Source organism: Capra hircus, chromosome 16 (assembly GCF_001704415.2).
Source record: "Capra hircus breed San Clemente chromosome 16, ASM170441v1, whole genome shotgun sequence".
Taxonomy (NCBI): Eukaryota; Metazoa; Chordata; class Mammalia; order Artiodactyla; family Bovidae; genus Capra; species Capra hircus.
The window spans coordinates 3,323,035-3,894,241 of NC_030823.1; the positions used below are offsets into that span (position 1 = coordinate 3,323,035).

Sequence of the window (571,207 nt, forward strand, 5' to 3'; positions counted from 1 at the left end):
AGAGTCTTCTCTTGTGTTGTTGGAAGAGGGTGTTTGCTATGACCAGCGCATTTTCTTGGCAAAACTCTATTAGTCTTTGCCCTGCTTCATTCCATATTCCAAGGCTTAGCACATTTTAATTTTAAAAATAAATAAATAAATCATAAAAATCTCAGCTCAGCAGGAGAACAAAAACAAGCAGAATGAGAAGCCAGTGTCATCAGCCTGGGCTACTAAAGACCCAAATCTCATCCTTTGCTGCCATCCTTGTCCTTCCAAGGAATTCCGAGATTTCTGTGGACCATGGCCTGGAAATGAAGCTGGAATCTGTCTCTCCTTGAGTAGGATTCCTGTCCTGATGGTGCCCTTGTTGGTTCTCCAGGAAACAGGCTCTCTTCAAGGTTGGGCTCCCTGAAGAGGTCAATCTAAATTCAGAACAAATTTATGCATCAAAAAGGGTTTCTTTGGTTTTTTTTTTTTTTAAGAAATATTGCATGTAATGAAAAGAAATGCAGGGCTGCTGTGTGCTGTAACACAGATGAACCTCCAGAGCATCATGCTGAGTAAGTGAAAGAAGGCAGTCACGAATGTACGGTACCATTTATAGGAAATGCACAGAATAGGCAAATCAAGAGACAGAAAATAGATTCGTGGTTGTCTAAGGCTGGGGAGGTGGTGATTGTGGAGTGGCTTCTAAAGAATACAAGGCTTCTTTTGGGGGTGATGAAACTGTTCTAAAATTAGATTCTGGTGACAGTTGCATAGCTCTAGAAATACACTAAAATCTAGTGAATTGTGTACTTTAAATGGGTGAACTTTATTATATGTAAAGTTATCTCAAAGCTGTTTAAAAAAGAGAGAAAAGGGAAAGTATACTTTGATCACTAATATATTTCAAGTGAAAATAAATCTCAAATAACTATTCAAGGAGAGAAACAGAGACAGATGCAGGCAGGGAAAAGAAGAGCCTCTGCAGCTGCCACAGAAAAGAATTGGAGGTTGGTTAGAAATATGACTCTGGTTCATTGGGGAATTTTACTTTTCATTTAGACGCTGGTGTAATGATGGTACAATATGCTTCCTGCTTGGGCAAAACACTTTCAGTTCCTAAGGACTACAAATACTTACCTTAAAGAGTGACTGGATGTTGAGGGTGGCCATCTCGCTGTTTTAGAGGATGGAGCTCTCCCTGGAAAGAAGACAGAATACAGCAGTAGACACAGCAAATCTCTGAAGTCACACAGGCCTGCTTTCAAATCCTAGATCCTCCTTGTATTAGCTTTGAGGCATTCGTTCCTTGTTTATATCCACATCTTGAGGTTGAATAGGAATGACTTAGCGCAAAATATGAAAATGCCTAGCCTGTAATAAACATGGAACTTACGTTGTTTGCCTAGAATGTCCGGCCTTCTCAGCAAGAAGACACTATCTTGCAGCTAAGCTGTGTCATGCTCTTCTGTTGCTCTCATGGCTTAGGACTCTGAAGGTCCTCTCTCCTGAGCCCCAATCACGCCCCCCCCTCCCAGTTCATTTTCCATAAACAACCTCATTATCACTTTTTGCAGCAATGGCAATTCCCTGAGGATGGAAAATTAGTTGAGGAATCTGAGTAGAAGGGAACCCCTGTCCCTGACGACATAGAGCACAGGATCAGTCGATAACACATGTCTATAATACAAGCCTGGACGCCAGTGCTGCCCGATCCAGAACAATAGTGCTTGTATTGGAGAGTGTGAGGTGTTATTATCAGAAGCACTTCTAGAAACTATAGAATATTACTATGAAATGTTAACACCTTAATCAATATTGTACTTAAAATCCATATATATTTTCAACTCCGTAGTTATCCCAGTAGCTTTGGGGGAAATTATACTCTGTTCATAGTGTAACAGATGAGCAAATGGGCTAAGGAGCCAGACTGCCTTGTTTCCAAGCTTGTGAAACCAGGCTAACTACTTATCCTCCTGGTACTTGTTTCCTCACATATCAATTGAGGGAATAATAGGATCCATTTTATAAGGTTATATAAGGATTCTGTGTGTTGATGTAGTATACTTAGAACTGTGCTTGACACATAGTAAGCACTCAATAAATCCGTTACATATAAACAAGTGTTTATTGAATATAGTTGTGGCTTAGTATGTGACACTGTTTTATGTTGGGAATACTAATGTCAAAGAAACAGAATGAGTCCTGCCTTCACGGAGTCTGCTTCCTGGTGGAAGAGGCAGGCAACCGCAGCACGTACATGTACGTCTCTATGGACTGGACTGTGTCCTCCCCCTCCCTTCCTCTCGCCCAAGTCCTTGTTGAAGCCCTAACGCCCAGGGCAATGATATTTGGAGGCAGAGCCTTTGGGAGGTAATTAGAACTAGATGAGGTCATGGAAGCGGGTCTTTCATGAAGGGATCAGTGCTGTTATGAGAAGAGGAAGAGACCAGCGCTCGCTCTCTGCCACGTAAGGACACAGCAAGACGGTGGCCATCTGCAAGCCAAGAAGAGCGCCCTCACCAGGAGCCAAATCCACCAGCACCTGGAGTTTGGACGTCAAGTCTCCAGAACTGTGACAAAGAAATGTCTGTTGTTCAACAACCCAATCCCTATTATTTTGTTATAGTAGCCTGGGCAGATTTGTTTGTTAAATACATATTTGAAGCAACCTTGAATAGACACGTGCCTGGTTTTACTGACGGAAAGAGCCCTGTACTAAACTGTGGGGGGGACCCTCCTTTCGCATTTTAGCAGTTTTCGCATTTACCCACTCTCCACGGAGTAGCCGTGGACGAGTCACTTGATGACTCTTATCTTAGATACCTGCATTTATAAAATGATGAATTAGAGGATCCCCGAAATGTGTGGTTCTGCCCATTTTATGGTTGGAATAGCAATTCACCTGGTAATTTACACACATAAGTGTGCTAATACTTAGGGTGACTTAGAGTGGACACTGATTATCTCAATTGTGCTTTTCAAATGAGAGATTAATTAAATCCTAAATTTGGATTTGACTTCCTAGTTAGCAATGTTTCCTTCCTGGAAAAGAAATAGTGTGTGTCAGACAGAGCAGCTCCTTCTGCTGATTTTTTTCTTTCTTCCTGGGCTTATTGTGAGTTCTGACTGCGCAGCTCTCCTGGGGCCTCTTCCTTTCCAGATAACAGCCGAGACAACAGAGCTCATGGTCTCCCCGAGGTTCTTTTGATAAATGGCTGACACGTGATTGATTCATTCTCATCTCACCAGGTACTTGCACAGAAAAGCTGTAGAGAGTGTAATAGCACAAGAGAATAATTTAAAAACTTTTCAGACATTTTGTAAGATTTGATTTTTCTTCTTCCCTCACTTCTGAATGCTTTCACTGGGGTGTCTTAGATGTAAAAGATTCTTTCAAATTCTTTTGCTCTTGGATCCTCCAATTCTCTGAGCAGGTGACAGCCTCTGGAAATGCATCTAAGGAAGCATCTCATCACTTCCATCCTTTGATCCCTGGGCGCCTTCCACCACCAAGCATGCTAAAGGAAATAAGAGTCTTCCCTGTTAGCTGCGATATAGTGGAACTGAGGTACAACCACAAAGAATTCAGACTAAATCCTATAATGGAGCTGCCTGACAGCTTGAGATGGCAGAAATATTTTTTCCTAGTGATGAGACTAGAAGGATCTTCATAAAACCAGAAAATGTATCATGTATACTTCCAAAAGTTCATCTTAGATCATTTGTCACAATGGAAAAAAATGAGATTTTTGAAATATTAAAAAGTAAGCTCCGTCTCACTCTTAAGATAAATGCAAATAAAAATTACAAGAGGATGCTTAGCAGATTGGCTAAATTTTAAAATAACTTCCTCTGTTTCCATTTACATGTAAAGGTATTAAGAGTTTAATCTGCCTAGCGGAAGACAATTTACAGTATCTATCAAATTTCGTAGTGCACAAAGATTAGTAATTACTTGGATACAGTAATTCTACTTCCAGGAATTTATCCCACAGACCTTCCAGACGTGGGCTTCCCTGGTGGCTCAGCAATAAAGAGTCTGCCTGCCAATGCAGGAGATGTGAGTTGATCCCTAATGTGAATGGCGAAGGGAAGGGAGAACGGAATGGCAACCTACTCCAGCTGACTGGGAAATCCCATGGACAGAGGAGTCCAGTGGGCTACAGTCCATGGGGTCACAAAAGAGTCAGACACAATTTAGCGATTAAAAGACAACAACAATTTTCCAGACAGGTGCTCAAAGATGTAAGTATAAAGATAATTATTACAAAATTATTTGTAACAGGAAACAAAGAAAAAACTTAGAGGCCCATGAAGAAGACTGGGTAAATAATTTGATAAGCTAGATGTGAGAGTTGGACTGTGAAGAAAGCCAAGCGCCGAAGAATTGATGCTTTTGAACTGTGGTGTTGGAGAAGACTCTTGAGAGTCCCCTGGACTGCAACGAGATCCAACAAGTCCATTCTGAAGGAGATCAGTCCTGGATGTTCATTGGAAGGACTGATGCTAAAGCTGAAACTCCAGTACTTTGGCCACCTCATGCGAAGAGTTGACTCATTGGAAAAGACTCTGATGCTGGGAGGGATTGGAGGCAGGAGGAGAAGGGGATGACAGAGGATGAGATGGCTGGATGGCATCACCGACTTGATGGACATGAGTTTGAGTAACTTGGTGGCATCTGGGGAGAGAAACTAGAAACCAGTTTTTCTTTTATACCCTTATCTTTCATTGTATACTTTTTTTAACATTTAGATTTGTGTACCATTTGTATATATACTTCAAAAACTAATTAAAATTTCAACACTCACAATAGTGACACAAAAATTCTATAGGAATAATAACTTACATGTATTGAATTTTGCTGTATGTCAGGCACTGATTTTCTAAACCCTTTGCATGTACTTTTAAATTTAATTCAACAAGGACCTGGTAGCATGGGTCTATTATTATCTCCGTTTCACAGAGGGGAAAAATTGTGGTAGAGAGAGACTGAACAACTTGCCCAAGAATTCACACCTAGTCAGTGACAGAGCTGAGATTTGAGCCCAGACACCTTTGCTCTAAGACCAGAGTCTTAGCTGCTAAGTTATACTTCAGTTCAGTCACTCAGTCATGTCTGACTCTTTGCAGCCTCATGGACTGCAGCAAGCCACGCTTCCCTGTCTATCACCAACTTCCAGAGCTTGTTCAAACTCATGTCCGTCGAGTCAGTGATGCCATCCAATCACCTCATCCTCTGTTGTCCCCTTCCCCTCCTGCTTTCAATCGTTCCCAGCATCAGGATCTTTTCAAATGAGTCAATTCTTCCCATCAGGTGGCCGAAGTATTGGAGTTTCAGCTTTAGCATCAGTCCTTCCAATGAATATTCAGGACTGATTTCCTTTAGGATTGACTGGTTGGATATCCTTGCAGTCCTGGGGACTCTGGAGTCTTCTCCAGCACCACAGTTCAAAACTATCAATTCTTTGGCACTCAGCTTTCTTTATAGTCCAACACTCACATCCATACATGACTACTGGAAAAATGAAAGCTTTGACTAGACAGACCTTTGTTGGCAAAGTAATGTCTCTGCTTTTCCATAAACTGTCTAGGTTGGTCATAGATCCTATGCAGTTTCAGACCTCCATGACAAACTCTTCATTATAGTGTAGCTAATATGAAACCTAGGAAACAAACTCAGAGGTGCAAGTATGTTTATGTTTTCTTTGAATTAACTTAGATCCGATTCCAAGTCCCCATTTAGCTTTCTCGGCAGAAAATATTGTCTTAGTCATTATTGAGGCTCCAGTAATTGTGCAAGGATTGTGCAAGGTCCTGGGGCCTTTCTTGCATGGTAGACACCCTGCCAGTTGTCAACCAACCCTGGTCATCTCAGAGATGTCCACTGACCCAGTGCAAGAGTCTCCAGCCACAGCTTGTAGTCTTACCCACTCTCACCTCTACGTTTTGAGCTTCTGCGTATTCTTGGGAGATTTTCTCCTTCCTTCCTCCTGCTACCTTCAAAGGCATGCTGAATACTCTCGTCATTGAACTCAGGTTTTATCTCAGTACAGGAAGATCATTCTGCAAAAAATCTCTAAGGTGAGTAATTACTGAGGGCCTTTCTAACTTGCTTAGATCAAAGGAGAAGAGAAAATACAGGAAGAAGACGGAGAAATTCATATTTCAATAAACTCTCCTGCCACAGAGTCATAGACACGGAAAACAGAGTAATTTTGGATTTGGAATTTACCTCCTTCTTCATTTCCCCTGCAAGTGTTTGGACCTGTGTAGTTCTGGAATGATGATTTTAATAGTAAAAAAAAAAAAAAAAAAAAGTGTCTTCCATTGATAGTAGATGTGGACTGAGGAACATTTAACCCCTGTGATTTGAATGCAAAGACATTGCTTTCCAAAAGGGACAAAACTCTGATGGCAAGTTGAGGAGTCTCCATTTACACCTTAAACATTCTCAAATAAATATCAGTCAAGTTCCTGGCCGCTGCTCAGCTAACCAACAAACCATAAACGCAAAAAAAGAGATAAGATTGGAATCTAAGGAAGGAAGTGCTAATCCAAAGGCCTGGAATCAAAGAGAAGATTTTTAAATAGAAACCAGTTTGATACCAAAACTTTAGGAGGGTTACTGCAGGCCGGAAGAAGATATATGATCTAAGCACAGAATCTTTGGACTACAGGAGCCTGGGTAAGAGGTCTGCCCCAAATTCCATCTGCCCCCAATGAAAGCAGAAAGGAAATGTGTAAAGCGAGCCAAGCCACGGGGAAAGAGTCCAAGATGGGTGTGCCTCCTGTGAGTTCAGTAATCGCATCCAGCTCAGCAAAGCTGAGTTTCTTTCCTCTTTGGACTACCATCCATTTTAATGAGCAAGGAGCATTTGATTAGAAGACGTTTCAGAAACTCAAATTTCCCTCAGCCTTTGTCTGAGTTTTGTAGAGGAAAACGAATAGAATAGCGGCAAACATGCCTGAGAGTGCTCCTGGTCAGCTAATTCCTGGTCCTTTGCTCCACCTAGTGGATTTCCTTGCTGGAGAGGCTCTGAAAACAATACTTTGTTCCACCGCATTCTGTCCTTGTTCATATCAAGTGAGCTCTTTCCTTTATTTTCACTAAAGCCAATGTACAGCTATGAGTCAGCAGGATCTAATGCATCCCTTTTTTCTCTTCTTTATACGAAATAGCATTACACGCATTATACGATCAGGAGTCACATATAGGCACGGAAAAGCATATTCCACTCATAATTATATCCTCTGAGAGCCAAACTCAGTCAAACCTCAACAGAGTCATTTAATTGAATAATGGCTTGCCTACTTGTTAACTCCCAGGAGGCTTCTTTGAGAAATAATTGGTTAAATAGTCATAGAACTTTTTCAGAAAGTTTCTCATTTGTTCATAAAAACAGATGAAAAAATTATAAAGTACAGCAAAGCTAAGAATCTCAGGTACAAAGGGATTCAGAGCAGATTCTTAAGAAAAATCCATATGTGGAGATAAAGATTAGTATTGGTGTAGGTTTACACAATTACAGTATAAAAAATAAACTCAACCATCTATACTTATTTGCTAGCTGATTTTGCCCTTGTTGGTCATCAGCCTTAAAATCAATCAAATAGTTATTCTTTATCTCTTACCAATGATTGATACTTAATTGTTGTTATGAATTGAATTGTGTTCCCCAAATATTTATATGTTAAAGTCCTAACCCCCAATCTCAGAATATAACCTAATTTGGAGAAAGGGCCTTTGCAGAGTCATAAAGTTAAAATGAGGCCATTAGTGTGGGCCCTAACCCAGTATGATTGGTGTCCTTATGAAAAGCGAAAATGTGGAGACCGACATACGTCAAGGAAGAACACCATGAAGACGAAGACAAGCCAAGGGGAGAGGCCTGAAACAAACCCTTCCCACAGCCCTCAGCAGCAACCGACCCTCCCACAATCTTGATTTCAGACTTCTAGCCTCCAAAACTGTGACATAATAAATGTATGTTGTTTAAGCCACCCAGTTGTGGTACTTTGTCACAGCGGCCCGAGCAAACAAGCACAGTTGCCTCTGGCAAATGAATAAGAATCTCTCTGAAAAAACAAAACTAATCCATAGAATAATAACATGTAATAACACATAATGTAATACTAACTCATGTCATAATGTCTCTAATGGTTTACAAAATGTCTTTTCAGTCATGATGTCATTTAAATTTTAACATAGACCTGTGAGATAGGCAGGATAGCATATAATACTCTGTGCTCAAGAAAGCACTAAAATATTAAAATTGACTAGTCAACTTAGTTTAGAATTTTAAAAAGTAAATGCTAAATAAAAATAATTTTGCTTTAGAAAAATGAAATTAACCCATAGAATGCTAGCGTTGGAAAGGATCTTGGAATTCTAACAAATTGCTCAATCCCCTTGTTTTGGAATAAGATATCTAAAGTCACACAGCAAGTTGATGATTTAGCCACTGTCTTAGCTCAGCCTTCATTCCTTCCGTTTCTCTCATAGTCTGGTGGGTATTTCAAAGATGGTGGCAAAATCAGCCTTTGATGGTGATTAAATCCAGAACTTTTTGGAAAGAATTTCCTTAACGACAATATGCAAACATAGACCCTCTCTCAGTTCAGTTCAGTAGCTCAGTTGGGTCCGACCCTTCGTGACCCCATGGACTGCAGCACTCCAGGCTTCCCTGTCCATCAGGGACCCTTTTTAAGTATTTGCTAATGGAAACACGTGCTAATTAGGAGAAATAACTGTTGGCTAGATGCCTGCCAGAAGATTGATACCCACATGGAACAGAAAGACAGGTAATTTGATCTCTGGCTGGGCTGATAGGATCCATCATCCCTCCAGACAGGTACTTGGTTGTGGTAAAGGTCTAGCTCTGGCTGGAGGGCTGCCCCCATACCACTGAGGATGATTCACCAGAGTGACCTAATCACCTATGGGTCAGAGGCTCAGTTTCATGTGAGGGGGGTGGGGCTGGGGGGACAGAGTCTGAGTAATGCTTCGTGGTGGGTGTGGAGACTTGTTATAATAGTAAGCATACTGTTTATTAGAGTACATGACGCAGGTAATCGCCAGAGATCCCAAACCCGCTATCACCCAGGATTATGGAGATCTGATCTAATATGAGACAGAGAGCCCAGTTTCAGCTCCACAGCAGAAGCCTTTGAAAAGTGTCCAGGAGTAATTGGCATTTAATCAATGCAATCATTATCCTAGCACATGGCTCCTGGAGCTTCAGGGCCTCTTATAACCACTGAACTGCGAAAGGGAGAATATGTCCGTTTAAATTCACCAGCAACAACATTTGATTTACAGTCCCGGATGAGGTCCAAGTGGAAATACATTCACACATTTTTATATTTGAGAAACACAGGTTCACTGTCAGTAAGAATTCAGTCTTGTATCAATGATAGTATAAACAGTGATGGGCATTTTCCCTTTACAGAGGCCTGATTAGCATTAATTTTGACAGAGAGAAGAGTAAAAGCTCTAACAGGCTGTTAAGCATTTGCTTTTCGTTTAATCTTCTCTAAGCCTTTAATGAAACATGGGGAAGAATATGACTGCTCATCTCTCCCCAAGATACAGAAGGAGTGTTTGCTACTTATAATTAGGGGACTAATAAATATGGACTTTGCTTTTGGTTTTGCTTTGTCAAGGGTTATCATTGGGCATTGAATTAAATATTTAAAGGAGAATATACTTCTCTTGAAGGGCAGACACTGTTTTTAGGCCTCTGTCCTCTCTCCTTTTTCTAGCAGGAGTTCAGTTCACTTTCAACCACCCTGTAAAAGACAACTAGAAAAAAGAGAAAGCCCAACTTTCCCTCTCAGCATCTCACAAGTCTTTCCTGTAGGATCCTTAAGAGAAAGTGGGGAGGGAGAAAGAAGTATTTTTTTAATTTTAAGGACCTATAAAATGGTTTCTTTGGAGAAGGCAATGGCACCCCACTCCAGTACTCTTGCCTGGCAAATCCTATGAACAGAGGAGCCTGGTAGGCTGCAGTCCACGGGGTCTCGAAGAGTCGGACACGACTGAGCGACTTCCCTTTCACTTTGCACTTTCATGCATTGGAGAAGGAAATGGCACCCCACTCCAGTGTTGTTGCCTGGAGCATCCCAGGGACGGGGGAGCCTGGTGGGCTGCCGTCTCTGGGGTCGCACAGAGTCGGACACGACTGAGCGACTCAGCAGCAGCAGCAGCAGAATGATTTCTTAGATCGATGGTGGTCTATTTCCGTGTTTTTCAAAGGGTACTCACAAATCACCCACTTCAGAATGACCTAAAAAGCTTGTCACCAACATAGACTGCCAGACCTCCTTGCGTGTTCTGAATCAGAATCAGCGGCAGCGGGCCCTGGAGTCTACATTGCTAACGAGTGTCTCCAGGGTCTCCAATATGCACTAAACATGGACTCTACTCACCTTCCTTTTGTCTCAACACTGTTGTTCCAAGGCTTGACCTCTCTCTGTCTACGCTTACTACTCCCTCAATCGCATCAAGCCTCTTGCCTTTAAAAGTTTTTATAGGCAAATAGTTCTCACATTTGTATCTGTGGCCCACACCTCTTCCCTCAAACACCAGAATCCAATATCTACCTGCCTGATTGGTGTCTAACAGTCATATTAAAAACCAAACTCTCATTTTCTCTCTGAATTTGTTCTTTCTCATCTCAGTAACTGAGATCACACACTCTTGATTCTGTCCTCCGATCTTCCTCACTTCCTCTCATACTCACTTCCAATCCTGTGAGCTCTTTTATATATGCTCCAGATCTTCCCCTATTCCATGGGTTACTACAGCAGCCTCCTTTTGGTCTCTCTCCCCTATCAGTTTCCTGTATCAGTCAGAGTTCAGTTGCAGATAACAGAAACCAGTCTAGTTACCTGAAGCAGAAAGGGATTTAATGTAATTGTGGTAGATTCAGCTATAGAAATCCTTCCCATCCTATATACCTTTTTGCAATGCAACTTTGTCACAACTCCCAAAAGGAAATGGAGTCTATATTTCCTTTCCCTTAAATCGGGGCTAGCCCTCTGATTAAGGTTGGCCAATAGTGATATTGTATGACTCCCAGACCTAACCATAAGAGTTTTTTGCAGCTTCCATTTTTACCATCTTGGAAGACAGCTTTCACATAAAGCAGCTTAAGCTAAATAACTGAAAGATGGAAAGCACACAAAGAGAGAGGGCTCAGACTTTTTCAGCATCCCTACCAAAACTCCAGACATATAAAGGAGGTCATCTAGGACCTTCCAGCCCAGCAGAACTGACAGCTACATACAACCACACATGTGAGCTCAAGTGAAATAGTAGAAGTGCCCAACCAACTTATGTTTGGGGGGCATTCATTACACAGCAAAAATAACTGAACTGTCAGGGAAGTTAAGACTTATAAAACCTTTGAGGGGCTGCAGGGGTATGCTCTAGACTAGGCCTCTAGGAACAACTCCCAGAATAATACTGCAGAACTGGCCTGCCAGGGGAAATGCTACTTCTGCCATAATCTAAGAGTCAGGAAGTCATCAACCACTTTCTAATTCCAGAAACACACCACCTTAGCCATGATCTGGGCATCGGGACATTGCTACAAGATCTGCTGGCTGCAGAGCTAAATCACAGTCCTTTTACATTAGCAAAATGAATAGTTAATGTGCTGTCCTTGCCTTTTCCCCACTTAAGTTAGTTCTGAATTCAAGACTTGTACAAATGCATATGACTAGCAAAAAGTAAATTATATTTGAATTTCTAGAGGCAGGAGAGTCTGCAAAATGTAATTTTTAGCTTTTTAGCCTATGTACTGCTGAAAGGCACAAAAGGAAGAATTTTTTTAAATGTTTTATTTCCTATTGTAGCATCTAATATAAAACCTGCACTTAAGGGATGGTCATAAATATTTGTTAATTGGACTAAAATTTGATAAAGGAGAGACATCATTTAGAAATGATTGTCCCTAGTTAGCCTAGAGTATGGCATTCTGTACGTCTAAAACCCTGTTTCTGTCATTCCTTTTCACGAATATATGCTGGGGTATAAAGAAAGACTTATTTTCTTTTTAAGATTTTTTTTTGTGGACCATTTTAAATTTTTATGTAATTTGTTACAATATTATTTCTGTTTCATGTTTTGGCTTTTTGGCCATGGGACATATGGGATCTCAGGTACCGACCAGGGATTGAACCCACACCCCGGGTACTGGAAGAAGTCTTAACCAGTGGCCCACCAAAGAAGTCCCAAGAAAGATTTATATTTCAAGATTTTTTTCTTTCTGGTACTTGCCAATTTGACTATCACTATGCAATTATCTTGAGTCAAACACATTTGGTTTCTTATGTAATAAATTTTCATTAAAAAGATGAATTTGAGAGGAAGGAAAGAAGTTTTGCAAGGGCAAGCTCTCCCGTCTTTCCTGCTTCCCATGGCCTTGGCGACCATCTCTCTTTGAGGGCTTGTTCTTCAGGATACTGACAGCTTGATTTCTCTGGGTAACATCATGCAAAGGAAATTAGCTCAGTATGTCTTCTACTGAATCCCATCTGTAGTTCAATGTTTTAACGTATTTATGAACAAGACTACAGAGCAATTTTGATAAGACAAGGCAGTGTTCCAGTCTCTGAGAATATTTTTCTCCAAAAAACATTTTTTAAAATACCACTGAACAGCCTGGAAATCCACCCCCACATGAGCAATCTCCAGAAAGCTTTTCAGGTGTCACAGCCATAATAGCAGGTGGTTCCTTTGGGTAGAAAAATTATGGCAAGGATAAGAGATAGAAAGCAAACTGTTTTGATATTCTGGGTATAGTTTTCCCCAAGTGAATCATTCCCATATGCCTACTCTTACCATGGGCTCTTTTCCAAAGGGAGTAGGTTGTGTGAATGGAGGTGTAGATATGCATTCTGGTGGGCAAACTTCAAAGGTACCCATATTTGGCAGATCCAATTAATCTTGAAATATTTGTCAATCCACTCTTCTACAAGTCTCAAAAGGCAAATTTGGACTATGGATTTGATACCTGTTTTTGCTCCTCTCATAATAAATACTTAGTCTTGTTATGAAGATCCAGTAGTGCTCATCTGAGGCAAGACTGCTTCTGAAATTCCATATAAAAAGATTTTAAATGCAAGCATGGAAGGAACAGTGACACCAGAACAATTTGCAAAAGGTGGTCATTTAATTCACTTTTCTATTACGAAATATTTGAGACATAAAAAAGTTTAGAGACCGAGTATTTACTCTCTAACAATATTTTGTTGCTTGTAAGATAAAAATCTGGATTAATGAAAAAGACTTTGTTTCCAGATTAGAAATGCTGGAAATTAACAGTTTTGCCTAGGTTTTTTTTCTTTCTCTCTAATGTGTAAGATTAGCATTCTTATCTTTTACAAGCATACCAAGTCTCCCTTACTGAAAAGGGAGATGCTATTGTCACCATCTAACTTAAATCAAAAACCTATCAAGGGAGAGAAGATTCCTGATGGAAAGCTTGACTTTACTCAGATGGAAGACAACCACATTAAAAAACAGAAGGGAGACATAGTCATTCAGCTAACCTATTCTGGCTTTTTCCGAATCTTAGAGTGGTGTCATTTACTATCTGTGTAACATTGGGCAGGTTCTTCAATGTCTTCACACCTCAGTTTCCTGAACTGTATGGTGAAGATCCTCTATCTCTTAGGGTTGCTATGTGTAAAACCCTTAGAACAGTGCTTGGTGCTGCTGCTAAGTTGCTTTAGTCGTGGAACGGTGCTTGGCGTACAGTAAATCCTTAATAAGTGTTAATTCACTTTCCTCTTCTTCCTCAACAAAATGTTAGCTCCACCTGAGAGCAGAGATTTTGCCTGATTTCATTCTGGTTCTCAGTTTCTATTTTGCCCGCAGTAGGTATTCAATAAATATTTGTTGGATGGACTAACTAATGACAGTAGCTAGGTTTTAGGCTAAAAGTGAAAGAGAATTTGTCCTAAGTTTTATAGCTTGTGAGGGAAAACAGACCTCAGGTTTAAGGCAGGTTAGGCAGGTAGGAAAGAGTCTGAAACTAAGATGAGCAGATCAAGATTCTAGTTTAAATTCTTCTAACTTTCTGGGTGTTGAGACCAAAGTTTTCTTTCCTGATTTCTAAAATGTAACTCCCAATTATCCTGAGGATTAAATTAAACTGTGTGTGAATGCTCACAATAAAATATAAAGGGCTATACAACACAGATATTATTAATTTTTATCTCAGAAGTTTGTCCATTGGATGATAATCAAATGATTCTATGAGAGAATCTTGGAAGAAAGAATCTTTAGCTAAGATTTAAGTACTAAAAATATTCAACCCCAGAGGTACCACAGACATAGACTAATTTTTTCCATCTGTGCAGTTTAGGGTAGATTTGGCATACACTCAATACCAGGCAAGAAAGAAACTATGGTTTAGGCTGCTTTTAAAGTTAAAAAAAAAAAAAGGCAGAAAAAGAAACTATTTCCTTTTATAAGCATGAATGTTAGAATAGAGAAAGCCTTCATCGAGCAATTCCTCACTGAAGCAAGACTGTGTGATCCATGTGCTCTCCTAAGTTTTCCCACTCCCCATTTTTGTTGTAAATAATAGTTGTTTTGTATATCACGATTTATGTATTATGACCACTTCCCCTTCACCAAAGAAAAGTAATATAAGCTATTCTTTATCAGCCACATGTGACTCAGAGGTCAAATGAGCAGTTCTTTGTAAGGTAAACTTCTTAGATTAGCAGTATTTAAAGACCTGGTTTCTAGAGTTAGGGATTACTCAAAACATTATGGCTTTAAGATTAGGCCCCACCCAAGATGCATCACCAGAACCTGGTTTTGAGTTTGAGAAACTGACTTGAAAAAAAAGATAAAGGAGCAAAAAAAAAAAAAAAAAAAAGTCATGGTGGGTGAGCTGATGACTCACTGCCCCTTCCTTGAACTTCAAGAATGACAAGATAGGAGAGCACAGGATAGTCAAGCTTCCAAGGATGACAAGATGGAAGAGGGAAGAAAGGCGGTGCCCCACTGCAGACCAGATGTTTCAAGAAAGAGAGGAAATTCAGGGCTCAAAGATTTATTTATGTTCTTAGAATAAAGGCAACAAATACAATTTCCGTGGTCAAGTTGTTAAGCGCATCAAAAAAAGGATACTAGAAACTGACTCTGTGTTACCCTATGGACTGTAGCCTGCCAGGCTCCTCTGTCCATGGGATTCTCCAGGCAAGAATACGAGAGTGGGTTGCCATGCCCTTCTCCAGGGATCTTCCTCACCCAGGAAGGTGGTTTTTCCAGTAGTCATGTATGGATATGAGAGCTGGACCATAAATAAAGCTGATCGCCGAAGAACTGATGCTTCTGAACTGTGGTGTTGGAGAAGACTCTCAAGAGTCCCTTGGACTGCAAGAAGATCAAACCAGTCCATCCTAAAGAAGATCAGTCCTGAATATTCATTGAAAGGACTGATGCTGAAGCTCCAATACTCTGGCCACCAGATGCAAAGAACTGACACATTGGAAAAGACCCTGATACTGAGCAAGATTGAAGGTAGAAGGAGAAGGGGATGATAGAGGATGAGATGGTTGGATGGCATCGCCAACTCTATGGACATGAGTTTGAGTAAACTCCGGGAGTTGGTAATGGACAGGGAAGCCTGGCTGCTGTCTATGGGGCCACAAAGAGTCAGACACGACTGAACGACTGAACTGAGCTGAACTGACAATTCTTGGAAGGCATAGGGAACCACTTATAGTTTACCAAATAAACCAGATACTTTTAAACTCCAGTCCATTGATTTACACTGCTCTCTGCCCAGAACTCTCATCCTAGCTAGCAAGCCCCTAATGGGCTTCAAAGCCTGGCTCACGTGGTTTTTTCTCTGTAGGTTTCTTAACTTCTATTCTCTCCTACTACTCGGAATGATTATTCTTTTGTTTATGGAGTCATTGAAATTTAAGCATCCCATTCATTAAGTAGATTCATAAGGTTCTACCTTTTCTCAAACTTACTGAATACTCCACAGGGGTATAGGTGAGCCTGTCACTGTGCAGTTCTTGGCGCACCATATGAGCATAATACAGGTTTGTTGAATTGATTCAAATATTATTAATAGAAGAGGACCAAAGCATAAACAAATTTTCTAGGCCTGGGAATTATGTTAGGTCTGGAAAGTGTATGAGAAATCCACATATGAGATTCGGCTTTTCAGTCTTAGCAGAGAGCATGTAATTTACTCTGATTTTTAAAAAGTGTCATGAATGTATTTCTCTATATAAAACGTTATTAATTCACCTTTGGCTTAGAACTGGCCCCCCCATAACCCAGTTAGCCAAAAGGTAGCTGAGTAATTTGAAATACTCTCCAGCTGGAGTGGAAGTGCATTTGGGTTTTGCTTCAATCAGTGAAACTCTGTCTTGCTTTGCTTTTCAAAGAGCCTCTCAGTCAACCATAGCCTATGAAGGCATGAGCAGAAGGGAAGCCAGATGAGCTCTGTTGAATTCTAAACTTGCCTTAGCTCTAGCATTAAACTTTTCTTCTCTAATTAAACAAATTAACTAAAGTGGTATATAACATAGTATCAGTTTACTTTTTTATCTTATCCATTATGCCACCTTGTTCCAGAAATTCTTTAAGAGAGGTTTGGTTAAACAAACAAACAAAAAACAACACCAAATTGTTCCACACTCATCTCTTCGGTTCTTTTGGTGAACTTCTGTCAATGCTGATGGTCAGGGTGAAAGAAATTTGGAAAAGTTTTCCAGTGCTAGTAACAGCATTTCTTGAAGCATCTTTTCTCTTTATATAGCAAATGATTATGCAATGCCCACAGGGCAGTTTTACTCTAAGACTCAGTGAATTTTTTCAGCCTTGATCGGTCACTAGGCCCTCACCTAGGGCATAGAACAAGGTAGTTGTTACCCAGCATGTGTCCCAGCTAAATAAAATCATAGCTGATTCACGTCTGAAGGTGCTTAGAGGAAACAGCATAAAGATTAAGAACAGGAGCTCTGGAGTCAGTCTGCTGTCTGAGTTTGAATCTGGCCATACCTCTGGCTGGTTATGTGACCTCAGACAAGCTTCTTAACTTCTCTATGTCTCACCTGAATGGTAAGTGAATTAAATGTGTAAAGCACTTACATGGTAAGCATGCAATCAATGTTACCTCATATTATATACTTTATGTTTTTACGCTACAATAAGAAATATTTTTCTCTATATTTTTATGTAAGAAATGTGGATAAAATTCAAAAATTAAAACAAGGCTGGACATTTTTAGAACAAAACTTTATTTACAAAATCATAACTTGGTCTGTTTTGGTATCACTACTGACAAAATGCCTTTGGTTGAAATATAAGTTAAGGTGACAGATTGATTTTAGCAGTTCATAAAACAAGATACCAACACTATCCCATTTTCCTATTCCTATGTGCCTCTGAATACAGTTAAACAAAACAAAATTTAAAAAACCTTTATAACGTACAATGGCTTCAGCAAACCACTTGTTTAATTTTTTTTTTCCTATTTAAGTGTTGGGACTGAGACAACTAATCTAAAATTTTTTATTTACAGAGAGAGCTCTAGAGAATGGGATAACTTAAAGATGGAGGTTAAATGGCTTTCACAATACAATATCCATATAATCTTTATAAGAATGTAAAAAAATAATATTAGTGAACAGTACATATTGAAAAATTTCTGACAAATTCATTTATCCAGCATTATGCTGAGGAATCAAGAGGATTTCTCCATATATTTTAGAGTTTTATTTTATTTGCTGATTCACAGTCTTGCTCCATATTAACAGTTATCGCCAATATAACATGTGATAACCAGTACCCATGGAAACCACATTTCTATTTTTAAAAATTCTCTGCTAAGCTTTACTTCCCAGCTGTGCTTCAAATATATATACATGCTTATATGCATGGTTATATGCATGGACTATGCATGGAGAAAAGCATGCTGATAAAGGTGTAGGTATTTAATGCCCCTTATTCAGGAATGTAAAATTAATGGCATCTGACATTTAACTGTAGGAAAAACTCACCCAGATTGGAAGATAGCGGAATGACATGTAAAAGGTTCTTCTACCTGAATTTAAGGATACATATATACTGGGAAGGGGGTGGAGAGACAAAGGGTAGAAGTAGAAACAGATGTAGAAGAGAAGAACTACATTGGTTCAATAAACTCAGGTAATTAATTTGAGACAACAAATAAATAAATCAACAAATGCTCCATTTTTGTCTTCCGAAAAAAGAAATCATTGGCAAATCCTTACTAACAATTTTTAAATTGGTCCATTAATATATTTTTTACAAAGGAAAAAGTTATAATATTACATATTGAATATATCATAGTTGTAGTCATCTAATACACTCCTCTGCTGAGATATCGAACATGTCTTCATCTGTATTCTCTTCTACCTCTGGCAAGTTGCCCCAAAGTAGGAAATTTACACCTGAAAACAAAAGGTCACAAAATTATTTTGTGCTGACTACTATCACAACTCAGAACAAGATATATAAAACCTTTTATGTTAACATTCTTCTATGAAATCATAGTGTTAGCAGTTAAGAGAAAAGCTAATAAAAAATGAACTGCAAATAACATGATTGATACCTAGATATTAAAACTATCTAACATCTAGAACATAACCATTCTTTAAACCCTTTTAATTAAGGGCTTGAATTCTAGAATCTTGGAACTCAAAAAGATCTCAGGAGTTGATTTACTCAAACCTTGCCTCCAGCTACATTATGTCATAATCACTCTACACTGATAATTTTCAAATCTATTTTAATAATTTTTAAGAATGGAAATCTCACAAGATCTTTTTAGATTAAATGTCTCTTTGGAGGATGCATGGAAAGACTTGAATAAGCTTCCCCGTCTCCTCCACAAGCATGGAGCTGCTGGTGCCTTTCTTCTGGTTAAAAAAAGCAGGGTTTCGGAGCCAGTTACATGAACTGGGCTTCCCTGGTGGCTCAGATGGTAAAGAATCCGCCTGTAATGCTTGAGACTTGGGTTCAAACCCTAGGTCCGGAAGCTCCCCTGGAGAAGGAAATGGCTACCCACTCTAGTATTCTTACCTGGAGAATTCCAAGGACAGAGGAACCTGGTGAACTACGGTTCATGGGGTCACAAAGAGTCAGACACGATCAAGTGACTAACACACACACACACACACATTGTATTATAACTTGAAAGCACTAAGTTGAAAAAAAAATACTATTATTAACTGACATCTTGGAGAGCCAATAAGAAAGCAAATCTCAATTGTCCAGTTGTCAGTATGGACACAGGGAGGACTCAGCAACTCTGGATATCCACACTACACAGTGGGCTTCCCTGGTGGCTCAGGTGTAAAGAATATGCCTGCAAAGCAGGAGACCCAGGTTTGATCCCTGGGCTGGGAAGATACCCTGGAGAAGGGAATGGCAACCCACTCCAGTATTCTTGCCTAGGAAATCCCATGGACATAGTAGTCTAATGGGCTACAGTTCATAAGGTGACAAAGAGTCAGACAAAACTTAGTGAGTAACACTCTGACACTGACTTGAGATAGTGGCCACATGGTGGAATGGAATGAGCCAGGGTTTGGAGATTTGGTTTGAATCCCATTTCCACCAGTAACAGTATACCGTGGATGTGTTTACTAATTTTACTACGAATGTATATAACCACAGGGAATATACATTATTATTTTGTGTATCTAAATTTTTACAGTATAGTATATGCATCTCTTCTAATTTGCTTTTTTCGTTCAGTATTATGTTTTGGAGATCTGCCTATGTCCATATGTGTAGATTTAGATTATTTAGCTCATTTATTTTTATTTCTGTTGGACATTCCATTGTATGAATTTTTTAAAAAATACAATCTTAAATTTAGCCCATCACTCACCCTTTTCTCTAACTGTCCATTTTGCCCAGGTGCCCAAGGAGCCATGCACAGAGATGTGCACTGCTACACAGTTAACCAGTGAAAACAATTAACTATCTCTCTTGGTTGAGATACTGGAACTTAACCAGGCAAGAAATTAGCATCTACTTGATGCATAATGATGTCTATCATATTATTTTATATAATTTGTGTATGTTTGAATCATTTATAATAAAAGCACTTCTTTTCCCCCAAGAATGAAGGATATTTTGCTTCTGAACAGATAACAGGATTATAAGGAATCTCTAGGCTGAAATCTAAGGGACGATTAGAATGCATAAAGGTAAATGGAGAGCTGAACACAACCTGCGTTTGAGGGCATTTGCCAATTCCAGGGAATCTGAACAGAGGTCTCCCAGGCCCCCTCAAGACAGTCTCAGGAAATCAGGTCTACCTGTGAAGGCTAACCTAGAACATAGACTGCCTGGGGCCCTTTCAGTCTAAACATTCTAGAATTTTATAAAGCTTGCATACAGATTCCTTTGATGTTGCTGATTCAGGTGATTCAAGGACAGTTGCAATGCCATGAGCAATTCTGTTTTATATGAAGCATCTAGAAAAATCTTCCTTCAAATCATAATATTAGGGTAACAGAGGAGAAGTTTGATATTCTTGGAGTCAATACTCAGAGACATGAGTGGCTCGGCACAATTGGTTCAAAGGAGAAAAAATAAACTGACAGAAGCAGCACCTTCCTTTCTCTGTTAAGAAGGAGGAAGGAAATCCTGTGATACATCTGTTTCTCATGGATTAGATTCAATGCAAATGGAGGAATGCTGGGCTTTTCTCTTTGAAAAATTGACCAATATTAAAAAGTAAATCAAAACTGAAAAACCTCCACCCCGTGTTTTGAATTCTATGAAGCAGGAAAAACAGTATCAAAGCAGAAACTTCCTTTAATGTGTTCCATGAGCAACACAAATGTAAAACTGGAGGCCTAAATTAGGAGCCTATATCTCACTTAAGGGAGTTCAGAGAAGTCTTCACTCAAAAATGGCCTTCTTAACATTCTAGAGCCTTAAATTAAGGCCTCCAAATGATGGGTTGAGAGTCACAAATGAATGTCAGGTGATTTTTTTTTTTTTAAAGAGTCTATAAAAACCCAAGCATAATTGAAAGGTTTAAAGACCCTAACAACCCAGCTAACAACTCAAGATCTCGCAGTCTGTGAAGGCAAATCATACTTAAAAAAAAAAAAAGAATATATTTTAAGTTCTGAAGAAAACTAAAACATACATGTAAAAACCTGAGACTGTTAGTGCCAACTTAGACTGTCAAATTATTTAAACTTTTTCTGTAAACTAAAGTTCTATAAACCTTAGTTCCCACTAAAAAAGTCTCACTAAAAGTCACCTTGGTGTGTTAAGCAGATATTAGACACTGAGAACATGTGTCCTATAGCAAAACTGACAGGTTGCAGACAATGTAAAATGTATTATGTAGATACGCTTTAAGAATTTGTTGTATATTTTTTTACTAAATAATCAGTTCAACATATTGGTATTAAATATTTTCCTTGACTAAACTTTCATCATAATTTATTAATATAGATGTCAAAATGTCTGTTTTTATCCTGAAGCAACATCACCAAACACAGTTCATCTAGTTATCCTTCCCCCCAGCTCCCAGTGACCCTAGCCTCTTCCCTTTTCTTAAACACACACACACATACATACAATTGGCTGACAAATCTAAATTATTCCAAAATTTTCTGGAGCCATATTATATATCAAAGCAGCAATTTAGAGCAAAATATTAATTTTAAAAGACAAGAAATCCAGCCAAGTTTGTGGTTCTTAAATTTGATGTTGAAAACAGAAATGCAAAGAAAGGCAGTGCCAAAGAATGCTCAAACTACTGCACAATTGCACTCATCTCACACTCTAGTAAAGTAATGCTTAAAATTCTCCAAGCCAGGCTTTAGCAATACGTGAACCGTGAACTTCCAGATGTTCAAGTTGGTTTTAGAAAAGGCAGAGGAACCAGAGATCAAATTGCCAACATCTGCTGGATCATCGAAAAAGCAAGAGAGTTCCAGAAAAACATCTATTTCTGCTTTATTGACTATGCCAAAGCCTTTGACTGTGAGGATCACAATAAACTGTGGAAAATTCTGAAAGAGATGGGAATACCAGACTACCTGACCTGCCTCTTGAGAAATCTATATGCAGGTCAGGAAGCAACAGTTAGAACTGGACATGGAACAACAGACTGGTTCCAAATAGGAAAAGGAGTACGTCAAGGCTGTATATTGTCACCCTACTTATTTAACTTATATGCAGAGTACATCATGAGAAACGCTGGGCTGGAAGAAGCACAAGCTGGGATCAAGATTGCCAGGAGAAATATCAATAACCTCAGATATGCAGATGACACCACCTTTATGGCAGAAAGTGAAGAAGAACTAAAGAGCCTCTTGATGAAAGTGAAAGAGGAGAGTGAAAAAGTTGGCTTTAAGCTCAACATTCAGAAAACTAAGATCATGGCATTTGGTCCCATCACTTCATGGCAAATAGATGGAGAAACAGTGGAAACAGTGGCTGACTTTGTTTTTTGGGGCTCCAAAATCACTGCAGATGGTGACTGCAGCCATGAAATTAAAAGACGCTTGCTCCTCGGAAGGAAAGTTATGACCAACCTAGATAGCATATTCAAAAGCAGAGACATTACTTTGCCAACAAAGGTCTGTCCAGTCAAGGCTATGGTTTTTCCAGTAGTCATGTATGGATGTGAGAGTTGGACTATAAAGAAAGCTGAGTGCCAAAGAATTGATGCTTTTGAATTGTGGTGTTGGAGAAGACTCTTGAGAGTCCCTTGGACTGCACGGAGATCCAACCAGTCCATCCTAAAGGAGATCAGTCCTGGGTGTTCATTGGAGGGGCTGATGTTGAAGTTGAAACTCCAATACTTCAGCCACCTGATGGGAAGAGCTGACTCATTGGAAAAGACCCTGATGCTCGGAAAGACCCTGATGCAGGAGGAGAAGGGGATGACAGAGGATGAGATGGTTGAATGGCATCACCGACTCAATGGACATGGGTTTGGGTGCACTCTGGGAGTTGGTGATGGACAGGGAGGCTTGGCGTGCAGCAGTTCAAGGGGTTGCAAAGAGTCGGACACGACTGAGCGACTGAACTGAACTGAACTGAAATATGATGTTGAAAACAGAAATGCAATGAGTTATGGCTAGTATTTGTTTCTATAAGTAAATGTTTGGGATAAAATTTTCGAAGTTCTACTCTAGTGGATACAACCCAGCTGAGAAAGTCTCAGATGGGATCCTGAAATGATCTATGGAGTGAGTGAGTGACTGAGTGAGTGAAGTCTCTCAGTTGTGCCCGACTCTTTGCGACCCCATGGTCAGTAGCCTGCACCAAGTTCCTCCGTCCGTGGGATTTTCCAGGCAAGAGTACTGGAGTGGGTTGCCATTTCTTTCTCCATGATCTATGGAGAAGTTCACTCAAATATTGATAGACAAATGTTACAGGAATTAAATTAATTGTTTCTTACCAGTAGAGTCTAGTCTGTTAATACCGTAAACTGCCTGGCTGTGAAACATCCAGAAGTGTCCGTTGTTGCAGGAAAGAAGGCAGGAACAACATGGAACAATCACGTGATAACCTACAATGTTCCCACTAAAAAGGAAAGTAAATATTATTAGATACAAGGTAATATCTGACCATGCAAACCTTTTAATGTGCTATTATAAATAGACAGACCATATAAAGATCTCATTTCCTCCTAACAGTTCTACTGTCAAGTGGGAAAAAAGTCTTTAAATGAAATAATAGTAACATATTCTCAATTTCTTTGTTAGTATTGTTTTATGCATTGTCCCTTCAGAAATTAGTTTCTAGTTGCCATAAGCTTGTGATTAGCCCAAAATTGATGGGTTGTACAGACAAAATACATTAAATAAACCCTGATGTTTGGATAAAAGGTTTTTGCTCTCCCCAGGACTATGGTAAATTGGGTTCTTTTATGTTCCAGCTCCATGCCAGCACCTAAAAACTGTTTCAACAGATGGAGGAGTAGGAAGACAGCATGAGCCCATGAAAACTGAACACAAGCTGGCTGCTCTAATTTTAGTCTCAGTGTTTTTGAAGGAATTCAGAAATGAAGCAAATCCACAGCTCCTAGAGAAAGTTGAAAAAGTTTTAACTGTCTCCAGGGTTATCCTTCTTATTAGAAATATCTCACTCTTCCATAGGTTTTTCTTCCCTATCTGATCACTTTAAATAGACCGAATATACAGGGAACATTTTAGCTAGCACTATTTTGTATTTTAAATGACAACATGAACTGCTTATACCTTGAGTTGTAAAAATTCCTATTATAGCTTGTTCCCACCCTATGAAATGTGAGTCAGTCATTTTTGTGACGCCCTATAAAAACTACTGTAAAAGGTACCAGTCCACCTAAATCATATTCTAATCATAATCTTCTTGAAAGGCAAACGAATGAAAGCAAAAGTTGTTCTTGCATTAGACTGACAGTTATTTGTAAGGCTATATTACAAGAATAAATTCTACAGCTTTAATTACCACCCATATTCATTCATCCACTCATACCGCTAATATTTACAGAGCATCTACTATGTGTCAGGTACTGATCTAGGTGCTAGGAATAAAGTCCTTGTGTTCAGGGAGCTAACATTCTTGTAGGTACACCTCAGATCATTTTTCTCCCTTATTAAAACTCCTTCAATGGCTTTCCATTGGCCAAAAATGAAAACCCAAAGACCTTTCCTACCAAAGTTTGAAAGTGAAAGTGAAAATCGCTCAGTTGTGCTGACTCTTTGGGACTCCATGGACTGTATAGTCCATGGAATTCTCCAGGCCAGAATACTGGAGTGGGTAACCTTTCCCTCCCCCAGGGGATCTTCCCAATCCAGGGATTGAACCCAGGTCTCCTGCATTGCAGGTGGATTCTTTACCAGCTGAGCCATGAGGGAAGCCCAAGAATACTGGAGTGGGTAGCCTATCCCTTCTCCAAGCCAAAGTGTAGATCTGTGCTATCCAAAATGGGCTACTGAGCACTTGAATTGGCTAGCCTGAATTGAAATGTGCTGGAAGTATAAAAAATAAACTTGATTTCAAAGACTAAGAATAAAAAATAAGAATGTAAAAATATTTCATTAATAATTTTTCATGTTAGTTACATATTGAAATGATAATATTTTGGATATATTAGGTTAAGTAAAATATCCAATAATATTAATTTCAGGACTTCCTTGGTAGTCCAGTGGTTAAGAATCCACCTGCTAATGCAGGGGACAGGGGTTTGATCTCTGCTCTAGAAGATTCCACATGCTGTGGGGCAACTAAGCTGTGTGCTGCAACTATTAGGCTACGCTCTAGAGCTCACAAGCTGCAACACCCAGCCTGTGTTCTAGAGCTCACGAGCCCCAACTGCTGAGCCTGAGTGCTGAAACTACTAGAGTCAGTGTGCCTCTGAGACTGTGCTCCACAGCAAGAGAAGCCACCACAACGAGAAGCCTGCACAGCACAACTAGAGAGTAGCCCCTCTCGCTGTAGCTCAAGAAAGCCCATGTGCAGCAATGAAGGCCCAGTGCAGCCAAACATAAATTAAAAACAATAAAATGTTTAAAAAATAAATTTCATTTGTTTTTATAAAGAAGAATATTTTTCTTCTTTATAAAAATACTTTTTATAAAGAATAAATAGAAGTTACTCGAAATTTTAAAATTACATATGTGACTTGCACACTTCTATTTGATGCTGTTGCTCTGGACTATCTGGATTCTGCGTGCATCTCTAATCTACCCAAACTCTCTCACCTAATGTTCACAATGTCTCAGCCACACTGGCCATTGTCTTTTCTATTAGTTGATATGTTCTTCTTGCCTTGGCTGTTCCCTCTGCCTAGAAGATTCTTCCTTTGGCTCCATCTTAGCTCAGTTTTTAGGATTCAATTCCAGTGTTACTTTCCCTGACCATGTTATCTAAAATAACTCTTACCCACTCTCTCAACCTTTATTATTCTCTATCATTTATTATTATTACTTCCTTTGGAGTACTTCCCACCCTATTCAAGATCTTATTTATTTAAATATCTTATTGATTGACTGATTGCCTTCCTACCAGAATAAAATGTTCAAAGGCCTTTGATTTTGTCTTCTTTATTGCTGAATTTCAGCCTCTAGAACAATGATGAGCACATGGTAGGACCTCAATAGACAGTTTAAATGAATGAGTGAAAGAAATTAGTCATGACCACACAGAGTTTGCTAATTCGAATGATCAAAATTTATAATCCAAATCCTATTTAAATGAGAAAATCTCAACTGTTTTTTCTCTAGGATTTAATCCCATAGGATTAATAATACTCAAGTCTGTTTGCCTCTCAAAAAATTATAGTAATAGCTTTCATCTGAGTTGTAATTTATAGTTTACCAAGCCTTTTAACATTCATAATTCACTTGATCTTCACAACAACTCTATAGGTAAATACAAAAAATATTTTAATTTTTATCTCAAGAAGATATCTTCTTGAGATAAAAATTAATTAAGGAAACAGAGGTTCAGAGGTTTAAGACATTAACTCAAGGTAATAAGGATAGGGCCAAGGCTTACACCTGACTTTTATTACTGTAAATCGAAGTGTTTCCCCCACCCGCCAAACTACACTGCCATTTTCTGAAAGTTAAAGCAGGTATTTGTTAATGCACTTCGAAAAATTGTAAAGTGAATTAAGACTCTTTTAAAAGACAGTTCTAAGTAACAAATGGTTTTTCAACTGTTCACTGCATGGGTGATAACCACTGCTTGATGCAGCCCACTGAACCTTTCTCTGTACTTCAGTGTCAACATTCATCTCCCAAACCCAGGGCTATCTGGAATACTGCCACACGTTACCATTTTAAACATGCGATGTCCTTCAGTTTACATTTGCAGATTTCAGTGAAATAGCATCTTCCAATGAAGTCCACTGCACTAGATGGAAAAGTTTAGAGATAGTCAAATGTACTTTTTAAAGAATGTTGTGAAAAACACATTAAGTAAAATTTGCTATTTTAACCATTTTTAAGTGGACAGTCCATAAATGTTAAGTGTATTTACATTTTTTTGTGCAGCAAATCTACAAGCTTTTTTCATCTTGCAAAACTGAACGTCTATACCAATTAAATGACAATTCCTCATTTCCCTCTTCCCCTAGAACCTGGCCACCACCATCCTACTTTCTGTTTCTATGAATCTGACTACTTTAGATACCACAATTAAGTGGAATAATGCCGTAATGGTCTTTTTGTGATTGACTTATTCTTCTTAGCATAACATCTTCAAGGTCCATCCATGTAGCATGTAAGAGGCAGGATATCCGTCCTTTTAAAGGATGGATAATATTTCATTATATGCATATACCACACTTTGTTTATTCATTCATTGCTGTACATTTGGGCTGCTTCAATCTCTTGATTATTGCGAACAATAAGAACTTGAGTGTGCATATATTTCTTCTAGATTTTCCACTAAATTCCACTAATTCTATTCTGATATATACTCAGAAGTGGGATTGTTAGATCATATGGTAAATCTATTTTCAAGTTTTTGAGGAATTGTCATGTTATTCTCCCTAGTAGTGGCATCATTTCACATTCCTACCAACAGTGCACTGGAATTTCAATTTTTCCATACCCGCGCCACAATACGTACTTTTGATTGTGATTTAGCATGAATTTTATAGATGGGAGCTGAAAGGGACACTAAGAGAAATTGTAAAAGAACTATAGTATATGTTGCAAGGGTAAATAAATATTTGTGAGCTCACTATAAATATGACAAAATATCAAAAAATCTTCCATTCAAAAAATCTTACGCACTCATTGGTTCACACACCTTAGTACATTAATCCAACACCATTGTAAGCCCTACATGGAAGAATAGTAAAGAGAAAAGATTTGGTCGTATTAACAGTTCATATATGTGAGCCCTCCTTATAACTATTCTACAGTTACCGTAGCTAGTGCAAAGACGGATGGGTTAATATTTAAAACTGTTGTTTCTGTATGTGTTACTGAAAAGAAAAAGCAAAAAATCACTGAAACTTTGCAATAATAGGTAATAGAGTCCAGATTTATTGTCTAGTGCTTTTTCTTTTTGCAACACATACACACACAGACAGAAGTAGTTATAATAATCCATTTATCTTTATACTAAATGAGGGCCTTTGGCTTTGCCATTATGCATGACTACACTTAAACAAATGCAGATAAGATTTCAAGGGAGGAACGTTCACAGCTTTGAGTATATTTAATTTTTTAAAAAGTTTCTATCATCATCATGAAATCCATTTTAAAGTATTCTGTTTATTGGTGTGCTTCGTCTGGCTCTGTGCCCAAAGAAGAGCTGTCCATGTATATTTTGGATAATTTCTCTTTTGCTTTTGTGACAAAGTTTCAATAAAGAGTAAAATCTTAAAAACCATGTACAGGCACATACATGTTGACTATAGAAAGTACCTTTTTGAGTTAGAAAAAAGTATATTTAAATCAAATAAAGTGGCTATTTTTCTAAATAGGAAGCAAATTCTTAAAGATTCTACACCCAAAAGTGGGTAGTGACTGAAAACAGAATTTAAAAGGATTTAAGTATGCAAACAAATGCATAATATCTAAAGTAGGCCTTATGGGAGACACAGATTATTTCAGGGCTGTCTCTATTTTATCCCATAAAGATCTGTATGTCTTGCTCATTCAGAATGAGGGAGATCACAAGGAAAGAGTATTGAACTCGGTGGACAACAGGTCTGATTCAGCATGCCCATTGCCAAAAAAAAAAAAAAAAAAAAGGTAGAAAACTAGGAAATGTTTTTTGGAGTAAAATTTATGAATTAAAAAAAAAAAAAAAGATCTCTCTTCTCCAGCAGTACAGAGAATCTTGCTTAAATTACCTAGCCTCTTAAGTCATGGACTTGATCCAGTGAGAGGTTGGTTGGGTAGGGCCAGGGATTCAACTTAAGGGATCACATGACTATAATTGAACTAGAAACATTACATCAGGACTGACCACTCTGGTTAAACCACAGACTTTGTCCAGACAGTTTGCCCCCTTAGTTAAACTCCAAGGGGATCATCAGACTGTTGGGAGTGGCTGGAACACCAAAATGATAACCTCCTTGTTGACTCCGAGAGGTTCAAGCCATACACTTTCCCATTTAGTTAAAGGCTACCGTTGCCCGCCACTAGCATGACTTACTTGGTAGGAGGGATGTCTGTAGAGAAAAGGTCTATTTCAGTGTCAGCCAGCAAAACAGCCTTCATTCCCCTAGAGCTGAGCACTTGTTTACAGAATTTGCAACACAGGATGGACACGCGCCGGTCCTTGAAACTACAGCTGCTGGTAGACATGGCGTCTCGGAAGGATGAGGTGTGGGATTTTGGAGCAATACCCTCCCTAGTTTGATTCCCCCAGGCTAAAAAGCAAATTGTGAGGCCTCGAGCTTTTCTAAGCCCAACAATTGAGAAGGATATGAGTTCTTTTCTGTTCTCCCGTTCGAGGGTAGAAGTACTATTTATTGAGTAGGAACAGAGAAGCAACAATCTTGGCTTTCTCTTTAACTTTCGGGGGGAAGGGAGAGGAGTTTGAAGTGGGGAGCAGGCAAACTGCAAGGTGCCTAGGGGAACTTCTCTACAGTTTTCCTGTCCTATGAAGGATCGTCTGTTCCTGAGTTCCTTTTGCACTTCCCTTAGCTTCTCGCTGACAGGCTTTTATCTACAGGTTCCTACTCAAGCCTCCTCGCTCGGAGCGCTCCGATTCCTCTCTCTCTCTCTCGGATACGGGGCTAAGGTTCCCTACCCACGATTCCTCTGTGGAAATCTTTCTCCTCTCCTCAGGATTCAGAAACCCCCTCTGTTTTTCCCACAAGGCGAGCGTGGGTATCCCTTAACCCTCCCGCGACCCTCCTCCTCTCTGCCAGTTCGCGAGACCCCGGCTTCACTTCTTTCCTGGCACAGTCCCCAGCCCTCAGCGTGCGGGCTCTCGCGTCGTTCCTCTTGCGTCTCCCTCCCCTCAGCTTTCCCTCGCGGCTCCCGCCGATCCCTCAAGTCTTTCCCGAGCGGCCGCTCCAGAGTGCGGGGGGCTGTCGGCAGGGCGGGGCAGAGGTCGCTTTGCGGGCTCGGTCGGCGTTGGGGGGTCTCTGCCACCGCACACGTCGCTTTTTGCTCGCTCTTCCGCTCTCGGCCTTTCCAACCCGCTGTCAGTTTGAATCGGCCGGCGCCGTGCACCGATTGGGAGAACTAGAGTTCGCCCACGCCCCACATTGGAAGGCTCGGGAGCCGGCCTCTGAGGCGATCTCAGTGGTCAGGAACGCCGACGCCCCGCCCCAGTAACGGTGCCTAGATAAAACTCGGCTTGCTGGTTGGCAGAGCTTGGCCCCGCCTCCGATCTCATTGGTCCGCTCTCGAGGATTCGGCGAGGCCTCCCCTCGCCAGAGTGAGAGAACAAGGCACGCCCACCACGCTTCTCATTTGCAGACGTTCCACAGGCCTCGCCGCGCTCTACTCTGCATTGGCTAGAATTCTCCGCAACGGGGCCGCCTCTCTTCCCCCGGCCCAATCGGCCGCGCCTCCCCTCAGATGTGTGTGTTTGGCTGTTGGTTCTCTCTTAATCCCGCCCTTCCATTCTACTGTGGGGCTCGGCCGCCCGGGGAGGAGTTTAACTCTGTGACCACGCCTCGACGGTGCTAGTCACACCTCCAGGGTTTCGCCAGCTCCTCCTCCTTATTCCCGGCCTCTCGGGATCAGCTGTTCCTATTGGCTATGGGCCCCATCGGTCGATAGAAAGCGGGCGCTGATTGGCAGGAGGGTGGGCCCTGCTTCCCGGCGGGGTCCTGTGGAGTTGGCAGAGGCTCCTCGGGGGACTAAGGGGACCGATCTGCGTAGAAGCGGGTGGCGGGGACGAGAAGGGAGGAGAGCTCCTAGTGGGAAGCGGAGCCGGGGGCGCAGGACCCGTCGCGTCAGAGCCAGGTAAAGGCTCCGTCCCTCTCCCTTTTCTTCTCGCCCGCCGCGGGACTGGAGCCCAGGCTGGACAGACCGGGCGGCAGAGGCGGGAAGGAGAGGGCGCGGATGTGGCTCTCGGCATCGCCCTCGCGCTGCCGCCCGGAACCCCTCAGGCCCCCTCCCTCCGGACCCTCTCCCCGTCTCCCGGCGCAGCGCACAGTGCTTCTTTAGGGCTGCGTCTCCGCCCTTCACCGTCCTGCCCGGGACCCTGCCTTGGCTCTCGCGCCGCGGCGCGAGCTCCCAGCCCCCTCCTCCAAACCCCCTGCACACGGGCAGCCTCGGTGCACCTTTGGGCAGCCGTCGTTGGCATCATCCGTGACCAACGACTGCCCTCTGCCTCTGTCTCCAAGCCTTGGCGGAGAGCCCAGTCACAGCCCTGGACCCAGAAAGACGGGTATTCCGCGCTGTTTCCGAGGCTCTTCTCCGGCCTCAGCCCCCCGGCCCGCCCGGAACGGGCCCCTCTTCACACACTCGCCTTCTCGGACCTGCCTCTGCGCCCCCAGAGTTACTAACATCGTAGCGCCGCCCGTACCACTGCGGCCCACGATAGTCTCTAACTACCCCCTCACCCCCAAGGTAGCCCTTCCCCTGCCCGCTCCCCGCCTATCAAGCATGTGCAGAAGCTCCACTCATCCCACGTTCGCGTGCAGTCTTCGGACCCCACCTCTCACACCCCCTCCTCCCCCTGCTTCCTGCCAGTCTGAAGCACCACGCCGCCCCTCCGGCTCCCCGCTCCTCCCTCGCTGCGGCCCTTTCTCCAGGCGCGGGAAGTGGGAGACTCCCGGCGCGGAAAGGGAAAGGGGCGGCCAAAGAGGGAGGGTCGCCGCCGCGGCGCGTCCCGGAGCGAGACATGCCGCTCTGCACTCAAGTCCTCGTCTCTCCCGCCTCCTGGGCCTGGGTCCGAGCGGAATCTCCTGGGGGACCTCCTGGTGCCAGGAGTCGGGGCCGCGAACCTCAAAGACCTCCCCCCGCCCCCACCCCCCAGCCTGGGATTGGGTGCGGTGTCTGTGATCTCTGAGCTTGGGTGATCAATTGGGGGTGGCATTTAGAGTCGCTGTGGTCCCTGACTTGGGAGAGGCGGTGGCTGCCTTCCGCACCCCCCGCCCCCGCCCTGCCTTCCCGGTTTTCCCGACTCCGACCCTCGCCTCTAACCCGTTTCCTGCTTCTGCCGACCACATTGTTTTCCTGGATGTGTCCCACACCGAGCAGCCTTTTTTTTTTTCCTGCAGATCATTCCCCCCCCCCCCCAACCCAACATTTTGCTGCCAAGAGAAGCTAGTAACCAAAACAAAACAACTGGCAGGAGGGGCGGAGGGGAAGAAAAGTTGTGCCCGGGTGACTTGTCCCTTCCCGGCTTTGATCCCCTTTGAAGTCCAGGCAGTTGCCCCCGCCCGGGATCGGGGGCCGCGTCGGAGTCAGGGCCGGGAGGGTTCCCTCCGGCTGCCGCTGCCCAACGCTGGCAAGGCTCGGGAGGCCACCGAGGTGTCGCAGTCCTCGCCCGGAACCCCGCGTTCCCGCCGCAGTCCCCACCCCAGGCCCGCGGAGGCCGCTGCTCCAAAGTGTTTTCTTTCAGCCTTAAAACAAAATCCGGAGGGAGCTTCCTTCCTCCCCACCTCACTGCGCTGGGCTCTGCGGGCCGGGCGGCGTTTGGCTGAGATGAATGGGCCCAGGCTAGGCTGGGAGCGGCGTCCCTTACCCCACCCCCGCAGCGATTAGGATCTGCACTGGGGCTGATAGCCCCCTCCCCTTTCCCCTGCATTTACAGGCAAGTGAACCGGAGCAAACGACTTCCGATCCAGTCTGCGCTGCTGCGACTCCCGTTTGGGATTTGATTTGCAGCATCTTCGAGCCTGTGCAACAAAACCCCGCGAAACACGCCCAGCCCTCCCCCGGCACCCCGATACGCACCCACTCTCTCCCGGGGACCCAGCTGGGCTAGTCCACACCCCCGCACCCTCACACCATGTTGTGCGGAAGGACTTCCACTCCCCGCCTGTGTCGTTGATGTCAGACCCCAGGCCAGCCTCCGGGCGCTGCAGTTCTCCCGGCTAATGCTGAGGCTGCGGCTCGGGCTCTAGCACAGGAACCAGCTGCCGCCGCGCCCGGCCCCAGCGCCCACCGCCTGCATGTGCCCGCCGTAGCTGCCTGCCCAGCCCGCAGCCCGCGCTCCCCGGAGCGCTGGAGACCACCGCGGGGGGCCCCTTCTGCCCTCTGGAGAAACGGTCTTGGAGGTATTGATTTCGGCGGTTGGATTTTTCCCGTGGATCTATCAATTCACAATTCGAATTTGGAAGAAAGAAGGAAAACATGACGTCTCCAGCCAAATTCAAAAAGGATAAGGAGATCATAGCAGAGTACGATACTCAGGTCAAAGGTAAGGGCTTTGAAAAATAGCATAATACATCTCTGTAGACCATGGAGACATACATTTCCCTGATTTGCAGGGTGTTCATTTCTTTGGGTGGAGCAGGTGGGGGCAGGCTGACCCTAGAAGTGGTTTCCTGGGTGGGTCTGCGCCTCCGAGGGATTGTCCATGGCAGGGGCCATAGGCTCTGGAAAGGCATTTTCGGAGTAGACTTTACAGTTGTCTGTAGGGCTGGTCATTATTTTGGTAGTCTTTTTCCCCAGGCTAAATAGGATGGGGGAGGGGCGGGAGGTTCTTGGAGAGAAAAGGCGGCAATTTGCCTCTGGGTGTCTGGGTCAGGTTTCCTTGAAGGACAGCTGAAATCTGACAGGTGTTTAGGAATTTATTTCAGAGGTTGAAGAGGCATCCAGGCAGAGAAAGGCAACCTTGAGAAGGTGTACCATTTGGAGAGCCCTGGGAGAGCCTGGCTTTTTTTTTCTGATGCACTATATCCAAACATGGTATTTGCTATGCCATCAGGCGCAGAAAGTCTGTAGCCACCTTGGGTGCACCTTGCACCTGCCTGGTCTCTGGTTGCCTGCATTCTGTCTGAGATCTGAGAACAGAAAGGATAAGGTCACTCACACCCAGTCTCCACCTTCACCTAAACCCGGATGGAGTTGGGATGTTCCTGGGTGGTGCTGATTCTGGAGAATGGGAAGACATAATTGTTTAACCCTTCTGTGCTGTTGTCTTCTGCTCCAGAACACACGCGTTTAAAGGCCCTCACACCTCTGCAGAATCATGAGGGGTAAAGCGAAATGTGGACCCAGAGAAAGCAAGGGACCTGTCGGCACATCTTTTCCCCTGCCTGACTTGGTGCATGAATCAAAGCCCCTTCCCAGGCAGCCTTTTTTAACCAGCAGTACCCATAGAAGGGGTTCCTGCCTGTTAAAGAGCCCCAGTTTATGGTTGTATAAGGCACTGTCCCTTCCTGGCCAGTCACTAGAAAGAGCCATGTGGCTCTAGCCCATTGAGACCTCAGCTGGGGAGTGGGAGAGGTGGGTGGCCTTGAATGTTACACCACATGGTTGGAGCTCTGGGTTTTCCTTTGTTTCAGAGTGCAGAGGGAGGGGCCCCTCCTTCTTTCCCTGCGCCAATGCAAGGAGACCTTTTCCTATCCTAGAGGACTTGGGAAGGGCCATGCCTCCCCTCTTAGGATTGCTGGGGGTGTGAGTAGGGCAAGAGTTTGAAATGGGCAGCTGCTTTATCTCTTGGAAGGTTGGATGGTAGTTTGAGGTCCATGTTGTGCCTATGGGATCTTTTTAATGTCATCAGCTTGGTCCATGCTGGAGGTACCCTGAAGGACCTTCTATCCACTGGGCTGCAAAGAACTGGGGGAGCTGACTGATGTATAGCTTCAGTTGAGCTGGGACTGGGAGAGGTGTGGCTGTGAGGTATAATTGAGGTCTTGGCCTCTGGTCACTGTTCATAATCCCGGCCTATTTCTGTAAACAATAGGCTACTGGCCTCGGTGTCCTGTCCAGATGTACTGCAGTTTGCTGTTGGAATCCCAGTTTTAACCAGATATGTCATTCTTTTTGTTTAATACGTTCTATTCTTAACTGTTGCCATAGGGAGGAGTGTTAATAACTTTGACTTTCCCAGATTTCTCTCCAGAAGCATGCCATTTGACTCAGGTGCAAAGTGATTTCACACATTTATTTTTTGGAAGGTTCAGGACCAATAGGTGTTGAATTGTATCTGCTGATTCTCTATTGGTGAAGGATTTCTCACAAGTGTCTCAAAATTAAACACTTTGTATATTTACAAACATTGCTGTTGGAGATGATGTAATGCAGTTGACTATTTGGGGTTTCTCTTCAGCCTTGCCACAGGCAGGGAACTGCTTTGCTTTGCACTGATATGTTTTCATTGACACTATTCGGCATCATAGAATTTTATAGGTGGCTGAGCATGATGTCTTACTCAGAGAATGTGCCCGATGAATGCTTATGAGACTGTTTTGAATGGTTTAGTCCCTCATTTATAGCTGAGGCAAGTGGAGAGAAATTAAGAGGCCTGTCCAAGGTCACACAGCTAGATGATAGTAGATCTGAAACTAGAAGCAAGTTATCGACTCCCAATTATCTGTTCTGTTCTATTCATATTTACTATGAAACGTCATTTGACCAGAGTAGGGTCAATGTATCATTGATCATATCAGAGTAGGGTCAATTAAAAAGCCAAAATCTATTAATGGATCATAGTAGAAATAGTGATAATAACAGATTATATTTTGTGTGGTCATTGTGTTCCAACCTGTCCCAAGTGCTTTATAAGAATTGTCTCATTTAATCTTCACCTAAAACCTGGAGGTGAATCCTGCTTCATTCTCTATTCACTGCATGAAGAAACCGAGGCCTAGAGAGGATAAAGAAGTCCTTCCAAGATCACATAGGCAAACCACAGCAGCGGGACTCCACTTCTTTATTCATCAGCTAGTTATTGAGTTGGAGAAGGCAATGGCACCCCAGTCCAGTACTCTTGCCTGGAAAATCCCATGGATGGAGGAGCCTGGTGGGCTGCAGTCCATGGGGTCGCTAAGAGTCGGACACGACTGAGCGACTTCACTTTCACTTTTCCCTTTCATGCATTGGAGAAGGAAATGGCAACCCACTCCAGTATTCTTGCCTGGAGAATCCCAGGGACGGGGGAGCCTGGTGGGCTGCCGTCTATGGGGTCGCACAGAGTCGGACATGACTGAAGCGACTTAGCAGCAGCAGCAGCAGCAGCAGCAGCAGCTATTGAGTGTCTTGAATGGGTTCTGGGCACTGATAATGTAGCTGTGGACAAGACAAAGTCCTCTCCCTCTTGAAGCTTTCAAACTAGAGTCTGTGTTCCCTGTGGAAGATCTTGGAGATCTGTGTTCTCCATAGAACTTGGAGACAAAGCTCCTGGTTTTGGGGTTGGCTCTGCTCGCCTGCTAGCTGGAAGCCCTTGGTCAGATTTATGATGTTTCAGCTTTTTATGGGTTGTGTGGGACTCATAGTGCTGCCAGTCTTACTTTTTTTTACAGACGCCAGGATAAAAAAGAAAATTAATTTTTTGGTCTGATGTTTAAGAGTGCAAGTTTTTGAGTCAAAGGGATCCAGGTTTAAATCTCAGTGCTGCCCCTCGCTTGCCTCGTTCCTTGGGCACGTCACCTGACTTGTCCAAGCCTCAGGATACTGACTTGAAAAACAGGCAGCGTAATACATGTTTCCTAGGTGGTTGTGAGAATTCAGTGAGATAGTGTATCAAAATCATTTAACACAGTATCTGGCAGTTGTAAATGCTCAGTAATAGTCAAGTGAAAGTGTTAGTTGCTCAGTCATAGCCAACTCTTTGGGACCTCACGGACTGTAACCCGCCAGGCTCCTCTGTCCATGAGATTTCCCAGGCAAGCCACCAGAAACAGTAAGGTCTGCTTAATTGGGATGAACATTCAGTCCGCTCGCCTTTTCACTCCCAAAGTCCCAGTTGTAATGGTAAGAAAGGAGTCTTAGGAATAAAACCTGGGTTCTAATTTCAGTTCCTCAGTAGTAATGAGAATACCTTGGTTTGATCTCTTACTGAGAACTGTTTTTCTTTCTGAAAAGTGAACAGGTAAACTGTCTAACTGTTGGTCGCCGTTGTTCTGTGTATCTCTGGCCAGAGTCCTGAGTCTTGCTTTCAGTCAAAATGGTTTAAATCAAGAGGACCCTTAATGGGCTTTGGGGAGCCCTGCCTGTCTGTGGTTTTGGCTCCCTTTAAACCACCTGCTTGCATGTGCCCTGAAGGACTTCTGAGACTGCAGCCCCAACCCTACCCCAGTGTGGTTTTATGAGGGGCGTGCCTCCTTAGTCAGCCTGCCTTGGAGCTGCCTTCTTAAAAACCATCATTGTTTCTGCTTTGTGGGTGTTCAGATTCCTTTGAAAGTTCATGCCTTTCAATCTCTAACTCGAAAGCAGTAATATTCTTAGTACTTGTACATGGCTCAATTTACAAAGTGCTTCGTATACATTAATCTCTGGAAATTCTTGACAGATTCATGGTTATAACCTGAGGCCTTTTGGCCTCTAGTCTGTCAGCTTCTTTGGGGATTGGAGCAGCGAAAGGTGGTAAGGTGCGGGGCATAACCTTCACGAGAGGTGATAATCTAGCTGGTATTTGGATGAGCTCACCTCATGGCAGACCCTCCCAGCTATTGTCCTGACCTTGTTCAAGGCTCCTTTCCTATACCCTTTCCATACCTTGAGTTTTTACATCCCCCAGAAAGCTTGAGATCGACAGTTAATGCAGATATTCCAGGAGGAATCATCTGAAACAGAGTGGCACTGTGTGCTCAGCCGTCAAATTCTCTTTCTTGAGAACATTAGGGGTCTTGTCTTTTTTTTTTTTTTAATGTCTTAGAAGAACAGTGTGTGTGCACCGCAGAGCTGAGAAGTGAAATTTTGTAATTTCCATCTGGAACATTTTGATAGAAAAGCCTCAGGCCTTTGCCTGGAACAGTTTAACCCTTTCAGGACCCTTTCAGAGCAGATGAAATTTAAAACTCTAGACATAATGTGTGTGCACACACACTTGGGCATGTGGATTGCAGGTATTTAAACAAGCTTTTTCTCTGGGGAGGTGTGAGTGGTTCTTCACTCCTGCCAGCAAAGGTCTTTTCAGAAGCTTCTTTCCTCCCAGCCGCCATCTCTCAAGGGAGCTTTGAATGTAATCAGTTTGTGAAAAGCTGCACTAAAACGTCTCGTTGGAATCCCCAAGCAGATGCCATCATCTTCCTGCGAGATGATGGAAGGCACCTCTTTCGCTGCTCAGGGAAGATAGGACTCTGTGGTAAGGCGAGCTCCTGGAAAAAAACGAAGCCCTTGCAGAAAGTCTAGTCCTGCACTCTGTATCTCCAAGTTAAAAGGCCCTGGAGGAAGGTGGTGGGCAGGGAGCTGGGCCTGCTGTGTGCTCTGCAGAGCAGCAATGGTTAGAAATGGGGTTCGTGAGGAGTCCTTAACTTTTCCAGTTTCAGGCACTCTCTTGAGGAGTGGGAACAGAAGTTTCGTTTGGAGAACCCCATCTGGTAGTGATGTACCACACAGGTTGAAAGCCTGGACAAGCCCTGATCATTGCTGTTATGAAATTTACAGAGTCTGACTTGACCCTGCGATGTAGGGTCCACACCCTTTAAAAATCAGCAGGTGCCTAGCCCCTGACTCATAAACTCCCACTGTTCACTGGACGTAAACGCGGGCTGCCAGTGGCACCTGTAGAGGACTCCTTCCAGAAGAGAGGTTTTCTTCACGAGAGTCATGATTACCTTAGACCCTAGACCTCTGAGGTCTTTGTCAGGAAAATATAATGTCATGTTGTGTGGAAAAAGAAGTTGCTATTTTGATTTCTGCTAGCAATAAAATTCAAGTAATGGCCTTTTGGGGAATCTGGGAAAGTCACCTCAAAGTTGTTTGATTTAAAAATAAATAATGAGAGCACTTAAAATGTTTCTGAAAATTACAAAATGACACCTTAACTGATTTTGCAATGATGTATAGGAACTCTCTTCTCTCTCTCTCTCTAACTGTGGTGAAATACACATATCATAAAATTTACCATCTTAATGGTTCTCAGGTGTACAGTTCAGTGGCATCATTGTTCTGTAACCATCGCCACCATCTACCCACAAAACTCTCCAATGCAGAGTTGAAACTCGGGACCTACTAAGCACTGACCATCCCCCACCATCTCTAGTTGGTGACCCTAGGCACCTGTGTCAGTGTGACGTGTCGTATGTATCCTTTTGTGACTGGCTTATTTCGCTTAGCTTAATGTGTTAAAGGTTCATCCATGTTGCAGACACTTGTTCATCCTCGTGTCAGAATTTCCTGCCTTTAGATATGTGTAATCCATATTTTACAATTATATGTATAATGTACATTTTAAAATCCAATCATCCATCCATGGACACTTGGATTGCTTCTGCCTTTTGGTTATTGCAAATAATGCTGCTGTGAACATAGATATATTCTTATTTTTGAAAAATCTTGTCTACACTGAAGTTTTACAGGCTGCATATGGATTTCTACATATTAATCACTAGTCTCGATTAAATTTTTAGAGTTAACGTTAAAAAATACATATTCATATTTCCATATTATGAATAAATACATATGTTCATAATATAAGCACTGTATATTAATAAAAATTTTATCCCTTTTAATAACTACATAAGTGACTAAATTTTCATTATATTTTTAACAACTTTATTGAGGTTTACTTGACATATTATAAACCACACATGTTTAAGGTATACAATTGATAAACTTTGACATATTATTTCCCTATGAAACTATTACAATAAAGATAAATGAATGAAACCACCAGAAGATGTCTTCATCATTTTGTGTTAATAAATGAATAGTGTAATACCATATTATAGAAAGGACATTAGGCTAAAAATTAATAAGTAAAAGCTGAATATTACCACGTTTTAAAAGCTAATGAATAAATGATGATCCAAGCCACCTAGATTGGTGTCTGGAAATTTTATTTGACCTTAGTAAATAAAAACAGTCTCACAGGGAAGTGGAGTTAATAATTATGTCGCAGCCATTCCTGTGTGTTTGGGAGGGAGGATACAGGATAAGGGAAGAAAGAAAAAAAATCTTGGATATGTTACAGGTTGAAGCTTGACAGTATCTCTTTTCCTATAGTCTTTGCTTAACTAGTTCCCTGGGCCCCAGGCCTCCTCTGCTGAGGGGTCACAGATGAACCAGATGCCACGGGGAGGGGCCGGGAGCCCCCTGGGGAGATCTACTCAGAATTGTCTGAATATGGCTTCTTTCCCCTAATGACTGATTCCCTATTGTCCGTTGAATAGAGACTAACTTTCCAAGGTGAACGTTACTTGGTCCTCAATACAGCTGCAACCTATCATTTCAACCATACTTTTTCATTTTATTTAAAATGAATTAGAGGCCTGTCTGGACTATTTGCCATTCTTCAGATGCATATATTATTAACTAATATTTTGCTGTTTGTTTGGGGTTTGATGTACTTAATTCTTATACCAACTGTGGTGGTTTAGTGGTTTAGTTGCTAAATCATGTCCGACTCTTGCAACCTCGTAGGTTGTAGCCTGCCAGGATCTTCTTGCCCATGGGGCTTCTCGGGCAACAATACTGGGGTGTACACCAACTGAAGGAGGAATATATTGTTATTATCCTCCTTTGCTGCTGAAGAAAATGAGGTGGAAGATTTAGTGGCTCACCCAGGGTCTGTAGCTGGTGAATGAGGGAACAGGAATTAGAGCCTTCGCCATCACCGGAGCCAAGTCTTTTCTTCTTCTTTTAAAAAAATATTTATTTACTTAATTAATCTATTTGACTGCACTGGGTCTTACTTGCAGTACACGGGATCTTCAGTCTTTACTGCAGCGTGCTGGATCTTGTCTCCTGACCAGGGCTGGCCCCTGGGCCCCCTGCATTGGAAGTACAGAGTCTTAGCCACTGGGCCACCAGTGAAGTCCTCCCGAGTCAAATTCTGAGTGCTGTTCTCAGAATACTTCTTTATCCTGCCCAGCCCCACATCTCCGCCTACTGAAGCCTCACCCTTCTAATAAAGCCCGGCTTTTCTGGGATGCCTTCTTTGGTCACACTGATGAGAAATGACCCCTCTCTCTAATTCACTCACTCACATAGCACTTTGGTTTACACTGCCTAAGGTTTTCAGTATTTGTCTTTCAGTCTTCTCTCCCAGGCTTCTGGTGGGAATGTTTTGAGCTTTGGGAGCACAATGCAAGGAGCATAGGCTTTGAGAGTCGCCCTTAGCAGGGATCATGTCAGCGTCACTGCCTTCCCCTACATCCTTGTTCACTTAACTTCTCTTTCAAGCCTCCTCTTCTGTGGCATGGAGATAATAAGACCTACCTCGCTGGTTTATTCTAAATGTGTGTAAAATTCCTAACTCCGTGTATGGCAAATATTAAGTGCTAAATAAGTAACTCTTATTATGTGGCGGGAGGAGAGTCCCTTCAGATGGAATAGGGTTTGTAGCCTAAATGGTGGCTCTTAGTATATATATATATATATACTGGCTATAATGATGAACGCATAAATGAATGACCTGGACTACTACAGGTAATATTTTTTTAAAAATAGTTTCTTAACTTGATCTTAACAATAAATCTTGCATAATACCACCAAAGTGATTTTTTAAGAAAACAATTGTTCTGCTGAGGTCATAGCATGAAAGACTGTTTACATCCATCACTGCCCACTTACCTTGCTCACATTTCCTACTACTAGAAGGCTAAACTGCCTCTCGTTTCCTTACCGCATTGTGTTATTTCATGCTTCATGCTTTATCCATGCTGTGTCTTCTTTTGGAATGGGTCCTTTTCCTTGAACCTGGAAAACTTATCCTTTAAAACCCAGCTCAGATGTCACCACCTCCAAGAAGTCTTCCCTGCTTATCCCTACTCTGCATAGTAACCCTGGGCAGGATTCCAAGCAGGATTCCTTAGTGTTTCTGCACAGGGCTGGTCAACGTACCCTCAGCATCGCCTCAGCAGTTTCTTTGCACCTCTTTTTATATTGCACTCATCATATTACACTGTAATCCCTTCATTTACACCTCATTGTTTACAACTAGCTGAGTATCTTGTGGACAGAATTGTCTTTTATTTGTTTCCATGTTTCTGGGCATGGAAATGAATAAATGCTTATAGATTGAACGTGACCCTTTTCTGCGTTGAGGTTGCATGTGGCAATGCCAGGATGCCTTGTTTCTGCATTTCTCTCCCTACTCCAATAACAAACCTTCTCCTGTGTTAATATTATTTGAAATTCAAAGTAGCTCAAGCATTGTGAATAATATCATTAGACAGGGACAGGTACAAACTATATTGTGCTATGGAGGCTCCCCGATGAGGGTGAGTTTTCCTTATTTACTCCCTGCTTTAGAATCATGGCCCTAGAGCTATACTTGAGTTCTTTAATCATGTCTCTTTCCTTAAACATCTAGGGAAAGATTAACTCTGAAATTCCAAAGAGTTGAAAACAAAAGTAAGATTTTCTGTAATTGAAGCAAAACACATTCTCCATTTCTCCAGGATTTATTCATCATCGAAACCAAAATTCCAAGTCTAAATTTGAGAAAGTTTAGGTGTGTTTTGACGAGGAGTTAAAACCGACTTGACCTGAAGAGGAACTACTGGGATACTTCTTTGATGCATGGGTTTGGAGAGCTGCTGCCCCATTGGAAGCAGCTGCATGATCAATGGTAAAAGGGGAAGGAAGGGATAAAGAGAAGAACTCTCCCCTCTGGTTTTGCAAGTCATTTGGTATCAAGTACCCTTGACTTTATTTATACATTGTGAATGAAGGGTTGTGAACTTGAAATATATATTCGTGAGGAAGGAGAAGCAGCTGGGATGTGCGCCTTCTCCATTTCTGTGGGTATTTTAGGATGCCATCTGTTAGGGAGAAGGCAAAGCATTTTTTTTTTTTTTTTTGACCTTTCTTCTAAAAATGTACTAATCAGCAGGCAGGTGACCCAGAAGGCGCTGCGAAAGTTGAGACCTTGTCTGCTGCCTGAGCCCAGACTCTACCTTTCGAATCAAGTGTGATGGATAGGGTCTGAGTGCTCTCCCTAGAGAAGGTGACCTCACCAGCCATGGGCTCCACAGGAAGACACAGCCCAGAAAACAAAGGGGGCCAGCAGCGTGAGCTGCCTCGGAGCCGGGGATGTGCCAAGAGCTTTGAGAAATACATCCTGTTTCTGAAGCGTGGACAACAGTTTCTCCACATAGCGAACCCTCTTGGAGATCTGCTCCTTTCCCCACTAGCGTTCTCCTTGTGTTTATTTGTTTATTGGGCTGGGGGTTGAGGATAGTTGATAGCAGTCAGAGTAGGCTGCTCTTTGGGGAAGCATCTTGACTGAGGTACCTTTTTTGGAGCAGTATCTTTTTGGGGCTATGACAAATTGAACTACAGGACTGCATGGTTCCCTGGGAAACAGTGCTGGATTTGGAGTCAGAAAGCCCTGGTTCTCGATTGGCTTTGCCATTTCCTGCTGTGATTTTGGGGGTCACTCACTTCAGGTCTCAAAAGTCCTAGTTTCCTCCTCTGTAAAGTCAGGATAACGATCTCGGCCCGGCTGATGATGTTGTTGAAGATGACTGGCGATTGTGTTTTAAGTGCTTTTGTTGCTGTTTAGTTGCTAACTGCTGTCCAACTCTTTAGCAACCCCATGGACTATAACCCGCCAGGCTGCTCTGTCCATGGGATTCTCCAGGCAAGAATACTAGAGTGGGGTGCCATTTCCTTCTCCAGGGGATCTTCCCGACCCAGGGATCAAATCCTCGTCGCCTCCATTGGCAGGCGGATTCTTCACCACCAAGCCCCCGGGTAAGCCCTTTAAGTGCTTTAGGTACAGTCTTAACTCATGAATCTCCCAGCAGCCCGATGAAGTAGCTACTATTATTATCCCCAATTGACAGATGAAACACAGGGAGGCTAACCAACGTACTCCAAAGCATATAGCTAGTCAGTGATAAAGGCGGAGTGGGGAACCAAGCCGCCTAAACATTGTTGTGTGGCTCCAGTGAAAGAATTCATTTGAAATGCCTTTGAAACTGTGAAATGCTGTAGACATCTAGTTGATTGTGCTCATTTCCTAGTGTCTTAATGCAAAAAAAGGAGTCCTGAATGCAGTGGTCTGTCTCTGCCTAGTATACACCTATTTGATTTCTCATCTAAAAAAATAAAATTAGAAAATATCTAAGGTCCTCCCTAGCTTTCATGGTTCATTATTTTTGCTTATTTAAGATATTGAAGATGACAGTTTTGCCCCTATTAAGCAGGCACATGTGTAAGTACAAAACCCATTGTATTCTCTGAATGACACTCTCCCGAGTCTCAGGGCTTGCCGTGTCTTTGTGGCTACTGCGTACCCCCAGTGTAGACCCCTGTGGTGGCTCACCCAGGTGTGAAATTGAGGGGAGGGGTAGTGACTTGCAGGGCTTCCCTGGTGGCTAAGATGGCAAAGGATCCATCTGCAATGCAGGAGACCCAGGTTCGATCCCTGGGTCGGGAAGATCCCCTGGAGAAGGAAATGGCAACCCACTCCAATATTCTTGCCTAGAGGATCCTGGCGGGCTACAGTCCATGGGGCCACAGAGAGTCAGACAGCACTGAGTGACTAACACTTTGATGGTGACTTGATGGGCCCATAGGTGGGCTTGTGATTGGGTTACTGGGGACAATAAATGCTTTAATCAGGATAAATATAGTAAACCTAGGGATTCCAGTAAGCTCAGAAACTTACAAACTGAGAAAATCCTCTCCTGATAATAGTTTTCCTCATCAATGTTGGTGGGCCAGAGGTGGAACTTGTTTAACTCTTGGTATTATAGTCACTTATGTTGTGTGCAAAGCTTGAATTTAAAAGAAAAAGGAAGTTGGGTGATTGTCTCTAATTAAAATTAAAGAAATAAGGAAGTGGGAGATTTTTAATTCCTGACATCTGGGCTGGGGCAAACTAGGGGAGGTAGTGTGGATGTGGAACTGAGTAGGCTTGATGCGAACATCTGGGCTTTGGGTAAGTGACTTCAGGCTCTGCCAGGATACAGGATGGCCTCTTGCACCTTCTGTTCCTCTCCATATGGTAGGCCCTTGTCAATAAAGGGATTCCTTTGAGAAGTGTGATAAGGTATGCTGTGATACAGAATGGAGGTGTTTCCACGATTATGTTTGTTTTCTCTCCACCTAATGAATAGGCTAAGTAACAGTCTGTTGTTTTAAAATGAGTACTATTAATAATGATGACAGCTCATATTTTTATCATTAGGGCGTTTAAAAAAATATCATTCACAGGGAGGAAGGGCTGTGGGGCCATGGAACTGCCCCATGTTGGATGAATCCTTCCACCTTTGGGATTCTCAGCTAAATAAAGTAGAAAGATAGATTACTGGTTCCTTGCTTCATCATTTTTAGGACATATGATCCAAAGTGGTTATCTTCAAATGAGTTGACACACTGAGGTTTCACACTGATAGTTGTCCTGAGAGAAGGCTAGAAACCAGAGGACAGATATCGTAGTTCTTCCTACTTATTTCTCCTACCTCTGGTTTACAGTTTCATCTTTTTTAAAACACTTTATTGGAGTATAGTTGATTTATAATATGTTAGTTTCATGTGAACAGTGGAGTGATTCAGTTATACATATACATACTCATTCTTTTTCAGTCTTTTCTCATATAGATTATTATAGAAAGCTGAGTAGAGTACCCTGTGGTGTACAGTGGGTCCTTGTTGATTATCTGTTGTATGTATAGGTTAATCCAAAATTCCTCATTTATCCCTTCCTACCATGTTTCTCTGTTGGTAATGATAAGTTTACTTTCGAAATCTGTGAGTCTGTTGCTGTTTTGTCAGTAAGTTCATTAATATCATTTTAAAAAATTAGATTTCACATGTGAGTGTAAGGTTTCATCTTCAAATGACACTAATAAGCTTTGTGTTTTAGACATCCTTAGAGTCACTGGTGCTGTATCTCTTGATCTCTCGTATTTATTCAGTGATTTGTGGTGATGTAAGTTATCTCAGCTTTTTGCTGTCAGCAATTTTAAACAAACATTGAAGCATTTTGGGTAGATGATATCTGCTGCTTTGATTACAGAGGTTCTTGATCTGGATATTTTAAGACCAGTCACAGCACAATTTTAGAACGCCTAGTCTTTAAACCCAGCCTTTGAAATGACCGCAGTGCTCGCACTGCCGGTCTGACGTGGGTCGCTCAGTTCGTCCTTTCTGACGGTGCATGTGTGCCCGTGAGATTTCTCCCACTTGGGCAGGGAGCAGGACTGCTGGTCCAGAAATGCTGGCTCTTCTGGATTCACCAGCAAAAGGTTAATCATTATCCAAACGGAAACAAACCTCCCAAGTTTCTAACCTTCCATTGCCTCAAGTCTTCTTGCTCCTCACAGGAGACGATGCGCGCGTATGCACGCATACACGCATACACACACACACACACACACACACACACACTCTCTCTCTGTTAACAAAACTCAGTGTAAAGCGATCTCATGTTCATGAGAGCTGGAATTACTTGGGAGGGGTACTTGTGTTCTGCAGGCTCAGTGGGTGTGTTGTGAAAGCAGGGCTGTTTGGCTTGTGGAGATTGAAGATAAGACTGTGATATGCAATTGAGTAAGAATTTGAAAAATTATCCGATAACATTAGGAGCAACAGAGCACTCGCTTGTGTTATTTAATTTTTTTTTTTAATGCTTGAAACTATTTGGAGGAGGAGTAAGGAGCTAGCATTGTTTTCAGGGCACGGGAACCCCCTCCCCACCCCACCAGCCACACCTGTTTGCCTAGGCAGAGAGTGTGAGGTCTCTGAGAGATCCTGACAGATCATTTAGTACATTCTTCTGGCGCTGGGCAATTCTTCAGTCTAATCCTGTCAGGAAAAGGTCTGGCAGCTAACCTTTAAAATCTTTTCCAGAAGAGTACACCGGGCTTACCTTTCCATCTTGTTCCAGTGACCCAAACTACAAACGGTCAATTCCTTTATTTGCAGAGCTTGAAACAAGATTAAAAAAAGGAGGCGATGAACTGAACTCATGCTTTTGCTTCCACCGCTACACCCTGTGGACAGCCCTTTGCTTCGCTTGGGTTCTCAGTATCCAGGGGAAGGAGGAGGTGATTGAGGAAACTTTCACGGTGTTGGCTCGTGGCTGCCGAGGTGTTCTTCTTCCCAGTCCCCTCCCCTCCTCAGTGCCACCAGTTTGGGCTCACCTTGTGTTGAACAAGGAAATCATGAGCTAATTTCAATCCAGCATCCATTTATTGAGCACCTAGTGTGTGCTCTGTATATGCTAGGTTGTGGGCATATAGAGGTAAATAACAGGGTTTTAGCTTTCAAGGAGCTTCAGCCTATTAAAAGGCATGGACAGATCATACAAATAGGTGGTAGGACTACAGTGGAGGGATATAGAAGGCCCAGAAGGGTGAGAATAGTCTGACAGTGAGTAACATTGATAAGGCTGGTGGGGGTGGGGGGGAGGGAATGGATTGTGATTACCTCCTGGTGTTAATAGAGCACTTGACATTCTGAGAAATGCCTTCCACGCTTTATCTTATTTAACCTTTAACTGGTACCATAGAGCAGGGCAGAGTGATTTCAGGCCTTTTTGCTTTTTGTTTTCTGGGCTTTGCTTAAGATACTTTAAATAAAATATTTTGAGATCATTACACATTCACATGCAGTCATCAGAAATAATGCAGAGATTGCATATACCTTTAATTTAGTTTCCCTCGATGGTTCACACGGTGTAAAATGATAGTATAGCGTCACAGTCAGGACACTGACATTGATGTAGTCACAGTGCTGAACAGTTCATCACTAACGTTCATCACCTCAAGCTGACCTGTTGCAGTCCTGTCTCCCTCTTCGCTTCATCCCACCTCCCTTAGTCCTTATCTCTTAACTCCTGGAAACACTACTAGTCTCTTCCCCGTGGTATGATCGTATCATTTCAAGATCATTATACAGATGGAATCGTATAGCATACAGCCTTTTAGGTTGGCTCTTTTTCGCTCAGCGTAAGTTTCTGGTGGTCCACCTCGGTCGCTGTGTGTGGCAGCAGCTGATTCCTCTTTGCTGCTGCCTGGCCTTCCACTGTATGGATGTGCCACTTTGCTGTGCGCTTACACACTGAGGGACAGCTAGGTGGCTTCCAGTTTTTGCCTGTTGTGAATAAAGTAGCTGTGGACATTCATGTACAGATGTTTGTGTGAAGATATGTTTTTTAAAAAGTGTAGGTAAATTTTTTATTGAAAAGTTTATAGATTAGATGGTGAAGAATCTAGATTTTGCTATTCACTAGGAGGTGACTTCCCTGGTGTCTCAGACGGTAAAGCGTCTGCCTACAATGCGGGAGACCCGGGTTCAATCCCTGGGTGGGGAAGATCTCCTGGAGAAGGAAATGGCAACCCACTCCAGTACTCTTGCCTGGAGAATCCCATGGACAGAAGAGCCTGATGGGCTACAGTCCATAGGGTCGCAAAGAGTTGGACACGACTGAGCGACTGCACTTAGGAAGTGATATATATTCCTAAAATTGATAGCTTCTTGAGTCTTAATTTCCTCATTAATAAAGTAGCATAATATATGTTCTGCTTCCATACTAGAGTTGTGTAGATAAACTGAGGTACTATATGGTAACAGACGCTATCAACTTAAATAAAATATAAATGTTTCTAAGTGGGACAAGTTACCACCTCACTGTGTTTTCTAGGAGAATTGAGCTGGAAACATACCCAGAGTAGTTCTTAAATTGAAGCCTAGAAACAGCTTTTTTAGGTGGTCTTGCTTTTACTTGTTATTGACATGTGGGTGTTTCTTATATATTCTGGTTACTTTTCTTCTGTTGGTGATATGGCTTGTAAATACCTTCACCCAGAGTTGGCTTATCTTTTCAGTTTTTATTGGATTCTTTGATGTATAAAAATTTTAAAATTTTAATAGATTCAAATCTGTCTAGCTTATCCTTTATTGTTTGGGCTTATTTTAGAATGCACATACACATAACCTTTCCTATCCCGAAATCATAAGGATATTCTCCTTTGTGTTCTTTTAAATATTTTTTAAGTTTCACCTCTCAGAAATCTGACTTGCATAAATGCAGAATTTCTTTTTGTGAGTGGTGTGAGGTTGGGATCTAACTTTCTTTTCTGGTCTATGTGGCTAACCATTTGTTCTGGTTCTGTTTGCTGGAAAGAGCCATCTTTTCCTCCATTAATCTGTAATGTCACGTTTGGCCGTGTATTGAGTTTACACGTATTTGTGGGCAAAATGAGCTTGCCATCATGCTTAGTGGTGTTTAATCCTGGGGCGTGCGACGGGGGCTGTTAGTGCAGAGCTGGATGCCTGCCTCCTGAGTAAGCAGCTGCAGGCTCTCCTCACGTCTCCAACCAGGTCAGCTCTGCTTTTAGGGTTGCTATGTTGAGTGTCCACCTCAGACTTTATTTGAAGAGCTTCTTACATTTAAAAACTTTGTTGAAGGTTTTAAAGCTATAGTTTTAGCAAATTCTTGGTGGAAAGTGTTTCAGAGATAGCTGGAGGTCTCCTCTCATTTTGAGTTGAATTCCAAGGGTAAGCCATGCAGAAGTCAGGACCTAGCAGTGAGGGGAGAATGTATTTGCCAAATAAATATAGGATTTTGTGATTGTCAGTAACCCTGAATATATCACCTATGTTACCCATAATTAGTGTATTGGTTCCACAAGAGATTTAGAGCTATCTAGAATCTAGCGGGTATCCTCTGCAGTTGCTTAAAGCAGTGGCGAAAAACAGCCAGCGTATGCAAAAAGTAATTTAAAAAATAATTTAGCCAACAGCAATACGAGAAATGACATCAGCCAGTGGATGACTGAAAATGAGTAGTATTGATAAGAACTTGAGGAATTCAGAGATGGGAGAGGTGTGGGCCAGAATGAATAGGACCTTGACTTTCAGAGTAGGATCTGGCTCACTGGGGAGTAGGAGGCGAGAACAGAGGCTGTGTGTGCGCCTCCCTGAGTGGTGTTCCCACAGCCCCGCCATGCTCACCACCCCCCCCTTCACTTCCTACACCGAAATACAATGATGGTTCTATCCACCCTCACCCCGCCCCAGGCCCCTTCCCGCAGACGCGCACTCCCTACCAGAAAGGCGCTTGTGAGCTGTTCGAGGGTGGGCAGCTTTTCATTTCCACGTTCCCAGCATCCAGCAGCATGTTGGCATGTGGTGGGCACCCAAAAATGTTTGCTGAGTGAGTGAGTGAGTAGATTCTGGCTGGAGCAGAGGAGAGTGAGGTGGGGCTAGATGGATTTTGATGATCTTGAAGATTAGCCAGAGTTTGCCATGCGATGAAGCAGTCAAAACAATAGAGGCTGTCCAGGTTGAAGGGCAGGGCCATGCAGGCCTACTTCAGAGAGACTCTTCAGTTGCTCTGGGTTGGAAAGGGAGACCCTTTCCAGACACTGCACGCTACTAGTCTGCCCAGCCCAGAGGTTGGTGCTCTGAGTATGTTGTTAAATGTCAGTTCAGTTCAGTCGCTCAGTGGTGTCCAACTCTTTGTGACCCCGTGAACCGCAGCACGCCAGGCCTCCCTGTCCATCACCAACTCCCGGAGTTCACTCAAACTCATGTCCATAGAGTCGGTGATGCCATCCAGCCATCTCATCCTCTGTCGTCCCCTTCTCCTCCTGCCCTCAATCTTTCCCAGCATCAGGGTCTTTTCAAATGAGTCAGCTCTTTGCATCTGGTGGCCAAAGTATTGGAGTTTTAGCTTCAACATCAGTCCTTCAATGAACACCCAGGACTGATCTCCTTTAGGATGGACTGGTTGGATCTCCTTGCAGTCCAAGGGACTCTCAAGAATCTTCCCCAACACCACAGTTGTTAAATGTGACCTATTTTTGTATTCGCCGACAGGGGGAATACAGTTCGCCATTAACTGAACTAGCAAGCCGTGCTCAGACAGATGATCCGAGGTGACTGGTGTCTGGGGTGAGGTGGTAACTGAGGCCCAGGTCTGTTAGGCTCCCACGCCTGCTTGTTCTTTTCCCGTCAGTACCATGTTTGTGCGCATTAAGTTGGAGACACTACTCAGGTGGGAGAATGGGCTGCAGAGCTGGGTGTGGGAGCCAGGGCCAAGGTGAGAGTCAGGAGTGCCTGGGGCTTCCAGCTTGGTAGGCAGAGAGGATGATGGCGGCAGTGGCAGGAATAGGAAGGGGAAGTCAGGGTCGCTGCGCTTGCCAAGAGAGGGAGCGTTACTCTAGACATCCTGAGTTGGAGGCGACAGTTCCATGCAAGCAGGCATTGCATCAGGCAGGTGACAGTGCCACCCCTTCCCCGCTGCCTCCACCCCACTTTCATTAGATCTGTCATTTTCCTTTCTTCTAAATTGGGGACGGTGCAGAGAAACCGTGAAATAGATGACACCTCGTGTACTTGCCAAATACCTGACCTCATTTGCAGCTTCTTTGCATTTCAGTTTGAGAAATGCTGTCCCTTGAAGGGGGCTTACTGTTTGTGTTCAGGAATTAATAGCATTTTCTTTACCCACTCCCGGTAGGGAATGAATACGGCTAAACAAGGAAAGGACAAACTGGAGCCCTGAGCTCCCCTGTTCTCTGATAAGCCTCTCTCCTGCCCCCATCGGAGGGTCAGCCTCTGAATTAAACAAAAGTCAAGTCAAACCTTGCCACCACCCTCCACAGCCTGAACTCCCATTGTTGATGAAGAGCTGGCAAAGGAACAAGTTATTTTAAAAGCATCCCAGGGAGTGTGGGAGAGGCCGAGTTCAGCACTACATGGCTGGGTGGTGCTCTTTCAAGGTGTGGAAGCAGAAGTGGCTAATCGTCTTAATTTGAGTAACTCTGGAATGATGAGATAGAGGTCTTGATTAGAGATTGTGATGTGGAATTTGTTGAGAGAGATCAGGCTAAAGCTGTTTATGGGAAAATATATTTGCGATATTGGCACTTGCCCTAAGTGGATTCCAACATCACCTCCAAAGGCTTTGAATTTTTAGTGTTATTTCTGTTTTGAGCAGGATGGCCTATGATTGCTTCTCATCAATGTGCTGGATCCAAGGAGACTGTAGGAATTATTCCCCTCCTCTTTTTGATTACCTACAGTTGGCTTGAGAATTTTAAGCAACTGGATTTTAAACAGTTTGGTAGGGGAACAACTACCCAAATGGAGATTGGAAGGCTTGCACACCGGTTCCAGTTTGACCCTTGCATTGACTACACGTGTGCTAGCTCAGTCGCTCAGTCGTGTCCGACTCTTCATGACCCCATGGGCCATAGCCCTCCAAACTGCTCTGTCCATGGAATTTCCCAGGCAAGAATACCTGTGTGTTTGCCATTTCCTACTCCAGGGGATCTCCTTGACCCAGGGATCGAAGCTGGGTCTCCTCCATTGGCAGGCAGGTTCCTGCGTTAACTCCATGGCCCCGAGTAAATCTGTGACCTCTCCTGACCTCAGTTTCTTCAACTATAAGATGATCGTGTAATAATCATACCTAGGGATTGCTCTGTTGATTAAATAATATAATGTTTGTGCATCTGCTTTGGAAATTACATGGTGCAAACAAGTATGTGTTAAGACTTTTATTTGCTGTGGCAGAAATTGGTGGACAGTCTCCTGGAGTTTGTTTTTATGGGGCTTGGCCTATATGATGTTGACTCCGGATGTCTGTTACGGTGAGTCACCTTCGGGGCCACGCTTGAAATGACATGCCATGTGATGGCGAACCTCTTTTGCAGTGCCCCAAGTCTAGGTTTGCTCTTGCGCAATTTGGGCGAGACTTATGGGCACACCCATTCTTCCCCTTTAGGAACAAAACAGCAACTTGGGCAGGGTAGGCATCAAGAAAGTGACTTAGCAGGCAAATATGTGATTAATAATGTAGATCTGGCCTAAATTTTAGTGCGGGCCTCTGTACAGATGGGTAAATGATAACCAGCAAGTCTGCTGAGTAAATCATATCCGGGAACCTATTGTCTTCCATCTATGCTTAAAGCGAATATGCCGATGCTGTAGTCTGTAGTCTGTAGTCCAAGTTCAAATAGATGCATACCAGCTGTATTACTTTGCGTTCATTTATCCGCATGCGTTTCTCACATGCTGAACTGTGAGCTCCTTGAGCAGGGACTGTCTCTGTTTATGCCTGCTTCTCTGGCATCGGTGTGATGCTTTGGCACACAGTAAATGTTTATTGGATGAATGAATGAATGAAACTCTTCGCGCTTTTATTCAGTTAAAGGGATTTTTGTAAAAGGTGTAGGTGTCATCTGCTAATTTCATAGATGTCTCAAACCGGAGACCCTCACTGCGGAGCAGGGACTCAGATTTATGCAAAGCTGGCTTGCGGCAGCCGCTGCCTCCTCCTTTGTCTGCCTCCAGCCAAGCTGCCCAGGCTGGATGGTGCAGAGGTGAGCACGGGCTCTACACCGGCCTGTGGTGTCTTGATAGAATAATGGCTTCCCTCAGCCCTCAGCCCCTTTGCCTTCCTTCTGCCTCAGTCTTTCTCATGCACAAGGTTGTCTTCATCACACTTCTTCCTTCCCTTCTCTTTTCCAGTGCTTATCCATTCTCAAAGATCTTTCCAAATCTTTCTTGGTGTTGGTGTATTCTTCATGAGTTAAAACCCAAACTGAACACCCTCCTCCAGCATACCTTAATCATAATGGATGGATTAGTGATGAACCTGAAAGGAGAAAAACCCCTCCGCACGGTTCACAGTGAAATGAAAGCAATGAAACCCCAGTGTTGTCAATGTGGGAAGCTCCTAAAAGTGCCCCTGGGCCTCCTGTGGAATCCTTGAAAGTTTCCATTTACGTCCTCATCTTTCTCAAATGAAATTTTTTCCTCCTCAGGCATCAGTCTTAAACAACAAAGAAAGCAAAGCCTTCTACAACCTGATTCTTATTCAGTTTTGCACCAGTGAAGAGTCCTATTGCCACTTAGTAGCTTTGTGACTTCAAAGAAGTTTCTAGGCTGTCTGTGCCTCCATTTCCTCAACTGTTGATAATATCACCATGTCTACCAAATAGCACCTATTCACAGAGTCATGGTGAAGTTTCTGTTTATGAAAAACTCCTTGTAGCTAACAAAGCGCCGTATACATGTCAGTATTTCTATTCTTACACTGGCTTTTCTATATCATGTTTCATTTGCACATACTGGATATTTCACTTACATTGTGGGCTAAGTCAGTTTCTTACCAGCCTGAGAACTGAAACACTATCACATGTCTTTTATGGGGAAATGTGTTAAACTTCAAATATAAATTTACAGAGAATCTTATTATGCAGCATATTCTATTGGTAAATTAACTAAGGGATATCTCTGCATTGTTAGGTATGGATGACAGAAACTCTATTTTATATTTCTTTTGTACCTGCCCTTGATGTTTTGCACAGTGCTGGACATTTAATATATACTATTGTTGATAGTTTGAAAAGCAATCTTACTTATGACCTAGAATCATTCTTATTTAACAGCAATCTCAGTGTCTTGACTTAATGTAAAACGGAGTAATTTATTTTGGAGCCAGGAATGGGAAATTGGAGGATCTTCCTCTTGGGCAAAATAGACCTTCCTCTATTTTGGTCTTGAAAAAAGAAAATCAAATCTACTTGCAAAAATGCTGTCTAAAAGAATGATGTATGTCTGCAGGCTCCTTAGGGTGATTTTTTTTCTTTTCTATTTTTAAGATGATATTCTTTTCTAACCAGCCAAGGGAACCATTTCCCAACCTCTTATCTTGTTGGAGGTGTTTCTGAAAAATATATCAAGTGTGGGAACCTGTGAGCACGGAGTTTATTTTTGTTGTTGTTCAGTGGCTCAGTCATGTCTGACTCTTTGCGACCCCGTGGACTGCAGCACGCCAGGCCTCCCTGTCCTTCAACATCACCGGAGCTTGCTCAAACTCATGTCTATTGAGTTGGTGATGCCATCCAACCATCTTGCCCTCTGTCATCTCCTTCTCCTCCTGCCTTCAATCTTTCCGAGCACCAGGGTCTTTTCTAAGACCCTTTGCATCAGGTGGCCGCAGTATGGGAACTTCAGCTTCAGCGTCAGTCCTTCGAATGAATATTCAGGATTGATTTCCTTTAAGATTGACTGGTTTGATCTCCTTGCAGTCCAAGGGACTTGTAAGTCTTCTCCAACACCACAGTTCAAAAGCAGTTTATTAAACTGCTTAAAATCAGTCTTCCTTTAATTAGGTAATCAATCTTTAATGTCAACCACTGTACTTTTGTCTATAGAAACAACTCCAGTTTAGTCTTGGCTTCCTCAGATTTGGTCTATGGCACAGGTGGACTAGGGCTTCCCAGCTGGCTCAGCGGTAAAGAATCCGCTTGCCAATACAGGAGACTCGGATTCGATCCCTTGGGTCGGGAAGATCCTCTTAAGAAGGAAATGGCACCCCACTCCAGTCTTCTTGCCTGGGAAATCCCATGGACAGAGGAGCCTGGCGGGCTACAGTCCATGGAGTCGCAGAGTCAGACACCACTTAGCAACTAAACAACAACAGCGGTTGGACTGGGCTGTAACTCAAGTAGTTGCTGAAGTCCAGATGTAAGCAGTGGAGAGGCGGGGTTGACACTAGATAGAAGCCAGGTGCTTGTGAAGCAATAGAATGAAACTACAAAGAGGGCTATTGAATACTCTGTTCAAGGACGTTTAAAGAAAAGAATAGAATATTTTTTTAAGGAAGGGTATAAGGTAGGATGTAATGGGGCTGCTTCTGAGTGGGGGCAGAAGGCTGGACCATAGGATCTTGCAGTCTTAGTTCTATTTTAGAAGCTTCCTAAATTTGTGCCAAAGTTGTATAATGGCATTCCCTACTGTTGAAGACATTCTTTGTCTTATCTTGCAAGAATATCTTGATGAATGCTTAAATCATTAACAACTCATTAAAACTCTTTTGGTCATTTTCATTTTCTCCCAAGCTGAAACCTGGGTGTGGTGGAAACCTGTGCAGGCCTGCTTGGCTGGATTACACCTGAACGCCTAGCAAATTCAGTCAAAAAGCCACTGAATTACAACCTGATTGTGATGGTAGAACTGATCACTGGGGATCCTTGAAAAGGAAGACAGAATGGTAGTGAAGGATGGCTCTCTCCAACCTGAAGGACTCTTCAGCAATTAACACCTCGCCTTTCTTTTTATGCAGTGTCTTTTTTTTTTTTTCCTCCCTCAGAGACCGTATTTGGGTTTGTGTTTTGATTTTTTTTTGTAATTTCAGAATTTCAGTGGCTTCTTTCTTTCAGAGACTCAAAGTACTTTTAGTTCTGTCCTCTCATTTATTCTCTGTAGGAGCAGGAGTTAGGTGTTGATGGCGATGCGGTAGTACATCACTCACTGGACAACGGTGCCTGTGCGTTCCGCATGCGATTACAGTAGGAGTTCTTCCGGTTACTTGTTGTTCAGTTGCATAGATATATCTATATATACATAGATACACACATATATGTGTGTATATGTATGCACATATATGTGTATACATATGTGTATGTGTATACACATATGTGTGTGTATGTCTATATATATATACATATACACATTCATACCATACATGTATATGTATCTTACCTTATTTCAAAAAAATGGATGACAGTGTCACAGTTTAATGTCTCCTAAGTTACATATTCGTAATTTTCTGTATTTTAAATATAGTATCTTACTTCTGCCTCATGAGGAAAGAAAGAAAGAGAGGAAAGACTGCTGCTTTTGTCTTGAGTTGTTGAACTTATTTGTCCCTCGGTAAGCTGATCAATTGCCACTTGGATTGAGAGAAAGATGTCCAATCAATCAAAGTGTTTCTGCTACATTGGCATGCTTTGTAATGGAAATGAAGACGACAGCATGTTTTTGTCAGTCTAAATAAATAGGTTTCCTTCAGATCGATGCTAGAGTTAGTATTAGAGGTAACTCAGCCTGTGTACGCCAATGATTAATTATGGAAACGCCTGATGGAGGCTTCTGATTTTTACCTCAGCATCTTACAAATGTGTTTCCCTGTTGGTGAAGTGTGTACCAGCGTTGGCATTTCTCGTGAGTACTGGAGTGGACTAGGACACTGTCTCTGTGGGACCCAGCAGAGGGCCTTACCCTGTTTTTAAAAGACTTCAGTTTGATTTGTTTAGAATGTCCGTTCATTCATTCATTCATGGGCTCAGCATGCACTGATGCGTGTCCACTGTGCTCTGGGCTCTGGTCTGGTGCTAGTTATGCAGATGCCACGAGACAGAGCTTGCGTGGAGCTGTAATCTTAGCGGGAGAAATAGACAGTAAAGAGATAGATGGATCTATTAGGAGCGTAATGAAAGGTAGTCAAGTGTTCCGAAGGAAATAAAAATCAGGTGGTTTCGGGGTTCCCTGGTGGTCTAGTGGTTAGGATTTCAGGTTCTCAGTGCTGCGTCTCAGGTTCAATCCCTAGTCGGGGAACAGATCTTGCAAGCTCTGTGGTGTGCTCTCCCCACCCACTCACTCCCCCAAATAAAAGAAATCAGGTAACAGGTGTGTGAGCGGCTGGCAGGGACTGGTGTGGGTGGAGCTTGCTTAACCCATGTGTGGTCAAGGAAAGCCTCTTGGATATGACTCCCAAGCTGACCTTGTAAGGGCAGATCTGGGGGTGAGGGAGCAAGGCTGCCAAGGTCTGAAGGTCCACAGAGCTGTGTATGTTTGAGGAATAGAGGCGGGGTCTGTGCAGCCAGAGGTAGAGAGCAGGTGGGAGAGGGCTATGGAGTAGGCAGGCAAGGCACACAGAGTTGGACCACTGGCCTAGAGAGGGCTCTGCGTTAATTCCCGTGGGTGCAATCAGAGGCCCTAGAGGGCGTCTGCAGGGGAGTGGCATGTCTGATTTATGTATCTGTTTTTAAGCTCGTGCTGCTTGCTGGGTGGAAAATGGGTATGGTTCCTGTTTTCTATGTCTGTGAGTCTGTTTCTGTTTTGTAAATAAGTTCATTTGCACTGTTTCTTAGATTTCCCATGTAAGTGATAATCATATGGCATTTGTCTTTCTAACTTACTTTACTTAGTATAATAATCTCTAGGTTCATCCATGCTGCAGATGGCATTATCTTATTCTTTTTCTGGCTGAGTAATATTCCGTCATATATACGGATGGATACACCACATCTTCTTTATCCCAGAATGAATGGTATTCTCAAGATGGATTGAAAAGGAGCATTTGCAAGGATGAGTGGCAGGACTGTACGTGGATCCCTGATTCCCGTTAATGCAGGATGGATAATACACCTTTCTGTGGGGCAGTGTTGCTGCTTACAGCCCAAGCTCTGCAAGATGATATGGCAGGCTTGCAGATAAGGCCCACATCTCTGCAGGCCCACTTGAACTTCTTTGTAAAGCCACTTGAACTTATCTGGAACGGTTTCAAGCTTTAATTCTCCATTTGCCTGAGGCTGGGCAGAAAACTGGCTACTGGGTGTGGCTGGGGGCTGTTGTCAAGGTCTGCTGTCGGGGGGAATGGGCTGAAGATGTCTCTTCCACTCTTGGCTTTACCTGTTACAAAAACAGGTTTATGGTCTCTTTCCTTCCCTTACTTGGAAGTGTTATTTATTGATACTTGAGAGTGAGATTGTGTTTGTTTCCTGTAAGAGGTTTTGATAAGGGTCCAGGTCTACTAGATGCCAAATTAGGGAAGCAGAGCATCTCAGGGAAAAGTGCCCGTGTACGTACAGCCAGAGCTAGGAGCTTGAAGCACCTGCAGCTGAAGCTACTTACCAGTTTTGCTTAGCCTTGAACTCTTGCCTTCTGAGAGAATTAGTTTTCTAATTTTGATAATGACAGAGTTGGATTTGATGATCTCAGTCTCTTTTAGCTAATTTTAGCTGAGTGGGTTTGTACCTGACCTCCCAGGCTTCCAAATATTTCCCCTTTTGTCCTTCTGTGAGAAGATCCTGCATTTTCTTTCCTTTTCCCCTGCCTGAGAGTGTCCTGTGGGCACGTGTAAGATGCCTGCCCACTAATTTCCCCAGAAGAGGAGGGTGCATGCTTCCAGAATGGTATCTGCCGTGGTGTTTGCATTCTGGCTGGGTGGCCATGCTCCATGTTGGGCGCTTATCTGTGGGAACCAGGAGGGCCCCCACTCTCGCAGTAACTGACCCTTACATGGTGAAGAGATGGGCAAATGGAAAGAATATTCAGGTCAGAGTTTTCCAGAGGGAAAATTTTTCAAACCATTGGCTAGTAAATAGAACAGAATTTCCCTCCACACCTGCAGATCTTCAGGAAGTATATAGCAAGGAGATCCCAAGAGGCAGGGAGCAAACATGACTGTAGTCACCTCGTAACAGCTTAGCATTTTGTGCTTGTTGAAACTGAGTCACATATATGATGTCATGTGACCTTAAAATTCTGTAAGGTAAGCAGGGCAGAAATTATTAAAACCATTTAATAGATGGGGAAAGTGAAGCATTAGGTAGGTAAGTGTCTTGTCCAAGGTCCCACAATTAATAAGGGTGAATTAGAATTTCTGGTAGCTCAGCTGGTAAGGAATCCACCTACAATGCAAGAGACCCCAGTTCAATTCCTGGGTCAGACAGATCACCTGGAGAAGGGATAGGCTACCCACTCCAGTATTTTGGGGCTTCCCTGGTGGCTCAGACAGTAGAGAATCCACCTGCAATTCGGGAGACTTGGGTTTGATCCCTGGGTTGGGAAGATCCCCTGGAGAAGAGAAGAGCTACCCACACCAGGATTCTGGTCTGGGAAATGCCATGGACAGAGGAGCGTGGCAGGCTACAGTCTGTGGGGTCGCAAAGAGCTGGACACGATTGAGCGGCTTTCACTTTCACTTTCAGAATTTTAGAATGCAGATTAAAAAAAAAAGATTTTATTAAGGTGTGATTTATATTCTAGAAAATTCACCTGCTTAGAACCTAGAGTTTGGTGGGTTTTGACAAGTGTACACACTTGTGTAACCAGAATCATGCTCAACATATTGAGGATTTCTATATCCCCCCAGATTCCCTCTGGCTCGTTTGCATTAACTAATCCCCCCTCTAAGATCTTTTGATGTCTAATCCAGTGCTCTCTCCACTGTCCCACACTGATTTCACAGCCTTTTCAGCTTTATCCTGCTGCAGAGACTACAGGCTGGCCGCCTGCCAGCCTTATCGTGTTGAGTTATGAGTGAATGGGAAGCTGGTGGATTGGTTACTCCATTGTTGTTGCCTCCTTCCCTTCCTTTTCCAGCTCCAGTCTACAGAAAGGTCACGTGGGTTCCCTTCTTAGTAGAGCTTGCAGTACAGGACGCCACTCACCTGTCTGTGCCGGCTTCCCTGTAGCCTGCGGGGGGAGCCGGGGGTACTGGGTGGTGGAGGAGACTGCCTCTGGAGGACGCCCGACTCCGGCACTGTCTGCCCAGTGTCCTCCATGGGAACCAGCTCGCTGCTGCTTAGCTGCGGTTCCCAAGGCCTCCAGCGATCCAAATCCCATGTCTGATGAGTGAATCCCCAACGTGTTAACGATCCCAGCTCTGGAAAATGAGCAAGCCCTGAATTTTCATAGTTCTGTAGGGCGGGTCTGGGAGAGAACTCTCCCTTTTCCCCTGAGCTGGGTTCTGAGGAGAGACACTTGCAGAAATGCGGATCCTAAGTCCTGGATTTTGACCGGAGTGTCTGGCACATTCTTGAGGGTTCGGATGTCTGGCCAGGCTGATGTGTGGCATCCAGCAAAGGAAGAGAAGGTGCCCGCCCCTTTTCATAGCTGGCATTGCCCCCAGACCAACAAGATAGAAGGTGATGTCCTACCTTGCAGAACCCCTAGAGCATCTGCAGAGGTGACTCAGACGCACTCTTGCTTTTCTGAGGCGGCGTTGCTCCCGTTTCACCGCCCATTTGGGGGAGAGCCCATGTGTGTTAGCAGTGATGACAGATGCGTGGGTTTCTAGGGCGCTTTTCTGTCCGTTATCTCCTCATTCTTCTCGGTAAGCCTGGTTATCTCCTGTGAGGGTAAAAGCCCCATCTCATCTGACTAGGACAGCGGGAAGGACAGAACAGACTCAGATTTCTCCTCTGCAAAGGCTCCTCTTAAATCTGGGGCTCTGCAGTATTGATTTTCTCCTAGTTATCTTTGCAGATTTCTCTGGCTTTGCTGAAAGGGGAAAAAGTCACTAGGCTGCATGCTTGAGCTTCAGGTTTCTCTGTAGCTGGCAACCTCCACCAGAAAAAAATTCTTCTTTAAAGAATTGAGCCTCAGGCACTGTTTTTTACCTTGCACACCCTTAACTGTCTAGCTCTCAACAGCTGGTGACCATTCCTCACCTCCGTCTCTAGTTTGCTGAGGACCTCAGCTCGGTGAGTCCCTGGTGTTGACTCGTTGACCTCACTGCTCTCCTGCAGGGGCCTCTTGTACTATATGCGCTGAGAAAACAGTGGGCTTCCTGTGTTGTGTCTACCAGCAAAGTGGGGTACCCAAAGGCCCCTGTGACAGCGCCATGTGGCTGACTCCAGTGTGCTGTGGGAAGACAGTGTCAGAACAAAGACTTAAGTTGGGAGCCCCAAGTGTGTGTATTTGATGTGGTTGCACAGAGATGGAGTCAAAAAGATTGGCTGCAGAGAGAGGGACAACTCCAGTTTTGCAGAGATTCCAGGCCACAGTGATGCTGTTTCTTGCATTTCCCGCTGGAGTTAGGTTTCTAAAGGTCCGTGAAGGTTTCATTCCTTTTCATGCCCCAAGAGAGCTTTCCATAGCAATGAAGGAAATGTAGGAAGTGGGTAGGATTTCAGGTGGCCAAGCAAAGAAAGAGTGCCTTTTAAAGGAAAATTTTTTGGAAATGCTCTGTGGGTGCTGCTGGTCACCTGGGAGATGTTGGATTTATTTGACAGTTCCCATCTTCTCTTAGGCTTCATGTATACACTCGTTTGGGAGCTAGGGAGGGGAATAATACCCTCCCCAAGGATCTGTGGCTGAGCTCACCGTCCCCAGGACCAAATGGAGCTGCTGTAGCTGAGAAGCAGACTGGTTCAGCTCTCCCCAAAGAGCTCAGAGCTGTGCAGTTATTTCCTGTCGTTTTCCCCTCATATCTTCCTCTTTTCAGTTTAAATCTTCCCTTTCCAGAGGGATTCTCAGCTACCTAACCCCCAGCTTTAAAACTAGGCCCAGATGGACTGCACCCTCTCTCCTTTTTCCCTCAACAACCTAATCACTTCTTTGTAGACTCCCTCGGAGGGAAGCAGGGTTTGTTCACCCGTCTCTTGGAAGGGCTGCACCCTACCAAGACAGATGGCGGCAGCCTAGCCTATTTTTATCTGTCTCCAGGGAAGAAGATTCCACAACCTATTTTGAAACCTGTTCCATTGATTGACAGCCCTCAGATTAAGAATTTCTTGCTGATACCTGACCTAAAATTTACCAGCCCGCATTGAAACTCGTTTCCTTTTATTCCTTTGGAAGGAGAGGGATCCTTGAGGTCATCAGGGCCCACCCCTAATGAAGGAAATTAGAGACCCACAGATTTTCTGACTCCAAATTGAAATGGGAAATAGCTACTCACCCTCTCATTGATGATCCCATTAGTTTTGGGAAATGCCTTTGAAAGCACACATTTGGGTGCCATTGTGTGAGAATCAATTTAATTTTCTGGAGGAAAACAGTGATTCTGGGGTGGGAATGGGAGATGTAGAATACAAGGCATTAACTGCCTTACTCTATTTTGTTTCTAGTGAGAAAGTTAAATGATGCTTATAGAATTACCTTGCCTCTGTTGGCAAAGAAAATAAAAATAAACTCAGCTCTCAATATGCAAAGGCTTTCCCGGTTCTTTTCTCTCCTCTTGAACCATTCCCTTGTCTTTCAAGGAAAAAAAAGGGTTGATACTTTTCTCTCCTCCATCAGTGAGCTCCTCTGTATGGTAAATAAGTTTTTTAAAAATATTGTCAAGAGGCTGAAACTGCTGCAGCCTCGCTTTTCACCCGGTCTTCTGTTCCCGCAGACTTCTTGTGACATGAGGCGCCGTGCTGCCTCCCTTGACAGATCGCATCTTGATGGCATAAAGCGCTGGTGGGAAGTTAATGATGTTGGTTCAGTTTCAGTGCCTGGTATCTTGTTATGTGGGACAGAAATCCAGTATTCTGTGCAAATCAACAGAAGTGTATTAGACTGACTATCAAGGGGTTCTGGGAATAGATCTCGCTCCTCCTTGATACTTAGGACTTTTCTCCATGAAACATCATCTGAGACATTTCTCCTTGCAGAGATGACATCACATGCCAGGTTGGAACATGAGATGCTTGAATCAACAAACAAGCTGTGTCCAGAGCTGTGACCAAGGCTGGCCTGGCCTTTGGGGCATACTTCATCTCGTGGCCCATGCTCCAGGCTATGAGTAGGCAGTGTGCAGCTCACGCTTACAAAGGTTAGCATCTCCGTCTCTGGAAGTATGGCTACAATTCCACCTGCATTTTGTTTGAGAGACATATAATGGGTCTATTTTAGAAAACCCCAGGTCAGCCTTCTCTGCTACCTGGTCAGCTTGGACCAAGGGGATATCAACCCATTTTGCTAACAGCCTAAGAGAAACAGGCAAGTATGGTGGGGACACGTTCTTATCTGCGGTAATTGGACCGGTCAGCCCCAGAAGTCAGTTACAGCAGAGATTCTTAAAAAAGAAAAAAGACACAATCCCTAAGCATCTTTTTAAAATTTGTAAATAAATATACATACATTCACAAATCTTTTGATGTGGACCAGGGCTTTTTCTTAGTGAGGGTCTTCTGAGTAGAGTTCTGCTGACTTTCTTTGATAAGCTGCACCTTTAACACATCATCTGTGATTTCCAAATTGTCTCCTTAAGTAAAATGAGTTCTTTAATACACTTGAGATAAATGTATAATGTTATAAAACGCATAACATTTCTAGATTTTTTAGTCCCACCCACCAAAGCAGTTTTTTACTGTTGTCTTGCCTATACCTAATTCATCAGCAATTTCTTTTAGCAATCTGCCTTCATCAAGTATTTCCAAAGCATTCAATTCATTTTTCATGGAAACACCTTTTTTTTTTTCATGTTTACTCACTTTACATAATACATAATTAAAATAATAAGTGTACCTATTGTGAACAGACTACTGACCCTAAGGAAGCACCCAACCTGGCTGATGGGACAGAACAGAGCAGATACTAAGGAAAAAGGCCTACTACTAACATCCCAGCTAGTGTAAGTGTAGAGAGCAATTGAAGTGTGTCGCATAAGCTGGCAAGTTAATTAAGAAAGCATCATCTGCATATATCTCTCCTTTTTGCATCCAGTGCTTGTTATATGAAATTTACCTTAGCATCTATAATTGTAGTTCCGCTATTAGACTATAAGTTTAGGGAGAACAAGGCCCATGTCTTATTTATCAGCGAATCTCTAGTTGCCTAATACAGCGCCTGACCCATCAGTTCAGTTCAGCTGCTTGGTCGTGTCCGACTGTTTGTGACCCCATGGTCTGCAGCTTGCTAGGCTTTCCTGTCCATCACCAACTCCTGGAGTTTGCTCAAATTCATGTCCATCGAGTCGGTGATGCCATCCAACCATCTCATCCTCTGTCGTCCCCTTCTCCTCCTGCCTTCAATCCTTCTCAGCATCAGGATCTTTTCCAATGAGTCAGTTCTTCACATCAGGTGGCCAAAGTATTGGAGTTTCAGCTTCAGCATCAGTCCTTCCAATGAATATTCAGGACTGATTTCCTTTAGGATTGACTGGTTTGATTTTCTTTCAGTCCAAGGGACTCTCAAGAATCTTCTCCAACACCACAATTCCAAAGCATCAATTCTTTGGTGCTCAGCTTTCTTCACAGTCCAACTCTCAAATCCATACATGACTACTGGAAAAACCATAGCTTTGAGTAGGTGGACTTTAGTTGGCAAAGTAATGTCTCTGCTTTTGAATATGCTGTCTAGGTTGCTCATAACTTTTCTTCCAAGGAGTAAGCGTCTTTTAATTTCATGTCTGCAGTCACCATCTGCAGTGATTTTGGAGCCCCCCAAAATAAAGTCTGACACTGTTTCCCCATCTATTTGCCATGAAGTGGGACCAGAAGCCATGATCTCAGTTTTCTGAATGTTGAGCTTTAAGCCAACTTTTTCACTCTCCTCTTTCACTTTCATCAAGAGGCTCTTTAGTTCTTCACTTTCTGCCATAAGGGTGGTATCATGTGCATATCTGAGGTTATTGATATTTCTCTCGGCAATCTTGATTCCAGCTTGTGCTTCATCCAGCCCAGCATTTCTCATGATGTACTCTGCATAGAAGTTAAATAAGCAGGGTGACAATATACAGCCTTGAAGTACTTCTTTTCCTATTTGGAACCAGTCTGTTGTTCCGTGTCCAATTCTAACTGTTGCTTCCTGACCTGCATACAGATTTCTCAAGAGGCAGGTCAGGTGGTCTGGTATTCCCATCTCTTTCAGAATTTTCCAGTTTGTTTTGATCCACACAGTCAAAGGTTTTGGGCTTTGACTATGTGTATGGTACTATACTAAATATGCATGTGTATATACACATACACACACATAGAATCAATAAGAAAATTTACACTTCTTGAGCTCCAAAATCACTGCAGATGGTGACTGCAGACATGAAATTAAAAGATGCTTGTTCCTTGGAAGAAAAGCTATGACCAACCTAGACAGCATATTAAAAAGCAGAGACATTACTTTGCCAACAAAGGTCCATCTAGTCAAGGCTATGGTTTTTCCAGCAGTTATGTATGGATGTGAGAATTGGACTATAAAGAAAGCTGAGCACTGAAGAATTGATGCTTTGGAACCATGGTGTTGGAGAAGACTCTTGGACTGCAAGGAGATCCAACCAGCCCATCCTAAAGGAAATCAGTCCTGTTTATTCATTTGAAGGATTGATGTTGAAGCTGATACTACAATATTTTGGCCACCTGATGCGAAGAACTGACTCATTGGAAAAGACCCCGATGCTGGGAAAGATTGAGGGCAGGAGGAGAAGGGGGCGACAGAGGATGAGATGGTTGGATGGCATCTCCAACTCAACGGACGTGAGTTGGGTAAGCTCTGGGAGTTGGTGATGGACAGGGAGGCCTGGTGTACTACAGTCCATGGGGTCCCTAAGAGTCAGACACAACTGAGTGACTGAATTGAACTGGACTGTACACATAGTTGGTGCCAGACAGCTCTTTCTAAATAAACAGATATCACTGCACACAAAGTACTCAAAATCCCAATAAGAACCTTCAGAATATCTGTTGTTTGGATTTTTTGGTTGTACTTGTTCCTTCTGTTTACACGAGAGACTGAAATTCATCATGGGTTTGCCCTTGGGTTAGAATGGCATATCTTTTAGGAAGGTCTTTCTTAATAATAGCTGTACTTCATTCTTAGAGGAATAAAAATAATATCAATAATAATTAGTATTTACTGAGTGTTTACTCTGTGGCAGGCACTGTGCTAAATGTACAATATCTCACTTAATTATCACAGCCTAGAAAGGAGACACAACAAAGCATGTTGTGATATTTATTCTTACACATGTGGAACCTTTGGAAGGCCTCATCTTGGAACAATTGAATGTTGAGTGTAGTTTGTTTTCAGAGTGCTGCTTCTTGTCTTGGGGGTTTGGTCTCTCTAGGTGGGATAAAAGGAGTCTTTGAATCTAAAGAGAAGGCCTAGAGGGAGAAGCTGCACTTGCTTTTGGCTTTCTGGGAACCAGGGTAGGCACTCTCTGGACTCAGGAGAGTGAAAAGCGTCCTTGTGACTGTGCATTGCTCAGTGTTTGAACAGCTCCTGGCAGATGGTAAGGAAAGGCCAAGGTGGCAGTGAGAGCAAGCTACTGCAGAACACTGGGTGCTGCCCATCACTTCCCTCCAGGCCTTTCACTGGTTGGAGGGCCCATCTGAACGCCTGCTTCACTGGTCTGGATGTGTATGAACAGGCTGCTTGCAATCACCAACACAGACATCAGTGTGGGTCCTGGAAGCCTGGGCTGGGAGCTGGGCAGAGGGTGGCAGGGCTCCATTTTGGAAAGGTGACAATGGAAATAATTTTCGTAGCCATTGGCATGAGATTGGTTCTGAGCTGAATTTAAGAGAAAGGTAGGGTCCTTGGTCTGTCTGCACTTTGGGGACCAGCAGATAACACAAGAGCTTCCCCGGAGGCCCATCTGCCAGTATTGCAGGAGACAGGTTCGATCCCTGGTCGGGAAGATCTCTGGGAGGAGGGCATGGCAATCCACTCCGGTATTCTTGCCTGCAGAATCCCCTGGACAGGGGAGCCTGGTGGGTTACAGTCCATAGGGTTGCACAGTGTCGGACATGACTGAAGCGACTGAGCATGAGCGCAGGTAACACAAAGCTTGTCTCCACAAATTCACTCACAGACAGAAGTCAATCTTTAAAAGTGCCGCTGGTCAGGAGGGCAAGAACAGCGACAGGAACAACAAAGAAACCAAATGCCCATGAGCAGCAAACAGAATTTCTTGTCAAGGCTACATCTGAATGTCAGACTTGTCCCTTTTTTGCAGGCTGGAAGGAGACAGCATTCAGAGACCACCTTCTCTAGTCCCCCCTCTCAAAGGAAAAGCTGTAGCTGATTTCGAGGTTACCTTTAACTTAATATAAAGGCACCTTGGTCTGGAACTTAAAAGAAAGGATTCTTGATGTACTTTTCAGCCAAAAAGCTTTTATGCTGCTGTGTGGCCATTTTTTCCCCCTACTTGTCTGCAGCAATTGCAATTTTTGACAGCTGTCTTGACAAGAGTATAGATTTTGATTGAGGAGAGTGATTTTATTCATTAGCAAGGTTGGTTTCATGTTAGAATGAATTCTCTAGATCCTTCTTGGATTGTTTTGTGTTCCTTGGCAAGAAAGACATTGATGACTGGTCTTAGGAGTCCTTGGGTTTTAGTCTGAACTGGATAAACTTGGCCAACTCAGGAATTTTAGAGTAGGGAGAGAATGTGGCATAATGTGGGTCCTGTTTATGGAAATGTGTTGCGCCTGTCATCGTGGAAGTGTTCTCAAGTTTGGCCTTAAACCCGCAGAGCTGGTTCCCTGAGACGCCGGCATCCTAGTCGTGCATGTAAGCAGAACATGTTCACACCTCAGCCATATCTGTGTATCACTTTTCTTCAGTTTCATATCCAGTTTCTGTTTTCCTGAGACAGAATGAAGTCATATAGTCCTCACAAAATCACTGGCCTTAAAAGCTCCCCTAGACAGAATCCTTACAAGGGCCTTGAGAGCTGGGGATCATTCTCCCCATTTTACAGAGAGGAAGCTGAGGCTCACAGAAATTAAGTAGTATGCCCAAGGTCATATAAATCCTAGGAACCGAGATCTAGGATTCCAAAGTCTGACTCAAAGTCTATGCTTTTCCCACAGGACTTCTGAACTTGACCTCAACCCTCTTTGCCATTTATGTTGCCTCTTACATTCCTTGGAAAAACTGAACTAAAATGGGTGTGAGAGAGAAAAAAGAGAAACCTAACTGTGAGGGTTCAGTTGGATGCTGTCAGATGGGAGCAGCCAGCCCTGTCATTTTCATTTACGCTGACGGACTTCTTTCTCCTCCTGGGCTGATGGCCACTGGGTAGAAATAAGGAGGCTGCTCCGAGGCGAGGAGCTGAACGTGGCTTCCTGTGATTTACATAATAAAATTAGAGGCTCCCTAGTGGCCCTTTCCTGTCTGCTGGTGGCCGTGATGGACTGCACCACCCTGGGGACAGCTTCGCTTAAGGGCCTCTCTGGGGTCATCAGGCCCGCAAAGGGGCTTGGGATCAAATGTGCAGTTAAATTGATGAGATCAATTCATTAGGATAAAGACTTCCTTTACTTCCAAAGCAGTGTGGTTCTCGGACCAGTCTCTCCTCTTTAGAAGTAAAATGTATAAATGAAAGATTTCATATTGGGAAGAGCTCTGTGCTGCCCTTTCTCCAGAGCTTTGATTATCTGAAGAGAGAGAAAGACTTCTTGATCCTACACCAAAATATTCAACATTGAAAGATGAATTTTTTTGAGGCTAGTTTGCTACTTGCTGTTTCTTTTAGAAGTAATTGTTTTGTAGATTTAAATGGTGACCCAAGTGCCTTTTTTAAGTCTGGGAGGAGTTTTACAAACATTGTGTGTGTGTGTATGTGTGTGTGTGTGTGTGTGTGTGTGTTTTATCTCCTTTAGCTCTGACCACCTGATAGTCAGTCTAATGTCTTCCCTCATCTTGATCTTTTAATTCAACATTTAATTACCTATTTTGGTATACAATATGAATTAGATTTCTTTTCTTTTTCTGAACTCATGAAAGGTATTCTAGCCCCTAGAAGGAATAATACTCCCCTCCCCCTCACCAGTGAATACTCCTTTCCGAAAGACAAATAGAGAGTGGTTTGGGTTTGTCCCTTTGCTTTAGTTCACTTCCTTTGTTGTTGATGGTCTTAAACTTATAAAGTAAGGAAAATCAGTTGAAATTAAAAGATATTATTGAGAGAGAAAATGATGCTGCCATACTCTCAGCTAGAGGCAGGCTTTTTAATTCATAATTTTAGACTTATTTGATTACAAAGTATAGTGACCCCTCTTTGTTTTTCTTCTACTTTTCTTTCTAGTTCTATAATCAGGAGTCTGCTCTTACCCTTCTAGGGCTATAATTAGTAGTCTGGTCTAAGATATAAGAGCCTTGCAGTTCTTAACAGAAACACTAACTCACCTCATTTTACATAGAGGCCACTCAGCCCCTACGGATCTTTCAGTCATTTGACAGACGTCACTGAGCACTATGTGTAAGAATGCCAGGGGTTCCCAGACAGAACATGCTTCCCTCCTTGAGAGCAGTGTCTGATTGTGAAGCCCATGTACAACCAGACAGATTCAGTATGAGAGAGGCTGCAGCTGAGCTACACTTAGAGCTCAGATTTTGTGCTCTTCTGTAGAATAGCAGGTTCTAGCCTGTGTTCTGTTTTCCTGCCCACTTGCTTATTTCTCTGAGTTCTTGAGGGCCAGGAATGGCTATGGGTGTGGGTGTGAGTGTGGGTATGGTTCAGATAAGGAACAGATGAGTGAGAGGATGTCTGTTACCGATGGCAGGTCTGTTGAACAAGGGGTCCCATGGCGTTTAATGTACCTGCAAAATGCTGTAGCTCCTGAGGACTAATAGAATATAGTCTTGGGTAGAGCCACCTGGGAAACAATGGGTTTTGCATTCTTGCTTATTGCAATGTCCAGTTTGCTTTTTAGGATTCTATTAGGTTAAATGATATGAAATCATCATTTTGTAGGTAATTTCACATGGCTCAACCCAATACAAAGAGGCCAGTTTTATGGCCTTCTGGTCTTCTTAACGCTTAAGACATGCATAGAATGCGGTTGTGGGCAGGCATAGTGCCTCCTGAACACTGCCGCCAGCTTCCCGTCTCTGAGTGTGTGTCTCTATTTGGAGCTTCAGAGAGGGAGCCTGTGCCCCAGCTGTTCCTGTGACACTCAGCTCTGGAGCGGGATCGCTCAGCGCAGTGCCTTTTTGTAGACTGGACAGGGAATAAAACCACTGCTCTGTGCCCATTTAAAAATATGTTTGTTTACCTTGGACAACATAGAAGAACAGGGTTTCATGCATATATAAGAGAAAACAGCAAGTGGAAAGGCTGTGTGCACAGCAGCATGAATGGGGCGCCGTTCTTCGCTGGGACTCTAACCTAGAGAAGAGCAGGGGTCAGGACGCTTCTCAGTGTGGACTCTGGCTGCCCCAGGCCAGAGCCAAGGGGCTCCGAGTCACAGAGGGACTCCTGTAACCGCTAGTGTCCTCCACACCTTCCTCTTTTGGTAGAAAATTTTACGCTTGTGTGTAAAATTTACACACTGAGATGGAGGAGGGGATGGCTTTTTCTACTAAGGCGTCTGGAGAGAAAGTAGAAAAAGGCTTGGGAAGTAGGCTTCCAACCTGTCCTGCTCCTTCCATAGGAACCGTCTGCATTTGCGTGGTAGAGCTCCTCCTCTCACTCTTGAGTGGTTTAGCCTCTGACACAGAGAGGGGCGCCTTGCTGTCTGGATTCAACCTTCTTCAGAAACTTGTGTTCTTTGGTTCATTGTTTAGTCTCTTACATTGGGACTGAACCTGATTTTCCTTTGTAAGACCAGGACTAGAAATGCCTGGTGTATATTATAGCCACAGTGGATGCCAGCTACTTTCTAGGTACCCAGTGACTGCCAGTTGATTTGAATCTGTCAGGGTCTGGAGGCTGGACCAGTCACCCAGCTTCCCAGTATGAGGGTGTGATTGATAGGGAGAATGTTTCCAGGTAGCATTTTCCTGGATTAGGATAGTGATAGTGTTAGCCAGGAGAAGGCAATGGCACCCCACTCCAGTACTCTTGCCTGGAAAATCCCATGGACGGAGGAACCTGTTAGGCTGCAGTCTGTGGGGTCGTGAAGAGTCAGACACGACTGAGCGACTTCACTTTCACTTTTCACTTTCATGCATTGGAGAAGGAAATGGCAACCCACTCCAGTGTTCTTGCCTGGAGAATCCCAGGGACGGGGGAGCCTGGTGGGCTGCCGTCTATGGGGTCGCACAGAGTCGGACACGACTGAAGCGACTTAGCAGCAGCAGCAGCAGCAGTGTTAGCCAGGATCTGTATTGTCACTGTCATTACCATTACTGATCTTCATTATGAACATACTTAGACTGGGCGTGGGGAGGCAATGCAAATATATTCAGTCCCCACCCTGTATGCTTGTTGTCTACTTTTTAAACATATTTATGTATTGGCTGCACCAGGTCTTGGTTGTGGCACCCGAGATCTTTGATTTTTGTTGTGGCATGTGAGATCTTTAGTTGCAGCATGGAAACTCTTAATTGCAGCTTGTGGGATCTAGTTCCCTGACCAGGGATTGATCCTGGACCCCCTGCATTGGGAGTACAGAGACTTTAGCCATTGCACCACCAGGGTAATCTTTGCTTATGTCTAACACTGACAACCGCTCCAAACCAACATTTACAAGAGCGTGTCTTTAGGTAGAATCCAATATTAGATGGGCTTTCTTCAAGGAGGGCCTGAAATTGTGGCATTACAATTTATAGACTCTCTGAAAAGGGTAGGGCCTGTATAGAAACCATTTTACTTCCTCATTTCTCTAAATGAAAATTTAAAAAAATCATTTCCTTTCTTTCTTTCTTTCTTTCTTTCTTTCTTAGAACCCAGAGTCCATTCAGCCACCCCCAGAGTTATTATAGCCAGGTCACCCCTCTTAGAAAAATTTTTCTTCTTTTAGAGTGGTACATGGGAACCTCAGAATCAACTTTTACCTCTTTCCTGATCTGATTAAGCTTGTGCAAAGTGAATATAGGGAAAACACCAGTCATAGACTTGACAACTGGTTCACAGCATGTTCCTGTTTGTGGTATCTCTGTGCTTAGACTATGTGAGGTCCCCATATTTGCCGGTTGTCACGCTATGTCACTGCTACAAATTAGCCTCCTTAGTTAAGACAAGTGCCAATTAGCATCATCTGATGGGGAGGAAGGGGCTTCCCAAGTGTCTCAGTGATGAAGAACCCTCTGGCCAGTTCAGGAGACACAGGAGACGCAGGTCTGAAGAAGCTGAGTATGGGTATACTGTTTTGGGTAAAGTATCTGCTTGCAATGTGGGAGATCTGGGTTTGATCCCTGGGTCGGGAAGATCCCCTGGAGGAGGGCATGGCTACCCATTCCAGTATCCTTGTGTGGAGTATCCCTTGGACAGAGGAGCCTGGCAGGCTGCAGTCCATGGGGTCACAAAGAGTTGGACACAACTGAACGACTGAGTATGCATACTTGTATAATGGGGAGGAAGAGGGGAGAAAACAGAATTATAAGCTTCTCCATGGAAGTTGATGACTACATCAGCACCAGACCTTGCAGACCTGGCTTGAAAAAATGTGAAGGTTACTACCAAGAGTCCTTGTGAATGCAAGACCTCACCATCTTGATGCTGAGTTTGATGAGAAAACTTCAGGTAAAGCCTTCAGGTAAAGCCGTTTCCAAGGGATCATGAGAATGTGCCCCACTTGGTTGGATTGTGTCACGTTTACTTTTTCTGACTTATGTCTGTTATTGAATTTTTTTGCATGCTTTCTTCTCCCTAGCTGCTGTTGATGATTTATGTGACACCAAAAATCCCAATGAAGGTAACTTTCTCTAAGAGCTATAGAAACAAGAGGCTAGAGAATTGATCTTACCTCTGATCCAACAATTGCAATCAGTTTTGTTGAACATGGTCAGGCCCGAGATTGTCACTTTGGGTGTGTTCTGAGAAATGTGAAGTCTGACCTGAGGTATGTACCAGGAAGGCTGGATGGGGAAATGGCTTCACAAAATAAAATAAAATATTCACATTGATGCCATTCCAAAGAACTTGTTTTTGGTTTCATAAACTCCATGTGGATCGCAATATGTAAAGCCAGCTGAAGTGAAAGGCTGTCTGGATAAGAGAAATGGTGAGATGAAATTTTTGCAGAGACTGAAGATCTTCTGTTGTTTCCTGGTAGAAGTTCCTCTGATGTGGAATTTCTCTGTTTTGTCTAGCTAATTGAAATTATAGTTTGGTTTCTTTCCTTCAAGATGCTGCTATTGACCTTATACTGCTTAATTCTCTTTGCTCATCAAATTGATGACATCAGGAATAAGGCATGAGATCTAGTGTCTAAACATTAGTTTGGTTTTGGACGATAGGTTCCTGGGGTTCATAAGGTAGCAGAGAGAAACCAAGAGAGGCAGTATGGTGTAACTAGAAACAAACAAAACTCCACACAGACCTGGGTTGGGATCCTGGCTGTGCCATGTATAAGCTGTCACTTTGAGCACATCGTTTGATCTCCTAGAACCTCAGTAGTCTCACTATAAAAGGTGAGCTATTAAAATAGCTGCCTACCTTGTGGGGAGGTCGTGAGATTAGAGCAAGTGAAGGTGGATGGCCAGGAAGGGCCTGGCATACGGAAGCGCATGTCAGCTCCAGCTGTGTCTGTTACTAGCAACTTACAACTTACTTAGCAATGCGCATGTCCGTCCCTCCATGCTTCCCACTTTTCCATTTGTAAAATGAGCTTGATATTTCCTACTCAGTGCTTGACAGGGAGCCAAGTGAGATATCTGAACTGGTGAGGATGGCTCGTGGGTCCCAAGATGGGGTTCTCCAAGTTGTAGAACTATATTAAAAACACGCCCTGCTCATTTCCCCTTCTCTGTCTCCCATTCAGAGTGTGGCTCACTGGCCTCGTGCTTTATATAGTCCTCAGATGGTGACTTGAATAGTGGATGAACACAATCCTTGTGAATCCATTTGCCTCGTGCTTGGGAATTCTATTCTTAGACCACAATCGCCGGAATAGAAAGCCTCTGACCCGACATCCCACTGGAGCCACGTGTGCCTGGTAATGGCTTTCTTTGGGAAGCTGGAACAAAGGACTGGGTCTGCTTCTGTCGTCGAGTAGGCCAGGTAGGGGGCAGTCCATGAAAAACCAGTCTCCTCCTAATTGTCTGGAGTTTAGGAGTCTAGCTTACCTGGGACATCCCACATTATGGTCCTAATTAAAGTTGACTCTGTTTACTCTGCTCCAGTCGAGGGGCCATAGGAGAATAAAGGCAGATAAGATATTTATGGGTGAACCCTTTCCTGTTTTTCTCTCCTTTTTTCTTTCTGCATCTGTGATTAAAGGATTAGCAGCACTTGTTATTTATTGAGCAGAGCCCCACGAGGGAGGAGGGCTTTGGCATTTATTTTGCTCCTTCTATGAGGCCAGGGCTGTGCCAGCAGCATTTCATATCTTCCTTTTTTTCCTCTTTATTTTTAGCCCCATAATACAGAGGTGGAAATTGAGGGTCAGAACTTGCCCAGGGGTTCTTGATGATGGTTCTTGATCTCATGCCTTGCACGCCATCTCTCCTGATAGATAGACAACAGTGTGGTCATGTCAGGAAGATCCTGGTGATTTAACAGTATCACTAAATGTTCATTAAACACCTGAATGTAGTTATTACATATGTGAGAGGCTGACCCCGACCCTGACTTTGGCATTTATGCAGTGTGTTGGTTTTCTAACTTGGAGTCATGATGCTGAGATCCTTCATAACATGGGGGTGTTTCTAAAAGCAGCCCAAGCCCTTAATTATCTTACTAAAGACATTGCTCTGTCTGTAGAGTGTCTTTCTCCAGGAACCCTGGAGCTTCCAGAGACAAGATCTCAGCTTTATAACATCCCTGTCAAAACAGGAGAGTCTGAAATCATTTGCTCTCCGTATAGTGAGTAGGAGATTCAGGCACAGATGGGAGACAGAGGCACAGAAGTTAAATAATTAGTCCAAGGTCACATTAGATGATTTTTGGCTGAGCTGACGAATCTTTCCAGGACCTCGTCTCCCGAATGTTGCAGCTTCCCTTACACTGAAATTTGGTCTCCGCCACTTTACTTGTCTTATCTTTCTGCCTCCTTTTTCTCATCTGGTAAATAAGATGTTTCTCACGCCTACTTCCTGATTACTGGTGGATTTTAATTTAGCCCTTCAAGATGATCGATGTCTTCACCAAAAAAACTGCTGCCCGAATGTGGTTTATAAAAACACACCTTTATTGTTACTTCTCCCGATGCTGGATTTTCTGCTCCTATAATTTTCACACTGTCAGTTTCTGTCAGTTAAGAACCTTGGGACCCTCAAGGGTAACCTTGACAGAGAAGTTTCTCTAGTTGGGAATCGTCGCCCTTTTGCAGCAGTGCTACTCAGGGTGGGGGGAGGTCCAGAGATTTCTGTCCTCAGCTTCTCAGAGGAAGGGCATCAAGCACATTCAAGGATGGCTGCTTCCTGTAAGGAACAGTACCGATTTGGCTTCTGTCATTTCTTGCCTGTGAGTGTCCAGGAGTCTCCGGCAGAGGCATGGGTCGGCGGTGGCCTGCTGCAGGTGGGGGCACGGAGTGCAGCAGTGCCTGCATGGGACCTTCTGAAGGACGTCGCCATTATCCTCATTACCTCCGCCATGGTTTGGCCTCAGGTCAAACAACAGGGAGGGAACACAGCCCTGTGTGTTTCAACAGAAAATTGAAGATGTACTGAGCATGGCTCAGCCCATCAGAACAAGACCCAGTTTCCCCCTCAGTCAGTCTCTCCCATCAAGAAGCTTCCATAAGCCTCTTATCCTTCTCCATCAGAGGGCAGACAGACTGAAAACCACAATCACAGAAAACTAACCAATCTGACCACATGGATCACAGCCTTGTCTAACTCAGTGAAACTAAGCCATGCCGTGTGGGGCCATCCAAGATGGATGGGTCATGGTGGAGAGTTCTGACAAAATGTGGTCCACTGGAGAAGGGAATGGCAAACCACCTCAGTATTCTTGCCTTGAGAACCCCACGAACAGTATGAAAAGGCAAAAAGGTAGGACACTGAAAGATGAACTCCCCAGGTTGGTAGGTGCCCATTATGCTACTGGAGATCAGTGGAGAAATAACCCCAGAAAGAATGAAGAGACAGAGCCAAAGCAAAAACAACACCCAGTTCTGGTGATGGAAATAAAGTCTGATGCTATAAAAAGCAATATTGCACAGGAACCTGGAATGTTAGCTCCATGAATCAAGGCAAATTGGAAGTGGTCAAACAGGAGATGGCAAGAGTGAATGTCAACATTCTAGGAATCGGCGAACTAAAAAGGACTGGAATGGGTGAATTTAACTCAGATGACCATTATATCTACTACAGTGGGCAGGAATCCCTTAGAAGAAATGGAGTAGCCATCCTGGTCAACAAAAAGAGTCCGAAATATAGTACTTGGGTGCAATCTCAATAACAGAGTGATCTCTGTTCGTTTCCAAGGCAAACCATTCAATATCACAGTAATACAATTCTATGCCCCGACCAGTAATGCTATAGAAGCTGAAGTTGAATGGTTTTATCAAGACCTATAAGATGACTAATACCTATAAGACTAACACCCAAAAAAGATGTCCTTTTCATTATAGAGGACTGGAATGCAAAAGTAGGAAGTCAAGAGATACCTGGAATAACAGGCAAATTTGGCCTTGGAGCACAAAACGAAGCAGGTCAAAGGCTAACAGGGTTTTGCCAAGAGAAAGTCCTAGTCATAGCAAACATTCTCTTCCAACAACACAAGAGAAGACTTACACATGAACATCACTCAATTCTGAAATCAGATTGTTTATATTCTTTGCAGCCAAAGATGGGGAAGCTCTATACAGTCAGCAAAAACAAGACTGGGAGCTGACTGTAGCTTAGATCATGAACTTCTTATTGCCAAATTCAGACTTAAATTAAAGAAGAGAAAACCACTAGACCATTGAGTTGAGTTGAGTTGAGTTCAGTTGCTCAGTCGTGTACGACTCTTCGTGACCCCATGGACTGCATCACGCCAGGCCTCTCTGTCCATCACCAACTCCCGGAGTTTACTCAAACTTATGTCCATTGAGTTGGTGATGCCATCCAACTACCATCTCATCCTCTGTCGTCCCCTTCTCCTCCCGCCTTCAATCTTTCCCAGCATCAGAGTCTTTTCAAAGACCATTCAGGTATGACCTTAATCAAACCCCTTACTATTATACAGTGACAAATAGATTCAAGGGGTTAGATCTGACAGAGTGCTGAAGAACTGTGGACGGAGGTTCGTGATATTGTACAGGAGGCAGTGATCAAGACCATCCCCAAGAAAAAGAAGTGCAAAAAGGCAAAATGGTTGTCTTAGGAGGCCTTACAAATAGCTGAGAAAAGAAGAGACGCTAAAGGCAAAGGAGAAAAGGGAAGACATACCCATTTGAATGCAGAGTTCCAAAGAATAGCAAGGAGAGATAAGAAAGCATTGATCACTGCAAAGAAATAGAGGAAAACAATAGAATGGGAAAGACTAGAGATCTCTTCAAGAAAATTAGAAATACCAAGGGAACATTTCATGCAAAGATGGGTGCAATAAAGGTCAGAAATGGTATGGACCTAACAGAAGCAGAAGATACTAAGAAGAGGTGGCAAGAATACACAGAAGAACTGTACAAAAAAGATCTTCATGACCCCGATAACTACTTTGGTGTGATCATGCACCTAGAGCCAGACATCCTGGAATGCAAAGTCAAGTGGGCCTTATGAAGCATCACTATGAACAAAGCTAGTGGAGGTGGTGGTATTATCAATAGCCAGTTGAGCTATTTCAGATCCTAAAAGATGATGCTATTAAAGTGCTACCCTCAATATGCCAGCAAATTTGGAAAATTCAGCAGTGGCCACAGGACTGGAAAAGGTCAGTTTTCATTCCAGTTTCAAAGAAAGGCAATGCCAAAGAACGTTCAAACTACCACACAATTGCACTCATCTCAGATGCTAGCAAAGTAATGCTCAAAATTCTCCAAGCCAGGTTTCAACAGTACATGAATTGTGAACTTCCAGATGTTCAAGCTGGATTTAGAAAAGGCAGACGAACCAGAGATCAAATTGCCAACATCCGTTGGATCATTGAGAAAGCAAGGGAATACCAGAAAAACATCTACTTCTGCTTTATTGACTATGCCAAAGCCTTTGACTGTGAGGATCACAATAAACTGTGGGAAATTCTGAAAGAGATGGGAATACCAGACCACCTAACCTGCTTCCTAAGAAATCTGTATTCAGGTCAAGAAGCAACAGTTAGAACTGGACATGAAACTACAGACTGGTTCCAAATTAGGAAACGAGTACGTCAAAACTGTATATTGTCACCCTGCTTATTTAACTTATATGCAGAGTACATCATGAGAAATGCTGGGCTGGATAAATCACAAGCTGGAATCAGGATTGCCAGGAGAAATATCAATAACCTCAGATATATAGATGACACCACCCTTATGGCAGAAAGTGAAGAAAAACTAAAGAGCCTCTTGATGAAAGTGAAAGAGGAGAGGGGAAAAGTTGGCTTAAAACTCAACATTCAAAAAAAAAAAAAACTCAACATTCAGAAAACAAAGATCATGGCATCTGGTCCCATCACTTCATGACAAATAGAAGGGGAAACAATGGAAACAGTGAGAGACTTTATTTTTTTTTTGGCTCCAAAATCCCTGCAGATGGTGACTGCAGCCATGAAATTAAAAGACACTGGTTCCTTGGAAGAAAAGCTATGACCAACCTAGATAGCATATTAAAAAGCAGAGACATTACTTTGCCAACAAAGGTCTGTTTAGTCAAAGCTATGGTTTTTTCCAATAGTCATGTATGGGTGTGAGAATTGGATTATAAAGAAAGCTGAGTGCAGAAGAATTGATGCTTTTGAACTGTGGTGTTGAAGAATACTCTTGAGAGTCCCTTAGACTGCAAGGAGATCAAACCAGTTCATCCTTAAGGAAATCAGTCCTGAATATTCTTTGGAAGGACTGATGCTGAAGCTGAAACTTCAGTACTTTGGCCACATGATGCAAAGAACTTACTCATTTGAAAAGACCCTAATGCTGGGAAAGATTGAATGCGGGAGGAAAAGGGGACAACAGAGGATGACATCACCGACTCGATGGACATCAGTTTGAGTAAGTTCTGGGAGTTGGTGATGGACAGGGAGGCCTGGTGTGCTACAGTTCATGGGGTTGCAAAGAGTTGGACATGACTGAATGACTGGACTGAACTGAACTGATTTCTTCTATCTTGTAATTATGTTGTTATTCATAATCATACATTTCTAGTTACCCTCATGACTCAGTATTCATTAAAATATATGAGATTACTCATGAAACATTTCTCCCTATATTTTAGACAGGAGGTGCTAAGGGGGTGTGATTACATATGGCCACTTAGGAAAATAGCCATGTTGTTCAGATTCTCAGCTACATTATATGAACTTTTCAGTCAGTGTCCCTACTTAGCACTGCAAAGTTATAAAGGGGAACTTTTTACAAAAAGAGATAGGTTCAACCAGGGGAAAGGATCCATTAGTTAGTGGATCAGTTAGTAAAATATGTCTAATGCCAAATGCTTTTTGTTTCCTGATGACCTATCCAACTGCAGGTCTTCTGGCCTTATAATATAATTAGTTCACATTATTCCTTCAGCATTTTCTGTATACTCATTCTATGTTGGGTACCATGTGGGACACTGAATGACAGAGATGAATAAACCCCTAAGTCTCAAGATCTCACAGTAGATGTTGGAATGCAGTGTCATTTAGCATGATTAGATTCTACAGTAGTTCCAAGATGTCTCAAAATCCTGTCCCCCGGTATCCTGAGCACTTCGTAGTATGTCATCCTCTGTCCTCCACCCTTCCCTCTGCCCCCAGTTGTTGCTACCCTGGGCTCAGCTGCTATCGCCTCTCACCTGAACTGTCTCAGCAACCTCCTAACTGGTCTCCCTGCCTCTTGCTTGCCACTCTTGCTTCTTCAGTCTGCTGTCAACACAACAGCTAGCGCAAGGAAGTTTAGATCATGTTACTCCTTGGTTCAAAACCACCTGTGCTTTTTCCATTCCATACATGATTGGGCCCTGACTCTCTAGCTGACCTTGCCTTCTACTGTTCTCCCCCTCTGACGCCTCCTCATCAGTGTTGGGTTCATGGTGTCTGCTTTAACATGTCGGCCATCCTGGACCTGGTCCTGTCTTAAGACTCTGCTTTTCCCTTTGCCTGGAACATTCTTCCCCTGGGATCTGCATGGCTCAGTGCCTTAGATCTCTGTTCAGAAACAGATCTTTCCTGACCACTCTCTATTAAATGTACCCTCACCTTGTACTTCCTGTTTAATTAGTGTCTGATTCCTCTTTCCCCTCACTAGAATATGAGCTCTGCAAGGGGAGGGATTTTGCTTGTTTTGTTCACGGCCATAGCCCTAATACCTAGATGGTGCTCGGTGAATGTTTTTTGGTTGAATGAATGAATCAGCCTATTGCCGAATCACGCAGTGAGTTTTCTCTGTGGGGGGGCTCTTGGACCAGTGGTCACATCTCTCTGATGGCTGGTGTGGGGAGGATACGGTCAGATTGGCTCTATCTGTATGGAAGGGAGTTTCAGTTTAGCATCATCCCAACTGGCTCCTATTGGGTTGAAGCCCACAGCTTTAGCCTTATTAGTATCAATTTTCAGATATAAAGTCAGAGGATGTTAAGACTGAAAGAGATCTGAAAGAGCATTAGGTCTCCTTCTTACTGATGTGAGAATAAAAGTCTCGGGAGAGGAGGTGAATTACCCAGAGTCAAAACTTGTTAGGGTCAGTCTAAAACCTCTGACATCTGATTCATAGTCTCAACTACATCTAGTCTCCTCTGGCTCAGAGAGTTCACAGACTTTCAGACTGACAGTTTCTCCCCAGACTCCAAACAGGAGCTTTCATCTGGATTTCCTGGTTAGTGTAGATGGATGATGACCCTGCAGTGTGTGGAAAATCCCAAACACTGACCAGTGTGAATGGGAACCACCCCAGGCGTGCCAGGGGCAGCACAGGCAGGCTCGCTCTTCCACTGGCAGGAGCCGCGTAGCCTGGAAAGGAAACCAGAATCAAGATCCTCTGCCGCTCCAGTTGGTTTATTACATGTCACAGGCAGAATGTGTCTTCCATGTAAATTCAGAGTTTTTGATGAATGGCCAGACCAGCTGCAAGCCCTTTAGGCCAGAAGCCTTGATCTTGCCAACTGTTCATTTTCTCGATGGACTTCCTTATTTCGGGCGTTTGTGTCTAGCCAGCCTATTGTGGACTTGTCAGAGGGGTGTGGAGCCCTCTCTTTGCCACAGTCAGTTCCCCCCATGTAGCATGTGTCCTGAAGCTGGCCTGCCTCCATCTGCTTTTTAAGTGTGTGTGTGTGGTCTTTTGTTAAGCAGGGTGAAGTGAGAGAGGACCCTCAAAGGGAGGAAAACTCCTCCAGCATTTGCTAGAACATGTTTGGGAGCTGACCGAGCTATAATTGGGATGGCAGAAAAAAAAAAAGCCTAAATTTATTAATTTCTTGTCATCTGTTTTTGTGATATAAGGTGCCCTGATTGGTGTTTAGAAAGCACTTTGATTATATATGAAGAATGTAGCATATTAATTCCACTTTTGGTGGTCTGACTCTACCTATCAAATATATTATTATTTATGTTATTGTTTATTACCTTACAAAGCTTTATTTTGGTTCAGTTGCAAAATTTATTTTACCCTAGTTTTCTTACATGAGATGGGCAAAATAATAAAGGCCAGAAAGTTTAGATCTGTGTCTTGAGACACTCAGCAAAATACTAAGACCTAAAATTAGGAACCAGAAGTATTACTCTATTTACAGATTATTTCTTTTCAGGCTGGGCTAATGGAGTTTTTGAGCACTGCTGAATTCTCCCTTTTACATCTCCAGATTTTGTAAGGTTGCGTTTAGCCCTCTGGGGCTTGGGTGATTCTTAGATCTGGGTTTCAGTGATTCTCAGGAGCACTCAATATGGACAGGATGGACCTTGAGTAGTTGAATTCACACAACAAGGGTGGTGAGAGGGTCTCTTATCTTGGTTACTGTACATTTTCTTACCAGAGAGCTAGAGGAATAATCTTCATGTTAGGGGAACTCTCTCTGATGTCTTCGGTTGTCCGGGATTGTCCTGGATTCTGACATCAAATACAGAATGCCCTGATTCTTAGGGGCAGAGACAGCTCTTCACCCTGTGGGTTCGGGAACCCGGAAATGGAATTCTTACCCATTCTTGTTTTCTATGCTACAAGTTATACTTTGAGATTTGAACCTGCCTCTTTCTTGCTTTCTCTTTTTGTTTCTCCAGTAGCAGTTGGAATTGGTTGCTCGTTCAGACAAAAGCTAAAGGATGTTTACCCAGCCTGGGAAATAAATGTGAACTCACATGGTCTTTTGCCAGCTTTTCTTTTTGCTCTGTTGGTAGTATGTTAATTGTATTTTCTTTAGCAAACTTACCACCCCCTCGCTCCATTCGCCCCCACTCGCTGTCCCCCATTCTTCTGGCAGACATTATTACTGGAATTGGAGGAACAGGTGAAGCGCTGTTTTAGGACTCTGAAAGAGTCGAGTGCAGATGACAGCCTCAGCTGACGGTAGCCAGAGCCGGGAGGCTGGGGTCAGCCTGAGCTGGAATCGGTCAAATCAGCACAGCACTGACTCTTAAGTGTCAGGAATACGAGTGACCACAAAGTGTTAAACACATCTGGAAAGGGAGTCTGACCTCATCCCCAGCATCTGTGGGGAATCCACACAGCCTGTAGACCCATTCCTCTTTGACCTTATAAAGATTCTTTAAAGAGGCATGCCCCTGAGTGGCTTTCCGGCCAGCTCGCCTGCTCATTTATCTTGGAGGAGATGTAAGGAGCCCACCTGCCAGAGGGGCTCCACGGGGCCCAGAGGCAGACGGAGTCCGCGTCTCAAAGTGCTGAAGCTCAGAGACCAGGTCATGGGGCCCCAGGCGTCTGCTTTTCCTCTCTCCTCATTGTCCCCACAAAACTTTTCCTGGCAGCCAGCGTTGATGTTTAGAAGGTTTGTTCTCTGCTGTTTAAGTTGTTTGGCAGTGGTGTTTCAGGATGCGGGTTTTCTGAATGCTTTCCCAGCTGGTTACTTGAATGGTGGTTAGGGCGGGGTGTCCTGAGCCGCTGGGGCCAGTCTCCTGTCTGGACACCCACAGCTGGACGGGTGTGAGGGCGTCATCTTTAGTCAGCGGCCTCTGCTGCTGCTGTGAGTGGCTCCTGAGATGTGGAGAGGGGTGAGTTGGGCAGTGATAGGTCTCTTTTTGTTTCTTTTCCGTTGGTGAAGGAGTCCAGACCACAGGAGTCAATGTAACTTCTACCCTTGGCCTACGCATACTTCTCTGCTAGCTGTTGCCACCTTTCTCAGCCTGTAATTTCCCTATTTCCCCTTGGTTGAACTTAAGGGCTCCATTTTCAAAACCAGGTTCCTTTTTTGTTCCTGAGCCAGTTATGACTAAAAAGTCAGTTCTATAAGCAGCCTCACATCCACCACCTGGTAAACCGTGCTGCCAGCCAGACCTAGGATGTGGGGTTCTCGATCCAGGGCTGGATCCCATAAAGCCCCTGTAACTTAGCACAGATCCTGTGAGTTGACTCAGCCCATCAAGGCTAAACTTGCCCCTCATATTTTAGTCTTTCTTAGAGGCAGAGGCCTTGCTTAAACCGTAAGCTGCTTGACTCCAGTTCTGAATTGCTCTTTTTTTGATGGTGCTGGTTGTGGCAGGGAGAGAGTTTAAATATACACACAAGAAATAAGATGAATCTCCATTTACCCAGCACTCAGATAAACCAGTTATTCCCATTTTGCCAAATTGATTTCATCTTCCCCAAACCCCTTAAACATTTGCCGTTTTATAGGAAATGCTAAATAATTACTTAATTCCTCACCTTGTCTACCTTCTAAAATCACTTTTCAGAATAATGAGTTAATGACTAGTAATTTCTGATGGTGACCAACAATTTTTTTCTTTTTTTCAAAAATATGATGATGAACTCACAGATTTATTCTGTAATGGATGTGCTTCAACCCATGGCATTCATTCTTTGTTGCTTTGGACGCTCACATTGTCTTATCTTACATCAGTGGACTTCCTTTCAAGTTCATCCCATGTTCTTTTAAACTTTAAAAAAATTTGGTCTTGATTTGTTTCTGGCTGTTCTGGGTCTTCACTGCCACTCGGACTTTTCTCTAGTAGCGAGCAGGGCCTGCTCTTTGTTGCTGTGTGTGGTCTTCTCATTAAGATAGCTTCTCTCGTTGCAGCGCGCAGGCTCTAGGCAGAAGCAGCAGTTGCGGCATGTAGGCTAAGTAGCTGCAGCTCCCAGGCTCTAAAGCACAGGCTCAGTAGTTGAGGTGCACAGCTTAGTTGCTCTGTGTGGGATCTTCCAGGATCAGGGATCAAACCTGTGTCTTTTGCGTTGGCAGACAGATTCTTTATCACTGAGCCACCAAAGAAGCCCCATCCCATGTTCTTTTGACATGACCCCGTTGAACTTTGATAGCTTCCTTGCTTTCTGGCACGTGATGTTCCAGGCTCTGCCCAAGATGTGGAATGAGCTGTTTCTTCAGGGGGCTCTGATTTCTTCTAGTAGAGTACACAGTCTGAGCTCTAAGACTGAATGACTTTTGTTACATGTCAACCTCCTCCCTGGGGACTACAGCTTGCTCCCTGCTCGTAGCCAGTGTGAGGTATTTATTGAGAATCTGTGGATCAATAGTCACCCACTGTGGAGTTCTGCCTCCCTCTGGTAACGATTCATCTCTGAGAATCTTGTGTTCTACCCCCTGGTTCTGACACTCTTGCTTCCGTCACCCTGAATTTGGCTGGCCTCTGTGTGCCAGCATCCTAAGATGGAATAGTTACCTGCTGCTGCTGCTGCTGCTGCTGTTGCTGTCATCGCTTCAGTCGTGTCTGACTCTGTGCGACCCCATAGACGGCAGCCCACCAGGCTCCCCCATTCCTGGGATTCTCCAGGCAAGAACACTAGAGTGGAGTGCCATTGCCTTCTCCAGTAGTTAGCTGAGCCCATGCCTAATACCCAAGTAAGCAAGATTCTATCTGGATTCAGCTTAACTTCTGCCCCCTGTGGGCCCGGTATTCCACCACTTCCCAGCATTTCATTCATCTGAAACTCTCCCTTTCTCATCAAAATCTTGTCTGGTCTTAAAGATTTACTGCTGCTTCTTGGGTGTTGAAGAACCAGCTCAGCTGTTCCTGTTTTAGTTTGAGACTCTATAGGTCTGTCTCAAGAGGTGAGTCCAACCCAGGTAGGATTAGGCAGAGTACGCTGGGGGGTTAGAGGGTGCTGTTGGCACAGCATGTACTTGGCTGACTTATTCTTAACTTTTTCTTTCCTCTTGTAATCCATGGATTTCAGTACCTTCAGAGTGGTGTTTGGTAGGTTATCCTGTTGATTTTCAGCCAGGGAGTAGGATGTTCTGACCCTGTACCATTGGCAAAGGGATTTGAAAATAGATGAAAGTGAAAGAGGAGAGCGAAAAAGTTGGCTTCAAGCTCAACATTCAGAAAACGAAGATCATGGCATCCGGTCCCATCACTTCATGGGAAATAGATGGGGAAACAGTGGAAACAGTATCAGACTTTAGTTTTTTGGGCTCCAAAATCACTGCAGATGGTGACTGCAACCATGAAATTAAAAGATGCTTACTCCTTGGAAGAAAACTGACGACCAACCTAGATAGTATATTCAAAAGCAGAGACATTACTTTGCCGACGAAGGTCCGTCTAGTCAAGGCTATGGTTTTTCCAGTAGTCATGTATGGATGTGAGAGTTGGACTGTGAAGAAGGCTGAGCGCCAAAGAATTGATGCTTTTGAACTGTGGTGTTGGAGAAGACTCTTGAGAGTCCCTTGGACTGCAAGGAGATCCAACCAGTCCATTCTGAAGGGATCAACCCTGGGATTTCTTTGGAGGGAATGATGCTAAAGCTGAAGCTCCAGTACTTTGGCCACCTCATGCGAAGAGTTGACTCATTGGAAAAGACTCTGATGCTGGGAGGGATTGGGGGCAGGAGGAGAAGGGGACGACCGAGGATGAGATGGCTGGATGGCATCACGGACTCGATGGGTGTGAGTCCGAGTGAACTCCGGGAGATGGTGATGGACAGGGAGGCCTGGCGTGTTGCGATTTGTGGGGTCGCAAAGAGTTGGACACGACTGAGCGACTGAACTGAACTGAACTGAAGGGGCTCCAATTTTGTTAAATGAACAGTAAGAGGAGATGGCCTTGTAAAGAGACTGGGCAGTAGGGCTCAGTGAATGGTTGGTTCTTGGCTCCCATATTGGCAGATCCTTGACAGGAATTTTGAATGGTCTCAAGTCTAACAGATCGCTTGTACTTAACTCGAGAGGAAAGTCAGTGTTATCCTTGAGATTGACTGTATACCTACCTGTCTTGAATGCAGTTTTGTGGATCTCTGGAGGTTCTCTGTGTAAGGTTTACTCATTTTGTTATTTTAGTTTAGCTTCTTTAAGCAGCCATTAAGATTGAGAAACGCAAGAGCCTTGTTCCCTCCCCTCCTCTCCTTGGGTTCTGCAGCTGGATGCATTGGTGAGCAGAGAGGAGCTAGGCTCGAAACGAAGTCAGCCCGGATCTAGCTCTGCTTCCTGCTTGATCCAGCCCTCAGTCAGATTTACTACAGAGTAGCATGTGAAGTCAGAGAAGGCAACGGCACCCACTCCAGTGCTCTTGCCTGGAGAGTCCCATGGACGGGGGAGCCTGGTGGGCTGCAGTCCATGGAGTCACACGACTGCGACTTCACTTTCACTTTTCATTTTCATGGATTGGAGAAGGCAACGGCACCCCACTCCAGTGCTCTTGCCTGGAAAATCCCATGGATGGGGGAGCCTGGTGGGCTGCAGTCCCTGCTAAGGGTCAGACACGACTGCGACTTCACTGTCACTTTTCATTTGCATGGATTGGAGAAGGAAATGGCAACCCACTCCAGTGTTCTTGCCTGGAGAATCCCAGGGACGGGGGAGCCTGGTGGGCTGCCGTCTATGGGGTCGCACGGGGTCGGACACGACTGAAGCGACTTAGCAGCAGCAGCAGCGTGTGAAGTGGTCATTCAGGATGGCACTAACTTGCACTTCATTATATCCAGTGGGAGACTCAGTAATTTATAACCTATCATTTCTGGAGTCTGGAGATGGCTTTGCTGAAGCAGATTCTGTTACATTAGAAGAGAACCTAGCTGGGTGTGCCCAAGACTCAAAGCTTTTAGATGCTGAGTAAGGAGGCCATGTGAAGGGAGCAGAAAGACTTGGAACTCAATCCCCCACCTGAGAAAGAGAGTAATAACATTCTGGGTTGGCCTCTTTTCATTTCCCTTTGATTTTAAGTAATAAATTCTCCCCTTACTTCCCAACTGAACAATCTGGGAGTCTGTATTCCCTAGAAAGACCCTGTTCTTGCACCCATCAGATTGAATTAGGTGAAAATTCCTTGGCCTTAATGAATGTTGAAGGATTTCAAAGGGCTAATGGAAATTCTTCTAGAAGTAACAATTTCCATTGTATTGGTAAGACAGTTCTGCAGAAATTCCCTAGATGTCGTGGGCTATTTTATAAAGCAGAATAGCCAGGATTGGATTTTCTTTGCTAGAAGATGACAGAGAGAATGTGGACATTTGAAATCCATGGAGGGAGACTCCCTGAGTTGCATTTTGGTTGAGGTGTTTTGCTGCCTGGCCTAACCCTTTTCCCAGAGCTGCTCGCAAGAAAACAGCATGGGTAGATTTGCCTTCTCTCTCTGCCTCCTCCTACCATTCTTTCAGAAAACGGTGAGGGGCTGCCTGCCTGCCAGGTAAAATCTGGATGACAGAGTCCAAAGCTAGATTCAGCATTGTAAGCACGACCCCCATGCAGGTTGCTTACGAAGGAAAACCAGGAGAAGTCTTGTATGCAGCTTTGCTTCGTTGGCTTTAAGTGTATTTTTTCTTTGACTTTTATTGATTTATTTCTGACTGTGCTGGGTCTTCCTTGCTGCTCTGACTTTCTCGCTAGTTGTGATGTGTGGCTTCTCTTACCGAGGAGTATGGGCTCTTGGACACTCGGGTTTCAGGAGTTGCAGGTCCCGGGCTCCAGAGCGCAGGCGCGGGAGTTGCGGGTCTGGGCTCTAGAGCGCAGGGGCAGTAGCTGTGGCCCAGGGGCTTAGTTGCTCCATGGCATGTGGCCAGGGATTGGACCCATGAACCCTGCGTTGGCTGGTGGATTCTTTACCACCGAGTCAGCAGGGAATCCCCTTTATTGGCTTTAAATGTGGTATTTACTGAGTTATCGAATTCTAATTTAGCCTTATAGTAGTTGCTATGCCGTTTTTGGTTGATTGATTTTGTTCTACATTCCTGGCACTCTGCTGGGCACCTGAAATGAAAAGATGAACAAGACATGGTCCTTGCCACCTGGAGCTTGCAGTCTTAACGGGAGAGCATCAGTTGTGCTAAGAGCTATAGTAGTCTTGAAACATACCTAACATTTGTATCCTAAAGCCAGTGGGGAACCATGGGATTATTTTAAGCAGGGAAGTGACGTGACTCAGTTTACATTTTAAAAAGATCACGGTGGCGGTGAAGATACCAGTGATTTAGAAGGGGGAAGCTGGCGGCAGTAACAGTTCAGACAGCAGATGCTTATGAAGTGCCTGCTTAGTGCTAGGCACAGTTCTGGGTACTGGGAACCTCGGGGTGAACAAAGCAAATGGTCTCTGCCCCCAGGGAGCCCACTTGCTAGATGTGGTGTGAGATTGGATAGACAGACAATATATATGTAACATGATATTTTTCAGATGGTGATAAGTAATTTGAAGAAAATAAATAGAAAAATAAAAGGAAGTTAGACTGGGCATTGGGGTAGGTGCGGACCTATTGGGGTAGTTAGCGTGGGCCTCTCTGAGAAGTCGATGTTGGAGCTGAGGCAGCTGCAGGAGGAAGTGGGGAAAAGTGGTCCCGATAGGATGCACAGCAAGGGCAGGGACCCTGAGATGGGGCCGTGTTGGCGCAGTGTTTGAGGCCTATAAAGATGATCTGGGTGGAGCATAGCAGAAAGGGCAAGTGGTACTGAGGTGAGGCTGGAGGGCCTTGTGCGCCATGGGAAGGAATTTGGATTCATTCCAGTGGAGTGAAAAGCATTGCAATTAATTAAGTCAGAGAATGGCAAACTATGGCCCATGGGTCAGATCTGGCCTGCTGCCCATTTTTGTTCATAAAGCATATTGGAGCACAATCTTGTCCATTGGTTTACGGATTGCCGGTGGCTGTTTTACCTTACAAGAGCAGAGCTGAGTAGTTGTGACAGAAAACATATGGCTCAGAAGCCTTAAATATTTACTGGCTGGCCCTTTATAGAAAAAGTTTGCTGACTTCTGAATTCAATGATCTATTTATGTTTAAGAAGACATTCTGGGTGCAGTGTAGAGAATGAATGGTAGGAGAAAGAGTGTATCTGAATAGTTGAGACAAGAAATTACTAAATGTTGAACACCAGAAGGCAGGGTCATTCTACTTTTATTCTGTTTAAAAGCACCTAGCTCTTATCTGTCATCTTTAAAGTTTGTTGAATGAATGATGAGATTATCATGACAGTGAAAATGAAAAGGAAGCCAGGCTTTGAGAGATATTTAGGAGGTTAAAAAATCAGCTGCTTGTCGATGAGGTGGATAGAACTCCGGACAAGGCAGGAGGAGGGGAGGACGCTCTTCAGCTCCCTGGGTTAGGTGTCTCGGTGCCTGGCTCTGCCGTCGACTGAGGCAGAGAGAGTGGAGCTAGAAAGGATGTATGTTGCCAGGGAGAAGGCCATGGGGAATCGGGGACAGCCAGGTAGGGATGTCCAAAAGGGATTTGCAAGAGGTCTGAAACTCAGTGGCATGAGCCTGGGCTGGGGGTGCCAGGCATATTGGAGTCATCAGCTGACAGAGGCTCTCTGGAGAAGAGGGTGGGGCTAGAACTCATGGCATTTATTTCCTCTACAGACTTGGATCTAGGGAAGAGGCGAAGTACACTAGCTGTCTGGACAGTTTGCATCCGTTAGTCTGGTCGTCTCGTGATCACAGGATATTTTTTCTGTGGAGACTGGCAGGCTCCCATGAGGGCCTGCCTTACCCACTCTCTTGGATACCAGCCTCTTTCTCTTAAGTGGGGTGACTGGGGCAGCTCTGGGGGCTCTTCCTTCCCAGACTCCCTGCTAACATGGAACATCTGTGGCCTTTTAACTCTGCAGTTGATCATGCCTGCATTTATCTCCTTGAGGATCTGGGTAGGTAGGAAGGTCTTAGTTATCCTAGGTGTTTTGTTAGAGCAGGGACTCTCTGACCCCAGGGTTAGACAATTGGCTGAATTTTATTCATTTTGGTGCCAATCCTCGTAACCCACAAAGCTAAATAAACCCCTACGTGCCCCTCTGCTTCTCCCTTCTTTCTCCTTGTCTAGGAAAGGGAAACCACAGAAGCGATTTATAAAAAGAGCACTTGTATTGAAAGTGGCCTTAAGATAGTTGCAGTCCTACACTTGGATATAAATCTCCCTTCTTCACAAAAGTCCATTATGAAAACCCAAGAATAAAATCAGAATTATAAAAATGCGGAGGCTGCCCTCTGCGTGGCTCCCCCTCACCCCTGTTCTTAGTGGCGTCACGTTTCTGCTGTCTGCACATGTTAGGAGGAGGTAACCCAGACTTCCCTGGTGGCTCAGACAGTAAAGCGTCTGTCTACAGTGCAGGAGACCTGGGTTCGATCCCTGGGTCGGGAAGATTTCCTGGAGAAGGAAATGGCAACCTACTCCAGTACTCTTGCCTAGAAAATCCCATGGACGGAGGAGCCTGGTGTCCATGGGGTCCCAAAGTGTCAGACTCAACTGAGTGACTTCACTTTCACTCTCAACCCAGGCTTAAGTATAATGTTCAAATTTTATGGGCCCTCATGTTTTATCAGTTTTTCCTTCCTTAGGGAAACAGTCAAGTGATAGGCCTGTTCTTCTCACCTAAATTATTACTGTCCTGAGGTTAGCGATGCCCAGCAGTCCCAGATAAGAAGTCTGAAACCTGGTCACTCGACCCCAGAGTGGAGGAAATTGAGTCTCCTCCTAACCCTCACCACCAAATGAAGTAGGGAGTAAAGGTAAATTAAAAACATGGAAAATTATTTTTTAATGTATATATTGAGAAAAATTACTTCCATCTCAGCTCTGGTCTGCTCAATAGACCCCCTGCCTCTTATTATATGCCACACAGTGGTGACTTGTATATCAGTCTAGTATTTCTTTATGTAAACACAAGCAAATAGGAATATATATTCTTATTCCCCCATTACTCTTTTGCAAAAAGGCAGCATGTTATTTTGTTTTGTTCTTTGTTGTCATTGAGTGTGTGTGTGTGTTTTAAGTATAGCTGACTTGTAGTGTTGCATTACTTTCTGCTGTACAGGAAGGTGCCTCAGTTATACATGTATATACATTATTCTGTATATTCCTTTCCGTTATGGTTTCTCCCGCCCAGAGCATTGAATACAGTTCCGTGTGCTTTATGGCAGGACCGTGTCCATCCATTCTCTGTGTGATAGTCTGCATCTCCTCACCCCAGGTCCCGTCCCCCTGCCTCCAACCTTGGCAACCACAAATCTGTTCTCTGTATCTACGTGTCTGCTTCTGCTTTGCAGATAGGTTTGTGTCATATTTTAGATTGCACGTATGCATGGTATCGTGTAATATTCGTCTTTCTCTTTCTGCCTTACTTTACTTAGTGTGCTAATCCGTAGTTCCGTTCACGTTGCTACAGATGGCGTGGCTTCATTCCTTCGGGGCTGAGTAGCATTCCTGTGTGTGTGTGACATCATTCATCCATCTGTCCACAGACATTTAGGTTGTTTCCATGTCTTGACTGCTGTGAATAGTGAATAGTGCTGCTCTTTTGAATTACAGTTTTGTCCAGATATATGCCCAGGAGTGGGGTTGCTGGATCGCACAGCCGTTCTGTTCTTAGTTTCCCGAAGCACCTCCATACTGATTCCACAGTGGCTGCATCAGCTTACCTTCCTACCAACAGTAGGGGTGTTCCCTTTTTTCCGCACCCTCTCTAGTATTTGTTGAGTTTTTTCACGATAAGGAAATGTGTTATATAATCTGTTCTATAACTTGCTGTCTGTCCTAAACAGTACGTCTTGGGGATCTTTTCCTGCTGGTACAGAAGGAGCTTCTGCCTTCTTTCCTCAGAGCTGCATAGTATTCTACTGGGTGGTTGGCCGCTCCTAGTTACATATGGACGCTTGCATTGTTTCCAGTATTTGCGGTCACAAGCCCTATCTCAGTGAACAAAGACAGCTTTTTAAAGGAGTGCACAGCACTGCATGTGCAGCTTAAAATGAGATTTTATTCCTTATTCCTAGGATGCCAGTTGCTTTTATTGGTTGATAAATTCCCAGTTACTGGAATTTATGAGTGAGACATTGGTAATGGGACAGCTTCCCTTCCTAACTCAAGAATCAGAAGTATGACTGCCCCATGGAAGTATACTGCTGTATCTCAGGTTTATTTTAATAATAAAACCTTAGGAAATTTTAATAATGAAACCTCTTTAAGGCCCTGTACTGAAGAAGTCTGAATCACTGATCACTGCAATTACTGCTGTGGCAGCTGTAGAGCAATTTAACAGGATAATAGTGAATAAGATAAATTACACTTTGGATTGTTAATGGATTGATATGCAGAAGTATGCAAGGAAGGTGGGGTGGGGGAGGAGTGTCTTCTGAATTTCAGCCCTTGGCTTTACAAAATAGGGCACTGGGCCATCATAGCCATTACTACTTGGGATGAGTCATTCTGTACCAACCTTTGGGGCCCTGTGTCCGGGTAGAGCTGCTGCTTATTATAGACGACAAATTGAGTTAATTCTCTTGTTTGTGAGCCTCTGTGGAGTGGGTGGAGATTCTAGGTAACTTGCTAGTTGTCTTATTTAGAATATTCCTCTTTCTGCTAAGGCATGAGTTATCTTTGGTGTGAAAATAAGGACGCAGACCCATTTTACAAATAGCTGCTGGCCAGGGGAAGCACAGTTTTCTGCCAGGTGAGTGGTTTAAAAATGGCAGACTGGAAAAATAACTGTGGGAGAGTGACTGTTGCGCTCTGATTTACAAAACTAACATAGTCCGCCTGTGTTGGGTGTGGGGGAGGGGATGGATCAGTTAAGAAGTAAGCACAGAGCTTGCTTTGTGCGTCCTTCAGTTTGTGTTGAGGGGAGAGGCGTGGGATGTGGGTCACATGGGGGAGAGGGGCTTGCAGAGGAACCGGAGGAGGCAAAGCCAGGAGGCCTGGCTGCAGTTCCACCTTACGGACATTCTTTGGCACCTGGTCGTGTTGTGGAGGCCTTAACATCTTCAGAGTAGAAGTCTTCCACCTTCATTCTCCGTACAAAACACTTACACCCGTTACCTTGTTCCTCCCCACCGAAGCCCTTGCTGGAGACCAGAGCAGAGGAACGAGGCCTTTTCCTTCTTGGTGTTCACCAGCGCTAGCACGCCTCACACTGCCCCTGGACTTGGAGTAGGGTTCATATTAAAGCGAACCGAACTGTCGTGGACGGTAGAAAGCCCTTTTGGAAAAAGTCGCAGGGGTAGAGCTGAGAGAACCAGGCCGGCAAGGGTGCTCCCCTGTGCTGGAGAAGGGCTGTGCCTGGGGAGGATGTCTCAGAAACTGTCTGGTCAGAGAATTTTGTGTTCAAATCCTAGTTTGCCCTTTGACCAAATAATCATTTTACGTGTAGAATAAATTTTTAATCATTTTAATGTATAAAATAAGAGAATGATATCTAACGTACAGTCTTTTTTTTAGTGATTAAATGAGATAATATATACAAGTAGGCTCTTATAGGTGGAGCCTGCTGCTATTATTAGTGGAGAGTCTTCTAAAGGGGCTCCTTTATAGATTTGAAGAGAAGGAAGGTGTTTCTCTTGCATAAGGAGACTGGCACTTCTGGCAGTAAATCAAGAGGGCTGCCGTTAAGATTGGGAAACATTGACAGTTGGGAGGAAGGTGTTAGTTACCATGGCAACTTGGGAATTCATTTGGAGAGAGAGTTGTGACTGGAGGTTATCTCACTGTGAGAGCCTGACTGGTGGAGATAAAAAAAAGGCCCGTCTAGCAGGAATGAAATCACGCTCTGCATCAGCAGGAAATACCAAGAGGTTGGGCTCTAGAGAAAGCTCTGTGCGTGGGTCAGAGCCCTGTGCCGGCCTCCCGTGACAGTCAGGGGCGATTGTGTCTTCGTGGGCCTAACTGCTGATGCCAGTTGATTGCTTTACTCACAGGTATTACTTGGATTAAAAGAAGAAAGTCTGTGGATGGTTTCCGTGAGGCTGTTCTGCTTCTGTTTTCGGTGGTGTTTTTGGTCATCTGAGAACGCGACATCGAAAGCTGTCACTCATTTCCTGCAGTTGGTTATCAGTCCCCGAGAAGGTGGGAGCAGGCTCGACGCACCCTGTGCTCCGTGGGAGCGCACGGGCTCCCAGCGCTCGTGTCCACGCCTGCCCTTCCCTCTGAAGTGAGATGTGACTTGCTCAGCCGGCACATGTGGCTCTGCCTGGTACTTGAGGGCAAGAACGCGTGTCAGTACAAGACAAAGCAACGTTCTTTTTCCATGCCTCAGTGACGTGAACATTTGTGACCACGTAGAACCTGTCAGTCTGGCTCCTTGAACAACAGCGATGGACATATCCCCCTTTTAACTCGTGTTGGACACACAGCTGAAGCAAGAAATGAGCTTTTGTCATGTCCAGCCACTGAGATCTGGGGAGTGTTTGTTACACAGCAGTATCCCGCCCATTATCACTGCTTCACCATTTACTTAACACATATTTTTTGAGTATTTGCTATAGGCTGGGTATGATTAAGTTAGGATATATAAGTGAACAAGACAGACAAACCTCTTCCCTCGTGGAGCTTACATTCTCTGAGGGAAATAGATAATAAATAAGTAAACAAATGAATAAAGATAATTACAAATTGAGATAAGTATTATGAAAGCAAATAAACAAAATCATGGGATAGACAAGTCTCCAGAGAGCAAAGAGGTCATGGGAAAGAAATGGGAACCCCCTCAGAGCCCTTGTTAATGTTCTTTAGTTCCTGATATTCTTTAGACTCTGGGTGCTTCCAGAGCAGTTTCATTTGCCTTAGGAAAGAAATAACACTAAAGGTAAGAGAGAAATATGTCATACTAAGTTAAGTAGCTAGAATATTCCCAAATAAAATGACAGCCAATGATATCAGTTTGCTTTTCATCTTTGAAAACTCATGAGTATGCCACTGGGTTTACTGGGAGATGAAATCTGAGTTTTGTTTGTATGTTGTGTTGAGCCCCTTGTGGCGAGCACCCATCTTCAGCAATCAGACTGTCCCATATGACATTTGGTGGCTTGGTGGACACTGGTCCAGTTAACCTGGTTCTTATCCTGAGGAGAAGTGGAACAGAGATGGATACATAATCCTTATATTTTACCTAATACAATTTTGAAAGAAAATAGGATGATGGAATATTTAAAATTTCCATAAATGTCCCCAGTGAAAGTTTAGGGACTGGTTGTAATTTTTCTGAACAAAAGCATAGAGCTAGAGCTCAGTTCTGGTTGCTGAGGGACATTGGTTCACTGCCAGTTGGGCAGTGATTTATTTCGTGTGACCAAAGACTGGAAGAAATCTCTTGGTCCAAGAGCGGGCAACACCGGTTCTGCTTTGGTGTGAAGAAGTCAAGAAAGTGGTGCTCGGAGTTGTAATGGGGAAGGAGAGCTTTGTCTGCTCTTCTTTTCTCCGGTTTGTTTGGGGTAAACCAGAGCAATCAGAACGAAGGAAGGTCAGGAGAGGAGGCCTGTTTAAATGATAGTTAATGGGAGAATCGACTCATTGAAAGACTCTGGGCTTTAGAAGAGTATGGATTGCTGAATTCTATGAGCAAATTCAGAAAAATGCTTTTGCAATCTCAGTGAAAAGGAATATTGAGGGTTGAGCATGGTGATGCTTGTGCTTCCTCAGTCAGACTAGTCTTATGCTGGTCCTCAGAGGTAGGCTGAGAATCTCTAAGCTGGAGCCCAGACTTTTTTTTTTTCCATCTTGAGTGTATCAGTCATCTCATGTTGGCACATGCTCCGAAAATCCCATCTGGGTGAAACTTCAGGGAAGTAGGAAGAATGGGTAAAAGTAAGAAGTACTCTGCATCCTTGCAAATATATGGGTACATTGATACAGTGTAAATTTCTGTGCCAGGGCACATGCCAACAGTTTAATGATGTGTATAGCAAAGTCCCTTGCTAGCCCCATTCAGAAACTCTAAAATGAGTTGGAAGACTGAAAGTATTAAAGCCTAAGGCCAAAAACAACTATCATGTTACCTAGGGTCTCATGAATAATTCAGCTAGTTTAATGCTTTTTCCATGGTGAAAATAAAGCTGAAATATTTGGCATAACGTAGGCAAATTGTACCCCCTTTTGGCAGGGGGATTGTTAAGAGGAATGTGAGGAAGGATGGGGTACAATAAGGAATCTTTTCATATTTCTTTTAACCAAATATATAGAATCTCTCAATAGTCCACCTCTAAAAAAGCAAATATATAAAAATTCAAGTTGGGAGTTTAAAAGTGTTTCCTTTGAATGCTCACTAATAGCTGAAGTTTTGGGTTGGGCATGAGAAGCTCTCCAAAAATTGCTCCAAATGTCATAGAAGGGTGGTCAGAGAAATACCAAAAAGGAAGGAATGTCTGATATTCTTGGTAATACGTAAGCCAAGGAGTGTTGGTGTGTTTCAGGAAAATAATAATAAAATAACAGTCCTTGGGCGTGAACAAAAAGAGCTTAGAGATGTTTTTGAAAGTTGTGAGCAAACTGAATTACTGTAAATCAGATAATGATGTAGAAGTATTAGGAAAACGTTATAGTAAGACCTGCTAGGAGATTGGAATTATTTTTCATAAAGTGAAAATAGTTCCTTCTCTCCAACCTAATTTTTAAATCTAGAAGTCAGTATGTTGCTTTAACGTAAATTGAGACTTTTGCTATCTAGGGGATAAAGGTCTGGACAGTCTGTGTCTTCAGACTCTAGTTCTTGTCTCCTAAATAGGTGAATTCTGGTGGTTTTTTATACTTTTCTCTCAATAAGACAAGTGAGTTAATTGAATCTAAGAAGGTTCAAGCGGAAAGGAACTTAGAGATCATCTCATACAGGTCACTCATTTGACAGAAACTGAGGCCTCGAGAGGTTATATGACTTGTCCATAGTCTCCTATTACAAAAAAGAGGTGACATTATAAATAGGGCAAAATGAACTCAAAGGAAAAAATTCTTAGATGTTAAAGAATAAATGGGGCTTCCCTGGTGGCTCAGTGGTAAGAATACCCCCTCCAGTGCAGGAGACAGAGGTTTGCTTCCTGATCCAGGAAGCCCCCACAAGCCGCAGGGCAGCCTGGCCCCTGCAGCACAGCTGCTGAGCCGGTGCCCTGGAGGCCAGCAGGCGCCACAGGCCGAAGCTGAGCACCCTGGAGTCCGTGCCCTACCACGGGGGGGGGGGCCACCACACCCGGAGAAAAGGCCTGCACGGTCAGGAAGACCCAGCGAGGCCAAAGCGGAGCATTAATTAAAAAGAAAGAGTGTATTGAAGGGGAAATAGACCAGGCTGGTGTACAGCGTTTCTTTCATGATCCATGCCTTTTATTGCTTGAATATGGTGTGATGCCGAGAAGGTTAGTTGCCATTTTGTGATACAAAGTGCCATGCTAATTCAGTGAAGAGTAACAGACAGAGCCCGGCATCCCCGATGTCATCATTAGGGTGCTTACTTCACCAGCTGTGGACTTCTTGGTTCCAGGCTTCTTCACCGGAGTACTTCTGTGTATCATGGACAAGATAATTCCATATAGAACAACCAACAAATAGGACCAAAATTTACAAAATCTGTTTGAAATCAGTAAGACAGTGCAGGGTCAAGATTCTGGAGAACAGGAAAACTCAGAGAGTGGTCCTGGGGCAACTTTCCTTCTAGGGGCATCTGTAAGATGCAGCTGAGAGTCTGGGAACCTAGTACTTTTACTTACAGGGCTACGGGTAAAAAACTGTGTTCAGGACTTGCCAGGGAGAGTAGGCTCTAGTAAATACCCCAGGCTTTGGCTTGATACTCTGCATGGCTGAATTTTAGGACTAAGCTTGAATTAGAAATTGACTAGCCCTCCCAAGGACAGAGGCCCAGCTTCAAACCGTCTAACTGGCTAATTGGATTAAGGATCCTGATTAGACGGCCGTGTCTTAAATTATTTCTAGAATTTTTTCATGTAAAATATTCAATAGACAATAAAAAATAAGGAAATGCATAAAATGATATGAAAATATGATTTGAAAACAAGAGAAATAACAGATGATAGAAACATCCACAGAGGATCCAAATAATGGAACACTGAATTTTCGATTGGAGAGAGAAAAAAAATGGATTGATATCTTCAAAGTGTTCATAGAATATAATTAAAGATAGAGAAAAGTAAAGGTATAGATAAGAACAGAATAGTAATAGAATAATATATGTAAATTATATATATATATTCTGACAAATAGAAATAAAGCAAATAAAAATGAAGAGAAGGGAAGAATGGATGTAGAAGACATTACGATTGTTACAAAGTTAACAGGTAGAAGTTCAGAAGTTGACAAGCCTGACCAAGGTTGAAAACTGACAAGCCAAATAAAGGAGACTAAACGAGAAAAGAGGGCTATGGACAAAAAGGGTTAGTATAAAGATAACTACTAGAACAAAAATACCTATTTTACCAAATAGAAAAAAAAGACTGTAAAATTTATATAGCATAGTAGAAACAGTAAAATAGTGTAAAACAATATGACAGGGTTGAGACTGAGAATATCAGTGATATAAAGATATAAATGAGCCAAAATGCACCTAAATAAAAGGAAAGTATTTTCAGTTTGGCTCTTAAGCAAAGTATAACTCTTTGCTATATATGAGAGACATACTTAAAACAGAAGGATTCAGAAAGACTAAAATTAGCAAGATGACAGAAAGACACGCACAAGGATGTTCTTAGCGGTATTATTTGTAAGACTCAAACAACAATAAAATGCCTATCAGAAGTAGAGAGGATAAATATAAATCGTGTTATATTCACACAGCAGAATACTGCTGCAGTTGTCAGTTAGAATATATGAAATATAAGTATATGAAACAAGGATAAATCTTGTAATCATGCTATTGAACAGAAGAGGCACAAAACAAGAGCAAATGGTATATGATTCCTCTTAAAAATTTGCATTCCATTTTTGTTTCAGATTTATTGAGGTATAATTGACATGTAAAATCATAAGCTATTTAAGGTTTAAATCATGGTGGTTTGATACAGGTATATGTTGCGACCCACCCTCCACCCCCCATTTAGTTAATTAACACATTCATCACCTCACATCTTTATCCTTTCGGGGGGTTGTGGGAGGATGAGAATGTTTCAATTCTACTCTCAGCAAATTTCAGTTATAAATTTATACAGTACAGTGACATATATGGTTATTAGCACTACAGATTTTGTTCTGCCTGTTTTTAACTTTCATATAATGTATAATATTACATGTGTAATAGAACTTCATACATGAAGTTTTTATATATGTCAATATGTGTGTGCAGTATGTAACACGAACATGTGACGTCTGAAAGCAGGCAGAAGGAATCAGTGGTGATAGCGATCAGGATCACGGTCCCCCTGGGGGAAGGCAATGGCCAGAAAGTGTGGAGAGGGGCTTGTGGGAAAGCAGGGCGCTGTTTCTCCATCTGGGCGCCACTTGTGTGGTTTGGTTCCCTTTGTTGGAAACTCTGTAAGCTGGATATTTAAGAGTTGTATCCTTTTCTATGTGTATGTTGCATTTTCATAAAAGCCCTACATTTCAAAGTATGAACTGTTTACAAGCAAGAGACAAAGCGTAGGGTAAAGTCTCATGAAATATTGAGCATAGTCACTGGGGAGAGTGATTTTACATTCCAGCTTATGTGCACAGTGTCTCTAGACCATTAAAGCCATCTCCTTTTCTGTATGATATGTCAAGTTTGCTCCTTAGATTTGTTTTTGCAATCTCCAGATTAAAAATAGAGTCTAGAAAAACAGGATAGAGAATTCAGAAGCGGATCTACATACACACAGAAATTTAGCACAGAGCCAACGTGCAGTTTCAAATTGGTAGGAGGGAAGAGAGGAATGGAGTTTTCCAATAACTGGTTTTGAGGCAACTGGGTAGCCATTTAGAAAGTAAAGTTTATTGGATCCCTATCTTCTTTTTTATATGAAAGTAAATTTCAGATGTATTAAAATACACATGTGAAAAATGAAACCATAAAAATACTTAAAACGTGGCTTTTTAAAACCATGGAATATAATCTAAGCATGATACAGAAAATTCAGGAGCTTTTTGAGAAAAGATTGATAAATTTTGAAAGTTCTACATGGTTAAATATAAAGTCAAAAGAATAAACTGGAAAAAATATTTGGTGCTCATGACAAAGGGCTAATTTCTTTTACAGATAAAGTGCTCACAGTCAGCAAAATATGAAAAAAGTTCAGAATTTAAAATAAAAAATGAGCAAAGAGCATGAACCATTGATTCAAACAAATAAAAAACCACAAAGACATTGCAACATATGATGCAGGGAAAGATACCTAGATCTCACTCCTACTAGGGAAATACAAATTAAATTATAACAGTAGCCTGTAATCATTTTTCACATATTAGAGAAAAACATAAGCTAATACATTGTGTTCTCTGGGTACAAGGAAGCAGGCAGTTATACCCTGTTGACTGGGCAGTTTCCGAAAGAATTTAAAATGTGCATATCCTTTGACTTAGCAATTCCCTTCTAAGACTTTATTCTATATTTACTCCCATATCTGTATGCAGAGTGGCATTCTTTATAGTGGCAAAAACTTGAAAGCAATAACAGGGACCATCAAAAAGGGACTAGTTGAATAAATACAAGCACAGCCATCCAGTGGCGTGCTATTGTGAGAAATCTCCAGGATATACTGTTAAATGAAAAAAAACTTGGTAGAGAGGGGGTGGGGGGCATATACACAAACGTTTGTATACACTTAAGATATATCTCGAGATATACAAGAAAATATTAAGTGTTTCCTTAGAGGTATAGACCTTTAAGGCAGGGTCAGGGGTAAGTATGGCTACCTCTGGGAAGTGTGAATGTTACACTCTTTTAGGGAAACACAAGACAACAAAACAAGGCCACTTCTACTGTCCGTAGTAATTCTTAGCAGAGATGTTGTTGGCACTTGGGGCATAGTTCTGTCCCTTTGGACTGAATGTGAGCAGCGCTGCTTCAGTCACCGTGGCAACCAAAAAATGCCCGTGTAGATCTGTGAGCACCCAGGGGGCAGAGTGGGTTAGTGGTACTGTTTGAATTGAGAGTCTAACTTCTCTTCAGGGTTTCTCAGTTCTCAGGTGCTGCTGGCCTAGCAGAGTCTTGTCACAGGCAGCTGTAAATTTTTATCTAGAGAGGAACCTATGGAAACTTCCCTTCTATGATTCCAGATTTTTAGCCAGTAACGGTAGATATTGACCTGGACCAGTGACTGGCTATTGAGCTCCAACTAGGAAGAATTACGTCTTTTCGTGGAGAGGGCTCCCTGAAAGCCAGCTGGTAAAGAGTCCACCTGCAGTGCAGCAGACCCCAGTTTGATTTCTGGATCAGGAAGATTTGCTGGAGAAGGGATAGGCTACCCACTCCAGTATTCTTGAACTTCCCTTGTGGCTCAGCTGGTAAAGAACCCGTCGTGCGGGAGACCTGGGGTCGATCCCTGGGTTGGGAAGATCCCCTGGAGAAGGGAAAGGCTCCCCACTCCAGTGTTCTGGCCTGGAGAACTCCATGGGCTGTATATTCTGTGAGGTCACAAGAGTCGGACACGACAGCAGCTTTTGCATAGCCCTGAGGCCTTGGTGAAGATGGCCAAGACTTCAGGAAGGAGGACTTTGGTTCCTTTCTCTTGGATACATCCCAGTAAGACTGACCATTTTTCTGGAGTGTGCTTTTTAGCTTTTTTTGTAACAACAACAAAATCCTTCTGTACTGTTCCCTGCCAGCAGAGTTTTCTGAGATGGAAGACAACAGATGTTTCTGGCGGAAGTTGGCATCTTTCTCTCCCCTCACTGTGGTGTGCACTTCCTCATCCAGGCCCATGTAGCAGTGAATTAACGTTGGAAACCTCTCTCAAGAGAAGGTGATGAAGAACCTATGAGGTCCTAATGTTTCTGGAGCCACGAGGAGAGCAGAAACGGCAGCGGATGAGGGCCATCTCCACCAGAGGGGAGCGTCCTCCTGACTGATCTGCTTGCCAGTGGCCAAGAGCTGTTTCTGACCCTCCTGAAAACAGAAGGCAACCTTGTGAGACATTAGAGAAGCCCCAACCCTTTAGGGGTCTTCAGTCAAGCAGGGTCTGATAGCGTGACACACCTGGGGTAAAAAGGCCCCAGTAGACATCTGTCTTCTCAGAACACACCCAGTCATAGTGGCCCTTTATGCTGAGTCTCTTCTTCAGCACCGCACTAACCAAGTGCCTGCATAAATTAGATTTTTTCTAAGTGTGCACACTAAATCATAGGAAATTTCCACCCTTTCCCAACCCTCTAGATTTTCTCCTTTTTTAAAAAACTGGACCTTCTTTTGCTTTCAACATCCCATCCCCTGCTCCCCCCCAACCCCCACCACGGGTCATTCCCAGGGACTGCCTCAGAACTTTCTGTAGAGTGCTTGTGCTGATTTTCAAAAACGTTTTCCGTGACTTCTTTTCCTCTTTTCTAATTAGAAAAGCAACATGCTTATCATAGACAATTTGGAAAGCACAGGAAAGCAAAATGAAGGAAATAATTATCAAGAGAGACTTTAACCTTTTCTTTATTACCAAATTTGTTTATTTCGCTGCTCTTGTTTGTGCCGGGTCTCGTCGCTGTCCAGGCTTTCTGTGGCCGTGGTGCGCAGGCTGCTCGCTGCGGTGGCCTCCTTCTGTCGCGGATCACGGGCTCTAGGGCACAGGCTCAGCAGTTGTGCTGCACCGGCTTAGTTGCCCTGAGGCATATGGGATCTTCCTAGATCAAGGATCAAACCCGGGTCTCCTGCATTGGCTGGTGAATTCTTTACCACTGAGCCACCAGGGAAACCGCCGACCTTTTCTTTTACCCACTGAACCACCAGGGAAGCCCTAACCTTTTCTTTTAAACTATCATTTTCTCTCTGTCTTTGCAGCCACAAACTCCTTCACTCTAGTTTTTACGTCTCTGAGGATCTGGGATTTGGAACACAGAGGGCCACAGATATGGAACCCTGTGTTATATATTCAGTTCAGTTCAGTTGCTCAGTCGTGTCCAACTCTTTGCGACCCCATTAACCTCAGCACGCCAGGCCTCCCTGTCCATCACCAAGTCCCAGAGTCCACCCAAACCCATGTCCATTGAATCAGCAATGCCATCCAACCATCTCATCCTCTGTCGCCCCCTTCTCCTCCCACCTTCGTTCTTTCACAACATCGGGGTCTGTTTAAATGAGTCAGTTCCTCCCATCAGGTGGCCAAAGTATTGGAGTTTCAGCTTCAACATCAGTCCTTCCAATGAATACCCAGGACTGATCTCCTTTAGGATGGACTGGTTGAATCTCCTTGCAGTCCAGGGGACTCTCAAGAGTCTTCACCAACACCACAGTTTAAAAGCATCCGTTCTTCAGCGCTCAGCTTTCTTTATAGTCCAACTCTCACATCCATACATGACTCCTGGAAAAACCATAGCCTTGACTAGAGGGACCTTTGTTGACAAAGTAATGTCTCTGCTTTTTAATATGCTGTCTAGTTCTGTTATAAGGGCACCTGAAAACAGCGGGCAGCCCCAGACTGGCTCTAAAGCCTTGAAGAATGGAAGAAGGCACCACATCTCTGGAGGACCTTTACCTCTGGTCACCTCCCTGGTGACTGAAATGGTAAAGAATCTGCCTGTGATGCGGGAGACCCGAGTTTGATCCCTGGGTCGGGATGATCCCCTGGAGAAGGGAATGGCAACCCACTCCCGTATTCTTCCCTGGAAAATCCCATGGACAGAGGAGCCTGGAGGGCTACAGTTCATGGCGTCACAAAGAGTTGGACACAACTGAGCAACTAACACACACACACACACACACACACACCCAAGGAGGATAGTTTCTGGGAAGAACAACAGAAGGCGTGGTGTGTACTAACCTGTACGGGGATCTCCCTCCCTACACGGGGTCAGCTCTGCTGTTGGGCAGGGGGAGAGGATGTCTGGGGATGTGTGTTTCCACGGGGTCAGCTCTGCTGTTAGGCAGGGGGAGAGGATGTCTGGGGATGTGTGTTTCCACGGGGTCAGCTCTGCTGTTGGGCAGGGGGAGAGGATGTCTGGGGATGTGTGTTTCCACGGGGTCAGCTCTGCTGTTGGGCAGGGGGAGAGGATGTCTGGGGATGTGTGTTTCCACCAGAATCCCAGCTCTGCCACCTTGGCTTCCCTCTGTGTCCTTGCATTTTTAGAGCTTCTTTGTTGTCAAATACTGATTATTCATGTTGTTGAATTTTTCAGAGAGTAATTGGCATCTGGAGCGAGAATCCTTCTACATAAAGGCTTTGGACTTGTGCTTTTGGCCAGTTCCTAGTGGGTAACACCAGTAGAAATAATTGGCAGAGAGGGCTGATATTGCTTCAGTTGCAGACTGACCCAGACCTTGGAGCAGCCCCTCCTGAGGCTCAAAAGAGACTGTCCTAGTTTTAATGACCCTCCGAGTTCAGGCTTCTGGGGAGACTTTTTCATTTTCCGAATACCCTTCTGAAATTGAGAGATGGGAATTTATGAGCTGTTCCAATTGGTGCCATTTTGTGTGTGTTCTATTGTGTTTCTATGACGACAACCAGATGTCAGGCTTAGGAAGACACATACAGTGGGGCAGGGAGCTTTGAAGAATTCCCTTGCTCCCAGTTTCTATGATTTTTTTTCTTACTCTTTCACCCAGTCAGTTCTGACACCCTAGTATCTTTTCCTCTAGCTCAGATCAAGAGGTACTTTTTAATTTTTATTTTTATTGGAATATAAGAGCTTTACAATGTCGTGTTAGTCTCTGCTGTAGAATGACGTGTCTGTATCCATATATCCCTTCTGTCTCGGGACCTCTCTCCCACTCCACCCACTCCACCCCCACCATCCCACCCATCCAAGGATGTGGAATCTAGGAAAATGGGACAGATGTTCGTGTTTCCAGGGCAGGAGGAGAGAGCAGATGTAGAGAACAGACGTGTGCCTGCAGTCAGGGAAGGGAGGTGGGTGACCTGGGAGACTGCGATTGGCACATATACGCTACCACGCACTGCGCCCCACGCCTGTGGCACCGTGTACCGTGGACAGCCAGGGCGCTCAGCTCTCTGCTTCTTGAAGAGATGCGTCTCTTCCTTACTCTGTCTGAAAATTCTGTATCGTTCAGAACAGGGTAGGGGAAAAGGGAGAGAAAAGACTTATACTTTGGAAGTTTAAAAACTACTTAATGAATGACTGCCCTTGAAGATTGTGATTTTTCAAAGAAGGGTATGATGTAAAAGTTCTTTCCACCATCCTTCCTGCCAGATGGCTCATCAAGAAACATGTATGTGTTCCTAAGTGTTGCTGGCAACGCTCTGAATTCTCACGGCTTCTGCCTTGCCCACTTGACTTTCTTCTTTGTCCACTGTGGGGGTGGGGTGGCGAATAGGTACAAAGAAGCTGTTCAGAATGACCTGGGGGCAGGTGTCAGCTCTTTCCTGTCTGTCCCTAACCAAGGGCCTCTGCGAGGTTTGCCCCAGAGTCTCCTCTTGATGCCTGAATGGGAGCCTGCTGGGTTGTACACTGATCAGGACGCTGGCCTGTCATTTTTTGTCTTTGCCACAGAATGTAGTACTAAGTGCTCGATAGAGATTTGTTAGATTGAAGTGTTGTGAGTTAAATATGAGTTGTGTGTAATTTTATATTTAGTCTGAGTTACTTTTCAGATTATCTATTGCTGCTCTGAATATTTTCATTTCCTGAATTTTTCTTTCTTTGTTTCTTTTCACCCAGTTGCTTCCATTGTTCCAAATTTAGGCATACTGGAATTGAGACTAGATGGGTGTGAAAATAACTTTGTTCAGTCAGGGGAAGGTAGGGGAGATTCATTGATAAAACCGTCAGAATCTTTTGTCTGGGTTTTAGGGTCAGAAACTGGAAACCGTGGTAGAGCAGAAAGGAGCACAGTTGCCAGGAAGACCTTGTTTTGCTTCGATCCCGGTTCGCCTTTGAGCATGCATCTGCAGTGTGTTGACAGCTGGCCTGCCAGCGTCCTTGGTCCAGAGAGCAGCTCCCGCCGGGTCAGGTGGGGTGGGGTAGGGGCACTCTTCCTCTCTAAGGGGTATTCCTGGGGCCTTCTAGACCCACAGCAGCCCTTTAGCTCTTGGCACTGGGTTTCCCATGTCTATCCCCTCTACCCTGCCTCTGCACCACCCCCACCCCACCCCCAAAAGTGAGGTTAAAAAGCCATTAGCTTTTTGTCTGCCCTGCTTTTAATCACTTTCCCAAGGCAGCAGCAAGTACAGTCCCAGTGCCTTTCAACCCCTTCTATGTGGGTGTTAGACTGAGCATTTAACTTCTCCTTCTTTATGAAAATGCACATTAGCTATTCAGAGACTTAATCTCCTAATGATTTGTGTATGTTGGTAAAGAGGAAAAGCCATCGTCCCTGCCTGGTATACTCAGATGTTCCCTTTGGTACACTGATGGCAGGATTTCAAAAGCAAAGGACCGTTTAATTTAATTTTGCAGATGGCAGGAGGTACTGCAGGAAGCTTGGTCACAATATGCCCCCTCCCGGGAGAGTGCCTTCAGTAAATTCAGGTTGCCTGAGGGGCTTAGATGTGAGGAATCTAACCCTCTGCCGCCTTTCTGCCTCTCCTTCCTCATAAAATGTGTTTTTCAGGAGTTAGGGGTAGGGGCGGGAAGGGAAAGTGAAGAAAATTGCCTGGGTTGAGAAGCCGGTGACTGATATGAGATTGCTTTACGCAGTGATGCTGCTCTGGACATATGGATTATGACCAGCTACAGATGAACCTTTGCTGGTAAAGTAATGTCTCTGCTTTTTAATATGCTGTCTAGGTTGGTCACAGCTTTTCTTCCAAGGAGGAAGAGTCTTTAAATTTCATGACTCCAGTCTCTGCAGTGACTTTGGAGCCCCCAAAATAAAGTCTCTCACTGTTTCCATTGTCTCCCCATCTATTTGCCATGAAGTGATGGGACCGGATGCCTTGATCTTAGTTTTCTGAATGTTGGGTTTTAAGCCAACTTTTTTACTCTCCTCTTTCACTTTCATCAAGAGGCTCTTTGGTTCCTCTTTGATTTCTGCCATGAGGGTGGTGTCATCTGCATATCTGAGGTTATTGATATTTCTCCCAGCAATCTTGATTCCAACTTGTGATTCATCCAGTGCAGCATTTCGCATGATGTACTCTCCATATAGGTTAAATAAGCAGGGGGACAATAACAACCTTGACATACTCCTTTGGAACCAGTCTGTAGTTCCGTGTCTAGGTCTAACTGTTGCTTCCTGACCTGCATACAGATTTCTCAGGAGACAGCTCAGATGGTCTGGCATTCCCATCTCTTTAAGAATTTTCCGCAGTTTGTTGTGATCCACACAGTCAAAGGCTTTGGCATAGTCAATAAAGCAAGTGTAGATGTTTTTCTGGAACTCTCTTGCTTTTTCGATGATCCAACAAATGTTGGCAATTTGATCTCTGGTTCCGCTAACTTTTCTAAATCCAGCTTGAACATATTTACCAACAAAGGTCCGTCTAGTCAAAGCTATGGTTTTTCCATTATTCATGTATGGATGTGAGAGTTGGGCTATAAAGAAAGCTGAGCACCAAAGAATTGATGCTTTTGAACTGTGGTGTTGGAGAAGACTCTTGAGAGTCCCTTGGACTGCAAGGAGATCCAACCAGTCCATCCTAAAGGAAATCAGTCCTGAATGTTCATTGGAAGGACTGATGCTGAAGCTGAAACTCCAATACTTTGGCCACCTGATGTGAAGAGCCGATTCATTGGAAAAGACCCTGATGCTGCGAAAGACTGAAGGCAGGAGGAGAAGGGAACGACAGAGGACGAGATGGTTGGCTGGCATCACTGACGCAATGAACAGGAGTTTGAGTAGGCTCCGGGAATTGGTGATGGACAGGAAAGCCTGGCATGGGCCGTCCGTGGGCTCACAAAGTGTTGGACATGACCGAATAACTGAACTGACTGACTGACAGATTAACCTGTTCCCTCTTTAATTGTTTTAAGGCCTCAACCTTGTACAGTTGCCCCCTCGTGGCCTGAAGGTTTCTCGTAGCCTGGGGACTGAGCTTGCTGGTGGGAAATGTATCTAACCATCTCCTCCTCGGTGACATGAAAGAGAAGACCACTGGGGAAGCTTCTTTAAACTTTCCTTAATTTATTTGTAGAGTGATTCCTTCCCACAGAGAATCAGGCTCAGGATCCTGAATTGTTATTGCACAGAGGCTAGATATTTGCTGCTGAGTCCTGTTAAATTTCACAATTGGAAATCTAAGCTGTTGTCTCTTAAGCCAGCCCCCAAAGTACACACGTGTCACCCTTGGGGCCATTCAGTTCAGTTCAATCACTCAGTCGTGTCCAACTCTTTGTGACCCCATGGACTGTAGCACGCCAGGCTTCCATGTCCATCACCAACTCCTGGAGCTTGCTCAAATTCGTGTCCATCAAGTCAGTGATGCCATCCAACCATCTCATCCTCTGTTGTCCTGTTCTCCTCCCGCCTTCAATTTCAACCAACATCAGGGTCTTATCCAGTGAGTCAGTTCATCACATCAGGTGGCCAAAGTATTGGAACTTCAGCTTTAGTATCAGTCCTTCCAATGAATATTCAGGACTGATTTCCTTTTGGATTGACTGGTTGGATCTCCTTGCAGTCCAACGGATTCTCAAGAGTCTTCTCCACCACCATCGTTCAAAAGCATCAATTCTTCAGCACTCAGCTTTATTTATAGTCCAACTCTCATGTCCATACATAATTAGTGGAAAAACCATAGCCTTGACTAGATGGACCTTTGTTGGCAAAGTAATGTTTCTGCTTTTTAATATGCTGTCTAGGATAGTCATAGCTTTTCTTCCAAGAGTAAGCATCTTTTAATTTCATGGCTGCAGTCACCATCTGCAGTGATTTTGGAGCCCCCAAAATAAAATCACTCACTGTTTCCATTGTCCGCCCATCTATTTGCCATGAAATGATGGGGACCAGATGCTGTGATCTGTGTTTTTTGGATGTTGAATTTTAAGCCAGCTTTTTCACTCTCCTCTTTCACTTTCATCAAGAGGCTCTTCAGTTCCTCTTTGCTTTCTGCCATAAGGGTGGTGTCATCTGCATATCTGCAGTTGTTGATATTTCTCTCAGCAATCTTGATTCCAGCTTGTGCTTCTTCCAGCCCAGCGTTTCACCTGATGTACTCTGCATATACGTTAAATAAACAGGGTGACAGTATATAGCCTTGACGTACTCCTTTCCCAATTTGAAACCAGTCAGTTGTTCTGTGTAAGGTTCTAACTGTTGCCTCTTGACCTGCATCCAGGTTTCTGAGGAGATAGGTAAGGTGGTCTTGTATTCCCATCTCTTTAAGAATTTTCCACAGTTTGTTGTAATCCACAGGATGAGAATTTCATTGTGTGGACCTGATTTTCTATTTGTTTTGTTTTCAAGAGCTGTTATGTTACTGCCTAAAGTCACCGAACATTTTCAAAACATTGACCAGGGCCCTGACCACAGACTAGTGTTTTCTGTGTGTAGAAAAGTTGACTTTGCCAAACAGATCATGAAACCAATTTTGTCCACCACTCACCAGCTTTTTGAAAATGTGAATAGAATAATAGTATTAAAAATAGGGTAGAGAAATATGAAAGTGTATTGGATATAGAAAGAATAAATAATGCACCAGTTTTTAGGAGTGTGTATGCATGTGTGTGTGTATGTATGTGTGTGTGTGTACGTGTGTGTGTGCACATGTGCGTGCACGTGTGTGAGTATTGGGGCACAGTGTAACATGGACTGCTCTTTATGGGTCACAGTTGCAAAAGGTGAAACAGTGCCTTAGCCTGTCCAAATGTCGTATTCCTTATTATGGATCTCGTGAGGACAGAAAAGTGAGTGCCTAGGAAGGCTCTAGCTCTGTGAGATAAAAGTAGAAATTGAAATGACAGTTTTTAGCCAGAAAAACAACCCAGATTGGGTTTGCTACTCCTCTGTAAGATAAAGAAGTTACTATGTCAGAAAATGATCCTGTTCAGGTCAACAGGAACTAAGCTGGTTGTTTCTCTCTGCACAGAGTTGTGCAATTTCCAGCGGGAACTCCCTCTGGAGGTGGAGAGGGAAGCGAAGGAAGACTGCAGTCAGGCAGAAATCTTCACTGTGAGTCTGGTTGACCCAGGATTTGCACAGTTATCTCTGAGGCTTTGTTGGAATCTGCCAAAGATTCATGGTAGAAGACAGGGAAAGCGCAGCTCATTTACATTTATTTCAGCTCAACATTATGCCAGTTGTGCGCTAGGTGCTCGAATGTAACAATGAGTAAGACATGGTCTTGGACTTGTGGTGCTTCTAGCCTGGCAGGGAAGACAGATGTGAATTGCTAATTACCGCACATTGTGCTCAGTGTCATAACAGACAGTGTGCATGAAATGGTCTTATGAATTAGAGGAACCATGCTCTCAGCCTTTCATTCTGAGAAATGTGACAGTTAATAATAAAGAACTAGAATAGGGGTTTTTTGTTTTTTCCTTAAAATTTAGGGAAGTTACTCTATTGGAAAGGAAAATGAAATTTGTAAGCACATTGGGTGCAGGCTACTGTGCTATTTTATACTATTTACTCTAAACATATTTTAATGTCTTAAAAATATATTTTTTAAATAATTTTTTTCACTTGATCCCTCCCCTGGGTTGGGAAGATCCCCTGGAGAAGGATCTGAATACTGCCCAGTCCAGTATTCTGGCCTGGAGAATTCCGTGGACTGTGTAGTCCATGGGGTCACAGAGTCAGACATGACTGAGCGACTTTCACTTTCACATTTCACTTTCTGCCCAGAAAGTCTGGAGATGCATAAAGTAATTTAAAACTATTTTCTAGAATGTCCTTTAAAAATCTTGATTAAACAGTGGGAACTTGAGTGCTTTTCTCTGATGGAACCCACAACACATTGCTTTTATTTTCTCTTTCATTTTTAAAATCAGCAGTAACTTTTGAAGACCTGTAAGATCATGATTAATTTGACAAATTAGTTGAATTTATCTACATCACAGATCTAGAACCAGGTCTCCCAAATGCAGGCTGATTCACTCAGCTGCATTTGGACCAAGCCTGCCCCATAAGGCAATCTGTGGAACCAGATTGAATCAAGAGCTGAGTTTTAATGTCTTTTCTTTAGTTTTGATTTTGTTTAGCTTAGTGTTTTTTAAATCGTCAGCTGACATTTGCTCTGAATTTTGTTCCCATTGACAAATTGTGGGTACACTCATCTATGGGTTTGAACGGTGGAGAGTGTTTTCAGAGGTGTGAGATGATCAGACAGCCTTTTAACTGTACCTTCTGAAGTATTTACTTCTTGTCTCTGGGATTGAATAAAAACAGCTGGTAAAATCCTTTCCACTTAATTGTTTTGAGATGTGGCCTTCAAAGAGTGTGAGGTGGGTAGGCAGAGGATAAATACTTCTTTATCACAGTTTCTCAGATGAGGAAAGTGAAACCCAGGGACCCAAATCTGATTCATGTAGACTCCCTGCTGCTGCCTCTAATATCTGAATGATGGCACTGATCTGCTCATAAGATCAGAGCATATGGTTATTTGGGAGCTAATATTTGAAAGCACAAGGCTTTTTGTGTTTTGTGGGGTATTTGCATTTCGCTTTATTTGGGATATGCAGATTAAGGGAGACATTATAAGAAGAGTCTCAGAAACCGTGAATCCTCTGAAAATAAAAAGTCTCACATTTCCCTTCTACTTTGGTTCTCTGTTGGAGTGGAACACTTGTGTCATTAAAAGCACTGCAGTTTGCTTATCTAATTTCTAGTTCATGTGTTAATGGCTTCCCATTGCTCTTAGGAGAAATTCCATTCTTCTTCAGACTATTTGCAGTATTCTCCAGGGCTTGATCCCTGCCTCTCTTTTTAATCAGTCTTATTTATTTATTTATTTCTCACTCTCTCACTTAAACTCCATGCTTCGGCTACTCTGAATTTCTTAGATTTTTTTTTGTCTTTTCAGTTCCTTGCATGTGGCTTCTTTTCTCTGGCCTCTGGGCCTTTGAACATAACTGTTCTTTCTGGTCCTACCTCTTCCTCTGGCTAACTCTGATCCTCCAAGACCTCTGGAGCCACTTGCTGAGCCCAAGACCAGGTTAGGCTTGTCTCCTGTGTATTCCGATAGCACCCTTTTCCCCCTGACTCAGGGCTCATCACAGTGTGATAACTTTCATAGTCTTTCTCTGGTAGATTCATGTCCTTGGGAAGGCAGGCCCAGGATCAAGAGAAAAGAAGCTGGTTAAAATTACTGGAGTGTGATCAAAAAGACTTTTGTACTAAACTGGCGTTTTGTAACATTTTAGAATTTATGAACTCCTTTCAGAGTAATGTAATGTTGTGAATCCCCTCAAGTATTTAAAAGATAATGACACTTTTTTAAAACTAATTTTTGTTTGAGTATGATTGCTTTATAATGTTTTGTTAGTTTCTTTGGTACAGCAGAATGAATCACCTGTACGTAAACATATAGCCCCTCTTTTTCAGATTTCCTTGCCATTTAGGGCAGCACAGAGCGTTGGGTAGAGTTCCCTGTGCTAGACAGTAGGTTCTCATTAGTTGTCTATTTTATACATAATATATCAAGATTGTATATACGTCAGTCCCAACCTCCCAATTCAGCCTCCTCCCCGCCTGTTTCCCCTTGATATCCATGTCTGATCTCTATGTCTTTGTCTTTATTTCTGCTTTGCAAATAAGATCATCTATACCATTTTCTAGATTCCACATATATGCATTAATATGCGATATTTGTTTTTCTCTTTCTGGCTGACTTTACTCTGAATGAGTCTCTAGGTCATTCCACATCTCTACAAATGACCCAATTTTGTTCCTTTTTGTTGTCACTTTTAAAAACTATAATAAATGAATTTAAATAAAATGTTTTCTTTTATATCAACATTATTAAAATTATAGTATATAGTTTATTTTAACATAGACAAAGTTTTAATAGCCTCCATTATATATATATAAAAATAATTTTTATTATTTTCTCATTTAGCAGATGATATGCAATATTTAATTTATTTAAATAAATTATGAAAGAAAGAATGTGCCAAAATAAATTTAAAGGTAAAATATTGTGCTTAATTTGGGGCCAACTTCATTAAAATGTAGTTGGAAATTTACTGACTTACTAATATATTTTTTAAAGATAAGGAAAACCTGATTTTTTGACCTAATATTTAGAATTTTTGTATTTTGCACTCTAAAAAAATGACATTATTCAACGTAATTTTAAAAGTTTCTAAATGGTGAACTACCGCAGATGGCTTCCACTGCATATCTTCCAGGGAATAACACACTGTAGGCGCGGAATGCCTTTGTTCTAACAATTGAAAAGTCAGTTTGGTAATAGTTATTCCAAGGTTTTATGTTGTTAGTACTGGCTTCATAAGATTGAATCAGATGAATGCTCCATAGTAAGTTGTGAAGATCATCTTAATGTGGATTGGATGCCTTAATACTGTTCTTATTCTACTAATTGACAACAGTATTTCATTATTAGTGTTCTTATGCTTCTTGTTTTTAACTCATAGCCCACTATGCTTATAAATTTTATTCTTTGTGGTGAAGAATTAAAAAAATGAGAAAAATTCCGAAAACCACGTTGGCCTAAATGGAGGTTGCCAGGGGCTAGGGGGAAGGGAGAATGAGGAGTCAGTGTTTAGTGGATCACCTTGAAAAGAAATAGAAGTAAAAATCACCTTGACCTAGTTAATGATATCTGACCTGTCACCACTAACCATTACACACAGTCATGTGATGTACAGAGGCTCTAAACTGTCCAATTTTAAAGGAAAAATTGGGAAAACAAATTATTGATATAAAATAATGAAGTCACTACTCTGACTGCCATTAGTCATGTGAAGACCCTAGAACCCATTTGTCAACTGCTTGGGATTCACAGTCTACTGACTGGTCAACAGCCTTAGAAAATGTAGGTGGCTGTGTTAGGAGACCAAGGTTTGAATCCTATTTGGGATGGGTACCTTCTGCAGTGGGCTTCCCTGGTGGCTCAGCTTGTAAAGAATCTGCCTGCAATGCAGGAGACCGGGGTTCAGTCCCTGGGTTGGGAAGATTCCCTGGAGAAGGGAAAGGCTACCCACTCCAGTACTCTAGCCTGGAGAATCCCATGGACTGTATGGTCCACGGGGTTGCAAAGAGTCAGACACAGCTAAGTGCCTTTTACTTTCGCATTCTGCGGTGGGCTTCCCTGGTGGCTCAGTTGGTAGAGAAACTGCCTGCAGTGCGGGAGACCCAGGTTCAGCCTCTGGGTTGGGAAGATCACCTAGAGAAGGAAAGGGCAAGCCACTCTGATAGTCTTGCCTGGGAAATCCCATGGACAGAGAAGCCTGGCGGGCTACCATCCCTGGGGTCACAAGAGTCGGACACGAGTGAGCAACTAAACCACCACCACCTCCCACTTCCTACAGTATGTCCATGACGCTTAATCACTAGTCCACAGGCTATTGCTGCTTCCTTCCTCATCATGGGAAGAGCAGAAGAGGCAGGTAATACTGGAGGTGAGCGGTGTAAGGGAGAGACACCAAAACACAGCCTAGCTCGTGTGCCACTCAGGCCTCACTCGTTAGAGACAAGGGGGAGGGCTTGTGCCGTCCACTTTCCCTGGGACCTCTTGGAGGTGGAAGAAGCAGGTCACTCCGTTGGCTGAATGACATTTCTTGGTGTTGCTGTGGGTTGGTAGGAGGGACAAGAACTTTTCCTGGTGGTGTGTGTGTCACTGGAGCTCACAGAGGCCCTGTTCACTGGTCCCTGTGACTCTGTGACCCTGGTTATTACATGTTCAGAAGTGTCACCTTGTTCGAAAGTGATACTTATATTTTCTCGGTATTACTGAAGACCTCATACTTTAGTTTGCAGGGTGCTAACAGACTCTGGCATCTAGATTATGGCAGCAATACGATATTATAGTGAGAAGAGATAATTAGGAAAACTGGGAGCCTTGTCTTCACACTCTTTGGTCAGTCCTGGGCAATTAAAACTTTTGTTCCAGTAAAGTTTCCTCCTAAAAAGTTTAATTAATTATGAAAAATGCCCTGTAGGCATTACATTGTAAACTCTTCTGTGACTATCATAAATAATGGGGCAAAAACACACATCCAAATATAGCAGACCTGATTAGATAATGCATCTCTCCTTTGCATGATTTTTGATTGGTTTTCTGCTTTAATTTGTAAAGGAATATTGCTTCCTTATAAAATAAGCCCTCCTCATAAAATAAGAGATGCTTATTAAAAATACACAAAACTGAAAACTTCAAAGAAGTTAGCAATAAATTGTTCCAACTACCATTACACCAAAATAGTTCATTCATTCAGTGAGCAGACATTGAGTGTTGACTATGTGTGAGGCACTGTGGCACCAGGGATCAGTAGTGAGCAAAGGCCATGCTCTCATGGGGGTGTGTTCCAGTGGAGGATGAGATGGTAAATAACTAAATAGATTTATGTGTCATAAGGAAAAATATTACGGGATAACGGCACAGAGAGAGAGTGTCAGGGGCTCTTGCAAATGGAGTGGCCACATGGTTGCTCTGAGAAGGTAACACCTGGTCAAAAAGAATTGAGTGAAGTGAGGGAGCTGACCGTGTGAATGTGGTGGGGGGTGGGGGGGGGGGTGTGCTTCAGGCCAAGGGAAAGCGTATGTAAAGGCCCTAAGGTTGGAGTGTGCTTGGCACATTCTGTGAATAAGAGGCCAGTGTTGCTGGAGACTAGTGTCTAAGGTGAACATAACACAGAGATTGGAGAGACAGCAAGGGGCTGGGCCATGTAAGGCTTTAGAAAGCCCACAGCATTTTTCCTCCAATGTGAAGGTGTTGGAGAATGATAAGCAGGGAATAGATTACAGGGCAATGAAGGTGGTGGCGGCAGGAACACTCAGGAAACTGATGAAGTGATGCCAGGTTGGACTCAGTTGGGAATGGTAGAGGGCATTAGAAGTGATTTGGCTCTGGTTGTGGTTTGAAGCTAGAGCAAACAGGATTTGCTCTTGAATTGGATTGGGAGTTTGAGAGAAGAGAATCACTAATACATTTTTAGTTTTTAGGCCTGGCAAGTAAATGGTGGTGTCATTACTGAGACGGGGAACACAGAGATCAGGGTGTGTATCAAGAATTCAGCTTTGGGCATGTTAAGTTCTAAGTACCTGCCAGCCATCCGAGAAGAAATGTTCAGTCCATTATAGGAGGTAGGCATTCAGGGAGAGGTCCAGACTAGAGATACAGGTTTGGCAATCATCAGGCGCAGAACCGGGAGAGGCCTGCTGGGAAACAAGTAGAAATGGAAGAGAGGCCCTTGATTGAAACCTGGGGTGTCAGCAGTTGGAGGCTGAGAGAGAGGAGGAAGCAGGAAAGGAGACTGAGAATGTGAGTCCAGGGGCATATCAAGAGAAGGTGGTGTCCCGGGGCCAGAGAGTGATCCCCTCTGTCCGGGCCTGGGGGTGGTAGAGTAACCCGGGTTCCGAGAATTGGCTGCGTTTGGCAACACGGAGGTCACTAGGGCCACCAAGCGAGTGGAACGGGCTTCCCTTGTGGCTCAGCTGGTAAAGAATCCACCTGCAGTGTGGGAGACCTGGGTTCAATCCCTGCGTTGGGAAGACCCCCTGGAGAAGGGAAAGGCTACCCAGTCCAGTATTCTTGCCTAGAAAATCCCATGGACAGAGGAGCCTGGCAGGCTACAGTCCATGGGGTCGCAAAGAGTTGGACACGACTTAGCGACTTTCGTCATCGTCTATGGGAGTGGAAGAAGCAAAAGCCTGGTTACAGTGAGCTAAAGACAACCATTGTATGGACAAGCATTCTGTGTTTTATTGTAAAGACAAGGCAAGATTAAAAAAAAGTACCTGGGGAGGAAGGAGAAGATCAAGTAACAGTTTGTTTTTTCAATTAGATGGGGGGACCATAGCATGTTTGCTTGCTTATGGATTTAATCCAGCAGAGAGGGAAAATGATGATACGAATATGTGTGTAATTTTAGCAGCAAGGGACTTGAGTGAGCAAGGAGGGGTGGGTTCTAGTGTGCAGGTGGAAAGATGAACCTAGGCTAGGAGCTGAGACAGGGAGGTCGGGGAAGGGAGGGTGGGGGTGGGAGATTTTGTGCCAGGCACGTGGGCTTTCTCTTCCAGCGCACACGTTCGACTCATGGAAACAGAATGGTGGTTGGCAAGAGCGAAATAATTGTAAAAGAGTGGCATTGTGCCATATGTGCTTTAAAAATAAAAACAATTGAATTTCATTTTACAGAAGAAAAAGAAACTGAAGTGAAAGGAAAGAAATTGGTGAACTTCAGCTAAATGTTTCTTTTCCACAAAAGATCACAGTCCTTAAGTTCTCTCTAAGGTTAAGAAACTGATTGTGAAAATCATCAGGAGGCTGAAGTCATTGCCAACATTTTAAACTACATTTTAAGCTAAATCTTCGCTTCTTGACAGACTGACTGATCACTTGTCTGGAAGGGTTAGGTGATTCACATTCTTGCCCTTCCTTGTACCTCTCTTTCCCATCTCCTGGTTTTTGTAGCTTATCTGCATCTTTTCCTTGGCAGTGTTTCTAACGCTTATGCCCTGACCCCCGTGCCCCCATTTTTGAGGTCTTGGAGCCGTATCTGCCGTCTGTTCTTTCACCACATCTTTGTTGCTGTGGTTGTGTTTTGATTGAGCTACTGCGTGCAGCATTTCTGTCTCAGGAGGGCTTCGTGGGTCTGTATAAGCTGAGATCTTTCAAGTTGGCAAATGTCTGAGCCTTTTTCACACCTGGACTTGAGGTGACTTGGCTTGCCATAGTATTCTTGGATCACTGTGGCTCTCCCTTAGAATACTTTTCGAACATAGTTCCACTTTCTTCAGGCCTCGAGGGTTATCTGGAACAATCTGGAAAAATTTTTCCAGAAAAAAAAAAAATCCGATACTCTGATTTTTCCCCGTACTTTGTTAGACAATTTGTTTCTTATCTCCTTTTTTTTAAAAAATTTATCCTTTCTTTATCCTTGAAGTCCAGAAATTTAAACAGCATCTGTCTTAATGTTGATTATTTCATGTACATTTCCTGGTGTGTCATATCCCTTTTCTCCCACAGATTTAGTTCTTTTGTTTTAAGGAAATGGCTCTGTACAACATCCCTGGGTATTTGTTCTGTTTTGCTGATCTTCTTTTGCCTCTATTATGAGTCTTTTTAAGCCTTTTTTTTTTTGCTACATGCCGTTAATTAGATTCTTAAAAACCTTTAATTATGAAACATATCAAACATACACAAAAGTAGAGAGAACAGTGTTGTGAACTTCATATCCTTATCACCCTGCTTCGAAAATCCTCCATTCATGGCCAGTCTTGCTTTATCTATATGCTTGCTGCCACCCCCCACCCCCGCCATCACTTTGAAGCAAATACCAGACATTATTCATCCTTGAATATTTCAGTATTTATCTCTAGGAGATAAGAACTCTTTTTTTCCCAACTTAATCATTAATAAGTTTCATCTGTTCTGTTTATAATCCATCTATAATGACATTGCCTTGTTGAGTTAGATCAGTAGCTTTTTCGCTTGGAAGGTGTGATGGTTGATTTACAGTTCAGTTCAGTTCAGTCGCTCAGTCGTGTCTGACTCTTTGCGACCCCATGGATAGCATCACGCCAGGCTTCCCTGTCCATCACCAACTCATGGAGCTTGCTCAAACTCATGCCCATGAAGTCGGTGATGCCATCCAACCATCTCATCCTCTGTCGTCCCCTTTTCCTCCTGCCCTCAATCTTTCCCAGCATCAGGGTCTTTCCTAATGAGTCAGTTCGTCACATCAGGTGGCCACAGTATTGGAGCTTCAGCTTCAACATCAACGCTTCCAATGAACACCCAGGACTGATCTCCTTTAGGATGGACTTGTTGGATCTCCTTGCAGTCCAAGGGACTCTCAAGAGTCTTCACCGACACCGCAGTTCAAAAGCATCAATTCTTCAACGCTCAGCTTTCTTTATAGTCCAACTCACACCCATACATGACTACTGGAAAAACCATAGCTTTGACTAGGCGGACCTTTGTCAGCAACGTGATTTACAGTTGCTGGACCTCAAAATCCGGAAGGTGAAACTCAAAGAACAGGCCAGCGAATTCTCCCTGCTGCGCAGTGGCGACGCCCTGGGTGGGACGACAGAGACAGGAGCTGAGTAGACAGGAAGTATCTGTTGGTTCCTTGGCATTCTCTGAGTTTCCAGTGTTCATGTGAAATGTGGAAGGGATAGGAGAAGGACCCAGAATTTACAGTTTCTTTTCGAGCGAGAAGTGAAACTTGAGTCCTTTCTGATTTAATAATAATCATGAAGAAGGAGCTGAGTCGTTTGAAGGCTCTGTTTTGGTTCTGCCTTTGGTAGCCGTGTGGTTTATTCCAGAGCTTTTTAAACCTGCAGGTCAAGACCTACTAGGTCAGGAGATCAAATTAGTGGGCCACAACTAGTGTTTCAAATATAAAAATTATCAGACTTTATGGCATATTTGTTGTTTCATGATATCTTGTTGTGGTGTAGGTGTTGGCTTGTAAAAATTGGAAAGCCACCAATTTATTCTATTTAATTCTTATCACTTTGTATACCTTCTAAGGAATCCATGAGATAGATCTGGTTTATATACTTAACAAAAACACAGATAGTACTTAAAATGTACCAGAAACTATTCTAATTACTTTACAAATATTAACTCATGAAAACTCTAAGAGGTAGGTTCTGTTATTAATGAACTTTGACACATGGCGGCATTGAGGCACAGAGAGGTTAAGTGTAATTTGCCCAGGGTCACATAGCCAGGAAGTGATGGAGCTGGCATTTTGAGCACAAGCTGTCTGTTTTCCAGTTATAGGCAGGCCAGTCATATACAATCAATAGTGATCATAGATGCCACTTAGTAAGCACTTTCTGTGTGCCAAGCAAGCTCATAGGAAGTTGAATGGTAACCCAGATTTTACTCTGCTGCCTCTCCAGTTGATGGTATCTCTAGGTGGGCATGGACTTTTTGCTACTATTTCCTTCAAGAAGAAATGATATAAAGGTGTTTTCCACTCTACCCCAAATATTTAAACATTCAGAGTTAAGGCAATAAGAATGAGGACTTTCGTATGAAAAGCTGAAGAAATTCAGGTATCGCTTTTGTTAACCAAACTAGAATGATAGGATTCCAGTATGAAAGGGAACAAAATGAGTCCATATCTCAGTTTTAATTTTAAAAATACAGGAGCGTGGTTGAAGTAAAGTGAAGTGAAAGTCATTCAGTCATGTCTGACTCTTTGCGACCCCTTGGACTGTAGCCTGCCAGGGTCCTCTGTCTGTGGAATTCTCCAGGCAAGAATACTGGAGTGGGTATCTGTTTCTTTCTCCAGGGGATCTTCCCAGAGCCCCAGTTTTAGAACTGAACACATCTAGGTTCCAATCCTGTCGTGATCTGTAACTATATTGGTGACCTCAGGCAGTTAACTAATCTCTCTGAGCCTCTCTGGTCCCATCTGGGAACTAGGAGGAATCATGGGTGACTTTTAGTGGAATCTTACCAGATACTTTGTTGTTGTTCAGTTGCTAAGTTGTGTCCAACTCTTTGTGACCCCGTGGGCTGGAGCATGCATGCCAGGCTTCTTTGTCTTTCACTATCTCCCCAAGTTTGCTCAAACTCATGTCTATTGAGTCGGTGAAGCTATCTAACCGTTTCATCTTCTGCCTCCCTCTTCTCTTTTTGTCTTCAATCTTTTCCCCGCATCAAGGTCTTTTCCAATGAGTCAGCTCTTCACGTTAGGTGGCCAAAGTATTAGATGTTCAGCTTCAGCATCAATCCTTCCAAAGAATATTCAGGGTTGATTTCCTTTAGGGTTGACTGGTTTGATCTCCTTGCTGTCTATGGGAGTCTCAAGAGTTTTTTCCAGCACCACTGTTTAAAAGCATCAATTCATCGCTGTTCAGCCTCCTTTATGGTCCAATTCTCATATCCATACATGACTACTGAAAAAACCGAAGCTTTGACTATATGGACCTTTGTTGGCAAAGTGATGTCTCTGCTTTTTTATAGGCTCGTCTAGGTTTGTCATAGCTTTTCTTCCAAGGAGCAAGCGTCTTTTAATTTCATGATTCCAGTCTCCGTCCACAGTGATTTTGGAGCCTGAGAAAATAAAATCTGCCACTGTTTCTGTTTTTCCCCCATCTATATAACTAGGTGCTTGGCATATAGTAAACACTTTGTCTACATTATCTCTTCTGCTGTTTATAATAATCCGCTCGTGTGGCTGTTGTTACAAACTCCATTTTATGGATAATGAAACAGACTTAGAGAGATTAAGTGTCTTATTCAGGGATACACAGCTAGCATGTGACAGAGCTAGAGAGAAAGCCAGGTCTTTCTGAGTGTAAAGTCTGGGCTCTTAACCATTCCGCTTTACTGCGAACTTATCCCACTGGGATGTTTTCAGGATTAAGTGAGAAAACATACTTTTACACTTAAATGGTGACTCAACATTCTATGAGTCACATTGAAAGTATTTAATAAATGGCATCTTTGATCATTACTGATTGTATACCTTCCCATAACTTTTGTAGAGTCAGTTTACCTTTGCACAGAAAACAAACTGTAGTCAATTACATCAGTTTTTATCCAATCACTTCACAAATATGCTGAGTCCATGAATGTTAGCTATTCTCAAGACTCTACTGAGCAGATACTTTCTTTCTTTTTTTTTTTTTTTTTTAAGCAGATACTTTCATTGGGGAATAAGTTTCATGAAAAAGATTATCCATCCAGCATCTGGCTAGAACAGTGTCTTAGTCTGGGTTCACTAGAATGGCGGTTCCCAGCCTTTTGGCACCAGGAAGACAATTTTTCCATGGACAAAGGGGCAGGGAATGGTTTCAGGATGACTCAGGTGCATTACATTTATTGTGTACTTTATTTCTAATCTAATGCCACCACTGATATGACAGGAGGTGCTGATCCACAGCCCGGAGGTCGGGGACCCCTGTCCCAGAAAACGGAGCTATAGAGGCAAAAGCTTCCACTTGATTTGTGAGAGCCATCACAGGGAAGCATGAATGAGGAGAAAGGGAAGGAGAGAGCGCGAATGTAAGGGACTTTTCAGAGGCTGGGACAGCTTCATGAGAGGCTGATGGTTTGGTCTTGCGTGGTGATGCATAGCAGGCTGTCAGTCATGATTCCCAGGTTAACAAGCTGTTTGCCCCGCGGTGTTCTTTAAGTGATTTGCAGTTATTGACACCTTGATCCATCCGTTTCCGTTCTCAGTCTACTTTCCTATCTCCTCTTGTTTTGCTCTCCACCTCCATGAGGATGTCCCCAGGCTTAGACCTACGTCTTTCATTCTCCATGCTTGCTATGGGCAGCCACATTTGCTTTCATGGTTAACTTCGTATTCCCATCTACTTGCTGATGGTGGCTTGCAACTGTCTCCTTCCAGACCTGACCTCTCCTGAGAACTCCAGATTGGAAAACAAAACTGCATTTTCAAGTAGGAAGTTCCATAGGTACTTTAAAAGCCGGGTGAATCTCCTGATCCTCTGTAGTCATCTTTGTCCCTTTTCCCAACAGCTAATGGGGACTTAGTCCTTGCCGGTGGAACTAAATCTTAAGCAACGTGCAGATACCATAGGCCAAGATGGGTCCTGCACAAAACGAAGTAAATCCTCCAGAGCCAGCTCTCTAGGAATTTAGGGTCTGGGTTTTAAAATTGACCTGGTTGGTTTTCCATTCAGTTGTGCTGGAACCTTGAGCAGCATATAGTTTACTGTTGTGCATTACTGTAGTGAACAGGTTGAAACTACACTTCATCTTTTCAGATGTTGATTAGCAGGGAAGTCTTGGGTTTTCGGCTCTCCTTGTGCTGACCTTCAGCTTTTCAAGACCCCTACCTTGCTTTGTCCACAGTTTAAAGATCCCTTTGGAGCAGCGGATCAGCTCGTGGAGCGCGTGGGCCTGTTCTTGCTTTTCCACCCTGCTCTTTTTCTCCATACTCTTCAAGACTCTGTGCTATACTCACACCGCCTTCTAGGCTTGGTGTGCCCATTTCTGTCTCCTCACCTTTGCTCTAGTAATCACAGCCCTCCTTCCTCTATCACGTGTGTGTGTGTGTGTGTGTGTGTGTGTGTGTGTGTGTGTGTGTTGTGTTCAGTCCTGTCCAACTCTTTGTGACTCCATGGACTCAAGTCTGCCAGGCTCCTCTGTCCATGGAATTCTCCAGGGAAGAATACTGTAGTGGATTACCATTCCCTTCTCCAGGGGATCTTCCTGACCCAGGGATCAAATCCAGGTCCCCTGCATTGCAGGCAGATTCTTTACCATCTGAGCCACCAGGGAAGCCCTCCGTCACCCTTGAAAGTGAAAGTGTTAATTGCTCAGTTGTATCCGACTCTTTGCAACCTCATAGACTGTAGCCCGCCAGGCTCCTCTGTCCATGGAATTCTTCAGGCAAGAATACTGGACTGGGTTGCCATTTCCTTCTCCAGGGGATCTTCCCAATCAGGGAATCAAACCCAGGTCTCCTGCATTGCAGGCTGATTCTTTACCAATCCTCCCCAATTTAACACCTGAATACTAATTCAGGCTGACTCTGATTTACACTGATCTCCTCTCTGAGCATGATTTGGGGCCGTTATTTTGGCACTTAGCACAGTCTATATGGCTGAATGCTTTTACATTTAGTCTTTTTTCCAAATGGATTATAAGCTTCTTGAGCGCAAGACCATGCCTTATATTTTCTCGTGTGCTTCAGTGAGCTGTTTGCACAGAGATGGTATAAGAGAAATATTTGCTAGACTTACTGGTTAATTATCATGGTCCTTGGGAATTGACTTCCACTTTACCTCTAGCAATGAATCAGGGGCATTAGACTAGGTGACATTTGCCAGAGGAGCTGTTGGTCATCTCATTCCAAATCTATAGTTTGTAGTACAAGTTAATTCTAGACTTTGGACCTCAGGAATTCTGTTTCTTAAACATCTCAGGCAAAGCCTAGGAGCTGAAATTACTACTTTGGCGTTTGGTGTGGCAGCTTGTTCATTTGGGAGCTTTTTGTCTTTGACTTTCTATTGAGTCACTTGAAAGAACCAAGGCCGCCTGCCAAGAGCAGTCCTGATGATTAAAGTTCATTGAGATATTCCCCTTCACACCCTCCCATCTCATTGGCTTTATGAGGTTGCTTTCTGGGTGTTCACTTGGGGGCTTGAAATTTAATGAATCAACGTCCTGCAGAAACTCTCAAGGCTGTTTTTCTCCACCTCCTTCCCCCTGGCTGGGTTCCCTTTGTCTCCAAAGTTGCATGCCTTGTTCTTAGGTAGTGTGGAGTTAATGCAAGGGGAGGAAAGTGTCTTTTTTCCATAACTTTTGGGTGATTTACTGCCCAGGGCAGACAGTTTTGAAGATGGCCAAACGTAAAGTTTGACACAGAGAACTGTAGTGAAGGGAAAGCCAGAGAGGCCAGCACTCCAGGCTCCACCACCTCTCTTTCCTGCCACTCAGACACTTACTGAGCGCAGGCGTCTCTCTTGAGTGTCCAGTGTGCTCGCTACAGCGTAGGAACTCACCAGCTTCAGGATCACCGGCTCTAAAGTGTGTCCTGCTACTAGTGATCAGGTATGTGATTTGGAGAAGGCGATGGCACCCCACTCCAGTACTCTTGCCTGGAAAACCCCATGGGTGGAGGAGCCTGGTGGCCTGCAGTCCATGGGATCGTGAAGAGTCAGACACAACTGAGCGACTTCACTTTGACTTTTCCCTTTCATGCATTGGAGAAGGACATGGCAACCCACTCCAGTGTTCTTGCCTGGAGAATCCCAGGGACGGGGAGCCTGGTGGGCTGCTGTCTCTGGGGTCACGCAGAGTCGGACGCGACTGAGCGACTCGGCAGCGGCCGCGGCAGTGGCTAAGTATGTACTGTTACTAGCGTCTGTATGTGTAGGGCCTTTCCATTCCTGGGATTTGCCTACTGGTTTGACCTCTGTACTGTTCAGCCTGGTTTGTGAGTTAACACTCACTCCATCAAAGATCTGGAAACCCATCCAGAAGACCTCCTCTGCTCTTGATCTTTTGCATCACGACACAAACTTTCACTAGCTCCATTTCCAGCCTCTTGAAATCCAAACTTACCTGTTAGCCAATGGAGCTGCTTCTCCCTGTGCGCCCATATCTCTGACCGGGCCCTCCCGTCACCCTTTGTTCCGGCGAGGCCAGCCTCCTCACTGTCTCACAAAGAAGCCATGCTCAAACATTCCCATCTCCTGGCTTATGTTTTCTCTTCTTCTGGGATATTGTCTCCACTTCCTTACATTTGTTGAAATTTCACCTTTTCTCAGAGTACTAATTCAGACTTCTCTTTGTTCACATTTTCTCTCTTTAGCCTCTCCTTTCTTCCACAGATTTGGAGCCCTACTCTGCCGGGTATCTCCCTCTCAAGAGTTTAGCCTTTCTCAAGAGTCTTACTTTAACAATGTTAGTTCCACTGCTCTGAGTACTTAAAATTTGTTCAGTTCAGTCACTTAGTTGTGTCTGACTCTGCAACCCCATGGACTGCAGCACACCAGGCCTCCCTGTCCATCACCAACTCCAGGAGCATGCCCAAACTCATCTCCATTGAGTTAGTGATGCCATCCAATCATCTCATCCTCTGTTGTCCCCTTCTCCTCCCACCTTCAATCTTTCCCAGCATCAGGGTCTTTTCCAATGAGTCAGTTCTTCGTATTAGATAGCCAAAGTATTGGAGCTTCAGTTTCAGCATGAGTCCTTCCAATGAATATTCAGGACTGATTTCCTTTAGGATGGACTGGTTGGATCTCCTTGCAGTCCAAGGGACCCTCAAGAGTCTTCTCCAGCAACACAGTTAAAAAGCATCAATTCTTCATTGCTCAGCTTTCTTTATGATCCAGCTCTCACATCCATACATGACTACTGGAAAAATTATAGCTTTGATTAGATGGACCTTTGTCGGTAAAGTGATGTTTCTGCTTTTTAATATGCTGTCTGGGTTGGTCATTGCTTTTCTTCCAAGAAGCAAATGTCTTTTAATTTAGTGGCTGCAGTCACCATCTGTAGTGATTTTATAGCCCAAGAAAATAAAGTCTGTAGCCCAAGAAAGTAAAACAAGTACTTTATTTGTATTTGTAATATTTATTCACAGTTTCATTCTTTCAGTATACAATAACATAAAATTTATACATTTAATTATATACCTTGCATAATTATGTAATATATAAATAATTACATATTTTTTGTAAAAGTATTATATGTTTTGATCATGTTTTCGTTAGATTGCAAGTTCCTTGAGGACAAGGACTTTCATGCTTCTGAATACTTGAGAATTTCCTATTTTGTTCACTAGGAATCCTTTGTTTGCAAGATACCAGAACCCAGTGCAAACTATTTTAAGCAAAAACGAAATGAGTTGGCTTATGGCAACTGATAGAAATGGAAAGGGACAGGAATAGGGCTGGCATCCGGCTATGATTGGTTCAATGGCCCAAGTTCCCCTTTCCCATATCTCAGCTCTGCTTCCGCTAGGTCGGCTCCATTCTCAAAAGGGCTTTCCTCTTGTGGTGGCAAGATGGTGGCGCTGTCTCAGACTGACGTTGTCTGCAGGTTTTGTAGCTCCTAAACTGCCTGGAGGTTACATCCGCCAACTTTGGAGAGGACAGAGATGAAATCGACTTTATTAAAAGCACATAGACTAAGATTCAGGGAGGATATAGGTGCAAGGAAGAAAAATATGAAAATCCGCATATTCTGGAAGTTTAGTAGCTATTTGTTGGTTGATGGTTTGGGTTAACTGAGGTTTGTTTCTGTGTCATATTCAGTCAAGTAAAGAGGAAAAAGGCCAGCAATCACTCTCTGTGAGGAAGAATATTTGCTGTTTTCTAGTTTACTAAGAGTAGCTTGATGGCTTTTTTTTTTTTTTTGGCATACTAACTACTCAGAGATAAGTAATAACTTTCAATCAGCCTCTGAAAGATGTGATATATAGCAAGTGGTTTCAGGGTGATAATGTGCCTTCTCTCTGCTCTCAAAATACTGTGTGCATACCTCGTTTATTTATATTACTATTGCTCTGTGTTTGTTACAGTTCCTGACTACAGTTCCTAACTCAGTAGTTCCTGACTACTCTGCTAACTTTGATGGAGGACTTTTGTCTTTGTACTTTCAGAGTACCTGGAAGGTGCTCAAATAAATATTTGCAACAAGAGTAAGAAAGAACTTTGGCTTAGGAAACCCAGGGGCCTGGGTTTCAGGCTTAGATCTGCAGCTACATAACTGTGTGATCCCCAGAAATTCCTTTCCCTTCTCTGGGCTCTCATAAAAAAATTTTCGAAGGGCCTCCCATTACTGAGTCTGTAGAAAGGCAATCTGCAGGTAAAAAGCAAGACTTGGCAAGGCGTTCCAGCATTTTGTTTCCTGGGGAACAGCTTTGAGAGGAGCTGATGACTGCTGTGTTAAGAGGTCTTGGTAAGAGATATGGAGGATAGAGCCTCCAAATGAGTGAAAGCGTCAGTTGTCTCCTTACATAACACTTGCTTGAAAGGTAGTAGGAATTCTTGTTCCTGAGGTGGCTGAGGTGACATCATGTGTTTGTGAAGGGCTGAAAAGCAGGCAAGGCAGATTTTGTGTAAAATGACTGGCGGCAGGCCTGGCCCCCGTGGGGAACCCAGGCTGAGCTGCTGTCCCGCGGGCTCCGAGCACCGCCTGCAGGGGTGGCAGCTCCTGCCCCCAGATGCCAGCGTATCAAGGAGAAAGGAAAGACATGCCTGGGTTATTCTCCTGGAAGGTTACATCTTCCTCCCGCCTGCCTCCCCACCCTCATTTTCTCCTCAAAAATGTGGGAGTCATAGAAAGAGGTTCCGTATTGCTTAATCAGAAAAAATTCCTGAAGAAGGAGATGAATTTTGAAAGAGGGACCAAATGGGGCTACTATCTTTGGACTGGAAACAACGAGCTGAGCAGAATCCCCCAGTGCCTGCTGACTGGTGGACTTCCTGGGGTTCTCTGAAGTGTGGACAGTGTTTAGATGACTGTGTCACGGCATTGGCAGCTGCTGTATAATTTAGAGTCTGCATGATTGTCACTGTGGCAGGGCCCTGTTTTTGTTAAGCAATCAATGTCCTATTTGGTCTAGTTTTTCTTTGAATTTCATCCGTTTTTGTGAACTTTCAGCATCTTCCTAAAAAGAAAACGAACTTCCTTCTAACTCCCAGGACAGGTGTAGTTAGGATCTCAGCTGTGGCCACGCCTGGACAAAGAGTCAGCATGTCTTTGGGGAAGCTTTCCGGGACGTGTGTGCTGATCCTAGACTTGAGCTCATGCATGAAAATGTTCCCTTCCAGGCTTTGATCCGACACCCTTTGGAAATGATAGGATGGTGATCTGCCAGTGGAGTTTCTTGTCCTGGCCAAGTCTGCTGTCCGGAGGGACAGCTTCTAAGATTTGCTTTAAGAATGTTCAATGCAGAACTGAAATTCAGCCCGTACAAGTGGAGAAATGGAAACCGAGAATGCCTTCCTCCTTTTGGTGCCTGTTTGTTGGGCCATTTTCCGCTTAGTTGGCAGGATGGCACTCAGCAGGACATGCTGTTTTGATGGGGTTCAACATTTTTAACGAAACACAATTCAAGTCCCATAAAATTTACCCCTTTGAAGTGTACTGTTTGGTGGGACTTGTTGGTTTGTTTGTTTTTGTTTTAGTGTATTCACAAGACTGTGCAACTGTCGTCACGGGCTAGTCCCCGAATAGTGAGGTTAAATTTCGACTTGAGTCTTTGAATGAAATATTAACCAAAGATTAACTCTGATTTTCAGGAAATTGGCTCTAAAACTTTGGTCCCTTTTGCAAGGGGAGCTGCAGTTTATTCAAGTATCATTTTTATAAAGCAAAATAGAAAAACAATCAGAGGGCATTGAAATTTTCTTAGTCTTATTGCCTAATATCTTTGCCAGCTACCGATGATTTTTAAATCTTTGGTCTTTAGGTGGGGGCTTCTTACCATGGCTATGTTATAATAAAGAATATTTGAAGCAAAAGCGATGAGACAATCTTTCCTGTCTTTTCCTTCCTCTTGTCAAGCCACACTTCAATAGGGTAGGACTTGGGCCTGTTTTGTCCAGTCATTATCACCTAGCACATGGTCTGTCATACAGTAGAAGCTCAGTGAAGACTTTCTGAACAAATGCGCTTGGCGAGGAGCCCAGGGGAGGCCATTTTTGGCATGTATCACTTCAGGTCATTCATGGTGACCTTTGTACTTTGGCTTTCTGGGTGGCCATTGATTTCATTTATAGCCCTGAGACACAGCTGCTTCTAGAAAGTGAGAACTTGACTTCTTCAGTGTAGTTCTAAGGACAAAACCTACAAAGACCCCATCACCCCCAGCTCCCAGGAACTCTTATCCAACTATAAACGGGATTTGCAAAGGCATCTTGAGTTGGTGTGATGAAGCACGGTGTGGGTGGTGTGAGTGTGTCTTTGTGTGTATACACGTGTGCAGGTGCATACTGGGCTAAGCACGTGATGGAACTGTGAGAAATTCCTCCTCCACGTTTGTATAAATTGCCCCTTTCTTCTTTCTGCACTTGTAGTATATTGGTAGGCCAGGGTGCAGAGGGGCCTCCAGCCTGGGCACATGGCCCAGGCGTGCTGGCTTTCAGTGGCCCATTGTTTCTTGCCCCTCGTATGCATGGGCAGAGGACCGGGGCTGGCACAGCTGCCTTCTTGGGGACCATTGTTTGTCTTTGAAGCAGCAGCAGCAGTACAAGCCTGAAGTAGCTCATTTTGCCTTGGACAGAGCAGCCATTCTGTCCTGGAGTGACAGGCCTAGAGATGGGGGTGATGGGGATCTCCCTTGAGTGCCCGTGCAGAGGCTCTTGGGGGTGGGGGCCAGGGCAGCGCCTCCTTCCAGGCAGGTTGTGGGGCAGGGGTGATGCTCAGCAGTGTGGCATCACTAGTTGACCACAGGGGCAGGTGGTATCTCTTAGCAGAGACTCTTCTTTTGCTGGATGGGGTGGGGACATCCATTCTCACTTCCTTCAAAGCTGCTGTGTAGAGGAGCTCTAGGAAGTCAGGAGGAAGCCAGTCTCGTCATGGACTAGTCAAAACACGGCCTTAGATAGTGAGTCACTGGGCTACTCCAAACTTGACTCTGGGGCCTGAGTCACCACTGCAGCTGGAAGGCAGAGAAGGGGATGTTCCAGGTTCTGGAGCCAGAGAAACTGTGATGTCCCCCTCAAAATGCCCCCAAGACTTCAGACTCTTGCTGGTTTCTCACGTTTCCCGTCCCCACTGTCAATCTCTTTGACAAGTCAAGGCAAACCTTAATTTGGCTTCAACCCCACTTGCCCCTAATTGTATGACCCTTTGGTGAATTCCTTAACAAGTCATACTTCAGTTTTCTCATCTTGCGATCAGGATAATTGGAGATACCAATTATGGCCTAGTAATAAAGATTAAATAAAATGATGTGAATAGAGGCCCATCAAAGATGTTCAGCAAACACGTGCTTCTTTTCCTGCAGGGGCGCAGAGGGGATGCCTGAGGGTGGGGTGCACTTTGGGTAATGCTGCCCATTTGTTGAGGCACCTGAGGAAGTCACGGTGGAATTCCATGCTGGCTGGATGCATGTGGGGGCTTCCTAGATTAATTCACACTTCTTAAAGGCTTCCTATGAACTGCTTGTTCCTCGGACAGGACAACCCTGGAGCAGTCTACCTCTGGAACTTCATGGGTATCGTGGGAATTTGCTTAGCCTCCTCTTTTCAGCAGAGGTAGGCAACATCTATCTTGCCATGCTCCCCTTTCTGCTCCCCTAGTTAGGGAGTTTTTCGAGGCAGTGTTGTAAAGAGTTACAAGTGGCTCAGGAAGGACTGACAGCCCCCCTGTCTAGCCACATCCTCTTGCACATGTTACTGATTGGGTACCTGGAAAGCCTTTTTACCCTAAGATGCTCTGATTCTTATTATTTAATGGACAGGTTGTGAGTAATATCAGTGAGCGTAGTGAATATCCTCTCTGCTCACAGTCTGCCCACCCAGTGGCTTCTATTGCCAGCTGCTACTTCTGTTTGTCAAAGACAGAAAAGGGACAGAAGCCTCAAGGAATAGTCTCAACAAGGGCTGCTGCCTTGAAGAGACCCAGAAAACCCTGGCAAGAATCAATGCCTGACATGCCCTCTGCAGATCTTTCCCCCTCACCGTTCTTGTAATCAGACTCCAAAAGAAGCACAGAACAAGAGAGCTTTGATGAATGATGAGGTAGGCAGCTTTTCTGTGCAGCCTCTGTCTGCTTGAAACAGTCCTCCGGGGCTCAGATTCAGTTCAGGTGAGGTTACTGCAGGCCTGTTTGGCATTGGCGGTTGGCACGAGGGAGACAGAGGGATAGAGAGGGTGAGAACTATGGTTATCACCCATAAAGGACCAGATACTTGTGATACATCTGATATCTGTAAAAACAAACAAAAATGAAGATGGTGATGGATGGTGGACTTGTAGCTACTCCAAAGCGAAGCCAAATGCACCGTTTGCCCATCCCTTATTGCTTCATAAAAGGAGTGGTTGGCAGGCTTTTCAACATCACAGCTTCATTCCTGGATTTGCCTCTCGTTTATCTACAGCTCAGACGAAAACTCGGATCCCGCATGCCGACCCCCTGCTTTCCAGAGCAGAGTCTGAAAGCAGTGCTACAGCCCCACTATTGGGGAATAAATTTGGAGCGTGCAGAAGGAAAGGCATAATAACGCAGGTGCTCCTCTCCCTGGGGTTGGAGTCACTGTCACAGCCTGAGCTGTTGGGGCTGAGCAGGCTTGCAGGGCCGGGGGCTGGGGGGACGCTGGGGAGGAAAGGGATGAAAGAAGTGACTCCACTGTGACTCAGATAGAGATGGGGACATAACTTCAGCAAGATGTGCACTGCAGGCCTTGCAGTCTGATTTTGGCAGGCTGCCTCCTGCGGGTGCCAGGTCTTGTCAGTAACAAATGCAGTATTGCATGTGAGGCAGATCTGGCTGTATCTGGAGCTGCCATTGCTGCAGTTTCAGAGAGTGTTTGCTGGCCCTGTGTGTGGACTCTGGCCAGCCAGAATGCTGCCAAGCTAGAGCTTAACCAGAAATATTTCTAGCTTTGACACAACGGAGTAGCTAAGCATTGGTGAGGTGAAGGATCAGAGATATGAGTAATATTTAGTGACAATGCCAACTTCTTAAAGATTGATTACATTCTATGGTAATGGAAACTATGGAATCTGACCGACGGTGAATGGTTTGCTTGCCCAGAGATCTAGGTGATTGTTTCATTCTTGCTTGCCACTATTTATTCTTGGGCAGGGCCCTTCCTGACCAAAATACCTTGACCCCTCCCCTACTTCATGACGATATGGAAAGACAGTATGAAAAGTAGGAGTTTGGGCTCTAAAATCGAGCTGTTTGAGTTTGAATCCTGGCTCCACCACTTAATAGCTTAACTTCTTTAAGAGTTAGTTTTCCCATCTTTAAAATAGGGATGAAAGTAGTCCTGACCTAATAGGATGGTTGGGAGATAATTCATTCGGCTCTCTGCCAGAAGGAAGGCCACATTCTGACGCTGTGTCTGCAATACAGTAAATTGCTTATGAAAAGGCAGCCCTGAACATCCTATGTCTGATAAGCAGTTTTTCTTAACTGATTTAGCAGATTCTTGGTTTCAGGGTTCTTCAAGGGTTTGAAAAGTTGGTGAATTGGTGGTGGTGCTTCACATCACATTTTAAAAAGTGCAGCTTCTAAGTTGCCCAGAACACAGGGAACACCTAGATGGAAGGGGTGAATGTTGGCATCATGCTTTTTTCCAGAGGTGTCTGTCTGACTGCCTCACCTTGCTTTCGTTGCAGAGATCCGTGCTCAACTCACAGAGCAGATGAAATGCCTGGACCAGCAGTGTGAGCTCCGGGTACAGCTGTTGCAGGACCTCCAGGACTTCTTCCGTAAGAAGGCTGAGATCGAGATGGACTACTCCCGCAACCTGGAGAAGCTGGCAGAGCGCTTCCTGGCCAAGACGAGGAGCACCAAGGACCAGCAGTTCAAGTAGGGATGCTACGCTGTTACTTCTAGAGACCTTGGGAGTTGGGGGGGGGGGTGTGGGAGGGAGGCAGGGTGTGCCACCTCCATCCCACTGTATTCATGAAGCAGGTGGCCTAGTGATTTCTAAGTGCCTGAGGGTTGAGAGTCCACCAGGACTTCATTTCCAGATCGTCTCACGTGCAGTTCAACATCGTGGAGAGATCAGGATAGATCATGAACCACGCGTACAGTAACAGCAAACACCTTCCCGTGTGCCGAGCTTAGTTCCAAAGGGCTTAACTCAGTCTTCACAACTCCATATGTTAGTTTTTGTTGTATCCCCAACATACAGATGAGGAAATTGGGTCATAAAGAGTTCAGGGAATAATGACCCAAGGCCTCTATGTGTGTGGCATATACACACACGGACACACACGCCTAATAAATAAATGGCAGAACTGGAATCCAGACCCAGGCAATCTGGCTCTAGAGTCTGTGTTCTTAACCATTTCACTGAGCTGTCTTTAACTGGAAGAAATGGAGGCAGCCATAAATCTAAGTCGCTGTGCAGACAGTTGCTAAGGTCTGTTCCTTCTACATTCACAGTGTTTTATACAACTGGCCCTTTCACGCTGTTCTTCCTACCATTGCCCTAGTTTAGATCATCTTCATCTTTGCCTGATTGATTACAATGCTTACCGTATCATCTTTAGCAGAGGTTCTCAATCCTGGCTGCACATTAGAATTCCCTGGAGAACTTTTTTAAAATGCTGAAACTGGGCCGCATTCCAGATCAATTAAATCAGAATCTCTGGGAGTAAGGCCTGGGTAACAAACAGTGTGGTGTAAAAGCTTCCCAGATGATTCTAACGAACAGCTTCTCCCCATCCCAATCTACCTGATCCACCGTTGCCAGATTTAGCCTTCCTGGAATACCCTGGGGGTCAGGCAGTTTCTCTGTGCAGTGGCTTCCAGAGGTCTGTGTTCTTGATGCTCAAGATGTGGTCCTTCAAGATCGGCACTGCCTAAGGGTTGGGTCGTCCCCACCCCACCGCCCCCAGATCCGCTGTAACAAGAGCCCCAGGTGATCGGTGTGCACAGCTAAGTTTGTGAAGTCCTGCTCTATTCACAAAGGTGTACACTCCTTGGCTTGGTGTTCAAGCCTGTCTACATCTGGCCCAACTAGCTTTCCAACCTTATTTCCTGTTTCTGCTCTGCTGTTCCACAGCCAAACAGAACACTAACTCCACTGGGCCTTTGTGCATCCTGTGATTTGAACTTATGTGTCCGTGCATTACATCTCTGTGTGTCAAAGCCATACCCATGTTTTAAGGCCTCATGCAGATGGGACTTGTTTCTAGAATCTTTCTGGATTCTCCCAGAAGGAAGAATGTACTCCCTCTTCTAAATTCTTACAGCATTGTTTTCGTTGTTCTTTCCTTAGGGCATTCAGAACTATCTATCTTATATTATATTATCTTCCCTTTGAGGACTTAAATAAGCATTTCTGATTCATCATTCAGCCTCCCACAGTGCCTAGTGTAATATATGATCCATGGTTACTAAATATTATTGGATGAATAAATGAATGAGTGAATTTAAGAATTAATGCCAAATGTATCTTATTTCCCTCTATTTTCTGTTTTTGTTTATCGCCCTGGCAATTTGGGACATAATTTTTCTTTACAAGCCAGTTCTGAGCAATGACTGTGGAGTCTGAGAATAATGAGAACATATGACGTTTCAATACAAGCCGGAAGTGAGAGTTTCCTCCAGATGTTTCATCTTCAGAGACCCTTGTCTTTTCCAAGTCCTGTTCTCTTTATGATAAGCAGTCCTGAGAGAATAAAATGTTATTTTAGTATATGATAAATGAAAATGGAAGGATTGTTTGCTTTAGAAAAATGATTCAAGGTTGGACTTATTCTCTTGATAACTCCTCCTAAGTTTAAAGTAGCCTGATTTTTAGTACTATATTATATTCTTAGCTTAAGGACACATTTACTAGAAATTAAGGTACAGATGTGCCGAACTGCTCTGAGTAAGATCACACACAAGGAATAGGGTTTTTTTTCTCCAAGGCTGGGAGAATTGATTTCCCTTCTCATAAACCTGGTACTGGGCTTCGTTTTTCCCAAATAATCAGTGAATATTTCTTGAGAGCCAGCTATGTGCTCTGTGTTGTACAGGTATTGGAAGATATAAAACAGGTTGATTGTATGTTTCCATAGGGGGCCATATCTGGTTGGGGAGAAAAGATTTTTAATATAGGAAGCAATTAGAGATAAAGCAATAATGGTCTCATTAAGAGATCATTGCTATAGGTAGGATATAGATAAGATAAGAGGTCAGTGATAAATCATCAGAGACAGATAAAGGATCCTGAATAATCAGGAGCATACTCATGAAACGAGTGGGATTTAGGTTAGTCTTTAGAGGTAGATTTGTGTAGGAGAGAACAGCCCATTCAGGAAAGAAGAGGCAGGCGTGTTCGGTGGTGAGAGGCTAAAGGGGCGAGTGAGGGATGGATCCCGGAGCTTCCCTAGAAGGAGGTTTAAATGCATTTATCCAGCAAATGTCTGTTGCACCTTCCTTGAGCTCCTTCAGAGTAGATGCTGCACCTTGGGACATAACAATGAACACGTGCCGTCTTCCACTTGGCACTTGTAATAGAAAAATGCACCAGGCACTGAACACATTACACAGTTAGGGCAGTGGAGGCAGGTGTTGCGGAACAAAAGGACAAAGAGCTCCAAGCGCTCGTCGAGGGGCTTTGCCACTCCTTTGCTGTCACTTCATGGCTAGGTTACTTTAATAGCTTCCTGTTGGAAAACTTCTCCTGAGGAGCCGGCTGCTTAGTCAACAGACCCCTTTGAAATGCCTGCTGGGTACTGTGTTCGGTGCTGATTCCTTTGGAGACTGAGATAAGCTCTGGAATCTTGGCTAGCAGGGAAAAGAGACATGTCAACAATATAACGTAAAAGGGGCTTTAACAGAGGTATGAGCAAAATTTTATGAGAACACATATTTTCCAAAGCAGTGGAAAATTAAGTTTAGGTAAGTAGACACCAAATAACTTAACAGACAAGCAGGGGAGTGAAGATTTGGTGCAGAGCGTGGTGGTGAGCCCTCTGGGTTCTCCTGTGGGAAAGGAGACACGAAGAAAATGGTAGGAGAATGAATGAATTTTTATGGCAGAGAAGGCCAAAATGGAGGTTTGGGGGAATGATCCATGTACAGTGGGAGAGCAAGCAAGGTTAGAGAAGAAGGACTGTGTTCAAGTATTTGGGAACCTTAAGAGGACTGGGGGACTGCTTGGGTAAAGGACTGTGACCGTCAGAGGTGACCCAGGCTCTCTCACATGGTGGCCTGGAAGAATGGGAACATCTGGGCTAGACGTGGGGGTGTTGGGGGAAGACCTGTTTTGAATGGCGAGCCTACTCTGAGCATGTCGGGTTTGGTGCAGTAGGAAGCCTGTCTGGTGGAGGTGCTACTGAGGTATGAGGTTTTGACTAGGATAATAGAGAGCAGACTCTAAGGTATGAAAGTGATCATGGAAGATATGCAGTTATGTGAACTCAGGGAAGAGAAAGAGGAACAAAGAGCTCAACCCAGGACCCAGGCTTGGGCACACGCAATTTTAGGGAGTAAAGTGTTAAATTAGAATTTAAGTGTTAATTATTAGAAGTAAAATTTACCAGGAGAGGATGCGGATGTAGGTATGTCTGATGAAGCTAGCAGGCTTTCATGTCTGATGAAGCTAGCAGGCTTTCAAGGAGAAAATCTGTAAAAGTCAATCCCAGCAATTTCTTACTGATATTCTCCCATTATAAGCATTGTGAGGCAAAGGTGACTAAAATGAGCCCCAAGCCCAAGAACTTTGAACCCATTAGACTGAAACATGACATTGCTGATTTTTGGGAGACACAAAAGGCCACAAAGTGGCCAGTTCATGTGGTCTGGCCTAATAGAAGAGGTGATGAGACGCACACACTGATGCATGGGACACAGGCAATGTGGTGAGAAGCTCAGTTACAGAGTCCAGGCAACACAGGAGCCTCTCATGGAGAAGAGGGTTTCTGGTACTGGAAGTCTATCTGTGAAATCCTGAGCTACACCTCACCTGGTGACCTTGAGCCTTTTGTGCTGGGTCTCTCATTTTCTTCTTTTTGTCCCAGTTGAACCCGTGGCAACTGCTTGAAGCCGTTGAACCTGCTTAAATCTGGGGAGCATTTGAGGATTCTTGGTGGCTGGAGATTTCTAGCTTTGTCTTGTTCGTACAGTGATGAGACTCTACCTCTCAGGGTAACGCTGGTGGCAGTGCCTGCGTTTTTCCACTTCCCGCTCATCTCTGCTTTGTAAAATGCAGCCAGGTATTCGGATGTTTGCACATACAGGCGTTGCTGTAGAAAGACTACCACGCTGCTGAAACTGAGCTCGCTCTTGGCAGGCAGCACCACCAGACCACGCTTGAAACATTTGTTATCAACTGAAAATTGGCATTTTGGGCTCAGGAAAGGCTTTTTAGGTATATCTGTTTTGGTTAAGGTGTAAGTTTGGCAGCTCTAATAGACCCAAGTAATAGTAACTTTCACAAGCAGAGCTTGATTTTTCTCTCCTATTATTATCCGGTCGTTAGCTATCCTGGGCAGTGTTGGGATCCTTATTCCATCCCTAGAGTGTTGCCCTGGTTCTTCATGACCCAAGATGGCTCAGACCATCATGTCCCCATTCCAGCCAAAAAGAAAAGCATATGGGTCAGGGGCAGATACATCCTTACCTTTTAAAGGTGCAGTCTGGAAGTGGCATGTACATCTCTTCAGCTCACGTGGACTCGTGGGTCTACTGAGCTGCAAGGAAGGCTGGGAAATGTACTTATTAACCTAAAGACCAGAAAGTAGAATTTCTATAATGGAGGGGACATGGTGGGGGCAGTTAGCACCCTCTGCCACGTTGTCTGTGTGTGATTCACGAGAGGGCAGGCGTATGAAAGACCATTCCACTCATCCACTTTGAGACGTGCCGTAAATGCACAGAGAAGACAGGGCGTTATGGAGGTGCGTTTCAGTGGGTGGGAAATGGAGAGATAAAAGAGCCAGTACAAGTCATTAGTTTTATGAGCTTAATTCAATGGAAACAATGCAGCAGTTGTAGAAGTAGAATAAAAAAATTGGGAAGGAAGCATTTTAGGCAGCAAGGACAGTGTTGATAGAGGCACAGAGCTGGGGGAAACATAGCTGGTCGGTAACTCATGTGTTTTGCAAAAGAACAGAAGCGAGAAATGTGATAGGGACATAAGCCTGAAAAGTTGATAGGAATCACAGATCACAATGGTCTGTGAATGCCAGGTGACAAGAGGTTGGGCTTTATTCTGTAAGCATGGGGGACCCGTTGATAGTTCTGGAGCATATTTATAGATGGATATGCTTTGGAAAGGTAACTATGGCAACAGTGCATAAGATCAGCTGGAGCAGAGAGACTGGAGGGAAACGTGTTAGGAAGGGATGGCAGTGAGCCTCAGGTTAGTGGGAGCTGATGCTGAAGTCGTGCCCTGGGAACTTGACAAAAAATGGGTCAGGCAGGAGGGCAAGAAGCAATTAAAGTCAAAGAAGCTGGGGCAGAGGAAGGGCTGTGGCTTTCCTGGTCTCTGGAGGGGCAGTTGTACTGTATTTTCATTCAGCCGGCGGAGTGTAGCCTCGATTCCGCTGACTCTGGGACTGGCCCCTAGAATGGTTCATTCTCTGCCCGAAGCATCTCAGCGGGCGCTCGTCGCCTCCCCCGGGGCTGTAGCAGCTGTTGGCCCAGCAATGCCGTGAATTTCTCTCCTTGTGCTGCCAGGAGAGCAGCTGCCAGCGGGAGCCCTGGACAGACGTGTCTCAGGGACGTGGAAACTATTCAACTTGGGATGGGGTAGGTTGGCCAGGGCTGAAATTGGTCTACATGGTGTGTCCCACCCTTTTCCAGGCCAGTTTCTCAAGCTGGCTAGATTTCAGCCCCTCATACTGGGTTAGGTTAGGTATTTTGTTACAGTCTTAAGCGACCGCATTTAGGGACCAACGTTGCTGAACTGCTGTTTTCATCTTTTATTGGACAGCTTCTTACTTGGAAGCCGTTACCTTGTCTCTCGTTGGCTTGATTTCCTTTTCTGCTTTCCTCCTGCTCACCTTTGTCCTCTCCGACACTGTCTCAGTGCAGACACTCTCATTAAAGCTCACACGACTGTGACTCCATCGCAGAATCTGACCCCGTGATTCCCCCTCCTCTTCTCCTCCCCCTACAAATAGAACTATAGTGATTATCTCTATCTTATTCTGCTTTGTTTAAGATAAGTCACGTGGCTTGCTTCATCCCTTTGCATTGTAGGAGGACCCTATTAATGTTTAAAAATTCTATCTGCCTGATTTAAGAGCGGAGATATTATGTGAGGGTAGAAAGTCTTCCTAGGGAAGATGCTCTTGCATTTTCTCTGACTCCTTGAAGAGTCTAAATGTATTCCTATTTGTTGCTAAGCCTTTGATTGTCTTTTTAAAGTGGAATGTGTGTTAATATTACCCAGCAGGACTCTAATTGATAATGCGTTTGTTTGGCTTTTTTATTTTTTTCGTAGACTTGCTGTAAATTACCTTTCAGTCATAGCTCGTTCGGTTTTGATCTCCTGCTATTAATAGCTCAGTTTTTTCTTTTACTTTGAGGTAGGGTTATGGGTTTGGTTTTGGGTTTTTTTTTTCTTCTATTGGGTTTGAGAGGAATACTCCTACATTGCTACCCCGCTGTGTTCCTTACAGAGACCTTATGCTGCTTTATAACCCACTGCCAACATCTTGTCTTTTTTCCCAGCTTTTCCTTCTCCTCAACAACAAATATTTGTTGAACATTTTTAAGGTTATTAGTCTAGCCTCTTAGAGGAGAGAGATTCAAGAAAGTGGAAGCAGTGGTTCTTTCCCACATGACTTTATACTCTGGGGTCAAGTCAGTGGTGCTCCATCGTGTTCACCTCTGCGAGCCCATGAACTGTAGCCTGCCAGCCTCCGCTGTCCATGGGGTTTCCCAGGCAGGAATACTGGCATGGGTTGCCATTTCCTACTCCAGGGAGTCTTCCTGACCCGCATCTCCTATGTTTCCTGCATTCAGGTGGATTCTTTACCTGCTGAATCATTGGGGAAGCCCACTAACTTTGTAATCTAATTGGGGACAAATTATGCCTGGATGTAATAACACAGATCTTCAGTGTAGGGCAGTATGGGGTAAGTACCAAGTGTGTGCTACAGAAGGGATAATGCCAATAAAGTTGGTCAGTCAGCAAACTTTCAAGAGGGGAATGGGATTTGAACCAGGCCTTAAAAGTGGCTAGGATTTTGACAGATGAAAATCGAGGGAGGGGAAAGACGTTGTAGCCCCGAGTAAAGTGCAAAGCACTTTTGGGGTACAGTAAGTAGACTGGTTTGGTTGGGGAATGAGTGTGTATGGAGGTCCTGGGCTAAAGTAGATCGGACCATATCTTGGTGAAGCTTCACCCTTAGCTAAGAGATTCAGCCTTATGCAGTGGACACTGGAAACCAGTGAAGGTTTGCACAGCACATGTCCAGGCTGAGGTGTGAACTGGATTTAAGGATGATTAACCTTAACCTTGGTGGTGATAGTTTGCCAAATGACAAGGAAGCTGAGACAGTGGAACCCGTTGTCATGGTAAGTAATGAGGATCTAACTTAGGGTGGGATGGTAGGGATGGAAAGAATAGACATTGGCCCTTCAGTCCGCTTGGCGTGCGTGCGTTGTGCCCTTACTGTGTGCCACGTGCGTGCCGAGCAGGCAGACACTGCCCTCTTCTCTCCTTCTGCGGCTTCCAGTCTGGAGGCTGAGGGAACACCTGGTGTGGTAAGACTACAGGAACTGCTGACCGTGGGATTTGGGTTTCAAGCAATCTTGGCAGTACAAAAGAAAGAGGGCTGTGAAGTTTCTTTTGGACTTGGGTGACTGGTAGATTAATGGTGCCTTTAATATAAATCCCAAAGTTAGGAGAAGGAGCTGTTTTTGAAGAGCTGAAATATGTGAAATTTGGTTTTGGGTTGTTAAGTTTAAGACTTCGGAAGGATACTGAAGCTGAAATTTCTGTAATTGACAGAAAATGAATGGCTTTAGTCAGGGCTAAAGATCTGGACTATATTCAGAGCTAATGTGTGGGTTGTTAGAGATGTGGGGCGTGTTCATAGGGAGGTGATGGTTGAGGCTGTGGAATGTTTGACTTCCAACAGTAAAGGTGTTAGGAGTTTAAAAAGGGAAACTTGTATTGTCGGTGGTACTCAGATTGCAGAGAGTGGAAAAGATACATTTATTTGGTATTCATTCAGTTCACATTTGGGGAACTAATTATATACAGGCATTGAGCTAGGTACTGGCGATAGGAATCTGGTAGATGGTCCACCTGCAGTACTCCTCTCAGCGGGAGGTTAGACACGCAATTCATTAAAGAGAAATTCTTGTAACGTCCGTGTTCTTGGGCTTGGGCCCAGTATTTGAATGCGCAGTCTCTTCAGTTATATCACCTGTTGCCAATGGATTTTTCCCCTGGAGCTGAGTTCCAAATTGCCCATCAACCTCCCTGGACAGCACTGGGTTGAAAAATAGAGTCAGTCGGCCATGGAGAATATTATAGCTGTGACTGCAAATCAGAAGAGTGGAGGGCCAGCAAGTTCCTCTTTGAGTACGGTGTGCTTTTGAGGAGGGAAGTAGGAAAAAGCCTGAAGCTGCCAGAAGGAAGAGCCCTGTGTTCCCTGGGACCGGAGTGTCGCTCGTTTGCCTTGGGCATATTTGGGATCTGTGTGTTCCTTCAGGGAAACTTTGCCCTGAATTAGCTTCTGGTGTCGAGCAAGGGTTGGTTTCCTTTTGCCATGGCTCAAGCTGACTTGGTTTAGAGACTAATGAAAGGTCTGTTGGTGGGTTTTTCACTAGCCTAGTCCATATAGAACCGTCAGTATGGTTGGGTCCTTTCTGGAAGAGTCTAGAGACTAATGAAAGATCTGTTGGTGGGTTTCTCACTAGCCTAGTCCATATAGAACCGTCAGCATGGTTGGGTCCTTTCTGGAAGAGTCGGGAGGTCTCCTCACACGTAGATGAAAGGCGACGGAAAAGACACAGGCAGTGTGGGGAATCAGCAAGACGGAGTAGTGGTTTGTCTTTTGAATAGAGAAAAAAATTCACTTGAAAGCTCTGTGGCAGGCTTGAAGACTTAGCAGAAAAAGCTGAGAGCTTTAATCCAGAGAAATTTGGATCTTTCACTTATAGCTGTGTGACCTTGACCACGTCACTTAACCCCTTTTCGCTTCAGTTTTCTTATCCATGATATATGGAGAGTAAAGTGTACCTTGAAGAGTTGCTCTCAAGATTAGATACAATATCTATAAAGCACTAGCCAAGTGCCTATAACTTACTTTTTGTTGTTCAGTTGATAAGCAGTGCCTGACTCTTTGCAACTCCATAGACCGCATCATGCCAGGCTTCTCTGTCCTCCACTATCTCCCAGAGTTTGCTCAAATTCATGTCCATTGAGTCAGTCATGCTTTCTAACCATCTCATCCTCTGCCGTCCCCTTCTCCTTTTGCCTTCAATCTTTCCCAGCATCAGGGCCTTTTCCAATGAGTAACTTACTAGCTGCTCAAAAAATGGTAGCTGACCTAATTGTCATCACCACAGAAGGAATGGAGCCTGATTGTCAAGATCACAGGTTCTGGAACCAGATGTTCTGGGCTCTGATCTTGGATTTTCTACTCACTTGCTATGTGATTTTACATGCGGGTTGTTAGCTGCCTCAGTTTTTTCATCTGCAAATTGTGGATAATAATAGTATCTACCTCATGGAGTTGTTATGCTGATTAAATGAATGTGAAGCCTTTAGGACAGTGTTTGACCCCAAGTAAATGTAAGTATCAGTGACAGTTTTTTCTTGTCCAACTCCTGAGGAGTTGGGACCAAATATAGCTATACCATAGCTAATAGTAGATCAGATTCACCATTTATTCCCTGAGCAGAATTAAGCACTCTTAAGCCTAGCCCTAGGTAATAGTATGGCAGTCTCCATTTACTTCAGTGACCGCTATGGGCCCTCTTGAATGACAGACTTTCTGCTTCTTGATTTTTATGATACGACGCCTTGGGATGAAATATGTAATTAAGTGACTCTGTGTAATTATACGTCAGTTCTTATAAGAACTCAGCAGTTGTGTGTTTTGTCCGATCAGGTGTCTTGTTTGTTAGGCGTCATGAACTGCCTTGAACCAGGTAGTTAACCCTGACTTGTTATTTTTAGATTCAGGCTCACCATCATCAAGAGGAGGAAATTTGTCTTACAACTACCCTCTGATGTCCTTGCCCTCACAGAGTTAATAGTTAGCACTAATTGCCCAATCATTAAAGGTGTAGTGTTGAGGCCCACAGGTCCCAACTGTGCCCCAGGTGAATAAAAGAACACCAGTCAGTCCTGTTCAGCCTCCTGCAGCAGCCGCCGTCAGGACCGGCAGGCCAGGGCAGCCCAAATCTCAGTCATGAGCACAGCAAACTGTGGTTTACGGGCTGTCTGTCTCATGAGGCCAAACAGAAGCTTACAAGCTTCTGCATAAATGACTTCATATCATTCTTTTAGTGCAGGGAATGATAGAGGGCAGGTTGGGAGCAAAACATGCTTTTATGCACAGTTGGGAGGATGTTGGAAGCTGGGGACTTCCTGTGTCTCGTGGGCTCTGCTGTTGAGATGTCGGCAGGACACACCTTGGTCTTTCAGCTTGCCAGGCACAGACCCTGGTGATCTTGTCCCTTAACAACAGTGCTGGGCACAAGGAACTCTTACTATTCATTTTCCTGGCTCTTGTAAGCCCACAACAATTCCACAGTAGACGCAGGAAGCAATGTGCGGTGGGTTCTTTCATTCTCAGAAATTCATAGCCAATTAAATGATGACTTTGATCCAGTTCTCTTTTAAAGGCAAAAGCCATGTCATCTTTATTGGGAGATGGCTGTGTTAAGTGGGAGGGTTTGCAAGATAAGAGGAAAAGACAGTCTCTACTGTAAGGACACTCCTAATTGAAACCGGGAAAAATAAGACAGGTCGGAAGAGAATAAGAAGCACACGTGTGCATGCCGGCACACGAATCTAAACACAGGAGCCCGTGCAAAGCAGGTTCAGTCGCCACCGGGAGGGAGGGAAGGCGGAGGGCTTGGGAGGGGCTGGTGCTTGGCTCAGCCAGGGAGAGGTACAGGATAGCAGTTATGTTCTCGATTAGATTTGGTCCCAAGCTAATTGAAGTAAAGACTTTAATATCTAATTTCTGTGCTGCACTGAAGTATCATGCTGTGAAAAGAAACAGAGTCGTATGGGAAGAGCTCAGTATTAATGAAGGATTTAGGGAGAATGAGAAAAAAGTAGGGGTTTGGTTTTTCAGATTTGAAATCCTTTCCACTCTCTCCTGCTTTTATATACCTCCACCGGTCGTTGGATCATTGCCCCTTGGGTTTTAATTCAGGGAAGAGCAATGAACACAGCTCTGCTTCTTAGCATATTTTGGGTGCCGCTGGTTAAAAAGCCAGGATTAGAAAATGAATCGAACAAACTAGGATTATCTTCAGCAGGAGGATGCTGAGCTGTGTTTGCCGATTTCTGCTTAAGTAGTTGGGACAGGGCACCCTTGCATGAAACTCAGACATCCCTCCCTGGCAGCCTCTGTGTTAAAGTAGAGGTTGCCGAACAAGTCTGGCAGCTCTCAGCCTGAACCCTTGTAAACAACAGATGTTCATAACTAAGTTCTGGGGGTGGGGGTAGGGGTTTCTGTTGATGCTTGAAATTCTTTGAATTTACAGGCAGCACCTCGAGGATTTAGCAAAAGGAAGAAGCTGTACAGAATTGATGCTGCGGCGTACAGGTGGAAATGATGCCTCACCCGTTTCTTCTGGAAGACAAAGCACAGGCATTGAGTGGACTCTGAATAGAGGGCAGATAAACCCAGGAAGGCAGGCACAATTAAGAAAGGCTCAGCTTCTCAGGGCTATTGACTTTCTGCCTTTCTCCCCGCCTCCCTTTCTATACATGGGCTAGATGGCAGCCGCCTCCTTGATTCTGGTTTCTCTGGTCCTGGGTAGAAATGTGTGCCCTTCCCTACCACCAAATGCTACGCACACACACATGCACGCGCTCAGGCAGGTGTGCCACACACAGTTCCATTAGCACTTCCTGGTGCTTCTAATATGTGGATTAAGTGGTATTGTTAGGGGCTTTGTCTCGGATGCTAACCTGATTCTTGTGCATTCTAAGTGTTGGTTTTGCCAGGTCTCAGTTTCATCAGGAATTGGAAGTGAATGAAGATAAGGTGGCTTACAAAGAATTCAGTTATGCTTTTTTTTTTTTTTTAAATCCTCAGCTCACTAAACTCACAGCCCCCAGATATACATACTGAGTATCCAGACAGATGATGACTGATTAGGACAGCCATTTTACAAGGTAGTTTGGGGAAGCCATATGGAAAAAATACATATAGTACATCTTTCTAGTAGGCATTCCTGACATCAAATTAAAGAGACTGTAGAAAAGTTCTCACCTTTTAATCAAATGACAAAAGTGATACGTCAGATCTCAACCTATTTTTGAGCCATTCTAGCCAGAAAGAATTGGCTTGGAAATCTGGGATAAGACTTTTCACTTCTTATTTTGGGGGCTGAGAACTTCCTTATGCTATGCCCACTTCCGGCCCTGGTGTGAGTTAGCACAGGAAGTTTTGCTGAACACCAATCTTAGTATGTGGGGTTCACTTATCCTTTCAGCAAACATTTATTCAGCACTTATTCTAGGGCAGTTCTAGGAATTAAATATGCACAGAAGACTAAGCCAGTATTTTAGCTTAGAGAGGTTACCACTTAATGTGAAATATCCTAAGGTTTATATATATGCATCTATGAATGTGTGCGTTCTGACAAGGTATAGAGTTCAAGATTGAGGAGCCAGGATTGTTGGGTGACCTCCTTGGTCTCCTGTATTTTTGTGGTTCAGTAATAGACACTTGGCTTCATCAGCAGCAGCGGTGACCAGCAGTTTCTGGCAGGTGCTGGGTCACACAGATGGATAGGACCCAACCTCTGCTCCCAGAAGACTGAAGACGTGTGAACAAGACAACACAAAGTAGCATATATTTACTGCCAAAGGAAAGATGCAGGAACTGATTTCCTTTTCATCCAGAATGAGATCTTTAAATTTTTTTCGGACATTATTTTAGACTTATAGAGAAGTTTCAAGAGTCAGTCAGAGAATTTCTGTATACCATTTCCCAGATTGTACAAAAATATTAACACATCAACATTTGCCTTATATTTCTCGTTCTTTCCGCACACAACTCATGCACACACATATTTTGTTTTTCTGAAACACTGAGCATAGGTTATGGACATGATACCTTTTTAATCCTCCATACTTCAATGTGTATTTACTAAAAATAAGGTTGTTCTCTGACCTAATGGTAATATAGTTATTGAAATCAAAGTGTACATATTAACTCAGTAACATTGTGTAATCTACAGATATTCAGATCTACAATTTGTTTCAAATATTTCCTTTTTGGCAAAAGAAAGTCCAAGATTATTCATTTCATTCAACTGTCTTATCTGGTTTCCTTTGATACTGGAAAGATTTCCAGGTCTTTCTTTGTATTTTACGACACTGACATTTGAGGGGAACACTCAGTCCAGCTATATTGTAGAATATTCTCCAATTTGATACTTTCGTTAATGTCTAATATTTCTTTATTTGGGTTATGTACTTCGGGCAGGAAAACCATAGAGGGGATATCCTCTTGTTTTCAATGTATCGTTCATGAGTTGTCCCATTTGAGGCCATGTCCTTCTCCAGGGGATCTTCCCGACCCAGGGATCGAACCTGGGTCTCCTGCATTGCAGGCAGACGCTTTACCCTCTGAGCCACCAGGGAAACCCAAATATTGTGTTATTCTTCAGACCTTACACTCACTAGTTTTAGCATCTATTGATGATTCTTGTTTGAACCTATTATTACAATGGTTACCAAGTGGTAATTTTTCCAGTTTCCATCATCCCTTCCACATTTATCTTATCACTTGGACTCTACTGTAAGGAAGGGGTTTCTCTCCCCCGCCATGTTTGTTTGGTGGTGTGTTTCTTTGCTTATATCAATGTGAATTCATGGCTTCTGGTTTTATTCAACAGATTTGCAACAATGATGTATTTATTTTAAGGATCACAGTATCCTACATTTGGCTGGTAGAGTCCCTCCAGGCGGGCTCCTGTGTCCTTTTTACATGTCCCCATCATTCTTTGAGTACTTGTTATACTTCCTGGTACAGCAACAGGTTCTAGATACATTTTGTATTTCTTTGCTTCAGCTTTGGAGCCATTTCATCAAAGAGCCTTGGTTTCTTTTAGTGGGAAATGGTTTTTAGAAACAGTGGCTGATAGATGTGCTCTTTGCTACTGGAACAGAATGGTTTATAGTCCCCCTGAGTAGGCAGAAGTAGTGAATAGCTATATGTCTGCATATACACATACCCACATGCTTCTATATCTCTGTCTATCTGTATTGGAGCCTATGAGTAAACATCAGTATCTTCAATTCAGTCCAACACTGCATGTTTTATTCTATTTTCTCCCCTTTCCATATTTGTGACTGTGTTACCTGAACACCGAGAGACCTGATCCCCATTATCCATATATGTATTTAATTGCCCATCCCTAGAGTACACAGAAAAGGCAATGGCACCCCACTCCAGTACTCCTGCCTGGAAAATCCCATGGACAGAGGAGCCTGGAAGGCTGCAGTCCATGGGGTCGCTGAGGGTCGGACACGACTGAGTGACTTCACTTTCACTTTTCACTTTCATGCATTGGAGAAGGAAATGGCAACCCAGTCCAGTGTTCTTGCCTGGAGAATCCCAGGGATGGTGGGCTGCCGTCTATGGGGTCACACAGAGTCGGACATGACTGAAGTGACTTAGCAACAGCAAAGTACATACAAAGTAGTTTCAGAATCGCTAACCCATGCTCTGAGGAAGCTTGACTGCTACTAACTAGACTTCAATACTGGCTTGAAGGTCTTTGTTTTTGTCTGTTTTTACCCTTGGGAACCAAAATAGTGTTCAAAGGGCCACAAAGCATACATTGAGGACCATCCTGTGGACCCACACCCCCTTCCCTGTTCCTGCCATGACTCTGAGAAAGCCCTCTTAGGGACTGGACCCTTGCTGCTTTCTCCTAAGACTACTCCTGTCCCGTTCTCATTCTCCATGATCACTTAACGTCACATTTAGGGAACCAAGAGTCTAGCTTTCGTCTCAGTTCTTGGCTGTGACTGTTAGGACTCATGCAGCTCATGTAATGTGCTGATGTGGGGCCTCTGAAGGAGCTTGATCCAGCCCGTCAGAGGCGGAGCCTCGGGGCCCTGCTCCTGGACACCGGGACTTGCAGAAGCTTCCGCCCTGTTTGCTGACTTCCAGTTCTGATGGCCTGCTTGCTTCTCCTCCTTGGCCCTCCTCACACAGATGCACCAGCCTCTCCAGTAGTTCTTCTGCACCCGTTCTGACCTGGACATTCTCTCCTCTCTGTCTGGGGATGGCGTCCAGACTCCCCTTCCCCTGCTCTGTTTACCCCTCCTCCTCTGTCTCCCACACACTCATTTTGTTTCTTTCCTTCCTCCAGACGCATGTAACAGGGTCAGTGCCGCTGATTCCAGCTGTTCTGAATCTTGCCTGCAGCTTAAGTTCAAAAACAGATGGGCCCAAAGCATCGTAGATGCTGTGCCAATATCCACCACATGAACACAAATTACTGAAAAGCATCAGGGAATTTTAGATTAGTTTTGAGGTCTGACTCTCTGTCTTCTCAGTGGTCCTCCCTGCCCACTCCCCCATCTCCCCTTGCCCCCTCTCATGTTATACCTTCCGTCTCTCCTCTGTGTGCCTCATTCGGCAAAACTTTAACCCCCATACTCATCGTCTCTACACACAGATAGGTGTGGGATGAGATGGTGTTGACAGTCAGTCTGGGTTGTCCCTTTTTTCTAACAGGCTGCGCCCTTTTGGAATCTTGCATCAAGGACTAAGGAATTTCTGTCCTCTTAGTCATGTAGGGAAAGTGAGGCTTGGTCTCTGTGTCTTTCAATGTGGGTATTAGTAGGCCAGGGAAATCATTACATTGGGACTAAAGAGTATGTTCCTCTCGTGACTAATCCGTAGGGGTGCACGAGGTGCCAATGCCACGGGCTGTCCTGGGTGCTCTGGACAGGGAGTGTGCTCTTCGGATCGCTGTGACATTGGGCCTACACCATCGCTTTCAGAAACCTTATGCTTGGAATTTGCCATCAGCTTTCTCCCAGTGTTCAGAGAGCATTGTTTCACTTCAGCATTTCTAGTCACCCTGAATGCAAGAGGAAGGGAATCAATGTGGTGGGGCCACATGTCTTATACGGTACATTGCAACACTGGCAGCCATTTACAGAGCATCAGGAAAAAGTTGTTGACGTAGCCCAGTAACTATTAGGTGTCTACTGGGACCAGAGCACTAGACACTGTAGCGGTTGGCCCAGGAGAAGTCCTCAGGGGATGGGCTTCTGAAGGTCAGGAACCCTTGACTCGTGCAAATTAAGACATGTGTGCAGATGAGGCCCTCCCTGCTCCCTCCCTCTAAGCTCTCCCTCTCCCCCACTTTTTTCCTCCCTTCTTTGAAGGTGAATCAGTTCAGTTCAGTCGCTCAGTCGTGTCCGACTCTTTGTGACCCCATGAACCGCAGCACGCTGGGCCTCCCTGTTCATCACCATCTCCCAGAGTTCACTCAGACTCACGTCCATCGAGTCAGTGATGCCATCCAGCCATCTCATCCTCTGTCGTCCCCTTCTCCTTCTGCCCCCAATCCCTCCCAGCATTAGAGTCTTTTCCAATGAGTCAACTCTTCGCATGAGGTGGCCAAAGTACTGGAGCTTCAGCTTTAGCATCATTCCTTCCAAAGAAATCCCAGGGCTGATCTCCTTCAGAATGGACTGATTGGATCTCCTTGCAGTCCAAGGGACTCTCAAGAGTCTTCTCCAACACCACAGTTCAAAAGCATCAGTTCTTCGGCACTCAGCCTTCTCCACAGTCCAACTCTCGCTTCCATACATGACCACAGGAAAAACCATAGCCTTGACTAGACAGACCTTTGTTGGCAAAGTAATGTCTCTGCTTTTCAACATGCTATCTAGGTTGGTCATAACTTTTCTTCCAAGGAGTAAGCGTCTTTTAATTTCACGGCTGCAGTCACCATCTGCAGTGATTTTAGAGCCCCCCAAAATAAAGTCTGACACTCTTTTCCACTGTTTCTCCAACTATTTCTCATGAAGTGATGGGACCAGATGCCATGATCTTCGTTTTCTGAATGTTGAGCTTTAAGCCAACTTTTTCACTCTCCTCTTTCACTTTCATCAAGAAGCTTTTTACTTCCTCTTCACTTTCTGCCGTAAGGGTGGTGTTAGCTGCATATCTGAGGTTATTGATATTTCTCCTGGCAATCTTGATTCCAGCTTGTGCTTCTTCCAGCCCAGCATTTCTGATGATGTACTCTGCATAGAAGTTAAATAAGCAAGGTGACAATATACAGCCTTGACGTACTCCTTTTCCTATTTGGAACCAGTCTGTTGTTCCATGTCCAGTTCTAACTGTTGCTTCCTGACCTGCATACAGGTTTCTCAAGAGGCAGGTCAGGTGGTCTGGTATTCCCCATCTCTTTCAGAATTTTCCACAGTTTGTTGTGATCCACACAGTCAAAGGCTTTGGCATAGTCAATAAAGCAGAAATAGATGTTTTTCTGGAACTCTCTTGCTTTTTCCATGATCCAGCGGATGTTGGCAATTTGATCTCTGGTTCTTCTGCCTTTACTAAAACCAGCTTGAACATCTGAAAGTTCATGGTTCATGTATCGCTGAAGCCTGGCTTGGAGAATTTGGGGCATTACTTTACTAGCGTGTGAGATGAATGCAATTGTGCGGTAGTTTGAACATTCTTTGGCACTGCCTTTCTTAGGGACTGGAATGAAAACGGACCTTTTCCAGTCCTGTGGCCACTGCTGAGTTTTTCAAATTTGCTGGCATATTGAGTGCAGCACTTTCACAGCATCATCTTTCAGGATTTGAAATAGCTCAACTGGAATTCCATCACCTCCACTAGCTTTGTTCATAATGATGCTTTCTAAGGCCACTTGACTTCACACTCCAGAATGTCTGGCTCTAGGTGAGTGATCACAGCATCATGATTATCTGGGTCATGAAGATCTTTTTTGTACAGTTCTTCTGTATATTCTTGCCACCTCTTCTTAATATCTTCTGCTTCTGTTAGGTCCATGCCATTTCTGTCCTTTATTGAGCCCATCGTTACATGAAATTTCCCTTGGTATCTCTTAATTTTCTTGAAGAGATCTCTAGTCTTTCCTATTGTGTTGTTTTCCTCTATTTCTTTGCATTGATCGCTGAGGAAGGCTTTCTTATCTCTTCTTGGTATTCTTTGGAACTCTGCATTCAGATGCTTATATCTTTCCTTTATAAGAAAAGTATACTTGGAAGAAAATCCTCAGATTCTCAAAAGGGTCTGGGGTATGTAGTCACCCCCCAGAATATCTCATACTGTGAGCTGGAATGCATACACAGACATATATATGTTCTTTATGCCAGTGTTATAACCAAGAACAACATGTTTTTAAGCAATACCTAGACACCTTTGCTCTGTGTGATGTGCTCTGCTATTTCCTGCTTTGTTCTGTGTTATTCTGTCCCACTGTCTTCTGTTTCATTCTCTGAGAAATGATAACTGGTGACCTGCTAAGTTGACTTTTTAAACGCCACTAATGGGCTGTATCCCACAGTTTGAAAAACATTGTTTTTCGAGCATTGGTTCTTAACATTTTGGCGTGCATAAAGTTACCTGGTATAAATATTTAAAATGCAGACTTTAGCAGCCCTGAACTTGTAGCAAGTCAGAATCTCTGGCCACAGGGCCAGGGAATCTGGATTTTAAACCGGCACTGCAAGAGATCCTGATGTAAGGTGATTTGGGGTCCTGAACACTCACACTTGGAGAAATTACTCCCTAACGGACTTTGGAGCTTAGCTGCTCCAGGCTTCACATTACACATTTGCTTGGAGACGGTAGAGCTTAGTGGGTATCCTCTGAATCCAAACTGAGAATCTTCCCATTATAGTTGCCCCGGTTACCCACGCTCACTCCTGGACCTTGCTGTGCTTTGATCTTGCTCTTTTTCCAAATCCGCTATGGCCCCTGTGAAGGCAGAGAAGGAGTTAACTGGGGCCACGGAACGGGGCGCGAAGGAACTGAAGGGTCATTGTACAGAGTGGCCGGGGTGTGGTCAGCCTCCAGTAGGTGCCCAGAGTCAGCCCCAAATTAGAATGGGGCGGGATTGGAGACTGCTTTTCCTGCTCACTCGCCTTTCATGTATAACCACATGCAGCGCGTCAACATGCTTTCCGGCGCCGTTAGGCACCAGCAGTTTTGCTCCCTCTGGGTTCACGGACCCTTGGTATTCCTGTTATGTGTTGTCTTAGAATAGCTCTGCGCTCTGGGGCTGGGGCAGCTGGACACTGCCCATTAACTCTTTCAGCACCAGCGCTTTATAGTTGCTAAGTGCATCTTAGTTGAAATAGAGCAGCAACCACAATAAAATAAGAAAGCAGTTGCTGGTCAGGAGACCTGGATCCTTGCCCTTGCTCTGCCACTGTGTGTGACCCCAGGCTCCCTGAGCCTCAATTTCCTCGCTTAGAAAATAAAATGACAAGTTTGGTTAGACTTTAGACCACCTTGAAAGTCCCTTCTACCTCTGAAATTCCACAGTTCTGTCTTGTTTTTCTTCTTATTTTTGTACCCTCTGCTGCTTCCTTTTACACTGTAGAAGTCTTCCGTTTAAAGCCTCCCCTAGGTCTCCTGTCCACAGGAGACTCACTGAGGTTGGGAATTGCCAGAGAACCAGATGAGTTAATAACAACAGAATGTATTCCTATTTCGTGCACGGACAAGGTACAGAATTTATTAAGCAAGTTCATTGCAAACTTGTATAATAAGGCCTGGGAATTTGGGGACATGTTTGTCTTTTCCAACATGACTCTGGCTACTGTGTTTTGTGAATGTAAATACATTGTATGAACTATCATGTAATAATAGTAGTTACAACAATAATAACACATGATGATACTGATTTGTAGGTGTAGAACACTTTAGTGTTTGTGATGTTTTTTAATGGACATCACCTCCTTTGACTTGGCCTTTTTGATAGCCGTGTGAGTTAGGCAGGAAAGGTCTGCTGTCCCTACTTATTTTATTAAGCAGATGAAGAAATGTTGAGGCCCAGATTGCATCTGTGATGTATCCAAGTTTACTTGGTCAGCAAGTGGCAGAATTAAGACTAGACTGTAGGTCATCCGCATGGTTCAGGGCACTTTCCACAGAGTACTGTCTTGCTGGGATGGGGTAATCATTGTTTACCCAGATGCCTTAAAGACCTGTAGAACTCAGTAACCTACTAATCTGGAAGTTGACCAGGGCATCTCTTACTCCATCCAGCCCTTTAAACTTTTGCCAGCAAAGTATCGGCTGGTTAATAATGCTGTAATTTAGAGCACACAAACCGTGGGTGCACAAAGTCAGTCACTCAACAGCTACCCAGATTCACGCTGCAGTTGTTGATTAGGCAGGGTTGGTGGAGGCTGAAGATGTTAACTGTTCTTTACATGAGTTGTCTTACTGTGCACCATGCTTAATGTGGAGTTCTGTGGCCGTGACATCTGTCATTAATCAGTGCTGATTAACTACCCACCCATTCTTGGTGGTAGACATTCATTGAATATTCCAAACTATCTCCTGTCCTCAAGAGACTTCCTTCCAATAAGGCAAGATAAATTTCAAAATAACACATGAGAACTGATGACCGTGCAGGCAGCTCATCTGATGACTATTTAGACTTCATTATATGTAGTTCTATAGTTTCACAGATCCCTGGCTTGGGAAGATCCTTGAAGAAGGAAATGGCAACCCACTCCAGTATTCTTGCCTGGGAAAGAAACCCCATGGCTAGAGGAGCCCTGCGGGCTACAGGCCATGGGTTGCAAAAGAGTCGGACACGACTCAGCAACTAAACAACAATTATAGTTTCACAGGACCAAATCATATTGCTTTATTTCTCCTTTCTCATTGTTATCATGAGCCAAGTAAGGAAACACACTGTCTCAATAACAGGTATTCTGCAGGGGGCGGTTCAAATCTTAGGGATACCCTTTCTTCCCAAGCGGCTTGTTGGTACTTGATATGTGTAAGGACCATTTGCCAGGCAGGAAGAGTTATTGGCTGTCGATTAAGCTTCTCCACTTCTGCCTGATACCGGAGAGATGCCTTCTCCCAAGGTAGTGGTTAATGCTTTGAAAATAAGTGTGTGGATTTCTGAGTGACATCATTCCAGTTTGGCACAGACAGGTATTTATTTTTCTACAATGAACTATCAGGAGCGAGCCAGACTGTCTGTCTCAGTCATCTCCCAAGATTTCATTCATTTAAAAAATCTGCTAACACATCTGCGAGTGTTTTTTTCTCTGTACGTTTGTCATGTGCTCTAATTACTTATGGGGTTTCTGGTGACATCTTGATTAACCAGACAAGAAAAAACTGAAGAAATAATTGTAGTGTTATTCACTGATTATTCTATGGAATATGTGGATCCAACTGTTAATATAGATGGTTATAAAAATTTTTTTAATGAGAAACATATATGACTTTTTTGTTCTTTGGTTATCAGTCATAGCTTTGTTATGTCTTTTACTTTGCTATGATATTTTATTTTAATTAAGTGAATTAATCAGCTCAGAACTTTAAATGACTATAGCCTATTTTGGGGAGCTGTCGGGGAAATTTTAATACTTAAGTAAATGTATAGGCCCTTAGTTCTCTGGATCATATTGGTATAGTTTTTCTTCTCCAGCATTTAGATTGCACCCAGAGTGCATTAAGAGGGTTTAGTAATCTCTTTGATTATGCCTCCCTATAGTTCTAAGAATGCTAGTGGCAAGACATGGGATATAAATAAAGGGAAGGACCCAGGTCCACAGCAGCCATGAATGGTCTGGTGGGCAGGTAGATCTTCTAAGTCAGCCAAATCAGGGTTTCACAATGGGTCAGCCAAGTATCAAGACTGGGGTAAGATGTGGGCTAAAGCTGATGGACAGTTTAGGAGCAGAAAAGTCATGTCTTAGATCCAGGAGGTCTGCAAACATGCAAGAACCTGGTCAAAAGTAAGAGTTGTGCTCCCTTTCATGCTCAGAACAGTGCCTGGTACCTAGTAGGCACTCAATCAGTATTTGTTGCATCAATGAATGAAATAAGAAGACTTTTGAGATCAAGGAAAGTCTTTCCTTTTGAGAGAAGGAGGCCGGACAGTAAGCTGCCAGAAATCTTGGCAAGAAACCAGGGTGGAAAATACTCATATCTTAGGCCAGCCACCCTTCAATGAGTTCTCTTCTTGTGACCCACAGAGCTGTCTTGAGTGAAGCTCTAACCTCCCCTCCCCACCATGAACATGGGCGGGGTAGGGGTGGTTGAAGGGAAGGCAAAATCTCTCACCTAGCGTAAATTGACGGAGATGTTTCCATTCAGCATCTATTAATACAGTGGCTCGGGTTTGGGAACCACTCCCAGTTCTCTGACCTAACTCAGGGCTACCTTGGTCCTACGGTCATTCAGGAAATAGTCATTAAGATGTCATACACGTGCTAGTCCAGTTCTCAACTTCAAAGCAGATTCCTAAGCTCCCGGCTCTCGAATATGCCATTATCCCAAGGGTGTGGCTGGACTCCTTGGAACTGATCCAAAGCCACAAGAATTCCATTTCCATACAGCTCTTCCCCCACACGTGATTATAGGGGACAATTTAGACTATTTTGAGTAAGGTGGGTACACCACTGCATGAATCCTTTCTAATCATCTGTCTAGGCCACTGAAGACAATTTGTAGTATTAACTTATCCTTGAAAAATGGAGAGCTCATTTCTCCATATGTAGAATATACATTTTCTGCCTTTGGCCCTTTTTTCTTTCTGTCTCTGAACTCTCCTACTCTGATCTCATTGCTGGCAAAGCTGAAGCTGTCGCTGTGATAAGCTCAGGGAAGTGTGCCTGCCCCCTCCCTGTCTGCCCGCCTGCCTATCTTTGAAAGATGCCTCCAGGCTCCCGCTGTACTACTGGGTCACACAACCAGCAGCAGCCATTACAGGCAGAATCTTTTTCAAGTCAGTTCCCACCTTGGTGATTTTTTCTTCTTCTTCTTTAAACACCTTCCCCAGCAAATCCCATCCATCCTCTGGCTTATCTGGGTCAGCAAGGGTCTGATTTTATGCATGGCACTGTCAAGCCATAAATCCGCTGAAGCTTTGCCTCTCTATCCAGCAGGTTTGCTTCTGTCAGCATCAGCAAAATGCATAATAGAGAAAATAAGCCAGAAAGGCTAATAACACTCATCGGAATAAAATAATCTCTTTGGCTGCCTCAGTTCATTTCATTTTAATCAAGGCACCAGGAAGGAATTTAGGTATAGAAATCTAGCCTCCTCCTTGTCACCAGTTGCCTGTCCAACTATCACTAAATGGTCCCTTTTATTATGGTTTTGTTTTTTTTTTTTTTAATTTTAATCCTCCTCATAGCTAGGTACTGAGTAATCTGTATTGGAAGATGTGTTTGTCTAACTCATTTGGATTTTTGTCTAACAGCATATATATGACTATTTTTAAAAGTGAGAAACCACCTTCTTAGATGTATCGATATTTGCATCTTCATATACAGACTGGCAGGTTTGAAAGGAATGGTGGGAAAGGGGGCCCAGTGGAAGCACAGAGGCACCCAGGGTTCTGGCAATCTGGTCTCACTGTGGCTTCCTTCCTGTCTCCCTCAACACAGTTCCCCGTGTGGAACGCAGGGCTGCTCCTTCACCTTGCCCCTTGGGGGAAGGACAGTGGAAGATTAAATTCTGCTCTCCCGTTGGTATCTCCCTCACGTCTTCCTAGAGACTTACAGCTGCTTGGTTAATTGCCTGTTGCTGCTGTCTGATCCCAGCCACTATTTGCCGAGGGCTGTGCATTTGCAGCAGGCTGCGCTCTTGGCCCTGGCCCAGGGCCGGGTGAGGAGCATGTCGGAAATTGATGAATGCTGAATCCTAGTGTATTTGGAGATAAAAATAATACTTCTTCACATTTGTGTAGTGCTTTAGTGTTGATGTAATTCTTTTGCACCCACCATCTCATTTTAGCCACACAACAGCCTCGTGAGGTGGGCAAGGCAGAGACCACTGGCCCAAAGGGAAACAGAGCTCAGTAGAGCACCGCAGAAGCTCAAGCCATCCCAGTAATGCCAGGCTTGCATCATGCAGCCTGTTTGCAGATCTGTGAACGTAGCAATCGTTAATTAAATGGTACCTTGAGCCAGGAGAGCTTGCAGGTTTGCAGTCATGCTTTGGAGATCCTGGGGGAGCTAGATGCTCAACAACGAGGCATGTGTCCATTTTACAGGTGAGACAGCTGAAACCGGACAGGGGGGATAGAGAAAAACAGGGACGTGCACTCCCAAGGTCAGTAGAGACTGAGTCAGCTCTTCACCTTAGTGTTTTAGAGGAATCCCTTTAAGGATTTGGTGGCTAAGTGTGTTGAATGTCCATCAACAGTTTAAGTTGAAGGAGAAGAACTGGGCTAATGTATTTGACGTTAATGATTCAACTGTACAGGTTTAGCTCTTTCAGTGCATGTATAATGGTCACCTCGTCTGTGGATGCTTAGTTGGCTTGTGACTTTCTGGGCCTTTTTTTTTTTTTTTTTTCCTCTTTTTTCTGACTCCAGAGTCATTCCCTCTCAATTACAATAGTACATTTTCTTGATCTTCCTCCTTGAAAAAAATTTTTAAGTAAGAAAAATCCTTCTGGATATTTTGTCTGCTTTTTAGGGATTAGTGTTTGAGGAGGTTTGCAGCTGTTCAGCACATGCCTAAGGGATTCAGACCCTTTTCTTTAAAGGCCCAAGTATCACACAACCTAAGACTCCAGGGGCGGGGAAAGTAAAGAAACTATACAAACAAATGATAGATGGAAAAGATATAAAGACAAATTTCAATCTCCTGACCAAACGAAGCTCCCTTGGCTCTAGCAGCCCCAAATAAAATCAAGCTGCAAAGCTGCTGAAGCAGGAAACCACTCTAGCAGAACCTTAATATGCTCCCTATGAAATCATGTCTCGTTGACTTGTTCGTTTTCCAGCCTGAAGTGTGTTTTGCCTTTGTTCGTGTTGGCTGGGAAAATCATCTCTACAGCAGAGTTGTGTTCCCCTCCTTCCACATGCCCCATACCTCTCCCACATCACTGTCCCAAAATAAATAAATGAATTAATTAAAACACCTCTGTTGGAAGGAGAAATAAGTCCAAAGAACTTATAAGTCCAAACTCAAATAAGAAATAAGTCTAAACTCAAAGAACCAAAAATATTATATGAAAGCTACATTAATAGTAAGAGAGAGTGGGAAATCCTGGGAGAAACAGACAGCGGAGTCTAATATTATTTTGTTTTAGGGCCAGACTCCTTTTTTAAAACAAAGATTTTACACAGAGCTCTCATATATGCAGCAGATTAAAGCAGTATTTTATTGGTGTAAATCTACTTTTGAAGTACCAATTTATAATCAGAGGGAACAGTGAGGCTGGGTTTATGAACCCCGATTATGAATCAGAGTTATAAGTTTATATCAGTTTCAGCATCAAAGTTATTTTAGGTGCTGGTTTGTGTTGTTTGGCATCAAGAAATCCTGACTCATACAGATGAGTTGTCATAATCTTGAGATAGTTTTAAATTGATTTAAATGTTTGAAAAAGAAGGATGGTTCTTGTTTTAAATTTGAATCACTGACATTACCTAGAAGCTATTCCCATTCTCCCTCATCAGTATTAACTGGATAAATGGGAATGTTTAATAAACTTTACAGCATTGGTAATGAAATTAGGTGATACTGAGTGCGTTTACCCTTCTTACCCAGCCGTGGTCTACCAGGGGCCCAGCAGAGGCCCCCAAGCCTTCTGTGGCATGCGGTTGAACTTGGCCACTGTGTGTCAAATCAGGTAAACCTGAATAGCTTTACCCAAGGAGACACGTAGGTTGAATTAAAAACTAAACCTGTACAGAGCAACATTCGTTCTAATCGATAGCATATTTTTCAACAGTCTAGACCCATACATTGATTCTTTATTACAAAACACGCATATAACAAAGCTCACGTGGGCAGCCTATGAGACATTGGTGGAATCTGCTGCAGGGAAACTGGGTCCTGGACCCCTTACATATTTCAGTAGAGGTTTCTCATTTGAATGGGTGTATTACAGTTGTTTGAAATTGAAATGTAATGTTCTGTAATTCCAGCGTTTCTCAGAACGCATTATTAAAGCTCCTCCTCACCGAAACTAATAATGGCTGTCCCACCACATGTTCTAAGTGTGGAAATAAATGCATGTGGTAAAAATATGGATACTTGTAGCACCTTAGAAGTTCTGAATAAGTAAATTTATGAGTGGTGAGTGGATAAGGCATTTTAAAAGATTCCCACCTCTTCTCATCCTTTTTAATTTATCTTTGTTTCCTCGAGGCTCTGCATCCTGTTCCATGGTACTGGGCAGGTTTCGCCTCTCCTGCCTCCACCTGTGATCTGTGATGGATTCAGTGCATGGTGGACGAGCCGGCCCCTGTGCCTCTAGCCTTCTGTGGTATTATAGGTCTTTCTTTGTCTCCCAGCTGTATTGTGATAGTATCACTTTTATAACCACAAAAGCACCTACTACTGTACTTTGTCCGTTTAAAGCGCAGATGTTTATACACTTATAAATTCGAAATGTAGCGCTGTTTTTATGTATGTAGACTGTCATAGAGAAGAACAAAGAGGAACCACCAACCCACAAGGAACAGATTGAAACCAGTTGTAAAGTTAAGGTCACGTGAGATCTGCCCCTTTAAAAAGTGTGTGCATTTGTGTGGTATATTCCAGGCTTACTAAGGACATGGATGTCTTGTCACCCAGTAAAAATTAGGTTATTTAGGATTTTGTAACCGGGGGCTGATTTGGAATCAGTTTGAAAGTTCTCTTGCAGTGGAAACATCGAATGTTGCTGAATGCCTGTGCTCTGATCTCACTGTTTTGAATTTAGGATTGTTTCCTATTTACCTCTTTTTTGTCCCCAGGCGCTATAAATTTTGAAAGGAGTGAACTAATTACATGTATCTCTCTCTTGGTTAGTATATATTTTTAATTTCCATAGAAATCTTTTAATTTTCCTAGAAAGTGGATACAGTTGTTATCACAGTGAAGAGCACATACGTGATAGGGACTTTGACCCCAGAAGCACGGTGCCTGGGGCAGGGGCTGAGGGCAGAGGGCAGGTATAAAGTAGTTTCATACTGTTCATGGGGTTCTCAAGGCAAGAATACTGAAGTGGTTTACCATTCCCTTCTCCAGTGCAAACTCCGGGAGTTGGTGATGGACAGGGAAGCCTGGCATGCTATAGTCCCTGGGGTTGCAAAGAGTCAGATGCGACTGAGTGACTGGAGTGACTGAACTGACTGAACTGATAAAGCAATTTCAGTTTGGGCTCTTAATATTCATTGGTTTGGAGCAGCCTCTTGGTACTGTTTAGACAGATATTTTGATTTAATGGTCTGGTGTGTTCAGAAGCCCAGAGAAGGCAATGGCAACCCACTTCAGTACTCTTGCCTGGAAAATCCCATGGACGTAGGAGCCTGGTAGGCTGCAGTCCATGGGGTCGCTAAGAGTTGGACATGACTGAGCGACTTCACTTTCACTCTTTACTTTCCTGCATTGGGGAAGGAAATGGCAACCCACCCCAGTGTTCTTGCCTGCAGAATCCCAGGGACGGGGGAGCCTGGTGGGCTGCCGTCTATGGGGTCGCACAGAGTTGAACACGACTGAAGCGACTTAGCAGCAGCAGCCCCACCAGTTCAGAAGACAGAGTAGGTGTGGTGTGATTATTTGTTAATGGTTACCTTACGTCTAAGTTGAAAGAGCTCCTTTAAGTTGAATTCTGCCCTACAAGTCACAGGTGCCTGGCGCAAGAAGGGAGATGGTGCAGGCTCGATAACCAAGCCATTCACAGCTTTCTTTCTTTGCGTTAAGAGTCTGACTGTAGGGAGGCGGGAGGGGAAATGGGAACAAACAAGGAGTGATACTTTGCAGTGGTTAAGAGCATTCTCTTCGCAATTGCAGGGCTTCTTCTTGAATTCCAGCATTGCCACTTTTTAGCTCTATGAACTTGAACAAGATATTGTAACCTTTCTTAGTCCAGCTTTTCCTCATCTGCTGAATGTGGTTGATAACCCCCACTTCGTCAGGTTTTGTAGGGTTCAAATTAAACAACAGGAGTATAGGGCCCAGCCATATGCCAAGTACACAGTAAGCTCTTGATAAATAGCCCTACCTTCTATTTCTTTCCTTAAAGAAATCCACGTTGCAGATGCAAAACTTTCTGTTGCTTCGGTTAGTGCTGGGAGCTGATTATCTCATCAATAACTTTTTGAGATCACATCCTTTGCAGCAGAAATGAGCATCGCGGTTTAGTGCTTTACTGCTCCACTTAGGCTGGTAATGTCTTCACAATACACGGCGCAGATAACGGTTTATGCTCTTGGTTGTATGGGACATGAGAAAATGGCTCAGTCAATGAAATCAGACCTCCATGGATGTGTTCTGTGGGACTGAAGAATTTTCAGTGACTTTTTCATGGCAAATGCATCCACAGCTGTCTTCATTGAATCCTGTGGGAGAGAAATGTGAGGGATTTAGTCTGTAGCTTAGATTTTGTCTAGAGACTAACTTTTGCCTGTAATCCTAGACACAAACCAAATATTGTAGTGGTTGAGGTCATGACATTTGGAGTCAGACCTCCTAGAATCATCCTAGTCAGTACAGAACTGTGGTCTGGTCCCTGACTCCCTTTTACTGTCTCTGTGACTCCTTACTAGCTGTGGGCAAGTGACAACTCTCTGAGTATGTGTTGTTTTGTTTTTTTTTTTAATCAGTGAAATAAGGATAATAGTAATTCTTTTCTGACAACAAGATGATGGAGCTTAGATGAGATAATGTATATAAAGCTTTTACCAAGTTTCTAGAACACACAGGTGTGGATGCTAAGTCGCTTCAGTTGCGCCAGGCTCTGCGACAGGATGCACTGTAGCCTGCCAGGCTCCTCTGTCCGTGGGATTCTCCAGGCAAGAATACTGCAGTGGGTCACCATTTCCTCTTTCAGGGGATCTTCCTGACCCAGGGATTGAACCCGTGTCTCTTATGTCTCCTGCATTGGCAGGAGGGTTCTTTACCACTAATGCTACCTTCTAGAACATAGTAGATGCTCCACAGATAATCCTACTTCTCTTCTTTCCTTCTTCCTATCACTGCCTTCTCTTTCTGCTTCTTTTCTCCCTTTTTCCTCCACTGAGCTTTCAGAAAAAGAGAGAACTAGAGGTGTAGCTTCAGGAAAGGCATCTTTATTTCTGGTTTGGCTCTGATTGCTATGATTTTGTGACATGGACTGTAGTCAGAGATGTTGACCCTGCCTGTTCACCAATGCTGATTTGTTTTCTTGCCGTTTCTCTGCAGGAAGGATCAGAATGTTCTCTCTCCAGTCAACTGCTGGAATCTCCTCTTAAACCAGGTGAAGCGGGAGAGCAGGGACCACACCACGCTAAGTGACATCTACCTGAATAATATCATTCCTCGGTTCGTCCAGGTCAGCGAGGACTCAGGAAGGCTCTTTAAAAAGGTAAATAGGCTATTTCTAACCACAGACACCATCTCGCAAATAAGAGAAAGAAGGTTTTATTGGCCCACTTAAAAGGCTTTCCATGGGTCTTGCCCTAAAAACGTACTTATGGAGAGAAAACATTGAACTGGCTTCCTTTCTCAGATGTTTTATAGCAGCCCTGGGAAAGGAACCGTTTGCAAGGTGCAACCCCAGGTCTGGCAGCATAATTCATAATTTGTGACTGTTAATAATGACCGTATTTGGTTAATTTCCTAAGTGATTTGTGAAGCTGTTGAGATTCAGGGATGTTCTGTGTTGTTTTAGGATTTCCTCTTCTAGTTCATCTAGCGCATCCGTGTATGTTTATGTTTTTAGTTCAGTTCTATTTCCAAGTTCTCATCTTGGCCAAGGTGAACTCATGAATTTGGTAATTCTTATCATGGCATATCTTTGTCTTTGGTCTGTTGTGTGTTTTTTTTTTTCGGTGCTCCCAGGTGGAACTTGAACCCATCCCTGAATGTTTTCTGAAGCTCAATTGTTCGTCACAATTCCTTGGGTATATGTCAAAAATTTTGACTAAGGAAAGACTTAGAATTAATTGTGATAATCTTAGGAAATTTGTGCCAAATTCACCTGCCAATAGTGGAACTAGCCTTTTGGAAACCCAGGAAGCTCTTTTCTAAGCTCTCAACCTGAGCTCTTAATGGTGTCATTTATTCATAACTGTTGGTTACAAATGGTGGCAAACACCCCAACCATTGTACATGATGTACCATGTCTAACATTCAAGCTCTGACATTTCCAAAAGATTTTTTAGAAGGTGAATAACCTTCCCACAAGTGATATGTAAAAAGAGGATGTATTTATATAGAGGGGTATCATTGGTTTCGTACGTAGAGAATTCACTGGTTTCCAGTTGACAAAATCAGTGTTAAAATTTGAGGCTGGGGGAGAATGGACTTCAGTAAATAAGACTGTGGTCCATAGTAGCCTTAGCTCTTGATCAGTTTTCTGATTCTTAACATTAGGAAGTATACAGATCTCAGTAGGTCTGGAATTAGAACCCAATTTCTTCTTTTTTTATGAGCATGAAAAAAGAACTTCTTTAGAATTGTCTATCTACATAATTGCATCTGTGAAGGGGCTTTCCCTGTGTCGTCCAGATAGGATATTAAGAGTAAAATCATCTGAAAATGAAAGAAGGAAGAGAAAGATAACTCCTTGCAGAGCTCATTGGCTATTTTTAGTGGCCCGGCTGTGCTGTGGTTGGGCCCATACTTCATTTAGGGGCGAGGGTACTTTTCACCATCTCCTCATGCTTCCTAGCATCTGCTCGAGCTTGCTTGTCATCAACTTAAATTATTCTGTAACATTTGGTGACATTGTGTGTGACTAAAATTAATGACTACAGTTAATAGCACTGTATTCAATTCTGGAACACTGCTAAGAGCGTAGATTTCAGGGGCACTTTTCCTACACACAAAAAAGGTGGCTATGTGATGCGGTGATACATCATCTTGATTGTAGTGATCGTTTCACTGTGTATGTGTATACTAAATCATTCTATACACCTGAAATATATGGAATTTGTATTAAAAAATTTTTTAAACCTTAGATAGAACCAGTGATCAGATACCACTTCTCTACCATCTTGACAGACACTTAGACCATCTCGAGAAGAAAAGGGGTTGATGGATAGTGTCCTCCTCTATTTCCTCTGTCCATCTGAGAAGAAATTTTTATGAGAAATGTTTAGCTATCTAGACTTCACCCCATCTCTCAGCTCCCTTTTCTCCAGTTTCAGAAGGTTAGAGAAGAACCAAGCTGAGAGAATCTTATAACCCCTCCAGATTTTAGAGATGTTTGTGCCAAAGGCAGTCAGTTATCAAAGCCACAAGTGTCCCTGGTTCCGCAAACGCCATTCACATTTCACCAAAGGCCTAAGTGCATGGCGTGTATATAAAACATGGCGTGTACCCCCATCCACTCATGAATGATATTCCAAGCTTTGTCTAAGCATTGGCCTCCTTAAGCAATGCATTTCTATGCTGAGGGTGTAAGGAAGAATTTCTAATTAATCACTGGATTGTTTATATATTACATTTCATTGAAGAAAAGTGAATATATCATCGGCTTAAAGCTAAATGCATCTGTATAAACTGAAAATACCTGGTAACCAGCTTCCAGCTCAAGAAACAGAATATTTCAGTACCCCCAGAAGCCCCCTCATGCTCCTTTCCTGTCACTAAGGGATTGGGAGGCGTGTCCCCAGCCCCTCAGAATAGCATCACTCCTGACTTTTCACAGCAGAGACTAGTTTCGCTCAGTTTCATACTTTATATAAATAGAATCTTGCAGTGTGTACTCTTTTGTGTCTGGTTTTTCTCATTCAACATTGTATTTGTGAGATTTGTTCATATTGTTGTACGTAGTTGTAGATCATGTGACTTTCTCTTGATCTTTATAACTTTTCATCAGTTAAATTATAGTGGATTAGAGATATCCTTAGGATTGTCAAATAACCGATGTTTACCATCCCACAGGGTGAATAACCTCTTTTCTTTCTCCCCTGGGGTCCAATGTAGGCAGAGAACTCTAAGGTAGAAACTAGCTTGGCTGACCCTAAGAACAGATTAATTCTGTTTGGATGAGAAGCCCTCTGCTTTCCAGTAATGGGCAAAGAAGCAGTTTCTCTCCATCCCTCACAGTTTCAGTCTCCTTTGCTTAGAGTGTGTTGCACATGAAGAATTAGGATCCCACAGGTTGAGCTATAGTAATCGGATAAGAGAACCGAGGCGTGTCCCTGGCCACCCTGGCAGTTTCGGGACGCTTCTTGGGGCTTGCTTTATGCTCTTAAAGCAGAGCCCTTCCCTAAGAGATTCTTTCTCTTGGGCTCAGCTTAGCCAGTAACTCTGAAACTCTGGACAATTCTTTCTTTTTACTCTGCCTTAGTTCTCTCAAGTTTAAAGAAAACTGAGCTATAGGACCTTCATTCTGCCTCTGAAATCTAATGCACTGTAACTGTATGGTAACAAGGACATCCTACCCTGGGGGCTTCCTTCTGGTTGCTGGGTGACCTTTGTTACACTGTGATAAGGTAAGCTGCAATCCCTGAGATAAGGACGGACAAAAGTGCGTGTGGATGTAGAGAAGGGGCTTGCTTAAGCAATGGAAGGCCACATTTCTTAAAAGATTGAAGTATTGTTTCAGATTCTTTTATCTATAATGGCCAGCAACCAAGAGATACCACACTGAAATCCGAATACGTAGAATAAATACACCTCTTGTTTTACCTGTAAATTTGGTTCCAGTAGCAAAAGGAAAAGCCCACATTTCTCTAGAGACACAAAGAAAATGTACCTTAATTTCTGGTTCAGCTGTGGACACCTGAAAATTTACCAGTATTTTACGTGAATTTGAATCTTCTGCTTGTCACTGGGAAAAGTCAGGGCTTTTCTTCCTTTAAAGAAATTTATTTTAATCTATAAAACTTAATGATTCTCTGGTAAAGGTTATAAATCATCAGAACCACAATTTTTAAACGCTTGTGTGGTAGGTACAGTGTTAAGCACTTTGTATGCATTATCTTATTGAATCCTTACAACACTTGTATAAGGTAGTTATTACTATTACCCTTATTTTATGGAGGAAGAAACTGAGGCTTGGAGAGATTAAGCAAGAAAAGAAATGAGGCTGGTATTTAAATACAGCCATCAGGCTCCAGAACCCAAGGTTTTCCACCTACATGTTCTCTTAGGCCTCTCCAGGTATTGTATGCAGAGTAGAGGGTACTCTGGCTTTTCTTGCTCTTTTTCATTGAATCCAGATATTTCACTTAGTTACAGAATTAAACTAACTTCTTCTTTAGCACGCAACCCTTCAAAGGATCTGGAGGTGTTAAACCTCAACCTTCAGTTGTTTCTCCTACCTGGTGTCTGGGCAAGCACCTGATGGTGAAAGTGAAATAGGGCAGCACGTGTTTCTCCCTAGGGGCAGAATCTCTAGTAAGAGGGGAACAAAGACTCATTAAAGATGAGAGCTGCCCGAAAACCTGACTAGAAGCTAACTCAGCTAATTTGGGGATGTCAGGGTGGCTGCACAATTGGCCCCTCTTTGCTCTGAACCCCCTTAAGGGATGCTCCCTGCTGGCCCTCTGGTTTGTGGTTAATGTCTGCTGGGACATATTTCACATGTTGCCTGAAGTCCTGGTAGAGATTCCTTTAGCTAAATATAACATGTAAAGAAAGTAGCCTCCTGTCCGCAACTTAGAAACAGGCGCACTTTGTCTAAGACTCCAGGGAAAATTGAGCCCGTTTGGTGCTCCTGACATCTCCTTTCATGTTATGAAAGCTTAGTCTGTCTAACCCCTGTTGGAACTAGGGTCTGGGCAAATATTATTGCTGCCACCTTCATTTGTTTAATGCGGTGGCTTCAAAAACAAATTCTACCAACTCTGACTCTCAGCTCCATCTCGTCTCTTTGCAGGGCATGTCTTACTAAAGGATCCCACCAAGAAGAGAAATCGTTTCTCTCACTCTCTTAGTTTAAACTGAAATAAACTTGGATGTGCTTTTTCCCACCAGGGAGAAGACCACCCTGTTCTCTCTCCCCTCCCTCACTTAGCTGGGACACTCTAGACGTACCTCCAACTTGGCTTTTCCAGTCACACTTTCTAGCCCTTAACAGCTGTTTACTCTTAGGCTTGGAAGGCAGTCAGTTCAGACAGTCCTAAGGCTGAATTTTATTCTGCCTGTTATGGTATTTCAGGTAACTGTTTTATCTTTATTACCCTAAGGTTCTATGGCAGAAAGTCAGGTTAAATTGAGAAAGCTAGGTCAGATTCCCAATAGACCAGTAGTTCTCAACTTCTTTTCGAGAGAGTCACTTGGGGAGTTTTTTTTTTCAATCTTTGCGACCTTGAAGAGACAAAGATTTCTTAGGATATCAAAAGCATGAACTATGAAAGAAAAAAAGAAAAAATGGACTTCATCAATTCTTAGACTTTTATTCTTGGAAAGATTTTGTTAAGAAAATGCAAAATAAGCCGTAGGATGGGTAGACTGTATTTGCAATACACAAGACTCAATAAGAAGAAGATGGAATACCCAAATTTTTTTAAACAGGTAAAAGGTTTTAATAGACACATTCACCAAAGAAGATATATATAAATGGCTAGTAAGCTCATGAAAAGATGCTCAATGTCATTACTCATCAGGGAAATGCAAATTAAAACCACTATAAAGAGAGAGATTTTAGTGCTAGTAGATTCTAGTGCTACATACGCACTAAAATCGTTGAAATTAAGAAGACTGACAATACCATTAGAATGGATGGAATTCTCATATGTTGCTGGTAAAAAATCTAAAAAGGTACAACTGTTTTGGAAAAATAGTTTGGCAGTTTCTTATGAAGTTAATAAGGTACTTAACCATATGACCCATCAATTCTATATCTATGTGTTTATCCAAGAGAAATAAAAGTATATATCTACACAAAAACTTGTACCTGGATATTCATAATAGCTTTTGTTGTGGGCTGAATAATGGTCCCACCCCCAAAGATGTCCCTGTTCTAATCCCTAGAACCTGTGGATGTTGTTGAACTTTATCCATAAGTCTTTGCACATATGATGAATTTGAAGATCTTAGGATGTGGATTTAATTCTTGTTTACATAAGTGGCTCCTAAATACAATCACCAAGTGTCCTTAAAAAAGGGAGATGGAAGGAGATTACAGGCGAAAGAGAGGAAGGCCATGTGAGAGAAGTGGAAGGAAGGAAGCAAAGTCACAGAGAAGATGCTAGGCCACTGGCTTTGAATATGGAGCCGAGGAGCTCGGCTCTAGATGCTAGGAAAGGAAATTGAGAGCCTCGCTGCTGATACCATTTGGCCCAGTAAAATTGGTTTTGAACATCTGATCTCCAAAACTATACAAGAGTAAATGTGTGTTGTTTCAAGCCACCAGGTTTGTAGTAATTTGTTATGGCCACGGTAGGAAACTAATATTTTATTTATTAGAGCCAAAAACTGGTCACAACTCAAATATCCATCAACAGATGAATAAGCATATTGTAGAGAATCATACTGTGGTATGTCCATATATGAATACTAGTCGGCAATAGGAAGAAATGAAATGCTATTGGATACAATAATGCAGATGAACTCACAAAACATTCTGTTGATAAAAAGAAGCCAGACATTATGAACACATTCCGTATGATTCCATTTATATGAAATCTTATAAAAGATAACTCTAATATATAGTGATAGAAAGTAAATCAGTGATGGCTTTGGGGCCAGAGTGGGGGGTCGACTGCAAAGGAATACAAGGGGACTGGGGGTTGTGGAAATGTCTTACACTCTTCATTAGGGCTGTGTGCATTTGCCAGAAGGTGTCATCGATATACTCAGAATGTATCCATTTTATTGTATTCAAATTATGCCTCAGTAAAATTGATTTAAAAGATAATGAAAGAATACTATGCCAAGGCTCCACTTCAGGACAGTTGAATCATGGTCTCTAGGAAAGAGCCTAGCTGATCCTTGCACATAATCAGGGTTGAGAATCACTGCTGTAGATACCCTGGTTTCCATCCTGGGGAAACCCAAGAGCACAGAGGAATATGTGAAGCAGTAAGATCCTGTCCGTCTGTCTGTGAGCCACGTTTTCCCCTGCTGCAGACAGTGTTGAAGCATCTAGGTCAGTTTTTCTAGGCTGCCCATTGCAGTTTACCTTTATTCTTGGAGGATGACAAAGGGTGAATCTGGCTTTAGGGGTCCCCCTGAAAATAGGAGATGCAAGAAGGGTACTGAGGAAGAATCATAACAGGACCAATTAGTAATTGTCTCCAGGACCCTGAGGTGTTAGACATGTCCTTTTCCCGTGAGATCAGTCAGAAGAGAATTACCATGACCGGTCAGCTTTCCTCTGGCCAAGGAAATGGCTCTGGCAGTGAAACAAGTTAAAAGGCGATTTGAAACTAAAAGCAGTACTTGTTACCTGCTGCTGCTGCTGCTGCTGCTGCGTCGCTTCAGTCGTGTCCGACTCTGTGCGACCCCATAGACAGCAGCCCACCAGGCTCCCCCGTCCCTGGGATTCTCCAGGCAAGAACACTGGAGTGGGTTGCCATTTCCTTCTCTACTACTACCTGTTTATCCCCTTTGGATAGGACTTCCTATGCAGTCTTTGAGTCTAGCTGTTTGGCATATATGAGGGGAGAGGATGATGACTCACCACCATGTTCTGTGGTGGTGGTGTCATAACTGGGAGGAGAAGAAATGACCTATGGTGCTGGTAGAGCTGAATGTCCCTGATCGGTACCATAGATGGAATGTATGAAGAAAGCAGTAGATTTCCAAAGGTTTTGTTCTGCCCTCTTGAGAACAGGTTTGACCTAAAGACGTTTCTGGGGGAAGGAGTAGATGATTGACTTACCCCTCCCTCTCTTCCCCAGTCCACCCTACAGCTTCTCCTCCACAGAACTCAGTATCGATTGCTGATTAAATTTCCCCCCTGTTCTAACAAGGTCGCTAACAGCGGTGTGTTGTGCTTTATAGACAGCTGTTCACCATTGCCCAGTTTATCTTGTTGGTAGCAAAACTCTGTTCCAATTAATTGAGCTTTATTCTCTCATATCTGATGAAGAGATCTCCTTTGGAAAAAAGAATAGGATGTGAAGCTGAGCTTATTTGAGTAGGGAATGGAAGGCTGCCAGCTACTTCAAAGGTATCTCTGATGATAGGGGGGTGTCAGGTTTGCTGCCAAAGCCAGCATTGAGGGGAGCTTTGTACTTAGTGCTGTTTGTGGCATTTTAGCTTTGGTTTCTGTGACACTGGGTCAGAAGCATCTATATCCTCCTCCTTGGGGCTTCTCTCTGGGTGTCCCAGGGTTCTTTTGTCCTTAGGAAGATTCAACTAAGAGGGAGTGTGTGCATCAAAGATGCCTGCTTTGACTAAGGTTAGTTTATACATTGCCTCTTCGGTGCTTCAGTTCTCAGATATATATGTGCGTTTTTTGAAAGAGCACAAGGTGCTCTGTGTAATGGTACTCCATCTTCATAAATCAAGGGGTGGTTAAGAGTATCAGAAGAGCAATTTTAATTTACGGAAAAGAGAGATGTAGTGGACAAAAAGCAAAAATGTCTCCATGCCACCTTGTATGTACTGGGATACTACCTTACACTAGGGAAGCATGTAGTCAAGAAATATTATAGTGAAAACTATATACACACCATTATGCTAGTGCTAAAGAGAACTTGAAATCAATTGAGGAGGAAGATTTGCCCCCAGGGGGCTTTTCAGTCCATTTAAAGCTCCCAAAACTTTCTATGGGAAGATGATAAGAATACTAATAAATAACGAGCTTTCTTGAAATGCTTATATACTTTTATTGTTGTTTCTTAGTCACTCAGTCGTGTCCAACTCTTTTACGACCCCATGTACTGTAGTCCACCAGGCTCCTCTGTCCATGGGATTCTCCAGGCAAGAACACTGGAGTGGGTTGTTATTTCCTTCTTCAGGGGATCTCCCCAACCCAGGGATCAAACCCTCGTCTCCTGCATTGACAGGCATGTTCTTTACTGCTAAGCCATCAGGGAAGCCCTTTATATACCGTGCTGCTGCTGCTAAGTCACTTCAGTCGTGTCCGACCCTGTGCGACTCCATAGACAGCAGCCCACCAGGCTCCTCTGTAGGAGGCCCTAAATATATTTTCTCTAGTCTTTCCATCTATTTTGAAACGTTTTTTTTCCCTTAGCTTTTTACATAAGTATAAAGTTGTTAGAGAAAGTGCTTGTATTGTAAAGTGTACAGCTCTATGAATTTTTACAAATGGAATCAAATGGTTAATTATTACCCAGATAAAGAAAAGAATGTTCCCAGTATCCCACGAGCCCCCTCTTTTGCCCCTTTCCATTCATTATCCTCTGAAAGCCACTAGCCTGACTTCTAACACAATATAAGTATTTGCTGTTTTTGAAAAAAAAATTATATAAATGGAATTTTATTTTTTCAGCTATTTAACTATGGCATTTTTTTCTTCCCTTGTTTCTACTGTTTATTATGAGAAGTCAGCTATGATTCTTATTGTTGTTCTCCTGGATATGTTTTGGGGGATTGGGCGACTGCTTTTAATATTTCTTCTTTTTTTAATGTTTATTTATTTTTGACTGCTCTGAGTCTTTGTTGCCGTGAGTGGACTTTCTCTAGTTAACGGTGAGCAGAGGCTGCTCTCTCGTCGCGGCGTGTGGACTTATCGCAGTGGCTTCTCTCTTTGCAGAGCACGGGCTCTGGGCTGCACAGGCGTCCCTGGTTGTGGGGCAAAGGCTTAGTTGTCCCTGCAGCACGTGAAATCTTCCCGGACCAGGGATCAACCCCGTGAACCCTGCATTGGCAGGTGATTCTTAGCCACTGGACTACCAGGACAATCCTATTTTTTATCTTTGGTTTTTAGCAATTTGACTATGAGTCTAAAAGTGGTGTTCATTTTTTTTTTTTAATTTGACCGGGATAAGTACAATATCTAAATAGCCTGGATCCATAGACAGTGGTTTTACCTCAATTTGGGAACAATTATGGGAAATATTTTTTCTGTCCTGCTTTCTCTTCTTGCTTTGACTCCAATTGCACACTTGTTGGACTGCTTGATACAGGCCCGTAGGTAGGTCATTGAGCTCTTTTTCCCCTGTGTGCTTCAGTTTAGATAATTTCTGAAGTTTACTGGTCCTTTCTTGTTGTATCCAATCTGCTATTCATACCATCCAGTACATTTTTAATTTCAGCTGTTATATTTTTCAGTTTTATGATTTCCATTTGGTTCTTCATTTTTTTTCTTACAGTTTCCGTAGAACTCCTGAAAGTACCCTTCTCTTCATCTATGATTTTTAAAACATATTTGGCAATTATTTAAAAATTCTTGTCTGCTGTCTTCAGCATCTACATCATCTGTGGTTCTTTTCTATTTAGTATTGACTTTTTCCTCTTGACCATGAATAACATTTATTGTTCCACATCTACTAATGTTTTATTTCGTATTAGACATTGTAGATGTCATTATTGAGATTCTTATTGTGTTTAATCCTCCTCTGCAGAGTGTTAAGTTTTGATCTACTAGGCAGTTAAATTGGTCACCTTGAGCTTCTAGGGAACTGGCTTTATGTCTTGTTAAAATGGGTCTGTTTTGGTTTTGCCTGTAGTTCTGAAACATGTTCTATACACATAAGTTATGACCTTTCTGGGGTTCCCATGGAAAGCCCAGGATGTTTATCAAGCCCTCTAACTTGTCAGGCTTTGAACTCCAAAGCCCATCTTCCCTACAGTGGCAGTAGCTAGGATGACCAGCAGTCCCGGTTTGCCTGGGGAGTGAGAAGGGAGTTCCTGGGATATGAGACTTTCAGTTTTATCCATTCACTGTTGATGACATTTGGAAAAGTTTCCACTTTGAGGCTATTATGAATAATGCTTCTATGCACATAATTTTGGAAAGTTATTTTTCCTCCCACTGTATAGCTGAAAAAACTAAAGCTCACATTGGTAAAATGCTCTTTTGTAAGACCAAGGAGAGGTGACATTGGAATTTGAAATCCCATGCTCTTTCTACAGCATCACCCTGCCACTCATGTGTCAGGATTTATAGGTGCCATCCTTAAAACATCGTTATTGCCAAATCAGATTGTTGAGCCTGGTCACAATCTGAGCTTTGATGACAGTGAATTCAAAACCTGCTTCTCTCTCCCCGTTTCCCCTTTTCCCCTTCTCTGTTTTCCTCCCTCTTCCTTCTTACTTTCTGTTCTTTTGAATAATCTTTTAAATTTTTATAGCACATGTGCATTGCAGAAATGAGAAAATATCAAGAAGCAAAAATATGATAACTAAAAAGCAGATTGTATTGTATATACTATTTTATAATCTACTATTTTAGTCAAAATCTCCACTTACCCATTTCAGTAAATTTTCGTTTCACCTAATGTGCAAACCATGTTAACATTTGCCTAATTGTCCTAGAATGTCCTTGACACCTGGTTTCCCCAAGCTAGTATCTAATACACCGTGGTTTTACGTCCCTTACGTCTCCTTTAATCTAGTACTGTTTCTTTGCCATGACGCTGATTTGTTGCACAGACCACGCCAGTGTCCTGCAGGTTCTCCTCCTTCTAGATTTGCCTACTTGCTTCCTTGTTTTGTTATTTAACTTCTTCCCATATCCTGTATTTCCTGTAAATTGGAAGGTGGTTCTATAGGCCAAACCTATTCACGATACATATTTTCGACTAGAATATTTAGTAGGAGATGTTGGATACTTCATACTGCATCGCGTCGGGAAATAAACCCACCAGTAATGATGCCACTGTTGGCCACCCCCCAGATTAGGATGATAGTCTGAAGCCTCTATTCTGCAGCCACATTTTTCTCACACAGTAAAAAGCCTATTGTATGGTATTATTTATAGTGCTATCATACATATTTTGGGTGCCAGTTCAGTTGTTCATCTGATATTTTTTAACATCAATTGATAATCTCTGTACTTCTTTTATTTGATTACAAGATGCTGCTCTGAGAAAAGATTACTAATATAATTCATCAGGCACCATGAAAATAGATAGCAGTTTGTAAAACTGTATTACTCCCAGGAGAAACTACACTAATGGTGTAGAAGCTGGCTAGGTATCAATTGTTTATTATAAGACTCACAGCAATAATAAAAATAAAAACTATAACTAATACTAAAAGGACTGAGGCTAAAGCTAAAGCGCCAATACTTTGGCCACCTGATGCGAAGAACTGACTCATTCGAAAAGACCCTGGCGCTGGGAAAGATTGAAGGCAGGAGGAGAAGGGGACGACAGAGGATGAGATGGTTGGATGTCATCACTGACTCGATGAACTTGAGTTTGAGCAAGCTCTGGGAGTTGGTGATGGACAGGGAAGCCTGGTGTGCTGCAGTCCATGGGGTCACAAAGAGTCAGACACGACTGAGTGACTGAACTGAAAGAAAAGAAAGAAAGAAAGTGAAGTCGCTCAGTCGTGTCTGACTCTTTGCGACCCCATGGACTGTAGCCTGCCAGGCTTCTCCATCCACAGGACTTTGCAGGTAAGAATACTGGAGTGAGCTGCCAGTTCCTGCTCCAGAATATCTTCCCGACCCAGGGATCGAACCTGGGCCTCCCGCATTGCAGGCAGACGCTTCACCCTCTGAGCCACCAGGGAAGCCCTGCTGACCACTACAAGAGTGGCAGCCATGCCTGAGGACTATGCTAAGTGCTTTATCTGTATTGACCTATTTAATCATCACAACAACCCTTTAAGGTGGTGGGCCGCCGTCTATGGGGTCGCACAGAGTCAGACACAACTGAAGTGACTTAGCAGCAGCAGCAGCAGCAGCAACGGTTCTATCATCTCCATTTATAGATAAGAACACGGGCAGAGGTTAAGCAGTTTATTCAAGGCCGTACAGCCGATTGGTGGCAGAATTGGGATTTGCAGCTACGTGGCCCACTTCCTCTGTGTCATCTCTTCACATCACTGTGGTCTGCTCCCTCGCATGTAGAAAGGTAGCAGTCAGTATATTGGGAAGTTAAAGGGCCAGTGCTTGTGAAAGGAATTAATGACTTGGGCATTCTGCAGCAATACCTTTGGGTACTTTTGCCAGGCCAGGATTTCCCTTGTGCTCTTCTGACTCAGCTTCTTGCCCAGCTTGTCCGGAGAGAAAATAGGTATCTGATTTCACCTCCCTCCTCACCGGACTGGCTTCTTTTGATTCCCCTATTTGTCTTTGTCAGGAGTTTTCCTTTGAGTTTCTTCCTGCTTGTCTGAACATGATTTTTAATTAAAATGTGAAAAAAAAAAAATCTCCTTCTTTTGAGATAGCATCTTCAGTTTTTCCATTCTCTTCTTCTTTCCTTTAAGATACAGAACTTTTCAGATCTGATGGGTTTTCTACCTGATCATGCCCACCCCTTAGCCTTCTTGCTTTGTTTTTTTCTTTTTCCGTCTTTGACTCTGTGCTCCACAAATCATTAGGGTCTCTATCCAGCTTTTCCTAGTATTTAGCCAACATGAAGCTTTCAGTTACTTGCTAATTTTGTCTGCAGTAACTCTTGTCTTTGAGAGTCCATAGGAACTTATTTCTTATGAGCTCTTGGAATCATCCTGTGTTGAGCTAAGTAGTTATGGTTAAAGCCCAGGGACAAGACCGAGTAGCAGCATTTTCTGTCACCTTTGATTTGGAAGCAAACAAAAATCCCTTAGCTTAGTTTACTTTTTTCCCTAATTGTTAAAGTAATACATATTCTTCCAGCACATTGAGGGGAAAACAAAAACAATCAAAAGAAAATAATAATTACTTAGAATTAGTATTAACATTGTAAGGTGTATTTCTTTATAGTCTTTTTCTATGTGTATTTTTCTTTAGACAATTAAGATTATATTGTAATTATTTTGTATAATTTTTTTTCATTTACCATTTTAGCTGAACATTTTTTCCGTGTCATTGCATCCTCTTTAAAAACGTGGCTTTTAATGATTAGACAGCATTCTATTTGCTGATTATCCCACACCTCCTTCCTACATTCTTTATGGTTCTTTGGCTATGTTGTTTTATCTATCTGCTCGAACATGTTCTGGTATGTCCAGAAGCAATCCAGAATCTCATTTGTATCTTCCTGCAAGGCACTTGTTTGTAGGAATGCTTTCATTTGAAAATACCCTACTTCCACGTGATATAAGGCAAGGAAAGAGGGTTTCCCCTCTTCTTTTTTCCTCTTTTCTTCCTCTGTCTTCCTCTATCTCCGAGTTCAGCCTGGAGCCTAGACCTCAGACCTGTGGCTGACCTGGGTGCTGGCTGGCTCAGTGGAATTCTTTCACTATATTAGGTTTCAATTTCTTCATCTTTGCACTGGAGAATATTGCTCATATGCTCACTTTTCCTTCCCAGAATGTTTACACACACACGTGCGTGCACGCACACACACAGACTTCCCCAGTAGCTCAGAGGTAAAGAATCTGCCCGCAATGCAGGAGATGCAGGTTTGATCACTGGGTTGGAAAGATCCCCTAGAAGAGGGCATAGCAGCCCGCTCCAGTATTCTTACCAGGAGAATTCCATAGACAGAGGAGCCTGGTGAGCTATAAAGTACATGGGGTTGCAAAAGAGTCAGACATGACTGAAGCGACTTGGTGCGTGCATGTGCGTGCACACGTGCGCGCACGCGCACACACACATACACACACACACACAAGAATATTATTTGTCCATTAAAAAAACAAGATCCTCCCATTTGTGACAACGTGGATAAAGGAGGAAGGAGTTATGCTAAGCGAAATAAGCCAGACAAATCAAGGTAAATGCTGTAGGGTATCATTTATATGTGGAATCCTTTTTCAAAAAGCCAGTTTCATAGACATAGAGAACAGAATGGTGGTTGCCAGGGGCTGAGGGATAAATGGGCTGACATAGCTTGAAGGGCACAAATTTTTAATTATAAGTTCTGAGGCTCTATAGTAAAGCATACAGTTAATAATATAGCATGTGTACTTGAAAGTTGCTGAGAGTGGATCTTAAGCCTTCTCGCTACACGCACAGAGAGTTAACTATGTGAGGTGGTAGATGTGCTAATTATCTTGATCTTGGTATTCATTCTACAATGTATATGTATATCAGATCATCACTTTGTAGACTTTCAGTTCAGTTCAGTTGCTCAGTCGTGTCTGACTCTTTGCAGCCCCATGGACTGCAGCACGCCAGGCCTCCCTGTCCATCACCAACTCCCAGAGTTTACTCAAACTCAAGTCCATTGAGTTGGTGATGCCATCCAACCATCTCATCATCTCTCGTTCCCTTCTCCTCCTGCCCCCAATCTTTCCCAGCACCAGGGTCTTTTCTAATGAGTCCGTTCTTCGCATCAGGTGGCCAAAGTATTGGAGTTTCACCTTCAACATCAGTCCTTCGATGAATATCCAAGACTGATTTCCTTCAGGATGGACTGGTTGGATCTCCTTGCTGTTCAAGGGACTCTCATGAGTCTTCTCCAACACCACAGTTCAAAAGCATCAATTCTTTGGTGCTCAGCTTGCTTTATAGTCCAACTCTTCACATCCATACATGACTACTGGAAAAACTGTAACCTTGACTAGATGGACCTTTATTGGCAAAGTAATGTCTCTGCTTTTGAATATGCTGTCTAGGTTGGTCATAACTTTCCTTCCAAGGAGTAAGCGTCTTAATTTCATGGCTGCACTTGCCATCTGCAGTGATTTTGGAGCCCAAAAAAATAAAGTCAGCCACTGTTTCCACTGTTTCCCCATCTATTTCCCATGAAGTGATGGAACCGGATGCCGTGATCTTCGTTTTCTGAACGTTGAGCTTTAAACCAACTTTTTCACTCTCCTCTTTCACTTTCATCAAGAGGCTCTTTAGTTCTTCTTCACTTTCTATCATAAGGGTGGTGTCATCTGCATATCTGAGGTGATTGATATTTCTCCCAGCAATCTTGATTCCAGCTTATGCTTCCTCCAGCCCAGCGTTTCTCATGATGTACTCTGCATAGAAGTTAAATAAGCAGGGTGACAATGTACAGCCTTGACGTACTCCTTTTCCTATTTGGAACCAGTCTGTTGTTCCATGTCCAGTTCTAACTGTTGCTTCCTGACCTGCATACAGGTTTCTCAAGAGGCAGGTCAGGTGGTCTGGTATTCCCATCTCTTTCAGAATTTTCCACAGTTTATTGTGGTCCACACAGTCATAGGCTTTGGCATAGTCAATAAAGCAGAAATAGATGTTTTTCTGGAACTCTTGCTTTTCCTATGATCCAATGGATGTTGGCAATTTGATCTCTGGTTCCTCTGCCTTTTCTAAAACCAGCTTGAACAGCTGGAAGTTCACGGTTCACATATTACTGAAGCCTGGCTTGGAGAGTTTTGAGTATTACTTTACTAGCATGTGAGATGAGTGCAATTGTGTGGTAGTTTGAGCATGCTTTGGCATTGCCTTTCTTTGGGATTGGAATGAAAACTGACCTTTTCCAGTCCTGTGGCCACTGCTGAGTTTTCCAAATTTGCTGGTATATTGAGTGTGACACTTTCACAGCATCGTCTTTTAGGGTTTGAAATAGCTCAACTGGAATTCCATCACCTCCACCAGCTTTGTTCATAGTGATGCTTCCTAAGGCCCATTTGACTTCACATTCCAGGATGTCTAGCTCTAGGTGAGTGCTCACACGATGGTGGTTATCTGGGTCATGAAGATCTTTTTTATAGTTCTTCTGTGTATTCTTGCCACCTCTTCTTAATATCTTCTGCTTCTGTTAGGTCCATACCATTTCTGTCCTTTATTGAGCCCATTTTTGCATGAAATGTTCCCTTAGTATCTCTAATTTTCTTGAAGCGATCTCTAGTCTTTCCCATTGTGTTGTTTTCCTCTGTTTCTTTGCACTGATCACTGAAAAGTTATAGACTTTAAATAAATACAATTATGGTTTTTAATTATTCCTCAATAAAGTTAAGAAAGGAAAGAAAGAAAGCGCTCTGCAGAGTGTGCCCCTTGTGCCTTCTCCCTGCTAGGGTAGTCCTTGCCTCTCTAAGCTAATCTCTTTAGCACTGTGTTATCATATAGGGTAGTAAGGAAATATAGAAGGCAAGCTGGGCGATCCAGTCTCTAGCTTTAATTGTCTCTTCTCCAAAGCCAAGATAATCCAATCCTTCTGCCCACATTAGCATCACATCCTTTCCTGCCTTGCTTCTTCCCATGACCTTGTTTTCCTTTTGATGTTCATTTTGAGGATAGAGAGTAGAAAAAAGCTTTCTCTTTTCGCATCTCTATGAGTCAGTGGCTTTTCTGGGGTCTTGAGTTCTCAGACAGGGAAACTGCAGAGCCCACCTGATTCTTCTTTCAGGGACACTTTAAAAAGAGAGAGAGAGAGAGGGCACACTGCTTTATTTAAATCCAGGAGTACCACTATCAACTAGTTCATTTAGTTCAGTTTAGTAAATACTATTAGATTGTGTTTAATTGCTTGGTAATCAAATTGGCACTATAAAAGAGCTACAGAACAAGCTTAAAACATGGTTCAAGATCTTAGATTTCTTACCTCTCAGTTGGATAGACAGGCCATAGACTCCAGAAGCAGGTTACAACGTAAAACATCAGTTTAATGAATGGTACAGATAATTGGTTATCTACAGAAGTTTGGACTTGCACTTTCACTTTCCACAGAAGTTTGGAAAAGGCACAGATTTATGAAAGGTGAGTCAGGCAAGCTTCATACAGGGAAACAAATTGAGCTGATGTTATTTTAATTGTCTGCCAGGATTCTTAATTAACCATCCATGCCTTATCTTCTGGAAATATCTTTTGATTATTTCCATATTACCTGGTGCCAACTTCCTCTCCTGTCTCTTTGTCCCCATGAGAGATGCCACCCATGAGAGCAGGCTGACAGCTACAGAGGCTTGGTTTCCCCAGCAGTGTGGGATGAGCTTGGAGCCAGAATGTACAGGGCTTTGAATGCCAACCCAAGGAGTTTAAGCTACTGGTCAAAGAAAGCCATTGACCATTTTAGGTAGGGCGGTGAGATATTTAAAACCATTGTTTCCAGCAGCACTGATGGCTCAGTATGGTTTAGAGTGGAAGAAAGCGTTTGAGAGCCCACTGCAACAATTGAGGGGATAATAGAAACCAGTTTTTGGATATTGGCAATGGGAACTGAGAGAACAAGATTTTCTTTTTTTTTTTTTGCCATGCTGCTTGGTGTGCAGGGTCTTAGTTCCTTGACCAGGGATCAAACCCATGCCCCCTGCACTGAAAGCACAGTTTTCAATGTTTTGTCAAAATAAATAGGGCAAAGATGATGGAGGTGCCGGGACAGTGTTGTTTCGTATAGGGTGCTCAGGAAAGGCCTCATTGATAAATTGGTGTTTGACTTGATTATTGGAGGAAATGAGGGAATTTGCTATTCAGCTCTCTGAGGAAAGTATTTCAGACAGGGGAAACATGTCTAAGGCCATGAGATGGGAATATGTTTTTCTTATTTAAAAAACAGCCTGATGGCCTTGCACACAGTGGCCAAGATGGAGAGTGGTGGGTGATATGGTTGAGGATCGGGGGTGGAACAGAGAATTGATAAAGTCTGACTTGTGTTGAAATAGGATCGTTCTGGCTGCTGTGCTAAGAGAAGATTGGAGGAGGGACAAGGTAGGAGCAGACCAAGAAGACCAGTTAAGGAGGCCCCTATAAGCACTTCAGGCAGGAGGCGATGGTGGAACACAGCGGTATTCATAGATGTGGAGATCGTGAGATAAGGTCAAAGTCGGATATATTTTGAAGACGGAGCCAGTAGCATTTGCTGCTAAATCAAATGTGGTGTGTGGGGGAAAAAGAGTCAAAGATGATTCCCACCGTTTTGGCCTGAGCAATTGGAAGCTGGAGTTGCTGTTTATTGGGGGAAAGTGTGTGAAAGAATGAAGCTTCCCTTGGGGCTCAGACAGTAAAGAATCTGCCTGCCATGCCGGAGACCCGGGTTCAATCCCTGGGTCAGGCAGATGCCCTGGAGACGGGAATGGCGACCCACTCCAGTATTCTTGCCTAGAGAATCCCATGGACAGAGGAGCCTAGCAAGCTACAGTCCATGGTGTCGCACAGAGTCTGACACGCTCAGTCGAGCTACTAACACTTTCATTTCACACATGTGATGGAGTCACTGATTCTAGGTCAGCCCTTTAATTAGTGAAGAATCTGAGAGTCAGGCAGAGGGGCTTGCTTAGGAGTCACCCACTTAGGTAGTAGCAGAGGTGGGAGCAACCTACCAGGTCAGTGCCATGCTTCCTGAGTTCAGTTTTAGGCATGGCGATGTGAAAGTTCAGTGAGGGTTGGACAGGAAATCTGCAAATTAACCCCATAAAACTGGCAGTGGAAAAGCTGACAGTGGAAGGCTTGCAAGTGAGTGTGTGGAGAAAGGAGAGGTTGAGGCCCAGAGAGAGGATTTTAAGGAGCCAGCAAAGAGGACAGAAGAGCAAATTAAAAGGGGTGGAAGGAAAATGAGACTAGCATGGCTCACGGAACCTAAGTGAGAAGAGCAGGATGTGATGGTGTTGTTCTGAAGGGGTCAGGAAGAATGGTGTCTGAGCAGATGTCCTTCAACTTGGACTCTGAAATCTTGGGAGACTGTGGTGACTCACTGGAAAAGACCCTGAAGCTGGGAAAGATTGAAGGCAGGAGAAGGGGATGACAGAGGATGCGATGGGTGGATGACATCACCGACTCGATGGACATGAATTTGAGCAAGCTGCAGAAGTTGGTGACGGACAGAGAAGCCTGGCGTGCTGCAGTCCGTGGGGTCACAAAGAGCTGGACACAAGTGAGCGACTGAATTGATCCGAACTGTGGTGTCCTCAACAGAATCTCCACTCATGTTTTACGTACTTTTCTTCGCCTCACTTTACTAATAGTAAGGAGAAATACAGCAGCATAAGCTGGAGACAGGGAAATTTGTTTTCAAAAAACTCCCTTCCAAGTCTAGTGTTACATTCTTATGAGTCTTACAGTAAAGTTTGACCATCCCAGACTTCTGCATGCCCTTTGGTGAACTGAATGAGCAAGCATCCTTCTTGCCCACTTTGTGAGGATAATAGTGAGAAAGGATCTAAACCTGCTTGGAAGAGAAATGTTCTGTAAATCAAGACTCCTCTTCTAGTTGAGGTTAACAGGTTTTTGATTTGAAAAAGAAACTTGATAGAGGTATAAAAACACTTTACATTAGGGATACATTAAATGCAGAGGACACTGATTGATAAAATTGATGTTGCTCTTTGAAACAGCGTAAAATAGTTCAGTTATCATTTGGATTAAATCTTGCTAGATTCCTAGGTCCATTAGAATCCTATCAAATCCTGCTTTTGAATGTGATTTAATTTCATTGACCTTTACCCTCTAGGCCACACAGATCTTTCACGCATTCATAGACTAGCATCAGTCTAACACAGGATGAGGTTTTCTGTTCCGAGTTCTGAACAGTCTGTCTGTTTTGGAGCTGCAGGCTAAAGCCCCAGTGGAGTTTAATTTTGTCCTTCCAGTCCCCTTCACATAACAGTCTATGAAGAGCAGGAATGGAAATTAATTGTACCTGCTGGCATTATTAAAGTTATCAGTGCATATCCTCTCCTGGGCCAGGAAGATTAAAAAGGGTGTTGTAATCAGAGCAGATGATTTCTGACACAAGGAGTAGGCTTCCTCAGCAGGTTGATGTAAGGATGTGATCCGAGCATGTCGCCTCTGGCCTGATACCACATAGCTCAGGGCTATGCGGAATCTCTGCCTCAGCCTCCCACCAGCCCTGGAGGAAAGCCAGGCGTCTGCTCTCTCCAAATAGATCTCTTAGGTGGAAACCCCGTCCTACTCACTGAAGACTAGCCTATTCCAGCTGCACCTTCTTGACTGCAGGATGCAGTCAGGTGTCTCGGGCAGGTCGGGCCTGAGAGTCAGCCACACCTTGTTCTGGTGCCCCTGAATGAAGTAAGGCAATGTGCTGCTGCTCCCTGCTGATTCAGTTCGCTTTAGCAAGCGTTTATTAAATGCTTCCCCAAGCGCCACGCTCGGCCCAGACATCTGCTTGCGTAGGTGCTGCAGTGTTTTGTTGGTTTGGAATAAAGAGGCCTTTTTTGTAGTTTACGAATCAAAGAAAACCCTGATTTGGGAGTAAGAGTTTCTTCCCTGCTTTGACACTGACTCACAATGTGACGTCACTTTTTAATCTAAGACTTGGTTTTCTAATCTGTTCAACTGCAGGTTTAGAGTCAAATTTCCAAGACTGCTCCCTGAAATCCTGGAATGAAGTGCAGGAATTTTCAGAGAAGTGTTTGATATTATCGTGGTTCTAGCTGAAGACAGTGTTTGAGTTCTGACTCTGTGTAGCCTGTTGCTGAGACGGAGAAGATGGCATGGCGAGGACCCTGACCTCAGAGCACAGAGTCTAGTGGGCAAAATGGGCACGCAAATAAGCAATGATAGTTTAGCATAATAATGGGTTCTTCCGTGGAGAAATGCATGAGCTGAGGTTTGCCTTGTGAAGTCCTTTGAGTCTTAGTGGGGGAGAAGGAGAAGTGGGTAGGGTGGTGAACAGAGATTCCAGGGAGATGAAACAGCCTCTGCAGAAGACAAGCAAATCGTGTCCAGGAACTGTAGATGCTCTGGGTGAGGACAGCAAGCACGCCCATGGAAGATGGCAAGTGATGAGGCTGAAGAGGCAGGCCGGGCTTGCGTGCCTCATGCCTCACTCAGAGCTTACAGTCCGAATTCAGCAAAGGGGAAGGCTTGTAATGTTATTGTGCCTTTTTTTTTTACTTTTCATTTGGAAAATGACTTCAGCCTTAAAAAGCTACAAAAGCAGTGTAAAAAATCCTATATACCCTTCACCTAAATCCCGCTAATGTTAGAATCTCATATAACCACAGTACAATGATCAAAATCAGGAAATTAACACTGATTCAATACTATTACCTAATCTACTGGTCTAAATCCAATTTTACCAGTTGCCCCACTCATGTCCGGTTTCTGGTTCAGAATCCAGTTCAGGATTACATGTGGCACCATCCCACTCATCCCCTCTAATCGCTGACGTTTCCTCTATCTTCCTTTGTCTTTCATGACGGACACTTGTGGATAGTTCCAGCCAGTTACTTTGTAGAATATCCCTCAGTCTTGGTTTGTCTGCTGTTTCCTCATGATTAGATCTGATTAAACAGGTTTTGGCGAGAACACCACATAAGTGATGCTGTGTATTTTATCAGGAGCCACTTCTGGTTGATTTTTCCCAGTACTAGTGGTGATTATTCTGATTGCCTGGGTAAGATAGATGTCTGCCAGATTGTTTTACTCTAAGTTACTTTCTTTCCCTTGCACTTCAGATAACCTGTGGAAAGCATTTTTGAGACAATGCAAATATCTGTTTCTCCTCATCTTTGCCCACTACTTTTTAGCATCTATACCTGCTTCTTAACTGAAATAGTCACAGTAATGGGTTTTACCAAGGAAGTACCGTGGACAGATTTTCCTTTTAGAAAGATTACTCTGAAACCTTTGGTTGTGAGAGAGTTTAGTAAAGCAAATACAGTTAAATACAACTGTCTTGATAGTTCATGTGAGAAATGATGGGGTCCTAAATTAAGATAGGAGGAGGAGGCAAAGAGAAGATGGGGGAGACATTCCAACTATATTTGAAATCAGAATGCACAGGGCTTATATTTTATGCTATAGATTTAAATCTTAGAAAAATTATGACATTAAAAAAATCATTTTCTCTAGATTATATCTGTATAACCGCTGGGTTATTCTTTTAAGAACTACAGTAGCTGATTTTATTAAATATATTGTAGATCTCATTAAACGAAGTTTTATAAGTTGTTGTTTCTCCTCTTGGGCAACTCTTGGACCAAATACCTTTTGTTTAACCCAGAGCCATTTCTAATCTCCAACACAGATGTGCTCATCTTTTGGTTATAGAATATGGTAAAATGTGATCATCTTCTCAATATCCCAGAGGCTGTCTCTGCTGGCCCTGTTCCTAAATTTCTGCCATCCCTTCTTTGCCCTAACAAAAAACCCAGAGCAATAGGCCATCGTCATGATTTGACAGCATCAAGGAAGCATTTCTTATCAGTTTTTCCAGAAAAAGAGAGAAAATATGCAAGTCAGCAAAAAAGTGGAGGGCAGAGGCTCAGTTCTCACCTTAAGAAGCAGTGTGGAGAAGATAACTGTTTACTAGAGGGCAGCGAGCTTTTTTAGCACGGCTTTGCAAGGGAGCCAAAAATCATTTTAGTTTTTCATGTCAGGGAGATTAATTGGGTTTGTAGAATTACATGAGAACTGAGGGATTAGCCTAGGCATTTAGGATGGTTTCTGACCTCAGACCAGTTCTTGACTTGATCTAGGCAAGAGGAAATGGAATTGAGCTCAAGATTCTTCTTCCTTCAAAAGCTGTAGAGGACACACCCTGTTCTAGTCTGGAGTGAGTCCTGCTTACTAGGTTTCTGAAAATCCTCTCATGGGTTGTGAAACAGTACTCCTTTGGCTATATTTCTGTCCGTGGTGATGTGAGTTAATGAAACTGGCAAGCAGATAATGGAGGGAATGGGTTAGATGTCCCTGGCAAGAGGTCATGACGAAGTGGATCTGTGGTTGATGAGGGGATTTCAACATAGACCCAAATCAGTTCCTCAGATAGGTCATCAAAGTTCCCCAGCTCTGCCTCACACTTCCTTGAATCTGACTCCTGGCCTGTAAGACTCAGACTTCAGAGGCTCTGCTGGGCATCACACAAATCAACTTAGGAAAGTGGTGATGAGCAGTGAGGCTCTTTACAGGAGATACCACAGCATAGCAATCAGGTAACCTGGGCAGGGACCCAGGGCTCCAGATGGTTCCTTGTTTATTTTTCTTACTAGTTTAATTCCTTACCACAGTTTTGAGATTTACTTCTGGCTGTGGTCTAGAGAAGCAGCTAAGAAAGGCATGTTTGAATTTAAATCTAGTTTGTAGGTAAGGCAATTGAAGTTTTTAGATTTTGCAAAATTATGGGTGAGTGGAGTAGAGACTAAGAGAGAAACAGCAGGCAACAAGCTGCTCTTTTTTAGTTCTACATTCTAAAAACACTACTGATGAGTAAATCCTGTCTTTTTTTTCCCCCCTTGGTTTTTTGTTTGGCTTTCTTTCTTTTTTTTTTTTTTTTTTGCTTCTGATACAGGCATGTATTTTGCTTTAGAAAATATTTCTTGACCTCTCCAGAATATTTAGGGTTAATGAAAAATTATAAAAGCGTGTCATAAACCTAGTGCACTCTTTAAGCCTAGGATTTACACAAAAGATTGCCACACTCTGGCTTGGTGACCCTGACCCCATCTCCTCTGGCTCGGTGACCCTGACCCCATCTCCTCGACTAACCTACATATTTTGCTTCGAAACCCTAATGCTGTGAAGAATGCGGAACTGACGAGTCCACGCATCTACAAGCTAGGACATCTTGATTAAATTAGTGTCAAGGCGGGTGGAGAGAAAGGCACAATGACACAAAGGGCGTTTTGAGGAGCCCTGTAGCGCCTGTGGAGAATGAATGTTCTCGTTAAATATGGCTCTGACCTGCAGCTCCATGCATGCCAGAGACACAGCTCAATTGTCCCCAGAAGTTGGGGGGTGGGGATAATCGGGGGGAGAGGACAGCCTGGCATGGAAAGGCAGGAATGTGGGAAGCCCTATTGTTATTTTCTTTTTGCTATAACTTCAGCAAATTGATTCTTTGATCACAACCCTTGTTTTTGCAATGGATCAATATGCACTTTCCTTTCCCCTGGATATTTGAACCTTCCCTCTGCCCCTCTCTTGTCTTCTGGGTACTAAGGGAACTCTTGAAAGCACCCATTGTCTTAAGCCTCTTTCCATTCCCTTCCTTGGGGCGGGCTCCCCAAGAAGACTGCTGCCTGAACTCTTTAGCAGTGCCCCAAGACAGTGCTCACCCTTATCATTTACCCCCATCCTCATCCCATTCATCCTGAATTCCCAAGACTGGAAGAAGAACAGATGATCCGTTCAGGGCTTTCACAGAGCCACTGCCTTGGTGGGAAAGCAGTAATCAGTGACCTCTTGGCTTGGTTCCGATGGCCAGGGTGCTTCATGAGATGTGCGTTTGCCATTTGCCCTTTGAACTGCCAGCCATCCAAATACAGCAGATGGACTTAAAGCACATTAAGTTTTGGATTCCCTCCTTTTAACTAGAATATCCTAGCAGCATATTTTTATGGTTAACATACATGATTCTCTTTTTAACAGATGGAATCATAACCTTTTATATATATACCCTAGGATTTTAAAACTGATGCATCAAGGATATTCTTTTGTGCTACCCCTCTCTTTCTTGCTATAAAATGTCATGGGCCTTCATCCTCTCATTTTCATTAATAAATAATTACTGGGTGCTTACTATATTGAAGGCATTGTATAAGATGAGGAAAATACAAATCTGACAAAAGGGCATTGAACAGGAGTTTGTGGGTTCAGATGATAACTCTGCTATTTCACAGCTGTTTCTGTGGACAAATAACAACTTCTCCAGGATTTAGTATCAAAAATATAGAGATAATAACAAATACCTCATAGATTAATACCCCCTCATAGATGACTACAAAAGTGAAAGAGGAGAGTGAAAAAGTTGGCTTAAAGCTCAACATTCAGAAAACAAAGATCATGGCATCCGGTCCCATCACTTCATGGTAAATAGATGGGGAAACAGTGTCAGACTTTATCTTTTTCGGCTTCAAAATCACTGCAGATGGTGACTGCAGCCATGAAATTAAAAGACACTTACTCCTTGGAAGAAAAGTTATGACCAACCTAGATAGCATATTGAAAAGCAGAGACATTTCTTTGCCAACAAAGGTCCGTTTAGTCAAGGCTATGGTTTTTCCAGTGGTCATGTATGGATGCGAGAGTTGGACTGTGAAGAAAGCTGAGCGCCGAAGAACTGATGCTTTTGAACTGTGGTACTGGAGAAGACTCTTGAGAGTCCCTTGGACTGCAAGGAGGTCCAACCAGTCCATCCTAAATGAGATCAGTCCTGGGTGTTCTTTGGAAGGAATGATGGTAAAGCTGAAACTCCAGTACTTTGGCCACCTGATGTGAAGTGTTGACTCATTGGAAAAGACTCTGATGCTGGGAGGGATTGGGGGCAGGAGGAAAAGGGGACGACAGAGGATGAGATGGCTGGGTGGCATCACCGACTCGATGGACGTGAGTCTGAGTGAACTCCGGGAGATGGTGATGGACAGGGAGGCCTGGCGTGCTGCGATTCACGGGGTCGCAAAGAGTTGGACACGACTGAGCCACTGAACTGAACTGAACTGATGCCTATAAATGATTAGCGTACACTAAACAACTGGGTAAATTAAGCTATAGTTAACTGTTTGTCAGTTCAGTCAGTCAGTCAGTTCAGTCACAGTCATGTCCAACTCTTTGCAACCCCACGAATCGCAGCACACCAGGCCTCCCTGTCCTAGATGGACCTTTGTTGGCAAAGTAATGTCTCTGCTTTTTAATATGCTATCTAGGTTGGTCATAACTTTCCTTCCAAGGAGTAAGCGTCTTAATTTCATGGCTGCAGTCACCATCTGCAGTGATTTTGGAGCCCTCCAAAATAAAGTCTGACACTGTTTCCACTGTTTCCCCATCTATTTACCATGAAGTGATGGGACCAGATGCCATGATCTTCGTTTTCTGAATGTTGAGCTTGAAGCCAACTTTTTCACTCTCCTCTTTCACTTTCATCAAGAGGCTTTTTACTTCCTCTTCACTTTCTGCCATAAGGGTAGCGTCATCTGCATATCTGAGGTTATTGATATTTCTCCCGGCAATCTTGATTCCAGCTTGTGTTTCTTCCAGCCCAGCGTTTCTCATGATGTACTCTGCATAGAAGTTAAATAAGCAAGGTGACAATATACAGCCTTGACGTACTCCTTTTCATATTTGAAACCAGTCTGTTGTTCCATGTCCAGTTCTAACTGTTGCTTCCTAACCTGCATACAGGTTTCTCAAGAGGCAGGTCAGGTGGTCTCCTAACCTGCATACAGGTTTCTCAAGAGGCAGGTCAGGTGGTCTGGTATTCCCATCTCTTTCAGAATTTTCCACAGTTTATTGTGTCCACACAGTCAAAGGCTTTGGCATAGTCAATAAAGCAGAAATAGATGTTTTTCTGGAACTCTCTTGCTTTATCCATGATCCAGCAGATGTTGGCAATTTGATCTCTGGTTCCTCTGCCTTTTCTAAAACCAGCTTGAACATCTGGAAGTTTACGGTTCACATATTGCTGAAGCCTGGCTTGGAGAATTTTGAGCATTACTTTACTAGCGTGTGAGATGAATGCAATTGTGCAGTAGTTTTGAACATTCTTTGGCATTGCCTTTCTTTGGGAGTGGAATGAACGCTGACCTTTTCCAGTCCTGTGGCCACTGCTGAGTTTTCCAAATTTGCTGGCATATTGAGTGCAGCACTTTCACAGCATCATCTTTCAGGATTTCAAATAGCTCAACTGGAATTCCATCACCTCCACTAGCTATAAGCTACTAATTGCAAGATATAGTCCAGACACTTCAGAAACTTATGCTGTAGTTGAAAGGGAAGAAGGCATTTACATAAACAGCTGTAATCATGGCATCGTAAATAAGAGGCGTCCCATCAGTGGTGTAGATAATCATTGCCAGACAGTGTGAGACAGGCAATAAAGAAGGAGCTCCTGTTTAGTCTGATTGTTGAAGGAAGACCTGTGAGCCAGCGTGTATCAGCACAGACTCATTCCTGCATTTGTGATAGACATCACTGAGCAACCTGGAACTCTGTTTTCCAGTTTTTAAAATTTGCTGTGGTGATATAGAAAAATAGCTAAAATATATATGTATAATAGGCGAGTAATTATAAGCAAACCTCAAGGTAAATAACCACCCAGGTCAATACATAGAACCGTATCAGCATTTCGAAAGCCCCTGCTGTGTACTGTTCCCCAGGGAGAGCTCTTTCTATTCCTCCCCGCTATCCTAACTTTGTGACCATGATAACTATTATCGTTGCTTTTGTTAAACTGTAGCCTCTAGGTGCTCACCTTTGAAAGCATCGTTTTGCCTGTTTCTGAACTTTACATAGTGGAACTGCACTACATGCGTCCTTTTGTGTCTTGCTTCTTTTGTTTGCCACAGTTGGTGAGCTTCTTCCGTGCCGTTGCATGTAGCTGTACGTCGTGTATACTCACTGCTGTAGGGTTCCACTTAATGAATTCACCACAATTTGCTTATCCATTTCATTGTCATTGGGCATTTAGGTTGTTTTCAGTTGGGGCTAATGCAGACGATACTATAGTGAACAATTAAGGTTGTGCTTACTAGGGTGTGTACCTAGTAGTGGAATTTCTGATTTAAAAAATTGGCGTATCTTCCTTTTTATATAATACTAAATTAACCCACTCCAGTACTCTTGCCTGGAAAATCCCATGGATGGAGAAGCATGGTAGGCTGCAGTCCACGGGGTCACAAAGAGTCAGACATGACTGAGGGACTTCACTTTCACTTTCACTTTCAAACTATTTCTCAAAGTCAGTTCAGTTCAGTTCAGTCACTCAGTTGTGTCCAACTGTTTGCAACCCCATGGACTGCAGCACACCAGGCTTCTTTGTCCATCACCAGCTCCCAGAGCTTGCTCAAACTCATATCCATCCAACTGGATGGCGATGCCATCCAGTCATCTCATCCTCTGTCATCCCCTTCTCCTTCTGCCCTCAATCTTTCCCAGCATCAGGGTCTTTTCCAATTAGTCAGTTCTTTGCATCACGTGGCCAAAGTATTGGAGCTTCAGCTTCAGCATCAGTCCTTCCAATGAATATTCAGGACTGATTTCCTTTGGACTTTCCCAAAGTAGCCATTAGTAATTTTCACCCCCACCAGCAATGTGTAAGAGTTTCATTTTTCTGCTGCCTTATTAATGTTTAGTATGGTCAGATTTTTAATTTGAGCTATAGTTTTACATTTAATTTTAGTTATTGTCTTATCAGTTTTAATTTGCTGATAGGATTATTATTTATCAGCAAATTTGCAACAATCTGATTACTATGAGTTTGAGGGCTTTTCTAGTTTGTATTGACCATTTAGATATATTGTTTAATGAAATGCCTTTTAGGAATATTAATCCTTTTATTGGTTATATGGGTAGACATATTCTTCTACACTATGTTTTACTTTTTCCCTTTCATATTTTCTATTGGCTAATAAAAGTTATGATTTTAATGTACTTTCATTCGCTTCCCTGTGGTTAGTGCTTTTATTGCCATATTTAAGGAAGCCTTTCATGCCCTACAGTCTTTAAGATATCCCATTGTATTGTCTCCTGATGGTCTTACAGCTTTATCTTTTACTTTATAGCCTTTAAGCCATCTCCATGAAATCAGTTTTTTAAAATTTATTTATCTATTTGGCTGTGCCAGGTCTTGGGTGCAGCACGTAAGATCTTCGATCTTAGTTGTGGCGTGTGGGATCTTTGGTTGCAGCATGGGAACTCTTTAGTTCCCTGACCAGGGGTCGAACGCAGGCCCCCTGCATTGGGAGCACAGAGCTTAGCCACTGGACCACTGTCACTTTTTAAATATAATGTGAGGTACACAGTTTAATTTTTTGAAAACTTGCCATGCAATTTACATTTCACCATGGATTGAAAAGTGTATCACACTCACACGCTCACTTTATTTTAAAGTATATATACTGAAGATTTTATCCTGTACCAGATATAGTAGATGCTTTACATACAGTAAGTAGACAGGTGACATTTGAGCTCGGTTTTTAGTGAATGAAAATGCTTTCATAATTAGAAATGGAAAAGTAAGGAGTTCATGAGTGTGGAAGGGAAGTTAGAGTGGAAGGACAGTCCAAAAAGAAAGAAGACATTTCAGGACCAAAGAGAGCACAGAAACGTGCTCACCACCTTTCAGAGGGTGGTGAGTAAAAGAGTTTGGCTGAACCAGAGTATTTATGAGGAGAGCGCTTGAAACAAGGCTGAAGAGGGCCCTGAATGCCAGACCAAGGAGTCTGAACTTCATTCTGAGAGTCCGAGGGAATGAAGGGAGATTTATTCATAGGAAAATGATATAACAGAGCTGTTGTTTCAGAAAGACTGAGCCTCTAATCCAGGGACAAAGTAATAAGGGCTCCATGTGGTAGCTTCCCTGATGGCTCAGTTGGTAAAGAATCTGCCTACAGTGTGGGAGACCCCAGTTTGATTCCGGGTCAGGAAGATCTGCTGGAGAAGGGATAGGCTACCCACTCCAGTATTCTTGGGCTTCGCTTGTGGCTTAGCTGGTAAAGAATCCACCTGCAATGCAGGAGACCTGGGGTCGATCCCTGGGTTGGAAAGATCCCCTGGAGAAGGGAAAGGCTACCCATTCCAGTATTCTGGCCTGGAGAATCCCATGGACTGTATAGACCATGGGGTCACAAAGAGTCAGACACGACTGAATGGCTTTCACTTTCACTATGTGGTAGCAATAACAGAGGGAATGAAAAGGAGACAGATGTTACATATATCATAAAGGAAAACCCAGCAGCACATGGCCACTTATTGGAGACAGAATTAGAAGTCAGTGATTACTTTTTTTCTGTTTTTATACTAGTGTCAGTTAAGAAAGGCCAGTGTGCTGTTAAGGAATTTGGGATAATTGGTGGAGCTATTTTCACATATGGCCCAGGAATTAGATGGCCAAGACTTCAAGCTCCACATGGCCCCATAGAAGACTTTGATATGTACTCAGTTTTAGAATTTCATGGGTAGTTCCTCCCTTTGGTGGACTTAGGGTTACCAGAGAATGCCTGAGATTTAAATCAGGAGTCTCAATTACTACAACTAATTACTATGCCCTTTATATGAGGTGGATTCATCTTCTCCTATCCTTTGATGGATTGTGGTTTTTGAAAAGCCCCTAAGGAAGTAATGAAGACCATATTTCAAACCTCAGGCTTGCTTCTCTCTTATTTTACCAGAGTATGTTGGTTATCATGCCCTGGAAAATGAACAACTTTAAAACATAAATGTGGTAAGCCTTCACTTTCACCAGTATCATTCTTTCTTTCATACAAAGCATACTTATTCGATATCCACTATTGCACTGGACCTGATGAGGGCCACACATAAAGTAATGCCTGTCTTCCAAGTTTAAACTTTGAATTCTGCTACTAGGACAGCAGTTTAGGTCATTCAGACCAACCTTTCTGCTTCTTTGGAGCTGCTTTTGCTAAGAGGCACCTGCTATTCTAGGAGAGAAGCCACGCATAGCTTGTGATAATACCCTTATAGGGTTAACAGGACAAAAATTGGAATTCAGGCCAAGGACGGGGGAGCCGTAGTAAACTTCCCCAGGCTTTGGGACCCCACAGGAATACAATTTAGAAGTAACAGTGAACCAGAAATAGACTTTAGCAGTCTCACGGGGACTGAAACCTAACTTCAAATTATCTTAATCTCTCATTGGATTAAGTTGATCCAAGATATCTAGTGACTATAAGAAATTTAAATCCTCTGTAGTGGAAGATGCTATCATCCTAGCCCTAATACCTCTCATTGTTTTGTATATACACTAGTAAGAAAAGCAATGGCTCTATAGGAGGTCCATATAATGGTTTTCAACTTTAAATTAACTATGTTTATGAAGATTGATTATATTCTTTGCAGCCAAAGATGGAGAAGCTCTATACAGTCAACAAAAACAAGACCAGGAGCTGACTGTGGCTCAGATCATGAACTCCTTATTACCAAATTCAGACTGAAATTGAAGAAAGTAGGGAAAACCGCTAGACCATTCAGGTATGACCTAAATCAAATCCCTTATGATTATACACTGGAAGTGAGAAATAGATTTAGGGGCCTAGATCTGATAGGTGGAGTGCCTGATGAACTATGGAATGAAGTTCATGACATTGTGCAGGAGACAGGGATCAAGATCATCCCCATGGAAAAGAAATGCAAAAAAGCAAAATGGCTGTCTGGGGAAGGCTTACAAATAGCTGTGAAAAGAAGAGAGGCAAAAAGCAAAGGAGAAAAGGAAAGATATACGCATGTGAATGCAGAGTTCCAAAGAATAGCAAGAAGAAATAAGAAAGCCTTCTTCAGAGATCAATGCAAAGAAATAGAGGAAAACAACACAATAGGAAAGACTAGAGATCTCTTCAAGAAAATTAGAGATACCAAGGGAACATTTCATGCAAAGATGGGCTCAATAAAGGACAGAAATGGTATGGACCTAACAGAAGCAGAAGATATTAAGAAGAGGTGGCAAGAATACACAGAAGAACTGTACAAAAAAGATCTTCATGACCCAGATAATCACAATGCTGTGATCACTCATCTAGAGCCAGACATCCTGGAATATGAAGTAGAGTGGGCCTTAGAAAGCATCACTACGAACAAAGCTAGTGCAGGTGATGGAATTCCAGTTGAGCTATTTCAAATCCTGAAAGATGATGCTGTGAAAGTGCTGCACTCAATATACCAACACATTTGGAAAACTCAACAGTGGACACGGGACTGGAAAAGGTCAGTTTTCATTCCAATTCCAAAGAAAGGAAATGCCAAAGAATGCTCAAACTACCACACAATTGCACTCATCTCACATGGTAGTAAAGCAATGCTCAAAATTCTCCAAGCCAGGCTTCAGCAATACGTGAACCGTGAACTTTCAGATGTTCAAGCTGGTTTTAGAAAAGGCAGAGGAACCAGAGATCAAATTGCCAGCATCTGCTGGATCATGGAAAAAGCAAGAGAGTTCCAGAAAAACATCTATTTCTGCTTTATTGACTATGCCAAAGCCTTTGACTGTGTGGATCACAACAAACTGTGGAAAATTCTGAAAGAGATGGGAATACCAGACCACCTGACCTGCCTCTTGAGAAACCTGTATGCAGGTCAGGAAGCAACAGTTAGAACTGGACATGGAACAACAGACTGGTTCCAAATAGGAAAAGGAGTACGTTAAGGCTGTATATTGTCACCCTGCTTATTTAACTTAGATGCAGAGTACATCATGAGAAACGCTGGACTGGAAGAAACACAAGCTGGAATCAAGATTGCCGGGAGAAATATCAATAACCTCAGATATGCAGATGACACCACCCTTATGGCGGAAAGTGAAGAGGAACTAAAAAGCCTCTTGATGAAAGTGAAAGAGGAGAGTGAAAAAGTTGGCTTCAAGCTCAACATTTAGAAAACGAAGATCATGGCATCTGGTCCCATCACTTCATGGGAAATAGTTGGGAAAACAGTGGAAACAGTGTCAGACTTTATTTTTGGGGGCTCCAAAATCACTGCAGATGGTGACTGCAGCCATGAAATTAAAAGATGCTTACCCCTTGGAAGAAAAGTTATGACCAACCTAGATAGCATATTCAAAAGCAGAGACATTACTTTGCCGACTAAGGTCGGTCTAGTCAAGGCTATGGTTTTTCCTGTGGTCATGTATGGATGTGAGAGTTGGACTGTGAAGAAGGCTGAGCGCCGAAGAATTGATGCTTTTGAACTGTGGTGTTGGAGATGACTCTTGAGAATCCCTTGGACTGCAAGGAGATCCAACCAGTCCATTCTGAAAGAGATCAGCCCTGTGATTTCTTTGGAAGGAATAATGCTAAAGCTGAAACTCCAGTACTTTGGCCACCTCATGCGAAGAGTTGACTCATTGGAAAAGACTCTGATGCTGGGAGGGATTGAGGGCGGGAGGAGAAGGGGACGACAGAGGATGAGATGGCTGGATGGCATCACCGACTCGATGGACGTGAGTCTGAGTGAACTCCAGGAGTTGGTGATGGACAGGGAGGCCTGGCGTGCTGCGATTCATGGGGTCGCAAAGAGTCGGACACGACTGAGCGACTGAACTGAACTGAACTGAACTGATCAAGTCAAATAATAACAAAAAATGGGAAAATTATAAAAAGGAATCAAACAACTCAAAATGGATCAAAAATACAAATTTAATAGCTAAAACTTTTAGAAGAAAATGTAGGCATAACGCTTTGTGACCTGGGATTAGGTGACAGTTTTTTAGGTGTGGCACCAAACACAAGCACCAAAAGGAAGACGTATAGAAATTGAAGTTCATCAAATTTTAAATTATTGTACTTCAAAGGATAGTATTTAAAAAAATGAAGACAACCTATAGAATGGGAGAAAATATTTTTGAATCATATTTCTGATAAGGATCTAGTATCCAGAATATATAAAGAACTCTTACAACTCAACAATAAGGAGAGAAACAGCCCACTCTTTAAAATGGCAAAAAGCTTGCATAGACATTTCTCTAAAGGAGGAATGCACATGTTCAGGAAACACAATGGTGCTTTATGAATTGTTTGGAATATGAGTTTTATCTCAGTGTTTAAAAAAAAAGAGAATCAAACAGAAATTTGAGTATTGAAAAATACAGTAACTGAAATAAAAAGCTCAGTGTGAATCAAATAGCATATTAGACAAAGCCGACTAAAGAATTAATGAATTGGAAGATAGGTTAGGAAAAAATACATACTGAAGCTGAGAACAAGAAAAGAATGGAAAATACACCCCCCGCCAAAAACAAAGAGCATAAGAGACTTGTGGGATATGATAAAGGATTATGAACCCCAAGCAGGATAAATACAAAGAAAATTACTTTTAGGTGCATTGTATTAAAATTGTTGAAAACTATGACATAGAGAAATCTTAAAAACAGCAAAGAAAAAAAAAAAGCTAACATTACTTTCAAAGGAACTTCTGGCAGCTGACTTCTCAACAGTAACAACAGGAGAAAAGAGATAGTGGAATGAAATGCTGAAAGAGAGAGATTTCAAAAATGAAGGTGAACTAGACAGTTTCAGACAAAAACCTCATAACTTCTCACCAGTAGAACCTGCACTAAAAGAAACACTGAATGGTATTTTTTTTAGGCAGAAATAACATGATCTCAGATAGAAGCATGGAGATGCAGTAAAGAGTGAGGAGAAACAGAAAGTATGTATGCGTATACACCTAAATGAATATTGACTTTAAAAAATAATCTCTTGCAGGGTTTTAAACATATGTAAAATTAATGTAAATGGGAACAATACCATCTATGTCTAGGCAGAAACTGGGAAATAGATTTAAAGAAATTCTCCAGAAAGTGGTAAGAGTGTTCATTTATTTTGCTGTTGTTGTTTAGTCTCCAGGTTGTGTCCAACTTTTTTGCAACCTCATGAACTGTAGCCCACCAGGCTCCTCTGTCCATGGGATTTCCCAGGCAGAATACTGGAGTGGGTTGCCATTTCCTTCTACAGGGATCTTCCCAACCCAGGGATGTTTGTCTCCTGCATTGGCAGGTAGATTCTTTACCCTGAGCTACCAGGGAAGCCCATTAATTTATATTAGACTTTGGCAAGTCAAGGATATATGTCATAATTTAGGGTTATCACTAAAGAAATAGTATCTCTACCAATCTAAGAGGGAAAACTAAATAAGTGAAAAATAGCCCCCAAATTGATAAGAAAGATTCTGGTAAGCAAAACTGTAGGCATACAGAACATAGCAATGGCTTCCAGGGGGTGAAGGGTGGAGGAGAGTTGGACTACAAAGAGGAAGCAAGAATGAATTTTTTGGTGAGTGATAGAACTGTTCTGTGTCTTAACTGCAGCAGGTGTTACTCATTTTGTACACTTGTCAAAACATTTAGGATAAATCAAAAAGAGTGACTTATTGATTTTTTTTCCAATGGAAGGAAAAAAGAAGATTAAAAAAAATGAGAAAAAGAGAACAGATAGCATCTAGGTGATTGGTGGATTTAAGCCTAAATGTGTCAGTAATTGCAATGAGTGTAAATAGATTCATGCAAAATAAAAAGACATTTTAAATACACAAAACTGAAGTGTATAATTGCTTATAAAAGAAAGGATATGAGGATATAGAAACAGTTAAAGAAAATGATGGAAAAAGATAGCTGTGATAAAATCAGACCAGGTAGATTTTAATGCAAAAAGAATTATTAGAGATAAAGAAGGACATTTTGTAATAATTAAAGGTTCACGTTATCAGAAAGAAGTTTATACTTAATAAGGCAACCTTAAAACATATAAATCAAAAATGGACAGAATCAAAAAGAGAGATAGACAAATCATCAACCCCAGTGGGAGGTTTAATACACCTGACTTAGTGAATGATCAAGTAACTAGACAAAAACAAACATAAAAAATCAGTAAGATATAGGAGATTTGAAAAGACAGTGAATGAACCTGTCCTAAATGATATGTATGGACCCTATGCCCAGCACCCGCAGGCAGGCAGATGTTCTTTTTTGCAAATCTGGAAAATTTATAAAGCCTGAAGTAAAGAGAAAAACTGAAGTGCTTAGGTGAGAAATCAGAGCTGGAGACTGGAAATCATGAATTCCAAACTCTGTGCGTCCTCTTTCTTACAATTCACTGACTTTTCACTGGGGATGAGGGAGGGTGCCTTCCTCCGAGGATGCAGATGTTTTTAACTGTGAGCTGGCAGGCGTGGCTGCGAGTGTGGACACAGTGTGGACAGAGACTAAGGGGTGCGGACTGCCGCTGTCAATGAGGAGAGCTGTCCTCACTCAGAGCTCCACCCAGCCCCAAGGAAATGCTTCCTGATCTTCTGCCAGTGAGGACTCTGTCTCCCAGAGCTGGCTTTATGCTCCTGTCAGGTCTGACTCTGGCACCTGAAGTGTCAAGAAGATGCTCTCTTCCTAAGGAAACCTGCTGCTCCCCTTTTACTCCCTGGACAGTGGGACTCTAAGGCCATTCCAGAAGTATGGGAACGACACAGATCCCTCAGTGAACTGACTTTGCTGCCAGGCTCCTCTTTAAATTGTCTCATCAGCGATTTCCCCAGTGCCCCAGGCATTTCCTGTAGGGTGCTGCTGACTGCTCTACTTCCCACCAGGCTGCCCTGCATGCCATGTTCATGCTGCCGACTTTCAGACGGGTTCTAATAACCCCTATTCTCCCAATCTCCTCCCAGTCATCTGGGAGCCCAGGGGTATTCTTCCTATCCCCCAGCTCCTGGAATTCCTTACTGTAGGCATGTGCTTTCATCCACTTACCAGTCTGGCTTTTCTCCACCTTTCTTACTGAGGGCCAACCCATTGTTTTTTCTCCAGAGTTCATTTTACAGCTGCTGAGAGATTTGTGTTCTCATGTTGCTTGTTTGCCTTTGCGTCTTTTGTCCCCTGTGGACCGATCTATACAATGATGCCATGGTCATCAAGACACCACTTCTATGCCTTTAGTGTCCTGCCTGGGGGATGGGATGATCACTCACCTTCAACATGACCTCAAGGAGTCCTTTAGCACTGGAGATCAGGACCTAAAGACACCATTCCACTCCCTCAGATCATTATCCTGAAGCGTTAAAGATGGAAATTTGCCAAGAGAAGGATCACAGTGATGGTTTAAGAAATGAAGCCTTGGACTTGTCTCTTTCCTTTTAAAGGATATTACTTTCAGCTTATTTTCTTAGTATTCAATTCAGTTTAGTCACTCAGTCGTGTCCGACTCTGCAACCCCACGGACTGCAGCACGCCAAGCTTCCCTGTCCATCGCCAACTCCCAGAGCTTGCTCAAACTCGTCTAATTGATGATGCCATCCAACCACCTCATCCTCTGTCATCCCCCTCTCCTGCTGCCTTCACTCTTTCCCCACATCAGGGTCTTTTCCAGTGAGTCAGTTCTTCGCATCATGTGGCCAAAGTACTGGAGTTTCAGCTTCAGCATCAGTCCTTCCAATGGATATTTAGGACTGATTTCCTTTAGGATTGGCTGGTTGGATCTCCTTGCAGTCCAAGGGACTCTCAAGAGTCTTCTTCAAAAACACAGTTCAAAAGCATCAATTCTTTGGCACTCAGCTTTCTTTATAGTCCAACTCTCACATCCATACATGACTACTGGAGAAACCATAGCCTTGGCTTGACAGACCTTTGTTGGCAAAGTAATGTCTCTGCTTAATATTACTTACTATTCTAAATTTTTACTTACTATTCTAATTTCTTAGCATCGTCCATTCCAAGATTAAAACATCCATGGAAGGACATTCCAGTTGCTATAGGGTTGTGGTTTATGAATACACTGCATCATTCCAAGGTCTTGGGAGAGCAGAGGGCCTTCAGTCTCTTCCTGTCCCCCGCCTCCACCCCACCCCTGCCTTAGTCCAGTGGGACTCAGCCTTGTCTGAATCAGATGTTTCCCTGACAGGAGGCTCCAGTCTGTTGTAACAGAGCACAGCAAGTATCCATGGCAGGAAGAAACTGAATCCATAGAGTTCACTGTCATAGCAAAGAATGGATTTTCTCCCAGGGCCTACTAGCATTACTGTGGATTATTAAGTCTGACTACTCATACATTCCAGAACTTCTGGGAAAGCCTTAAGGAAATGGCTTTCAGAAACAAGTGCCCTAGAGGAGAACACTCTTGGATTTCGTTAAACCAGAATTTAGTAATGGGCGTTCTTTGTCTTCTGACCTAGGCAGCAGGGATTGTCCTACCTTTAGACATTTAATTTATGACCCCAATTGAACTAAGTCCCAGTTGGACATCTGAGAAGGATCTTTTCTGTTTAATCTACCTAAAGAGATAGAAAATAAATCTATCCTTTTTACTTTGCTTCTACAACCACTGACCCCCACCCCCACCAATTTCTTCCTTTTTGCTGAACACCTACTCCTCCTCCCCTGTAGGAAAATTGCTTATTTCTTGCAGAGTTATTATTACTATTGTTATTAGTGAAACTGGGGAGGGGAATAGATTGTGCAGCAGCAGTATAAGAAAAGACAAAAATTCTTCTTCCCTGTGTTTGATAGAGCCTCTCTATTGGAGGGATTTAGCTACAGTCCTGCCTGGGGAGTAGCTTCTGTGAAAGCATGATGTGTAAGTCTAAAATTTTATCTAATTGATTCAGCAACTGGTTATCTTACTGGCTACTATGTACAAAGCAGTGGGCTGGGCACCATGGAAGACAGAAATAGGGTTTAAAGTTATAGTCTGTGTCTTTCATTAGCTTTAGGTGGTTTCATATTTTAGTAGCTTTGGGATTTTTTTAAGATTAAGTTCTTTAGATAAATAGGAATCTAATTGAGAAACCAGGTGTATTTCAAAAGGCAAATTCTGAGATGGATAATGTGGCTCAGACTGTGTCAGGCTTCTGACATTTTCTTTTAAAATATGACTCTTGTTACAGAGAGAATTTAACTATGCTCATCTACTTCTGAGTGAAGGAGAACCTGGTGAGTTTTTAGTTTGTATAATGCTGAGAAGCTCAAGGGATTCTTTAAAAATGAAATGTGACTGCTTTGGGGGTCACTTATACTGATGCAATATCTTTACAACTGGAAATACCTATCCGTAACTTAGAAAGGCAAATTCAAAGAAAAGTTTTGCTATGTAATAGCAAGATTTTTTGAAATCACATTTCTGTTTCTAGCAAGCTAACTTGCTAGAGTTTGCTCTGGAGTTAGGTCAAGTGTGAGGAAACCTCTTGGCTAAGATAGAAAAAAAAAATTCATCTTGAACTAGAAAACTAAGATAAGAATTCCATCTCTAGTAATGCTTTTGAGACTGGAAGAGCTGCATTCTCGTAGGCTCAGACATCAGCTTAATGTCCATCTTTCTCAGTAGACTGTAAACTTTTAAACTGTTTTGCACACGGCTGTGTGTGCATGCTCAGTCACTCATTCGTGTCCAACTCTTTGCAACCCCGTGGACTGCAGCACGCCATGCTCCTCTGTCCATGGGATTTTCCAAGCAGGAATACTGAAGTGGGTTGCCATTTCCTCCTCCGGAGGACCTTCCTGACCCAGGGATCAAATCCATGTCTCCTGCGCCGCCTGCATTGGCAGGCGGATTCTTTTATCCCTGAGCCACCAGGGAAGCTCAGTATACTGCTGTACTTCCAGGTAAACCACAAGTTCCTGACACATAATAGATGTCCTATAAATATTTGCCAATGGATTCTTAGAGATCACTCCTTAAAATCCAGCATTTCCCACCTTGCCAGCAGCTAGTAATTAACCTTCTTCAAAGCATGTAACTAGCCAACTTGAGGGCCAAGTTACATAGCACTTATCTTGGTTGGTGGGCTTCTGCTGCCACAATTTGTGGGTCTAGTCTTTTTAAACCTGTGTATAATGACTCATTGATTAATTGTAAAATGAATTTAGTAAATTATGATTAGCATTAAAAACTTGAAAAGAGAAAAGAATAAGAAATATCAGAATGCACTGCACATAAAAAATTATTTTTAGTGTAGACACACACACATTATACTGGATTACAATTTTTTTACTGTGTTTTTAGAAATCCTGTTCTACTCTGTCTTCAGAAGGTAGAAGAACTTCAGGGTGTTTCTTTCACGGCAGCTCCTAGCCTCCCTCTCTATATGTCTTGCAATTCGGTATATTTGTATTTTTATGCTACCGTGGGGTCTCCAGAGTATTGTCAAAGCACGGCCTTGCTACAGCCACCATGTGGTATCTTAGTCACCGAGTAAAGGCTGGGTAGAAAGTGTCCCGCCGCACAGCCGCAAGTGGTGTGGCCACAGGGAAATCTAGAAGTCACTCCTGAGCTCTGACCAGATCCCCCACCCTGCACGCCCACTGCCGCATCCTGCACCACCTGTTTTGATGGGCTGAGTTGGGTTGGGGAGAGGCCAGACACAGCGCCCACTGTCAGCCAGCGCTGGCCCTGCCGCTGCACAGCCACTGCTTTTAGCCCTGTCCTCCCCTCGGAAACATTTCAGGCATAGCTCTAGCTCTTGAAATTTGGCCACTTTGAAGTAGTGAGCCCCAGTGCCCCTGAAACTGCCACTGCCCATCTGGTGACACCTCTCTTGCTGCCAGAGCTTTGTCTAGGGTTCGTGTCTCTTTCTTCTGAAATCTGTTCATGTAAATTCAGTTTCACATTTTTTTAACAATCAGTCTCAGAAATATCTTTTGGGTAGAGAGGAGGGTAGCCCTGGTGGAGGGAGCTGTATGCCCTTGAAAATTCGATTCTTTCTTGGAAATCTGCTGACACAAGCTAATCAGCAAAGAACTGAATGACCCTACTGTTTCTACCTGCTGACAGGCTCAGCCTTGAGACAGGGCTGAAATTAGCTCTCACCACATGGCGGAGACATGCCTTCCTCTTTTTCTCTTTCATACAAATAAGGGGTAATTTGGTGCCTATCAAATAATAGAGCTTTGTAGTATAGGTTGAGAGCCAGTAAGCCGCAGCCCCTCCTCCCCAACTTGCCAAGCCACGTGGGTGCTGAGTAAGTACATAGAGAGTCAGGTAACCTCCCTGATGAGGACTGGTTTGAAAACACTTTCCTAATCAGTGTTCTTTGGGAGGTGCTCACATAAGGCCCATCCCAGCTCAGGGACGCGTATTGCTCCAAAGCTGAGGGACCAGTGTCCCACCAGCCCAGCCCATCCCATGTTTCCTTATATTTCTGCAGCTGTATCCTTGCTGTGGGTGAGGAGCTTTCAGAACTTGCTGGTCTTGGGGAAACAAGGCTGTGTGTTTCGGTTCTGTTGTCCAGTGCTGTTATCTGTTGGAGGACTCCCTGCCCATGTTGTAAGCACACAGCTGGCAGGCCCTGTTGCAATCTCGCTGCCTTCCGATCAGCCCCGCCCCGGCAGCAGGCAGGCAGGGGAGAGCCTGGGAAACACGCGGCCAAACAGTTGTGGTGAGTGTCAAAATAAAAGCCCCTGCCTGGGCACACCAGGGCCCTACCCCCAGAGAACCAGCGTTGTTCACTGTGCCCCATCTCTCGTCTAAATTTAGGCATCTTCTCTTTTTTTCCAGGCAAAGATTACTATGCAAACATTTAAGAGAAAAACTTTGCCCAAAGTCATTTTTCCCCTCGACTTCTATTTGGTTTCCTGCGATGTTTAGATGACTCATTCTCTTCCAAGAAATTTTAAAGAAAAGAGATGCAGGCTGTGTGATAGCGCACAAAGCCTGCTCTGTAGGCTCTCTCTCTTCCCTGCCTCGGCGGAGCCCCTTGCTGTTTTTCATAGGAAACGGAAAGGCCCCACAGTCTACATTGTCACGGCCTCACCAGGCCCTGTTGTTCCCAGGAATAAATGTCCCCCTTGTCTTTGGGTGGGGCCCCCTTGGAGCTTCCCCGTTCTGACAACCGCTCCGCGGCGGACGCCAGCACGGAAGCCCTTTTCGGGTGGCCGGGGCCACGCTGGCCCCTAGAGGCACACAGCTAAGGTTTCGGAAATGGAGAACGGTGGCCTTTTATCATCTGTGAAAGGAGAGGTACAGGCTATTTCCTGCCTCTCCCCTCGAGTCAGAATGGCTCCCGATGGTGGGGGGCTTTCTCATAACTGTAACCCTGCTAGCAACACGTGTGTTCCCCGCCCAGCCCGCAGCCAGAAGCAGAGTAAGTCAGGATCACTTCAGCAGCCTGTTCAAATAAACAGGGATAATAGTTGAGTCGGTCCTTTTCCAACTAATCAGTACAGGAAAGGAAACATCTGCCTGGGCTTAATTGCTGTTCTATTGGTCATGCTTTTTCTCCTCTCCCCGTCCCATCTCCTGTGGAGGGCTAGGTTATTTAAGTCATGGGTCGGCAGCAGGGTAGAGGAATGGGAGCCTTATCCTGGAATGTCTGCCATCGAAACACCAGGAGGTGTAGGGGAGGCTGGGAGGCGAGCAGGGGGAGCTGGCCTGGAGGCCGGAGGGCAGGGCCTTTGCAAGTGATATTCGTGGTCACTTCCTGGCCTGTTGCTGACTCTGGGACTGCTGGGTGAGTCATTTCGCCTCACTTCACCTCCTTGGAGCCCTGCTACTTCCATGGAGCTCAGCTCTGCTCGTGATGGGAATCCTAGATGAAAGGCGTTTCCTCTTGTGGCTTCTTCCAGCGGTTGAGGGCATTGAGCGAGAGTTATTTGGGGATAGTAAATTTAAGGTTGGCAAGCTACTCCTGAAGCCATCCATTTTGTAAAGCATCTCGGTCCCTGAGGAAAGGCTGCTCATTATCTTCTACTCTATGGAGGAAGGCCAACCCACTGTCCACTGAAGTGGCCGATGTTGGAATCTAACGTGGACTCGAAGCTAGGCAAGAGATCGTGAAAAATTATGGAATGGCAGAAGTTGGGAAAGAACTTAGGGATGTTTAAGCCAAAAACTTTCAATCTTTGGAAAGAAAAACAGAAGTCCAGAGAGGTGACCAGGTTGTCCAAAGTTATCTTCTTGATGGTGGAGGAGCTAGAAATAGAAGAGTCTCATGATTGCTAATCCAGGGCTCCCTCCATCCCTCTCCACACTACCAAGTGTAAAAATTCATGTCTGCTCACGACAAAGGTCACACATGGGTTATATCCATAATTAATTCCATAATAGAAAAGTGGCAAAGTCTAAAAGAAAAGTGAAAATGACTGCTAAGCATGTAAGAAAAATGTTTAGGCTCACTAGAATCAAAGGGCTGCAGATTAAAAGAGGATACCATGTAGAATTTTCAAGATAAAGTAAAAGAACATTCTTATATGCTTCTGGTGGTATTTTAAATGGGTATAGTTTTTCCCAAGGGCAATTTAATGGTGTAAGTTAGCAGTCTTTGACTCAGCAAGGTTACTTCTAGGAGAAAATAATCAGGGTGTTTATGTAAATTATATACAAAGTAATTAAATGCAGCATATTTTATTATAAAAATTGGTATGCAAAGTTAATGTGCAAGAGTATAGGAACTACATCAATATAATCTTATTATAATGCTATGGAAGAATAATATATAGGGGAATATTCACAGCTTATGTCTAAGTGGATAAGTTACAGTGTGTATAATGCAATCCAAATTCCATAAACATTGTAGAGAGAAAAATGTATAACAAACCTGAAGTGGTGATTTCTTAGGAGTAGGAATTAAGGGTTGCATTTTCTTTTTTGAGATTTTCTACAGTTTTCTTATTTATTGCCATAAATGTATATATTCCTTTTGTAATCAGAAAAAAATATTTTTAAAGTCATACATCTTGAAAAAAAGCAAAATCTTAAATAATTATGTCTGGCATGGAGGATGTCTTCCTTTCTTTGCGTGGGAGCTGAGGTTTCCCAGGGAGTAGTATTATACCATCTATTAGAAGGGTGTTGTTGTTATCTAATTTTTAGTAGGAAAGACCTAGGAGCTGGCAGAAGATAAAACCAGGGCTTTCCCTCTCAATAACCCGGTGATGCCAGTCAGTTTTATGTTTCTGCTCTCATAGGCTTTGCATAAACATTCAGTATCAAAGGCATGGCTCTAATTTCCCTCCTGCTTCCTTATTCTTTATTTCTGCCCTTCTCCCCATTTAGTTAGATGCCAGCCCTGGGCAGCAGCAACAAAGAATCTCAGAGTTAACCACTGCTTAAGGTTAACCTGTTGGAGACTCTTAATGTGTATTGTGAACTTCCCTTGTGGCTCAGCTGGTAGAGAATCTGCCTGCAATACAGGAGACCTGGATTTGATCCCTGGGTTGGGAAGAGCTCCTGAAGAAGGGAAAGGCTGCCCACTCCAATATTCTGGCCTGGAGAATTCCATGGACTACAGTCCATGGGGTCGCAAAGAGTCGGACACGTCTAAGCGACTTTCACTTTCAGTGTGTATTATCAGTCTCAAGTAACACTAGCAACCAGTCATGACTGACATACCACTGCCCTGGGAGTCTGGTGTTTCTACCAATAAAGCAATTAAGAGGCATAACTTCTTTTTGCTTGGAGGTTCCTATTTAGTCAGGTACTTTGAAGTCCTTGGATATTTTATCTATATACACACGTCTATCTCATCCTATTTCACATCTTACTTTGCTCCACAATCGTCAGGAATGCCTGACTATAAGGATTCAAAAAACCTCGTCCCACCTAACTATTGCTAAGTAGGTTGTAGCTTTCAGACCTTCTCTTTGGCAGCCAATTGAAAAATCAAAGGCTACAACCCATTTTCCCTCCACACGATTGCCTTTGCTAGACTCTCAAAGGGGCGCATTTCATTTTATTAAAACTCTTTGAGTAATCCGACCATAATTTGGCCTGATCGGAGTGGTTATCTGATTTGCTGGGTTAAATAATGGGCCTTAATTGAGTCTGTGTTATTTGTGGAGTCGGTGCTGCTCTTGCCTTTGTTGCCTCCTCCTCCTTCCTTCTGTTTCCCAGTTAACCTTCATTCTTCTTTCTTTGCAGAGTAAAGAAGTCGGCCAGCAGCTCCAAGATGATCTGATGAAGGTCCTGAATGAGCTCTACTCGGTAAATCAGCTGGGTTGCTTGGCTCTTTCACAAGCAGAGGGAAGCAGCATTTGGCAGCTTACGGCCATAGTCACGTCAGCAACAGAGCTGAGCTGAGGTTGAGGACAGTGCATGGTCCCCACTGGGGATGACTTCACCCATCTCTTCTTGCACTCTTATTTTCAAACTGGATTGAGCCCAAAAACACTTTCTCAAAATAGGATCCCTTCTTTAGTTATGCAGGCTAACTCTGGCTTCTTTGGGGGCTTAATCACCAGAGACCAGCCAAGGTCTAGGTCACCAGCACAACTGACCCTCATGAATAGCAAACGAGGGACCCCGAACCTAATAGTAAGGAACTTAGTTTACATTGCTATTGCTCTTTGAATAGTACACACCCTGTTGGAAAGGAACTGTTGTTCAGAGTTTTGCGTCAGTTCTCGGATTCATCTCCTGGTTTGAGATCAGAGCGAGCGCTCTAGAGGGAAGCAGAGTCCTCAATGCCCTTAACATAAGGGACCAGTTCAAGCAGAGAGAGCTTTGCATCGACTCCCTGGGGTTTTGTAAAGGCCACACCTCAGTGATGGGCCAGGCTTTGGGTTTGGTGGAGAAAACACAGTCTGTTCTGGAGTGACCGGCACTGCAGGCTCATGATATCTGTGACGGACGCGTGTTTCTTCAGGCGCAGGGAGGTGGTGGGGCTGGTTTTGTTTCTAGTCATGCTTTGTAATTAAAACAAACATGCACACCAAAGAAATTCCTGCTGCCGTACAGGGACTATTCCTATTGTGCAGCTAACACCTTTCAGGGCCCCTTCTCCAGCTGGGTTGTGCCAGGCCTTTGTGTCATTCTCCAGGGTTGCCCCATCCTGTTTTGGAGGCAAAATTAATTTCCTGTGTTTACTTGCTTATTCACTACAGGTTTTTTTTTTTTTTAATTCACAGGAAGACAGGCAGTGGCGACACGTATCACAGGCATTTGGGATCAGAGAATTCCATGTTCTTGATCCAAAAGCCGAGGTGTGGCCACGCTGTCAGGGCAACTGTTAAGCAAGTAAATAGGGTAGAGTGGTCATCAGTTTTGTCTCCAGTGACACTCAGTTTGTTTGCAGTTTCTGCTCTGTGACGCTTCTGCTCTGAAGCCAAGTCGATAGATGGTTCCCTTTGGTTCAGTTCCCAAGTCTTCATTTCTTTCAAATGAAGTTAAGCCTTTTTAAAAATAGAAGCATGTTCATGAACCATGTTCAGACTGGATGAGTTTCCTGAACCCCCCTGGTCTCTTTAATGCTTTACTTCTGCTCTTTATTTTTAGAGCATCTTCTAGGCACCATGAAGAGCTATTACTCAATTCACCAGGATAGAAAATGACATGTGTAGTCACTGCATGAATCCTTTCATTTTCCCGTAAGCATCTTGGGTCTCTGCTGTTGCCCTTTCTAGGGAGGAGCAGGGTGGATAATCAGCAAGCCCCAAACCAATTTGAATCCAGGATGCTGTTTCTGCAGAGGACCTGGAGGCAGCAGAGGAAAAGCAGCGTCTAGGGATCTGTTAGCTTTACTCTGCATCCTGGATCTCCTAATGTACCATGATTTTTTTTAAAAATAAATAAGTGAAAAGGCATAATATGTTTTGGTGTAAGAAAGAAAACCCTGGAACTCACTGCTCTGGTCTGAGGAGGGCCAAGGTGGCGCTTGCAGCTGTAGTCGTCAGGCAGTCCAGTATTGATTAGTGCTCCCTGGCCACCGAGAGGCCACAGTCAACACAGAGCATAAGGTCCTCCCACTGGTGTGCAAACCAAGAATTGGCTGGGCATGGTGTCCCCTTCCATTAGGTGAGTTGGCACACACCCTTATAATCTGTTTAAGGCCAGTAGACAGTAGGAAGAGAGAAATGAGCAGAGATGGAAAGTTCCAGGGAAGGCAAAACAGTCTAGTGCAGGGATTCTCAATCAGGGGGATTTTTCAGGCAAGGGGACACTTGGAAATGTCTGCAGACATTTGTGACTGTCACAACTGGAGTAGGAGGTGCTGGAAGTCAGAATGCAACTGAAATCTTATGATGTGCAGGACAGGTCCCCACAACCAAGACCTGTCTGGCCTAAAATGGTCAATAGTACCAAGATTGAAAACCCCTGTTCTAATGACTAGCGTTTCCTGAATTAGGCAACCCAGATCCTACCTGGGCTCCACCAGCTGTATGATCTTAGGGGGTACTCCTGACCTCTTGAGCCCGATCTCCACATATTCCATGTGCTGGTGTCTCCCATTTCCTGGGGGAGTGGGGGATTTGGGGAAATCATGCTTCATGAAATATCAGACTACAGTTAAGGGTCAGATGAGTTTGCAGATTGTTGGCCATTAGAAAGTTCAAAGAATAGAAGTATAAGTTTTTTCTTCTGGAGTGTAAAATAAGTATAGGACTGGTCTGAGTAAGGTACCATGGCATTAGGGTGACTGACTATCTCGGTTTGCCTGGGACTGAAGCCTTTCCTGGGACATGAGACTTTCAGTGCTGAGCCTAGGAAAGTCCTGAGTAAGCCAGGGTGATTGTCACCCTACATGACAGTGGTTTCAAGCAGGAGCTTGGGACTTTTGTATGCTGGCTCCAGGAGATACTTGTTGTACACTTTCTCTCTGTCTGTCTCTCTCCCCCTCAGAGGAGTTAAGACAAAAACAAGAAAGGACTTTTTGTAAGGAACTTTCCCCTCGTTTGATCTTCGGATAAGCAGTCCAAGTTATTTGCAAGCATGGGATGAAGGAAACCAAGGATGTAAAGGAACCCGGCATATTCAGCGCTCCTCTTTCCTTGTATCTGTCCTTAATGCCCACAAATACCTCTTTTGTGGAGACTGATTACCTTTGGGTTGAGAATTTAGATATTTTTGAATCTTGGTAATCTAAGGGGCAGGACCCAGGTGTTCCCAAATAAAGATGCCTCTGGGCAAGAGGCCCAGATGCTCACCATCAGTGGCCAGCTGCCTTTCTACACCTTCCTCTTTTCTGCCTGAAGGGCCTTTGATTTTCCTGACTTGGCACTTTGTGCCAGAGGCCGCTTGCCACAGCTGCTCTCAGAGAGCAATCCCAGGGAGCATTCTCCTCCACGTGCTCTTTACCCCCTAACGGACCGGCTGGTTTGTAGGCCATGGTATCAGTGGTTTTCATTTTCTGAGTGATGAATCAGGAATGCCTTTGAAGTCAGAGCACACTGCTTCCCAAAGAACTCCAGAATTCTCTACCTCAGTTATACTCCGAGGCTGTATCTGGAAAAGCCCAACCAGCTCCCACAGGACGTGAAGGCGGGGACACGGAAGGCACACGGACTGGCTGAGCAGGAAGAGCCAGCGAAGCCCTAGAACTGAGAAAGAAAGACGAGGTGTGGGGACATTAAAAAAAGCTGTTGTCGCCCCACAGGTTTCAAGCTCCTGTACTACCCATGAATATATATCCCCTTGATTTGGTGTGGCAGCTGTCTGCAGAGCCACTTCAGACTGGAATTTAGCACCTGCTTCCTTGGAACAATGTCAGTTAATAGTCCCCAGCACTTGGCACTAGGGATACAAAGACATATAAGAGATGTCCTTGAACTCGAGGCAGTAATTTTAACATGAGACAGCAAAGTAAAGCGGTAAGGAAAAGGTGAGGTGATGACTCTTTCACGTGCATACGCAGAAGAAGGGCGTGAAGTCAGGCTCCTTGGAGAGAGGTTTGAATTAAATCCTAATTGCCAAGGGCTCTTTTATTGTTCTCTAAATGCTCCTTTTTGGTTGCGTCCTGCTCTTGTTTCGTGATGTATTGTCTTTTCATTTCTCAGTGATCTCGCTAGGGATATTATTGATGGATGGATTTTGAAGTTTTCTTCTTTCTGTATACTTTCTGTTTTCTCCCAAATTGTCTGTTTTGGTCTTGGTCTTTCCCATTAGATATTTTCCTTAAACGTCTGGTAATCTTCAGTTGCCTGCTCATATTTTAAAGTGAGACACTAAATGGTGCTTGAAAGCTCTGTGTCAACTGCGGTCTTTACTGTAGGGTGATCTGACTGGACTGTGTCCTTGGGAAAGCCCTGATGTCAGTACTTGTAGGTCTTTTGTATCAGGTGAGCAGTTTCCCCATATAAGGCTTTTCTGATCTCCTACCTATATCTAGGGTCTGAGTTGTGAAGAGGCCATCTCAACATTCAGTATAGAATTTTCCTGTTTTAGTTTCAGTAGCCCTATCCTCAGCTGGGCCAGCTGTCCCCAGACATAGACCCTCCCTAAGGAAATAAACCTCTAGTCCTCCCAGCAGAGGGGCAGGGGAGGTCTGGAAGCCTGATTGTTCTCGGGCGCTCAGTACTTTTTGTTCTTAGCCCCACCTTCATCCCACTTCCATTGATTCCTCTGAGGGTTTCTGTGATTTCAGTCTGGTTGCTTCTTGCCTCTCTACTTTCCATCGTCTGCTTTCATTCTTTTTCTTAGTTTATAACTAAAAAATAACATAAAAACTCTTTTCTGTTATTTTGGTATGGCTTGGGGAGGGAGCAGAATTAAAGACACGAATTCAGTATTTCGTTTTTCAAAGTAAAGTGAATTCCTTTGTAGAACTGAGAATTTAGACTTCAGGATTTTCCCCTTAGTTTGTATTTGCTTCACTATATATATTTCTCCAACTCCTATCTTGAGCTCCCTATTTCTCCAAAAATTTTTTTTTTTTTACAATTATTCAAGCTGTATCCTTAGTTTCCCCTTGAGTTGAAGGGCCCTAGTTACACTTCTGTATTTGCACAGAGGAGAGACTCAGTCATCTGGGCAACGACATCAACTGTAAATCTACCACTGTGCCCATAACATATTTCCTAACTGTGGAGAAGAAAGAAAAGAAGTGGTACTTACCCTTAGGAATTTATAGTTTCTTAGACGAGGTAGTGTTTTCCTCTTTTAAAGTGAGTTCTTTAAGTTCTCTAGGGGAAAGGAGTAATATGCGTTGTTAATTCTTATTATTTCATTTGTTGTCCTGGTGGCCTTTGACCTCCCCCTTTCGTTTGGTCCTTCATGTTCATTAACAGCATTTCCTCTTTATTTATTACACATCTTCATGGAATAAAAAGTCACTTTCTTAAAATCAACTCACTTTCATAATGGTTCACTCAAACTTTTGAATCCCTTAGTCACATTCAGATGAAAAGAGAAAAAGGAGCCTCCTCTCTACCCTTCTTCAGCTATGATAGCAGCTGCCTATTTCTTGCTTCTTAGTCAATCTGGAAACCTGGAAGACAAATTACTTAGGAAGGTTTTTGATGCTGTCAGATGCTAATATTGCTTCTCCTATGTAGAGAATAGACAGAGTAGATCTTATACTTAAGGGAAGTGTCAGGTTCAGAATAAGGTGGAGCTGATTTTAAACAATCTCCATCGAAAGTGAGACATCATTTAATGTCTAAAGCACTTTGATTTTGTCAGTATCCCAATAGTCTGTACGCCTTCCTCCACCTCCAGCTAAGGGAGGAGTATCCGTACCCACGAAATTCCTCTAACCCAGCATTTCTCAGCCTTGGAATCATGGACATTTGGGGCTAGGTAAAACTGTGACAATGAAAAATCTCTCTAGGAAATGTTCCCCCGGGGGCCAAATTAGCCCCCATTTGAGACTACGGCTCTAACTCAACACTGATAAGGAAACCAGGTTCTCTTTTTAAGCTTCTCTTGACTCAGTTTAGCCTTTCTTCCCAACTAATCCAGCCGTGGCCCATGCAGAAGGGAGACACTGGTGCTCAGTGACTAAGGACATGAAATTTGTGGCCTGACAAACCTGGGTTTAAATCCTGACTCTGATTTATTTACTAGCTGTGTGGATGTGAGAGTTAATCTCTTTGAGCCTCAGTTTCCCCATCTTTAAAAATGGAAATAATAGCACGTCCTTCACAGACTGGTTGTGAACGTTAAATGAGGCGACGTACATCAGGCCTCTGACACACAGCATTGACCAAGTGATCGAGATTATCATTATTACGCCCTGGCCCTCCTCTGTTTTCAGTCCCTGCTCTCACACACGCATACACCCCAGCTCCTACACTCTCTGATTCTCCCACTTGTGGCATCAGAATGTCAGCACACTTGAACTTGGTTTGTCATCAAGCATTTTGAATTTCCAAATAGAAGCAGAGGCTCGCTGTGTGGAAACAGAGAGCTCCAGCAGGGAGGTGCAGACACCTGGTGGCTGGAAGTAGTGTTTGGGAGGAAATGAAGGCAGGTCCCAGGCTTCCCAGCCTCCTCTTTAGGAAAAGGGACTAGACTTTCAAACCGTTGCTGTGATGAAAAACGTGAAAGTTGTATCTTCTCCTTTGACAGTACGTCCTTCCTTTGGCAACTCCAGTTTCACCTGATATGGATTCCTTCTTAGGCTCTTCCCTGAATTTTTCTGCAGGTTTGCAGTCTTGGGGCTGTTGTCTAGACCACAGGATTGCCACAAGAATGAAAAAATGCATGCATAGCATGTGGCGCATAGTCAGGGAAGTACACTCAGTGCTCAGTAAATGGTGGCCGCCCTGTTCTTGCTGTGAGAGCGGGCCAGGCAGACCCCCAGGACACAGGCCAGTAGAAAGGAGGTGTGGAGCTGTTCCGCTTCCCCGTTTCATATCTGAAAGTCCCCAAGCGTGGGCTGCTCTGCGGGCTGTGCTGCCCTCTTCAGGGTCCCAGCCAGCCCAGGAAAGCTTTGCTCTCAGGGTCTGAGTGCTGATGTTTCCTATCTTGGTCTTGTGAGATGACTAGTAACGGAAATTACCCATATAAAGTAAAAATGCTCACAAACGTTCATAAATAGGAGTGAATGATTCCTGTGGAATCCTGTGGATTCCACAATCCTATGGTGGAAGACATAAAGTCATTTAGACAATAAGACATGTTGGCTCAGTTCAAATATTGCTTTCCTGTGGTTTGGAGTGGTCTTTAATATAGGAAGTTTGCTGAACCAAACACGTATGAATTTTGCCCTTAAGGGTATGAGAATACTGCTCATGGAGGAGAGGTCCAGCTGAGTCTCTTAGCCCGTAAAGCAAAGAGTTGACCCCACTGGCTTGACCTCTAGGGGTGGGGGTGGGGGTGTCTTGCAGGTCATGAAGACATATCACATGTACAATGCCGACAGCATCAGTGCTCAGAGCAAGCTAAAGGAGGCGGAGAAGCAGGAGGAGAAGCAAATTGGAAAATCCGTGAAGCAAGAGGACCGGCAGGCCCCACGCTCCCCTGACTCCACATCCAACGTCCGCATTGAGGAGAAGCATGTCCGGAGGAGCTCGGTGAAAAAGATCGAGAAGATGAAGGAGAAGGTGTGTAGTAGGCTCTGGGGAGGAACACCGTGGAAGTCGGGACTGACAGGAGATTTCCAGTATGCCCTGCAGAGAGCAGAGCAAGGAAGCTCTGGGTTCCTTTAGTGCCTGGTGACCTTGCAGTCTGCCCTGTAAGAAGTCCTAGTTATTGGAAGAACCTGGGCATCTGTAGCAGACCAACAAGAAACAGTAGTCGCCTTTCCCAAGCCTGGGAGGGGAACTGTAGACCTAGGGTTTGGCTTCGGATGTCAGGCGTTCAGAGGCAGGTATAATGACGCTCCTTCAGGGTGGCGGTGCAGGGGTGGAGGATGGAATTCACAGATAGAACCAAAGTGGGACACACGTCTAAAGTAGGAGCCTCACTAACCTTTCCGGGGCTGTTCTACATTATGCCCTTGAATCTCATTACACAGAATTAGAACCCAATTTAAGGCAGGCGCGCATAGGGAGTGGCAGCACAGTTGTGGCTCTTGAATGTACTGTGCTTTTCATCTTTTAGAGAACAGTCTCCCCTCTTAAAAAAAATGGAAAAGTTAAAATGAACTTCTGTTCTCTTTTCAGCGCCAAGCCAAGTACACGGAGAACAAGCTGAAGGCCATTAAAGCCCGGAATGAGTACTTACTGGCCTTGGAAGCCACCAATGCATCTGTCTTCAAGTACTACATCCACGACCTGTCTGACCTTATTGATGTAAGTGCTTAAAGCCAAAGGTGCAAGGGTACGAGGGACACGAGGGTCCCTTCTCCTGATTTTGAAGGTCTGGTCAGGAGTCCCCCAGTTCTGTTGCTCAGGCACCTTAGAGCGTTTTGAGGACACTCATGGACATGGTAGCCATGACGCCTCTGGGGCTTGCCACGTACCAGGCATCAGGAGAAGCATTTCACACTTCCTTTCATTCGGTCCTCCCTAGAATCCTGGGAGGAAAGCGCTACTACCTCCATTGTCGCATATTTAAATTCAGAGCGTTTAGAGGACTTTACCCAGAGTGAGCTAATCAATGACAGAGGCAAAACTGGTACCTAGGTCTGATTAGTAAACCCAGGCTCACAACCACTGTGCACTTGTGTGTCCCAGGAAATATTCCCTTAGATCAGCTACTTGCCCATAGAACTGAGTGCCAAGAGCTAAAGGCTTACAATGTCATACCTTATTAGTTTATATAGCTCTTAAGTATTATCTCATTTAATTGTCATGTCACTCTTCTGGGTCAATATTGCAATCTTCAATTTGTAGATAAGGAAATCTAGGTAGGGGGTCGAAAGAGTTCCTGCCCAAAGTTAAACTGCAAATTAGAGTCCCGGTCAGGAAGGCACCCAGATGCCCCTGACCTCTGGCTCATACTCACTGATGTGATACACAGATGATGAGAGATCGGAATCTCAGGCGTGTGCGTTTTGCATGGGGCAGACACAGGGATAAGGGTTTGTCTCTGGCCTTACGGGTCGGCCTTGGTTTGGTTTCTGCTGCTGCTTCTCCTTCAGAGGAGCCTGGTAGGCTGCAGTCCATGGGATCGTAGAGTCGTACACAATTGAGCAACTTCACGTCTTCACTGCTTCTCCTTAGACCTTATAGTTAGGTCTTGCAATGGCTCTCACCTGCAGACAGCAGCCAGGGCCAGGTCTAAGCCAGTCCTGACTGCAGCTGCTTAAGTACCCCTGCCTCGCCCTCCCGTATCAGAGTGAGGGGCCTGGAGCCATCCAGCTCAGCCCCAGCCTCATCCTCCCAGTCTCCAGGGCCTCAGGCAGAGCCTGGAGGTCTCCTCGCAGAGGTCTGGTATGTGTCAGCAGGCAGAAACTGAGTTTTGTGAGCCTCTGGCCGGACCTCACATACTTGCCTGTCTACCTTGGTTTCTCTGCAAACGGACCTGCCACATTTCACCATGTTGTGTGTGGTTCTGGTCTAAGTTGGCCATTGTGTAACTAGCTGGTTGACCTGAGGCTTATCACAGAGCTGGTTTGGAACTCTGCTGTGTCTCCCGTCCACCACCCTGGCAAACTGAAGAACTGGGCTAAATCTCTGAGGACTTAAATCTGGCCTCACATCAGAGCTGCCTGGGGAAGGTTTCTAAAATAGCAGTTTCTCTCTCCCTTCAGCCAGGGCTCTTTGAGTCAGTAGGTATCAGCCTCTTAATGCCCTGAGTGTCATCGTTTCACCGGGTAAGTGGAGCCCTGATCCCCGTTCAGGCCTGCTTTGTTCTCTCTACTTGTTGATGCCGATCTGAACGCTGTCCTTCAACGGAGGTCAGAGCCTTGGATAGGATCCTTTCTCCTCCTCACGGGAACAGCTCCTCACTGTTGAGAAAGAGGCCTGTTCTCAGCATGAGGAGGAGAATCACTTCTTTCTAATGCTCAATCTCTGCTGTTTATCTCACATCCGATTGAAAAAAAAAAGACAAAAATCATACCTTGGCGGTCCACCACACCTCTGCTGCAGGTAGCTTTCTCTCCCCTTTTACCAAAACCCTGGCCTCTGTGGAAGAGAGGGGTACTGCTAAGTCAGTCACAGTTCGCAGACCCTCCATCAGATGTGAGTTGGTGTTTTTAAATCAGTCCAAGGAGCAGGCTATTTTGCTCCTTATTATCATTTAAAAGACGTTTGTTGGGAGCCTGTCCTCAGGATGCTGAGTGAGACGCCACCAGCATTCAGCCAGGGCATGGCTCTAGGCCGCTAGGAGGAGTCCAGGCTGGCAGTGCCCCAGGCCGCATGGATGGTGAAACTGCTCTTGCTTTATTTTGTTTGTTTCTTGTTTGTGCTTTTGTTTTTCCTGGAGTGAAATTACTTAGCCTTCTAAAAAAGAAAAAGAAAGAAAGCTTATAACATTATGATGCTCTTCTACAAATGTTTAGTAAGTATTTCTTTGGGATGAACCTATGTGCCCTGCAGCATCAGGGTACAAAAAGAATAAAATAATTCTTATCCTAGAGGTAGTCATAGGCATACAGAGAGATCATTTTTTATCTAACTGGCCAGTTGCAGCACCAGAGCTAAGCACAGGAAGTAGGACTGTGGTTTTCAAACCATAGGTCATGATCTATTAGAGGAGTCATGAAGGTTTGGCTTATTTTATTTTAATGAATAAACTAGACTAGGATAGAGTAGAATGGGGAAAAAACATCAGGGTGCATTACATTAGTAAGGTTAAGTTTTATTTGGGAAAACTATTATGTTAGAGGTGTGTGTGAGTGTGTGTGTGTGTGACAATATAAGACATATTTCTTACTGTAAGTTGGAGGCCAAAAAGAGTTTGGTAGCCACTGAACTAAGAACAGAGGAAGGTCTTCTGGTCTCTGCAAGCTCCCTGAGGGCAGGGACCAAGTCTCTTCTGTACCTTAATACATGCATACGTAAGTACAGGGCTTCCTATGTAGCTAAATACATAATCTGTTCATTAAAAGAACAGAAGAAGGAGGAAGAAGATGATTTCCTAAGCCAAGGTTTTTTTTTTCCTTTTTATGCCTTTCAGTACTGTTTTAATTGAGATCTAATTTGCATACAATGATTGAACCTGTGTTAAATTGCAAGAATTGTGATGAATCTTACACCCTTATAATCTGTGTCTCTATCAAGATATAGAATATTTCCATCATCTCAGAAAGTTCCTCTTTTCTCTTCCCAGTCAGTCCTCCACCCCGAGGCAACCACTGTTCTGATTTCTTTGACTATGAATTAGTTTTTGCCTGTTTCAGAACTTCACAAAGGTGGGCTTTTTCTATAGCATATACTTTTAAAAAAATCCTGGCCTCAGTTGCCCAGCACGATGTTTCTGAGCTCCATCCGTGTTGTTAGATGTGTCAGTAGTTGCCTGCTTTTTCTTGCTCATCTGTTGCCATAAAAATGGCCAAAGAGATACTATGGCCAGGAACCAACAGTTAGGGCAGAAGTGAGTGGGGAGCCCGGTTATCCCTTGGCTCTCTGATCTTGACAGGATCCAGAACTTGCTTTGAGATGTGGGATGAATGTTGTGCCAATCCATTGCCATCTGTGTTACGGACACCATTCTGCCTCCTTCTTGGCAATGTCAAAGCTCATTGTGTGCTCAGGCATCAAGGATAAGTGAAAGAAGTGATTTTTGTGGATGCCAGTCCATTCAAGGACTAGCCCTTCACGTCTTTTCATTGTATAGTATAAGAGTTAATCTCAGATTGTAGGAATCCACTTGAAGCATTTATACACACCAGGAAAACCTTGACTTCGGGCCAAAAAAGACATTCTGAAGTGACTTGAGATAGTCTAAGAACCGCAGGCTCCTTGGAATGTACTTTTCTCCCCCAGAAGCAGATGGATGAATGAAGAACCAGGCATTGTCCTCATGGAGCGTGGTGAGTGCTGTGCGTGGGCAGAGAATCTGTGACACCATATGCACCCAAGTCGGACAGGAGGGAACCCAGCTTTCTCAATAGGACATTTTATTAAGGGTGATTATTTCTCGCTTCTATGAGAACTTGAAGTGGGTATTACTTTTTTAGGCCTTCTCTAGATCTCTGGGTGAGACTGTCAGCTGGTGAAGGGTTAATGAACCGTCAGTTCAAGCCATCACGCATCTGGAAGGGCTATCATTAAATTCTTATAAAAATTTGATTTCCCCTGAGAGAGTTTTCATCAAACATTTATATAACCTAGAAATGGCCAGGGGAGCCCGGCATGGCCACAGAACTCCTCAGAAGCCCTGGAAAACATACTTTGTCCCCATTGTGAGCAAAATAATGTGCTGCCCCTGCTCACTGGGATTCTACAGGGGACGGGGATGAAATATTCAAATCTTGTTTACCTAGCCTTGCGAGAAATTGCTTCTTTTCTGACGCCTCAGTTTCTGGCTCTTGCCCTTTCAGATATGTGGGTAGCCAAGGCTCTGGAAAACCTATTCTGAATCTCCCTGGGTGGCTGAAGGCATAGACGTGGCACAGGGCACACCGTGAGTCAGACCCCCACGCACTGGCACAGAGAAGCTGCAGAGCAGTTATTATAATAGAGACTGGACTGGCCCGAGAAAGCTCTGTGTCTTCTGTAGGCCATCCAGAGTGAGCAAAACAAAAGGCTTCAGTGACCACAGCTGCCCACTTGACTAAGATCGGTATTCAGCCCGAGTGGACTGTTTCCTCAGAGGCTAGAATCTGTACTCCTGGCATCAGTCAATCAACTGGTACTTATTAAATGCCTACTATGAGCAAGGCCTAATGGTAAGGGATGCAAAGAAAGTGTAAGACACTGGCCAAGGCCTCTTTGGAGGCTGATGTGAAACGGCACGTTATAGTGCGAGAGAGTGTGTCCTGTGTCACCGAAGGGCTGCAGATGAGTGTCATTCTGAGTGGAAGGTTGGTATGTGCCAGGGTTGTAGGGATGGCTGGCTTCCTGGAGGCTGAGAATTTGATTTGGATCTGGAAGACTGGGTCCAGTTCCAGCAGGTGAGAGGAGTGAGAACCATTTCAGGAAGAGAGAATGCCTGGAGCTGAAAGTCAGTGGATCTGGAGATACAGGTGGCCAGTGTTGGTTTGGTCTGCATGGTGCCAGATGTAAGTGAACATGTATTAGCTTCACAACAACCTCCGAGGTGAATGTTACCCCTCTGGGGCTCAGAGATAGTAAGTAGCTTGCTGACAGTCATACAGCTGACTTGAGGCCTATGGTTTTCTAATACTTGACCCCAAACAATGAGTATGTCGTTGGATTAGAACAAAAGAGTCTGAAGAAGAAAACAGAGGCAGATGATGTTGGATGGCGAGACAGAAAACAAATTACACTTTGCTCTGACCATTAGCTTTGCCTAACTTCACTGAGCCTCAGCTTTCTAGTCTGGAAAGGTAAAATAATACCCACCTTACTGGAGTTACTATGCAGATTAAAATGCAAAATATACAGAAAGCACTTAGCACACTGGCATATAGTAAGCACACTTAAGAAGTGGAGGGATTTTCAAATTTCCCTACTGAGGAAAGTAGATGTTACTTTAGGAAGAGAAATGAGACCTATTATCGGTTCTTCAGCAGGGGAGTAGGTATAACAAAAGCTGTATTTTAGAACAGGGAAACAGACAGCACTGTAAGATGAGAAGAGTATGAATTAGGGTACAGGTAGTGAGGATGGAGAGGAGAAGGGAGTTACCAAAAATCTGTAAAGGTTATGAAGCCTGCCTCCCCTAATTCTCTTCTGCACTGAAAAGGTCCCCCCACCTCCACCACGTAATTGCTCAGCCCTGTGGGCATTGTTATTTCTGTTCATCATACTTACAGGCATGAAATTCATCAGCAGGAGTCTACACAGAACTAGTCAGGAAGGTTTACAGGTTCAAGGGAGGCTTGGCTAGACCAGCAGCATCTCCCAGAGGAGAAAGGGCCCTTGCGTGTGCAGCCTCCCAATCACCCGCTTTTGTCTAGCTTCCCTCCCCACTGAATTTAATGTCTTTCCATCCTCTGCCTCTAGTTAAGCTGTAACTGCTGTTCTTCCACACAGCCAGGCACCTGCCGGGGCCCGCTGGCACTGAATCCAGAGCCCAGCCTGACAAGCACTCTGTCGTGGAGCTTCTTGTTAAATGCTGCGAGGAAGAGGCGCATCACATGCTTTTTCTTCCCCAGCAGTGGCTGTTCCCAGTGTGGTCATGAAGAGGGGGGAAAACTGGGGGAAGAGTTAATCTGATGCCTGCTTATGGAATGAAGTGGCAATCAGGCAGATGGTCTCACTCTATCCATGGAGTCTTCTCTGATATTTCATCACAAGTTCTGGATCTCAAAACTGTTTGAGCAATAGAGGGGATAATGGGTGACTGAGGAATCTGGATTTCTGGGTCCTTTGGGAGGAATGAGGAATAGAGTTACAGAATGCCATTGCTGAAGAGGGCCTCAGGGATTATGTTTAGTCCAAGTATTGATATTTTCAGTCTTACTCTTTAACAGAAGAATTCTTTCTTCAAATCCGACTTTTCATAGAATCCTAATATATTGAATAGAAAAAAGGGCAGAGCTGGTTTGGTTGAAACAGGGATAGGAGGCTGTAAGTCCGACTAGTTCAGAACCGTAGAGCTCTGCTACAGCTTGAAAACCACTGCTAGCCAAATCTTTTCATTTCACAGTCGAAGAAATGGGTTCAGGGAGAGGGAATAGTTTTTCCAAGGTTGCTTGACTTCCTGTCCAGTGCTTTTTTTAATACTATTGCGTCTTTCATACCATTTTTTCCCCATGTTATTTCAAAAAATCAGAATCCTTAAAATGATGTGAATTTTCCCAGTAACACTTATATTTAGAAACTTTGGGTCTCAGAAATGCTGTTGGGCCAGAGCTTTAGTGCAGAAATCCTAATCTACAACTATGGCCTGTCCTAGAATGTTGGGAGTTTGCTAGGGGCGGGGGTTGATAATGACAGGGTCAGCCCCTCTCCCCCATTTTTATTTCTCTCACTAGAATTCTCTTGCAACACCTCTTATTTCTAAGTCCTGAATGCTGAAACAGCCTGACTTGGTCAGTATGTTGTAATGAAATCACGGTAACCCTGAAGGAGTGGCAGGCTACATTTTTATTGTTGAATTTTATTACAGTGGTACCCCCAGAAGAACTTGAAAATAGAAGAAAATTCTCCCCAACTCTTTCATGTTTACTGAATAGCATGATTAAATAATTTCGTTTTGTCCCAATGAGTCCTCTTCCTTTTGACTACCTCACAGTCCTCTAAGGGGTCCTACATGTTGAACTAGGAGTCAAGAATGGAGAAGTATCACCCAGATCATGGAGGGCCAGCCTTCTTCCGGTAGCACAGCCAGCCTCATTGATCAGATCTGCCCTGGGGGCCGCCCTCCCCTCTGCCCAGCCCCGCAGCTGTTCTTGGTTTGCTCACGTGCCTTCTCCGCTCCACAGCAGTGCTGTGATTTAGGATACCACGCCAGCCTGAACCGCGCACTGCGCACCTTCCTCTCTGCTGAGCTGAACCTGGAACAGTCAAAGCACGAGGGTCTGGATGCCATCGAGAATGCCGTGGAAAACCTGGACGCCACCAGTGACAAGCAGCGCCTCATGGAGATGTACAACAATGTCTTCTGTCCGCCCATGAAGTTTGAGTTCCAGCCCCACATGGGGGACATGGTGAGCCCCTCTTCCCACTCCCGCACCCCCAGGGGGCTTGAGCTCACTTGGGTCTAGAGTTTCTGCACTCAGGCCATGGTATTCTGGGGAGGGCAAGGCTTGGGGCTGGCTTCATGCGGTGGGTGGAACCCATTCCACCCATTCAGCAAACAGCTTCTGGGTGCCTTCTGTCCACTAGGCTTGACCATAGACACTGGGGGTTAGAGCCCTCAGCGAGCTTATCGTTGACTGAGTTGACAGAAATATGCATAGAGAGGGGCACCTAGAGGGACTGGCAGGATCAGAGGAGGTGAGAAACAGCCAGTGCGCTCTAAAAGCTACTAACAGTTCCATATGATGGAAGGGAAAGGGAGGTGGAGTCCTCCAGCTGCTGAGGCTGAAAGAAGTGAGGGCTGAGATGGAGCCAGATACTCAAGGTTTCTGATGGGGAGGGAGAGCTCAGCAAGCTGATGGCGTGATCTTCTGTCATTTGTCAGAGTTCTGAAGGCACTTATTCTCATGGGTTCAGAAGTTTGTGATAAAAGGGGTAGTTTTACTTAGGTATTGAACAAAAAAGAACGGATACTACAGACAGGACAAGAGCTAAGATGTCATCTCTAAGAATGGCTGTCCAGATAGCAGTGCATGAATGTAGGGGTCTTGTTTCTGACTTTTTACCTCTGATGGCTAAAACAAGAAGGGCCTAAATAACCTGAAGTGAGAGGAAAGAGAAGCTCTTTGGTTTTGGAACCTCTGAATCTTGAGGTTCCACTTCTGGTGGTTGTTCATATAAATCAAAGTGAATCTTGTTCCTAGCTTAGGAGCCACCATTTGACCTTTGGATTAAATCAGGAGGATATAAAAGTTTACTTAACAGAAAGGCTCAATACAGATCTTCAGGCATGGGTGAACTGAGGATTAGGAATCATATCAAAAGACTCAGTTTTTCTCTCTCTGCTTCACATCCTATGTTTTGGCTCTGTTCTCAAATAGGCTTTTATCCTGTGGGGGCAAGGAACCTATATTTGCAGCCTTATCCCTCTGTAGATTGAAATCCAACAGAAAGAACATCTGTTTCCTTGGGAATTCCTGGTGGTTCAGTGGTTAGAACTCCATGGTTTCCCTGCTGCATGCCCAGGTGTGATCCCTGCACAGTGGAACTAAGATCCGGCAGACCACAAGCTGCGTGGTGCCACCAGAATAACAAACGAACAGAGTTATCTTCCCTCCCGGAAGCCCTCACAGGCTCCCTTTGTCTCCATGGCTCTGATTGGGTGATGCGCTTATCCCTGAGCCAATCACTGTGGTTGGTATCTGCAGTCAGCTGAGGCCATACCCTGCAGCCTCAAGTCTGGGAAAGTCCCATGCAAAGCACAGACCCTGAGTTGTGAGTGAAAATTTCCCCCTCAGAGGACAGTCAGGCCGAAGTTACCAGAAGAAGGAAGAAGGTGTGCTGGGTGGCAGAAAAACAGCCGTGTCCTCTCAACAAGGGAACAGTGCTTCCATTAGGATGAGCGTCCAGATGCTCTTTAGAAAACGCTGCTCCAGAATGAGAGCTGTGGCGGCGTCAGCAGTAGGCCACTGTGCAGGGTGGGACGCTTCCCTCCCAAGAGCGGAAGTGTGGGGATGGCTTCTTTCCTCCTCTCCTTGGGAAAACCAAACCGTTTCCAGTTTGTCTCCATTGCAGTGGCTCAGGAAATGTCAGCCTTGAACAGATGGGGAAGGGTGATGGCAGCGTGTGCAGCTAGAATACGGGGGTGGGGTGTCACCAAGCCCCAGGAAGCCCCATTCCTCACCTGCTCTGGCTTCTGGTCAGACTTGCCTTCCAAACCCCTTCTCCAGCTGCCACGGAGATTCCTTCCCAAGAAGCAGTGGAACTTGAGGACCAGCTGAGGGGAGTGATATTAATACTATTTTCTGGTGTCGACTGCGTTGCCTGCTAAGCCCAGCAGCTTGTCTCCATAAAGGGGGATTCCAGACGCTGGGTGCTCAGGCTCCCTCCTCGACCTGTCAGAGCCTCATTCCCATACTCCGGAGCACAGCTGGAATGCATTACCTTGCACCCCGGTAGAGGACCACTGCCAAAACATGCATCAGCAGCCCTGCTGCTTCTTAAAGAAACAAGCGTGGAGATGGTTTTCCCTCCATAATTCCCGCCTGCTAGATTGAAGTTACTTTAAAAATTGATAGTTCAGTCTTCTGCCTAGGCCCTCCCTTTGTATGATGCTAGCTGATCGGTGGCTGAGCCAGGCAGGGGCCAGGGCGAATCCTAGATCATGCAAAGGTTTTGCGTTCCAGCCTCGCCTTCATGTGAGTGCAGAAGAAAAAGCGATGAGAGACCAGTCTTTCTTGGTCCCTGCAGCCATCTATCCCCAGTCAGTGAGGGCTGTGTGTAGACTGTGGAGGCGAGGAGAGGGAGCTGCCTGGAAGTCCTTGAACTAGGGCCAAAGTTCGGGTGGCATTCGGACCGGAAGCCCTGAAATTGGCCAAGGCCCCACACTGATTGGCGTTCTGGGGCACTCAGCACAGGGACTGACGCCAAGCACTCTCCGATGTACTAGGAGGAGGCGCTTGGCTCTACCCTTGGTGCCCCCAGAGGCTCGTGGGGCTCTGGATGCCTGACCGGTGACATCAGGCAGCCAGAGAGTTTCACTATTGGCACCATCCCATCCTGGCCACCGAGCTTTCTCCATTGTGTCTGTTTATCCAAGAGCCAGGATGAAGTCAGCTCTCTTCAGATCTGAGAGCTGGCTCAGGCCAGCCTCTCAGCTGGGGGAGGAGGTCAAGTCAGTTGAGAGCTTAAAAGCCAATGGAGGAAAAGGTCAGGTCCCAGCCCCCTCCATCTGAAGAGAGGTTTTGTCTTTTCAAGCAAGAGAATGGTCTGTGGGCTTGGGAATGTGCCCGCTCGTCGCTGGGGAAGGAGGAGTCTGGTTCTATCCAGAGGTCTGTCCTCAAGCGAGAGGCTGAAGGACACGTGGTGGCAAGGTGACATGAGCTGCCTGCGCGTGGTCCTGCCTTGCAGCCTGCCAGCCTTCTGTCCCTCATCTGTCATGCTGGGGACGGTGGGTGACCTCAGGCCCACGCCATTGCCGCAGCCCCACCAGGAGACAGCGGCTCAGCCATCCCCTCACTCAGGGTGAAGCTTACTGACAGCAGTCCTTGGAGGAAAGGCAGACTTTTCTCCCACAGAGGTCTGGTGACCACCTGGGGTGAAATGATGGCGTCTTGGAAATGCCAAGTTCCACAGGATTCCATGCCCTCTGCGGCCCTCTAGCAGCGCCCATGGACTTGCTCCTGGCCTCACACTTTCTCTCATTGAGTCAGAGCTCTCATGCGCGGCCCAGATTTATAAACACACGCTGGCTTCCAGCAGCGGCACGTTAGCCTCCTGACCCACTTCTCTCTGGCTCTCACTCTGGTGCCCAGCGGGGAACGAAGGTGGGGCCGGAGAGGTGGCCACTTGGACCTCTGGCAGGAAACCCTCCCTGTGCCAAAGCTTGTGCGCCTGGAGCCAGCGCTGCCTGAATCCCTCTTCTCTGCCCCGACTCCAGCTTCCTGGGAGCCGCCAGCCCTTTATAGACCTGCCTCTGCCAAGCACCAGGCTGGAGGTGGGCTCCAAAGAGAGAGAGAGAGACCTTTTCAAACAGGTTCTATCCCTCCTTCTTTTCTTGTGCTATTTGGTCCTAGCAGAGGTCTGCACACTTTGGCTTTGGATTTTGTTTTCACCTAGAAATTATGAGCTTTGCAGCTTGACTATAAGTCGTTTTATTAACAGTAACGGGCCTCTGACAAAAGATCTGTGTCCTCTCCCTGACCTGGTGTTGCTTTCTTTTGGCAGGCATCCCAGCTCTGTGCCCAGCAGCCCGTCCAGAGTGAGCTGGTACAGAGATGCCAACAATTGCAGTCTCGCTTATCCACCCTGAAGATCGAGAATGAAGAGGTGAGTTTCCTGCTCAGGAGATTCACAGCCACCCTCTGAGTTTCCCTGTCAAACCTCTTGCTGTTCCCCGTGCGGGAGCAGGTGGAAGGAGCATGCAGGGAATGTCCGGGCTGCCGCAAACATTTCCTAGCCAAATGTAGGCTTGGATTTTCCCCTTCTGCTACATCCTGCCCTTGAACTCCAGGAAGTGGCTCTTGCATTGCCAAAGGTTGAGCTCTATTTTGAGCCTTCTGCAAAATGCTTTTTTCCCTGCCTTTACACATTTAATCAAAATGGCACTTGGCAGCTGTGTGAACAATATTGTGTCTCTGAAACCACCCCCTCCTGCCTGGCTTTTTCCCGCATTTTCAAACAAACAGAGGCCTTTGACTTTGACACTTCAAACATCTCCGTCCTCTTAGAAAAAGGCGACTTTTTTCTTCTGGGCCCAGTGTATTTGCTTTCAACAACTAGTTCAAAAGGCCAGTGCAATCAATTATCAGCTCCTTGTTCTTTTGAGCTCTTGTGACTTCTTACCTGGAATCTCAGTTAAGTCTTACTTTCCCCGGTAAGATCAGGAAAGCCTGGGGATGGGTCACTTGGTTTGCAAATGGGGAGACAAGTTCATTATTTGTTGAAGGTCAGGAAACAGAACCTGGAGCACTGTGGGACTAGGCCCCTCACGCATTTTTAACCCGCTCTTTATATGATGGGGTTGGTTTGGATCTGTTTCATTCTCTCTCCTTTAGCATGTCCAGTATAGCCAAGAGCTAATCTTAAATTTAAAAAACTAAACATTAAATAGCCAGGCCAAGCAGGCAGTGTGAGGGAGGTAGTGGGTTTTAGGTCCTTACTGAAGAGAAGAGGGTCCCTGTGATGTTTATAACTCGCTTAGCACTGTTCAGTGGGCAGCAGCGCTGCAAGCCCGCTCACACCCCCTCCCTCCTGCCTCAGCTCACTTCTCCAAGCTTCTCCATCACCTACGACTTTGCAGCCCACCCCTCATGCATTATGTTGGCCCTTATCACGACAGGTAAAGAAGACAATGGAGGCCACTCTGCAGACCATCCAGGACATTGTGACTGTCGAGGATTTCGATGTGTCTGATTGCTTCCAGTACAGCAACTCTATGGAATCCGTCAAGTCCACAGTCTCAGAAACCTTCATGAGCAAACCCAGCATCGCCAAGAGGAGAGCCAACCAGCAGGAGACAGAGCAGTTTTACTTCACGGTGAGGGGCTCAGTGCCCATTAAGACCAGCTTCAGGCTCTGCAGCACACACGAGCCATTCGGATCCCAGGGCCCTTGCCAGGCATCTTCAGGGCAGTTTTTGAATATCTTCACAGGGATCTGGGCATGTTCGGAGACCATCCGCACACTTCAAGGCACAGATATTTACAAGTTGTGTGTCTACCAAGAATATTTTCTTCTTGAAGACGTTCTTAACCAGCCAGTAGACTTTGTTCACAACTTTCCTTCTCATCCTTAGGGGTCATCCAAGAGGGCTGCATCTCCTGGTTCTTGAGATGCACGCTGAGATATTTTGGCCACCATACCTTACGGTTAAAATCTGTTATCTCTTCTAGTTGATGTGATAACTTTGTAATTTGTGGCAATACAAAATTATTCTTCATAATAATGGCTAAAACTCAAAGGAACAGGTAATACACAGCATTGCTGGTTTGCAGAGAATTCTAAAACATTATATTTATATTTTGTTATTCATGCATCTCCCAGTCCTCTTTAGACAGATGGACCTATTTTTTTTAAGCAGTGTTAACAGTCCTTTGGAAGGTTGCTGGTTGGTCTTTGGTGCTACTTTTTAATAATTGAGTTATTTCGAGCTTGCCAAGTAGGATTTATTGCCTGAGCTAAAATTTATTTCCTAATCTTCTGACAACTAAGAAAGAAGAAATTAAGTTTGCAGATGTGAGAGGAAATATAGCCAGTGAATCTGCATACGGACCTGAATGAGCAGAATTAACTTGTTTCTCAGTCAAGAAGCATAGTCTGCAAGTAGCAAATTGAATTTCTCCCGCAACTGGAACCATTTGTTTAGCTCTTCTTTGAACACTGCCCTTTCTCCATTAGGAATGCTATTGATTTGCTATCTCTTTTAAAGAAGAAATCTGTTTTTTCAAGTAGTTAAACTAAGAATTCTTCAAAAAGATTTTTAAGTCCTAGAGAAGACTGTTGAAAGGGTATGATTTAACAGTATTGTTTTTTTAAAATAACTTTTTTTTTCTTGTTATACAAAATAAAACATGCTTAGAAGTAAGAAAGAAGAAACTAAAAATCATCCATAATCCCAAATATATACAGATAATAGCATTAGAATATATTCTGTTTCAGGCTTTTCTCTATGTATGCACATGGATGTGAACATATATTTACCATTTTATTATAAAAATGGCATACTGCTGTGCATTTTGTTTCATAATCTGCTGTTTTCACTTAAATGATTAATTTAAGTGAAAGCCATTTAATTATAACATGCTTTAAATATATTTATGAGTAAAATGCTAAAATCAATACAAAGAAAGAATAGAATTATATTTTGGCTCATTCATTCATTTTTGTAAAATATATAGCATATTGCCTATTTTGTAGTAAGTACTCAAAAAATGCTGAAGATTTATTATCCCTATCATCACTATAATTTATTCATTGAAAATTATTAAATTATTCATTGATCATTTATTAAGGATCTACTCTGACACTGTGCTATATAAGCTGGGAATGCTAAGAATATCAAATGAAGAGAATGGTGGAATTAGGCCTATGAAGGGAGAACTTCTTTTTTACTGCATATATTTCTAAAGAATTATAATAGGTTAATCTTGATAATTTAAAAAATAAATGTAAAAGTATTGAGTGCATACATGCACACGCGTATGAATGGCAGCCATGATGAATGGAGCTGGGGAAGCCTTACACACAAACTGACTTTGTGCTGATAAGGCAGAGAATCAAGAAGAGAAAAGAATTCTTTGAGACCAGAGCAGCATGTGCAAAAGCATAAAGGCACGAAAAATCTGGGACAGACTTGGGAGAAACTTCTTGTCTGTAGTGAGGGCTGTGTACCTCCCCAAGCTTCTTTATCTCTGGAGGTTGTTAAATATTCGAGAGGCTTTAAATAATAGGATTCTCTGACGGTTCTGTCTGGACTGCTTAGATATAACACTACTTAAATGACCCAATCTTGTGCCATTGCAGAAGATTTCCATTTTTTGATTAAATGAGAATTTTGAACATAAAAATCTGTATTTAAGACTTCAGAAATTACTTCTGAGCTTTAAGGGACGCTACATTTGTATTTAGAATTGACCTTTAGTAAGAGCAGGAATGACCATATTCAAACTGGTGATCTCCCAAATCCTGCCCACCCTTTCACCTCTGTCTGAATGCATTGATGTCCACTAACTCATTTCCTGTCTTTTGTGACCATAATGGTACTTATCAAAATTGTGTGTAAATTTCCTTGGCTAACAGAAAGCTTTTTTGTCCAGGCTTGTCTAGTAACAGATTTGTAAAAGAGTTCACCATTTTTGTGATTGGTGTTTGGAATACGTCAGATAATTCAGTTCATGTTAAAAGGACTTTGGGGTGGTGTGTGAATGTTCGCCAGGAGGTCTGCCTGTGCTTGCCAAACCCACAAAGCCAAGACAGCTGCAGGTGGGCTTCCCTTAGTCTTTGCCTTTACGAACATTTACCCTTCTGTTTCCTGTGCCTCCCTGTGCCCTTCAAAGACATCGGAGTATCTCCTCCTGGAGGTTCCCTTCTTTTGGAAGGTTGGAAAGAGGTCTCTTGTCACGGCCTGGACTCCTGGTAGTGTGCCTAGTGACCCAGAGGGCTGCTAGGAATACTTTCTGAGCACCCTTGGCTGTCATCAGATCGGTCTGCCCAGATGACAGTGGTTGGAAACTTGAAGCATGATCTGTAAAGGTCGGTCATTTGCAAGAGTACCAGGAAAATAATCATGAAATTTTAAAGCTTGAAGTGTTTTTTTAAAATCATCTAGCCAAATCTTCTCATGGAAAGATTTTTTTTAATTTTCAAGAATTAACAAACAACAAAAATTCAAAAAGGATGGGTAGCTTGTCCAAGGTCTTCGGCAAGAGCTAAAACCAGAACTCTGGTGTACTGGTCTCCTGGTGTCAAGACACGAGCTTTTTCTCTTTGCCCTGGTGAGGAAGCAGAGGTCAGGGGAAGGCTCGGGAACCACTCAGCTTTCTGCTCTTTTGCTCTAAGTGAGAAGACAGAGGTTTTCTGATCTCCTTGGCTTTGCATCACTTATCTTCTGTAACACGCAACCCTGCGCTGTCCACCTCTTTTCCCATTGCCTATGTTATTGTAACTATTAAAGATTTTTTTAAAAGATGCAAAGATTTCAAAAAAGCAAGGAAGTCAAGCCTCTACCTGTTCCTAACCCCCACTTCCTGCCAGTGACTGACACCAGTTTCTTCTGTGTCCTTCCAAAGGTGTTCTGTGTGGACACAACCACCGATGCACCCTTTAATATAATATTATTGCATTAGAAATATGAGGAGATAAAATAGATAGCAATACAAATGGAAGTGTATCATCAATACTGTTCTTCTCTTTGCTGTTTTTACTTAATTTATTTGGGATATTATCTTCAATTTTTTCCAAAAAGATCTACCTCTTTTTTAAATGGCTGAGCAGAATTTCATTTGTACAGACAGATGTTACATCGTTCATTTAACCAGTTGCCTTCTCATAGGCTGTTGTTGTTGTTGTTGTTGTTGTGTCACTGAGTTGTGTCTGACTATTTGCGACCCCATGACTGCAGCATGCCAAGCTCCCTGTCCTTCACTATCAACCAGAGTTTGCTCAGATTCATGTCCCTTGAGTCAGTGATGCTGTCTAACCATCTCATCCTCTGCTGCCCCCTTCTCCTTTTGCCTTCAGTCTTTCCCAGCATCAGGGTCTTTTCCAAAGAGTCAGCTCTTTGCATCAGGTGGCCAAAGTGTTGGAGCTTCAGCTTCAACTTCAGTCCTTTCAATGAATATTCAGAGTTGATTTCCTTTAGGATTGACAGGTTTGATCTCCTTGCAGTCCCAGGGACTTTCAAAGAGTCTTCTCCAGCACCACAGTTCAAAAGCATCAATTCTTCAGTGCTCAGCCTTCTTTATGGTCCAACTCTCACATCCATACATGACTACTAGAAAAGCTGTAGCTTTGACTGTATGGACCTTTGTCTACAAAGTGATGTCTCAGCTTTTTAAAACGCTGTCTAGGTTTGTCATAGCTTTTCTTCCAAAAAGCAAATGTCTTTTAATTTTATGGCCACAGTCACCATCCGCAATGATTTTGGAGCCCCCAAAATAAAATCTGTCACTGCTTCTACTTTTTCCCCTTCTATTTGCCATGAAGTGATGGGACCAGATACTATGATCTTAGTTTTTTGAATGTTGAGTTTTAAGTCAGCTTTTTCACTCCCCTCTTTGACTATCATCAAGAGGCTCTTTTGTTTCTCTTTGCTTTCTGCCATTAGAGTAATATCACCTGCGTATCTGAGATTGTTGATATTTCTCTCAGCAAGCTTGATTCCAATTTGTGATTCATCCAGAGTGGCATTTCGCATGGTATACTCTGCATATAAGTTAAATATGCAGGGTGACAATATACAGCCTTGTCACATTCCTTTCCCAATTTTGAACCAGTCTGTTGTTCCATGTTGGGTTCTGACCGTTGCTTCTTGACCCGGATCAGATTTGACAGGTTAGGTGGTCTGGTATTCCCATCTCTTTAAGAATTTTTCAGTTTGTTGTGACCCACACAGTTAAAGGCTTTAGCCTAGTCAGTGAAGCAGGAATAGATGTTTTTCTGGAATTCCCTTGCTTCCTCTATGATCCAGTGGATGTTGGCAATTTGAACTCTGGTTCCTCTGCCTTTTCTATGTTCTCAGTTCACAAACTGCTGAAGTTTAGCTTGAAGGATTTTGAGCATAACCTTACTAACATGTGAATGAGCGCAATTGTACAGTAGTTTGATTATTCTTTGTCATTGCCCTTCTTTAGGATTGGAATGAAAACTGACCTTTTCCAGTCCTTTGGCCACTGCTGAGTTTTCCAAATTTGCTGACATATTAAGTGCATCACTTTTACAGCATCATCTTTTAAGATTTAATCTAGCTCAGCTGGAACGCCATCACCTCCACTAGCTTTGTCCATTGTAGTATTTCCTAAGGCCCACTTGACTTCACACTCCAGGATGTCTGTCTCTAGGTGAGTGATCACACCATCATAGTTATTCAGGTCATTAAGACCTTTTTTGTATAGCTCTTCTGTGTATTCTTGCCACCTCTTCTTAATCTCTTCTGCGTCTGTTAGGTCCTTACTGTTTCTGTCCTTTTTCATGCCCATCCTTGCATGAAATGTTCCCTCCATATCTCTAATTTTATGAAGAGATCTCTAGTCTGCACACTAACCAGCTAAGTACTGTCAAACCCTACAGGTATTTCCTTGTGTGAGGACTGGAGTATGGGATTCTTGAATGGAGGATGAAATGGGATGGATTGTTTATAAAATAAACAAAGCTAGGCTGACTGAATTTGAGGGGACAGATGTGGGTAAGGTAAGAAGTTGTAGAGAAACCTGTTCCTTGGCCATTGAACAGACAGTGCTTTAAGACTGCTAGACTTGGTGTGGTCCAAGATCTTTTTTCTCTTGGTATTCTCCAAGGATAAGCAGATAGGTGATAATGTGTACTAAGTGGGTATAACTGAATGAATGCCCCTGCCATGTCAGATCAAGTGGGGAGATATGCTTTGGTTGAAAGGCTTGCTCTATTATGTATTCTGTCTGACAGCTGTCTCCTGCTTTAAAAATTGACGGGTAGGAGGGGAAATGTCAGTGTGCTTGGCTGGTGGGGAAGAAGGCCCAGTAAGGACATCTGTGTGTATCTGTGCACTGCACGGGGCTGACTAGGCACAGCTCACTCCTCCCAGCCACCCCTTTCTCATCATGGTGGAGACTTGTGACCTTGGGTTCACTGATTAAATTTAATGCATAGGCAAGGTCCATGAGTTGTACAGCACCATGGTAAGAATGTATTTAAAGGGAGGAGGCATTTTAAAATTAAATTTGAAAACCATTCTTGTGCCTCCTTTTTTTATTTTTAAAGGACGGAAACCTGCTCTGAGTTGGTTTTGTTTTTGTTTTCGGTGGCACCACGTGGCTTGAGGATCTCACCTCCCCGACCAGAGCTTGAACCCCAGGCCCTTGGCAGTGGAAGTCCTAACCACTGGACCACCAGGGAATTGCCAAGCTTTCTTAAGTATTAGCATAGAGCAAAGAAATTTAGGGAAGGGCTGTTTTTCAGTTAGTTGACCAAGTGATTCTGTATAAGGAACACTTTTGAGTATCTGCTGGTTGGTGTCAATCACAGTCATGTTTGTTATCTTTATTTCATCTTGAACACCCTTGTGAAAAAAGATATGATCCCCATTTTTCAGTTGGGGAAACTTAAGTTCTGCGAGTTAAGTGACTTGCCCAAGGTCAGAAGAGTTACAAGTGGTAGGACTCAAATATACCGACTTAGCCTTCTTCATCTTACTACAATTAAAATGTCTGTGAGGGAGGGTGGGCTCAGAAAGAAAAATAATCATACTAATCCTTTTCAATGAAAAAAACTCATCATTGTTAATACTAAATTGAGGATTATTGAGAAAGAAATTAATGAGATCATAAAAACTGAATTGAAGGTTCACAATGGCAAAAACCAAAATCATCCAATCAACTCTTGCTTCCCTTTCTCCTTTTGGAACAAATTCTCAGTTTTGGTAATACTGAGTGTTAAATGATGGGAGTGGGGCAGATGGGAGCAGCTCATGGGGTGTGGCAGTCAGGCTGTGTTTTAGGAATTTGACTTCATTTTGGTGATCTGGAATTGACCATGATCCTTTTCTTTCTTCTCCACTGAGGAAAAGTCCTGGTGATTACTCTACCTTTAGATGTTTGGGGAGAGGAGCAGGGTCGAGGAAATGGAATGAAAGAAAATTAATTACCTAATATTGGGACATGGTTCAGATAAGGAAGGTGACTCTCATTGCCCAAGGAAGGATTTTGAAATCACCCGTGAACAGTTCTTCTGGCCCCTGGTCTCCAGGAATCATTGAAAAGCCACCTTCCTCCCTTGTCTTCAGCTGTCTTGGCTTCCTTCGCTGTGTGTCAGGACAGCAGCAGCTGGATCCTGCTAAGCAAGCTCCTCCAGGAAAGCCCAGCTACCCTCCCAGTGGACCTCTTGTAGAGATGAGCGCTTTATGGGCGGGACAGGAAAGTGTAAATGATGTGCCTGCAAATGGGATGCTTCTTCCTCCGCACACCCAGCTTACCCATATGGAAAACTTCCTACCACTGTTTCCACTCTTAGGGATGCAGGTCATACCTTGACACAGCTTTTGATCCTTCAGGATTTAGTGGAACCCGGAAAGGTAATTCATCATACCTCTTTATCAGATTGTTATTTATTTTAATGGTTCACTGAGTGACAGCCGAAGTTAAGCAGCGAACTGTGAACATGGATGAAAAAAATGATTTCTGAAATCGCAAGTATACACACGAGTGACAGGAAGAAGTCTGCATCTCCTTTCAGAGTTTGCACTGTTTTCTGAGCACTCTGGTCTCATTTTAAGGGTTACCATGGGCGAATTTTCCCTCATTAGGAAACCTTTAGCGTCTCCTTGGAATGAACTTCCAAAGAGGGGCCTCTGGCAGTTCAGATGTTCACAGTGGATGTTTTCTGAAGGTGTTTCACCTCTCAGCCCTGAAGTACTGTTCCAGGCCTCACAGTTGGCATTGGTTGGGGATTAGGGTGTCAGGCCGGGAAGACTGACAGCAGGTGAGCTGGCAGCTGGAGCAGATGGGATGAGGAAGGTGACAGCAGAGCCTGTGTTTAGGCAGATGTTCTCGTGCAGAAGCACAAAGGAGCAGAGGGAACGTGTTGTGAGGAAAGCAGCAGAAATGACGTGGCGTAGGGCTTGTGTTTTGTTTGTCTTCTGTTTAATTCAGAGAGTAGGGGCATACTTGGAGGCATGGTTTGTCACTGCTGAGGAGGGTTGTAGCCAGAGGAGACTGAGACTGTTCATTTATTTACTAATTTTCAGGGATTTATTGAGTGTCTGCTATCTGCTGGGCACAGTACTAAGTATCAGGCACACAAAGAGTAATGAATGCCATGGTCTCCCACCATAGAGAGGAGACCATCTGGAGGGAAAGGGACAGGAGCAACAAAGCCTCCATGACAGGGCTGGGTGAGAAGTGCCGTCAGAGATTTGCAGGTGTCTACACAGGAGCAGCTGGGTGAACATGGGAGGGTGAAAGCGTCCCAGAGAAAGCTGCATTTTTCCTTGTTTTTATAAGGGAGAGAGAGAAATATGCACCCAGTTAAAAGTTCACACTGCACAGAAAGGTAAAGAGATTAAAAGTAACTCACAGTTTTTGCACCTTTTCTTTCTACTTTCACTCCAAAGGCTTGATCTATACTTTTTGGTTAGTACATTTTAAAAAACGGCATGAAGTAAAAATAAAAATTAATTTAAAAAATAAAAATAAATAATAGAAAAAAATAAAAATAAAAAAGGCAGAACAATTATCATTTTAAGTGTTATATCCACTTACCTCTTCAACAGTGATTCACAGATCACACTCAGGGAGACACTGCCGTTTTGCCTCTGAGTTTAGAGGTGGGCAGATGACCCTGACCCAGCAGCTGAACCATTGCAGCAGAAGGCATCCAAGGCAAACTGAGATGCCCGTGAATAGCAGTGGGCGGGTGGGAAAGACACCATGATGAGAGTCCAGAGGCCTGGGGTCCGGGCTTGGCACCACCACTTACGGGCTTGCAGCAGTCAGCAGCACTTCTGTCTGTCCTCATCTGCAGTAAGAAAACAATGATGTCGTCCCTGTGGGCTGTATGCAGTTATCCTGGGAGTCAAATGCATGCTGAAGTACTCTAGAAGCTGGTTTTATTCTGCTTCTCTCCTTCTTCTGCTCTGCACCGTAGCAGATCAAGCACTTTATCATAATGATTAAAAGCACACAGTGGGGACTTCCCTGGCAGTCCCGTGGTTAGGACTCTGAACTTCCATTAGAGTGGGTGCGGGTTCGATCCCTGGTCCAGGAATGAAGATCCCACATGCCATGCAGCGTGGCCAAAAAAAAGTTAACAAATAAAAGCACACATTGTATTGCCAAACTCTGTATGTGGAGACTAGCTCCACCACTCACTAATTGTCTGGCCTAAAGCCACTTACTGAATCTCCCCAAATCTCAGCGTCCTCATCCGTAAAATGGGGATAATGGTTATCATGGTTCATAGGGTTGTTTTGAAGATTGGCTGAATTGTCCAGGGAAATAGAGTCTCTCACTGAGCAGACAAGGGTTGAGAGAAGTCAATCACAAAGCACAGTGCAGCAGTCATATTTCGACTGTTAGAGCAGATGGGATCACATTTCCATAAACCTCATCTGTGTTTGGAACCTCCAGTGTGTGTTATGCAGGTGGGGTGTGGCAGCCCCTGCCTCTGTGTGCTCAGAAAGCCCAAGCTTTCTGCAGAGACTCCGTGCAGAATAGAGGAGCAGGCCGATTAAAATACAGCTCAGATAGAGATACTCTGAGTGCCTGGCTGGGCTGAGCCTTGACACTGCTGCTGGTGTGAAGGTATGCCCCTGGGAGGGGCCTGGAGGGGAGGGTGTAGGGAGAGGGGACAAGCTGACCAGCCGCAGGTGTGTGTCCTCTCCCCAGGAAGGCGGGACTCAGTGAGTCCCTCCACCCGCAGCTCTTCGGCAGAGCTGAAAAAGATGGATGTGGGGCTCGGACTCCAGGAGAGTTTCTTTCAGTGGCCGACGTGGAGCTCCTAGGAAGACATAAAGCAGGACACTAATCCACCAGGAAAATCAGCAGCTGCTCAGATGCGCAGGGCCTTTAAAAAAAATAAAAAAGGAACCCAGTGGAAATTGGGTCAGAAACCAAAAGCCCTCTTAGAAAGGGAATTGTACAGCTGAGCATCTGTGATTTTTTTTTTTCCTCCCCTTCTGGAGTCTGAATGTTCTCTGTCCTCTTCCCTTACAGAAAATGAAGGAGTACCTGGAGGGCAGGAACCTCATCACCAAGCTACAAGCCAAGCACGACCTTCTCCAGAAAACCCTGGGAGAGAGTGAGTGTGGGCTCTGCAGGAGACTTGGCAGCAGGGGGCAGGCCGGGTCCTGGCCCTAGTGCTGAGCACGTGGCTCCCTCCTCAGCAAAGTGGCCCCGATCTGGTTATGTGAACACATTGCTTTTCCTCGCTTGTTCAGTGTGGAAGCACACGCCCCAGATGACGGCCTGAGTAATGGGGAAGGCCCGTGCTTAATGAAGCACCAGTGTGCACCAGCTACTCGTTTCGGTGGAGCATGCCTGCTCTCCGCCCCTCCTGCACCCCGTCTGCTGCTACCCGGGCCAAGGAGCTGACGGGTCCTTTCCTCTCCAGACCCTTTGGTCAAACTCTCGGCTCCTCTGTGGCAGGACGGAGGCTGGATCTAGAGGGTGGGGAGCTGTGAGGTGAGCTACGCAGCTGCTCTGAGCAGAGGAGAGAGGTCCCAAGGGTGGGGTGCCTGGCAGACTGCAGCTGTCAGCAGCGTCAGGGTGGGCCGTGCTTCTCTCTTGCTTTGAAGGGTCCTGGGGCTCAGAGGCAGCCCTCTCCTTGCCTTGGCCAGGTGGAGGCTCTGGTGCTGAGCAGACTGTCTGGTCTCATAAGATGATTTTAATCAGACGCTGAAAGTAGCAAGGCATAGGGCTGGACTGGCACTCTGGACTTTCTCCTCAGCTGTCAAACGGAAGGCAGAAGTTGCAAGAGAAGCTTCCCTGGGGTGTTTGGCACCCTGCCCAGCTCTCCTGCCCAGCTCTCAGCATCCTCTGATTAATGGGATTCCCAGGTCGGGGATGCCTGTGAATGCCCTGCCCCCTCCTCCTTGCCCCACTGATCTCCTTGCTTAAAGATGGGGGCCAGGACAGGTAGTACCAGCAGTGAAAGGCAAAAGCTGCGTTCTCACAGAGGTCAGGTGTTCTCAAATCAATTCTTGAGCTCTCCCCAGACCGAGTGCAGAATCTGGGCAAGTATGCCGTGCTCATTGGCTCAAAGGCCCCAGGAATCAGAGCCCCACTTTCCATTCCAGAGCCTCCTAACCCACCCTTCTTACGCTGTTCTCCTGCCCTGAATGATTTCCCCTGGTGATTAATTCTTTTATATCTAGTGTCTTTGATCTTGTGATTTTTAATGCATTTTCTTTTATGTGATGAAAGCCTGTTAAGTAACTTCTATTTTTTTCTCCCCGCAACCCCCCACCCCCCACCCTACATACACACCCAAGGGACTCAGGCTAAACAGGTCTAAACTTTGCTTATAGAAGGTCTTTACTCTTGCCTTAGGTTGCTCATGGGGAATCAGAGGAAAGAATGCCCAGAACTATTTGAAACAAAGTATAACTGTGATTTCTTTTTGCCAAGATAGTCTAAGCATGACCCATATATGAGATGGGGAACAAGCCTGAGTGTGTGTGTGTGTGTGTGTGTGTGAGAAAGAGAGGATGGGTTTGCAACACACATGCTAAGCATGACCCATATATGAGATGGGGAACAAGCCTGAGTGTGAGAGAGACTGTGTCTGTGTGTGTGTGTGTGTGTGTGTGTGTGTGTGTGTGAAAGAGAGGATGGGTTTGCAACACACATGCATATACCCAATGTGCTACCACAGGGGGCGAAGGGTGGCGACCGTTCATTAGTGCTGCGCAGTGCCTTCATCTAGAGATGACAAGTTCTGGCAAGAAGGAAAAAAATAGCTCTTCCTGTGTGCAAGTCATCATGTCCCTGCCTTCTGTATGCATTTGTCATCAAAACGCAAGAGCCCCTTGTTCTTGCCACAGAGGGATAATTGATGTGTATGAATATTCCAGAATGGAAATGGGACAGATGTTGGAAATAATGGCTCGGAATAATATTTTTGCAGATGAAAGCTGAGCCTTTAGTAAGAGAGACTGTTGGGGTGGGGGAGGGTGGTGTTCTGGATGAGCTGAACTGTAATCAACAATTAGCAACCTTTAAAGGCAAGATAGAGCCCTGCCCTCCCCCCGCCCTTGCAGTTGCCTTTCCAGGAACATGGGAGCTGATCTGTCCTCCAGCTCAGTTCTTGCTTACACTTTCCGTGGTGTATCTAATACAGTCTCATACAGACCAAGCTCGGTTAACTGTGGACCCAAAAAAAGCAACACAGATTACATAATGGCCCAAGTTTTTAAAAGCATGAGAATACTTCAGATGAATGTTAAGATCTTCAATCTCATGTTTTAAGGCTGGCTGTGATCCTTTCAGTTTAGTACTAGGGCCTGCTGTTGGACTGAGAGCCCCAGTCTAATAGCAGTATCAGCATTTTAAATCTCATGCAGCCCAACCTGCTGGCACTGAGGGTTTAGTATGACTCTAAAACGAGAGCTTCCACATATGGAGCATATTCTCCCCAAATAACTATTCCTTCCTTCTTCCCCTTCCACCCTCCACCACACGTGTGTGTGCGTGTGTGTGTGTGTGTTCATATACTAAAGGGCAAGCAAGCTTGTCCCTCCCTCCCCACCAGTGTGTGTGTGTGTCTGTGTGTGTTCATATACTGAAGGGCAAGCAAGCTTGTCCCTCCCTCCCCACCATACACACACCAGTACACACAGAAGAAAAGCTAAGTTTCATCTCTAGGAAGGTTTCTAATAATGTGTTCTCTAAGATATGACCCGCCTTACTATTTTTCCCTTGTGTCCACCCGTTTTCCCACTGGGAAGCAGACTCGGCAAGCCCAGCGTTTCAGGACACCAGCAGCCCTGGGCTGGGAACAAGCAGCAGGAACAGCTCTTGCCCAGAAAGAGGCCCTGGGTGCTGTCTTCCTTTTCGCCTGGGAGTCTAGTCACAGCATGAGGCTAGAGGCTCCCTGGGGAGACGGGCAGACACTCATTCCTGGGAGCAGGTCTCCCCTTTCACCTCATTTGCTTCAACACGTGCTTTTTGCCTCTGTCTTTCCAACAGGTCAGCGGACAGACTGCAGTCTGGCCAGGTAGGTGTGGCCTGGGACAGCCCAGGGGGGGGATGGAGAGAGCTAGCAGCCTTGGATGGCTCTGCGAAGGAGTGGCCTAGGGCTGGGGTGGCTTCCATCCCTTTGCCTTGCTGACCCCATCTGGCCCCAAATGGAAGTGAGGTTTGCTGAGCAGAACTAAGTGAAGAGAATTACCATTTGCTGAAATAGTCCCAGTGACCTGAAATGGTCAATGCTGGAGGACCCTGGAAACCTTACCTGAGTGTCTAGACTTCACCATGTGGGTTTTGGGAAGTCTCTGACCCAGGGAAGGAAGATCAGAAGATAGCCTTTGACCTGAGAATTTTTTTATACATGGAAAAGATGACAGCCTCTAATAGTGAGTGTCGCTGGATAATGAAATATTACCATGCATTGCTTTCCAGCAGCACTGGTACAAATCCTCGCCTGATGTGCAAGTATGCAGCCCTCCCAGTCTTCCCCACCTTCCCCGCCCTCCCCCACCCCAGCCAAATATTTTCCCTCTCAGTCATGGAGCTGCTATGAGAAAACGCATGAGTTGGCGGATAGCAAGGCTTTCATTCAGCCAGTGGTTCTCAGATGCCTACAAATGTGCCGATTTAACGGGGGAAGAGCTTTCATGAGCTGGACTCCTTAGAGACCCTGGGTTAGCCCATTATATATAAACCACTTATATCTGCCAGCACATGAAATAATCATGAGGTTGTTTACAATTATAGGCTCATTATTCAAAAATGCCTTCATTTGCCTTTCATTGTTTTGTCATTGTGGATTACGATAAAGATCCCATTAATATACTAGTCTTGTTGACTGGAGGGAATCAGGATAATGGGATTCTGTCTTCTTGGTGATAGAGTCTTAGTCTGAGTTCACCTGAAGTTCCATATCTCCGGAAGGCTCTATAGGAGTGAAAAGAGCTGAGCTGAATTTCCTTATGCTGGGTTATTTGCTGTGTGACCTTGGGCTGTTCTCTTTCCCTCTCTGAACTCCAGTTCCTGATCTATAAGACAAGAGAGAGCATTCACCTAGATCCAGGAAGCTCTAGGATTCCAGAGAGTTCCTTAAGAGCAGCCTAGTGGAAGGGGCAGATGGTGCTAGGCAGCCCTGCTATGGTCCTTACCTCCTACCTTTGCTCAGAGAAATAGAGCTGCTCTCCTCGCTTGGGAGGTTGCTGTCTGAATCAGATTCCCTTGGAGAAAAGGCTTCCAAGGCTAAACACAGCCTGAAAAGCATTGACCTGTGGAATCACCAAGATTCCTTCCAGTCTGGACCCTCTACCCTCTAAATTCCAGGAATATCACTCCCTAACTTTTCCCTAAGGATTTTCAAAAGAAAGAAAACCATAGCTGCTTTTGGTGTTTATTAGTGTCTCCTTGCGCACAGAGGTCTTCCTGTTGTCTAACCCATACGTATTTTACTGCAAATTGAGCCAGTTCCCTCCAAGTTTTCTTTTGAATGGTGGCAGACATTAAAAACAGAGGCCTCTAAGCTTTTGTGAAAAGCGCTTGATTGGGCTTTTATTTGAAAGGTAACTTATCAAGTCTCTTAGCCACTTCTGGACCTGAGCTGATTAATGTGACTTATTTCATTAGCCACCTCACAGATTGTTTTTAATCCCGTTTTCTCTTTTTCCTCCCCATTGACTGCAGGCGTAGCTCAACTGTGAGGAAACAGGTAAGGACCCTGTAAGAGCCAGGTGTGTCTGGTAAAAATGTTGACATCCCAGATATTTATGAAGCTCCACGGTGGATGGGGAAGACACTTTCCTGACTTCATGCTAGCGTTTGGACTGCACAGTTTAGTCATAATGCATGCATGCTAAGTTGCCTCAGTCGTGTCCGACTCTTTGCAACCGAATGGACTGTAGCCCACCAGGCTCCTCTCTCCGTTGAATTCTCCAGGCATGAGTGCAGGAGTGGGTTGCTATTTCCTTCTCTGGGGGATCTTCCCGACCCAGGGATCGAACCCACGTCTCCATGTCTCCTACATTGGTAGGCCTGTTCTTTACCACTAGCGCCACCTGGGAAGCCCCTTAGTCATAGTCTGTTTAATGTTGCGACAACTTCATTGACTTAGTCGGATAGGGATGGGTGTCTTTCTGACCCAGTTCTCTCCTCTCTGGCCGTTTACTCTCTCTTACATACTAGAGATCTGGTTTGACTGTGGCAGATTGGGCCAGAACTGTCTTTGGAGTGGCGCCCCTTCTCTAGGAGACCACGAAAGAGGGAGGGGGTGGAGAGAGCTCAGAAATGTCTTTGTGTCTACTCAAGGGGAAGCTGATCCAGGCTTTAAAAATCGTTTGGGGTAATTCGCAGTGGCTGTAGCCGCAGGGAGATAATGGAATGTAGAGGGCACGTGGTCCCTGTGGCCCTGGCAGCCCCCGCAGGATCTTCGGCCCATCTCACTGCTTCAGCTGGCTGGGCCGTCCAGCTGGGGAAGTTGATAACACAGCCACACTTGCCTTTGCTTTGTGGTCACGGATTTTTTCCCTTCTCTATTTTGGATCTCCTTGTAATGAGAACACCATCAGATGCAATTACACATTTTTTAAATTATAAAAATGTCATTGCAATTCTCTTTCCTCTTGTTCCTCTATTTCTTTCTCCCCGCCCCCGCCCATCTTTCCTAATTTCATTTAAAACTAGAGAGGAATGAAGGGCCTTCTAGAGACCATTTATTACATTTAAAATTAATAGGTGGAGATCTTAAAGAGGGTGCAAGCCCCGCTCATCCCCCGCCGCCGCCCCCTTCTTCAAAAGTAAGAAAAGGATTGAACTTGAAGTTTGTTTCTTTCATTTCCTGGACTGAAACTGAGCCTCCTATGAGGAGATGGAGACTGGGTGGGGAGGAGTGCCAGCGGCTACAGTTTGGTGGTGTGTGTCCCTGGTCGGACTGCAATCAGGGAGGAATGGCACCCATCTGGTTTTCCACCTGCTGTGCCTAGCACGTTTACCTGGTGCTAGACTCGTGTAAGAACTCGTGCTAGAACTCGGGTTCCAAGGTGCATCAAAAACCCCAATCAACTAAAGACCTTGTTTTCATTCACTTTTTCCCCAGCAGGTCAAATCTAATGGTGGGTCAGTGTTTTTCTAAAATACTCAGGAAGGTAAATAGTAAGTAACTTGGAAGAAGCATAATCTTATATAAGTAACAAGGAAATATAGTTTGTTTGGTTGTTGACGGCAAATCGGCCAAACAAGAAGAAGAACCCAGTAGCTTTTGTTTTTGAGGGTCCCCGATGGGTTCCAGTCATTTTTGACTCCACCAAAACCTATGATCAGACCATCTGACTTTTCTTTTAAAAAAAATCCTCAACTGCTTTTTTCTAAGCTTTCCCTCCTCCCATCAAGCCCAGAATTTTCTCTTTCCTGTTACTTCCATATCTTCTTTCCTGGCCCATCTCTCTGTTTCCCGAATTGTAGGTGTTTCCCCGTGGTTTGGCCCTCTTTTGACTTCCGTCCATACTCTTTGCCTTGTCACTGGTGTTGCCTTAGATGAATCTGCCTCTCTCCTTCCCAAAGCGTCCACTTGTCCAGTATTACTGCTGTTCAGAGTCTCTGTATCCAACTCCTAATAGGCAGGACACTGGTGCTCGGGAGTTGAGTTGGCCCCCTGCCCTCAGTGTCTGTCTCCTCAGCTTCCCAGCCGCATCTTCGGTTCCTCAGCATCTCTCCTTACTTCTCTCCTTCTCTTATGGGGGACCCTCCATTCCTCACAATCCCGGAATCCCCACATGTGAACGCCGGTGCCTCTTTTTTCCTTATTACTGACATCCAATCAAGTGTTTTCTCCCATGGTAAAAGTGGAAATCTAACAAGTGTGTCAAAGATCAGTACCTGGAGAAGTCCACGTGTGAGGAGTTATGCCACACAGTGACACATGTAGACATTTTCCGGCCACCGTCTTGATTGTCTTCCCCTGCGAATCACTGGGCCCCTGCTTTACCATCTTTCCCAAGTTGTGTTCGCTACATTTCTCCCTCTACTTTTGGTTTAAAGTTCCTTTCTTCTGACTGAATGGAGATTTTACCCAATTATCCTTCAAGACCCCTTCCAATCCTGGGCTTATATGACCAAAAAGACTATAATCAGAAGAATTAAACTGACATCCATTCTGACACTGAAGGAGGGAAGGGGAGAGGAAGAGAGGGAGAGACAGGCACTGAATAGGAACACACACAGGCCCTGCCCAGTCAGCTGTGTGCAGCCTGATCGATGGCCAAGTGAGAGTGCTCACCGGGCATGTCCTGGGGAAATGAATTCACTCAGACTTCAGAAATATTTCAAGAAGAGAGGCTGAAGCCTTCATGACTTTGTCCAGTATTTGTTTTCGCTGGACTCTTGACTTAGGCTCCACTGGAGCAGTGGGGACTGGGAAAAACATGCCTCTGCAGTAGGACCGGCCCCCTCTCGTGCACTCTTGCCTGCAAGAGGTTATCCTCTGAACTGCTTCTGACGTACCACTGTAGCCACGGACATGCAGCTTAATGTCTTTGGTGCTCTGCTTTCTGCAACCCTACACGCTTCCCTTTAACTACCATTGATGTCTCTTCTCCCACAAGTCTAGGCAGGATTGTGCTCTCACACAACTCGTTGAAGCCCAGAACCTGTGCTGCCTGACCTCCGTCCCTCTGGATCTTTATTATGTTTAAACTTAAGGCCAGAAAAACTTTACATACACTCACATCATTGTCCTCATCACTACTGCTACTGTTTGTAAATGACAAGTATAATAATGTTTGTAAACTTAGAAAAGACCTCCAAAAAATGGGGTTTGGGAGTTTTTTATAGTGGAACCCATTTTCTTCATTGGTGTTTGGAAAAACTGATGAGAATTCTTCTTCTGAGATCACCCTAGGCTGACTGGTATAATTAGTGATGGCAACAAGGAGGCAGACCCTGGCCACTGAAGCTGGAAGGCTGGAGGAGGCAGACGGGTCTGGGGTCGTGAGATGAGTGTTTGGGTCGCTGAGACCTTCCTGCAGCTGCACCTTGACTCACTCCACTCCCTGTGACAGCGTCATCAGTTCCCAGCACACTTGGGAGCAGGCTCTTCTGTCAGCCTGGCTTCTTCATGAGAGCCAGTTGCTTCCCTGATTGCAGCCAAACTCCTGGCTACAGTAGAAAATTCAGAGCCAGGAGAGGGGTACAAACAAACCTGCTAAATGGACAGAAGTCACAGGACCCACCCCAATGGAGAGCTTAGTCTCTGTCCTGAACATCTAAAGCCCTCTCTGTTGTGTCGTATAGTCGTTCATTCGTGTCTGATTTTTTTCGACCTCATGGACTGTAGCCCGCCAGGCTCCTCTGTCCATGGGATTTCCCAGGCAAGAATACTGGAGTGGGTTGCTGTGTCCTCCTCCAGTGGATCTTCCCGACCCAGGGATCGAACCCAGGTCTCCTGCAAGGGAATGCTTTACCACTGAGCCACCAGGGAGGCCCAAAACCCTTTCTAGCTAGGTTTAAAGTCATTCTGCCTGATCCCTTTCTTCCTTAGAGCTGAGTTATTAATGCATTTAGCTGCATTAGAAAACCCTACTGATTTTCAATAATAGTTGGTATTCACACCAGGCTATGTTTGCCAAGGTCCTGGGATGCAGTATGGGTGGTAGTGAGACGTTTGGTCTCAGGGGAAGACTGCCCGGATTCGAATCCTGGCACCTCTACTTACCGGCTGTGTCCATAAGCAGCTATTTCACCTTGCTAAGCCTTCATTTCCTCATTTGTCAAATGAGGATAATATTAATACATACCCAGTAGGGTTGAGGATAATATTAATACGTGCCCAATAGGGTTGTTATCAGGAACAGCCCGTCTAAATCACTTAATACATGACCCAACACCTCTATAAATTCTTTTGTAAATGCAAAGCACTGTGTTAATGTGCCAATAGGAAATATTACTCTCCTCACCACCAGCCTCTCCCCAGTTGGTAGATATCAAGTTAAGGCCCAAGGAAGTTAAATATATGGCAGGGTTGTCCAGCATAATGGCAGAGCAAAGATGGACATCTGGGAGGCCTTAGTTTAGTACCTATTAGTCTCTACTGTGTCCAAGAGTTGTTTTTTTTTCTTTCTTGCCTTTTATACCAAACAAATCCCCACTCTGATGCTCCTGTAGATTCATTCTGCTACCTTCCACTGACATTAATTGAACACCTGCTATGTGAAAGCATCCTAGCCAGCACTGGACACCAACAATTGACATAGAGGCTGCCCTGTGGAACTCTAACTGTAATGGTGACAAAATGCAAACAAATATTTATACCCACACAATTAAGTCATAATCAGGGTGTGAAGGCCAAGTACAAGGTACTGAGACCCCATAGATAGGGGCTTTGATCTCGTCTGGGGAGTCTAGAAAAGCACCCCTAAGGAAGTAATACTTTCCCTGAGACCCTGTGGGTGGGGGTCCAGGGTGACGAGAGCTTCCAGCAGCAGGAATGACTCCCTCAAATCTATGAGCAAAGGAGGACTTACTGAGGAGTAGAAGAGGGGCCAGTGTGGCCGAAACAGAGTTGGGGGAGGAGCAGGAGGCAAACCTGGATAAGATGTGACCCTGGACACACAAGGCTGCATACAGAAAATAATGAGGTCTTTGAAAGGGTTCAGCCTGGAGAGTAACTGATGAAATGTGCACTTTTAAAGCACCTGCAATACGGGAGACCCAGTTCGATCCCTGGGTCAGGAAGATCCACTGGAGGAGGGCACAGCAACCCAGTCCAGGATTCTTGCCTGGGAAATCCCACAGATAGAGGAGCCTGGTGGGCTACAGTCCACGGGGTCACAAAGAGTCAGACACGACTGAGCAGCTAAGCACACAGCACTTTTAAAGATCACTAACCATGTATAAGGGAAGAAAAACTTACTTGTAGGATGACAGGGGTAGGAATGGAGATACTGATGGATTGGGCTGGGTCGGTGGCAGTAGAGATGGAGGAAATAAATAGACTTAAGGGATATTTAGGAGGCAAAATATATGTATCTATTGATTGATCGTATGGCCAGGGGTGGGGAGCTGGTTTGGAATGAAAGATGACTAGTTCCATATGGGAAGTGCGGAATGTAAGACTTCTGTGTGACGTATTCCAAACAGGTGGTTGTACATGTGCTTTGGGGCTCGGAGCATAGGCTGCATGCTTCTTGTGGTCTGCCCTCTCATCCAGCGGAGACAAGCTCCACACCGTTTTGGTCCTTTTTCTCTGACCCTGGACTATCTCTGAAGATTCTAATGCTGTGTTCCTCTGGTTTTTCAGGATTCCAGCCAGGCAATTCCTCTGGTGGTAGAAAGCTGTATCCGGTTTATCAGCAGACACGGTAAGCAGGATTACAGCCTTGTCATACTTATGCAAAGTTGGGAAGAACTTCCAGGAATTCTTTGCAGAGTGAGAACAGAGATTGACTTCCATCCTGACGTTCTCAGAAAAGGAATAAAATCTTATTTGTTCACATAATGTTTGCTACCTCAGAATGGCCACACCTAAACACTGAGTGAAATGTATCATATGTTTTTAACCCCCAGGTGCCTTAGCTAGTAGCACACTCCCTTTTGCAGCTTGAGAGTGAGTTTTAAGGTATAGCTATCGTGTGGGTAAGTCTAGCTGGCCTGAGTGGTCATGTTCGTTTCCCCATCACTCACCACCTTTGCCTGTGTTCTTATCTCCCCTGCACTGCCTGGACCATTATATCACATGGGCTTTCTGCAGCAGACTGCTTTCAAACAAGCTCCTTTTATACCATTGCATTGACTCGTGGTAATATTCAGTTTTTGTTCTGGTTTGGTCTTACTGGTTACGACATCTCCAGAGCTCAGTGAGTCGCTGCCCCTAAAGTTGTAGCCAACATTTAGAGTCTGCAAGGGCTGGCTCCTTCTCAGCCTAAGTCAGATCACACTGTCTTTTGCTTGGACGAAGCTGAATCTCATAAACTCCATTCCTCACCAGCTCCTAGGCTGGTTGGACAGAATTTAGGGAAAGAGATGAATTACCAGAGACCCAGTCTTCCAAGTGTAAGAGTGTTTAGAAAGCACAGATATCTGAGCAAGCACTGTGAAGATTTCTAGGAACTGGGCATCAGAAGTTGTTTTCAGATACTCTTCTGACTAGTTATAGGAACAGTAACAGAATGACCTTCTTGGAGCTAAGGAGTTATGTAGATGATCACGTCTCTTAATTCAGAAGCAACCATTCTCTCTCCCTTCCTCCCCTTCTTCCTTCCCAATGAACTGGGACCTTGCTTGGGTTTGTTTTTAGAGTAGTAATTATTTTTAGCATGCTTATGACTTATCCTATTCTAATCAGCTGCAGTTTTTTCATCATATTACCATTCACTAGAAATACTCTTGCCTGGAAAATCCCATGGACGGAGGAGCCTGGTAGGCTGCAGTCCATAGGGTCACGAAGAGTCAGTCATGACTGAGCGACTTCACTTTTCACTTTCATGCATTGGAGAAGGAAATGGCAACCCACTCCAGTGTTCTTGCCTGGAGAATCCCAGGGACAGGGGAGCCTGGTGGGCTGCCATCTATGGGGTCGCACAGAGTCGGACACGACTGAAGCGGCTTAGCAGCAGCAGCAGCAGTAACAACACCATTATATAGAGCTATTGAACAATCAGCAACTGTTTATCAAGCCAGTTTTATAATTAAGTGTTGAGTGCCTCATGTAATTTATTGAATACTATACTGAGTGAAAAACAGAACGGCTGTTTGGGTACAGGGTGACTGTAAGTGTGCTCGTCGTTTACACGTGTGTTTGCACGGCTGGAAGCTGAGGCCCATGACTGCTGCCCAGCATCACAACAGAGTCCTGCACCACAGACGAGTAGCCGAGAAAAGATCAGCCAATTTTCTACTGAGTGTGTATCACTTTTATACCATCAGAAAGTCGTGAGTCAAACCATTGTATGTCAAGGACCATCTGTATACTTACTGACTGCTCATTGTATACCAAAAAAAGATCCTGTCTTCATGAGCCTTGTATATGTCAGGTGTTGGTGAGGGTCATGAAGAAAAGTCAAACAAGGGGAGAAGGTAGAGAATGGAGTGGGGGCACTGCTCTAGGCAGGCTGTTCAGGGAAACCCGTAGGTCCCCTAGAGTGACATGTGAGCAGTCCTGAAGGAAGTGAGGGAGGGGCTGCACGGGTATCTGGGGAGAAGGAACACCAAAGGCAGAGGTCCTTGGCACATGCAAGCAAGCACGCAGGATGCGAGTGAGGCTGGGGCAGTGAGTGGAGAGGACAGTGGCAGGAGATGAAGCCAAAGCCCAGACTTTGGGGTCTCCGCAGCTAAGGTAGCCATCTGGGTTTTGTTCTAAGTGAGCTGGGAAGCTGTTGGAGAATTAGGAACAGGGAATGATCTTTCGGAAGGATCACAGGCTGCTGTGTAGAGCTAACACAGGAGGAAACAGGAGGCTGCTGCAGTAGGGAAGACATGGCGGTCACCCGCCCTGGGCGTCAGCTGGGGTGTTATTGACAAGTGATGGGTCCTGGGTGTCGTGGCTTGAATGTCCCTGCCCCCATACAGGCACAGTCCATGTGGAGGCCAAAACTTAGCACATTTCTGTGGTGAGGCTCTGGAGAACTAGGCCTGCTCCCATGCTGCTGATGGGAATGAGAACCAGTGCGACCCTTTTGAAGGGGGACTCAGCAGCATTGAACGAAATGACATGTGCGCCGGTTTTCTGAGCCAACAGTCCTAGGAATTTACCATGAAGATACACCTCCAAAATACGGAAATACATGTGCACAAGGTTATTTATTGCAGTATCGTTTGTAATTGCAAAATATTAGAAACAACCTAAATACCATACCGGATGAATAAAGAATAAACTATGGTAGATCTGATAGACAGTGCCTGAAGAACTATGGACGGAGGTTCGTGACATTCTACAGGAGGCAGGGATCAAGACCATCCCCCGGGAAAAGAAATGCAAAAAGGCAAAATGGTTGTCTGACGAAATGCAAAAAGGCAAAACGGTTGTCTGATGAGGCGTTACAAATAGCTGAGGAAAGAAGGAAAGCTAAAGGCAGAGGAGAAAAGGAAAGATAAACCCATTTGAATGCAGAGTTCCAAAGAATAGCAAGGAGAGATAAGAAAGCCTTCCTCAGCAATCAATGCAAAGAAATAGAGGAAAACAATAGAATGGGAAAGACTAGAGATCTCTTCAAGAAAATAAGAGATACTAAGGGAACTTTTCATGCAGAGATGAACACAATAAAGGACAGAAATGGTATGGACCTAACAGAAGCAGATAATATTAAGAGAGAATACACAGAAGAACTGTACAAAAAAGATCTTCATGACCCAGATAACCACAATGGTGTGATCATTCACCTAGAGCCAGACATCCTGGAATGTGAAGTTAAGTGGGCCTTAGGAAGCGTCACTACAAACAAAGCTAGTGGAGGTGATGGAATTCCAGTTGAGCTATTTCAAATCCTAAAAGATGATGCTGTGAAAGTGCTGCACTCAATATGCCAGCAAATCTGGAAAATTCAGCAGTGGCCACAGGACTGGAAAAGGTCCGTTTTCATTCCAATCCCAAAGAAAGGCAATGCCAAAGAATGTTCAAACTACCGCACAATTGCACTCATCTCAGATGCTAGCAAAGTAATGCTCAAAATTCTCCAAGCTAGGCTTCAACAGTACGTGAACCATGAACTTCCGGACGTTCAAGCTGGATTTAGAAAAGGAAGAGGAACCAGACCACCTGACCTGCCTCCTGAGAAACCTATATGCAGGTCAAGAAACAACAGTTAGAACTGAACATGGAACAACAGACTGGTTCCAAATAGGAAAAGGAGTACGTCAAGGCTTATATTGTCACCCTGCTTATTTAAGTTATATGCAAAGTACATCATGAGAAATGCTGGGCTGGATGAAGCACAAGCTGGAATCAAGATTGCCGGGAGAAATATCAATAACCTCAGATACGCAGATAACACCACCCTTACGGCAGAAAGTGAAGAGGAAGTAAAAAGCCTCTTGATAAAAGTGAAAGAGGAGAGTGAAAAGGTTGGCTTAAAGCTCAACATTGGAAAAACCAAGATCATGGCATCTGGTCTCATCACTTCATGGCAAATAGATAGGGAAACAGTGTAAACAGTGAGAGACTTTATTTTGGGGGGCTCCAAAATCACTGCAGATTGGTGACTGCAGCCATGAAATTAAAAGATGTGTGCTCCTTGGAAGAAAAGCTATGACCAACCTAGACAGCCTATTAAAAAGCAGAGACATTCCTTTACCAACAAAGGTCCGTCTAGTCAAAGCTATGGTTTTTCCAGTAGTCATATATGGATGTGAGAGTTGGACTACAAAGAAAGCTGAGTGCTGAAGAATTAATGCTTTTGGTGGTGTTGGAGAAGACTCTTGAGAGTCCCTTAGACTGCAAGGAGATCCAACCAGTCCATCCTAAAGGAAATCAGTCCTGAATCTTCATTGGAAGGACTGATATTGAAGCTGAAACTCCAATACTTTGGCCACCTGATGCGAAGAACTAACTCATTGGAAAAGACCCTGATGCTGGGAAAGATGGAAGGTGGGAGGAGAAGGGGGCAACAGAGGACGAGATGGTTGGATGGCATCACCGACTCGATGGACATGAGTTTGAGTAGGCTCCGTGAACTGGTGATGGACAGGGAGGCCTGGCGTGCTAGCATGGGGTCACAAAGAGTCAGACACGACTGAGCAACTAAACTGAACTGAACTGATGGTATATCCACACAGTGGGAAACTATGCAGCTACAAAAAATAAAAATAATAGTGAGGAAGAGTTCCATGAAACGACCTGGAGAGCTTGCCAGGATATATTGTCAAATGGAAGAAAGCAAAGTGCAGAGGAGCATCTCTAGCATGTTGCCTTTCACGTGAGAAAGAAGAGCGTGTAAGAATATATGTGTCTTCTCACTTCTGCAAGAAGAAATACAGGAAGGATGAATCCAAAAACTAATATTTAACCAATTATCCTCACAGATGAGTGGAAAAGGGTGAGAATGGGACATGGGGTCGAAGTGACATTTCTCCTTTTCTTTTTGTGTAGTTTTGACTTTTAGAACTACGTGGGAGTTGTCCTTTCTCAAAAGATAAACAAGTATATAAAGCAAGGATGTGGGTAAAACCCCAAATGGAATATAAACAGTAACAAACCTAACTGTGTTGCAAATGAATAACACTGAGGAGATGAGGAAGAAAATAAGTATCTTTGAAAAGCAGTACTTTGATAACTAGAACTGTAAACAAATAATGTACAGTAGTTGGTAATTTTTTTGTCACAATTTTTTTTTTAGAACTAGCAATTCTGAAGCCATTTTATAGGATGGAACAAGTTCCCCGGTGGTCCAGTGATTGAGACTCCACACTTCCACTTTAGGGGGCACAGGTTCAATCCCTGGTTGAGAAACTAAAATCCCAAAAGCCTTGCAGTATGGCCTAAAAATAACTGTTGTTCAGAAAATTGAATTATTTCCCCCTAAATAGGGACGTATGGTATTACTGAACTCCCTAAACACGATGGGTAATGTTTGTACATGTACATTTAATGGGGATAACGTCCATAACTTCTGTTAGCCCCCAAAACATCTGTGGTCTACCAGTTGCCAAAATCTGTACATCCTTACTATCTTCATGTTCCCTGGGAGGTACTAGTGAGCTTCCCTGGGGGCTCAGTGATAAAGAATCTGCCTGCCAATGCAGGAGACGTGGGTTCAGTGCCTGGGTCAGGAAGATCCCCTGGAGAAGGGCATGGCAACCTGCTCCCCCATTCTTGCCTGGAGAATCCCATGGGCAGAGGAGCCTGGCAGGCCACGGTCCATGGGGAGGGAAAAGGATCAGAACAACTTGGTGAGTAAACAACATCAACTACATTCTGCGTGCGTGCATGCTAAGTTGCTTCAGTCATGCTGACTCTTTGCGACCCTGTGGACCATAGCCCGCCAGATTCCTCTGTCCATGGGATTCTCCAGGCAAGAATACAGGAGCAGGTTGCCATGCCCTCCTCCAGGGGATCTTCCCGGCCCAGGTAGCGAACCTGCGTCTCTTATGTCTCCCGCATTGCCAGGTGGGTCCTTACCACTAGTGCCACCTGGGAAGCCCACATTCGTTCTAGCCCCATTACATAGATGGGAAAACCGAGGCTCGCCTGTAAGTGGTGGGTCGGCGTGATCCAGGAAGACTTAAAAGACGGGAAGGGATGTGGGGAACGGTTGAGACTCACTCAGGATGGGAAAACCCCACCATTTTCATGAGGAAGGGAGCAGAGTCACATGAAGCTGGTGTTGTAGCAATCATTTTGAGACTTCTCTAGAAGAGCAGCTCTTGGCAACAGCTGGATCCAGCTCAAAATGGAAAGTTTTGTGCTGTTTCCAAATAACTTACCCAAGTCTGATTGGCTTTATGCTTTTATGTTAGTCAGCACTAAGGAAAAACGAAAACGGTCACGCAGGTGTCAGCTGAGGGATGTGAGGTCTTACCTGCATTATCATAAAAAGCCAACTGCTTTTCCCCTTCTCTTTCTGGAAACCCACCATTTATTAATGTTCCTACTTTCAGAATCATCATCTAAAGATTCTGTCTGTTGAGCAGGAACACACACTGGCCCTTCTAAAGCCGGGGTTCTCAAGGGGACGTGGAAACCAGACTGAAAGGGACCTCAGTGTGCCTCAGGCCTGCCTGGTTTTCAGTCAGCTCTCCCACGATTTCTTCTGGCCCTGGGCTTGTGCACCAGGTTGGCTTGTCCTTGATGTCTAATCTATCAAGACGTGCCGAGGTGATCCTCTGTCAGCAAGCTGTTGGCTCCGCCAGTGACACTGAACAGCCTGGTCCCTGAGATGACAGTTCCTTATATTTTACCGTGGTTTTGATAAGTCACTGAGTATGTGACTGTTTCTGTCAGAAACTTACTGTTCATGTTCTGTGTCTACACAGTATTATCTGGCTGTTACTCCCCATTGGTAACTACTGTAATATGGTGCTGTTACTTTGGGGTCCTGACACTGCCTGCCATTCTGATTCTGTGAGGGATAGTCTGGAAAGTCCCCCATAGTAACAGACAACTTCAGTCCTATTACACGCAAAATAATTAAATTCCCTGTGCTTGCTTCTTACTGTTGCTTCAGCGGGATTCAGAATTCAATCCTGGCCAGTGTGGTTTACTTCAAAGTAGATAGAATTCATTCACCCTCCCTCATCAAGAGGGGAGTCCCCAAAATAGTGGGCAAATGTAATCATTCTCTTTTGTTTTCCGAAAAAGAAATGTGTTTGAGATTGGAAAGTTTCAGTAGATCATGCAGTAAGAGCAGAACTTTAGTAAAATGCCCAAGATTGAGCCACAGGGCTTGTGAGAAAAACTAGACAGAGCTGATATGAGGAAAGACGCTACTTCAGTGCAGCCCCAGGGCTCATGCTTCCTGGAGCCACCCCTCTAGTTTTGAGTTGCATGTGTGAGGCTCTCGATGAGCCATGTCCATAGTCAGACTGACAAATGAGATGCCCTCCCCGCCCTGCACTTTCACTCCAGTGGCCCCACAAGCCTGGTGTTACGGAATGAGTACATGATTGCAGCCGGAAAGCCTAGTCTTGTGTCCTGACTCTGGGTCTTATCGTCTGTATAGCCTCAGGCAGGTCATCACTTATCAGTGCTCTCTTCTAGAAAATGGGCTTCCTGGTAACCCCTGCCTTGTGGGCCTGTAAGCACATAAGCAATCACCACACACGGTGATTTTCCACGAGTAGTTCTACTGCAACAAACTTCAAAAAGACACAGTTTCCGTGCACGCTATTCCAGTGTGGTATTCAGGAATGCTGCCTTTAGAGGCAGGCTGCAGTGAAGGGCCAGCAGCTGGCACAGCGCCTGTGATACTCGCTGTGGACTGATCGCTCGTCTTTTTTGCTTATCTGATTTACAGCAGTGTATTGCTCTCAGGTGGACAGCAACGTGATTCTGTTATATATAGACATATGTCTGTTCTTTTTCAGATTCTTTTCCCATGTAGGTTATTACAGGATATTGAGTAAAGCTCCCTGTGCTGTACAGTAGGTCCTTGTTGACTATCTCTCACAGTGTATATATGTCAATCCCAACCCCCTAATTTATCCCTCCCCCCACCTTCCCCTTGTGAGTCTCTGTTTTATATATAAGTTCATTTGTATCCATTTTTTAGACCCCACATGTAAGTGATAACATATGATAATTGTCTTTTTCTGTCTGAGTTAACTTAGTATGATAACCTCGAGGTCCATCTGTGTTGCTGCAAAAGAGCATTATTTCATTCTTCTTATGGCTGAGTAATATTCCATTGTGTATATACACCACAGCTTCTTTATCCACTCCACTGTTGATGGACATTTAAGTTGCCTCAGTGTCCTGGCTACTATAAATAGTGCTGCAGTGAACATTAAGGTGCATGTATCTTTTTGAACTATGGTGTTTTGGGGATATATGCCCAGGAGTGGGATTGCTGGATCATATGGTAGTTCTATTTTTAGTTTTTTTAAGGAAACTCCACACTGTTCTCCATTGTGGCTGAACCAATATATGTCCTCCCTTTTTCATAAGTAGTGAGAGCACTGTCCCCTAGAACAGCTGAACAGTGTTAGGATAGCTGAGGTACTAATTATGATCTCACACCTCGGGAAACTCTGATCATGTCTAATGGCTTGCCTGCCATGCTCCTGGATCACATCCCTGATCCTGGGGGATAAGGAGGTGACAGAAATCACCTCTCTGCTTTGTAGGAGGGACAGAGAGGCAGAGGCTGGAAAAGGAACCTGCTTCATAGACTTGGTCAGAATCAGAAACGGCGTAGACGCCTCTGACTCGGTACTTTCTTTCGGCCAATGCCTCATATTCATTGCAGTGACCTCTCCACCATCTCTGTATAGGCTTTCTCCTCTGGCCTGAAGAGAAGAGACCGGATGCTTAAATACACACTGGCTGGGGGAGATGAACACTCAGCTAAGCTTGGCGCTGTGGTTGTGAATTTGCTTTTTTGTCTCCTTGATCACTGTTCCCTGTCTTTCTAGGGCTACAGCATGAAGGAATTTTCCGGGTGTCAGGATCCCAGGTGGAAGTGAATGACATCAAAAACGCCTTTGAGAGAGGTGAGGAAACAGCCTTAAAGATTAGGCCAGACATTTGCCAGTCCCCTGGGGTAGCGGCTCCACCCCTTCTTCCTTGAGAGGTACCCAGAGTCAGCAAGCCAGGATGCCTCCCTCTTTAGCCCAGCCCCTTCCCTCTGTAGACATCCTCCCCACCTGCCCTCCCACATGTGCGGGGAGACACCGGGGACGTCCCAGTGTCCCCCTTGCCAGCCCCTCTCTTCCTGCCTCTCTCCTGCAGATAGTCCACCCAAACCCAAGAATCTAACCGTGATATCTGGGCAGTTTGCAGCTGTGTCTGGAACCCTTGGTGTCAGGGCAGACACGCCTGTTCACGTAGCCCATTTATTATCTCGTGGGCTCTTAAGGTAGTGGGCAAGCTTTGGCAATTTCCATGCCTGTAATGGAATATATAGTTTCAATTTGAGGTTGGTCCTACCATTAAATCTAATTACGTCTAATAGGAAATTTTCCATGGGGAGCGCCAGCATGATCGTTCTCTTGCAAGTAGGTGTGCTTAGTTGCAGGCTGGGAAGGAGGAGAGCTAGTCAGAGGGGCTGGCCTCCCTGGCCACGTCTGCCTCCCCTCGGGCTCAGTCCCAGCCTGGCCCGCTTTCATGATGCTTGGGAGAGAGCCGGTTGCCGTGTCCCTTCCCTGGCCCATAGGGAACGTCCCTGAGCTAGTCTGGCACACGCAGATTCGCATTAATGGTCGCCTGTGCCCCTGCTCTGACCCCAGGGCCCCTGAGCCTGAGCAGCCTTTGCTTTTTCTGGTCCCTGGTTGCCCTGCTCAAGGCCGCCGTGCTGAGCAGAGAGCTGAGGGACTTCAGTGAAAGCTTGAGTAGGGCACTGCTTCCCTCCCAGCTCTGCTTCATCCTGCGTGGTTTTACCCCCTCACTCTCTCCTTCTTGGGGGCGTTTCTCACCCTCAGGAGAGGACCCCCTGGCTGGAGACCAGAATGACCACGACATGGACTCCATAGCTGGCGTCCTGAAGCTGTACTTCCGGGGGCTGGAGCACCCGCTCTTCCCCAAGGACATCTTCCACGACCTGATGGCCTGCGTCAGTAAGTACCCAGACCACAAGCTCACTTCTGGGCCGGAGCACCTTGTAGCAACAGGGAAATTTCCAGGTTTACAGTAATTTTTTTCTTTTCCTTCTGTGAAATTTCTCTTCCTTGGTGTAGGGGAGGAAAAAGAGTGACTTTTCAGGAAGGATCTGGACCACAAGTCAGAACTCCTGGTTTTTCTTTCTGATTCACTTTAAACTGTTTTATTTTGCTGGCCTTTATCTCTCTTAATATGTTCCTATAGAAAATACAGTCCTTTTCAGCCATTAGGAGCTCATACATTAGTCCTTGTGCTTTTCATGATACAAAGGGAGAATCCACGTGTTACCAATATTTCCTGCTTGTTGCTTTAAGCATGACATGACTTATCTGTGAGATGTGTTAATATGTATCCTTCTAGGAATTCAAGCCCTCTGCACATTCAAAAGTAGTGATACGATATTTTCTCAGAGAGTCTCTACTTTTCTTTACATAAAACAGGTATCTTAGAATTTCTCTGCCTCTTACTGTAAAATTTGGGGCTTGAAAAGCTGCTCCTGGCCATTTATTATACTGGAACACCCTCTCATTTGTTGTCCATGGAAACCTGGATTAATATTAGGTCGTTCTGAGAGCAGACTCCATTGAGATAATGGTTCCAGAGACTGGAGGAGGCAGTTCCTTTGAAATGAAGAAAGGCTCTCCCCCCAGATCAGTGAAGGTCTTCATCCCCAGCCCCAGCATTCCCGCCCCCAGTTTCCAGTTTGGTTTAGTACATCCCCTGAGAGCTCAGGAAGCCAGCTCCCTTGTTTTGTTGACTTACCGCTGTTTGTGGGACTCCTAGTGGACCTGAGTTCTGTGGGTGACTGAGAAGATGCACCCCTCACGTCTTCACGTCTTCCAGGGCGGGGCCTGGATGGGCGTGCTAGGAGATGGGGGTTAGTACAGGCTAGTACCCGGTGCCTTGGCTGCCCAGTCCTCCCCTCGAGGAGTGCTCCTGATCCAGTATCTCTCACTTCATTTTCACGGAAAGGCTCTCATAGAAAATGACAGTATCCACATGGCACAACGCGAATGTGGGAAAGCGGGCCCTGGGGAGGTCTGGGTCTTGGGCCATACCTGGAGTCAGGAAAGTTCTCTGGTTTTCTCCCAGTATCACTGCTTGCACGGGGGCCTGCCAGTTCTTGCCTCTGGCCACCTTTTGCCATCCCCGCTGCAGATAAGAGAGTGGGGAGGAAAAGCCAGACTTGTCCAGGGGCTGAGGGGTGTGCACGTGGAGCAGGCAGGGTGGGACCACCCCATGCAGGCCCTCCAAGGCTGGGGGACAGTCACAGCCGTTTCTGGGCAGCTCTTTGTTTTGGTATTGTCATAAGAGGGTGGCAGATGCTGTGGGGAACTTGCCCAACCCTTCTGTGCCAAGGAGCAGACATCTTAAGTCCTGCCCCAGCGAAGGGTCTAGAGCCCTGCTGCCAAAGCCCCACTGCAAGGAGCGCCTCACACTGGCCCAGTTCTCTGTAGGCTGGATCCGGCTGCTCTGTGTTGTACCTGCTGCAAGTCAGGGCCTTCTGACCACTAGTCCCTGGGATCCCAGTGGAGGGTAACACATGGCTTTCTTCTTTCAGCAATGGACAACCTGCAGGAGCGAGCTCTGCACATCCGGAAGGTCCTCCTGGTCCTCCCCAAAACCACTCTGATTATCATGAGATACCTCTTTGCCTTCCTCAATCAGTGAGTAGACGTCCCTGGGAGCAGCTGATCGGCCTTGGCTTCGGCCAGTGAACATTTATGTGGGGATCTATGTTGACCCCTCCAGACCAGTAAATACTTACTGAACACATGCTGGGTGTGGTTTTAGGAGGTAAAAATACCTTGTGAAATAGAGACAAAAGCCTAGATATCATTTGGCTCATGGTCTAGCGGAGGACACAGACAATAACAGACACATGAGGTAGTGATAAGTGCTTGGAAGAAGAATAAAGAAATGCAAGTGAACGGTCAGGGCAGGGGTGACGGAGGGGAGCCGGCACAGAGGGGTCGTCAGCAAAGGCCTCTGGGGGTTCGGTGTATGAGCAGCAGCCTGAGTGAAGGGAAGGAAGGAGCCAGGATCAAGGTCGTCAGGCTCACAAAAGTCATGGCAACACTGGGTTTGGATTTGAAGGAGCCGTTGGAAAGTTTGAAGCAGAAGAGTGTTGTGATCTGATTTTCTACTTTATTTTTAAAAGCTGCTTTGTGGAGAAGTTACCGTGCAGTGAAGTGAAGTTACTCAGACCAGGGAGGGAAGGGTGGAGGGTGGGGGAAGAGTCAGGTTTGGGATCTATTTGGAGCACAACCTGTACAGGACCTGCTGATGGGTAGGGTGCAGAAAGAGGAAAGAGAGAATTCTGAATTTTTGTCATGAGCAGTAGTGGAGTTGGGGAAGACAAGACGTGGATATGCTAATGTGGATGTGTTAACGTGAAGCACCTACTAGCCCTCCAGGTAGAGAGTCTAAGTAGGCAGGTGCCTCCCCCAGGCACCTCTGTCTTTACCTGTTGCTTTCACCACAGCACCTCCAGCAGCTAGGCCAGAGTGTATTAGGGAGCAACTTGAGGGCCGGATAAGCCCCATAGGTGTGTTCCCTTTAAATCCACTGCGTCTTGAAAGCACTGAAGCATTTAAATATTGGGAGATTTTACACTTAGAAAAATCTGGATTTCTGGCTTCTCTTAAGAAAATCATTAGATCTGGCAGTACTGGGTCTGACAGCCTCGTGGCTGCAGTTTCCTGTGGAGTAAGGGCTGCTGCCCGGATATAGTCCAGGGACCCCAGTTTACCAGTCCCATTTCTCCCCGATAACCCCCAGTGCTGAGGCTGAATTCAGTTGAAATTATCATCTCTCTGGCTTTATGCCTTTTCATATAGTGGGGAAACATTTCTATAGGTCTTTAAATCTTTTTTTTTTTTTAATGTGGAGGGGGTAATAAAACTTAGACTAAGGGTGTTTTAGCAGTTATTTCTTTGTGAAAATGAAGAATCTTCCTAGTGGGTTAGTTTCTGCTTCAGTGGACATTCACAGGCCATCTCAGGAGCCTCAGCCTGCCTGCAGACTAGGGTCAGCCTGCCTGCAGAGCTGCCTGGGTCAGGGGCCGCCGCCCCAGCCTCGCCCTGTTGCAGCCCGCAGCCCGCTGCCTCCCCGTGCCTGTGTCTGCACCATTCACTGGCCGAGCCCTGACTCAGTGCCACCACTGCCTTTAGTTGAGAACCCCCCATGACTCACGCAGGGTTTCACAGGCAGACAGAAATAGAAACCCTGGTAATGACTCTCGAGCCTGTTGGTCTCCTCGGGGCCACCAGGGCCACCCTCATCTCCCCTTGTGGACTGATACCTGCCCTCAGAGAGCCTGGTCTGCTCCCCAGAGCAAGAAGCAGGATGGCAGGGGAGCGGACAGGGTTTGGGGTGACTCCGTGTGTAAGCGCAATGCACCCGCTCTCTGCCCCGCATTTTCCTCCTGCTAAGTGGAGGGGCAGGGGGAGACAGGAGAATAAGCATCGTAAGAGCAGAAGATGGCCACTGCTGAGGGAAACGTGGAAAGTTTTACCAGTTCAGTTGATGACTTTTGTTGTGTTTAACTTCTCTTTATGGTTAAAAAAAGATTCTCATCAAAGTATTTCATTGAAAAGATGCAACATTAATACCACAATATTTCCGAAACTGATAGAAAAGACCATTTCTGCCTGCATGAGAAGGTGACAGGTGACAAGTGGCCAAAGTTGGCAGGTAGTTCCCCATGCAGACTCTGCCTGGGCCCCAACTTTAGGACCTCTCTCCTTTGCTGTTATGTGTCCTGAGGATGTGTGTGCTCTATTTCTGGCTATGGTCTTTTTTGGGGTTGTACAATCCTCCAGCCGAAGGAACTCTCAGAACTGAGACAGGTAGACAGACAGACAGACAGACAGGTATGAAACTCCTTGCACAGTACACCAGTGCTGTGTGGACTTGACCGGGTTCCACATATTTCTGTGTAGCTAGCGTCCAATCCCTTGTATGAACCTTGAGTACACGCCTGTCCAGTAGGCCTTGTGAATGATTAACATTATACTATGGAGAAAGCAATGGCACCCCACTCCAGTACTCTTGCCTGGAGAGTCCCATGGATGGAGGATCCTGGTAGGCTGCAGTCCATGGTGTCGCTGAGAGTCGGACAAGACTGAGCAACTTCACTTTCACTTTTCACTTTCATGCATTGGAGAGGGAAATGGCAACCCACTCCAGTGTTCTTGCCTGGAGAATCCCAGGGGCGGGGGAGCCTGGCGGGCTGCCGTCTATGGGGTTGCACAGAGTCGGACACACCTGAAGCGACTTAGCAGCAGCAGCAGCATCCTCATTGACTCTCAATTACTGTGTAACAAATTGCCCTAAAATTGAACAGCTTCAAACAAGGAGCCTTTATTGTTTGGTCCCAGGTTCTGTAGGTCAGGAGTCTAGGTGCAGCTTAGCTGGGGCCTCTGGCTGCAGGCTTCATGAGGTTGCAGTGAGTGTATAGGGGCAGGGCTGCAGTTTCTTCTGAAGGCTCGACTGGGAAAGGACCCACTTCCAAGTTCTCTCACGCAGTGTTGGCAGGACTCGGTTCCTTGCAGGTTGTTGGACTGAGGGCCTCCTTTTCCAGCTGGCTGTTGGCCGGAGGCTTCCATCAGTTCTTCGTCACATGGCTCACCTTCAGAGCTGTGCATGACCTGGCAGCTGGCTTCACTCCAAGCAAGGGAGAGATCATCCAAGACAGCAGCCAGTCTTTGTAACCTAATCTCAGAAGTGACAGCCCATCCCTTCTGCTAGCTCCATTCACTAGAAGTGAGTCACTAAATCCAGCCCACACACACAGGGACAGAACCACACAAGGCTGTGAGTACCAGCAGCAGGGACCATGGGGTTCATTTCAGAGGTTCCAGCCTCAGCAACTGTACCACCCAGTGGGGTTTTGCCCATTGCAGGTAACTCGCCCTCTCAGCTGCTGTCTCTGCTGCTTTCCTTTTGAAACCTGATTTCTTCAGATTTCTTCTTTCTTTTAGTCTCTTGCTAATCAAGTGAGGTCCACAGACCAGCAGCAGCACTGGGGAGATTTTTTTTTTTTTTTAGTTGCTCAGTCATGTCTGACTCTTTGTGACCCCAAGGACTATACAGTCCATGGAATTCTCCAGGCCTTCTCCAGAGGATCTTCCCAGGGATCAAACCCCAGGTCTCTCCACATTGCAGACTGATGCTTTACCAGCTGAGCCACTAGGGAAGCCCAAGAATACTGGAGTGGATTCTCCAGGGGATCTTCCCGACCCAGGAATTGAACCGGGGTCTCCTGCATTACGGGCGCATTCTTTACCAGCTGAGCTATAAGGGGGAGGTTGTGAGAAATGCAGATGCTCAGCCCCTCCTCCACTCCAGCCCCATGGCCTCTGAATCAGAATCTGGATTTTGACAGAATCCCCTGGTGAGTCATAGGCACGTGAAAGTCCGAGAAGCATTGTTCTGCATCCTCAAATATTGCTCCATAATCTGGAGAAGGGAATTGGCTGTGTTTCTCTCATTGTCAAGGCTCCCCAGCTGGTCTCCAGAAAAGCTGAGTCTTCTCTAAACGTCAGCATCTCTAGGGCCTCCCGGTTTGGGAAGTTTCTGTCTGTGGTGCTCTCCTGACTTTCACAGGAACGGACAAGTAGAATTGTGACTGGACTGTCTTGGAGGCTCACAGATGCTCATGTATTTACTCACGTATTTATTTAACATGTATTTATGAATCATTTACTGTGTGCCGGGCCCTGTTTCAGTTGCTGGCTATCTAAGATTGCATCAAACCATCAAAGTTTCTGCCCTCGTGGAGCCTGTGTGGCACATAGAATTGGAGGAAGACAGGAAAAACAAGTAACGCATGTCATATGTCGGGGGATATGGGCTGTGGAGAAAGTCTAAGCAAGTTAGTGGGCTGCAAGGCGTGAGGGTTTGCTCTTTGGTACGCAGTGGTCAGGACCACCTCACTGAGCAGGCGACAGTGGGCAGTGCTGCAGGAGGAGGGCCAAGAGAGAACGGGGCCCCAGAAGCCACATCACGCGTCTCAAGGAGGGTAAGATAATGCGACGACAGTTCAGCTGAGGAAAGGCCTGAGAACTGACTGAGCAGCGTGGGTGTCACTGGTGGCCTTGATGTGTGTTGTCTGAACAGGGGAAAATTCTGATGGTGTCAGTTCAAGTGAGAAGGGACGCTAACCATGGATAAAACGTGGTGGATCCTGCAGTGGGGTGGGATTCAGCTAAATGCTACGTAATTTTGAGTAGGTTAAAGTAGGAACACTTGTGTTGTGTGTATTTGACCACGATAAAGGGGGAGGGGGAGAGTAGGTGAGTGAGTCTGCTGGGACCGCCACGACAGAGTACCACAGGCTGAGAGGCTCGAACAATGGAAATTTGTCTCCTCACAGTTTTGGAGCCGAGCAGTCCAAGGTCAAGGTGCCAGCAAGGCTGGTTTCTGGGGAGGCCACGCTCCTTGGCGTGTGCTTGGCCACGGCGCGATGTCCTCACGTGGCCTTTCTTCTGAGCTCTCTGGGAGAGAGAACTTGGGTCTCTTTTCCTCTTCTCACAGGGACGCCAGTCCTGTAGGGTTTGGGCCCACCCTTATGGCTTCATTTAACCCGTAGTATCTCCTTCAAGGACCCATCCCTAAATGCAATCATACTGAGGCCTAGGGCTTCAACAAATGGATGGGGGAGAGGAGACATGATTCAGTCCATAACAGCAGGGGCAAAGAAACAGCAGAGTCAACAGATACAGACAACTCTCAAATAATTGTATGATAGAGGAAAGAGAACAGGACAGTAATTCGGTGTGCATAAGGGTTAAGAGAGAATTTTGTTTTTAAGATGCACGTTTGTATGCTAGTGGGGATGGGCCCCATAGGAAAGAACCGATGATGGAGGAGAGAGCAAGGGAATTGCTGGAGTGATATTCTTAAGGAGGGGAAAGAGGATGGGATTCACTGCATAGGGAGAAAGGCAGGCCAGTTACCAGACAAGGGAGCATGGAAGCTGGGACAGGTGGCCTTACAGGCGAGGGCAGCGAAGGAACGCCTTTGAAGGGCCATCGGAAAGAGTCAGCCACGATTCCCTTCCCCTTCTCATCGCTTAAGGAGCCTGTTGGGGAAGTCTGTTAAATCACAGGTTTATGGATTCTTAGCCCCACGTTTTGCCTGGGGCTGTGGTGAATACAGTTTCTCTTCATCCCTTTCAAAACCTGAAATCCATCCTGATGCATAATATCTTACCCAGAGTCTGTTGGTTGTTGCCAAATCAAACCCCCAGGGCCTGTGAAGTTTAAGGTTTTTAAGTGAAATATCATGTGTTTAAAACAGTCTGTTCAAAGCTTCTTGCTCTCCCTGAGGATTTAAGGTTTCGGTTTGAGGATGCAGAGCCCTCAGCTTGTTAGATAATGCCTGTCAGGAGAAGAAGATAGAGGACTCCTGTAAACCAGTTACTGCCAAACTTTAGCAGCCTCACTCTCCCTTCCCTGACTGGAATTGCAGATCCTGTGTCAACAAGCAAACTGGGCTTGAAAATCACAGAAAGTATTTCTTAAACATCTCCTGTGTGCCAGGCACAGTGCTAAGTGCTTTACACATATTACTTCATTTAATCTTCACAACAGCCCATCATGGAAGCACGTAATTGCCCCAATTTATAATGAAAAGATTAGGGAACTAGGAAAAAACTATGGTAAGCAATGGAGCTAGTACTCAAAACCAGATGTGCTTGATTCTAAAGTTCTGGGATGTTTTGTGTTTCTTTATAAATGTAATCAGAGAGACAAGTTTGCATCATTTAAAGGTAAAAAGTCCAGAGAAGTGCATGATAAAAAACAAGCTTCCCACACCAGTCCTGATTTTCTCATTGCCCCCAAAAAGCTTCTGTTCCTAATCACTACAGTGGACCTTTTGAAGGTGCTCAAAAGAAAATGAGCTTAAATCGATAAGGAGAATTCACTCCTGCTGTGGGCAGAAGCTAAAGAAAATAAGTACAGCTCTTAGAGGAGATGGCATGTATAGAAGTCGATGGTGGTGGTTTAGTTGCTAAGTCATGTCCAACTCTTGTGACCCCATGGGCTGTAGCCCGCCAGGCTCCTCTGTCCATGGGATTCTCCAGGCAAGAATACTGGAGTGGGTTGCCGTTTCCTACTCCAGGGGATCTTCCTGATACCAAAAAAAAAATTTAAGAAAGAAGGAGCTGTTACCATCATTATCCATTTTAGATATTTCTTTTAAAAATAAAAATCCAGTCTTTTAAGTCTCATACTAGGTATAACCTTCCTAGTCTTCAAGGATTGCTAACACTATTGTATTATATACAAAATTGTATGTATCTGTTGTGTGCTCGTGTGTGAATTTCTCTGGGTAAGAATCCTTAGTTTTTGTCAAATTCTTCAAGAAGCCTCTGTTCCTCAAGTATTTAAGAACTATGGATTTACCCCCCAAAACTTAGGTGTTCCAACTGTAGCTTGGAAAAGAGAGATCTTGGTTTGTATTTTAATGGGAGTAGGAAATGGACCTGAATCCATAAGAAGTAGACCCCACTCCACAAAGACATGTCCTCTCCAACCCTTAGAGTCCCTTGGACTACAAGGAGATCCAAGCAATCAATCCTAAAAGAAATCAGCCCTGAATATTCATTGGAAGGACTGATGTTGAACCTGAAACTCCAATACTTTGGCCACCTGATGCAAAGAACTGACTCAATGGAAAAGACCCTGATGCTGGTAAAGATTGAAGGCAGGAGGAGAAAGGGACAACAGAGGATAAGATGGTTGGATGGCATCACTGACTTCATAGACATGAGTTTGAGTAGGCTCCAGGAGTTGGTGATGGACAGGGAAGCCTGGCATGCTGCAGTCCATGGGGTCGCAAAGAGTTGGACACGAGTGAGCAACTGAACTGAACTCCAGACCTGGTCATCATAGCCACCTAGGAGCTGAGCCACCGTTTTTTTAGAAGACGGGAAAAGACTTCTCATCACTCACAGAGCTTAAACTAGGACCCTCAGTCCTAGTGTTTATTTCACTTTAGCCACCAGACTTCCCAGAAACTACTATTTTTTTCTTTCAAAACATTGTCAGATCACACTAAAGAAGCAGGGCCTTCCCCCTCCTTGTCCCTCTGTGAGGCAAGGAACCAGTCAGCCTGTGATGAGCCACAGTTCTAGTCTCAGGCACCTCAAGCCTCTTGTCCCTGCTGAGGTTCCTATGCTAATTATGTCTCCTGTCTCTCAAGTTTTTATTTGTCCAAGAAGTAGACTTGGAACCTTCTGCCAGCCTTTTCTGAATCTCTGCTCTCTTTTAACTTAGGAGCCAGGGGAGGGTTACAAAATTAAATTTTTAAAACTTTCGGTGATGCAGTCCAGACGCTGAGATCCATCAACTCACCCATCCCAGGCCTCCCTGCTTTGACCAGGTCCTAGAGAGCAGTGGTCTTCTGCCACAGCCGTTGTTTGTTGCTATCCCCACTGCATTCTCCCACCTCCAGGTCCTACAGTGATGCTTTCGGGGTGGGGCCATGTCTGAGTCTTCAGTGAAGGAGGGAAGCATCGAGTTAGAGAGAGACCAGCTTGGTAGTTTGAGTCTGAATTCTGGATACACCAGAAACAAACTGCCCAATTCTGAAGAACAGCTACTCAGATGAACACAGCTGACTGCCAGGCCTCTGGTTCAACACCAGGACTTTGGTATCATCTCAAGATCAGCCAGAAGCTGGTGCTGATGCCCATGAGGAAGGCAGAGCCCCTGAGCAGAACTCACATGTTTGCAGACTGTTGGGGTTGGGGGTACATCCAGAGTAGCCCAGCCTTCAATGTCTGGGCACACAGAGACCAGTGGGGACTCATCACTGAAGGGCTTGGGTCCCTGGCCAGGGTTGGAGGTGTGGCTGGAGCAGCTGCTGGTTGAAAAGAGGGAGTTCCTAGAAGACAGTACCCGATAATGATAATGCATCCAGGAGAAGCCTGCACAGAAGCTAAGCCACATGCAGACCTTTTCCTGAATAAATCCTGAATGTACAGTAGAGGAGGATATCCTGAAAATGAAAAACAATTGCATTAGCTGTTCCAGAAAGAAGTTCACGGGCTTGATGGAATACAGGGGCTAACTGGTTGGCTATTTGTTAAAATAAATCTAGAGCTTAGAATGGAATATCCCAAATAATTTGATTGTTTTGCTATTTAAGAAGGGACACGATGCACAGCGCCTGACCGTGTCTTTACCAGGGCAGCCCAAGGGGCTGCGTCTGCCCTGGCCAGCTTAGTGAGCTGGTCTGTGGGAACGCATCCAACTCCGAAGAGCAGTGTGTCCTCGAGGCAGGGTGGATTTGGTGGGTAAAGTCTCGGCTGGGAGTAGGAACTGGGGGACAAGTAGGATTTGAACTAGGAGCTAGAGAAAGAGGAAGGGTGAGACCTGAAGAGAGGGGCTTTCCTTGTCTCCTGAGTGCCTGTCCTGCTGGTCATTCCCTTCCCGCCCCACTAACTTTCTAGAAGGGCTCTGATAGCCAGAAGAGCAGGTGGCTGTGTGTGGCACGTCTGTTCTTGCCCCCGGCAGCGCCTCCTGTGACTGTGTCCTGGGCATTCATGCGAGTGCGCTACGGCTCTCGCCCTTCTCCTTCTCCTGCAGTTTATCTCAGTTCAGCGAGGAGAACATGATGGACCCCTACAACCTCGCCATCTGCTTCGGGCCCTCGCTGATGTCGGTGCCTGAGGGCCACGACCAGGTGTCCTGCCAAGCCCACGTGAACGAGCTGATCAAAACCATCATCATCCAGCACGAGAACGTCTTCCCCAACCCCCGGGAGCTGGAGGGCCCCGTCTACAGCAGAGGAGGGAGCACGGAGGATTACTGGTAGGGGGCTCGGGGCTGGAGGAGGGGCGGTGTCACCTGCACCCACTGGCCTGGGGACCAGATGGCCCAGCGAGGCCGACAGACGCACCCCGCTCCTCCCCGCCTCCCCCTCTGCGGTGCACCACGCCACCAGGACCCGGGGTGCTGTCGGCCAAGCCCCACTTGACCCAAACCGCGGAGCAAGTACCACTTTAGGCTGCCTCGCTTCTTCATGTGTTCTGTGTGGCAAGGGACCATTCTGAAAGATGTAATAACAATAGCAGGAGCATTAATAATCTCCAGGAAAGGAAATTTGATCCAGTTGTACACAGAACTGCCGCTCATCAAGCAGCAGTCTCAAGCTCCTGCTCTAGGCTGGCTGTTGTGGGAGGAACAGTCCTGCGTCCAGGGAATTCCTCTCTGATTGGGGAGAGTTCAGATAGGAGACCTACTTTGCTGACTGTGAGTTCATACAGTGGTAATTTAATAATGATCTCAGACATTTGTGACGAGAAAAGGGGTAAGGTCCCTTTGCGGCAGGTTAGGCCCGGTTTCCCCCTAAAGCGGATTTGTTGTGAGTTTGCCTGGAAACCGAGATATAAAAGGAATCCTTCGGGTGTATCTTTACTAGGCCCTTCCATTAGACAAATAACGAATCACCATTTCCATCTTACAGATTAAGGCACTGCACTATAGAGGCCACCCCAGCAGTGGGGGTCTTAGCCCTGACTGCTTCACTCAGTACCGAGTGCCACCCACTGCCCCCCAGTGCCCCCCACGTGCCACTTACAGGGTCATTTTCCCACTAAACACGAAGACAGCTGCCCAGTATCCCTCACCGCCTCCCCCTCCACCCCCTCGCATCTTCCCCTAAACAGTGTTTCAGCCTGGGCTGAAAGCATAGGCCAGCCCCAGTCGGATTCCATCTGAATTCAACATCTGGAACCAATTCAACCAGCCCCATTGCTGTGGACTGAGGTCGGGGGGGACAGGGGAGGCGGCTTACTTCATTAGAGGCCAGTCAGTCCATGCTTCTCCCTGACGCTCACAGAAGGAGCCTCCAGCCCCAGGAGTGAGGAGAGTACTAGCCGTATGTCTGCGAACATAAAACTGCCACTGTCCCGGAGCTCAGTCTTGACTGTCCTGCAGATCCTGGCCTCTGGGGCTGAGCTGGAGAAACCTGGGCTCGCCGGCTCTGAGAGGGAGCTTCTGGTCACTTGCAGATGGCTTTGCGGGGACCGGGGAGGCCGTTCAGGTCTCAGCCTTCTGGCTGGTGGGCTTTGGGCAGCTGTCCTTGTGTATGTGACTTGGAGAGTTGATCTCCCTAACCTGAGTGTTGAAACGCTGTGGAGTGGTGCTCCCAATTCTGGCCTCACCTCCCTGCTCGCATATCACACCACGGCAGGCTCTGGACCGCTTCCAGAGCACAGAGCCCTCCGCCCTCCATTGCTCCCCAGTCCCCCCAAGCCCCGCAGGGGTGGCACAGCGGGCATAGATGGGAGGGCGCCTGCCTCCCAGGTCTGCCCAAGGTCTTCTCCCAGGCCCTCTTGGCCATGCGGCCGGCATTTGTGGGCAGCCGCTGGGGAAACCGCAGCATTCATCAGGGGCTGTTATGCCCACAGACTGGGTGGCAGGCCAGAAGCACCCCCGGGGTCAAGAGTGGATGACGCTGGGAAGGAGCCACTGTCTTCCTGGCCACTTTCCCCCAGGCCTCTAAGTTCACTTGTGCGGCGACCCACTAAGGCAGCAGCTCGATCTTGAGGGTGCCCTGGATGGCGTGTGGGAAACAGACTGCTTCACCCACTCTCAGAGTTTCTGATTCACTCGTCTGGGTGGAGCTGGAGCCCTTGTGTTTCTGACCAGCCCACAAGAGGCAGGTGCTGTTGGTCTGTGGACCCCACTTGGAAAACCACTGCCCTGAGGTAAAGGCAAGCTGAGGCTTTATACGGTCCCTTCCAGCCCTAAACACTATGCTTCTCCTGCCCCACGCACACCCCAGCCTTGCCAGCAGCTGCAGTCTCAACAGCAGCCCAGCATGCCACACTGCAGGCAGTCCCGGAAAGCTAGGCCCCCATTTAAGGGCTGGTAAGCATGGTGCCGGGTGGCAGGAGGGCCCCCCCTTCCCTGGCTGCTCTGTCTCCCGGCCCAGCTCCAGGGTCCTTCGGTCCATCTCAGCTCACTTCATGGGCACGTCTCGCTCTTCAGATGCAGAGGCTGGAGCCTTCTGAGTGGCCAGGAAGCCAGTAGTCAGTGGCCCTGAGCATCCCAGGAATCCTGAGGGTTTCCAAAATGTCACCCAACTCCTCCAGAGGGTCTTTAGGCCCAGCAAACAGTGAGAAAGTATACCCACGTTTTCTGAGAAGCAGGAAGTTTTCCCACAGTGCTCTCTCTTCTGGAGAGCCAGGGATGTCCCGGCTGCTGCTCAGAAGCCCAGAGAGTTCTGCAGTCCTCCCACAGTGTTCTCTGGGGTCTGGAGAGTCCATAAACCGGCTTGCTTCACATGGGGTGGGGCCCCATCTCACGAAGAGGGAGGGGCTGTAACTTCGCCTGCACACATGCTCACGGAGGCTCAAAGGTGAAAATTGAAGCCAGGATGTGGGGTTGAGGGATGCTGGTGTCTCCATGGAACTGCCTGAGAAGACTCACTTTGTGCTGCCAGAGGAAGAAGATTTGAAACGAACAGGTTTTTCTCTGCTTCTCGGGAAGTGAGAGCATCCTTGTGCCGCTCCCCCGTGTGCTCCTCAGTCCAGGTCAGGGATAGAAAGAGCTTTCCTAATAACTTCCCTGCTCATTCTCGATTCTCCGCCCCGGATGACCTTAGGCTCCATGAATTCTGTCAAGAGCTTGACCCAGCTCACATGCCCTTCCTTTTGCAGAGTCTAGCCCACAGCCAGCTTTCTTCCCCTGCTTTTGTTTCCCACTCACTCCTATGACTCATCTCCTGCTTTCTCACCAGTACTAAACCACAGAGCAGCCGGAGACATAAGCAAAATGAGAAAGAAGGAAAGAAAGCATTGCCTATTAATCACCCCTTCTTATTTCACTGAATCCTCGCACAACTCTGTGAGAAATATAGAAGTACATAGATCATTATCCCCAATCTGTAGATTAAGTAGCTGAGGCTTAAAGAAATTAAGTAATTGCCCAGGGTCACACAGCTACTGAGTGTCAGCTGATTTTCGGGTGCAATTGTATCTGATGCTAAAGCCCAGTGTTTCCCTTCCACCTTGCTCCCTCCAGGAACTAATTCACCTAAAGAAATGAGCCTTGAGGAGCTGAGTCATTTTATATTTTTGAAAAGATTTCTAAGTTGAAATGAGGTTCCCTTTGTGTCAAGATGTCTGTAAGTCCCATGTAGTCTCCAGTAGTTTTTGAAGCAGAAGCTAGCCTAGAGACGTCCCAGAGCCTTGTACTTCATTATAAGCATCTGCCTGTAGTGTGTGATCAGAGTGTAGGGTAGATTCCATGCCCAAGGAAGCTGTGTGAAAGAGAAGATAAGAATTTTGGTCCCTCTTGCTTCTGTTGCAGTGACAGCCCTCATGGAGAGACTACCTCGGCTGAAGACTCAACCCAGGATGTGACCGCAGAGCACCACACCAGCGATGACGGTACGAGGCCCCGAGTGGGGTCACCCGGCCGCTGGGGCATGAAGCAGAAAGGAGCGGCTACACATCCTGTCCTCCCACCCTGCAGTCTCCTGGGAGCTGCCCCCAGCTCTCCTGGCTCCCACGCTCACTCCTTCCATTTCTTGGAGGGACAGCCCACCCCCTCAGATCAAGTAGTCTCTGTGTTAGAGCAGAGGTGCAGGGCTGGACCTCAGCCCTCTGCCCTGCTCGCCCCAGCTCCCTGCCCCTTGCCCACCTCCCAGCTCCTGTCTCATCTGGCCGTCTCACCCGCATACTGTCAGTCCCTTGTCACAGCCCAGACTCCTGCCAGGTAGCTGGAGACAAAAGTGAAGGAGCGCTCGTTTGAAAACCAGTGAGCCTGGGGAATAGTGAAGCTGGATGCCAAGAACCCAGCAGAAGCAGGCCAGAGGGGGGTGGGAATCAGGATGCAGAAACCACATGCTCTCACGCCTGCTGACTGGAAAAATTGACCCTTTCCAAAGCGCAGACATGCGCTGCGCGGCCTGGCGGGTGTGCGTCGAGAGCTGGAATGCACAGCTGTCGTCCGTGGGCCTTGGGGGTGCCCATGATTTATTAGGGTCTGTCCGGCCAGCACATTCCCTGTCTTGCCAACAGTTCTGCACCTCCATTTCTGGATCGCCTGGGCTCTGGAAGTCTCGGCAGCTGACAGGGGGCCTCAGAATTTTCTGGGCATGAGAACGAAATGGCACAGTCTTCAGTGTTCCCTGCTCCCTGCCTTGCCATGAATTCTGCAATCCTAGGCCAGTTTTTAAAGGAGAAAAAAAAAATTAGGATTGCTTATTTGGCTCCTAAGGTCAAATGGATCAGTATGATAACTTGCCACACAATGGGAGGAGCTTCAGTGAACTAGGGAAATTTGTATTTGATTAGAGCCTAGTGTTCCCTGGCACTGCTAAAGGCTTTATATGTCTTATCTCTTACTCCCTAGTGAAATCGATAGAGCTGCTATTTAATAGTTAAGAAAACTGAGGCCAGAGACAAACCCAAGGCTGTACGGAACTGAGCCTGGGATATTTAGACAGGCCTGCTGTAGCGAATTCTCCAGCAGACCCAGCAGCCCTGACTGTCTAGGTGTGGTCTTGTTTGAGAGCAGTATTTCTTTCCACGACTCAGAATATCTGACTTTAACCCTAAGTTCCTGATTTCTGAGATCCCTCTTTTTGCTCTCCAGCCTCTACCTGCAGACCATGAAAATGATACTGTAATAACAGTGACTGATACAGGCAGCACTTTACTCTGGGCCCTCACTGTTCTGAGCACTTTTACAAATGGTTATTTATTGACTCTTACTGCCGACTTCATGAAAAAGGCACTATTCTTTTCCTCGTTTTATAGACGAGGAAGCTGAAGCTTATACAAAAGTAGAAGTACATTGCCTTTGTAAACCTCTGTTAAGTCTTCAAATCACTTCCATGTGCATTTTTCCATGTATTGGTCACAAAATATATTTCCACATTTTGCTCTTTGGAAAGCTGATTGGGTAAGTTATTTTCTCTTTATAGAGACTAAAAGTTCATGTTTTAGTAGGGGGAATGGATAACCTAAATAGATTATTTAAAATGCAATAATAAGTGTTCTAAATTAATGCAGTTATTGTACAGCCGAAAAGGAAATAATGTTTACAACTACAATATAACAGGTTCGATGATAGGGGTTGGCATAAAGCACTATGGAAACACAAAGGAAGTTACTCGAGGAAGCAAGTGATGTTTGAGTTGTGATTCAGTGTGTTTCATCAGGCAGGTGAGAGAGAAAGAGGGATTCCAGGTGGAGCGAACAGCAGGAGCAAGGGCAGGGAAGGGCATGTGAGTGCTTTCAGGGGTTTGCACCATCTGCTCAGGAATTGCTGGCTATTGTATACCATCCGTGACTTATTCTCACACCAGCTTATCTTCCCACCACTGTGAGTTCAGCTAACTGGGCTCTTCCACCCAGTTGCCGAGTGTGAGTCCCAGCAGCCTGTGTTTCCTTCTCTCCACCCCTCTCAGAGTGTGAGCCCATCGAGGCCATTGCCAAGTTTGACTACGTGGGCCGCACGGCCCGAGAGCTGTCCTTCAAGAAGGGGGCATCTTTGCTGCTTTACCAGCGGGCTTCCGACGACTGGTGGGAAGGCCGGCACAACGGCATCGACGGTCTCATCCCCCATCAGTACATCGTGGTCCAAGACACGTACGTAGGGCACCCTGCACCCTTAGGGGCCCCTGGACGCCCTGTGGGAGTGAGTCCTTACTTCTGAAGCCCAGGAGGATGAGGGAGGCCAGCCCCTAGGGGCCCCAGCATGGTCTGCAAGTGCTGCTCTTCCTTGGGAAGGTGCCCAGAGTCAGAGAGGTGGAGAATTGTTTTCAGTCTCTCCACTCCACTCCTCCACCAGCCACACCTCCACCTCCCCCAGCCCACGCTCATCCACATTTATACCTGATGAGTGATAATTAGGGCTAATTATCTGACCACTTACAGTTCCTTTCTGGAACGATCAGGTTGGGAAAACGTTTTGATTTCTCTTTCCTTTTTTAAAAACAATCGTGTTCACCCCAACCTGTTGGGTCACTGGTGGCACTTGTCCACTTGTAAATGAAAATGTTGAGCCTACTTTCTAGTAGAAATGTAGCCTAAGCAGCTTTGTAGAAATAACCCAGTTCATTTAATGAGGTTGACGTGGGGAAAGACGGGGGAGAGGACAGGGAGGAACGCCGGGGAGCCGAGGGCCGTGGGCCGATCGCAGACAGACTTCCTTGCGTGGGCTGTCTGTGGAGTCCCACTCTCTGAAGCCGTGTCTCCCCATCAGGAAGGCTTTTCCCCGTGGCCCCCCAGACCTGCCCCCTGCCCAGCGCCCCGCCTCTGCCCCCAACTCCCCTTGGCTGCGATGCTGTCAGTGTTTTTAGTCCTCCCCTTAATATTATTTTTTAAAGGTTGATATCCTGAATGAGTCTGCGCCGTCCCAAGCCTCTCCCCGGCTCACTCTGCGGGGAAGTCCTCTCCCTGTTGATAACATCGCACACCTGGTGGCCATCTGTGCGCGGACAGGACCCTCCCAAATTTAGCATTATGACTTCACCGCAGGACCGAGAGAAGATGAATTGTGGGGGAGAAGGGGCTTTCTTTGTCATCAGTAGCCAGAGGGGCCGGGAGAGCAGTGGCGAGAAGTGGGACCGGCTTGGACGCACTAAGCGGGGCTGGACGCGCCAGGACAGAGTGTGGCGGGGTCCTGCCTCAACGCCGGCACCTCCAGAGCCGCGGCAGAGCTGACTGTCCCTCCCCAGCGCTGCTCGGGACCTGAGCACACAAACCGCAACCTGCAGGAGGTGGCCCCAGCACCGCGGCCCCAGGAGAGCAGCGAGGGGTAGAAGGCAGATGCCGCGAATCCAGGTGTCCCCTAGCCAAGCTTTCCGGAGGAGCTGAGGACCCCACAGGACTCGGCAGGATTATTTATTTGTATTTAAGCGACCCTCCAGAGGCCCGTAGCTCCCCTTGCCTCCGCTCCCGAGCCCAGCCAGGCGTCGCTGCTGCCTCAGAGCCGTTGCGGGGTCGCGTGTGTGTTGGGGGGGCCATCTTGCCGATTTAACACTGCTTTTTGTGTTGTTGTTGTTTTCCCCTCCTCCCTGCCTGCCTGCCCCTCCTGCCCCAGCGAGGACGGTGTCGTGGAGAGGTCCAGCCCCAAGTCTGAGATTGAGGTCATTTCTGAGCCACCTGAAGAAAAGGTGACAGCCAGAGCGGGGGCCAGCTGTCCCAGTGGGGGTCATGTAGCCGATATTTATCTTGCAAACATCAACAAGTAAGCTCTGCTTTTCATTTTCTGCTCCCCTGAATGACTTGCGACACCCAGCCTCACCCTCTGGCCTAACCGCCCCCTCCATGCCTGTGCTGTGCGTAGGGCCCCCGCTGCCCACCTGACCGCTTGCATGTGCCCGCGGCTGCTGCAGGGCAGACAGGGCCGAGGAGACGTCCGCAGACCCCGTCCGCAGGCCCAGCGTGCGGCCGTCACCCTGAGGACCGGGTGCACCCTACTGTCCCCGAAGCGGCTCAGACCTTCCTGGCCGTCTGACTGCTAAAACTCTGGCCAAAGCTGCAGTCACTTCACGCAGCTTAGTTTTGTGCTGTTTCTCAGAGGTGCCTTCTCGTTTTCAGTTTTGACTCAAATAATAGTCTGACGTCTTCCTTGGCCCTGTCTGTTCAAAAATCCAAAGTCTCATGTGTCTTCAGCCAGGTTCACGTTACCCCCAATGGTTTATTTTACCGTGTGTCTGTTTCTCCCTCATCCTGCGTTCACTCCCCTGGAGGAAAGGAGACCACTCCCCACCGCCCACGGAAAGCTCCGTCCTGGGATCTTCATTCATTGTCTAACCCCAGCTCCCTTTCCTCATGCCCTTTCACACCAGAAGAAACAATTTGCCATTTTCCCCTACCGCTTTAGCCAGTGTTCGATCCTGCCCTACTAGCCTTGTGCAGAGGCCCACTTCCGTCCAGCAGGCTCGTAACTCTGGCCCCCGGCTTTCTGTGGCTGTTAGCAACATCCTGGGGTTTTTACTCCACTCACGCCCGATCTGGCCATCTAGAGGGATTCCACGCCCGTGTGCTGCTGCCTCCCCTAGAGACATTCAGGTTATTGGAGAACTAATCTCATCTCAAGGGGCCAGACACCAAGTCCCAAAGCCTACAGACCTCTTTCCGCCAGACCCTGAAACCTGGCCCAGTGCCAGCAGGATGACAAGCCCCAGGGCGCTCCCGATGAATATGGATTGGAGATGATGTACAGCTTTTATTCCCCTCTGGCTTTGGAGGAATGAAATGATTTGCACATTGAAAACCTGTTAACCGTAGCCTCTGGATACTGAAACTGGAAGGAGAATAAAAGATGCTTGTTGTTTTTAAACTGCACCAGGTCGCCCAGATCTCTTGGCTTTATTCCAACCAGACGGTAGCAGGGGGAGTGTTTGGGGCACGTGGCTCTTTCACCCTCTTCTTAGTAAAGTAGCTGATTCAGCTCACTTAGCCAGTATAGTTCTAATTTAAATCAGACTGGTAAAAAAGACTGAGGATTTTATTCATTTCCCTCCAGCTTCATACCCTTTGGGAGGGCCAGCTAGTAAAATGTTAACTGTGGGCTGATTGCATTTTCTTCCTTATTTACAAGTCTGTGTTAATTATAAGCCTATAATCATAAGGTTGTAAGCTTATAATTAACCCAGAAACCAAGGCAAGATTGGTGGAGGGAGAGTTAGCTAATTAGTTGGGTACATATTTTTAAGCTGTCATATATTTGTTGCCATTTGTACAAAGGAATTGTAGAGAGTACTAGCCAGAATAGTGAACAGAACAGTCAACGGTCTGGCAGAGCTCCTGTGAGCTCCTTGGTTGGCTATCAGGATGGGCTCTTGGAGGACGCGGTTTGCCCAGACTGCCCACTGGTCGGGGGTGAGCGGCGGTTCCCCGGCACCCCTTGCCCTGCGGACTGATTCAGCCGTGCCTCCCGCCCCACTCAGCTCTCCCCGCAAGCTCCTTCTCTCCTGACTGCCCTGGGTTCTCTCTCACCCCTGGGCCTTCACGTCTGCTGTCTCCTCACCTGGTCGATTCTTCTCCCTCTTCAGGACTCAGTCTGATGATTGAGCTCTTTGGGGAAGCCTTTCTGACACCCCTGAATTCCTCAGGGCTGAGTTAGGTACCCTTATTCTGTATTCCCAAAGCAATCTCAGGACTCAAGCTGGACTCAGATCCCTTGAAACCAGGAACGCTGTCTCCCTCTCTTTACATCCCGGGGGCCTGGCCCACACCAGCCGCTCCCTATGTCTGCCTCCTCAGCAGTTTTGGCCTTGTGAGTCAGCCCTCCTCAAGTGGGAAGAGGAAATCAGCAAAGAGTTATTCAGGTGTGGCCTTTCATTTCAACTCCACCCATTTATCGAGCACCTGCTGCTGTGCCAGGTCATTCAGAGAGGAGTAAGATGTTCCCTGCCCTAGCTCAGATGGTAAAGCGTCTGCCTACAATGCGGGAGACCCAGGTTCGATCCCTGGGTTGGGAATATCCTCTGAAGAAGGAAATGGCAACCCACTCCCATACTGTTGCCTGGAAAATCCCATGGACGGAGGAGTGTGGTAGGCTACAGTCCATGGGGTGGCAAAGAGTCAGACACGACTAAGTGACTTCACTTTCAAACTTCTTCTCTCTTTCTGCCCTCGGAGCTCTCCATCTCGCAAGGTGGATACCATACAGACAGGTAACTGAAAAGTGGCTCCATAGATGCCCTGAAGGGGCGGAGCTGAGAGGGGCCGAGTCTGCCTATCAGTGGGGGTGGGCGCCAGAGGAGACTTGGCAGAGGAAGAAAAGTCATTTCACCTGGACCTTATAAGACTCTGAGGACATCCTTTATACACTCGAGTGGCTGACCCCCAAGGCTAAAGCTACTGAGGCAGGCAGCTTCATGAGTGGCTACAATGTGCCGGATCCCAGCCAGGCCCAGGGGTTTATGACAAGGAAGACCCCCCCCCACCCCCCGCGGGGGAACAGGACCAGGACTGGCTAGAATCCTGGTCCTGCCCCAAGGACTAGCTCCTGATCTTCAGGGCCTGCCATGCTGGTCCTTCCCTTCTTCCATCCCCAACTCCCGCCTCAGCCTCAGCGGCCCTTAGTAGATTCAAGATCAGAGCTGCCCAGTGGCCATCCCAAACCAAAAGTCGCATAGCCTCTTGCTTTAGATCCTTTAAATCTGATTCCAAGAGATAATGAAATTACTCAGCAGTAGGCAACACCCGTATGAGTTGGATTCTACCAAACCATTTCGTCTGAGAGTGTTAGTGGGCTGAAACAAATTGACTCAGAGCCTGGGTTCAGCCCAGTGCTGGGTGACTTAGGGTCATACAGATGTATTTCCCTCCTAGAAAATGCACAAATGTGGCCCGAGCTCTGTAGGATTGCCGCCTCTTGAAAAATACTCCATTCCATATCTACAGAGTAAGCAACAGCAGCCTCTCGCCAAAGCCCAAAATAATTAGTCTCATCAGTGGACTAAGAAACATGCTAAAATTTGGGAAAGTCAACTTTACCATCAGTTTCCTATCTCCTTGGTAATGGTGAGACTTTTTTCCCTATCTGGGGCCTGGTTTCCACTCAAAGCAGTTAACAGAGGGTGCCTTTCCATAAGTCTGCCTCCCATTAGAAACTTTGACTTAATCAGACGTTTCTTCTGACAGCACCTTACATCTCAAGAACTCAAAGCCCACGAGCACCAAGTAAGTATCCGTTTCTCCTTTGCCCAGGCCAGGGGTGGCAGGGGGACGGACCCAGAGAAAGCCAGGGAAGGTGAAACGAGAGAGGCATGCTTTGTGTCCTCTCCTCCCCGGAGTCCCTGGGTCCCACGCCTGCCTCTGTCTCGCTCATCCTGGCTTCCTCGGAGCCAGGGCTCCCCGATGACACTGCCCTCTCTGTCTGTCATTGAAGGCAAAGGAAGCGGCCAGAATCTGGGAGCATCCGGAAAACATTTCGGAGCGATGGCCATGGGCTGAGCAGTTCCCTGACTGATTCCGCCTCCCCGGGGGTGGGGGCTAGCTGCCGCCCATCATCCCAGCCCATCCTGAGCCAGAGCCTCCCCAAGGAAGGGCCGGATAAGTGTTCCATCAGTGGGCATGGAAGCCTCAACTCCATCAGCCGCCACTCGTCACTAAAGAATCGGCTGGACAGTCCACAGATCAGGAAGACGGTGACAGCAGGAAGGTCAAAAAGCTTCAATAACCACCGGCCCATGGACCCTGAGGTCATTGCACAGGTAACTGGGGGCTCTTGGGCAAATGGGTATCATGCGTCTACTCTCCCCACTGCTGCTTAGTGTCGTCCACGCTCATGATGGCGAGACTTGAGACAGAAATGTGCCCTACACATCATTCACTGAGTTCAGGCTCTGTGGGACACCTAGACCTGATAACAGGACTTTCCAAGAAATCCGTCGACCCCTCTCTCCCCAGAAAGAACTCAAAGACAGAATAAAAGAATGCGTGGTTCTTGCTCATACATGGGCTATTTGCAAGCTTGTTGTAATTTTTAAAGCTAGTAGTTACAGATGGAGAATTTCTGATGGAGCCCATTCAGCCCAGGTTTTGAGTCTTGAGACCCTGGTAGATTTCGGTGAAATTGCCCGAGTGGTGAGACTCAGAGGTGGTTCTGGCCACCTTTCCATATCAGTGTGCCATCCTCATCATCCCTGAGGCTAGTCCCTTGTTCCTAGTGATAGACCAATGACCAATCAACAGTCTGCTCCTGGTTGTGAAGGACCCAGATTACTCTGCCACCGGGGACTTGGGTACCAGAAAGGTTTCCAGCCCAGGCTTCCAGAGACAGTGGAGATGAGCCCCCTGGTTACAGGGTCTTCCGTCCGTGTATGCATCACACTGACAAATCTCTGTTTTCCATGAAATTATTAGAGATCCAGCCCCACCTCTAAAAATCCGACTCTCGGGGCCACTCCAAGCAGTTCACTCAGACGTCTCTCCCAACTCTATAACTTTCATTAGACCAGGTAGGAACTAAGGGCTCACTGCTGGCCTTTTTTGTCTCAACCGAGTTGAGAGTCCCCTCACCCCAACTTCCAGGGGCAATAGAGACCGGGTGTGGTCTCTATTGGCTTAATTGTGGTGCTCTGCTTAGGGAGGGTATGCCTGGCAAGCACAGTATTAAGCTACGGGTCTGAGATGTCTTGCTTGGCTAGCCTTCTGTTTCCGTGTCCCCCCTTAAGCTCTTGGCTGCACTCTGCCTTGCACTCCAGGAATCCTCCCAGCTCCCTCTTTGGCCAGGTGTTAGGAATGTCGGGATAGCTACCTAGATAACTCTAGCTGCAGAACAGGACCAAGGAGGGAGACAGAGTTCTTTCTGAACAATTTTAAGGTTTGAGAGCATCGGAGGAATGAGTGAAATTGAACCACTGTCAACAGAAAGCATGGATCATCCTATAGGTCTTTGCTTAAAACTTTTGCATGTGACTTTAATCCCAAGGGAGGAGTCGTGTGGTTGTTTGGGGGTGCCAGACAGAGTGTGTGGAGAGGAGCGGAGAGAGCTGGGAGGTCTTCCTGGGAGGCAGCTGGCTGCATACAAAGGGTCTTTGGTTCTGTCTTGAGCCCCTGAGCTAGGGCTGCTGTTTCCTATCTGGAGTAGTGACCTGATGGAGATTGGCCTGTGCGGGCTCTGGCTCCCCCTCCTGGTCACTCCTTGGTCCCATGATGATGGGTGGAAGGAAATGGCTTCATCAAGATGGACACTCTCATGGGGTTGGGTGGGCCAGGGTGGGAGTTGGGGAGTGTCCTGACGAATCCTCGGGGCCAGGGCTCTTGAACCGTCCCTCAGCCCTTGAGGAGGAAGGACTAACCCTCATAACCTTTGGCCTTTAAAGTCCAAGATAACAAAGATCATACTTCATCTCTACCACTTTTTTTTTTAATCCTGATTATGTACAGTTTCAAGCACGAGTAGAATATGCACCCCCTGGATAGTGAATCCCATGTACTCAGGACCAAACTCGTGGCCACTCCTAATTCATCCACCTTTCCTCTCCCTGCTGGATTACATGTCATCTCATCCAGGTGGCTCAATAGCACAGAATCTGCCTGCCAAGCAGGAGACATGGGTTCCATCCTTGGGTCAGGAAGATCCCCTGGAGAAAGAAATGGGAGCGCACTCCAGTATTCTTGTCTGGGAAATTCCAGGGACAGAGGGGCCTGCTGGGCTCTAGTCCATGGGGTTGCAAAAAAGTCAGATATGACTTAGCGAACAAACAAAAACCAAAAAACATCCAGAAATACATCAGTGCATGTGTGTAAAACCTGAGGGCTGTATTTAAAAAGGATCTCAACCACTCTGTCTAGAGGGGAGAAAAACATCATGAGGCTGAAGGTCCTTCCCTCCCATCTGAACACCCACATGGTAAGGGGTTTGGGCCGGATAAAATCATCCGGACATCTCCTTGCAGGTGATTTCTCCACGATTCGGGCCCCGTTGTTGGAACAGGACCTTGGCGGGGGGCTTCCCTCCCCTTGAGCCTCACCCGCTCCCTTCCCGTCCGCAGGATATTGAGGCGACCATGAACTCTGCGCTGAACGAGCTGCGGGAGCTGGAGCGGCAGAGCAGCGTCAAGCACACCCCGGACGTGGTTCTGGACACCTTGGAGCCCCTCAAGACCTCCCCCGTGGTGGCCCCCACTTCGGAGCCCTCCAGCCCCCTGCACACCCAGCTCCTCAAGGACCCCGAGCCCGCCTTCCAGCGCAGCGCCAGCACGGCGGGGGACATCGCCTGCGCCTTCCGGCCCGTCAAGTCTGTCAAGATGGCGGCGCCCGTCAAGCCTCCGGCCACGCGGCCCAAGCCCGCCGTCTTCCCCAAAACGAACGCGCCCAGCCCCGGCGTCAGCTCCTCCGCCTCCGCACAGTCCACTGACAAGTCTTGTACTGTCTGAGGGGCGTAATTTAATTATCCTAGACAAGGGGACTAGAGGGACTGACTGTTATTAAAAACCTTCCTATTTAACTAGCTTGGGGACTCCAGTTGAAACTTAGGTTCTAAGTTGTTCTTGCCTTCCCGTCACCCAAAACCTTGAGAATGAAGCCCTCGTTACCGCCCTGCCCCCAGCCCCCTGCTGCCCCCAGTCGTGGTGACCCAGCCAGCTACAGTACCGCAGCCCTTAGGTTAGCCGGAGCTGGACCTGCCCGCCGGCAGTCACTGTGAAGTCCTGCAGGGCGCCGCGCGGGCCCTGGGCTCGCAGCTCAAGCCCCGCGGACGCACGGGCCGCCTGAGCAGACGCGGGCCGCCCGCAGCGGCTCTCGGTGGCGTCTTGTATTGGGTACTGGTTATAGAGGGTCATGTACAGTCCATGCTCCGTTTTACACACACACACGCACACACACACACACAATAGAGGGTCATGTACAGTCCATGCTCCGTTTTACACACACACAGACAAGCACACACACACACGCACGCACACACACACGTAGATTTTTCTAGGCTCTGGCATGTGTAGCCTCCCCTGGTCCTAGATAGACCGCCTCTTTGTAAGTTATTGTGGCAGTTCACACAGGAGCCACCAGGGGTCTCTGTTTCCGTTACAAATCTCATTCTGTTTGGGCCAGAGAACCTAGCCTTTGCAATCTCTCCACCATACGAAATTTAGCAGGATGGGACTCGATCCTGTAAACTGTCTGGGCTTGGCAGTTTCTCTCTGTCTTTTTTCTATTGGTGTGAATTGGTCATTGGTGTTTGCTTTTGCTCTCCTCCATTCTCTGGAACTACAACCCAATCTTATTATGGAACTTCTAAAGTTTTTCTGAATGTATAGACATTTCTTGGGGTCCTATCTTTGTCTCTGATGGACCATTTTCCATTTAAGACATTTTCCTGTATAAGACAGTTTTATAGTTGGTTCCTTTTAGGGTAAAGAGTCTTAAGACAGTTTTATTGTATTTGTGGCAGGTTTGGAAAAGGTAAGAAATGGGTCCTTCCTCCCACTTTTTTGGGTACTTAAGACATAAGATTTATTATCCTATTAAAAATTAAATTCAGCTTTGCTAATCCTAAAATCATTCCCAAATGAAAATTTATTCTAAGTTTACCACCTAGTTGGGACCAATGGGGCTTAGGAGCCTTAGTTAGATTAAAGAGACACAGAGCCCCTTAAAACTGATCTCTGTTTATCTGGACAAGGACACTAAGAGAACTCTGGCCCCATGAGCTTTAAAGTCTTTCCAAGACCTGAATGTAAGAAAATCAAAAATTGGATGCTGACTCTTCTGGACTCCCTTTGGCCTTTATGGTTCTCCTCCAAAAAGCAAAAATCTCATCTGCTATAATCACTCCCCACATCTGGTGCCCACAGTCCCAGCTCCCCCAGCTCTCCCAGCATCATGCTGTCCCAGGGAGACCAGAGCTAGGGATGGGCACACCCCAGGCTCACCGGTCTCAGACAACTACTTGAGTTAAAGCTGAAACCCATTCCTCCTCTTTGTTTTCTGGTGTTTAAAACTGCGCTTTTTGCCTTGTTTTTCACAGTTTGGGAAAGATAATGGGTTGCCATTCAGATAGGAAAATCTAAATTGTCTTAACTTTGGCCTAAAAGATCCTTTTCAAATTAACATTTGGAAGCTGGTAGTCATCTCTATGAAAAGAGGTAGGGTTTTCCTCCTTCAGCGTGAAGGAAGAGAGGAGCTCTATGGAAAGTTGCCAGTTAGAAAAGTAGCCTGCAGCATCAGGAAAATCATCCCACAGGCCAGGGTGGAAAGATGGAGCGCTCTTTCAGTGAGTGTGTCGGCCTGTGAGAGGCAACCCACAGTCCTCTGGATCCTCAGCTTCTTTGCTCTGTGTGGTGGCCTGTCCTTGTATGTCACCAGAACTTATGCAGGCCCTGAGCCAAGAGAGGGCTTTCATAGCCAAGGATCTGTCTCCTTGCTGAAAATGAAACCCCGCCCTTCCCTTGACATTCCTTCTGATCCGACTGGCCAAAATCGGTGCCCATACCTGCCCTTTTGCTCTTTTCCTGGCACGTCCTTCTCTTAAGAAAGAAAAGGCAAAACTTCCTTAATGACAACACCTGGGACCTGTTCTGTTGCTCCTGCCTTAGGTCTCTTTCAGCCCTGCACCTGACGTGGGTCCACCATCCCCACAGTCAGGGTCCATCTGCTGGTCTGCATCACGGACTGGACGGTGTGTGTGTGCTCATCGGCTACCCCCTCTCTGGGCACTGAGTTGTCTTTCCCCCTCTGGTGCTCCTGACACTGGTGAGATGGTCCTGCCCCGAGGACTAGGAACCCCAGGAGGAGAGTCCTTCTCAGCAGAGCTCATTGCAGTCAACTGGAATCGAGGTTACACACTGTGATTTTTACACCGAAAAGCCAAGCAGAGCTGGCCACCCAGGGTCTCGGGAGACCAGTCTTCCTCAGATTAGCTTCCTAAACCAGCATGATGCTTCAAAGAGCCCCACTCTGCCCCTGGAGGCCTGGATCCTTTTCCTGGTGTGGACTCTGATGGGTCAGTCTTTGGGACACAGAGGTGGGGTGGAGCTACCAGCATCCCAGTTTGGAAAAGAGAGGAGTTTGCAGCCAGCAGCCTGTAAACTGGAAACACTGGTCTCAGCCAACCTCCTCAGGGCGCCCTGGTTTCTCCCCAAAGAGATGAGGAGAGATGACGCCAGCAACAGGATGAACAGACCACTGGAAGGGCTGGTGTATATGTACTTCATATTCAGAAGAGAAGTTAGATCTTCCAGGGAATTGCAATGTTGTGACGTCTGACTTGTATGTCACGTTTGTGTAAAATGGTATATTCTTTAAAATAGTGTTGATAACTGGAATATTGTATGTATGCTTGGAGATGCTTTGTGTGAACCTAAGACTGTCACTCAACAGATGTTGGATTGGGGAAAATCCAAAGCACAACTTCGAAATAAAATACATTTTTAGGTTTCGATGCTGCGGTTTCTATCCCTTCTCCACTCCTTGACATCTCCAATCCAGGAGTCCCGCTGTCCGGGAGGGATTTTGATTCGTCTGCAGTTAACAGAGCCCTGCCTGGCAACAGGAGAGATGGGCTGACCTCAGGAGCCAGCCATCTCCTCCCTTCCCCAGCAAGACACGGCAGAGGTGCATTTGGAGTGTGGATTTTTTTCCCCCAGCATTTTCATCTAGCCCATGCGTGGAAGCTAAGAGACTGTGTAGCAGGTCTTCCAGCCTCTCCATTGGGCAGTCTGTTGCCATGAGAACCATTTCCTTCACAGAATCCACCTCTGCTGTTTTCAGTGAGGACTGTTCTCATTGCTTTCTCTAGTCAGATTTCCCCACTTGCAGGAGTGGAGCCTGCAAAGTTGCTTGGAAGCTTTACCAGCCACAACCGAGGTTGACTGAAGGTTTTACTTCTTCCATAATCAAAGCCCTGGGTCATTCTGCCCTTGGCAGCCCCCTGCCTCTGCAAGAAGGGCTGACGCACGTGTTTGTGCTGCTGGTGGAGGTTGGGAGGCAATGCTTTCTCTCCCTTAGATTTTGACTCCAGCAGATCATAAATCAAGGATGACGTTATTCAAAGGTAGTCGTTTGAAATGCATCCTGGAGCCCCTCTGGCCCACACTTAGGTTTAGTAGCTCACTCTCATGCTGGAGGCCCCTGGGGTGGGTCAGATCTCATAGCCAGTGTTGAAGGCTCACACCGGGTGTCCTGTCCTGGACACGTTACATCCCCTCTCAGGTTTGCCGTCACCACCTGTTTCTGGTATATTTTTTGTTCAGCTTTCTCATGCCCTTCTAACATGTCATCTCTTCTCCCTCGTTTTATTGTAAAGCTCCAGCTTGACCCTCTCTTGCTGAGCCCTTGGTCTTGGTTAAGTCAGAGTTGAAGCTGTTCTGCCTCTGTGCTGTGGATGACTTATCACTCCTGACAGCAGGTTACGAGCTGTGAGATGGAGCTCGCGCTTAAGCTGTGAGCAGAGGACCCAAAAGCCTTTTCAGGGAGTCCTGAGGCATAGGCTGGAGAAGGTACTGGCGACCCACTCCAGTGTTCTTGCCTGGAAAATCCCATGGACGGAGGAGGCTGGTGGGCTGCCGTCTGTGGGGTCGCACAGAGTCGGACACGACTGATGCGACTTAGCAGCAGCAGCAGCAAAGCATAGGCGGGTGATCCTTTTGGGGTCCCCTTATCTCCCCATATTCTGACAGGAGCATGATAGAAACTGGTGATGATGAACACAGTCAAAAAACACTCATTTGATCTAAATAGAAACCAAAAAAAGAAGACCAGGCGGGTCTAAATTGAGGAAATAGTCCTTATGATGATCTAACTTAAATGTGTATACCCATAGGCATATGAAGCTTCCTTTCACTCAGGAGTCAGAACCCCTGCATATGACACGTGCCAAAGACTTCCACTAGGCAGTTAAGCCCCACTGTGCACCAGGCACTGTGATACAGCGTTGAACAGGAGAAATAGATAATAGAGCTTTCTGGTTTCAGGGAGGACAGAGAAATAAGCAAAATAAGTGTTACTCTATAAGTAAGATAGTGAGTGCCAGGGGAAAGAAGTAGAAAATTACTCAAGAATTCCGCTTGGCCTGGTCAAACTGAAATGACTCTTAGGCATCCAGGTGGAAATATCAAATAACTCTTGGATATGGAGATTTAGATACAGATCATCAGTTCAGTTCAGTTCAGTCGCTCAGTCGTGTCCAACTCTTTGCGACCCCATGAATTGCAGCACGCCAGGCCTCCCTGCCCATCACCGACTCCCTGAGTTCACTCAGATTCACGTCCATTGAGTCCGTGATGCCATCCAGCCATCTCATCCTCTGTCGTCCCCTTCTCCTCCTGCCCCCAATCCCTCCCAGCATCAGAGTCTTTTCCAATGAGTCAACTCTTCGCAAGAGGTGGCCAAAGTACTGGAGTTTCAGCTTTAGCATCAGTCCTTCCAAAGAAATCCGAGGGCTAATCTCCTTCAGAATGGACTGGTTGGATCTCCTTGCAGTCCAAGGGACTCTCAAGAGTCTTCTCCAACACCACAGTTCAGAAGCATCAATTCTTCGGCGCTCAGCCTTCTTCACAGTCCAATTCCCACATCCATACACATACCTGAACACAAATGTAGAAGCTATTATGTTGTAGACATTCAAACTAGGAGATTCCCAGGAAGAACACACAAATGGAGGGAAAGAGAAGGTCCCAATAATTAGAGATCCAGCAGAGAAGAAGCCGGCAGAGAGGGCGGTGGGAGTGAGTGACAGAGGCAGGTGGCTGGGGAGTCGCAGAAATCCCAGAGGGAAGACGTGCTGCAACAAGGATCGGCTGTAGATGAGGCCAGTGGAGAAAGGTCACGCTTGTCAACAGCATGCACCTTAGAGGGGAAACGAGCTGACCAGAGTGAGCTGGCAGCACACGAGAAGGGTCGGGACGTGGGGGGTCAAGGTCCTGGCAGTTCATTCAAGGCTTTGCTTTGAATGCTTATCACGCAGTCATGTCCGCCTCTTTCCGACCCCAGGGACAGGGGAGCCTGGCGGGCTACAGTCCCTGATTCTTGCCTGATTCTCCAGGCAAGAATCCAGGAGTGGCTTGCCATTTCCTTCTCTAGGTTGCTTTGAATGGTGGCGTATCAAAAGAGGTCAAGGGCCAGGTTTTTCTTTTTAAAATGGACAGTATGGGGGCAGGTTTGCTCAAGGGCAGGACTCAGTAGAATGAGAGTGAAATTACGGAGTGCAGATGGAAGGGCCGCCCGGGCCAGAGAAGAGGCGCTTCGCCCGACTCAGGGGAGGGGAGGTGGGGAGCGGAGGTGGGCTGGGAAGAGGAGGGCGTTGCCTGTCCATCACTTCTTTATTTCCAGCAAAATTAGAGGCAAAGCCTCTAGCTGAGCGCGTGGGAGAGGATGACGAAGAGGAGGTCTGGAGCATTAGCAGGATGAGTGACGCGCTCACTTTTCCACACCAAGGATGACCGCGCACGGTGGCCTGGTGAGCCCGCCACCAGCAGCCTGGCCCTGACGGCAAGTCTGTCCCTCCTTCCCCTCCCAGAGACCTCCTCGCGCAGCCCTTCAGAAACGCCTGCTGAGGACTCGCTGCTGCCCCTTCCACAAACCCCCGCCCTTGCCTGCCTCTTCTCCGCTCTAAGGCGCGGGCAGGTGAGGCAGCTGACAGCTGCAGCCACGTCCGGCCAGAAAAGGCAGCCAGCATCTATTCAGACCCTCCCGGGTAGTGGGCTCTGCACCTCGTTTTGTTTCCACACTGAATGGATGAGAACGATCAGAGGACTTGCTCAAGGCAAGTGAGGTCTCGACTCAAACTTCAGATGGCAAAGCCCTGCCCTTCCTGCGACCCCACCTGGCCTCCCTCTGGAGCAGCAGACCTGCGCTTTCTCCTGGAGAGCTGCCATCAGAGACCCCCAACACCCGACCCTGGGTCCTTTTGCTTCCTCTGAGTTGCCACTTCTACGTCGACGACTCCTCAGAGCCACTCAGGAGAATGTGATGAGGCCTCTCACAGGCTCCCTCTTCCCCTCAGAAGCTCCCCAGTGTCCTCAGATTCAACAAGGGCCAGGTTGCCCAGCTGGGACCAGCGGCTCCAAACCACAGGCCAGACCCTTGCTCATTCTGTCCACGGGGGGGTGTGGCCTCCCAGAGGATGCCGGCGGGGCTCGGAGTCCCTGCGTGGCAGCGCCGCCCACCGCACACGCCTGCGGCTCTGCATGCTTTCCCGAGGCCCGCACCACCGAACCTCCAACCCCCTCCACTCTGCCCAACCCTCCTCCCTCCAGAGTCTGGTTGAGTATCTTTTCTTCCCACAAACATTTCTCGGTCATCAGCGGTCCCTCCTCCCCGCAGACCCCCTCTGCCAAGTTCACAAAGTCACTCCCTGCTGAAGCCTTTCTCACGGCCTTCACCACGCTCCTGGCAGTGGGGTTGGGGGTGCCTAGGTCTCCCCTTCTGTCTTCAGCACACACAGGGCCGGCTTCCTGGTAGATGCTAGGCACACAGTCATTGCACCCAAGAGCAACGGTGCTGGTGAGGACCAGACAGCCTCACTGGGGGCAAATGAGTCGAGCTTTAGCCATAAGCTGGCTAAACTGCAAATCTCAGTGACTTAAAACATCCCTTCCTTGTGGGCCAGCGTCACGCAGGGACCCAGACTGATCACCACATCTAACCGAGTCACACTGTCACAGGGGCTGGCGGGGCGGGGGGCGGGGGGGGGTGGCGCGGGAGTGGGGGTGCTGTTCTACGTCAGCAATTAAATGGTTTGGTTAAGAACACACACATGGGGACTTCCCTGGCAGCGCAGTGTGCAAGAATCCACGTGCCAGTGCAGGAGATACAGGTTTGATCCCTGATCCAGGAAGATTCCGCGTGCTGCCAGAGCAGCTAAGCCTGTGCGCCACGACTGCTGAGCCCGAGCTCTAGAGGCTACCGGCTGCAACTGCTGAGGCCCGCGCACCTGAGCGTCTGCGCTCTGCCACAAGAGAAGCCACCTCGCAGCAACCAGGAGTAGCCTCCGTTTGCTGCAACGAGAGAAAGTCCATGCAAAGCAACAAACAGCCAATGCAGGAAAAAAAAGAAAAAGAAATGACAGCAAAAGGTTTTAAAAGGAAGCAATGAAGTAAATAAAAAAAAAAAATAGAAATCACACGGCTCCGCCAAATCAGAGGGTCTCAAGGAAGCACAACTCTACCGTATAGCAGACGGGGAAAGCTGGGACTTCTGAGTGCAGAACACGAGGTCTCAGGGACGTTTCTCCTGGTCCTGCTGCACCAGCGGGCAGGGCAGCCCCTCTGGGTCACACCAGCATCTCTGCCTGCGGGGGTGGGGGCAGGGCGCACCTCGGAGAGCACACGGGCTCCTGTTCTGGTGCCATGGGCTGGGGGTGGGGCTGCTGGAGGAAACCACCAGGTGTGGCCATGGGAAAGTCCCTCCAGCTTTCTATTGAAACATGGAATTTCCTGGCTTTAACCATTTCTTATCCACTGCCATCTGGGAGCTGACCGGAGCTGGGCAGACCTCTCCAGCCTTCTCGGGAACTTGATCTGGAGTCCTGACTGGGCAGTTGGCACCCCTGGGTTCCAGCCTCAGCTGGCCTCTGAAGATCGTGGGCAAATTCCTGAAGGTGTGTGAACCTCACTGACCTCAGTGCCTGTCTGTAAAGTACTGCGCAGTTTCCCAGGCGTTCCCAAGTAGGCTCTGCCATGTTGCCCAGCAGGGTAAATGTGACTGTCCTCGGGCCTTGGGTGAGAAGACCGTCTGGCAGGGGTCGTGTGCTGTGCTCGAGGTCGCGCTAGAGGGCATAACCTGGGCTCCGGCGCTTCCTCTAAGACCTCTGCAGGCTCCCTGGAAAGATGAGTCAGACTAAACTCCTAGAAGTGGCTGGCCGGAGGTCCTGGCCCTCCCTGGGGCTCCTGGGTGTGGGAAGTTGGCTTTCCCAGGCAGTTCTTCACTCGGTTAACTGGCCCAACCTGCTTTGCAGACTGTGGGCTGAGTTCCAAACTTCCCTGCTCAGGCGAACCACAGGGAGATACAAAAATAGCACCCCGCGGCCCACCGCAGCCGCCCAGCCTCAGTGCCGGGCCTCTTTCGTGGCTCAGACCCGAGTTCTGTCGCCTGCACTTGGGAACTCAGAGCATCCTCTTTCTCCTCCCTGCCAGGCGGGTGGCGGCCTCCAGCTGCCTCTGTCTCTTTAAGAGAGAGAGAAGGAAAGAAATCAGGAAGTGGGAGAGAGCGGAGCGCGGAGGGCTGAGTTCCTGGTGCGCACACGGCCGCCCATCTTCAGGTCTCCGAGACCCATGGCCACCAGGATGCCACGGATGCGGCCCGTGCAGGGCAGCAAGCCCTGAAAGTCTAGGGGTGCCTCCCAGTCCCACAGCCTGCCTGTCCCACAGCCGAGATGGGGTGAGTGTGCAGAGTCCACGCTGCGGGGAGGAGGGTTGAATGGGGGCATCTGGGAGCCAGGCAGCTGCAGGACAGCAATCAGCGAAGTGCCAGGGTGCTGGCCGGTGGGGTCGGCTCTGCGGGCTCCTGCCCCCCGCCGCGTATCTCTCTGAGGCTGCTGCCCCCCGCCCCGAGGTGCCCTGTGCACCATCTCAGATGGGCACCCTTGCAAAGGATGGCTTGGAGGCCCTGAGAGGCAGGGAGGGTTTGTTACGGTGCAGAGGACTCCGATGCTCTCTTCCAAGCGTCCAATGCCAGCCTCCAGGGCTGCCTCTGTAATTTCCTTTTCTGCCTCCCTTCTGGGGCTGACTCTCACCTCTCCTAGGGTCCTGCTCACTGGCCCAAGCCCCTGAGGGGTGGGAGTGGCGAGAAGAGTCTCCTGGAGCCTGGTAGGTCTAGGCTGGAAACCCCCGGCTCTGTGGGGGAGGGTGACAAACAGGAAAGGGTTAAAGGGCTGGGGCCAGGAGGCCTTTGATGGAGGCTGAGAATGAACAGCGCCCAGGGGTGCCTCTCATCCGCCCTCCTCTTTCCGGTGCAGCTCAGCTCCTGGACTGGCCACAGACAGAAAGCATAGCACACTCTTACCGGGGAGAGTCTCTGCCTGATCCGGGCTGCGCAGAGCGCAGGGTAAGTGCTTCAGGCCGCTGTAGCGCCTGGAGACGGAGGGGGAGGGGTGGGGCAGCTGGTTCGTGGCCCACCGCCCTCATCCGCCCCAGCACCTTCGGGGCACCAGCTGCTGTGCTGGGGGCCGTGGAGCACGCACACCTGACCAGATGTGTTGCTGTCAGGCGCTGGGCACAGCCCTGGCTGGACCAGGAGAGAGCCCAGGGCACGCCAGCCCTGTGGTACTCTGCTCTCTGCGCCAGCTGCGCGAGGCCCCAGAACCAGCCCTGGGGAGGACCCTGGAGGAGCTGGAGCCTCCCCTGGCTGGACATTTGGCCTTGATTTCAGGATATCCTACCTGGTTCCTCAGCCCCTGGCCCGCGGGCTGATTCCTCCACAGCCTCGCAGGGGAAAACCTCACCAGCTCATTTCTGCTGAGCTATTACCTTGTCTTCAGAGAGACTCATCCCCTCAGCAGCTTCTATAAAACTACAAACACCAATCTGCCTTCTGAAACTGGAATTGACCTCTGATCTCTCCAAGTGGCCTCTGGCTCAAGGAATTGACCTTCTTAAGAGTCCCATTAAAAAAAAAAAAAGCTTACAGAGAGAGGGCTCGAAGCTAAGGAGCTGTGGGATTCCAGGCATAGTGACCCTAGGGTTGACCACCTTTGAGAGGGTAGAACAGGAAGCAGCCTGGGCTAGTCCGGCCTCATCCGAGAGTATCTAGGGGGTGGGGGCCCCTCTCATGAAGATTAGCCCTGGCCCCGCTCTTCAGAGCAGCCCCGAATGTAACTCCTGAGGCTGCTCTCTCTGCAGTCAGTTGCTTGAGAGGAACTGGCCTTTGGAGAGAAGGGTGTGGGGGCAAATACGGGGAACAGAGCCGTAGAGGGGTTTCAGATCCTCCTGAGGCCGCCAGAGCTTCTGGATGTGATGGTCTCCTGCCTCCCCCACCCCTACACACACACACACACACACACACACGTGCATACATGCTCACTCACACACACACACCTGTGCATACATGCTTACTCACACACACACACACCCACGCATACATGCTCACTCACATACACACACACACACACACACCCGTGCATACATGCTCACTCACACACACACAGAGATGCACACATGCTCACACACACACCTGTGCACACGTGCTCACTCACACCCCCACCCACCCACACACCCACACCCACACATACATGCTCACACACGCACACACACCCATGTATACACGCTCACATACACATACACACCCATGCATACATGCTCACTTACATATACACACACCCGTGCACACATGCTCGTTCATACACACCTCCCCAAGCAGCGCTGACCTAGCCAGGCCGGCTTGCTGGCCGTGGCTGACAGCAGCAGGAAGTGGTGGCCCCCGGAGTGCTGGGGAAGGCCCCGGCTCGTGTTGCAATCCTGGAGATTTGTGGTGATGTGGGTGACGCTGTCTGACCTGGAGCCGTTCCTTGAAGCACTTTCTGCTTCCTGGGACAATCCAGGCCTGGATGCCAAAACCCAGAACTCCCAGTGCTGAGGGGAGGCGGCAGAGAAACAGGCTTGTCCCTGCAGAGTGGCCTGCCCGGGGTGGGAACGACAAGGACGTGTGGAGTCGGGAGGGGACAAAGCCCTGCGAGGGGACGGGGCCAGGCTGTGTGCTGAGGGCCTGGCGGTGGGGCTTCTTTTGGGGGAAGTTACTTAATCTTCCTGTGCTTTCCATTTCTGCCCCTGCCCCCTGGCCTCCAGAGTGACTGTGTGGAGCCCCTCAGTGGGGTGGTCTCCGGCACACTTACCGGCTGGGTCCCCAGTGTCCACCCCGGCTCAGGTGCCACCCTGGACACCAGTGTGCTCTTTAGGGCGGAAGGCGGTCAGCCAGCTGGAAGCAGGAGATGCAGAGCACCGTCAACTACCTGTGGCACACGGATGACCTGCTGGGGCAGGGGGCCACAGCCAGCGTGTACAAGGCCCGCAACAAGGTAGGCGCCCACCCGGCCACCCCGCCCCGTGCACCCGGGAGGTCGGTCCCCAGTGGGGTTGGAGTGTGTCTGGGCAGGCTCCTCTGATCTGCACTGTCTGAGGCAGGGAAGGGGTGCGGGGGTCTGAAAAGGGCTTCTGGGGTGATGCCCATTGGGGGGCACGCTCTGGGGCTGGAGAGAGAGGGACAAAGACGCGAGCCAACGTCCAGGGGAGCTGGCGGCAAATCTGGGAACAGCAGGGGGGCAGCGGGACCCGTTTGGATTTATCCTGCCTTTATCGCCTTGAGGGCTGTACTGGACACATGAGATGCAGTGCACTGTCTTGGACTTAAGCGCTGAAGCCAGACAGGACGGTGCTGCTAACGCCGGGGAGAGTTAGCTGCCACCGTAGTTACTGCCAGTGGCGACAATAGCAGTAACAACAAACCATCCCCCGCTGGGTATCAGGTGTGCCAGGGTCCTGTCATTGCCCAGTGCTGCGGCAGGCCCAGCCGTAGACCCCCACTGGGGAGGGGAAGGAGCTCAGGGTGGGACCCCCCATCCCCAACCAAGCTACCCTGGCTCATCCCTGGGGTTAGCTCTTTTGAGTCTGAATGGAAAATGGGAGGCAGGGTGTGCTTCCCAGGGCAGGGGTGCCACTTCTGTTGCCCCCATGACAGAAATCCGGGGAGCTGGTTGCTGTGAAGGTCTTCAACACGGCCAGCTACCTGCGGCCCCGTGAGGTGCAGGTGAGGGAGTTTGAGGTCCTGCGGAAGCTGAACCATCAGAACATTATCAAGCTCTTCGCGGTGGAGGAGACGGTGGGTCTGGTGCTCGGTCAGAGGAGCGCAGTCTTGTCTTTGACCCAGTCAGGTCACGGAATAATAGACTTGGCACATGCTCATCAGTGGGTCACCTGGAGAGGAAGAAAGGCTGCCAAGGGGCTGCGGGCACTGCATAGGAAAATCAGGCTGTGGAGTGGGGCCTAATCAAGGAAGGCTTCCTGGAAAAGGTGACCTTGGGCTCAGTTTGAGGTCAGAGGAGAGAAGGCCAGCTAGAAGTGGAAACCTATAAAATGGGGGCTCTGGGCCCGGGGCCGAGCCACCGCAGCTTGGGAAAGGGGAGAAGTGCCCTCCCCAAGACCCCGTCCCTCTCCCACAGGGGGCCGGCCGGCAGAAGGTGCTGGTCATGGAGTACTGCTCGAGCGGGAGCCTGCTGAGCGTGCTGGAGAGCCCCGAGAACGCCTTCGGGCTGCCCGAGGACGAGTTCCTGGTGGTGCTGCGCTGCGTGGGTGAGCCCATCCCCTCCCCTCCCCAGTCCAGCCCCAGACCCCGCCCTCAGCGGCAGGCGGAGTCCCAGGGGTGTGGCGTTTCTGGAAGAAGCATCCAGACCCAAGAGCACTGGCATCTAAGAGGCGCCCCGCGCACAGACCTGGGACAGACGCTAGTGAGCGGACAGAACCCAGGGTCTGGTTCCTGCAGACTGGCAGTTTACAACTCCAGTTCCAGAGTACAGTTAAAGGCGGGGGGTTCACCGTTGTCCATGACGGCACGATTCATAATGCTGCTGTGACTCATGATGCTGTTGCTGCTCAGCTGCCCAGTCATGTCTGACTGTCGGTGACCCCGCGGACTGGCTCCCTCTCCCTCACCATCTCCTCCTGGCTATTGTTCTTGCCTCTTGGCTATACCAGTAATAGCCAAAGGGCAAAAACAATCCACACGTCAGACAGATGAACGGATAAACAAAGTGAGCAACATGCAAGGGACGGATTAACTAGTGAGCCTTAAAAAGAAGGAAATTCGCACACGTGGATGAACCTGGAAGGCACTGTGCTGGGCGAAAAAAGCCAGCCACACAAGGACAACGACTCTATGATCCTTTTTATATGAGGAACCTGGAGAGATTCAGGCCATGGCAACACTAAGTAGAAAGTGATGGCCAGGGGCTGAGGGTGAGGGTGTGGAGAGTGGGTGCTTAATGGGTGGGATTCCTGTCTGGGACACAGACAGAGGTCTGGAGACTCGCGGTGATGCTGCGCAGCCATGTCAGTGTATTCAATGCCACTGATGCGTACACTTAAAAAATGGTTAAAATGTCAATTTTGTTAGGTATAGTTTACCACAATTAAAAAAAAAGAAAGATGGGGAGTAACTGAGTGCCCTCCGCTGGGAAGCAGAGCCACCATCCCCCTCGGGTTTCCAGGGAACCACAGGCAACCCTGACACTCCACACCCTGCCCCGTGTCCACCTCTGTCCTCCTGCTGAGCCCGAGGCCCCTGGGGACCCCTGGGTGTCACCCTCTGTCCGTGGCTTCTCCCCCGGGATGGGCCCCACCACTGGGCCGGCCCCGACTGGAGCCACTAGCAGCCCCGCGTCTGTGGCAGCGGCCGGCATGAACCACCTGCGGGAGAACGGCATCGTGCACCGCGACATCAAGCCCGGGAACATCATGCGCCTGCTGGGCGAGGAGGGCCAGAGCATCTACAAGCTGACCGACTTCGGGGCCGCCCGCGAGCTGGATGACGACGAGAAGTTCGTCTCAGTCTACGGCACCGAGGAGTATCTGGTGAGCGGCGTGGGGCCGACCCGCGCCCTGGGACTCTTGGCGCCCCTCTGGGGGCCCCGTCCAATCCCCCTGGGTCCAGGAGGGTCATCCCTCACCCCTAACCCTAACCCCAGAATAATTCATTCTCTTCTCCAAGGCCAAAAGGTCAGTGCTGAGGCCTGCCCAGAACCCCCCCCCCAAACCCCTGCCCAGATCCCTGAATAGACCCCCTGCCCAGGCCCCTGCAGTGACCCCTTACCCAGACCCCTTACCCAGACCCCCTGCCCAGACCCCCTGCCCGGCCCCCCTGCCAGGCCCCCTGCCCAGACTCCCTAAATAGGCCCCCTGCCCAGATGCCCTGAATAGACCCCCTGCCCAGATGCCCTGAATAGACCCCCTGCCAGGCCCCCTGCACAGACCTCCTGCCCAGGCCCCCTGCATAGACCCCCTGCCCAGGCCCCCTTGCATAGACCCCCTGCCAGACCCCCTGCATAGACCCCCTGCCAGGCCCCTTACCCAGACCCCTTACCCAGACCCCTTGCCCAGACCCCCTGCCCAGCCCCCTGCCAGGCCCCCTGCCCAGACCCCCCCCCCCAAACCCCTGCCCAGACTCCCTGAATAGGCCCCCTGCCCAGATGCCCTGAATAGACCCCCTGCCAGGCCCCCTGCACAGACCTCCTGCCCAGGCCCCCTGCATAGACCCCCTGCCAGGCCCCCTGCATAGACCCCCTGCCAGGCCCCCTGCATAGACCCCCTGCCCAGGCCCCCTGCCAGGCCCCCTGCATAGACCCCCTGCCAGGCCCCTGCCAGGCCCCCTGCATAGACCAGGCCCCAGGCCAGGCCTCCCTTGTCCAATCAAGCCCTTGATCAGATCCTCGTGGAGGATGGAGCCCTGCTGCTCCCCACTTTCCCCAGAGCAGAGGCTGATAAGCCTGTGGCACACTCACTTAGGAGATGACCCAGGAGATGTATTCTGATGGTTCTGTTTCCTCCTGGAGGTGGGAGAAGGCAGTCTGAATTGGGGGGGGGGGGTCGTGCAAGCGGGGGGCCAGGGTTGCTCAGGCCTTTGCCCCGTCCCCCTCCCTGACTGCTCTCTGGTTCCCTGGCGGCAGCACCCTGACATGTACGAGCGGGCGGTGCTTCGCAAGCCCCAGCAGAAAGCTTTTGGGGTGACCGTGGATCTTTGGAGCATCGGGGTGACCCTGTACCACGCAGCCACCGGCAGCTTGCCCTTCGTCCCATTTGGCGGGCCCCGGCGCAACAAGGAGATCATGTACGGCGGTCCATGGGGACCCTCGGCGACCCATGGGGCAGGGGGCGGGCCTGGACGTCCCACTGGTCCCTGCTGGGTTCCCCATTCAGCCTCTGGCGGTGGGCCCTGAGGGCCTGGAGTGCACACACAATCCCTTTAGATTCTTGGATGCTGGTCCATCAGTCAAGAAGCCAAGCCTTGTCCCTGGCTGATGGGAGACCACATCCCAGGCCCGTGCTTCCCTTGAGCCCCACCCCAACCCCGTTTGGGCTGACCACATCGCAGCCAAGGTTCCCAAAGCAATTTGCCCAAGGTCACAAAGCCTGCCAGGGCAAAGGACGGGGCGGGGGTGGGGGCAAGAATCCAGCCTCCTGAGCCCAGGTCCCTCAGGGTTTCTCGCTGTCTCATCCAGAGACTGTGGCTGCTCCCACTGAGGGCACCACCAGAGAAAATAGGTTTCAGGTGGATTTTCAGGAAGGTCAGTGCTCCTTCAGCTCAGGGGTCAAAGCCGGCGGAACCCATGTTAGGGAAAGGGGAAGGAGCCTGCCTTGGGTGGGGGCTGGCAGGTTAGCTGGACTTTGGAGGAGAGGAGGGTGGATTGTGGGGTGCAGGGGAGGTGACGGGCACGTTGGGGAGACAGGCGGGCACGGACGAGTGGTGAGGGCAGACGAAACAGACAGAGGGGACAGCAAGCCTCCAGGCCGAGTCTGTCCTCTCTTGGAAGCGTCATGGGTAGGGCGGGGGGTCCTGGTAACCTGGTCCTGCCCACCCCGCCAGGTACCGCATCACCACAGAGAAGCCAGCCGGGGCCATTGCGGGCACCCAGAGGCGGGAGAATGGGCCCCTGGAGTGGAGCTACACCCTGCCCATCACCTGCCAGCTGTCCATGTGAGTGAGAGCCCACAGGAGTGGGGATGCGGACCCCAGCCGGGCCCTGGGTCCTCCTCTGGGCGGAGGCCTGGCCCAGCGGGAGCCCCCGCTGTGCCACAGGCTTGGGTTCCCCCCTCTCCCTTCCCAGCCCCAGTTTCTCCCCCTGGAGCTGGAAGACCCTTCTGGCTTTTCCTCCCCACCCCACCCTGCCACACCCCCTCGGTCCTGGCTCTCCAGGGCTTTCTCACCCGACGCCCCCATTACCTCCTCCAGGAGGTTAAGTCTGGGCCCCCAGCCCCTGACTGTCTCCGTGTCCCGGGGGCAGGGGTCTGCAGAGCCAGCTGGTGCCCATCCTGGCCAACATCCTGGAGGCAGAGCAGGCCAAGTGCTGGGGCTTCGACCAGTTCTTCGCGGAGACCAGCGACATCCTGCAGCGAGGCGTGATCCACGTGTTCTCCCTGCCTCAGGCAGTCCTGCACCGCGTCTATGTCCACGCGCACAACACGTGAGCAGCGTGAGCGCGGGGCCCTGCCTCTCCGTCCCACCCCCGCAGCCCCACCCCGGGCCCAGGGGCCTGTCCCACCGGGCTCTGCGGGGCACTTAGATACGGAAGCTTCTGGGTCCAACCTCAGGTTGTGAAAGTACTAGTTCCGTCAAGTTAACCTGTGTTGCTTGCTGGGAACTTGAGAGATTCAGCAACCTTTACAAAGCTGACGTGCATCAGAAACCTCTTGAGGGGTGTGTGTGCGCAAGCACACGCCAGTGCACTCCCCAGTGGATTGCTGGTAGAACCGTTTATTTCTGGAGCTTTCCGGGGGACTAGGTGAGCCCTAGTCCTGGGTGACCCTAGGAGACGAGGCTCCCTAGGTGCCTCTAGGGGGCGTGGCAGGAGCGGGCGTGAAGGCAGAGGCCGGACACCGGGCTTCGTCTCCATCCGCTGCAGGACACCACCTCTACCCTTTGTCTCTCAACCCTGGAGAGGAAAAATCGCCCAGTCCCTCCCTCTGCAAAGCAGAGCCCAAGTCTTAGCTGTGTGTGGGTCACCCTGACGCTGATTCCTGCCTGTTGACACCCCCTTACCTCCTCCTCTCCTGCCTCTGTTCCTGGTTTTCTAGGATAGCCATCTTCCTGGAGGCCGTGTATGAGCAGACGGGCGTGGCCCCCCAGTACCAGGAGTACCTCTTTGAGGGTCACCTGTGTGTCCTTGAGCCCGGCTTCTCTGCTCAGCACATCGCCCACACCACAGCGAGCAGCCCCCTGACCCTGTTCAGCACAGCCAGCAAGCCCCCCAAGGGGCTGGCCTTCAGGGACCGTGAGTAGGGCCACCCAGGCTGGACCTTTTCTCCTCCTCACTTTCTCTTCCAAGGGCCAGAGGCTTATAATCCAGGATATTGGTTCATTTGCTTTGTGGGTATGTCTTTGGGTCCCCAGGGTGTGGAGGCATCTCTGGGTTCTAATACCATATGTGCCTCTGAAATGCCCTGGGACTCGGGCCGGTGGCTGGACCAACCTGCGACACGGCATCCAGAGATCTGTGATAGAAACTCTAAGGGAAACAGGGAGGGCTGGGTTTCACCTGCTGTCTGCAGTCCATGCCTGATGGGAAGCCTCTGAGTTTATGTTGGAGGAAGCAGGGGCCCAAGCTGCTGGAGAGAAGGGCAGGCAGTCAGGGGCCCAGAGCTCTGTTCTGCAAGTTATAACAAAAAATCACTCCTCATTTGAATGATCCCAACTTCATCCTCCTCCTCAGGGTCCCCAAGGCTGGGAGGGGAATTCACCTTAAAACCCCCGAGTGTCAAGAGTGTTAGTCACTCAATTGTGTCCCACTCTTTGGGAACCCCGTGGACTGTAGCCCTCCAGGCTCCTCTGTCCATGGAATTCTCCAGGCAAGAATGCTGGAATGCGTTGCCATTCCCTTCTCCAGGAGATCTTTCCCGCCCAGGGAGTGAACCGGGGTCTCCTGCATTGCAGGTGGATTCTTTACCATCTGAGCCACCAGGAGCCCCAATTCACTCAGTCCTGAGGGACTCTGCAACCCCGTGGACTGGGAGGAGTGGTTTGAGTCTCTTTTCTGCGGCCCTGGCTGTCGTTCTCCGAAGTGGGCACAAGGGGGCAGAAAGGGGCTGCAACTGTGAAAAAAGCACCGTGACTGTGCACGTCGCTTAGTCACGTCCGACTCTGCAACCCCATGGACTATACAGTCCTTGGATTCTCCAGGCCAGAATACCGGAGTGGGTCACCTTTCCCTTCTCCAGAGGATCTTCCCAACCCAGAGATCGAACACAGGTCTCCTGCGTTGTGGGCAGATTCTTTACCGGCTGAGCAGCCAGGGAGGCCATAAAGAAGCACATTCAGGGCGTTTAAGGCGTGCTGCGATTCACGGGGTCGCAAAGAGTCGGACACGACTGAGCGACTGAACTGAACTGAAGGCTTAGGAGGTGGGACTCTAGGCAAGCTGGGAAGCTGGAGGCCGCCCATAGGTGGTGCGGGCCGAGCGTGAGCTGGGGCTGGGGAAGAGGCGCTCTGACCTCGCCCAGGGCCAGACGGCCGTCCCTCTCTGACCCAGTCTTCATCCGCAGCCGCTCTGGACGTTCCCAAGTTTGTCCCCAAAGTGGATCTGCAGGCAGATTACAGCACAGCTAAGGTGAGGGAGTGGCCGCCGGCTGGCAGGGAGGAGGGTTCTGCAGGGGTCGGGGTGCAGGACGTCACCCTGCCCCGCTGTGTGTTTCAGGGCATCTTGGGTGCTGGCTACCAGGCCCTGCGGCTGGCACAGACTCTGCTGGGAGGGCAGGAGCTGATGGTTCGGGGGCTGCACTGGTTCGTGTGAGTGCCCTGAGGGCCGGGTGGGCGGGCAGGAGAAGCAGCCCAGGCCCCCTTCAGCACCGCCCTGGGGCTGGGCCCTCGGTTCTGGGAAAGAGGCGGCTCTGATCGGGTTCCCGTCGACAGGGAGATGCTCCAGGCCACGTGCAGGCGGATGCTGGAGCTCTCGAGCATGGCTCTCCTCTTCCTCAGCAGCAGCCTCGGCCCTGAGAGGTGGGTGTCCCGCCTGGGGCAGGGCCGCAGTGGGCGCGGGCCCAGCCCCTCCTCTCTGTCTGTTCCTCCCCCGGGCTTTCCAACAGTGCCCTTTGCCTCCTCCTGTCCAGAGCTGGCAACCTCCCTGCCAGGCTGAGAGGAGAGGGCACGCCCCCCTCTGCCAGCTGGCTGCACTCACCTCCCCAACTTTCCAGTCCCTCCGGGCAGTGGGCCTGTGAGGACCCTGCCCCTCAGGCTCCGAGGCAGCCCCCTGCCTCCAAGAGAAGGGGCCTCTGTCCTCCCCGTCCACTCTCTGAAAAGTGAGACCCTCAGCTGCCCTGGGCCCTGGAGCAGGGCTCTGGGAGAAGCGCCCACACCCACACAGGGCCCCTGGGTCCGCAGGACAGAGGTGCAGGCAGGCTCATCCCCAGCACCATCCTCCCGCCTCTCCTGGGCCTCTGCGTCCTCGCCTCTGAGGACTCCCTGCCCCAGTCCTGGGAGCTGCACACCCTCCACCCTCTGACTTGGGCCAGTTCAGGGTGATGGATTTGGAAAAGGGAGAGACTGGGGAGGAGGAAACCAAGCTGCAGGAAACGAGGCGCAGGAAGAGTCTGGTGGCCAGCGCACTGCTGGGCAGGAGCCCGCGCTGTGATGCAGCTGGGAGAGGGAAACAAGGCGCAGGAAGGGTCCGGTGGCCAGCGCACTGCTGGGCAGGTGCCCGCGCTGCGATGCAGCTGGGAGAGGGAAACGAGCCGCAGGAAGGGTCCGGTGGCCAGCTCACTGCTGGGCAGGTGCTTAGACACTGCAGGTGTGGTGGTGAGCAGACCTGCCCTGCCTTCAGGGAGCCCCCACCCATCCGTGCCTGATTCTCTCCAATCCTCCTTCCTCCGCACCCCCGCCCTCCCATTCCCATGCCAAAACACACAGGATTCTCCTTCCCTAATTATTATGGTATAAAAACAGCATATTCTAGTATGTTAATTGTGCTAAGTTAGAGAATACAGACCAGCAAAAGTGAAATTAAAATGCTTTATCCTGCTACTGTAGAGACATGATATCTGCATATATCCTTCTCAGGGGTTTTCTGTTACCTGTGTGTGTTACCCAACATGGCATTTCCCTGTGCCTGCTATTTTATAACCTGCTTTTCTCCGCTTATGACCCTCGAGGTCAGTAGATTTCATCTGTAGGGTGTGTCCATGTTCAGACTTCCCTAGTCAGCCCCCAAGTGTTCTTTTCTGGCTGGTTTCACCCCAAACCAGGATCCAATCTGAGGCCACGCTTGGTGTCTGGTGGTTGTTGTTGAGTCACTAAGATGTGTCTGACTCTTTGTGACCCCGTAGACTGCGGCCACCAGGCTTCTCTGTGCCTGGGATTTCCCAGGTGAGAACACCAGAGTGGGTTCCATGTCCTTCTCCAGGCGAACTTCCTGACCCAGGGATCGAACCCGCGTCTCTAGCTTGGCAGGTGGATTCTTTGCCACTGAGCCCGTTCCTTACGTCTGTTTTCACCCTTCCCTTGAGGTTTAGCGGCATGGCCGAGGTGCCTGAGCTCCAGGACCTGAAGAGGACCGCAGAGCTGAGGTCCAGGCTGCGTAATGTGAGTGAGGCTGGGCTGATGGGCGGCCAGGAGCAGAGCTGAGAGCGGGGATCTGGCCAGGCTCCCATCCGAGCCTCACTGAGGACCCCGTGGGGTCTGCCTTCGTGTCCCCCAGTTGGCTGAGGTCCTCTCCAGATGCTCCCACAATATCACGGAAACTCAGAAGACCCTGAGTGACCTGCGCTCTGAGCTGGTGAAGAACCGGGATCAGGTACATGAGGACAGAAGGTCTGTGGGATTTTCTTCTTGGCGGGCTGGAGGTGGGGCAAGGGCGGAGGCCACAAAGGGCTGGGTGGCCCCGTTAGGAGTCAGCCTGCCTCCCCTCTTCTCTTGGCGAGGATGCTGGGGTCTGTGGGTTGAGGCGGGGAACCCAAGGCCTTCTCGTGGAACTGGCCAGAGGAGGCAAGGATCTGGGGTCCTGCCCCAGTTGGGAGTTAGTGAATTAGGAGTCTTAGAGATGCAATCGGAGAAGGCAATGGCAACCCACCCCAGTACGCTTGCGCTCCTTTTTTAGATGATGAGGCTTCCTCTGCCCCGAGACACAGCCAAGAAATGACAAAGGATGGGCCCAGGTCAGGCTGCCTGCTTCCAGAGCCTGCGTGTTTGGCCTACACCAGGGATTTACCCCCCTGATCCCCAGTCTCCATTCAGACAAACAGGAAAATCCCCATCATCCCTTCCCCCACGGCCTGTATGTGGAGCCCCTGCCTGCCACCTGGGCTTTGACCAGGGCGTGGCCCGCTCCTCCAGCCTCGACAGTCACTGTCTGCACAGATCCACACGCCCAGGTCCCCATTTCTGAATTCAGAAAGCTCTGAACACCAAGGAGCTGATTCTTCACTGTCTTAGCTACAGAACCTGCCCTAAACTGACACGAGGCTCTGCCTGGTCTTTCTTTATCCCACTTGAGTGACCGTTCTTATGGTCCTGAAGGTTGAAGGTGTGTGATGACAGGGTGCTGCCCTAGACCCCCAGGGGGGTCCACGGTACAGTGTATGTGTGCTGACCCACCTTTCTCAAATCAGAGGGTTGTTCTGAATTTGAAACAGTCTGGCTCCAGCCTTTTGGATAGACTGGACCTAGGATCTTGTCCACCCCAGATGCCAAGTTGGGGAGGGTCCTGGGGTCCACAGGATCCTGGCAACAAGCGTGGGCTCTCCAGAAATAGCAGAGACAGGGTCCTGAGGGGAGCTTCAGGGAGGAAGTGAAGCCAAACAGGCTGGGGCGTGGGGAAGAACTGCCCTCACACACCCCAACATCTCAAACAGGGTGTATCCTGAAAAAGAAAAAGAAGAAACAGTAATGAGCTTAGAGCGCAGGCTGAGAGGGTAGAGAGGTCATCTCCTGAGCTCCCCGTCTACAGGCAGGACCAAGGACCTGGATTCATCCTCATTTCAAACCAGGGTTGTTGCTTCTTTATTTAAGTTCCTTCTCCATGCACAGAAAACACGACTTAAGCTCTTGCCAGGGGAGAGAAGTTCCTGCTGGGCTCTGGCACGCAGATGCCACCATCTCTCCTGTTCTGGGGCCCAGGGCTCCTTCCCAGAACCTCTTCTAAAGCCCTGTTGGGCAGCAAAGGCCACCTTCCTGCCACGCGTCCTGCCTGGCTTCTTCCGTGTGTGTGTGTGTGTGAGCGAGAGAGAGAGAGAGGGAGAATAAACATAGGAATGAGAAATGACTAGCTAAGCAGAAGATGCCTCAAACAAACAGAAGAGTCACCCCACTCCCAGACTGGCCCCCAGAACTGTGGCCCCCCAAAACGAGGCTCCTTCTGCAGGGAGACAGCCCCGTTCTCCCACAGCCATCCCCTGCCTCCCTCACCCTTGACCCGTGTGGTTCGATTCTTCTGTCTCCTGCCCACAGCATCCAGCAGATTCAGTGCTGTTTGGACAAGATGTACCTCACCTACAAACAGTTCAAGAAATACAGAATGAGGCCAGGTGAGCCACGGGGAGGGCAAACCCCCTCCTCTCCCCTCCCTCCTTCCCTCCGGTTAGCTGGCCGTTCCTAATACCGCAGCAGCATCGGGTGGTGCAGCTGGCCTGAGGTACGGGGGGTGGGGAGGGGTGGGGGGCTCCCTGTAGACCACTGGCCTGAGCCTTTCCTGCACCCGTTGCCAGCTGGGGGCTCTGCTGAGACCTGGGTGCTATAGGAGAGGCGGCCTGACCGAGACCCCCCATCTTTGCAGAGCACTTTACGGTTTAAGAAGTGCTTGCCTGTCTGTGTCTCTGGCTCACTAAGGTCGTCAAGCTTTCCAGAGAGGGGAGGATGGGGAGAAATACCAGTTAGCGTCACTGGTGCAGGAAGGGGAGCCTGGGGAGGCCCCAGCTGACTCGTGGGGTTAGGGAGGTAACACTCCAGGAACTGACCCTCTCGCCCACATGCCCCTAGCATCTCCTCATGTGCAGGGAATCAACATTTGAGGGCGTGGGCTTGACTGCAAAGCTCTCTTCCACCCCTAAGATTATCTAAAAAGTACTGTCCCATAGAAATATAATGCCAGGCTCATTTGTGATTTGAAGTTCGCTAGTAGCCAAAATGTAAAAAGTAGAAACAGGTGAAATTTACTTTAATAACGTATTTTATTTCACCCAATATATTCAAATTGTCATTTCAGCATGTAATCAATGGAAACAATTATTAAAGAGATATTTTACAGTCTTATTCTGTGCTAAGTCTTCGCAGTCCCACGTGTATTTTACACATACTGGGCATCTCTATTCAGAAGCTAATTTCTTTAACAGAATTACATGTACTTTTACCAAAACAATAAAGCTGTGTTTGATAGGGATAAAACGTTGCACACTGCTTTAGTTTTTACATTCAATTGAATCCGTTAAGTTAAAACAAAAATTCAGGTTCTCCGTCATATTAGCTGCACTGGCCACACTTCAAGTTCAAAGCAGCCACACGGCCACCGTGTTGGACATGCAGTTTCTGAAAGATGACGGTCTCTCCTTGGGAGCCTCAGTTCTGCCTCTGGGTCTGACCTTGGAGGGAGCACAGCTCAGGAGATGGGAAAACCAAGACTGCCCTGTTCCCTGAGGCCAGGAGGCCGTGGGCTCAAGAAGCCTGGCCTGACACCCAGCTGACCACCTTTGCTGTGACGTTAGGAGCCCTCCGGAGGTTTCTCTGCCTCCAGCACTGGAATCGCGTCATCCTGTGACCGCTACACTCTGAGCACCTCCCGTGTGCTGGGCACTGCTCTATGGACAGGGCGTGTATTTTTTAAAACTATGTGATGCTCATACAAATCGTAAGACACTGTTAACCTCCCCATTTTATAGATAAGGAAACTGAGACACAGGAAAGGTAAGGAGCCCAAGCAACCTGGGTCCAGCTGCTTTGAGCCACCCCATTTTACAGCCTCAAAAAGAATTTCACTTGTGTCAGTCTGTAAGAGTCCTTTATTCAAGTGTGTAAAGAACCAGGACAAATGACGCTTCACTGCCAACACCTGGGGAAAGATGGCATTGTGGAAAATGCCCAGTCATTTTCAGGGCGCTTTCTCACTTTCCCTTCACTCCCATCCTGTGGGTTACAAGTGACGGATAAGGCAAAAATCAATTGCCTACAGCGCCCTGCTATGGTAACAGGAGGGAGGCAGATCCAGGCCTCGTCCCAGATTGCCTGGACCTCACAGTCAGCTGAGCGCAGGGCCCAGGGCAAAGAGGCCAGCGAGGGAGGCGATTTGCTATCAGGGACTCCGAGTGGCAGGAACCGCCTTATCACGTCGTTTCTGCCGCTAACCAGAGGCCATTCCCCTGGAGTCCAGGAGAGGGCAGCACCTCCCCAGTGCAGAGAGCATTAGGCTGCAGCCCAGGCAGTGAGAAGCTCAGCCCTGCGGGCAACGGTGCTGGGCTGAGAAGCGAAGGTCAAAGGTGGTGGCCTGGCTTAGGCGACCCCCTGCTGCAGAGCCCAGCTGTCTGCAGCCTGAATATCCAGGGATGGAGTCACCAGCTGGTAGCATCTGCCTTGCTGGGAGGAGGGCTGGATGAGGCGTCAGGGCTGACTACACGTCCTTCAAGGCCCGTCTCATCCGCCGGTGCCCACTTGGAGCAGTCCCTGGGCGCCTGTCCCACCACCTCCGATGCGTGGGCTTGCCTGGCCCGCGTGGGCCTCTGTCTGCTCATAATGCAGGGTCTTGGGTGCTAGTCTCCCTCGGCCTGTCCTTCTGGCTCTGCGGGGCTGGGAGCATCGGGCAGGGCCCAGGCTGCTGCCTTCACCCTTGCAGCTCGCCCGGCCCTCGCGCCGTTCTGCTCTGCTGACCGATCGCATGCGTGACCTCGGCCCTGTCTGTCTCCTTCAGGGCTGGGCTACAACGAGGAGCAGATTCACAAGCTGGATAAGTGAGTGGCCTGTGCCCCAGCAGGCGGGTGAGCCGGAGGGTGGGTGTCGCCAGGGGACAGTGAGTCTCTGTGCCAGACAAGAGGCGGTAAAAGGCCCCGGCCCCAGGCCCCAGCTGGGCAGGAGGAAAGCTGGGGGGCACTAACTGGGGCTGGGTGGGGGGCGCGTTTCTCAGCAGCAGTCTTGGTGGGACTGGGTTGACACCTGGCATGAACAGGATTGTGTGAGGGCTTTCCTTCCCTGTTGCCCTCGCTGATTAATCACGGACCGCTTTCTGCTCTGGGCTCTTTCTGCTCTAGCCCAGGCTCTCCTTTGGGTGTCCCTCTGCTTCTCTGTCTCCTAGACACTCTCTTCTTCCAGGAAGCCTCCCTGACTTCATACTTATTTGAGGACTCACTCTGCCAGTAACATGCCTGCACCCCTGACCACACACACACACACATGACCATCTCTCCTTCCCTCTGGGGCTGAGCTCAAGCATGTGTGTGTTTCCCAAGACCCCTGATCCTTCTCGCACATCCCTCTGCTGGGGTGTGCTGTGTGCTGGCCGCTCTGACCATCGCGGTGCATGTGAGCGAGTGCCGTCGCCTCCCTGGGGGAGGTGGCCCTGCTCTAGACCGAGGAGACAGACACTTGGGCGCTGGAGGCGCCGGGAGTCTAAGCTTGTGCCCGGTGGCTCTGGCTGCTCATCTCTGTGCCTCGGTTTCTGTCTTTTCAGGGTGAATTTTAGTCATTTAGCCAAAAGGCTCCTGCAGGTGTTCCAGGAGGAGTGTGTGCAGAGGTACCAGGCATCCCTGGTCACACACGGCAAACGAATGAGGTAACACTGGCCCTCCCTTCTGAACTCGGTTCCTGGCAGGCCTGGGCTTTGCAGAGCCCCAGCTGAGAGGGAGGTGGCACTAGAGGAACAAAAGCGACATCAAAGACAGGTGGTTCTGTGGCCCCGGGTGGACCAGGCAGTCTGCTGGGCGATTTCTGTTAACTCATTTAATCTCACAAGGTCTGCCCTCCGCAGTGGATACTCTCACCCCATTTCACAGATGAGGAAACTGAGGCTCACAGAACAGCTGCTTCTTTAATACCACACCACTAGTAAATAGCAGACCCAGGACTAGCATATGGGTATGACCGCGTCTAAAATCTAGATTCTCTCCATCGTCCCAGGTGGTTGTGTTCAGAAGCCCCCTCTCTGGGGACTGAGACGAGGACACGCGGCCTGGGAAGCAGGGGCAGGCGGGCCCCCATGTGGAGCCCCCTCCAGCCTGTCCCCTGTGGGAGTGCATGGTTTCTGCCCCTCAGACAAGCCCCTCCCTGAGCCGAGAGGGCCGCTTCCCAGGAGCGGCGGGTTCTGAGGATGGAGAGGAGACTCACCTTAGAAGACAGCTTCCGCGACCCCCGTTGGAGGCCACCCCCCATTCTGACCTGACAGTCTGGAGATGGGCTTGGCCGGCGGCATTTGGATGCTGCTCAATGATTCTGACGTGTCACAGGGCTGAGAGTGGAGCAGTGGCTGAAGCCTCCGGGAGCTGGCGTCCTTTTAATGTTGTGGGGCAGTGTCCTTGCTCACTCCCTCTGCTTAGAGAGAGAAGAGAATTCTTAAGAGTCTTTTTAAAATTAATTAACTTATTTTAATTGGAGGCTAATTACTTTACAATATTGTGGTAGTTTTGTCATACTTTGACATGACTCAGCCACGGGTGTACACGTGTCCCCCATCCTGAACCCCCCTCCCATCTCCCTCCACATCCCATCCCTCTGGGTCATCCCAGTGCCCCGGCCCTGAGCGCCCTGTCTCATGCATCGACCTGGACTGGCGATCTGTCTCACATATGATAATATACATTGCTCTGGAAATGGGGGCGTCAGCAGGCCCCAGTCTGAGATTCCCAGAGCGGGCGTCTGGCCTCTCCGGAGCCTGACCCAGGCCCTCGCTTACTAAGCTCGCTGGCTTGTGTGCCCCGGCCTCGGAGGGGTGTGCGGCCCCCACGGTGCTGGTCCTGCCAGGACCCTCGTCAGCACCCTTACCTGGGGCAGGTGTGGGCTGAGGGCTCCTGGAAGGGCAGGGGCAGGGCGGGCGGCCAGCGCCCCAGCCTCTGCGCGGGAAGCCTCTCCGTGTCTGTGCTGGCCGGCAGCGGGCCGGGCCCTGACGCCTCTCTGCCCTCTCCAGGCTGCTGCACGAGACCAGGAGCCACCTGCGCCTGGTGGGCTGCTCCGTGGCTGCCTGCAACACGGAAGCCCAGGGAGCCCAGGAGAGCCTCAGCAAGGTGGGCCACGTTGGGGCCCTAGCCATGCCAGTCAGACACGTGGGAGGCATCCGGGCCATTCCCCTGCCTCAGCAGAGCCGTCCTTGACCACCTCCGAGCGCTCTGGTGTGGCGTGGAGGGTCTCTGACCTGCCAGAATAGAAGGCAGTGCCCAGCGTTCTCAGAACAAGCGTGCTCGCTAACAGGGCAGAGGCTCCCAAACCCTGGGACATCTTCTGGGCCCTGTTCAACCTGGGAGGCTCCCCGAGGGAGGTGACCTGAACACTCCTTGGTCTTCTGATCCGTTCTGCTCAAAAAGACCAACTCAGGCGACTCTGAGAGGCCATTTGCGTTGCCAGCAGGGACAGAGAGGGGCTGTTCTTCAAGGAGTAAGGCCCACACAGCTCCTCCTCTCCCCAGCACTGGACACATTCTTTCAGAGACAGTGCTCGGCTACCCCTACCCCTTCTCTGCATCTTCTAACTCGACTGTGTCCTGACAGGTACAGGTCAGACACAGAGGGGAGCCTGACAGTCTGTACCCCATGCTCCCAGGATAAGAAGGGGGTGCTTGTGGGAAATTCTTGACACTCCAGGGATAATTTTATTATGCATTTCTTATGCCTCCCTGCACCTCACTGCACCCAGCACCTGAGCTGACTTATCCCTTCTGACTAAAGTGTGTCTCTTTCAGATCCTTGACCGACTATCTCACCAGCTCCTGCAGGAGAGAACACAGGGGGCTCAGGCCTCCCCACCCCCGACAGCTCCTTATCCCAGCTCTGCGCTGAAGGACCTAGTTCTCCAGTAAGTGCCAGAGAGGGGGGGTGTGTGTGTGAGCATGTGTGTGTATGTTAGGGGCTTTGCCCCTTGCCGGGCCCTGGAGGCGGGAATGAGGCTCAGTGGGGCTGCGGGGGAAGAGGGGGCTCCCAGGAAAGGTCTAGGTGGAGGCCTGCCTTGGTCCTTAACCACCACTGCCTCTCTTGCTTGGCCTTGAACAGCATGCAAGAGCTCTGTGGGGAGATGAAGGTGCTGGCGTCTGACCTCCAGGACAACAACCGCATCATCGAAGGGTGAGGAGTCCCCGCTGGGCAGGGGGTAGGGAGGCCGGGTCCTCAAGCAGTCCTTGCCCCAGGGGCACAGGCCCCGTGCCTGCCCAGGCAGGTGTGATGACAGGGCTCCACGGTCCAGGGCTTTGACCTTGCCCCCGGGTTAGTTGGTGTGCTGACCAGGTGGAGGCTTTCACTGTGGTCTGGAGGATGTGGGTGGGCCTCAGGGCGGTGAGGGATGAAGGCTGGGAGGTATGTGGATTTGTGGCCGTGTCCAGCTCTGCGTGAATGTGGCCTCTGCCTGACGCCCAGACCAGCCCCTTTAACCGTATGACCATCCTCAGAGTGGCAATGACCCAGGAAACGCAGAGCAGAGCTGGGAGAACTGGCCTGGCCTGCAGGCCCCATGTTAGAGGCTCTGCGTCATCGTCAGACGGGAGTCCACTCCTGGGCTGGGGGAGGGTGGAAGTCGGGGGGATACTGGCAGATGCAGTGGGGCTCAGCCTTTGGGTTTTGTGTAAAATTCACAAAAGAAAGCTGGAATAACAGAGTGACCGGCTTCTCATATTACCAAGTAAGCACCATTGGAAGGGAAAAAAGCCCTGCCATCTAGAAGTCTCACTTTCGAAGGTGCGTTTGGACACCAAAGAGAAGGAAGGACACAATCTCAGAAGCAGGGGTGACCCCGTTTACACACATACACACTCACATGTGCATGCACGCACCTCCCACGTCTTCCCCATCATCCTTACGCCTGTCACTTCCCCACCTGGGGACCAAAGAGTCTGCAGAGACTCCTACCAAATGTGGCCTGCCTGCTCCTCACCCACGGTGCAACCCCGGGAAGTTTCTTTGGCTCTGAGCTCCGCCACCCTGCCTGCTCCTCACCCACGGTGCAACCCCGGGAAGTTTCTTTGGCTCTGAGCTCGACCACGTGCACAGAGATTCCACCTCCTGGTGCTAATAATGAAGGGATTAAACAGGATGAGAGACGCACTCTGCTGGGAGGGAAGGGTGCACAGAGCCGGGATTCACTAAACGGTAGGTGTTCCCTGAGGTCACCAGAAGGTAGGGAAGCTGGGAGCAGAGCTCACGGCTGCTCCTGGAGTTTCAGAGGGCCCTTGGGTTGAGGAGGCATCCCATGTCGCATTCCGGCAAGAGGAGAACCCCTCCTCCTAAATACCCACAGGGAGAAGATTTGACAGCTTCTTAGAAAGATTTTCCGAAACAGCCCTTAGGGGCAGGAAGCTCTAATTTTAGTGCTGACATAAATTTGTCTTGCTGCGATATGTGGTCTATTTACAGAGAGCTCACATCTGTATTTTAGTGGATTTTTACTTCCTGATTCAGAGCTGTAACCAAAGAGCCTAAAGAAACCGTCTGAATTCCGTTTCCCCTCGTCTTAACCCGTGGCCACATGGGAGTCCCCAGGGGAGCTTTTAAAAAGAATGGATGCCTGGGTCTTGGCCTCAGAGGCTCTGACTGCTGCTTGGAGTTGGGGATTTTCATAAGCTTTCCCGATGATTCTAAGGTGTAGCCAGGGATGAGAATAGAGTTCTTGTCAGGAAGACACAGGCACTCTGGGTGGAGAGCGGAGGGCCTGACTGGCCCGCTGCCCCGAAAGCTGATGGTGCGGGGCCCCGGGCAGGGTTCGGGCTTCTCCACCTGGGCAGAAGACACTAACCGCAGCCTTTCTTTACAGGCTAAGCAGGGTCCCACTGGCTCCTGACATCTGAGCTTGGGGATGTGCCTGCGGCATCCTGAAGCATTACGGTCGTTCAAGCACTGCCCGCACCGGGGACCCAACAGGATGGTGCCGGGTCCACCTCACCAGCCTACCTCCCTCCTGGCTGACGGCCGGGAGTCGCCAGCATTACCTTCCGCTACCTTTCTGGGGGGCAGCGCAGCAGGCCCGGGAGCTCCGGCCGGATCCCGGGCTGGCCTGCGCCCCTGCACGAGCCGGGGGCCAGCCCCTCTGTCTTCCTCGCTGTGCAGCGAACCTGCCGGCCCGTGGGGGCCAAGGCTCCCGGACACCCTCCCTCCCCACGGCCCCGGTGTGCAGGGCTTCACTCCTCAGGGAACAAGAGGGGGCCTCCCGGGGGCTCCCCAGGGGGCGGGGCAGACGACTCCATCCCTGTCTTCCTTCCTCTTCCGGCGTTTCGTGTTGAGCAAACAGACCTCTCCCTTCTCCCATGGCTGCTAAGGGTCACCCGTCAAGGTCTCAGGCGTGACCGTCCGATTTCCCGTTCCCTCCAGTTAGACTGAGCCTAAAGCTGAGGAACGGGTCTGGGGCACCACCAGAGTTGGGGGTTCGCAGCCAGCGGCATCTTCAGTAGCTGTGCCAGTTAGCACAGGCCCGTGAGGCCGGAGCCCCGAGGAAGTCAAGGCCTGAAGCTTTCAGAAATGAAATAAACAGGACCCTTTTCTGGGTGGCTGTCACTGGGCTGTTTCGGGAGGCAAGGAGGGCTCTAGGCTGGGTGTGCTCGGGGATCAGGGAGGGCTCTAGGCTGCGTGTGCCCAGGGATCTGTGAGAAGGACTAGGGGATGGAGGCAGGACAGCTCACTGCCTTTCCCTGAACGGGAGCCTGGTTTCAGGGAGGCGCCCAGGGAGGCTGGCCTCCTGCTGGGGTCTCTCTTTCCCGGCTCCCTGTCACTTGAGGAGCTGTGTAAGGGCCTCGAACTGGCAGGGAGGGTCTGTTAGGTTTTTTTAACCTCCAAACCTCCATCCAAGTGCCTATTCCGTTCCACGCAGCCCCTACCACTGTTCAGCTGGCCCCGAATATTGGCTGAGAGCAGTCCTGTGGGCCGTTTTGCACATCCCCTCTTTTTGCCCAGAAGCTGGATGGTGCCAGGGTGTGGCATTCAGACGTGTGCGTGTCTGGTCTTTCCCTTGCAGGGTACCTCCCTTTCCCTTCACCAGAGCCGACTACCCAGCTAGCCTAGGGGTGGGGAAGGGTGTGCAATAGAGTGGCTCCAGCAGGGGCAGGAAAGAGTGAGGAGCCCTACTTGGTGCTTTGAAGCATGAAAACCCAGGAATCCTTCCTGCCTGTCTTTCGGGAGCTTCTGTGTCCTCGCGGCTGTCCGCCTGAAAGCCCCCCAGGGCGGCGCTGAGGAAGGCTGGGTCCTGGAGTCCGACGTTGTCTGGGCTGGTCCTCCATGGGAAGACCAGCGCCCTGTAAAGACCCGGGGGAGGGCTGCTGGGTGTGCTTGCCTCAGGCTTCCTGGGTGCCATCTGGGCCTCAGGCCCTGGGTCACTCAGGCCGGGCGGGCTCAGGTCCTGGGTTCCCAGGAGCCAGTAGCTCTGATGGCCCTGGGCACCAGGCCCCCTCCAGTCCGCCCCGCCCACGGGAAGTGCAGGCCAACACTCCTGGCTCCTCAGCGGCCCTGCCGGGTATGCCCCATGGCAGATTTTCCCTGGCAGCTGCGGCTGTTTCTAAGACCCTGTATGCTGGGTGGAGCCACAGGATCCCCGAAAGCCAAGTGCAGATTTGGGGGAATGATACTATCCAGGCTCTATGAGCTCATGAGCAAAGGCCAGCAGGGAACCTGCAAGAGCTTCAGTGTGATTCTGTGCTGCAGAGCCCCCGACATGGGTGCCCCCAGCCCAGCAGGGTTTCTGCTGCCCTCTCCGCAGGGAGCACAGAACTGGAGCCAGGCCCATGACCTTGACCAATTCCTCCAGAACCTGGTAAGACCCCCCCGCACCAGGTGTCTGATGACCTCTTCTCTCTGGTGATTCCTAACGTGATACTTCAAATGCAGCGCCCATTCAGCTGCTGAGACATCAACTGGGCACCTGCTGGGTGCCAGGCCCTGGGAGGGGAGCCAGAGCTACGTGGCGACTCGGGTGCTGTGCCCGCCCTTGGGGAGCTCACCCCGATGAAGAAGGGCCCTTCAGCACCACAGGAGCGGGCAGAGACAGGAAGGCAGAGCTCGAGGGGGGGCGGCCTGCGTTGCCACCGCCAGAGGGCAGGGGTCAGGGAAGGACTCGGGGAGCAGGCAGCTCCAGAGTGGGGTCTTGGCAGGTGATCAGGGTTGCCCGGCAGAGAAGGCATGGGAGGCATCCCTGGCGGGGGAGGAACGGCAGGTATGTGCTTCGCTGCAGAGCAGGCTGAAGCAGGAAGTGGGAGTTGAGCACCGGGCGGGGAGCCAGACCCAGAAGCTGCCTCTCGGCCACTCGGCCACTCGAAGGAATGCGGGCTTCACTTGGGGAGCCGCAGAAACAGGTTTTTTTAGGTCAAGCCCAGCTGGTGTTTTAAAGACACCTGTGCCTGTGTGGAGCGTGGACTGAAACTCCATGCCTACAATCCTCGTTTGTAAGATAGAGACAGTATCTTTCAAAGCTGTGGGTAGGGACAGATTCTGTGATTCCACAAGGAGTCTGAAACACTCCCTGGGGTCTCTGCACACCCTCCCAGCCCCGCCTCCCGTCGCTGAGGCCACCACACAGGCTGGGTGGGAAAACTGGAGCCCTTGTTACTTATCAGCCCATTGGTGGCTCAGGTCCATCACAAACCTTGGGGAAGAGGCCCCACAGCATTCGGATCAATGGTGAACATGCCATTAAAACAGGCCGCTCGGTTCAAGGGGCACCTGGAAGGAAGCAGTAGAGATGGGCCGGGGCCCTGGTGCCTCCTTCTGAGCCCTGGGGCCTCAGGGCGATAGTTTTTGCGACTCTCAGAATCCGTGTAGTTTCCTCTGTACAGACAGGCATTCTGGTTCAAAACCCAGATTCTGGGACTCTCCCCACTTCCTGATTCCCATCTGTAAGGGGGTGGCCCTGGAGCCTGCCTTGTGGACGTTTCCCCCATGATTCTCCCACAAGCTCTAAAGTTCAAGGACACCGAGGCAGTTTGCAGCCTCCAGTAGAGGCTGTATGGACGCCCGGTATGGGCCCGTGGGCAGCGGTGGACACTGGAAACCAGGCGCCAGCCCACAACCTGCTGGCTGAGGCTGGGGAGGCCGGTCTCAGGGACAGCGGCATGGCCTCCCTCCTCCTGGGCTAGCACGCACTCTGTGAGGCCGCCTCCCTGCGGCAGGGACAGCCCCAGAGGATCCCCACAGCCCATCATCCCGGGCTCACTCCCACACTGCTTCAGTGATTTTGCAAAGCATGGGATTCCTGGCTGCTTTTTGCTTCATCTCACACACACACATGCAAAAAAAACCTCTGTAATCCAGCAACCCCAATGGGAGGTGGTCAGGAATGAGCCAGCGTGACCTGAAGTAGCTTCAGTGTATTCTTGGAAGCTCAGAATCACTGCAGGCACTTGACGCAGTCCCGTCCTTTCCCTGGAGCCTTCATGAGGCCGAGAGAGAAGAGTGGGAGTAAGGGAAGGAGGGAAGGATGGGGAGGAAGGAGAGGTAAAGGGGTGGAGAGGGAGAGACAGAGGGGAGAGGGGGCAGAGACGAGAGGAGCCAGGGAGGCCCAGAGGAGGGACAGGCGTGTGTGTGCGCGCGTGCACACGTGCACATGCCTCCAGTGGGAAGTGGCCCAGGCCCTCTGCCCCTCCGTCTGCCCCTGCCCTGGCCACCGCTGCCGGCCACGGCGATAGCTTGGTCCTGGAACGTCCGTGGCTGTGTCTCGGCGCCCCGCTCTGGCTGAGGGCCACAGCTGCTGACAAACGGGCCTGGAATATCTGAGTTTTTCCAACAAGAGAGAAGAAACTTCCACATGGAAACCAGCCTTTTCGTGAGCCTGGCAGAGCGGCTGGGGACAGGAGAGTCCCATAACTCAGGCACAGAGGGAGGAGGCGCCCCCACACTGCTGGAAAGCCAGCCCCACCGCCTCGCATCTTACACAGTGGCGCGGCCCCAGGAGCCCTCGTGTTCCTGCTCACGCTGCCAGCCCGGTTTGCCCCTCTGGCCACCAGGCAGTGTGAAGGACCTAGAGGATCCCCCAGGAGCACTGGCGTTACACACAAAGCCCAAGCCCTTGAGAAGGGCGAGGTTCCCCCAAGCCCCCACCCCTGGCTAGTTACTAGCACAAGAAGGCAGAGAATCCACCCTGGTGACCAGCAACTTTCTCCCGGCTCCCACAGGTCCTGGGGGGCCTTCTAGTCTCCCTAGAGCAGACAGTTCCTTCATCTCTCCCTCCCTGGGTGCAGGGGCCATGGCTTGAAGGGATACTAAGAAATAAATTCTGTATTAGGTACAGGTTGGGAGCCTACAGCCGAGTTCATTTCGCTAAACGTTTAATGAGCACCTCCTAATTGCCCTGCACAGTGGCAGAAAGACTGACAAGTGAGGGAGGCAAGAATGTGCAAACCTAATTGTGAGTCATGTCAGGATGACGTGGATGCAGGAGGGACAATTAATTCGGGCTGGGGGACTCTGGGAAGACCCTAGGGAGGGCCTGCTATCCGGACTAGACTTTGAAAGTGGAACAAGATTGCAACAGAGAGAGGAAAACGGGGAAAGATTTTCTTCAAACAGCACCTACAAAGTGAGATCAGAGGTTTTAAACGCTGCCATTTGTACCACACCGGCTGGGCAGTGCCAAGGCAAAATCAGAGATCCCAATCCAACCTGTGACACCTTTGGGGGCCAGTCACATGCCTTCTCCGGCCCTCAGTTCTCTCATCTGTAAAGTAGGCATGCCAGCCACTTCACAGAGTTGCTGTGAAGATGAGGTCATTCAAGCCAAGGGTGCTTGCCATATATCAGGTATTCAATGCATGTTTCTAGAGCAAATATGTATAACACACTGCACTTTACAAAGGACCGCCACAAACACTCTAATTCCCCAACAATGTGTTGTCATGGTGCCTGCTCACAGTCTAGCAGTGAAAGGTGCTCCCCACTCTCTGAGGAGGCTGAGCTCTCCGTGCAGAAGCTGCCGGGAGGGGAAGGAAGCCGTGAGGAAGAGGCATTCTCCAGCAGTTTCTCAAGGTAAGAGCGCTTTTCCTCAGACATCTACTGAGCAGCTCACACAGTCCCAACTGCCCGCTGCCTTGGTCCCATTTTCAGAGTGTGGTCTCTGAGTCATGTTCATCAAACTCACATAAGATACAAGCCAATGTCCAGACTTAGGGAACTGATCTCTGCAGGGAGGGGCTGGAATCCACATTTGGAAGAAACTCATGCTCATAAAGTCTGGGAAGGTTGGGGGGCCGCTATGCCTGCCGCTCCTTCAGCTTGGACCTTCTTTGCTCAGGTAGACAACGGGCTGGCTCCACTCGGGGCTGTGTTTAAACGTCTGCCCCTCAGAGAGGTGCTTCTTGCCTCCAGTCCAATCCAATAGCCCCTGCTGCTCTCTGTCCCCCACCAAGTGTGCATGACCTGAGGCTCTGTTACACTCAGGTTGACACGTCTAGTAGCTGACTCTCCGCCTAAACTTCTATTAGCTTCAGGAACATGGCCATTTCACTGTCGCACCTTTGATGCCTAAAATAGCACCTGAGATGCAGTGGATGTTAGGTGATCCCTTGTTAAACGAGTAATTGCTCTGTGCTCTTAAGGACGGCAGGGAGGGGTCATTTGTGCTGCTGATCAAGTACTTCCAGCTCTTGCCATCCTGAGCACAAGAAAGGAACACACTTCCTGCCCTCCTTGTGGAGGGGGGGCTTTAGAGCTAATTCCAGCTGATGAGGAGCGAGCAGAAGTAGCTGGAGCTTTTGCGTGCTGCTATCGGAGCCTCGGGGATCTCTGCGTCCCTCTGGTTTGCTGCTGGGCAACCTGCTACGTGGCGCCTCCATCAGCCTGGATCCCTGACTCTGAGGAACAAAGTCTCCCCACCAACAGGCAAGGGGGCATGTGGTGTGAGTGAGAAAGCAGTCTCTGGGTGCAAGGCACTGGGATGTGGGGGTTGTTTACTGCAGCATAGCCTGACCTGTCCTGACAGGTCCAGTGACCCCAAGCAGACAGATGTACCAGCATAATCACTGGGAGGTCCCTAAGGCCCTTTGGGGGTTTCAGGCGACTTCAAATGCCTCCAAGCCAGACAAACCCAGAAACTTCCCCTTCAGAAAGTCAGGCCACATTCTCTCCTCCTCTTTTCCTTCCTACTTGGAAGCTCCCTGGTGGGTGGGGGCGTGGAGTGGGATGGGGTGGGGGTGTTAGGAGATAGCCTTGAAACAACTCACCCACTGGGGGAACCAAGAGACCACCTCTGAAGTGACCTCACACACTCAAACTCACTGTCAGCATCCTTCCCTTTGGTCAAAAGGAAAAACAGCACACCCACTCTTCTGGGAGTGAGTCACAAGCAGAAAAAGTCAGTGGCTCCGAGCCAAGAGGATCTGCTAACGAGGGGAGAAAACTCCCAGTGGAGGTGTCTCAGCAGATGCTGTGGTCTCGCCCTTGTGGCCAGCATGAGCAAAGACCAACCCGAGCAGTGCCAAAGTTCAACATCAGACAGTACCCCAGGTCCTGACCCTACCATGAGCCTGGAGTTTATTTAGTACTTCCCTGATGAAGGAAAATGGGCTGTGTGTGTGAGATGGGAGAGGATGCTCTTCTGGGGAAGAAGGAGACTGGGCTGGGAAAGATGACATCAGAAGAGGCAAGTTCCCGGCAGAGAGCCTCCTGCTGGGGTTCGGGAGAGGCAGCAGCCTCACTTGACCTCAGTCTCTAGCTCAGGGAGATGAACTGGGAGATAAACTTGATACATTTTTCAGGTTGGTCACATGGAATTACTTTATCTCCACTTTTTCTCCCTTCTGTCCCGGAAGCCACATGCAGGGCTCTGGCCCTGCTAGAGCGCTTTCTCCTTGCGCTCCCCCAGATCAGAGCTGGGGTAGGACAGCTAAACCGGAGCACTTTTCTGCCCAGCTCAGGAACCTGGGCAAAGGGGTTTATGCCTGATTATTCCAGACAGTCCTCAGCTTCCCAGGGCCAGAGGAGACACTCATCCCGTGAGCCTCTCCATCCCAGGAATCTGGGCTGGGCTGCCCAAACTCATGCTGAGGGGAGGGGGATGGAGGACAGAAATGGCCATTGGTGGTAATTTCACAAATGGCATCTCAAAACCGGCTCCTCGGTGACGCACTCTGCCAGGTCCTTTCTCCTTGCCACATCAGACTATCACCAGAGCTCGAGCTTGGCCCACACCCTGGGCCTCTCCCAGCCCTCTGCTCTCCCAAGGTTGGAGGAAGAGATCTTCAAACAAGTCTCAAGCCTGTGGCCAGAGGTGGATAATACAGGCTGGATTCAAGCAAACATATGCAACACAGGCTTCTGCAACGGCCTCTCGAGAACTGCTTGCAGGAGAAGTGGGAGAGATGAGGGAAAAAAGACCACAAAGGCAAATAGGTCTTTTCTGGGTCAACATCTGCAACAGAACATTGCAGAATTATCCCCCACTGTGTTCTTCTCAGCCACATCCCACTGAACTTCACCTGCTCTGCAGGGCAAAGAACAGAGAATCCTATTTTCTTCCTGCCACCTTCGATCTAAAGTAATAGACCAGCAGCGTCAACACTGCCTGGGAACTTGTTTAAAATGCAAAATCTCAAACTGTTACAGAAAGGATGGGCAAGCAACAAGGGAACTACGGTCAATGGCTACTGCGCAGCATAGGGAACTACGGTCAGTGTCCTGTAATAAACCATAATGGGAAAGAAAAACCATACAAAATCCCAAACCCCAGGCCCAGACAAACTGACTCAGAAACTCAGGGGGTGGAGCTTGGTAATCTGTAATTCCACAAGCCCTCCAGGTGACGGTGATGTATGGCAGCATTCGAAAACCACTGATGGAGAGAAAGCAAGGTTCAGACAGGGGAGAGGAGAGGGGCAGGAGGGGAGCAGAGTGGGGTGGCTGCGGCTCACAGGCCCCCATCTCCCACCTTCTGCTTCTCAGCTCTGTGCTCTTGGCCACATTCTTGCCACGCACTCAGAAACGGCCTCATGAGGTGAGAACCTTTGGTTGAGACCCAGGGATCAAAGGATCCATGGTTGCCCCCACTATGAGGGAGAAGCCGTGGGCCAAAGCAAGCTGGGCATTCCCTGGCCTCTCAACTGTTGAAATTTTAGGAATCACCTAAAAACGAACCTCCAAGGGGAAATCCAAAAGCAAAAGTGAGGATTCCCCTAGAAGACACTAGGGGGAGACCCATCTCTGGCCTGGGAAGGGGAGGGAGCAACTCAGGTCTAGAAGAATTCAGACCATGTGTTTCTCAAGTTGATTCGCTGGTGACCTCTACTAAATCAACCAAATTGAACCGCACCTTTCCAGAGGACAGACAGTGACCACTGAGTCAGAGTGATGGAACCAGAGAGGAGGAGGAAAGCGTTAAGTGTCTGCTCACTCCCAGTCCAGTTTCCAGCTAAGGAAACTACAGAGGCTAGAGAGGACCCAGGGTCACACAGCAGGTCTGTGACGGGACACAGGTTCGGAGCCCCAGCAAGCCCGGTTCCCCACCCAGGAGAAATGGGCAGGGCCGCTTACCTACTTGGTGCGACACAGGGCTAAAAGACAATGCTAGCCTTTTGTTCAAAAACTGTTAAGGCTTTCAAGGCAGGACAGCAGAGCATGAAAAGAGGAGGGGGAGGTTGTGAAGCCTGTCCTCGGACTGACAGAAGGGAATCTCTCTCTGAGTCCCACAGGCGGGCTGTCCACACCAGGTGCAAAGCAGGGCTTCTGCGGGCGGGGGTGGTGGTGGTATTTCCACAGTAATTACTAGAACATCTATGGGGAGAGGCAGATTTGACTTAGAAAGGAAAGCTCTCCCAACCCACGGGGGCCCGGAGTGTTGGCACGGACCTAGGATCACCAGAACTCCAGTCTTCCGGGAAAGGACTCTCCTACCGGCCAGGGCTGCTGAGAAAGGGGAAATCCAACCAGGGTGAACGCGGCGCGCGGACAGCCCGCTGCCATCAGCATCGGAAGCGTCCCCCGCCGTCACGGGACTCGGAGCCGCCGTGGGCCCGCGAGCCGCAGCCGGGCATCCCCTGCGTGCGCCCGGCTCGGGGCGCGCGGGGGCGGCGGACTGCGGCGAGCGCCGGAGGGGAAGGGCCGGGGGACGCGTGAAAACCGGGAGGCCAGCGGGCCGACTCTGAGCCGGTGGACGTCTCGCTGGACCCCCATTCTCCGTTTCTAAGCCCTTCCCTCCGGCCCGCTCCCTCCTCGGGGCGGGTTGGAGTGTGGATTGGGGGCGTGGGAACCTGGGGTTGGCGGGTGAAAATCTGGGGTTGGGGTGAAGGATGGGCGAGGAGAGGAGGCAGGGCTGAAGGCAGGAGGCTCCCACAGAATGCCTCTTCCGAGTTGTCCTGTAAAGAAGCTTTCCACGTGCAACCCTTCAGCTGCCCCGGCTACCTGAAGACAGCCCGGAATCCACACTCGCCCAGGCGTCCCCACTGCCGCCCCTGTTCAGGGCGGTCGGTGGTTCCCTTGGCTCGTCCTTCCTGCCTCTCCGAGGTCTCCCCGCCCCCGCCCCGCCCCGCAGGCTGCGGTCCCTTTAAAGGCGCGCCGGTCTGGGGCCGCCCCGCTCTCGAGGCGGACTCGGGAGGAGCGCCAGCGCGGAGAGCCGCCCGGCATGGCCATGGCGTCCCCGGCCATCGGGCAGCGCCCGTACCGGCTGCTCTTGGAGCCAGAACCGCCGCGCTATCTGCAGAGCCTGAGCGGCCCCGAACTGCCGCCGCCGCCGCCGCCCCCGGGCCACTCCTCGCGCCGCTGCGCCCCCGCGCCCCTCTCCACTGCGCCAGGGGCGCACGAGAGACGCGGTGCCCGGAGGGCCGCCCGGGGGGACCCGGAGCCCCAGCCCCGGGCCTCCCGACCCGCTCGCCCTCTCCGGCCTGGTCTGCAGCAGAGACTGCGGCGGCGGCCTGGCGCGCCCCGGCCCCGCGACGTGCGCAGCATCTTCGAGCAGCCGCAGGACCCCCGCGTCCCGGCGGAGCGAGGCGAGGGCCACTGCTTCGTGGAACTGGCGCTGCGGGGCGGCCGCGGCTGGTGCGACCTGTGCGGGCGAGAGGTGTGGCGGCGGGCGCTGCGCTGCGCTAGTAAGTGTGAGGGTCGGGGCGGGGCGGGGCTGGGGGGCGCGGGAAGACCGCAGCCCGCCCGCGAGAGGCTGCGAGCGAGCGGGCTGGGGCGAGCCGAGAGGGGGCGCTGCCCGCTCCGGCTCCGGGGGAGACCAGGGGTTTCACCGAGGGAGGTAGCCCCTGGACACACTCTGCTCCTTAGTGCCCTTAGGTATGCTTAAGCGATATTTAACAAACACCTCTTCCTCTGACAGGTGAGCGCCTTGCCCCTCTCCAGAAACAGCCAGTACACACACAGACACACACACACACAGACGCACACACACACAGACACACACACACACAGACACACACACACAGAGGCTGGGGTTGATGCCTGATGCTACCAGATCATTCCCTTGTCTCCAGGGCCCTCTCTTGCTTTTTTGTAGCTTCTTGAGAGTGGGTTGTGAGGCTACTCTTGAGATGACCGGTTGGCCCCTGCTTATTAGGATAATGGCAGATAACTTTGTCTGCCTGCCTGTGGTACACCCTTCCTCCAGGGTGACCTGTGGGGACAGGGAAGAGACCTGGTTGGGCTTTGGATGGACAGAGGCCATGAGGCTTGAGAAGAGGGTGAAGTGACCCTGGATCCATGCCCTCTCCGGCCTTCCACCTCTGGCCCCTCGGACCTTTGCCCTCTGCTCTGATGTTTGGCTGGGCCCTGCTTCCTCCCCTTCCTCCTACTGGCTACTGCACCAGGCATCAGGCTCGAGAATTACCCAACTACCTGCCCTGTCTCACTCTCCCCAGAGCTCTCAGGTCCCTCCAGCCTCCTCCTCTGAGCCAGAATCTTCTCAAAGCCTGACTATAAACCACTGGACATCCACTGTATAGATTTTCTGAGCACATTTGCGGTCTTCTTGGGGGTTTGTTATTTTTCTCTTCCAGCAGTTAGGTGTGTATATTTCTTCAGTGATGTTTCTTTTCTTCTTTTCCTATTAGATTTATCTAGAAAAATAGATTTTCTTGTTAGACTTCTCTAGAAATATAGATTTTTTTCCTATTAGATTTCTCTAGAAAAATAGATTTCTTCTTTTCCTGTTCCCCACCCCATATTTGCTGTCATATTTGATGATACCCACCCCCATGTGCGTATGTGTTTATATAGATATTTTAAATATCTGAAGCACAAAGTGCAGACGATGGTACAGGGTCTAGAAAGCCTCTCTGGAAATGGCCTGGGGTTGCATCTTTCAGCCAGGCCTCTTCCCTCATGGCAGCAGCCCCCATCTCCCATCCAGCTGTGGCACTGTGCAGCAGCAGCTGTTACGCCCTCATCAGGAAAGCCTGACCCGGCCCCTCTGCAGTCCCCAGCCAAGGCTGCTCAATGTGCTTCCCACTGCAGCTGGCTTCAGGGAAGCAGAGCTCAGACTCGAAGCCAGGATCCAGCGGAAGAGGAGTGTGGGAGGTGGCGGTGGCTTCTGCTCCCTCCACCATCAGAACTCAGTTCAGGTGCTAATTAATAAGGAAAGGGGGATAGACACAGAAATGTGTGATGTGGGCGGAGGGCTGCTGTCACTTGGCAAATCGCCCTGACCTTCAGTAGAATCAAATGCAACTTTCCCACAGATGTGTTTGCAGCTTTTGCCCTCTCAAGGGCCCTGGGATACTTGACTGCCTCCCAACAGCAACATAGAGAGGCAGTATCCTCTTTGTAATGGGTTTTAATGTGCTGGAATCCCAGGAAAGCTGCTTCACTGGAATTCTCGTTTGCATGAGGACACTGAGGACGTCCAGTTAGTCCAGTGGTTAGGACTGGGTGCTTCCGCTGCGGGGTTCGATCCCTCATCGGGAAACAATATATTGCAAGCCGTGCAGCATGGCAAAAACCGAGAAAAGTTTAAAAGTTAAGAGTGGAAAAGACACTGGAGGACTGTATCAATTGTTGAACATTTGGCATATAGTTTTACGACTTGCGGGGCTGTTATTGGTAATGGTGTCTGTGTGTTTATTTGTGTATATGCGTGATACTCCATGATTAAATGAATTTATGCAGGGCTTCCCTTGTGGCTCAGCTGGTAAAGAATCTGCCTGCAATGCAGGAGACCTGGGTTCGATCTCTGGGTTGGAAAGATCCCCTGGAGAAGGGAAAGGCTACCCATTCCAGTATTCTGGCCTGGAGAATTCCATGGGGTCTCAAAGAGTCGGACACAACTGAGTGACTCTCACTTTCATACTTTCACATTAGACAGTTTCTTGTGAAAGGAAGCCCCAGGTGAATAGTGATTTCTGCGTGACTTGGTACCCCTCAGCTAGGTGGGTTAGTACCAACCAGGGATGTCTGAACACCAGAAAGGGAGCAGAGTTGGAATCAAGGGGCTACAGAGAGGAGCCTCTGTTTGTCATTATTAATATTAGCAGTTGAGAAATGTTCTAATGGCTGGCAGGTAAAGACACAGCAGGTCAAACTCACCAATCATCTTTCTTTCAACTGAAGTTCTAATTCCATGGTGGGGTGGGTTTGTTTTATCTTTGTTTTAAAAAGCAAGGATCAGAAACATGACTTGTGAAGGGCAGTACTCTGCAGTGCCTAAGAGAGCAGCCTGGAACCAGAAGACCTAGGTTTGAATCCTCATTCTGCCGATTAGTCTCTGTGTGACCCTGAGTACCTCTGTGTTCCACTTCTGTGTTTTAAAAAATGGAGATGATAGCATTACCTTCTCAATTGTGTTCATGTGAGAATTAAATGAATTAACATATGGAAAGGGCTTAGAACAGTGCCTGGTAGAAGGCAATGTAAATGTTTAGGGCACTATAAATGTCATTATCATCCCCTCCCATCCAGCAGCTGTAACAATTTGCCTGGGCTCCCGACACTTCTTAGGATCACCTTTCCAAACAGTGGGAGCAGTTTTCCAACTCTGCTTGGTTGCTGAGCGGATGCGGGAAGAGGGTGTCCCGCGCAGCCCAGGTGGGGCCGTGCCGCTCCTTCCTGCTGTGGGCGTCCTCGCAGCGTGTTGGTGGCCTCGAGGTCATCGGGACCCTGGCATCTTGTATTTGTACCACTTGTCCCCAGCACAGAGCCCAGTCTCGTGCCTGATAAAGGCAGTCTGTTTTCACTCTTAAATCTCCCAGCTCTTGGAAATACGCGTAAATGTCTTGTGTAAATGACATCTGTCTCAGCAGGAGGTTGACACTGGGTGGGAGCTATGTTGGCAAAATGGGCTTTTAATAAGCGAAGCTTTTAGAAAACTGTCTTCCCACTGCCTTTTCCGTGAAAATTCCTCTATCTCAAGCTTATCCCTACTTCAAGGACTATAACGGAGCTCTGGTTAATGCTGGATTTGCCAACAGGAGACGTTCAAAGTTGATATTCATTTCTAGGATTAAAGAACTCGTGTTTATTAGATAGAGAAGGAAATCTGGTGGGGACTGGGAGGGGGAGAGAGAGAGATTATATGAAGTCGTGTGTGGCGGGGGTGGGGGTGGGGGGAGAGTGGCCGTGGTGAGAATCCGTTTCCAGCATCCCAAGAGGGAATGGCCAGTAGCATACAACCCTTGGAACCATCACAGCCTGCCCTTTGCCTTTATTCTCAGGGGATGTCCCTATAGGTTGTGGACCCTTTCTTATACAGAAGGAACATGGAGTTAACCTTTCATCTTATTTTGGTGGATGCATTAGCCATCTTGGAATAGGAAATGGTCTGGAAAATGGGAAAAGCTAAGTCCGACTCAACACTGAGAGAGGGATACTTGGACATCCCTTGCACATTACTAGTGGAGCGGGTCCTCCCCGGAGGGGTGTGTTCGGAGCTGTAAAGTGTTACGTGGTTGGGGTTGTAGGGTGAAGGGGGGCCCTGGAGCTCACCATCCTGACCTCCCCCTCCTGTGGGAGACCTGTATTGTGGTGGGAGTGTGAAGTGTTTGCCGTGGAGCCTGCTGGCGTGGGAACAGGGACCTCCTGGGTGAGAGCCCCTTGTCGAGCCTTGCTAGCTCTGTCTCATCACAGCATGAGTGGTCGGGCTTAACCCACCTCTCTGCACAGAGTGGACCCTCCCATGTGACAGCCACAGAGTCCCACAGACCCAGCCCCTCTCTTGGGTTCTTTGCAGAAGAGGTTACTGGGACACGGACACTGAGTCTCTCTGTAGCAGACCCAGGAACCTGGGGCACTTGGAAAGTGTTTCATTTGTCCAGGACACCTGGTCACACTGAAGTATGTGGCTTAAAGTATTTTCATTGATTCAGGCCCATGCTTGGCCTTGGAGGTTGGGAAAAGTAAGCCCTGAAATGGACATTTCATTGTTAGAAATAGTGGAATCCCCCACCTCCCTTCCCTCCTCTGCTTCTGGCTCTGATTGGGGTTTTTCCTTGGGGAGAGTCCTGGTGGAGGGCTGGGGGACATGGGAGGACAGAGGAAGGACCTGGACGCCTTGAGAGAGGCCATCTGAGGCGCCCAAGCTGCTGCTGTCTGTCTCTCTCCTCCCTGCTTCCTGTATTTTCACAAGATGAAAGTGAAAGGATTAAATGTGGGTTTAATTTTTCCCCCCTATCCATCAGAGCATAAAATTTTCTGATTATGGAGTAAGAGGGGCTTGAATCCCAGGTACAGTCAAAAATGATTAATGTCACTTGTCTGCCAGCCTAATTAGACTTGGTAATGAACGTGTGTGTTCTCCGGCTGATCCTGCAGAGTTATTGGGGGGAAGTGAATTGACATCTCCCCTCAGCTATGTGGGCTTGATCCGGGATCCTCTCTCCTCTCCCCAAGTTTACCAGTGAATTCAGCCGGTGCCAAGACTGGCAGATAGGCCTTGCGGGACAGGGGAAAGACAGCCCCCAGCCCTGCCTGGCTGCTGAGGGGATCCTCTAGCCCCAGGAAGCTGGCTGCAGCCCCTGGAGGGGACACAGGGGCTCAGAGAGTGGCTGAGACTCAGGGCAGGCCCGGCACGGCTCTAAGAATGATACGCGCCAGAGGAATTCTTCACATGTCCACAGTGCCTTTTCTCTGAGGAGCCTACAGCCTTTGCCTGCTGCTTCCACATTCATCCCAGAGCAGATTCACGAGGTCAGGACGCAGGGAGGCTTCTGCTGGGGTCTCGGACGGAGAGAAGGAGGCGCCCGTCCATCTGGCAGGGGCAGAGGAGCTTAGAGCCTCATGTGGAGCAAACCCGACCTGCCCTCAAGGTGGCCTGCACCAGCTCAGGCTGTCACGCCATTTCCTGCCTTTGGTCCACACCCAGCATCTGGGGAACCTCTGGCCACTGCTCATGGGGGCATCCCAGCCCCTGCTTCCCCACGGTTCTCCCGCGGGGGCCTCCCGATCCCCACCCCTCAGCCCGCAGTCTCCCGGGGGAAGGATCTGCGTTCTGCTCTGGCCCTGCCTGCTGAGACGCTGTGGAGGCTGCTGAGGAAGCTGGCCTCATCAGAGGCCCTTCCTGGTTGCCGTCCTCCGATGACACGGTGAGTACCCTTGGGCAGGTGTTTGTGGGTGTGCAGAGCATGCAGAGGGGACATCTCTCCCCTTCGCCGGCTTCCATCAGTACCCACCTCGTGGTCCTGCCGTGCCCACGGGGGAGGCTTCCTGCCTCTCAGAGGGCCTCGCCCCGCCCCCCCCCCCCGCCGCCCCCCGGGGCCTGGTCGCTCTCCTTGGCTGGCTCGGGAAGTGCTGCAGGCAGCTGACGCTGGCAAGGCCGGCCCTGACCAGGGAGATGGCTGTGCCTTTAGTCACTTTCGGTTTTTCTCCAAGAGTTTTGGCAGCTTCTCCATACGTGTTCCGGGCCGGATCTCAGGGCTGGGAGGGGTGCTGGGCTGGCTTTCGGGGGACGAGGTGATGGGGGCAGGCTCAGTCCCCTGCTGGAAGTGGAGTAAAATCGGCGCCGGGGAGGACTCACAGGAGTGCTCCCCCAAGGTCAGAGCCGTCTTGATCTGGACCCGGGAGGTGATCCTGGGTGTTCTTGAAGGGCCCCTGCACCCTGCCAATGTGGGCAGAGCCTGGTGGAGTCTGGGAGCCCTCTGCTCTGGGGTGTTGGCCGCCGTGGCCGGCAGGTTCACGCAGGGCCTGTTGGAACCTGCCTGTGGCTCCTGGTGCGGAGAGCATTCTTGAGAGATGTACCCACAGGGAAGCTCTGATGCTGGGCTCTCGTTTGCCTTGTTTGGGGAGGAAGAGGGGAGAGTGGCAGGTCTGTCCTGGCACAGCAGCCCCGTGCCCAACCTCCTGGCGGAGAGCGCTGTGTCCTGTGACCCCTGACTGCTGTAGTGCCCCCTGATGTTCTTCAGGGTTTTCCGGCTCACCCCTGTTCCCCTGGCCTCATCGAGGGTGTCGGCAGGGTGCGGGGGGCACGAGCAGATGTTGCGTCGAGGGTTGGGAAGAGGTGGTGTTGAAAAGTTCCAGCAGTTACTATGTGTCACTGGGCGGGCGGGCAGGCAGGCAGGCAGCCGGGTATGTCTCTCGCCTGTGAGGCTGGGTCGTGTTTGCTGTTCAGCGAAGGGCCTGCAGGCCACCTTCTGCTCCCCCTCCCTGTTTCTTGAACAAACATTTCCAGGGCGGAGCAGATCTTACTCAGACGTCTGCAGTGGCTGTTGGCTTAGGGCTGCTAAAACATGAAAACTTGGCTTCTGTGTACCTTTCATAAATCAAACCACAGGTCTGCAAAAGTCAGGTCTGACAGAAAAGTGATGTTCTTTGCCCATTTTGTTTTTTTTTAATCCTTTTATGTTTTGTTTCTCCCGGATGCCGGATCTGGGAAAGAATCGTCATATTTGCTGAAGATGCAAATTGGTATTCTGTGAGTCTACACGGATGGAGATATTCACGCGGAAGAAGAAAGTACTGGGAATGGCCAAGGAACTGTGGGAGCAGAGATCACTCTTATCTCAGAGATGCCTTGGCCGGATCGAAAGTGTTTTCTTGCCTACTGGCTCTGCTGGGCCCAGCAGCGCCCTTGAGAGGCAGGCAGGGCTGGTGGATCGTGGTCATCTCACAGACCAGGAGACCCGGCATCCAGAGAGTCAAGGGCTTCGCTGGTGACCCAGAGGGTTAGCGCCAGAACCCAACGCAGGCAGCATTTTGCCCTGTGAGCTAATGTCACTGAGCGCGCCAGCTAGTGGACCTTCCTCATTCACCTGCCAACAAATGCTGAAATGTCCATAAAAAGAGATGCAGAGACAGAGAGGGGTGAGCCAAGGGGTGGGCAAGCCCTGTCCAAGCTAGAGGATCAGTCGGGTCCTGGACAGTGGAGAGCTGGCGGCCCTTCAGCCTGTTCTCAGGCTTTGGTTTCTAAATAGATTTTCAGCATGTGTAAATCACGAGCTCCTGAAACAAAAGGTGACGTTTTTCTTCAATCTCAAGATAAAAGGAAGAAGTGTGTGTGTCTCCACCCCCACCCCACTGGTGTTAGGTGTGTGTAGAGGGGTGGGCGTGGAAATGCAGGCTGAGGACTTTTCCTGGAACAGGAAAAGATCCTCCTTGCTGTGACCCAGGGTCAGAGTTCATGACACAGGACCAAAGAGAAATTAGGCTGTGTCTCAGAGGGGACAACGATGGGAAGAAGAGTTGGATGATTGGGACTGGAAAATAAACAGGTTTATATCGTGGGCCTCCTCCCTGTCCTGGGCAATGGTGTGACTGAGCTGGGGACAGCAAAAAGCCCCCCGCCCCCTACCCCAACTCTGACAGTGTGTCTCCAGGTCAGGCTCATATTTGGGTGTCATCACTTACTTTCCTTGCTGACTTGGAGGAAGCTGTTTTTTCCATCTAAGTTAAATGGAAGCTGGAGGCTTTGTGGTTTCTGTTGAAACAATTATGTCCTTTCTGCAACTGAGGAAAGTATTAAAAATCCAAAGAAAACTCAGAGATGCCTTATTATTCAAATGGAACAAAAGACTCCAGCTGTAACTTGAGCGTTTTTAGAAAAAAGAGGTTGAGCATACAGTATGTAAATGTCTTTTCTAGTATTGAAAGTTTTTAAAAGCAGTCTGGAAAGACCTTTTTATAAATAGGATATATCATGGTGAGAATTTATTGCAACCCAGCACGTAGAATGGTGAAGGATGTTCCTTCAAATTATGTTGGCCTTGGCTGGACTCTTCAGCATGACCCTCTGACCAGAGGGTCAGTGCTTAGATGCTGGGGCAGCAAGAGGTTATTGTGTTCCTCCTAAAATATTCCTACAGTAGAAAATCTCTCCGTTTTCAAAAGATCAGGAGTAAGGATTCTAGAACCTTCCAAAGCCCTGTCTGGCTTCTCAGCCAGTTCTTTCCTGCTGGCTTCCCCAATGACTTAACCTGTCCACAAACATCTCTGTGATGAGGAAGAGGGGAAGTGAGATCAGTGCCTCCTCAAGCCCAAGTGGGGCATTCAGGAGGGATTTTCCCCCATGACACATGACTCAGGATTTAAAATTCCCCCAGCACGTGCGTGTCCTCCTCTCTGAGCATGAAAATGGGAATGCCACCCTTGTCTGTCCTTAGCCAGGTGGGAAAGCCTGGGTCCTTATGAAGATCTTATGTCCCCGTGGGGCCAGGAACCTGGGCTCCGGACCTCACACGGTGAGCTGGTATCCTCTCAGGACCTGGACTCACTTGTGAGTCTCGTCTATGCAGAGCTGCTGGGTAAACTTGTTGTCTAGTTGCTATTGTGTCTGATTCTTTTGCAACCCCATGGACTATATATAGCCCACCAGGGTCCTCTGTCCATGGAATTCTCCCAGCAGGAATACTGGAGTGAGCAGCTATTCCCTTCTCCAGAGGATCTTCCCAACCCAGGGATCGAACCCAGGTCTCTCGCACTGGCAGGTGGAGTCTTCACCACTGAGGCACCACGGAAGCTGCTGGGTAACCTAGAGGATCACCATTAGCAGTCCCCCACGAGGAAGCATTAGGGAGAAAGGACCAGTGTCCCAGCCCGCGGAAGGGGGCCTCTGGGGACACCTCTGTATTAAATAGATGACTTATAAACTGTGTGTTTCATTGTTCCTAGACCAGGTGCTGAGGGCCTCAGCAGGGAGGGGTGGTCCAGCTGGGTCCTCCTGGCCGGAGCTCCTGTGAGGGGGCAGGTGGTCAGGGGGGGCAGTTTGAAGGCCAGCTGCAGTTTAGGTTTGTGCTACCATTTTCTCCTCTCGGTGGCCGGAGGACCTTGCCTCTGGGATACGATGTCACTCAGCGTTCTCTGTGGCCTAGGGAAGAACCACAGCATAAAGGGGCGGAAGCAGGTTGGAGGCTGCACGAGGGCCCACGGGACTGTCAGCTGAACTCGTGAGCGTTCCCTTTCTGGACTCAGCCCGCAGAGGTGTAGATGCAGCTTCCCTGGCCCTCTGCGGTCGCTCTCCTCTGGCTGGAGGATGGCGCCCCTTCCCTGGTCCTCTGGGGTCGCTCTCCCCCTCCACATGAAGCGGGGCCCTGCCAGCGGCCGGTGGGTGAGTTCTGGAGCCTCTGGGCAGCGCGGAAGCAGGATCCCTCTCCCTGATCTTCCTAGAAGGTTCTGCCACCGCTAATCGCCCACCTTGCCCAGGGGACAGCCTGTCTGGGGACGTCCCCCCAGGACTCAGGTGCTTCTGCGAGTCACGTTGAGGGGACGCCCTGTGAACCCCACGTTCGGGCAAGAGAACAACAGTGCTGCCACTCCATGTGTGTGCGCCTGCTCAGTTGCTCAGTTGCGTCCGACTCTGCAGCCCCATGGGCTGCAGCCCGCCAGGCCCCTCGTCCACGGGATTCTCCAGGCGAGGATACTGGAGTGGGTTGCCGTTTCCTCCTCCAGGGGGCCTTCCCCACCCAGGGGTCGAACCCGAGTCTCTTACGTCTCCTGCACTGGCAGACAGGCTCTTTACCACTAGCACCGCCTGGGAAGCCCTCTGCCCCTTCACGGGAGACTGTTCTCTTTCTCCCTCCGACTTCTGTCACCTCTTCTCTGCTGGGGTATTTGCTCTCAGATAAGTGGTCTGGCCCTCTTGAGGCAACACCGCTTCCTAGGGGCCCTGGCAGCTGAGAGCTCTTCCCCCACATCAGGCTGGGCCTGGGAGGATGTGAATTAGCCAGTCGTCCCTTAGGAACCTGTGCAGCTGGTAAAGCATTATTAATCTGACATCCCCAAAGAGATCCATTAACGAGTTCCTGGGCTGGACACCCACGTGAGGTAACTGATCACTCCTGTCGTCTGCTGAAACTTTGGAGACGTTGATTTCTCAGACTCCCAGGCGCTCCTGAGAAGTGAGGCCCAGGGCGGGCCCTTTCTGCAGCCTGTTTGGGGGCATGTTTATCTTATCAAGCTAAAAGCCCCAGGAATAGAAAGTTTTCCGCTGGGGGGAGGTGGAGGGGATGGGACCTGAGCTGGGAAGAAGGCATCCGTCCGGCTGGGCTGGTGCTGGCCCAGGGTCCCCAGTGCCCTGGCCTGCCTTCGGAGGAGCAGGGAGGCTGGGCTGATTGCAGCAAAGCCTGGTTCGCACAAGGCCTAGAGTCCTGGGCCAGCGGCTCTCTGCTTCGTCGCCCTGTGCCCTACGCCAGGCCTGGAGAGAAGCTAGTGATCCCCCAGCAGCCCAGAGGGATGACGGAGGGCCGGGTGGAGGAGGCGGCCTCTGCCTGCTTCGGAACCGTCACCTCGAGACTCCAGCGCCTCTTCCGCAGGCTCCCCAAGGGCCCCTGGGGGTCCCTAAAGCCCCAGACCCTCCCTGGGCTCCGCCCCAATGCCCGGCTGGCTCGAGGTAGGTCCGGGTCACTCCAGCTGGGGGTGTTCGGGGGTGGGAGGGCCAGGCTAGCGGCCTTCTCCGTGGGGAAGGCCATGAGGGAGCCCCTGGCCACCTGGTAGTTCATGCTGAGCTCAGCACCCCTCCTTGTGCCTCCTGACTCCCCAGGACCAACACTCAGGTGCTGCTGACCTGCCAGGTTTAGGCGGGACTTCAGACGCCCAGGTTTGCTGTGGGTTTTAGCAGCTTTTCCTTGACTGAGCATGAGGGCCAAGCAGTGACCCCAGTCCAGCCCCTGAGTGGATGGAATACAGACAGGCATCTTGAGTGACCCCTCTTTCTCATTTCTGGGCATCCTGTGGCTCCCAGGGGCATCACACCTTGCCAAGCTGCTGGGTTGGCCTTCTCAGGCCCCTGGGGCAGTGAAATGACATAGCCAAGCCGTCTCACCTGCACGGTTAGTAGGGGTACCTGTCGGGGGCTGGAGACTGCCGGGCAGAACACGGCTGGACAGGAGCCCAGCCCTGCCATGACTAGGCTGCAGCCTCCTCCCGCAGCACGAACTGGGGTGAGCACAGTCCTCGCTGGGGAAGGGTAACGGGACGGAGTGGGTGAGTGGAAGATGAGGAGGAGAGACTAGCAATCCAAAGTTTCCCAGGATCGGAGGTCACCAACTCCTTTTTTTTTTTTCAAACAAAGGCGGCAAGGGGAAGAACAAGCTGGTGGCTGGTCCAGGACTGGGACTGGGCTCCTGCCTTCCAGTCCAGCCTTCTCCCTGCTGAAGCAGACTAGTTAGCTCTATCTTGCATTTCTGCACCACTCTTCTGTTAAAGATCCAAGGGATTTGTGTTTATCTGGGTTTTCATTTGTTTCTTTTAAATATCATTTATTCCATCCTCTGTAGACCTCTATATGGTGAGGGTGGGAAAGTGGTGATTCTGTTTCACAGATGAGAGGACTCACAGAAGGCAGTCCCTGGGCTGAGGGTCAGAGCCGTGCGGTCAGGCCAGAAACCCCTCCCTGACGGGCTCTGCTCATCTTCCTGGCCTCTAGCGGCCTCTCTTTGCTGGCTGGCTCTTTGGTACCATAAGCTTTCCCCTTTGTCTCCGTGCTGTTCTCTCATGCATTCAGGCCCAGGTAGGCATCTGGGTGGGTGATAACACCGAGCCTTAGGGACAAATCTAAACTGAAAGATCATCTCTGAGCCCAATTTGTGGAAGCGTTTAGAAGATCGTATGATCTTAACTCTGGAAAATCTGATTTTCCTGATTACAGTTTTACTCTTAAAAAGTGAGAATTTCAATTCCCTAGATCTTAATCCCTATTTGGAGCCTAATTAATCGATCCTCATCAATAGCCTAACACACACTGTGACTCTCATAGAGAGGACGGCTGAAGACTGAGTTCCTCAATTTAAATGTTCAGTCGTGTCTTCCCATCCACCCTCTTCCCTCCACCCGCCCTTAAGAATCACTCAACAGAGCATTTCCTTGCTCCTTTGCTCTCCGGCCCGAAGAGTTATAGATTTAATGGAATCAATCAGGCCTGGAGTGGCAAGCATTGAGGTCAGGGCAGACACAGCCCTGCAGCTACAGCTCGTTCGACTCATGTCAGCATTTGGTTAGATTGACTGGAAGAGGAGGGGCAAGCAGGATGCGCAGGGACGGCGGGGTGGTGGGCTGTGCGCGGCAGACTGCAGCTCCGTGAGCGACCTGCAACGTAGCATTTAAGGGAAGGGGCTTGGAGCCAGGCCAGCTTTGTTTTAACCTCATTGAAGTGCAGCTGACTTACAATGTTGTGTTTAATTTCTGCTGTACAGCAAAGTGACTCAATTACACACACACACACACACACACACATATACACGTTATTTTCTGTGACAGTTTATCACAGGATAGTGAGCATACTTCCCTGTGCTATACAATAGGACCTGTTAGTTATCCATCCAGTGCACAACAGTTTGCACCTGCTTACCCCAAGCTCTCATCCGTGCTTCCCTCCCACAGCGCTCCTCCCCCTTGGGAACAAGTTTGTTCTCTGTTTGTATGTCTCTTTCCGTTTCACAGGTATATTAGTTTGTGTCCTGTTTTAGATTCCACGTATAAATGATATCATATGGTATCTGTCTTTTTCTGACTTACTTTGATTAGTACAATAAGATAATCTCTAGATCTATTTGTGAGGCAGGCCCAGTTGAGTCTGGACCTTGGAGGCCGAGTGGGAGGGCCTTCCTTGTACGGATTAACCTCTATGAGCCTCACTTTTCCCCAGCATTAAATGGCGCCAAGAATCCCCACCTCTGGCTGGTGTTACACTGGTTAAACATGACCTCAGCAGAGACCAGCTGACATGATGCTGGTCACACAGCAGACCCCTCACCGGCAGCTGCTCCCAGAAAGACTTTTAGCAGTGACTCACCCTGGGTCATCGGTACCAGCCTCCAGCTCACTGTCTGCCCCCTCCATCCTACCTGGGTCAAGGTGGGCCGCTCACATCTCCGTGAAAGAGATAGGGTTTGAAGATTTGCCCAGGCAGAAGTAGAGGAGGGCCATGAAACTCTTAAACACCTTTTCTGGAAAAATTCTGATCACTGAATTTATCACACCACTTAATTAACAGACAGGGCTGGATTAGCCCACTGGGCATCCTTAGAAGCGGAGCAAGCGTGTTGCCGAGGAGCAACTCATAGGTCATTATAAAAGCCTGCTCGGGGGTCAGCAGGACGCAGGCCCAGCTCTCTCCATAAGTCTCCGGTGGTCCTGGCTACAGGGATGCAGCTATAAAGAAGGCGTTGTGTGTCTCTCCTGCAGAGAGGGCCTCAGACGTAATCTATTTACTTTTCCCTTCCTGCAAAAGTCTCCTTCACCCAGTTGGTCGCTGTTCGGTTGGTGACTGGCACTCTGAAATAAGGTGACATCAGAGCAGGTGTGGAAATGCCAGTTGCCTGCAGCAGGCTGGCTGTCCCATGAGGGCAACCTCTGCTCCTGGCCCCCGTGACCTCCCAGCGCTCGGATCAGGCATTCCTGTGGGCAGGCACCTGCGCACGCTTTCACACCTGCGCACCTGTTGAAGCTTCACCCGCTGCCCTGCGGCCTGCCAAGGCCAAGGCATGGCTTCTTGTGAAGCTCTTTGGCTGTCCTTATCTCTGGGGTCTGTGGAACACTACCAAAAATATACTCAAGCTTAGCAAGAGATGAGGTGGTCTTTTGCCCCTTCTCAGAGGTGGTATCTGCTTTAAAAACAAAAGCAAAAAACCAAAAAATCCTCTCAAACTCCTCCTGTTACCTCTGCCCCTGGCTGCTGGGCCCACGCCCTCTGTCTCCCAGCTGCCCAGCTCCTCCTCATGTCCCAGGGACGGGGCGGGGGGCCCTGAGCCCTGGAGGGGGGACCCCACCTGCTTTGTCTCTCCTACACCCAGAGCGGAGTGACAGGTGCCTGGAGGAAGCAGAGGCCCCTTCTGAGCTGCCTGGAGCTGAGACGGCGTCGGCAGCTCCACACTGGCTTTAGTTCCCGTGGGCTTCTTGCCGTTTCTTAAATCACCTTAAACCCCACAGTGGTATTTTTATAAAAAAAAGGTTATTGGAGTACAGTTGGCTTACAGTGTTGTTAGTTTCTGCTGTAAAGCACAGTGAGTCAGTTATACGTGTTTCCACACCACTCTTTTTAAAATTCTTTTCCCATATAGGTCATTACAGAGTATTGAGAAGAGTTCTCTGTGCTAATCAGTAGGTCCTTATTAATTATGTATTTTTTAAAACATTTTACTTATTTACTTATCTGGCTCCACTGAGTCTTAGTTGTAGCATGAGGGATCTAGCTCCTCCCCCAGGGATCGAACCCAGGGCGCCCTGCACTTGGAGCGTGGAACCTCAGCCACTGGACCACCAGGGACGTCCCATTTCCCTCTCATGTACGGATAGTCTGTACACATCAATCCCAGTCTCCCGATTTATCCCTCTTGCCCCACCCCCGGCTCCCTCCTTGGTAACCATGTTTGTTTTCTACATCTGTGACTCTCTGTTTTGTAAATAGGTTCATTTGTACCGTTTTTTTAGATTCTACCTATAAGTGATATCGTATGAGATTTGTCTGTTTCTGTGTGACTTATTTCATTCAATATGACAATCTCTGGATCCATCCATGTTGCTATAAATTGCATTATTTTGTTCTTTCCTACTGCTGTCTACAGTGTTTCTTAAAAAGAATTTTTAAGTGCTTTGGAAATAAGATTTATCTTTCCTGTGATGACAATCAAAACAGGATTAACACCTGTATTAAAAATATATGTATAGATATTCAAAATTATATATATATGTACTCCTTTTATATCCTTATATGTTTGTGTGTATACATACTTTTCCTTTTACACAAGTTTTTGGATAAAACCAGCTGTCCTTTGGAACAATACTTGACCTTGATAGGCCCCCAGTAAATACTTGCATGCACACGAAGAAAACTGAGTGTGATTAGGTAGATGTAGGGAGACAGGAGACATACTTGTCATAAAAAGGGTTAACTCTGCCTCTCGCAGTGTGTGTGTCCTGATGGGTGCGTGTACTTTAATTGTCACACATCAGAAATTGTGTCCAAAAAAAAAGATATTGTGCTGTGTCTTTGCACTTCTTCTGCATGGCCACACCCCAAATTCAACTTGGACATTTTTGGATGTGGTGTCAGATGGTCCGGATGACAAGCCTCCTACAGACTTGTGAGAAATGAGGTTCATTTGGCTTTCCCACCTCGTACCATTTACTTGTATGTTTTACCAAAGTCTGTGGCCTGCAGTGATTGGTCAAGGGGGCATTTTCAGAGATGCTCTGTGGCGTTGCACTAAGGGCCTGCAAACTCACCTGCCTCTGTCTTCTCCATCTTCATTTCCTCCTGATCGTCCTTTTCGTGCGTAAGACCCCAGTACCACAGCATTAAAAGTCCAGTAAAACAGGGCACATCTCTTTAAAATGCTTGAAGCATCATTGGCAAACATAATGCATATAACATATAATACCAAAAATTTCAGTCAACCGAGAGATTGATTAAATTAAAAATAGTTTAGCTGTTGCAAAAAGACTGAATCAGTTTAAAGGTGGAGTTAATTTTAGATAACTGTGTGATCATTACACTTACGACAGAATGTAAATATTGTAAACACTGGAAGTGTAAATAATGTGATACAGCGAAAATCAGGGGGTGGGGACAGAGTTGACAGGAGGGAGAGTTCTAGCATAGTCCTGGCAGGGAGTTAGTTAACACGATCTAAACATGAAGCATGAATTGTTAAAGTGGCTTCAACCTTGCTTATGATTTTAGACACATATACACTTCCACGCAGGGCCTCCCAGGTGTCACCAGTGGTGAAGTAGCCGCCTGCCAGAGCAGGAGACGCAGGTTCAAGCCGTGGGTTGGGAAGCTCCCCTGTCTGCGTGCTCCTTGTTCTTGCCTGGAGGGTCCCACAGACAGTGGAGCCTGGAGGGCTGCAGTCCATGGGGTGGCAAAGAGTCAGACACGACTGAAGCGACGCAGTGTGAACACACACGTGCGCACATCCGCAGAAGGCAGTTTGGAGGGAACGCTTCAGGGTGCAGCACCCCCAAAGAGCTAAGTGACATGGAACAGGCCACACGGGCAGGTGCCCTGGGCTCAGGCCCCGGCCCCTGCCTCGCTGGCCCGGGGCGGGTACTGCCTGACCCCCCTTGCTTCCGCACCTTCCATCTGAACTTGCCATGCACCCTCCTGCCCCCAGCCCCTCCACGGGCCCCTCCCAGAACACCCCCACCCGACACACTTGGCCTGCTCTGACCACGGGGCTTGCCCTCTGTTGGTGCTTTCAGCCTAGGGATGTGTGCTTGTGTCGGAGACAGGTGAATAATGGGCCCGCCCAAGAGGCACACCCACCCACACCCACCCACGTGGGACGCGATCGTGCCTCTGCAGGCCAGCCTGGGTGCCAAGTTGGGGAAGAGGGTGCAGAGGACACGCTGGGCCTGCCTGGAACGGTGACCACCAAGTAGCCAGGCTCAGGGAATGAGCAACTGCCCCGTAGACCCAGGGACCAAGGCCCCGGGGAAGAATTGTACATATCTGCTTTGGCTTCTGAGCAACAGCTCAGCGGAACGTTTTGCCTTTCCCTTCAGAACAGAAGGGTGGCTTCAGAGTGCACACGTCACCCCTACAGCCCTGCCGCACGTGCCCTCGATGCGCCACTTGGCAGAAGGGGGTGGCCCAGGGTCTTGAGGTGGCATCGTGTCCTCAGCTCAGCCCAGGCTCCTCGAGTCACCCCCGGCGCCTTCACTCCCTTGACCTGCCTCACCCGGGGCCCTGCTTTCCGTGAAGCCCGCTCATCCCAACTCCATTTTACGTGGGGACTCAGCATCCGATCCAGACTTGAGCGTGTTTAGGAGCATTCCCTCACGGCTCTTTGGCAGCATCCCAGTGCAGCCAGCCGCCTGCGTCTCCTGTCCGTGGGAGGGCTGGCATCTCTGGCCCAGGACACAGGCCTCACTTCCAGGCCAAGCCTACCACGACACCGCCCTCCCTTTTGGCTTCCTGGCTTGCATTCTGACACAGTCTGTAGGGTGTGTGTGTGTGTGTGTAGCTGGGGCTGTGTGGTGTGAGAAGGCAGCTGTGTGTGTGTGTGTGTGTGTGTGTGTGTAGCTGGGGCTGTGTGTGTGTGTGTGTGTGTGTAGCTGGGGCTGTGTGTGTGTGTGTGTGTGTGTGTGTAGCTGGGGCTGTGTGGTGTGAGAAGGCAGCTGTGTGTCTCCAGGTCCTCCAGGCTGGGGTCGGGGGTGCTGGGTGCCCTCAGTGGTGGCCTGTCCTCTGAAACAAGGAACTGCACTGTATGGCCTTGAGGGGGCTGGGGTTCTGGTTTCTTCCTGGAAACGTGAAGATGCAGACCTCCTGAGCTAGAGGCCTGACCCCAGGAGTGTGGAGTTCCTATTGTCTTGCTGCCAGCCTCATGAGACGTTCAACCAGGAGTATGAAAGCTATAGAGACTGTGGTGATTCTGCCAGTGGCCCCCGACCTCCAAGGCTGGCAGATCCATCCGCCTCTCTCCCTCCCCTCTGTCCGGCACTACCCATCCGCTCGTGACTCTGCCTCACTCCCTGGGCCACCAGAAGCGGTGCTGGAGGGAGGAGGGGCAGGTAGGAGGAACTTAAGGGACAGGAAAGTTGCATGATTTGTCTTACTTAATACATTGGAAGACGACCCCGAACTGAGAGATTTGAGGGCTGGCAACCTGCCTGCAGTGCAGGAGACATAGATGTGGGTTCGATCCCTGGGTCGGGAAGATCCCCTGGAGGAGGGCATGGCCACCCACTCCAGTTTGCTTGCCTGGGAAATCCCAGGAACAGAGGAGCCTGATGGACTACAGTCCGTAGGATCACAGAGTCAGACCCGACTGAAGCAACTTAGCTCGCTGGTGTGCACGCGCATCCATCGTGCACTGAGTCAGCAGGAATGCTGGTTCCCAGGCTCAGGAGGCCCTCTGTTGCAAGTGACAGCTGCTGTCTGTTGGGCATCTGCCGTGTGCAGGCACTGTGGGGTGCGTTGAGTGAGTGAAGTCGCTCTGTCGTGTCCGACTCTTTGGCCACCCCATGGGCTGTAGCCTAACTAGGTTCTTCCATCCATGGGATTTTCCAGGCAAGAATACTGGAGTGGGTTGCCATTTCCTTCTCCAGGAGATCTTCCCGACCCAGGGATTGAACCCAGGTCTCCCGCATTGTAGGCAGACGCTTTACCGTCTGAGCCACCAGGGAAGATCCATGGGGTGCTTTTTTTTTTTTGGCAACAAAGCTGCTGGTAAGGAGGATATCATTACTTCCACTGTACAGATGAGGAAGCTGTGGCATCTCATAACCAATTAGAAGCAGAGCTTGCGCTCAGACCCTGATCTGTGTGGCTCTGGAGGCCAGATTTTGTGCACTTCAAAACTGATTGAGTGTTTTGCTTTTCTCACCCTTTCCCAAGGACCTCTGCCATGCACATTAAACAGTGTCCTTTAAGGGGCCACGTGGCTTGCCTGAGAATGTCTGACTTACAGCTGCCGAGCGGGTGCACTTCGGTGCTCCGGGCGTGTGTCCATTGCCGGCCGCTCTTCTGCCATCCTCATCGTGGCACGCAATGCAGCAGTTGGCTCTGTTTGGGTGTCACAGGAAGCGGAGCCACAGAGCCTGGGACCCTGAGCGGGGAGGGCGGAGAGTCCACTGTTTGTGGGGCTTGACCTTGACCGAGGAGCTGGCCTCTCTGGTACTCCGCGAGGAGCTCAGTGCCGGGATTTCTGGCTGTTGCCCCAGTAGCTCCTAATCTCCCAGGGATGAAGGGACTGTGGATGCAGAAGCAGGCCAGAGCAGGTTCTCCCAGGCCAAGTGGCCTGGCTGGGCTGGGCCTCGAGCCATGAACGGGCACTTCCCAGGACAAGGCAGAGGCCTTGGAGGGGGGCGTTCTTGCTGTTACCTCCCGGGGCAGAGGAAGGAGCACCCCTCACCCACATCGCTGGGCCCCTGCTCTCTTCTGCCCTTGGGTCACCGAGGGGGGTCACCTGACCCCCATCCCTGATGAAGCCCATCCCTGGCATCACGTAGTGTGGAGTAGGGAGGACCAAGAGCAAGTGGAGGGGACAGGTTACCAGAAAGTAGGGCTCCTGAAAAGCAGCAAGGTGTGATGGATTTCAACCCCAGTTCTGCCACTCACTAGCCACAAGGGTCTCGAGAAGTCTCTTAACCTCTCCAAGCCTCAGTTTTCTCATCTCTAAAATAGGAGTGTGTGTGTTAGTTGCTTAGTTGTGTCCAGCTCTTGCAACCCCATAGACTGTAGCCCACCAGGCCCCTCTGTCCAGGATTCTCCAGGCGAAAGCACTGGAGTGGTTGCCATTTTCTTCTCCAAAAGGAACTATAGACAGAAAGAAAGTGAAGTGGCTCAGTTGTGTCCGGCTCTTTGTGACCTGTGACCAGTCTCCTCCAGCCATGGGGTTCTCCAGGCGAGAGCACTGGAGTGGTTGCCATTCCCTTCTCCACTAAAACAGGAGTAGAACAGCAGGTCTGGAAACTCCCGTCCATGTGGAAAGCCGCATGCAGGTGTTTGCAGCAGCTTTACCCACGCCTGCAGCACCTGGAGGCGACCAAGCTGTCCTTCATAGGGGAATGCCTGAAGAAACCGCGGTCCATCCGGACGGTGGGTTAACATTCAGAACTTAAAAGAGATGAAAAGACATGGAGGTACCTTAGGTGCGTATTGCTCAGTGAAAGAAGCCAGTCTGAAAAGCCTGTGGAGTGTGTGGGGCATTCTGGAAAAGACAAGACGACGGAGGCAGTAAAAACAAATCAGTGTTTACCGAGGATTAGTGAGGAGGAAGGGGTGGGTAGGCAGAGCTCAGGGATACTTAGGGCGGTGAAACTGCGCCGTGAGACACTGCCGTGGTGGGTGCCTGTGTTCTCCATCTGTCCAAACCCGCGGGATGCGCAGCTCCAGGAGCGGACCCGGACGTAAATGGCGAGAGTGGCCGCTCAGCAGGGCTCGTCAGCTGCAACCAGGGCGCCACTCGGACGGGGGTGTCAGTGAGGGGAGGCTGTGCATGTCTGCAGGCAGCGGGGACGCGGGAACTCGCTATATACTTCCGCTCACTTTTGCTGTGAACCTAAAACTGCTCTCAAGAATAAAGTCTGATAGGGGTAGAAACATATCACGCGTGCTTAGTATTGATAATGTGGAAGCATGTGTGTGAAGTGTCTGGCACACCGGAGGTGGTGAATAATCACAGCTTCTCTCATCACGGTGTGGGTCCAGGAATTGTCTTTGTTCATTTTTTGGTGGTATTTTTTCCATTAGTAAAGAATATAGATTCAATTTTAAAAATTCAAAAGCAAAATTTAGGAACTATAAAGAGGAAAAGCACTTGAAATCTCATTACTCAGAGCAAACATATCACCTTCCAGATTTCTCTCTGTGCATACTGTGTATGGTTTTATATAACCAGGACCATAAAACAGAACCTTTTTTCTCTTTCAGTGATATACTTGTGGACCTCTTTCCAAACTGATCAATATGAATCTACATCATCTTATGTAACGGCTAAGTAGTATTCCATTTTAAAATGTAACTGTAACTGGCCCCCTGTAGATGGATATGGGGTATTTCTAGTTTTTTGTTGCCATGAACAACTGTCTGATGAACCTTTTTGTGGAGACATATTCAGAGACAGATAAATACATATTCCTGCAGGAAACTGGTACCACCAAGAAGGCAAGAACCTTCTCATGTACCCACATCCTCTTTAATACTTAAAGTTATCAACCTTGGTTAGCAACTTTCTCTTCTGAAACTAAAGCAAGATTTTAGAAGTTCAAATATTGGAGGGGCTGGGTAGGAATGCATGGCGGAGAGACAACCCAGGCAGGCAGAGGTGCCTCCCGAGGTGGGGAGGGTTGCCCGTCTCCAGGCTCCGTGCGCAGCTGGCGCCTCACCTGTGCGGGGGCTTGAGGCTGGGGGCCTCCCCTGCTCAGCCTGGGGAGGGGGCGCAGTGGGCGTCTGAGGGACTTCCCAGGTGGCTTCGTGGTAAAGAACCTGCCTGCCAATGCCGGAGGTGGAGTTCAGTCCCTGGGTCAGGAAGATCCCCTGGAGGAGGGCATGGCAACCCACTCCAGTGTTCTTGCCTGGAGAATCCATGGACAGAGGAGCCTGGCGGGTCACGAAGAGTCACGTGAGGATGCGTCCAGGCCTTTGTGTCAGGATGCAGTGGGTCTGGGGGGAGGTCAGTGACACTGATGCCAGGAACACATACGGGCTTCCGGGATGCGGATGCCGGGGCGTGACCGCTGGGGAGGCCGACTTGGGTTTTAGCCGCTTAATAAAAGTAGTTAATATTTATCGATCTCTTAGTTTGCGTCAGGTGCTATGATTTACATGATTACCTCATTTAATGCTCTCAGCAGCACTGTAAAGCAGGTACTTGCTCTAAGTCCACCCACTTTCCATTTCCCCATAGCACAGGACCAGTCCCAAGGAGAACAGGGGGAAGTGGTTAGTTTGTTCCGAGGCTGACCTTGTCCAGGAAGGCCTGGGGTACCCAGAGGACAGACACGGAGCTCCTGGACTCAGAGGCTGCTATGCTTCCCCGTGGGCCTCGGAAGTGGCTCTGATCACGGGGTGAGAAGCTGCTCTTTGCTGACCTGGGAGTGACTGCCAGGAGGCCTGTGGGCACGCTGTAACCAGGCTGAGTCCTGGGAGCCTGCCCACCCTCACCCCACATCCCGGCTCTGGCCAGGGGAGGGAGAGTGAAGCAGACCAGCTCCTTGCTGTCTTGAGATCTTGCTTACAAGCCCGGGGTGAAAGGGCCTGATGGGTTCCTTATCAACAGAATGCATCTGGTTGAGAAAAATTAGCCTCTTTGTAGGCCTGTGTGCCTGTGTGTGTGCGCATTTGGCAGCTGGGGTCAGGCAAGAACTAACTTTGGCAGCCCTGGGGACTAAAGGGAGGTTTGTAGCTTTTGCATCTTGGAAAACAATCTCCAAAATGTCCCAGGCAGAGTTCACCTCCTCCGGGCTAAAGTGGAAGAAAGATGCATCTTGGGACTCACTTGCCATGACCTCTGGACCTGACCCACTCGCTGGGAACAGTGCCTTTGGTGTGACCTTCAGGGACCCAGAGGAGCCAGACTGGTGGAGGTGCAGAGGCCCCGCCCTTGGCTCAGCTCTCCACCTCCTCCTTCCTCTGCCAGGCTGCGCTGACCCCTGGGGTCTGTGAGGAACCCCCTGTGTTTGAGACTGAGGGCTCTGGGTTCTTAATTCTGCCCAGGGTTTGTGTTCTGGGTTGAATTATATCCCCCACCCCTACAAACATGCTGAAATTCTCATCCCGGTGCGCCAGAATGTGAACTTGTTTGGAAACAAGGTAGTAGCAAGCGTGATTAGTCAGGAAGAGGTCTGCCTCAGAGGGTAAAGAATCTGCCTGTGGGAGACCTGGGTTCGATCCCTGGGTCAGGAAGACCTCCTGGAGGAGGGCATGGCAACCCACTCCAGTGTTGTTGCCTGGAGAATCCCCAAGGACAGAGGAGCCCAGTGGGCTACAGTCCATGGGATGGCACAGAGTCGGACACGACTGAGCAACCAAGCAGAGCACAGGAAGAGGCGGTGCTCCAGTAGGAGAGTCCCCTAGCCCAATATGACTGGTGTCTCGTGCAGGTGACCAGGTGCAGACACAGCCCACGGGGACAGCAGGCCCTTGGGACCTGTCCTGTGCTATGGGGAAACGGAAGGAGGCTGGACTCGGAGGTGGAGGCAGAGACTGCAGTCCTGCAGCTATAGGCCGAGGAACACCAGAGGTCTTGCCAGCACACTCCCAGAAGCCAGCAAGAGGCGAGGAAGGGTCCTCCTATAGTCTCCAGGAGGAGCGTGACCCTCCTGACAACTTGATTTCAGACTGCTAGCTTCCAGAACTGAGAGAGAATAAATTTCAGTTCTAGGCCACCTGGTGGGTGGTGCTTTGTTAGGGCAGCAAGGAATCCAGCACGGCCTGGGTCTGAGGGTGCCCCAGGAGCCCTTCCCCATCCGGACACACGGGCCCCTCCTTGGAGAAGGGCCCGTCTGGGGGTGCGCCAACATCTTTCCTTCTGTCTCAGGGGAAAGGTGGCCCGTGAGGGCCGAAGCGCTGGGCCCCGGTGGAACATGGCCCTGCCTTTGCAGCCTTGTGACTGTCCATACTCAGAGCCCCGGGGGCCTGCCGGCTGCTGGCTGTGCTGGTGGGGTCTGCTTCTGGTGCGCAGAAGGGCCTGAGGACTCTGACTTCATCTCTGCTGGCCTAAAAGCCCTGGGCTTAGCATTTCCAGGGGCCAGGAAATATCAAGACGTGCTTTGGTGGTTTTGCTCCGGTCTGTGATTCCACCGTCTGATGGGACAGACTCACTGGTGCTCGTGTGCTTTTTATAAAATTCTGAGCCACTCCTCCTGGACTCTTCTGTTCCCTGGCTCTGTCCAGCTCAGCATCAGACCCGTAAGAAAACAGTAAGTAAATCTCTGTCTGGTTTTGGTGCTCTTTTCAGAGCGCGTGTGCGTGTGTGTCAGTGAGAGACAGACAGGCACCGAGAGACTGCGGTGGACTCAGGGTGCCCGAGTTGGCAGGACACAGCTGAAAGAAGACACTGCAGGGCGGCGTCCTCTGTCCAGATGCTCTTGCCTTTGGGAGCCAGGGGCAGCCCTCCCTCGGGGCAGAGCTGGCGGGCTCCCACCGGCTGGCAGCCCCGGAGCATGCTTCACGCTCTGAGCCCACCGGGAGCTGCACAGATGTGTCCCGGGAGCGGGCCCGGAGCAAGGCTTCTCGGGGCTCCCTTATCGAAGCCCTGGCATTTTTGGGCACCGCAGGCAGCGGAGACTCAGCCTGCACACCCTCCCCGCTGCCTTCCACCCTGCCAGGGGTGAGGTCGTCCCCACACTGGGCAGGAATCCTCTGGGGGCCCAGGAATGCATGGGGGCGCTGGGAGGGGTATGGTGTGTGGCTCCGAGTGGGCCCCACACAGCCCCTGCACAGGCGAGACCGCTTCCCTGGAGGAGGGCCAGGAAGGCCTGGGTGGGCGGTGAAGGAGGAGGCATCGTGGTGGGCCTGGCTGCGGGGCTCCTGAGCGCCATCCCGGAGGGTGCTCGGGACTTCAGAGCGTGGAGTCAGAAGGCGCCAGAGTTCTGGAATCCCCAGGTGCTACGCTGTGGCATCAACAGCAGAAACTGTCCAAGGAGGGTGGTCCCTGCACTCATCTTTGGGGACGGAAGGGAAGGTGGTGGCTTGAAGAGAGTGGTGGTCTCACTCCGAACCCCGCCCCGCCCCCCGCCGAGAGCCTGGGGAGAAGAGGAGACCCACCTTCACCACCAGCCCCCGCAGAGCGCTTCACAGCTTTAAGATGACGTCCAAGGACTCCCCTGGCGGCCCAGCAGTTCGGAATCCTCCTTGCAATGCAGAGGACGTGGGTTCAACCCCCAGCTGGGGGACGAGGATCCCGCATCCCTGGGATGTGTGCCACAGCTACTGAAGCCGGCACGCCGTACCTGGAGAGCCTGCATGCCTCAACAAAACATCCCACAGGACGCGAGGAAGACCCTGAGCGCTGCACACTCCCGACACAACCCCACAAGTCATTAATAAGTTTTTTTTTAAAGAAGGCAGTCCCAATGTGCCGAGGTTCTGGAGCTTATTGAAAGGAAGGAGGCCGAGCCCTCATCAGTCAGAAGCTTTCCTCGTCCCCAGGTTACCCAGACAGGCCCAGGCTGCCATACCACCCCCCCACCACCCCCACCCCCCCACAGGCCCACATCACCATCGGGCAGCCTTCTCACGGACACTGTGGCCGCCTCCTTAGCCGGGCCTTCCAGCTGAGCTGCCGCACCTTCAGGACAGGTGACCCTGGCAGGCCCAGCAGGTTCTGTGAGAGGCAGCCTCAGATCGGGGCATTGCTCACCCTGGGGAACCAGCCTCAGATCGGGGCGCTGCCCGTCTCGGGGAGCCAGCCTCAGATTGGGGCACTGCTCACCCTGGGGAACCAGCCTCAGATCGGGGCATTGCTCACCCTGGGGAACCAGCCTTAGATCGGGGCGCTGCCCGTCTCGGGGAGCCAGCCTCAGATCGGGGCGCTGCCCGTCTGGGGGAGCCAGCCTCAGATCGGGGCATTGCTCACCCTGGGGAACCAGCCTCAGATCGGGGCGCTGCCCGTTTGGGGGAGCCAGCCTCAGATCGGGGCATTGCTCACCCTGGGGAACCAGCCTCAGATCGGGGCATTGCTCACCCTGGGGAGCCAGCCTCAGATCGGGGCGCTGCCCGTCTCGGGGAGCCAGCCTCAGATCGGGGCACTGCTTGTGGGCGTGTGCTCCCTTCCCTTGCTGCCGTCCTGTTTCGGTCCCATCCTCCATACACCCTCTCCCCTCACTGGTCCCAGCCTCGCTGCCTCCTGCCCTCTTCAGCTTCACCTCCCTTCTGCCGGGGAGGTTCCAGAGAGGCAGCTGTGGCCCGGCCAGTGAGCTGTGTGTCCCTGGGCACCTGGCTTTACCTCTCTGAGCCTCAGCGTCCCTATCTTGAAGGTATTCCCCTACGCCCTTCTCAACTCTGGGCGTTGAGTCTTACTTCCATAGACGTGCACACTGTTTAGGAAGTAAAGGTGAGGTTTCCCCCGAGGCACCTAGTTTGGGGTGCTGTCTTTAGGCTGTGTCAGCCGGGTTAGAGAAGCTGACACATTTCTAGATGGGGTAGGGACAGAGACAGGTGACATTGATTAAAACAATGGGATAACAGAAATTAGTAGCGTGTGCGCCAGCCTGAAGGGAGATGACCTAAGAGAAAGTCATCAAAGTCCCCCGGCCCCAGTTTCCATCTGTAAAGTGAAAGTGAAGTCGCTCAGTCGTGTCCGACTCTTTGTGACCCCATGGACTGTAGCCTACCAGGCTCCTCCCTCCATGGGATTCTCCAGGCAAGAGTACTGGAGTGGGTTGCCATTTCCTTCTCCAGGGGATCTTCCCGACCCAGGGATCGAACCCAGGTCTTCCGCATTCCAGGCAGATGCTTTAACCTCTGAGCCAGCAAGCAGCAGTAATAAGGGTTGCAGGGTCACACGCAACAGCAGAGGTGGGAGCAGTCTGGGAGCTGTAAAGCACCCCCTCACCTCCACGCGCACGGTGGCAGGGGGAGCCAGCGACACTCCCCCCGGGGGGTCTCCCTTCCGCTCGCCTCCGCTGCCCTCCTGAGCGCCCTTCCCTCTGGGAACCGCATGCTGCCCCCAGGGCGTTTCTCTGGCCACTAATCCCCCTGCCGTTCTCTCCCTCCAGACTGTAAATTCACCTGCCACCCGGAGTGCCGCAGCTTGATCCAGCTGGACTGCACTCGGCAGGACGGCGCCTCCCGGGACAGGCCGTCTCCAGAGAGCACCCTCGCCGTGACCTTCAGCCAGGTAGGCAGCACGGACCGCGGAGCTTGACCTCTGAGGGGTGTGGGCTCCCCTCACCCCCACGGCCTCTGGTGAGTGGGAGGTGCGCGGGTGTTCCACGTTTGCCGGATGTTCCACGTTTGCCGGATGTCAGGGTCCCGTTCCCACCGGATGTCGGGGGTCCCTTTCTCGCCAGATGAGGTCCACGGCACACACTCAGATTCTTCACCCAGTTCTGATGGGGCAGGGGGCAGGTGGCTACACCGCCAAAGCAATCCTCCACTGCACTGCGTGTCCTATGACTCAGCTCCATTCTGGCACTTTCTGCGCATGCCGCCCCCCCTCCCATGACCACTGCAGATACCGACCACAAGGCCGAGCTCTCACCCGTGCCCCTGACCCACTGGCTGCAGATCTAGGTTCCACAGCCCCCTCCTGAGGCCCAGTTGCTTTGCTACTGCCACTCACAGAACTGAGAGGCATTTTGGGCCCTCTAGATTACCAGTTTATTATAGAAGGATGTAAGGGGAACGTCCTGATGGAAGCGATGCGGACAGCAAGGTAGGCAGAAGGCACACAGAGCTTCCATGCCTTCTCCCAGCCCTGCTCTCTCCGCACCTCCCTGTGTTCACCCACCCAGCTCTCCAGCCCCATCCTTTCGGGGTTTTACACAGACAGGACTGATCAATTCCCTGGCCACTGGCAACCATCCTCCAGCCCCTCCCCACTCCCCAGAAGCCTCGGGGCTGGGAGGGAAACTTCCTGTCCTAACGCTTGGTAGGTTCTCATGATCCTTAGGTGGGGTCCAAAGTCACTTCATCAACATAGGAAACATCTTTCTTGCTCTGTACTTGGAAAGTTCCAAGGGTTTTCGGAGCTCTGTGCCAGAAACGGAGAGAGACCAAGGATATGCTTCTTGTGATAAATCGCAGGTGGCACACCCCTTGCCAAGGGGCTGGGGGCATGGAACAGGGTGGAAGGAGCAGGGAAGCCTGCTGGTCTTGAGAAGTGCCCTGTAGTCCACCCAGGCACAGAGCCTGCCTTGTCCTAGGGCTCCAGCCACGGGGTGCGGTATGGGTGGGGGTGGGAGTCCCAGGGAAAGCTCCTGAGGGTCCTCTGAAGCCTTGTAGCCCTGGGGTAGTGAGGGTGCTGGCGCTGAGGTGCTGGCAGGGCATTGTCCTGCCAGCCAGCCAGCCAGACCAGGCCAGCTCCAGAGGGACTGCACAAGTGTTTCCCTGTGTCAGAGGATCAGGAAGATGATGCCCAAAGCAGTTCTTGATTCTGGGCTTTGCCGAGGCACTTGAACCAGGATGTATTCGACCTTTGATGTCAAGCCTTTGGGAGGGAGACAGGAGAGCCTTGTTTTTAATTCCTGCATTGAACACACATTGATTTATCTGCTATGTGTCAAGCACTGGTAAGAGATCCTCAGAGAACTTACATTCTGGCAGGGGAGGCAAAATACAACCAAATAGTATATGCTGTGATACGAGTTTCAATAAAAGTATGAGCCAAGTGTTCTGAGTAGTACAGGGAAGTGCGGCTGTTTCTGTTGGGAGAAATCAGGGAATACTTCCCAGGGGAGGTGACATTTCCTCTAAGCCTTAGTGTATGAGTCGAAGATTGTTGGTCAAGGAAGTAAGGAGTGTCCCAGGACGTCATCTGTTTATTTATTTAACAAATATGTTTTGAATGTAGACCATGTGCCTAGCCCAGGAATGCTGGGAACTTAGTGATACAGTCAAGTAGGAGCAGCCCTTTAAATAAACCCCTGGTTTCTGAGGGGAAAGTCCTGGGTGCTGTGAGAGACAACACAGATGCTGAATGACTGGTTATTTCCTCAAGAGAATACGAGTGGGCCTGGGGAACTGGGGTCCAGTCCCAGGTCCCCAGACTCGCCGCCCACACGTGCTTTTTCCAGCCATGATGGACCTGCTCAACCATGTTCAGTCACTGGGTCCACCCATGGGTGCTACCAGCCTCCCTGCTGCTATTCCCCAGGCCTTTCCTCCCACTGGGAAAGCAGGACAGGAAGCAAATATGATGTGTATTTTTATTAAAATGATATGAAATCGGTTCTGAAAGCTGTGTCTCTGGGAGAAGCTTGCAGACACTGAGTCACCTGGCCTCCCCTCTCCACCGCTCCCATGCCCCATGGCCGGGGCTGAACTGAGACACCGGGAGCCCGAGCCGCAGGGCAGCCCGCCATCCACCCTGTGGCGGTGGGCCGGTGGGAGGTGTCGTCCCAGGCTCAGTCCCGGGCATCATGGACAGAGCTGTGGAGCTCTGCACTCAGCCCAAATCCCCCTAGAACAAGCTGCCAGCCCATGTGACATGGTGTCTTGGAAATTCACAGGGCATGAGGAGGTTGTCCTGCACACTATCCACAATCAGTGGCAATATAGAAATAACGTAAACACGTCAAGAAAGATGAACACACGTACTATGCGGCGCTGTACAGTCAAGACCATCTCATGCTGTCTGTACCGCTACCATTCATTGGATATCACGGCAAAGGCCCCGAGGATAACACCGTGTCTGTATTAACCTGGGATTATGGAGGACATTCTGAACAGTGAGAAAAGCTATGATTCATTGCCCAGTCTCTCTGCTGCTGCCTGTCTGAGGCTTCCTGGCATTGGAAGAAACCAGAACATTGATATGATGCATCAGTGTAGATCATCAAAGCATTTTTTCAGCAGGAAAACTGCCTGTCACCTTTTACCAGTAAAGCTGGTGGTAAAGAACCCGCCTGCAATGCGGGAGACCTGGATTCGATCCCTGGGTTGGGAAGATCCCCTGGAGAAAGGAAAGGCTACCTACTCACAGTATTCTGGCTTGGAGAGTTCCACAGACTGTATATTCCCTGGGGTCACAGATTCGGACACGACTGAGCGACTTTCTGGAGAAGGAAATGGCAACTCACTCCAGTACCTTTGCCTGGAAAATCCCATGGACTGGAGCGACTTTCACTTTTCAATTGCCACACAGGCATAGTGGGTGGTGCAGGCTGGCTGTATCACAGAAGATGATGGAAAGATACGCACTTTGCCTGAGAAATGCACTATTGATCGGATCACTGATGCAGGCCCTCAGCTCTCTGGATCACTAGACTACAGTGTGGTCCATAGCTTAGATGGGGCTTCCCAGGCGGTGCTGATGGTAAAGAACCTGCCTGCCAGTGCAGGGGACGTAAGAGATGTAGGTTTGATCCCTGGGTCAGGAAGATCCCCTGGAGGAGGGCACGGCCACCCATTCCATTATTCTTGCCTGGAGGATCCCACAGGTAGAAGAGCTTGGCGGGCTGTGGTCCACAGGGTCACACAGCGTTGGACACAACTGAAGCAACTTAGCATGCGCGCGCATTGTTCAAATAACAAAGCATTTATTTATCTGGATGCACCAGAGTCTGGTGACAGCAGAGTAGCAGTTCCTCCTCTTGGCCATGCTGTGATGACTCAGTGCAAGGGCGATTATTCTGAAACTCTCTAAGGCATTTGTTTCAATAGATGAGCATACTAATGAGAGCTTACAAATGTCCTTGAGATAGGCCTGTCCCTGGTTAAAAATGTGTGAAGTACTGCTGATTGGAAGTTGCCCATAAGAAAGGCCCCCTGGTGGCTCAGTGGTAAAGAATCCGCCTGCCAATGTAGGAGACATGGGCTTGATCCTTGATCCAGGAAGATTCCACATGCAGCGAAGCGACTACGCCGGTGCGCCACAGCTATGGAATAGCCTGTGCTCTGGAGCCCGTGCTCCACACGAGGGGAGCCCCGGCAACGAGAAGCAGTCCAACTAGAGAGTCGCCGCCGCTCGCCACACCAGAGAAAAGTTAGCGCAGCAGTGAAGACCCAGCATGGCCATAAGTAAATACATAAAAATTATTTTTTTAAAAAAAGAAGGGACAAGTAATACGTTTGGATCAACTTCATTCATCGTGGAGGAATGTCCCATTCCTAAACAGATTCCCGTAACTCATGTATTTGGTATGAGAAGAAAACTTTTGTACATCCTCCACATGCTTCAGAATTGGAGCTGTCTATACCGGAGTCTGCATGGAACCAGACCTCTCAGGAGGGCCGTCCCCCGTCCAGGGTAAGAAAAGGAAGGGAGACAAATCTGACCCCCAAGCCCTGGGGAATGATGCGGACTTTTGCGGAAGACTTTTTTTAGAAGGTGGAGGAGGGAAGTTACATAGCCCACCAGAGAGCAACGTCTCCTAAATATCTCATTTAGACTATTTCCCCCCACTTTCTTTTCCACTGGGAACTTCCAAGTCTGTCTTTCTGTTCTCCTTGAGCCTGCCCAGCCCACTACATCCTGGGTTCTACTCTGGGTCTCTGTTTCTCCCTCTGGAGCAACAGGTCTCAAATGGGGGTGGTTTTGCCCTCCCCTCTCCGCCGGGTCACGGGCAGTGACTGGAGACATTTTTAGCGGACACAGCTTGGAGGAGGCTACTAGCACCCAGTAGGCAGAGGCCTGGGATGCTGCTGAATGATTCCAGTTGTACAGGAAAGCGCCCCCTCCACTTCACCCCCCGCACAACAAAGAATCATCTAGACCCAATTGTGAACAGTGCAGTGTGAGAAACCCAAACTAAGCCTCACTTAGCCAACACTCTCAAGTGCGGGGTGGGGAGGGGGAGGGGAACAGGAAGCCCCAGAGCAGGGCCTGGAGTTTGCTGGATGCCTGTCTCATCCTCAGAATTTCAACAGTGAGCAGGTGTTTCCAAGTCTGAGTATTTGGGAGGAGAGTGACTCCCCTTCTGTTGGGGAGACGTGTCAACCTTGGAATTTTCTGGCAAGCTGAATCAGGGCTGTGTGTAGAGCAGAACCACCACAAAAATACAGAAGGAGCCAAGAGCCCCTCGTGGATGCCGAGCAGCCCCCATGGCAGCTAGCCTGGAGTGGGGTTTGCTCAGTGGGGTTTGCTCAGTGGGGTTTGCTCCAGGGCTGGCTGGGTTGGGCTGCAGTGTTTACCTTGGACAGGCCTGGCTGCATGCTTCAGCACAGCTGGGGCAGCACCTAGCCTTCTATCAATAAAACCTGGGCCCTGCTCCAGCCTCACTCGCCTTTTCTAAAAAGCCTGTTTGTGCTGATTTCCGCCTTGGCTCGATTTTCTGTTGCATACCAGGATGGAGCTTTGCCTTCACCTTGACCTCGTCACCTGGTCTGAGCTACCCAAATGTTCGAGTGCCATTTTCAGGGGGTGGGGTGGGGATTTTCAGGGGGTGGGGAGGGCCCTGATCGGAGCTCTGCCAGTTTGGAGGCACATGACTGTTAGGAGGTCTTGGCCTGGTGGCATTTCTCCGCTCTGCTGTTGAAGGAAAAGAAAAATCATTGATCTTCCTCCATCCAGAAGGAACCACTGTTCGTTAACATTTTTACATTTTCTTCCTGTACGTTCATACATTTTTCAAAACACAGTTGAGATCATCCTGTCGATAAGTGTTTGGCCTCAACCTTTGAAAAGCAGTAATCCCAAGGTTCAGGCTGTCTTCTCTCTGCCATGAGAGGTGGGGAGGGGGGAAGACGGGGCGGGTGTTTAGGGGGCGGGAACGGGCTTAAAGCCCCAGCTGCACTCAGAAGCCCTGTGGGTTGTGCACGTCTCTCCCAGGTGGAGAAACAGAGGAGGTGCGGCTGCGAGCTGCCCATGCCTTAGTCAGTCTCTCCTTGGAGATCGCCAAGGTCTGGCATGACTGGCTTTTCTCTTGGGCACCCTTTGCTGACCAAGCAAATCCCTTCAAGTCCGCCCAGGTCTCCTCTTCAGTTTAAGGCTATTTCCTAGAGGACGTGGTTGCCATCAGCTGAAGATCACAATACGTTGCCAAAACTGCTGCAGTTCCCTTATTTGGGGGCATGCCCCAAAGACTTTACCCTTCAGGTGGTGCGAAAGTTGCTCTTACCCCGTCACCCGTGATGAAAGAATCCCGGGGACTCCCCAGTGCCCTCCGGACGAAATGAGACCTCTGCTGGTCTGGCTTGGTCCTTTCTGTGCCTACCCGAGAGCGGAAGCCCTTGCCCACAGCTGTGGATTCTTACCAGGACCTGCTGCTGCCCAGAGGGACGTGGCAGCTCTGTGCCCGGCCTTTGGTGCCCCTTTCCTCAGCACGTGGAAGGCACGGGCGACAAGACAAACACAGCGCCACTCTCCCTCCCGCTCAGCTCTCTTGCGGCCGGCGATGGGATCTCCTGTCCATAGGGCCCAGATTCCCCCCTCCTGGTGGCACCCCAGAACCCAGCAGCAGGCTTCAGAAATGAGGCTCTTGGCCCCGGTCTGCAAGTCCAGCCCCGCCTGCTGCAGTTCCCAGACCTCCCGAGGCACTTTCCACACTGAGGACTCTGGCCATGTCAATAGTCCACCGGTGCTACTGTTGACTTAATATTCCTCTTCAAATAGATTTCTTTTATTAAACTTAAACTTATGTTAGAGGACAAAGTTTCAGTCCTTGAATCACCATTGATGTACTTAGGATTTTTTTTCCTGATACACATAATTAATATTTAATCTCTAAAATTAAAAAAGCAGTATGCCTAAGGACTGTCTCAGATTCCTTCCACAGGTAATGACAGAGCCAGGCATTGCTTTAAAGTCCTTTCTGGTGCCCTCAGTGGGCAGCAGAGACTGCTCTCCCCAAATACCAGCGCACTGGGTCCAGCCACTGCCTCCTGGGCACTGTGATCAGTGGAGAGAACTGTAGGGGTACCAGGATGGAAATTCCAGCCACTGGTACCAAGACCCATGTGGTTTTCCAAAGGAGGGATGGGTCTGCATGTGCTGACAAGGGATAGTGCCGACAGAGACAAGCCACTCAGTGGTACATATAAGACAATCCATTTGTACCTTGTACATGTGTGTGTGTGTAAATGTGTGTGAGAGTGAGGGCCTGCAGGGCACCCAGCCAACGGCTGGAAGATATTTCACCTTGAGGGGGGTGGGGGGTGACTGGGGTAGAGTGAGAGAACCCTTGACTTTTGCTCTTTGCTTCGGGGCTATTTGAATAAGCCGATGCTGTCCAGATGGTTCTAGTGTAATATTTCTAAAAGGTAATACCTATTTTCTTAAAAGAAAGACTCTTGGCCTGGATGACAGGAGAGCCCGGTTCTAATTCAGACTGTGCAGATGACACTGTGGACGTGTGACGGGCACAAGCCTCTTAGCTTCCCTGAGCCTCAGGTTTCTCCTCTGAGCAATGGTGGTTCTGTGGCTGCAGCGAGATGTAGGCGAAAGCATCTTGGTATCACCAGGTAACATTCCAAGGCCGTCTCTGGTGCCTTCAACAGCCTTAATGGATTTTTTTTTTTTTTTAATCATGTCGCCCTGTGATGGAAGCCCCTGGCAGCTTCCTATTACCCTCAAAGTCAGTCTGAATCTGGATTAGCATACAAAACCCTTCACAGTCTGGTTCTGCCTACTCTCCACAATACCAGAAAGATGCATTCTTCTCCTGGACATAAACCCAGGACACTATGGTTTTGTGGTTTGCTGGGCACTCTCGCTACAAGACACGATTATCCCCTTCTTTGCAGCCTCTTATTGCTCTGCTCTGTTGATAAAAGGACTCAGGACCCTGTCTGCCTTCACCAAGGGACGGGGGCTGGCCGGCTGGCCTTTCAGCCCTCCCGGTCGGGCCGCCTAGACTTTCTCCGTGTGTCCCCCGCCTTCTCCCCGCAGCCCCTCGCGGTCTTCCCCTCGCAGGGCGCCCGCTGCAATCGCCTCCCGCGGCCCCCGCAGCCTCGGAGCGGTGACCCAGCTGGTCAGGAGAGCCGGGTTTCCTGCCTCCCGGCCCTGTCCTGTCTCTGCGGCCGCACCTCCGTTTCCTTGCCCTGCCCCTGCCGAGGGCTCGCTTCTCCGAACCCTTCAGGAGGATGCCCCAGCCCCCCAGCCCCGCGCCACAGGCCGAACCCAGAGCCGCCACACGGGGGAGCCACGGAGCCGGAAGGGAAGACCCGCGGGGACCGAGTCTGCCTCTGCAGAGGCTGGGGCTCCCTGAGGAGCACTCCCGATAGATGCGTGTGCGCCTCTCCAGGGATTCTGGCCCTGGGTCTCCTCTGAAATGCTCTAAAGGCTTATCAGGCTGAACTGTGATACCAACGTTAGCTAACGTTTGTTGAGGCACACCACGTGCTCTGCTTCTTTTATCAATTATTGAGAGAGGGGTGTTGAACTCTCCAACTCTAATTGTAGATTTGGCCACGTCTCCTTTCAATCCTATCTTGTACTTTGAAGCTACATTATTCAGTGCGTAAACACTGAACATTATTACAGTCTCTGGATTAATCGACCCTTTTCATTATGAAATAAATTTATCTTTGGCAATATTCTTTGTTCTGAAATCGACTTTCTCTAACGTTGATGTAGCCACTGCGGCGTTCTTTTGATTACCATTAGCATGTTATTTCTTTATCCATCCTTTTATTTTAGGCTATCTGTGCCTTTATATTTAAAGGTCATGTCTTACAGAAAGCAAGTAGTGGAATCTTGTTTTTCTTAATCCAATTGGATCATCTCTGCTCTTTGAGTTATTTAGTTCATTTGCATTTAATGTGGTTATTGATATAATTAGATTTGAAGTCTATCTTCTTGCTGTTTGTTTTCTATTAGGCTTATTCTTTGTTTCCTTTTCTTCCTTCTTTTGGATTAATCGAATACATTTTACAATTCTATTTTATCTCATTTGTTGCCAGCCCATCCACAGGTGCCAAAAGGAGGGGCCAGTCTCCAGCCACCCCCCACCACAGATTTCCCTCCACGCTCTAGAAACCAGAAGTGCTGGCCAAAGTTGTCAGTGATTCCGCTCCACTCAACAGCTGCTCTAACAGGAGCCGCCCTAAGGCCTGTCTGGCAGCCCAGGGGAGCTCAGTTCTGATCAGACAATGGGAATGGCTTCCCAACCAGGAGGCTCTTGATACCCTGGTGCCAAGCAGAGCCAGGGTTCTAGCCCTTGCTTCTCTTGAAATGCTTAAGCACTGGAGATGTATCTCTGTGCCCCTCACAGCCCCACTTACTCCTCCCAGCCTAGAACCAGTAGGTGCCTGAGATGACCTCTGGCTGGGCCAGCTTGTCCTGAGGCCCTAAGGAGGCAACAAGCCTCTCTCTCTCTACATGCAGTAGTGCAAGGGTTGTTCACACATCTCACATCCGTGACCACATTGCCCTGGCTCCTGAAGGACTGAAGCGATAGCGCGAGGGATGGGATTGTTGGTCAGAAGCATCTTTTATGATTCTCTAGTTCCCCTAAAGGAGGGCAGCTAGAAGGCCAACTCCCCAGGCCTGCCGCAGACCCAGCAACAGCCCTCCAGGGCCTCCGCGTCTTAGTCTGGGCTGATCTAACTGCCTTTGGTGTGTGTGTCACGGCCTTAGCGAAGCTGGCAGCCTGACAACCCAGCAAGCGAAGCGTGGAGAGGGCTAGGAGCCCCAGAAAACTGCCTCTGCTGTGAGTCAGCCGCGTACCTCTCACAACAGGAAGTCATCCGGGGGAAGCTGAGCTCTGTGGTGTGCTCACAGTCTAATGCTGTCAGAAGCTGCTCTCGGGACACGGGGTGGCAGTAAGGTTCACCCCAGAGAGGGCATCTGAGAAAGGCTGCTTCCGAGAGGCGCTGGGAAGGTGGGGCAGGTGTGGCCGTGGGTGGGGAGTGTGCGTCAGGAAGCCAGTGGAGGCAGGAGCGCTCTGAACGCAGAGGAGACCGAGAGCAAGGCCACGCGCGGGGTGGGCGGCTGCCGGGAGCGTGAGGCGAGCGTGTGTGCCTGCAAGGAGGGCTGCCTGAGTGTGGCTGGCGGTGGGCATGGCCTGTAGGCCGGGCACGTGCTGTGAAGGGCCTTGAAGGACCTGCTCTGGAGCTGAGGATATTGTTGTAGGCACTGGGGCGTCACTGGAGGCAGGACAGCTGTGGTGAAAAATTGTCAGACACTGAGGCTCTGGGTTTGAAATCTGATCCCACTATTTATTTGCTCTTCGGTTTGGGGCAAATCAGCCATCCTGAGTCTCATTTTACTCATCTGTAAAATACGTTCTTACAGGGTTGTGACAATATACAGCCTTGATGTACTCCTTTCTCAATTCTGAACCAGTCCATTGTTCCACGTCTGGGGGATTAAGTGCAAGAATGAAGTATATGAGAGCTCGGTAGCTCCAATATGACATCTTATTTTGTGTTGTTCAGACTGGCTGTTAGGAGAAAGCAAGGACTATGTGTTCTTCAGAACACCCAGTCTGGTGCCTGCCATGTAGAAAGTGCTCAGGAATTATTTGTTGAATAAATGAATAAGCTTGATACTAAGTCTTGATCCTCAGTACATATTCAATAATTATTAGTTGACATCTGAATGGGAAGATTTTATGATGAAATAACCCTGATCAGATCTCGGTCTAGATGGGTAACTTTGGCAACAAGACAGTGGGGAGTTTGGAGGAGTCAGGATGGGAACGAAGGACATTATTGGAAGGCTTTGCAATAATCTGTGTTGATGGAATCCATCAAGATAGGAAATTCTAAAGTAGGGGGAGCAGGGGGAGGCTGAGGCCCCGAATAATCACCTCCGTTTGGACCTGTTGAGAGTGAGGCCGTAGTGGGGAGGGCTGGGTACCTGGTGAAGCATCCATCTGGAGTACCTGGGGGAGAGGGCATCATGAGACAGGTCAAGTGTGGTTGATGCCATTGGCCTAGACGCAGCTCCCAGGGACAATGCGAGCACAGAGGGGGTGGAGGAAACAGTCAGTGAACTGTGGAAAACCCCAGTGAGCCAAAGGGAAGACAGGGTCATAGGCAGACTGAGAAAGCAGCTCCTGACTTATCTGTGACAGACGCCAGTGTCAGGCAGGATGACTGTGCGCAGAGCGGTCGGGGGATAGGTTCTGATGCTCTGCCTGTACACAGTCAAGGGCCTGGGTCTGGAGTCAGACCAGCTGGGCTGATTTGGCTCCTCCGGAACTAGCATGTCTGACTGTGTGCAGGTCACTCGACCTGCCAGAACCTCCTCTTCCACTCTGTAAAGTGGAGATATTGAACTGTAGCCTCCTCCCCCGTTTGCTGTAGGGATTAAATGAAACGAAGCACATAAAGTTACTAGGAAGACAGCGTCCACGCAAGGCGGCTAATGATCGCTCCAAATGGTTTCTGGGGTGGGTTGGCACCTCACCCGATTTTCGGCCTCTGAATATGTTTGTCGTTCATGAGGCCCCAAACCTGATCTCTGGACCCCTCCATGGATCCTGGATGAGGAGACCTGAGGTCCAAAGTTGCTGAAGCTCCCACAGCAAGCTAGAGCTGGAGCTGGGCCTGGAATACCAGCCCCCTGGCTTCCATTCTTGTACCACAGCTTTCCTGGAACACAGACCCACAGGGTGGATTTGACAAGGGATCTGGCCACGTGTCAGGATGGCATTTGAGAGAGGAAGAAAGTTTCCAATGATGTCTTTCATTATCTGACGCTCTGAGACAGGGAAGTCACCCATCCACCACTTCAGTGGGGCTTTCTGAATCCACCCTGCCCACCCCACCCCCCAATAGCGACGCCATCATTGCTCTGGGGCTCTGGATGCTGCAGCTTCAGGGCCAGACTCCTCTTCCTGGGACCAGGGACAGGAACAGCCAGTTCCTACCCTTCGCACGTTCACTTCCAGAAGCATGAAGCGCTGTTGCCTAAGCTCTTCCGGCTGCCTTCTCCCCTCCCCCTGGCCACGTTATCACCATCGTTGATTATTCATGGGGAAGAGGTGTAGCCAGGGTCACTGGACACTGAAAGGAACCCGGTCTTCCTCCCTTTGGGATTATGGAGCTTCAGTCTGGATTTTTCCTCCTGGAGGCTGGCCAACCTGTTGTATCACATGTGATCTTTGCTGGCTTCAGAAGAGTCCCAGGGTCCTCGCCAGCACCATTTCTGCTTTGCTTGGCTTCCTTCCAAGCCTGGACTCATTGACAGGTGGAGTAGGGTAGATATACAGACACTAACTAGGCTTTGAGAATATCTCATGAGCTATGATGGAACACATCGCTTCCCTCAGTTTCCTCATCTGTGAAATGGGAGTAAAACCTGCTATCAGGGTTGCAGAGCAACCCAAGTGATGAGGTGAAGGGACTTTGAAAAGCCCTATTCAGATGTCACTTTTCATAATATTTGAACTGGCAGGGAGCAGCACCCTGAAAGAACACGGTGTCACTCAGGCCTTTTCCTAAGTGGATCTGGCATCTAGTGTGCCGCTCACAAGCAGAGACTCACGCTGACTCCTGGGGTACTTTGGCTTGTGGTTCAAAAAGCCCGTTGTCCGCTGTATTTTAAGATTGTACGTTTTGAATGTGTAGGGCTGCGTTTGCTCTGCAGAGGTCAGTGTGTACTCCAAGGTCCAGGGTGGCCCGAGAATCTGGGGCCTGTTTTTCCCTTAAGTATTGAATTCCCACTGAGCAAGGAGGTTCCTTGTATAAGGAAACGTGTGTTCTTTCAGTGGCCAGACAAAGCAGGCAGGCTCTTGCTGATGCCCAGGGGTCATGCAGAGCCCCCTCCCTGCAGGATTCATCATCCTGACATTGGCCTTTGAGGTGCTGGTGAGGCCAAAATCAGCTTCCTTTCCCTGGACCATAGTCTCGGGGGCAAACTCCCCTACTCCCAACAAAGTGAAAGTGAAAGTCACTCAGTTGTGTGTGCTCTGTCACTGCGTGGACTATACCGTCCGTGGAATTCTCCAGGCCAGAATACTGGAGTGGGTCCCCCTTCTCCAGGGGATCTTCCTAACCCAGGGATCAAACCCAGGTCTCCTGCACTGCAGGTGGATTCTTTACCAGCTGAGCCACCAGGGAAGCCCAAGAATACTGGAGTGGGTAGTATATCCCTTCTCCAGCGTTATCTTCCCAACCCAAGAACTGAACTGGGGTCTCCTGCATTGCAGGCAGATTCTTCTACCAACTGAGTTATCAGGGAAGCCTTGCCCAACAAAACAGTCTTTGAAATACTCATTTGAAGAGCAGATTGTTCCAAAACCTACTTTCAACCCCACTAACGTGAATTCTTCCCTGAAAACACCTGGAAGCTCACCCCAGCGCCCCTCCCCACCTGGTTACTTCCACTTGTTACTTCCACTTACTCCCGGCCGGGGAGGCAGCTACTGGTAGTGACCATCCCTGGAGTTGGGCAGGTCAGCGGGCCGCGGTGCGGGCTCTCAGCTAGCTCATGTTCGTGCCTGCCAGGCATTCGCGGGCTTCTAGAAAAAAGACTGTGTGGGAGGATGGAGCCAAATTGGGCTGCAGTTGAAACCATCCTGAGCACTGACGGATTTGACTAAGATGGGGGAGGAAGAGGGCTCCTCGCAAAAGTAGCCAGAGCTTAAAATGGAGCTGGCAGCTTGCAGTCTGGGGGCTGAGTCTAGCCCCTTACCCAGCTTGTGCCCCAAGACTGGATGCTTTTTGGAACTACAGGAGACACAGACTTGGAGAAAGTCCTGATAACCCCTCTCAGCCACTCTCTGGGCGTTTCCAGTGTCCCCAGGCCATCAGACTCCAGGAGCACGGTGCCCCTGGCATTGCTCGGCTCTGAAGGCTTGTTTTCTGTTCCCGAGATTCCGAGCCCCTCTCTGCTGAGAGACGGCAGCACGCTGACAGGCCCTAGGACTGCAAGGACCCGGGTCTGAGTCCCAGCAAACTGGTCCTACCAATGTGACTCTGAGCTTCAGTTTCCTCACCCGTGAAAAGGGAATAATAATCTCTATCCCGAGGCTGTTGGGAAGTGACAGACTGCAGGTACATCACTGCAGGCACACGGAGTAACTACTGTAGATGAAGGATTTGAAGGATTCGGCCCCAGTCGAGGAAGGCGTCCCTTCATCCAGTTCTAATGGAGAAATGTAACTGAGCCGTCCTTGATGAGATGACATCTGGCAAAGACCCCTCTTTGCCAGACCCGGCGCCCCTCCCCGCCGGGAATTAAACGCACTGATAACCTGGGTGGTGTCTGCAGGCGCCTTTAGAAACCTGAGGCTTCCTGGGGCAAGTTCCTGGGGTGGGTGGAAGGGCCTGCTTACTCTGCAGATTGCTGTAACTTTGCATCTGATTTGCATACGCTTCGGGGTGGGGGGGGGGGGGCTGCAGTTTCTTCTGGCATTTCCGAGTTAAAATATTGCTGCTTCTCCAGGCAGACCAGATATTGATTTTCTTCTTCAGTCACTTCTCTAACCACTCCGAGGGGCCTGGCTCCTTCACCCAGGGAATGGGGAATGAGAGGGTGGGGGAGGCAGAGGATGGGGGGAAGGGAGGCGCGAAGGTGTGGGCCTTCGAGCTCCTGCCGTCCTGGGGGAGGAGAAGGAGCTGCCAGCAGGAGGATGGAGACAGCAGAGAGGGCATTTTCTCCCTCGGGTCCGTCCCCGTGCATTCCCGCCCGGCATCCCTGCTCTGACTCTGGCGATGCCCCGGGTCCACTTGCCGGTGGTCCAGCGGCAGGGTAGGGACGCGCAGGCCTGGGGCGGGAGGACCCGGAGGGGCGTGGCGACCGCCGGGGCCTGGAGGAACCTTGCGAGAGGAAGTGGCTTCTGAACCCCTCTGGCAGTGGAGGGGCAGGAGCGGCGCGGAGGCGGGGGCCGGGCCGAGAAGGGCTCGGCGCGGGGTGGAGCGGGGCGCCGGCGCGCAGGGCGCGAAGGGGCAGATGCCCAGTGAGTTGCAGAGGGAGGTGCGCCGCGCGGTGTCCGGGTCTGACCGCCTCCGGGGGACAGGTTACCCTGCCGCCTGAGCCCCTCGGGCTCCAGTGTGAAAGGCGAGGCGCCGGGTCCGCCCGGCCGAGTAACGGACTCGCTGCCCGGCGGGGCTGGAAGCTTGCGCCGCGGCCGCCTGGGGAAGGGTCCCCGCCTCGCTGCCCCTCACCCGAGCCCCCAGCAGATGCGCTCTCTGCCTCCGGCCGGGGCTCCGGGCTAGATGACGGTGGACAGCAGCATGAGCAGTGGGTACTGTAGCCTGGAGGAGGAACTGGAGGACTGCTTCTTCACCGCCAAGACCACCTTCTTCAGGAGTGTGCAGAGCAAACGTCCTTCGAAGGTAAATGTAATGATGTAAATGTAAAGAGCCTTTCATTGCGGGGAAGCAAGCTCTGTGGTCTAGAAGGGAAACCTGGCTCCTGGCTGACAGGCTGTCAACGTCTTACCGGAGTGGGTGGGCAGTTGCCCTGCGGGCCCCCTTGAACTTGTTGACGGAGCAAACCCCGGGTTGGATCTGGAGCCCTTTGGGGACCACAGGCAAGACTGGTCTTTTTTGCTTTTTTAATGTTCTTTTCAGCATTTCCTGTCCCCGGACCTTTTCAAAATGGCTCTCTAGGATTTGGGGACAGCGCTCACCTGTGCCTGGGAGGGTGACCTTCCCCCAAATCGGAGCTCTGAAGCTCCAGGTGGCAAGTAGATGGCTCCCTGTCACTCATTAAGGACAGCATTGCTAGGCTGAGACTTCCGTATTGCAGATGGCCAGAAACCGTCTTAAAACACAGCCCAGCAACTTTGCAGAAGTCCAGGGTGTTTCTAGAAGCAAACTAAAACTTCTCTCCTAGATCACTGTGCCGCTACCATGTTGACTTCCTGAGCTAGCTAGGGTAACCTAACGGGGTTTGTGTGTGTCCCCTAACGCGGCTGTGTATGCTGGACACCCAGCTCACCTGAGTCCCCTGGCGGCACTCTCCCAGTTGCAGCCATGTGTCTGCTACATGGCAGTGGCGGCAGAGCTCTGTTTATTTATTTGTTTTGTTATTTAGATGAGAGGGCTCCAAGCCAGGCCCTTGCCTAAATGGGCCTGTTTGTAGACAGAGTGAGCGGTTACATTTTACAGGTGTATGCAGGCTCATAATTAATTCAGCAGCCCTACATGAGTCAAATTAGCTAAAAACTTCCCCAGGCCTGACTCTGGGGCCTCCGTAGTTAATAATTCATCTTGCCTGTAGGCCCCACATTTGCTGGGTTCTGCCCATCAAACAAATGCACTGTGAGAAGACACCCAAGAATCAGCAGAGGAGTTTTGATTTTAGTGTTCAAAGAATCAACTAGAACAGGCCTGTGTCTGGGTACCCGCTTAAGAAACTGGGGCAGGGGGTAAAGAGGGCTCATGCGGAAACCATGGCTGCTAAGGGAGGGTGTCCAGCTCTCTCCTGGGATTCCTGCCTCAATGTGTATACCCCCTTCTACCCTCACCGCCACCCATATACATATTTATTTAAGGGCACTCCAGCTGTGTAGGGTCTTTATTTAGGCCAGCGGATCTCAGCCTTAGCTGTACCCTGGAACTGCGTACTGAGCTTTAGAAAATATGGGTTCTTGGGCCCCACAGCTCGGGAGTCTGATTTCGTTGGTCTGGGGTGAAGCCTGGGCATCAAGATTTTGAAAAGCTCGCCTGTTACTTCTGAGATGCAGCTGAGGCTGTGAACCATTGCCCTAGAGGGTTTTGTTGCTGCCGGGTAGGAAATGGTTCCTGTTTTTAGAACAGAGTTTCGCTGCTGCACTTGCTGCCAGCCAGGCTGTAAGCCCTTGGCCCTAGAGGGCGGGCTTTCTGTGCGATTGGGTAGAGGAAGGGGCACTGCAGAGCTGAGGCTCCTTTCACACGGCAAATAAAAAGGTATGTGTCTCTGGTGATTCTTGGGAGAAATAGAGATATTTTACAATAAAATATGCAGGGGCTTCCCTGGTGGCTCAGATGGTAAAGCATCTGCCTACAATGCCGGAGACCGAGGTTCAATCTCTGGGTTGGAAAGATCCTCTGGAGAAGGAAATGGCAACCTACTCCATTATTCTTGCCTGGAGAATTCCTTGGACAGAAGAGCCTGGCGGGCTACAGTCCACGGGGCCACAAAGAGTCGGACGTGACTGAGCGACTAACACTTTCACTTTTTTTCATGCTGGCATGGGGGGGGCAACTTGTTTTTTGGCCCAAATAGCCTTCTCTCTCATTCTCCCCCAAAACCCTTCCCAGGGATCACTCTTGAAAACACACCTTCGGCTCTGCACCCACGTCACATCTCTCTTTGCAACCACAGTAACTCCAGCTTTGTCTGGTTCCTGAACCCATTGCGTGGCATGAGGTCTCTGCACAGCCCCCTCGTTTTCCCAAGTCTGTAAGCCTCGGAGGGCGGGAATCCCTTCTGAGAAATGGATTCTATTGAACCCCACACGGGGTGATAAGGATAATGCCTCAAAGAGAGAGAGGTGGACACGGCCCCTCTCGTCCCTGGGCTCTGCCCAGCTACAGGGTGCACGGAGTCTTGACTGAGATTCAGAACTGCTGTTGGAGACATCTTCCTCAGCACCAGCCTTGCCGTCTGAACAGCCGTCTCCACGGAGGCAGGGGCGCAGGGCCCCCTCTCGTGGGGGAGCAGGCCCTGGGTGGCCCCACCGGCTGTGCAGGGGTGCATGTGGCTGGCGCAGGAACCGGGACGCTTCATCCACAGATCTCAGTCTCCTACCTTATGTGCTTTTCCACCTTTAGAAACACTTCAGATCTCTCTTCCCCTGGGAGCCACTTTTAGAAACGGTTTCCAAGAGATCGGCCTTATCCTGGCCCCATTCTGACTCCTATCATTGCTTTTTTCCCTACCCAGTCTGAGCTCCCAGGAGAATTTCTCCTTCCTGTCTCCAAGGAAAGGCGTTTATGTGTTTCCCGGTCGCCGAGAGACTGAGGCCCCATTGGGGAAAGGCCCGAGCTGGCGTCTATAAATAGCCTTGTCAGAGCAACCTGTATCTGCCAGTCGGTCGTGTGCCTGGCTGGAGCAGAGCCGTGGAGGGAAGCCTCCCACTGTCCTGGAGCCTTGGCTGGCCCAGCCTCCAGGGAGCTCCTGAGACCTCTGTCCAGCCCTTTCGGTGGGGTGCAGGAGCATGGGGGAGAGAGGGGCCATGCGCAGCCAGGAGGCCCCGAAGGTGCAGTGGCAGAGGAAGTGGGGCCAGGCCCTGGGCCGGCTGGTTCCCTCCATTCAGAAGGCAGCAGCTCCCGGGGCCCCAGGCCTCCCCTGAGGCAGCCACGGAGCCCCAGTCTTCAGCCTTTGTTTCGGGTGCCCTGCAGGCACTTCTCCCTTGGCTGCTGGGCCCGATTAGGTCATTTACCCTGGATCGTGTCTCCAAATGGGGCCCCCGGTGGCTTGGGGAACCCCGACCCGAGTACTCAGAAGTACAGACCAAGCAGCTCTCTGGAAGGCGTCCATACGGTCCCCCGGTTCAAGACCTTGGTGTTGGGGTGGGGGTCATTCAAGGCCACACAGCAAGTTCCTGACGGACCCTCAGGGTTGGAACCTGTATCTCTCGTCTCCCAGCCCAGAGTTTCTCTGCTCCAGGCCCACAGAAGGCAGGGTTTGGTGATTTGTGGGCCTGGTGCCTGGGATCTCTGACCACTCCTGCCAGCTGCCCCTGTCTTCCTGTCTGGGATCTGACCCTAGCAGGGAGGCCGGCTCCCACTCCCCGCAGTACCCCAGATGCCTGCAGGGGGGGCGGCAGTTTCAGGCTCTGACCTCTGAGCAGGGACACGGACACCCCAGGTTTTCTCTGCATGTTCCGCAGGCTCTAGGACCCCAGGCACCAACCAGACCTTTAGGGTGGAGGCTCCGGGGACACAGAAAGCCTCCTGCTTGCAGACTGTCTGAGCTGGAAGGACCCAAGTCTAGCATCTGTTTACAGATGGAAAGGCTGAAGCCAGGAGGCACGAAGCTGTCACCAGACCAGACGTCTGGCTGGGTGGGGTCTCTTGGACACCCTGTCAGGAGCTCTTCTGGGTCTTCATCACTCAGTGGGTGACAGGGACAGCCCTTGTCCTCTCAGGACCTTCTTCACAGTGGAAGAAGCCAAACAGCCTCAGGCTAGGAAAGGGGCACGGGGTCCTTCCACCCCTCCATTCCTCAGGCACAGTGTGGCCCAGGAACGTTCATTCTGCTCTTGGTATTAACAGGGGTCCCTGTCATCAGTCCCAGAACCTTCCAAGTTCTTCACACCTGTCCTAGGTACTGCTTGCTGTATCTTTGACGTGCGTGTTTTCTTTGTGGACACGGAGGCAGAAGGTTGGGCTCTACCTGTGGTTAAATATTATACTTAAGCACAGCTGGAATGCACTCCCATTCCCCCCTCCCCACCCCGGGCCCTTCCTGGCCTACATTGACACCATTGATTTTTGAAAAATTTAAGGAAGATGCAAAGAGGAAGGGGAGCAGTCGCAGAGGTCACAGGATGAAGCCACTCCCAGCTCCATCCTTGCACTTGCCTCCTCTCCTCTTGCCTGGCTGCTTGGCCCCTGAGTGGACAAGGTTCCATGGTTCCAGGGACGTCATGCAAGCCTGACCAGTCAGGGAAATCCCCATCTCTCTGCCCGCAGCAGGAGTACCCAGGCCTCCACCTCCGTAGCTCCCCCTGACCTTCTTGGCGTGAGACATAAAGGACACTAAAAATAAGTTAGTTCCAAATTTGAGCAATAAAAATAAAAACCTTCAGCACCGTTGGACCATATCACTGCCGTTTTATGTGCTTTCTCGGATGCCTGCCCAGCCCACCACTCACCTCTCCATGCTGGCTGGGCCCGCGATAGCCTCCCTCTGGGGCTGGAGTCGGTGGTCCCCTCCTGGGGGCCGGCGGCCTGCTGCTGCCCTGGCCCTTCTCAGCGTCGCTTTTCTCCAGGAAGACGGTAAGCCGTGTAAGATCAGGACTCGCGCCGCGCAGGTGCTATGGAGCACCAGCCGCTGGTTACAGAAGCTGGGCTGGCTGAATGCTGGTCGAGGTTAATCGCTGCGCCATCTCTCTTGCACCCTGTGTGATCAGGATGGACTGACATGTGACAAACAGCCCCGTTATTTTCAGTCATCAGATACGACAGAAGTTTATTTCCCTCTTTAAGGAAAGTTACTTTGGCAGGTGGGGCTCAGGATAACACGGGAGATTCTGTGGGTCAGGCCCGGAAGCGGTGTGCGTATTCTACGCCCCTGCGCCATTGGCCAGAACCCAGTCACGTGGCCACTCCTAACCACAGGGAGGTTGAGAAATGAAATACAGCTGTGAGCCCAGGTGGACGAGGAAGCCGGTTGTGGTGAACACTTAGCCGTCTCTGCCACGCATAGCTTCTCCCGCCTCTGCCCAACCACCTTGGGAAACTCTACTCTCTTGGTGAAGGGCCGCAACCCTTGTCTCTTTGACTTTGTACTTGTCTGTCGCCAAGGAGGTGTGATTCCTGGGGTGGGCAGCCCTACCTCCCCCGGATACCCTGGGAACTTTTGCAGGAAAGGTGCTTTTCCTTACTCAGCACTGCGCTGGTTCCTCTTACTATCTGAAGCCTTCAGTGGTGCTCATGGGTTGACCCTGACCACTGACATCGGAAATCTCTCTTTGGATCACTTTTTTTTGGACAGTTGAGGGCCCCACTCTAGACATCGCGGCTGCTGCATCTTTGAAGGTAGGACCCTCAAATCTGCTTTTTCAAAATACTTCCCCCTTGGTGACACCCATAGAAAGTCTGGGAAGCACCTGTTTAGGAAATATTTGGTGACTGATGGCTTCAGTTGGAATGTAAGATGAGCATTTATGACAGATCCCTAGGCTCCAGCGCCCAGGAGGTAAAAGGCTTTCCCTGGTCACTCAGCGAAGTAGAAACAGCCCCGAGGACCCAGAGCCCCCGGCCCCTGCTCAGAGCAGTCTGCGTTACTCTCAGCACTGATGCTGGCAGGGATGTTAAGAGGATAATCCTTGGTGATCGTGACTGGTTCATGATGGAACAGAAGCCTCACGGAACTGTAAGCCAGATTCTGGCTTCTCAGCTCAACTCCAGCTCTCGGCTGAGCTCCCTTCAAGCCTCCAGACTCGGGTGCTTCATCTGGTCCTTTCAACGAGTGTCACATGAGCCCGTCCTTTTCTTTTTTAACCGAGAGTCCTTCCCCACTTTGCATGGGAGCAGAGCCTTGCCAGTTTCTCACGGGACTGGCAGAGAGAGATCCTGACTGCTAAGTTCTCTAAACTGTAAGGACTTCCCTAGGGTGGGGTTGGGGAAAGGGCCTGAATGGTTGACACCAGCTCCTTCTCCAGGACCACCTGGGGCTCACCCCAGACATCCTCCCCTTTGTGTTCCGGATTCCTCCACTCCCACTACTCAACCCTTTCTCTTCACACCTTTAGACTTTATCCAGACTTGGCCCTCTTTTCCCTCTAAAGTTATAGCTCAGCACACATGTAACACCCATCCACCTACGTTATTTTGGTAGAAAGGAAAGCTTTGCACGGCTCTCAACCCTGAATCCCAGCTCTTAGTTCACAACATCAGGCTGGACTCTGGATCCAGGTTCCAAGCCACGAGTGGCACAGGGAGGCACCTCAGGCTCACCTTGGTGCCTGCAGCCTGGTCCCAGCCCTCCGCTGATCCTGCCTCACCAGGTAACCCACACCTGTGTGCTTCTCAGCTTTGGGATCCTCCTGTGTGGGAGACCCAGACCTGTCTTCGTTCAGGACCTCATTTCATCTTCTGAATGGCTCCGTCTTCCCATAAGATAGCACCCCAGTCCTGGCAAGGCATATGCTCTGGGGATAAGAAGACCAGATCAATTTGCCAGGAACCAGGGGCATTTAATTTCAGAACCGGGAGGAAGAAGGGAGCTGTAGAGGCAGAAACCTGCATGTTGGGCTCGCTGAGCCTGCGCCTTCTGTCCGTGGTTCTGTCCTGGTTCCCATCTCTTCTCCTCCCCCACCCCTCCCCAGCTTTACGTGCAGCTCCCCAGCCTGCACCCCCCATCTCCTTCTCTTCTTAGCTGTAGAATGAACTTTTCTGTAGCCTGTCAGAGGTCTCTCACGCCCCTCAGATGCCGACAATTTAATGTGTCCAGGAGCAGCTCATAGCTTTGCCCGTGACTGACTTCCTGCCCTGTCTCTGCCTCGTCCTCTTATTCCCCCACCTTCAGCACCGGAAGGGTCTCCCCTCTCACGCCTTCCATCCAGTCTGGCACTGTGGCTTCCGCCTCCATGGTGTGGCCTCTCCTTTCTGTCCCCCACCCTGCCCTACCTAGCTGGGGGCTTGTCAGCTCTTCCTGAGATGCTCCAGGAGGTCGCCCAGCCAGTTTCCCTTCTGTTTCTTCCCCTGCTGCGTACCCTGCATTCGATGGCATATCATTCTGGCATCCCAAAGCCTTCAGAGCCTCCCCTTTGCTTCTAGAGCAAAGTCCACACTGGTTCCCGCCTGTTAATGTTGCATCCAAAATGCCACAATGCCTGGCCTCAATCAAAACGCAGTGTTTTCAATTTTCTTATAGCACGGGGCCGAGGGGTCGGGGGATACAGAGACGCAAAAATGTATGAAGACCTATGGCCTCAGCCACAGTGTGCAGCAGACCCTAGTTGCTCCCTTCCCCACCCATGAAGTGTCTGGATGGGGCCCATGGGCAGAGGGTCACCTGGGGGGGGGGACACTGCGTCTGCCCTGTGGCCCCGCGACTTTCATCAGGAGGTGGTGGCGGCTCCCAAGATGGGGGGCGGGGAGGCTGGCCCCCAGAATCAGAGGGCCTGGGCTAAGTAACCCAGGAGGGGGCTGGGGACGGGCTGGCAGCGACAGGACCGCAGCAGCCTGGGGAGGGTTGGAGGAGATCAGCTTAGCCTCTGAAAAGCAGCGACTCCTGGAGCTGGAGGAGACTGGGATGGGTCGTTACGGCCATTCCCTTGTTTCTGCATGTAGCTCCCACAGGCAGGGAGGAAACCTGTGCTCATCACACTGTCATGCTCCAACCCACCAATCAGCCCTTCCTTGTCCATGGCGCTACTCAACGTGGCTCCAGCTGGTTGGACCGCTGCTGCCCGTGAGGCTACAATCCTAGGTTTAAAAAAAAGTAAAGCAGGGAGGGCGGCGGCAGCGCGTTTCCACCTGACAGACCACCCTGGCGGAGTTTCTGTTGCTGTCAGGCCAGAGGGCTGGCACATTCAACGAGGTCCTATGCGAGAGGGGCTTAGCCAAGGGCGAGGCCCACACCCCACGCTCATCCAACTCCAGAGCACACGCTCTTCCCACCACACACTTGGTGTCTTGGGTGAGAGTCAAGTTTTGAAAGGCTCCAAACAACCTCAGGCATCCCAGCTCTCCTCTGCTCACCTGCCGCAGGAAGCTGTCTTTATCTCGATCGTTCTTTGCCAGGCCGCTTTCCGCTGTACGGGTCTTGGGAGAGCTGGTCGCCATACGCTATCAGCGTCCCTTCGCCAGCATCCAGTCCGCGAGTCCTGCCTTCTCCTCCTCACCTCCTGGCTCTCCCCGAGCGCGAGGGGTGGTGTTGGGCTGCCCGCCACACTGTGGGGCACGGGGGCTGCAGGGACCAGCCTTGCAGCGGAGGATACAAGGCTGGGCCCTGTGTTGGCCTGAACACGTGGAGAGGCCATGGGCGGGTACGACCTCCATAGTCACACATGGCTGGGAAAGTGTGTGTTAGCGAGGAGGATGGGCGAGCTGAGCTGGTGGGTCCCAGTGTTCATAGAACATTCCCAGCTGCAACTTGATGCTTCTTTCTGCTCCCCGAAAACCACCATATCATCCTCTCCTACCCCTCAATTTGATGGGCTGTAATTCTCTGGACCAGGAACCGTGTCTTGTTTAGCACTGGGTCCCCGGCACATGGCAGGCCCTACATGCAAGCCTGATGAAGGAGGAGGGGCCTTGGAGGTTCTTCCCCACAAAACGTCTTTCCCTAAGGGCTGGTGGGCACTCCCGGAGGGCACACACAGAGCGCTTCAGGCCGAGCGTGTGAAAGCGGATCTCAGGACTGTGAGAAAGGGAAACTTGCTGAGATTCGGGATGCGGAATCAATGGATTTTTCCAGTGACTCTGAAAAGAAAAATCTCACTGAGTGAGCAGAAAATGCAAGGACAACTTTCCAAACACAGAACGGCCCTTCCATCCCATCTGTGATTGCTCAGCTGTTTGCCCTGGAGGGTGAGGGCGGGCAGCGCTGGGTCACTAAGCAACTGGGCCCTGGCGCCTACTGGCAAGAGTTGGCCTGGCCCGTCCTCCGGTGGGGCCTCCAGGGGGTGGGGGCAGAGGGCCCATGCGTGGGGGTGGGAAAGCCTCAGGGATTTCTCCTGTCTGCCTTTCAGCCTTGGGAGTGGCAGGGTGAGGAGGGGGGAATCAATACACGTCTCCCTTGTTTCACTTTCCCAGTTTTATTCTAAGCATGTAAAGACCCGGGTTGGTGATCCCAGTCGTTTGAGCATTCTCAGACAGCCCAGCTGGACTGGGCAGGGACCCCAGGCCCTCAAGTGGACCCAGCAGTGGACCTGGGAACCCATGCCCCCAGCCTTCCCTCTGGGTGACCTCAGGAGGCCTGCTCCCTGCTCTCAGCCTCACTTTCCCCCTCTGTAAAATGGGGAAACTCAGCCCTCCAGGGAAGAGTAACTGCTAGAGAGGGGCTGCGAGAATGCATGGAGAACTCCTGGGTTTGGGATGATAAAGGCCATTTTGAGAAATGCAGATGGGGGTTGAAATGCAGATGAGAGGAGGTAGGGTTCTCGATGGGGGTATGAGGAGTCATAAGGCTCTGTTGATGTAACAGGGAGACGGCAGGAACCAGGGTCTGCTGGGAAATGGTTAGAATTTAAAATAATAATAATTATTGGGCCTTGATATGTGCCAGGCACTGTTCTAAGTGTGGAGACTCATTTAATCCTCACATTAACTGCGGTTGCCCCATGAACAGTGCCGGTTTGAACCGCATGGGTCCGCTTGTCTTCAGATGCTTTTCAGTAGTAAATACTATGGTCCTACACAGTCTGTGGTTAGCTGAGTCCACTGATGCAGGGTCCTGAGGGCCCACCACTTGCCATTAACCCCAGCATTGATTAAGGGTCAGAGTTGTGCATACGGTTTGCATATAGCAGTGAGGAAACTGAGGCACTGAGGGGGGTCGGGCTCCCCTAGCAACAAGGGGCAGATCCAGAACTTGGGCCCAAGTGACCTAATGCCAGGGCTCCCAGCCCCTAAGCTGTCCTGCCTCTCCTGTAGCTCTTTCCAGAATTACCCAAATACCTGAGGCTGGAAGAGGCCCACAGATGTAACCCCGTGTCAGCAGCGTCCGTCTTGGAGACACTTTGCCCGGCCCTTTAGGAGAGCGGAGACCAGATGTCCCTGCCCCTGTGGCTCTAGGGCACAGTGAGAGCGTGCATGTGTGGAACACTCTGAGCCACTCAAGAACCAACCGAGACGCACGTCACGTCAGGCCGTCTCGCAGCCCCGGGCGGGTGGCTTAGCAGGGCAGGCGGCACAGGGGAGGGGGTGTGGGGGCCAGTGGTGAGGCTCGGGCTTCCTGCACAGCCCAGCCCGCAAAACTGAAGGCGCGCACAGGGCTTCTGGCTAGTGGGGAGCCGAGAAGGGCCCACTCCAGCGAAAGGGCAGCGAGCTGGTCCCCCAGCCACCGTTGCTCTCTGAGCGGGCATGGCCATGTGGGGACAGGGAGCTGAGTGTTGGCTCCCACATGCCGCTTGCCACCCTGGAATTCTCTGAGTCATTTATGGCACTGGATGCCCTGTCCAGTGCATGGTGGGAGAAGGGGCACCTTCTGCCCTGGTGCCCATGTCCTGGGAAGGGGCCTATGATTAGAACACATGAGCTACGGAACTTCCCTCGTGGTCCAGTGGTTACGATTTCACCTTCCAATGCAGGGGAGGGAGGGTTTGATCCTTGATCAGAAAGCTAAGATCTCACATGCCTCGTAGCCAAAACACCGAGACACAAAACAAGCAATATGAACAAATTCAATAAAGACTTTTAAAATGGTCCTCATTAAAAATATATATATATTAAAAAAGAACTCATGAGCTGGACTCCTAGAGCCACCAGTCCCTCACGGCCCAGGGACTCTGCAAGGCTCTCAGAGCACACAGGGTCCTAGAAGCAGAGGAACCCTGTGTTCAAAGCATTCGTGTGCAGAGACGTCGCGAGGTGAGAGCAAGGAAAGGATTCTGCAATGGGGATGGGGAGCTTTGGCGGCCAGCCAGTCCCCAGCTCCCAGCTCCCAGCTCAGTGACTTCAAGTTTGGTTCAGTTCAGTCACTCAGTCGTGTCCGATTCTTTGCGACCCCGTGAATCGCAGCACGCCAGGCCTCCCTGTCCATCACCAACCCCCGGAGTTCACTCAGACTCACGTCCATCGAGTCAGTGATGCCATCCAGCCATCTCATCCTCGGTCATCCCCTTCTCCTCCTGCCCCCAATCCCTCCCAGCATCAGAGTCTTTTCCATTGAGTCAACTCTTTGCATGAGGTGGCCAAAGTGCTGGAGTTTCAGCTTTAGCATCAGTCCTTCCAAAGAACACCCAGGGCTGATCTCCTTCAGAATGGACTGGTTGGATCTCCTTGCAGTCCAAGGGACTCTCCAGAGTCTTCTCCAACACCACAGTTCAAAAGCATCAATTCTTCAGTGCTCAGCCTTCTTCACAGTCCAACTCTCACATCCATACATGACCACAGGAAAAACCATAGCCTTGACTAGACAGACCTTAGTCGGCAAAGTAATGTCTCTGCTTTTGAATATGCTATCTAGGTTGGTCATAACTTTTCTTCCAAGGAGTAAGCATCTTTTAATTTCATGGCTGCAGTCACCATCTGCAGTGATTTTGGAGCCCCCCAAAATAAAGTCTGACACTGTTTCCACTGTTTCCCTATCTATTTCCCATAAAGTGATGAGACCAGATGCCATGATCTTCGTTTTCTGAATGTTGAGCTTTAAGCCAACTTTTTCACTCTCCTCTTTCACTTTCATCAAGAGGCTCTTTAGTTCTTCTTCACTTTCTGCCATAAGGGTGGTGTCATCTGCATATCTGAGGTGATTGATATTTCTCCCAGCAATCTTGATTCCAGCTTGTGCTTCTTCCAGCCCAGCGTTTCTCATGATGTACTCTGCATAGAAGTTAAATAAGCAGGGTGACAATATACAGCCTTAACGTACTCCTTTTCCTATTTGGAACCAGGCTGTTGTTCCATGTCTAGTTCTAACTGTTGCTTCCTGACCTGCATATAGGTTTCTCAAGAGGCAGGTTAGGTGGTCTGGTATTCCCATCTCTTTCAGAATTTTCCACAGTTTATTGTGATCCACACAGTCAAAGGCTTTGGCATTTCATGCAAATATGGGCTCAATAAAGGACAGAAATGGTGTGGACCTAACAGAAGCAGAAGATATTAAGAAGAGGTGGCAAGAATACACGAACTATACAAAAAAGGTCTTCATGACCAAGATAATCACGATGGTGTGATCACTCACCTGAGCCAGACATCCTGGAATGTGAAGTCAAGTGGGCCTTAGAAAGCATCACTACAAACAAAGCTAGTGGAGGTGATGGAATTCCAGTAGAGCTGTTTCAAATCCTGAAAGATGATGCTGTGAAACTGCTGCACTCAATATACCAGCAAATTTGGAAAACTCAAAAGTGGCCACAGGACTGGAAAAAGTCAGTTTTCACTCCAGTCCCAAAGAAAGGCAATGCCAAAGAATGCTCAAACTACCGCATAATTGCACTCATTTCACATGCTAGTAAAGCAATACTCAAAATTCTCCAAGCCAGGCTTCAGCAATACATGAACCGTGAACTTCCTGATGTTCAAGCTGGTTTTAGAAAAGGCAGAGGAACCAGAGATCAAATTGCCAGCATCGGCTGGATCATGGAAAAAGCAAGAGAGTTCCAGAAAAACATCTATTTCTGCTTTATTGACTATGCCAAAGTGACTTCACGAGAACCCCACAACTCTGTGTCTTGCAGAAACTGTGTTGCCTCGAATCTTCCTTTTCCTGTTGCAGCCACCTCTCTGGGGGCGTATGAGCTAGCAAAGCCAGGGTCGCGCCTTGCCGGAGGCCAGCCATGATGGGCTTGGGGCAGAGCATCTGAAGCAGATGGGAAGTGCCTGCAGCTGGAGTCACCCCACAACTCAGGTTTCCGCAGAGTGTGGGTGACAGGACCGTTCATCTCAAGGCCCCTTTCGGATCCCTGAGCCCAGGCTTCTGGGTTGCACTTGAGCTCCCCTCTGGAGGGTCAGCTACAAAGCTGTGTGGCCCTCTCCTGGCTGCAGCGACTCATCTGAGCAGGTGGGGCCATCCAGATCACCCCAAGGCTTCAGCCATCTCTCACTGCACCTGGCAGGAGAGTGGCCGGGCCTAAGAAAAGAGTCTGGTCTCAGAAGTTCAGGGACGAGGCCCCACTTGCTTAGAAGCAGGGTTGACTCCTCATTTTCCTGCAATAGAGAAAGTGAAAGACACTCCCAACTTTAAAGAGCCAGATGAATCCAGCTGGTTGTATGGCCTCCCGGTTCCCCTGCCCTTGAATCTTCTTTTTCTTAATTGTTTGCTAGGATTTTGTTAAGGATTTTTGCATCTGTGTTCATCAGTGATTTTGGCCTGTAGTTTTCTTTTTTTGTGGCGTGTTTATCTGGTTCTGGTATTATGGTGACGGTGGCCTCTTAGAAAGAGTTTGGCAGTTTACCCTCCTCATGGCAAGTCACTCCAGTACTCTTGCCTAGAAAATCCCGTGGACTGAGGAGCTTGGTAGGCTGCAGTCCATGGGGTCGCTACCAGTTGGACACAACTGATCGACTTCACTTTCACTTTTCACTTTCACGCATTGGAGAAGGAAATGGCAACCCACCCCAGTGTTCTTGCCTGGAGAATGCCAGGGACGGAGGAGCCTGGTGGGCTGCTGTCTATGGGGTGCACAGAGTCGGACACAACTGAAGCGACTTAGCAGCAGTAGCAGCAGCAATTTTCTGAAAGACTGAGTGGGATAGGTGTTAGCTCTTCTCTAAATTTTTGGTAGAATTCACATGTGAAGCCATCTGGTCCTGGGCTTTTGTTTGTTGGAAGATTTTTTATTACAGTTTCTATTTCCATGCTTGTGATGGGTCTGTTAAGATTTTCTATTTCTTCCTGGTTCAGTTTTGGAAAGTCATACTTTTCCAAGAATTCGTCCATTTCTTCCAAGTGGTCCATTTTATCGTCATAAAGTTGCTGATAGTAATCTCTTATGAGCCTTTGTATTTCTGCGTTGTCTGTTGTGCTTTCTCCATTTTCGTTTCTAATTCTGTTGATTTGACTCTTCTCCCTCTGTTTCTTGATGAGTCTGGCTAATGGTTTTTCTATTTTATTTATCTTCTCAAAGAACCAGCTTTTAGTTTTCTTGATTTTTGCTATAGTCTCCTTTGTTTCTTTTTCAATTACTTCTGCCCTAATTTTTATGAGTTCTTTCCTTCTACTAACCCTGGGGTTCTTCATTTCTTCTTTTTCTAGTTGCTTTAGGTGTACAGTTAGGTTATTTATTTGACTTTTTTCTCTTGTTTCTTGAGGTAAGCTTGTAATGCTATGAACCTTCCCCTTAGCACTGCTTTTACTGAATCCCGTTGGTTTTGGGTTGTGTTTTCATTTTCATTCATTTCCATGCATAGTTTGGTTTCTTTTTCTATTTCTTCTGTGACTTGTTAGTTATTCAGACGCGTGTTGTTTAGCCTCCATATGTGTGTATCCTAAATAGTTTTTTTCCCGCAGTTGACATCTAATCTTACCGCATTGTGATCAGAAAAGATGCTTGAAATTTCAATCTTTTTGAATTTACCAAGGCTAGATTCATGGCCCAGGATGGGATCTGTCCTGGAGAATGTTCTGTGTGCACTTGAGAAAAAGGTGAAATTCATTGTTTTGGGGTGAAATGTCCTATAGATATCAATTAGGTCTAAGTGGTCCATTGTATCATTTAAAGTTTGTGTTTCCTCGCTAACTTTCTGTTCAGTTGATCTGTCCATAGGTGTGAGTGGGGTATTAAAGTCTCCCGCTGTTATTGTGTCACTGCTAATTTCCCCTTTCACACTTGTTAGCACTTGCCTTACGTATTACGACTCTTCTTTTTTTAATTGCAATAATAATATATGTATATATAACACATGGGTATCATCATCTCAACCATCTCTAAGCGTGTATTTCTGTGGCATTAAGTGCCTTCACACGTCTGTACCACCATCATCAGCGTCCTCTCCGGAACTTCTGCGTCTTCTGAACCCCGTACCCTTTAGACTCTAACTCCTCTTTGCTTCCTCCCCACAGTGCCTGGCAACCACTATTCTGCTTTCTGTGTCTTTGATTACTCTAGGAACCTCATATAAGTGGAATCGTAAGGTACTTGTCTTTTTGACTGGCTTCTTCCACTTCGTATAATGTTGTCAAGGTTCATCCGTGTTGTAGCGTGTGTCAGAATTTCCTTCCTTTTTATGGATGAGTAATATTCCACTGTATGTGTGTTTCACATTTTGTCGATCCAGCTGTCCATCAGTGGGTTGCTTCCACGTTGTGGCTGTTGAGAGCCATGCTGCTATGAACAGGTGAAGGTGAAGTCACTCAGTCGTGTCCGACTCTTTGCAACCCTGTGGACTGTAGCCTACCAGGCTCCTCCGTCCAGGGGATTCTCCAGGCAAGAATACTGGAGTGGGTTGCCATTTCCTTCTCCAGGGGATCTTCCCAACCCAGGGATCGAACCCAGGTCTCCCGCATTGTAGACAGATGCTTTAACCTCTGAGCCACCAGGGAAGCATGAGTGTGCAAATCTCTGTTCAGGCCCTGCTTTCACTTCTTTGGGTTTATATTCAGAAGTGGAATTGCTGGATAATGTGGTGATTTCATGTTTAATCTTTTGAAGACTACCATACCATTTTCCATAGCAGCTACACCATTTTCCATTCCCACCAGCAATGTACACAGGTTGTTATTTTCTGTGTGTTTGATAGTAGCCACCCTAATAGGTGTGAGATGGTATCTCATTGCAGTTTTGATTGGAAAAGACTTTGATTCTGGGAGGGATTAGGGGCAGGAGAAGGGGACGACAGAAGATGAGATGGCATCACTAACTCAATGGACGTGAGTCTGAGTGAACTCTGGCAGTTGGTGATGGATAGGGAGGCCTGGCGTCCTGCGATTCATGGGGTCGCAAAGAGTCGGACGTGACTGAGTGACTGAACTGAACTGAACTGAACTGAATGACTGGTAATGTCAAATATCTTTTCATCTGCTGCTTATTGGTCATTTGTATATCTCCTTTTAAGAAGTATCTATTCAAGTCCTTTGTCCATTTTTAACGGGGCTCTTGTTTTTCTGTTGTGAATTATAGGGGCTCTTTATATATTCTGGATCTTGAGTACCTTGTCAGACATATGATTTTCAATGGAAGCCTCTTTAAGTTGACTCTAAAAGAGCCAAGTACAGCCTTTGCAGGGACTGGAGTCTGGGCTGAGGTGTGGGGACCCGCTCACTCACCCTGCCCACCGTCTTCCCTGAATCACTGTGCAGTGCCCTGGTCCTGGATTCTCTGGGAATACAGAGATGGAAATGCTTCAGTTCCTGGCTTTGGGGTGCTCATGGTCTACTGGTGGAGATAGGGTTTTGACAGCTCATGCTACTATATAGAAGATGAAGCCGGTGCTGGCATAATTGGGGCATAGCTGCTGTTGTTGAAGAGTCCACTAATTCTAGATAGAAGTGGAGGATTAGGGAAAGTATCCCAAAAAGATATATCAGTTCTGGGGAGGAGGGACAAATTCTCTCAGATGAAGAGGAAAACATCTCATCCTGCGTGATCAAGCTAAGCCGTCAGGGAGACTGAGAGGAGACAGGGGTCCAGAAGGAAATCCAGTCTGAAAAACAGACTTTCTCATGTCCTAGAAACTCTTGAGGGCACAAGAGAATGACCCAAGGGAAAATTCCTGTGGCCACTGAAGCAGAATGGGTGTCACCCCATTCTGCCTGGATTCACACTTTAGACCTCTGAGCTCCAAAGAGGGGCCTGCTTCATGAAGGCCCAGGAGAGGGGAGAACAGAAATGGAAGGAGTTTGCATCATCTACCCTCGGATATAGAGTGCAGGCATCTCCTCTGATTTCAGGTTATTGTCCCAGGAGTAAACAGATGGCTAGGCGTGGAGCAGGATCCTCTAGGCCCCTTAGACCATTCTGGAACCTTTCATTTCCCTGGATTTGTTTTGGGGTTTTGTGTATATGTGCATGTGTGTGTCGTATTGCTTCTTGGTGTTTTATTCATTAAACAAATATTTAATGGCCCCTCCTGTGTGCCAGGTGCTATTCTAGGAACTGTGTCTGTGAACAAGGCCGTCTCTGCCCTCACGAAGCTTCCATTCTGTGTCCAAGCTGCAGGGACGTGTGCTGATCTTGAGAGGAAGCCAGCACCTGTGTCCAGGCCAGGCTGGGGGCGGGGCAGGGGCAGGGCCTGTCCAGAACCCCTCCAGGGTAGAGTATAAGGATGCAGCTCTATGGAGGATGGAAGAACAGGCAGTGTCCTGGGCCCCACAGGAGACAGAGAAAGAGAGGGAGCGAGGCCCTCTAGGACTGAGAGGGGGTCCCAGGGGCTAGGGTTTGCCCAGGACTGTCCTGATTTTGCACTGGAAGTCCCAGATCCTGAGAAAACTCAGTCCCAAGCAAACTGGGACAGCTGGTCACCCTACCTGGGACTCACGCTGAAGGCACCCCCTGCTTATCCAGGGACCTGAAATATTTGAGGCGTCCACAAAAATATTTTCATTCCTTTTAAAATCAGGAGGAAAAAAATGAACTTTTAAGTTGAAGGAATTACTTCATGACATTAATGTATTTGTCCTTATACCAATCGGAACATATAATTGCCAAAACCTTTTTATGGAGAAAGGGGCCTACCACCCTGAAGAGGAAAGTAGATACCCGAGAGTCATAATGTGGGCCAGACTGAAAGGCCTGTCAGGGGTCCAGGGTCAGGGGAAGAGGACTCCACGTGGGATCAGTCCCCACAGCCAAACTTCCCTTGGCCCACCAGAGGGATGACTACTGATCCTGCTGGTGGGTACCGTGGCTGTGTGCTGGCTGCCATTCATTGAGTGCTTACTGTGTACTTACGTTGTGCTAAGCACTTCCAGATGTGCGATCTCAGTCCATCTCTGCGATAAATGTATAAAGAAGACCTGCTTACCTGCATTTCTTAGGCAAAGCAACCTGAGTCTCAGTGAGACTGACTTGCCCATGTTCACAGACGACCGAGGGTATGGCTGGCAAAAGCCAGCCTATGGCCAGATGTGCCAGCCGCATGGCTCAGTGGGTAGCAACATACCCCCCTCATTATTTTGAGGACTAAATGAGATTATGACCGTGAACCCTGAGAATGCCTCACTAATGATGAGGCAACTGCAGGCCTGAATTGAAATGCCTGAGCTCCCAGGCTCAGGGCTCCCCCAGCCTCCTGCATGGGGCTCCTGCTACCCCAGATGGGCTGCTCCTGCCTGTAGACTGAGAGGGCCACGTGAAAACATGAGGGACGCCGGGATGGCTCCGGGACACACTGGCAGCCCAGAGTCCCCGGGCAGGACCCCCTACACTCGGAGCTGGGCTGGGCTGCCTGGGTTGCACCCAGGCTGGTCTCAGCTTGTGCCATGCTTCTTCTGATGTCCACAGGACGTGCGTCTCTGTCTCCCCTCCTCCGATAACCCGTGGGCTCCAAGGATGGGCACCCCATCAGTGTCATGTCCCAAGGTGCCTTTCACAGCCCCCAGCCACGAGCAGTTCAATCAGTCACTGTTGACTGACTGTCCACATGGACCATCTGCTCCACATTTTGTCTTGGGTGACTTCAGTCTCTTTCTAGTTTCCTTCTCTCTGTTTTGTTTTTCTTTCTCTTTTTTTATTGCTTCTCCTCTATATCCCCCCAAAGCAACTCAGATTCCACATGGTTCTGTTTGTTCTGCTTGTTAGGCTTCCCTAGTGGCTCAGAGGGTAAAGCGTCTGCCTGCAATGCAGGAGACCCGGGTTTGATTCCTGGGTTGGGAAGATCCCTTGGAGAAGGAAACAGCAACCCACTCCAATATTCTTGCCTGGAGAATCCCATGGACAGCGGATCCTGGCAGGCTACAGTCATGGGGTGGCAGAGAGTCGGAGACTCCTGAGCGACTTCACTTTCACTTTCTGCTTGTTCAGACGGCTCCATGTCCCTGCTGGCTCAGGTGGTAGAGCATCTGCCTGCAATGTGGGAGATCCGGGTTTGCTCCCTGGGTTGGGAAGATCCTCCGGAGAAGGAACTGGCAACCCACTCCAGTATTCTTGCCTGGAGAATCCCATGGACAGAGGAGCCTAGCGGGCTACAGTCCACGGGGTCACAAAGAGTCAGACATGACTGAGCAACTGACGCATGCTTCCTTCCTATTCCCCTTTTGGGAATAACCTGTCAGAGACCGTAGTTTAGGAGTTTCTGGTTCTTTTATTTCGGAACACTGGACAGCTCCATAGAGGGACTTATGAGAATCAACCCACTACCGTGGGTGGGGCTGGGAACCAACTCACCAGGACCTGGGGGGGACCTGTGGTGAAGCCCCACCAGGCTTCCTCTTTCCTGTTTGATTTAGGCTATCACAAAGGGGCCAGTGAGCCTTGAATGTGACCTGGGCATCGAGCAGGGTGTTCTGAACCCAGCCCAGCCGGCAGGTGCCCGCCCCTTTCCTTCAGAGGTTCCTTCTTAGGACGAGCTGAGTGGAGACCCCAGGGTTGGGGTCAGGCCGGCTGTGGGCAGCAGACTGGAGCGGAAGGCGTCTATAGGTGGTCGTTCCCCTGCAGAGGCTGCCAGAGGCTCTCTTCCCAGACAGAGGCTGCAGATGGTTTCCACCCAAGGGGCACAAGAATTGCTGCCGACAGATTTGCTAAGAGCTAAGAAAGAGGAAATGTGGCAAAGGCTCCTGGTGACCGGCTTCCGGGAGAGTTTTTGTTTTGCTTTCTTGAACTATGTGACTTCAGAAGGTGTGGACCTGCTCGAACTCGGGCAGCGTGGGGTCTGGCAGACACATAGAGAAGCCAGTGGCAAGGAAGGAGCAAAGTCAAGTCATGGAGAAACGTTGGGCAGGTTCTGAGCGCGGCCGTAGACCCATCATCACTGCCGCAGCTCGGACCATCCAGCCCCAGCGCTCCTCGCAGAGGCCGCCAGCCCACACCCAGTTCTCTGAAGCAGAAGAGGAAGCAGTGATGAAAGAAACCACCCTGTCCCACCTTCTGTGTAAAATCTTAGCGTTGCAGAGGGGCCTTAGAGCTTCTCTGGTCTGACTTCATTTCACAGGTGAGGAAACTGAGGCCCTGGGAGGGGAATTGACTCACCAGAGGTCACAGGTCACTTGCTGGTCTTGTGTTCATCCTCAGCAAGAAGCTGCCGAGAGCTGACAGCTTCGCACGCAGCCCGCACCTTCTTGGCACGTACCCCTCGTGGCGCAGGTCGGTGTGAGGTGCCCCTGGACGTGGCTGGTGTCCTTGCCGGGCTGAGTACCACCTTAGCTAGTCCACTCTTTCCCTGCCGCTCAGTCAGCAGGTATTTATTTATCTGTCATGTCCTTGGAGGTCATCCTAGTTCTCCACTGAGCCCCTGCAGGGGCTGCAAAAGACTAATCGTCAGATGTCGCGTCTGACTCCCTCCAGGGAGTGTCTAACTGGAGAGCTGGAATTAACACATGTGGAACAGTAATTAAACAATAGAAGGCAGTGCATAATTCGGTGCTGACGTAGCCATACAGGCTGTGAAGTCACCTCCACAGGTTCTTGGAGTGTTGGAGGTAACGTTAGCAGGCAGCTCCAGAGGTCCATGGCATATGGGGATTTGCAGGTTTGCTCCGATGGGAATCTGAGGCTTTGAGGTCGTGGGGCTGGTGTCTGGGAGTGTCTCTGAGCCAGTGGTGAGCGTGCCTGCACCTTTTGTCAGCCAGCTTGCTACCTCCTCATGAGGGAAGGATGGAGAGAGAGAACTCTGATAAAGTGAAAAGCCTTTGTCTACTTGTGGACATGTGAGAGTGAAGTTGCCAAAGGCCCCTCCACTGGTGGTGGGAGGAAACACACTGCAAACACCTGCTTCTCAATACAACCATGCTCTCAGGAGAAGGTTGGGGACCAGTTCACACCTGTATGTGCCTTTCTCCACTGGGGAATTCAAGTGTCAGGGATCTAAGAGATGAGGAGAGCAGAGAATGAGGAGATCGCAGCAGGCCCGAGAAACGTCCTACACAGAGAAGATGGGACTAGGGGAGGTGGGGGTCGTGAATTCCAGGCAGAGACCACACAGACAGCAGAGTAGAACAGAGGTGGCAGACCACTGTCCATGGGCCGGAATCCACAAATAAAGTTTTATTGAAACTACGCTCATTCTGTGATCATGGTCTGCTACCACAACAGAGCTAAGTAGCAACGGAGACTAGATAGAGTGCAGAGCCTGAAATGTTTGCTGCCTGGCCTTTACAGAAAATTTACTAAGCACTAGTGTAGAGAAAGGAATGAACAAACTCTTGGGCACAGGGGCCAGTCCAAAGGGAGTGCTCCAGGAAAGTGAGAAATGAGCTTGGCTCACGGAGGTGGGACTTTATATGCCTGGAGTAATAGAGCGCATGTCTTTGGATGGGTTCGCTCATTTCCAGGATGCCCCCTGTTTCGTTTGGCTTTACCTTTGCTTCCGTATGAGACAATAAATGATTTACAGAAATGAGGAAGCGAAGGCTTAAAGACATGCTCAAACTCTCTCGAGATGGCTTTGTTAGCAGTGGGAGTCAGAATCGGAACACAGGCTCGTGCTCATCCTGAAGGTGTTGCCTGAGCCTCTCACCTGTGCCAAGCTGGAACTCGGCTTTGGGGTTCAACGGTGGGGAAGACAGGTGCTTCTCTCTCAGAACTCAGTCCAGACTGCAGTGCCAGCCTCACTGCACTGTAATTCCTAGCAGAAAGTGAGACTGCTTTCTCCCCACATAGGAATGGGGCCACTGCAGGTTCTTGAGCAAACATTTATTATCTGCTTCATGCCCAGGGCCACCTGGCAGAGAGCAGAGACCTAAGTATGGTGTAAGTCGTTAGGGAGCTGCAACCTAGTTGGGGAGAAAAACCAAGCTGGCTGGTCTACTCGGAGGTTAGTATAAGTAGATTTAAGTGCAGGACAGTATAGTGTTAGCTTTGGATGTAGGTTAGCTTTAACCTTCCTGAGCCTGCTTCCTCATCTGTGAAATGAGCATAAGTGTACATTTCTCATAAACTTGTGGCGAGAGTGAAATGAGCCAACAGTACAGGCTAAGTGAGAAGAACAGTACCTGCACAGAGCTAGCCAGGAAATAGCAGTAAAGCATCGTTGTTATCATTCAGGGCTGAGATGCTCAGCCTTGACATCTGAGGGACCTGACATCATGAGAGGCCTTGACAGCTGAGGGACTTTAGACAGACAGGAGTAAGACGGTGAACGCAGTGTGCAAGAAGAGGCGGATGAATTTAAAAACAGGGAAAGTGAAATTTCTGGCAAAAAAAAAAAAAAAATGTGGTTTGTGTGATTTAGGTCCAGAAAAAAAAAAAAAAAGGCCTGAATGTATCTAATGGCTCTAGCAGGTTCTCCTCAGCCCACTCCTCACTCTGGGGGTCCCCCTCGTTGCTGGGGCTTTGTGGGCGTCCCTGTGTTCAGCTGCTGCTGCTGCTAAGTTACTTCAGTCATTTTCGACTCTGTGCGACCCCATAGACAGCAGCCCACCAGGCTCCTCCGTCCCTGGGATTCTCCAGGCAAGAACACTGGAGTGGGGTGCCATTTCCTCCTCCATTGCATCAGGGGAGACTAAAAGCCACCAGCTTCACTCAGAGTCTTCTCAGCTCACTGGGTCACTTCCCAGTGACCCAAATTAAGACTTTATATCATTGATCGAAATGCAAGATTCGCCAGTGTTTGGGTTTTTTCTTAAAGTAAAATTCAGCTTGGGGTTAATCTGCTCTGAGATGGGCCCCAGACCACCAGAGGATGGTCCTCTCCTCTTTTGGTGTAATGGGTACTTAAACTGAAAAGTCTGAGGATCACTGTTTCAGGACGTGTCTCTACTCTGAGGCCTAGCACCCAGCCTCTTCACCTGGCTGTACCCCAATAACACTGAGAGTTAAGAGAGGACGCCGCCCTTGCCATGGCTTAAGACCTGGGAACACAAATCTGCTTTCACCAGTGCCCTGGATGTGCTGGGCGCGTTAGGAACAGCTCAACCATCTGCCACCCATGCCAGGAGCTTCATCAGAGCATCCATGCCGGAGACACCGAGATGTGTCAGCCTCCTGGGAGAGACACCTCGCAGGAGAATGCCTGTATCTTTAAAACCATAGCAGAGTCAATTTCCCATTCTGTCTCCATCTTGGGCCACCCCCAGAAACAAAACTGTCTGTCTGGCTTCTAGCTTCGTAGCCATAGATAGAGGCAAATCTTTCACTTTGAGGATCTGAGAATTCGGCAGGTGAATAGAAAGTGGGGTCTTTGACTTACCTTCTGAAGACTACAGACACTGGATATTGCCTTCTCGGTAAACCTTGGGGGCAGTGGATATCTGTGGGTGCCAAAGTGTTAACCCTGCAGCTGGATGGCAACCCTGGAGGTCTGAAATTGCCTGGGAGTTCTTTTCCAACACTGCTGCACATTAGCATCGCCTGGGAGATTTTTAAAATCCGTCTGCCCAGGCTGCACCCCAGACCACTTAAATCGGAACCTCCAGGAGGGAGCCCAGGTGGTGGTGTGTTTCTGAGGCTCCCCCAGAGGAGTCCACGTGCAGCAAGTTTAAGAATTTCTGCCCTCTCTGGAATGGGAAAGGGGAGCAGGCGGTGCTGGCGGTGCCTGGCTGGCCGATTGGCTGCTTCAGGAGCTGATTCATTCAGTCCACGGGTTAGATCTTGTCTGCCAGCCCTGGTGTGGGTAGCGGCCTGGGGTGCTGCCGTCTGAGGCTGGGAGATCGAGCATGCCGGCCAGACAGGGCTCCTGGCACTCCCGGATGGGGCTGTCTTCTGCGTCAGCCCCGCGGAGGCTGCCCACAGCCGCTTGCGTCACTTCCCCAGGTTTGTGGTGGGAAGCGAGGGATAGATGGTCTGCTGATGGGAAAGAGAACAGGAAGGAAGATCTTTAGGTTAAGGCTGCTCTGACCCTTACTGTTCAAAAACAGTCTGGAATGCTGGCCTTTGAAAGCCATGCTGCAGCTGCCCTTTCTAACAGGGAAATGGCTATTGCTCATTTGGAAACCAAGAGAGATCTTCTAGGAGCTGCTAGAGTTTTCTCTCCATCACTTAGCTCTTTTTTATAGAGGAGCCTGAGAAGGCTGTTAACCCCTAAGGAGCAGGAGCCTGCATGTTTCGTAGATGAGCAGAATGGAGCGTGTGTAATAATAACTGGATGCTGGCTTTTCTGACTAGAAGCTCCCAGAGGGCAGCAGGCGCACCCGGTCCTGTAGAGAGGTGCCCAGCGGGTTGGGGGCTGGGGTGAGGTCTCCAGGAACTAAGCGGGGGGGACAAGGAATGAGATGCTTTACTGTGAGGGTCCCTGGGGAGCATGTCGACAGCGAGTGAAGATGGATGTGCGGCTCACACCAGCTGCTGCTCCCCTCCAGCAAAAGGGAGTCCCCCGGGAACTACTCCTCCTGAGTGGTCCTCGATGGACTCAGGGTCCTGTCCCAGGGATCCAAGTGGCCACACAGGAGAGGGGCGAGCCCTTTCCTGGAATCCTGTTGCCTCCTGCCGGGAGACAGAAGTCCCTTCTTGACATCTTCACGGGTGACACGGTGGCCCCAGGTCCTGAAGCTTCTGGGGACCCACCAATCAGACACACCTTAGCTGAACATTTCACAGGTCAGTGATGTATCGGTCTTGGTGAGGAGGCTGCTCATCCCCACCTCGGAGCGTGCAGTTTCAGTGGTCACCGTGGGGGCGGCAGACGTGGGCTGTCCTGGGGTGACCACGTGGTGAGCAGAGCACTCTCAGGCAGACTTTAGGGGCTGGGCGCCGGGCCCCACGCGGATGCTTACCAGCAGTGGGACCACACGCGTTTCTCAACCCGGCAGAGCTTCTGTCTGTAACCTGTAAAATAGGAACAGCACATTTAGTGTGTAAGAGATGGTGTGTGGATGCACAGTGCTCTTCTGACCAGCCTCCTCAGAGAAGAGTAGAGAGGGGCAGACAGGCCCGCGGAAGACGCTGTGATGGAAAAAGGGCGTCAGCGCATCTCCGCGCTGAGGGCCGGGTGTGGGAGGCACGCCAGCTCCCCTCCGCGGCCGAGCTTGACGTCTCACCGGCCCTGTCGGGGAAAGTGTGAGCAGGAAGTGAAGGCATCCTGCCCAGTGTGACTTGTCTCCCACGGGCTGGCGAGAAGGGCAGCTCTGCCCCAGGAATCCGGCGTGTTCAGCTGGGTGATGCTGCGATGGCAGCCTGGCTGGGAAATTCCCCAGCCAAAGCAGACAGACGCCCACAGGTCAGTGCTGCGTGATGGCAGCCAGGAGAAAATGATCGCCCTCCGGGCCTCAGTTTCCTCATCTGCCAAAGGAGAATCCCGACCCGCCCTGGGGTCCACTGGATTTCTGAGACAGGCAAATTCTAGGCCGATTTCCACCGACCCGTTTATTCCCGCAAACTGTGGCTCCCGCATGCTCAGCCGCACAGGAACAGCGTGAAGACAAAGCCAGGAGGGTGGGTGGCAGCGGACTCGAGAGAAGCTCGGGGAGCTGACAGGCGGACAGAGTTGCCGAGACCCCAGAATTCTCCCCTGGACCGTCTCCGCAGTGGGAAGGCCACTGGCCTCCACGTCCTCAGCTTCATTCTTCCAGGAGAGGGTCTTGGGCGGGGGTGCGGTCAGAAGAATCCACTGTGGTGTCGTGGGAAGAACGCAGCAGAACAGACGGGTCCCTTTGAGCTCTGCAGACTGTAGGGCTGGACGCAGTCCTAACCTCCTCTGAGTCTCGGTTGTCTCAACTGTGAAATATGGGTGATAAACTCAATCTTGCAGTTTGGTTCTGAGGATTAACTGAGACAGTGCATGCCAAGCACTTGGCAGGGAGGAGGCTCTCAGTAAACCCAGGCCAACCCTGAGCCCCAGCAGAGGAGTCATCCCCTCGGTTATCAGAGAAGGCTGCAGCCCCCTGCTCCCACCAGTTGTGAAGTCGTTTGATAAATACACATATGTATGTGTGTGCATATGTGTGTGGATGTGTGTGTGTGTGTGTGTGTGTGTGTGTTGCTCAGTCGTGTCCAACTCTGAGACCCCATGGTCTGCAGCCCGCCAGGCTCCTCTGTCCGTGGGATTTCCCAGGCAAGAGTACTGGAGTGGATTGCCATTTCCTTCTCCAGGGGACCTTCCCAACTCAGGGATCAAACCCGGGTCTCTTGCACTGCAGGCGGATTCTTTGCTGAGCCACCAGGGAAGCCCTGGGACCTGGGGCCTGAGCTGATGTCCGTGTGCCTTTGGCCCGCTCAGCCTGGGAGAACTGCTGTCGTTCCCTTCAGCACACGCTGGGATCGTGTGTGCACGCCTTTCTCCAGCTGTACTGTTACTTCCTTGAGGAGACGACTACGGCTTGCATGTCTTTGCATCTCCCATAGCATCTGAATGGATCTTTCAGTAGCAGCCCTCAATGAGCAAAACAGCTTGCCAACTCAGCAGATTTATACCTCCAGTGCCTGTGTAGTTGGGCCCTTTCACGGTGGTCTTGCAACAAGCCTGAAGGATGGGGTATGGCCCCCATTTCACAGGTGAGGAGACTGGCACCAAGAAATGTTCCAGCCACTTCCTGGGGGGAGCCGGCCAGGCAGTTACCCCAGCTGGCGTTTGACCTTCGATTTTTCTCAGCCTGAGTCCATCCCATTCACTCCGTGGTTCTGGTGCGTGCTTACTCTTGGTTGGAGAGGCCTTTAGGAGGAAGCGGTCACTCCCTTTCTCATCCTAAGAAGCGTGTGCAATGCACGTGTCCACCCTCGCGTCTGTGTCTGTTCCAGAATGACTGCAAGCCCCCTGAGGAGCCTCAGCGCCCGCCCACTCTGCAGGAGATCAAGCAGAGGATCGAGAGCTACAACGCCCGGGAGAAGAACTGCCTGGGCATGAAGCTGGTGAGTCCGTGCCCGCTCCCCATCCCTGCCCCCACCTAGCTCACAGCCCCTTCTGCTTTGGCTCCGTTCTTCCCCCTCGGAATCCTGGGGCTCCCCTCCCCAGGAGGGCGCTCCCCTTTCTTTGGGGCTCTGGAGGCCTCCAGGCTTACGTGAGGCGGAGAACCTGGGCTGTCAGTGCTCTGGGGAAACAGATTGGGCTATGGGATGAGACCTAGATCCCGTCTCTGGCTGTTTCTTTAAGTTGAAGCTTTGGGAAACCTTAACCTCTCTGAGCTTCAGTATAAAATAGAGACATTAGTGTCCATGTGTCAAAGCACATGTAGGCATTAAATGATATGCAGGTGACCAGGGGCCCAGGAAGCCCTCGGCAAGGGGCACAGGCAGCCCTCCTCCCCTTCTTGGTCCTCACATCCTGTGCCTGGGGCAGCCTGCCTGACTGTGCAGAGCTCAGAGCCGCGAGGGCACCAGCTTCGTGCTGGTTCAGAGAGGCCATCTTCAGGGGAGACGCTGGAGGCGCCCTGCCCCCTGCTGGTGTTTGCTGGCAACTGGCTCTTGGTGGGGCCTTAGCTGGGTGGACACCAGAACAATCCAGTCGCAGAGGAACTGGGGTTTAAGTCTGGAGGGTTTCAAGAGGAAATTCAGTGCCCTGGTTCTCCAAAGATCTTATCACAGAGCCTCCTGCTCCTCCTTGGTTTGGAGGGGGGACGACCAGAGGGGCCACTCCAGACCCTGTGTCTTGGCCTGGGGACTCAGCAGAGGCAATCATCCCATCTGCCTGGTGGCAGGGATTTGGGGCAAGCAGCGTGAGCCCCTGGGGAGGGGGAGCCGCAGCAGTAGCTAGGTCCTGCGGGCCTTCTGCCGCTGCCCTGCCAGCATCCCTAGGTCAGCAGAGGCAGGAGGGAACTCAGGGAGGCAGGTGGTGCGCGTGTGGCTGGGATGGCACTGCATCAGGAAGGGCCTCTGCAGCCCGGTGGGTCTGGAGCCCCGGGCGGGAGTGGCAGGTGGGAGATCCGGCGAGACAGGCCCGCCGTGACCACGCCCAACCTGCGCCCTGGCAGAGCGAGGACGGCAGCTACACGGGCTTCATCAAGGTGCACCTGAAGCTGCGGCGGCCGGTGACGGTGCCCGCCGGGATCCGGCCCCAGTCCATCTATGACGCCATCAAGGACGTGGATCCAGCGGCCGCCACGGACAAGCGTACATCCTTCTACCTGCCGCTCGACGCCGTCAAGCAGCTGCACATCAGCAGCAGCACCACGGTCAGCGAGGTCATCCAGGGGCTGCTCAAGAAGTTCATGGTCGTGGACAATCCCCAGAAGTTCGCGCTCTTCAAGCGGATACACAAGGATGGGCAAGGTAGGAGTGAGCGAGCTCTCCCCCAGAAATTACCCTTCCTGACTCTGGCTGGGCGGGCCCGGTCACACGAGCTGGAGGAGTGGGCTTCTCGTGGCCCGGAGCCCAGCCTCCCCTATGGCGTTGGGTCTACGGACGGACCGCCCACCGTGCCCCTCCCTTCACACATGGCTGCAGGAAACCCACCCCTGGGCGTTCACTTCCTAATCTGTGGGATGGGACCACTCCCTCGAACGTTTGGGGGGATGACGTGAATGGAAACACGCTTCCCACCCTAGCAGACTCTGAAGGTACCGGTTGTTACCCTTTATTCCTGCCAGGCGCCTTTCGTTAGGTTGAAAGGATGGCTAGAAACACCCCTGCATCCGAATCGGTCCGGCCATCCTGAGCCCCTGCTCTTCTACTCCAAGGCAGCCCAGCCCGCTCTCTTGGTTTACAGTGCTCTTTTTTTTTCTTTTTTTCGTTTTTTGAATTTATTTGTCTTACTGTCATTTTGAACCTAAATCAATTAAGAATTTTTCCTTCCTCTAGGAAGGAAAATAATTCTCTATTTGTAGACTGAGTAGTTTTTTAAAGTTTAATTAATTTTAATTGGAGGCTAATTACTTTACAATATTGTAGTGATTTTGTCATACATTGACATGAATCAGCCATGAGTATACATGTGTTCCCCATCCTGAACCCCCTCCCACCTCCCTCCCCATCCCACCCCTCTGGGTCATCCCAGTGCACCAGCCCTGAGCGCTGGCTGTCGCATGCATCGAACCTGGACTGGCGGGCTGTCTCACATGTGGTACTATACATGTTGCAGTGCTCTTCCAGAAACTCTCCATCGCTGACTGCCCCCTCTACCTGCGCTTACTCGCCGGGCCTGACACAGACGTCCTCAGCTTCGTGCTAAAGGAGAACGAAACTGGAGAGGTGGAGGTAGGTCCTGGCACCTCCGCCTGTGCGCATTCCCAGCCCGTGGGGCTCGCCTAGCAGGGCGGGCTCGGTCCACACCCCCCAGCGCAGCTGGAGGCCGCCCTGCAGCTGCTGAGCTGGGGCGAGTGTGGCCCAAGATCAGCGCTGAAGTCAGGAGTGTAAGTGCTCTGGGGGAGCAGGTCAGGGCCTGTCTGGCAAGGCCTATGGAAGGACAGGATTCCATGTGCCTACTTTGAACACTCAGGGTGGAGGGGTGCTGAGAACCTCCCTGTGTTCCACCCAGCTTTTCGCTCCTGAGGATGTCCTGAGGCCCAGCAAGCTCCAACTCTGGGCTCCCCCAAGCACAGGTACTGTTGACTCAATTGTCTCTCCCTAGTTCTTGAAAGCAGACCTCGCTACCCCAAGGGAAGCGTCCAGCCTGCGGTATGAACTGGGGTGAAACCAAGCTGGTGCTCCCTGCGTCCTGGGGTTTTCAGAAGCAGTCTTGGGGGCCACTGTGGAAATTAGGGGGATCTAGGCCTGTCTTTTTCCAGCCTCCACCAGGAAGCTCTGCTCTCCCTCTGTTTGACAGAGTGGGAGGTTTTGTTGGGACAGAGTATTCCACAGAAACTGTTTGAGCGTTGCTGGCCCCGTGGGAACCTCACAGGCCTGGGGTTTAGAGGCCTGGCTTCTCGTTCAAGTTTTGTGGCTGTACTGGAAGCTCTGTGACAGTGGTTCCCTCTGTGGACTTCAGCTTTCCCATTTCTCCAATGTGGGGATTAAACCAGATAAACCTTGATGTTCCGTTGTGCTCAACAAGCCTAGGAGTCAAAGTCCCTGACCCCATGGGGGCCTCAGTTCCTGGGTCAGCCGGGAAAAGCCGGACTTGCCTTCTGTCCTGAGAAGCCAGATCCCACTGGCCAGGCCCAGGCCCGCCAGGCCCTGCAGAGCTGTGCAAGTGACTCATCTCATTATCTGCGCTGCGAGCCTCGGGAGGTGGACACCCTAATTCCACGGCAGATGAGGAAACAGCTGAGAAGGGTGGAGTTCTGTGCTCAGGGTCACATGGCAGAGCCAGGCTGACGCCCAGTCTCCTGAGTCCAAGCTCAGCTCCCCTCCCGACGTCACTCTGGGGGCTGCATGCTGGGGACCCGTTGCTGGTCAGCCCCAAAGCAGACAGCTCCAGGTGGTCACCAGGGTCTCAGGCAGCTCCAGCATCACAGTTAGGATCTCAGCTGCTACCGAGAAATTTAAGATTATTGATTCTCCAATGAATAGAGCCTAAGCCAATAAAATACAGCATAAGCCAATCAAAACAGGGCTTATGGTCTACTAATTCTTGGCCAGAAGATGCCAGGATTTGAAATTCTGCTGCTGATATGGCATGGAGACCTCAGGCTGTGTTCATCACACCTGCCTATTCCGTAGCAAGTGGTGTGAAGGGGGAGCTGAGCTGGCAGGGCCCCTCCGTCACGTGATGTCTAACCTGGCTCCTGTTCTCTCTCTCCCCCAATCTCCCTCTCGCCGCCCAGTGGGATGCCTTCTCCATCCCTGAGCTCCAGAACTTCCTAACGATCCTGGAGAAAGAGGAGCAGGACAAGGTCCAACAAGTGCAGAAGAAGTACAACAAGTTCAGGCAGAAACTGGAGGAGGCTTTAAGAAAATCCCAGGGCAAACCTGCCTAGCCAGTCCAGCCTCCCCTTCTCCTGAAAGCCCATGGATTTAATTTTTATTATTAATTATTATTTTGCAACAGACACTTTCTCAGGACACCTCTGGTGGGTGCATCTGTGCCTGCCCATCAGTTCCAGATGTGGCACGACGCCTCTGGCGGCCGCGTGTGCGTGCAGGCTCGGGGCCTGCCTGTCGCCATCCGTGCCTCTGCACACCGCCCCCGAGCAGCGCGCTCGTGTGCAAGATCGGCCACCTCGTCTCGCCATCTGCAAGCCTTCCGCAAACCAAACAGCTGCCTCTCCCTACACCAGCTGGCAAAGCAAAGGGTTTTAGAGATACGTGTTCTTTCTCTGGCCTTTAGACTTCTTCAGTTCGTTTCTTATTTGCCATCCACAGTTCCTTTATTTATGAGTCCAGAACTGTAGTATATTCCTTTAGCAGGTCTGAGCTAAGCTCCTGAAACAGGACAGTGCTCATAGAAGAACTGTCCCGGGTCTTCCCTTGTGATCCAGTGGCTAAGACTCCAAGCTCCCAACGCTTGGGGCCCAGGTTCGATCCCCAGTCGGGGAACTAGATCCCACACGCCTCCACTGAAACATCTCGCGTGCTACAACTTAAGACCCTGTGCAGTCAAATAAATAAATAGTTAAAAAAGAGAATTTTCCCCCACCGTCCTCAGGTGCCCATTGCTCACGGGTAAGGGATGGTCATAAAGCTACTGGCCCCAGAGGCTTGGGTCAGAAGCACCAAAGCTGAGGTTGCCTGAGAGATTTCCAGAGAAGCTGCAGCTGGCCCTGGCCCTGATGGCCCGAGTCTGTACACGTGTAAACCCAAAGGCATTTATATCTGTGTGCGTGTGGGCTTCAGCCACACCTTCGTCAGCTCTTGTTTTTAAGTTGCAGTTTTGAGTTTAATATTGCCATCATCCTCATTGTTTCCACTAAGGGGAAACCAGCTCCTTAACCATTTTTAAAGTCTCCTGATGAGTGTGGAAATCAGACGGTCAAAGCCAAAATGTGTTGCAGGTAAACGAGTCCAAGCTGTCTTCAGGCCTCCCCAGCTAGCGGCTGCCTCGGTTCCCCTCCGGCCTCCAGGACTGCCCCTCCCCTCCCTCTGGACTCTGGGATCTCCAAGTGCTGCCGGAGGAGCTGCCTTGGTTACGGAGGGGGGTGCCCTCCAACGCAGCCAACTTGGGACTCCTTCATGGTCTGAAGCATTGTCGGCCGTGGGGCTGGCCTCCCGCTGACCTCAGTGCCTTTTTGTTTTTGGAGAGGGTCAGGAACCTGGGCCTTTGCTTGAGGCTCTGCTGCTGGCTTGCTCCTGCCAGGAAGTGGACCACGGTGGTGTGGGAGACAAGGACAGGGGAGCCTGCCTCCCAAGCATGGGATGAGGGTCACAAAGTTCCTGCCCGCCTAAGGTCCTGGGCCCTGACTTCCTAGAAGTGAGGTCAAACCGCCTGGACAGGGCGGATGAGATTCCCGACTCTACATCTCTGCCGGCTCCTTGCTTAGGTTCAAACCTAAAACCAGCCAAACGATTCAAGCCAGGAGCCAGGACGGCAGAGACACTCCAGGGCAGAGGGAGAAGGGCTGTGACCTTTCAAAGTGGGGCCGGTTTTCCAATCCAGCCTCTAAGAGATCCATTTCTTCACTGTTCTCTGCCTTCGCAAGTCCTTCTTGGGTCAGTTCAAGCCTCACAAGTCCCCTCCCTGAGTCCACCTGGCCCCTAATCCTAGAAGGAATACAGAACCTTCATCGTGCAAACTTCTTGGTCTTCAGAGCTGCAAAAACTGGACGAGCTAAGCAGCTCAAATAGATGTTTTCCATCATAAAAACCCTAGTTATCTGCCATCTCCTGCTCAGCCTTATCACTTCCCTCCCTTAAAATCCCCTCTCCCTGCTGTGGGCGGGCGCAGCACCCTCTCCTCCACGCTGCATGTCTGTAACACGAACAGAAGGCACGCCGCTGCAACCGCTGTGAATGCTGCTGAGACCCCCCCTCGGATGGGGTGGCCATTTTATTTTTGAGAAGAAAAAGAAGTCGTGTACATATATACATAAAGGCATATAGTTATATATAAAGAGATGGGGCGTTTATGAAATAAGAAAACTGGGAAAATTCAGACTTTATCGAAAGCACAGTTAGACCAAGGGACCCGGGCTGGGGTCTGCGCCTCCGAAACAGTAGCGAGTGGGGAGCCCCCCTCCCCTCGCAGGGTCGGTGTGGAGCGCCTTCTGCCGTTATTGCCCCGTGTGTGCTCTGGGGCGGTTTTCTTCTGAAATGTCTGTCTTATATGGGTTTTAAAAAAAGTAATAAAAGCTTGTTGCAAAAATGATTCAGACGGGAGATGCGTTCCTTGAACCTCCCCCTCTCAGGGAAATCTGGGAAATTGTGTGGAAATGGTGGAGCTGGGAGAGGGGTGGGGACAGAGGAACGCACACACTTCAAGGCCAAGTCAGATTTTCTTTTGCCAACAAATAGAGGGATGAAGGCTCTGAGAACACCTTCCAGAGGCGCGGGCTGGAGGTGCTGCCATGGTGACGGGTTATCCTCCACCCCCCAGAGCAGGAAAGCAGGGGGACTCACTACAGAAGGAGCACTTTGAAAAGGGGGGTGGGGGGCTCTCTGGAGCCAAGGATGGATGATTAAACACCAGCACAGGCTACTGAGTTAAGCAGCGATTCTTCTTTTTCTGGCATTGTTTTAAAGTCAGATAGGAAGGAGTCTTTGAACGTTTGCGATCATCTCACCCAGAGGAAAGGGCTAGATGGCTAAGACAGTCCTTCCACCTTAGCTCTGATGTCCATCAAAGGAATATCTCAGTAATTGTGGCGCTAACCATATAAAAGTTATTAAAAAGGAATTCTCGCCTGCCTTCCGGTATCGATCACACACAGTGCAACCAACAAGGGCCCGCAGTCCATCCCGCCCACCCCTGCCCTCCTTCTAGGAGAGCACCCCTGTCCAAGAGACATCCTTAAAAGTGTCCAGGGATGGGGTACAGCCGTAACGCTTGCTCGCTCCAAGAGGTATATCTTTCAATAATTTTGCCAAAACCCAGAAATGAACCAGTTTTTGCGTTTCACTGAAACTCATTTGGTTACGATGTGAGATTAAGTTCAAAGTTATACGTTTGACCTTGGTGTAGATAATTTGGCTTAGCACATAGAAAAAGGAATCCCTGGCACAGCCCAACACGCCCTTGCCTCCTCCCATGTACCTATGGTATTCATGAGAAGCAAAGGGAAGATGAATCTATGCAAAATGTGTCACCATTACTGGGAAAACCATCCGAAGCGCGTCTTGACAGCACTGTGTCAGGGCAGAATTCTGGGTCAGACCTGAATTGTGGATGTTCACTGTTAGACCTAGCCTCACCATGCAGTGGCTTGTGTCTTTAGTAGGGGTGAACAAGGCAAGACAGAACCCTGAGCCTCCAGTCCCTCCAGGGTTGTGCTAAACAAATTATGTCTGTGAGAGAACTTTATAAAGCACGATGTGTTTTCTTGGGAGAAGGAAATGGCCCACTCCAGTACTCCTGCCTGGAGAATCCTATGGGCAGAGAAGCCTGGCGGGCTTCAGTCCGTGGGGTCGCAAGAGACGGACACAACTGAGCGACTCCACCGCCACACGCTCCCTCCGTGTCATTTGTATTCGTGTGAGGACCGCATTTCACGACTACTCTAACTCCCGCCGATCAACCTCTGTCTGTCCAAGGGTTCTGTTGTGACAGAATCTTGTTTGGGGTCAATTTCTAGAAATCTCTTTCTCAGTTTTTCATATGCTTATGTTAACAGAGCAGATCAGTAAAATGACGCAGTTTACTTACAGTGAGTCAGCAGTGAAAAGACCGATTATTCAGAGCCTCATAACAAAAGGCAAGGGACCTCACAGACATTTTTACATTCATGCCTTCTTATTCAAGCTCCAGGTGGGGAATTTGTGAATATTGTGGGTATTTTCGAGTCTTTATCTTGGTTAAAAAAAAACAAAAACAAAACAAGATGAGCAAGAAAAAAAGTAAAGTGAAGTGTAATTTTATTTTTTTGATGGTAAAAAGCAGATAACTCTGCAGTGATTTGGCTCAGCCCTTCTCCTTCCTATTGCACAAGGAGGCCCCTGGTGACCGTCAGACTGAGCAGGGACCACAGCAGGGGTCTGAACCTTTTCACATGATCCAGCTGGGAACTGGACAAAAGCATGGTAACCTCCTTTAGGGAAATGGTCACACAAAATCTTACGCACTATTTCAGAGAACTCCGCAGACCCTCTGAAGACCTTGTCCATGAGCCCCAGGTGAGGCTAAAGAAAGCATTAGTTGATTAAGACTCTTCACTGTAGCAAAGCCATCTACCCTGTAGCCACATCACAACCCACAGCTATCAGCAGCAGTTGTCAATGCTGAGGGCAACTTACTGTTGTGTAGAAACCCATGTCCTAAAGTGCTTTCACTGTGTATGTCTGGTCTAGCCTAAACTTTGCTCAAGGAAGAGATAACTGTTCCTTCTTTTGAATGATGACAAATATAAACATACAAATAGCCCTTTAGATATCCGAAGGAATGATTTTGGGGCTGGGAGGTTAATTAGGTAGTAAGAATAGCAAGAGGTTACTGAATATTTGGCAGGCTCCCTGTCCCTGAGCTCTGGATGGGCTGTGGGGCCTTAAAGGCAGAGTACACACCAAGTGACTGAAACCACACGAACGCAAGGAGCAGCCTCCATCGGCCTCCAGTGCTCCTTTCAAACAGCTTCGAACCTGAAAACTCAGTAATACAGTTTAGCTAAGTGGAAGAAACAAAAGGGAATCCAATTCAGATTAGAATAAAATTTATTTTGGTAAAGAATTATATATATATCTATATATATATTTTAATTTGCAAAAACAAAATACTCATATAAATTACCAGCCCAGAGCCAGGATTTCCACGGGATCAACCACATGAAATTAGAGTCTGTCATTTCTTCTTGCCAGGTTTAGGGGCTTTTTCCAGGCCTTGGATGTGTTTCCGAGGAAGCCGATACTCTTCTACAATCCAAAAGGCAGAAACTCCTCAGTGAGGTCTGCGCGTGCTCTCTCCTGCCTGCCCCTCCCCTCCACCTACAATGGCCCTCCTCTGCCCCGACCTCCAAGTCCCCGGGTGGCACAAGCAGTAAGGAGCCCGCCTGCCAGTGCAGGAGACGAGAGAGGCCCGGGTTCGAGCCCTGGGCTTGACAGATCCCCTGGAGAAGGAAATGGCAACCCCCTCCAGTGCTCCTGCCTGGAGAGTTCCGTAGACAGAGGGGCCTGTGGGCTACAGTCCGTGGGGCGGCACAGAGTGGACTGAGACTGAAGCAACTCAGCACGCATGCCGGGGTCCCCAGCTGCAGAGCCGCCTCCCGGCCCTCCCGCCCCACTGGTCATGCCCGCCATTGAGCCTCAGTTCAAACCATTTCCATCACGCAACCTGCCCTTCCACACCCGGCTCACAGTCAACCCCTGTGGGATGGGGCATGCATCCTCATGCCTCGAGGCTGAAGTCCTTCAGCGACTTTCCTGTTGGTAAGGACTTTCCAGGTGTGCTGCAGGCATTTGTGATTCTCTCGTAAGCGAGAATGCGTGTGTCTGAGTTCAGCTATCTGTTTGCCTTTCTCCTCTGTATTTCACATGGGGCTCTTCACTTAAAGGGGTGCAACTAAGTTAACTGCTGGGTACTGCCTAAGACCATAAAGTAAGTGTGCTTATTGGGCATGTACTATGTGCCAGACCTTGGGAATGAAAAAGGTAAGGTCTCTGATTCAAGATGGTCATTTTAACAGGGAGTTCAGGCAGCAGAATAAACTAGCCCAGGTGTAGACACTAAGCAGAAATATAAACACAATTGGAAAGTGCTATGTTAGCAGGTTTTTAAATGTCAATTTAAGGAAACAAAAAATTTTAAAATGGGACATGTTCTAAGACAGGCTTCCTGTGGCCCCTGAGCTGGGCTGATGCCGCGAGAGGTCATTCGAGGCTAGGGAACTACACAGAGGGAGGCAGCCAGGGGTGAATGTGGGGTGCACGCAGGGGCCACCAAGGAGACCAGCACAGCTGAGGCCTGGCCTGGGAGTCAGGGGCCTGCCAGAGAAGGTGGAGGGGAGATGGGGCTGGACTGGGTGGGTCTTGCTCACTGAACTGAAAGAGTTTATTCTGCAAATCAAGGTTGGAAGCCCAACCAGAGCACTGAACAGCCGAATTATCTCAGTACAAAGTACTGACCCTGTTTCCTCATCTGCAAAACAGAAACGTTTCTTCAGCATCAAGCCTGCAAAAAGCCCAGCAAAGTGCCTAGCAAAGGTTGAGTGCTCAACAAATGGTTTATAAAAAAGGAAAACCAGAAAGAAAACTTCTCTACTAGGATGGTGGATAAAACATTGAATTTGGTGGCTAAAAGATAAAGGGCAAACATTAGTTCTACCTCTCGCTGGCTGCTAAAAGCTATGTACATGCTAAACCCACTAGAGTGACTTCAGTTGGCAGGAAGATCTTTGCCAAGTAAGACTAACGTCTCTGCTTCTTCAGGGGGGATGCTCACCGAGCAACAGCCGGCCAAGGTGGTGGATCTGATTGCCCTGGATCTGAACCTGCAGGCTGTCCTTGAGCCCTGGGGCAGGACTGACGGTGGTGCTAGCCTGGCATCGCTGCTGGAGGGTGGCAGCCACTGAGCGCGGGTCCAGGCCATAGGCCTCCAAGTTCCGGACCACGGTCACCTGGGCGAGACAAAAGACTGACGGTAGGTACAGACCACGTGCCCCCCTCCAGAAAACTTCCGGGGCCTCTGCAACCTCCTCACCCTATGTTCACCATCCCTACAACCACATCTATTCATCCAAATAATTAATTTTTGTGCTTCTAAATTGAAGTTTTCTTTTTACCCCATCGAAGACAGGCATACCTCAGAGATTCTGAGGGTTCGATTCCAGACCCACCATGATAAAGCAAATATTACAGTCAAATGAGTCACATGAATTGTTTGGTTTCCCAGTGCACATGAAAGTTACATTCTCACACAAATCAAAACTACAATAATGTACCACCTCACACCAGTCAGAATGGCCATCATTAAACTCTACAAATAATGAATGCTAGAGAGAGTGTGGAGAAAAGTGAATCCTCTTACATTCTCGGTGGGAATATAAATTCGTACAGCCACCATGGAGAACGGTATAAAAGTTTCTCAAAAAACTAAAAACCAAACTACCATGTAATCCAGTCATTCCACTCCTGGGCATGAAAGTGAAAGTGAAAGTGAAGTCGCTCAGTCGTGTCTGACTCTTTGCGACCCCACCAGGCTCCTCTGTCCATGGGATTCTCCAGGCAAGAGTACTGGAGTGGGGTGCCATTTCCTTCTCCAGGGGATCTTCCTGACCCAGGGATCGAACCCAGGTCTCCCAAATTGCAGGTAGATGCTTTAACCTCTGAGCCACTCCTGGGCATATATCCAAGCAAAACTATAATTCAAAAAGACAAATGTAGCCCTATTCTCATAGCAGCATTATTCACAACAGCCAAACCATGGAAACAACCTACAACAGATGAACAGATGAAGAGGCGGCACGTGGGATATTACTCAGCCGTGAAAAAGGACAAACCTCAGCGATCCGAGCCTATGCCCCGACCAGCAATGCTGAGGAAGCTGAAGCTGAACGGTGCTATAAAGACCGACAAGACCTTTCAGAACTAACACCAAAAAAAGACATCCTTTTCACTACAGGCGACTGGAATGCAAAAGTAGGAAGTCAGAAACACCTGGAGGAACTGGCAAATTTGGCTTTGCAGAAAGGAATGAGGCAGGGCAAAGGCTAATAGCGGTTTGCCAAGAGAATACACTGGTCATAGCAAACACCCTCTTCCAACAACACAAGAGAAGACTCTACACATGGACATCACCAGATGGTCAACACCAAAGTCAGACTGATTATATTCTTTGCAGCCAGATAGAGAAGCTCTATACAGTCAGCAAAAACAAGACCGGGAGCTGATTGTAATTTGGATCATGAACTCCTTATTGCCAAATTCAGACTTCAGGAGGTTCACGACATTGTACAGGAGACAGGGATCAAGACCATCCCCAAGAAAAAGAAATGCAAGAAAGCAAAATGGCTGTCTGAGGAGGCCTTACAAATAGCTGTGAAAAGAAGAGAAGCGAAAAGCAAAGGAGAAAAGGAAAGATATACCCATTTGAATGCAGAGTTCCAAAGAATAGCAAAGAGAGATAAGAAAGCCTTCCTCAGTGATCAGTGCAAAGAAATAGAGGAAAACAATAGAATGGGAAAGACTAGAGATCTCTTCGAGAAAATTATCTCTTCAAGATACCAAGGGAACATTTCATGCAAAGATAGGCTCAATAAAGGACAGATTTGGTATGGACCTAACAGAAGCAGAAGATATTAAGAAGAGGTGGCAAGAATACACAGAAGAACTGTACAAAAAAGATCTTCATGACCAAGATAATCACGATGGTGAGATCACTTACCTAGAGCCAGACATCCTGGAATATGAAGTCAAGTGAGCCTTAGGAAGCATCACTACGAACAAAGCTGGTGGAGGTGATGGAATTCCAGTTGAGCTATTTCAAATCCTGAAAGATGATGCTGTGAAAGTGCTGCACTCAATATGCCAGCAAATTTGGAAAACTCAGCAGTAGCCACAGGACTGGAAAAGGTCAGTTTTCATTCCAATCCCTAAGAAAGGCAATGCCAAAGAATGCTCAAACTACCGCACAATTGTACTCATCTCACACGCTAGTAAAGTAATGCTTAAAATTCTCCAAGCCAGTCTTCAGCAATACGTGCACCATGAACTTCCAGATGTTCAAGCTGATTTTAGAAAAGGCAGAGGAACCAGAGATCAAATTGCCAACACCTACTGGATCATCGAAAAAGCAAGAGAGTTCCAGAAAAACAACTACTTCTACTTTATTGGTACTGACTATGCCAAAGCCTTTGACTGTGTGAACCACAGCCAACTGTGGAAAATTCTGAAAGAGATGGGAATACCAGACCACCTGACCTCTTGAAAAGTAATCTGTATGCAGGTCAGGAAGCAACAGTTAGAACTGGACATGGAACAACAGACTCGTTCCAAATAGGAAAAGGAGTACGTCAAGGCTGTATATTGTCACCCTGCTTATTTAACTTCTATGCAGAGTACATCATGAGAAACGCTGGGCTGGAAGAAGCACAAGCTGGAATCAAGATTGCCAGGAGAAATATCAATAACCTCAGATATGCAGATGACATCACCCTTATGGCAGAAGTGAAGAAGAACTAAAGAGCCTCTTGATGAAAGTGAAAGAGGAAAGCGAAAAAGTTGGCTTAAAGCTCAACATTCAGAAAACGAAGATCATATCATCTGGTCCCATCACTTCATGGGAAATAGATGGGGAAACAATGGAAACAGAGGCAGAGTTTATTTTGGGGGGCTCCAAAATCACTGCAGATGGTGACTGCAGCCATGAAATTAAAAGATGCTTACTCCTTGGAAGGAAAGTTATGATCAACTTAGCATATTTAAAAGAAAAGACATTACTTTGCCAACAAAGGTCCGTCTAGTCAAGGCTATGGTTTTTCCTGTGGTCATGTATGGATGTGAGAGTTGGACTGTGAAGAAGGCTGAGCGCCGAAGAATTGATGCTTTTGAACTGTGGTATTGGAGAAGACTCTTGAGGGTCCCTTGGACTGCAAGGAGATCCAACCAGTCCATTCTGAAGGAGATCAGCCCTGGGATTTCTTTGGAAGGAATGATGCTAAAGCTGAAACTCCAGTACTTTGGCCACCTCATGCGAAGAGTTGACTCACTGGAAAAGACCCTGATGCTGGGAGGGATTGGGGGCAGGAGGAGAAGGGGACGGCAGAGGATGAGATGGTTGGATGGCGTCATCGACTCAATGGACGTGAGTTTGAGTGAACTCTGGGAGCTGGTGATGGACAGGGAGGCCTGACGGGCTGCGGTTCATGGGGTCGCAAAGGGTCAGACACGACTGCGCGACTGAACTGAAGACAACACAGAAACAGACTCCCCGACACAGAGAACAGACCTGTGGTTGCCAAAGGGGAAGAGGATGGGTAAGGGAAGGACTGGGAGTCTGGGATTAGCAGATGCAAACTAGTGTATACAAGATGGACAAAGAACAAGTTCCTACTGTGTAGTACAGAGAACTACACTCAACATCCAGGGATAAGCCATAATGGAAAAGAATATGAAGAAAGACTATATATATATAAGTGAATCACTTTGTATTCAGCAGAAATTAAAAGCGACACTGTAAATCACTGTACTTCAACAAAATATCTTTAAAAAGTTATGCTTTCACTATACCATTAACTGTACAATAACATTATATGTTAAAAAACAAAGTATGTACATTAATTTAAAAATACTTTATTTGTAAAAAGTGCCACCCATCACCTGAGCCTTCAATGAGTTGCCATCTTTTTCACAACAGTAACATCAAAGACCATGGTCACAGATCACCGTAACAAATAATAATGAAAAAGTTTGAAATATTGCAGGAATTACCAAAACGCGATACAGACACAAGAAGTGAGCACCGCTGGCGAAATGGCACCAACAGACGTGCTTGACACAAAAATTGCCACAGGCAACTTTCAATTTGAAAATTTTTTCAATTTGAAAAAAAAAAAAACCACTGTCTGCAAAGCATAATAAAAAGAAGCACAATAAAAGGAGGTGTGCCTGGATACGTTACGCATTATATTTAGTGGGACAGATGCCCTATCCCACATAGAACATAGACTCTTGTTTGTCTGTCTGTTCAGTTGCCAAGTTGTGCCCAACTCTTTGCGACCACATGGGCGGTAGCCCACCAGGCTCCTCTGTCCAGGGATTTCCCAGGCAAGAATACTAGAGTGGGTTGTCATTTCCTTCTCCTACATCTGCTTTTTCTAAAGTTTTTTTAATTTTTTTAATGGAGAATTTAAAACATAAATAAAAGTAGAAGAGTACAATGAGCCCCATGTACCCATCACCAACTCCAAGAATTTTCAGCTCATGACCAACCCTGATTCATCTATATCCCCACCCACCCGCATTCCTATGTTACTTTAAAGCAAATCCTTCTAGAAATCTCATCTACAAACATTTCAGTATGTAAAAAAAGATAAGGGCTCTTTTTAACATAAAAACAAAACCATCACTGTATATAATTATACATTCAAGAAATGGTGGCTATTGCTAATTATTAAACTTATTATCACTTGGTTCTCATTTACTGAGCGTTTATATGCCAAGTAGTATCATAAATATTTCACCTACATATATTCCTTCATTTGATCCTCACAGTGCCTTATGAGGCAGGTATTATCCCCATTCTTCATATAAGGAAACTCGGGCAAAAATGACATTAAGTATCGTGCTCGAAGTCAAGCAGCAAGGCAAAGCCACACGGAACCCAGTCTGCAATCTCAAAGCCTGTGCTCATATCCACACACTTCTAGAGTCTGTCTTTTGGGACTTCTACCCAATAACCCTATTTCTGTCTTCTCAAGACAAAGTAAATGCACTCCTTTTCCCAAGGACAGCTTTTCACATATTTGAGGACAGATGTAATTTGTTCTTAAGACTGTGTTGCCAAGCTAAACACGCTCAGTTCTTCAGCAATTCTTTACCAGTTATTTTCACTGAACAAGGCGCAAGAGGCAACAGAAAGACAAGAGCTGAAGGCCCATACCAGAGTTCCAAGGAAAAAGTAAATACAAGATCTTGTTCACTTTTAGAACCAGGCTCTAGCAAGTTTCCTAGCACAGAATCCTAGAGGACAAGGAGGAAGGGGGTCAGCTTCACATGTTTTACACAGAACTCAGCCCAGTCACACAAACATGGGTGTTTCCTAAACAACTTCTGAGGTGTATGAGGCCAATCTAAAAATTTCCAATCACGTTAGAAAGACTAGAACTTAGCAGGAAGATTACATCACCATCTTGAAACGTTATCTCTTAAAAATTACCTTTTTGTTCGAAGCTCTCTGTGCTAGGGTGATGTCGATTGGGCAGATCCTGCCTTTCTTCACAATGGGCTCTTGTCCCGGAAAGGTCACTTGATAGGCAGGCTGCAATTTTTCCAAACATCTGAAATGGGAGTTGGAGGCTGATAAAGCCAGCAGAAGCCATTTCCTCACAGCTCACGCCCAGCAGGCGGCTAGATGGAAGCTGACCTTGTGAGCGGTGGTTCGCCCCTGGCTGCAGAGTGGAATCATGCAAATCAACTAGGGAGCTGCACCCCAGACCAACTGAGTCAGAAACTCTGACCGTGAAGACCCATTTCTTTAAAACTGTGCTACTGTAGTCGCTTTACACTGCCGTGTCGGTTTCTGCAGCACGGCAAAGTCAATCAGCCGTGCGCATACAAACACCTCCACTGTTTTGGACCTCCTTCCCATTTAGTCCACCGCAGAGCACCAAGTGGAGTTCTCTGTGCTACAAGGAGGCGCTCAAGGAAGATACCTGTTTTTAAGCGCCCCAACATGCAGCCACCGCGGAGACCCACTGACTCAGGGAAGGGGACATCTGAGAGGAGCCCCTGGAAACTGTCCACAGGTTTGGCCTTCTGAACCGGCCCAGCGGCCCTGTGGCAGATTTGTCTCTAGACTCTACCTTACCCAGCCGGATAAAGCACAGCTTCGCATTTCTGACAGGTTCCAATCATGCACCTTTTCCAGGAGCCTTTACCAAAAGGAATCTCTACCTTTTGTCTAACCAGATTTTCTTTTGCTAGCACATATATTGGGAGAGACAAACTTTTTCTATAAAGAGCCAGATGGTAAATATTTTAGGCTTTAAGAGCCATATGGTCTCTGTTGAAATTACTCAACGTTGCCATTTAGCAAGAACACAGAGTAGATATTATGTAAACAAATGGGTGTGGCTTTGCGCCAATAAGACCTTATTCACAAAAACAGGTAGCAGGCCAGATCTGGCCCACGGGTAATAGCTTGCTAACTCCTGATATAAATTATTTTCGTTTTGGTTCCATGGAAAAGAAAAGGTATAAGAATCCTTCCTTTGAAAAGACTTTAAGACAATCCCCATCCCCAACTCCCACTTTGTTTCTCTTTTTGAAGTTCTTACTTTTAGTTAACGTTCTTTTCCTCTCTCCTTCTCTTCCGTATTGTGTTGGCCCAAACTGTCCCAAAGACCCTCCACATCAGAATTACCCATGCCTGTGTTTATGCAGATTGACATAGTGTGAACTATGGAACGGAAGTCAGAGACGATGACATCCGATGAGATAGATGTCAAGGGGAAGGGATGGCAATGTTGGAGAGGGGCTGCCAATCCCCACTACCTGCTCAGGAGACTGTCCCACGGAAGCTTCATGACTGCGTGCTGTTCATCCTTCTCTAAGACGCAGTCACAGAGGATGGGATCCAATTTCACGAGACTAAAGGGAAACAAGAAGCAGTAAGTAGCCCCAGTCTCTTATGTGTTGTTCACGGTCAATCAGGATTATTGGAACCAATTAGGGGTTCACAGTCCAGGATGCAACGTATTCTCTGGATGGGAGGTACACATATGCTTTCCTAGAACAAAGGAGAAGTAGGCGGTGGAGGGGAAAGTGGTATGGGGAAAAAAATGCGAACTCTGGGATCCCTGGCTCAATTATGTTATCAACCAACCATGATGAAGCCAGTAGTTCTCAACTTTTGGATATGAGGGTGTTTTTTGTAATTAACAACAACAACAAAATTAATGGCACACTCATTTAGTGGTTTACCCTCTGCATCCACCTGCTAGGAAAACAGAGAACACCACAAGGCTAAGATGGCTTTGCTAAGGTTTTCTGAAGCGTGCATTTGGTCCCTCACAATAGCGCCTGCATTTGACACTCCACGGTAGATGCTCACGTTCAGGCCACTCCTGTTGCTCAGCCACAGGCATGCCCAACTCTTCTGCAACCCTACGGACTGAGGGCGGCCAGGAGTCTCTGTCCGCGGGGTTTCCCAGGCTAGAACGCTGGAGTGGGTGCGACTGCCTCCTCCAGGGGATCTTCCCGACCCAGGGACTGAACCTGGGCGTCCTGCAACAGCAGGTGGATTCTTCACCACTGACTCACCAGGGAAACCCCAAGACACATAAGAGATGATGCTTCTTCAGGCTGCAGTCAGTGTGGACGGTATATACGGATCTGACTACCCTGGCCACAACTCTCACTGTCCATGGCCTATGGTTTAGAAACCACTAGCCTTGGTTATTGCTAGGAGGCTGAGCCCCTGCACCCCGCCCTCCCAGCCACCCCCCACATCTGCTGAAGGTGAGTGTGGAAAGACACGGGGCAAGCCCCCCTCCTCATCCACTCACTTTTTGTTGTCTGCATCCACCAGGTCGTTTTTCTTGGCGTAGTTGATGACGACTGTTCGGACCTCACTGCCCTCCAGGACACTCCCTTTCCTGGGTGAGAAGCGACCAGGAGGTTACTCACGCTGTGCTGGGGGACAAACCGTAAACAGCAAGACTCACTCCCTGCTCAGCAGGGCGCTGTCCTCGGCTTCTCGAGCTCTGCGTTCTTCCCTTCTCCTGCCTGAGGCCCGCAGGGCCGTGTGAAGACTCGTCACAGGTAGAAGAGGGAGAGACCTACTCTCTCGCTCACTGAGTCCGGAGACCCTGCCCAGGGGAAGGAGGCTTGAAGCTGGGTCTGGGGGGAGGGGGAGGAAAGGGCAGAGCAGGTTTTGCCAGTCACAGAAGAGCACTACTCAGGCTGAGAGGGTTATAGGCCAGAACACCAAGCAGGCAAGAGAAGGGCTGCTCTCTGAAAACTCACTTGTGGCCAGACTCCTGGAAGAGCAGGGTCATGCTGGCTGGGACACAGTAGAGGGGTTTTATATCTGGAGGGTGATAGGGCTGTCCCCTGCTACCCTCCTGGATTGTCTGGGAGGTCGGGGAGGGCTCGGGTATGACGAAAGATGTGATCCTGAAACCCAGCAGAAGGAAAGAAAAAACACATTTTATACTAGCGTCTCCGAGCTCCGCAGTCCTGGCCCAGGTGCCCCGGGGCCAGCTGAGCTGCGGTGAGCAGGCCCCCGGCACTCACCTCGGGTGCTTCCAGTCCACGGCCACAATGCTCTCCACCCCTCTGCTCAGCTCCTGCACCTGTATAATCTGCTCCTGCTGCATGTGCTGCAGGAACTTAGAGAGCTAAGGGAGAGAGCGCCAGCGGTAGGGGCCTCATCGACTCCGCACGCGCGCTGAGCGCCTACGATGTGCTGGACGCCGATCCAGGCAGGGCCTGGGCGGGACGTGGGACAGTCCCTGTCCTCATCCTGAGGGCTGGGAACTAACGGGTGAAGCCCTTCGGAACTCAGCCTGGGTATAAAGGGCTGGGAGGGAGAGAGGGGAGCAGGTGCCCACCCAACTGCCTCAGCCCCGGGAGAGCTTTCTTACCCCACTCTACCTGGAATCAAAAAGCTTAACTCTAGCATCAGCCCTGCAGACAGGCTTCCCCACGTCAACCAGCTCACGCCACGAGCGCCCTACACAGCTCCCTGTGCGGGCATGCAGAGAAGGGACCCACTTACCTTTCTGTAGCTTGACTTCTTTATGTCCAGTTGTCGTCCTTCAGGGCTGATGGCAGATGGAAAAGGCAAGTTAAGCTGGCAGAGCAGCAGGGTGAGGCCTGCCTGACGCTGAGAGGAGGCCGTTACCTCAGCCTTCCTCCAGGATGCTCAGGAAGAGGCCGCTGTTCCAGAACTTTCTGCTTGGTGGCAGCATCAGAAAGAGGTAAAGACTTTAGACACTCTAGACCCTTGCTGTGCAACACACCTTCCTGTGAAAAGGGAATGTTCTCTGCTATCAACGTGGTGGCCACAGGCCACATGCAGATATTGAGAACTTGAAATGTGACTAATGTGACTGAGGAAATACATTTTAAATCTCATTTAATTTTCATTTAAATAGCCACACATGGCTCATGGCTACTGTATTAGATACAGTTTTATATTACTCTCAAACTAGACGATCTTCTGTGTCCTCAGAAGTTTCACCTCCAGGTGAGTCTTTCTAACACCAAGCTCACTGTGGCAGCCAGGCTGGAGCAGGATCTGGCAAACTACATCCTGCAGACCAAATCCGGCAACACCCGTTCATCTACCACCTACAGCTGCGTCAAGGCCACAGCGGCAGACATGCACAACTGCAAGAGAGGCTGTAGGGCCTAAAATAATTACTATCTGACTCTTTATTGAAAAAGCTTGGAGCCTCTACCCCGCAGCTATTAGTTCTGGGGGAGAAGCCCCTAATGAAGGCTCCTTAGAATGTACATTTTCTCTGAATATGTGATAAGCAATAGCAGTTTGGATTCACAGGGATCCTTTCTAGAACCCATCCCAGGTAAGAACCTCTATCCTAGAGAATATTCCAGGATCCCTTTCCCCAGTTACATGCAACCCAACAAGGTCAGGACAAATTACCAAGTATCCTGCCACACATTCCAGACCTCACGCTTGTATAGAATGCCTTAAAGAAGCTCACATGAAGAGGAAGAGAATCACATTAAAATTATTAAAAAAAAAAAAAAAAAGGCAAAATTCTCAAAAAGAAAGAAATTCAGACTCAGGGTGAAAATCAATAAGCAAATCTCCTGACATGGTAATATTCATTGGTTGCTTATGAAATGTCAGGCTATTTGATCTTGATGGCAGCCTTACAAGTGTTGGGAATGAGGGCACTAACAAGCCTGGTTACAGGTTCAAATCCCCCCTGCTCCAACACCCTGGGGAGCTGGCTTGTGAGCCCAGCTTCAAAGTCCAGAAGTAATCCACACGTAACAATACTCCCTCTGCTGGTGGCTTGCGTTTGGGGCTGGGGTGGGAGGTTCACACCGACTCTTCCTTCTCACACAAGCTCATCCAGCCCACCTTCAGAAAAGCATGAGGGGATTGGACTTTCGGACAAACAGGCCGCCCCAGGACACCTCCTGGACGGGACATGCTGCCCGATTCGCAAGAGAGCCCAGCTTCACCAGACCAGAGGCGGGGCTCAGAGCACCTTGGGAATTTTAGCCTCATTTCCTCAGCATCCTTTCACTGGCTCACATTTAAGCTTTCAAAACTCAGTATCTGCTAGATCAACCCTTCACTTCCCGCTTTCCACATCATGCTCCTCAGACAACTCCCCCGTCGGCCTTGTCCCATCCGACCACCGAGGAGCAGGAGAGGGCCCCCCTGCCCCCTGCCCCCCAGACCCTCCGTACCAGCAGGAGAACATGTGGCTGCCCAGGAGAGTGCTGGTGAGCAACGGGAGGTCAGCTTTTCTGACGCAGCACTTCAAAGCCTGCAAGAAGCATCTCTGCAGCAGCTCGTCCATTTGCTCTGCAAGGAGAACAGGAGAACCTCATCCTTCCGGAGGGATGCAGAGGCCTGCACGGTGACACCCCGCCTCACCCCCGGGTTCTGAGGGAGCCCGCTGCCTGGTGCCAGAGCGCCTAGACTCTCCAGAACACGAGCCTCCACAGAGGGCTGACCCCAGAGGAGGCAGCAGGTCTCAGGGTCCCATCCAGCCAGAAGCAACACTTCTCTGACTGAGAAGTCAGGGCCAGAGAAACCCTGGCGAGCTGTGCAGCTGGGCCCACGGGGACCCGGGGAAACGTGGCTCATGGGAAAGACTCTGAGGTGAGACCAAAGCGCTGGGCACCTCCCTGCCAAAGCCAAGGCCGTCTCCCTCCCCGCCAGAGGCCTGGTCAGCAGCAGCGCAGCGCACGTCAGCCTCCTGCGCCGGGAGAGCAGAACTTCCACCCCCAGAGCTGTACCCTGAAGGGTCTTGCTGTCCGTGGGGTCCGCGTGCAGGCCCCCAGGGCCGGGGTCTTCCATGGCTGCTGACGGGGACTTCTCCTCACACCTCCGCTGGACCTCCTCCTCCTCCTCCTCCTCCTCCTCCTCCAGGGTCAGCTGCCTCATGTCGCCCTGCAGGGCAGTGTCGGCTTTGACACATCCCTTCCCTTCACTGAGATCCGGGGGATCCAGAGCCAGTGGGGCAATGGACGGTGGACTGGATTTGTCTCCAGATCGCCTGCAAAAACCTCATGTCAGAAACACTGAGTGGCAGCCACCACATTCTCCAACCCGGTCAGGGGGCCAGCGGGGGTCCAGGGAAAATGAGAGTCACAGGCAGGGGTGTCTGGGAGCAGCCAGAGAGCCTGGGCATGCATCTCAACTCTGTTTTCAATTCTGGGCCCAGAGAAGTCCCATGCCTCAGTTTCCTCATCTCTGAAATGGGGAGAGGAATTCTTGCCTCCTCCTTAATATTAACAGGAATTCAGGGACAGAGAAAAATTAAAGACAATATATTTACATAGAAGCCCCCCCCAAAGTATTCCCTTCATATGAATTAAAAATAAAACCACTTCGAGTTAAATAACAAAATTAAGATTGCAAATGCATCTGTAGTACCAGTGGTGAAATACAAACCCAAGGCTGAGAGTAGCGAACAAAGTACAAATAACTGAATTGCTCAAGAGTGTAAAACAGCTGCTTCTGTGTTAAACCAGAATGCAATCTAAAACAGCTAAATGATAAGGACCTGTTGGACAGCACAATAACTTTATTCAATATCTTATAATAAACTTTAATGGAAAAGAATTTGAAAAAGAAGATATATGTACATATCTACATCTGGAATCGCTAGATATACTAGTGACCACTAAAATCACTTTGCTCTTACCTGAAACCAACACACTGGAAATCAACTGTACCTCAATCAAAAAAAAAAAAAAGCAACCTAACCTGCAGGGTAGAGAAATCAATGGTTCTATGCCATTAAGCCTTCTGAAGACACGATGGTAAAAGCAAAAAGCTTTACTTTAACTAAGATTATGCAAGTCAAACTAAGTTTACTAACAGCTGCAGCCAGGCTTTTAATGAGGCTAATAGTGAGGCCAGAGGGCATGTTCAGGCTATTCTGATCATGTAAATACTGAAAGTATTTTCAAAAAGTGGGAGGATGGGAGACGAGGCAGCTGCTAATAAAACAATTCAGACAAGACCTTAATTTCTCACACTGACAGAAAACAAGGAACTGGGAGCTCGTGAGTAAGCAGCCTGCAAACATCTGCTGAGACCCAGATGGATGAGGCTGTACCTCCAGCAAACCAGGGTCTGGCTGATACTTGTAAAGCGAATAACTCGAAGACCGACTAAAAATGTCACGGGTAAATCTATACCAACAGGCCACAACACTTGGCCAAAGGACTTGCCATGCTGGTTTTGAGAAGAGCCCTATTTATTTACTATTTTGGTTGAAGGACAAGAAAATAAGCTCTGATACAGTTCCAGAGAGCAAGGGTCACAGTGAGAAAGGGCAACTTCCGTAATGAGGAGGAGATCCAAAATGTAAAACTTAAACAACATAACAGTAACCGGATTATCACCCGGGAGCCCGAGGAGGTACTCTGCTTTGATTTGGAGTCAGATGTGAGAACTTCTGAGCCCTCGTCATGGGGCCAGAAGATGCCTGAATGTACACGCAGAGGCGGCCAGGTGGACCAGTGCTATAAAACTAAAGACATCGCTGCGCTGAGAGAAGACAATCCCAAAGGCCTTCTTCGAGGCCTAGGAGTCTACAATTTACCTAGAAAAGAATTACAGTTCTCTGTAATTTCCTCTCTAAAAAGGAAAAAAAAAGTCTTTTTTTTTCACATTGAGCAGGGAAATTAATGTCTGCCCAGCAACTGAGGACACGACAGGGACCAAAAGCCTCCCTTCTGAACCCAGGCCCTGGGTCCTCTGCATCCACCCAGCTTCCCCGTAAAACAGAAGAAAGACTGAGCCCACCACAAGTGGTCCTGGTAGCTGTGGAGCACACAGAAGCCCCTTCCCTTCAGACCCGAGGCCAGCATCTCAGCTGTCGACATGGCGGCGACTCCGACGGCAACGGGGGCTCTGAGGAGGAGACAAGGGTCAGCAAACGCTTCCGGGAGGGCGCCCGCCAGACTGGCTTTCTCACGTGCTCAAAGCACCATGGTTGCAAACCGAAAGCACCCACTTATACCACAGAACGAAAACTCAGAGCAGTCCCAATCCTCTTCAAATTACCTATAAATATGACTTTCAAAGAGTCAGACACAACCAAGCTACTAACACACACACACACACACACACACACACACACACACACACACGACTTTCAAAAATCCCTTGACCAAATATCCCTTCTGGGTAAGTAACTCATCTACTGATATTATCACTGTTTTATCCCTATTAAGAATCAAACACAGACAGGACTCAGAAGGATATTTAAAAGTTCTCTTGCTTTAATTTCAAAAATATAAATTATTCATGCAGGTTCAATCCGTGGTCAGGGAAATAAGATCCTACATGCCATGCAGGAAGGCCAAAAAAAAAAAGGGAGAGCCTTCCTATTTACAAGTTGAGAAGGGAGGTCTTTCCCATGCCATAAAGTAGGCTGATGAGTGCCACTGGGAAGAGAGAAGACAGATGTGTGGTACCAACTAGAGGTTCCTTCTGAGTTAGCTCTTATAACAGGGCTTGCTCTGTGTAGCCATCTAAGAACTGAATGTGTCCATAACATCCAAAAAAAGAAGACCACACATTTACAATAACTACAGAAAACTTCCAAAGCCCAAATGGCAAATCTCTGTCATCCCAGTGTAACTCAAGAATTGCTCATACACTGCCTGTAAGGATCGGTGTCTAGCTGTCGAACAGTAGGGGAATATACAAGCCGGGCAAGGTTGTCTGGACCCAAGGGAGAAGATTCAAGGGCTGAATTCCCAACACTTGAACTGCAAAAAAAATATCTGCTTATCTGGTGGCTCCACTTACTGTGCCCATGGGTCAGTTCCTGCCACAGAATCTTTGAATTTGGCTTCTTTCCCAGTTCCTAAAAGAAGGGTCTTTGTCTTCCACCTTTGGAAGGGTCAATGGCTCAAGAACTTCAGTCTCAAATATGGCTTGAAGTTTTAATAAACTCCCTTCTACCTTCATCCTCTGCCATAAACCACCCAGGCTTCATTCCCACATTCATTCTAAATGTCAAACTAAACAGGCCAGATACACATTTCCATCATTTTCTCCTACCTGGGATAGATTACTGGGGGTGGGGCAGGGGAAACAATAATATCACCATTCTTTTCAACAGTCAAGTTTTGCTACATGTAAACAGGAAGGAAACCTTTCTAGGTGCTTGGTGCCAAAAGGTTCAAGGAAAATAGGAAACTATGAGCAGCAAAAATAAAATCTTTAAATACTGACACCCCCCCCCCAAGGCCTACAATCTTTCTCCCTCAAAAAAGCAATGAGTAAAATAATGAGATGTCACTTTTCATTCAGGATGACACAAATGAATATAACCCATCATATCCGGTGTCAGGGAACACGTACAGAAACAGGCTCCATGTACCCTGTAGGTGGAGTGAAAATCGACAGGGCAACAGGAGACGTACATGACCGTCAGCCAAACAGCTCTGCCTCTTAGCGTCTGCTTTAGGAAAATACTAGCCCTGGTGTCCGCAGAAGCGTTAGGAAGCTCTTGTTTGTGACAGAGTAGAGGCAACCACAGTGTCCGCCGGGAGACGACCTTCTCCATCACCCCACAGCGGGTAAAATGGTTCAGCTTATCTGTGCTTGCTGACATGGACAACATTCACATGATCTGAACTAAAAAAGTACTAGGGATAGAGCTTGTTTGTTTGTATTTTTAAACATACACAACCCACATCAGACATTTTATATGCACCTGTATATATGCATTGAAGATGGCTGGCAAGGCTATGCATCAGAATGATAATGGTTACTTCTAGAGAAAAGAATTATGGGGTGAGTGGGTTTTGATTTTTCATAACTGTTCATACAATTATTTCCTAATTTATTTTAAATAAATTTTAATAAATTTTAAAATAAATTTTATTTATTTAGTGTACTGATGGCCAAACAACCCTATAAATAGGCTTTAAAAAAAAATCACTGAATTGTACAGTTGAAATAGGTGAATTTTACAGTATATAAACTCTATCTCCTCAATTAATCTATTAAAAATAATTAAAAGATGATGATGATGTGGATGTCACACTAAAATAGTCCTGAAGTCATGGAAGGCAGGAAAGCAAGAAAACACCACAGGAGACTAAGAAGACATGACAACTAAATGCAAGGTGGCACCCTAGACTGGATCCTTGAACAAAAAAAAATTTTTAATACATATACATAGTGGGAAAACCAGGAAAATATGAATAAACTCTGTAATAGTGTCAACAGGGTTGAACCAATGTTATTTCCTTAGTTCTGATAACTGTACTGTGGTTATATAAGATGTTATCAAGACAAGAGGCTGGGTAAGAAGTATATCAGGACTCTGTACTATCTCTGCAACTTGTCTGTAAATCTAAAAAAAAATTTTTTTAAGGAGGAAAAAAAAATAACAAATATACTTGGCCCAGATGTGTGCACACTCCACAGGCTCACTGCCATTTCCACTCTCGGGATTTTTCAGGGAGAATCTGTTTTCTCCTTTAATCCTTTATCCACATGCTGTGAAGCTGTCATTCCCACCCCTCCCAAGTTTTCCCTAAGTCTGCCCCCCAGAGGCACAGCTGACCAGCACAGTACCTGTTCCCCACCAACGCAACGGCACAGAGGTCACCCTTCTGTACCTGAGGCAGGCCAGCAGGGGGCACCACCAGTCCCGGCAGCATCAAATCTGCGGCAAACAAAAGTGTCACAGCTAATTCCACAGTTTACTTCATGGTTCCTTCATTCAGTCACCAAACGTTCATTAACTATCAACTACATTATTCACAATGAAAATGGAAAGCGGCAGCTTGAGTCCCAGACCACCCTTTGGGAGGCTAGTGGTCAAACTGAAGGACCAAGCTGAGGGTCTAGCTGCCGGGATCTATCCGAGTCTGGTTTCCCCAAGTCATCTTATTAACCTAAAGGACAGCCAACGGCGGCTCACAAGGGGCTTCATGCACTCCTCTGATTTAAGCTTTACAACAGGACCTCTGAGGCCCAGGGAGCTTGTGGAAACAGCCAAGTGAGAGGTGCAGCAGACATGGGGGGAAACCATTCTTCATATGAATGCACGAAACAGGTACATTTATTAAAGTCGTTAGTTTTTCTGAAGTAGGTTTTAGACCATATCCAGAATATAAGAAAATACTCTTACCTGCTCCCCCAACCAATTTTTCGAGCACCAGAGGCCATGTTGTAAACGTTGGTAGAAGATCGGGATAAGACCACAAGGTATACACTGTCCAAAGAGAGGGTCAGAAAACACTTACTGCCAAGAGTCAATCCTCTGGGAATGGGCAAAGCCAAACACTAGGCCACGTTCATCAAAATACAGCAAAGACCCTCAACTCAAAGCTAGAGAGAGGGTTGTGGGGGGATGTCCAAAGAAGCTGCATTCTTTTTTTAAATTAGGTTACCCCAAGTTTGTGAAGCAGTTTATATGTCACATGCTATTTATTTTAGAATCTTTGCTTCCTTTAGCCTTAGAGAGCCAATTATTTATATATTGAGTTCTCTGCATTAGTTTCTCTCAATCTGCAATCTTGAGAAGTTATCATTTTTACCGGCAGGAAGACACATGAAGTGAACTGCAGCTTTAAGAGATTAACTGCCAAAGTTGGATATTTACATGTAAGGCTAAAACTAGCGATTAGGTGAACATCTGCTTTTGCCTGCCCAGTATCCCTTTCCCCTACTCTGGGAATCAAGTGCCCCTTTTCCTGTGGGAAACATTCCATACAGCTTACATGAGGCTGACTCCCTTCTTAAAGAGGCTGCAGCCTTGAAGAAGGCAGAGACTTCAGAAACTGGATGTCACTTGAGCCTTGAAGGCACCTATTGCTTCACCCAGACTGCAGGAGCAGAAGAAAAGGGCCACAGTGGATTCTGATCCACTGTCCCACTATAGGGACAGAGACCCAACAGGGATTTCATTTATGACCTCAGAAGCAAGTAATCCAAAACCAGAGCACCAGCCTACAAGACATTTTGAAATTTTTTCACATTTATTATTTTATTCCCTGTTTCCATAGTCATTAGCAGGGGCTTGTATGTGTACACACACACAAAATGGGCTTGTATGCGTACAACAGCAAAGCAGGGTGAGGCAGGGGTGGCCTGGGGTAGGAATCTGCACTGCATTGCTACAGCCCAGCTGGGAGGAAGAAAAGCCCCAAAGGACAAAGGAGATGTCACCAGGAAAGGAAAAGAGAAAAAGACACTGCCTCTGTGAGACCTGTGAGGAAAGCAAGCAACAAAATCCTGAGAGCCACAGAGAGCATAAGAAAGAATTCTGGTGAGATGTCTCAACAAAAGTGCATCACTAAGATAGCTGGGTATGAAGTTTAATTAATTCAGCTTCTTTCCCATCATAGTATCGCTTCAGTATCTTAAGAAAAGTACACTAGTGACAGTTTTAAGAAACATTTTTCACATGCCCTGCAACTCCAGGGGCTTCCCTGGTAGTGCCGCTGGCAAAGAATCCGCCTGCAATGCAGGAGACCCTGGTTTCATTCATGGGTTGGAAAGATCACCTGGAGAAAGCATAGGCTACCCACTCCAGTATTCCTGGGCTTGCTTGGTGGCTCAGTTGGTAAAAAAATCTGCCTGCAATGCAGGAAACCTGGGTTTGATCCAGGGGTTCAGAAGACCGCCTGGAGAAGGGAATGGCTACCCACTCCAGCATTCTGGCCTGGAGAATTCCATGGACTAAACAGTCCATGGGGTCACAAAGATCTGACATGACTAAGCGACTTTCATTTCACTGAAACTCAACCCTTTTCAAGACCTCTGCTCCATTCCTGGCCAACCCCCTAGAAACAAGTGTTTCTTCACCTTAGCATTTCCCTCGGCAACAACCCTTGCTTTGTGTTAGCCCTTTTCCCCACTCCCTTCTATAGCAGTTTCTGGTTTTGTATGATCCAATTCTAGAGACACAAAACACAAAAAAATTCTTAGGGAGATTTTGCATTCATTTGTTTTAAGGAAGACAGGTTAATGGAAGAAAGAAGGAGAAACAAATATTAGGCAGAGACGACAGTAAGGGCATCTCTATGCCGCTGCCATACCTGTTGGATACAGATTTTTCTCCAGTTCAAACAGGATGGGGTTACCACCACTCACGTACACAGTCACTGCATCCCCTCGGTGAGCATACAGCTTTACAATGTTGAGCTCTTCCTTTCCCGGCACTAACTCAGAGACCTGATCCGTCCCAAGAGTGGGGAAAACAGCTGCCACATCAGCCCGAAGCTTTCTCCTGCAGAGGGCACACATACCTGGTATGAAGGCTGCCTCCATAGATTTTAATAAATATTGAGGACTCAGAAAGACTTACTATAAAAAATCATGAGGACCAAGGAAGTCTGATTGATGACACCCTATTCTCACACACTCTTCCAAAACATCCCATTATCTTTCTCATCCAGTGTCTCATCTACTTTCACATGTTCCTGAGGCATGTCTTTGCACTTCACAAAGAAAGAAAAAACTGAGACCCGGTGAGCAGTCCAAGTTAGCCTGCCACTAGAAACTCAAGTCCTGCCTTCTTGACTCTACGCGTAACTCTTGGATCTGCCACTTTCTCATATATGGATGGCAAATCTAACAGCTTATGATCAAACAGATACACCAGGGCATCAAGAATGACAAATAGAGAACATTGGTTCTAAAATCCCCAAGGTGATATCTGCGTTTGCAACACTGTCTGAACAGATACAGTTACCACCTATGGCTCATCTACTTCCACCTCACCTTCCATGTGTCTCTCCCGCCAGATATGAGAAGTGACTAGACACTTCTCATATACCTGTAGTCCTCTGTACCCCGTCCAATCTCTCCCAAGGGACGCAAAGCTCCAACTAGGGCAGGGATCCCGTATTCCTTCATTTCTGCAACATCCACGACACTTTGAACAGACTACAGTCAATACGCGCTGACTGAATTACGTTTCTTTGAAACTCACTAGAATATCCAAAAAACAAAAGACAGCCTGGGAGATAACTCGGGCCTCCGCTCCCATTTTCACCCTCAAAATATGTCTAACTCACCCTTGCCCCGCTCTCGGGTCCCTTCTCCGGCTGTGCCCCTCGGCCTCCACCCCAGGTCGGCTGACCGAGCACAGAAAGGCTGCGAGCCGGCCAAGCTCGAGAGACGCTGGGATGCCCTCGTGGGCAGGCACGGGACCCTCTTCCCCCTCACCTGTCCGACCCCTTGATGGCCGTGTTGGACTTGACCCGAAAGGCCTTGGCAAACATGTCCGCTGGAGTGGCCTGGGAAAGAGAGGGAGACCACAGACGCCGCGAGCTGTCAGGAAAGCGGATGCACGGCGGCTGCCAGGCCCGCGGCCCTGGGGGTAGCCATGCTGAGGCCCGGCTGGGAAAGCGGCCCGGCTGGAAACCGAGCCCGGTCAGCTTCGCGGCCGCCCCTAGCGGCAAGGCCGGGAACTGAAGCCCGAAGGCGGGACTGCGATTCCTGCTCAGAGCGGTGCGCCCCGCCCCTTCATCCTGGCCGCCTGGTTCTGCGCCTGCGCGAGCGGCAGGCGCGGCTCCCGCTGCAGTAACCCTTCCGGACCAAGAGATTCCGTTCATTTCCATCCATCAGCGCCGTGGTGTGTCGAGTAGGCCCTCTGCCAGCTCTCATCCCATTCAATTTAGTTAAGCTGCGCAAAGTTAATTGAACTTTTGGGTTTTATTAAAATCGCAGGCCTCTCGAATGCTTTTCTTAAGGGCTTTGGTTTACTAAGATCTTTGCATTTTATCGTACACTATGGGCCACAGCTGGAATTCTGAGATTTTTCTCCTCCCTGTTTTTTTTTATTTTACATGATGTGATAATAACAAGGAATCCACTTTAGTCCCAGATTTGACCTCCTACTGAGAGGGGGAAACTATAGAAATGATCTTCAAATCTGTTATTTAAAACAGCTTTGGACATCTTTATGTACCTTTTACATTCAGGCTTTCCAGGTGGCTGCAGAGGTAAAGAATCCTGCTGCCAATGCAGAAGACGCAAGAGATGCGGCTTCCATCCCTGGGTGCGGAAGATTACCTGGAGTAGGAAATGTCAAACTGCTCCAGTGTTCTTGCCTGGAAAATTCAATGGACAGAAGAGCCTGGTGGGCTACAGTCCACTGGGTCACAAAGAGTTGTAAGTGACTGAGTGACTAAGCATGCACGCATGTACGTTTTTGCATTTAGACATTATTTCGGGGTGGGAGGGGGGGTTTCCAAACCAATTTTTTAAATGTAGAGTGCTCAGGAAAGAATAATTTTTGAGACCTAGTAAGATCAAATTCAGAGAAGGCAATGGCAACCCACTCCAGTACTCTTGCCTGGGAAATCCCATGGATGGAGGAGCCTGGTAGGCTACAGTCCGTGGGGTCGTGAAGAGTCGGACACGACTGAGCAACTTCACTTTCACTTTTCACTTTCCTGCACTGGAGAAGGAAATGGCAACCCACTCCAGTGTTCTTGCCTGGAGAATCCCAGGGACGGGGGAGCCTGGTGGGCTGCCATCTATGGGGTCGCACATAGTCGGACAAGACTGAAGCGGCTTAGTAGTAGTAGTAGTAGTAAGATCAAATTATGGTTTGGCTTCTCCCTAGCAGTTTGATCTTTCCCAATGGTTTATCCTTTCTGAAACTCTTATATTCTCTAAGATGTGGAGGTAATATCCACCTCACTGGGCTTCGGTGAGAAACGATTGAGATAATGTATGTAATATGCTGCACAGTGTTTTGAAATTTTCCAATAAATTGTAGATATTATCCAAAACAAAGAAAAAAAAAATCAGTCTCAGACAGAAGTGAGAGTTTGGGTTTCCCTGAAAGGGATCACTGTGTACCCTGGAGACACAGATTTAAACACCTGGGGTCCTGGCCCCTACTCAGTTGAATTTTGCTTATGAAAATTTCAGAGCAGAGTATCCATCCACCAAGAAAAAAAAATCCTAATTGCTTTCATTTGATGACACAGTTACGTAAAGAAGTCCACCTTGGCTATAAAGATTAGATCTTCAGCAGTCTCTGTCCACCACCATTTCTGCCTCTAATGTGGGGCCAGCCCCAACTCCAGCTCCTCCTACACTTCTGACCCACCATGCCTTTATTCTGAGCCACCCAGCCACAAAGTCAAAGTCAGAGGAGCCCAGAGGAGGGGAGGGCCGTAGATCCTTATTCCCTTGGGCTCCCACCCAGTCACACTCAGAGGCTGTGATGCCAGACTCTGTGCTGTTGACCAGGCCTATTGCAATATAGCCACCAAAGCAATCTCTGTCCAAGGAGCTGAGGAAGTTTATTCAAGGGAAGATTAGAAATTTCAAGCTGGGAAAACTATTGTACATAGCAGATGTCCTGAATAAGAAGGCATAGATTACCAACCTAAAAATTAATTTGTGGTTGACAAGTAGGAGCCAAGACCCAAGGGGACCTGCCTAGAAACTGTGCTGTGAGCGCCCTGACTTCCTGCTGTGAGTACAAGCCTTGCAGCACCACAGGTAAGACAGGGCACAAATCTTGGGACTGTTGAGCCCCTGGAGAGGGCCCTGGCCAACCAAGCCCCCTGCTTAACATTCCAAATTTTACACTACAGAACAAACAGCAGTAACATGAAACCAGAGCTGCACACAGATTGATGATGATACCAGTTTGTGTCCTGGGATTATAAGTGGGAACCCTGAACTGCAATCTTTGAAGCCTCACCCATAGAACGGGTGCTGCCTGGAACCTCTTTCCAACTGGGACTCCAGATGTGCTGTGACCCGGGACTTCCCAGCGCTGATTAAGTATGGATGTTTGTCAAAACCCAATTTGGTGATGTATCCTCTGCTCTATTTCTCTTTTTCTTTTACTGTTCAGTTCAGTTCAGTTTAGTCACTCAGTCGTGTCCGACTCTTTTCGACCCCATGAATCGCAGCATGCCAGGCCTCCCTGTCCATCACCAACTCCCGGAGTTCACTTAGACTCACATCCATCGAGTCAGTGATGCCATCCAGCCATCTCATCCTCGGTTATCCCCTTCTCCTCCTGCCCCCAATCCCTCCCAGCATCAAGGTCTTTTCCAATGAGTCAGTTCTTCACATGAGGTGGCCAAAGTACTGGAGTTTCAGCTTTAACATCATTCCTTCCAAAGAAATCCCAGGGCTGATCTCCTTCAGAATGGACTGGTTGGATCTCCTTGCAGTCCAAGGGACTCTCAAGAGTCTTCTCCAATACCACAGTTCAAAAGCATCAATTCTGTGGTCAGCTTTCTTTATAATCCAACTCTCACATCCATACATGACCACTGGAAAAACCATAGCCTTGACTAGACGGACCTTTGTTGACAAAGTAATGTCTTTGCTTTTTAATATGCTATCTAGGTTGGTCATAACTTTCCTTCCAAGGAGTAAGTGTCTTTTAATTTCATGGCTGCAATCACCATCTGCAGTGATTTTGGAGCCCAAAAAAATAAAGTCTGACACTGTTTCCACTGTTTCCCCATCTATTTGCCATGAGTGATGGGACTGCATGCCATGATCTTCGTTTTCCGAATGTTGAGCTTTAAGCCAACCTTTTCACTCTCCTCTTTCACTTTGATCAAGAGGCTTTTTACTTCCTCTTCACTTTCTACCATAAGGGTGGTATCATCTGCATATCTGAGGTTATTGATATTTCTCCCGGCAATCTTGATTCCAGCTTGTGCTTCCTCCAGCCCAGGGTTTCTCATGATGTACTCTGCATAGAAGTTAAATAAGCAGGGTGACAATATACAGCCTTGACGTACTCCTTTTCCTATTTGGAACCAGTCTGTTGTTCCATGTCCAGTTCTAACTGTTGCTTCCTGACCTGCATACAGGTTTCTCAAAAGGCAGGTCCGGCGATCTGGTATTCCCATCTCTTTCAGAATTTTCCACAGTTTATTGTGATCCACACAGTCAAAGGCTTTGGCATAGTCAATAAAGCAGAAATAGATGTTTTTCTGGAATTCTCTTGCTTTTTCCATGATCCAGCGGATGTTGGCAATTTGATCTCTGGTTCCTCTGCCTTTTCTAAAACCAGCTTGAACATCTGGAAGTTCACGGTTCACGTATTGCTAAAGCCTGGCTTGGAGAATTTTGAGTATTACTTTACTAGCATGTGAGATGAGTGCAATTGTGCGGTAGTTTGAGCATTCTTTGGCATTGCCTTTCTTAGGGATTGGAATGAAAACTGACCTTTTCCAGTCCTGTGGCCACTGCTGAGTTTTCCAAATTTGCTGGCATATTGAGTGCAGCACTTTCACAGCATCATCTTTCAGGATTTGAAATAGCGCAACTGGAATTCCATCACCTCCACTAGCTTTGTTCGTAGTGTTAGTACATTGAAAGTAAGCTAGATAGCTCTCTAATAAATATTAGTATTATTTATTTGTATAAAACGAGTGGCTTATTTTGTTAGTGAATCCTTTGAACCTGAGATGAAAGTGAAAACTTTTAGCAAAACAGTATGATGCCTACCTGTCCTTTCTCTTTTCTTGGACTGCTCAAACTAAATATTCAACTGGGCACTTTAAAAAATCTCTTTTCCTCTTCATTGCCTCCCCCGGACTCACATACCCCAAAACTAGTGAATTTGAAGATCTCAGGTGGGGCCTGTAGGAAGCTTCAGACACTGGCAATTGGGCAAAAAAGATTTGTAGAGCTGCTCGCAAGCAAAACCTTTTACGTCTCATTATCTCCTTCTCTAGGACAGACCTGGAAGGGACTGATCGAAGGTTTCTGTGGGAGAAACCTGTTGTTGGAAACTCTCAGAACCTCCCAGACTGCGAAAACACCACAGATGACCCACATTCCCAGGAACTTTTGAGCTCAGAGCTGGATGTCTGCATTGAGGAGAAGGGAAAAGCCAAGTGCAGGGGGTGACAGAGGAGGAACGGAAGCCCTGCCGCCTGAGGGGGCTTCCTGTTGTGGCTGTAAGAGGGAAAACCAGGCAGGGGACAGGCAGTCTAGATGCAAAGCTCTGGGGCTGAGTCAAGATGCTTCTAAACTTCAAAGTCAGGATTTCGAAAAGTACCAGACCCTCAGAGAAATGTTCTGTTTTAACTGATGCCTAATGTATCAATACTTCTGGATCCTGTGATCAAACCTAGAGCTAGAACCTCCTAGATCGTACAACAGAGGCTGGAGATAAAAGAGGTACAGGGGACAAGCACTGGGCTTATTTTGCAGGATGTCACAGTACCTCTGGTTTTGTGCTGTCTGTCCACAGCATAGCCAAGCCCACACAGGCTGGATGTTATCATTTTGTTTCTGGAGGACTTGAAGGCAAGAGAATTTCTAGAACCTGGGATTGGGCAACACCCTGGAGTATGAGAAGGCTGGATGTTTAGGGGTGGATGTACAGAGCGGGGAAATTGGGGAAGAAAGGCAGGAACATCGGCTTCTGTCTGCTTCGTCTGGGTGAACATCTCTGCTCGGCTTAGTGATGTCAGCCCAGCCTAGAAGTCAGGCCCAGCCTGCAGACAGCCTGCAAATTAAGAGCGGAGACAGAGTTGACATGAAAGTATGCGCTGCATCTAGTCACACTGCCCCACTGCCCTGCTCATCTACCTCCTTCCATTCCACTGTCCCTCAGGTGACACAGGATTAACGGCAGGGAGAAACACCTTGTGACAATCGAGGCAGAGATTGGAGGGATGCAGTCACCAGTCAAGGAGTGCCAAGGGCTGCCAACAGCAGCACTGGTGAGAGAGACATGGAACGTGGCCTTCAGAGTCTCCAGAAGGAGCCCACCCTGCTGACACTTTTGTTTTATATATATGTGTATATACATATATATATATTTTTTTAAGATAAATTTCCTTATTTTTACCTGGGCTGGGCTTCACTGCCCTGAGGGCTTTTCTCTAGTTGCAGCGAGCAGGCACTAGTCTGCAGTTGGGGTGTGTGGGCTTCTCATGGCAGTGGTTTGTCTTGTTATGAGCCTGGGCACCAGGACACATGCACTTCAGGAGTTGCCCTGAGTGGACTCATTAGCTGTGGTGCCCAGGCTCTAGAGCCCAGGCTCAATAGCTGTGGCTCATGGGTTCAGTGGCTCCGAGTATGGAATCTGGGATCTTCCCAGACCAGGGATCGAACCTGTGTCTCCTGCATTGGCAGGCGGATTGTTTACTATTGAGCCACCAGAGAAGCCCTTAACATTTTTATTTATTTATTTGGCTGTATCAGGTCTTAGTTGAGGCCTGTGGGGCTAGTTCCCTGACCAGGGATTAAACCTGGGTCCCCTGCATTGGGAGCATGGAGTCTTAGCCACAGCGAAGTCCTGATACTTTAATTTTAGACTTCTGGCCTCCCGAACTGCTGAGAATAAATTTCTGTTGTTGTTAGCCATAGAATTTGTGATAATTTGTTACCACAAACAAATACAAGAGAAACTAATATAAGCCCTGTGAAACTAATGCAAGAGAAATAAAAGCACATCCTCACAAAAAGATCTGTATGCAATGTTCATAGAAACTTTATTCATAATAGCTCCAAACTAGAAACAGCTCACATGTTCACTGACAGGTGACTGGATAAACGTGATAAATCCACTCAGTGGACTCATACTCCTTAAGAAAAAGAATAAATGACGGAGATATACACCCATATGGACAAATCTCAGAAGCAGCTTGTTGAGAGAAAGAAGCCAGACACTAAAGAAAACATACTGTAACTCCATGTATATGAAACTCAAGAACAAGCACCCACTCCAGTATTCCTGCCTGGAAAATTCCATGGACAGAGGAGTCTGGCGGGCTACAGTCCATGCGGTCACATAGTCGGACATGACTGAGCATGCACGCACAGAACAAGCTACGCTAATCTGCGGTAGTTGTCTCTGAGGCGACATCATTAACTGGAAAGGGGCCCAAGGGAACTTTTTGAGGTTATAGAAATAGTCTATATCTTGATTGGGGTATGTGTTTCACGGGGGTACAAATTCGTCAAAACTCATCAAAATATACACTTAGGATCTGTGCATTTTACTGGGTGTAAAATTTACCTTAAAAATGGTAACTAAAAAATCCAAAAATGAAAAAAGTGAGGAATACGATTATATGGACTTGAATGTATGTGAGAGTTTGTGTTTCCAGGAAAAAGGTAGAAGAGGGGAATTACTTAGGGTGATTTTTTCCAAGATCAGATTTCAAGTCTAATCCAAAGTAGTTCAGATAAAGATTTTATCCTACCTGTAGGGTTGCCAGACTTAGCAAACAAAAATAGGTGTCCAGTTAAATTTGAATTTCAGATGAAAAACGTATAATTTCTTGTATCACTGTATCCCAAATCTTGCATGAGACATATTTGTACCCTACATATGATTCTGTCATATAGTGAGAATATGCTAGTAATCTGTGAGGTCCAGCCCAGGAAAGGCAGGTAAAGCCAGAGAAAAAAGGACTGTCCTAGGAAAGTGAGTGGAAACTGTTCAACTCCTATAGTAGGTATAAGTTCAATGACTGACTGAATTTGTGAGAGCTAATTCTTGGTGACTAAAAAACAAAAAGGGGCTAGGGCATGCAGATTATGGTGTGTGGATGGATCTGAATCCTCTGTGCACCTAGCAATGGGCTTTGAATCTGATTTTGGTGCACATAATCTGGAGGACAGGAAGCAGAAACTATGGGTTTGGGATCACATTCACATTTATGCTATTTCCTGCAAAGCTTAGGCAGTCTACAAAGAAAGCTATTTGTTTAAACAGAGAATGCATGAGAGAAGATGATGCTTGCCTTCTAATCATCAAATCCCAGGGAAAACAAAAATGTTCTCATCGCTTTTTTAGAGGTCAGCTTTAAAAAGTCATATTTCCTTTCCATTACTCTCTAGTTCCCAGGGCCATGGTACTTCTGGGAATGTTGGTGTGAGGACACATTGTTCTTCAGTGAGCCTTTTTTTTTTTCTTTCTTTCTTTCTATTTTTGGCCACACAGCATAGCTTGTGGGATATTAGTTCCCCAACCAGGGATCAAACTCAGGCCCCTGCAGCGAAAGCACCAAGCCCAAACCACTGGACCGCCAGGGAATTTCCTCAGTGAGCCTTTCTTAACCTTCATACTCAGTAGGGTGAAGGAGCACAAACCAGATTATAGATGGAGTTTTCTAAAGTTATCTTTTTCCTTATTGAGAACTGTGATTTCCCGGTTCACTTGTGCTTTCTGCATCCAAGAAGGACAGCAGATGTCAAAGGCTCAGGGGAGGGAGCAAGCCCTGGGGCTCTCTCTGGATAGCGGAGAAACCCACCAGGAGCTCAGGAAGCCTGAAGAAAACAGGCCGCTTTCCAGGGCCCGCCGGAAGTATACTTTGTGATCTCTGTGGCTCCTTGAGGGGCCTTACTGCAGAAAGACTGTTTCTTCATGAACAAGACCAGGCTTTTGTCTTAAAAAGCAAGCAAACAAAAGTGAAGGCTTCCCTGCATCAGGTGACCAGCAAGTACAATTCTGAAAGTAGGAGTGGATTTTAAGACAGAGATTTCCATTTATCAGGGAATGGTTTCTAAACTTCTGGCGACATTGTCATCTTTACTGAGAGCCTCCTATGTGCCTGGTATTGTACTTGATGTAGGGGATATGAACATTATCAGTAAAACAAAGCCCTGTCTCAGGGAGTGAGACAGACCTAAGCATGCATCGTTATAATCAAAGCCAGTGGAAGTACCTGGAATTCCTTCAAACCTAGATATATGCTTATTTGTTTAGAGGAGAGAGGGACTGAGCTGGCAAGGGAAAAAGGCAGAGAAGATCTCCAGCTTTGAGACCTCGAATCCCTGCAGACAACAGTACCCAGCGTCCTTAGAAGGCAATTTTGACATCATCAGTTTTTCTGAATGTTTCTTGGGAATCTTACACTTGTCTCCTAACTGTCCCCACAAGGCACTTATCCAAGTATTTCTTCCAGGCACATATGGTTGTCTCCACTGGAGAAATCCAGATATAAACAGTATTTTCATTCATACATTTTCAGTTAATTTTAACTTTCCTAGTGGATTAACTCCCTGGGAAAATGTTTAACTACAACTTCCCTTAATCCAGCTTTTATTATGATACAAAGACAGACATGAAATTAGAGGATTATGAACACTGAGACATATCGATAGGGCCCTTAGTGATTAAATTATCTCGCATGGGCAATACTTCACAAATCGTTTTACAGAGCATGGGAGGGGGGTGCATTTTTGATGGAGAGGGCAACCTGCCTGCCTCATTCAGGTGACGGCCGAGATGCATTGCAAAGCATGGCATCCCAACATTTGAGATCTGGGAAGGTGAAAATTTCCAGTAGCCAGGTGAACCAGTGCGAATTTTCAGGATTTAAGTGACATCAGAAAATCTGATCTCCATGTCCAGCCACAGCAAATATCAGCAGGTTTTGCTGCCCAACATTCATTCATCCCTTTCCTGGCACCTGCTCTAGCAGTTTTTCTCTGGAGAATTGCTATCTCCCTAACTCCTTGTCCTACGTACTTCAGATGACACTGCTTTTGGCTCCAGGTGGCTCCAGCCTGACCAATTACAGCATTGCATTTTCCTAGTCAGAGATTTGGTTCAAGAATGGAGCCAGTCAAAGCCAATAATATAGTTAGACTTCGTGGAGACTACTGAGAGAACCTTTCCACTAAGTTGATCCTGGAAGTGCCAGTGGCAGCCTGAGAATGAAGCCAGTGTGGAGACAAGCAATGAGGAGGGCACAGGCACATGCCATGCCTGAATTTAGCCCTATTGCTTTTAAAAATTATTTTCAAATGTTTAGAAGACATTTTCTTTAAGCAGTTCTAGTTGGGTTTTTTGACATTTGCAATAGAAAAGGTCTTGACCTGTACACTAGGTGACAGAGAGCAAGTTTCCTTGGCCCAGGTGCCGTGAATGGAGCAGGTTTAGTGGGCTTCGGAGGTCCAGGTAACTCAGTAGGATTTGGTCTCCAAGGTCTACACTAGTGCATTCCAAACTTTATTGATGAAAAACAGCCACCACAAACATATTAGTGGAGCTCCTTACCAAGAAATTCTTGATCACTCTATCTAGAGAAATGGAGGACAGGCAGGAATTGGCATTTTTCAAAAGTACCCATAACATTTATCTGTTGCAGCACCCCAAAATTTAGTAGCTTAAAATAACAATAACTGTGTTTGTTCACAGTCCTCGAGGGGCTGCTGACCTGGTTTTTCTGTTCGCTTTGCTTGGGATCCTGATGGGGGCTGCTATCATCTGGCAATTCATTTCCTCTCTTGCTAGCAGTTGATGTTGGTTGAGGGTTCTCCACTAATCTAGCTCAGATTTGTCCACATGGTGGCAGCATCTGAATGAGAGAGAGCAAGAAGGAAGGAAGAAAAGGAGAAAAAAAAAGAAAGAAGCTGTGAGATCTCTGAGGCCTAAACTCCTAACCACACAAGACCAACTTTGCTGCCTTCTATTGGTCACAGCGAGTCACATGGCTAGCCAGAGTCAGGAGCTGGGAAACTACTCTTCACCACCTAATAGGAGCAGCTGCAAAGAATATGTGGCTGTGTTTAATTTACCACAGTACTCAAGCTTCTTAAGCTTTAATGTAACAAATTAACAAAAACTTAGTGGGTTAGAACAACACAGATGTAATATCTTACAGTTCTGAAGGCCAGAAGTCCTAAAATCAAATTATTGGCAGAGCTGTGTTCTTTCTGAAGGCTTTATGGCAATCTGTTGCCTTGCTTTTTTCAGCTTCTAGAGGCCACTTTTATTCCTTGATTTGTGTCCCCTTCCTCGAGCTTTAAGACCGAAAACAAGCATCGTATATCCCATCCCTCCCCCCAACTTCTGCTTCTGTTGTTACATCTTCTTTTTTGACCCTCCTGCCTCCCTCTTCCATATTATAAGATGCTTGTGATTACACTGGGCCCATCCTGATAACTTAGGAGAATCTCCCTAATTTAAGATCCTTAATAACATTTCAAAGTCGTTTTTGCCATATAAGGTGACCTACTGACAGGTTCTAGGGATCAGGACATGGACATATTTGGAAGACTGTATTCTGTCTACTACATTTGGGAATTTTATACCAAGGGAAACTGTCACACAATTCAAAGGATCCAGTGATCAAGTTTGGGTTACCATGACAGGCTCTGAAAGCTCAGGCAGTCAAAGGACTGAGCTTTAGAATCAAGCAGACCAAGGTTTGGATTCTAGTTCACCACTGGGAGAAAAAAAAAAAAAGAACATACTGTGATAGTTGTGATTAAGTTTTATTTGGAGCAAAATGAAAACTATATCCCAGGGGACAGCTTCTGTGATAACTCTGAAGTGGTAAGGGGGGAGATGAGTATATATATGATGATGGTAAAGAGAGATACATGTAATCAAGTATACATTTTGGCAGAAGTTTGCTTTTAGTCACAAGAAACATATGTTTCCATTAATGATTTTAGTGCTTTTGAGAAGATATGAGAAGATGCAAGAAACTGGGCTTGTAAAACCTTCTCCTGAAAATATCTAACTAAACGAATGCCTGTTCTGCCAGTTTTTCTGAGCACAGTGCCTCACCCCTGATTTCCACCCTGAACCCCTCTCAGGGTGAGCTGCAGGGCAGCAACTACAGTGGCTTCATTCTTGCGGTGCCAGATGGCAAGAGATAAGTTTTAGTTGGCAGTGTCCAATCATGGTCATAAATTTGACGATGGTTTGGGAGACATTTAGTGACTGTTTTGTCCCACAGTGTTAAGGAACGGTTATTCCTAGGTCAGGTGAGGCTCTCAACAGGCAACTCAGTGTGCTAGTACCAGGCCAGGCCCTACTAATAAAGCCAAATGTCTCTGAATCACAAGACAGTCTTACTAGTCTGTTGTGGTCCAGGACATGATGCCCCCTTGCTGCTTTTTCCCACAGCTAGAGTTACACTATATAATCATTGATCTGGTATAGAACTATCGATCTGGTCAACTGCTTCTAGTCCCTAGTCATCATTTTGTCACTCAGTCACACACATTTGGTAATGCAAAAACAGCAGTTTTGTAAAACAGGAAAAATGCAAATGATAGTAGTATTAGTAAGGTTATAAGCAAGAATTTAAGCCAAGAACTTCTATTAGGTGCAGCCAGTATATTCCCAGGTCATCTGACTTAGTCTGTTCTGTGCCAATCCTTATTTTTAAGAGAAGTTATATACTGGCATTGCTCATAAGGCACCCAACCCGATTCCCTACTGCTGTTAGCTGATTATCCTGTGTATGATTTAATTGTTCTTGACATAAAGGAGCCTTTAAACTTAAATGTCCATAGCCTGGTGTTAACCACACAAATATATACTGTAATTGTAGAAGGTTTTCTAATAAAAACAGGAGGTTATAGTTTTTGACTGAGATTTGACTCTGTATTCTGATTGAGCTTGAGTGATCCTAAAAGAAAATTCATTTTTATAGTAGGAGTCAGAGCAGTTATTATTAATTGGCCAGGTGAGGGGGTCCCACTTGGTAATATCAATACTGGCCTAAAGAGAACTATAATTTCTTTCTTCTAGAATAAATTTTCCTAAGGGTCACCCAGTTGGAACTGGGTGGAGAAATCCACCAAAGTAGGGTATAAGTAGTTGACCATAAACCAAACAATTTGGTTAAATTTAAACTCTGCATGAGACTGAATTATGTTTGGTTCATAAACAAAGGTATGAGCAATTATCAGAGTAATTGGTATCCAGGCCTGGTCCAGAACCTTGGGTCAGCTGTCTGCTTCAGATGTCATCTTCTTCTCATTCTGGTCTGGTAGTTTCTCCTCCACTTGAGTCCTGTTTTAAGATGATTTTAAGGTCAGCAGTCCTTTCTATAGGCCAGTCCAGTGCAGGGGCCCTTTCTAAGTGGAAATATTAGTCCAAGAGGCAATTTCCTTAAGTTTCACTGTGTCTGAGCTAGGTAAGAGTACAGAGTACCTGATAAAGGTCTTTCCATCTAGGTTGGAGATAGTCCATTCAGTTCAGTTCAGTCACTCAGTCGTGTCCAACTCTTTGCGACCCCATGAATCGCAGCACGCCAGGCCTCCCTGTTCATCACCAACTCCCAGAGTCCACCCAAACCCATGTCCATTGAGTCGGTGACGCCATCCAACCATCTCATCCTCTGTCATCCCCTTCTCCTCCTGCCCTCAATCTTTCCCAGCATCAGGGTCTTTTCAAATGAGCCAGCACTTCACATCAGGTGGCCAAAGTATTGGAATTTCAGCTTCAGCATCAGTCCTTCCAATGAATACCCAGGGCTGATCTCCTTTAGGATGGACTGGTTGGATCTCCTTGCAGTCCAAGGGACTCTCAAGAGTCTTCTCCAACACCACAGTTCAAAAGCATCAATTCTGTGGTCAGCTTTCTTTATAATCCAACTCTCACATCCATACATGACCACTGGAAAAACCATAGCCTTGATTAGATGGACCTTTGTTGACAAAGTAATGTCTTTGCTTTTTAATATGCTATCTAGGTTGGTCATAACTTTCCTTCCAAGGAGTAAGTGTCTTTTAATTTCATGGCTGCAATCACCATCTGCAGTGATTTTGGAGCCCAAAAAAATAAAGTCTGACACTGTTTCCACTGTTTCCCCATCTATTTGCCATGAGTGATGGGACTGCATGCCATGATCTTTGTTTTCCGAATGTTGAGCTTTAAGCCAACCTTTTCACTCTCCTCTTTCACTTTGATCAAGAGGCTTTTTACTTCCTCTTCACTTTCTACCATAAGGGTGGTATCATCTGCATATCTGAGGTTATTGATATTTCTCCCGGCAATCTTGATTCCAGCTTGTGCTTCCTCCAGCCCAGCGTTTCTCATGATGTACTCTGCATAGAAGTTAAATAAGCAGGGTGACAATATACAGCCTTGACGTACTCCTTTTCCTATTTGGAACCAGTCTGTTGTTCCATGTCCAGTTCTAACTGTTGTTTCCTGACCTGCATACAGGTTTCTCAAAAGGCAGGTCCGGCGATCTGGTATTCCCATCTCTTTCAGAATTTTCCACAGTTTATTGTGATCCACACAGTCAAAGGCTTTGGCATAGTCAATAAAGCAGAAATAGATGTTTTTCTGGCTCTCTCTTGCTTTTTAAGTGATGTCTTTTCCAGCATGCATAATCTCTGGCTGCAGGTCATACTGCATCTGATCTTCATCCAAAGATAGATTACTGAGATAAGCTTCAGAAACAAATTAGAAAGTCCTTTTTATTATTCAATTAAATTTTACAATAATACAAGAACTGACTTGGAACTGAGTCTTAGGCAGTAAATACAGACATAAATTAACAAAACCAGAATTTTTTTTAATTTTTTTTATTGAAGGATAATTGCTTTACAGAATTTTGTTTTCTGTCAAACCTCAACATGAATCGGACAGAAGTTACATATATCCCCTCCCTTTTGAACCTCCCTCCCATCTCCCTCCCCATCCCACACCTCTAGGTTGACACAAGAATACGGAGTTTCCTGAGTCATACAGCAAATTCCTGTTGGCTATCTGTTTTATATGTGGTAATGTAAGTTTCCATGTTACTCTCACTGTACATCTCACCCTCTTCTCCCCTCTCCCCATGTCCATAAGTCTGTTCTCTATATCTGTTTCTCTATTGCTGCCCTGTAAATAAATTCTTCAGTACCATTTTTCTAGGTTCTGTGTATATGCATTAGAATACTATATTTATCTTTCTCTTTCTGACTCACTTCACTTTGTATAATAGGTTCTAGGTTCATCCACCTCATCCGAACTGACTCAAATGCATTCCTTTTTGTGGCTGAGTAATATTCTATCGTGTATATGTACCACAACTTCTTTATCTATTCATCTGTCAATGGACATCTATGTCGCTTCCATGTTCTAGCTATTGTAAATAGTGCTGCAATGAACAGTGGGATACATGTGTCTTTTTCAATTTTGGTTTCCTCAGGGTATATGCCTAGGACTGGGATTGCTGGGTCACATGGTGGTTTTATTCCTAGTTTTAAACGAATCTTCATACCATCTTCCATAGTGGCTGTATCAGTTTACATTCCCACCAACAATGCAAGAGGGTTCCCTCTTCTCCACACCCTCTCCAGTATTTATTGTCTGTAGACTTTTTGAAGTTGGCCATTCTGACCCATGTGAGGTGATATCTCACTGTAATTTTGAGCATTTCTCTAATAATTAGTGATGCCGAGAATCTTTTCACGTGTTTGTTAGCCATCCTATGTCTTCTTTGGAGAAATGTCTGTTTAGGTCTTTTCCCTACTTTTTGATTGGGTTGTTTGTTTTTCTGGCTTTGAGCTGTATGAGCTGCTTGTATATTCTGGAAATTATTCCTTTGTCAGTTGTTTCATTTGCTATTATTTTTTCCCATTCCGAGGGTTGTCTTTTCACCTTGCTTATAGTTTCCTTTGCTGTGCAAAAGCTTTTGAGTTTAATCAGGTCCCACTTTACTTTTGTTTTTATTTCTGTTACTCTAGGAGGTGAGTCATAGAGGATCTTTCTTTATGTCATCGAGTGCTCTGCCTATGTTTTCCTCTAAGAGTTTTATAGTTTCTGGTCTTACATTTAGGTCTTTAATCTATTTTGAGTTTATCTTTGTGTATGGTGTTAGGAAGTGTTCTAATTTCATTCTTTTACATGGAGCGGTCCAGTCTTCCCAGCACCATTTATTGAAGAGGCTGTCTTTGCCTGATTGTATATTCTTGCCTCCTTTGTCAAAAATAAAGTATCCATAGGTGCATGGGTTTATCTGTGGGCTTTCTATATTGTTCCATTGGTCTATACTTGTTTTTGTACCAGTGCTATACTGTCTTGATGACTGTAGCTTTGTAGTATAAGCTGAAGTCAGGAAGGTTGATTCCTCCAGCTCCATTCTTCTTTCTCAAGACTGCTTTGGCTATTCGAGGTCTTTTGTGTTTCCATATGAATTGTGACATTTTTTGTTCTAGCTCTGTGAAAAATGCCATTGGTAATTTGATAGGGATTGCATTGAATCTGTAGATTGCATTTGGTAGTATAGTCATTTTCACAATATTGATGCTTCCTACCCAGGAACATGGAATATCTCTCCATCTGTTTATGTCATCTTTGATTTCTTTCATTAGTGTCATAATTTTCTGTGTACAGTTCTTTTGTCTCCTTAAGTAAGTTTATTCCTAGGTATTTAATTCTTTTTGTTGCAATGGTGAATGGGATTAATTCCTTAATTTCTCTTTCTGATTTTTCATTGTTAGTATATAGAAATGCAAGTGATTTCTGTGTATTGATTTTGTGTCCTGCAACTTTGCTTAATTCACTGACTAGCTCTAGTAATTTTCTGATACTATCTTTAGGGTTTTCTATGTACAGTATATCATCTGCAAAGAGTGAGAGCTTTACTTCTTTCCTGATCTGGATTCCTTGTATTTCTTTTTCTTCTCTGATTGCTGTAGCTAGGACTTCCAGAACTATGTTGAATAATAGTGGTGAAAATGGATATCCTTGTCTTGTTCCTGATCTTAGGGAGAATGCTTTCAGTTTTTCACCATTGAGAATAATGTGTACTATAGGCTTATCATATACAGCCTTTACTAGGTTGAGGTAGGTTCCTTCTATGCACAATTTTTGAAGAGTTTTAATTGTAAATGGGTGCTGAATTTTGTCAAAGGCTTTTTCTGCATCCATTGAGATTATCGTATGGTTTTTATGATTCAATTTGTTAATATGGTGTATCACATTAATTGATTTGCATATATTGAAGAATCCTTGCATCCCTGTAATAAATCCAACTTTATCATGCTGTGTGAGCTTTTTGATATGCTGTTGAATTCTGCTTGCTAAAATTTTGTTGAGAATTTTTGCATCTATGTTCATCAATGATATTGGCCTGTAGTTTTCTTTTTTTGTATTGTCGTCCGTTAACAAAACCAGAGTTTAATATCCACTAAAACCTAATCTTTTCTCTCTATAATTGCCCTCATTTTTACCAAATATAGCTAAATTAAGATTAATTTGTTTGTATATTAAATCTGCTTTTAATAAACTTGGCCTGATTACTTATGTAAGTGTAATTGATGTAATAGTCTCTTTTAAATTAATTGTTAGGAAATTTTCAGAGTCTCAGACTGAACTTTTTTTAAATAAGAAAACATTTTTAATCTTATAGTACAGTTCTTTAAACAGTACAATAGCTGGCATACAGTGGCACATTCGCATCTTTGAATGTTTCCAACTTGAAGGATCATACACAAAGGACTTACTATTCAGGTAAGAGATGTATATTATAGGTAAGATGGGCGGGTGGTGGAACTCCATAGTCTCTGGCGACTTGGCCAATGACCTGTGAATTCCCATCATCCAGTCTCACAGCCCTGACCGCCCGCCCCCTCCACCCCACTCCGGCCTTGGTCTCACCCCATAGGAGCCACCGTACAGGGCAAGACACTCAGTTCATCTATCAAACAAGAAGATCTGAATCAGCCCATTTCTCAGATCTCTTGACACAAAGGAATTCTTTGTTTGGTTAACTGTCTTGACATTTTCATTTTTGTTTCCTATCTTCCTCCACTCACTATGCTCCTGTGACAAATGCTGGCATTAATGCTGTATTTTGCCCAAAATGCTTTTTCCCATCTCAGTATCCAGTAAGTTCCTCTCACTCTCCAGAGCTCTGCAGGAATGTCAATTCCACAGCCAGACTATCTCTGGCCACCCAGCTGAAGACAGTCCTTGTAGGATTCACACTCAGAGAGCCCTGCACTTTTCCTGCAGGGATGGCTTATTTGTCTCTCCTTGCAAGGTCCCTGAGAGTGGAGATATGCCTCTTCTCTTTGCTTCTGCTTACAAGGTCTGCCACAGAGTCCAGCATAGTGATTCATTAAGCAATGATCACTCAGTCAAATGTATGAAGGAAGGATGGCTGGATGGATGAATGCAAAATGAATGCTTAAAAGGGCCCAAAGACGATCTGACATCACAGAGAACATCCTGGCTCAGGTCTGCAGCATCCGCTTCTCTGTTCTTTCCGGAGGGCCCTGCGGCTGTGCCTTGTGCTCCTGCTGCTGCAGCTTCAGAGGCTTCTCCATCTCTCTGAGCTCCAGCCTCATCGCTGTCGCCCTGAAACTGAGGTCCACCCACTACAAGAACAGCCCTTGTCAGGAACAGGCAGGTCTGACAGCCTGTGGAGTGGCTTGTTGGGGAAAAGGCAAAATTTTTCAATGTGGTACATTGTCCTATAAATGTAGGAGATGCCCACTCCAGGAAGAGGTTGTGGAAAGGAGTCTGGAGTGGGTGGAAGCTATTCGCTAATGATATGCATCGCTATTCCTTAATGATATGCATCAGAGTCAGCATCTCAGACTTGAGTACTGGAGCAGTCCGCTAAAACAAGGAAACATCCTCCTATCAGGCAGTCTGACTTCACAGGGCTAGGTCACTGCTGCAGCAGAAATGTTACAACACAGCCATCACTGACCGGCAACAAGACTGGAATGATGCTCTCAGGGTTAAAAACAAGAAACAGAAGCTTCAGGTACAAAGGGGAAGGAACATGTCCAGCCAGTTTTGACCATCCATATACACCTCCATCACCATCTTCACCATCATCACTCTGCTGATAGAAGAAACATCTTTTGTCCAGTATATGTCGTGGCTGAAGTGTGATAGGCAGGGCGGAAGCTGAAAGACGATTGGACTTTTCATTCTCAGACATTTCCGCCAGTTTCCTCAGGTGCTGAGCTCGGCCAGGGAGCTCTCTTTGGTCCCGTCCGCCAACCCGGGGCCGGCGGGGCCGGGAGGCCCGGGGCGCAGGAGGCCGGGACCAGGCGCCGCGCATCTGCCGGGCGCTGCTGCCTAGCCGGGCAAGCCGGGAGCCACCGCAGAGGGCGGGCGGGGGTGGCGGACGGACGGATGGACACAACCGCGAGCACTCCGCCCCGGGCCCCGGCGCGTGGCTGCCCGGGATCCCTCCCAGGCTTAACTTTTTTAAAGGTCTCTCAGGGCAAGGAAAACCATGCCAAAGGCTTGTCACAGATTTTGCTTTACAGATTTGGGTGAATTCCTCCCTTTTCAAGGTTCCCAAAATATCACCAGCCAGGAGGTTGCCTTCCTCATTCACCTGATAAGGCTATCGGGAACCTATGAGTTTCCAATTTCTGGAGGGCTCACTCCAGTGTTCTTGTCGTGAGAATCCCAGGGACGGGGGAGCCTGGTGGGCTGCGCCGTCTATGGGGTCGCACAGAGTCCGACACGACTGAAACGACTTAGCAGCAGCAACAGCAGGTAAGGAGAAAAGATAAATGTTTCAATTCTGTTTACAAAGGCGTACCTTACCAAATTGCTGTAAGTCATAATTAACTAGAGGGGAAAGGTTTGCTTATAGTTAGAAAACACAGATTAAAGCAGTAATGCTTTAGATAGAAACCATAAAAATTATAACCATATTTACCGGTTCACTTAGTTCTATGTAAATAATCAACTTCTATTAATAGTTTTATGAAGCCATCAAGTTTTTGCCTAGAATTTTTTAAATTCTTACCTAGTTTGGCAGTGTGATCTGAAAGTTATCAGAAACCTATACTTGTCAAAAACTCCTTGCTATGAATCTTTGTGAAGAGGAAGCATTTTTGCAAAGGCATAAGTTTAAAACAATAACTGTCTATAAATGACAAAACACTTAAGAAGGCACAGTTAAAAACCTGATTACAATGCCAAAGACAAAGAAACTTCATTACTACTGTGACATTTTAACATTTTCAGATAATAACCAGAATTATGACTGATAAATTTTACCAGGACATACCAGATTTTTAAGAATTCCATGCAATTTCTAGAATATGTATATTAATAACATTTACCCATAATACAACCTAAGAAGATTTATTACTCATTTGACAATACATCCTATGTAATTTAACATACCAAATGAACCTGATTGGTTTAATATCATTTTTGGGATGCTTCATGGGCTCTTCAAAACATCCCAAAGTTTAGCTAGAGGTCAAAAGAACTTCATTAGAACTTGATTCGGGCCATTTGTCAAAAAATTTTTTTAAAGTTTTAAAACACTTGGTCATATGAGATCACACATCAACTGTGAAATAATATTTATCCACTTAACCAGTGACAATAAATATTTCAAAGGCAATTACACAAAGTTATAACAGATTACCAATTAAAGGTAAAAGAAACTTTACAGTTTGTAGCCAAAAGGGGAATCAACATTTTAAGAAAGCTTTGACGCCAACAAAGATAAAAACCAAATTCAGGTTTTGCACCAGCTTATTTATAAAATTTTGCAATAAGGAGTTCATGATCTGAGCCACAGTCAGCTCCCGGTGTTGTTTTTGCTGACCGTATAGAGTATCTCCATCTTTGTCTGCAAAGAAAATGATTAATCTGATTTTGGTATTGACCATCTGGTGATGTCCACATGTAGAGTCTTCTCTTGTGTTATTGGAAGAGGGCGCTTGCTATGACCAGTGTGTTCTCTTGGCAAAACTCTGTTAGCCTTTTCCCAGCTTCATTTTGTACTCCAAGGCCAAACTTGCCTGTTACTCTAGGTATCTCTTGACTTTCTACTTTTGCATTCCAGTCCTCTCTGATGAAAAGGACATCTTTTTTTGGTGTTAATTCTAGAAGGTCTTGTAGATCTTCATAAAACTGTTCAGTCTCAGCTACTTCGGCATTAGTGGTTGGGGCATGGACTTGGATTACTATCATACTGAATGGTTTGCTTTGGAAAGAACTGAGATCATTCTGTTGTTTTTGAGATTGCACCCAAGTACTGCATTTCAGACTCTTTTGTTGACTACGAGAGCCACTCCATTTCTTCTAAGGTATTCTTGCCCACGGTAGTAGATATAATGATCATCTTATTAAATTTGTCCTTTCAAGTCCACTTTAGTTCACTGATTCCTAAAACGTCGATGTTCATGGTTGTCATCTCCTGTTTGACCACTTCCAATTTACTTTGATTCATGGACTTAACATTCCAGATTCCTATGCAATACTGTTCTTTATAGCACTGGACTTTACTTTCACTGCCAGACACATCCACAACTGGGTGTTGTTTCTGCTTTGGCTCAGCCCCTTCATTCCTTCTGGAGCTATTTCTCTGCTCTTCTCCAGTAACATATTGAGCACCTACCAACCTGGGGAGTTCATCTTTCAGTGTCATATCTTTTTGCCTTTTCATACTGTTCATGGTGTTCTCAAGGCAAGAATGCGGAAGTCGTTTGCCATTCCCTTCTTCAGTGGACCACATTTGTCAAAATTCATATTTAAATTGAAGCAGGGAAAACCACTAGGTCATTCAAGTAAGACCTAAATCAAATCCCCTACAATTATACAGTGGACATAACAAGTAGATTCAAGGGATTAGATCTGATAGAGTGCCTGACGAACTAGGGACAGAGTTTCGTAACACTGAACAGGAGGCGGTGATCAAAACCAACCCCAAGGAAAATGAACGCAAAAAGGCAAAATGACTGTCTAAGGAGGCCTTACAAATAGCTTAGAAAAGAAGACAAACAAAAGGCAAAGAAGAAAATGAAAAATATACCCATCTGAATGCAGAGTTCCAAAGAATAGCAAGGAGAGATAAGAAAGCCTTCCTCAGTGATCAGTGCAAAGAAATAGAGGAAAACAATAGAATGGGAAAGACTAGAAATCTCTTAAATAAAATTAGGGATACCAAGGAAACATTTCATGCAAAGATGGGCTCAATAAAGGACAGAAATGGTATGGACCTAACAGAAGCAGATGGTGATTGCAGCCATGAAATGAAAAGACGCTTACTCCTTGGAAGGAAAGTCATGACCAACCTAGATAGCATATTAAAAAGCAAAGACATTACTTTGCCAACAAAGGTCTGTCTAGTCAAGGCTATGGTTTATCCAGTGGTCATGTATGGATGTGAGAGTTGGATTGTGGAGAAAGCTGAGTGCCGAAGAATTGATGCTTTTGAACTGTGGTGTTGCAGAAGACTCTTGAGAGTCCCTTGGACTGCAAGGAGATCCAACCAGTCCATCCTAAAGGAGATCAGCCCTGGGTATTCATTGGAAGGACTGATGCTGAAGCTGAAATTCCAATACTTTGGCCACCTGATGTGAAGTGCTGGCTCATTTGAAAAGACCCTGATGCTGGGAAAGATTGAGGGCAGGAGGAGAAGGGGATGACAGAGGATGAGATGGCTGGATGGCATCACCGACTCGATGCACATGAGTTTGGGTGGACTCCGGGAGTTGGTGATGGACAGGGAGGCCTGGCATGCTGCGATTCATGGGGTCGCAGAGAGTAGGACACGACTGAGTGACTGAACTGAACTGAACAGAAGCAGAAGATATTAAGAAAAGGTGGCAAGAATACACAGAAGAACTGTACAAAAAAAGATCTTCATGAACCAGATAACCACGATGGCATGATTACTCACCTAGAGCCAGACATCCTGGAGTGGGAAGTCAAGTGGGCCTTAGGAAGCCTCACTGCGAACAAAGCTAGTGGAGGTGAGGAATTCCAGCTGAGCTGCTTCAAATACTAAAAGATGATGCTGTTATAGTGCTGCACTCAGTATGCCAGCAAGTTTGGAAAGCTCAGCAGTGGTCACAGGACTGGAAAAGGTCAGTTTTCATTCCAATCTCTAAGAAAGGCAATGCGAAAGAATGCTCAAACTACCACACAATAGCACTCATTTCACATGCTAGCAAAGTAATGCTCAAAATCCTTCAACTAGCTTCAACAGTATGTAAACTGAGAACTTTCAGATGGACAAGCTGGATTTAGAAAAGACAGAGAAACCAGAGATCAAATTGCAAGCATCTGTTGGATCATAGAAAAAGCTATCTGCTTCACTGACTGTGCTAAAACCTTTGATTATGTGGATCAGAACAAACTATGGAAAATTCTTGAAGAGATGGAAATACCAGACCAACTTACCTGCCTCCTGAGAAACCTGTACAATGCAGGTCAAGAAGCAACACTTAGAACTGGACATGGAACAACAGACTGGTTCCAAATAGGAAAAGGAGTACGTCAAGGCTGTATATTGTCACTCTGCTTATTTAACTTATATGCAAAGGACATCATGAGAAATGCTGGGCTGGATGAAGCACAAGTTGGAATCAAGATGGCTGGGAAAAATATCAATAACCTCAGGTATGCAGATGACACCGCCATGATGGAAGAAAGCAAAGAGGAACTAAAGAGTCTCTTGATGAAGGTGAAAGAGGAGAGTGAAAAAGCTGGCTTAAATTTCAACATTCAGAAAACTAAGATCATAGCATCCGGTCCTATCACTTCATGGCAACTATATGGGGAAACAATGGAAACAGTGACAGACTTTATTTTCTTGGGCTCCAAAATCACTGCAGATGATGCCTTCAGGCATGAAATTAAAAGACACTTGCTCCTTAGAAGAAAAGCTATGACAATCCTAGACAGTGTATTAAAAAGCAATGACATTACTTTGCTGACAAAGGTCTGTACAGTCAAAGCTATGGTTTTTCCAGTGGTCACGTATGAATGTGAGAGTTGGACTATAAAGAAAGCTGAGTGCCAAATAATTGATGCTTTTGAACTGTGGTGTTGGAGAAGACTCTTGAGAGTCCCTTGTATTGTAAGATCAAACCAATAAATCCTAAAGGAAATCAATCCTCAATATTCATTGGAAGGACTGATTCTGAAGCTGAAGCTCCAATACTTTGGCCACCTGATGCAAAGAGCTAACTTATGAGGAAAAACTCTGATGCTGGGAAAGATTGAAGGCAGGAGGAGTAGAGGACAACAGAGGACGAGATGGTTGGATGGCATCACTGACTCAACGGACATGAGTTTGAGCAAACTCTGGGAGATGATGAAGGGAAACCTAGCATGCATAGGGTAGCAGAGTCATACACGACTGAGCAACTGAACAACAAAAATGTCTAAAATTTATTTACTCAGTTAAATTTATTCTAAACTTAGCCTGACCATACACAAAACACTTCTAAGTGTTTCTTTTTCCATAAACCTTCCATAACTTTCTGTATCCATATTAGTTTGTCCTCTGTTTTTATTTGTTTTAATTTGTGGCTGTGCTGAGTCTTCATTGCTGTGCAGAGACTTTCTCTATTTGCAGAAGGCAGGAGCTATTCTCTAGTTGTGGTGAGCAGGTTTCTCATGGCAGTGGCTTCCTGTTGCAGTTGGGGAGCACAGGCTTCGTTAGTTGCAGCAGGTAGGCTCAGCTGTTATAGTTCATGGGCTCTAGCACATTGGCTCAGTAGTTGTGGTGCACAGGCTCAGTTGCTTGCAGAATTTTGAGTGTTACTTTACAAGCATGTGAGATGAGTACAATTGTGCAGCAGTTTGAGCATTCTTTGGCATTGCCTTTCTTTGGGATTGGAAAGAAAACTGACCTTTTCCAGTCCTGTGGCCACTGCTGAGTTTTCCAAATTTGCTGGCATATTGAGTGCAGCACTTTCACAGCATCATCTTTCAGGATTTGAAATAGCTCAACTGGAATTCCATCACCTCCACTAGCTTTGTTCATAGTGATGATTTCTAAGGCCCACTTGACTCCACATTCCAGGATGTCTGGCTCTAGGTGAGTGATCACACCATCGTGATTATTTTGGTCGTGAAGCTCTTTTTTGTACAGTTCTGTGTATTCTTGCCACCTCTTCTTAATATCTTCTGCTTCTGTTAGGTCCATACCATTTCTGTCCTTTATCGAGCCCATCTCTGCATGAAATGTTCCCTTGGTATCTCTAATTTTCTTGAAGAGATCTCTGGTCTTTCCCATTCTGTTGTTTTCCTTTATTTCTTTCACTGATTGCTGATGAAAGCTTTCTTATCTCTCCTTGCTAGTCTTTAGAACTCTGCATTCAGATGCTTTTATCTTTCCTTTTCTCCTTTGCTTTTCGCTTCTCTTCTTTTAACAGCTATTTGTAAGGCCTCCTCAGATAGCCATTTTGCTTTTTTGCATTTCTTTTCCCTCCAGCTCAGTTCAGTCGCTCAGTTGTGTCCAACTCTTTGCGACCCCATGAATCGCAGCATGCCAGGCCTCCCTGTCCATCACCATCTCCCAGAGTTCACTCAGACTCACATCCATCGAGTCCATGATGCCATCCAGCCATCTCATCCTCGGTCGTCCCCTTCTCCTCCTGCCCCCAGTCCCTCCCAGCATCAGAGTCTTTTCCAATGAGTCAACTCTTCACATGAGGTGGCCAAAGTACTAGAGTTTCAGCTTTAGCATCATTCCTTCCAAAGAAATCCCAGGGCTGATCTCCTTCAGAATGGACTGGTTGGATCTCCTTGCAGTCCAAGGGACTCTCAAGAGTCTTCCCCACACCACAGTTCAAAAGCATCAATTCTTCCATGCTGAGCTTTCTTCACCGTCCAACTCTCACATCCATACATGACCACAGGAAAAACCATAGCCTTGACTAGATGGACCTTTGTTGACAAAGTAATGTCTTAACAAAATGCAATTCCATTCCTCATACCTTCATTTATTGAAAACACACTTCCTACTTTGCTACTATATACTGAAACATTTCATTTATTATTTCTAGTAGCTTAAATTACATATTTAAATTAGAATCCACAACTGTTAAAACCTTACTTTCTAGTGAAGACTAAGAACTAGGCAATTATGAACTGTCATTTACATATTCATTCTATAAATTGGCAAACATAAATACCAGCAATAATTTCTAAAGAACTGTGCTCTTTTTATAGAAAATATCTCAATGTGGCACCAAATATTTGGTTTAGTTTCTCCATAAAAGAAAGTCAATAATTATTAACTAATGTTTAAGTATCTTGTTTTATTCGTGAATGACTGAGGTATTCAATATACTTTCATCATTTAACTTATTTAGCACAACTTTCCCTTGTGGCTCAACTGGTAAAGAATCTGCCTGCAATCCAGGGTTTGATCCCTGGGTTGGGAAGATCGCCTGGAGAAGGGCAAGGCTACCCACTCCAGTATTCTGGCCTGGAGAATTCCATGGACTCTATAGTCCTTGGGGTCGCAAAGAGTCGGACACGACTGAGTGACTTTCACTTCACTTCACTTAAAACTTAAAGTTGCCAGGGTTCTTCCCTGGTGTAAGAATCCAACATGCAATGCAGGGGATCCAAGTTCAATCCCTGGAAAGGGAACTAAGATCCCACATGCCTCAGAGCAACTAAGCATACACACCACAACTAAAGAGCCCTTGTGCCACAACTACTGAAGCCATTTCTTCTGGAGCCCACATGTTGCAACTGCTGACCTCACATGCCACAACTAGAGAGTCTTGGTATGGTGTAATGAAAGATCCCGTACAATGCAACGAAGATCCTACATGCTGCAGTTAAGATCCAATGCACCTGAGGAAATAAATATTTCAAACTAAATGAATCTAGTCACAGACATAGAGAACAGACTTATGGACATGAGCAGGGGCAGGAGGAGGAAGGAGAAGATGAGAAGAATGGAGAGAGGAACATATACACTACCATGTGTAAAATAGATAGCCAATGGAAATTTGCTATATGACTCAGGGAACACAAACTGGGGTTTTGTAACAATCTAGCAGGGTGGGAAAGGGTGGGAGGTGGGAAGGAGTTTTAAGAGGGAGGGTACATTTGTATATATATGGTTAATATCATAAAGCAATTATCATTCAATTAAAAATAAATAAATTAAAAAATAAATCTGGAGAGAGTATTTTTAAATAGAGATTCCTGAAACAATTTTTCTAAAGAGTTCACCAAAAACTTCTTTTCTCATTTACATTTAATTCATTTATAAAAAATTTTATTATACCAAGTTATTTTTCTTGCTAACAAATTTGCAACAGCTATAATAAAATCTCATTTGATTTTTATTAAGCCTAAGTACAATAAAGGTATACTTAATGTTGATGACTCTAAGACATATATGTGTTAATTAAATCAACAAACCTTAATTCCAGGTATTAATTTATAACTGAATATTTCATAGTTCACACGAACCTGAAATTCATCCTGGCCTATTTCCTTTTATATTTCTGAGAATTTTTATAAGTGCTTAATTTGCAATTAAGCCAATTAAGTAGAGCTCATTTACAAATTAACTTTGATAATACCATCCAAATGTAAAGACATATGTGCACACATAGACAGATACAATCAGAGATCACATAATTTCATTTTAAAACTTAGTCATGAATCAGGTATTACAATATAAAACTCATCAGTTTATAACAATTGGAATAGGTTAAATTTTAAAAGGTCTCCTCCTTCCTTATTTCCCCCTGTCTCAGGAATGATGATCTAGGTAACTGTTCCTGAGTACCCTGGTCTCAAGGCATATTGAGAAGAAAGCAAATGCTCCTAGAAGGACCTCTTCCTTCAAGAGTCAGAATTCTGAAGAGATGTTTTATCAACCCAGTCTTCTGTTACAACTGCGTACACAATAAAGGAGCCCATATTGACTATTTTCAGGGCAAAGTTTTCCTTTAATCGCCAATTAAGTAAGTATTTGTTATAAGTTATGTATATACATAAACCTGGGGCTGGGGTGTTAGTCAGAGGCTGGCTTTCTGATACTCCTCGCTTCTCTGTTTGAGAGTCTCTATTTCCCATTTTAAAGCTGAATTTGTCAGGGCTAAGATTACTAATAAAATTGTGTAGTAGGCCAGCAAGATACTTGTTAGCTAAGTCCTCTAGGCATCACCCTAGAGTTGTTTTAGCCCCCTTACATGGCTCAGTTTCTCCCTCAAGTGGTCTAAGACCACTGTGAATGCTCAGATCACTGAATGACCAATTCTTATACATGAATTCTGGATGAGCAATCTTTTAACTTGTAAGTGTGTTTCCCTATGGGACCACTACACAGTATGAAATCCATAAATTTCTCAGTTGCTGAGAAAGCTTTAACTGACTGAGAGGGATCTTGTCCCTCTTCTTTGGAACAAAGCTCTCTTGTAATATCTTCATTTTTATCTTAACATATTCTAAAGGCAGCCAAATTGAGGGAAAGAGTCAGATCAGTTAGTCTCTTACCTAACTACTCAGCCCAGACCACTCAGTGAATTTCAGTTGAGCAAACCCCAGTGTCTTTCAGCTTCTCCCCACTCAGTATCTTTCAACTGGATGCGTATTTTCCCAGTGTCTTTCAACAGACTCCACCTCCCCCCACCAATATCGTTCATTTGAGGAGGGCAGGTATCTGTTATATGCCTCCAAATGAAACGCAAAACCATCAACCAATACAAGAGGGCCAAGAAACAGGACAGACTCACCCAAATTATCTGGGATTTCCAAGGAGGTGGATAGGTATAAGAGGCCTCTGCTGATACCAGTATGCCAGTTCCTTGTAGAGTTTAGGTAAAGGAGAGAAGTTCCCTTTAGGTCCCTTCATGGTCGTCAAAACTATGGACTGGGGAAAAAAAATGCACATGAAAGTTGTGAGTTCAATTTCGTTTGGGGTAGATGAGGACTTCAGCCCAGAAGACAGCCTCTCAGATAACTCGGAAGAACTGTTCTGAAGAGGTAAAGAGAAATGTCAGTATACATGTGATATTGGTCAAGCACATATTTTGGCAGAATGTTGTTGCTAGTCATGAGGAGTAGATGTTTCCATTAATGATTTTAGTGATTCTCTAGATATGAGAAGATATAAGAAATCAGGCTCATAAAATCTTCTCCTGACAAAGTCTAACTATCTGAAGGCCTGTTGTGCTAGCTTTTCCTAGAGCACAGAATGCCTCATTCCTGATCTCTACCCTAAACTCCTTTCAGGATATATTGAAGGTCAGCAACTGCAGTGGCTAGAGACTTCATTTTTGTAGTGCCAGATGGTGTGACAGTTTTCAGTTGACTCCACACACCAGCTGTGTGAACCTGCACAAATCACTCATCTTTGAGAATGTCTTCTCAAGTGTTAAGTGGGGATAATACCTATCTCACAGGACTTGCATAAGATTTAAATGAGAAAATATATATAAAGTACTTCAGATGGTACCTAGAAAAGAATAGACTTAATTAATGGTAATTATATTAGAAAGAGTCCTAGTTAGGTTTTAAGAATTTGGAAATGTAGTTTCATATGTCCCCTCAGTCATGTAGGTGGAACTACATTGGGAAGAGTAAGTGAGAAGTGACAGGTATTTGGGGAAAAGATAAATATTTCTGGGTTAGGGATTAAGAAGGACAAACTTCAGGATTTAGGAGATCTAGAACAAAGTGTCTACAGTACTGGAAGACACAAGTAGATTTTATTTGTTTTGTTGTTGTTTTCAAGATTCAGAAGGATTAATAGGGGAAACTCAAAGCTTGGGGAAGAGAGAGAGGAGGGAGGAAGCATGCAAGTGAAACCATGAAGGCCTCTATGGGTCTGCTGTGGGGCCCTCCCAGGTACAAATCCTTTCCATGTCACCAGTTTCTTGTCTGTAAGAAATAGGCATCATTCAGGCTCTTTGACCTTCCCTGAATTCCAATGGGCAGATTCAAACAGTTGGTAATCAGGGAAGAGATGGATTGAAGAAAGAAAGGAGGAGCAATCAAGAAACAGTAGTGCAGTATGGGGCAGTTACTTCTTGGAAGTAACGCTTACTCTTTGGAAGGAAAGTTATGACCAGCCTAGATAGCATATTAAAAAGCAGAGACATTACTTTGCTGTCTAGTCAAGGCTATGGTTTTTTCAGTAGTCATGTATGGATGTGAGAGTTGGACTATAAAGAAAGCTGAGTGCCGAAGAATCGATGCTTTTGAACCATGGTGTTGGAGAAGACTCTTGAGAGTCCCTTGGACTGCAAGGAGATCCAACCAGTCCATCCTAAAGGAAATCAGTCCTGAATAGTCATTGGAAGAACTGATGCTGAAGATGAAACTCCAAAATTTTGGCCACCTGATGCAAAGAGCTGACTCACTGGAAAAGACCCTGATGCTGGGAAAGATTGAAGGCATGAGGAGAAGGGGACGACAGAGGTTTGAGATGGTTGGATGGCATCACTGACCCAATGGACATGAATTTGAGTAAACTCTGGGAGTTGGTGATGGACAGGGAGGCCTGGAGTGCTGCAGTCCATGGGGTAGCAAAGAGTCGGACATGACTGAGCAACTGAACTGAACTGAGATGAATTTAAACCTAAACCACCAACAGGCTTTTCATCACAAAATTTCAGGTGCATGTGCTTACAGGAATATTTTCTTAATCTATACATTTAAAACTGTTATAATCCCATTCTGAATGCTTTGATCTTTGAAGACTCAGGAATAGTTCCTTTTTTTTGTTTGTTTATTTATTATAGGTTCCTTATTTTGCAAATACATTAAAACTGGCTTCAGCAAGCAGGCAAGTGTCTTGTATGATATTTAGCCAATCCATAATAGGTAAATCTGGCTGTAGCTGCCCTGAGACAATGGAAATATTAACCACTCTTAGGTGGAGCTTAGGAGTGTAAGCAGATAGGGTAGGATGGTCCTTGAAGGAGAACCAGGCATGGCTTTCTAGACCAAAGCCATTTGGTGATCTAAGCCTGGCCACAATGTTTGCCCTTGAGCAGGTCTCAGTAATTAATGATCTTAAGAGAAGAAAAGAATGAAGAAACATTGCCTGTTATTAGGCAAGAGAAATTGTAAAGACTCCCAGTTCTTTCAATGACAAAGATTAACCTGAAGTGCTCAACAACCAGATCTACTGGAACCTAAAGGATAATGATGTTGACCTTTTATAAACTGTGGCTTCAATCAACTAAAGCTTGAACTCTGTCAACCACTCAAGCCCTTTCATGAATATACTTAAAACTTCACCAATTTTGCAGTTCTGGGAGACACTGCTTTGAGGAAGATCCCCAGTGTTCTCCTTACTTGCTGCAAGTAATAAATCCTTCCTTCTGTCACGTGAGTGTATGTTCGTCAGTTCTTTGTCTCGTCACAACAAAAATTTGGAGTGACAGACATTGAAGTCCTCAGCGCATCACAGCTCTCGGGTCTTGGACAAACCGTGTTATAGCTCTTAGGCAAATCAATGTTACAGCTCTATTTTATTTAGAAGATAGCAGGAGAATACATCCTCGAAGCGTGAGGGCATGCCAACCCAAAGACTTGAAGAGAAGAGAGTGGAAGAGCACGTGGGGGAGAGAGAGAGAGCGCGCATGCACGCGGGAGAGGAAGAGAGAGAGAGAGAAAGAGTACACGCACCCGGGAGAGGAAGAGAGAGAAGGCGCTTTGGCTCCTCCTTTTATATGTTTTCTTCCACCTGGGCCTGCCCTATGCAAATTGGGCTTAGTCAGGAGTGCTGTTTGTTCTACCTGAAGTCTTCACTCTGGTCCTCGGACCTTCCTTTGACCTTCCTTGTTTTTTAGCCACCGCCATTTTGGACTCCGTTTCCCTATTCTTCCTACCTAACATTCCCCCCTCAAGAGATGACGAGGCCCAATTCTTTGGGAATAGGGGCGTCGAGGTCTTTCTGGCTACTTCCTGCTGAACTGGGGTGGCGAGGGGGTATTGGGCCTCCCCCTCTTGCTAGTCTCCAGCCTCAGAGTCCTTATAGTGGTGTCCATCACTACTCATGAGTCAAGCCATGGAAGAAGACAGAAGAGGACACTCAATACACCTGTGAGCCCCTGGGAGATCTCAGATACCTATTCAGGACTACCAATGAGTGCCATTCTAATGAACACTCCCAAAATCTAGTTTCTGGGGATAAGATTTCTCAGGATAGCTCTAAACAGCCAACACAGCTTGACAGAGATTATACTCCAAAACAGACAAGAGATAGATCTTCTGATCCCTGAACAAGCAGGGACTTGAGCCATCCTAGCGATGTGAATTTAAAATTGACTAATGCCCCTACTAGTCCTTGTTATGCTATATTGATGATGCTTATGATTATTCCACGTACTGTCAATTGTCTAACCTGTTTTGTCTCTGCCCAGGTCAACCAGCTACAACATGCAGTGCCAGTTCAACAAAGATATAAAACTACAGCCGACCACGGAAAATATCACACCCTTAGATGGACACCGCTATAAGGACTCTGAGGCTGGAGACTAGCAAGAGGGGGAGGCCCAATACCCCCTCGCCACCCCAGTTCAGCAGGAAGTAGCCAGAAAGACCTCGACGCCCCTATTCCCAAAGAATTGGGCCTCCCATCTCTTGAGAGGGGAATGTTAGGTAGGTAGAATAGGGAAAAGGAGTCCAAAATGGTGCTGGCTAAAAGACAAAGAAGGGAAAAGCCCGCGAAAATAGAACAAAAGAAGGTCCGAGGACCAGAGTGAAGACTTCAGGTAGAACAAACAGCACTCCTGGCTAAGCCCAATTTGCATAGGGCAGGCCCAGGGGGAGGAAAAACATAAGAGGAGGAGCCAAAGCCTTGCTCGCTCTCTCTCTCTCTCTCTCCTGCGTGTTGTGCATTCTTTCTCTCTCTCTCTCTTTCTCTCTCTCTCTCTTCCTCTCTCTCCCACGCACTCCTCCACTCTCTTCTCTTCAAGTCTTTGGGTTGGCATGCCCTCACGCTTCAAGGATGTATTACTCTGCTATCTTCTAAATAAAATAGAGCTGTAACACTGATTTGCCTAAGAGCTATAACACGGTTTGTCCAAGACCCGAGAGCCGTGATGCACCGAGGGCTTTAATGTCCGTCGCTTCAAATCTTTGTTGTGACGAGACAAAGAACCGAGGAACATACACTCGCGTGACACTTCTGACTTGGTTGGGTCTTGTGGCTCAACACCCACCAAGGGGTGAACTCAGTATGGAGGCTCCTGCTAGCTCCCTCACTGGGCTTTAATCCAGTTACACTGTTACGAAACAGGGGCTCTGAAGAAATTACTTGGGTCACTAAGGTTAGAGACTCATAAAGTTCCAGCACCCTCAAGGAATCCTCGCTCCCTTGACCTTAAGGTCAACAGACTAAAGATAAAGGAGTCCTCTGTGCTTCCCACCTCAGGGGCAGGAAAAAGAGCAGGAATGCTTCAAGGCTTAAGCAGATATGTCTTGAAACAGACTTGGAAAGTGAAAGTGAAGTTGCTCAGTCGTGCCCAACTCTTTGCGACCCCATGGACTGTAGCCTACCAGGCTTCTCAGTCCATGGAATGTTCCAGGCAACAGTACTGGAGTGGGTTGCCATTTCCTTCTCCAGGGGATCTTCTCAACCCAGGGATTGAATCTGGGTCTCCCGCATTGCAGGCAGACGCTTTACCTTCTAAGCCACCAGAGAAGTCTAAAGGTCAATGATTCAGAATGAGGTAAGCAAACTTGTTGAGGCAAGTCCCATTCAAATGTTCAAGGCACTAAAGTGGTCTGAGGTGTCCACAGAAGTACTAAGAACAATAATTAAACAGAATTTCGCAATCTTGTCCAAACCTTTTGCTGCCATGGGACTTTTCCTTCAAACAAGCTTCTGTCGGAGTTCAAATACAAACCCATGTGAAAGGGTTGCTCTAGCTTCGGAAGGGTGGGGGAGGGGTTGGGCGCGGTTAAAAAAACGTCTATTCATAAGATTATAAAAATTTAAATCATCATGGGAGAAAACCTTTGAATTCATATTTATATCATAGTCTAAAGAAACACTGATCACAAAGTGAAGCTCCCCAAACCGACACTTCATTAGTTTTTAAAGTGAAGAGCTTTTGGATTTTAAGGGCATTTCTACTTAAAGGCTGGAGAAGGAAACGGCAACCCACTCCAGTACTCTTGCCTAGAAAATCCCATGGACGAAGGAGCCTGGCGGGCTACAGTCCATGGGGTCGCAAAGAGCCGGACACGACAGAGGGACTTCACTTACTTAAAGGCATGGGAATAGGGAATATGATTTTTAGTCACACGGAAATGAGCCTTGGATGGAAATTTTCAGATTTATGGACTATGTTCTGCAGGACCAGGGCAATGAGTCCCGAGGCCCCACCAGGTGGCGCGCATATTCGGCATTTCCAGAACGTTTAGTTCTCTAACTCAAGGGTCAGATGGCCTGCCTCCTGCTTTGCAGGTTTAGGAAATCCGACTGGCTGTCACGCTGGAGAAAACAACACTTCTGTTCTTCTGTTGTAAACTTCTTCCCTTTCACTTTCGTCCCAACTAGACAAATCCGCCTAACCTTGGTGTTGCCAAAGCGTTTTAACGTTTCAGAAAAGGAAGTGGGGGAAAAATCCCAGCCATTCCAAGCAGAAAGACCAGAAGAGCCTTCAGGCGGCGTCTGGCGCACGAGGAGAAAGCCTGGGAAGCTGGAGACGTTTTAGTTAAAGGCTTCGCCAACCACGTGATCGTCTCTGGCCTCAGTTTCTTCATCTTTAACATGGCTCTGAGCCATACCAGCCCGTGGCATCCGTGGCAGGGGAATCGGACCAACCTCAGCTTAAATTATATAATTTATACCTCAGCTTTAATTATATAATTCCTAGTTAAATCTATATAAAAGTGGGATGTCATCTGGTATGGTTAAATGAAAATGTTCGTCGCGCCGGTAGTGTCACAGACAAAATGGGTTTATTATTCCTTTTCTTCGTTAACTCATTACCCTCCGGAGGGATGCCCCCTCAGTCTGACACAGTACCCTTCCCTCCCCCCCCCATTCTTTTAAAATTCATATTCAAGGGAGGTTTTAGAACTCCAAGCTGAAACGTGCTAAGGCATAGATGGCCGTGAGGGGCCAGGGGCACTTCGGAAAACAAGGGCGGTTACTTCACAAACGCTCCGTCAGGGCCTTTCTCCCTCCACAGTCCCGGCCCCCAGCCCTCAGACTGCCGCCAGAGGACCTCCGCCGCCCTGAAGGCATCCTCCCGCTCCCTACCTCCTGAGGTTTCTCCACAGGCGCTTCCCGGAGGCGCGTCCCGAGGCGGGGGACGCTCGGCCCCGCCCCCGTGCGTCACCGCGTACTTGCGCAGAGGCGTTTCCCGGGGCGTGCCGCGGTTGCTAGGCGACCGCGCCGCTCCCCCGCCCGCCTCCCTCCCTAGCTGCTCCTCTCGCTCTTCCCGACCCGGGCCAGTTCTGAGCGAACGCACGCGGAGTGCCCGTGTCCAGACGAGAGTTCCCGGGGCAGCGTCGCGGCCCGGGAGGCAGCCGCCGCGGCGCAGGTGGACGCCGCCCGCCCGCCCTCCCGCCTCTCCAACCGCCGCCCCTCCCCACAGCGGGGTCCCGAGCTGCGGGATGGGAGGCACGGCTCGCGGGCCCGGGCGGAAGGATGAGGGGCCGCCGGGGGCCGCACTCCCGCCGCAGCAGCGGAGGTAACGGCGCCGCGGGCGTAACGGGCTGGGGCGTCCCGGTGAGCGGGGCCGGGATGGGCGGGCTGGAGGCTGAGCGAACCCCCAGCGGGAGGGTCTCTGGTCCGCCGCCTTCTTCTCCACACGCTGCCTTCCTCCCGAGCCCAGTGAGGGAGGAGGCCAGGGAAATAATTCCCACCCTGGGGTTCTCTCTGAATCCCTCGATCGGGGATGTACGGTCAAGAAGTCCGAGAAGCTGAGACTTTTGGTGGGGCTTCTTAGCAAACTGGGGGGGATAAACAGGGATAACCGAGGACTTTGCCGTGAGGGGTGTGGTCTGGCCTCGGCGTGCAGGTGAGGGGCTCTGCCCGGTAGGGCTTTTCTGTGGATCCTGTTTTGAGAGTTTCTCCACCTTGCATTGTATTTTACACCTTAATAGAAGGGACCCCCCCCCCGCTCCCCACTTCATTTGCTTGGACACTTCCTTTGGCTCTTTATAGGAAATCTTGTAGGTCTTCCATCTGTCTTTCTCTGTAAATGTGGACGTCTGTCCCATTGTTTGTTTTATTCCTGCTGTTGGCAAAGAATCAGTCGCATCCAGAATTTTTGGTTCTTGTCAGCGAAGCAGTCCCCATTAAAGACATTATTCTATCAGAACGTGACTGTTTTTTAAAAAGAGAACATTCCAAAAATATTTGTAGTGGGTTGTTAGGGTTTGTTTTTTGAGCTTTTAAAAAACCTCTATTTCTGTAACACATTAATTAAGAAAACTCTAGAACTAATTCTGCGAAACAGTTTTTACAAGCCACTGAATTATTGCAGCGTGCTTTTAAAGATTAAAAAAGTTCTTCCCTGGCAGCTGGGTCATTATCATTGCATTCATAGTATATCAGGTACAAATGATACAATGAAGTGCTGATGTGTGTTACTGGAAATCTGTGTTCTTCGTGGCAGATGAAGTACATTATTCAGGGCCATCTTGTGGATTAAAGAAATCTTCTCCATCTTTTGGGTTCCCTTCCAGAGGTGGAGACACAGTTTTAAAGTACAGAGAAATAATTTGTAATTACTTGGCATTTAGTTTCCACCATCCACTGGAAAATTAAGTGGATAAAGATGTGAAATGCTTGTAATTTAGAGAATTTCTTTAGTATTTGCTGTTGAAGTCACTGTATTTTTCTGTAAATTAGATAGATGTTAAGTAGGCAAGTATAGAGAAGGCAGCCCTAAGAAGGCCTTTTATTCCTTGCTTGTAAGACCCAGAAAGGTGTAGAATGGAACTATTCTTGCCTTTACGAATGTGTTGAAAATGGCTCAGAGAGGGAGCTGGTGTAGCCAGTTTTAGAGCTGAAATTAAAATCCACGTCTTTGAAAATATAGTCCTCCGTCTTGTTTGTTCTAGTTAGCTTTTAGGCTTCAGTATTTAAACTAGTCTTCGTTTTCAAGTAGTAAGTTAAATGAGATCCTTTGATAGTCCCTATCCTTAACAACATTCAGAAAGTAAGAATTATTTTTAACTATTTCAGAATACAAACCTAGAAATATTTTTATTTCTTTAGCTACAAAAAGAGAAAAGTTGAATTTCCTCTCTTCCTTTGCTTCCTCTCTAGTTGGTGTTCAGTGCCAAAATTCGAAGTGAACATTTTTTTCCCCACCATAAACATTTTTGTTGGGATATACTTGCTTTACAATGTTGTGTTAGTTTCTGCTGTACAGCAGTGTGAATCAGCCACAGGTACACATATATCCCCTCCCGCCCTAACCCCGCCCCAGTCCCACCCCTCTAGGTCATCACAGTGCCAGCTGAGCTCCCTGTGTATATATACACTGCAGTTTCCCACTAGCTGCCTGTTGTACACACAGTAGTGTATGTACAGAGTGGACATTTGCTTGTATTAGTTATTCTTTGTAGAAGATAAGAAGTAGTTAAAAAAACAAGGTGTTTGGGAAATACAAATTTATTTTCTTTAGTTACTGACAGATTTTACCTGTAATCTTTTCAACTAGATTGGGGGATGGTGTCTATGATACCTTCATGATGAATGATGAAACCAAATGCCCACCCTGTTCAAATGTACCCTGCAATCCTTCTGAACCACCTCTACCCAGAAGACTAAATGTAAGTAAATGAAGTAATGCTTTGAGCTTTAATGGTCCTTCTGTAAAGGAGGAAGATCTACTTTGAATGATCAAGGTACAGTTATATCTCACTGGTTAACCCAGGCTTTTTTTTTTTGGTTTCTTTTTGGTTTCTCTTAACTTTGAAATAACAGGTTCTGAGGTCCAAGTTTAGCTTTTCAGAATGATTTTGATTTGGAACCCATGTATTTATTCCTTCCAATCACTGGGATAAGTAGGAAAAAAAAATAGCATGCTACTTTTGTCTAGATAATGGTTATTTTTTTTAATAGAATGATAAATATATGGAGTGTATTATGATGGCTCATTTTAACAGAAACAAGGAACAGGAAATACCTCTGAACTTAGAGGTATGTTTTTCTCTGCAAGGTAGAAATGCAGTCCTAGCTTCTTAGTATGCTTAAGAGAACCATTTTATAGATCATAAATAAAACTTGAACAGTACAGCTTGGTTTTAATGCATTTATTCATTTTGGAGCTTGCAGACATTTAGCTTTTGACACCATTTTATTAAGGTAATAATAAAAACTAATTCTTATTCCCTTGGCACACATAGAGTGGTAGCAAGAGTGGGGTTTGGACAAGTTCCATGACAGGGAGAAGCTATCCTATGGTTTTAAAATTTGCTGCATGTCATCTAATGAACAAATTGAATAATTGAGCTGATTAATTTATCAATAATTCTCCTTCATATTTCTGTTTAAGACCTAAAATTATTTCTATATAAAGAACTGGTTGCATTTTTCATAGTCCTTCCCAGCTGTTTTGTCAGCTTTGCCAGTAAAAATCAACTTTTTCACGGCTTTCAAGGCTAGTAATATTACAGAATATGGGCTAAATATATCTGGAAGGCCGGTAACTCTATTTTTAATCTCCTTTCTGGAGTGCAATAAGTTTCCTTTCCATTCTCTGCCAGCTTATTTTTATAATATATAAAAACTTCTGAAAACTCCAGAACCATGTATGTAGTCCTTGTGTTGGTGATCAGATTTCTCAGTTACTTGCTGACAATTAGCATATCTCTATAGGAAACTTTTGCAGTTGGTCATCATGTGACTTAAAATACATTTTAACTAATTTTTTAAATTAAGAGCTAAATCATTTATTAATGGATATAAATTATGTATAGTTTATAAATATTTTAAAAGTAAAATCGCATAATTATTTCTAATACACATTATTTTGGAAAGAACGCTAGAGAATTTGGAGATGATAACTGAATATAGATAATAGGCCATTTTAACTTTAGCACTGGCCATTATTTGGCCAGTGCTAATCACTGTGTGTGTGTCAGTTGCTTAGTCATGTCTGACTCTTTGTGACTCCATGGGGTGTAGCCCACCAGGCTCCTCCATCCATGGGATTTTCCAGGCAGGAACACTGGAGTGGATTGCTGTTTCCTTCTTCAGGGGATCTCCCTGACCCAGGGATCAAACCCAGGTCTCCTGCATTGCAGGCAGACTACCATCTGAGCCACCAGGGAAGCTGTCTAGTAGGGCAATTAAATTGTGTTTCAGGATCAAAATGAATTTTTTTACTCTATGATACTCACAGTAATACAATTTCAGAAACACAAGGTTTTATGTTCTAACCCAATAGTGTCTTTGCAAACTTTGCTGAAACAGTACTGTTGAGGGCTTCCCTGGTGGACTAGCAGTTAAAAATCCGTGTGCCAGTGCAGCCGACAGGTTCAATCCCTGGCCAGGAAGACTGTGCCTGCTGTGGAGCAGCTAAGCCCGGGTACCACAGCCCCCGAGCCAGCACCCAGGAGCCTGCGCCCTGCAATGAGAGAAAGCCCACACATAGCAATGAAGACCCAGCTCAGCCAAAAATAAACAGATAAACTTAAAAAGAAATAAACCTTTGTTTTTTAAAGTGCTTTTCCTCTTAGTGATACTTGTAGCTCATTATGCCATGACTCCAAGACCCTACTGCTCGTTTCACAAAATTTTTTAGCTTCGTTGTTTATCCGAGATGCCTTACATTCTCATTGTAAACGATAAATGCTTCTAGGCTTTTACTAGGTTAGCTTTGTGTTGCAGAGATTTAGGGTCGAGAGTGAGAGGGTGGTGTTCTGTAACTACTTTAACATGTGTGTGGAATTGTAGATTCTTCTAGAACAATGAAAGAAAGATTTTATTTATAGCACAGCAGATTTGATACATAATTGATTCAGGCCAGTATTTGAGTTATTTACGAGAAAGGAAAGAAAGCTAAGAAAAGAACCCCTCCCTGTGTGGAAAAATTCCTTCCTGGAATTCTTCAGATGCATTGGAGATTCAGAACTTGACAATCCATGGGGGCCTAGACCTGAAGTGTCGGGTTTTGTTCTGGGAGCCACGCTTGCACAAAGTGCAGCCTGTGTTGAGAACGTGGGATCACAAGCCGTGTGAGGTGGAGGTTGCGATGGGGGATGATGAGTTTACAGAAAAACAGTGGGGCAGAACAACCCTTTTAGGTATCTGAAGAGCTTTAGCATGGAAATTTGGACATTCCTGGGTGAGTCCGAGAGCAAAGTAATACTTAAATTGCAGAGAGAGAGATTTAGGCTCGTTTTAAGGAAAAACCACGAGTCAGCAAATCCAAATGAGTCCTTAGTGTAATAGTTCTATGGCAGTTAATTTTCTGTTGTATATCTGTTCTTATTAAGCTGAGACCCTCTCTGGATCACAAACAGAAATGAAGACCTCGAGAGCCCGGACAGCCTTCCTTGTAGGCAGAGTTAGGTGAAGTAGCCAGGGATGGACCCTGGACCACAGATAGCTTTCCTACCAGCTTGTCGAGTTCCTAGAGAGTCATTCCTTTGGGTTAAGACATTAGTCTTCTATTAAAGTTCAAATAGCTCTGGAGAGGTAGCACATTAAATTGTATAGCAAATCGCAAGCAGGTTTTATGTGGGGCAGAAAGTGGGTGAAGTGTTCCCATGCATCCTAAGGGAAGCCCAATCAAGAAGCCCTTCTTGGAGCAGAAGGCATATTTAATGCCAGACATCTGGTGGAGGGGGAGTCTGGAGCCACAGAGGAAGGCACCACAGAGAGAAAAGATAAGCTAGATGGGGAAGGGAGGGTGTATCAGAGTTTAAACCTTACTGTGTTGAGAGTTTTCCCTAATTGTTATCAGTATTTTTAACCTGTTTTATCATTTGCGAATGTCTTTCACATATATAATTAATTGATTCTCATAACATACTACAAGGAGGTATTATCCACATTTTACAGATGGAGAAATCAGGGCTAAGAAACTGGTCTAAAGGTTTTACTTGTCCTGGGACCAACAGTTTCTGAGCAGTGTAGCCACCCCAGCCAAGGCCTCTGACTTCATATTTTTTAAGAATGTGTCCCCAAGACTTTAGAGTAAATAAATATTTAGATGCATTTAGGTTAGATAATAAAAATGTTAAGGAAAACTTGTTGAGATGCATGCAGATGTTTGGTTTTGTTGTGTATATCTAGCTAAAATCAAACAATTATGATTGTTTAGTTCAGCAAAGCATGTCTCCTAATAGATTGTAGAGCCTTGAGATAATCCGTTTTTTGGTGATCTCAATTGTTCACTACTACTTTTATAGTAGTAGTGAACATCGCTAAAAACAGGAGTAATTATTTGACTTAATTGATGATAAGAAAAATGTTGCATTATGTTTACATTTTAGCACTTTCTGACTAGCGATCATTCTCTGTTTTGTTATCAGAGATCTCTCCTGGTCCATATCTTGCCTCTTTATTTAGAAACCCAATGTCAAAGTATGGCTACAGTTGTACTGGCTGCTTTGCTTGTAAGATGGTGCAATGCCTCATTTTTGTAACTATAGTACTCTATAAATGTTTAAATTGATTATAGGACCTAAAAGGAACTAATATCCTGCTTTTGTAGTTAAATTAGGGTCTATCTAGATATGCTGACATTTAATTTTTTTCATCCCTTTCTTTGTTTGTATTTATATTTTTATTTATGTAGATAATTAGGAGTTGTTTATTTAGCTCTTGTTACAATTCTGTTTTTTAAATGTTTGGCCACTTTGGATCATTACCTTATAATTTGTATCATATTTTAAGAGATCATAACTATAGCTCAGAGCTCTCCTGAAATGATCATAGAGGCTCTCAGACACATCAGGGGTACAGTTCTTCAGATCCATTAAAAAAAATTGTTCTTGGAACTATCCTGGAATTTTTTTTTTGAACAGCAGATTTAGCATTTTTTCCCCTTTATTTTCTTCTTAGCACCTTCTTACATTTTTCTCTTTTTTGTGGTGTTTGGTTTTTTTGCTCTTTTTCTCCCTTCTATTTTCAAAGAATCTTATTTCAGAGATATGCAATAAGTAGAGTTTTCTTCTGTGGGTTACTGTTCCTTGCAGAAAAAGGTGATGTAAAATCAAGTCAAAAGAGTTGCGTGCCTCTGTCGCGTAGGCTATTGCTGAGGAAGAGTGGTGTATGTGTCTGTGAGCCTGGGAGAGAGAGAAGGAAAGAAGGAGGCTGTCTTTATTTAGGAAAGGCCCCTTTCCACAGGGGCCTTGGATTCTCACTGTTCCTTGTCAGATACAGAAAGAATTGGCCTCAATGGTCTCAAGAGTCTTCTCTGGATTAGAACTTTTGTGATTGGGTGAAGGGAGGTAGAAAGATGGAATGGTTTATTTGAGGCCCTGGGAGTAGATGATGAGGCCTTGGTTGATTGCAGGCCACGATCAGCACTCAGGCCCTACAGGAGAGTTAGAGCAGACACCAGGAGAAGCTGGCGCCAAGTTACAGTAACGTTCTGAAGGAGTCAGAAGCCCTGGCTTCACATCCTGCCTCCGTCCCTTTATCATTTACCGAACACTGTAAGATGCATTATTTTGCTCCTGATACGTGCCCTTAAGATTTGGGAAGATACTTGAAACAAGTGTGAACAGTGTAGGGCAGTATGTATATAATCAGGTGCCAGATTGTACGGTAGATGGAAAAGCTACAGTTAAGACGTGAGTGGAGCCACAGTTAGTGTGGGCTTGAAGTAGCTTTGAGTAGGTGAAAGAGGGGACGAGAATTGGGCTTTGACAGAGTGTAGGATTCAAGTGGATTTGTTGAAAAGATCCTCAGTAGGAAGACACACCTGTTAGAAGGAATCTAGCATGTTTACGGTATGGTAAGATGGCCATCTTGTCTGAAACAAAGCAATGCATATGTAGGGAGTTGGGGTGCCCATAAGTCACGGAGTCTAAAGATTAGCATAGTGTAAGTTTCTAGGGACGGCTGCTTTTCTCATCTCACTTTTCGGTCTTTTAACTACACACCTGGACATGTTTTGTTGTTTCGTTCAGTCCAGGGGATGATTCTTTCGTCCTTCCACTGTTTTTAGTGACTTTAACATAGATTCGTTTCTCTTTGCCATAGATCACCACTGAGCATTTAACAAGAGATCCTACTCAACGCTTCCTGAATGGAGGCGAGATGAAGGTAGAACAGCTATTTCAGGAATTTGGCATCAGAAGAGCCGACAACCTTCAGTCGGATGGTATCAACGATTCTGAAAAATGCTCTCCCACCGCCTCTCAGGGTAAAAGCTCGGATAGTTTGAATACAGTGAAATCCAGCAGTTCATCCAAAGCATCCAAAGTGGTGCCTCTGACTCCAGAACAGGCCCTGAAGCAATATAAGCATCACCTCACTGCTTATGAGAAGCTGGAAATTGTCAATTATCCAGAAATTTACTTTGTGGGTCCAAATGCCAAAAAAAGACATGGAGTTATTGGTGGTCCTAATAACGGCGGGTATGACGACGCAGATGGGTCCTATATTCACGTGCCTCGAGACCATCTAGCTTATCGATACGAGGTGCTGAAAATTATTGGCAAGGGCAGTTTTGGGCAGGTAGCCCGGGTCTATGATCACAAACTTCGACAGTACGTGGCCCTGAAGATGGTGCGCAATGAAAAGCGCTTCCATCGCCAAGCGGCCGAGGAGATCCGGATTTTGGAGCATCTTAAAAAGCAGGATAAAACCGGTAGCATGAATGTTATTCACATGCTAGAAAGTTTCACATTCCGGAACCATGTTTGCATGGCCTTTGAATTGCTGAGCATAGACCTTTATGAGCTCATTAAAAAAAACAAGTTCCAGGGCTTTAGCATCCAGTTAGTTCGCAAGTTTGCTCAATCCATCTTACAATCCCTGGATGCGCTCCACAAAAACAAGATCATTCACTGTGACCTAAAGCCAGAAAACATTCTCCTGAAACAGCACGGGCGCAGCGCAACCAAGGTCATTGACTTTGGCTCCAGCTGTTTCGAGTACCAGAAGCTGTACACTTACATCCAGTCTCGGTTTTACAGAGCCCCGGAGATCATCCTGGGAAGCCGCTACAGCACACCCATCGACATATGGAGTTTTGGCTGCATCCTTGCAGAACTCTTAACAGGACAGCCGCTCTTCCCTGGAGAGGATGAAGGAGACCAGCTGGCCTGTATGATGGAACTTCTGGGGATGCCACCGGCAAAACTTCTGGAACAATCCAAACGTGCCAAGTACTTTATTAACTCCAAGGGCCTGCCTCGCTACTGTTCTGTGACCACGCAGGCCGATGGGAGGGCTGTGCTTGTGGGAGGTCGTTCCCGGAGGGGTAAGAAGCGGGGTCCCCCGGGCAGCAAAGATTGGGTGACAGCACTGAAAGGCTGTGAGGACTACTTATTTATAGAGTTTCTGAAAAGATGTCTCCACTGGGACCCCTCTGCCCGCTTGACCCCGGCTCAAGCATTAAGACACCCTTGGATTAGCAAATCTGTTCCTAGACCTCTCACCATTGAAAAGGTGTCAGGCAAACGGGTAGTAAATCCTGCAAATGCTTTCCAGGGCCTGGGTTCCAAGTTGCCTCCAGTTGTAGGAATAGCCAATAAGCTCAAAGCTAATTTAATGTCAGAGACCAGTGGTGGTATGCCTCTGTGCAGTGTATTGCCAAAACTGATTAACTGATGGGCAGCAGTGTGCTCAGAGATGCGTATGGATGTATTTTTAATTACCTTGCAAACCTGAAAATGGAAAGGAAAAAAAGCCCATTCGTGGATGTGTTTTTCGTCAATGTAGATTTCTTTTTTGTAAAAAAAAAAAATAAGGCAAAGCATTTTTATAAGACTGTTAAAAGAACTCTTCACAAGGGCTAAATTACCTAACCAGCTTGTATTGGCCATCCTGGAATATATATTAAAAGACTTTTTATAGGTCAGTGCATCTTTTGTTACTGGCAGGCGTGCATCAACTTCCATATCAAATTCGGTTGGTTTAAATCTCTTTCTCTCAAGGTAGAAGGTATGCTGAAAGTATATCCTGATCATTAACTTCTGGACTCCCTCAGCATCTGTTCAGAGGGTTAATCTGGGACATAGCCCTAGTCACAGGTGAGAGCCAAAGCTAGATCTCTGGCCCCAGCCTGCTCTCCTGTGGGGTCCTGCCAGGTGAAAGTGCTCACAGTAGAATATGGGGTTGGGGAAGCTCCGAAATGCAGGGGGTCTCCTGGAGACGTCGCGTCGTTGCTTGCAAGTGGCTCCTTTCAGTTCTGTGATGGGTGGTGGTTTTATTTTATGTTGTCATTATTTTGCCACTGGTTAGTTTCCTGGGCCGGAGAAGGCAATGGCACCCCACTCCAGTACTCTTGCCTGGAAAATCCCATGGGTTGAGGAGCCTGGTAGGCTGCAGTCCATGGGATCGCTAAGAGTCGGTCACGACTGAGCAACTTCACTTTCACTTTCCACTCTCATGCATTGGAGAAGGAAATGGCAACCCACTCCAGTGTTCTTGCCTGGAGAATCCCAGGGACGGGGGAGCCTGGTGGGCTGCCATCTCTGGGGTCGCACAGAGTCGGACACGACTGAAGTGACTTAGCAGTTAGCAGCAGTTTCCTGGGCACTGAAAGCATTTTACAGATATCTTGTGCTTGTGCTGAGTCACTCAGTCGTGTCCAACTCTTTCTGACCCCATGGACTGTAGCCCACCAGGCTCTTCTGTCCGTGGGATTCTCCAGGCAAGAACGCTGGAGTGGGTTGCCATGCCCTTCCTCGGGATCTTCCCAACCCAGGGATTTAACCCTGGTCTCCAAATGAGCCAGAACATTAGAGGTAACATCAGCGTGCAAATGGCAGTTGTGCATTTCCATGGATTCTTACATCACTAAGTGATCATTGTCGCGTAGAGCTGACCACCGCTCCATTACTTCCATTCCTCTTTCCAGCTGTCTGCCACCTTAATGTGCCACAATTTTGTCACTTGCAGTTTAAACAGAAGACGATTCCGTGGATTCAGAGCGAGCTTCAGTTATAAGAAAATCCAAAAACTGTAATCCGTTTCATTTTTTTCTTCACTTAAATATCCTATTTCTGTGCTAAGATTTAAACAGCGAGGGCTAGTAATAAAGCGAACTGGTAGCCAGATACCTTCCTCAGAAGGGTGGGAAGGGGCAGCAGCTAACGCACTCGCTGTCTTGGTTTCTTCCCCTGCCCTGCCTCTGCTTCTGTCCTCCTCCAGAACGGGGGGTCCACCTGAGCACTGTCCTGATGGAGTGCCCTGCAGAGTAGACCGTTGCTTTCTCTAACGCTGTTCACAGAGTTATCCAGTTACAGTTTTAAGATGGAATTTAGTATCTGCAGATTCCATAAGATCGGGAGAAGGGTGGTTTTGTTGGACAACACAAAAAGAAGGAACATGCCATGGGCACTTTGCTTCAGGAGCTTTTGTGCTAAGCAATAGTTTTCCTGATGGCCACAGCACAGGCTATGAGAGCAATTTCTGGAGCGTGGTCCCAGCCTCTCAGGTGCAAGGCCACCAGGGCAGGGCAGGGTTCAGACTGGGGCCTCAGCCTCTTGAAAAGGGGATGTCCTGGTATTTCTGGGACCTGAGCAACTGTATATTTAAAACCTTAGTTATTTGCCCTACCCCTGGTTTGCAGAAGGCAATGGAATATGCAAGTCCTTTCAGCCCTTTAACTCCTGCGGAATGCTCTGACTTGCAGAGAAGTTGTGTAAAACTCCTGCATTATCTAGGCACAGCATATGCTGAAGTGGTTTTTCCCGTTGTTATCACCTGCTCTCTTCAGCAAACTGTTAAAAGGACTGCAACCTCAAACGCGTCTGCCATGGGCTAGATTTCGATGTTTGTGTTGTCGGTGAGCTCTCTCCTTGGTCACTCAGCGTGGTGTGTGACTTGGGAGAGAAGGGAGCCTGTGGTCCGATTCTGTGTATTGAAGGGACCGTGAGGTTACGGAACCCGGGCCAAGTGACAGGATATACACAACCCATGACGCTGTACAAATTCTAGAGAGCTCTGGGAAGGTGAATGGATGTGCTTATGCCTAAATTTGGCAGCCTAGCGGGTGACGCAGAGCAGAGTCATTCAAGTTGGCATGCCTGGCTGTTGTGGGCTACTTCAAGTTTGGGGAGACTGGGCTGCTCGAAAACACTGTGTTTGTGCCAGATGGATTTGGAGAGGTTTATGAGTACATCTCAAGTTTAGGGGATAACTGAAGTTTTTAGAAGCTGTCACACTGTGCCCCTTTTTTCCAGCCATTGTCAGATACTGCTTGGATCCCTGCCCAGCCATAGCACTGAGTAACTGAATTGGATCAGAGTTGATACAGCGATTCAGGCTATGTATTACAGTTATTGGATTGTTCTTTAGCCATATTCGTTATTTCAATTAAATAGGTCAAGTTGGTTGGCTTATTGATTTTTAAATTGAAAAAATCAACTGAGTTTCCAAATTGTTACTGACGCAGTACAGAGCTGGGTAGAAATGTTTGTTTTATTTCATTCCTAAAATCATGGTTTTCTTTCACCGTGGAAAACTGACCTGTCCAGCTAATGCCTGCTCACCTTGTTAGACTCCATCCCACCTTCTGCTCTCACAGTGATTGATCTGTGTATCACGTGCTCACGATTTCTCCTTTGTTAGAGTGCGAGCTGCCAACGGGCACGCCCGTTCATTGTGGAGCTCTGAGTTAACCGGGTGTGATGCTCCTGAGCATGTACACATGCTGGGGGTCGTTTCCCTCCGTGTACCACGAGTGTGCTCACCTCTTATCTTCTTTCAAATTGACCTACACAGTGAACCTCTGACCCCTTCTTTTTGAGAGAGGATAATTGGAGAAGGGTTATGTGAAGCCACCTTTTTCTGATCCAATATTTGACATTTGATGATAATGAAAAAGAAAATGCAACCATAACCTAACTATGACACAAAGATCCTGCTTCTGTCCCACAAGGGCTCCATGAAAGAAGAGAGAATCTAGCCTGGATCTCCTTTCCTGGAGGAGATTATGACCATACTAGCATGCTTTATCCCGAGATGTTTTTGAGTTTATTTTTTTTAATTAGGGGATAATTACTTTACGATGCTGTGATGGTTTTCGCCATACATCAGTTTTAATCAGCCACAGGTATACATGTGTCCCCCTCATCCTGAGCCCTTCCGCCCTCCCTCCCCACCCCATCCCTCTGGGTTGTCTCAGAGCACTGGCTTCGGGTGCCCTGCTCCGTGCGCTGAACTCGCACTCGTCCTCTGTTTGACGTACGGTAATGTACGTGTTTCAGTGCTTCTCCCCCAAATCACCCCCCGCTCGCCTTCTCCCACTGAGTCCAAAAGTCTGTTCTTTACATCTGTGTCTCCTTTGCAGCCCTGCATGGAGGACCGTTGGCGCCATCTTTCTGAATTCCACATCTATGCATTAATATACAGTGTTTGTCTCTCTCTTTCTGACTTACTTCACTCTGTATAATAGACTACAGGTTCATCCACTTCATTAAAACTGACTCAAATGCGTTCCTTTTTATAGCTGAGTGATATTCCATTGTGTATATGTACCACAGCTTCCTTATCCATTCGTCTACCTTTGGACATCTAGGTTGCTTCCACGTCCTGGCTACTGTAAGCAGTGCTGCAGTGAATACTGGGGTGCACGTGTCTTTCAGTTATTCCTAGGTATTTTAAGGGGAGATGGGACAGACAGGTTAGCTAACTAATGTCATTATATTTCAGTTCTTCATGACATTAAATTTGTTAAGAATGGGGTTTATTACACGATCAAAAAACTGAACGAAAGATTAAACAAAAATTTAACTGTGAAACTGAATCTATAGCATGTTGAAACTTTCTGTTTTAATTCCTGACTAGGCGTGAGTAAAGTTAAATGCTAAATTTTAGGTAACAGGTGATACATGATTCTAAGCTTTCCTGACTATCAAGGCTACGCCTACTGCTTTAGTGAATCATGGAAAATTCTTTCTCATTTATTTTTAATGATTTCTCTTGCATCTGTTATTCAGCGTCACAAACACGGAAGTTGGCAGGGTGACAGTGATTGTTCCAGGCTGCATCTGAATGCTTTTTTCTCCTTTGAGAATGAAGGATAAGTACTTATCCTTTGAATTAGGTGGAACTGCCAGAACACGTTTTCCTCCGTTTCTTCAGTCTCGCCGGAGGTGACCAGTCTGTAGAACTCTATCGCTTACTACGCACGGAGCAACTGCAGTCCCCCACAGCATGAGCAACCTGGAGGCTTCTGGACACGGAGGGACGAGGCCAGGGATCGGCAAGTCAAGGCAGCACTGTCCTCTGCCAGGGATCAGCCGCTCAGTCTGCAGTATTTTTAGTCTCTTCAGTGGGTCCCACTTTCATCTTCAACCTGTGCTTCCCAAAGCACAAGATTTTACAAGAATTCACTTCCAAACCTGACCTTCAGCCAGAATGTGATTAGGGGTAGTCCTTTCAAGTGAGTCAAATTATGCCTACTATTTCAGTGAGAGACGTTTTTAAGCAAACCCATCCATGTAAGGACTAAAAGCTCTGGTTGCTGAGAGCCATTTTCCCTGAGATAAGCCAGAGCTACAAATATATCGTCATAGCGTCTAGACTTTGAAAGAAAGGATACGATTCTTAATATAGCTCACCAACCACTAAGTCAAGCCCAGGCTCTCATAATTTTTTCTATAACAGGAGAAGTCTGCCTGCCTGTTGACTCAGAAGATTCTCACCTCTTCTGCTACCACACAAAGAAATAAGAAAGGGCTCCCCTAAATCAGGCCAGATGGTGACCTGTGGCTATTTCAGCTCAGGATGTCAGTGTCCAAAGCATCAGGTTTGAATCATTTGGTATCATGGGATTTGATCACTGTTCGCTTGAATCTGCTGACTCGCTTCCTCTGGAAAGGGTAGTTTGGCATGGATGAGTCAGTGGTTTTTTGTTTTTTCCTTAGGGTGTTTGTTTTAAAAAAAAAAAAAATTGAGAATTTTTCAGCATCTCATGATGGTTTCAAAACCAAGGCTGACAACTTTCCCAGGAGGCCATGAGTGCTATACTCTGAGGTGTTCCCAGTATAATGGGTAAGTATCAGTCACTGAATTCTTAGGGCTGCAGGTACAGCCTCTCTTAACTTGGTGATAATGATGGAGAAAGAAAATGCTCAAAAAAGAAAATACTGAGATGAGAAAAGCAGTGGAGTGAAAAACAGCCTTGTAGAGTGGCAGCCTGTACCATCCTTTGAGTTCTCCAGAGTGTCCTCCATGAGCTTTGGCACTGTTGTAGAGAGGGAGCTGGGGAAGCAGGTGTGGGCTCAGGGATGCCCGTCTTCAGGGAGCCCTAACTAGCAGCTCTCCTGTCAGGAGTTACCACATGTACCCTCCTGGGGCCCACGCTCGGCCTAAGGACGAAGTCTGGCGAGCAGCTTAAGGAATGCAGCTTGTTTGGGAAATTTTGGTGTTTTTTGTCTACGGGTAATGTGGCACTCACGGAACAGAGCAGATGGAAAGGGAAAGAATGTTCTTAGGGGCCCTCAGGCACCTTAGCTGCCACCTGCTTCTGGCTGGCCCAGGGCCCCTCCTGCCCCGGCAACAGGAGCTAAGCAGACGCAGAACTGCCTTTGGTCACTCTTGAATTTTCCCCGAGTTCTTGAGTTCCCCCTTCTTGCCTTGGCCTACAGCTAGAAAAGGACCTTCCCAAACTCACATGAAGCAGCTGCATGTTAGAAAAACTAACTTCATCTGGAGAAACTGCAGACCAGGAGGGAGTTAATACCACCCTTCCCCATAGCGGTTCAACTCTGACACAGTGTACCCCAAGCCAGGACGTGCCCATGGCTTTTTGGTTCCATTTAAGTCAAAAGCTATCCGAACTTGGAAAAGGCAGGGAAGTGACTATAGGAGCTCAAGGTGTGCAGCCTGTTGCCTCTCGACGTCCAGGAAGGCGTTCGTTCCAGTCCAGAGGCAGAAAGGGGAAGCGACGGCAGTGCCAAGGGCTGATCCTGCCCTTCCTAGAGCGTGCCTGGGCCCAGCGCACCCCGCTGTTTACAGAGGCTGCCCAGCCCCGCCTCGCTCCTGACGGCACCCAGTGGGAGCCGGTGGAGAGAATTCTTCCTGCCCTGGGTGGAGCCCTGGCCAGAACCAAACTCACCTCTGCCCTTCTGAAGCCCTCTGTGCAGCCCTTGTTTGGTGCGTTTGTTCTTTCGACAGTGACTTCTTGAGCAACTGCTGTTCGTGGGAAAAAAAGAAAAACACTCTAGTGGCATTTGTCAGGAATGAAATGCATTGGCAGGACCACAGACCGTTTGTTCACAATTTTAAAAAGCCATGCAGTGGGGTTAGAAAGAACGTCAAGTTAGCTCCACTCTGTTCCGGTTTCAAATCTTCAAGTGAATGGGGCGGGAAGGGGAGAGAGTTTCAGAAGAGAATGCTCTGAGTCTGTCGGGTGTTGGAGCCTTTTCTGAGCTGAAAGCGGAGCAGAAAATATGGTAGAGATGAAAGGTGTAGCGACAAGCTATCCAGTTGCCACGTGGCTCTCACTTCCCTCTGTTTCTGACTTGATGAGATGGGGTTGCCCTTGGGAATTCCCCAGCATGATTTCAGGTGGGGGTGTGACTCTTGCCATTCCCTCCTCAACCATCCAAAGCTACCCCAGGGGAGGAGGAAACGGCAGGCTCATCTCTTCCCTCTCTCATCTTGATATCCCTCAGACAACAAACTGGCTTGTGAGTTGGCTTGCATTGCTGTTTTCTCCGGTTGCTAAATCAACATTGTTTATTCCTGTCCCATCATCAAACCCTGTCTGAGCCTAAGACAGAAGTGAATGGTGGGATGGAGTCAGGGACTTCAACCCTGAGATCCTTTCCTGCAGTTTCCTATCGGCCGGTCCCACACGGTCCTGGTGCCCCTTTAGCAAACCCTCTTCACCCAGGAGTCCCTTTTCTCTCCTTGGAACTCAGAGTCGCTCTCTGCTTTAAAACCTCAGGCAGATTTCCAGGCAGAGTGGCTCCAGACCTCTCTGGGAGGCTGCAGATGCTTCCCCTCGACCTTGCTAAAATAAGGCGCCAGGGCTTCCGCGGTGCGTCTTCCTGCAGGAGCAGCTGTTTCCCAGCTGCTGTGTCAACCCTGCCGCCCCTGTTACCTCAACCTGGCAGCTGCCTTTCAGAGAGAGAGTGATCCCTCTGCCCTTGATGGATTCCCAGTCTTAAGTTCTACTGTATCCAGAGGAGGGAGGTGCAGCTTTAGCCGGGGAAAGCGTGGGTGGGGCTGAGAGCTCCTGACCACAGAGCCGCAGTCTGTAAAGTCAGAAGCTGGGCTGAACACCAGGGCTCCTGGAGCCCCGAGGCTCCGGGGGTGCCCTCTTTTGCTCCCAGGGGCTCCCCCAGCGGGCACCAGGCCCCACCTCCCACTTTCTCCGCCTGCCTCCCTTCTTTCAGTTAAGGAATGTGCCAGGCACTGTGCTGGATGGCTCACACAGGAATGAGACCTTAATCCTCACTCTCAAATTCTCTGGGAAGTTAAACTCGGGTGAAGAACTGGCAGAGGGATGCATGGGATACCAGACACACTAAGTGCCTAGGAGTCCCTCCCAGCACCCCCTCCCAGGACGAAAGGTGAGGGGGAGAAGTCCGCGGAGGATTTTTGCGGTGACTCTCCCTCCATCACCAGCTCTGACCATTCCGCCCCTGACCGCCCCTTGTTTATAGTGTCTCCTGCCTCAGCGATCACGGGTGACTGGAGCGCAGGCTCTTCCCATCCACCTGAAAATCGGGGAGACTGAGCCCCAGACTAGAGAGAGCAAATCCATACCCTTGTCCCTTCGGTTAGTGGCAGAGCCAGGGTTTGGAGCCAGGCTCTGCACCGCTACTAGCAAACAACCGTGTCCATTCAACACCCACCTCCAGGCAGTGTTTACACTGCGCTCCCAGCAACCCTCCTTCCCCTGGCCCCCATCCAGCTCCCCAAAGGTGCCAAAGTCGGGGCGGGGGGGTTATTTTTACCGGCAGGGTTGGGAAAGGGACAAAGGCTGAGGCCAGGGCAATTCAGTGGCGCCAGCTGAGGCTTAAATACGATGACAAAGCCCCACCCTGCCAACTCTGCCTGAGGACAGCCCAGCAGGAAAGCAGCAGCCTGTGGGCCCAGCCTGAGGGCTGGCCTGGGTCTGTCTGCCTGGAGGAAAGCCAGTCACATGAGCTGAGGCTGGTTAAAAACAGCTCGGTCACCTGCCGGCTCCAGTGTCTCTGCTGGCTGGGGAGCTGTGTGGGCGAGGGTGCCAGCTCCTCTTCGTGGGGCCTGGAGGCCAGAGACGGGCAGGGGAAGGGGCGACTCGGGCCACAGACAGAGCCAGCCGGTGGGACGCGACCCCAGGCAAATCCATCAGTCCCGCGTCCTGGCACTGGGACGGCGTGATAGGTCTGGTGAGGACTGAAGGGAGAAGAGCTTGACCCCAGATCCCTGATGAAGCCAAGGGCCAAACCATTGTTTGCCCCTCCCACAGTGTGTGTGCACCCCTGTCCCCCCGCCTCCCCCATCCCCGCACGACGTATCTTTTCCTTCCCCTGGCCTTGGCCCGTGCGTGCGTTCCTCCCCCACCTCCACCCCCCAGCTCAGCAGCTCAGTCTCAGGATCTTCTCCCGCCTAGGAGGCCTTTCCATCTCCCCAGGCCTCAGTTTCCCCCTAAGCTACATGTTTCGGTTCCAGCTCTCAAGGCCCTCCAGGCAACTAGGGCAGCACACAAGGCTCCCAGGAGAAGAGTGTAACTCTTTTCACTGAACTAGGTGAAATGATTCCGCAAGCTCAGGACCTCTTTGTTCAGATCTGAGCTCCCTGAGAAGTTGGGGGAACCTTGAGCCAAGAGACGCCTTTGCTCAGATCCTGCTGAGGAGACAAACACCTTGGGTGGCATGGTTGGAAGCGTGCAGCCTCACTGCAGTGGGAGATGGGTAGCAGCCTGGGGGTCACGAGGAGACAGAACCTGCTCTCTGCAGTGTGGGGAGGCCAAGGGAACAGCCTGAGCAGACTGATGGATGGCTCCGGGTGGGAAGGCAGCTCTCACTCAACAGCTGTGGAGGTTATTCCCGACTAGATGGTTGATTGTTCAACAGGGAGATTGGAACCCCTAACTCCACCCCAAAATACTCCAAGTTAATGAATCTCACTGGTCCAGAAAAACACTGAACATTGAAGAAGGGAACATGATCATTTGAGATCTCAAGAACTTTTCTGGAACTCCAAACTCCATTGAGATTCCTGCTGAGGTTAGGGGTCGAATGCCCCCTTTCTCTGACTGGAGAATTTATGAAATCAGTGGGGAACTGGGACACACACACAGAAACAGCTAAGTTCCTGTAATTATGACATTTGCTTCTGGGCCAGCTGCAGGCACCAGTGTAGAGTGGGCATCTGAAGAACACTGACAGGTACCCAGCTAGACACGAGGGCGATAAAGGTTCCCAGGGGTGCTGGGTTCAATCCCCACCCGAAACAGAGGAGCTGGGGAGAGTCTGAGGAAGAGGTCACTTGCAAAATGTGGATGTGTTTATATAAAACTATCGAGGGGCGCGAAGCACACACGCCATAGCCTCACAGCCAGGAGAACCGCGGAGACCAGGACGAGGCTGCCGGAGATGCCCCACCGGAGGAGGCCCTCGGCGGAACAAGGCGGCCTGCTGACCTCTAAGCAGCCAAGAGCACCGACATGCTGCCCTCTCAACTCACTCCGGTGCCTCCACTGACCGAAACTCCCTGAAAGTCAGAGGTACAGGGCACAGCGGAGAAGGCTGAGGGGGGATCCAGGGGGAGGTTAGGAACGACAGTCTGCATGATGCTAAGCAGGCAACTTCACTAGCGTTAATCAACCGTTTTGGAGCATAAAACACACCAGCACTGTGCCATCCACCGAGGGAGAAACTGTGAGAACCTGGACGCCTGGGGAGGCCAGAGCAGAAGTGTTCAGAGAAGCCTTCCTGGAGGAGGTGGGAACGTGAGAAGGGGCTCAGGGGACACGTAAGACAAGGCTGGGGGAGCTTTCATTCCCGTAGCAGAATGCCACTTTGCAATTGGATCCACCCCAAGGTCAATTTTCAGACCTTCCCTCCCTGAGATTTTACGTCCTAGCCAGGGCCAAAGACACCCATCTGACTAGGCTGAGTCCACATATTACTCCCCTGGGAAGGATCAATTTTCCACACTGCCTATTTTCTCCCTGGGGTCTCTGGTTCTCCACCTCCAAGAGTGATGTCCAAAATCGTCAAGCAATTCATCAATGAAAATTCACTGGACTCCGTGGGGGGACTATGGGTGAATAAAACACACCATCCTTGCCCTTAGGAGCTCATATTTTACATAGAACAGAAACACGTAAAAAATTATTAGAATATGTTTGATAGGAGGTGTAATGTAGATATGATCCAAGTTCTAGGGAAATATAGCAGAGAGAGTGACTAATGCCTGGAGGTGTAAAAAAAAAAAAGACTTCTTCGGAGAGGTCAAATTTACACTGTAAGTCCATTGAAAGTGAAAGTGAAGTCGCTCTGTCGTGTTCGACTCTTTGCAACCGGTGAACCGTAGCCCACCAAGCTTCTCCGTCCATGTAAGTCCATTAATGTGTAGAATTTGCTAGGCTGAGAAGGGAATTCCTGGCGGAGGACTTGAAGTGTGTTGAGACACAAGAGATGAAAAGACATGATGAAAAACTCAGGATGGCTAGAGTAGAGGATGGCAGGAAGTGAATCTGGTGAAAAAGGTTTGGGCTGGTTTAAAGGGACCTCCAGAGTACACTTACGGATTTTGTCAGTTAAACAGGCAAATAAGGAACCAAAGGATGTTCTGATGCAGAGGAGTAAAATGAGCTTTCTTTTTGGAAAGAAAGCAATTTTCTAGAAGGAAACAGTATTTGTTCAAATGAAAGGAATGGAATGTGAGCTAGGGATTGGGCTCTCCTGTCCCCGCCCCCACCCCACATTCCACCCCTGCACCCTCCCCCACTCCCATTTCTCTGCAGAGAATATAAACAGTTGTTTGGAAACTTGCTGCTCTGACTTTGCAACAAGTAAGCCAAATAAATGAGCTTGTTTAGTCTTCTAGGAGAATGTGGGGAGAGTCACCCCCAACCTCCCCCCGGCCCCCCCGCCGCGCCCCCCCCACCTCCCCACCCCCCTGCAGGGTATTTCCCTTCTTTCAGACTTGACCGCAACCTCAGATCTTATGACCCAGGGAATGGGATGGAACCTGAACCAGAACTAGAACTGGGGCCTGCCAATCCTAGAATAACCAGCCAACCCCAGAGCGCTTCAGTCTCCCTGCAGTTCCGTCCAAACTTTGTGGCTATTCCTCCAGGTCTTAGCTGCAAAACACCAGAAATAGGCCAGCCCTTTTCAATTTAATTAGCCTTTCCTCTGAGGACACCAGATGGAATGAAGCAGAGACACAGGCAAGGAGGGGTGGGAGTCAATGCTAAATGGGGTTGTCTCATGACCCGTAACTTCCCCCCACAGAGGGTGCCTCTTAGAGCAAGGAGCCCAAGAGGCGGCCTTCAGGTTCTCAGGCCAGGGGTCCAGCTGATGCTCTCAGGCCTGGTCTGTGTGGTGGTCAGAGAGTGGAAGCAGATGTCTGCCCCGACCCCGGGCAGAAGGAGGAAGCCAGCTTCCTCCACGGGGCTCGAGCACAGCTGCCTCACCTGAGGGAATTTACTTGCCCCCACCTGGCTCCTGTCTCAGTGGCTGTGGGCAGCCAGCAGCCCACACTGGGAGCCTGTGACACAGCCAAGTAAGGTGCTGGAGTTTATTTCTGGAGCTGTTTAAGAGTGGGGGAAACAGCCAGCTGCCAGGGATCAGATGAGGCCTGCAGCGCCTTCCTTATCGGAGAGCGACATTTGCTCAGTAAATGCAGGCAGCAGGCAGGGGCAGAGGAGCGCTGAAAGGACCCTTAGAGCCTTAGAGGGTCTCTCCTCTGGCTTAGGTGCGGGGCACCTTCTCTGCAGGGCAAAGACCACCGATGTGGAGCGACTGCCCCCTCTGGTGGTGATTACAGGGATAAAGTTACCTGGGGCCGCTTCCCTACCCGGCACCTTAGTCCAGGGGCAGTCCTTCCTTCCAAGCTCCAAAAAAAGAAGCCTGTGACTCGAGGCTAGAGTTCCTCTAGCCTCCTTCTCTTTCTCCTGATTGCAGTCGTGGCTCCTAGCCAGGATCTTCTTTCAGTTTTACAGATTGACACGTTCAGTGGCAAAAGAAGCAAACCCTGGAGCTACGCTGTGAACAGCAGCTTGGTTCCAATGAGAACACGGTCACTTTCTGTTTTTGCTCCATGGAGGAAAACAGACTTCTTGTTTGTATCTTTAGTCTAGCCCAGCTGTTTCCATACTTGCAATGTGGCAAAGAGGGAAGGACTGTGACCCCTCCCCCAAAAGGCCGTTGGCTCTCCCAGTGTTGCAGATGGGGGGCGAGCAGTCACCGTGTGTCCAGCGGAGGGGACCGCTTCCTGATCCAGGGACCACTGCTAGAGTGGTCTTCCCTGTTGGAAGCTGGCATCACTGTCCCTCCAGCCTGGACAGAGACCCCCACATGGCTCAGCCCCCTGGATCCTCCTGGCCAGGAAGTCACTTTTCCAGCTGTCCGGGGCTGCCTGCCGAGGAAGGCCAGAGTGACCTGGTGATTGTGGCACTCAGGCTGGAAAGACAAAGTCCTGGGTCTGTTTTGCTGTTGCCATTGTCACTTAGTCTTTATGATTTACATCTATTTTTAGGCACCTTCCTTACCGGACACTTTAAAAATGTCCGCTGTGACTCAGTCTATCGGATACTGGATGCTCTCGGCAGGAAACAAGCCAGAAGAACACCTTCCATGCTTCGATTATGGTCCTGAGCCTTTCCCAGTATAAATTAATGGAGCTTTCGGTACAGTTTGTCCCCACCCTCCCTACCCCTTTCCTTCCTTCCTTTCTTTCTGTACTGATAGCTTGAAAGTAAAATGCGCCGAGTGCATGAATGCTATGAGCAGTCAGTTCTTTGGACAGGTGTCCATTCAGGAGAAATGTTGCACAGTGTGTGTCAGGATTATTGTTTGCTTTGCTAAGCGTACTTTTCATTGTGATGACATGTATGTATCATGAAACGTACAATATTAACCATTCTTAAAGTGTGCGATGCTGTGGCACTAAAGGATATTTATGTTATTCAACCATCACCACTATCCATCTCTAGAACTTTCTCATGATCCCAAAAAGAAACGGCGCTGGGCCTCTTTCTAACACCGGACCCTGGGAGAGACTGCTGGAGTCTAGTGTGGCCACTGAGCTCCTGGTGACTTGCCCTTCTACTGTTCTTCCTAGCCTGGGCAGGAAAGTAGTGCCCACTGTGTTCTAGCCCCTTCCGCAGTGGGAATTCATCAGATACTGCCAACAGCAGATAAAGACGCTATGCTGCCTGTTTTCTGAACTCTGTGGCCAGAAGACACCCCTAGAGCTGCTTTGAATACCCCTTCCCAAAGCAGAAACGCAGCTACACTGAAGCCTAGCTCTGTGAATGATTTATAAGGGGCACAAAATAAAAATTTGCTTAATGAATGAATGAGCCTGTACATACAGATCACCATCTCTGGAAAGGAGACTTCGTGGCTGTTCGTGATCACAGGAAGATGACAAAGCATGTGCTTTAGGGTCTTAAAGATCTGGATTCAAGTGCTGGCTTTTCCCTTAACTGAACTTGAGCCTCCCAATTTTTTTTTTTTCCCCAATTTCTACTTTATTGGAGTAAATAGATTTGTTGTGATTTGTTTGTTCATGTTATGCCTTTTCTCTTTCCTCCTACCCACCCTCATACACATTCACCCTCATAAGCCACTCCTCATCCTTTAAACTAAACTTTCATGCCTTTCATTATTTCCAAATCCAAGAACTTGGCTCTGCTCTCCTGGGGCAGAGGACACAGGGCTTACTATGGGCCCCAGGTTTTAATAGTAACCAGATCCTATCAATCATTCATTGGAGGCAATGCAGTTATATGGTTCCTGCAGTGAATGTGCTGGGGAAGAAAGCAGAGAAATGGGGCAGGTGTCAGGGAGAAGCAGAACTGAGGGCCAAGGAAACTTAAACATGTTACCAGATCAAAGGGGAGAGTCAGCTGAGGGGGAGTGGGACACATACTGCCAGTTACAAAAGCTGACCTCTCTTTCTTCCCTTGGGACGGGCTACTCCTGACAGGGGAGGAGTTGGAGGAATTCCATTTGCTCTTTCCAGTGATTGGTGGAGGATGAGCATGTGACCCACTTCTGGCCAATGACACATAAGGATGAATCTGCTGAGGTTACCTGGAAATTACTCAGTTCAGTCCAGTCGCTCAGTCGTGTCCGACTCTTTGCGACCCCATAGGCTACAGCCCACCAGGCCTCCCTGCCCATCACCAACTCCCGGAGTTCACGCAAACTCATGTCCATTGAGTCGGTGATGCCGTTCAACCATCTCATCCTCTGTCGCCCCCTTCTCCTCCTGCCCTCAATCTTTCCCAGCATCAGGGTCTCTTCAAATCAGTCAGCTCTTCGCATCAGGTGGCCAAAGTATTGGAGTTTCAGCTTCAACATCAGTCCTTCCAATACATATTCAGGACTGATTTCCTTTAAGATGGACTGGTTGGGTCTCCTTGCTGTCCAAATATGTTTGGGTAAATAAGATAGTCAACACAGCAAAAAAGCCTTTAAAATTTTAAATTTATCTGTATTCTTTGTTTCACTCCCGCCTCTTTCCTGGCTCTGTTGAACCGTATCCTCTGGAGAGGAGAAGCTTGAAGCCACTGCAGCCTCCTTGGAAGAGGGAAGGGATGTGCTGAGCTGGAGGGTGACACCCAGTCCTCTGAGGATGGCAATACAGCAGGGTGGTGGGACCTGGATCCTTGATGGTACTTGACGACTTTGTGAGCTGCCAAACAACCAGAGATCACTCTGTTAGGGCTTAGTAAGAAACTATTATCTCCTCTATGAGTTAAGCCACTGCTAGTTATCTTTCCAGGGCTTCGCTGGTGGCTCAGCTGGTAAAGAATCCACCTGCCACGCAGGAGACCCCGGTTCGATTCCTGGGCCAGAAAGATCCCCTGGAGAAGGCATAGGCTACCCTCTCCAGTATTCTTGGGCTTCCCTGGTGGCTCAGATGGTAAAGAGAGTCCGCCTGCAATGTGAGAGACCTGGGTTTGATCCCTGGGTTGGGAAGATCCCCTAGAGAAGGGCATGGCAACCCGCTCCAGTGTTCTTGCCTGGAGAATCCCCATGGACAGAGGAGCCTGGCGGGCTACAGTCCACAGGGTCGCAAAGAGTCGGACACGACTGCACCTCAAAGCCCAGTACAGTACAGCACAGTTACCTTTCCAGCTGAATGCAGCTCCACTGGTATGGGGAGGTGGTTACATTCTGGACCCAAGGTATTTGAGGTTGGTCTTAAAATGGGATCAGGGTACCAGTATGACTTCTAAAGATGCTGAAGTGCAGCATCTCTGACTGGGGCTTCTTCGCCTAAAGTAGCGATCAAGATCAGCGCTCTTTCAAACAATCCTGAGCTGCCAGTTACTTTGTGATGGGTAGTGAAGGTTATGGAAGTCAGATCTCTCTACCTTTCTGATTGAAGCCAGGCTAACCTACTTAAAATCTTTCAAGCTCGGCTTCAACAGTACATGAACTGAGATGTTCAAGCTGGATTTAGAAAAGGCAGAGGAATTAGGTCAAATTGCCAACATCCGTTGGATCATAGAAAAAGCAAGGGAGTTCCAAAAAAATTCTACTTCTGCTTCATTGGCTACAACAAAGCCTTTGACTGTGTGGATCACAACAAACGGTGGAAAGTTCTTAAAGAGGTGGGATTATTAGACCATCTTACCTGTCTCCTGAGAAACCTGTATGCAGGTCAGGAAGCCATAGTTAGAGCCGGACATGGAACAACTGACTGACGCGGAATTGAGAAACGAGTATGTCAAGGCTGTGTATTGTCACCTTGCTTATTTAACTTTTATACAGAGTACATCATGCAAAATTCCAGGCTGGATGACTCACAAGCTGGAATCAAGATTGCCAGGAGACTATCAACGACCTCAGATATGCAGATGATACCACTCTAATGGCAGAAAGCAAAGAGGAACTAAAGAGCCTCTTGATGAAAGAAGAGAGTGAAAAGACTGGCTTAAAACTCAACATTCAAAAAACTAAGATCGTAGCATCCAGTCCCATCACTTCATGACAAACAGATGGGGAAAAAGTGGAAACAGTGAGAGATTTTATTACCCTAGGCTCCAAAATCACTGTGGATGGTGACTGCAGCCGCAAAATTAAAAGATGCTTGCTTCTGGAAAGAAAAGCTATGACAAACCTAGACAGCGTATTTAAAGCAGAAACATCACCCAGCCGATGAAGGTTCATATAGTCAAAGTTACAGTTTTTCCAGTAGTCATGTGTGGATAGGAGAAGGCAATGGCAACCCACTCCGGTACTCTTGCCTGGAAAATCCCGTGGATGGAGGAGCCTGGTAGGCTGCAGTCCATGGGGTCACTAAGAGTCGGGCTCGACTGAGCGACTTCCTTTTCACTTTCCACTTTCATGCACTGGAGAAGGACATGGCAACGCACTCCAGTGTTCTTGCCTGGATAATCCAAGGGACAGGGGAGCCTAGTGGGTCTATGGGGTCGCACAGAGTTGGACATGACTGAAGCAACTTAGCAGCAGCAGCAGCAGCATGTATGGATACTAGAGTTGGACCATAAAGATGGCTGAGCACTGAAGAACTGGTGCTTTCGAATTGTGGTGCTGGAGAAGACTCTTGAGAGTCCCTGGGACTGCAAAGCAATCAAACTGGTCGATCCTAAAGGAAATCTACCCCGCCTATTCACTGGAAGGACTAATGCTGAAGGTGAAGCTCTAATATTTTGGCCACCTGGTGTGAAGAGCCCGCTCATTGGAAAAGACCCTGGTGCTGGGCAAGAGGAGAAGGGGGTGACAGAGGATGGGATGGTTGGATGGCATCACCAACTCAATGGACATGAGTCTGAGCAAACTCCGGGAGATAGTGAAGGACAGGGAGGCCTGGCGTGCTACAGTTCATGGGGTCACAAAGAGTCGGACACAACTTTGTGACTGAACAAGAAACAGTGATTAGCCCTCTCCATCACTTCTCATCATTACTGGTCATTCTTGATCCTCTGGGAGGCAGATCTTCCTAACTTTTCTAGCTGGCCACCATTTGATCATAATAGGAGACAGAACTCTGGAAGTCATGCTTTCCTCTGGAATTTAGACAGAAGACAGCTCTCTTGATTGAGAGTTCAAGAGGCTGGGCTATAGTTCAGACCACGGGCCGGAAGGAAACGAAAGTGAGAGTGAAGTCGCTCAGTCGTGTCTGACTCTCTGCGACCCCATGGACTGTAGCTTACCAGGCTCCTCCGTCCATGGGATTTTCCAGGCAAGAGTACTGGAGTGGGCTGCCATTGCCTTCTCTGAAGGGAAAGAAGAGACATGCAAAGGAGGCACTGAGGAAGCGGCCAGAAGGCACAGGCTACTGAGGGAGGCCCGGGTGACTGAGAACAGAGTACCCACCTGGAGAAGTGTGTGACTGGGGGGGAGCACGCCCTCGAAAGTGACTAGTAAAAGCCTAAGCGTAAGCAGCAGAGTGAAGGATGGGTTGGAGACAACCAGGGCTGGAAGCAAGGCATCTAGTTAGCCAGTTAGGATATTCCAGGTGAGGGAAAACTAGGGCAGTGGCAGGGGAGATGGAAAAGAGGGCAGGATACAGGAGGCCCCGCAGAGATAGAAGCAACAAGGACTGCCAACCAATGGGACGTGGGATGCAAGGAGAGGGGAGAATGGAAGGACAGATCTAATACAGCGTCGGGAGAGACCTTAAAAATCAGCTAGATCCGTGGTCCCCAGCGCTTTTGGTGCCAGGGCCTGGTTTCACGGAAGACAGTTATTTTCCATGGTCCCAGGGAATGGGCAGGATGGTTTCAGGACGACTCTCTCGCAAGGCGTGAGCAACTGAGATCCCTCCCCTGTGCAGTTCACAGGAGGGTTCCTGCTCCGAGGAGGATCTAACCCCCTGCTGATCTTACAGGATGAGGAGCTCAGGGGGTGATGTGCGCAGGCACGGGGAGCGGGGAGCGGCCGTGAATACAGAGGTTAGCTCGCTCACCTGCCACTCGCCTCTTGCTGTGCAGCCTGGTTCCTAATAGGCCTCAAACTGGTGAGGGGCCCCTGAGCTGGGTCAAGTCTGGAAACCAAACTTGAGATATCTTCTTCAACAAAGCCGTACGATGTACGTGGGATGCAATGTGTTTTTCTCACTCTCTTACCCTGTTCAGGACTAGGGCACAAACCAGTCACATCACGGAAGACAGCACAATTGTTTTGTGCAAGGGTTTGGGGGCTGGTGGTGGATCTCTGCAGGGCCAGCTTCCGGAGTGTGTGACCCGTGTGTTCACACAGGGACCCGTGTTTTCGGAACTCTGTATTTGGCTTAATGCTCTGCAGTTGCTGTCTTGAAATTCTTCATGATTTCTGGCTAACTTACTGAGGACAGCCAGGGTTAAAATGAGTGTGGGTGAGAAGCATGTGGATTAGAAGAGTTTCAGCCTATCTCACAGGCTTGCTGTGAGTGTTAAAGAAGCAAATACATATAAAGAGCTCAGAACAGCGTCTGGCACGTCGTGATCGTCGTGTGCGTGTTAAGTGTTAGTATCCTTCCCTCCCTATGTGGATTCCTCACCTGACAGCCTCAGGTTGATTATTCACAGGGTCGCAGATAACTTCTCATATTCACATTGTTTGGCACTCACCATCCAGCCCCAGGCTTACGATTGTCTTTGGGGGGAAAAGAAACTCCACAATAATAAATGCCACAATAAATAAATGCATGATCTCACATCCTCTCATCCTTAGCGTAGCTAAATAGTGCTTCGGGGTGCATCTGTGTGGGATGTGTGTCTCTGTGTGTCTTTGTGTCTGAGCGGAAGCTTTTTTTAAAAAAATCTTAACTCAAAATTAGAGGTTCTCTCTGGTGGTTTAATTTTTTTCTTTACCTGCCTTCTTTTTTGTTCATATGGAAAAGACTCTTGAGCCACCTGCTTCCTCCCTCCCTCTGCGTGTCCTCAGATCCCCAAGGGGAGGGCGGGATGAAAAGAAGGACAAGTCACTACTCTCATCAGGGTAAAGGCTCCCTCCCCCGCTTCCTTCCACTCCCATCGGAGTCCCCAGAGCCTACCAAGTGCCCAACCTTTGTGCTCCTTTGGAGCACAGCTCCTTTGACTGGTGGTAAAAAATTAAAATACTGGCCTGGCACTTCTATTCCATGAACCTCCATAGTGATCAAAGTCTGGAAACTGTTCCCCCCTGCCCCGTCCTAATCTTGGATGGTCCAACCCATTCCCAGTAAGCGGAGCTCTCTCTTACTGTCCTGGGATTTCAGGTCTGCGGAGGACTGCATATTTTTTCCTTAGCAGAAATAGTTGTGGTTTTTCCTAACAACTTTGCAAGTTCCCCATAGAGTTGGAAATTCCCTTCTTGATTATGGCTTTTAGTGGATGGACAAGAAACCTGGTCCGGTCCTGCCTTTCCTGCTGTGTGACTCTAGAAAGTCAGCTGAAGGTCTCTGGGCCTTGGATCACAAGAATTTCCTAGACTGGAACAGACCTAGGGCTGCAAAGGGAGGAATTGATTTTTGGAGGACCCTGGGAGAAGGGATTTACAAACAACCATGTGGTGAGAATAACCATTTGGGGAACTACCAATCCATTTGAGATTCCTCTTCATGGAAAAAAAAAAAAAAGAGTTTAATAATTTCTGTTGGTAATTCCTATCCCCTACACTCACCTCCATGCCTGCCTCCACCCCCAGCTGTTGACTGATAGAGCGGATAAGCTGTGCCCTCTCCCTCCCACTTATATACGCACTTCTGGGAGGCCCTAGATAAATAGGAGGCAATGACGAGCCTGAGGAACTATTATTATCATTATGATGATTATTATGTTTTCTGCATGGGAAACAGGAAGTGAAACTGACTAAAATGACCAGTGATACATGTCTAGCCCCGTCTTCTCAGCCAGACGTAAAGGCAAAGAAGCCAAAGAAAATGGGCTCTGCCACAGCCTCCATCAGCCTCCGTGCGTGTGTGTGTGTGTGCGTGTGTGTGTGCGTGTGTGTGTGTGTGTGTGTGTGCGTGTGTGTGTGTGAGACAAGGAGTGTCTTTCAATAACTGGTTTCTAGGACTTGCGATCTTTCAACCTTATTCTAAAGCCCATTCTTCCCACTTCATGTGACATCCTCAGGGTCCTTTCTTACGACTTCCTTCCCCATTTCCTAGACAGAGCTTCCCACAGCCGTCAGATGGTAAAGGACACATCCAGTGATTAATTGGTCCCTCTGCACACACACCTTATCTGCTGAGGCCAGGTCTGAGCCTATGCCTTCCTCGGGAGCCTGTTTCGTCCCCAGAGCCGACATTTGCTGAGCCAGAGGTCTTTCCTCCCTCTCCCTTCAGGGGAGCTCTGCTTCCTCCTCTGGCCTGGCTGCCCTACACTCCATCCGCACAGCTGGTTATTCACATCCTTTGTCATTCTCAGGAATCAGGAATCGACTGAGGATAAACGGTAGTCGTAGAACAGGGCACGGGGCGACATAATGGCCCCAGCTGACATTTCCATTTGCAGTGCCGGGGCCCCTGGAAACTCTGAATAACAGCAGAAATGACCTGATTCTCAGACTGCCTTGTTAGCTCCACTTCCCAGGGGGAAAAGAGCTGGCAGCTGCGTGGGGAGCATATGAAGCAAGCTGGTGTTTCGGAAGTGCCCCCGCATCTGGACAGTGTTCCGAAAAACGCAGAGGGAACAGCAGAGAAAAGGCATCAGGACAGGGAGCAGAGAACTGAAGAGAGAGCAGAATGCTGCACTCTGCTTCTCCCAACACCTTTCACGGACTAAGATCTTGATCCAAATGAATGGATTATTGGCATTCAGTTCAGTTCAGTTCAGTTCAGTTCAGTCGCTGTCGTGTCCGACTCTTTGCGACCCCATGAATCGCAGCACGCCAGGCCTCCCTGTCCATCACCATATCCCAGAGTTCACTCAGACTCACGTCCATCGAGTCCATGATGCCATCCAGCCATCTCATCCTCGGTCGTCCCCTTCTCCTCCTGCCCCCAGTCCCTCCCAGCATCAGAGTCTTTTCCAATGAGTCAACTCTTCTCATGAGGTGGCCAAAGTACTGGAGTTTCAGCTTTAGCATCATTCCTTCCAAAGAAATCCCAGGGCTGATCTCCTTCAGAATGGACTGTTTGGATCTCCTTGCAGTCCAAGGGACCCTCAAGAGTCTTCTCCAATACCACAGTTCAAAAGCATCAATTCTTCGGCGCTCAGCCTTCTTCACAGTCCAACTCTCACATCCATACATGACCACAGGAAAAACCATAGCCTTGACTAGACGGACCTTAGTCAGCAAAGTAATGTCTCTGCTTTTGAATATACTATCTAGGTTGGTCATAACTTTTCTTCCAAGGAGTAAGCGTCTTTTAATTTCATGGCTGCAGTCACCATCTGCAGTGATTTTGGATCCCAAAAAAATAAAGTCTGACACTGTTTCTACTGTTTTCCCATCTATTTCCCATGCAGTGATGGGACCAGATGCCATGATCTTCGTTTTCTGAATGTTGAGCTTTAAGCCAACTTTTTCGCTCTCCTCTTTCACTTTCATCAAGAGGCTTTTTAGTTCCTCTTCACTTTCTGCCATAAGGGTGGTGTCATCTGCATATCTGAGGTGATTGATATTTCTCCCGGCAATCTTGATTCCAGCTTGTGTTTCTTCCAGTCCAGCGTTTCTCATGATGTACTCTGCATAGAAGTTAAATAAGCAGGGTGACAATATACAGCCTTGATGTACTCCTTTTCCTATTTGGAACCAGTCTGTTGTTCCATGTCCAGTTCTAACTGTTGCTTCCTGACCTGACAGAATGTGGTCCACTGGAGAAGGGAAAGGCAAGCCACTTCAGTAGTCTTGCCTTGAGAACCCCATGAACAGTAGGAAAAGGCAAAATGATAGGATACCAAAAGAGGAACTCCCCAGGTCATTAGGTGCCCAATATGCTAATTTCTCAGTGGAGAAATAACTCCAGAAAGAATGAAGGGATGGAGCCAAAGCAAAAACAATACCCAGTTGTGGATGTGACTGGTGATAGAAGCAAGATCCAATGCTGTAAAGAGCAATATTGCATAGGAACCTGGAATGTCAGGTCCATGAATCAAGGAAAATTGGAAGAGGCCAAACAAGAGATGGCAAGGGTGAGCGTAGACATTCCAGGAATCAGCAAACTAAAACGGACTGGAATGGGCGAATTTAACTCAGATGACCATTATTGCCATTACAGCGTGGGAAAAACATAACTGTCTCATCGTGACTTTTTCCAAGCCTAGAACAGGGTCCAGTGGCACCCACTCAGGTCTGGGGTGGGGGTGAGGTCAGAGCTGGGGACCTGATCAGAGAGGAAACTCTAGCAAAAAGTCTCACGGCCCAGGCTCGTCTGCCCTTGGGTGGCCCCTCTCCCTGCTCTCTGTCGGGTTGGGTCCCAGCTTCCTGCCTTCAGATCCCCACTCCAGTCCTTATGTTAAGTCACTTAAGTACACTGGGCCTCAGTTTCCTCACCCGGGCTCCTGAAAGGGTATTAGTAATATTTACCTTGTAGGGCTCTTGTGAGAACTCATTGAGTCAACATACAGTGGGCACTTAGAACCACGTCAGGAACACAGTAAGCGCTTGATCAATGGGCGTGATCCTTACGGCTTCCGTCTTTCTCTGAGTGGCAGGCACCATCCTGCATTCCGTCTGCTCAGCATGAGTGAGTGTCGTGTTCCGGGGCTGGCACTGGGCACGTCACTAGGGGTGGATCTGAGCCTGCGGGACACGCGTCTCCCCAGAGGCTGCACTGCCACCCGGGTCTCTGTCCCTAACACAGAGCGGAGCATGAAACAGGGGGCGTCACATTGCCTCCAGTTCCTCCTGGCTCCTCTCCCCGGGTCCCCACCTGTGTGCCTTCGTTCGCTTCTTGTCCACTCTCTTTTCCCAGCTCTGCGGAAGACGGTCCCCCGTGTCCCGGCGCAGACTGCCCTGGAATCCTGCTGGGCCCAAACCTGATGCATCCCAGTAGGGATGCCCACTGGTCTCCCCACGCAGCACCTCTCCTTCCAGGCCCCAGGGTCCCCCCCACACTCCCTGGGGGAGCTGGAGGAGGGCCCTGCAGCTCCATCGTCACACTTCTCGTGTGAACGAGAACTGGATTTCCTGGGGAGTGATGCTGGCAGAGCAGCTATGATGACACCAGGGCTAGAAGAAACACCTCTGCTCAGCCCGGCCTGTCTGGGGCAGGCCCAGGGGATGGCTGCCTGCACGATCGGGCTCTGTCTCAGTGACTGGGGCCTTGGCCCCAGATGGCTCTGCAGACAACAGGGGAGCAGCCAGGGGGCCAGCCTCAGAGGCCTCCCCTCTTGGACCAGAGCTCAGCCCATCTCTCCACTTCCCGGCCTGGCCTCAGCCTCCTCCCTGCTGTATATCCACTCCCGCCCCAGGCAGTCCCCACCAGCTTCCTTTCCTTCCCTATGGAAGCTAAGAGAACCTCAGAGGGAAAAGGATGACCTGGTCCCAGGAAGCTCAGAGTGAAGGCCCTGCGCTGTCCAGGCCTTCGGACACGGGTGACACGGTGGGTCCAGGGCTTCCTGCTTGACAGCATGACTTTGGAGTTGAGGATCTGATGTCCTGGGATTCAGGCCAAAGCCAATCCATGCCAGTTCCTAAGTGAAAGGTTGGCCTGGCTCAAATACCGCTGGAAGGCTGCACTGGCAAACAGGGTGGAGAACTGGGTGGCTGAGGGCTTCGAGCGGGACGAAACTGTTTATTGCACAGCCTTCAGGGTCCCTGCACTGGGTACCATGAGGATGTGTTAGTTTCCAGAAGAGAGAGAGAGAATATTCTGTGCTTTTGTAAATCTTCTACATGTTGAATATAGAGAAGAGCCCTTTGGTCCTCTTTTCAGGGCAGAAGGGATACTGATGCAGCTGCGTTGGGGAAGCCACATCTGGGCCCAACTTCAGGCTCAGAAGGGGCTGTCAGAGGCGGGTGGCTGCTCGGGGAGATTTTCTGAGCGTCTGAACCACTTGGAATCTTGAACTATGAGGCGACATGTTGCTAAGCGCAGTGGTCCATCCCAGCCTGGAAGGCCACTTTCTTATCCTACGGACTAGTGGACGGTTGAGAGGAGAGGAGAGGATGACAGAGGGGAGCCACTCAGGCGCCTTTGCACTCAGCCAACATGGAAGGGCTGGCCAGAGCTAGCACCCCGGGGACGCATCCTGGTAGATGCCAGAAGCTGCCTCCAGTTTCCAGGCGGGGCTTCCCGTGTGGCTCAGATGGTAAAGCATCAGCTTGCAATGCGGGAGACCCAGGGGTTGGGTTGGGAAGATCCCCTGGAGGAGGAAATGGCAACCCACTCCAGTACTCTTGCCTAGAAAATCCCATGGACAGAGGAGCCTGGTGGGCTACACTCCATGAGGTCCCAAAGAGCTGGACACAACTGAGCGACTTTGCTTAGTACATTTGTTTCTTTAAAAACATTTCTCTTTTTTTCATCCCAGGCTCTTATATTTTTATCCTTGTTGAAGCTTGTACAGCACTTTCACATAATAGCATTTATGGCGCCTGTCGTCCAAAGTCCAAAGCCTTAGCGGAGTGTTAGCCCTCAAGCCTGCCTGTCACCTCACACCTTGGCACCCTCCCCTACATGCTGACCACCTGCTGCTCCAGAAGGGGCCGTGCAATTTCTTCTCTCCCTTCGCTCCATTGTTTGATGTCACCCCTTTCTCCCCCTCTGCCTGGAGAATTCTTGCCTATCTTTATATTCCTAGGTCAAATGCCATTTCTTTGGTGAGAACTTTCAGATGATTCTCTCTTGTTAGTGAATCGAGAAGACTCAGGCTTAAACCGTCTCAACGCCACACCCATTAGGATGGCTATTACTAAAATGCAAACACAAAACACCAAGAAAATAACAAGTGTTAGCTAAGTAGAGAAATTGGAACTCTTATGCATTGCTGATGAGAATGTAAAATGATGCAACTGCTATGGAAAATAGCATGACAGTTCTTAAAGAATTTCATGTAGAATTACCACATGACCTAGCAATTCAACTTCTGGGTATATATACCTAAAAGAATTGTAAGCCGGGACTCAAACAGATAGTTGTACACCCATGTTCATCGCTAGCAAGGTAATGCTCAAAATCCTTCAAGCTAGGCTTCAACAGTATGTGAACTGAAAACTTCCAGATGTACAAATTGGATTTAGAAAAGGCAGAGGAGCCAGAGATCAAATTGTCAACATCCGTTGTGTGTGTGTGTGCTTAGTCGCTCAGTTGTGTCCGACTCTTGCAACCCCATAGACTGTAGCCTGCCAGGCTGCTCCGTCCATGGAATTTTCCAGGCAAGAATACTGGAATGGGTTTCCATTTCCTTATCCATTGGATCATAGAAAAAGCAAGAGAATTTCAGAAAAAACATATACTTCTGCTTCATTGACTACACTAAAGCCTTCAACTGTGTGGATTACAACAAGCTATGGAAAATTCTTAAAGAGATGGGAATACCAGACCACCTTACCTGCCTCCTGAGAAACCTGTACGTAGGTCAAGAAGCAATAGTCAGAACCAGACATGAAGGAATGGACAGGTTCCAAATTGGGAAAGGAGTACGTCAAGGCTGTATATTGTCACCCTGCTTATTTAACTTCTATGCAGAGTCCATCATGAGAAATGCCAGGCTGAATGAAGCACAAGCTGGAATCAAGGTTGCCCAGAGAAATATCAATAACTTCAGATATGCAGATGACACCACTCTTATGGCAGAGAGCAAAGAAGAACTAAAGAGCCTCTCGATGAAAGTGAAAGAGGAGAGTGAAAAAGTTGGCTTAAAGCTCAACATTCAGAAAACGAAGATCATGGCATCCAGTCCCATCACTTTATGGGAAATAGATGGGGAAACAATGGAAATAGTGACAGACTTTATTTTCTTAGGCTCCAAAATCACTGTGGACGGTGACTGCAGTCAAGAAATTAAAAGATGCTTGCTCCTTGGAAGAAAAACTATGACAAATCTAGACAGTGTATTAAAAAGCCAGTGACATTAGTTTACTGACAAAGGTCCATACAGTCAGAGCTATAGTTTTCCCAGTAGTCATGTATGGATGTGAGAGTTGGACTATAAAGAAGCCTGAGCACCAAGGAATTGATGCTTTCAAATTGTGGTGTTGGAGAAGACTTTTGAGAGTCCCTTGGACTGCAAGGAGATCCAATCAGTCTATCCTAAAGGAAATCAATCCTGAATATTCATTGGAAGGACTGATGCTGAAGCTGAAGCTCCAATACTTTGGCCACCTGGGGTGAAGAGCCAACTTACTGGAAAAGACACTGATGCTGGGCAAGATTGAAGGCAGGAGGAGAAGGGAATGACAGAGGATGAGACGGTTGGATGGCATCCTGGACTCAATGGACATGAGTTTGAGCAGGCTTCAGGAGATGGTGATGGACTGGGCGGCCAGGCAGTGCTGCGGTCCATGGGATTCCAAATAGTCGGACACGACTGAGCAACTGAGCGGTGAAGATGATGTTCATAGCATCATTATTCACACTAGCCAAAGGGTGAAAGCAAACCAAATGTCTATCTAGAGGGATGAACGAATAAATAAATGCTGGCATATATATACAGTCAAGTCATCTAGTCACTCAGTTGTGTCTGACTCTTTGTGACCCCAGGATCCACAAAGTTCCTCTGTCCACGGGATTCTGCAGGCAAGAATACTGGAGTGGGTTGATAGTTCATTCTCCAGGGGATCTTCCCGACCTAGGAATCAAACCCGGGTCTCCCACATCGCAGGCAGATTCTTTACCATCTGAGCCACCAGGGAAGCCCAATATATATGATGGCACAGCCCTGCAAAAAAAAAAAAAGACATTCTGACACACGCTACAACATGAATTTAAATCCCTTGTGGTAACTAAAACAAGCCAGTCAAGAAGACAAATGCTATATGATTTCACAAATGTGAGTTTCCTAGAATAGTCAAATCCATAGAGACAGCAAGTAGGGTGGTGGTTGCCAGGGGCCGGGAGGAGGATGGGAGTGGGGCGTTATTATTTAATGGGAACAGAAAAACAACTTGGGAAGATGAAAATTTCTAGAGGTGGATGACGCTGATGGCTGCATGACATGAATGTACTTAATGCCTCTGAACTAGTTAAGAGTTAAAATGACAGATTTTATGTTATGTCTGTATAACCATCATGTGTATATACACGTGTGTATATACATGTAACTTTTCAAGGCTCTCAAGTTCTGTCAGCGTCCCCTGGGCATTCTGAAGCCTAGGACAACACTTGGTCCTAAGTGATGCTCTCTCAGTGTTTGTGGCTATGACAGGGGCTGCAAAACTGATGGTGGGGGCAGGTGCAAGTGTCAGGACGGCCCCCATGCCAACTTCTCTCTTCCAGCATATCCAATTTTCTCTTGCACTTACCGCTCCAAAGAAGGCGTGGGGGCTCTGGACATCTATCCAAAAGTGTAGGGAGACCCCTCACCAGCATCAGTGAGTGAGCTTCCAGGAACGAGAGGGACTTGCCCACTATGTGTGCTATATAGGTCATGTAAAAGAAAGAACTTCCTCTTGCGGTACAGAGAGGCACCAGAAGTTCTGAGCCTGAAGTTTCTCAGGTCAGACACCTACTTGTCTACACACAGGCGCAGACAATCTGAAAGCTGACTGATCAGCTCCTGTTCATCTCTACGATATTATAGTTTTTGCAGCCAAAAGAGAAATGTAGGGGGAAAGGTTAGCTCCTTCCTCTGTCACTTAAGAAGCAAAAAACAAAATGAAATGTGGGATATACCACATACATCATATATTTAGGTCCTTTCTCAAAAGCTTGTACATCCCAAGACCCCAAATTCGTTGCTGTTTAAATGGCTTTATTCTTTGCCTTTAACTCTTGGTCTTGGAGGGAGAGAGTCTTTGGAATCTGATGATTGCAGACGGTTTCCATCTTGTGAGCCATGAGCACAGCCTGGGATGGTTTCCCCAGGGTGGTCTTGCAGGCGTCAGGTGGCTGGACCACCCACAGGAGCATTTAGTAACATGGCCCCTGACGTGTGGAAACAGCAAGGGCCTGAACTCCAGTTTTTCTATCCAGTGTGATGACTTCAGTCTGGTATTTCACCTTTCTGAGCAACAATGTTCTCAGTGATTGAAATTGTGGAAATAATCCTAAGTACAGCCTTGTTAAGAGGACTGAAGGAGATGATGGGTATTGAAGGTACCTGCCACATAATAACAGGTCCCATTTATAGAGGCCAATTAGTAAGTGTCAGTAACAGCTCAAAATGTTGCCTGGGTATTTAATCTAGGGAATAGTCTCACCCACGTCATTATACAAAAAGAATGCAGAGCCACAGTTGCTAATAGTGGTAAGTGGTGGAGGTAGGATTTGAACCCAGACTTCATTCCACCATGCTCTGCCGCCTCAAAATTATGGTCTCGTGGGAAGCTGCTTGTTTTCATACCTTTTGAAGATCACTACCCAGCGCCACCCCCCCCTCCCCTGCCCCACTCACATCTTTTCCTGCCTTTCCTTGCCCACCTGCATTTACTCATCTTAAGTGAGGGATGGAGAAAAATCCCACGGGTCAGCAGGTCACCAGATGAAGACCAGTGACCCTTTGGGTTGACACACCCTGGTTGTGTTCCTGGATGACAAATCTCCTTTACCCTCTCCCTTCCCCATTTCACTCTCCAGGCTGAATGCTCACCTGAATTGCAACTGATGCGCCAGACATAGGCTAGACTGGAGGGGCACAGCTTTTAATATGAGACAACAGTCTTGGGCTGTCTTGACTACGGTGGAATAATTATTTCTTTCCTCTTCATTTCCTATATTAAGGCACAGAATTTACAATTAGGCATCCTATAGTCTTAAGTATGGAGAAGGCAATGGCACCCCACTCCAGCACTCTTGCCTGGAAAATCCCATGGACGGAGGAGCCTGGTAGGCTGCAGTCCATGGGGTCGCGAAGTCGGATATGACTGAGCGACTTCACTTTCACTTTTCAGTTTCATGCATTGGAGAAGGAAACGGTAACCCACTCCTGTGTTCTTGCCTGGAGCATCCCAGGGAAGGGGGAGCCTGGTGGGCTGTCATCTCTGGGGTCGCACAGAGTCGGACACGACTGAAACGACTTAGCAGCAGCGGCGGCAGCAGTCTTTAATAGTCCCATTTCCAGTCCCCTTGGACCGGAGTTTGCCTGCTGATATGCAGAAGCCAAGTTTCTGTTCCCCCATGGGTACTTCCTTCTTTCTCTTGCCATTCCCATTCTTCCCCTCAGCTCCTGCTGCTCCCTGCTATGGTATGAAACACTCAAAGGATGGGATACAGACAAGGGCACTGGGGTCGGGGTGGGGGGTGGTGTGGGCAGAGCATTTCTTCCCCTCTGAGATGTCCTCACGCAGGGTAATGCCCACAACATTTGCTTTGGGTAAAATTTCTTTCTGTGGATCAGTCCCTAGCACTTTCAGAGAGTTCAGAAAATTTTGTGATTTATATATCTGTTTTTTTTTTTTTTGCTTTGGAGAATTTCTCAGTTTCTCAAAGAAAGACTAGACTACAACATGAAGACTGCTTATCTCTCCCTGGCCTCAAGTCATTTTCCTTTCCAAGAGGGAGTTTTCAGTGAAGAGACCTTTTCCTGTGAATCATGCTCCCTTCTGCAGTATTTCGTGTGTCCCAGCAGTAGACACAAAGATCTGTATCTGTGTGCATATATCTGTCCAACAGCTTGTGAATAATCCTATCTCATCAAAAGCATGTCCTCTGAAAATCTGTAGGAAGTTCACGTCCACAGATTTTCACCCCTGTCATCCATTCCTAATGCCAGCTCACAGTAAAATAGGAAATTTTTACTCTCTGATGGTGTGAAGGCACGGTAGGGGAAGCTGGAGAAGACAGACTGTCACAGAATCATGATTAATCCTATGATAATAACCCAGCCATGCAAATTAACACAGACCTATACTCTGTAACAGATTAGGCCAAGATTGAAGGAAATTGAGGTGTTCAGTTCAGTTTAGTTCAGTTCAGTTCAGTTGCTCAGTTGTGTCCGACTCTTTGCGACCCCATGAATCGCAGCATGCCAGGCCTCCCTGTTCATCAGTATCTCCCGGAGTTCACCCGGACTCACGTCCATTGAGTCTGTGATGACGTCCAGCCATCTCATCCTCTGTCGGCCCCTTCTCCTCCTGCCCCCAGTCCCTCCCAGCATCAGAGTCTTTTCCAATGAGTCAACTCTTCTCATGAGGTGGCCAAAATACTGGAGTTTCAGCTTTAGCATCATTCTTCCAAAGAAATCCCAGGGCTGATCTCCTTCAGAATGGACTGGTTGGATCTCCTTGCAGTCCAAGGGACCCTCAAGAGTCTTCTCCAACACCACAGTTCAAAAGCATCAATTCTTCAGTGCTCAGCCTTCTTCACAGTCCAACTCTCATATCCATACATGACCACGGAAAAACCATAGCCTTAACTAGACGGACCTTAGTTGGCAAAGTAATGTCTCTGCTTTTGAATATACTATCTAGGTTGGTCATAACTTTTCTTCCAAGGAGAAAGCGTCTTTTAATTTCATGGCTGCAGTCACCATCTGCAGTGATTTTGGAGCCCAAAAAAATAAAGTCTGACACTGTTTCTACTGTTTCCCCATCTATTTCCCATGAAGTGATGGGACCAGATGCCATGATCTTCATTTTCTGAATGTTGAGCTTTAAGCCAACTTTTTCGCTCTCCTCTTTCACTTTCATCAAGAGGCTTTTTAGTTCCTCTTCACTTTTTGCCATAAGGGTGGTGTCATCAGCATATGTGAGGTTATTGATACTTTTCCCGACAATCTTGATTCCAGCTTGTGTTTCTTCCAGTCCAGCATTTCTGATGATGTACTCTGCATATAAGTTAAATAAGCAGGGTGACAATATACAGCCTTGACATACTCCTTTTCCTATTTGGAACCAGTCTGTTGTTCCATGTCCAGTTCTAACTGTTGCTTCCTGACCTGCATACAGATTTCTCAAGAGGCAGGTTAGGTGGTCTGGTATTCCCATCTCTTTCAGAATTTTCCACAGTTGATTGTGATCCACACAGTCAAAGGCTTTGGCATAGTCAAGAAAGCAGAAATAGATGTTTTTCTGGACCTCTCTTGCTTTTTCCATGATCCAGCGGATGTTGGCAATTTGATCTCTGTAATCTAAAATGGAAAGTATAGGTCATACCTCTTTAGGCCATTAGTGCCTGGAAATGGCAGATATCATGCTTCTGAGACCGAGAAGGATGTGTGGGTGTATGTCTTCTCAGGATTTACAGTGGGGGTTGTGAAAATGGACTTTGGGTTAGAAAAACCCTTGGAAAATTATTCAATTTCTCAAGGACTCAATTTCCTCAATTTGAAACAGATACACGAGGACGACTGCACATACCTCATAGAGCCGTGTAATAGTTAGAATGGGATTAGAATATTAATGAAAGAAGACTTGGGACGCCAGTTACTGTAATAAGAAGGACATTTATTTCTATCTCCTATGAAGGTTGGGTGGTTTGTTTAGGGTTGATACAATGGATCCAGACTCCATCTTCTAGCCAGGCTCCTTCTATCCTTTTGCTCTGTCATCCTCAACTGTAGCTTTCAGTTCATGATGCAAGACGGCTGCTCAAACTCCAGCAATTGCTTTAGAAAATTATTTATTATTTATTTATTTTATTTTTGGCCATGCTCGGTCTTCATCGTTGCAAGCAGACTCTGTCTAGTTGCGGTGCGTGGGATTTCGGTGGCTTCTCTTCTTGCAGAGCACCAGGCTCTAGGCACCTAGGCTCAGTAGTTACAGTGCAAGGGCTTAGTTGCTCCAAGTCATATTGGATCTTCCTGGACCGGGGATCGAACCTGTGTCCCCTGCACTGGCAGATGAATTCTTAACCACTGGGCCACTGAGGTAGTGCCGGCCGTTACATTTTTATTCCAGCCACCAGGAACGAGAAAAGAGCTAGAGGAGGAAAGAGTAGGAGAAGAAAAGAGGAGGAGAAGGAGGAAAGGAGGTTGCTGCTTCCCTTAACAGCTTTCATTTACACATCATGAACACAACCAGCTGTAATGGAGGCTAGGAAGTGTAGTTTTTATTCCAGTCAGTCATGTACTTAGCTAATTATTCAAGATTCTTTACTCTCAAAGAGGGGGAAATGGATACTGGCAGAAACAACCAGTAGTCTCTCCCACAGATCCTCATGAGATTTAAATGGAGGGTTGAACACAGTCTTGGATATAGAGTAAGCACTCATTAATCACCATCACCATCACCATCTCATCATGAGGAGGTGGGGAATACTCTGGAGCTATGACAAGATGTTTCCCTATTTTAACCTCATCTTTCTGATAAAGTCACCATATCCATCTCCCTTTTAAGACACAATGAGCTTCACCTTTTTTGAAGGTGAGACACCTCTATGTGTCCTTATGACAGAAAGAAAATCAGTCCTGAATATTCATTGAAAGGACTGATGCTGAAACTGAAGCTCCAATACTCTGGCCACCTGATGCAAAGAGCTGACTCATTGGAAAAGACCTTGATGCTGGCAAAGATTGAAGGAGAGAGGAGAAGGGAATGGCAGAGGATGAGATGGTTGGATGGCATCACCTACTCAATGGACATGGGTTTGAACAAGCTCCGGGAATTGGTGATGGACAGGGAGGCCTGAGTGCTGTAGTCCCTGGGGTAGCAAAGAGTTGGACACGACTGAGCTGAACGGATGAAACAAAACTACATAAATGGAAAGCCAAAGAATGATGAACATTGGATTCAAGATAATGGTTATCTTGGCCAGAGAAAACAGAGTTGGGTTGGGGGTGAATAGAGCAACCACCTAGTTAGATGCATGCTTTTTGTCAAAGTCCTAGTTTTCACTTTGGGTAGTGGATTCACAGGGGCCGACTGCATTATTAAAAATAACTAGGGAATTCCCTGGTGATCTAGTGGTTAGGATTTGACACTTTCACCACCATGGCCTGGATTCGATTTCTGGTCAAGAAACTAAGGACCTGTAAGCCACAAAACGAGGCCCAAAAAACCCCCCAAAACCAAAAAGACAAAAAACTAATTAAATAAAAGCAGAGATTCAAGGAGCAATGATTCAATGATGAGGATGTGCCATGAATCAAGTACTATAATTGACCCGATTCTTTGTACCTGAGGTCTTTAAATGGTCTTTGTGTATACAGTATTGCATGCCATATGTGTTTGCATGTCAACAAAAGTAGTACTTTCTATTTGCATAGACTTAAATTTTGAAGTGCTTCTACATAGCCATAAAAATTGTTTAAGTAGTTCATTACGGATGGTTGAACTCTGGGTTTCTATGTCCTAGGAAAAAATATTTTATTCTTCCAGTAGTTCTAAAGGGAGGCAGGACAGATCTTATCGTCACTGTTTGACAGGTGAGAAAGACGGGACTGAGAGTCACCGGACCCGCACGAGATTACGCAGCTGGTGAGGGCCGGACTGGGACTTAAGGTACTGCATCTCTTGCCCATCTAAGGTTCTTCTCTTAGCCCATCTCTCTCTCCAGTTACTATCCATCCATTAGACATTTATTCTGTTTCCACTAGATGCCAGGCACATTGCACTCACGTGTTTGCGTTCATACATGTGTGTGTTTTCTGGGTGCTGTGTCTGCACTTTATGTAATCTCTATGCATGGAGTCCTTGTGTGCCCCTTAGGCCTAACTGGTCCTTGTAATTCCAGGAGGAAGCCCCAGCTGGGTTTCAGTTGTCTAGTTATTCCTAGGTCACTGGGCTGCAGCATCTCCCCAGAGTCCCAGCTAGACAGGAAGGCAGCTCTGGTATCAGGGACAGATCCCCAGGTAGTGGGCACAGCGCAGAAGAGCAAGCCATCAGAGCTTCAGCGGTGATAAGATTCACTATTTCACGATCATTTCTAGTTTACGGGGAGTTTTCATGAACACTATCTCATTTAATTCTCACTCAACCTTGATATTTGAATGTATTATTTCTCTCTCTCTCTCTCTCTTTTTTTTTTTCAGATACAAAGAGGAGAGACTTGAATTCAGGTCATTTGCCTCTAAATTCTGTTCTCTTTCCACTGTGCCTGTGTCTCCGAAAGAGCAAAAAGAGCTTATGCTCTTTCTAACCTTGTGGAGAAAAGCAGGTAAAAACTCAGTGCCAGGTAGTAGAAAGGCCCCAGTGACTCTGCAGAGGGAGAAAGACCAACTCCCAGCCCTGCACAGCCCCAGCCCAGTTGAGATGAGACTAAAGAGCTGGTGTTTCTGCCTCCGCACCCCTGCATCCTTCTCTCCGTCCGTGGGCATCTTCCTTGTGTGCCCCAGGGAGGTAACAGCAGTACTGCAGAACAGGTGGGGTGTCTTCCAATCTCTGTGGCTGTCTTTGAGGAGTTAGAGGAACGGGGAACTGTCTAACCTGTCTGTCCTTCAGCACAAGAGGAAGTTCCCAGTCTCAGAGACAGAGGAGGATCCCTCCCGGACTTGTCTTCCCCTCCCGGACTAGTGGCAGTGCCGCTCTCTTGATGCTGTCTGCTTGTATCTGTCTTCCTTCCCACAGATCAACACCATCCGCCACTGCAGGTGTGAGCATGGCATCTTGCCCAGAGTCAAGGTGTTCACTAAATTAACTGCTGAGAAAGAGCGAATACTGGTGTTAGGGGAACTGTATTTCTCCTTGGCCCTGGAGTGAGTCCTGGAAGGGACTGTGCTCCTTTCTCCACTACCCTTCACTCCTTCCCTGCTTGGACTCAGGCCCCAGGGCACCTGTCCTTAGAATGTTTCCTCCTCTGCCTCTTCCTGAGCAGGGTCTCCCTGGACAAGGGGAGTCCAGAATGTTGGGGGAACACATGAGGAACCACGTGCGGCCATAGGTCAAGTCATACTCTCTAATTCAGCCTTCTCAGTTATTAAGCTGAGGTTTTGTCTTCACCTGTGTGATTCCTTTATCTTATTTCTGAACTGTTTTACCAGTCAGAGTGGGGAGGAGGTCAGCAGGGATATATTTCATGATCATCCCCACACCTCCATCCGAATATGTACAGAGACCCTCTGGCAGCATATATTTAGGATGTCTTCAACCTCTTCCCCTGATATGGGCTACATTTAGGTCCAGCTAGATCTTTGGTGGGCTTCCCTGGTGGCTCAGCTGGTAAAGAACCCGCCTGCAATGCAGGAGACCTGAGTTGGATTCCTGGGTTTGGAAGATCCCCTGGAGAAGGGAAAGGCTATCCACTCCAGTATTCTGGCCTGGAGAATTCCATGGACTGTATAGTCCACCGGGTCCCAAAGAGTTGGACACGACTGAGTGACTTTCACTTTCCTTGGTGTCTTCCTCAGAGACACGAGGCTGAACTGGACCAGAATTGGATTCTTCAAAAACACCCATTTCTTACGGCTCTAGGTTCAGGGGCTAACTTTTCCATGTTGGAGACGAGGTACACTTGTCTCTTTTTGGTACACTGTCTCAGGGGATTCTCTCCACACCCTGTTCTTGCCACTGGGAGCGGCGCACCGACTAGCCAGTCAAAGGAAAAGGCCGCCTGAATTCAGGCGGTCTGAACGCCGTCCTCTTCGCCTTGAAAAGACATCCCCAGCGGCCGCTGTCTCGAGGTAGACAATTGGAGAAAGTGGATTTTCTATCTGATTATGCAGACACTTTCATGCACCTCCCCTTTCCCTTTGCGCAGCCCTCACTAACAGACAACTAGGATTTTGGATGAGATGGTTGGATGGCATCCCCGACTCAATGGACAGGAGTTTGAGTAAACTCCGGGAGTTGGTGATGGACAGGGAGGCCTGGCGTGCTGCGTTCCACGGAGTCGCAAAGAGTCGGACACGACTGCGCGACTGAACTGAACTGAACTGAACTGAGGGTTTCTCGGTGCGGCGGTCCTCAGTAATGGACAACTAACACTTCTCGGTGCGGCGGGCCTCACGCGCGTCCCCAGCTCCGGCGGCCCTCGGCTCTCCGGACGCCGCGCGCCCTCCCCTTTAAGGCCAGCCCCGCCCACACGCCCACACCGCCCGGCCCCGCCCCCGCTATCCCCACCGCCTCCCGGCCCCGCCCCCTCGGCCCTCCCCTTTAAGGCCCGGCCCCGGACGCAGACGCGGCTGTGACGCGGCCGCCGGCCCCCGGGCTGGGTACTCTGTCGCACGGCCACTTCCCCCCCGGCCGGGCCCCGCGCGCCGTTCCCCGCGTCCCGCCGAGCGCCCGGCCCCCGGGGGGAGGGCGGCAGACAGGCAGGCAGGCAGCAGGGCCGGCGGGCGCCAGCGGCGCGCATCGGGGACTCACGGAGCCGCGCGACCCGCCGAGCCTGGAGCCGGGCCGGGGCGGGGAAGCCGGCTCCCCCCCGGAGCAAACTTCGCGGCCGGGCGGGGGGCGGCGGGGCCCGCGTCCGGAGCCGGAGGCGGGGCCGGCCGCCGCGCCCGCGCCCGCGGGCACCATGCTGTCCGGCGCGGGCGCCGCGCCCCCGCCCGCCGCCGCCGCGGCCGCCGCGCCGTGCTGCCCGCCGCCCGCGCCGTGCCCAGGCCCGCCGCCCGCGCTGTGCCCCGGCCCGCCGCCGCCCCCCGCCCCGGCGCAGCCGCCGCCGCCGCCGCAGTTCCCCCAGTTCCACGTCAGGTCGAGCCTGCAGATCAAGAAGAACGCCATCATCGACGACTACAAGGTCACCACGCAGGTCCTGGGGCTGGGCATCAACGGCAAAGTCCTGCAGATCTTCAGCAAGAGGACGCAGGAGAAATTCGCCCTGAAAGTAGGTGGCGCGGGGCGGGTGGGGGGCTCCCAGGGCCGGCGCCCCCGCACTCCCGGGCGGCTCGTCGTGGCGGTGCCGGCGCGCTCCCGGGACCCGCGTCCGGGCGGCCGAGCAGTGGCCGCTGCCGGGCCGCCTCCCCCGCCTCGCGCGCCCCGCGTGCCCCGCGTGTGCCCCGCGGCGGGGGCTGCGGGCGCTGCGGGAGGGTCGTGGCCGCGCGGGCCGGGTTTCCGGTCACCTGTGGGGACTCCCGGGGACTCTTGAGGACTCGGGCGTTTGGGGTCTGAGCGCCTTCCGGCCGAGTCGCCGCGGTGGGCTTCGGGGACCACTTGGGCTCGTCTCCCTGTCTCAGGAAGCGGTTTTCGGGGGGCTTGTGGTTCCCGGTCCTCTCCTCCCGCCTCTCCTTTGCGCGGGCACAAAAGGCCCATTACTCATTGAGCTGGTTGGTGGGTTGGTTTGGAGAAGTCGGATCTCAAGAGGTTTATTTAGCCTCGCTCCTTATTTGGGAGCCGGAATGTGTGATTTCACTTCCCTGGGCCTCGTGAGTGCGGCTGTGCCGCCTCGGGGCGCGCGCCGGCCGGGGAGGTGCAAGGCTGGAGATTCCAGGCGCGGCGGCAGGGATTGTTTTGATCCGGGAGCTGGCCGCCTCCTACCTTCGGTGCCCGCGAGGCTCCAGATGGGAGGCCAGCAGGCTCCAGCGCCGTGTCTGCTGTTTCCTTAGTTCCATTGATCATTGTAAACTGGGTCTGGAAAACCACGGCTTGGACCCGGGCTGATTCCACAAATCGGAGATGGCCGCTTGAGTCTTGGAATTGGGCGATTGGTGGACAGTAGGAGGGAGCGTTTTCCCGGAGCTGGGAAAAGCCAACCTCTTTTTATTATTATTTTTTAAAGGAGCCTGGTGTGAGGAGAAAGGGGATTTCAGTGGGAATATCTACTTCGAAGTTAAAAATAATGAACTTGGAGGTCTGATGAGTCCCCAGTGCAGTGTGAGCAGGTGTCTAGGGTCACTAAAAAGGTTTTCCCCTAAGAGGGGTTTCAGATCAAACCGCATCTCTAAAGGTGACACACAACGCCTGTTTCCCTTGAGGTGTCTTTAATGATTGGAGGAGGAGAAAAATACTTCCTGTGTCATATTTTCTCTCCCCCCTCAACCCCTGTGGCTAGCTGTATTTCAGCTATTCATGCACAACTCAGATATGTGTCATGGGTGGGACTGTTGGAATATATAATTAGATATAATAAAACCCTGGTACTTGGGGTTGTAGAAGGCAGACATGTTTGATTTACAGATTTTAAGGCTTCTAAGATTGTTTTCTTGCTGCTTTCAATTCTTCCTTTCCGGGGAGAACTTCAGCTAGCCTCAGTACTGTCAGATTTCTTTGGTTTTACTACAAGCTATTGCTTTGGACTTTTGAAGAAGGAGTGCATCAGTATCCTGAACCCTTTAGTATTTGTGCCTTAGACTGTTCTTTCCATACTCAAACTGGGGCAGGGAAGTAGAGTGGTTGTTTGACCGTGGCTGTGACCTTGGGGAGTGGATACTGTTGGACCACAGTTAACCTGCACCGTTGAAGAAGTGACAGATGTTCTTTCCAGGAGAGGTTTCTGTCCCCTCTGAGATGCCATCTGCCTTCATCCACCAGCAGTTTGGGGACACTGGGTGCTCTTTTTCTTGGATAGTTGGAATATGGTATAAAGACTCAGAACAAAAGCTCTCAGCTTCTGCTCCTTACTCTATTTGATAGACACACAAAACTACCCCCTTTTGGGTGGCAATTCAGATTTCTATTGTAATTAACAGGAGAGAGATTTCGATTTTTTTCCCCTTTAAATAATTTTGAAAGGGAAGAGCTGGCAGTATTTTAAATAACACTCCTAGTTTGCCCTTCTCAGGTTAGAAGCAGGTGACGATTGAAGTCAGAGTGTATTTTGACAGGCAGCCTGCTCCCAGATCTCACAAGTTGACTCAACTGTTAAATTGTAGATTTCCCACACATCTTTGTATAAAAACTTAATAATAGAGGAAGAAAGAAGGGATGAGGCATTCAGAGACTGACAGCAGTATCAACAGTGCTTCCACGTCCAAATGCTGGAAAGACATAATTACAGCTGTGGGGGAAGCCTGCTTCAAACAGTTCTGTTCCAGAGACACACCAAAGAGATTTCCAGATCTTGAATCTCGACTAACTTAACCGTAGGTGCTGAGTAGTGAAATGATTTTCAAAACCAGGAGTGTTTTGATTATGAAGCAAGGGAGGAAGATGTGGTGGGGACTGCCTCATCGGAAAGGTGCCTGAGGAGAAAGGGAGGAGGCCTTCTGCTCTGTGTAGAGCGTGAGGCCATTCCTGGGGTTTAGGGCAGAGAGCTGCAGGGTCTCTGACGGGGTTCTCTGCTATCTCACAGCCCTGAGACTTGATGAGAGGTGGCAGCTGCCGTGATGGCCTGCTCCTCTGTGGTCTGGTGACCTCTTAGTCCTACTAAATGTTATCAGTGCTTTTAAAAATAGCCTCAACCCACCCTGCTATTTCTCTCCATCCACCTGAGAGATGCGGCATTTAAATGCTTTTTGGTTGGTGCGATGACCTTGCCTCATGGTCTCTCCTGGCTACTTTTGCTAAGGTCTGAGTCATACTCATACTTCACTCAGAGTTGGAAGGACTGTGAGTAGAGGTCATCCCATCTGACTCTTTCATTTTGCAGATGAGAAAACCAAGGCCCAGAGCAAAGGCTTTCTTGAGGTGAGACAGCCATGCCCTTGGCAGAATCAGGATCAGAACCCGGGATGTCTGACCTCTTCCCACTTGATAACTGCTGTGACATCAGCGGGCTTGGTCCCAGGACTAGCTGCTGCTCCAGAGCCCCTCACGCCCCAGGACCTGCTCTCACTGCAGGTCCCTCTTTGACCGCTGGGTCCGGGTTGCCGGGTGGGGATTTGTCGCCTCCCAGCACTGACCCCAGAGTTGGAGGGGCAGCTTGTAAACCAACTCAGCAGCTCCATAAGTGAGTTTTGATCTGGAGTAACAAACTTTTTTTTTAACCACCCCCTCCTCTTTTTAGGAAGTGTTTGCTAGAAATCTTATTTACTATTATTATTGTTTTGTGCAAGAACATGAGAATTCTATTCACTGTGTCTTTAGTAGGGACACCTAGTCTCAACCCACTCGTGCCTTAATTAGTCCTGTTCCCTGCTGCTTCCTGCTTCATTGTGTCATGGTGACTCTTAGGTATTAGCTGAACAAATTTAATTAAAGCCAGCGCCGGTTGTCCCCCTCTGCTCTGTGACTCTGATTCGGTGAGGCATGTTATTGCTTTACAGAGTATAGAATGTTGTAATGTATCTCTGTTTGTCTTTCCATTGTGTGAATTAGAGGAAGCAAAGTCCTGTTCCTTCTCCTTCCCTTTCTCCTGTGCTCCCTCCCCAGGTGACTCGAATCGCAGCCATGTGGGTTCCTTGGTGTCTGCTGATACCAAGGGCCGCTGATCAGAACCTCTCAGGGTTGGTCTGGACACTGTTAGCGAGAGAGCAGGGCTGCCTCATCCCCGCAGGGCAGGCAGCACCCTCTGCTGTGTGCCTGTCGGGGAGCAAGCAGGGTTAGTATAGCTGGGTGAGAGGCAGTGTTCCAGATGGGGGTTTGCTGGATGGAATCACAAGGTGAGGAAAGGTTCGCTGACTGGCCAGCCTCTTTCATCTCCACTATCATTACAGGTAGTTAACAGTTCTCTGAGCATTCTACCATGTGCTTTGTGTTGTATGGAGGATACAGACATTGCAAGTGGCCGTAAAAGTTTGGAGTCCAGAAACTCTTTTGGAGAAGGGGGAATTACGAACTTAACAAACGCAGTCTAAGGCTGTACTGTCCACTGTGGTAGCCAATGCCCATGCAGACCTGTTCACATTAAAACTAGTTAAAATTGGCGAATTAAGTTAAGCTAAGTTAAATTTAAAAGCCAGCTGCCAGCCACATGTCAAGTGTCAGTGGCTAGATGTGGCTGATGGCTACTGCACTGAACAGTGGAAAGCAGCGTTTTCGAGCTGGTAGAAAATTCTACCGGGTTTTGCTGGTCTAGGGGTTAAGTTGTGTCGTTGGAAGTAGAGGAACATGGAAGAGGGCATCTGTGAGGACTGAAGGCGCCGAGGACAGTGTGGCTTGGTCCCTGGGGGATGCACACGTTTGCCTGCTGGAGGGGATGGTGGTCTCGGGGGAGCGGGGGAGGGGTCCGGCTGTGAGGAGCACACGGGGCTGGGGGCTCAGCGAGGAACCTAACGGATCTTTGTGTTAAAAGCGGATGTTAAAGTGTTTGGGGAGCATGAAGTAAACTAACAGGATGTTATAAAGAAAAGTTACAAATCTTTGAGGTTGGGGCCTGTGGTTTTTTGGGGGAAGGTCTGGCTTCTGGGTTCAGAGACCCTGCGCCTTACTTTGGGCCCTGCCTGTTGCAGCAGGGCTCTTGACGCCCACTGAGGCAGGGTCAGAGCTGGGCCAGCGCGTGATTCCTTTCCACTTAGGAGTTCTGGGCTCTGACAGAGCTTGAAAATAATCTCCAGCTAAGATGTGGGGTCAGTGGCTGACAGCACTGGGGAGAAGGGTAGCCTTGGACCAAATATTGATGGGTGTCTGGGAATTGAGGGGCTCCCCCCGCCTTTTTTAAAAATCAATTTAATGTCTGGTGGACTAGAATACAACCAGATTCTTATTTTCAGTTTGTGTCCTGATTGTGGCTTTTGTTTATTTACTTTTACAGTCTTATGTATTTAGTTTTGGCTGGTTCTTTGTCGCTGAGCAGTTGTGGCGGGTGGGGGGCTGCTCTCTAGTTGATGTGCATGGGCTCTCTTCGTGGCCTCTCTTGCTGTGGAGCACGGCTCTAGAGCACAGGCTCAGTCGCTGTGGCCCGCGGGCTTAGTTGCTCCACGGTAAGCGGGATCTTCCCGGACCAGGGATCGAGCCTGTGTCTCCTGCATTAGCAGGTGGATTCTTTAGCACTGACTCACCAGGGAAGCTCTTAGGGGCTCCTTTTTAGGGGATGAAGGTGTTGGTATTCCTGATTAAGATGTTTTGGTTGCTTGAAATCTGAGCTGGGCATGTCAGTTGATGATTTTACTGGGAGAGGCCTGGAGGAGCACTGCACCCCTTGGATGTCCTGGGGCTGAGGGAGGTCCCCCTCCCTGCCCACAGAGCCTGGGGGTATTTGGTTTCTGTGCCTGGAGGAAGGTCAGGTGTCAGCGTCTGCTGTTCTTCCATGGTTCCCAAGTGGCCCTCCTGTGCCCTGGTGCAGGACGCTCCTGGTGGTTTGGTGTCTGTGGCCCAGGATTCACATTTGACTGCCCGCCCCTCCTGTGCTCCAGGGTCCTGTGGAGTCTTGTCTTTCCCCTCTTCCCTGGGCCGCACCTTTCTCGTAGCTGCCGTGACCCGTGCAGAGCTGTTCTTCGTGTCTGAAGAGGCTTCAGCTACTCTTGGTCATGATGAAAGGCTCAGGGACCCATCTTGAAGGGACCCACAATTCAGAGCTTAGCGCTCACTTTCCTCACACTCCCTGCTCCTCTTTCTTGACCTTTTCCACCTTGCCGAGAAAGAGGCTGGGCCATTCTGGAAAGGTTCAGCCACACATCCGAGATCTCACCTGCTGTCAGCATCAGAGCCATGTCTTGGGACCCGGTTCCCTGGAACCTTCTCTGGGTCTGGGTTCCTTTGGTGTTTTGGTTGCTGGAGGGAGTGTGGGGACTGTGGGCCTGGCAGTGCCAACCTCAGTGTCCACTAACCAGTCACTGGGCTCTTTCCTCATCAGTCGACTTCGAAATGGGGACGCTGGTAAGGAGATAAGGTTGTGCCACTGAGCATCTTGATGTGCACCAGACATGAAACCAAATCCAGATTTTGTACCTTTTCTAGTCTTTCAGGACATACTGATATTTTATGTTTTAAGATATGTATGGATGTAAATACCTAGGGATGACTGTATTACCATGGGCTATGTACTAGATTAGAAAGAAAAGAAAGAAAGATCTATCTAGTATTGGTGCCCTGCTAACGAGTTGTGTGATATTGAATAGGTTAGTTAAGCTTCCCAGGCATCAGTGTACATGTCGAAGGGTCAAGCTACTGGTGGCCGCTGGGCACAGTAGTGTGGGGTAGGCGGGCCGTGCTGGAGGCAACAGGCAGGAGAGGTGGCTGCCTTGCTCCACGTCTGACCATCAGCAGTACCATCCAGCATGGATACCCTTTTGACAGGCTCCTTGCAGGGTTCCAGGGCAGCTTCCGCCCCATTAATTAATACCATCGCGGACCAGCTGTTCCTTCTCTCATGTGAAGACTTGGTCTGTGTTCCAGCAAGAGCCTCAGCGGAGAGGATGGGCTTTGTAACTCAGTGGGCTGTGAATCCTCTCCTTAGAAATCGGAAGAACCGGTGTTGTGTGGCTCAGGGTAGAGCCGGGAACTCTCCATCTGACCCTTCTTCCCATTCGAAGCTGTGGGGCCAGATGCGGCCGCTTAGGTCGGCTGTGCCCTGCAGTTGTCAGGCTTTGCCTTGGTGTGTGTCTGTGTCCATCCAAGTGGTGCTGCCTTCTGATTCACCTGAAGTGATAGTATGGGTTTGGGGCTGTTCTGAGGTGAGAATTGGGAACTGATTCCCAGAGCTTATGGGAAGTTAGAATACATACCAGGTATGCCTGGGTACCGTTTCTTACCCGTGGGACTGGGTGCTAGGGGATGTGACGGGACTGAGGAGGCAACAGGAGAGGGGAGTTCCTGGTGATAGGCATTTTCTCTTCTCTTCCTCCAGCCCGTTTAGGGATACCGCAGTGGTTTCAGTCCTGAACTTGGGTCCTCGGTGCCAGGCCAGGAGATTTGGTTGAAGGAAGAGAAGACTCAGCGGAAAGGGGGCTATGGTTGTGCTCAGCCTCTGGCAGTGTAGAGTTCTCGAGGGTCTCTCTTCTCTGACCTGGTAAACACTTTTGCGTGCCATCTGGCAGGGAGGAGAGGCTGGGACGTGGCCCCAAGGTCACCCTTTATCGGAAGCAATGTTCCCTTCTAGGACCAGCCAAGCTGTGTGTGTGTTCCGCCTGGAACCTGAGCTGTCCAGAAGGGTCATATGAAAGGGCACCTTCCTCTTGAGGGATGTTTGCAGGTCCCTCTGTGGTCAGCGGCCTTCCAGCACTCTCCTGGGAGGTGAGGGGTGGTGACCAACCGCAGAACGAAGCCTTTCCTGTCTCAGAGAAGAGCACGGCAGCATCTCTGTGTGGCTTATCTCTGGGATGGTTCTTTCGAACATGAAACAAAAGCAAAATATCTCTAGTCCCAGGTACGGGGACCTGGGAGGGGACCTCTTGATGTGCCCCCACCAGCTCCTACACCCTCATGTTCCTGAGGGGCTCCTCCCCGCTTCCCCCAACATCCCCCCCCCCGCCCCCCGCCCCACCGAGGCAGGTCATCGAGTTGACCGCCTTGCTGTCATTTTCCTTTGGATTCTTCATGTTGTCATGAGGCTCCCAGCCCTCACTGGACGTGTGTCACCTGGCATCCTGTCCAGGGCCCAGAACTGTCACTTAGCCCCTCTTGTCTCAGCTGCTAAAAATAAACCTGCTCTGCTGCTGCCTCCATCTCGGGTCGGCCCGACAGCGGCCCGGGCCTTCCTGCAGCACTGCCGCGCTGGTCCTCACACTCGCTGGCGCCCCCTCCCCGTTCGCCCCTTCTTCCAGCCCGAGCTTGGTGGGCGGCCCGGCCGGCTGTTCTGAGAGTGAGCTGCGGGTGCTGGCCTCCAGGTGTTGAGATGCATGTCCAGAGGCTCCGTGGGCTCCTGGAAGGGTTGGTCAGCCGGGGAGGGGCGTGAGGCACTCTGGCTGGCCTCCAGCTCCGCCTTCCTCCAGGCCCTGCCTGCTGGGGGGCTTCCCTGGGTGGGTGGGGGGCGTGGGGCTGAGTGGGGAGCCCAGGGCAGCTGCCAGGCCCTCACCCCAGCTGCCCGGGGACTGAGTGGCTACCTGCCCCTGCGCAGGGCTCGGCAGCCTGGGGCTTTGGGTTCCCGCATCCACAGTGTGACCTCATCCCCTTGGCTTCCAAGAACATCCTCTGTCATGAGTCAGGCACGGCCCCCCAGCCTCCCCCTGGGCCACCTGCAGGATGTCACTGGGAGCTGGGTCTCCTCTCCCTCCTGACTGGGGGGCAGGATCTTGGTGATCTGCGTCCCTTGAGGCCCACTGAGGTGGCGTCTTCTCCTGCTGCCCGTGGGTCCTTGTATCCCAGGTGGTCCTGGTACCCCTGGTACCATAGAACCACATGGGGACATGGGCTTAGGTAGCTGGCATTCCTGGCTGCCGGATGGACACTGGGCAGAGTGCTCCCTTTATGATTTCGACATTCTCCTCTTATTCCTAATCCTCGGAGGGTGTCGGTGCTGACCCCGTCAGACAGGGGCCTTCTGTGTCTGTTTTCTGGTGTGGGGGCTTATTTGGGAGAAGGGGTGCCTTGGGGGAGCCTCCGCCTGCAGCTGGAGTCCCATCCCGAGCCCGGCTCTGTGACCGCCTGCTCCCGGCTGTCCTCTGGGGCCTGGTTTGCTCCGCAGGGAGGGATTTCTCTGCCAAGGCCCACGGGCCTCTGGAGGGGAGGAGATGGGTGTAGATTGCTAATGGTTTATTTTTAACTCTGACAGGAGTCCCTGTCCTTGGGGGAGCCGTGCCTTTCCTCTCCTCCCGCCGGGCCGCGTGCCGCTCCCCGCATCCTTGGCCTCCGGGCCTGGCTTCTGTAATTCTTAGAGGAAGATGTGGAAGAATTTTAAAGGCAGGGTTCCAGGAGCCTTAGGTGAGGGCAGTCTTTCTGAATGAAGAATCTGTAGATTGCTTGTCCGGTCTGATTTCTGCAGAGTTCAACGCGTCGGGGGGGGGGGGGGGGGGGAGGGTGGTGGGGCGGGGGGAGGAAGACCTGGAGCCCAGGGTGCTTAAAGCCTCGTGTGTGGAACTCGGAGCATCCTAGGAATGCAGGTGGACGGGGAAAGAGCTCGCGTGCCCTGGAGCTTGCTGCAGTCCGGCTGCAAGGTCATCTTGTACCTTTTCTGTGCTTGGCTTCATACAGGCACCCAGGTCTGAGGAAGGCTGGAGGCCACAGTGGACTGAGTAGCGTCACCTCTCACGCTTACAGAAGCATCGTTTTGTTCCTCCCCTTGGCTGCCGCTCCCCAGCTCGGTATCCCTCCCGCTGGACCCCAGTGGGACCCTCAGGACTTCCCGCCTCTGTGTCCCCCCCAGCCGTGGCCCTCGGTCACCGGTGCTCTCGGGGGAGCAGGGGCCGCGAGCGCCCCTTCACCTGTGCTCAGCTCTGCTGCTCTCAAGGGCATTTTTGGTTTCCTTGCTTTAGATATTTAAAAGGAAAATAAAACTGAGTTTGAGGTGTAGTTAGAGGGCTGGTGGTGGAATGAAGTCTTGCCCCCGGGTTCTTCATCGAGCATGGGCATTAGTTTGCCTGAAGCACAGCTCTGGTCACGTCGGTGGGTTCGTTTTGACTGCAGAGCTCAGGAGGCTTCCACATCCTTCTCAGATCTGACCTCAGTCTGTTTTTTTCTGAACGTATGCTGCGCTTCAGCCTCAGTGATGTATGTCTACTGTTTGCTCATGGGACCCTGCTTTCTAACCCTCGCTCCTCCACCCAGCGTCTGTCTCCCGTCGGTCCTGGGTCGTCCTGGCCCCCGCCTCGCCCCAGCCCTTGTCTGGGCCTGCCTCTTCCGCCCTGTGCCTGCGCTGCTCCTTCCTTCGTGACCCCTTTCAGGCCAGAAGTGGGTCTTCCCATCCCTCCCTGTCACACTCGCCAAGACTCTCTTACCTTCTCTTCCTGGTTTTAAGTGTAATTCTCCAGTGTGCGAAGTGCAGACGTCGGATGGCAAATTCTGTGAAGACCTACATCGCCCTTATTTTCGTATCCTCTTATTTCTGTGTAGTGACTACATCCATCGTTAAAAAAATTCCAGAGTATTTTGGCCTTGTGCATTACACCCAGCTGCCTCATGAAGATGTGATTACTGAGCAATAGTGGATGCTGTCTCCGCAAGTGTAATGTGCTAGTGGTGATCCTCAAGGTTTCAGGGAGTGACTGGGTGAGGGACAGGGTTGGCCTGGATTCTGAGAATGAGTTGGGGCTGTAGTGAGGGTCTCCCTAAGGGTCTCTCCCTGCTCTCCCTCCTGTCTGCTAAAAGGCCATTCAGGACACTCTTCTGGGAGGTCTTCCCCTCACCCACTGGGGTCTGCTGACTCAAGCTGGCACCTGGCATTTCTGCTAACAGAGTTCTCTTTCTTGTAAGGGCCCTGACCACAGTTTCCCATTGATGCCTCTCCTCCCTGTTTCAGAGCTCCTCTGTCTTGTGTTGTGCCGTGGAGACGACCCTCCTGCCCTTTGGAGAACTTTAACTGAGGGAGGGACAGGTGTGGAGCTTGCCAGCTCTCCCAGAGTTCTTGGCGTCTTCGAGTCAGCCCGACATGCAGAGACACCAGGATGCCGTCCGAGGTGGCCTTCCTGTCTCCTGGCCTCGTCCTGTGTGTTGCAAAAGGGCCAGCATTGAGCAGCATGATGCCGGGACTGGGGTTAGAGGTTTGATCCTCGGGGAACCCTTGAGTTCCAGGCAGGGGGGAGAGAACCCGCCTGGCCTCTGAAGCACCCACCCGGTTGTGTGGGTCTCAGCAAGTTCTTGAACCTGTCAGGGCCTCACTCAGCTTTTTCATCATAAATCCAGGGCTCTCCTGTGCTGAAGGGCGCTCTTCATCACTGCTGCTGATGCCCCTCTGCTGGGAAAGAGGTGGTCAGCCTGGGCTCCGGGGCTCCAGGGATTGGGAGCCACCCTCTCTGCCCTCACTTTCTGCAGGCCAGTGTTCTTTCATCCCTCCCTGGGCTGTAGTATTTTTATTCATTCAGCCTTTCAACTAATGTTTGTAAATGTGAATCCTCTCTGTGCCTGCCTCCTGTCTTCCCTGCTGAGTGGCCATTAGGAGGCTCAGATGGCAGGATTAGCCTGGAGGGGCGACGACTCTGGGTCTTCCTCTTGGGTTTAGAGTCCTTTAATACCTCTGCTATGTGAGAAGAGAGGGGTTTAGAACTAGGAGGGTTGATTCTTTTCTAACAACTTAGACTGGACCCCTTCCTTTCTAAGTGGAATTTGCCCCAGGGTACCTTCTAGCTCTCTGAGATCCAAAGCAACTACTACTCAAGAAAATTAGCACTGCCAAGGATGACCTTTGCCATCTCCCTAAGGAAGATCAGAACAGCAGAATGAGTGATACATACAGCAATATTCTATCCTCTGCCTCGTTCAGATCACTGCCCAAAGCTTAGCAACACTGTGAAGGGTTTCCAGGTTAATAGCAAGTCTTTACTGAGCAGATACTGTGTATCAAGCATTGTACTAGGTGTTTCACTTACATTCTTGTTAATCCTTAATATTGCAAAGTAAAAGTCCCTATTTTATGGAAGAGGAAATATGTTCAGAATCGTTCAGTCCTTAGCAGTTATTTATTGAGCACTTACTAAGTGCTAAGTGTTATTTCAGGCTCTAGGGATACCTCAGTGTACCAAGAAGATCAAAAAAAAAAAAAAAAAAAGAAAAAAAGAGAAAGAAAATACTGCTTGTGTGGAGCTTGCATTCTAGCATGGGGAGACAGAGAAAATACAATCAGATAAATGATATAGCTTGTCTGAAGGCTGTAGGTACAAAGGAGGACACCCTGGAATGCTGGGAACGTGTGTGTGATGTTGAAGTTTCAAATAGGGGCTCAGAGAAGGCTTCACTGCAAAAGTGACATTTGAGTGAGCCCTAGAAATATTTGGGGGAGAGGCAGGCAGAAGGAATACAAGTGTAGAGCCCTGAGGCTACTAATGCTGGGCGCCTCTGGCTTTCCTACCTGGCTCCATGGAGCTTCCAGTACTGCCTCTCCTATAGTTCTTACCTGACTCCACTGTGATTCAGTACTTAGTTGATTCCGCTCTTTGTTTTTTCATCAAATATTTATGGAATGCTTATTGTGTGCAAATTGCTACAGTGGTCAGATGGGAGCCCTGCCTTTGGGAACTTAGAGTTTAGAGGAGGAGCGGACAGCTTTGTGTATAAAGGACTGCAAATAGCCTGACCCCGCAGTCGGTGCTGTGCCCGTTCACAGGTATCCCCTCTTGATGCTCTCCAACAGAAGCAGTGCCTCCGGGTGGCTTGATCCAGGTTTCACCCGTAAAGAGGTTCAGGTGGCCGACTCGGGGGAAAGTGGTAGAATCAGAGCCTCAGAGGATACAGAGACTCAGGTGGGCTCTTCCAGGACAGATGGGTCGGGGGTGTGGTCCCTTTTGCCTGGTGCAGACTCGCACCTGTGACCCTCCCAGGGACCACCGCACACAGACGGCTGGGCAGCAGGAGGGCTGGGCAGCAGGAGGGTGAGAGCGAGGCTGCGGGGCTCCCCAGGGCTCCCATCTTCCGCCGGCCCAGGTCTCCCAGGGCTGTTTCTATAACCGGAAGCGCTCGAGATTGCGCTGACCCGCCATCCATGGAGCGGGGAGGATGGGGTGATGAGAATGGCCTGCAGCCGAGGCCGTGGGTCCTCCTCTGGGCCTTCACGGGGCTCCTCCCTTCCCTGCGGAGTCGCGTCCTTCCTGTGGGGGCCTCCAGGTGGACCGGGGCGCCGGGAGGCTCTCTGAGCCCTCGGTCTGGCCGCCTGGCCTCCTGCCTCTCGGGTGCTGGGTGAGCGGAAGTCCGGGCCCAGGATGGAACCGGCCGTTAGTGCGGATGGGAAAGTGAAGCAATGGCTTCGGTCGCTTCTTCCTGAGCATGTGCTGTGACAAAGGAAGTTGCAACATTTTCCCCCCTTTCTTTCGTTCTTTTTATAGAGCAAGAAGGGGAAAAAACCCCAGTCTTCCAGTAAACTTCAGAAAAAGATCTAGCCTTTGCTGGATGGTTCTCCCCTCCCCCACAGTGCTTTTTTAGCATGTGGTCTTTCTCCCATCCTGCTTCCTCCGGCCATCCCCGCCGCACCCCTCTTCTCTGAGGGCCTGTGTCCCTGAAGCAGGATAAGAACCTCTCCCAAGAGGAGACAGTAAGGTGGTCTGCGGGAGCCTTGAGGGAGCGTCCTGTCCGTTGTCCTCCCCACATACTGAGAATTATTTAAATACGACGGGTGACTGCAGATACCCACCTGGCCTCTTTCTGCAGCTTTGGTCTGTGTTCACTTGGAGCCCCAGAAGGTTGAGGTGGTACCTGTTTCTTGGCTCAGATAACCACCCCCTTTGATAGAGTGTATGTCCAGTTAGATGGTAGGGAAAGAGGCCCAAACGGGAGCGAGAATCAAGCTGAAAGACTTCACATGTGAAGCTGGAGCCCTTGGTCAGGTTGAATCTGGCCTTTGTGCTGCACCTGGGTGGGGCTTTCCAGGTGGCTCAGTTGTAAAGAATCCTCCCGCCAGTGCCGAAGTTGCAGGTTCTACCTCTGGGTCGGGAAGATCCCCTGGAGAAGGTAATGGCAACCCATTCCAGTGTTCTTACCTGGGAAATCCTATGGACAGAGGAGCCTGGCAGACTACAAATCATGGGGTCACAAGGAGTTGGACTCAATTTAGTGATTAAACAGCAGCAGCAGCAGCTGTACTTGGGCAGGAATCCAGTTATCTTTTTTAGTGTGCAGATGATACATTTTCCTGATGAAGACTATTGAGGTTTGGAAAAGTAGTGCAGCTTTTTTTTGGTGGGGTTTATTTCTTCTCCCTTGGATATCTGTGGGGCTTCCTTGATCGCTCCGATGGGAAAGAATCTGCCTGCAATGCAGGAGACCCCGGTTCAGTTCCTGGGTCAGGAAGATATGCTGGAGAACCGATAGCCTTCCCACTGCAGTATTCTGGGGCTTTCCTTGTGGCTCAGCTGGTAAAGAATCCGCCTGCAAAGTGGGAGACCTGGGTTCGATCTCTGGGTTGGGAAGATCCCCTGGAGAAGGGAAAGGCTACCCGCTCCAGCATTCTGACCTGGAAAATTCCACAGTCCATGGGTTCGCACAGAGTTGGACATGACTGAGCATGTATTGGGTATAGATACCCAATATCTATACTCCAGATATACTATCCTGTATCCCTGTAGTGTACTCCAGATATACCACAGGATATCTATACTCCAGAACAGCCCAAAAGTTGCAGTACAGATCAGCTTTGAGACTCCAGCTTCGGACAGCTGAGGGCTGTTCCAGGTCATCCTTGAGACTGAGGTCCTCTTGCTCTGGGCGAGCTAGGGCCTTGCACCGGGCGATAGGCTCCCATGTCTTGGATGGGGTGATGGCTGCTAGTGTTAATTGCTCTCTTGGGCAAAGAAGGGCACAGCCCTGCAGGGTGAGGATTGCTGCTAAGGCTTTTTGTTCTTTGTCCCTGTTGTCTGCGGTGCAGCTGACACAGAGCTCCTCCTTTCCTGCCATTTTCTCTGAATTGTATCTCCCCGTCACAGGCCGGTCTCTTCAGGCTGGAGCTGACCTCCAAGAGGTGGTGGTGGAAGGAGCAGTCAGAATTTGCTGATCTGTGTGGATCTCAGAGTGAATGCATAAGCCCTTTTCCACAGCTAGTTGTACTGCTGGTCCAGTAGCCACCAGCCACATGTGACTTTAAATTTAAATACTTGAATGAAGTTAAAAATTAGTTTCTCCATACCGTAGCAGCAGCCACATGGCAACTGCTCAAGAGCCACATAGAACTGGTGGCTGCCGTGTTGGGCAGTGCAGATAGAGAACATTCCATCATTTCAGAATGCTCTCACACAGCGCCGGACTCTGAGGCCATTGTTCTGCACCCTGGCGGGTTTAGCAGAGCTGGGAGGGAATTTGTGGAAGAACACGAGGAGAGGTTTTGCGGTCCTGGGGTGAGAGTACAGAGAAGGTGATCTTTAGAAAGGCAACTTTTGTTTGTCTTGTTTAGGACTGGCTCCCCATAAACGGTCGTCCAGCTCAGTGGCTCCCAACCAAGTTGATTGTCAAAATCACCTGTGTGGGTAACATTTGAAAATACAGATTCCTGGGCCCCACTGTGTATTTTACTGAGTCCAAGATTGTGAGGTGGTGTTCAGGAAGGTGTGTTTTTGTCTATGATCAATATGTCTGTTTGGCATCCTATGGAACCTCTTCTTAAATTCCTCCAGTGATGGGGAGCTTACCTCTTTTGAAGAAAACCTTACTCTTAAAAACTTTTTCTGGTTTTATGTTTTTTTAAAGTTTTATGTTAATCAAGTCAAAGTTTGGTTCCCTGAAGGTGCATTATTCCTTGGTGCTAGTGGCATTTTCCAGAGCCTCACGGAACGCATCAGCCCATCCCCACCCGGCCTTCTGCAGACACCTGTGCGTGGCTGTGTCTGCCACCCCCTTGCCACGGCGGAGTTTCAGAGTACCCAACCTGCGAGGGCCCCCGAGAGATGCAGGCCGCGACATCATTCCCGGGATCCTGCCGATCGTCAGGCCTCGCTGAGAGATCGTGGAGAGGTGCGCGTCTCGGGGGACCCTGACGGTGGAGGGTCCCAAGGGCCATCAAGCCAGTCATCCCCCAGTGTCCATCCTGCTCCATGTTTCTCTGCATGGTTCACACCTGCTTTTTGAGGCCACTGATCTGGTTTTCTTCAGAGCCATTCAGGGACAGCCATCTAGCCAGATATGACCACAGTTACGTCTGTTTAGAGACCTCCCGTGGCCTCTCCTTGCCTGCAGTGTGACACTTAAACTCCTAAATATGGTGTTCAGGCAAGCTGGCTTTGCCCTTTCTTTCTTCCCCTACTCCTACCCCCAACACACCTTTGCGAACACGCGTGCACACTCACGCAAGCACACACACGCACACTCTTTCCCTTCCTGGGGAGGACTCCATCCCACCCTGAAGTGTGTTTCTTCTGCTTCTTGATCTTCTGTGTCTTTCTCATGTTCATCCTTTTACTCCTGGTAGAAGTTTGTTTCTACTTGGAAGCTTAGATTTCACTGCCCCTCTCCCCCGCCCTCTTCCCCAGTTCCAGGAAGAATAACTTCTGCCCTATATTAGTGGTAGTTTACACTAGCTACTGCTCTGAATTTAAATGATAGCCCTCCCATGTCCCAGCCTCTGAGTGCCTTAGGGACAAGATACGAGAAGGCAATGGGCACCTCACTCCAGTACTCTTGCCTGGAAAATCCCATGGACGGAGGAGCCTGGTAGGCTGCAGTCCATGGGGTTGCTAGGAGTCGGACACGACTGAGCAACTTCACTTTCACTTTTCACCTTCATGCCAGAAGGAAATGGCAACCCACTCCAGTATTCTTGCCTGGAGAATTCCAGGGATGGGGGAGCCTAGTGGGCTGCTGTCTATGGGGTCACACAGAGTCGGACACAACTGAAGCAGCTTAGCAGCAGCAGCAGCAGCCCCAGGGTAAGCACAGTGCTAGGCACTTAGCTGAGCTGCATCAGACCCAGGGAATGGCTGAGCCTCTTGCCTGTTCGTCTTCATTTGGATTCTAACGAGATGGCCATGAGGGAGTTGGGCCTCTTTCCTAATACCAGCTCTTTACCCCTGGTGTCCTCCGACGATGTCAGCTTCGGTGAAGAAATGACTGCTCAGCAGCTGATAATTAACAGGCTGAGCGGAGCCTTGGCTGCCTTAGAGGCAAAACTGGTATTTAAACAATAAAGTTGCTAAAGTCAAGAATTAAAGTGTCAGCTTCAGAAGAGCTACATCCAAACACAAGCCCGCCCAGTTAGAAAAGATAAGTGGAATAGTGGAACCAAGGAATTCTCTGTAGCCTTGAGGAGTCCAGGGACAGGAAGCCCTGTGGGGAGGTTGAGGGGCTGGCAGGAGCTGGGGAAGGCGCTTTCCGTCTCTTTCTCGAGGAGCAGGGGTCTGGGGTCTGGGGTTGCTTGGGAAGACGGGGGGGGGGGGGGGGGGGGGGGGGGGGGGGGGGGGGGTGCTTCTCTGGAGAGGGCTGTCAGTGTTCCCTTCACTCCCGCTGTCTAGAGGTTGAACTAGTTTTGCTGGGTGGGCAAGAAGAGAAATTTGGGGAAATAGGGTAGAAATAAGCTATGAACTTTTTTCTAAGGTGATAAAACATGCACTTTTGTATTTGGTTATGAATGGAGACTGTTCAGCGCTAGCTCGTGGAATCTCACCTTATTTTCTTCTGATGTTTCCAGGGTTGGGAGGGGAGAGCTGACATAGGGCCCTCCCCCCCTTCTTAGGTCAGAACCAGAGTCCTTGGAATTCCCCGACCTCTTGGTGGTGCCCAGAGAAGAACCACAATCTCCATCTGCACCAAAGGTGTTCTCAGAAATGTGCACGCCGGGAATAGTCTGTGGCTTCAGAACAAGGGCCGAGGCTGTAAGAGGCAGAGGTTTCCTGGGGGCGGGGCGGGGGGCGGGGGGTGGCCGCAGAGCTGAGGGCACCACCTGGGGCTCAGCTGCGGAGGCCAGTGGGAGGCGCCCCTCCAGGATGCACTTTACTGTGAATGAAGCAGGAAGCCCGCACCAGGGTACCAGAGGGGCTCCTGAGGGGCTTTTCTACAAAGTTACCCCAACACACACAGCCTCTATTGTTTCCAAGCCGAAGGAAGGGTCTGTCTGACAAAAAAGTTTGTTTTTTTAGTAGGGACACTACTTCCAGATCCAAGAGAGAACCGGAAATACATAATTTGAATATAAAAATACTGGACTTTCTGGGAGATGTTGACGGTTCATGTCATTTCTGAGTGTCTGTCACACCCATGATGGGAGGAAGGTTGGGTGAGAACCCTTTCTGGTGCAGCTTGGTTAGCCCGCTGTTCCTTTCAGGCTTCTCTGTTGGACTTGGTGGTGTCAGTGGCTGAGGTTGCCCCGACCACGTGCGGTACTTACAGTGGTGGCATCTCACTGGCCACAGGCGTGCACGTTCAGGGCAGTCACCCAGTTACTTTTAGGGGCAAATGCAGAACAGCTGAGGAAGTCTAGGGAGAGGTTTGGTCAGGGAATGAAACCAGCCGGTTCATCCGCATTTGAACCCTGGTCCTTGGTGGCATAAGCGCAGGTGATTCAGAGCCAGGGTTGGCTTGAGCGTATGCAGGGGTTCAGTGTTTTGGATGAAGTTCTAGTGGTCTTTGTGGAAACGTCATCACTGGTTGAACCGAACTATGGAGATACCACAGCATGCTCATCAATCTGTTCATCTGTTCACCGGAAGCTTATTGAGAAGGAAGCACGTAAGCAAAATGTTTCTCATGCATTTCAAACAGTAGAAGAGCTACATAAGGGGATGAGCACGGAACAGAGTCACCATTTCTCCAAACACCAGACAGTCTTGGATTGTGTTGGTGGAACATCAGTCCTGAGACACCCTGGGATCAAACGAATCTGGGAAACATTCTTCAGCACATATTAACATTCTAAAGGTGCCGATAAGTCCTTTAGTAGAAAAATCTGTCCGGCTTTGTATAAGCTGGTGCTTCTGACATAGGTCGGGCCCCTTTTTCTTGATACCTGTCACTTATTAACATCCTGCAGTATACTATTTGAGAAATGGTGGTGAAGTCTCCCTGCTCTGGGAGAACTGTCCAGTGATTCAGAGAAAAATTCACCTGACTGTATGTTAACACAGGTTTGAGAGGCTTAAAAAATTGTGTGTGTGCACGCTGGGGGTGTGGCAGAAAAGGGCCCCCTGGCAGGTGGCTTCCATTGACGTTGGCCTGTCTGCATTCCTGCTGGCTTTGTGCTTTTGGAGGAGGCTTTTGTCCTGTCTTGAACACACTGAATAGCAGTTACGTCTGTCATGCCTGGGAAGCGGCAGTGTGCAGCGTTGAGGGGGATGGTGGGGGGAGCAAGCAGTGGGCGGTCACCCCCGCTTGAGCCCCAGGCTACTGAGAGCTCCTCGCCCTTGGAGAAAGGGCCTGGTGATTCAGGGGCGGCTGCTTGCCAGGTCTGGAAGTGCAGGGGCGCAAGAGTTAGCTCCCTTGCCTCCGCGTGGCCTCCTGGTCTGATCCCCATCTCTGCACCTTGAGGTGGCCATGGGACAGGCAGATAGACTGTGTCTTTTCTCCCCTCCCCACTGGCCAGGGCGGAAAGGCAATGGGGGACCAAGACGAAGGCTTTTTGGCTTCAATTTAAGTAAGGATTCAGAATTGGGAAGTGGACTTAGTAAAGTCTGTGGAATTTTAAAATTCAGGCTAGAGTTGTTTTCAGACCATCGGTGGCCGGAGGTGGATGTGAAGGTTGGTCCCCTTGACGGCGGCTCCTGAGGAAGGGTTCAGTGGCTCCGCTGAGCTCTTCACTCGCAGAAGAGCCTCACTTCACACCCGAGCCCGCTGCGCGCCTCTGCACCCTCCGGGCAGCTTGCTAGGGGGTCATGGTTGGTTACAAGGAAGTTAGCAGCTGAGGGACCGGGGAGTGTTGGTGGGAGTCGCTAATGCTTCTGGAGATTATGCGCTGCCAATGTAGGTAGAGCTCTGTGCCATGAGGGCAGGCCCCAGACGTCCTGTGTGTGTGTGTGTGTTTGTAGTTTTGTGTCTCATCTCCTCTTTTGACCTCCAGAGGGAAGGGACGAAGTGTGTCCTCAGGAACGAGGGTGCCTGTCTCCCTGGCGTCTTCCTGGCATCTCCCTGCCTGTCCACCCCCGGCAGCCTCCGGCATCGCTCAGGTGGGGAGGGTCCGCCCGGCCCCGGGCTGTGTGAGCTGAGGAGGGGAAGGGCAGCTGCCCCGCCAGCCCCGGGAAGCCGGAGTATTAGCTCTGCCGCCAGCCGGGGCTGTGTTTGCAGACTCCCAGGCTCCAGTGTCCCAGAGGGACCAGTAACTCTGGGCCCCCAGGACTGGCGGCCTCCAGGGAGGGAACCCTTGCCAGAGAGCTCTGAGCTTACTCGAGGTGGGCCTCTGTAACGGCAGCAGAGAGCTGGGCTGGGCGGCGGCGGGGAGAAGGGGCGGCTCCTCCCTCCGCCCCTCGTCAGCTGGAATGCATCACCGCCGCTGCTGGGAATGCTCTCAGGCCACTTGTAGGCAAATCGGTCATTATGGAAATTCTTTCTGACCCCGGGGTGGAGTTTTCCTTATTTAGAAGAACCTTCATCTGTGTTCTTTCCAGGTCCTGACACTGAGGGACAGAGCTGTTGCCCTGTTGACCCCTCAAGGCTAGAAGGCAGGGCGGTGGTCTGAGCCCCACCCTGTGGTCTCTCTCTCTGGTTCCCCTTCCCCTGCCCTATGGTTGCCTGCCCCGCCGTCCCCTGCCCCCGCTGTTGCCTGTCCCATCGTCCCCTGCCCTGCCGTCCCCTCTCCCACTGTCCCCTGCCCCGCCGTCCCCTGCTCCGCCGTCCCCTGCCCCGCCGTCCCCTGCCCCCGCTGTTGCCTGTCCCATCGTCCCCTGCCCTGCTGTCCCCTCTCCCACTGTCCCCTGCTTCGCCGTCCCCTGCCCCGTTGTCCTCTCTCCCGCCATCCCCTGCCCTGCCATCACCTGTCCCGTCATCTCCTGCCCCGCTGTCCCCTCTCCCGCCGTCACCTGCCCCGCCGTCCCCTCTCCTGTCGTCCCCTGCCCCCGCTGTTGCCTGTCCCATCATCCCCTGCCCCACCGTCCCCTCTCCCACCGTCCCCTGCCCTGCTGTCCCCTCTCCTGCCGTCCCCTGCCCCGCCGTCTCCTGCCCCACCGTCCCCTGCCCTGCCGTCCCCTCTCCCACTGTCCCCTGCCCCGCCGTCCCCTGCCCTGCCATCACCTGCCTCGCCGTCCTCTCTCCTGCCGTCCCCTCTCCCGCTGTCACCTGCCTCGCCGTCCCCTCTCCCACCGTCCCCTGCCCCACCGTCCCCTGCCCCGTCGTCCCCTCTCCCACTGTCCCCTGCTCCACCGTCCCCTGCCCTGTCGTCCTCTCTCCCGCCATCCCCTGCCCTGCCATCACCTGTCCCGTAATCTCCTGCCCCGCTGTCCCCTCTCCCGCTGTCACCTGCCCCGCCGTCCCCTCTCCCGTCATCCCCTGCCCCCGCTGTCGCCTGTCCCATCGTCCCCTGCCCCGCCGTCCCCTCTCCCGCCGTCCCCTGCCCTGCTGTCCCCTCTCCCGCCGTCCCCTGCCCTGTCATCTCCTGCCCCGCCATCCCCTCTCCCGCCGTCCCCTGCCCCGCCGTCCCCTGCCCAGTCTTGCCCTGATTCTGGCCCGGCAGAGTAGGCAGGGGTTGGGGATGAGTGGCCCCGCGCCCCTGTGTCATCTTTCCCACAGGCCTTGTGGGTCTTCCTCTCCTGCACGGCCCTCTTTGCAGGTGGGGCACATCGGGACCTCGACAGGGTGTCCTGTGGACTGGCCTGATGAGGATTCCAGATTTCCCCTAGGTACCGGCCCAAGAGGGTAGTGGGATTTCCCCACCCACAGGTAGTCCGCCTCCAGGACAGTCTTGACCCCTAAGCGGCCTGCCCTCACGCCCTCCCCCAGGAGAATGGCGGGAGGGAAGTCCTGCCTGAAGTTGTCTTTTGGTTTGTGAGGTAACCTTGGTTTGAGAAGCATGGAATGTATACCCCTCCCCTTGAAGATCTGAGGCCAAGAAGCTCTAGCTTCTCTGGTTTCCAGGGAAACCAGATGGCTCAGGCAGGGAAAGAAGGGACTGGTTATGGGGATTGAAAGTCCTGAGAGGTTCCTGGGCTCTCCTGTACTTCTCTGGGAACGTGAGTGGTCTCCTAGGGGTCTGGGCACAGCCCTCACTCGGTCAGCAGCTGGCTGTGCTCAGTTCTCTGCACCCGAGTTTCCACGCATTTGAAATGAAGATTGTGTCGGCTGTACATGGTTTATGACTTTAAAGGGCTATGGAATATATAGAAATTAAACACGCTTTCTGGAGAAGGCAACGGCACCCCACTCCAGTACTCTTGCCTGGAAAATCCCATGGGCGGAGGAGCCTAGTGGGCTGCAGTCCATGGGGTCCGCAAAGAGTCAGACAAGACTGAGTGACTTCACTTTCACTTTTCACTTTCATGCATTGGAGAAGGAAATGGCAACCCACTCCAGTGTTCTTGCCTGGCGAATCCCAGGGATGGTGGACCCTGGTGGGTTCTCGTCTACGGGGTCGCAGAGTTGGACACGACTGAAGCGACTTAGCAGCAGCAGCAGCAAACACGCTTTCGGGTTGTATTTCCTAACCTAGAAGAGAGAGTCATGTTAAAGAACTTAGCATCAGAAGAAACTTTGACCTCAGGTAGTCTAGGCCTATCCTAGAGAGGAGGAGGCTGAGCGCAGGTTCCTTGAATTCAGGTTCTTAGCGAGGTGACCGCAGAGCTGGGCCGAGGACCAGGCCGCTCAGCTTTCCAGTCTCCTTTTTCTAGGCCTGCTCCAGGACGTGTGTCCTCGGGGTGGAGCGCCAACAGTAGGTAAAACGTACCACAGATAAAGGTTTACATGGTCTGTGCTGTTGCAGGCAGGGAAATAGGGATAGTCCAGCAGATAATTTTCAGATTATTGAAATTCGACTTCTCAAAGTATCAGTGATTTTTTTTTTTTCGGTCCAGCAAATCTATCTTCTTAATTCTCTTGAATTTCCATAATATTCTGTGTCCCAGAAACCTGCTGTGTGCTGTGGGGCAGGGTTCAGTGTTGGCTGTGGGTCCTCTACCAAGTGGATCACTCGCATGCAGACAGAGCTAGTTAGTTGCGCCAGTCCTTCTTCTGCGGACATGCTGATTTGATAGCCAGCTCCTTGCTGTAGGAAACTGGCTGGAGCTCACTGCAGCTGCAGTTGCGTCTCTGCATTCCTCGGCTCCTGTCTGGAAACACGGTTTGCACAGATGTGGTGAATAGTTGGCTGTCAGAACTGCTTCCTTCACTGTCCAGGGGAAAGGACCACAGCCAGAGAGGGGCGGGGCTAGGGCCAGAGAGTGATGGAGCCGGTCCCATGGGAACAAGAACTTAGCCAGCGCGCTTCCGTGTGCTCCATCCTGGCTAAGATTTCCTGCCCCCAGGTTGGCCGGGCCTCTGCAGCTCTGCCCTTGAGAGGCCCCTGTCCTTCCCCTTGCTGCTGTCCTGCCGTGACCTCCTGGCCACTCTTCTGTCCCCTGTGCCCCTTACTGGCTGTTATTACTTCCTACGTTCCCCTCTCTCCATTAGGAAACACTAATAGGCAGCGAGCTTGAGAGAACGGTACGGTGAGCACCCATAGACCCAATGGCCTGGATTCTACCCCTAACATCCAACTCCACTCGCTTTCTTGTGTCTCTTCTCTGTCTCTCCGTCTCTCTACTCATTTATCAGCCTGTCTTATTTTGAGAATGCATTTTATAGGACGTGGCAGACATTAGTACCCTTTGCCCTTAAACATTTTAGCATATGTAAGCACTGGAGTTCAGTATTTGTTCGTGCATTTAATTATTTTGTGGTAAAATTTATATAGCAATGAAATGCTTTCATCCGTGCAATCCAAACCTCTGACAAGATAGAGAACAAAAATTTTTATTACCCTAAAAGTTCCCTCATGGTCCTTCCCAGGCCATCACAATTCTGGTGTGTTTTTTGCACTAGGGGTTTGTTTTGCCTGTTCCAGAATGTCATGTAAAAGGAAATCAATCACCGTGACCTCTCTTATGTAAAGTTCATGCACCTGCTTACCTGTATTGGTAGCTCATCCCTTTTTATACGGCGCAGTTTTCCATTGTGTGGATGGGATACGGTTTGCTTATCCGTTCTCCTTTGGAGCATTTCCAGTTTTTGGCTATGATGGGTAAAGCTCCTGTGAATATTCTTGCACAAGTCTTTTTGTGGACATAATGTTTTCATTTTTCTTGGGTCAGTACACAGGAGTGGGATTGTTGGGTCAAAGGAGGCAGCTACTTCTTGTTCTCGAAATAACGTGCTGTGTTCTGTTGATATGAGTATTAGAAACACCTTATTGCTTCTCTGGATGATTCTTTCACTCAGTGCAGGATTCCTCCAAGAGCCTCTGCCTGAGTGTTTCCATGGGCAGGGAGGCTAGTACCTTCCAAGCCCCTACTGTTGGAGGACAGCTCCTTGTAATTTCTGCCGTGGGGAGTCACATAGCCCTCTTCTCTGTGACAACCCTACAGAATTTTGGGAGTGTTATCACATCCAGTCTCTCAACTGCTCAGAATAATTGTCCCAGTTTACTGATCCATTTGTCCGTGAGTTTCTTCTCAGACCTTTTATGCCCTGGTCATTATTTTTTGGAAGTTTAATAGTTTCCTTTTGCTTAGACATGACAGTGGATTCGTGTGATGTGAGAAGTGCCGAGTGTGGCTGGGTCTGGACGCTGGTCTTGATCTAGGATCTTGATCTGCCAGGGAGCTGCAGGTGATGCTCACTTCTTGGCACCTGCATCATGACCATATCATGGCATTGGATCAGATATTTGTAAAATAGAATACCACAAATCTAAGGTGATATTAAGGTGCTCCTGCAGCCCGAAGTCGGTTAGAACCTCTGATATTAACAGCATCTTGTGTACCTTCTGCTTGCCATCTTCTCAGTGTATCTTTGCCACCACTTTATGAGAAAGGTACTATTAAAACGAACTTAATAAAAACTGTTTGGTTTAAAACAGTGTTTGTCAGCTTGAGTACTATTGACGTTTTGGATCAGATAAGTCTGTTGTGGAAATTGTCCAGTGCTTCTTAGGAATTAGCATCCTGGTCCTCTACCTACCAGATCCCAGATGCAGCCCTCTCTGTGCCGCTCCAAGTTGCAACAATCAGAAATGTCTCCAGACATTTTCAGATGTCTCATGGGGAAAATCACGTCAGGCTGAGAACCATTCCCACGGTGTAGAACTTAAGTAACTGAAAAAAGTTTAAATGATGGAGCTCTTCCTGAAAGGTGACCACTGTTACTATTTACATGTATACGTCCCTCTCATGTTCATTCACTGTACAGGCAGTCCTTGCTTTTCACAGTTACAGCGTACATGAATTCCATTTACTATAGCTTAGTTAAATAGCACCAGTCCCAAAACGGCATAGTTCCAGTTTGAGTTGTTATGCTGTGTGAACTACGAGTAATTGTACAGAGTACAGACTTTGCAGCTAGCTCTTCAGTTCACACATCCCTATGTGCCTAACAGATGTGTGTTAGGCTCAGTGGCCAGTCACGGCCCTTCTGCGTGTCTGCTGGTGGAGGTCACTCCCGTCTGCCGTTGAGTTCACACGGGCAAGTGTGCAGCTGTTGTGTTGCTTCCTTGTCTCCTAGCAATAAACTCATGTGATGTTTTACAAAAATGGATAATCAAAAGAGGAAATTGCCCAACATTGATGAAATTTCAGCAAAGCAATGAAAAATGGTAATGCTGAAAGTGAAATTCCATAACTGAACCTAAGTGGAATTACAGCTGACTGCAGAAATGTCGACACTGCCGCTGTTTGAGACTCTGCGTAGAATTAAGTGAAGGCAAATTCCCTGACCCGGCAGTTGTGACGCAGAGGACAAAGACATGCCAGAGGAAGTGACACTGGGGAACAGTTTCACATGGAAGGGACTCTCGAAGGTGTTTTGCAACATTAAAAACCCAAAGGATAAAATGTTGGAAGCTGATTCAGATTTACAGAGTGTGGCAATTTATAAAGGCGTGGAAAAGATGTTTGCTCTGTCTTGTGTGTGAAACCTTGAGAAGGCAAGCCCTGTTCAGCCTGCTCTGCATGAGTTTTTACAAAGAAACAAAACACTCATTCTCAGTGTCTCTAACTTTCAGTTAGTGTGCTAAATCAATATTAGTTTTATACTAGTTTCTTCTTTATTCATTTATAACTGACAATAAAAGAGTTTTTCATGTTTTGATAAAAATTTCTGAAGACCATGGAACAGTCCGTTTCCCCCGTTGATGATTAAGGTTAGTTTGTATGGTCATTTGCATGGTTCCATGTTGCTTCCCAGGAGGCCCCAGTGGTAAAGAATCTGCCTGCCAGCTCAGGAGATGCAAGAGATGCAGGTACAATCCCTGCGTCCGTAAGACTCCCTGGAGGAGGGCATGTCAACCCACTCTCGTATTCTTGCCTGGAAAATCCCATAGACTGAGGAGCCTGGGAGGCTACAGTCCATGGGGTTGCAGAGTCGGACATAACTGAGTGTACACACACACACACACACACACACACACACACACACACACACACACTACTAGGCAAGGCTGTATTTACAAGAAAGTGGGTAAACACACACGTATGTACACATATCTGCCTTTTCTTTTTCAAAACATTTTGCAAAACTGGGGCCAGACTGTAGGTATCAGTCTGCAGCTTGCCTTTTTCATGGAAGAGTATCTTTTTAGGGGAAATTTTGATCTCAGTTTATGTCGATCTATCTCCTATCTTATAATTGCACATATTTAATGTTCCATTATGGGTACACCGTGATTCATTTGACCAGTTTCTAGTAGTGGGCATTCAGTTTACATCATTTTTTTAACCCACTTGAAATACACTAATGCACTTGACTCCTGAACAGCGTGAGGGTTAGGGGCGCTGACCCACATGCAGTCAAACACCCACGCATAAGTTTGCAGTCTGTCCTCTGCACCTGCAGCTCCATATCCTTGGAATCAGCCCACGGGGGATGCTGTTGTCCTGTAGTCTGTATTTATTAATAAAACCCCACATGTAAGTGTGCAGTTTAAACCCTTGTTGTTCAAGGATTAACTGTAATGCTAAAGTGAATATCTCTGACAGATACTACCATTAGCCCCATTTAATGGATGGAAACGTTGGAGATTAGAAAGTAAGGGAATTCCCTGGCAGTCCAGCAGTTAGGACTCTGCACTTCCACTACTGGGGACCTAGGTTCTATCCTTGGTCAGGGAGCTCATTTAAAAAAAAAAAAGAGAGTGAGATAACTGCCTAAGGTCAGGCGGCTGTTAATACTAAGCTTAGAGCTGGCTTGAATTTAGGGCAGTCTAATTGTAAGGCCCTTGCTGCTTTATAGTTTCTCTTAGAAGTAACTTTTAACAACAGTAACAGCAGCAGCATCAAGAAACGATAGTAGAGTTTATTGAATTGCCCTATGAAGTAGGTACTGTTACTATCCCTGCAATGCAATGAAAGAAACTGGAGGTGTAAGTTAGGAAACTTCCAGAATCTCGTGGCTAGCTAGTGGAAGAACTGAGACTCGTACAGGCAGCCCACCTTCAGAGCCTTCATTCTCACTCATCGAGTTGTGTGGATCTGACTTCAGAAAGGTCTGTCTCATCACATGCTATTATTTCAGTAGATGTTTTTTGAGCCCCAACATATGATATTTTTAGGGAGTTACTTTGGCCCGTATTTTCACTTACTGTGATCCTTAAAAGAACCTGTTCACTACACGCACCCACTGTGTGAGTCACCTGCAAGTTTGATGCACTCCTGCCTACTACATCTTTAGCCAGCGTATTTATTGGTGAAATTGTAGGCAGAGCCAGCGATGGCGTTCCGTGGCTTATCACTGGAGGTGTTCTCTGGGTTTAGTCAACAAGCAAATATTTACTGAGTACGTCCATGAATCCATGTATTAGGCCCAGGATTAGGAATCAAAAAGTGAATATGACACGGTCCTAGTCTCCAAAAGGCATGTGGCCTGTATAGCAGAGGAAGGACCAGTCTTATAAATAGCACCCGTGTGTGTGTGTGGAAGTAGGAACTTAGCAAGAGTCTTATGGGAGCAGAGAGGAAAGAGGGACTGACTGCCTGCAAGTCACTAGGGAGGCTTCACAGAGGAGGTGGCATTGCCCTGGTGCTGGAAGGATGCGAAGACTGGCGTCCTGACAAGGCGTGGCGTGTTGGAGGACAGAGGGGTTCAGTGTAGCTTAAATAGGATGAGGGCAGAGGTATTACGGGCAGGAGCTAGGAACGACCAAGCTAAGGATTGGGATTCCATCCTCTTAGCCAGTGGTGATGTTTAAGGAAGAAAATGTGTCTTCTCAGAATTGCCTTTTCGAGGTTGATGGGGGATGTGCTGGAGAGCAAACCAAGTCTAGAAGCTGGTTAGAGAGCACGGAAGGGCCAAGGGGGCCAAGCCAGTGGCAGCCAGCCTGGAAAAGAGAAGACTGATTGGGGAGATCTCTGCATACACAGAGGTGGGGTGGCTCTGCTGGGGACGGGTGGAGAGAGGCTGCAGATGACTGCTTCGAGATTTATATCCGGGAGTCCGGCTGCGTGTGATGTTACTGTCGTTTACCGAGACCGGGCAATAAGTCAGAGTGAGTGCCGAGTTCAGTTTGGTGCAAGTTCAGCCTGTCCCCAGTGGCTCAGCAGTAGAGAATCTGCCTGCTGATGCAGGAAGGACGGGTTCGATCCCTGGTCGGCAAGATCCCCTGGAGAAGGAAATGGTTACCCACTCCAGTATTCTTGCCTGGGGAATCCCATGGACAGTGGAGCCTGGCAGGCGACTAAACAGCAACACTCAGCCTGTCCTGGATCCGTGAGATACCACTTTAGTGTCGGCCGTTGATGGCTGTTACGAACAAAGTGCTTCGTCACCTCACCACCTCTCTCTTTACCATCCCAGAGGCTGGCAGGGGACCTTGTCCACGTCTTTTGTAGCAGTCAAGGACCCGTGCGTTAGTATCTGCTGTTTGTTTGGCCTGTAACTTAGTAAGCCTGCTGGAAAAGGTGGCACGACTCATGCACCTTGGCTTCTCAGGGAGCTAGCCCAGGCTGTGCCGGTCTAGTCCACGACCTGCTCCAGAGGTGTGCGAGAGACAGATGTGAGGTCGCGTGGTCTTTCTTCTTAGCAGTTCTGTGTGCGCATTGTTTCTTTTTCCTTGGGGCTGAACTCCTTGACACCCGCGCCACCCCCCCCCCACACCTCCCCCCCCCCCCGCGCCTCCCCCCCCCGCGCCTCCCCCCCCCGCGCCTCCCTCCCCCCACCCCCCCCCCCCCCCCCGCGCCTCCCTCCTCCCCCACCCCGGTGCCTGGGGCAGGGCGGGCACTGGGGGAGTGCTCGCTGCCAGAAAGCCGGGCACTGCCCACTCTGCCCATGGCTCCTCGGTGCTGACCAGTGGGGGTTTGGGCGTCACACCTGCTGCAGATGTGCAGCCCCACAGACGGCGGCCCACCACGCTCCGCCGACCAGGCTTCTGGTCGTGGGGTGTGATTCTTCTGAGACTGGGGTGTGTCTTTTAGCTCAGTCATCTTTGGGTGCTTATCAGTTGGTTCTTCAGAGAAAGCAGTGGCACCCCGCTCCAGTACTCTTGCCTGGAAAATCCCATGGATGGAGGAGTCTGGTGGGCTGCAGTCCATGGGGTTGCTAAGAGTCAGACATGACTGAGCGACTTCACTTTCACTTTTTACTTTCACGCATTGGAGAAGGAAACGGCAACCCACTCCAGTGTTCTTGCCTGGAGAATCCCAGGGATGGGGGAGCCTGGTGGGCTGCAGTCCATGGGGTTGCTAAGAGTCCGACATGACTGAGTGACTTCACTTTCCCTTTTCACTTTCATGCATTGGAGAAGGAAATGGCAACCCACTCCAGTGTTCTTGCCTAGAGAATCCCAGGGATAGGGGAGCCTGGTGGGTTGCCGTCTATGGGGTCACACAGAGTCAGACACGACTGAGGCGACTTAGCAGCAGCAGCAGTTGGTTCTCGGGCGAGCTTGGATTTGAGGTCTGCCTTAAGTATGGTCCAGTTTGAAGAGCTTTCTCCTTGATAGAAATGATAGCACAGTTGCTATCACTGCGGTAGATGAGAGCGTCTGTCCCTCCTCACGAGGGGCGCACTTCCTCCCTGGGTCTTCTTCCAGCTTCACGTGTAGGTTTAAGACTTATTTCAAGTAGTTCTTGCATTTCCATCAGCTCTGCTTATCTGTTCTTTGAGCTCATCCCACTCTTGCGGGGACTGTCCAGGGTTCGGGCAGTTGCTCGTGTCTTTGGACACCTCCTCAGCCCCCTGTGCTGTGACCTTGCCCTTGGCAGCTGGGGATTATCATGCTTTAGATGCTCAGAACCCACTTGTTGGAGACCAGGCCTCGTTTTTCCAACTGCATTCCCTTTTGGGATCTCTGCTCATACTGTTCCTTTGTCTCAGATTTTTCAGGAAGTCTAGGGGAAACAATTGTTTTGTCTCCCGGCTTTTTCTTCCCTCCTTGGAACTCCAGGTTGACGAGGTTATCCCCCAGTGTGGCACTCTTGTTGTTGCTATTGTTTTTGCTAACCGAGGTTTCTTTCTTTCTTTCTTTCTTTCTTTTTTTTTTTTTAATGTAATTTGCTAGCCTTTGCTTTCTGGTTAGAATCGAGTTCTAGGTAACACTTCCCTTCTTGCATTTTCAGCTGTTTGAGAGGTGAGCTCCTTAATGAGGCAAGCTAGGGATGTGTCAGGGACCCTGCTCTTAGCCGAAAAGGACTTCGTCTCTCTCTCCAATGTCCAGGTGCTCATGGCGGGTGGTTGGAGCTCTGTCCTGCATCTGGTCCGTTTCCGTCAATTGTGTAGGAAAGAGCAGTTCCCATCTCTTACCCCATAGCCCCCCACGTGTTACCACAGCACCCACTTCTTGTTCTTTTCCGTTCTGCCTTCACCCAGCTGTCTTACAAGACCCTGCTCTTCTACTTTCTCTCTCAGTTCCCTCCACGTCCCCCCAGATCCGTTGGTTAGGGCACGCATTCCTTGAATCTCATTCCGCTGAACTAGCACGATGAAGATGGGCGGCATTTATCGCTTCCAACTGAAGGTTTATATTTGCTTTTTAGCTGCGTAGGATTAGATGGATGGGGGCCGCGTGTGGGCCAGAAGCGTTGTTCGTGACCTCCTCTTGTCTTATTTTCTCTCGATGGTTTGCCCATCTCTGGGTTTCGTAAAATCATACCTACATGCTACAAAGAACAGGGCGTTTCTGTCCCCGCCGCTCGGACTTTAGCTTCCAGCACACGCGGCTCGTCCCGTGTGCTTCCTCCCTGCCCGTGTCCGCCTGTGTCCAGGGAAATATGCCGTGTCTCGGGCAGTGAGCCACAGCCTGTGGCGCCATCCGGATCTGCAGCCCCCGTTTGGTCAGTGAGTGTGGCAGCTCCGTGGCGTCAAGCTCTGAGCGGGGCCTGGTGGACACAGAGATGGCCGGGGCTGACCCCAGACGGGCCGGGAAGGGAGGCCTTAGGGGACAGGCGCTCGTGTCCGCAGCCTGGGGTTGGTTTGTCAAAGCCTCTAGTGTGGTGAAAACAGGGGCCTGGAGGTTGGGGTCTGAATGGGATTGGATCCTGGCTGTGTGGCCTGGGGCAAGTTGCCTCACCAGCCCTTCGCCACTCCTGCAAATGGAGCCAGCATGGAGGCTTTCCGGAGGCCTGTAGGAGGCTTAAATATAGCGTATTTTCTATATATAAAGTACACCTGATGCCTGGTCGGTGTGGCACACATGAAGATTCTTCTTTCTCTTTCTGTCTGCTGGAAGAAACAGAAATCTCTGTGTCCTGTGGCTTTTGGGTTCCTTCCTAAGACTCCTTCGTGGTGACATCCACGCTGAGCACAGGGCTTTTTCCCCAGGTAAGTAAGAAGTGCTCAGCAGTGGTGGTTTGGGGCCGCAGCCTGCTCTTTGTCATATTCGGGTTATCGTTGTTGTCTAGTCGCTAAGTCATGTTCGACTCTTCTGAGACCCCGTGGACTGTAGCCTGCCAAGCTCCTCTGTCCATGGGTTTACCCAGCCAAGAATACTGGAGTGGTTTGCCATTTCTTCCAGGGGATTTTCCAAATCCAGGGGTTGAACCCATGTCTCCTGCATTGGCAAGCGAATTCTTTACCGCTGAGCCCCCAGGGGAGCCATACTCAGGTCATATACTCTCCAGGAAGATGGCAGGTCTTCTCATCATTTGGGCTCCCCTCGTACTCTGAGTACTAGCAGCCGCCCCCCTGCCCCCCCGCCCCGTCCCCTGTGGTCCGCGAGGGGTCCCCATCTCCGCTCCTCCTGCTCTAACAAGAAGGTGGGCTTGCTTCTGGGGGGACTCAGGCTGGTGGTCAAATGGAGGACCAAAGCATACTGCACCTGTTGAGAATTACTAGACTTAATTTTTGAGAAGAAATACATGCAGATGATAGAGACCCAAACAGTATACAAAATGTAAAATGAAAAAGGGGAGAGATGAGAAAATATAGATGTTTTTGGGGGAGGTAATTTAGCCTCCAGAAAGATGCTAAACATCCGCGAGTCTGTATGCCGTCTCGCTCTGCCTCAATCAAGACAAAACAACCACCCAAGTGGTGCATTTTACATTCTATTTAGTACTTTTTTAATTTTTGGAAATTTTAAAAAGGCAGAAAAGAAAATGTTACCTGTAGTACTACCATTTATGTTTAGTGGCTTGCAGGATCTTAGTTCCCTGACCAGGGATGGATCCTGTGCCCTCCACTAATGAACCTTTTGGTGTGTGTGCTTCTTGTTTTTGTGAACATACTTTAAAAGTTACCTGAGTAATGTGAATTCAGCTCCATTAAAAAAAAAATTAGAACATAAACAAAAAAGCCAAAGGATCCTCCTGTTCTTTTGTGCGTCCCCGTTTATTGACACCCAGTCCTCTCTCAGTGGTGGATGCAGCCCTGCCTCTCCCTCGCAGCAGGCTGTGCCCTCCTCTGTCCTGCGTGGCACCTATCTGATCAGTTCCTTAGTGGTGGACGCTTAGGTTGTGACCAATTTTTTTGCTATTAAGATACTTTAGGAACATACTTGTAGAATGATTTCCTAGCCAAGTAGTTACTGGGCCTAAGGTTTGAACATTAGGGTTTTGATAGACATAGCCAAAAATATACTGGTTTATATCCCTGTTGTATGTATGAGAGGGTGCCTCTTCCTCAAGTCTCTTTGCATAAGCTTAGGAGTTTGTTTCTTTGGTTGGATGGCTTGCAGGGTCTTAGTTCCCTGACCAGCAATGGATCCTACGTTCTCTGCAGTGGGAGCTCAGAGTCCTAACCACTGGATTGCCAGAGAATTCCTTCTTTTGGGTTTTTTTTTTTTGGTCAAACATTAAAAAAAGAAAATTTGCCATTCTGGTGAAATCGTTGTTACGTTTTATAAACACTTCTCTTTGAATGAGTGGCAGCAAGCTTCTTTCGTTTGATTTTCTTTCTTTGAGCTGTCTGTTCTTTTCTTTGGCCAGTTTTACGTTGGATTGTTAATCTTTTACAGTTGATTTGCCAGAGTTAAGTTAACCTTTGGCTAGCACGTGTTGCAAATATTTTAAAAAATGTGTCGTTTATAAGCATAACTTGTAAGCCTCTTGCCTTTTGGTTGGAGGCTGGTCCTTCTGTCTGCCCAGGAGAGTGAGAGCGAGGCTGAGGTGGGAACCGCAGGGAAGGTCACGCCCTCCAGGGCAGAGTGGCTCAGGGCTGTAAAGGCTTTGAGTACTGGGTTCCCCGCTGTAAGTTTTAGCTTTGCTTTGGGTTGGGATTTTCTCCTGTCACATTAATGAAAATCAGTAAACAATATGGAAAATCACTTTTACCTCCCAACCAAATGTTTGGGAATGTGTGTGCCAACATGTGGGACCCTGATGATGTACTTCTGTGTGCCTTTTATTTCAGAGACTTTCTCACCTTCAAAGACCGAAAAAAAACGTGCTGTTAGATTTCTGTTTCTATCACTTCCTAGGCGAGGTCCATCAGTTGCTCCTCTCTGAGCTGGGCAGAGGTTCTAGAAGGGGATCCTACTCTTTCTGCCCCTGAAGATGTAGAGGAAAACCATCGTTTCACCCAAGACTTGCCCGTGTCTCCTGTCTCATGTCCTGAGCTGAGCTGGATGAAGAGAGACAAGAGACACCCCTGCAGCCTTTCATCTCTCTGAAATCTGGGGGAAAAAAGAGATTCTTGCTCAGCATCACTGCTGCTTCTGTGACAGCACGTAACTTATGTCCTTTATAGCATAAATCATGATGTGTAGTTTAAAAATAAATATAAAATGTGTTCGTCGTGTGCTTCCTGCACCAAAGTGTAAGCTCCGTGGGGCAGGCTTGCATTGCCGTGTTCTCCGTTGTGTTCCAGCACCTTCCACGCCAGCACGTGATGCCACGCCAGCACGTGACGGGTGCCCGGCGATGACCTTCGGGGCAGATGAGGTCAGGGGCTGCGAGGGCCGCGTGTCTCCCCCCCCCCCCTTGATGGCTGCAGACCCAGGGAGCGGGGCTTGGGGGGACCCTGCTCTTCAGGGAGGTCGCTCATGGTACCGGGGCAGTGTGCGACCTCCTGACTCCGCACATCTCCTTGTTGGCCGTCCAGGGCTGCAGGGGCCCCGTTTCCCAGGTTTCAGGCTGAATGAGAGAAGAGGTCCCGTGATCTTTCTGCCAGACACGGATGCCCCGCTGCCAGCTGGGGCGCTGGGGAGGCGAGGGTCGGGGCCGGGTGAGCTGGAGCAGGCAGAGCGTGGTTGTGTGGCTTGCACTACAGGTCTGTTCGTCCCTTCTCCGTGGGGGCCTGTGTGGCAGCAGGCGCCCGCTGGGCACAGGCCACTGCCCCGCTCAGGACTCCAGAGTGCAGCCCCTGGCAGAGCCGCCTGGGCGCCCACAGCTGCTGTTCCCTGGCCACCGGGCCCGGGGCTTTGAGGGATAGCCTCCAAGTCAGATGCAGAGAGCTGAGCTTCTCTGGCTCTTCAAAAAGCATACATGCTAATTATGAGTCACTTAGAGAATAAAGATGCAGTAAAGAAAATCAAGGCGCCTATCATCGTATCTTTCAGATATATCGTCGTTAACGTTTTACCGAGTGTGACTGCTGTTCCATATATATGTGTATATATACACACATATACAGGCAGATTTAGACATCTGTGTACGTATACATACAAATATAAATATACACATGTATACATACACAGATACATGTATACATATGCAAATATACATATAGGACTGTACTTACTTAAATATACATATAGGACTACACTTAAAAGTTTTTTTTAGAAGATCATTTTAAGGCTTTTAGTTGGAGGAACATTGCTCCACAGTGTGGTGTTGATTTCTGTGTATAGCACGGTGAATCAGCTGTGAGCACACAGATGGCCCCCTCCCTCTGAGCTCCACACCCCCCAGCTCACCAGGAAGCCCCAGGCTGAGGCCCTGTGCTGCCTGGCAGCGCCCCGCCAGCGCTGCCTCACCCATGGAGCTCACCGTGGAGCCCCAGGCTGAGGCCCTGTGCTGCCTGGCAGCGCCCCGCCAGCACTGCCTCACCCGTGGCCATGAGCCTGCGTGAGTGCCCACAAGTCTCCTCTCTTCCCGCTGCAGCCACAGGCCCGCTATCCTGTCTGTGACTCCATTCCTGTCCTTCAGTTAGGTTCATTGGTACCGTTTTTCTAGATTTCATATATATGCATTAATATACAGTGTTTGTTTTTCTCTTTCTGACTTAACTTCACTCTATATAGCTTTTTCACTTACAATCAGACAGACTTAAGGAAACTTCAGATGAAGGTTTGTGCTGGGAAAGAAAAAGTGCTACTGTTGATAGTGTCGAGGTGACTGAAACCCTTAGAAATCCATTTCCCCTTAAGTTTTCTTCTGAAACATTATTTTAATGATTGAAGATCATATAGATAAACTCCTGAAAAAGCAACTCTGTTGCCTGTTGCTGGGCGTTCAGTTTGTTACTCATTTCTAGTTAAAGTAAGCCAGGCTTAGAATAGATAGAGTGCCAAAGCTCCTATGATTAGTGCCAAAGGGTAGAATTCTGGGATTTCAGGGTCAGAGAGCTGCCCTGCACTTTCAGGACTGTGTACGATTTCAGCCCCTGATGGCGGCCGTTGGAATCATGGATACCCTCGGGCAGATGCTCTGCCCTTTGCCCTTCCTCGGGGTGGTGGGAAAGGGGCTCTGGTGCAGTGGGAGTGGGGTTCAGACCCCAGCGCTGCTGGGAGCAGCCAGCTCAGGGGCCTCGAGCTGGAGCTCAATGGCTCTGCTCCTGTGTTCTCCCTCTCAGAGGGCAGCATGCGTCCTCGTGGGCTGGGTATGCGGGCTCCTGCTGGTGCGGACGGCTCCCCTTGCCCGGCTCCTCTGGGCCCTCCGAGGCTGCTGCTTGCTGGGACTCGGCCCACAACAGCAGCCCTCCTCCCCAAGTCCTCCTGCTTTCTTCTGGCCTGCTCAGCGCTCAGGTCACCTCCTTCCGTGTGGGTGAGCCTGCCCATGGCAGAGGTGCCGCCCTTCTGTTGGGAGGGCAGACGTCCTACTCACCAGGGTGCCCCACATGTGGGCACTGCATTCTGTGCCTGAGCCAGGCTTTCGCATCCCTCACTCTGGGCACTCAGTCAGTCGTGGGGAGGATGGACAGCTTCCTTCTCTCTGGACACGTGCACCCTGCCCCCAGCTGTCTGGGTGGTGTGAAGGGGGAGGGAGACCCGGGGCCAACATGCCAAAGCCCACTTCTCCCCGGTGTCCTGGGTGCCCCTGTCCCAGCGCCTGGAGCCGCCAACAGCTCCGTGAATGAGACGCGTGTGAGCGAGGTGCCCGCGGCCCGACCCAGTGGGGCTCGTGCGGGGGTTTGGGGCAGAGCAGCAACAGCAGCACCGATGTGCGCGCGCTGGCTCACTTGGCGCAGGTGGGCGCTGCCGCCGTCCTGTTCAGGAGGTGAGCCGAGGCAGCGAATTAGATCGCAGAGACATCACTTGGCCACAAAGGTCCGTCTGGTCAAGGCTGTGGTTTTTCCAGTGGTCGTGTATGGATGTGAGAGTTGGACCATAAAGAAAGCTGAGCACTGAAGAATTGATGTTTTTGAATTGTGGTGTTGGAGAAGACTCTTGAGAGTCCCTTGGACTGCAAGGAAATCCAACCAGTCCCTCCTAAAGGGAATCGGTCCTGGGTGTTCCTTGGAAGGACTGATGTTAAAGCTGAAACTCCAATACTTTGGCCACCTGACCTGAAGAGCTGACTTATTGGAAAAGACCCTGATGCTGGGAAAGATTGAGGGCAGGAGGAGAAGGGGACAACAAACAATGAGACGGCTGGATGGCATCATCGACTCAGTGGACGTGAGTTTGGGTGAACTCCGGGAGTTGATGATGGACAGGGAGGCCTGGCGTGCTGCGGTTCATGGGGTCGCAAAGAGTCAGACACGACTGAACGACTGAATGAGTAGATCAGGAAACTGAGGCACAAAGGGATTCCCCAACTTTGCACGCTTGGCAAGTGCTGGAGCCTGTGAGGGATGGTCCCCGGGGACCTGGGGCTTGTTCTTCCTGTCTTCCACAGATCGGCCTCGCTGGGGAGCAGCGCCCAGACCCCGGCCTCTGTTTCTTTCCACTTCTCTGGCTCACCTAGGCGTAGAATGCTGACCCCCACACCCCCCCACCACCCCGGGTCGTCTATGTGGTCCCGTGATGGAAGTTTCATTTGGTGAGGGATATGAGGCAGACTGTCCTTTTTTGCCTCCAGATTCCAGCGAAGACAGAGGCATGGAACAGTGTTTTGTTTTGGATTTAAAAATTTTTGGAATTGGAGTATAGTTGATTTACAGTGTTGTGTGAGTTTCAGGTGTACAGTGCAGGGATTCAGCTATGTGTATGTATATTCACTGCTTTCTAGATTCTTTTCTCACATAGTTTATCACAGAATACTGAGTAGAGCTCCCCGTGCTATGCAGTAGGTCCTTGTTGACCGTCTGCTTTATATATAGTAGTGTATATCTGTTAATCCCAAATTCCTAAGTCATCCGTCCCCTTCCCCTTTCCCCATTGGTAACCATAAATTTGTTTTCTGTCTGTGAGTCTTTTTCTCTTCTGTAAGTAAGTTCATTTGTATCATTTTTTTTACGATTCTACATATAAATGATGTCATATGAAATTTCTCTTTGCTTCGCTTAGTGTGATAATCTCTGTGTCCGTCCGTGTTGCTACAGATGGCATTACTAGTGTATTTATGCACCACATCTTCCCTGTCTCGGCTGTTGTAAATAGTGCTGCTATTGGGATGCACGTATCTCTTTGAATTGGAGTTTTACCCTAGAGGTTCCTCCCCAGGCAGCGGGCACTAGTCTGGCCCTGCCTCCTGGCACACCTGTAGGCAGGTGGCCTTACCTGTTGCATTGCAGTTGCAGTTTAGCACATGTGCCAGTTAACCTTCTCCACTGGGGAAGGGAATTTCAGAGGCAAACCCTGGGGGGCCCTGGCAAGTCACAGTATCCATTGCAGGCTTAGCATGGGCTTAAAATGTTTTATAATCCCCTCAGGCATTCCTTGTCTCCGGGCCTCTGGCTTTTTGGTGGGAAGACCCTTTCTTCCCTCAGCTGTGGGCCCTCAGGACTGCGGTCTTGGGCCTTTTGGCCTCTCCTGCCCTTGTCCAGGCTGAAGAGGTGGAAGCCTTTCCATGTGACTCTCTTGGCTCCTGGTCAAGCCTATTGCGTTCCTCTGCTGGTGGCCCCTGGCGGCGCACCAGAATCCTGCTTTCTCTCCCTGCCGCTCCTCGGGCCAGAGCTCAGCACCTCCCCTGTCGGCCTCTGCTCAGCCCAGTCCTCCAGATTAGCACGTTCCTGCCAGCCTCTCGGCGCATCGGTGCCCCACAGCTGTCCACACAGCCTCTTTGGCTCTTCACGGCTCTGCCCCATGACATCAGCCTGCCTGGAACCGGGTCGAAGGTCTTGCTTTCACTGTGGGCTGATTTTTATATCCATTCAAGGATGTCGGACACAACCCTGGCTGTCAGTTACTGGTGTTCATGGGGATTCTTACTCTGCTTCTGTTAGAATTTGAAAGTACTCCTCTGTCCTATTTTCTTGTTTTGACAAGCTGAGAAGCGCAGAACTGGGACGCAGACTGTGTGCGATTCGCAAAGCCAGGCTCGTTATACTATGTCACCCCACCTCCTCTGCCAGCCACGGAGTGAACTGTGTGCAGGTCTGAAGGCGGAGTGCCAACCCAGGCTGCACGTCCTCTCTTGCCTGATGCCCCACACGTTGCTGTGTCCGAGGTAAAGAGAGCAGGCAGAACCTGCGATGTGTACTCGGAGTTTAGGAGGGGCTGGGGGGCGTGCACGTGGGTTTGGGCCTTGGTGTGTGCTCACTTAGAGAAGAAAATGGCAACCCACTCCAGTGTTCTTGCCTAGAGAGTCCTGTGGACGGAGGAGCCTGGTGGGCTGCTGTCTCTGGGGTCGCACAGAGTCGGACATGACTGAAGCGACTTAGCAGCAGCAGCAGCAGCAGCGTGCTCACTTAGCACAGCTGTGGAAAGTTTGAGCAGAGCTGGTTTCTAGGCGGTGGTCATGGGGCTGCAGACACAAACCCAGCCTACGGTCTTGCTGGTGACTTGTAACATCAGGGTTTGTCGGTTATATCAGGGTGTTCCAGCCTCACTCAGAGGTGACTGAGAGGGCCCCTGTGCTATGGCAGCTACACTGATGGCTTGCAGAGGTGAGCGCCTTTCTGATAACAAAGTGTGCTCAGAGGTTCTTTCATTAGAAGCTTGCAGTGGCTCTGTGAGTTAGGGAGGCAGATATTGTAACCCCTGACTCGCAGATGTGGAGCAGGCTCAAAAGGTGACGGTCTCTCCAAGGCTGTGCAACCAGAAATGGACAGATTTCAGACCCAGGCCCAAGTGTCTCCTAACTGCAGATCCTTGACCTCCTGTTGCCTCTGAGTGACTGTGACAGCTTGGGCTTCAGCACTGTGTGCCTGTAGAGGGCGACAGAGGTCTTTCTTTTGGGGCTGCCCGGAGAACTCTTTATCTTGAACTCTGAATTTAGCAGTCTCACAGCAGCTTCTCACTGGGTTATAAGCATTTTCTGTGTGGCAGCCTTCGCTCACGCCCCTTCCCCCAGTTTGAGTTCTTTCAGGCCGTTCAGTTGCTCAGTCGTGTCTGACTCTTTGCGACCTCATGGACTGCAGCCCAACAGGCTTCCCTGTCCTTCACCATCTCCCGGAATTTGCTCAAACTCATGTCCAATGATGCCATCCAACCGTCTCTTTCAGACTGGGACTTTTTGGTTTTCACATCTAGCACAACGTGTGGTCCATAGTAGGAGCTCTGTAAATGCTTGTTGAATTGAAATACTTTCAAATGAGATTGGCCAGAGTCTCTTCCTCCTTTTCATAGGGTTGTGGGAAGGGAAAATAACCTTTTTGAATGAATGAAGTTGAAGGGAGCAAACTCAGGATCTGTGCAGTGTCCCTAGACTGCCACCAGGTGGCAGTGTGACCTCATGGTGACTGCTCCCTAGGAGACTGAATTATCTGGGCACCTGTTGGGGGTTGTGTCTCTGAAACCAGTTTGCATTTGGTGATCTGAGACTAACAAGTCTTGGCTTCCACCCCTCCTCTAAAAGTTGCATGGTATCGTGGAAAAGGTTTAGGCTTCGGAATCCGCATGGCCTGGATTCCAGCCCTGGCTTCCCCCAGGAAATGAGCCTGGGACACGTTGCTTCTGTGAGCCTCAATTTCCTCAGCCTGTAAAACGGGCAGCAGTTGTACAGTTGGGCAAAGCCCAGCGTGTCATAGACCACAGCATAACTGAATGTTAGCTTTATTGTTGGGAGTACCTGTTTGCCTTTCCCTTTCCTGTGTAATCGGGCTCCTCTCTGGCCATCTGATCTTCTTCACCAAGACTCGTGCGCTTCCCAGCAGGTGTCTTAGTGCTCCGCTGTGCCACCCCCACCTCAGGGTAGCCCCTGGTACCAGAGTGACTGTCCTGGCACCAGGTGCCATGCGCAGGAGACATGCCGCTTTCTCTGCCCCTTTCCAGAGGCCTCTGCAGACTTCCTGCAGAGTGCTACCTGACCAGTGTTGGGTCTTAGTAAACAGCTTGGGATTAATGAAACCGGCTTAGATTAGTCAAATCTCGGCCTTGGACGCAGGTAAGGGAGCCAGGCTCCTCTAATACCTTGGCCGTCTGGTCCCTGAAAGAAGAGGGGTTGGGAACAAGGCTCATGTTAAGTGACTTGCTCCAGGTTGGGGATCTATTAAGAACCAGGAGTTAGATCACACTGGCTGGCTCCTGAGGCTGTTTGCTGTTGAAAGGATATGGCTGTGGATTTGGTGTGCTGGGTTTAGGGATCTTAGAGCTTCCTTTCCCGACAGATCTGGAGGCTCCCCTCTCTAGGCCCCTTTCTGCGATTATCTGGATTTTCGTCAGTCTTTCTTCCCACCCAGGCATCCTGTACTCTCTGCCTCCCAGTGCTCAGCCCTGCCTGCCTTTTGGAGTAGACTTCATGCCTTTAGCTGGGGAGAGGACCAACCTTCTTTCCCTACGTGGTCAAGGGTGGTCTCCGGTTAGCTGTGGAGACCTCACAAGGGGTCATCCTGAAGTTTCTTTTAGAGCAGAAAAGAGAGCTGCAGGGCCCCAAGTCAGGCTTGGGAGGGGGTGCAGGGCTGTGACAAGAGGGCGGGTGCTGGGCCGGGGCGGGGGCCGTGATGGGCCGGGGCAGGGGACTTGATGGGCCGGGGCGGGGGACTTGATGGGCCGGGGCGGGGGCCGTGATGGGCCGGGGCGGGGGACTTGCTGGGCCGGGGCGGGGGACTTGCTGGGCCGGGGCGGGGGCCGTGATGGGCCGGGGCGGGGGCCGTGATGGGCCGGGGCGGGGGCCGTGATGGGCCGGGGCGGGGGCCGTTGATGGGCCGGGGCGGGGGACTTGATGGGCCGGGGCGGGGGACTTGATGGGCCGGGGCGGGGGACTTGATGGGCAGGGGCGGGGGACTTGATGGGCCGGGGCGGGGGACTTGATGGGCCGGGGCGGGGGACTTGATGGGCCGGGGCGGGGGACTTGATGGGCCGGGGCGGGGGCCGTTGATGGGCCGGGGCGGGGGACTTGATGGGCCGGGGCAGGGGCCGTTGATGGGCCGGGGCAGGGGACTTGATGGGCCGGGGCAGGGGCCGTTGATGGGCCGGGGCAGGGGACTTGATGGGCCGGGGCGAGGGTTGGGGGGTGGATGGCATGGTGGAGCGTCGATGGGCTGGGCAGGGGACTTGATGGACAGGGGCAGGGGCCATTGATGGACCGGGGCAGGGGACTTGATGGGCCGGGGCAGGGGCCGTTGATGGGCCGGGGCGGGGGACTTGATGGGCCGGGGCAGGGGCCGTTGATGGACCGGGGCGGGGGACTTGATGGGCCGGGGCGGGGGACTTGATGGGCCGGGGCAGGGGCCGTTGATGGGCCGGGGCAGGGGACTTGATGGGCCGGGGCAGGGGCCGTTGATGGGCCGGGGCAGGGGACTTGATGGGCCGGGGCGAGGGTTGGGGGGTGGATGGCATGGTGGGGCGTCGATGGGCTGGGGCAGGGGACTTGATGGACAGGGGCAGGGGCCATTGATGGACCGGGGCAGGGGCCGTTGATGGGCCGGGGCAGGGGCCGTTGATGGACCGGGGCGGGGGACTTGATGGGCCGGGGCGGGGGACTTGATGGGCCGGGGCAGGGGCCGTTGATGGACCGGGGCGGGGGACTTGATGGGCCGGGGGCGGGGGGACTTGATGGGCCGGGGCGGGGGACTTGATGGGCCGGGCGGGGGACTTGATGGGCAGGGGCGGGGGACTTGATGGGCCGGGGCGGGGGACTTGATGGGCCGGGGCGGGGGACTTGATGGGCCGGGGCGGGGGACTTGATGGGCCGGGGCGGGGGCCGTTGATGGGCCGGGGCGGGGGACTTGATGGGCCGGGGCAGGGGCCGTTGATGGGCCGGGGCAGGGGACTTGATGGGCCGGGGCAGGGGCCGTTGATGGGCCGGGGCAGGGGACTTGATGGGCCGGGGCGAGGGTTGGGGGGTGGATGGCATGGTGGAGCGTCGATGGGCTGGGGCAGGGGACTTGATGGACAGGGGCAGGGGCCATTGATGGACCGGGGCAGGGGACTTGATGGGCCGGGGCAGGGGCCGTTGATGGGCCGGGGCGGGGGACTTGATGGGCCGGGGCAGGGGCCGTTGATGGACCGGGGCGGGGGACTTGATGGGCCGGGGCGGGGGACTTGATGGGCCGGGGCAGGGGCCGTTGATGGGCCGGGGCAGGGGACTTGATGGGCCGGGGCAGGGGCCGTTGATGGGCCGGGGCAGGGGACTTGATGGGCCGGGGCGAGGGTTGGGGGGTGGATGGCATGGTGGGGCGTCGATGGGCTGGGGCAGGGGACTTGATGGACAGGGGCAGGGGCCATTGATGGACCGGGGCAGGGGCCGTTGATGGGCCGGGGCAGGGGCCGTTGATGGGCCGGGGCAGGGGACTTGATGGGCCGGGGCAGGGGCCGTTGATGGACCGGGGCAGGGGACTTGATGGGCCGGGGCAGGGGCCGTTGATGGACCGGGGCAGGGGACTTGATGGGCCGGGGCGAGGGTTGGGTGGACCAGGGTTGGGGGGTGGATGGCAGGGTGGGCCGTTGATGGACCGGGGCAGGGGCCGTTGATGGGCCGGGGCAGGGGCCGTTGATGGACCGGGGCAGGGGCCGTTGATGGACCGGGGCGGGGGTTGGGTGGACCAGGGTTGGGGGGTGGATGGCAGGGTGGGCCGTTGATGGACCGGGGCAGGGGCCGTTGATGGGCCGGGGCAGGGGCCGTTGATGGACCAGGGCAGGGGACTTGATGGGCCGGGGCAGGGGACTTGATGGGCCGGGGCGAGGGTTGGGGGGTGGATGGCATGGTGGGGCGTCGATGGGCTGGGGCAGGGGACTTGATGGACAGGGGCAGGGGCCATTGATGGACCGGGGCAGGGGACTTGATGGGCCGGGGCGGGGGTTGGGTGGACCGGGGTTGGGGGGTGGATGGCAGGGTGGGGCGTCGATGGGCTGGGGCGGGCGGGGTGCAGATGGGGGGGCAGGGTTCGGCGGCGTGCCGGTGGGGGCGGGCGGGCACACGGGCCGGGTCAGGGGAGGTGACGGCGGGGCAGCCCCCGCGCTCCCTCAGGAGGTCTGGCTTGCAGATGCTGCAGGACTGCCCCAAGGCCCGCCGCGAGGTGGAGCTGCACTGGCGCGCCTCGCAGTGCCCGCACATCGTGCGCATCGTGGACGTCTACGAGAACCTGTACGCGGGGCGGAAGTGCCTGCTGATCGTCATGGAGTGGTGAGCAGCCCGACCCTGCTCCCCGCCCGGTCCCCTTTCCTTCCCAGGACTGCCGGCTGGGGGCGCTGAAACTCAACATGCAAGCGCCTCGTTCTTCTTGGAGGGTAGTGGCTTGCGCGCTAGTGCAATGTCACGGCCTCGGTCTAACTGTGGCTTTGTTTCAGTTTGGATGGCGGAGAACTGTTCAGTCGAATCCAGGACCGAGGAGACCAAGCCTTCACGGAAAGAGGTAGAAAGGGTCTGTCGCGGGCCCAGCTGGGCGGCGGGGCAGCGGGGCTCCAGGGGCCTGCTCCCAGGGAGGTGCTCAGGCCCGCTGCCCACCTGCTGCTGGGGCTCTGCCCCCTCCTGCACCTCGCCTTCCGGGGTGGGTGGGGGCGTCAGGGGCCTTAGGCTTCCCGGGAGGGCTCTTGCCTCAGCTTTTCAAACCTAAGGACGCATCTTGTGACTTGGCTTCTGTCTCCCTGCTCCCGTCTCCTCTGCAGAGGCTTCAGAGATCATGAAGAGCATCGGCGAGGCCATCCAGTATTTGCACTCAATCAACATCGCCCATCGGGATGTCAAGGTACCAGCTGTTTTTACTGCCCACCCAGCCCCCAACCCAGGGGGCCCGGAGGCCGTAGGGGTCAGGGCCACGGTCGCCCTCGGAAGGGTCCCCAGGCTTGTCCTGCGTCCCTGCAGCCTGGCACCTGCCGCAGAGTGGGCAGAGCGCCTCTCTGCCCCACAGGCCCTGTCCTTTGGGCAAATCCCCCTCCCGGCCGGGAAGCCTTCTGAGGCCGTGCTCCTCAGTTACCCGCCACAGCCCCACCTTTGGTCTGTGTCCCTGTGGTGCTCACTCTGTCTCTGCATCAGTGTCTTACTCCCACGCCTGCTGTGATATCTGGGGAGGCAGGGGCTGAGGGTCCCGATGGTGTATGGATCATAGGGGCCGGACAGACGGTTGCTGAATGAGGGCGGGAAGGAAGGGAGGAATCATTCCCCTGCGGGTTTCTGATGGCCGCTCACAGGTTCAGCAGAGATGCTCCTTGTCTCTCTCTCTCTCTCTAGCCCGAGAACCTCTTATACACCTCCAAAAGGCCCAATGCCATTCTCAAACTCACTGATTTTGGCTTTGCCAAGGAAACCACCAGTCACAACTCTCTGACCACTCCTTGTTACACACCATACTATGTGGGTAAGTCTGGAGAAACCCTGGGAGCCCGTCTTTGCCTGGAGCTTCTCCCACAGCCTCCTCTTGCTGGTCTCAGGGCCCCAGGGCCCAGAAGAATTGTGTCTGCCGGCCCTTTGTAGCCCGGTTCTGATGTGACCTGACCTGAAGTAGGCTTAGCAGGTCTCGCTGGGCCTGAAGTGGTATGGGAAGTTATGTGTGTGGGGTTATGGGTGGAAGTTTGTGCCCATGTGCGCTTTCACTGAGAAGAGCTCTTGTTCCCGTCAGACCCCCAGGGGGGTCAGGGATGTGCCTCTGGTCCGGGGCCCCCAGCCGACTGCACAGAGGAAACTCTCACGATGGGTTTGTCAAACCAAAAGGCAGTCTAAAAGGCTCTTGTAGTTCAAGACTTGCTTTATCTTGAGATTCTGGCCCCGGGCTCCCCCCTGAGGAGGGTCTTCGGGTCTCCTTTACCCAGCCCTGGGCCTGGGCTACGGCTGCCCCCTTCCGGGCCTAGCTGCAGTCCCGTCGTGATGGGCTGAAGGGTCGGGTGGGCACACCACCCACAGAGGGCCGGGGTGGATCCTGGTGTTCCGAGGCCCAGGCCCACTGCCTTCGTCTTTGTTTGCAGCTCCAGAGGTGCTGGGCCCGGAGAAGTACGACAAGTCCTGCGACATGTGGTCCTTGGGCGTCATCATGTACATCCTGTGAGTGTGGGGCGGGGCTTGGGGCGCGGGCTGGGCAGGCGCGGGCTGGGCAGGCGCAGGCCGAAGCCTCTGCCTCTGGGGTGAGAGGAAGAGGCCATGGTTAGTGTCCCCTTCTGGATGGGGGTGCCCTGGGGGTCCTGTGTGTCTCTTCTCAGTGCTGAGTGGTCTCTGACAGCTCATTGCTACGAATTGGCTAATGGGCAGGAAGATGTGTGGTTTAGATACTCGGTATGTTGGATTCCTGGGCCCTGTCCCTGACTTTGTACCTGAATCAGTGAGTCTCAGTTTCTCTGTGAACTTTGCAAGAAGTCCTGGTGTGGGACCTAAATAACATCAGCTCTGTTCTTCTCTTCCTGCTTCCTCTCGGCTCAGGCTGTGTGGGTACCCCCCCTTCTATTCCAACCATGGCCTTGCCATCTCTCCGGGCATGAAGAGTCGCATCCGAATGGGCCAGTATGAATTCCCCAACCCAGAATGGTCAGAAGTTTCAGAGGAAGGTAAAGAGCGCGTGTGCGTGTGTGTGTCTGTATGTGTGTGTCTGTCTGTATGTGTGTGTGTCTGTGTGTGTGTCTGTCTGTCTGTGTGATCTCCCATCAGTGACGTGGCTGTGGGTCTTCACCGAGCCCGCACCTGCTGGGTATGTCCTGCCTGTGTGTCTGTGTCTGGGGTGTGTGTGTGTGTGTCTGTGTGTGTGTGTGTGTGTCTGTGGTGTGTGTGTGTGTGTGTCTGTGGTGTGTGTGTGTGTGTGTGTCTGTGGTGTGTGGGTGTGTGGGTGTAGGGATGATCTCCTATCAGCGATGTGGCTGTAGGTCTTCATCCAGCCCACACCTGCTCTGTGTGAAGGGCCCAGTAGGGCCAGGGCTTGGGACGTGCGGGGCCATCCGGTGGTGGGAGCTGTCTGTAATGGTCCTCAGGGCCAAGCATCTTGAGTGGTCTATGTCCATGCCCCCTGTAAGTCTGGCTTCTCCCTGAAAACTGGGAAGGAGCAGGAGGGGTGGGTAGCCCCTGAGCTGTCTCTGGGCCCTGTGAGCACCCTGCTTTCCCCCTGCAGTGAAGATGCTCATCCGGAACCTGCTGAAGACCGAGCCCACCCAGCGGATGGCCATCACCGAGTTCATGAACCACCCCTGGATCATGGTGAGCCCGGCGGGCTGGAGGCGCCTGGGTCCACCGGGCCGGTCCCTGCGGGCCCCGCCCCGCTCCAGGTCTTTACCCGGACCCTTTTCTCTGCCCCCAGCAATCGACGAAGGTCCCTCAAACCCCACTGCACACCAGCCGGGTCCTGAAGGAGGACAAGGAGAGGTGGGAGGACGTCAAGGTGAGGGGGTGCCTGGCCGGGGGGCTCAGTGGTGCTCAGGGAGGCGGCTGGTTCTGCATCCTCTCACCCCGTGTCATCTGGTACCACAGCGACTCTGAGCCGCTTTCCCAACCTGGCTGTGGGCAGAGGCTTCTGTGTCAGTCTAAAGTTGGCTGTGGCCGTTTCCTGCCAGCAGTTACACTCTGCCTCTGAAAGGTCCTCTGCAGTCTCCTCACTTTGCAGAGGAGGAAACTGAGGCCTGGGCGGGGCTGGGATTGGGGGGCGTGCCCTGTTCACAATCGCCCAGCTAATGACTGGCTGGAGCAGATGTGAGACCAGGTCTCCTGGCTCCTAGTCGGTCCTCTTTGCTCCCCCAGGCTCGCTGGGGGGGCTCTGGGCCCTAGGGGGGCTCTGCTGAGCCGGCCCTGGGCTCTCCGGCTGGCTTGCCCTCTGTCTTCGCTCCTGCACGTCACCCCATCCTCGCCTTGCTCCGTCTGTGGTCTCTGATGTCTCTCCCGGTCGCCACCCCCAGGAGGAGATGACCAGTGCCTTGGCCACGATGCGGGTCGACTACGAGCAGATCAAGATAAAAAAGATTGAAGATGCATCCAACCCTCTCCTTCTGAAGAGGCGGAAGAAAGCGCGGGCCCTGGAAGCCGCAGCCCTCGCTCACTGAGCTGGGCCTGCCGCTCCGCTGGAGGACAAGCAATAACTATCGACGCGGCTGGATTTTTTAAACAGAGAGACCCAGAGCCGCCTCCTCCCGCTTCCCCTCCTCCTCGGCCGCGAGGGGCCAGGACCTCTTCAGAGGCTGCGTTTCTGCCTTCGGTTCCGGCCACCTGCCTGAGAGGGGGCGCCCGGGAGGCTGGGGCCCCGGGGAGAGGGAGCACCGTGCCCTCGACCCTGTGCTCATTTGGCAATTTTATCAGTAATTTGACTTAGAATTTTTACGAACCTTCTTTTATTGTTCTTGCCCTCACTCCCGCCCGTGTCCCCCAAGCCCCGTCCTGTCTGGAGACTGCAAGGGTTTGGGGTGTGTCCTAGGGTGTCTGTGGAACCCTCTTGAGGGGCGTCCTGCGTTGCGCCGCTGGCCCCCTGACCTCCCCGCTACAGCCCCAGGTTCCCACTGGCTGAGGCCTGCCAGGAGCTGCAGACCGTGGGGCCTGGGGCCCGGAGGCTCTGCTGAGCCCTTGGATGTCCCCGGTGTGCCAGACGGATAGGAGTGAGTGTGAGTGTGTGTGCGTGTGCGTGTGCGTGTGCGGGGCCCCTGCCTCACTCGGAACCGTCTCCCCTGCCCAGGCCCACCCTGCCCGTGCTGGGCCTGCCCAAGTGCCTGGGAGCCTGTCTGGCGCTGCGCCAGGCCGCCCGCCCCGCCTGTGTGGGCCGCTCCCCGCGCAGTCAAGGGCGCGTGGAGCACTGGCGCAGCGCCAGGAAGACCGGAGCCCCGCTTGGAACCCTCCGCCAAGGCGCCGAGCTGTCGAGTCAGGCCTCTGCGCCCCCTCCTGCCGTTCTTACCCTGCTGGTGTTCTCTCACGTCTGCAGCAGGCCCGCCCTCAGCCCACGTGGGTGAGCCTGGCTTCCCAGTGCCTCCTGGGCTCCGGGGTGGCGGTCCGCAGTCCCTTGGGGGCGAGCATGGCACCCCCCGTGGCCTCTGCAAGTGTCCATGGCGCGGCCCAGCGGGCGGGTGGGGGAGGCTTTGCACCAAAGATGTCCCGACTCTGCCCCTCTCCCACCCGCCGCTCCCTCACCAGCCGCTCCCTCGCCCCTCGCCCCAAACAACTCAGCGACGTGTCCAGGCCAGTGTGGGGTGGGGAGGCCCCGTGTTAACCTGAGCACTGTGGGGAGGGCCCCTGCACCGCGGTCCCTGGGGCAAGGGGCGGTGATGCTTCAGCTCTCATCTCCCTCGGGCAGGGCTGGGGGTGCCCGGGGCCTTCTCGGGTGCGAGGGCAGGGCTCCGATTGCCCGCAGCGCCTCCCCGCTTCTGACGGCGCCCAGCTCTCAGACTGTTGTGAACTCTTGTCGTTTTGTATGAGCAAAATTGTCTTTACTAAACAGATTTAATAGTTGAAAGGCTTTCTCTCTTCCTTCCTGAGGTTCAGCCGCTTGACGCCCTCCACCTCTCGTCTTCCCATGCGTGGTGAGGGGAGGGCAGAGTCGGGGTATCCTGGGGGAGAGAGGCGAGCCCCCGGCCCAAGGGAGCCAGCGCCCGCCCTATCGGGGGCCTGGGGAATGTCTCTGGCCTGGGCACGGGCCCGGCAGCAGGGGAGCCCGCGCGCTTTGCCAGTTACTGAATCAGGAGCCCAGTTGCTTCCCAGCCTGGTCTTAGACTTGTTTAGCCATGGCCAGATGCTGACATTCTCAGCCGGGGGTTGGGGTTGGGGTCAGGGTCACGGTTAGGGTTAGGGTTAGGGCTGGCATGGAGACTCCTGGGGGAGTGTCGAGGAGCAGGTGTACCTGAGAGCTCCAGTAGGGGGTGCCAGAGGCCAGACAGAAGGCAGAAACCAAACCATCAGCTGAAAGCGGCCTCAGTGCTCCTGCGAGCATTCAGTCTGCAGATGTGAAGGCCGAGGCCCGGGATATTTGAGATCGCACGGTGAATTGACTTGTGGCAGCGCCTAAGGAAGAAATTGGTTTATTGACCTCACTGCTCTCCCGGCCAGTCAGATGGAAAAGGAGCTGTTGATGAGTTTACCTGCGTTTTCTCACATGATCCTCAGAGCTGTCAGGGAGACAGGCAGGCCAAGATCGTTATCCCCATTTTATGAGTGAGAAAAGTGAGGAGAGTGAAGGGATGCACTGGGGGTCCTCCTGCTAGTGGGTTTGGACTAGAACTCAGGGTGCAAGGCCTAGGGTGTTCTTGTCCCAAGACCTCCTCCTGCCTGGAGGAGAGAGGCCTGCTCACCCTGTCATCAGTGGGGTCCTGTCTCCCCTGCCCAGCCTCGTGGCAGAGACAAGGCCCCCACAACCTACCCCTCACAAACCGTGAGTGTGGTTGGCTCCTGCCTTGAAGCTCAACCCACGTCTCTAGAAACCACTGCTCAAATGAGCCAGCGGGAAGTTTTCCTGTCAGAGAAGTCCAGTCATGTCTGCGCTTAACATGGGTATCAGAGGTGATAAGAACCCGGAGAAAGAGGGAATAAGGGGTGCAGGGGTGGGAACTGGGGTGCAGGGGGCCGTTTCCCAGTGCTCTGCTCTCTTTGGAGGCCGTGTTAGTTTCCTGTTGCTGCTCTAATACCGTTCTGTGGCTTAAAATAGCACATGTTTAATTGTTAGACTTCTGAAGTCAGGAGTCCGATGGTCCCCCAGTCTGAGATCGACACAGGGCTGGTCGGGTTGCGCTTCTCCCTGAAGACTTTGCAGCTTCCAGAGATGCCTCTGTTTCTTGGCTTGAGGCCCTCTTCCTCCGTCTTCAAGGCTGACAACGTCACATTGCTCTGATCTCACCAGGAAGGAGCCCCCGCTTTGAAGGACCTGTGTGGTCAGAGGGGGCCTACACAGACACTGCAGTGGCCCTTCACCTCAGTCCTACTGGCAGAGTCCCTTTGCCATGAAGCGGTGTGTTCCCAGGCCCCGGGGTTGGCTGTGAGCATCATGGGGCCGCTGCCCCGTCCCCGAGGCCCATGTCATGCCACCCGCCTCACACGTTAGCCCTGCGTTCTGCTTCCTCCTCCACCCGGGCTGGCCCGTTTCACAGACTGGACCTGGCATTCGGGAAGGGTGGCTAGGGTGAAGGGCAGGAGGGGCCTGGCTTGATGAGAACGGTCTTACCACGGGTGTCTACCCTCTGCAAGCTCCTGACGGTCCACGCTGGCGTCAGCCCGTAATTCTCTGCCTCTGGGAAGCACTTTACCTCCGTCTGCTAAACTCCCAGGTGGGGTGGCGGGGAAACTTGTACCTAAAGGCACATGCTGGCTGGCAGGGTTGGAGGAGGAAGCAACATAGGATGTGATCCTCGAACACCCTGGAGTGGTGTGAAAGGTAGGGAAGGCCTGCGGACACTCGTGGCCACCAGGAAGGCCTGGTGCTGCACTGGGCGATCCCCCGGGTCTCTTCACTGTCATAAAAAAGGCTTCCGGGAGAGTCGGTCTAGCCTCCAGCTGACCTCAGAGAAGTAAAATGAAGAAGAAAACTCAGCTTCAAAGAAGTGAAATGACTCTCCCAAGGCCTCATGACTAAGCAGAGGTCGATCTGACTTGGATCTCCTGCTTCCAAGTTTAGAGCTTCTTAAAAAAAAAAAAAAAAAACCACCAAAGATAAGGAAGGGAAAAGGGGTTAGACAGGGAGACAGCAGGCTTCCTCTCCACCGGCCACGTTCCCATTTCTGTGGAATAGCGGTGGCTCTTCTCGGCCTTGGGGGTGTTGAGTGCCGTGAGATGGTGGACTTGGACGTCTCATCGGGCTGAGTGACTTTCCTCACGTCTGTGTCCCGCCCTCTGGTGGGCTGCCCTCCCGGGTTTGAAGCTGGGAGTGTCGTCTAGGCTGAAACCACATTCCTGCTCCACTTGAGGCCGCTGGGTTGGTAAACAATAACAGAAAATGTGGGGTTTTCCTCTGAGGGGGTTGGCGACAGGAAATGCGGAGGTCTGTGAGTGATGGGTGGGTAGAGCTGGTGGGCAGAGCAGGTCCTGGGCTGCTCAAGGTGTGAAGGAAACAGCTATTCAAGGGACGAGGGTGGAGCTGGTGAGGCCGGGGAAAGTAGCTATCTCCCCAGCCAGCTGAATGTTCGCAAACCTGCCGGGCCTTCTCCAGGCGGCGGAAGGTGGTTTAGGGGGGCGGCCTCTGTAACCCTCAGACTTCCCTTAGTGGCTCAGTGGTCAAGAATCTGCCTGTAATGCTGGAGACACAGGTTCGATCCCTAAATCAAGAAGATACCTTGGAGGAAGAAATGGAAACCCACACCTGTATTCTTGCCTGGAAAATCCCATAGACCGAGGAGCCTGGCAGACGACAGCCCCTAGGGTCGCAAAGAGTCTGACATGACTGAGCGTGTGGATACAGCCCCTCCCAGGCTCTGTCTCTTGAAGCCCACATGCAGCGCCCACCCCGCAAGAGGGAGACTGGCGGAGTTGGGGAGTAGTCGTTCTTTGGAAGGGACCCCAGGCTCTGGTGGGGCCTTTTCAGTGAATTTGTCTTCCTTTCCCTGCACTCAGTCAGACCCAGCATACTAAGTCACCAAATGAATGCCCAGGCATTTCTACCTGTACTATGCTTTAGTGCAAAAACCAAGTGTAAGACCCAGTGTCTGCCCGATTGCTAGTCCTTGAGATAGAAATCTGCGTGCGACCCTCAGAGACCTTGTCTTTCCCTTCTTTGCATCTGGAGTCCCGGATACATAAACGTTGTGGTCTGAATTGATTCGGTCAAGACTGCCCCAGTGAGGGGGTGCAGTCCCAGCCCAGGTGGTCTCGGTGGGCCCCAGAGGTTTTGAGACTGGAGGGATGAGTGAGGTCAGAAGATCCTGGACCGTCATCCTGTGTTGGGTGAAGCCCTCCGTGGGTGCCTCTTTGGGGGCGGATAGTGTTGGTCCTCCCTGACCCAGACGTGTGAGCGTGCAATGTGGCCAAGCCTGGGCTTCAGGAGGGGGGAGCACTGACCAGGTGCAGGGGTGGCCCTTCCCCAGACGGGCCGCCCTTCAGAGGGTCAGAGCCTTTCTGAGGAGACTCCTTCCAGGAGCAGCAAGGCCACGCTCTGATGCAGCTCCAGCCCTCCTGGGGCTCGGCCTGGAGGAGGGGGCCGTGAAACCAAGCCGGGCCGGGAGGGTCGCCGCTCTCGGGTCAGTGGCCCTGGCCGTGGTGAGGAGGGGAGCGCCGCGCCTGCAGAGACTCCTAGCTGACAGCCGGCGCGGTGGAGGTGTTCCCTACAGGTCTCTGCTCTGGTTTCTGCAGCGTCCGAGCCCGCTCTTCCTCTCCCGAGTCCGGGCCCGAGCCCGCTCTTCCTCTCCCGAGTCCGGGCCCGAGCCCGCTCTTCCTCTCCCGAGTCTGAGTCCGGGCCCGAGCCCGCTCTTCCTCTCCTGAGTCCGGGCCTGAGCCCGCTCTTCCTCTCCCGAGTCTGAGTCCGGGCCCGAGCCCGCTCTTCCTCTCCTGAGTCCGAGCCCGCTCTTCCTCTCCCGAGTCCGGGCCCGAGCCCGCTCTTCCTCTCCCGAGTCTGAGTCCGGGCCCGAGCCCGCTCTTCCTCTCCCGAGTCCGGGCCCGAGCCCGCTCTTCCTCTCCCGAGTCTGAGTCCGGGCCCGAGCCCGCTCTTCCTCTCCCGAGTCCGGGCCCGAGCCCGCTCTTCCTCTCCCGAGTCTGAGTCCGGGCCCGAGCCTGCTCTTCCTCTCCTGAGTCCGAGCCCGCTCTTCCTCTCCCGAGTCCGGGTCCGCTCTCCCTCTCCTGAGTCCGCTCTCCCTCTCCTGAGTCCGGTTCCGAGCCCGCTCTTCCTCTCCTGAGTCCAGTTCCGAGCCTGCTCTCCCTCTCCTGAGTCCGGTTCCGAGCCCGCTCTTCCTCTCCCGAGTCCGGGCCCGAGCCCGCTCTTCCTTTCCCTGAGTCTGGGATCACCCCTCTGGCCTTTGACCTGCTCAGCACTGCAGCTGGACCGCTGGCCATCAGAAACCTGACTTAGCCCCGGCAGTGGGGCGTCCTCCGTGTTTTCTGTCTGTTTTCTCAGTCCCTTCAACCTGGATTCCCCTGCCTCACCATGTTTGTTTCCCCCAAACCCAAATTTGGGAACATAGCCTGACAGGGATTTCCCCACATATTTTTTTAGAAACTGCGATACAGTTGATTTACAGTATCGTATGCTTCAGGTGTACAGCGCAGCGAGGTGCGGTTCTTGTTAAATGCTGTGCTCCATCTGAGTTAGGTACTGTCGGCTCTGTTCCCTGTGCTATACAACGTGTCGCTGACATATCTTACACTTAGCAGTTTGCGTCTCTTAGTTTGTGTCATCTTGCCCCCACCCCCTTCCCTCTCTTCACCCCCGTCGTTTATTGTTTGGCTGAACTGCGCCTCAACCCCGTGGGTTGTAGCCCACCAGGCTCCTCTGTCCATGGGATTCTCTAGGCAGGAATACTGGAGTAGGTACCCATTTCTTTCTCCAGGGAATCTTCCTGACCCAGGGGTCGAACCCACATCTCTTCCCCTGCACTGGCATTTGGGTCTTCACCCACTAGCGCCACCTGGGAAGCCCCTCTGAGTATCCCTGAAAATCTAGAGTTCTTCGCAGGTCTTTCTCATCCCTGTTTACCATGCTCCCTACACCATGGGCTTCAGACATGTTAAACCTGGAGCCCTTAGGAGCTTCCTTGTAACAAATACACAGTTTAATGTACCTAAGCTTCCATACTTCTTATTTTGCACACACCAGCATCTCAGGCCTGGGTCTGCGTTATGTCCATCCACCCCTTGGAGGGAATAATGATTGCGCTGAAGGGAAGTCAGAGCTGGTAATCAGAAAGTCTTGTCTGTCCAGCTTGCAGGATCTCAGGTGGGACTCTGGGGGGAGTGACTGCCCCTGAGAGCAGGGAACCTTCATGTGATAAGTCATTTTTAGGGAGTAGGCTGCCATGCAAATGCATTCATTTGCGTAACTTTCTTGCTCTAAGGGGCAGTAAAGTTTCCTACCCTATCCGGCACCCCTGCCAGGATTTGCAAGTGAAATACTGGGACTGGCTTTCCCCCCTCCCTTCATGAGTCCTTTCTTCCCCCCGCCCCGCCCACCCTCTGCCCCGAGTTTAGTTTCTGTCCCCCAGGTCCTGTGTGACCAAATACTGGTCTTGACCTCTCTGATCCTAGGGGAGGAGTGTTCCTGGGCCCTGTGATGCAAAGTACTGGAAAGGTCATGCAAATGAGCCTTCAGACCGGATGGCTCTGGCCCAAGCCCAGGCCAAGTTGCTGGCTCAGGCCACTGGTGTCTGGGACCATGTGAAATGTGATCCTGGTCCTTCCTCAGTTTCAGCAGCTGCTAGTCTCTTGTTCCTCAAATAGAGCCTCCCGAGGCCTTACGGTTCAGAAAGAGCTGAGTTCTCCCAGCCCTTAGCCTCTGATTTGGAGGCCTGTGGTTCTGAATTCGCCAGGCAGAGGTTTACTTTTCAAAGAAATCACAATCTCATCTGATTCTGAGACCAGACCTTGGTTAGTTGTGACTGGAGCCTGTACTGCAGGAGGTCTGGTTTCTGTAGTGAGACCCAGAGCGGCCGAGGGTTTTCTGGCACTCAGCTGTCTCTTTTTCTGATCAGAAACCTCTTTTACGGAAACGGTCCTCATAGTGAGATTCTAACACAACCTCTCACTCCACCCACCCAGCCACAGCCGACCGGACGAGGGCAGGCCATTTTCTGACTCTGCAAGGAAGACGAGAAATCCAGTTTCTTTCTCCTATTCCAGATTCTGAGGATGGCAGCTCACCCAGAGAAAGTGTGTGGTCCTTGCTGGCTGGATGAGTGCATCTGAAGAACAATTTAACCTAAGCAAGTCCAGTCATTCAAATAAGTTATGTGTGCCAAGTCGCTTTAGTCGTGTCCAACTCTTTGCAAACGTATGGACTGTAACCTGCCAGGCTCCTCTGTCCATGGGATTCTCCAGGCAAGAATACTGGAGTGGGTTGTCATTTCCTCCTCCAGGGGACCTTCCTGACCCAGCAAGATCGAACCGGCATCCCTTGCAACTCCTGCATTGGCAGGAGGGTTCTTTATCACCAGTCCTGGGAAGCCCAAAGAAATTACACATACACGTAATTACATACACATACAGAGTGAAATGTGAAAGTTTTCTCTTTATAGTCTCACCCAGCTATGCCAACTCCCTCTTCAGAAATAACTACTTTTTCTACTTTTTTTTTTTGCTGCACCACATGACTTGTAAAGTTTCCCTGACCAGGGATAGAACCACAGTAGAATCGCAGAGTCTTAACTATAGGACTACCAGGGAAGTCCTCAAGTAAGTACTTTCAATGGCTTGATTTTATTTTGATTTGTCTATTTGTCTACATATATGCTTAGAAACACAGGTGAGAAACTTCTATGAAGCCTATAGCAATTGAAAATGGGATCACTAGGCATATTGTTCAGCAATTTGCCTTAAAAAAAAAAATTGCAATGAGGGAATTCCCTGGTGGTCCAGTGGTGAGGATTCAGCACTTTCACTGCGGGGCCGGAGTTTGATCCTTGGTCAGGGAACTAAGATCCCACAAGCCACATGGTGCAGCAAAAAAAAAAAAAAAAAAAAAATTGTGGTGCAATACACTACACATAACATAAAATGTACTGCCCCCACCATCTTTAGGTGTAGAGTTCAATAGTGTTAAGTATATTCACATTGTTGTGCAACCATCTCCAGAACTTTTTCACACCCGTTAATCATGCAACTTGCTGTTTAAATTTAGCATCTCTTAGTGGGTGCCTGTGACAGAACTCAGAACAATCATATTCATTTTTAACAGCTGAGATTATTCCGTAGTGTGGATGGACCGTAATTTATCTATCTGCTATTGACGGATGTGTTATTTAAAAAAAAACTTTATTAATGATGCAAGCATCTTGTACAATATCTTTATGCACGTGGTAAGGAGTTCTATAGGCTAGATTCCTAGAAACGGAATAGTTACATCAGCGGGTATTCACATTTTAGGTTTTGGTGGCACTGCCAAAAAGACAGTATCAATTTATGAATGAATGCACTTAGCATATTGCTTTCTGAATAAGAAGTCCATGAAAGAATTAGCTGTCAGCAGTGGAGCAATCTGGGCATAGAGTAGGTCAGCTGATAAGAGGGCGTTTGAAGCACTTCTCCAAAAAACAGATGCATACTACCTTGCATTGTGGGCGACTGGAAAAATCAAATCTGGAAGGGGCAAGGGGATTCCTAAAACCTTGTCCCGCATCAGCAGCTCTGCTCACTCAATTACAGTTATTTGCATAGGTTTTGGATGTGTAGGCAGAATAGCTCAAAGACAATTCTGAGGTTCAGCCTTAGTTCAACCTTCTACTGGTATTCGGACAGGTTACCTGACCCACTCCTGAGACTAAGCAAGTGTCCCTGATAGGAACACCAAGTATATGATAGTGTGCAAGTGACTTTGATATAAGAAAGACTGGCGGTGCTGCAAGAGCCCGAGCGGGGGTTGGGTACCGTGTGGGGTTACCGAGGAGGGAGGGTCCCTCCGATTAGGGAAATTAGGGGAAGAAAGGCTCCTGACAGAGGAGATGGCTCTAACTCAGGATCCCCGGTATTATGGAGGACTCAGGAGATAGGAAAGGATTTTTTCCTTACTATTCAGGAGCTCAGCCTCATTTCCCCTGAAAACCCTTTTTGGGACGCAGTTCATATGCTCAGCCCTTGGCCGATTACCGAGTCTGAGATCTGGCTTGTGACATGGTGGTCAATAGCTCAGAGGCACACTGCACAGAAGTCTCTGTAGTTGTGCTCAATTTGATTTCCAACTATGGACAGGTGACTTGACCTCTCTGGACCTCAGTTTACCAGCCAGTACAATGGGGATAATAATTGTGGTGCCTCACAACTATTAATTAGATATCTATATTTATAATAATTATTAATTGTGAGAATGTGCCTCACAGGCCTCTGGTTCCAGCATGATCATCCAAGGGCCCCAGCTGCTTGCTCTGAAGCCCCTGTTGCCTCTGCCCGGAGGCCATCCTTCCCCAGCCAGTGACTGGGCCCAGCAGGGATGCCAAGGCACCTGGGTTTCTTGGGGAGCCAGAACTCCAGCGGCTTTGACTGGAGGCTTCCTGGCAACTCTGTGGAATCTCTAGCACACCTGTGCCCAACCTCTTCTCCCTCGCCCCTCGATGGTGTCAGGAGGGGTCTGAAGGCTCTCTCTGCCTGGACTGGGTCCCACCCTATTTTCTCTTGCAAAGGCATTTCCACTCAGTAAACCGCTTGCATGTTTAAGCCCTTTTTGTCATCTGACTCTCAGAGGACTCAGACTAACACAATAATACCACTGACCTCATTCGGTTGTTGTGAGAAATGAAAACTATAAAAATCATGTAAAATCTCAAGCATAACACCTGGCGCATAACGCCTGGCACACAGCACTGGTTACCATGCGTCGTACGAGGTCATCTTATTATTGTATCAGTGCGAGAAGGTTGACTTAACTAAAAAGGAGAGTTTGGGGTTAGGGATCTGGAAACGTGCCTTCCCTCCCCTTCCCTGCTCTGTTTCCTCCCGATTTCTCTCCCTGCTGACCCCCACCCTTTCATAGTGGTGGCAGCTGTCTCTGAGGTGTCCTGGGCTGGCCCCTGTTGCCCTCTGCCTGGGAAAAGATGATGAACGCTGTGTGGCTTTGGTTGAGCAAGGCTGCTACAGGGTCTGCAGCGGGGATGTTCAGACCCACAGACTCTGCGACTCTCCAGCCCGGCAGAGAGGACCCCTGCCCACACGGGGATGTGACTTGCAGGGGGGCAGCCTGAGTAGCTGGCTGGGTGGGGGGTTTCGGGGGGAGGGTGTTGGCAGCCAGACAGAGCTGGGGGCCAAGGGAGACTGATGGGAAGATGGTGTACCTTTGAGTGAAACGGGGCCCATGAGAGGTGAGGGTGAGTCACGAGGTTTCTCTCAAAACCCCATGCCCACGGTATCTAGCATGAGCTGAAAGTGGAGCCCGCCAGCCCCAGCCTCAGCCCCAGTTCTAAGAACGCGTCTCCTTCCCTCCCCTCCCACAGCTGACAAAATTAATCAGGCCCCTGACTTCGGGGGTGAGAACCCCTGGGTTATATCCCAGCAGAGGAGGCCACCGAGACTGGGGCTGATGGAAAGGAAGTGTAGAGAAGCCGAGTCTAGGTTGGGTTTCAGAACCTGGTTCTTTGTGCTCACACCAGCAAATACAGTGTGGCTTGAGGGATTGAGCAGCAGAGGGGTTGTGGTGTGGTGTGGACCACAACCGGGACTCCCACAGCCCCGGGTCACGTTCCGGCTCTCCTGCTTACCAGCTCAAAGCTTTCAACCTCTGTGAGAGCCTCCCTTTCCCATCAGTGAAACAGTGATGGAAAAGACATCTTTGTCATGCTGTTTTGTGAGAATTAAATAGCTCACTGCTGTAAACGCTTGGCCCAGTTCCTGGCACACTGTGAATGAAAGAACACACCCAGCCCGGCTCAGAGATCCCATCCCCCTTTGTGATTTCTCTCTGCTCATGTAGATGTTGACCTCCAGCAGCCCTGTGAGACAGTGGTATTATCATCCCCATTTCATGGATTTGTAAGTGGAGGCTCAACTTGATTGAGTACCTAGAAAACAATGCTTTGTTGTTCAGGACCCTGACGTGATCGGCAGGGGTTTACTGCTTTCTTGGAATGTCTCTGAAAGGCCAAGAGCAGGCCGTGACATCAGCTGAGGCTCAGAGAGGCTCATGTTGCTCATCCTGGACAAGCCGCAGCAACCATGGACCCGAGGACTGGAAGGTGCCGCACCTCCTCTCCCTGGACGCCCCAGGTTCCCCCTCCTCCCACAGGCCCCCAGGGTGGAACGCTCCTCCTTCAGATGTCTGCCACGCGTTTCCTTTACGTTCTGTTCCTCTGTCACTTTTTCAATGACGTCTACCCTGATCGCTCTTCTTCAAACTGCCGCTTCCTCCCCGCCCCCCACCCCCTCTCTGGGCGCTAGGTTCCTTTCCGTGACTTTATTTTTAAAAATCGTTATTGTTGAAGTATGATGTCCATGCAAAACAATCACCCTTCTTAGACACCCCCCTTCCCCGTAGATCTGATCACCTTCTTACAAGCTGCATCACTTGTTTATAATGACTGGGACGTGAGCTCCCAGAGGGCAGGCGTTTGGGTCGGCTCTATTCACTCCTCCACTCCTGGCCCTGCTCAGTGATTGTTGGCGGGAACCTGGAAGTCCTAGTATTGAGCACAAGGCGGAGAGGCCCTGCCTCCCTGACAGTTTCGAGGAGGCGGCTATGACTCAGTGCCAAAGGGTGTGGCAGAGACTGCGGCCCGTGCGGCAGTGGGAGCGGTCCCCAGGGGCCGGGAGCAGGCCTCCCAGCGGAGGGGGCGGTGGGCACCTGACCCTGCCCACCCTCCTGTCGGCCGAGCCAGCGCCGCCGGCCCCCGGAGGGCAGCCTACTCCCCGCCAGACCCCCGTCCCCAACGCTGACGCTTCACCAGTTTCCTCCTGTTTTGCCCTCAGTGGGTCCTGCGGCAGCAACCGCACTAACCATGCCCCCCAAGCGCACTCCTCAGCCTGACCTCCCCGCAGGCCTACCAGGGGCTGCCACAAAGCAGCCGCAAACCTGTGCAGCCTACGAGGGGCACGTGGAAGAAACGTGCCCCTGGAGTGGAGTGGAGTCCTGGAGGCACCGTCCCTGGTTCCTGACAGGAAGCTGATGTAAATACTGGGTGAGCCGATGGATGCTGCTGAGGCTTTAAAGATGTCCTGAGAATTCCACTTTTTTTAAGGCTCTCTTTTAATACTTGATCTATGTCTTGAAATTGCCCGTTTTTGGAAGTGAAAGTGTTAGTCACTCATTGCATCTGACTCTTTGAGACCCCATGGACTGTAGCCTGCCAGGCCCTTCTGTCTATGGGATTCTCCAGGCAAGAACACTGGAGTGGGTTGTCATTTCCTTCTCCAAGGGCTCCTCCTGACCCAGGGATCGAACCCGGGTCTCCTGAATTGCAGGCAGATTCTTTACCATCTGAACCACCAGGGGAGCCCTGAAAATTCTTTTTAATAACCTAGCATCTGTCTAGATTCAGCAGCTACATTATTTAGACAAGTTTTTGGTCATTTCATTCTATTATTTATTTGTATTTAGTATGTTGAATCAGAGATCAAATTGCCAACATCCATTGGATCATAGAATAAGCGGAGAGTTCCAGAAAAACATCTACTCCTGTTTTATTGACTACAGTAAAGCCTTTGACTGTGTGGATCACAACAAACTGTGAAAAATTCTTCAAGAGATGGGAGTACCAGACCACCTTACCTGCCTTTTGAGAAACCTGTATGCAGGTCAAGAAGCAATAGTTAGAACCGGACATGGAACAACAGACTGGTTTCAAGTTGGGAAAGGAGTACATCAAGGCTGTATATTGTCACCCTGCTTATTTAACTTCTGTGCAGAGTACATCATGTGAAATACCAGGCTGGATGAAGCAGAAACTGAAATCAAGATTGCTGGGAGAAATATCAACAACCTCAGATAAGCAGATGACACCACCCTTATGGCAGAAAGTGAAGAGGAACTAAAGAGCCTCTTGATGAAAGTGAAAGAGGAGAGTGAAAAAGCTGGCTTGAAACTCAACAGAAAACTAAGATCATGGCATCCGGTCCCATTACTTCATGGCAAATGGATGGGGAAACAATGGAAATAGTGGACAGACTTAATTTTCTTGGTTTCCAGAATCACTGCAGATGGTGACTGCAGCCATGAAGCTAAAAGACAGTTGCTCCTTGGAAGAAAACCTATGACCAACCTGCTGCTGCTGAGTCGCTTCAGTCGTGTCCGACTCTGTGCGACCCCAGAGACGGCAGCCCACCAGGCTCCCCGTCCCTGGGATTCTCCAGGCAAGAACACTGGAGTGGGTTGCCATTTCCTTCTCCAATGCATGAAAGTGAAAAGGGAAAGTGAAGTTGCTCAGTCACGTCCCACTCTTTGCAACCCCATGGACTGCAGCCCACCAGGCTCCTCCATCCATGGGATTTTCCAGGCAAGGGTACTGGAGTGGGGTGCCATTGCCTTTTCCTATGACCAACCTAGACAGCATATTAAAAAGCAAAGACATTACTTTGCCAATAAAGATCTGTATAGCCAAAGCTATGGTTTTCTCAGTAGTTATGTATGGATTGAGAGTCGGACCATAACGAAGGCTGAACACTGAAAAATTGATGCTTTTGAACTGAGTTGTTGGAGAAAACTCTTGAGAGTCCCTTGGACGGCAAGGAGATCCAACCAGTCCATCCTAAAGGAGATCAGTCCTGAGTGTTCATTGGAAGGACTGATGTTGAAGCTGAAGCTCCAATACTTTGGCCACCTGATGCGAAGAGCTAACTCACTGGAAAAAACCCTGATGCTGGGAAAGATTGAAGGCAGGAGAAGGGGACAGCGAAGAATGAGATGGTTGGATGGCATCACCGACTCAATGGACATGAGTTTGAGTAAACTCTGGGAGTTGGTGATGGACAGGGAGGCCTGGCGTGCTGCAGTCCACGGGGTCACAAATAGTCAGACATGACTGAGCAGCTGAACAACAACAATTTAGTATTCTATTTCTGTGTCACTTTTCCAAATAGAAGCTTCACTATGGTATAATAGAGCTGAATAAAAATAAATAAAAATCAAGGAAAAAAGAAAAGTACATCCCCAGAAGCTCTGGGCCGCAGCAGGACTGGCTCACGCTGAAGCCCAGACATTTAAAGCCTTGCTATTGTCTATAAGAGGGTGGAGCGGTGCAATTCTTACGGGATCCCGTTGTTCTTGTTTAGTCACTAAGTTGTGTCTGACTCTTCTGCGACCCCATGGACTGTAACCCGCCAGGCCCCTCTGTCCCTGGGATTCTCCACGCAAGAATACTAGAGTGGGTTGCCATGCCTTCCCCCAAGGGGTTTTCCCAACCCGGGGATCAAACCTGAGTCTTTTACATCTCCTGCATTGGCAGGCAGGTTCTTTACCACTAGTGCCACCTGGGAAGCCCAATTTTATTAATATACAGCTATCAAAATGTGAAAATGACAATGGTATTACATAATAAATGTGCTTCTTTACTAATGCATTAATTAACAAGATCTAGTGGTGGGCCAACAAATTGTTGACATTTCTAAGTAGTGATGAGTGTTGAGATATCTAAAACAGCCATAATGGGATACAGAATATCTGTGTTTTCTATCAGCAACAAGGTCATAGGCACTGTTAATGCTACTGTGGTCTGTATTTGTTTCCTATCCTCTTGAAACAAGAGGTTACATTTTGACTAGAGGTTAGTATAAAGATGAGATGTGGCTTTTTCCCGTTCTCCTTCTGGGAGAGGTCCCGAGAGATTAAGCCTGTTCCTGCTGGTATTCATGGGTCATCCAGCTCAGTGTCCACACATGGGAGACTTGAAGTTTATTTTGTGAATTAAAAGGAAAAGAATTGAGTACATCCTTTTTCTCCTAGGTTAGGGCTCAGTTGTGTCCGACTCTTTGCGACCCCATGGACTGTAGCCTGCCAGGCTCCTCTGTCCATGGGCCCATGGATTCTCCAGGCAAGAATACTGGAGTGGGTTGCCATTTCCTTCTCCAGGGACTCATCCACATCCAGGGATCGAACTCACTTCTTTAACCTGAAAAGCAAAAGCAAAAAAAAAAAAAAAAAAAGCCAGCTGCTTCCCTCTCTGGTACATCAGAGACCAGGTTGGGTGATGGACATTAAGAACGTCCTCAAATCAGAGAATCTCAGGGCTGGAGGCCTGTGGAGGGATATTGCTGCTTCCCGAGCTTTCTAAAATCATGTAACATCAAATAATATTGTTCACACTTCACGCTATAAACCTGTTACTTAAAAAGTGTCCCTGCCCTAAGTCACTGAATAGCTACACACAGAGCGAGAGCAAAGGGAAGCCATTCCCTTAGGGATATGGTCTCAAAGAGGTAACATTTTATCTGTTTCACCAACCAGTAGCAATATTTCTGCCAGTTCTTATAACACATCTGCCTGTGTTTTCATAGGATCTGGGCTGGAGTTCCGTGAACTCTATAGCTGGTCACCAGCATGCCAGCTTACCCCCAGAGCCCAGAAAGGAATTTCTGTAGGCGAGTCAGAACCCACGCCCCCTTCCCCTTGGTTCATCCCCGGTGACCCTGAAAAGGGGCAAGAGCTGGCTGATTTACAATTGTCCTGTGAGACCTTTACAGTGAAGCTGATGGAGCTTCAGTTCAGAGCCCTGACGTGCACAGGCACTTTTCTAGTTTGGGGCCTGTTTCCTTTATTTTTTCTAAAAGACCGCCTCTACATTACTCAGGCTTTGGGCCCTACGAAGCCTAGATTGCTTGCTGCTTGCAATCCACCGTGGCAGGGAAGGCTGGCCCCGAGCCATGGGTTCCTACCCCTTCCACAGCTGCCCAGCTCGCGACTGCGTTTTCCTCAACGACTGAGTTCTAATCGGTGCAATGGGGGCAGAAAGGAAATGCCCGAATTCCCTGCTTTACCTGTGAAAACCTCCCATCGGTCTTCCATTTTCCTTTCTACCTTCGCTTCTGGCCTCTGTGTCGACACTCAAAGCAGCAATGAAAGCTGTGTGTTGCTGAAGCAAAGTGAATGAAGAGTCTGACTTCGTTTCTGATGTTTGATTGGGACATCCTTCGAGCCTACCCCTCCCCTCGCCTCTTCCAGCTCCAGGAAACTTGCCCTGGCCTTTGGCACTAGCGGGAGGGGCAAACCGTGCGGGTCAGCCCGAGCCTCAGAGCCGTTAGCAAGTCCCCTCGCCTAAATATCATGAGGCCCCAGCTCCCTGCTGTCTCCCAAACCACTCCTGGACCTGTTCCCCAGGAAGGAAGAAGTCTGAGAAGCTGCCCTATTTCTCCACAGAGAGCCTCGTTATGTGAGCAATAAACGTTCCATATCCTCTTGAGCTGTGTGTGTGTGTGTGATTATCAGTGTGAACCACATTTGGGAGTATTGGGGGTCCACCCCGTCTCTGCGGGGTGGCTCTGACACAGAACCTCCATCACCACGGATGACGTGTGCAACAGGATTCTTGTCTTTATCTCTTGCCCTGACCCCTCCACACACATCCTTTCCGGGAGTGACAAATACATGTCTATCGCGTTAGGTTACTGAGATTGCAGGGTTTACCTGTCACAGCAAGCTAGTATTACCGTAACTACCACAGGCAATGACAAAGGAGACTCTAGTTCTAGTCACGTCTGTTCAATTAATCCTCACATTGTAAGAAGCTTCTCGGAAGCTGGCGGGGGGGTGGGGGGTGGGGAATCACTGGATGTCTCCCTTTCTGGCTTGAGAGAAGGTGCTGACTCCTTATCTAGCAAAGCGGCTGAGGATAGTAAAGCCATTTGATGCACGACGTAGGAATAAAGATGCTGTGATTTGGGAATGATGAATTATTTACTCATATTAATATGACTTTACTCATTCATGGAGAAGGCAATGGCACCCCACTCCAGTACTCTTGCCTGGAAAATAGCAGCAGCACTCATTCATAGTATTTTCCCTTGGAAATAAGAGGGGAGGGAGAAGGTTATCATGTGTTATAAAGCAATAGGAGCAGGGAAGGAAAGAACGAACCCAGAGCAGCAAAATCAGCCATCTAATAAGCAGTCCCCTCTGGCAGTCTCCACAGCCCAAGAAAGCTGCAGGTCAGGAACTTCCCTCCCCTCCCTCCTCCAACTCAAGATTTCACCCAAAAGGGTGATTTCTCGAAGAAAAGATGGACTTATGTTCGTCCCCTCTCCTCCTGGACACATTTCAGCTCCCGTGACGTGTGTTTCTCTTGGCCTGTGTTTCTCTTTCCTCTCTGTCTCCCACACCCAGTTTCTATGTGGAAGCACTGTTCCCACTGCCTGCCTCCACCCTCAGAGGGGAGAGGAGCCCCGGATTATGAAACAGCAGTGTGCGAGCAAGCAGAGGAGAAAGCAGCTGTCACTGGGGTTCAGTCAATTTCACCGAAGTTTCACCTGAAAGGTTGTGATGGCTTTGTGTCCTGATGGGGCTCTGGGAGACTACTGAGACCGGAAGAGTCTCAGTTGCAGAAGAGTCTGCAGATGTGAGTGCAGAGTCAGATTTCAGAGGTGCCAAAAAGCCATGCCTGGGAGACAAAGTATCTCCGACATGCAGGCTGGGGCAAGCCTGTGGGTCAGAGAAATTCAGGCTCACTCACCAAAACGAGCAGACTCTTTTGCACGGCAGCCATCTAGTGTGGACACGGCAGATCCGAGGTCTCTCTGCTCTAAACAAGCTGCTTGTTTCACATGCCCACTGGACCAGTCAATGTGGATTTCCAGGGTGCAGGCTCGACCTCGTGGATTTCATCAAGGCCTCTGAGAAAGTCTGACATGAACAGTTTCTGGATGAGCTCTAGCTGTCTCTTATTTCTAGCTGGCAGAAGGACCTTGACTGGTGTCTGACATGCTGTGGCCTTGATACGCCATGCCTACTTTTGGGCAAAGATAGAGCAGCCACATTTATCAAAAGCTAGGTCAATTGTCCAAAATATTTAAGAGTTAAGGAGGCACGGATGAGCACATACCACGGATTTAATGTAAAAATCTTCTGTGGACAGCACAGAATGAAGTTGAAGTGACTTGGTCATAGTTCAAATTTAACAGATGGGCTTTTAACTGACTCTAGGGTATTAATTCCTGGGGCTTCTGTAAAAAGTGGCCACAATCTGGGTGTCTTAAAACAACGGAAATGTATCCTCTCACAATTCTGGGCCTAGAAGTCCAAAATTAAGGAGTCATCAGTACTATACTCATTGCGAAGGCTCCAGGAAAGACTCTTCCTTGCCTCATCTGGCTCCTGGTGATTGCCAGCAATCCTAGTGTTCGTTGGTTTGTGGCAACATATCTCCAACTCTGCCTCTGTCTTCACAGGACCCTCTTTCCTGTTTTTATGTCTCTGGATCCCGATTATTTCCCTTTTGTTGTAAGGACCGGTCACTGGATTAGGGCTGGCACAGCTTCCGTATAACTTCATCTTAATGACATCTACGAAGACCCTATTTTCAAACAAGATCACAATCCAGGTACTGGGAGTTTAGGACTTGAACAGATCTTTCTTTTTAAAATGGAAATAACTTGAACAAATTCTGAGGGGAGACACTGTTCAACCCATAACACCTCGTACGGCTGACAGTGTGGTGCAGCTGCCACTGAACGATCTCACGATGGTGATGAGGCCACATCATGACAGATGATCCTGGGGAAGGAGGGTGGTGCTCCTAACCTGCTGGCGGGTGCATCCTGAGGCTTCTTGGCGGGATTTGGCTCCTTCTGATCCCCTTGACTTCCATGCCGCACTCTCCATTTCTCTCTCTCTCTCAATTGTTTATTTTTAATTGGAGGATAATTGCTTTACTGTATCGTGTTGTGCGGAAAATTCTGAAAGAGATGGGAATACCAGACCACCTGACCTGCCTCTTAAGAAACCCGTATGCAGGTCAGGAAGCAACAGTTAGAGCTGGACACGGAACAAAAGACTGGTTCCAAATCAGGAAAGGAGTACATCAAGGCTGTATATTGTCACCCTGCTTATTTAACTTATATGCAGAGTACATCATGAAAAATGCTGGGCTGGATGAAGCACAAGCTGGAATCAAGATTGCCAGGAGAAATATCAATAACCTCCGATATGCAGATGACACCACCCTATGGCAGAAAGTGAAGAGAAACTAAAGAGCCTCTTGATGAAAGTGAAAGAGGAGAGTGGAAAAAGCTGGCTTAAAGCTCAACATTCAGAAAACTAAGATCATGGCATCCTGTCCCATCACTTCATGGGAAATAGATGGGGAAACAGTGGAAACAGTGGCTGACTTTAATTTTGGGGAGCTCCAAAA

The 571,207-nt window shown here is 48.1% G+C and overlaps 7 protein-coding genes, 1 long non-coding RNA gene and 1 other non-coding gene across 28 annotated transcripts; 5 read left to right on the plus strand and 4 right to left on the minus strand.

Annotated features, from left to right (window-relative positions):
• Window positions 17,235-30,167, minus strand: FAM72A (family with sequence similarity 72 member A). The gene is made up of 4 exons (XM_005690410.3): window positions 29,132-30,167; window positions 26,792-26,869; window positions 23,424-23,548; window positions 17,235-18,429 (listed from the first exon to the last, which is right to left on the minus strand). The coding sequence occupies exons 1-4, from the start codon at window positions 29,281-29,283 to the stop codon at window positions 18,335-18,337; spliced, it is 450 nt and encodes a 149-aa protein (XP_005690467.1). The 5' UTR covers window positions 29,284-30,167; the 3' UTR covers window positions 17,235-18,334.
• On the plus strand, window positions 30,750-286,737 carry SRGAP2 (SLIT-ROBO Rho GTPase activating protein 2). 9 transcript variants are annotated; one of them, XM_013970021.2, is made up of 24 exons: window positions 30,750-30,900; window positions 32,699-33,307; window positions 133,531-133,723; window positions 163,407-163,569; window positions 208,260-208,322; window positions 215,384-215,599; window positions 216,161-216,289; window positions 223,441-223,665; window positions 227,483-227,584; window positions 228,597-228,794; window positions 238,660-238,744; window positions 241,633-241,660; window positions 243,310-243,334; window positions 248,915-248,975; window positions 257,677-257,754; window positions 258,682-258,816; window positions 260,421-260,526; window positions 269,461-269,685; window positions 273,193-273,272; window positions 275,300-275,480; window positions 276,937-277,083; window positions 280,494-280,532; window positions 280,741-281,065; window positions 283,352-286,737. In XM_013970021.2, the coding sequence occupies exons 2-24, from the start codon at window positions 33,241-33,243 to the stop codon at window positions 283,733-283,735; spliced, it is 3,255 nt and encodes a 1,084-aa protein (XP_013825475.2). In that variant the 5' UTR covers window positions 30,750-30,900; window positions 32,699-33,240; the 3' UTR covers window positions 283,736-286,737. The 9 variants fall into 9 exon arrangements, with proteins under 9 accessions (XP_013825475.2, XP_017915562.1, XP_017915566.1 ...); XM_018060073.1 differs by having other exon boundaries at window positions 223,444-223,665; XM_018060077.1 differs by lacking the exon at window positions 283,352-286,737 and adding an exon at window positions 281,718-281,822.
• Window positions 147,588-147,659, minus strand: TRNAC-GCA. The gene has a single exon. It is a non-coding gene; the product is annotated as a tRNA-Cys (tRNA).
• IKBKE (inhibitor of kappa light polypeptide gene enhancer in B-cells, kinase epsilon) lies at window positions 292,298-314,641 on the plus strand. Of its 7 annotated transcripts, none has more exons than XM_018060085.1 (23): window positions 292,305-292,673; window positions 293,038-293,101; window positions 293,251-293,339; window positions 295,076-295,305; window positions 295,965-296,105; window positions 296,446-296,575; window positions 297,672-297,853; window positions 298,945-299,105; window positions 299,862-299,972; window positions 300,280-300,459; window positions 301,070-301,266; window positions 302,534-302,598; window positions 302,686-302,777; window positions 302,901-302,987; window positions 304,490-304,565; window positions 304,681-304,793; window positions 306,429-306,505; window positions 308,875-308,914; window positions 309,631-309,732; window positions 311,080-311,176; window positions 311,848-311,960; window positions 312,155-312,226; window positions 313,905-314,641. In XM_018060085.1, the coding sequence occupies exons 4-23, from the start codon at window positions 295,219-295,221 to the stop codon at window positions 313,936-313,938; spliced, it is 2,157 nt and encodes a 718-aa protein (XP_017915574.1). In that variant the 5' UTR covers window positions 292,305-292,673; window positions 293,038-293,101; window positions 293,251-293,339; window positions 295,076-295,218; the 3' UTR covers window positions 313,939-314,641. The 7 variants fall into 7 exon arrangements, with proteins under 7 accessions (XP_017915579.1, XP_017915574.1, XP_017915577.1 ...); XM_018060088.1 differs by having other exon boundaries at window positions 295,186-295,305; window positions 304,496-304,565; XM_018060083.1 differs by having other exon boundaries at window positions 292,306-292,673; window positions 295,186-295,305.
• RASSF5 (Ras association domain family member 5) lies at window positions 323,648-398,756 on the plus strand. 2 transcript variants are annotated; one of them, XM_018060091.1, is made up of 6 exons: window positions 323,648-324,141; window positions 350,573-350,694; window positions 392,381-392,491; window positions 393,550-393,847; window positions 394,656-394,771; window positions 396,280-398,756. In XM_018060091.1, exons 1-6 carry the CDS (start codon window positions 323,679-323,681, stop codon window positions 396,430-396,432), a joined length of 1,263 nt encoding a protein of 420 aa, XP_017915580.1. In that variant the 5' UTR covers window positions 323,648-323,678; the 3' UTR covers window positions 396,433-398,756. The 2 variants fall into 2 exon arrangements, with proteins under 2 accessions (XP_017915580.1, XP_017915581.1); XM_018060092.1 differs by lacking the exons at window positions 323,648-324,141; window positions 350,573-350,694 and adding an exon at window positions 365,235-365,684.
• Window positions 401,237-422,848, minus strand: EIF2D (eukaryotic translation initiation factor 2D). Of its 3 annotated transcripts, XM_018060093.1 has the most exons (15): window positions 422,616-422,845; window positions 421,484-421,674; window positions 419,572-419,655; window positions 419,013-419,103; window positions 416,220-416,327; window positions 414,200-414,459; window positions 413,645-413,762; window positions 411,972-412,017; window positions 411,488-411,591; window positions 411,218-411,367; window positions 410,758-410,847; window positions 409,745-409,840; window positions 408,408-408,528; window positions 402,975-403,149; window positions 401,237-401,449 (listed from the first exon to the last, which is right to left on the minus strand). In XM_018060093.1, exons 1-15 carry the CDS (start codon window positions 422,669-422,671, stop codon window positions 401,379-401,381), a joined length of 1,761 nt encoding a protein of 586 aa, XP_017915582.1. In that variant the 5' UTR covers window positions 422,672-422,845; the 3' UTR covers window positions 401,237-401,378. The 3 variants fall into 3 exon arrangements, with proteins under 3 accessions (XP_017915582.1, XP_017915585.1, XP_017915584.1); XM_018060096.1 differs by lacking the exons at window positions 401,237-401,449; window positions 402,975-403,149; window positions 408,408-408,528 and adding an exon at window positions 408,535-408,639 and having other exon boundaries at window positions 422,616-422,847; XM_018060095.1 differs by lacking the exons at window positions 401,237-401,449; window positions 402,975-403,149; window positions 408,408-408,528; window positions 409,745-409,840 and adding an exon at window positions 409,849-410,476 and having other exon boundaries at window positions 422,616-422,848.
• Window positions 431,435-457,175, minus strand: LOC108637765. 3 transcript variants are annotated; one of them, XR_001919270.1, is made up of 3 exons: window positions 457,076-457,174; window positions 450,585-450,721; window positions 431,435-432,709 (listed from the first exon to the last, which is right to left on the minus strand). It is a non-coding gene; the product is annotated as an uncharacterized LOC108637765 (long non-coding RNA). The 3 variants fall into 3 exon arrangements; XR_001919272.1 differs by lacking the exon at window positions 431,435-432,709 and adding an exon at window positions 444,926-444,973 and having other exon boundaries at window positions 457,076-457,175; XR_001919271.1 differs by lacking the exon at window positions 431,435-432,709 and adding an exon at window positions 448,314-448,686.
• DYRK3 (dual specificity tyrosine phosphorylation regulated kinase 3) lies at window positions 457,252-466,822 on the plus strand. Its single transcript, XM_018060097.1, has 3 exons — window positions 457,252-457,508; window positions 459,492-459,603; window positions 464,993-466,822. Exons 1-3 carry the CDS (start codon window positions 457,432-457,434, stop codon window positions 466,565-466,567), a joined length of 1,764 nt encoding a protein of 587 aa, XP_017915586.1. The 5' UTR covers window positions 457,252-457,431; the 3' UTR covers window positions 466,568-466,822.
• Window positions 500,005-552,786, plus strand: MAPKAPK2 (mitogen-activated protein kinase-activated protein kinase 2). The gene is made up of 11 exons (XM_018059930.1): window positions 500,005-500,044; window positions 503,109-503,773; window positions 547,429-547,568; window positions 547,733-547,797; window positions 548,051-548,130; window positions 548,613-548,739; window positions 549,344-549,419; window positions 549,792-549,916; window positions 550,471-550,556; window positions 550,657-550,737; window positions 551,249-552,786. Exons 1-11 carry the CDS (start codon window positions 500,005-500,007, stop codon window positions 551,390-551,392), a joined length of 1,629 nt encoding a protein of 542 aa, XP_017915419.1. The 3' UTR covers window positions 551,393-552,786.

Bases quoted from the DNA above. Each gene is read 5' to 3' on its own strand.
- EIF2D (XM_018060093.1), bottom strand. From the start codon at position 422,671: ATGTTTGCCAAGGCCTTTCGGGTCAAGTCCAACACGGCCATCAAGGGG. The intron at 414,460-416,219 runs GTGGGCTCAGTC...AGGTTTTTGCAG, and splicing joins AGCTACCAGGACCACTTGTG to GCGATCTGGAGACAAATCCA. The intron at 409,841-410,757 runs GTGAGTGGATGA...GTTTCCCTTTAG, and splicing joins GTGGATGCAGACAACAAAAA to TCTCGTGAAATTGGATCCCA.
- FAM72A (XM_005690410.3), bottom strand. From the start codon at position 29,283: ATGTCTACCAGCAGCTGTAGTTTCAAGGACCGGCGCGTGTCCATCCTG. The intron at 23,549-26,791 runs GTAACGTGTGGC...TTTCCTTTTTAG, and splicing joins GACATCGCATGTTTAAAATG to TGGGAACATTGTAGGTTATC. The intron at 18,430-23,423 runs GTAAGAAACAAT...TTTTGTTTTCAG, and splicing joins TAACAGACTAGACTCTACTG to GTGTAAATTTCCTACTTTGG.
- IKBKE (XM_018060085.1), top strand. From the start codon at position 295,219: ATGCAGAGCACCGTCAACTACCTGTGGCACACGGATGACCTGCTGGGG. The intron at 299,973-300,279 runs GTGAGTGAGAGC...TCCCGGGGGCAG, and splicing joins ATCACCTGCCAGCTGTCCAT to GGGTCTGCAGAGCCAGCTGG. The intron at 302,599-302,685 runs GTGAGGGAGTGG...TGTGTGTTTCAG, and splicing joins CAGATTACAGCACAGCTAAG to GGCATCTTGGGTGCTGGCTA.
- RASSF5 (XM_018060091.1), top strand. From the start codon at position 323,679: ATGGCCATGGCGTCCCCGGCCATCGGGCAGCGCCCGTACCGGCTGCTC. The intron at 393,848-394,655 runs GTAGGAGTGAGC...TACATGTTGCAG, and splicing joins GATACACAAGGATGGGCAAG to TGCTCTTCCAGAAACTCTCC. The intron at 394,772-396,279 runs GTAGGTCCTGGC...CTCGCCGCCCAG, and splicing joins ACGAAACTGGAGAGGTGGAG to TGGGATGCCTTCTCCATCCC.
- MAPKAPK2 (XM_018059930.1), top strand. From the start codon at position 500,005: ATGGCCTGGATTCGATTTCTGGTCAAGAAACTAAGGACCT. The intron at 503,774-547,428 runs GTAGGTGGCGCG...TCTGGCTTGCAG, and splicing joins AGGAGAAATTCGCCCTGAAA to ATGCTGCAGGACTGCCCCAA. The intron at 550,738-551,248 runs GTGAGGGGGTGC...CGCCACCCCCAG, and splicing joins AGAGGTGGGAGGACGTCAAG to GAGGAGATGACCAGTGCCTT.
- SRGAP2 (XM_013970021.2), top strand. From the start codon at position 33,241: ATGACGTCTCCAGCCAAATTCAAAAAGGATAAGGAGATCATAGCAGAG. The intron at 241,661-243,309 runs GTAGGTGTGGCC...CATTGACTGCAG, and splicing joins ACAGACTGCAGTCTGGCCAG to GCGTAGCTCAACTGTGAGGA. The intron at 273,273-275,299 runs GTACGAGGCCCC...CACCCCTCTCAG, and splicing joins GCACCACACCAGCGATGACG to AGTGTGAGCCCATCGAGGCC.
- DYRK3 (XM_018060097.1), top strand. From the start codon at position 457,432: ATGGGAGGCACGGCTCGCGGGCCCGGGCGGAAGGATGAGGGGCCGCCG. The intron at 457,509-459,491 runs GTAACGGCGCCG...CTTTTCAACTAG, and splicing joins CTCCCGCCGCAGCAGCGGAG to ATTGGGGGATGGTGTCTATG. The intron at 459,604-464,992 runs GTAAGTAAATGA...TCTTTGCCATAG, and splicing joins CTCTACCCAGAAGACTAAAT to ATCACCACTGAGCATTTAAC.